Consider the following 464,234-nt stretch of genomic DNA (forward strand, 5'->3'; position numbering starts at 1 on the left):
AAATATATTAATTGTTCTTGATATCTCACTCGTTAGCGGGTTCTGATGTTTCATAATGTTATTCATATTTTAAACTGTTTTTATAATAAATTTAAGTTTTATCTGTACCTTTCACCTTTTTTATCACTCGGTAGAGTTGTTTTGTTTTAAAACCATCTCAGAGTTGTTTCATTCTAAAATACCTTTCACTGAACTAACGGGAGATCAAAAGATTTTGTGATTATAAGGCTCGCTTTAAGAAGCACTTGCTGAGGTTTTGTGTTTTTAAATAAAGAATATTTAGTTTTAGCTACTCTATACACTAATTAAAAAGTAATAAACATTCAAAGTTAAAATAACCAATGCTTAAAGCTGCAGTGTTATTGCCCTCTCAGACCTCATCATTCACACATGTTAGCAGGTGTTTTTCAAGTCATGTTTATGTTATTCATGTTAAAATAAAGCACACCCACACAAATTTGTTGAATCACAGCCTATGCTCCACTATAACAGATCAGAACAGGTGAGTGTATGGTGTTGACAGGCATTGACAGGTAGCTTCATTAAAGCAAATAGTTAAAATTAGTTAGTACAAATAAACATGACAACCAAAAGCACAATCAAAGAGATTTGTATTAACTAAAGGAGTAAAAACAATTGAGAAGAAATGTGGGTATACTTATGAGTTATTACGGGGACAAAACAGTTTGTTTTGTTCTCTTAGCCTTGTTCTCTTAACTCCCTTAGTCAGAAAAACAGATTATATGAGCATCTTTATTATAATAAGAGCTGTGTCCATCAGAGTTAGAAGTTTGGGAAAAATGATTGCACCGCAAAGGATTTGATCTCGTGTCTTTCAGCATGGTATACCGGTGTTGTGAACTGCGACCACTTATATTGTATAGTAGTAACATACAGTAACATGTAATAAAGTATGGTAACGTATAGTGATCACAGCTGATGATTTCTTATTGTACACCAGAATGTCAGAACAAAACAGCTTGAATGCTTTCTTAGCCAGCAAAACACTCTATAGGAAAGCTTTTATTATAATAAAAGTCGTCTCTACCTGTTCAAAGGCGCACTTGGAGGTTTGGAAAAGACTGCATCACATAGGATTCGAACTGGAAACTTCTAACACGATAGATCAATATATTCCACTAAGTATAAAGGTTGTTATTCATGCGGTAAGACTGCTAGGAAAAATAACTTATAATTTATGTTTTATTAAGCAAGCAAGTGGCAATCAAGGCTTTGCAATGCAAGTGCATTAAGTGCGACTGCAATCTATAATGGTTAGTTGTTTACCCTACAGAAAGCTTGCACAATTACTCGCGCAGTTGACGCTGCTCGCTGAATCATGTCAAAGCATTCACCTCCCTTCACACGTCGTGTGTGCGTAGCTACTGCGAACACGGATCTGCAAGACCTTTGCGTCAACACGTGCAGCTTGCATATGGAAACATAGCTACGGCTAGAACAGTATGTACGATATACATGTAGAATCTCAGGAATAAAAATGGAGCTCAAGTCGAACACATCAACAACAGAAAGTGATGGGAGCATATTCTATACAGTTTATGACATTCCTATTACTTATGCTTATTTCAGCCTTAACGTTGTGATGATAGTCATTCACATAGGAATAATAGCTCTCAACTCGTGTATGATAGCGGCTATCAGAAGAACACGCAAGATCGGTGATCCATCAGGGCATTGTCTTATAGGTAAGTAAAATAACTTTTTTCTGAAATATTCTCATGTCAAATTATATAGCACATAGGGCGCTTAATGGCCGTCAATGTATAAAACCAGATGATGTTCTAAAAGGTCTCTGTTCTATAGCCAGCTAAAGACCAAATAGAGTCAAAAAATTTAACAGGTTTCTGGAACTTAAGGAGTAACCACATTTTGGAGGCAATTTGTAAAACATGTTCCAATTTTTTTCGTACTTGCAACTACTTCGCAAAGTTTTATGGTCATTTATTACTTTACTGCTTGGTGCCTAGCCCTTGTTATGAAGAGTTGTTACAAGAACAATTTCAAACCTCCAATATCACTTGGGACAAAGTGTCACTTTTAAACACAACTGACTGCCTTCAATTACACAAGCGCACGGGTTAGCAGGCATTGGCAGGTGCCAACAGGTTCTCATTTCATAAAGAGGCAACACTGCACTGATTGAGTAGATTACTAGCCATAGTGTGTCTATTATTGACTGGGTTTGGCTTTAGTGAAATTCAATTATTCATATCTGTCTGAATCGCTGGTTGGCCAACTTCCAGCTCATCAAAATTCTAGCTGAGAATCACATAGCAGCATATTTCGTAGGCTAATAAGCGGAAAGCGTGTAATAACTAGGGAGTAGGGTTGATAGGTCACCACTCAACACTGTCATAATGGTTGTGTAAAATTGAACTCTATATAGAACAGAACATTTTGGTTCGCTAGTTTTCAGGAGAATGCAATGGGTACACTGGAAACCAGTTCAAACTCATTGTCACTAAGAAGTCAGGCTAAATGCCACTTCATATCCAACTTCTAAAAGCATTTATAAATTATTCACATAATTTTTCAAACTGCCAACATTGAAGCTCGTGTCATCGCTACTTGACAACTGTCCGCTTACCTCACATGACAGCATTACCTAGTGGCTAAACAGTTTTGTTCTTACTTACCTCACATGACAGCATTACCTAGTTGCTGCCCAGTTCTGTTCTTACTTACCTCACATAACAGCATTACCTAGTTGCTGCCCAGTTCTGTTCTTACTTACCTCACATGACAGCATTACCTAGTTGTTGCCCAGTTCTGTTCTTACTTACCTCACATGACAGTATTACCTAGTTGCTGCCCAGTTCTGTTCTTGCTTACCTCATATGACAGCATTACCTAGTTGCTGCCCAGTTTTGTTCTTACTTACCTCACATGACAGCATTACCTAGTTGCTAAACAGTTCTGCTCTTACTTACCTCACATGACAGCATTACCTAGTTGCTACCTGTTCTGTTCTTACTTACCTCACGTGACAGCATTACCTAGTTGCTACCTGTTCTGTTCTTACTTACCTCACATGACAGTATTACCTAGTTGCTACCAGTTCTGTTCTTGCTTACCTCACATGACGGCATTACCTAGTTGCTACCCAGTTCTGTTCTTACTTACCTCACATGACAGTATTACCTATAGTTGCTGCCCAGTTCTGTTCTTACTTACCTCACATGACAGCATTACCTAGTTGCTACCAGTTCTGTTCTTACTTACCTCACATGACAGCATTACCTAGTTGTTGCCCAGTTCTGTTCTTACTTACCTCACGTGACAGCATTACCTAGTTACTACCCAGTTCTGTTCTTGCTTACCTCACATGACAGCATTACCTAGTTACTACCCAGTTCTGTTCTTGCTTACCTCACATGACAGCATTACCTAGTTGCTACCAGTTCTGTTCTTACTTACCTTACGTGACAGCATTACCTAGTTACTACCCAGTTCTGTTCTTGCTTACCTCACATGACAGTATTACCTAGTTACTACCCAGTTATGTTCTTGCTTACCTCACATGACAGTATTACCTAGTTGCTACCAGTTCTGTTCTTGCTTACCTCACATGACAGCATTACCTAGTTGCTACCCAGTTCTGTTCTTGCTTACCTCACATGACAGCATTACCTAGTTGCTACCAGTTCTGTTTTTGCTTACCTCACATGACAGCATTACCTAGTTGCTGCCCAGTTCTGTTTTTGCTTACCTCACATGACAGCATTTCCTAGTTGTTACCCAGTTCTGTTCTTAGCTTTAAATTTAAAATCGACATCACGATTTATATATGTTAATAGAAGTAATTTAAAAGTGTAACCTTGATTCTATGCAACGTTTAATTTAATCACAAAAGTTATCAATTCAAGTAGAATCAGAACCAAAGTTTGATTTCAAAAAGAGGCTTTATAACTGGGTCATAACTCCATTGTTACTGGGTCATAACTCCCCTTTGTTACTGTGTCATAACTTCCCTCATGTCAATTTACCAATCTAAAACATACCGCCTGATCACTATGAATAAACATTACTGTCTTTTCCGCACAGCAGCTTCTACTGCATGCCATTAGAGTAGATGAAATCCAAAATAATATAAACAGAATAATCCAGAAAATAGAAGTAAGTGCAAAACTCACCTTTAAAATCTCATATCTGTTCAATAGCTTTTCAAATATTCTTTTAGTTTTTTCATAGCTGAAATTGGTACTTGGTTGTTCAAAAACTTTTGAATTCAAAGGCATAAAGAGAAATACTACTAATGTAACAATTTAAGTTTGGGAATAAAGAGATAATTTATTTTGCTGGAGCTAACTTAAACACTTAAAAGGTTTTGCTAGTTGCAATAATAAAATACCAGACTGGCAAGCTGAAGCTAGTACCCTGTCATTCTCGTGTGCTATGAGAGATTGTCAGGTGTAATAACTATGCAAAATTATTCTGCAATGCCAGTGAAAGGTTGATTTGCACAGTTGTGAAAGTGTTAGGTCACCATTTTGAAAGTCGCAAGTTTGAATCTCACCTGAAGTGATCTTTTGTCTTCGGACGAATGTACTAGCATCCTGTCAGTCTTGTGTGCCTTGGTAAATCATCAGGTGTAATAACTCTTTATGTAGATACAATTATTCTAGAATATCATTGGGTGGTTGGCTGGTTGGGTGGTCAACTGGAGCAGTTGTTAGAGGGTCAGTCTATCACACTGAAAATTAGGAGTTCAAATCCTGTATGATGCGCTCTTTTTCGAAACCCTTAACCATGACTTCAGATAGACGGACGCGGCTCTTATTATAGTAAATATTTCATTATATGACCCTATATGCCATTGTAAGTACAAATAGGCAGAGTTTAGGCAGAACCACGTGAAGTGTACAAAGCAAAGTTGCTTTTACTGTTGAAAGTCTTCGGAAAGTTCCGGTATTCTGTTGTTTAAAATCTTTTTGAACTAAAATATGTTATTCTTGTGTTGATAGGACTCTCCGCAGCATATATATGGCATGGGCTGATGATGATATACACCGGTATATACGGACTTGCTCAAATGCAGCAACTTCATGAGTGTCTAATCAGATTTGGACTCGTCCACTCTTCCTTCGTCATGATTAGCTGGACAAACTGTATGCTTACAATGGACAGGTGAGTGTAGGGTGTTGACAGTTATTGACAGGTGCTTTATTAATGTGAGGAGCTAAAAGTAGTTAGTACATATGACCGTGACAGCTGAAAGCATAATCATAGAGGATTGTATTAACGAACTGAATAAAAACACTAGAAGAAATGTGGGTATACTTATGTGGTATTACGGGAACAAAACAGTTTGTTTTTCTCTCTTAGCATTGTTCTCTTAACTCCCTTAGTCAGAAAAACAGGCTATAGGAAAGTCTTTATTATAATAAGAGCTGTGTACGTCAGGGTTAGAAGTTTGAAAAAATGATTACATCGCACCGGATTCGATCTCATGTCTTTCAGCGTGGTATACCGGCATTGTCAACACGACCAACTATATTGTACAGTGGTTTCATATAGTAACATGTAATAAACTATAGTAACGTATAGTGATGACAGCTGATGATTTCTCATTGTACACCAGACTGTCAGACTATTAGCATATTGAAGTGGAATTTTGCCAGCGACCATTATTTCATAGAATCGATTCCTAGTTGTTTGACCCTGACTTAGACTTAGTTCTCATTTACAAATACAATTTAAAGCTCTACAGGGGTCACTCTGAGTGTTAATTGCATATTTCTGCTCCTGTTCTAATTAATACAACTAATCTATAGCTTGTATTCAAGTGCTACCGCTCGTGGAAGGGCAAAAGGAATGCAAGAACACAACTATAAACGTGCAAGGGTGAATAGGAGCTCCGAACGCAATTAAAGTGATGCAATTATTCATACCACAAGGTTCAATCTAAATTTCAAACTAAGTAACAAATGTTGTTCAAATTACTGTTGATTGCAATGCTGTGCAAGTTTCAGTTAACAAATAATATAAAAAAATTACAAACAAAAAAAAACTAACTACAAAGCAGCAATACTAGGTCAATAGTAACCATGGTTATCAAAGATGTATGTAATCCAAAATAACGTAGGGAAGTAGTAACACTACCTTGCTGCTTAAGTGGTACATTCCCAAAACAAAGTTTGTCCTTTTTACTGCTGAAGATTACTAATCTAAAACAAGCCAAGAATTAACAAACATCAGAACCGCAAATTGAACATCTTCACAGCTAAGCAGGTCATCCGCAAGAATCTATTACAATATACATATATATTATATATAACTGTAGGCGCTAAACCAGGCAATCAGAAATACCAAAACTGTGCATGAAATAGCTATGATTTGCTACACTCTGAGCTATTAATACAGCCATGTCAGCTGATTATTAATCAACATAATTATTAAGATGGAAGAAAATCGTGTGACACGGAGTAAAATAGACGTTAGTTATATTCTTCGCTATTGATTTTCACCGCCGAACTCGCTATGACCACCAAGGGTAATCTCACACCTCTTGTTTTGAATAAAACACAACAGCTCAAAACATAGTTAAAAACAGACATATTCGTAATATATGAAGTTATTAGAAGGACATTCTAAAAAGAGTCTAGCGGTTTTACACATCAGCAACATGTATAAAAACATTCCACTTTATGATCTTCAACTGTTTTTTGCCTCTTCTCTGCTATTATCTAATTGAAATGTGATTACATGTGGGTGAGTGAAATTTGTAGATCATTTTCAGGATTGATGGCATTAGGATACTTATTTTTTATATATCGGAGAGATGAAAATAGATGCGCGGGTACTAACACTTTTGATCAGGAAGATCTGCCTTAGAAAGTTGGTCAATGATTTCTCATTATTTATTGAAAGCCACGACTTGGATGTCTCCTGAGTTTTAACTTTGTCTGATACAGTCTCTATTAGACTGGAAGTATACAGTATATAGTCTGAATACACATCAATAAAAATATCAGATTATTTGAAGTGTTTAGGAGGTTTGCCAAGAAGTTTAGATAATATCTAAACGTTTTGGCAAAACTCATATGTACTGAAAATTATATTATACTTTAGGCACATATCTCAGATGGTTAAATGACTTTCGAATTCTCTACACACAAGAGTATAATGTTTAGTTTAGGGTACCGTTGTTGTAAAACAGGCATGGTAGTTTTTACAGTGAATAGGTACACAATAGGCGGGTCACAGTTCGTTAGTGTATGTCTCTCAATACATCGGTAAAATCTGGAGCCTGATGTTTTTATAAATGGTTTTAATGTTTGTGGCTTTAATAACCCCACATCACAGAAGTTCAGTGAATGCTAAAAAGGCTTCATTTGTATTCGTTCATGTGCCATCCTCGAATCAATAGAGTGATTCCACGTTGTTTAGAGTGGAGTGAAGAGATAACTTCTGGTTTATGGATATGTGTAGTATTTAACTATTGTTTATTGTGTACACTAGAGAAGTACATGTAGAGATTTCAATAACAATTTATATCTACTAGATCTTTGGCCAGAGAGTATGACACTATGAGACTTATACGAAGCGCTGTGAGTCGCAACAAAAGAAATTGAGGTTTAGAATTCCCTTGAACATGTTGTAAGAACTGCAATTTTAGAACTGCACCAGCCACCACTCTTAATTACTATTAATACTTTCCTAGACTTCTAGCAGAAAGCAGAAACAGCTGTGAGCTCTGGTAAGAGGGTTCGAGTAGTCTTCAGGTTACTGACAGATGGAACAGGCGCTTGTTTTTCTACCTAGACCAGCTATGGCCAAATGGCGGATCTAGATCCGGATCCGGATCTTTGTAGTTTTTTTGTGGATCTTTCAAGTAGCAAGTCGAAAAAAATTTTCAAGTGTTTTTTTTTAATTTGATTTAAAAAGAATTTTTGTCAACTTTTCTTAGAATGTTTGTAAATTCATTGTTTTCAGCAATTAATTTTGTAAGAAGCAATCATAGGACACGGCTCACAAATACTCATCTTCGTGAACTTTAAGAGTAGCTAGAAGTAGCAAAAAAACGCGTTTTAATAGTATTGTGATGTCAAAGCCAACTCATCATTTTTCTCCCTGATATCAGACATATTTACTGCATTACATTTATTCACTGATTTATAGTCAAATTATTTATATAAGCAAAAACTTTTCAAATCGTGTTTGAGACCTTGTGTTAAGATGTGCATAAGTAATTGCATGTTTTCGTATGGTAAAAAATAAAAATGCACATCTTCAGCTCGTTGTGGATATCTAATGTGTCAGATTTGGCTAAAGTGGATCATGGCCAAAATCATTTGACCATCCCTGACCTAGACCATAGCCTACCTAGAGTACTATAACGGGTACTCTAGACCTGTTACAGTAGTGCTTTGAATAATATTGATGTTTTACCAGCCTTCTAGTATCAGTACAGAGAGTTGAGACAACTGCGAACTTAGAGGGCTCTAGTAGAGTCCTCAGGTCACTGACAGCTAAAGCAGGTGTTTGCTTGTTTACCTAGACCTGTAGTGCTCTGAATAATATTGATATTTTACTAGACTTCTAGCATCAGTACAGAGAGCAGAAACAACTGCAAGCATAGAGGGCTCTAGTAGAGTCCTCAGGTCACTGACAGCTAAAGCAGGTGTTTGTTTATCTATTTTACCTTTACAATTCCAAAACACTTCTAAAATATCTTCTTAACTTTGCGTAGCATTAAAGTGCGTACCATATACCTCAAAGGAGGTAGTCAGTGACTATAATAGTAGTTCTAGAGGCAATAAAGGGCAGTTGTGCAACTAGTGGACGCTGATTCAGAACTGTTGCCTAGCCAGTACTCCATATCCTAACCTTTGGCCCAGGAATACACGCAATGTCCCAAATATATTGACTTCCTCAACATTCTATTCCAGAGCTATGTACAACCTTAATCGGGTTATATTTAAGCTTGACAGCTATTGAAATTGAAGATGAGTACACAAAGAATGAATGTTGTTTTTCTCACCGCCGTTAAGCCTGCAGATAAACTAACAAACTAGTTCTAAACAAACAGGCATTGTATAGAACAATACATCATGACTAGAGGCGTACTTCAAATCAGGTCGCTTCGAGTGTCTTGTAAGAAAATCTGGTAGCCAATTGCCACTCGCCGATGAATGCCATTTTTAAAATAATCCTTTGCGTTAAATATCTAATGTCATCTTAAGCACAGGAATCATTTTTTATCTAACAATGCAAATACCATTCTAGATGTAGCAGGTTGTGTATTGTAAAATCTTTACTATAATAGGAGCCATTTCTGTCCATTTGTTTGTTTGCTCATCCGTCTATCCGTCCAAAGCCATGGTTGAAGGTTAGGAAAAAACTTTTGTGTTGTACAGGATTTGAGCCCACAACATTCTACATCACTACCCACTGCAACAATAATTCACCTGAAAGTGATTTAGCATTATTGTGCATATATTTCATTTTCCGTACTTTATTGGGATGCCTGACAAGCTCTCACATGTGCTTTATTGGGATGCCTGACAAGCTCACATGGCAGTCAAGACTGCCATGTGAGCTTGTCACTTGGCAGTTTTTTATTTTTTATTTTTTAAGTTTTTTTACTGTTACTCATTCATTACCTATTTTTTTAATTTGTAATTTTTAAAGTGCCATTTCAGTTTCCAATGTGTCATTACACTCATATTTCTGATTTTTCTTATGGTTCGATAGCTAGATCGGTAAAGGTTAAATAATTTCACGAGGACAATTGTATCATCTCGAGTAGAAATTTTCTCTACATTATTTCTCCGTTCAATCAGACAAAGTATGAAACAAAGACAGTCCGATATCTCATTTTTACATTTTTACCAGTATCGAGAGGTATCAGTATCATCGTATTCAGATTTTTGATGAATAGCTTCTGCTTCAATAATAGCCCTTTTATAAACACGCTTCTATGCACTAATTGTTATTATTAATTCAAAATACTCATAATTTTTATTTTGTTTTCCCAGTTCGTACTAATTGTATCATTACCAAGTTGTTTTTCATTGTAATCGTAGAAAAACATATTTTATTTAGCCATTACTTGCTCATTATTTTATACTTGAACACTTTTACATTCGTTTTATTTTCTCTCTTAGTTTACTCAAACTCTCTCTTAGTTTACTCAAACTCTCTCTTAGTTTACTCAAACTGCACAGAACGCTTTTCCCATGATATGAAGTTTGAAAGTTAGAATGACAAATGTTGTTATATGTTGAATAAAAATAAGTTTTTTGTGCAAAGACTTTTTATTACCCGGGCAACGCCGGGCATTCACCTAGTTTCATTATAAAAGGAAATGAGCGAAGGCATCATAACATATCGCCTATTCGTTTTAGAAATCTTTATGATTACCCACTTGGATCGTAATAAAAATCATACTCAGGCTAGGCTAAAAGTAGCAAATCTGTGTCACTATGCGTCCATTGTGCGGATGATGTGGTTTTGGAGTTGTACACTCATTTCCATGTTTTGGATTAACACAGTCACTTTAGTAAAAAACATAAGGAATTCTGTCAGAGGTCATAGAAGCACACTCCTGTCTAGCTCAAATTAAAATAAGATCGACTGAAGTGTAGGAAACGTTTAAAATATAATAGCTTCACAAGCGCCATTTTCATTTTATCGCATGTACGAAACATTCGAGTAGCTAAACACACGTCTTGCGTGCTTTTTGTCATCTCCATATTGCGGATCGGATGACTGGCTGATGACACAAACTTGTGAACTAACAGCATCATGGGAACATTGTGTATGTAAAGACAATACACTGAAGAGCATAAGTGTTAATTGCACCCACAGTTAGTTAGTGATCATATTTATACTCATATAACTTTAACAGCAACATAATTAATGTGGCTTTTCTTCGTTAACACGTACCGTAGGGTCACAGAGACTGTATTGTCAAAGCTGATTAAGTAGAAGGTTGTTAATGCAGCTCTAAAATAAAGGTGATCTATATTTAGATAAAATTATGTAAATATAGAATTTGTGGAATATGTTAGGAACTAGTGTATTACCGAAAATCCTACATATTGTAATAAAATACCATAAAATAAAACGTAATATATATATATAATATGTAACTTGCTATGTAATATCATTTGTAGTATCATTTGTAACATCACATGTAACATCACATGTAACATCACATGTAATATCACATGTAACATCACATGTAATATCACATGTAATATCATACGTAATATCACATGTAATATCATTTGTAATATCATATGTAATATCATATGTAATATAATTTGTAGTATCATTGGTAATACCATATGTAATGTTATGCACTATGTTCTATTACGTAATACCTTAATATACATGTAATATATAAACTTTTATATAGCCTAAAAAGGTAGACCACACAACACTGAAAGAAGTGTGTTCTAAATATTGATAGAAAAGCGTTAATAAGTGGTGTGCAATAGTTCTAAAGAGAGCATACTCATATTCATTGTCTCTTTTCATACATATTTAAAGTATCATGCATTTTATTGCAATCTTTAGTAGGGCTTGAGGCATGTGATACAAGTGATCAGTTCAAATGCTTTAACTGAGGCAGCTGACTTTTTTCGACAGCAGATAGAACCATTTAATGTCAGACGCTGTTCCAGCTGCCACTGATTACTTTTACAGAGATTGAACTTTAATCTGCTGTTCAGAGGTCATACGCTTTATGCCACTATTGTATAATACTAAAACACTCCTTATACAAGAAGTGTCTCAGTATTTGCGTAATCTCAAAAGTTCAGTCCGGCTAACCTATGACAATACTACATACACGTAACGTCAAATCATGCAGTTTTAAGCTCTATGGGAAAAGACTTCTGTCTCTTTTAACCTCGTACTTCTATAGAACACATATTAATGACTATGAATGTTCAGTTCAGAGTTGTCTTTTCATTGCAGATATTTACAAATAGAGTTCCCTTTCTGGTACAAGAAACACATGCATATTCGAACAATCTGGATAGCAAATTGTATAACAGCAGCCCTTGCTATACTCTATGGAGCCTCTACTCTCATGTTTAATTGGTATATTCCACAAGAAGGCAATCGTGAGAACATTTGTGAATACTTTCACATTTTACCTGCTCTCCACTTACAATTATTCTACGTGCTTACGTTTGTGGGCTTTCCATTTCTTGGTAAGTGTATGCCAGAGTACTCCACTCTGTCTGTTAGTACTCCACTCTGTCTGTTAGTACTCCACTCTGTCTGTTAGCACTCCACTCTGTCTGTTAGCACTCCACTCTGTCTGTTAGTACTCCACTCTGTCTGTTAGTACTCCACTCTGTCTGTTAGTACTCCACTCTGTCTGTTAGTCCTCCACTCTGTATGTTAGTACTCTATACTGTCTGTTAGTACTCCACACTGTCTGTAAGTACTTTATACTGTCTGTTAGTACTCCATTCTGTCTGTTAGCACTCCACTCTGTTTGTTAGTACGCCACTCTGTCTGTTAGTACTCCACACTGTCTGTAAGTACTCTATACTGTCTGTTAGTACTCCATACTGTCTGTTAGAGCCCCATACTATCTGTCAATACTTCATACTGTGTGTGAGAGGTCCAGACTGTCTATGAGTACTCCATACTGTCTGTTAATAGTCTTTACTGCCTGGTAGTATTCCATAATGTCTGTTAGTATTCCAGACTTTCTGTGAGTAGTCCATACTCTCTGCGAGTACTCCCTACTGTCTCTTAGTAAACCATACTGTCGGTTAGTAAACCATACTATCTGTTGGTAATCTCTACTGTTTGTTAGTGCTTTAAACTGTCTGTGAGTACTTCATACTGTCTGTGAGTACCCGATACTATTTGTTGGTAAACTCTACTGTCTGTTAGTACTCCATACTGTCTGTGAGTTCTCTGTCTGTTAGTATTGCTAGTCTGTCTATTGCCTGGCAATATTCTCTACTGCCTGGACTATGTAGTCTGATTACACCCTATTTATTCTCTTAGCCCAAAGGTACTTTTCACCATGTGTCTTTATATACTTGAAAACTAGATATACAATCCAAAGAAAAACTACAAAAACGTATTGCCAAAAAGAGATGTTTTGTAATGTTCTATATGTCTTGCTATTGCGTTGTTATTGCATAACCGACTTGCTCTAAACCCAGTACAATGCGACATTATCTGTGACTCAATACTTCACTAGACAACAATAATTCTATATTCAAGCTGACAATTCACTAGCAAAACAGGGTGTTATTGTTACACTTTTTTATGGATATCACATAACTGAGTATTGAAATCTCATCAGACTTGTACTGCACAATTGTTACAATGAGGCCTGCATAAGTTGCTGAGTAATCCTCACCTTTATTTAAATGATAGGCTTGTGTGAATATATATGACAATCATTGTGCGTGGGCTGCGGTAGGCTCTTTGAAAGTCAAATATTTTCAGGTTTTACTGCAACTGATTGTGTTGTTTTATGTCCAGTTATGTTCGGTGACACCAGAATATAATGAAGTTCTCTTTGAGTTGAAAGTCAATAAACAAAGTGTTTTGACTGATATTATAAAACATTATTTACAAATGGGGTCTATATTGGTGAAAGTAGAAGTGTTGTTTGATCATCAGTAAATACTGGCAAAGAAGAGGGGAAGACAGGGAGAGAGAGAGTTAAAGAGAGCAAGAAAGGAAAAGGTGGGGAAGAGAGAGGGGGGGAAGGAAGAGAGAGAGAGGTGAAAAAAGGAAGTGAAGAGAAAAACGAACAGAGATAGAGGGGGAGGGAGAGGGAGAGGGAGAGAGGGAAAGGGAGAGGGAAAGGGAGAAAGAAGGGAGAGGGGGAAGAGGGAGAGGGAGAGGGGGAGATGGAGAGAGAGAAAAGGGTGGAGAGTGAGAGAATAGTAGATGGGGAGAGGGCGCAAGTGGGAGGTAAAGAGAGATTGAGAGAGAGAAAATGGTGGAGAGTGAGAGAATAGGAGATGGGGTGAGGGTGAAAGTGGGAGGTAAAGAGAGGAGAATAGAGGAAAAGAGGATAAAAGCATATTTCAAAAGATCGAAAGAGAAAAACGGAGAGATGATGAAAGAGAGAAAGCGGTAAAGAGAAGGAGTAAAGGAAAAAGAAGCATTATTGCACTATTCTATTTCATGAGCTGATAACTTTTATTCAAAGTAATTATAAGTGTCCGCAATGCGTATGGTATTTGTTTCAAAAGAAATATAACCTACAGTTTAATAATAAAAACCTGTACGAATTAATAATTTTTCTTGTGTTGGCAGCTGAACTATTAGCTGTGGATGTAGTAGCAGTTGGTTACAAAATTCCTACTTTCAAAGATTTTTGCTGATTGATTCACTTTTAGCTTTCATCCTGATAAAAAGGGAAGCCAAGATAAAGACACCTAGTAATGCATGAGTATGATCAAAGCTTTCATCATTGAGTGAGCCACAATTGGTGGCCAATAGGAATCGTAGTCTGATTCATTCACATTTTTGGTTGTATTGCAATAAAATGATGTAACTTCATAACTTTGGGAGATCATTGGAGAGGTATGGCAAAGATTTGTTGTTTCATAACGTGTTGATAGTAGTTGTCACTTATATTATACTGTATCATGATTGGCTAGCTGTATTTGTCACTTATATTATACTGTATCGTGATTGGCTAGCTGTAGTTGTCACTTATATTATACTGTATCATGATTGGCTAGCTGTAGGTGCGGTTTATATTAAATTGATCATGATTGGCTGGATGTAACCATTGTTTACATTAGACTTTATCATAATTGGTTAGTTGTAATTATTGCTTACATTAGACTGCATTATGGTTGGTTAGTTGCAGTTGCTGTTTATATTAGACTGCATTATGATTGGCTGGTTGTAGTTGTTGTTTATATTAGACTGCATTATGATTGGCTGGTTGTAGTTGCTGTTTATATTAGACTGCATCGTGATTGGCTGGTTGTATTTATTCCTTATATTACTCTGCAATATGATCGGTTGTAGTGGTAGCCTATACCCGACTGCTAATTATAGCGAGAAAACACAAGTTAGATGCTGATCATCTTGCTAGGACAACTCCAGCCAAACAAGCAGCCAGAGAGAATAAGCACAAGTGGAGGCCAGTAAAAATAGTGCTCACTATATGTACAGTTTACGTCGTATGCTGGGGCGTACCTGGTGAGTTGGAGTCACCTTACTTTTAAAACTTGGATAAAACATCGTTTTTATAGAATGATTAGTCCATCAATTGAGTTAATTTGTTGTCAGTAAGAAATCAATAGAGCTTATAACAGTAGATGAGATAGTAAAAAATGAGGCAACTTCTGTAAAGGCTCAGGTCATGATAACTTATAAAAGCATTTAATTGGTTATTGCTGATAATTATTCTGTTTAACTATATTTAACATATTACTTTTAAATAATATTTAAAAATAATATGTTAAATATAGTTAAACAGAATAATTATCTGAGTCTACTTGTATATATTATATATTATATACAAGTAGACTCACCATCAATTTGTCTCATAAAAGTTTATTCAAGTTGGGAATTTCTCATTTTGGTAATGTGGTCTAAATGACTCTATTGTATTCACTAAAGATTGAAAGAAAATTAATGTTTCTTTACAAATATGTGACAGAAAAAAACAATACTCTACATATTTTCTTAATGATTTTAATGAAACGAACTAACCATTTTATTTAACATTTCTAATCGCTTGTTCCCTTTTCTCTTAAGTGTTCAAAACAAAAAGAGGAGGCTATGCAATAGCAAAAAACAACTTTCATTTCAACGAGATAAGACAACTCCTTGAACAGTTCCTTAACAACTCCTTGACAACTCCTGCAATTGAATAACATCGTTCTGAAAAATTCAAAATCCATCATGATTTTAATAGATTTTAAAGGCTGTTGGTCATGAAGGTCAGCTACCAAATAGGGGTGTAGTAACATTATACCAAATGTTTTCAGCCAATCAAACGGCCCGGTCAAAAAGGCTATGTATTTTGATTGGCTAAACTATTTCTTTGGTTGGTCGTTTGAAACAACAGTTAACACCTAATAATGTATAGTTATTTTGAAAGAGTTGTATACTGCAGTCTAATTGTAATGCTACTTTCACAGACTAATTTTAACATTTTCTAGTTAAATGTCTAATTCAAAAAATGTTCATGGATTATGTAAAATTTTGTCTAGTAGTTTGTGTTTTGCTACTTTTCAGACCTGTTTTATTCATTTTACAATACAATAGTTTAATTTTAGTGATCGAATTTGACTCAGTATCTTAAAAGACAGTCAAGGTATGTTCTTCTTCAGTTTTGATTGATGCGTGGGTTGTGTGCTCTTGACTGCACCTCATACTTCACAATTCTTTCACACAGCTGTATACGGATTCCTGTTGACACTTGGCAAGCAGTACCCTGTCATGGAACAAGCGTATTTATCTACAATGGCTGCACTGATTATGGTGCCTAGCCTGAGTGCCATAATCAACCCTTGCATGTTTACTCTACACAAAGAGGTAATGTATCGATTCGTCAATGTAAAGCTTTCTTTAATTTGTCGATTCTAAAAAGTTTTTAGATTTATAACATCGTTTTACAAACTGGCAGATTGTTTAACTAGAATAAAATCGTGAAAGGTCATGGGTAAACAAATTTAAACATTCTTTGATAATTTGCTTGGGATTTAGCTAAAAAATACTATTAATAGAGGGAACAACTCTCAATTTTCTTCTGCTTGTCAAATTTTCTAGAAAATCAGGTCTGCTAGACAGTAAATAAAAAAAATGGTAGAGCACAAATTGTTTTTAACTTTATTAAAACTGACCAAAAATCTTTATTAACCATTTCAAAATCCTTTTTTTTCTATTTATCCAATGACACAATGCCTACACAACAGGTGTCTGTAATAAGGGCATAGCATGCCCCTATGCTGCTACGACTAGGAACTTGTATCAATGGATTTATAAACACGGTTCCTCAGCAAGTGTTTAAAGTGCCTAAATAGAATCTTGCTATCAAATAAAAGAAGTTCCATGCAGACCAAACAGGGTTGACTGATCTCTACAGGCATGAATATTAAACTATTCCTTTGCTTGGATATTGCGTAGCTTATACATGCTATATAACAGCTCTTATTTAAAACTTGGAATGTTTTGATTCACTTTTCAGGTAAAACGAAAATTTCTGGAAATAATAAAATGTGAAAATAAGCAGAGAAACGACTTTGAATCATCTTTTGTGTCCGAGCGCGGTATGTCCGGCATATCTAGCAAGCGGCTACACATACTACCACAATTGCTTTCATCTCATAAGAATAAAGGTTCAATTACTGAGGCCACAGAAGCTAACAACAACGTGAATGCTAGGTCAGAGTCATCAGGAAAGAAATGCAGACATCTTCCAAAGCTTCATTCTTGTGAGTCGATAGCAGGAAGTCCTTGCACCGTCATCTCCTTTGAGTTAGAATTGACAAGTGACAGTATCGTACACAGACCTCTGGAAGAAGTTTCTGTTGACATATTTTCAAAGGAACCTCTAGAGGAAGTGGCTGTTGACAACTTTTCGAAAGAACAAGTTTGCTTAGAAATTTCTTCAGAAAGGGTTTGCGAAAAAATGGGACTGGATAAACCCACAGCAAAGTCTCAAGATGAAATTGGTTTGGAAATTACTTCACAAGAACCTAGCCAAAATGTTAGCTTAGACAATCCTACAAAAGGATCTTTGGAAGAAATTTCTCTGGACAATCTTGCACGCGAACTTCAAGAAAAACCCTTTTTGACCGACACCGTAGAGAAAACTTTAGAAAACAATTTTGATACAGTGTCAAAGAATTTATCTTCTCCTACTAGCAGCAATATTCTCCAAACAGATACAGAAACACAGCATTATCAGGCGGAAACTTTTAACAGTATCAGTGACACAACTGCTCCAAATTTAGAGCAAATCAACCCAGCACAAGATCTCAGCAACATAGAGCTCCTTCAATCAAATAGCAAGGAATTGCCTGCAACTTTAGACGTATTGGCAAACACCCTCATTTTAGAGGATGACAGTCAAACCTAAAATCTATTTACAGATGACAACCTCCGCTAATACTTAACTTTTTTTGTTGTTAGGCCAGCCATATTTTCTAAGTTTTGTCTGGGATGTAGCTTTAACCATCAAACAATTGCTTCGATTTTTTTATTTTTCTATACATTTATAATGATATCATGTGTACATATGAAGAAACATGCAGAATATACGCAAATGTTCATATATTTTATACAGGGGATACAATTCAGTTTGATTTAATTTATAAAGAGAACTGTAATCAAACATGTCACATGTCTCACTCGCAGCAATAGTGCCTCCATAAATACGCCTTACTACTACTAGTACGTTACCAACCTTTATTTGCAAACATTGTTTATAATTTTTTAGCAGTTTATGTGGTAATGCTGCCACAATTCCCTCGATGTGGAAAAGTGTAGATAGAGTTGGATTTTGATGAACGTTCTTTCTGTGTAGGCTACCAAACTATAAGACATGTTGGGACTCAAAAGGTCTATATGATCAGCATAAATACTGTATTGAATCTATATGATCAGCATAGATACTGTATATTGGGTCAAGATAATCAGTATAGATACTGTATTGAGTTTATATGATCAGTATAGATACTGTATTGAATCAATATGATCAGCATAAATATAGTGTTGAGTCTATATAATCAGTATAGATACTGTATTGAGTCTATATTATCAGTATAGATACTGAGTTAAGTCTATATTATCAGTATAGATACTGTGTTGAGTCTATATAATCAGTATAGATACTGTGTTGAGTTTATATTATCAGTATAGATACTGCATCGAGTCTATATGATCAGCATAGATATTGTGTTGAGTCAATATGATCAGCATAGATACTGTATTGAATTTATATAATCAGTATAGATAATGTTTGAGTCTTAATAATAAGCATAGATACTGTATTGAGTCTATATGATCAACATAGATACTGCATTAAGTCTATATGATCAGCACGGATACTGTATTGAGTCTATATGATTATGCTTGTGAGTTCTATCACTAGACCAGTTGTCACTTTAAATGTAACCAATGTGAATAGATCTATTAATAGATTAAACTCATCTCACAATGCTAGCTAAACAAACGATTCTTCATTCATTGGCACAATGCTCAGAAAGACGGGTGCAATGAACTAATGAACTAAGAAAAGTTTACTAACATGAGTATGTGGACTGGCATCTATCCAAACATTGAATCAGTCAAAAATGGAAAGCATAGAACAAATACCATCACTATAGAAATTTTACGCCAATATTTAAAAATCAACTAAACAGTCTACTAAATGAGTCTCCCTTTCTATTGGCAAGTTTCTATAATATTTTAATGGCCGCTGATACGTAATAACTCGCTTCTGTATGTCACTTATATTGGGCTTTTCTGCATCAACTACGCTACACTTAAATTAAGAAGACCAACCTTAAGATACTTCTGGCTTTAAGAACTTTAGGATTCATGCCCACCAATATTACTGAAGGATATTACTAACTCTTCTGAGTTCTCTGATACCATAGTGGCTGACAGAATCAGATTGTCTTCTCATTGCAGATGCTAAAGTTTGTATACACATAAAACAGATGTTTATAACTTATATTAGCCCAAATCTCCAATCAGGCACACCTACCAATGTTCACACATCACGTGCCTAGTATAATCTTTAGGATTGTTACAAACTAAGCACATGGTATGTTAGTGAACAATGGTAATTGCGCATGGTTGTAGATGGAGTTTATTTCTATTACTTCAAACCATATCTGACATGACCCCACACTTGCTACATGTTTAACAGGCCTGACTTCATCACAGACTTTTTTCAGTGTTCCACTGATGGTTGTCTCGCTTGTACATCGCACTTGTTAAACCTTTTATTCTGCTACAGCAGAAAGTGTAGACAAAAATTAGCCTTTGTGGAGTATGCACAAGGCATAGCAGTAGGACAGCCCACTTTCTCAGCAACTCTTATTCACTACTCTGTGAAAAGAAACAGCCTTCTTACATACAAACAAACATACAAAAAGAAACAGCCTTCTTTTTGCAACACTCTGTTTTAAGCCTATTCCATTTCACTACCACTGATTGTATTTTCTGCAAGTTTTTCTGCATTCTGTTCTCTACTAACCTTTTTTCCTATTATCCATTTTCCTATAAGACCATTTTAGCATCAACAACACAAATAAAAGTTAATAGGGAAATTCACCAAACAATAATTAGAGAGCACCAGCTAAAACGAGCAGTTACATAAGTTTGATAACTACTTTATTATGAGTTTTCTGCTCTTTTTCTAATAATACCATAAGAGAAGACAACTCATAATGTAAAGTTTTAAAACTAGTAATTTAGTTTTCTGTGGACTATTCATAGTGCATCTACTAAACTGACAATGCAAGTTGCTAAAAAGTCATTGAGTAAGCATTTACCAATTTTTCAAATTTCCATATCGCTCCATTCGCAGGTTGGTTTACTCTATTGTTAAAAAGCTGGTGACTCACCAACAATACCTCTATTGGCAGCTGATCTCACTACAGCCTATCTTACGATGCTTGCATTAGCTTGTTTCAACTGAACTTTATTAGTAGCTCAATTCAGCTGATTAACCCAAAAAGATAAAAATGTGTAAAAAATTAAAATAGTTTGTATGAACATTGTCATTAATAGTATTTCAAATCATAGTTGGGCTGCCATATAATTTAAAGATCGAATTATATATAAACTATTTTATTGTTTGTAGGTTGTCACATTGTGAGATTTATTTTTGCAATTTTTTTCATGTTTTACCCAGTTAGGTTATGGATGTATGTATTGTGTTAAAATCAACTATGTTTTACTGTAACATAATACATGCAACAATAATGTTTTAGAAAGCTCTGCGAAAACTTTATGAGGTAATGTCTTTAATGCTTTAAACTTATAAAGGTTTTTTTAACTTAAAACAATATGGGCTCCATAATTTAATAGAATTTCTTTACAAAAGCAACATTCAAGCCTTCTGCTTTTAAGTAGAACAGCTTAAACAACAAAACAAAAGCGGAGATTGGTTTTCAATTAAAAATGTGAATTAAAAAAGTTGTTAGCATTAACAGCAAGACTTTTAGATCATTTATTTTTAGCGCTTGTTTTACTCAAGACAAACCTAGTTTTCATTGTGCTGAGTGCAATAAGGACTAGTGATTGATGACTTTTTAATTTAAAGTTTTATTCTTTATCTTTTATTAATTGAACAAGGTTTGACTCCCAGCGCCCCATCACTGCTAACAATGGTTTCATCAGTGTACCTGATTATCTGACTAAGTGAAGCACATCTTCTGATAAAAAGTCAACTTTATTAAAAAAGAGTCGAGTTTAATTAGGACTTTCATTAAAGTTTGCTGACACAGTACCAGTAACAGCAGTATTAAATCAGGACTGACATAAAATCGCTATGGTTGAGATCAAGTTTTATGTAATAAGAGGATGTGTAATTGAGAATAAAAGTTATAGCTAACGACTGAATTTTTTGAACCTCAGAGTAAGCGAAAGCTTAAATTGATCTATAAAACTGTAATTTAATCCAACTAATGATATGGGACTACAATCTACATTGTGAGTTGTTCATTTTTCTTTTGCTAATCTGAATAAATAAAATTAAGTTATTTAATCGTTGTTTTTAAACGGCAATAACAGCTTTCAGTAATATCTAATAAGCTGAGTGATAAATACCATGCTCCTGTTTATAAACATTCATAATTGATGAATGAGAAATAATTTATGTATATTTTAATTTGTTGAAATGAGTGGTCCTCATTGGACAGATTATAATCTCCATTGTAATTTATTTGAACTGAACCCAGCTTCATTGGAGATTCATCCAAGGTGACTCAAGGTTCATAAAAGGTAACTTTTGAATCAATTTTTAATTGTCAAAAATAATAATGTGTAGTATGGAGATGTTAAAGCCTTTTATTATGCTACAATAGCAGTTGTTTTAAATGTTGCAATTTTCACTCAAGAACAAAACTCTGCATAAGCAATTAATGAGATGACTAAAATGTTGGCCAATATGGGGCTCGAACCCATGACATTCAGCTTATTAGACTGACGCTCTAACCAACTGAGCTAATCGGCCCCACAATTGTTATAGCAAAGCCTCAGAATATATGTGCTAATCTATATTCTCTGAGCTTTGTGATAGCAAAAGCAAACAAATGGATGGACAATGCCCAATACTAATATAAATAGCTGTAGTGTAATTTCTTCTTGACTGAGCCTGCACTGAGTTCTAAAATTATTGTTTTAATTTGCTAAATATCTACAACTTCAACAATATATTGTGAGTGAAATTCTGTAGGTTCAAATGTTTAGGGTAATTAAATACCAATCTATTAATCTAGGAAGTTGTTTTTACCTTTGTTATAAAAAGTTCCTACTTTTAGTAAAACAAACAGATTCAGTGAAGAAAAGCTGGACACAGTCGACAATTGTATGCAGCGAGATCAACAAAAAGCAGGCACATGTGCAAACGCAATGCAACCAAATAGCTAGCATACAGCTATGTAAGCCATGGTTTAACTAGAGAGAAATGGTTTGTAAGATGAGTGAATCAAGTTGAGCGTGGTGAGGGAAGTACAATAACGTTTCTTGTAGTAAGGTACGTACAGTAAGGTTTCATGTAGTAAAGTAAGTACAGTAAGAACAGTTTTACAGTCACAGTTTTAAGGAAGTACAAATTGAAAGGTTAGCTTTCACGCATACAAAGACAATTGAGCTCTCTGCAACAAGTAATGTATGAGGTGTCAAGGCTACATGTCTGGCTACAAGTTTGTTTTTGTAAGTTTGTCTAAGACTTACAGACGATTTTCAAGGTTGGTAGTTATTCCCACCTGGGTCAGACTAGTTGCTTGCCAATGTTCTCAGTCTGTTATCTACTTCATAACAACTACTATATATTTTATAGTTGACATTCTACATGTCTAGATACAACTATCAATGTTTTTCTGTTGTTTGCCTGTTGTCTTTCATTCATTTGTCCAGTTATAGCCACAAAGTTTTAGGGAAAAAAATTCAGTAGATTTGAAGTGCAGTGGATTCGAACTCCGAACCTTTGGATCTGCAACAGGTGATCTAACCCACTAAACTACTTGTCCAACTAATTGTAGCAATGTATAAATAAGCGCATATTTATTACACCGGTTAAAATACTCACACTTGAAGCGCTTGGGAAAATGCTATCGATACTAACTAGCACACTTGATCATTACATCATTAACTTAATTATTAAGCTGGCTTCACACACTGCACAGCTTTCATTATCTTGCTTAAGTTGCATGTACTAGCTTACCCTAGGACACTTATGTATTCGCCTCATCTAACTTTCACGTTTTCGCAAAGTCATCCTCTCGCGAAAATTTCATGTGCGAAACTAAACTATCAAAACGAACAAGCGAAAACACGAAATTAAATAGCTTTGTTCATTGATAGTCCAAGAAACAAATGGCAGCAAGTGATCAAATTGCATTATCGACCTCGCCCACACTATTCTACCTGCGGTTTACAATTACAAACTAGTCCCAAATTGAAATTTTTTTCTTTTCGGTGAACCAGGCTCGTATTCCCTGGGGCGGCTGGCCAGCTGAGCCGTACCAACTTTTTAGGAACTTTCCGCGGCTAAGTACAGTCAAACTCGGATAACTCGCCCTTGGATAAAATGTAACATTTCATCTCAAACACAAGGTTAACTCGAACGGAGTTGTTTGGTCCGTTCCCACGCAATGATAAATTGCTTCAGATAACTCGACTTCAACATCATTTATTCGAAAAGCTATTTGTCCAACGGCTATGGAGACGGTTTTTATCGCTGTAGAATATCACTTTATTCGAAGCCATAAAGACAAACATCAACTTTTAGTAGTTCTTAGGCGTCATTATTACCATCATCAGTGGCAAAATATTCTTGTTAATGACCTTTAGGAAAATTTGCAAAATATCAAGTTTTACCAAACATTCGCTTGGCGATGTCCCATCGAAAGCGTGGAAACCTCCGTATGAACTTAAAATAAAATCGGCAAAATTGATCTTTGATAAAACGCTCAAAAGCAAAAGATGTCTTTTTCTGAGCGTTTTAACTGCTGTCAAGTTTGCCTATTTTAATTTAAAAACGTCTCGTCAGTCATATCACCTAAAACAAAACAAATCTCAATAAATAGAAAAATGTTGATAGTTTCCGATGAAATTTTTTAAAACTTCACACGAGAGGCCCGGCTGAGGCCCTACATAAGAAAACCTGTTGGGGGCTTACACCGCCCCCCTCAACACCCCCACGTGTTCATAACTAGTCGCCTAACATTAGCCACCCCAACTTGCAACCAGTGAATACAGGCCTGCCGTGAACTGAACCTGAGGAATCTAATTATGTTTGTTCCACTGCATTTATTTTCACATCACTATATTTTCGCACTCATCAGAGCCGCGGAATTAAGTTGCAGTGAAATTTTACTCTGTATGCTATTCACAAAACTAAATACTAGCGAAATATAAGTGTCCTAGCTTATCATTTTAGCAATTATTTTATTTCCGTGAGACGCTGGCATTCACCTAGTACTGTTATAAAATACTAGCAATAAGTTCAGCGATGCTCAGGGTTTCCTCCGTTTTATCCAAAATTGTTGCAAAACAAAAATCCATAAACACGTTCATTGAGGACAACTATCCTGCACGCGAAGACAAACTTTTGCGTTTCTAATCAGATAAGTCGTGGCATGTTTATGACAAAAATGAAAGTTCTAAGACTTCCAATTGAGCCTGACATTGCTAGAAGTAGACCTGGTTTTTACACAATAAATAAGCCATAGTGAGTCTGCTCTCATAACTCTTCTCCCACTCTAGAATTCGATAACATCATGGAACGCCCATCCTATTATACCACAGATTGTTTTTTAGCTTTGAAATGCGGTAGAGGGGCACAAGATGTAGAGTGTTAGTCTTGGAAGTTGAATACCATGGGTTTTAGACTAGCGTAAACAGCCTTTTATAAAGCTCTTCAGTTCAGTGCGATGGTTTCAAGGTTACAAGCCAGAGTTTTAAAATATATAATTAATGAAGATCATATTGAAGTCAGCCTTACAACTTTCAATTGGTGGAATGTTTGCTAAATGAATGTGTTTTACATTATGTACAAAACCTTTTATGGATTGATATTAACTTTGTTTACACTGGTAAACGATGTTTAAAGGGAATTAGACTACAGAACAAAAACAAAAAATAAAGGGTAAATTATGTATATTATTATATAATTATGTATATTGAAAGGAAAAGCTCTAATTATTATGCTCGAGTTGATAGTTAGCATTGTTAGTTTTAATAGCTAGTATTGTTAGTTTGTTAGCATAGTTAGCACTGTTTTGTTAGTAGACTGTGATGTTTATAAATAAAAGAATTGATACAGGGAAGTATTTGTCATGGGCTACCAATCCCAAAGAGATAAACTTATGACTTTGCCAGAATGCGAAAGTACGCCTGAGTGGTTTTCTCATTAAAGTTCGCTCTGCCAGAGGATATGCAGTTGCAACAGACGAAAGGGATATCCATATGAAAGGTTGCATCGTGATAAATCAGTGAATAACTCAAAAACATAAATGAAGCCCTTAAGTATATTTTGTCGGCTGATGGAACAATATAGCGTCAGACACCTCTCCTACCTCCATTAATTATTGCCTTTTTGGCAAACGAACCCCAGCTTGTTGTTTGTAGGTTAGACATTCTGAACCAATAGGCCACATTACAATTAGAAATAAAAACACTGCACGGTGCTGCAAAGTAAATTTCATAGTTGAAAAACAACAGAAAGGTTTATTTTTTCTTTAGTTAATCCAAATACTCTTTTTCAGGAAGCTTCATTCCAGGAACTTTTTTATTCCTGGTGCATGTATAGCTAGCTACCAACTACTAGCTAGCTACATGTAGTTGTTGGCTAGCTACTACTAACTAGCTAGGTAGTAGTAGCTAGTACTAGGTAACTAGTACTAACTAATATTAGGTGGTCAGCTATCTAGTACTAGTTAATACTAACTAAAAGCTGGTTCACACTGTATCGCTGTATATCGGCGTTTTCCTCTCGGCAACTATTCATCGACTATGCGCACCATAAACCGATAGCATTGTTGAGGTAACGCAGATACGTCGGAAACATTTGCAGCTGTCAAACTTTTCCGATAGCTCACTGAGCATCCACTACAGCCTGTGCAGTGTGCACCATTTCGGCCATAGTGATTGGCCGTCGCTGGTTTCTCGATCTATCTTTTCTCTCATGGCAGTTGCTGCGAGACTAGTATTTCATTATTTCATCTGTTTTGTATATAAGAACGCGATGCTGTGGACTATTCATTGATATAATCGCTTTGATCGTGTGAACATTGTTATCACAGACGAGGGTCGAAGTTTTGTTTGATTTACGCCGACATATGACGATAAAATGTGATTCAGCCTTCAGTAGTACTAGTACTAGCCGTGTGTAGTACTAGTTAGTTAATATGAACTAACAAGTAGGCTACTAGATGAATGTTCTAGCAATTTCTCTGCTTGACTATTGATTGTCACATACAGTCTCAGTGTTGCCAGTATTTGATATTACAGCAGAACTTTGTATTATGTCCGATTACAGATGATTGTATTATCAACCCTCTTCTTTCATACAGCATGTTTATCAGAACCTTACAATAAATGCTTACAGCTACTGAAATTAAGATCAACAGCTCAGCCAACCAGTTTAATGTTATTAAAATATCTACAGTTCTAGTAAAAACTTCTTTTGATTATCTGGCAAAACTGGGATAGAAAATAAAAAATTTGTGAAAAGCAAAATAAATTATGGGGAAATTGAAAATATACAGGAAATTCACAAAATGGCTTAGCAAGCAAATGACAGCCAATTTTATTGAAGACAAATTGAGTTGGTAGATTACGCTGGTTTAGACAGCACCAAGAAAGCTCTACTGGTTGTCTTCCATCTTCCACATCCTCTGGCTGACCAATTAGAGTAATCTAAAATGGAAACAAACAGAAAGAGAAGTGGTTTGATGAGCTATTGAGATAAGGCAGGGCAAGTGTATAACAAAATTACTATGTTTAGAACATAAAAATGATGCAACTAATATCAACTGAGGAGACAGGAGGAAGCTAAAAATAGAGTAGGTAAGACAGCTACAGATATCGCCATAAAATTGTAACACCGATACAAATACGTATTGCCAAAAATTTCAACTATCAACAACAAAATGGACACTAACATCTAATAAAGATATTCCTATAAAATATGTATGTCAACCAAAATATGGATACTGACAGCAAATAAAAACAGAACAATACAGAAACAACAAAAAATATGGATAGCTCCCAAAAAATAGGAATATTAAGAGAAACCAGTACTCAAGCCATATACAACCTGTAAATTAACTGTACAAACAAAGAACAGCAAAAACATCCTGGAGAAGAAGACCTGATAAAAGGACCAGTTAGATCTGACATTATAGAAGACAGATAAATGAACAGCAATACACATCATAAAAAAACTCCACATGTTTGTTCATCTGAAGGAGATGCTATAAAGGATAGACGTCATGCTGTCAAGTATCTTAAAGTATCTTGAAGTATCTTATCATGGAGTACCTCATAAATCATAGCTCATATACATGTACATCACAACACAGTACAAAAGTAATAGAGGTGGCGAATAAAATTAAAAAGTCTTTGAAGTTTTATATGAATGCTTTGATCGTAAAATGTAGAGGCATCGTTTGTTATTGCATGGACATTGCGACTTCATGCAGAAATGTGTAATCAAAAATTTTCAAGGACTCGAGTGAACAGCTCCCAGAATGTCACAAGTAAATTTTCATATTGTTGGACAAGAGCGGTTACTGATACTATATTAAAGCGAGTTAACAAAGAACATATGCTTTTGACTGCACATCATTTATTGACTTCTGGAATTCCATAGCTTCTATGTTCTCCACAATGGCCGAGCAAAACAGTCACAATAAAACAAATTTGACATGTAGTAAATATGCGAGCCAGACTTAGTAAGGGCAGGTTTACAGCCTCTGATCAAGCTATGTGAACCCGACATCACCTACTGGTTATTCAGACACTAAAGTGTCTGCTGCCTCCTCAGTAACATTGCTTCTTCAAATCTTCGACGAGAGTCAAGATAGATCATGCTCTCAGCGTATGTCTTAGGCAGCGCTGTCGGAACAGGTCGGCCATCTGCTGTTTCAAGCGTGAAGTGAAACTCATTGGTCGTACAACTGGCGCCCGTCTCTGGATCCCTCACCTCGGCATACACACGAACCTACAAGTAACAAAGTCGTGATCAAGTCGTGATCAAGACGTGACTAGAGGGAGATTTTAAGCAATGAATGTCTAACAATATTATTATAAAGAAGTAGCACAGTCAAATCACAATTTACAACTAGCTCAACTTACAAGCGGTTCAACTTACAATCGCTTCAACTTACAACCGCTTCAACTTACAACCGCCTTGACTAACAGCCACTTCAACTTACAACCGCCTTGACTTACAACCACTTCAACTTGCAACTGCCTCAACATATAACTAAAGATTGAGCAAGTACTTCGCTCTACACCTGAAATGACCTTTTACTACCACATATTGAGTTTCTCAAAACATTCCTGGAAAAATTTTAAATAATTCAGTTATAACTAGTAGAACCTCACGATAGTTTCATTTCTGAATAAATAGTATTAACAGTAAAGAGAGATTAGAAAGAAAACTATAGTGTTCCGCAAAATATCTACTTCATAATGATAATACAGTAGTATATATAAGATAATAATAACTGGGTGCACTGTAATTGGTATTGAAATAACTTTTAATAGCTACATGACTCTAGACGGGACATACATACTTTAGTGGCTAACGGTTGTCCTTATTCTTTTTTGTTTTATGGTTGTTGAATGGCATAATTTGTAAACTTTGTAATTTGTAAATTTGGAAACAGCATAATTTTAAAAACATTCCTGTTTGAAATGAAATTATTGCCAATAAAGTTATATAATAATAAAGTCTCTTAATATTATCACATAAGTGAGAGTGATTCTCAGTTGTAAGTATTTACAAATATTAATTTATTTACTATTTGGTAATATTACTATTATTTACATATCCAGAGAATGTTAGCACCGGATCAGAATATTCATAGCACAGAATCAAACCATAAACCTTTTAAAGTCCTATAAAGAAACCACAATTAGAATTTTTAGAAAACATGAATGAAAGTATATTCTCTGTTGTAGAAAGACACCTTTTCCCTGATCATATATTACAGAGAATCAGTCTGTAACTGAAGCGACAAATACCGATAACAATAATATAGACCTGCAAAACTAAACATAAAAACTATACCTGCATTTGGTGATTTTCTGTGTAAGCAACTTGAGAAGAGAAATACAAAAAGGAACCAATGGCAACTGGAGCTTTGAATATGATGTCATCAACAGCCACTGTAATACACCTGTAATTAGAAACAATGCTTGGCTATAAACACAAATATTGTATTCACATCTTAGCAATGCAGCTCTGAATATCCATAGTTTAATGGTTAGACAGTTTGGTCACTGTAGTCAGAGGAATGTAGGTTAATATCTCTATGATTCATATAAAGATTCATAGAAGTGAATACAAGCCTTGAGAAAAAGCTTGCAGATGTGGTTCTCAACATGCAGAAGGAATCGCATAACTATGAAAATCATTATGCAGATAATACTGTGAATAGTACAGTAAAGAAGTTAAAGGAAACATAACTTCACTACAGTAGTTACAGAAAGTGTTACAGTAGGTACTGTAAGTATTAGTGTAGTATATATGCACTCTAACTACATATTACAATAACTACAGCTGATACTACAGTGAACAAGCACTAAAATACCAAAACAACTACTAGAATAGTTTCAGTGGGCATCAAAGTAGCCACAGTATATACTACAATTATAGCTTCAGTAAGCACTACAGTCATTACAGTGGTTACTATAGTAATCACATTAAGTACTCCAGTAGCTACAGTAAGTACGACAGTAGCCACAGTAAGTGAACAATAACTACAGTACGTGCAATGGTAACTACAGTAAGTACAACAGTAGCCACAGTAAGTACTACGACAGCTACAGTAAATGCAACATAACACAGTAAGTACAACATTAACTATAGTAAGTACAACAATAACTACAGTAAGTACATCAATAACTACAGCGAATACAACAGTAACTACAGCGAGCACAACAGTAACTACAGCTTAATGTTTACCAACTTCAGACCTTACGGATCTCTTGCTTCACTACTATTGCCTTATTATCATTTTAATGCAGATAGGAAGCAATGAGGAATAAAAACGTTTGTAAAATTGTGCTTGGTGTTGAGGTGACTGATTGTGACATCACATAAAGCTTTCGGAATGATCACAGTTGATATGGTTAGCAATACAGCTAACACATGAATCTCCAGACATCAAGTGAGTTCATTCTGGTGCTAAAGCTCTTGCGAGTACCAGTGCATTCTGCCACCAACCAGTATGTTTAGTAGCTATTTACATACTTGCTTGTTCCTTCTGGTTCAATATAATTACTCACACAGTAGCAGTACTTGTAATACTTTCACCTCTATACGGTGTTTGAAATTAGCTGGGCCTCGTTGGAAAAACTAAATTTCATATTTATGGTATTGTTAGACATCGTTTATTCACCCAATACGCACTAACTATATATATATTACATTAATCCTTACGTTGCCCTTTTTTCAAATACGTAGTTACGAACCTAAAAAGTTTTTGTGCGATATGCATATCATATTACAGATCCTTGATTCACAAACCACCTAAATCTAATAGCCATTGGTTACATTTATACGTTCCTAATAGCTTGTCAATTTCATGAATTTTATAACAGAGCTGGTTGATGGCAAAAGATGAAAAGTTGAAATGAAATGTGTAAAAATTCTTAGAGAAAAGCAATATTCATGTAAAGTACCCAAAGATTGTATAGTTTACAGAAACCTATAGTACTGTAGCTTTAGCACTATGAAGCCAAACATGAAACATTAACCTGTTCTTCGAGTAAATACAAGCATTGGCCCAGGCTAGTTCAAAGGCCTGCCGCATGAGAAATCCTCCAAATATTTTATTGTAGAGATTCTTCTGTTCTGGAAAGCAAATCCTCACAGTTTTCAGAGTTGTGTCCTCCATCCACATAGAATCTATAGCGATGATACATAATGCGCAGTCATATAACGGCAAGATAACACATGACTTCCTTTTAGCCTTACCATTGTTACTACTTCCACATAGAAGTAGTTGGAACATGCATGTACAGCAGATGCTCCTATAACCAATAATATACAACCCCCAACACCTCTAAATTTGAAGACATATTTTTATTTTATATCTACTTTTAAGAATGTTGAATAAAAGCTCATTGCACTCATCGATATGTTTGCTACAGTTTGCATCCAAAACTAGCCTTTTATGTACAATAGAAGTGGAGTTATGAGCATTGGTCCATTGCAAGCCATATTAAGATAACTGCAATGATGCTATTAAATATAATGCTATAAATCTGCAAATTTTTAAGTTATATAATAATAATCAATCCAATACTACAAATATATATATTCATGAACAAGTGACAAACCAATTATACTTATATTACATGCAGAAACAGAAATTAACATTTTTAAAACAAAAATATTTGCATCATTTGCTCGGATAGCTGCGTTCTGATTGCTGCGTTTGATGGAACAAACATCTTTTGGTTTTCAAATGCCTTCCACAATGTCTTCTGATTTCAACTCTTCTTCTGCACTGCTGAACTAGTCGGTATTAGCGTCCAAACGGTCTTTTGGCAGAGCAAAACTTTTAGGCATTGCATTTAGCACAAATGCAAAGCATAAAAGTTTTGCTCGCTAAACGTAACCTTTGGCCCACAACTAGTTGTTCATCTACCATCGTAAAGGTAAACCGTTTTTTATATACATGTAAACTGTACTTCAAAGTATCAAGACCATGTTAAACAACGAACTACTGTTAACCTGAGGCAGTTATTAATTATTTTTATGGTGTTGCTTTCAAAGCTTTAACGGAAAAAAACCAAAAGCTTTAGAATTCCGACAACGAGAGAATTAATTGTTATTGATGTAAACGATTTATTATTAATACGATTTTAAAGAATAAAGAAAGCATAATATCATTATGCTTTTTTAGTTATCTTGAGGTGTTGACTGATGCTCTAAAAAAAGAATCAAGGAGATTGATCCACTAGAAGCTGAGATATAGCCAGCCAAACACAGGTCTACCTAATAAAGAATCAGAGGAAAACCCTTCGAAAATCCCGAGAACTGTGACGTATGAAATCGACTTAATGGTCATGTGCCGGAGTTGCGCACCCTTACTGCCGTTACGTATAATGATTGTTTTGGCTACGAGATGTGAAACGCTTCTCGCGATAGTAAATAATTTATAGACTAGCTCTGGTTTCTCAGAAAAATCAAGCAAACATTGTGTGGTAAAGGCATTTGCCCACAACCCCTCGCCATGATTTTTCAAAACAGAAGAGCCGATTTTGACTATTGTGCTTCAAATTTTAACTCGATCTCCACGGATATGCTCCGAAGATCCTCTGTTCAACGAACGGCGCGTGTATAGTCTATATGCGACATCCGCGATTTGCAGTTTGTTTAGAATAAGAAATGGGAATGTGACCTTTTGTTCATTCATCATTTGTCTACTGTGTATCTACTGCAGCATTCAGTTGATTTTCATGATTATCGTCACTATTAACAGACTGTAAGTTCACTACAGCCATAATCTTAAAAAGAATAACTTGACCGTGCTGCTCTTGCTGTAAGAAAAAAAAAACGATAACTTTTGATTTGATTTTTCTATTGATCTATTATCTTATCTATGATTATTTTTTATGATTAATATAATAATCATAATGCATATTATACAAAATAATAATATAACTGCGTATAGAATAAATGATGTAACTAATATAATTTGTAGAAAATTCCAAATGATAACCGAGATTGATGATTGATTTAATTGATTCCATTTATTAGCTATAGTTAAAAAAATCTCAACAACGCTAAAGATCAGTCTGAATAGGGAAGCTAAGTAGGAGAACAACAAAACTGAGCTGAACTAGCAAGATAGCGAAATGTTGCGAAATAATAGATGCGTGTAATTATTTTATGCTAAAACTAATCTACACGGCAGAGGGACTGGTTCGGAATTCTCAGAGCAAAGATTGTTAGGCCCAATTTGATTGTTCTATACTTGCAGGAATTAAACCAATTAAAACGCCGTGATTGTTATAGGAGAGCGCATTAGTTGGCTTAATTGACCAATGGCACACAAGTCGATTTCATACGTCATATATTGATGATTATCAAAACACTTATGTTTTTTGGTAGACCTGTGTTTGGCTGGCTATATCTCAGCTTCTGGATGGTCAATCTCCTTGATTCTTTTTTAGAACATCAGTCAACACCTCAAGATAAATAATAAAGCATAATAATATTATGCTTTTTCTATTCTTTAAGGGCATTTTTCTACTGATCAGTTGATATATTGGGTTCACCAAATGAAGGTGGCGTTCAATGAGAGAGTGGCGTTCGATTGGAAGTTTTACGATAGTTATATTTCCGATTTTCCCAATAATGATTGATCAAGTCTTGGACTAGCAGTTAATTATTGAACTATTGTGTGAAATATAAAGAGTTTCAACAAACTTGTTTTTATTTTCTTGTCATCAACTGAGAGTAAAGATTTCATTACAAAAACTTTAAATGCTGGTCACAAGTATAGTTAGGTTCTGAGTCGGCTCAGAGACAAATACAAGCTGCAGAATTTTTTCGTAACAAGACAGGCTAGAGTAGAGACTTCCAGAAGGTCGTGACAAAATGAGTGAATGTACGCCTGCAAGACCCAATTTGTTTTAAGAAAGAATTTTGTGCTTTTCCACGTAGGGCAAACCTTCTAAAGTAGGAAAAGCCATTTTATATAAACCAAGTTAAAGTTAGGGGAAAATTAAAATTCTGCAGAAGCACAGAACACAGATGGGGAAAGGTCAATTTAGCCGACACAATACCCTAGCGCATCCATTTTTCTGTGTCACAGGCTACATTTCTGCCAATAGCATGCATGCGTATGTAACTTCATACAACAGAGTTCAGTATGTTAAGAATTTCTGGAGTTGTGATCAGAGATGTAAGGCCATTTGGCTAAATGTAATTTTCTTGTGTTATATTATCAAAATGATTATAACATCTACTTATTTTAGGGTACACACCTTTACTCCTGGAATAAGTTTTACTTGCGCCACACACTCATACTATAACTACCTACCTGCTGGTTTGATTCGTGCTTTAAAAGTTGAAGCCGAAGGGTCGAGAGAACTAAGAAAGATTTCATGGATGAGAGTTTGCTCCATCTCACTAGGAGCTGTCTTCAGGAGTGACTCGTCAGCCATTAGTTTACGCTGCTTCTGGTGAGACTCGCTCACAGCAAGAATTGCCCGCTCCTGCTCAGTGGCTGCTTTCAAAGGATTGACCAAGACTGAGCTGTTATTAATAGGATTCTTAGCCACCATGAGAAATACTGCTTCTACAAACATTAATGCATCTCACTGTGACCCAATGACCCTGTGACCCTCACTGTGACCCTAGATAATCTATAGAAATCCTATGAGAGTATGCAGAGTGATGGGTATTATCTACAGGTAAAGAAGATTGAAGAATAGCACTTATACGTGACTATCTCTAATCTAATCGGAAAACGGAATACTTCTAGACTGAGTAAAAATTGAACATTAGCTATATACAGTGGAACCTTGGTTCTCGAGCGCTTCGGTTCTTGACCAATTCGTTTATCGGCCGAAGATTTTGAGATTTGTTCGTCTCGGATCTCGAACATAAATTCAGTTCTCGACCAAACCGTATAGTATGCGATATACAGTACAGTTTATGGTGTAAAATGTTCAAAAAATACTTTATCGAAGTTGTTTTTTACCTTGGACGGATTAAAATTTACATACATTTATTCTGATGGGAAAAATTGTTTCGGATCTCGAACAACTCGGTTTTCGAACAACCTTCTGGAACGGATTATGTTTGAGAACCGAGGTTCCACTGTACTAAATTTTTATATAGCGACACAACCCCAGTATGGCGCTGCAATGCCATCATGGAAGCAGCCTGTCATTGTCGTTCTGTCATGATTTAGCGCCGCTGTTTGGAATCGAAATCACCGTGCGATGTGCCATCTTTGTACCATGGAAACGGCCTTAGCGACCAACAGCGTCTCACTTGTGCGTGCACATAAGCCTTGCTTTTCTGTTACTTCATATGCAGTAATTCTTGATGTTGAAACACTCAAATTTATCATCCATGGTTTGATTTGTTTTCGACCTCTTAAAGGTACAACCTTGACATAAAGCATCACACAACCATCGCTCTACTATAGCACTCTATGGAAACATGATCTACTTGTCATCTCAGCATAGCGCTTCAGCACTGGGGCACCCAGGAGTCACTACACTATCACTGTATGGGAACTTAGTAATCAACTGAGCAGAAGAGAGGATATAATCTGTAGACTAAGCAAAAGACATGATAAAATAAATTATAGATATTATATATACATGTATATGATATATATAATATATATATTAAATTAGTAAAGAATTAGATAGTGTACTCATCTTATTCTATGTTGAGCACTCTGACTTTAGTTTTAGGTATGATACATTTCAATAATATATATATATATATAAAAATTGTTTCCTCACCCCGGTTAACTCGTATGGGTGGTAGTTTCTGCTGTAACTCGGGTCTCCTACCAGAGACCTGGGAGTTTGAGCACTCGCCTCAAGATCTTAGCTGTTCCCAGTAGCGCACTTTTCTGCAACTCCCTTGAGTTGATTGCTTTTGGTATTTGGGCAAGCCACATTTTATGCGCCAGTGTTATTGCGCCCAGTGCCCCAATGACTAATGGGATTACAGCTGTTCTTACATCCCAGATATATATACATGTATATACATATACATATATATATTATATGGTTATATTACCTGTACACTGAGCAGGAAAAAGGATATTGCCCACAGACTAAGCAGAAGGCAGGACACTATTTCTGAATCATATACAAAATAGTTATTACCTATAAGTTTTTGGGATTGACCAGATAAGTCCTTTTGTGAAACATCAATTGTTGCCTCTATTGAAGATTTGCCCACCCATGTGACGTGGCCTGATAATAGAATATCTCTGTCCGCTGATACCTGTCTAAACGCCGGAGCTAGGTCTATTCTATCCACAAGCAATGTCCAGATAGCTCGTGGAACTTGATATTCCCCATCCTACAACACAGACAACATAGATGTTGTCTACACTACAATGAGTGAATACCAGTAAATGCATTTTATCACATGGAGATGAGAGATATAGTGTGTACAGGAGATACATAGATGTTTGCTAGAGGAAAAGCTACATGAATGGGTCCGACAGCATTTACCATGCAAGACAACATTATTCACAAAGTTATATTTTGCGAAAGTTCTCTTTTCATGCATTTTCGTGAACTATTCGTTAGGAGGAACATATACATGAATAAATTAATCTGTGAATGCAGCTAGTGCTAAAGTGTAAAACTTATGCATGAGAATAGCTCACGTTTAACTTTCTATTTGACTTTTCTATTCTGTACGTAAATGTAACTGCAAATCAAATCAAATACATATCATAGTGTCTAAGTCAGAATAATCACTGTCAATTTCATCAACTTCAGCATAAGAAGTTGTTGGAGGTGATTTCACAGTGAAAAACTGCAAAAAAAACTTTTGACGACTTGATGAATTCTGAAGTAATTGTGACAGCCCTGAACAGTTTTGTAAAGAATTGCGATGCATTGGTAATGGGCACGGCACGTATCTAACTCCCAGCAATGGTTACAAAAAAGTTTGGAACGCTGCAATGTTTACTGATTACTTCTGGGGACTAGTTTTTAACTTTTAAAAAGAAGTTCTTCTCTTTTTTTTAAAAGCTAACAACTCTAATCATTCGCGAAGTTCAACTATTTACGGAATTGCTTCCAGCGAATTTTTAAATTCATCGAACAATATCATCCTGTAGGGTATATCAATAAATCCCACTTTGTCATTGTCTGTCTGTTAGTCTGCGTAAATGATATGTATTTCCACATTTTTAGCCGATTCTTTTCCAACTTCCCACGCATCAGCTCCGCCCCTTCCGCCAAGGCTTTAAAAATATTTGGCTTCAAGACTGCGTCTGGTTCCAGAGAAGCAGCCTCTTAAACACCTACCTGCAAGCTATAAGGTTGAGAATGAAAGAAACCCTGGGCATCACTAGGGCTTACCACTAGTAAAGCACACAAATCAATGAGCACAGTCTACAACAAGGTATACATAGATATAACCAAACTGATGAGGTCACTTACTGGGTGAGATGAGCTTTCATTGTGTTTATAGCAGCAGGCTACAGCAAAGGTATCCAAGTCTTCTAACAAACGACCAAATCTCACTTGGTCTTTGTACGGTGTCAGATACCTGCAAGTGTGGAGTCTTTCAAAAGCTACATGACTAGGTTTGCGAAGAGTTACTTGACTTTTGTTACAAAATTATGTCACTGAAACTTGTAAACGCTATAGTCATTTTTACGCCAATACGTAAAAACAACTATAGCGTTTTTACACGCTGAATAAACTTACCTATTTATTGTAGTCGATGCTGAATAAAATTACCTATTGAAGAGATATTCAGCTGTGAGTTAAAGCAGAAAACATCCTTATAAACTAAAAAGCAGCAGGGTGCCCTACTTTTCTGCCCTTACAAGGGGCGCTTCACTCATGCAATTCATCAGACAGAGTTCCCCCAAAACAATTCTTCTTACATGGGGCGCTCCTAGGGGCACCCCAATTTAGTTTAGGGCACCTAATTGCATAACCCTTATCGTGGCTTCTAATTACTTCTTTATGTTTCACTTGATTAATTTTACTATCCTGTTCATCCGATCAAAAGCTTTATATCTAATAATCTATCTTTCCTTTTGCTGCACCATATTCATAATTTCTATATTTCAGCACATTCGGCCCTTTTTCTGACCTATGACCTTATGACTTTACTCACTACGACCTTATGACCTTACTGTGACCTTACTCACGTTAACCGCTCTTTACCACTGATGCTGAGTGGAATAACTCCTTTAAGCAGACTGTCTGCCATAGACATAGTGGGTAACTGTGATTGCTCAGTCGGCATATTTGACATTATTTTCTCTTTGTCAGTGGTTTCAATCCATGTTATGAGAGATGACATCATCTTCAGCATATCTTTCCGAAATTGCTGTAACATTACCTAAGCAACTATAGGCAACTATAATAGGCAAAAGCATCTACAGCTATAAACTACAGACCGACATAGGTTAAAGTAAGGGTGGTGAGTTATAACCACCCACCTTCATGGTGATGACATCAGGTTCACTCGTTGTGTAAAATCTCTTTGCCATCCCCCATGGTGCCTCCTTCCTGAGTTGGACAGAGTTCCACAAGAGACGAGACAGGAGTTTGACAGAAACCATATCACAAGAAATCTAGTTCAATATAATAACAAAGGATAATAAATATGATAAAGACAATATATATATAGGTATACATACATGCATATATAAATATCTCAAATATATGAAAGGGAACACTTTGGTACTTGAAAACATTTATTAATAAATAGTATCATGCCGGTTGGCGCTCTTCAGATGAAATGGTTAAAAGAAAACCATAATTTTATTGAGCACTCATCTTAAGTATACTGTGACACCTTTTCAGTGTATATATACATATATTTATGTATTAATATACACGTATATATGGATACTATTTATATAGTATGTATATTTACATATATATATACATATAAATGTACTTGTACATATATATATACATATACAGTATACATGTATGTATATACACATATATATGTAGATGTATATAATTAAATATATGCCGTATATAGGGTATGGCATTTCAAGGTAACCAAATAGGAAAGGAGAACTCTAAGAGGTGAACATATTGTAACTAGATAGTGTTCGGTATGACTAATATTTATATACAAGTTACTGAATTAAATAATTATCTAATAAATAATTATTGAAGAGATTTTTGGAATTTTTAATTAATTTTCTAATCAACAGTGCTCAACACAAAATGTAGAGTTAAATCTGTAACTACCGGTTGTTTGAATAATAGTTTGTAATTTGCTTTCAGTTACTGTCAGTTTCAAGGATCCTTAGAAATGGCAGTGGCTGAAGGTATATATACCTATATACATGTATTAGATGAATGCTCGGTGTTGCACGGGTATTAAAAAACCCATAAACAGCTTATAAACAGCTTTTAAGCTCAAGAAAGCTTATAAACAGTGGCAGGTAATGTAGTTGCCACTAGCTAATTTGAGTAAGCTAGTATCCGTATTGCTAAACATACTAATAAGAACCATGAGCACAAGCTTTAGTGATGTGGCGTGTAACACAGTCACTATGCGCATTTTAACTCAGATAAAGACGCATATCGTCAAAGGAATCCATTGCATCCTATGTAGCTTAATGAATTAGATGGTTGCCTTGTGAATGTGAGGTTCTGAGATCAAATCTTCTGCCATATGGATTTTTCATTGTTAGATTTTAATCACTGTAGCTGGACAGACTTTGAACGACAACAAACTGAGTGTTTTATGTATAACATGTAAACAACGAAGATTCCTAGAAATTCTACTATCAAGGTCATCCTGTTTTAAAATCTTACTACTGAACAATGGGTCAGTTCCTTCCAATTTGACTTGTCATTGTTCAGACTCTAGACGTAATACACATAACCCTTATAACAAAGTGCGTGTTTTTCAATAAAATTACCGAAGGCTTTTTGCGATGCTTTTAGCTATGCAATGCTATTTTTTCTCTTTACATTGTGTCATACTTGTTATTCAAACAGAATAGACTCATTACAATTGCAATCGCTGTGATAGCTCCAAAGAAAATAATCATCTCCGTAAGTATTTTCAAAGTAAATGGAATAGAGATTTGTTGTACGAGTATGGAAGCTTTCCAACTCAGTGAACCAGAAGAGCATCTATGCAAAAATTGAATTATTTACCATCAGTGAAGGATTTGCCTATTACTTGGTACATAACTTGAAACAAAAATTTTGCTTGTATAAGCTAACACTGTGTATAATGCTTCAATATCTTTTAACAGTTCAGTTACATGTAGTTTTGCATAATAATGTTAGCGCTAATCACTACGATATTCTTTAGTGTTCATCTTGAGAAGCCCCGCTAATTTACTTCATTATAGCATTTTCATCTAGCAGACATCAATGAGAAACTATAGTCATTGTGCCGTAGCAATATTTTTACTAAGTTCAGTGTGCTTATGTTATTGTGCGGTTTGCTGGCAGCAATAAGTGTGTTTTAAATATGCTGTTCATTCAAAATCATGATTCAGCATGTGGCTATGATTGCAAAGCAACATTCACCGCATAATACAACAGAAAAGTAAGATGTGTTTCTAAAAATTGCAGTGTTTAGAATGCAAGTTATATGCAATTAGGTAGGCTACTTCTGTGGCTACTTGTTATGAATGTTAAAAAATCATTGTCATGAGTTCAAAGCAATGGGAGAAGTGTTGTACATAATTTGTTGAAACTAAAAGTCAAGTCTGATTTGCTGACTAATCTTGAACGTCTAAAACAATAATATATCAGTTAATACACTAAAAACTGTGGTACCTAAAAGAAACTAATATTGGCAATTTCATTTGTAACGTTAAAGGGTACCAAGGAGAGACTAGGTCAAGTCGGTATGTATTTGTCAAAGTACAGACCAGAGAGCATAAAAGTACTCTCTCCTTGCTGTTGGTTTGCCTTATAAATGTTAATCCATCAAGTAGAACAACTCTTTTGACAAAAATATAAATATTAAAATTCTATTTTTTATTATTTCTTCAAACTAAAATATTTTTCTGAAACAATGTATTTATAATATAAAACAGCTTAACTTACAACAAATAAATATCTTAAGTAAGCTTACATCAAAATAATTCTTATTGCCAAAGGGTTTGTAAAAATTTCGTGAACGACAGAGAGAGCTTCTCTACATATTCCCTAAATCTTAGTTCTTTTCCTCCCTCGTAGTTCCTTTCTCCCACTTCCTTCCCTTTTATCACAACCTTTCCATTTATTGCCAGTAGCACTGTTTGAGTAAATCTTACAACCTTATAAAGCTATGAAGAACCGAAAATTAACAACAGATTTAGCTAACAGCGTAGTTTTACAATAATCGTTCGATTACAAACACTGAGATCACTTGGGCGGCATTGACGGGCCTCTTTCCATACTATGGAATTTAGGCGTTATAACAGCCTTGACATAATTGCGTTTTTATCAGACTATGTCAGTTGGAAACGTACTTGTTGTAACACGTACTAAGACGCATAATGTTTTATATTGAGGCCTGTAGGTTTTCTGTACCATTTCGGTTCATGCGGGCTGTAAATTAAAAGCTTTTTTGGTCCGATCCTCGTTGTGTAATTCTCTATAACGAGTGGGTTCATTGAACATGTTGCAGTTATGTGGAATTTGCAAAATCTATCTTTCCATTTTGTTTTTATGTGTTCAAACTGATAAGTGCTATATCACAAAACATTTGCTGCTGCCTTACGTACAAGTTATTTTGTTGTAAAACTTTTTGATAAACATTTTTCACTAATCTTTAAGTTGGCTATTATGAACAAAATTATGAGTAGAATGTTAGGAGTTAGCAATAGTAGCTGAATTTCTCACCGACATAGAACAGACATCGTTAGGTGGAACTATATTGTTATTGGTGGTATTGGAGAAATTATGTTATGCATAACTAATCCGAATCCACACACAACATCAGTGTTGAATTTGCTTGTCATATTATTTGATTGTGACAATGTTTAGTTTTTGCACTTTTGCTTAGCCTGTGGGAACTAATTTGATTATTACTGGTTCGGGTACAGTGAAGGTGTTAAGCTATTGTAAGCAATACTAATATCTACCAGTCAAAGTTGCTTTTTTATTCTATAAGTCAAGCAATGAAATACACAACTTAAAAATTTCTAAAACAATAATATTAATGACAAACAATTAAAAGAGCTAATAAAAATTACATCCTTACTCAAATGGTCGTCTATGCTTATTGATCAGTCATGTACAGCTGCTAGTTTCGACGGTCAAACGGAAGTCATGAGAGGCCATAGGTAGAGAGTGTTGGCAGCTGAGATCGTGGCGTAGAAGAGGCTCAGCTGATGAAGAAGAATGAGGCTCCAGAGGGAGGAAAAGGCTCCTCAGAAGGCAGAGGGGACAGCATCCAAGGAGGTCCTCGGGGAAAAGAGAGAAAGCGAGAGCTCAAGCTAATAAGTCATTGGAGCTGTTGTGTTTTATAGATGTCTAGCATGTGGGGTGGCTAGCCTGTGGGTGTAGGTTGAGGGTTAAGGTTCAATGCTCTGTCAGGCGTGTGAAGATAGCTTGTTTGCGCAAGTCTTCAGCACGTGATGTCGGCGTGTAGGGTGGAGCTCGTGGCTTACTCCTGGTATCTAAGTCATGTTTGACAGGAGTGGCAGATCTTTATGTGACTCATTTGACTCATCTCTAATGTTTCTCTGGTGGCTTTTTGATGATGGTGGTTGGTAGGTTTAATTGCTTCCACTTCCCTTTGGCGGTTTTCAGAGGCGGTGTTGACGTAGTTTCCATGACTGATTTCTTCCAATTCTGAAGTTTCTAATTTTCTTTTGACGTTTCCAATTATTGGATCTTTTGATGTCTTTTAGGCATCTTGCTGCTTGTAGCTATTATATGCTTATCTTGTGGTCTGGCTGCATTCCCTGTTAGTATCTTGTTTTCGCAGTATCTCCATACAACAATATAATCAATAAGTATTTGCACAACATCCCCCGTATCAAATTGTTTACCATATTTTTATCATAGAGACATAAGTGTAAGAGCTCTATAAAGCCGATGTTAAAATATTCATTCAAATTATTCGTATTAAATTGCGAGGGAATGAGATTTATATGGGATTCTCAGGAAATAAATGCGTATTTTTTACTTAAATTTTCAGAGCTTCTTGTTTTTCTGTATTAAAATTAGCTTAAGCTCATGTAGAAATTGTAAAATAGCTGTGGATGTAACAAGCTTTGACTTTTAAATCTCTACCACATCTGTATGTTACATTTATTATTATTATATCAAGGCTCGAATTAATAAATTCAAGTCTTGATATACAAAATTAAATTGAAATAAGCTAACGTAACTGAAATAGTACAATAAAACAATGTTTTAGGTCACACGTTTGCCAGTTTAGTTTAATACTGGATGTACATATCGGTCAGGTTTTGGTAGATTAGGATGCTGGCATGTTGTATCGCTAAACTGAGTGTCGGTTGTCCTCAGATGATTATTCCACTTGATTGGTTTCATGCTGGGTAGAATGGTAGCTCAGCTGTTGATGATGAAAAGGAGTAGCAAGGGCCTCGTGTAAAAAAATAGGGAGATGGCGAGCTTGCAGGCTCGTGATGATAGCTTTCCGTTATCTACTCTTTCCTTGACTCTGATTCTGACTCCAACTTTGAACTCTCACTCGAATGTGTGGTCTCGCTCTTTTTGCTCTGCATTTTATTCAGAGTTTTGGGCTTACGTGTGAACTTCTTATTTTTTAGGTATTTGATTTTGCAAGCATCCTTTGTCGTCTTTTTGCTATATTTGTTAAATGTAGTAACTACATGTACATTGAGTGATGCAAAAATTTTCTGCTTAGCAATTCTTGTGCTGGATAAAGTATGTGAGTTTTTTATGGTCTGTGTTCATGATTTTTATTCAATATAGTTAGAACATCAAAGCCTCATTCATATGTAGCCTCAATCATATTTATAGTCCCACCTATTTGCTTGAGTGTGTACTGTTGATATTTTGAAAATAATTTCAATTTAATCTAGCTTAAAAAATACAGGTTCACAGGACCAGAAAATACCATTTTCACAGTAGTGTCAATTCAAATCGCATGAGCATTCGGCCAGCCTAATAATATTATAAAAATTTTGGAGGTTGGCATACCTTTAGTTATTCAGTATATTATAATCTATCTAAGCACTCTTAGATAATTGCTGAGTGTTGCTAGATTTACAAAGAAACAAAAGAAAGGGTTAATATTAGTGTAAAATATCGCTTAGCATAATATAAAAACAAAAACAATGAAAATCATAGTTTAGCCAAGACTAGAGCAAAGTTGATGATCATACATGACTGTTGTGTGAGCATAGCATTGTGAGCATAGGGCTTCTATCCCTAACTATTTTTTAGGCTGACTATTTAATCGCCAAGATATTCAGCCTGTTGTTAAAAAATGAACTATTTCTTTATCATATTATAATTGTGCATTATCAATCATATTATAATTGTGCATTATCAATCATATTATAATTGTGCATTATCAAGCACATTTATAATATATGGCGCACATTTTTCAACATATAATGGTTTTGTGTATTACGTGTTTTAAATCATTAGAATATTGCTTTACTGTTTTTTCTCCGTAAAAAAGCTTAAAGGTAGCTGACTAGAAAAATCTTTCTTTTGTGAAGTGATATTTTTAAGGTGCGCAGTTAACGCACCAGGTTTGTCCATTTTTCTCCGTTAAGTGTAGCTTTAGTCTTTCATTGTTTCTGGTATTTATTGTGTTTCTTATTGCTTTCAGCTGCTCTAACATCGTTCAGCTGATCAGGATTGGTTCATCATGGCCAACGTAAGTTTTGTGTGCAATTTACGAGTAGCGTGCGTTGCATTTGTACTTATTTGATTCCCTGCTCAATGTTTTAGTTCTTTCCTTGAAATATTGTGCTTTGCTGTTCTTTAGCGTTTACTATTTTATTTCCTTGCATGGAGAGTGTTTACTTTCACATTTCGACTCCTCCTTGCATGGGGAGTGTTTACTTTCACATTTCGAGTCCTGTTGTACACAACCTCTGTCTCTGGTCATGTATTAACTTATGCCAGATGTGAAGTTATCAGCAATTCCAAGAAATGGCAGCTATGAAGAGAGTCGTGTTTGCAGTCTTTCCAACAGGACTTAGTCAGTACTCCAGGTATGTGCTAAACAGTTGTCTTAGCCACTCTTTTTTGCAATTCGACGCTTACAACCATTTTGTATTCTTGAAGCAATTGTTGTCTGGAGTTGTCATACTTATTTCTGGTATGTTTTAGTACATTATCAGTTTTATGCAGTTTATATGATGCGTGGTTGGAGGTGATTAGCAAACATTTGACTAAATGGCTGACAGTGATCTAGCCATGTAAATGAAATACCATACTTTTCGGACTATAAACCGCACCCCTATATAAGCCGCATCTGCTTTATTTTCAAAAAACCGATAATAAAACAATACATTAGCTGCACCTTTGTATAGGCCGCAGAACTCAGGACGGTGCTTTTTAACACGACAACAACTTTGCTGTTTAAAACGGAACAGTGCCTAACGACCCTGTCTCATATTAACCGACGCTTTTTAACCTAGTGCCTAACGGAACAGTATCGTTAGGCATTGTTTCATTTTTTCTTTCACCGCTAGAGGGGCACTAACAGGAGATTCCGGTTAATGCGCCTTAGCGATGAAAGAAAAAGCCACAGAATAGCCGCACCCTTTATACAAGCCCCATGGCTCAAATCAGTGGAAAAAAGTAGCGGCTAATAGTCCGAAAGGTACGGTAACTCTGCCAAAAGTTTCAAATTTTGTCTTTTTATTATTTAATTAAAAACGATAGATTTCCGATGCCATCCAGTCTATTATAGTCAAAAAAGATTTAATATTTTTAACCTTTCACTAAACAACTATGGAGAAAGCGTAAATCAAAAATGCATATTTTTGATTGATTAATATAAAAGTACATCCTTTGCGATTGTGTTTTGATCATGCGTATAGTTGTACTAGCTACTCCATTTGTATTGTTTCTAAAGTAAATACTTCACTTCAATGCTTACTATAATAGCCACTCCATCTGGATGCCTTCTATAGTTACCAATCCGATTGGGTGCTTTCTAAAGTAGCCATTCCAAAGTGGTTTTTTCTAGAGTTGCGACCATTAATTATGTTTTTCAAGTTCATTCAGGTGATCAACTTAGGATTTTCCCCAAGACTTACTGATATATAGAGTCTGCTTTTGGCAGGGTTGGCTTCGAAAAGTATGGTTTAAACCAAGTGGATTTAAACCAAGTGGATTAAACCAGGTCTAAACCAGCCGAAAAAACCGGTTTTTTCATTACTTTTTGTGAAAAACATAATATTTTAAGCTCCTCGTGGTTCATGTGCGGTAGAAATACATTTATATGTAATTATCAGCTGTAGAAGTATATTTAGGACACAGTAGTAAATTGATGGCAGAGCTCAAGTTGAAACTACATGAAATCCTAGCACAACAATGACTTAGTGAATTTCATTTTCAATTGGTTTTATCAAGTGATATGATGATCTCTTTACTGATGAAATATAAAAACCATGTGAAATATACTAATCCAATCATCGTCTCTAATAATGAATAAATACTTTCTCAAGTCTGGCCAGTGAGAAAGGATTACTTATAATTAGAAATTAAAACAATAAAATTCTTTTGGGCAAAAGCTTTAAGTTTGCAAACTAATATTTCATTTGTTGGGCACAAGCCAAACTAGTTGGATTGTTAGAATTCAGTTTATCAAGTTTTTATGTTTTGAAAAGTTAAAGTCGTGCCTCAAATTTCCAACATGCCTCGCAAACAGCATCCCGGGAGGCAGTTTTTCACTCGAACTGCAAAAGGCAAAGGTTTTATGGTAAAATGTAATAGGTGTGCTGTCGTAACGCGAGCTCACGCAGATAGGCTTAAAGCTCACGTTGCAAAATTTCAAGCTGAAAACACCAATCTAGACAGTGATGCTAGTATTCGGGTGATAGAAGTTGAGTCATCTGCCACTGCTCCAAACACAGCAATGCATCTGCATTATGCTCTGCTCTACACTACCACATGACTAATCACTTGGATTAAAATTCCTACTTATGCATAGAGCTGTATGTAAAATATTCACTTTATGTGATGAGATTTCTGTCCTGCATTTTATCGATCATGTTTGATTAAAGAAAGACTCATTCCGACATTTCCATGTTTTCTCTCTTTTTTCCCATAACAACTCCCACAGTACCATCTTTAACAAATGATTCCACATATGTATGTTCAATACTCAATCATGCAGCTATAGTAAGTGATGTTAATTATACTTAAAATTGCAAAAACCTTGGTAAAATTATAAAAACCGGTTTAAATCATAAAAACCGGTGTAAACCAAAAAACCGTGGTTTTTTCCAACCCTGGCTTTTGGCCATGAGTAGAACTCGCTTACTCCTAATTGATGGAATTTCGGCTTGTGAATATTCAGTTGACTTTATGTTAGATAAGTAGATAGCGTCCTCTTGACTCATTTGCTAAGATTACACAGTCTTTGTCATTATAGCAGTTGGGATTCATGTTCAGCTTTAGCCGATTTCTCGGTCACTTGTATGTCTCATCGTCTTTTGAAGAAACAACTTAAAATCTATCCGATTGAAAAGTCGCTATATCAACAAGTTTCTTCCACCCGAGACGGAGCGAAAAGTTTGGAACACGTCCGACTTGCTGCGTATTGTTCCCAAAGCGGTGACCTCGAGGCCTAACATTCACAACCCCAAAGTTTTAGATTTGTGCCAGCGTCTCCAGGATCTCAGCTATGACTTTAAGGACATCGAAGGTCGTTGGCGGGAGCTGGTCAAGTACGATTGTCATCAAGTTACCAGCGCAACCCACAGCCTTGTGGCTGAAGGAAAATTGGTAGGTACCCGTTCCTCATAATCATAGTGAAACATTCTTGCGAAATTTTACCAAATGCCACCTATTAGGGCAAAGCTCAAAATTTAGGTATACTAACATGTAATAAAATCTGCCGTATACATTTGCCAAGTGATTTTATCTGTTTCAGTTGACAGATGAGAACCTATTAAAAGGGCTGGAGAATTCCGTCTTGTCATACAGCCATAAGCAACTTTCTAGCCTGTCCTCCAGAGAGCAGCATATATCCATACTCGTCTCCCTTCTCAACAATTACAGGGCTACAGAAAAGTTATTAATTGATTTTCGAGAAAAACTTGCGCATTACGAACTGTCAGATAGGATGTTTGTTGATGAATGCACACAGGCTATATATGTAGCCCATGTGCTGCTGGCGCATTTAGGCACCAGCGCTGACTCTATCATGCAAGAGTACAACTGCCTGCTTGCTGTCGATATTTATCTTCTCCTGGATCGGCTCGATGATGTACGAGCCTTCGGAATTAAGAAGCCAAATGAAATTGTCAACTACATTCTAGGAATTTATATGAGGCCTTCGCGGCGGGCCATCAAGTCATACTCTACTAGAGCGGTTTTGCAGTTACTCGGTCTCTCTAGTGATGAAGCGGATAGCTTGGGTTTTAGCAAGGAAGCCATTCAATGCATCTTACACTCAGTGAACATAGAAACTGTTGAAGGAACTTATGATTATTTATTGAACTCGGGCTACACTCGGTTCGATATAGCTAGAGTGCCTTTCATTCTTGCGTTTTCAGCATGGCAGATTCGAGAATTGCTAGAGGATATCTCGGGTTCGACAATGAGTGAGTTTAATCATTTGACAGGAAAAACTGACAAGCTCAATTTTCTTGGCAGGTTGTTGGATGAATTATATGGCTCGAAGATGGAGAGATTTTACAGTTGGAAACTAGAGTGATGACGTATCTTAGAAATTTGTTTAAAGAAATTTATTTTTATATCAAATATCTGTTAAAAAATAATTCAGATGTACAGAAACAGCGTTTACTTTCTAGTCTTGTAAATATAAAAAAGGTCCAGGAGACAGTCAGTAGTGAGCGCACAACTCTCAAATTTATTCCCTGCACTTATTAGAATGTAGTAACATGTTGTGCTACTTGGTGTTGGTTCACTCTCATTCATTTTCTGTTGCTACCCAAGACACTCACTTCTTCCTATCTTTCTGTGTAGTCATGAATCAATTGTCGACCATTGCTCTGGATGTTACAACAGGCGTGGAAGCTTTATTGCACTCTATTGATCATTTTTGTCTGAGTTAACCAAAAGATTTGAACATCTCTCATGCAGGTAATATTTGTATCATTTCAATAAAGTTAAGAAAATAAATAGAGCCAAGGTTGAAACGCAGAGCATAATGTGTATCATTATTCTATTTATAATGAGCTGTATTGAGGAAAGCCACAACATATGCTGGTGCTACTGGGAATGCTGTAAGACAATTACATGTATAAAGCTAACACGGGAGTGTTCTCCAAATACCTAAGTTTTTCGAGCAATTTCACAAATATTTTATAAATGGATTACTGGTATTTACATATATAATGTAAAATAATGTCAATATTCAGGTTGTTTTTGCGTTTATATGCTACAGCTGGTTACGCATGCTACTAGCATCTTGCACTGCATGCTCATTTAGCAAGTGTTAATCATGTGGTGTTATATTGTAACCGTGTGCTATTTTAGCGTGTTGTTTGCATAATTATTTCCCATCACGATGTGTCATTCCGTTGGGCTGTTCTACTTGCAGCTAAAATGGTCTCTTATGTTTATTGGAATGGTAGTACTGTAGTTAATGTATATTGAGTGAAAAAGACGCTATCACATGTTTATGTAGATTAAGCAAGTTTAGAGTTGCAGCATATTTGTGAACTATCAATGTTTTATGGTGCTTTTTTCTATTAATAACATAGGTAATCATTGATGGTTGCATTATTAATCTTGAATACTAATTTGTTAAAAGTTGAGTTCTAACTGTGCTGTGTGTTGTATCAATTTATGGTTTAGTGCTTTTATCAATTTATGGTTGAATTGCGGGAGTTATCCTTTTTCATAAGCAGTCAGGCTCATTCAATGTCAATTATTTTGTTACTAGTTTGAAGATGGTAGATGGAGGATAAGGGAAGAGCAGCTCCACAACTCTTACAGCACAACTGAAGATGCACCTGAAAACTTAGTCATCAGTTCAGAGATAAAATGTATGTTTGCAGAGAGAGCCTTGACCTCTCCTTACTGACATGCGCAGGATTTTTATACTGCTGCAGCATTAGGAAAATTTGTTAATAATATTTGACAAGCCCACAGGACTAAGGGCATCACAAAGTAGCTAGTCTCATAAAAAACTAACAACATATATGCCGGGTAATATGTTTTTCAACAGTTGTGAGCAGAAAATTCTATTACTGTTGGAGTTGTTTGATTTTTTAACAATAGTGGAAAACTCCAAATGTCGAAATTTTATAAAGTTTTGGAAATGCTTTTTAACTAATTGTAACATTTGACACATGTTTTTTAACTACTTGACCAATTTATAAAATAAATATAAAAAAGATGAACGCATTTGCATTTTCAGACGCCATATTGTTTGAACAGCCTCTGTGTGTCATCTGTAGGACGTGGTAATCATGCTGAAAGTCATTTTACAGATAAACCTTGCTCAGTTAGCCCAAACATATGTCGGGTGTACAGAGTGGACAACCTTTATGGAATAAGGCAGTTTATACAGATTCCATGGTGGTTTACGAATGCCCGTATTCATTCCGTTCACCCTTTAGATCAAGGCACTCTCCTGTATATCATGGGGCGTGATGTGGTCAAAGGAGAAGATATGGTTATAATGTAAGTGTTAAAAATGGTTCTCACTCTTGTCTGCGCAATAACTATGTGAATGCCCGGCATTGCACAAGTAATAAACAAGATTGTGCACAGAAAATTATTTTTGCTCAACATATACAACATTTACCATTCTAACTTTTAAATGAAGGTGTTTGTTAGTTCTGTGTGGGCTATGAGTTTAATTAAGTTTATGATATATATATATAGGGGGGACAGGGGCTAGCTGGGCCAAAATTCATTCTTTTAGCTCTCCCTGGCATGTGTTTATACTTACTGAGTAAAACTTGTGATTGGCTCACGCTAATATATGTTGCCAACTTATATCTACAGTAAGGATTTGTAGACCAAGCAATGCTAAAATTCTGTAGGCAAATTTCATAGTTTTGTCAGCTGTTTCACGGTGCCCCACACCATGTAAGTTTTCAATACACATTGTATTTGGTGCTAGCCTGTCTAAAAAAACTGTTGTTTTACGGAGTTGTCCCCATCGAGCGGAGCGAGCAAAACAACAGCTTGTCACAATACGCACTGCCCATGATGCATCAGCTGCACTGACAAGGAGTTGTTCTTTTCCATCTATGCGGCTTGGCTGTGATGTTATTTCGGTCGCTCCATTGGTAATCATAGCGGATTTAACCCATAAGTTTATGTAGAAAAAATACGATACAAACTTTGAACCAGACACCAGTCTCTTCGGTAAACTTTAGTAGAACTTAGGAACTTAGGCAACAACAGCAACTAAACATGTTGCTATTTGTGCGCTCATTCAGTTTTATTTTTATTTTTGTATTAGTCAGTTTTATTTGTCCTTATTGATTTTATTTTTAATTCATTTTATTCTTAAGTTCTACTGAATGTTACCGCAGAGTCTGATCTCTGGTTAAACGTTTTTATCTTAGTTTTTTCGACATAAACATTTGGGCTAAATCCAATAGAGGTGACCGAAATAACATCGCAGCCAAGCCGCATAGAGGGAAGGGAACAACTCCCTTCCAGTGCAGCTGATACATCAGGTGCAGTGCGTATTGTGACAAGCTGTTGTTTTGCTCGCTCCGCTCGCCGATGGACAACTCCGCAAAAACAACAGTTTGTCAAGACAGGCTAAGTTGATGCCTAACCTAAAACATGTTACTTTCATGGCCAAACAAAATAGCTCTTTGGAAACATGAAATATTCCGCTCTGCGTTGAAAGCAAATAAGTGTTATGTGGCTGACAATCAATTGACTTCACTACCAAAAACTTTGAAAAGGCGATAATTTGATTCATGTTGAACAGTCATTGGTCAATTGGTGTTCTAAAAATACTTATTGTTATGCAAGATATCTTTGAAATGGGTTTTAATGGTTATAAATATTTGAAAGTTGCTATCTAGTTGTGGTAGCTTTATTAGGCAATAGCATTGTGTCTCACATAAAAAATGGATTCTGATGGCTCTTTTAGTCATAAATATAAATCTCAGCGTTTGCCTGTTAGGCTGTTGTCCGAATGTCCAGTTATAGCGGTTAAAGTCTAGCAACAAAAAATCCCCATTGCACTGGATTTGAACTCAGAACTCAGAATCTTTGCCGAGACGTCCACGGTATATTACACTATACTATCCTTGCCATACTCTAGAATAATTATTCACATATTTGTGCAGCACAATTGCAACAAACCGCACATACTTATGCAGCCTACTAGCAAGCCATTTATAAGCAATTGACAATTATAAGCAAGCAGACAGCTTACGGCACGGCTCTTTTACCAGCTTAAGTTACTAGCTTAAGTTACTCAAATTCATTGGGTAAAAAAACTTAGCCAAGGCAAACTAAATTTTGCAACTAACGCTAAAAAAAATTCAAAAACTTTTTTATTACCCGCGCAACGCTGGGCATTCATCTAGTCATAAATATCTTAAGAGTATGTTGCGGATAAGATTGCTATTGCTTTATAGATGGTCAACGATACGGGACAGATATGGCCTCCCATCTATTGTTACCAAAGAGCAACTTATTCGTTACATGTGTGACGCCAATTGGTTCATTCAGTATGCCTCTGCCATGTACTACACCAACTTCCCAGGTCAAGGTCTTCAGGTAAGATTGGAGTTGCAGTCGTCCTTATCAGCTACTTAGTTCTAGATAACGGTTGGTCAGTGCTGACTAGCTGTGACCTTTCTACTCACATAGGATTAGACCGAGAATGTTAGACTGCAGATATCGCTTTCCCGATAAGTCATAAAAGCACTAATTTGTTCTTGAGCTGAGAGAAAAAAATGTGATGTTTAGTACTTTGCAACACAGGTGTCCTTTAGCGGGGATATTGCCGAAGCCGAGACCGGGCCGTAGTCTACACACACAAAAGAAACAACAAAGGTCCACGTAGTTATGAGCAAAAACAAAAGTATCCACCCAAATATCTCACCAATCCAATGAGCAGCACACACAAAAACTAAACCAATTGACTGAGCCACACATCATGTCAAAATATTCCAAGTTTCAAGTCATGTCTTGCACAACTCACCTTATGGTTTGTCAAAACTTGTCCCAAAGTCCCTATTAATCTGAGACTGTCCAATATGTTTTAGAAATGGTCGCCGCTAGCCTAGTCTAACGTCGTGATTCAACATCTTAGTAACTATCGGGGCATTGCTGAGTGCTCCCCATCTTTTTGAGTCTCTTAAGCATGCAAGAACCAATCAAAATCGGGTTAACACTCTTGTAAACAAAACTTAAGAGGGACTCAAAAGGATCGGGAGCACTCAGCAATGCCCCGATAGTTACTAAGATGTTGAATCAGGACGTTAGGCTAGGCTAGCGGCGACCATTTCTAAAACAGATATTGGACAGTCTCAAATTAATAGGGACTTTGGGACAAGTTTTGACAAACCATAAGGTGAGTTGTGCAAGACATGACTTGAAACTTGGAATATTTTGACATGATGGGTGGCTCAGTCGATTGATTTAGTTTTTGTGTGTGCTGCTCATCGGATTGGTGAGATATTTGGGTGGATACTTTTGTTTTTGCTCATAACTACGTGGACCTTTGTTGTTTTTTGTGTGTGTAGACTACAGCCCGGTCTCGGCTTCGGCAATATCCCCGCTAAATGACACCTGTGCTTTGCAATGTGTACTTTAGTTGTCACACTCATCATGATTGGCTACCAAATGCATTCTGATTGGTCGGCGCTGATTCAATTTCAACGGCTTTCAATCTAATTTTCAAAGTTTTTATATTATTAGGGTTGCTTTCGATTTGCACTACTTATGCATCTCTTATCAGCTGAGATTCGTCTACTCATGCATGTGTTTTAAATCAAAGTTCACCCAGATAAGTGTGTGTTCCTGCAGCCCTATGTCTTATTCGTGTGAAATTATTGTGTCGTGATCCTTTTTGTTTTAGCTTTACACTGTTTTTACGCCTTACTTTTTAGCTTTTTATTATGGTTGCTTTAGAGTTGTCTGCTCATGCATCTTTCATCTGCTTTGATTTGTCTACTCATCGTATTGTACTCACTATTGTGCTATTGTATTCACTTTTTGCTCTAGCTTTACACAGTTGTTCCATCAGACTATATTCGAGATGTGAGGTATGACTCAGCTCACCTTCTTTACGAGGTTTGTAATACATACACGATTATCTATACCGGAGTTGTGTTTGCTTGATCACATTTATCTATATTGGAGTTGTGTTTGCTTGATTTCAATTTTGTATCTATGACAAACTGTGCTCCATTCTGCAGTTTGACCTTTTGAGAAACAGTTGCAAATGTAGCCATGAGATGGTGTCATCTCACCTCAGCCCTATAGTCCACCGCCAACTCTACATATTCATTGGCTTTTTTGAAGATCGTCTGACTGTCAGGTATGCGCTACTCAACCTGGGCAAGGTCGCTAATCATCTTAAAGGCTGATATGTAGTTAATATTACTTTTTGGGTCAAGTCTAATATAGATTATTTAAGTTGAGTTAACTTGCACAAAATTTCAGTTGGCTTCTTCAGAAAGTATCTGTGTTTTGTTATCATTTGTGATTGGTTCTGATGTTGCAAATGTTCTGACTGCCAGCATGTTTCAACATTAAAATCAACAAAACTTGATCACGGATTGAAACACTCAGAAAAAAATACATTTTCAAAAATGACATCATGATAGTCATGTTTCCTGTTTGTCCCTCTCGTAATGACATCAGCTATTGTGTTCAAGTTGCAGTGTTACACATCTCTATTGACATATATTATATTTTGTATTTGCTCAGGATTGTTAAAATATAACTTCAAATATCGCTTTAGATACATTTCTATAAAGGTTTCAAAAATTTATGATTAGGTTGTTTAGAAATTGTCTGATCTTACCCTATTAATGCTTTCTCTACTAGCATATGTACATTGTAGGCCTACATAGTTTATATATAAACTAATAATTCTGTTGGGTTGCCCTGTGTGGTTGATTCCAACTATTCTTCGGTTTGTGTAGCAATTTTGACGATCGAACATGTTGCAAAAAGTATTGATCATAGAATATAGTCAGTCCTGGGGTATTGATCCAAAATTTGCCACAAAGTAGTAGAGCGTTGTAAAACAGTCACTGTGACATACTACAATGTTCAAGCAATAAAATAGTTTTACAAACATTAAAAGTGGAAAATGAAAGAAGAACAAAACGTAATCACAAATTTTCGCAAGTTTGCAATACATACTATCGTCCTTGACAACGGCTGGAGGTATTGTTTGAATTTTCATCGATGCTGAGTAGATGTCGAAGAATTGATTAAAACGGTTGCTTTTGGGAAGTAGCCTGGACAAGCCGAAAATACCATAATTTTAACTTTTAGCAACTGGTCTTGCGGAAGGGATGACTATAAGATCTGACAGAGCAGTTTAAGCTATAGTTACAGACTTTATTATTATTACATTATTAACACTTTAGACTTTAATCTTAAGATTTCTTTGGCCTAATTTTAGTCAGTAGTGCAGTGTGAACACGTTCATTAAAGATGAACATCATTTGCGATTGATTGTTTTTGATGTTTGGGGGATCCGACTGCCAGGATGTTTTAAGATAAAAATTGACAAAACTTGATCACGGCTAAAAAGGCGCAAATGAAGCGAAAGTGTGATTATGACATCTATAGTTGCAAAGAGACCGACAGAATAGAGACACGTAATGATGGAACTTGAACACAATAGCTGATATTAGCTATAGCAACTAGTGATGTCATTTTAGAACGTATTTTTCTTCTGAGCATTTTTTAGCAGGTTTTGTCAATTTCAATCTTGAAACATCTTGGCTGTCAGATCACCTGAAATGTTAAAAACAATCACAAATAATAGAACAATACAGATACTTTCTAATAAAATCTATTAAATTTGGTTTAAGCTCATCTTTAATGCTGCAACATGTTTCCAAAGTTTCACCTTTGCGTGGCAAAGTTTTTAAGAGCATTAATATATAACCAGTATTTTGTAACTTTCTGTTAAGGTATCTTTCTACTTTCCATTTTAATAGACTTAACTTTCAAGGCTTTACTTTCTAGGTCAATGAAGCAGACTATACGGGAGAATGGTATCTCTATGATATGGAGACTGTTCCTCCTCCAAGAGCTCCACATGCCTGTAGTTGTACCGAGTTTGAAGCGCACGTGCTTGCTAGCGATAGCTTTATGTTTGAACAACAAGGACAGTGTTCAGCAGCTGCCACTCCCCTCCTCAATAAAGCCAGAAATTATGGAACTTTGCCAAAATATTCTATAGTCATCTAGCTGCTTACCCATTATTTTGGTAAGAATTATGAGCCTGTTTGTGATCACAAGTCTGAAGTTATTACTTTCGCTATGCGAAAAAACTTCGAAACTATATATTTATTTTCACCTTTACTATTGTTGTATCTGGTTCTGTACACGAGCTGTTTTCTGTACTTGAGATGCCTGTAACTAGTTTGATACATGTCTCTGGCTTTTGCCCTTGAACTTCATGTATGTATTTATAATAAATATGAGCGCTTCCATTCAATTCCTTCTATGATATGATTGTTAGCGATATAATCTAAAGTTTTGTATTAAATTGGAAAAACTGCAATTTCTCTCACCTAAAATATGTTAGAAAAGTTACAAAAGTTGTCCTCTCTCCACTAATAGGATTAGCTAATTCGATTAACGTGTTGGTTGTTAGTGTTGTTTAATTTGGCAGCACAAAAATTTAATTTTTTTTATTCAAACAACAAGCTTGCGATGTTGTTTCAACGAATATTCAACATTTTTATCCGGTTTAGGCGAATGCATAAGCACGTCAAAAGCCTTAGCTTGCATTTAAAGTTCAGGAACTCTGTCAACAATCTAATGAGTTATTTCGAGGGGAAATCTTTTTGCGTCACAAGCTACAGTTGTTTGTCATTGCTTATTTAAGACTAAGAAGATAAGTGTTTGTCCCACACCATATTTGATTGCATGGTAAGGAACTTAATTGTTTCTTGTTACAAAAACCGCCAGAAATGCAAACATAGAGCTTCTGAGACTTTTCTCCTGTAGCAGAAAAATAACAAACATCTCCCTAGATGAATCACAGCTTGTTCTACAGTGGATGTATGTAATATAACATATCCTACAAAGATAAAAGCTTTAAACAAATTAGTGGTAGAAATATGAATGGATATAAAATGTGAAAACCAAGGCTATGGTTTAAGCAAAAGTTTGAATAATCTATTTGGTAGCTTTATGCAGTTACTAACAGCTTGATAACTGTCATGTGAACCTTGTTCAAAAACAATGTTTGCTAGATTGCAAGAATACGTTTTGTGAACTAAAACAAGACAGTCGAATACTGTCTAATTGTCTGAGAAATCGACAGAGTCACATGTGCCGTAGGTTGACAAACTTGGTGTGCTGTCGCCTGCAAGTTTACCTTCTGCGTACTTCGAACCAATGTCTAGGAAGTAGTTCTTGTGTACCTCAACACAATCCTCTGAGAAGCATGTGTGAGATGATTGTGACAAAGCGCATGCTTCATCCTGCAATTTTGTAACAATTTTTTTAAATATTACAAAAATTCTTCTGAATATCAGAACAAAAACATACCGTGGAACCTCTACTTACGAAATTCATTTGTTCCGGAAGCTGTTTCCCGAGTGGAAAATTTTTGCAAGTAGAAACTCATTTTACCATCTAAATTCCCTAATCCGTTCCAAGCCTCCACAAAACTGATATATAATTTTTATAAACTATAAATACGAATAATGGTTAAAATCTGTAACAAATACGTGGTAAAATTACATTATTACACAATGAATAAAAATAGCACGCATGGAAAGAAAAAATAACTCAGAATTGAAGAATAAAAAAAAACTGTACGGCATGTTTGTTTACCTTCGGCTGTCTAAAAGAGGCAAAAATATAGTGAAATGAGAAGACGGCGGTCAGAAGAGGTGGATCTTGTACTGTTGTCTTGGTTGTATTTTAAGCAGAACAAATTTGTTTTAACAACTTCAGTAAAAATAATTGTTTGCTTCGGGACAGATTGAAAAACTATGTCATCCTATAAAAAACGCAGAACTTCAACTGCTAAAAACAAAAGTTGTCCTATTCTGCAGCTGGTATATAATAACTCCAAATTAGACAACGAGTGGAAACAAAACACTTGCCATTAACTGACTTTTGCTAGCAAATTAAACGAATTGATATGCATTGGAATAGAAGCAAACGTGCTAAAAATTGAAACAAACAAAAAGTTGGCCAGTATACAAAAATCATTCGTATTTCAAAATATCTTTCATAAGCAGAAGCAAAATTTCTATTAAAAAACATCTTCAAAATTTCGTGGGTAGGGTGGTTCGTAAGTAAGCGTTCCGCTGTACATAGATTTTTAGTTAGACAAATATTAAAATCACATTTGTGTTACCTCATTAACTTGGCAGATTGTGTAGTTGGAACTGGGGGTGATGCCGGGTTCACTAAACCAAACCTCCTCATGAGTATGGTATACAAAGTATGGCGGAATCCTTGGAACTGGATCAGTTGCTTGTACCAATCTCCAATTATGTCGGACCAGCTATAATAGACCATAATGATGCTGACCATATTTACTGCTGACGAAACTTATTCATAGAGTACAAATGATCGTCACTCTCAAGATAAGATGCTATGGTAAGAGACTCCAGTGCACTATTCCATACAAGGAAAGCTAATTAGTATAAAGTTGACATGTTGCGCAAGTGTTTGCAATTAGAGCAATTTGGCATGAAGCGATGGCAATCAGAGCAATTTCGACATGTTCTACACGGCTTACGCATAAATGTTGTTGGTTCGAATTGTTATTAAATTTATATTTTCCTCATCCCCTCAACCTGTGCCAAGCGGACAAAAAGGAATCGATTCAAAATTGTGTGATGTTCTGAGAGAGGGATTGTTCTCTCCTTCTCTATGCAAAAATGAGAACGATGCTCTCTTATGCTCTCATTTCTCCATAGAGTTGTATGCAAATGTTTAAGTGATTCTTGGATTTTACTAGACCAGAATCACTCTCTCAACAGGAAGAAAATGGTATCCTGCAGACAAGAACAGGTCGAGACATTTCCATACTGCTGCAGTAGCTGGCTGATAGATAGATGTGTGTGTATCCTCCCTCTCTAGACTAGGGGTAGGGAGGGAACCTATGGCTCTCGAGCCATATGTGGCTTTTTTGATGATTTCATCTGGCTCTTTGATAAATCAGTAGAAAAATAATCCATAATTTTGCTATTAATTTGATTAACATAATAATAAAAATAATGCTGAAATTACAGTAGCAATAAAGAGAAACAATTGTAGATTTAATAAAAATATGTTTTCATTTGCAACTTTTTGATGTGGCACGCGCGGCAAAGAGTTTCTAGTGCTTTCTGTACTCCGCTGTACGTTTTGACCATGGTTGGCTCTACATATGCTTGCGAGCAGTCATTCTCACATGAAGAATATTAAGATGAACCTGCGGTCACATTTAACAGATGGAAGCCTAAATGCCTGCATGAAGCTGAATTTCACCACGTGTCAACCAGACTACAAAGTTATCAGCAAAAGCATGCAGCATCAGAAGTCGAATTAATAGAAAAAGTACTTTTCATAAAATCTTTGTTATAACACTGCTGTTCAAAATGAGTTCAATTTTCTTATACTCTAAAATTGCTCAAACATACTAAATTTGCTGGTTTTTTTTTCATTTTATGTTTTCGAGATTTAAACTATACATATGGCTCATCTAGAATTAAATTTTGAAACATGTGGGTTTTGTGGCTCTCTCAGTCAAAAAGGTTCCTGACCCCTGTTCTAGACACTGCCGAGGTGCATCACTGGTTTAACGCAGTGCTTTTACACATATTTTTTTTGTTTCATACGGGTGTCCAGTTCACCCTCCCCATTTATAATAGAGTTGGCGCTTTAGTTGCTGTCGACCTGACCTATATACAGGTGTTACTGGATTACAGGTATTACTGGTAGCACGTTCTTATAGCCTGTGTATCTGACCCGAGCTATATGTTCTACACTAACATTATTCTGATAAAAACATAATTATTGTAGCCTTAGTACCTACATTCAGTTGCCAGCATACCAGTTTTGTTACTCCCCTTAATAATTTCGAGACCAGATCTCTGTAACAGCTACATGTATATGCTTGTATCTAGGTACAGCTTCATAGGCTTACGTTGTTGAAATGGTTTGCAAAATCAGCATCTCCAAACCGAGGCGCACCAAATGAGTACACTTCTAGCTTTTCATTTGTTGTTACACCATCATAGATTAGTGCTGCCGCTGCTAGCTGAGCCTGTGCTCCACCAAGAGAATGGCCAGTCAGCGTTAACCTGTAGAAAACAATTACCTATCAATGTTCCCTTTTAGCTATTTTTCAAGATCAAAACGAGGTGTATTTTCTGAAAGATCGATTTTGTCACAATGTTAAATTGTACTACAATCTAATTTTCATTTTCTACTATAAGTCATTCCAGAAAGGGATTTAAAAATATAATATTAAATAATAATATGAGTAATATAAACAGTTAGAATCCATTTTAAACCTAGAAAACAATTGTTAAAGCATTTTTTACATTATTTTATACCATAAGCTGTATATAAAGAATATGAGATATAATGACCACAAAATTTCTGATAATAATCTATTAATAAAGAAGGCCTGACTGGGTAATGTGTTGTTGTAACTGTAGCTACTCATACCGCAGATTCACTCCAGGCTCGTTTCCATATTGTTGTAACAGTAGCAACTATGTACCCCAACCGTTGTTTCAGGTTTTTATAGAAAATAAATAGTGTTAGAATCGCTCAGGCATTTTCTTATGATAAAAGTTACAAATAAAATAATGCGCTATTACACTACAAAAAGTACATGGTAGAGTGTTTTGTAAATCACAATGAACACACTTGCACCCAATAGTTGAATGCTAGAGATAAAGAAAGAAAGTGCCTCGTAGGTATTCAAAATAGAAATTTTAGTCCAAATTCAAAGTTTGAACTGTATTAACCTGTTTGTCTATGCCACTTAACTAGGATTGATTTTGTTTTCCCAGCTCTATGGTGTCTCCATGAAAGTTAAAATAATAACTGTAGCACCGATGCCAGAGCGGTTTTAAAATTGGCAGCACAAATTAGAAATGTGTAAAAATGTGCAATTTAATTTAGTTTTTATTTATTCAATTACAAAAAATATTTTGTTACCTAGGATCAATAATAGTTATATTTTAAGCTTTGCGACTCTTTCATGTTTTATGAACTTTTAAATCCCTTTTATAGCCGACTTTTTTCCAACAACAACGTTTTAACTACAGGGTCGTTGTTTAAAATTGATCGCAACAATTATTTGACCCTATTTCTATTAATGTTAGCCGACACTGTCAGTGCAAGGCTATATTATTACTAATCTTTAAATGCTGCTCAAATTTGTGTCGTGACTCAATGAATAAAACATTAGTAAAAAGCATGCTTCACAAGTTCGATATCTCGCTGCCTCCTGCGCCCACCCCTCTTTTGCTACTTAATACAGGTTGGTCTCAAGCTACATTCAAATCGAATTACGGCTTTATGATGAAATGGCTTCAGGATTTTCAATCTGTTTAAGCAATATTAAACTACATTAGCTGTTTTCACTCAAATAAATGTAAAAGATCCCGCCAGCACCATTGATTACCGGTCCATCAATAACGTAACTGCCAAAGGTTTTTTGCAAGAATTTTTCTGCAACTTGAAGACTATTATAGCCATTACCATACCATAGAATTGAACATTGTGTAGGCCTTTCTGGTGACTGTTTATATACAATAGAAGCCTTTCGATAATTATATATTTGCTTAATGAAACTATTAGGTCAAGGTCATTTCAATAGCCATTTTTGTGTCTATTAATTGTTTATAATTTTATAATAAACTTTGAGAAGAAGTAAAATGAACAGTGAGATAGATTTAATCATATTGGCTAGACATGTCTGAGTTCAGTGACATGAGAACCTCGATGAATGGAGATATGCCCAGTTACAGAGAGCAATTTAAAATAGGATATCATTCCTGTCACTGCCAGTGGTTTTTATGGGAATTCAATCCCAACCTGTTATTTGTAAGTCAGGGGTTCTAGACCACCATACCACGGCTGCTTTGAATGTAATAACTGTTTTGTATATAAAAAGACACCAAAATTGAATTTTTAATCATGAGCAAAAATTTGAAGGTGGAAATGAAAAGAAAACTATCACTATCACTCATATGTGTGGAAGGCTCAAAGGTCATATGCTAATGTATTTCAAACAAATGTCAATATTTCATAGCTGCCAATGAAAGCTTGTACAAAATAAGCCATTTTTGGCAGAGATGTTTACATGGCACCTGCAGCGATGTATGTCTGGGATTGCTAAGGCTTACCTGTAGCCAGGATTGTTGGCCAGCAACTCTCTGAGATACTTCTGCAGGCATGGGTAGAGCAGCTGGTGCACATTATAGTTATAATACAAAACCTGAAATCAAATCTAGGATGCAACACTTGCGAATTAAAATAAATGAGTGCTCAAGATGGTGAGTCGTCTGCTCCTATTAGGAAAAATGGTTCGAATCAATTGGGAAATAATTGTGCAATAGCTACTGCCAGATATATATCAGTTTGGTGTCAAAAGCTGGCTGGGTGCCAAAGGTCTTACACTGGTTCCGTGTTGAATACATGTAGATAGATCATTCACTATGTTTCCATGATGCGCAGTGCTTCGGAGTTGCGCTATCTCCGAATCATGGAAACGGCGTCTTCGCACTGAAATCACTGCGCACTGATCAGTGCGAAGCCAGTGCAAATTCGCAGCAAGGAAACAGCGACTGCGCAGTGGCTGCGCATAGCTCTCATGCCGTGGAGACAGATTTTTCGATGGCAATAAACTAGTACAAAGGTTGTTCTGCTAATCTTGTTTTTTCACTATTCTTCCGATCTTCTTTCACATAAATTTAATTATAGTCTGCATTCACGAGGATGATAAGGTGATTACTTTCCTGGACTTTGTTATCGATGCCAACACTTCGAAAAATAGGTGGCAAGTCCTAAATTAACGTTTAAATAATATATTACTTGAAAATACTTATTAAAAATGTATTACTATGTAAAAAGTGTGTTAAGGTTTGTAAAACCTTGTGAATGTGTATTGTAAATAAAAGTATAATGACGACAGAATAATAAAAAAAGACTGTTTATGACGTTCGGTATCCGTGATCGATTCTATTTCTCCATCAGGCGATTCAATTTATACAATTTCTCTTCTCTGGCTAATTTGCGGTATTTGCTGAAAACCACTGCGCAGCATGGAAACGTACAATCCCCTCGACTTCGGAGGGGGCTGCTTCGCAGTACTGCGCACCATGGAAACATAGTGATTATCACGGGTTAGTAAGAAGGGTCGAAAAAGGGTGTTGTGAGTGAAAATAAACTTTGCAAGCTATCATAGCTAGTTTTTGCTTATCTTTCAAGTGGTATTGTTTCAAGGACAGAAGTGAGTGACCAATGGCTACAAATTGAAATAGGCATGGAGCCAGAAAACTAAATCCTGTTGACACAGATGCCAAAATAAACTCGTGATGCCAAGTTTCATGGCATAAAGGTATCGAGATATCTCTGTGCTGTCATTCTCATAGCAAATCAAAGTGTAAAATGATAAGAAATAATTAAGAGATTATAGTATTTTATCACATGGCAAAAGAAGGAAGGGGGAAATCAGAGCTGCGTTAAAATCAATGATAAAGCCTAAACCATAAAACAATCACAAACCTAATATTGCTGAACATGTTCAACAAGGACATTTTAGTCATTGTTGAAATGACCGACTGCAAGAGAGAGTATTTCATCGCAAAATTTTCTCTATGGAACAAAGTTTGAGCAGTTATGAACAATTAAAGTATTTATATATGTTTGCTGTTTTAGTCTGTAACTAGCTAGCCTGTCTTGACAAATTGTTGTTTTTGATGAGTTGTCCACCATCGAGCGGAGCAAGCAAAACAACAGCTTTTCACAATACGCACTGCACCGGATGCATAAGCTGCACTGAAAGGGAGTTGTTCTCTTCCGTCTATGCAGCTCGGCTTCTCTTCCGTCTATGTGGCGATGTTATGTCGGTCGCTCCATTGGTAATCATAATAGATTTAGCCCAAAAGTTCATGTAGAAAAAACAAGATAAAAACATTTACCGCAGAGACCAGTCTCTGCGGTAAACTTTAGTAAAACTTAAGAACTTAGGCAACAACAGCAACTAAACATGTTGTTATTTGTGCGCTCAGTCAGTCTTATTTGTATTTTTGTATCAGTCAGTTTTATTTGTTCTTATTGATTTTATTTTTAATTTATTTCACTCTTAAGTTCTACTAAAGTTTACCGCAGAGATTGGTATCTGGTGAAACGCTTTTATCTTTTTTTTCTACATAAATTTGTGGGCTGAATCCATTATGATTACCAATGGAGCAGCAGACGTAACATCGCAGCGAGCAGTGTAGACAGAAGAAAACAACTCCCTTTCAGAGCAGCTGATGCATAAGGCGCAGGGCGTATTGTGACAAGCTGTGGTTTTGCTCGCTCTGCTCACCGGGGATAACTCCGCAAAAACAACAGTTTGTCAAGAAAGGCTGGTAACTAGCCTATAAGATGACACTTTACAAATGCCATCTTCCAGATCGTTTTTGCTCAGGTTTTATTCATCGAATTCCCTAGTAGGTTTGTGTTCAAGAATTACAATACAAATACATATATCAATAATTAAAGTTTTTAAAGAGATCGAAAAAATTATTATTAAATTTTTCAAATTATTCATTAACGAGAGGAATCAGAAGAGCTTACACGGCATTGTGTAAAAAGATTTAGCTTGCTTTCCTTTAATTTAAAAAATCCCAAGCGTAATTTTTACCTTTCCACCGATCTCAGTACTTTCCAGTCCGGTTACAATGGCAGATGTGAGCTGTTCAAAAAGCTGGTCAATATTCTGGGTTCCCTCAAAGCTGACAATGATGTTTCTCTCAAGATCAGAGATGGCGACTAGTAGGGAGCACGCTGAGTACTCCACAAGGATGTCACAGTACTTCTGCAGGTACTTGAGCATCTGAGATGATAACATGAGAAATAATGATGGTATAAAAATATAAAATATGAACAAAATAATAAAAATGAAATAATAAAAAGCATAAATAAATGATAAGCAAATAATAACAAATTACTAATCAAAATGAATATAATTTTTTTTTATGTCAGAATGCTTGGTGAAAAGAAAAAAATTATTTAGTTCACACCAGAACATGTGAAGCGCCATGGAAGTAACAAAGTGATGCACACTTTTCCTCTTTGAGTTCAAAAGTAGTTTAGTCATGCAAGAAAGTAAACGAGTACATAAAAATACGTATTTGTCATGGAGAAAGCCAAAAAGTAGAGCTCCAAAGATGGGCATCTGCTGTGAGAATAGCCTTCTGATGTTACATCCCTGTTCATGGGGCTTGTTAATAATTTAATAAAAATGAATAGCAGGGAGCTGCCTATTGTTTCATGTTTGACAGTAATTGACATGTGATAATATTTGAACATATGACATTTACATGCCTGTCAAGAAGCAACCTTGTTAAAAATGAAAATTTTAGTTGATTTAATCAGAAAATATCAGCAATTTTTTATCATATGCTATTGTTTTTGGCATCTGTGATGATCTGACTGCCAGGATGTTTCGAGATTAAAGTTAGAAAAAATTATTGCGGTTAAAATGCTCAGAAGAAAAATAAGTGCTAAAGGACGTCTCTAGTTGCTATAATGCCTCTAGTTGATATTAGCTATCGCGTTCAAGTTGCGATGTCACGCGTCTTTATTCTGTCCGTCTCTTTGCAACTATAGATGTCATAATTGCGATTTTGCTTGATCTGAGCATTTTAATTGCGATCAAGTTTTGTCGATTTCAATCTTGAAACATCCCGGCAGCCAGATTCCCTCAAACATTAAAAACAATTACAAATGATAAAAAATTATCGATACTTTCTAATAAAAATCGACTTAAATTTTGTGCAGGTTCATCTTTAGAGCAGCAGAAAATCAAGTCTTTAATGCCTAAAAGGTCCGATGCACGTTTGCTTCTCATCCTAGGGCGTAGTCAGATTGACTGTTCAAAGTTCCCTATTTGTTCAAACTTTCTGGATACAAAATAATCTGAGAAGTACTGTAGGAAGTACAACTCACCCTGTACCCGCCTGGCAGTTCAGATTCCAACACATTTCTCAAAACCTCTGGATCAATTTCACCTGGTTTGACGTATGCGAGAGAAGACCAGGACGCCAGCTGAACAGCCAGTGTCTGGTTATAGCTGTCGGTAGTTGGTGGAGGAAGCAGATCACATGTCGAGCTATTGCGAGCAGCAAAGCTACTTCTGCATGGGCTATACCCTAAAATTATAATACAATAATATATTATATAATGAACTATATTGTAATACAATACAATATAATATGCTATGATATAATATTATATGATATATTTTAATATAATATATAATGAAATAAGATATAGTATATTTTAATATAATATAATATGTTTTAATGTAATATAATATACATACTGTAATATGATAATAAAATATTATATATAACTACAGAATCGTATCAGTTGTTGCCAGCGAAACTACCTCCATCATTGCAGACAGCTACAAGTTGTCATATCAGTTTTGGTAAGAGGTTTAGGATTATAGTCTCTGGCACCAAACACGAACATGTTGAACTTTTTTTCAATGTCATCAAAGACATCCGTGTTAAGCACGAGCCTGTGATCCAGTAGCGTTGTAGAACTACTTGAGTGTTAAACTTTCATCTTACAAAAGCTGATCGTACAAAGTGCTATCTATGATCAGTTTGTAAGGAAAAATGTTAATAAAATATTTAGAATAATAATAATAATGGTGTAGTAGAAGATGGCAACTATGTAACAAAGATATTAAATGGAAATGGTTCGTTGTGATAACACTGTAACTGTTTGTATAAATCTTTTCGCTTTTACTAGTACCACTGTGTGTTTTGGACTATTATAAATTGTGGTTTTTTTCATAGTATAGCCAGTTGTACGCCTTATACTCTGGAGTGGCTTATGTGTAAACTTATTGACACGTTACCTATCGAGTAGCAAAAAATAGTTGGAGTTTGCGGAGAAAATCTCAAGGAACTAGCGAAAAAGGTGGAGGCTGCTTCTGCTGAAACAAAACAAAAAAACCGTCAATCGTGGACTGAAAGCTATGTGACTGATCTATTCTTTTACCTCCTGTGTCATCATAGTTGAAAAACAACACCGTGGATGAAGATTTTATTGGATTTTAGCTACCGAGTATTTGGAGTGATACAGATATTTTTGGTAGACTTCCTATCATGTTATTCATGCTATAGTTAACAGAATAACTCCTAACATGGTGCGTTAACATGCTCAGTTGTAGCATGTAACGTGAGCATACCGTTCAGCCTGTTGTTCGTTGTCTCTATTACATTCTTAAATTGTTCATATTTCAAATTTTAAATGATGTCTGGGGGTCCTCCCATGTTTTGTGACGATTCTGACGACCCGACGACAGGGATATTTAAAAAGTGACAGACGAGATGACCATTTATCAATGTAGGTGACGATGATTATGTAAGTAGGATTACTAAAGGTACGGCTACACGTAACGAATTCTTCGTTGGTTCGGAGTTCTGGCCGAAATCACGAAAAACGCAGAATTAATCGGTCGAAATTCACAGAATTATTTGAGCTGTGCATGCCCACTGAGTTTGTCGACGAAACGCTTTTAACAGATTAAACAATTTATTAGCGAGCACGATTCTAGCAGCTTTAGCAATCAGTATAGTCCAAGACATGTATCGCGACACACAATAAAAGTACCAAAGCAATTCAACATAGAACACACGATGTATCTGTTCAAGTTGCGCTATCGTTGGTTAGCGAGCACGACTCTAGCAAATTTTAAGATATATGTAGTCCGAGAACATAATGCGACACGCAAAAAAAAATATTAAGAAAATTCACCATTGTAAATACGATGCAATCGACTTGATTGCGCTAAAGATGGCAACATTTTTTGGGAAACAGTCCCAACATCGACAAGTCCGAACCTAGACAAGTCCCAATCTCGACAGAGGTTGGTCCGAATCTAGACAAAGGTTGGTCCGAACATCGACAAAGGCTGATGCAGTTTTACAATAATTTAATCTTCAAAAAATAATAAATGTCTTTTTGCAGTTCTATCCTCACTTCAAAAAATAAAAATCAAAGCTACTCACTGAAGTTTAGATTTTAAATAAAACATTTTGCTAGCTTAGCAGTCAACCATATTTATGATTGTTACTTGTTTTAGCATTCGTTCTATATTTAGGTTGGACAAAATATTGTTAGGCCTACATAAGCTGGGGAGTGCTGCATCAAATGGATCACAAGATATTTTTGCGCAAATAAATCTTTTACATATAAATCGCACATTTATTATGAAAATAGTAGATGGTAAAATAGTAAAACTGTTGTCGAGATTGGACCAACCGTTGTCGATATACAAACTCGTCGAGTTTCAAACCAGTCGAGGTTCGGACTATAAACCCATTTTTTACCACAAAACTTTTGTTGCTCAAAAGGAAATATAATTTAAAAATAAACAATTTGTAGCTTTAGCGTCCAAACAATAAATACATACAATAACGCAATCTAGGCAGTTGCATCATGTGTACTATGTTGAATTGCACTTATACTTTTATTGTGTGTAATTATACGTCTCTTGGACTATGCTAATTGCAAAAGCTGCTGGAATCGTGCTCGCTAGCACGATTCTAGCAGCGCAGAATAATTCTGTGTGTTTCAATCATTTCGTGATTTCGGTTCGAACCAACGAAAAATTTGTTACGTGTAGCCGTACCTTTACTAACTTATTATTTGTCCATAAATCAATACGTTCAACCGAAACTTCACTAGTTTTGGTTTGAAGCAACTGGTTCAGCATTTATAGACTGCCAAATAATTAAAGTACAGCAATGTAATGCCACGACATTGACAGCAAATCCGTTTCCAAGTCTCTGGCTGACAGTGATTATTAAAGACAATCTCGGTCTACTTTCAGTACAAAAAATGTAGCCCTAAAAACCTAAGACAGCTGTCACTCTTCGCAGAGTAATCAGCAACGCTCCCAAACATCACTAATAAGTTTGTGAAGGTCGCTGGTTGAGCCATGCTTTTGGCTAGCAGAAGTTTAAACTGAGCAAGTTTCAGGTTTTTAACGCAACCCAGTGCCACCAGAATGGATATTTGAATTAAAATAACGAATGTGAAGAAAGAGGTTGTTTTGGTTACCAACATGAAAAAGGTGACAGTGATTTTAAAAGTGACGACACTGATTTTAAAAGTGACGACAGTGATTTTAAAAGTGACTATTCTGACGACAACTTTGTGTGGTAGGACCCCCATGTCTGTTTTTGGTGGTAAATTTTATTAAATAAATTTCACCAAAAAATGCGACTTATACTTCAATACGACTTATATATGTTTATTTTCATTATTATATATTTCATGGCTGGTACAATTTATAGTCCAGAAAATACGGTGTTTATATTTGTAATACTTGTAGGAGGAGGTAGAGGGTGAGCCTGCGTAAAACATCAGCAGCATTTACCTCTTCTATGGGCAAAACATCATCTTTGACTTAAATAACCACTACCAGTTTCAACTGTGTAAAGAGAGAGAATAAAGGAAAGGTGGGAGTGAAAGGTGGGAGGAAAGGTGGGATGGTTTTCTGTATGTTCTTGAACTTTCATTTACCCCTGCTAGTGTATTTACTAAAGCTGAATGAACCTGGGCCTCATCATCATGTTACGGAACTAATCAACAGATTGTACGTTATGCCGAGGTCATTGCATTTATATCACATTTATAGCATCTTTCCACATGCATTTAATGCAAATTCCATAAATCTATTGATCTACCGTATGTCGTAGCATGAAATACGGGTTGTTGTTTGACAGTGATCGTTTTAACAGAGCTCAGACAAATGATGTCTGGCAAGGCCGGTTTTAACCGCCTACTGACTCCACAAATGAGTGTTGTTGTCAAAGTTGACAAATTAAGTGTGACCATGTCGAAATGGCTCTGCCCCAAATGCACTCTTTCATCAACCAAAATGATAGATGATTGACATATCAGTTTTTAATTGATATTCCGAAACACTCATTAGTGGAAAGCCAGAATTTTATATCTAGCAAATTTAAAATCTTTTCAATGACGATGTTTTGCTGTTTTATAGTCATGTTCACAACGTATTGGATTTAAAAAACAATGATTTTTATTGATGATAGCCATTTGTGATACAGAAACTAATCTGTTAGCAAACTAGAACAGTTCTTTGTAGTCGACACGATAACTTAACTGTCGTTTCTGATGTCATATCCTCGGATTGGCAGAATCAACAAAAAGAACTAGAGTGTAACTGCTGCTGAATAAACCATTTCAACTGCTCAATTTGGTTTGTCTGAGTGCAACTGAGACTTGCCTTTGATTGGACAATGCATTATTAGCGAGTCCAATATTTAAGTTATTTTTTAGCAATCGTCGCATTAACGGAGATTCAAAAAGTAAAACCTAAAGCAGAATTATCATAAGCCAAGAAATAGCAGGAACAGTGTTAATACTTTGAGTTTAGTTCTGGCAGATGTGAATGTTCCTTGAAAATTCTACTAGCTTTGACATAAATATGCGCATGTAGAAAGCTTTTTTGTTGCCTTGTTGCCTTATCTTTAAAGAGATAACTAACATCTTTCTTAAAGTTTATGGCATAAGATTGCTTAATCTTTTCATGTAAATACAGTCAACCCCTTTGGCACTACAGTCGACCCCAGCTTGTTCGGACTTCACTCTCCCAGACTTTCAATTGTCTGGGGAACGTCTGGGGTCTGGACGATTGTCTGATTCAGCCGTGTCTATCTGATGAATAACAACTCGATCGATAGGGGGCTCTCCAACAGGCGACATGTACGCGTGAGTTTCCTGCTAGAGTGTTGCACTGTAATTTCTATTTACAGTATTATTATTACTGCTATTAATATTATACTATACTCTATTGCAGGTATAACCATATTTTACTCCCTCATGTGCATATTGTACCATATTGTTGCCTAGAAGTATGTGTGCTAGACAATATAGGCTGTTTAATGTACTGTACAGTACTCAATTTTCAATGTCAGTTCTTTTTCAATGTCCATACATGGCTCAGTCTGTATTAAACTGAACAATCAAAAGTTGCCTGTCTACAGATATTTATTAATTACGACTTATCACTCTGAAGTATTGCCAGTTGACGAGTTTGACCAGTTGAAGTTGCCAGTTTGAGAGTTGTCTAATCTTAGGGAGAGAAAGTAAAAACCTATCCATGATGACCTTTTTGCCTTTTGAAGTTACAGACTGTTCAAGCTGTTCACGTGACCCAATACTTTCATATCAGTTTTAGCGAGATTTATTGAAGGTTCACTATGCACTAAAGTTAAGGATTTCATCTCTAAATCTTTATATATCTGTATGTTTTGTCACTTGAGAAACTGGACCGAGGGGAGTGAGTGTAATCCTAAGCAAGTCTCATCATTGCGTTTCGAATGTTTACCTTTTTTGCAAGAGACAGACATGAAAGCGACTCATTGTATGGCTATAGAGACAGAGACGATTGAGTGAAAATGATAGTTTTTTTTCATCTCCACTTTTAAATTTCTGCTCATGGATAACAATTAAATTTGTGTAATTTTTATATACTAATAATCAGAGAAGTGGTGGTTTAGTGGTCTAGAGCAACTGACTTACAAACAACAGATTGGGAGTTCAATTCCTAATAAAGGCTACTTGTGGTGATGAGAATGACATCCAACCATGATTGCTCTCCGCAACTAGGCATGTCTCTGGGCATGTCTACAGTTGTTAATGTTCCTTTACCACTGGACTCAGATATGCCCAGACAAGATCATAGAGACACTGTTTGCAGCAATGCTCTTAAGACATGCACAGCCTCTGCTCGCAGTAAGCTAAAGCCTGGTTTCCACATACGCCGCAAGCACCGGCGACGGCACCGCAGGGCTATCAGCGGTGAAATGTGAACCTACGTGCCGAGTACCGCTGGTAGTCGTCGGCGGTCAACGCAAGAGTTCAATGGTGTTCAACTTTCGCGAAGTGCCGCAAGGAAAGCCTTCCTAAAATGCTCTGTATGGCTGAAGTTCAGCATTTTTTAAGCGGAATGGCAAGAATGTGAACAGAAGCCGTCGAACCTAGCGCCGCAAGTGTTTTGCCGTTCGAGATTATCGCCGGGGTCTACCATTCTACATGGGAACCAGGTTTAAGCAGACATTATACTTGATCCTCAGAGAGGGGGAGGGAGGGGGAGAGAGGGGGAGGGAGGTGGGGAAGGAGGAGGAAAAAGAGGGGGAGGGAGGGGAGAGGGAGGAGAGAGGGAGGGGGGAGGGAGGGGAAGGAGAGAGGGAGGGGGAAGGGGGAGGGGGGAGGGGCTGAGGGGGAGGGGGGAGAGGGGAGGGAGGAGGGAGGGTGCTCGCTCATACAGCCATTGGAACCATGGAATAGCTGACAAGTAGAGCTGGTGTAACAGTTAGAATGGGTATAGTACTAGTGGCTTATGCCGTGGGAGAAAATTAGTTTTTAAAGCTGTTTTGTTGAGTGCATGCCAGTTTTACTTGCACTCACAATTGAAAGATCAAATTATCAGTTGCCAAGACAAATAATAAAAACAAGGAACTATTAATGATGTTATTGCGATTCTGATTCTGAAACCTATCGACTAACAAGTCCAGATTTTTGACAAACAATAGTTGATATTTATCTTTATCACTTTGAAGCCGTAACCTTGTATACACAAACAACTCCCGTGATCCTAAACCATGTTGACAGCTTTTGCAAATGTGAAAGCATTTCGAACAGCAAAACTCCTTGTTAACTGAATATCATATTGAAGCCTCAATCCTGTAGAACTCAATGAAACATACAAAAATCAAATAGGGTAATTTTTTCACCCTCTTTCAAAGAAGTGATGCTTGAAAGGTAACTGAAGAAACATAATGATTGCAGTTCCCAGAGTCTAGTAAAGTTTGCATATTTGTTATGAACAGAAAATACATAGTTATAGTGTAAAGCTCTCGTTGCTGAGGATAAAAGACTTTCTAGCGTTGTCTCTTTTTGATCCTCATTACTAAGAATTTAATCAGTCTGTCATTAGATACTATTGTTCTGTCGGCAGCCATTTTTCATTTCTCGGTTGGTTAATAGCACCCTCAGTATTTTGACGATACCTTAAGAACCAATGAGCCAATAAACTTAAAATCTTGAAACTTGGTATCATACAGAAACCTTATACCGCATCAAGCAACCAAAATTTTTTAGTATTATGCAAACCGGAAGTACAAAAAAAACCTAGCAAAACTCTGAAGCCGAGTTTACTCTGTCGTAGGATCCCGTAGGAAAACAACTCTCAGAATTCCTCCAGAGCGAGGCTTGAGAGTGTTAAGAGTAACTCTGACGCTAGCTATATAGCTATATACAGTTTTCTATATTTGTGGCACTGCCAGGAATCTGCTAGTAAGCTCACTACGAAAAACCAAAATGAACAGCTGACAGTTTTGTGAAATGGCTTTTCCGAGTCAAAATGATTGCAATTATGTTTTGTTCAAACAAAAATTGGTATCTCCCTGAATTTTTGAAACCTTGCCATACATGCAGAGAATGACTATGAAATGCTAACTAATATACATGTATGTTGTGATCTGATAATCGTTCAGCAATTCTAGTGTATTAAACTTTGACCTCTGTTGATTACACAATTGACTAATAAGCCAGAGCAACTGTCCCTAACTCATGCCGGTATATATGTTATGTAATATGTTGTTTTCAAGCATGAGACTACTTTGATGCCTCAAATGTAAATGCTTCTTTTGAAAAGTGAAATTTTGTTTCATAATTACTGTTTCCATGACGTGCATCATGGGCAAGTTGCGTTAGTTTTTAAATATTTTTATGGACATTCGCATGATGCGCATTGACTTCGGTGCCTTGTTAAAAAAAGGTAAGGAATTGTACGCTATAAGTTAATAATTAGCGATCTATGTGTTAGCGACGCAAAGATGTAAAACTCGATCGAGAAAGGACGAACGGAAGTATAGAAAATGTTTCAAATTGAATAGCTGGCACGGTATTTCAATGCGCATCATTCGCAAGTGCTGTTTCCATTATTCGCGAGCATGATGGATTTGATAAAGTTTTTGCAAATCGCAAAACTCACTTAGCTTGATCGGTTAATTAGTGCATCATGCACGCCATGGAAACATAGTGAATGCATGGTGTTTGTGTTGACCTTGCTTTGTTTGGTGAAAGATAGAACTAAAGTGCATGGTATTTACAGCTTTAGCTGAATTGAGACAATTTTATTGGTTAAAGGTTGATTTGCAACAAAATTCACATTGCAGTTATTTGGTATCAAAATATTCACCATGTCTTACTCTGTTGTGTTGTAGGTGCAAAATATGTGGAAATGGGATTACAAGCTCTTAAAAGCTAAAAAACGAATAGTTAATCGCTGCCAAACGCAGATCACCTCAAACATCAAAAACAATCGTAACTGATAGGAAAATACCGATACTTTCTGATAACAACTATGAAAAACTTGTGATAATTTATCTGTATTTTACATACTGTTTAGAGTGACTGTTTTCTCAAAAGACCTAAGAAATGAACTGAATTGTTTGTTAGATGTTATGTATGGGCAGTAGGTTTTAGTTAAAAGCACTTAAAACAGTAAAAACTTCCAACCAGCATTTCATCAGTAAACAAAAATCCAGGCAAATCAATTTCTTAGAAGCACTAAAGCTAAACGTGATGTCACAACGCATGAACTGATAAATATGTATCAGCTCAACTCCCAGCAGACTGTCTTTAGGCTCAGAGTTCAAGAAACAGAGCAAAGGGTTGTATCTGCAGCCTTTGATGGGTAAATATTTATGTGTCTTTCGATATACACTTTTGAGAAGAACTCCAGATGACCGCTTGTCATAACAGCTGTTTATAAAAGTTATGTTGGACCATGTTTCATAACCAACTGCTAAGCATGGGAATTGTCTGCCCCACTTCTGTAGCTAGACACTATATACAGCAAATTTTTACTAAAAATGATTTTAGAAAATTATAAAACAGCTATCAATTCTACACAATCCCTGATATCATGTGGAGATTATTATCAAGTTGAACACATTATTACTACTTTGCATTATAATTGTGGTAATTACAGTATTTTGTTATCTACTAGTGTATTTCAGACTAACTTAGCTAAATGCCTAATATTATGCCTCGTCTCCAAAGTTACTATCTTATGATTGGTTGGCATATTGAATTACATGCTTGTCTTCCTTTCAGAGAACTGACAACAATGGATACTATAGAAGAAAAAGGAAGCATGACCGACTGACAGATCAACTGTGTTAATACTAGCAGTTGATCAGGCAGTTGGTCAGTCTTCATTTCAGTAAAATGATATTAATTAAATTTGTTATTACATTTGAATCTTTTGAGTTTTGTTTTAATTTAAAGAAAACCATTTTTAAATTAAGGAAATATTTTATCGCTAATATTTTGTGACTACCATAAAACAAACATCAGACTTCCGATTTTTTTGTACTTGATTATACCAGGGCGAAATCCTGGTATTAAGGTTTCAGAAACTAAAATATACACAACATTTCCATTTTCACAGAAATTGCTGTTTTTTGCATTAGGGATGTTCCAAACAAAGCATTCGGCTGCTGATGATGTAACGCTATTACCATTCAATTAACTGATCAAACGTGACAGCTGACAAGCACCTGCTGCCGCTACTAAGCCTATAATTGATTCCTGATGAATGGATAGACCACAAAAGTTTTTATAGTTATGAGGAGTTTTTTTGATGCTGCCAGAGGTCAAGAGATCACTATGGTATATCAATATACTGACCAGTAAAGTTACTTTCAAATGTTTGATCATGTGAGTATCACCAGAGGTTCTTGTGAGAAACAATCTTATATGGAGTCTGTATAATAAGGCTAAATAAACATATCTTGTAACTTTGCTTTTAGTAAGGTCAAAAACAAAAAATAAAATATTGTTCTTAACATTAATGTTACACCTATGGAAACAATCTCACAAACCATTTAGATCTTGGGCTATAACAAATATGTAAATTTCACAAGTGCCAGTTTGGTGTCATTGTTAATCTGAAAGTTTTTTTTTGTGAAACTAGATTGCAGGTGCACACGATGTATAGTTTGTACATCATAGTGAGCCAATAGAATATTTATACTCAAGTAGCCATTGTCAATAAATTATTAATTGTTCATTTCTTTTTAAAAACAAATTATAGCCCTAAAAGACATACCAATGAAAATGGCCATTTGATGACACTAAGGGTGTTTTCCAATTTTCTATTCTTAGCTGCGTGGCATTTGAACTCCAAACACTAACTCATCAGAATTGTGAGGGCATTATGGTAGCTTTTGCAAATATTTAAGTATATACAATCAAGAAGTAGCAACCTAGTTGGAGAGGGTCAGCCGACTTTGTCGATGCACCAAAAAAGCCTTAGCCTGAGAGCTTGGTAAATAGTTGAATTTTTTTTAGTCTATGATAACTGAACAGTTGCTTTATAGCAAATGTACATTAACTGGGTATTTATCGCGTATCAAAGAAGTTGTGCAAAGGGAATAACTCCAAGTTTTTTTATATGTGTAAAGAAATCACATAGAATTGTCATTGAGTGGTATAAGCATTTTCTTAGAGACAAGAAACCGTTTAAATGTAATATCTGTGTTATTACTTGCCGAGAATCTTACTGTGTTATTTATTAGCTTCATCTGGATATGTTATTGCCTTTATAAACAAGATATTAACATTACAGTGTTTAAACACCCAAACATGTTTTTGTGTAAAACCAGTACTTATTTAAAACACAGTCGAAACTGTCTGTTAAATACTTTAATCTAATCATCACAGATACAAAGAATTTTAAAGTGATTAAACACATGCCTATTAATACACTATTTAATTATGGATATGATATTATTTGTACCCCCCCCATCCCTGAAGGTACCCTAATAAATCAGACTTGTATAATCACAGAAAAACAGCTGCAATCTGTGATTGGTCAATTGAAAAATGATGTCAACCAGCCTGCTGATTATGGCAACTTATTTTTTTACAAATTTGACTTTATTAGCAAACAATTTGAAAATTCAAAATCTCTTGTCATGGCGTTTTCACAACAAAATCTGCTAAAATTTTAAAAATAAACACCGTGAATATCAGTCGAGATATGGTTTAATACATTCAGAGCTTATCTAGCATGTGCAGGTAATTCTCTTCATACAAGCTTCGTCAAAACCACCATATGCCGAATTAAGTTTTTGTATAAGAATATGCTTTGTAGTATTTAATTCATTCTACAAACCAAACTTAAAGAGAAAACTCTTGTTGATTACATATAACACTAAGATACATGCTTTATATATGAAACTATGTAAAAAAGTTATGGGTAAAGACTCAAACTACGTATCAACAAACTAATTTGATAAATACATGTAAATAATAAATCCCACTTATTCATTGTATGTGCGTGCGTGTCTATGCATTTCCATATTTTTTGGTAAGTTCGTGTAAACTTCACACGTACGTGTACATATAACTAAACATATAGGTGTGAAATTACACATATGTTCAGTGCCTACCGCCTACAAAAATATTTTGTTTCAAACCACTGTCTGGTTCCTGTGAACCAGCCTTTTACACACCTACCAGTCGGCTATCTCAATCAAAATTGAAAAAATTCCAGTCATCGCCAGGCTTACTGCTAGTAATAATATTTACTATAATAAGATCAGTGTTTGTTTGTCTGTCCGTTCGTCCGAAGCCATGCTAAGAATGTTCGGACAAAATTACCTTACACAAAAATCAAACTCTAACAGCCGCACCAATCAACATCTTTCCACATGTAAGAATAACTGTGCACATAGTTATTACCCGTGATGATCTCTAACAGCACACCAGACTGCCTGGATACTAGTAGCTAATAAAAAAGAGTTATTTTCATTGTTCCTTTATGTTCTCGACACACAGGAGTAAATGCGTAAGATCAACAATGTGTAGGTTTGAATGCAGAGGAGGTCATAAAGGTGATAAACTCTATTATAAACAAGGAAAAGTCTTAACCACTTTTGCTGATATAGATTATATTATTTTTATACTTCAATTTTCACTTAGGTAATTTTTCACTTTTATTTGTTATTTTTTTATTTGTGAAATGGCAATGTCACAAACTTTAATTGCCATATTTTTTAAGCTAATTTTGAAATGAGCCAAATATTTGCTCTCATTTGATGTCTTAGTTGAAAAAACACAGATCTTGAGGTGATCATTAGTTGAGCTCTAAATTGATAGATGTGCAAAATGGTTAAAATCTATCAGAATGCCTACCAATCAGTAGATGAAATTTTTGTTTATTGAAAAGAAAAGTTAAACAGTTGCTGGTATTTCTGAGAGTATTGAGGGAAGTTGCACATTTCTTTTTTGTTTGTTGTTTTGGGCAACCAGAGTCTTGGCAAGCATTTTATTTGTGGATAGAGCAAATACTGTTGACTCATTTCCAGGCTATTATCAGCAGCATTTCTTTAGTACACAATGTAATAGAACCCTATTCACTTATGCTCAGCCAATTAGCATAAGCTAAATGACTTGGCGATGCATTTTTGTATTTTAATAAAACGACATCTGACTGCTCCTGTGTCTAAGATATCGTAAACAATTCTTATATAAATTTCATCAACCCTTTGCCAGTGTTTTAGTTGAAGGAGTGAACATTTATGTCTGTTGATTGTTTTGGATTCTTTTTGAAAGTAAATATATACCAATTTAAATTTATTATAAATGTTTTAAAAAGTAAATTTTCTGATTTTCTGTACATATGTAGATATTGAAGGAATTTTGAAATACATGACAGCAAAAAAGCTCATTTAAATGCTAGCAATGATATTGCACCACCATGCCAAATCAACTGGTGTGCTGCTGATAAGTCGGATAGAGTGCGGTTCACCATCGGGTAATACCACATCGCTTAGATAAACGGTGCTAGGTTTAACCCGGTCTAATTCTGCAGAACTCTCCGGCTTTGTCCCTGTTAAAAAGCTGGTTTGTCAATCAATTGAAAATCCAAATCTATGATACTAAACAATCCACGCACATGCAGAGAGAGTGAATGTAATGCTTCTCAAGCTCAACTTTTCAACCAATTGTTAAAGAGGTTAAATTGAATGATAGGAGATAGAAGAGAGCTCACTGAGAAGACTCACATGATCCGTAGGTGTGGCAGGTGTCAGAGAGCGGACACCACATACATGGCCAGCTAAAGTAGCCAGTCTGGCTTGTGCAGGTATAGCAGTCAGTCAGATCATAACAACCTCCATACACTGTGCCCAACAGTACCAACATGAGAAAACTGAAATATTAATAATCAACATTATATATATACTAAATATAAACATAATAAAATGAGGAGCGACGCCAGCTGTACACAATTAAAGAAAAAATTACAAATTTACACACTTACGCACGATTTCATGAATCTACACCACTTTGTGAAGTATAAACTGCCTCAATGAGTTGGCCAGCCGCTTTAGTTAACTCACTTTTCACAATAAGATGCTACTGAGGATTGAATGTTTATCAAAATCCTTGCATTTTTATTCTAGTTTTTGGAAGGAAGGTGAAAATTTTCTGATACTTTTCAATCTAAAATACTTTTGAGAATCATTAAGTACTGGTAGATTAGTAATTATGTAATCCAACTAACCTCCCAATCAAAGGATATCTCTCCATAATTTCAGCACACGATCACGTCTTACTACTGCAGATGCCGACGTACAAATGACTGTAGACTAGCTTAGCTGCCAGTAATATAACACTGGTCAACACCTCGCTGTAATCTAATTGCTGACTCAATATGAATGAGCCCATACTGAGAGGGTCATGACAGTTACAGGAATTCTGGGTAAACAGCCGAGCAATTGTTATACCAGACACGGCATTGATTGATTTGTGATCAGATAAAGGAGAGCACCAGGTCAGATAAGAGTAATCCCGCTTGTGTGTAAAAGAGATTTCATTCCATTTGAAATCAGCACCAGGTGACCATTAGTATTTCTGCAGACGGCATGAAGAAGTAAAAGCCAAATGTTAATTCGTTGTGTTCATATATTTTACCAATACGTAAATTATATATGGCAAATACCATTCCATAACTTTAGACAAACTAAATAAATATCGGTGAGGAAAAAGCAAATGTAATAGCATTTAGCAGGTATATGCAGCAATTATTATTCTAGGTACAGCATTCGCCTCGTAGACACACTGATTGTATATACAAAAAAGCAAAGGTTAGACACGAATGCATTCTACACTAAAGACCATAAAATCCAACAAAGGTGAGACTACTTATATTAAATAAAGGAAACTAGAGCTCTCACTTGCTCCACACCCAGCACAAACAATGCATAGTCCTACATGTTTCTGCTGACAAAATCTAGCCTTAGAGCAATCCTTACGGCTAGCATAAATAGATTTAAGTTAATTCGAGGCACACTGAAAGTCCAACGCCAGAAACTGTCACAAAAGTGACAAATATTGAGTAAATAGCCCGAGGTTCTCTCATTTTCAAAGCGATACAGTTGTTAAAAATGAGCAGAGGGACGGCGTTTCAGTTTGCGTTCATTTTGTATGCATCTTCAAAAAACATGTTGAATGAGACTATCAAAAACTATAGTTCCCTAGATAAGACTAAATAAGCTTGTACAACTAAATTCATCAAAGAAAAATGATAAAATGAAGGCAAGAGGCGGTACTTGCGTGGCTGACATTCCATCAACCAAAAATACTTCAGAAAAATAGGGTTGTGAAATTTGTAAGCATGATAAAAGAATTGACTACGTTAACTTGGATTTACTCTATGGTTCATTCTATTCTTAAATTTATAGTTAACTTCATGGCTGACTCTAATGTTAACTCTACGGTTAACTTCATGATCAGTGATTTTCCCATAGGTGAGTGTAGATGTGGTTGTAGATCTGGTTCGGGGTAAGTAGCTTTGACCTATCACGGGGTAAGTACTTTTGTAGAAGCAGCAAAGCAGGTATCGCTGTGCAGGCTCCCGGGTATTCTATGTACAATTGGTAGGAGCACTAATACTGTCATTGCTGAGATCGTAGATGGCTACTCGCTGTAACAATGCCACAGAATTACTCCCACAGAATAACCCCATAGAACAGGCAGTTAGAAAGAATATCGCTAGATACGACAATCAAACCACAATACAAAAAGGTTCCAAGTCCAAAAAAGTTTGCCCAGTACATTATAATTATTAAAAAATGAAAAGCTACACAAAAATACTTCAAGTCCATACTTCAATATGCATGTAGTCCAAGTTTATTTTAGTTCAATAATTTTTAAGCTGTTCATTTAGTATCACAGGCTTCCAAGATCATACAAAGAATACATGTATATAATCAATAAACTTGCATGCCATACCTGAGCTGAAATTACTCAAGTTTGAGCGCTTGTCTGATCCCGTGATTGAGAGTTGCTCTCTCGTGTGTTAAAGGATAGAATAGAGTTGACCACTTCAGTAGCATTGCTCTGTAGATGCAGCTCAATCGAATCATATTTTTGAGCGAGCTGGTCTGTCAAATTTTCTCGTAACACAACAAAACCATCCAGAGCTACAACGAATGTCAAGCAAAATTTGACTAAATAGATTTTCGTAACATCGTTTGGCTTCTTTGTAGGTTGATGTATAATTGCATAATAATGATATAAAGGAGTTGCTTGCTCTGAGCGAAAGCTCTGATAATGAGAAGATTACTCCGATTACAGCTAAAATGTGTTATCTCAAAAATGCCACTGTAACCAGCAATAATTTAAAGACAAACAAGACTATGTAATAAAACTCTAAAAGCTATATATGAAGCAAACTCACCTGAAGAAATCTTCAACGCGCAATCCAGGCAATAAACAACATGTTTCTTCTCAACTTCTCTGACGAAGAGGATGTTGAAGACCTCCAACTGCAAGTAAACGCGTCAGACTTGTTGAAAAATATCCTCATCGCTTTGGCGTTTTTTACCAATCGCTATTTCACTATTCAAAAACCATTACAAATCTTTGCCATGTTTTTAACAGCTCTTACCACATGCAGCGAACCATCAGATTAACTTGAATATTACATGTTCAAGTTAATAAAAGCTCTTTTACACGTGTGTGCTCGCAAAATCAAATTTTGCTACCTCACAGCTGAAGCAGTAATGTGGGGGCTCTCCATCCTGTCTTCCATGCCAGACTATGTGTTTGTTCTTGCCTGCAAGAAACTCTTCCACCTGCCCCGTGTGTTCCAGAGACTTCATACAAGCAAACCTATCAAAGAATTAAAGAACTACTGTCACACTATGTACTGTCACACTATGTACTGTCACACTATGTACTGTCACACTATGTACTGTCACACTATGTACACTAGTAAAATATAGATACTCTTTAAAATATGTGAATACTGGAAATTAAGCTGTAAAACTTAAAAGACGACAAATGGGCAAAATGGACTCACTTGACTAAAGAGAGCAGATCAGGGTTCGTCATCTTGACATTACTCGCCAGCTTCCAGGAAAGGTGGATCATAGGAACTATCGACTTGTAGTTCTGCAATTTGTTAAACTCGTAGCGTTCCAGAGCAAGCTTAAGTACATTTGTGTCCATCGGCGCTGTGTTCCATGCGATATTGTTACACCAACCCTGCAACAGACCACAACTCCTAATTATACCAACCCTACAACAGACCACAACTCCTAATTATACCAACCCTGCAGCAGACCCCAACTCCTAATTACACCATTCCATCCAAAAGGGCTAATATTTACTATAACACGAGTCATGTCTGTCCAAAGTCAGAAATTGAGGTTTGAAAAAAATTGTAAGGTGGGGGATTCAAACTTATGACAATTCGCTTACTAGCCTAGCACACTTACGCTGATCATCCACTTTTATGGATTCCGGTACGGTTGTGCACATACCTATTCCCTGGGCTGTATATGCACACCTGCCGATCACTCACATGACACACAAGACTATGAGGGTACCATAAAACACTTAAACCAATAATGCCCAAAGAATGCCGACTTACTGTAGCCTGCACCCAGTGCACAGTGCCTGGTGCGATGAACACCAAGTCTCCTGGTTTCTGTGTGAACCGATATAGAGGTATCTTTGCTTTAATGAGGTCTTCAGGAAGCGGCCACCAAGCTCCACTGAGGTAGTCCACATTGTTCCTGAACAAACAGCATGCTAGCGTAGCAACAAGTTCTACTCAGCTACATAAAACACAAGTCCTCGATATAGCTAGGAATAACTTTTGGAACTTTCATTTTGTAAGCCCCAGGTCCACTTACTTGACGCAGAGCTGATGCAACGCCCCCCAATAATCATCTGGCACGGCAAACCACTCACAGTCACCTGGTCCAATGTTAAAGTTTATAGAGCAGAGGTTGAGGTTTTCTTGGTGAGCGGGAGTTCGACATCCAGGTATTTTCATGTACAGCTGCACGCTGCAACAAGTAATAAGGCTAATTACAGAAGAATTCACAGATTAAAAGACAATATCTACAATACCCAAAACTGTCTGTAATTTCTCTAAGGATGGCAACAAAAAGTCAGCTGTGGCCTCCTACATGTTTGTGTGCAATTAAAATGTGAGAACAGATCATAGCAGTCTTTTTTGCTTTTGGTAGCAAATCTACATTTTATTGTTAAACTAAAATATGCTATTATTGATTCAAAGAAACTCTGTGTTAAATTGCTCAAGAATAGTCAACCAAAAATTGTGCAAAAAGCAATGAAAAGAAAAAGGGCACAGTATGTTTAACCAAATTCAGAATAGGAGAGCGCAAAGCAACTATAATAATCGGTACCTTACTATAACCTTTTAACACCGGCAGCTTAAGTTATATAACGCACACCAAAACTGCTGTTGTACTAAAAGCTTAACGATGTCATACCAAACACGCCAAAGTATAACTCAACTTAACCTGCATGCCTATTTACCAAGTTAATTTGTTTTTTGCAAACAGAAAGTCATCATTTTGCATACTTCAGGGTTTATAATTGATAAGCTCAAAGCGAATGTAATGATCCAACAATCTTTATTTATAGCGTAAAGGAGGAAGCAACTCTAATTGCACATCACTCTAAAGCCTGGTTCCCATATACGTCGCAAAGCACCGGCGACAGCACCGCAGGCTATTAGCGGTGAAATGGGAACCTACGCGCAGGGTACCGCCGAGGACCGCCGGTAGTTGCCAGCGGCATCGCAATAGTTTCGCGCTGCTCAAATTTCGCAAGACCGCAGGCAAAACCTTCCCGAAATGCACTGTACGGGTAAAGGTCACTATTATAGGAACGGCATGGCGAGCGAACATTTTATTTGATTACGCAATTATGTTTACGATATTATTAACGATGTGGCTTTTATGTGAACAGATGCCGCTGAGCCTAGCGTCGCAAGCGTTTTGCTGCGCATGTTACCGCCGGAGTCTCGCAATCGATATGGGATCCAAGCTTAATGCAAGAGCGAAGGTCACAGTCACAATGTACTACCCACCTGTTCATGCCAAGAACTGTATGACCGAGGTGACTAAGGGCATTGCCAGACCAGTGAACTCTCAGCCAATGTGGTAGTTTCTGCAACTCCACCAGTTGTGTTTTCCACTTGTCTCTGTCCGAGAGGTCAACATTTGTGCCAAACCGTATCATGGGAGGCAACTTCCGCTTTGTACTTGAGCCTAAACAATCAAAGATGAGATGTACTGGTAAATACGATAAAACCACGAACTGGACAAAAGCATCCATAAAACACATCGCAACACGATTCTATGGCATTCTCATGGCCTTGATGAGCTTACTTGATGAACTTGAGTCAGAATCAGAGTCTCTGCCAGTTGGTTTTGACTGCTGCTGCCCTTGTGAACTGCTGCCCTTCGGCTGCTGAGTGGCCGCCTTAGTTGTCGATCTCCCCGTCTCCTCAGCAAGAGATTCTTGAAAGGACGATGCTTGGTACTGAGCATACTTCGCTATCGTCGTAGATGTACGGGTGCTTTCCTGTTTCCATGTTTGGTTACCTAGGAGATGAAAGACAAATTTGGCAAAACATATCAAGTACAGTATCTTTGGCACCAAGATGCTTCACAAAGATATCTAAAGATAGATGCCACAAAGTTTCACTAATGTAACATATTTAGCTCACTCCATGGCTCTCATGAAGCACTGTTAACAGCTTGTTAATAACCTTTAAAGCCAATCGTATACATACAAACATGCATGAAAACCATTTTTCACTAACGACAAATGCACCCAACATTGCAAGAGAGACAACTTAAACCTAAAACGCAGGCAGAAAAAACAATTAGCAATTGAACGTAAAAACTGTTTAGATGTATTTACCATGAGCGTCTAGCGTCTCCTCGACATTGTATTTTCGCTGCGTTCTTACTTCACAGGGGTGGTCAGGTGCCGTCTCCACCAGAGTTTTTGTAGAAAACAGGCCAAGGTTTAGCCTTAGAACATTGGTCAAACTTTTTACAAGAACTATTGGTTGTGCCATAGCCACCCTGTAAATATGCAAAGCTTAAATGTTACCATTTACGTAAATGGCCAGCACACAAGTTCTACATCGACAAACTAGAGCAGGAGAACAGCTAGAAGATCATTGATATGAAATTACGAAATTAAAGTTCCTGTAAACTGACCTTTTGAGGTCACTTGACATGGCATCCTTTTTGCATTCGATTGTTATAGTGGGTGTAGCAGGAGTTAGGTGCTCAGGTCCAAGAGCTGGTTCAGGAGGTGGAGCAGGCAGTGGTGGCCGACACATGTCTGATAGTATATTTGGTGAGCCCTTAACCATCTCCCTCGACTGGCCTACAAGCACAAGTAGCTGACACATCGGAATGAGCAAACTGAAGATGACAAAGTTTATATATGTATGAGTGCAGACCATAAAACTGTTCAACTGGCCCCACAAAGAATATACTACCGCTACATGTTTGTAATGCAATCCTTCAGTTTGTTTACAAGTGAGGAATTTCATAAAACGAGTTTTAGTAGATTTACAAATCTACTAAGCAGCTGTATGAGCAGTATGAGCAGCTGCGAATAGTTCTATACAAATATGATATCATACATTATTTTACACAAGTACTAAGGCTACAGTCCCCCCTCCACTGTGTAATTAATCGTAAGCTATTTGATAAAACTCAGCTACTCACAGCCTTTTGTTGAATCCAATATCTCCTGAGCTGACATGGCTAAATTTAGTCGAGATTTCATTGATTGTCTAGCAACAGATGGAGAGGGTGGGACAGGATACGCCGCAGTAATTACTTCTTGTTTGATGGAGAGAGTTTCTGAGGGCGGGAGCACAACCGCGGGGTCATCTAAAATAGACATAAAAAACTGTTACTACCCCAATGACACAATAGGACACCACTTTGGCTAACCAGAGAGCTAAAAACACTATCATATGAAGATAAATCGCTCCCTACCTTTTGGCTGCATCATCCTCTCCATGTTTGATTCTTGTGTGTCCATACAGTTATCAGCCTAACAATACATAATATTACTCATCAATCATAGCTAATGAATAATGACTAATGAATATACAGGTGCTACACGCTACAGTAACACGTCAGACACTTACAAAGAAAATGTACATGTACCTCTACCTACCTGTGCAGTAGCCATGGTGAGGAATATTAATGTAAAATCGCTCTACATAAGATTATATAATCTCCGGTCAACTAAAAGCTATGTGATTAGCTCGCTAAAGCTGGTCATTATAGGTTATATTTTTAAGCATAGTTGTCTCAGTGGAAGTTGTCCCAACGGGAGTCGTCTCATCAGTCATTGTAAAATAACAACGATGTATGGAGTTCAGGTATTTGAAAGTCACAACCATTACGTATGTAGTCAGTGTACTAACCTTAGACATCGCGTAAGGTTGTTGGCCATAATAAGGATGTCTATGCAACATAGCTTGTGGATCCATGTTTCCTTGTGTCGGATGCATATATGGAGTCCCTCGTCCTGCATTCATATATCCTGGCATGTCTTGTTTGGCGTCTGCCTGTAAAATACTCATTTCATTAACCTTTTCTATAATCAGAGCCATGTTTGTTCGAAATGGCTGTTAGTAGTTGGAAAAAACATTGCTCCTTACAGGATTTAAACTGGTAACATTCAGCTTAGCTATCCGGCACACTACCACCTGTGCCATCATTCACCTTTACCAAAGTTAGAATTACTATGCACATATTTATTCTCTGTGCTTTATCGACACATCTGACTATCAGCACACTGGGCTGCCAGGAGACTGCTCTAAACTCGAACACGCGTTGACAGCCAATTCTTGCCATTATACACTCGACTTATAAATCTGCATGTGCAAGATTAAGACTAAGGAAAAACAGAAAATCCATTGCGCACTTAACAAAGCCGTAAGTACATCCGTAGATAACGCTCGAGTGCCTCGATGAGATGAATTAGAAATACCATCTACATAAATGCCATCGTATCACGTCAGTAGAAAAGAGGCACAGCACCCGCTGTCAAGCCAAACCAATGTTATAGAGATTACAATCTCACACAATAATATAGTAAGTATGGTTATCACAATAGATGTGCCACAACCTCTTTTATGACTGACAATAGACAAACAATGTCAACCCCACAGACACATGCAAGAACTTTTACAAAAAATAACATGGCTATTACATTTCACAAAGAATGAGAATAAAGTAAAGACGTGAGAGAATACTGCTGGGCAGAGATATGATCGGACCAAAAGGTACGATCGGACCAAAAAGTACAATCGGACCAAAAGGAAACGCTAATTCACTAGATCCGCACATTTTTCATAGAGCCATAGAAATCTTATCCTAAGCCTATGTGAGAAACACTATACAGCTAGGCCTTAACGAAAAGTTGAAAACAGCTCTGACAAGCTCGTTGTCACTCGATTCTGTTATTAAACAACCTCCCCTTCAAGCCTCCATTGCGTACGTACATACGTACAGACTATTTACACACTACTTCTTCACATTGGCGCTTTCTCTACTTTATGTTGGCTTTTTATTAATAAGTGTAAACTTTTAAAAAGTACATTAATTTTAGTTTTTTCTATTTTCAGCCTTTGAATATGAACGAATGTTACGGTGCTGTGGAGTACATAGCGGCCGATGTTACCTATTTTTACCTATTCTTAGTGTTTGCTTTTTGGGCATTTCTCTTTGCATTAAGCATTTGCATGTACCATATATCTTTTTATGGTGCTTCAACTACAGCAGATATCAGACTGACACCTGATACCGTACGTGTATAAAACACGTCATGGCCAGCATATCTGTGTAATATATTACATATATTAATATAGTACATATATTAATATATGTACTATATTAATATATTACATATATTAATATAGTTCATATATTAATATATGTAATGTATTATTCTAGTCTCATTCAGCTCCTTAAGTATAATTTTGACAATTTTGGCAAATCTTAACACAGCGTCGCAACTCCGAAGACTACCTGTTGACGGATACTAAAATATAAAGAACTGCCGAGACTCAACTCAAACCATCTGTTTCTGTCAAGTCAATCCTACAACCATTAATATCAATAACTGGACGTTATTGACGTTATTCACGACCCACAAGGTGATAACTTAATCTAAAACTGGAAACAACAAAAGTATGGACAATGAACATTCCGGCCAGTAAGGACTCTAATCCTGTCTCTATATGTTAGCGAATCATACTATAAATATCATAATGAAAGATCTCCTAATGACTATGTAATGAAGTCTCTTTAAATACGGGCAACCACAAAACAACTAAGAACTTACTTTTTTCTTAGCGAGGGCTTTGCGTTTCCTAGGCGACTGGCCATTGATCATTTGACTTGAAGTGGATGAGAGGCCGTCAGGACAAGCGTTGTAACCTTGTGGGGGTGCACCACCCACCACTCCGCCTAAGGAAAGGAAGTGAACTTGTCAAGATAATAATGCGTAACAGCCACATTAAATTGTGACCAGGCTTCAACACCACAAGTGGAACATTAAATTCTATTACAAAGAATACATATATATAATATATATCACATCTATCTTCAACAGACTTAGGTAAAAACAGACCAGTAGCTGAGACAAGAAGAATGCAACTAGTGCTACATGGCTTATGTTGAATATCTATATCCTGGGTAGTATTAAACTTTCCCTCACACTACGTTGAACCTCAGGGAGAATTTAGAGACAGGGAACCCACCTTGTTGGCGACTAGTCAGCTCGGCAGGTATAGGCAGATGAAAGGCCTTATCTATGCACGGCAGTTGATGCTGGGCGGCAGTCACTTCCTCCAGCTGCTGCGGAGTCAGCTTATTAAAACTGTTCTGAAGGAGGGAAATCCGCGACTTAACATTTGGGTTTACCTCTTCTGCAAACAGACGGATTATCCTAATGAATATGGCGACTTTTTCCCAAAGAGTTTCAAAGCTAAAAGCTCTTTTTATTATGAGAAACAAAGCAATGCAACAATAACACAAACTATTCAGAGCTAGACCACTAGCAGTCAAGTGCGCAGTGAGAGATTATCATATGGAATAAGTATATGCACAATTATTCCATGATGCAGCAAGGTGGTCGAGTGGTGCAGATAGTAGTGTGCCTTGCTGGAAAGTGGAATATCTGGGTTCAATTCCCGTTCTGTGTATTCCTTTTTTAACACTCTTAGCAAGGCCTTGGACAGACAAACAGACACGGCTTATATTATAGTAAAGATTAATGTGTGACTGCTTCGAGACACCCTGCTACATCAGCGACACAAAATATCTGAGTTTTACGTAGAAGTCACCACCAAGTATTCTTTACTGTCATCCTAAAACCTACTTGGGTTGGTGTTAACGGCATTCTGAAAACAATGCAAAGCATCCTTGAGCTGAGAGTTCGCCTCATAAAGAAGACCGAGATTGGTCCATGCAGCCGTGTGGGCCTTGTCGAGCTGGACAGCGCAGATGTAGGCCTGCAGAGCGTCCATAGGCTGGCTCTGTTGCTGGTAAAGAATCCTGGCAAAGAAAGAAGGCAGAAGATAAAACAAGGAACAAAGATCAGCTGAAACGATGAGGAACGATTGCATTTATAATACATTAAAAAGAAATTAGTGAATTGAAAAGCACACAGAGAAGCTGGGAGTGTGTGGAAAGTTTTTGCCTATGATCCGACTTGCTCGGTATTTCCGCATGACATAATGAGTAACAAAAAACTACAGAAATTGCACAAATCAATTACAAAAAAATGACCAAGCGCAATGCATGATGTAATGCGAGTGTTGCTGGAGTAATATGCAAGGTTTTTTACCAAGCCCCTCAACCAAAACAGAATTGACCAATGAGCTGACACCAGCTAGACGCTAATGAACTAACCATACCTACTAGCAGCACTCCTAGCATTTCATAACAGACACCCTACCGAACTGTCACCACTTTTGTCTGCTAAGAACAACTATTGCCCCAAAAAAATTGAAAATGAGGAAAATTAGCTTTTTGCATTTATGGCCAATACAATTCTAATGAAAGTTTAGTAAGCTAGCGCATGGTATAATTAGCTGGCTAGTAGAGTACGTGATAACCTAACTCATTAGCAAAATGTAAGCAGATCACATGAACCATTAGGCATAATGCACTAGAGGAACCTAGAGAAGTAAGATCAGATGTAATATATTGGTTACCAGGGCCTCAATAATCACTGTACCTCCAGCATAGCCATTTCCTCTACTATAACAGAACTACCTATTTCCACTGGCTGCTTATTTGTGATGGATTCCAAAGACACGAACTGGTCGTGCCTGACTTATAAAGCTGTCATTAGGTGCATGTGACTACCATAAATCTGATGGGAGAATTGATGGTTTTATAAACCGAGCCTCCATCAGCCACTCCTAAAATGCCTCAGTAAGAATGATAGTACAGGCTATGGGCATGCACAGCAACAGTATATATTGTTAAACAATTGCCTTTTTGAATGGGGCATACTTGGGAGATGCCCGACATGCAGATCCCAGGCTGGGCAACTATTTAGGAAAATCCTACAAGGTATAGATCCACCAACATGTCTTAAGCAAGCCTTATGATGGACTTAGCGCTATTCTGATTGCACATGGTAAGGTTGCGGGTCGATATGCCATAGCTTGTTTTCTGTCAAAACGCCATTGTTTATTATTCCTTTAGGTTACTGGAAATCCTTGAATGTGGTCATTGACAATACTGCCTTATAAGCTAAAAAGTCCCAGCGGAGACAAATGAAGGCTCACCTCAGGAATACTCCAAAAATCTTTCCTTGAAAGATTGGTTCCCATTACATCACTAGTACTGTCGGCGGTTATTCATCGACCATGTGCGCCGTAGACCGATGGCATCATCAAGGCAACGCGGATATGTCGGGAATGTTTGCAGCTGTCAAACCTTCCGAATAGTTAGCCGTGCATCCACAACAACCTGTGCAATCGGCAGCACTTCGGCGATAGTGATTGGCTGCCGATGATTGCTTTATCTATATTTTCTTTTACGACCATCGCTGCGGGACTCGTATTTCATCGTTTACGCAACCGCACTGATAACAAGAATGCTCTGCTGCAGAATATTCATTGATGTAAATGCGGATGGGTTTATGATAGGGCGAACATTGTTATCACAGACGATCACGACAACATTGTGGAGTTAACATCCACATACGGTGATACAGCGTGAACCAGCCTCTAGTATGTCACGTTCAATGGTTAGCGCTGACTGAACCCTAAGTTGGCCGAGTAACAATAGTAAGTAATGTATTCAGTCTCTCAATCTACCGACCATGCACGCCTCCCCAGGCGATAGCAAAATGTGTCTGTGTAATGAAACTGCTGGCTCTTACCCAATCGAACACCAGGTGTCTGCGCTCGCCTCTGACTTGTCAATGCTCTGTCGGTAGGAGACAAATGCATCATGCACTTTCCCCAATGTTGAGTAACATCGACCGAGGTAGTACCAACTCTCACCATTGCTGTTGTCAGCTTCGAGACTTTTTTTGAGATGCTCTATGGCAGCAGTCTGTCGGTGGGGCAGGTCCCCCATTGACTCGTCCATGTGGTACATCCATCCTGCAATATATAGCTCATATCATAAGTACATGCATGACAAACGTAAAGAAGACTTCCGGAGAACATATGCTGACATGGTGAGCATTCATACAAGCAGGTTCATAGAGTCTGACAATAAAATTCCCTTATACGACATAGAAAATGGGAATTCCGGTTATTAGTGAGAAATTATACATAGCAATAAAGGCTATCGATGTGAGACAAATATAGATAAAGTAGAGCATCAGTACTTGAGCAATTCCAAACTTGATCGAAAAATCTGCGCATTTATTCACAACTTGAATGACTAAACATGCACAGACTCGGCAGCATGAGCTTAAAGCAGCTTGTGAATGAGAATAGACTTACACTTCGTGCAGAAATTGTCTTTCACCTTTTCGTGCCTGATCTTTATTAATCATTGGTGCCAGGTAAGTCAGCTAGGGCTGACTTACCTGGGATCCATTATTAATAAAAATCAGTCATTAAATATATATTACACATATTTAATAAATAAATCATTTGTTATTTAAAATTTTTGGTTATTATTTGAGATAACTGATAAAGTAATAATAATAGTAAAGGTGTAAGATTTTTGTTTCTTCTGAGTGAACATATCAAAATGTTTCTAGGTGTAATGGTTAGCCTCTGGATCTCATCGTCAGATGAGAAGCGAAAAGGAAGACCATGAATGAATTGATTAAGGAGATAATAAATAGCTAGGAGATAATAAATGTTAGAAAATGGCATGCCTCCCTAATTTTCGTTTTTATAATTTACTGTTAGTAGTGGGTGTTATGTTTTAAATATTGCATTAATTCACTGTTTTTTCGAAGAAAAAAAAATATATATACATTATATCATGTCTAGGAATGCATTATTCGATATCATTTTTCTTAATCGGGAAATTGTTCCTGTATTCAAACGATTTGGTTGCCGAACAAAAATCTAGAATGAATCATGTTTGAGAACTGATGTATCACTGTATAAGAGATAAGGATAGATAGCAGATAAGCCTGGATCTTAGAAGCCAGGGTAGATGTCAAATACAAGACTAGAAAAACAGACAGGGCTAAATGTAGGGGCCAAGGCTAAATATAGAAAACAATGATACAATTTTATTAGAAAGCCAGGTCGCATACTTGGTCTACAACTGGTGTCAGTAGCCCTAGCTGCATATCAGACTATCTGAATATCAAACTACCATACTTTTCGGACTATAAATCGCACCCCTATATAAGCCGCATCTGCTTTATTTTCCAAAAAACGACAATAAAACAATACATAGGCCGCACCTTTGTATAAGCCGCAGAACTCAGGACGGTGCTTTTTAACACGGCAGCAACTTTCCTGTTCAAAACCGAACAGTGCCTATCGGCACAGTTTCGTATTAATCGACGCTTTTTAACCTAGTGCCTAACGGAACAGTACCGTTAGGCATCGTTTCGTATTTTCTTTCACCGCTAGAGGCGCACTAACCGGAGATTCCGGTTAATGCGCCCTAGTGATGAAAGAAAAAGCCACAAAATAGCCGCACCCTTATATAAGCCGCATGGCTCAAATCATCAGAAAAAGTAGCGGCTAATAGTCCGAGAAGTACGGTATATAGTGACAACTTTTTCATATTTCGAAAATCTGTCGACATACTGAGAAGCTTGACTATAGGCTAGATATACCTGGCATGACCAGCTTTATACTGTAAACATCTATAAATCATGGACAATAACGCCGTGCAATAAGCCAACCTGTCCAGTACAACTAACAATTAATAATAGTAATAACCAATAAGAATAGCAATAATGTCTAGCCATGGAGAAAATCTTCTTACAATGTATCTTTGTACAACTAATAGACACAGCAATGATGTGTGTATAAATCCTAACAGTTGACTACACTCTGAGCGAGGAGCTTCCTCCCAACAGAAAGTCTGAGAGAAATTTCACACAGACTTGACAGTTGCTTCCGCCTATATCAGATACTGATGTGTTTGTCACAAGATCTGGCACAGAACACGTTTACAGCGCTAGCAGTTAATTGGATAATACTGTTAGCACCGAGCCCAATTTTTGCATTTTTATAAAAGTTGCAGGAAATGATAAGCCCACCATTTGGATAATTCGTAGTGCTCATAATTCATTTGGATAAGTCGTAGTGCGACTCATAAAATTAGAAATGAATCACTGACAAGAGGCTAAATACACAACTTCCTTAGGTATTATTAGTAAACAGGCCATATAAACAATCAAACTGCATGATGCCCCTTGACACACATCGGTCACTCAACACAATGGCCAGGGTAAGGAACATTTCAACATGCATAACATGTGTTGTAGGACTTCCTTCCATCTCAACTAATCAACTTGCTGTTTGAGCGATTAGGAACTGCACGAAACCCACAAGTTTATTTGCCAGCCTTTGATTGGCTAGATTCAGACACAATGATCATGCTAGTGACTAGTTAAAATGATAAGACTAGTAAGCGCCTGCTTCCGCCATCACAAATGAGGAAATTCCAAAAGAAAGGCAATAAATAATTCACCACACTTACCGAGTTGCTTGTAGGCATTGGCTCGCACTTGGTTTGGAATATTCGCTCCTTGCAATAGCTGCTCATACAGAGATCTGGCCTTTTTCAAGTCTCCCTCCAACTCATACATGTGTGCGCCATGAAACCGAACTGCAATTGTTATTGTAACCATATACCCTGACAGTCTAGTGTGCTGTGAGAGATTGTCAGCATGCCGATAAAGTGCAGATAGCAAATATATGAACAATTATTCCTGAAGGCTGGTCAGCACTATATCGCTGTATCTCAGCGTTGATGCCATGATACTTTGGCGATTGTCGATGAAAATAATGTTCACACTATCACAAACCCATCCGCGTTTGCATCAGCAAATACTCCATGGCGTAGTATTCTCATCTTACTTTTTAATTTTTCGCGAAGAAATCTTTGTTTTTGCGGAAATAATGAGGCTATCCCCGACCGCAAATAACTATTGTTGAAATGGTTCACATTATAGAGCCTGTCGTCGACGCTCAGCGAAATATCGGCATATCTTGACACATCCGCGTTGCATCGTCGATGCTATCGACCCCTGGTTCACCCATTCGACGATGAACGTCAAAGAAAAACACCGACATACGGTGAAATAGTGTGAACCAGCCTAAAAGAAGCTACATTAAAGCATAGAGAATAAAGCACAGAGAATAACTATGTTCACAATTATTCCTAAGTGTCATGGAGTGGTTTATTAGTGCAGATGTTAGAGTGTCCGTCTACAAAGCTGCATGTCATGAGTTCAAAACCAGTTGAAAACATTTTTCCCAACTTCTAAGTGTGGCTTCGGACAGACAGGCACGGATCTCATTATAGTAAAGAAGGTTACTGATATTTTCTATACACATGAGAGGTGACAGCCAACATCCACTGCTCATGGTCGACTAATCAGAGTTGAGACAGAGGAAGACTAATACACTCACATAGCCTATTGTATAGTCAGTCAACCACATAATGTGACAGTCCGGGTGACGCATGATCCACCAATCCTCAATAGCGTCAAATGAGAAGGAAATGAGAAAGAATGTTCGTGTGCAATCCCTTAAGCCATGGTAAGTACGTTCATTGATAAAAATAGAATACGAGATTGTAAGATATCCTATTCCCAAGCATCCGCGAGTACGATCAGATCAGACAAGCGTAGAGAGAATGGCGCAGTCGGCATATCAGCACTTCAGGAAGAATAGAGTCGAGGGAATCGTAGCATAGCAGCGCTTCAGGAAGAAAGGTGAGCAGATCAGAGAGTTGTGGCTAAATGAAGGACTTACCTTCAGCTTTAAGAAATGCGCTGCTGTTGCTGTCGTTTAAAACTTGCTTGAAATGCTGCAAGATGAACAAATAAGAAGATTAACAATAGAGCCTGCAAGTCTTGGACGGGTTCTAATAACTGAGAAAATAATCTTTCATAAAAAGAACTAGGAGAAATTAAACGAATCATTGTCAAACTCTGGAATGTGTAAGTGAAAAAACTTTTACGTGTAACTTGGCACATTCAAGCATAGGACTATATCAAGTCCACCTGCTCTGGAAAAACAGCAGCACCAAAATACACCAGAAATGCTATTATAAAATACCGCGCGATGCCCCAGAGTATATTTTAAGATCTTGAAATTGCAAGTACTTAACAGGCAAAAATATTAGACATTTTGAAATAGCAAGAATAGCCTGGGATTCTTCAGATATTTATAATAATAAAAATGATTTACTTGATTTCTATATAGCCAAACTAGTCTCGCCAAACACCAACTCGGCGACAAATTGGCATGTTTGCCAAAATCGACCAATTATCAACAATGCTTGCCAAGCATTAGTTTAGGTAAAACTAATGCTTTGCAAGCGAATAACACAAATAAATGACAATCTATCAAAATCTGTAAATTAAAAAAGGGTTTAAACTTTTGCAACTACTGACACTAGCATGAAGTAGACAAGGAAAAAAGTCAAAATGTGATGCGCCTTGATGCACATCGGTGACTCGACGCAATGGCCACGGAAGCAGACATATTAACACACATAACATGTGTTGTAGGACTTCCTTCTCAGCTAAGCAACTTAATGATTGACAGAATGGCAAATGCACGAAGCCTAAAATCAAAAAAGGTGCCAATAGTCAGAATAAAGAATTTTTTAGAGAGTTTACAATACCCTTATTTGTTGAATGGGCCATACAGATATTCATTACTACCTATGGAATAGAAGTTAGGAATTGTGTCCTGTTGCATTTAGTCTCATTTAGTTTAGACACCAATAGTTCTGCCGTCTTTGAACTGTACGATCTGGGGATCCAGTTAATCAAAACCATACTTGTTTTTAACCAAGTGTCTTGAATGTAGGCTAAATTTTCATCGTCCATTTTGAATCAAATATAGGAGTCACAAGGATAGTTACTGAGCTGAATACATCACTGTACACCTACCTTACACAGTATGTTTCCATCATACAGTGAGAGTTTATCCCTGCACACCTAACTTACACAATATGTTTCCATAAAACAGTAAGAGTTTATCACTGCACTTACACTATGTGATGTCAGGGTTAATCTGCATGCTTGCATTATTTGCAGGATGGAAACGGCGAAAACCTGCGAGTTTAATTACTCGCAAATTGTTATTAAAAGTTTAATCCTAGTGAAAGAAGGAAACGGCACTAGCGAATGATGCGCGAAAAAATGCCACTCAAGCTATTCCATTTTGAACATTTTCCGCACTCCAGTCATTCTTATTCCAATAGTGTGCTACCAAGTAAAACAGAAGTGTGCTGTTAGCGATGTAACCTGATGTGACCCTGTTATGACCTCAGATGTAGAATTTTTACCTTTTTAAACAAAGCGCCCGTGTTACTAGCCTATGCAGCACGCGAATTCCATTGAAAAGCTTATCGCATGGTAACTCCACAAGCACACAACTCCAAACCTGCATCATGAGCGCAATGGAAACATAGTGGCAGAGTGCCTGACCGAACCACCGGTATATGTATGTATGTATATATATATATATATATATATATATATATATATGAAACAGTTTGAACATTCAGTCAACAGCCTATTATTGCTGCACATAGCCTTTGCTCCTTAATCTCACCTTTGTGGCGGCTTCATAGTCTTTGTTCTTCTTTTTTATGATACCAAGCCTTAAATGCACATCGCTCGCCCTGCTAAAGTTAGCCTCGCGGTAGAGCAGCATTTGAAATGCTTGAACAGCCCTGCAATAAAAAAAATGTATGTATACTTGAGACCAGCCAGCCAATGTGCGCCTCAGGCACACACTAGTTGACCAATGAACAATCGTGATTGACTATAGCCAACGAATCACCATAAAATCTTTAAACTAGTCGATTGAAACTTTCAAAGCTTTAAACCGCAGGCCGCTTCAGCACACCCAGGATATTAGTTGTCTCCTCCATCTCAGTTAACTCTGAAGCAGCAAGTCAAATCAAAAGGTAAACAAAACAACGTAGGCCTAGATCACCGACACTGCAGATTTGTGAAGTTTGTTTTGATAAGTTAAGATGTTTTAGTAGATAAAAAGCCACAACGATGAAATTGAAACCTTATGAGTTGATAGCTAATAACCATTACTGATGGAGCATCTGAACTGCTAGGTCACGTACACGCCCTCCCTGACAACATACTTCCATATAAATGCCAACTAAATGATTAAAATCCTATCAAAGCCGCCATTTAGGTCCTGTTGTAAAATCATTTCTTGTTTTTATTTTGACAACCTCTATCCTCGTTTAACCAATGGCCAATTGAATAAGTGATATTGTTGGCACCTGTCAAGCATTAAAAATGCTTACGATAGAATCAGACATAATCGCCTGTATTGCGCATGGTGTGGGGAAACACTCCTACTGCGTGGCATGAATCATGTATTGGCCTGCACTCAATCAGTAGTTCCTGTTTAACTGATCGAGAAACTGGAAAAGGTGAAATCCCGTGTCTAAGCAGGGGATCCACCTTGCCAGGATATTTATATTGAATCTAAGCCAAAAAAGATGACTTCTGAAATATTACCCAACTCCTCGTTTCAAATCAGGATTATACCGAAGCTAAAGCAATGAACAGATCACCTATAGGACTTTTTTGACAAAAAATAAGACTCCAATCCTGATTAAATATTACACTTATAGCTGTCATATTGCATATGGGAACAGGAAGCTGCAACAACACATGAAATAAAATGGTGCTCAAATAGCCAATCACAACAGTAAAGCGTTAAAACAGACAAGCTGGTTGTCATACATTGGCCCGTATGGTATACTTACCAGGCATCTTGAGAGTAGTGGCAGTAGACGATTCCAAAGCCATAGAGAAATGCAGTATTTTGCCAATAGTTTGGATCTGAGTTATAGTACTTCTGATAGGCAGAGAGGGCTGCAGAAAGATAAAAAGGCTAAATATAGCCCGATCAACTATGTCTTATCAATCAAGGAATTCAACTAGTTGAGCATTCCGAGGAAACCAACAACCAACTATCTGGAAGTGTTGGTAGGAGGGTGCCTAATAACCGAACAGGCGTGGCGAATGGCGATGAGGTGGAGTAGATTTTTTGTCAACAGCAGGGTCTCTTATAACAATAGAAAAGAGTTAACAAAGCTATTAATCCTAGTCTTTTGTTAGCCAACCACACACTCTGATCAGGCAGAGCCTTTGCATTCAACAGTGACACGGGATCCCTCTTGACCTGCAAATCTACATCATCAGGCTATGACTAGTAAATCACATGGCATACCCTAACACATCTACTCTGTGTTCCCTCATATTCTAGCGTATAATGTCAGGTCGTTTCAGCCCATTGACCCGCTTCACAGACCTTAAATATGCCAACTATGCAGTAGAAGAGGGTAGAGTACAGCGACACCGTGCACGTCTGGTCACCAATCTCTCAAACATAAATACTATTTCTGAAAAGGTGCCAGGTACCGCGTAAACGTACCTTTAGGAAAGTCCTCTAACAGAAGTTGGAGATGGCCAAGAGAGCATATAAGGTTCGGAGATACCGTAGTGTTTAGTTTATTGCATCTTATCAATTCATTCTCCAAACACTGTGCACCCTGCAATTGCACATGAGCTTATAGCTACATGATGTATGCCTTATAGCCACATGATGTATGCCTTATAGCTACATGATGTGTGCCTTTAGTTTTCATGCAAAAAAAAGAATACTGAGGAAAGCTGCCAATCAATGTTGTTTTATGCTTTGAAGATGTCCTTGAAAAATGTATTTCCATGCACGCTGAGAAAATCATATATAGCCTAAAGTCGAGACACGGAGATAACTGCTGGACTTGAATAAAGATGACAGCTTAAAGCTACCAAGCTGTTTGACACAAAGGGATCATCAATGGGATTATCAAACAGCTGTAACACTGAACAAATCTCATTTTCTTACGGATGAGTGGATAGAGCATTTATCAATTACACCTGTACCTGGAAGACACCTCTCGCTCTTACTAATGGTCAGCTGGATGACTGCGCATGATCACCATAGCGATGTAGAACTACTAGAAGGACATGTTACTGATGTATCGAAGCTCATTAAAAAAGGCACATCAAGGATTCTTTTGCAGCTTGTAAAAAGGGTATAACTATGATTGTTATGGTAATGTAAGCATAATTTTAGACAGCTTCAGCAGTAAATCAACTCGCTGAAAAATCTTTCTAGAAAAATCTTTCATAGTTAGTTTGCTAGAGCAGAGAACATACACCAGTATCTTTTCTGAAGGGTGAAAGCACTTGCAGCACTGTTATTGAGCCACTGTCCGTGACATGAATCCGATTGATCAGCTTAAGGTGACTGGCCACAAAAGACAACCATTGGCTGGCATCATATCACCAACAAAGACTGATAAAAATTTTAGCGAATACACAAAAGAAAATATGCAATTTTAAAGATAAATTTTGGTAAAAAATTTGTCATACAGAAAAAAGTTCGACGAGAATCGTCGACCTGATGGGTTACTAACGAGTAGTCACATTACTACAAATAAACATTTTGCATATTTACGATGTTTTACAAACTATAACGCTAGAAATAAAATGGACACACAAATGCAAAAGCTTATAATTTTGCAACACGTTTTACTGGTGCTGATACAGTTTCAGCATGACAGCTACAGCAGCACTACTTGGGTGTTCATCAACGCTTAAAATAATATGGCATGGACCCTACTAAAAATGGTCATACAGCAAGAATCCATTGACAAGCTCATGAAATATTGCCATTTTAATAAAATGAATATTTTAAAACATCACGCTAAGCATTTTCTAATATTATAACGGAAATATAAATCTACCAAATTGAGTGGCCAACAAATAACTAACCCGATGGTATACATCACATGGCATATTCATGATAAAACACTGAAGAAATCACCTGCAAGCATCATAGGTGTGTGACAACATTCCATGTTATTTTTCCATGGTATATAAGATGAATCTAACAAAGCTAAAGTACTATTTTCTTCTTTTCATCCCTTAATAATATTGATGGCTGCCAATTCATTCAATTCATATACTAAACATGTTTAATGTAATGCAAATTATTATTGCACAATGCGCAATACTATTGTGCAATGCTTTCCAACACTGCTTCTGAAGGACACCCTATTTTAGATAAAAAATTGATCTCTTATTGAGACGCTATCTCTGGTTTTATTGCCACACAATACATTTATGCATGAAACTTATGAGTCTGTCTAGGTTTTGAGTTTGTCTATGTTTCATGAACAAACCTTTAGTAAGAGCTGTCTCTTTGCTTCACCTTCTGGACTATTGTAGAGGTCAAGCTGGCCATAGAGTGAGCTGAAATCAGAAACAGGTCACGCCTCTGTATAGCCCAAACATAGTATTAGATTGCCTTGTACTCTGAGCAGCAGTACTTACAGGCATATCCAGGCCTCTGAGTGTGGAGATTAGCTAACGGCCATATGCAAATATTACCAGTACATATCGCTAATCAATAAACGTGGGCTTGTTGGCAGACAATGTGCAGTACGGAGGCGAAAAGGGAAATAAATTCCACAGCTATTAGAGAATACTCTGGTCACGTACGCACCCCTTTAGCTCGACCAATCAGCTCAATGGGATACTAGCATATACAATAGCATCCGCGCAAAGCAATTACAGCTCTTGTCAGTCAATGCAAGTAGTAGCGTACAATATATTGTAATATACGCGCAGGATTAGTCTATATTTAGTCGTACAATGACTAGTATTACAGGAGCACTAACCCACATATTTTCGTATGATATATTTAGCTCCCCAATAGATAAATGTATGCAATGCCCTATTAAAAGGTAACATTCAATAATTCAGAGCGATGTTAGCTTTGAATACTCGAGACAGACACATGTGATGGTATTGGCACTTTTCTAACAACGCGACATAATTTTCTCTTTATGTTGAATATATGGAGACAAAGGGTAACATGACGATGCGGTGATGGCAAATGCACATCACACATCAGTGGATGTGACTCAGCCTAGATTAAATGTACAGCTGATCTGTAGCATAATTACAGAACAAGAACAATAGCAATCAGTTGAAAATGACTGTCGCTGCTAGTAAGATCATAAAAAAGACAGTCACCCTTGTTGAAATGCTGATTTAGCAATTATAGTTATCTTCCAAAGGACTACATATTTTGTATCCCGAAGAAATTGAATGCTTGACCCATTAGAACCTCACATACACTTCACACCGCTGACTAACAAACCTCATTCAGTTTGGCAATGAGCAGCTTGACAAAGATTAGGATAATATATGCTAGTAGACTGTCTGACTATCGGCATAAAGGAAAACAAGTGAAGGTAAAATTTAAAAAACTGAGTCTGAAATAGCAAATCAAAGTGCTAATCAAAAATTTCCAGCGAATTACAATAAGTTACATTGCAAGAATTACGACATATGAAAGTATGACACAAAAAAAATCATTTTTATGTAGATCATTTCAAACTGAGTATTCTGTACAAAAATATAGTATAAGCATACTGTCAACCACTACTTTCCTACAAAACACTTTATAACAATTTCAAAACTGTCTGATCCTCATACTATGCCATAATTAACTTGATTCAACATTGACTATATACTAAATTAACCACTCCCTCCTTACGTTAACGTGAAACTTATAGCTTGCTTACATAAACATCTACTTACACTTATACGCGTACTGCTAACGTCTTAATAGCTGCTACATGGTAGTGAGGAAATGTTCAAGTCTTAACAGTTAGCTTGGAGTCAAAAAAATCGAGAGAAACTGTTAATTCAGAAAATTAGCAGTTATGAGAACTAATATTAAGCATATTCACACATAGTGCTTCAACTTGTCGAAAAGCTAATAGATTAAAATATACGTCAATATCAATATTATAGGTCTAGGTCTAGGTGTTTTAAGAACCCGTAAATCCCGAAATCGGGCAAAAGAAGGCCGTTGAGAACTTTATTTAAAAATAGTCAATAAAACAAAAAATTATGGTAAGCCGCGCAAGTTGCGCGATGTTCTAGGTAAAAAACTATTCATATAAAACCCGGTGTTTGCACATACAGCTGAAGGAGCACCCCCCGTAACCAGTCTTGTTTCATGACTGTGAAGAACATTTTGTATTTGGTTAAAACTTTCGATAAGAGATTCATGGCAGTCGTCAGACAAAATCTTTAGCATGAGAGACATTCTTGCATGTTTGCGTCTTAGTTCTAAAAGTTCTAGATCTATAAAAATTCTTGCCTCTGTAACACTCTGCCTACCTTTCAAACCAGTCTGTTAGGAGTTAACAAACATATTAGATTGGATAATCACGCAATATGGTACTAACTTAAACACGTGAGTCTTTTGGCCATATGTAGTTAAAACAGAACAATAATTATACGATGAACTTGAATAGATTACTGAATGCCTTTGAATTATTGTACTTACCTGTCGAAGCTTTTTAATCTTTCCATTTCGGCTGGCGTTACAGCTGTGTCGATAGCATGATCTAGAGTCATTGTGTAGACAGCTGAATTTAATTAACTTTTAAACTCATGTAGCTTTGATAATTTTTTGTGAAAAGTTTGTGAATTTAAGGACCTACGTGCGTAACAAAAGAATACAAGATCGAGGTCGCACCAGTAGTGAATGAAGATTATTCCAATTTACCACTGCATTGTTTGATTTAGTGTCTGTGATCCAAATGAAAAGTTACATATCCGAGACGGGAGCTCATAGACCGCACACTACTGTTTAGGACGCACAGGAGAAAAAGTTGAATGTAGAGCAAAGACTTTTCTCATGAAGTAAATTGTATAAACGGTGTAAAATTATTAACAAAAATTATTGAAAAAAATTATTTTTATACTTAAAATTTTGTAAAATATAAAACGTTCAATTCAACTTTTTATTGCGACCAGCTAACTTTTGATCGAAAATAACGTTTCGTTTACCTACCTTGAAACTTTTTCGTCGATAAAAGTTCGCAATTGGCTGGTAATGCCAATATCTGCATATGATTGGGTTACGAAAATGTAGAAGCGATCTGTTTTGCATTTGTGACGGCTCGTTAATCGTGCTAGTTTGCCATTAAAAGAAAAAGGCTATGTGTCCCACAATGCAACTAATGAGTCGTTTTATGATTACTGTCGCGCTAGGTTTAAACCTCCCATAAACGCATATACGTAAAAGCTTGTTGTTAACATGGCAGAAGGAGTAAACATCCGAGGTTTTATACACAAGCTAGGTATGTATATTGCATGAAGCTAATTTTATCACGTACATGTACAACTCACGTTTCATCCAGTGCTCTTTTCACTCGGCTTTATTCCCGAAAGCCCCTAGTTTAATGGTACCTCATAGATTTCTTTACGTTAAGCCACCTAGATTTGTAAGAGACATGCATCAGATAAGTGCCAGTATAAACAATTTTAGGTGAAGTTTCTAAAAGCTAGATCCATATTTAGCATTTATTCAGGCCAGCTCAGCCTGTCTTTTGTGGAAGTGTGTGCACTGCTGCTTTGTGTTGTAAACTGGTCTTTGCTGGTTTCTTTGAGTTATTTTATAGCTTTTGGTAGAAAGCTATTATGGTAGTGACTGCTGCTTGTTTGAACGGATGTGAGTTGGCCCAGATGCCAAGCCCTAGTTTTAATGAAGTTGTCTGGTCGATTCATAATTTCACCATATGACTGTGCAAGAGCAGGATGGGTGCTGTGCATTTTTGTTAACAAACGCAGTTTCTGTTGCTATCTTTTTTGTTGTAGTGAAATAATATCAAGTTTTTCCATAGCATCGGTGATTGCTCTAGTGCCTTGATGCATGCTAGGAACCTTAACACTTGGTTTTGAACCTATAGGTTCAAATCTAGGTTATAGGTTGTCAACGGAAAGGCTTTTTCCACAATTTGTTGTTTTCAGAAAATTGTATATGTACTTGTCAAACGAGCATTGTAATATGGGTAGACCCCTTGCAGAAACTGACAGGCCACACACCCCGCAGTCCAGATGTGTTCTTTGATTATAGTTCAATCTGTGGCAACCTGGACAATACACTATGTTGCATGCACTCATTCTCTTTTACTTAAAACACTGATGTGTTGGCAATGTTGCTTCTTCTCTGCATCTTACATTTAAACAATATAGGCCTAGCCTTTAACTGACTATCAGCATACATGGCTTTTCTTTGTCAGAGGCGCGTTTTTTTATGTTTGTAACTAGAAAAACTATTTGTGTATCATATAGTTCTCCAGCACATTACAATCAGTTTATTATTATAAAATTATTTCTGAACTTGATTGGAATCCAGCTGTATCTATTCAAACTGTATTATGTTGTGGGTTTTAATGAAACGTTATCATCATTTTTGTTGGGATCGGAATATTCTTAAACCATGCATTACAATTTTATTGGAGGTTTTTAGACTCTCTCGCAAAATGCATCATACTCGTCTGTGCTTTTCGTATGTCTGCTCGACCTTCTCACATGTACTTGAAACACTAGCGTTGCATTTCCTGTCACAAAGAGCTGCTAGTTTGACATTCGTGTGCAAACTCAGTCTGTATCATATATGGCTCTTGAAAGAATATCTTGAAACAAATAGTTTGTAACTTTTTAAGACACGGTCCTAATTTGACAGATCACAATCAGGAGGAAGTGAGACTAAGGGCTCTTGATAACATTATAAACAAGCTGAATTATGGCATCGTGCAGACTATTGATTTAGCATGTGACCAGTTTCTGATATCGAAACTCCTTCAGTGGTTTTTACGCCCTTCAACTCCAAAAAAAGTGGAATGCTTACAACTGTTGCTGAAAATATGTGAGGTAAGTTAAGTCCCTTTTTAATTTAATAGATGCGAATTGACCTTTTCGAAGTGGGAGTTAATGGTACTTTGGTCTGTATTGATAAATCCTACTTTTTTATTGTGTGTGTGTGTGCTAGTTTGTGCGTATGTTAGTGTGTGCATTTGTGAACTAATTTCTGTGTGCGTGCCCATCTGTGTAAAAATTGTGTGTGTGTTTGTCTGTCTGTTAGTCTGTGTAAACGCTATGCGTTCCCACGTCTTTTTTGTCTTTGTTGTCCATCTTGACCCACCTGCGGGCTATCTCATTAAAAATGAAAGAAATGCTGCGCCTACTGCTAGTCGTTGACTAATTTCTAGAGTTTCCAAATCAATGTTGCTATATACTATGGGCAGTCAGCACTTTTTCCCATTCTGTTTGGTTATAGAGTTTAATGGAACTATGGACATTTTTAAAAAATAATGTCTGCCGCTGAGTGCAGCAGCCTTTAACACTAGCGATTGCCAGGTTTCTATGACCTGATGGTCGGTGATTGAGTTTGTCGACATTGAAATGAGTCAGTAAGTTGAAGAATTGTCTGTCGACATACTACAGATGTTGGATGGAAGAACTTGTTTGTTTGACATATCATAGTTGCACTCCGTATTGTGAATCGTACTGCTTTAGATTTCACCTATTGGAGGAACAACAATGATATTGCATAGGAAAAAATATAACTACTGTATTTAGACCTTTAATATTACCTTTAATAATTATGTTATACTTTTAAAATTAATATTGCTATGTTTTGACCGAGCATCAACCCACATATCTATCTGTACAAAAATTTATTATTTTGGTTGATTGACCAACTCGTTGACGTATCGTCAGCTCATGGAAACTAGGCATGGTATTTTATTGGCTTCATCACACTGTAACTAACTCAAGTCTTATATGAAAATATCGTTTTTGTGCAGGAAGAGGCTGGCTGCAAAACATTATTCACTTTGGGCGGTTTGCAATTTCTCCAGTCACTGAAGCCAGATATTGCTTTGGATTGCCATCCCTTACTGGACAGCATTCTAGAGAAGCTTTTTGTCAAGTGTCATGACATTGCATCCAATGAAACCTCTCAGCACATAGTTTATAGGAAAGAAAAGGATTCGACAGAGATCACTGATGTTCGATTCAAGTCTTCTCGTAGGTGTTATTTTCTTGATTTGGAGTGAAAGACATGCTAATAAATTTGATCCCACCTATCTATTAGCGAATAGTATTTATCGCTGCGTAGTTGTTGTAGGAGGTGGTAGTTCACATTACATGATCTCTTGTCATTTTGTCATCTTTTGTGCTTTCGTATTTTATAAAGAACTTTTACTTTTGAAATAATCCTTTGAAAATGTGTTATTTGTCAAAATAGTGTCTTTTCTGGGCACCCGTAGTCTGGCCAACAGTGTTCATCAAAACATTGTGCGAAAGGAAAGTTGAAATTTTTATCACCGTTTGTAGATATGATTCACCCTGACAGTGATCTCGCTATTACTCAGAGCTTGTCAGATCGTGGGGATAAGTTTAGCCAGAGTCATACGAAAGATCGAACTCGAGACGAAACGTATCATCAACAGGATTGGTACAGTCAGGCTTTGACGACAGATGAAAGTTTTGGTAAGAAAGGTTTCCTTCTGACTTGTTGTTTTCTTTGTAAAAGTGAGGTGGTGGAAATGTCTATGGAATTTAAACATGGCTGAGGATTTAGAAAGCAACCAACAATGCTTGCTTGCAAAATAATCTATACGTACATGTATAGTACATCTATGTTCTTGGTATATCTATGACTAAGCTAGATTTGGGTAATTGTTAAATATCACTTTGACAGAAATCTTTACTATAATAAGAGCAGTGTCTGTCCGTCTGCCTGAAGGCATGCAAACAGCTTTAGTGGAAAAAAATTTGCGTCGTTCTGGAACTGAACTTGGTTACTCCAATGTACAGTCCGGCGCTCTAACCACTACCCCATTCGGCCGCTGCAACTTCTCAAAATAATTATTCATATACTGATTACACATTATGATCTCTCACGCTGCACGGAACTCCCAAGCATACTCGTTGTCATAGAACTTATTTCGTTATGTTTATATTCATTTCGAGCAAAAAACTTACTAATCATTAATATACTTCCACATCATCGATGGCAACAGGTGTTTTCAGAAAGTTTAATTAAGCACTGGTATTTCAGCAATCACTTTTAAATCTATAAGAAGTTGGTATTTATAGCCTGTTCCCTGGCAGCAGCGCTACCACCTAGTGGAGTGAGTAGCAAATTTGATCTCTACAACAACTCGCCATCTCTAGTAGTGAATCCATTTTAGTAAGTTGTACCAACTCAGCACGCCTATGTTTCTACTCAGCTATCACTCGGTTTCCACACTAATTTACTATCACTGCGTTTCCATGCTTCAAATGTGTAAGAGAACCCTACTAACATTTCCTGTCTACTACTAACTCACCAATTTTATTGTCTTGTGTTAAGTAAAACATCGCTGTATCCGGGTCTAAGGCGCCACAAGGGTTGTTTCGACGTGTTTTGTTTCGACGTGTCTCGACACGCCTTCACTTCCTGCAATTATCTTCTATCCACGCTCGGCATTATGACTTTTGAATTTCAACTAGTAACACGCAACTGATGATTTAATTGATGATTTTTCTGTTCAGAACATTTTGGCATATATCGCTAATTTGTTTCGTTTGACTTCTTGATTTAGCTGTGTGAGTGTTTTTTAAAGATGGCAAAAGGTTTGTGTCGATAATTTTCTATTTCTATAATATCATTATTTTTTATATTGCTGTGGAAGAACTTTTAAATTGTTAATCATTTGTAGATTTCACGGTTTCGGTGTTGACTGAATAAAACATCAACGAGTCATCTCCAAATCAGTGAATGAATTCCAGCTTAATACACTTGCCAGCTACGAACCTAGCGTAAACCGCTATAGTGAAATCTTTCCTAGAAGAGAAAATAACCAACGAACATCAAAGAACTGCTGGGCGGACTTAAAGGTGTCTCGTATTTACCGAACGTGTGTACACAAGTGCCACAACTATTGAGCCGACGTACTGGCTATATTTAACTATTGAGCTGACGTACTGGCTATATTGAACTATTTAAAGGACATTGATTGACGCGGGATCAGCCGTGCACCTGAGCCGCCGTGCAGACCTACACTATTGATATACCACACAACATCGTAACGCCATTTAAGTCGACGAATATACATTCAGTAATTACCGAAACAACGAACCGGCTAAATAGAACAATATATTTGCCGGCTAAGAACTCTATTCAGACTATTGAGATACGGAAATATTAGGATACTCGAAAGCTTTAAACATTTCAATAGCTTTATTAGATAACTACTGAACAATTTTAGATGGTTTAAGATTTAAAAAATTATTAAAAATTGTCACTCTGTTTTGAAACTGTCATATAAATTTTTCTTTGAGCAATTTTGCAATCTTTTGGATTACTATTCTTGTAAACTGCCCTGCTTGAATGGTGGCTAATTTCGGTTGGTAATCAATCGGCACACGGTTTGGCTGCCGCGGTTAGTGTCTTTTCCGAAGTGTCTGTCATTTTTGGCCGGTTCTCGCTCGTACTTTATAATCTATTGTGGCACTTTCGGCCCAGTTTGCAACTGGTATTATTTTGTTGACTCGACATACCTAAACTAGACGTATTGAAATTTCTTGTAGATCACATATTTTGCAGCTTCAATGGTATTGAAGCTCCTTTGTGTAAAAGTATAAAATTTAATTTTTGTATTGATATTGACTTGACTGTGGTATTTACTTGTAAAGCAATCTATTTCAGCTTTTTCACCCTTTTGATTTTCTGTAATTATAAACGAACTCAGGGTATTATCATTATTGCTCTTTCAAACATCATAATGAATTCAGAACAAGATGTCAATTCAGCAGAGCACACGTCACAAGCAGGTAGTGGCCACAGAATGAATAGCCCACCTATATTTAGAACATCTGATCATATCAAAAAGTCTACATTACTCAAGGATATTCCAAAGTGGATAAATGATGAATTAGAGAAAATAGAGGATTTTCTGACGAATATGCATACTGAAGAAGAAATGCAAGATTTTTCTTCTGCTATCGAGAAGATGTTAAAGGAAATACAGGAGAAGTGGGTCGAGTTGTGTGAATTGACTGATGATAAGGAAAGGTTAACCACACTGCACAACATGTTTGAATATTATGGGTCAACTGTTGATGATTGCAAGAGAACGTTAGCAGAGAGAATAGAAGAGGCAAGCAGGGTCGACTCCGCAGAATATGACAGTGATATAGAAAGAGAGCTGGAAGAGGCAGCTGATGGCTAGAAAGAAGGCAAGGTACTCTCAGAGCTCTTCCACAAACAACAAGAAAAATCGTCTTCCAAAATCCGAGACAGGGTCTGCAGCTTCAAACGCTGAGACAAAAATGAACAACTCCGGTTCAGGTGAAATACAAGCCCTCACCAAAGCATTGATCGCAACGATGAAGTCCACAAAGCGCTCAACCCTCGAACCCAGTGTTTTTAAGGGTGATCCTACTATGTTCAAGGAATGGGAAATAGACTTCGACTCCTACATTGAATCGGAAGGCTTAACAGGACTGCAACCACTAAGACACCTCAAGAGGTTTATTTCTGGTAAAGCATTTGATGCAGTCAGTGGGTATTTTCTTACCAACACAATGGATGCTTATGAAGACGCAAGGAAAGATTTGATAGAAAGATTTGGTAAACAGTATGATGCTGCTCTCGGATTAAGAAAAAAGCTTGAGGAGTTTCAAAAGATTGGCCCAAGGGATGCTGACTCTATGAGAAAATACGCAAATCTTCTAAGTCACATCAAATCTGCAATGCGAGGTTGTGATGAGTTGCGCCTATTGAATGACAGAAACCAAAATGAGATTCTTGCTAGGAAATTACCAGAATGGATGTTGAGATCCTGGGACAAAAAGGTGAGAGTGTGTGTAAAAGAATATAGCAGTTATCCTACTTTTAATGAATTTGCCGAATTCGTCAAAGAGCAAGCTGAAGATATGGAAGAAGAACGAAAGATCAGCGGACAGGAAGCAAGTCAAAACTATCAACATAAGCCAGATTTCAATAAAAAGGAAAGGAGCTATGCTCCAGCCAATCCAATGAAATTACGAAGCCATTCAACAGGAACCTCTCAAATAAGTGAATGTCTTTACTGTAAGAAAACCCATCCAACGAACGAATGTTGGGCACTTGCTAAGCTGCCAAGAGAACCAAAGAACTTATTTTTTCAGGAGATTAGTCTTTGCTTTGGCTGTACTAAAAGAGGACACGTATCAAGACAGTGCCCAAACAGAGCTTTTTGTTCCAAGACAGGATGTGGGAAAAGACACCCAACAGTCCTACACATCGACTTTTCGACAGCATCTAAACATTGGAGAAACCAAGAACAAGCTGCGGTTCCAAAGCCACCAAGTGAAAGAAGCTCAACCACCGATGCCCAGCACAAATATTCAGCCGAGAGAAGAACTAAGTGCAAAACTTAAACGGATATCTTCAAAGAAAACTGGTACAACAGGTAACTCCCTCAGCATGATCTTGCCAGTGTATATAACTACTGACAAATCTCCTGCAAAAACGCTACTTGTATACGCGCTCCTTGATTCAGGTTCAGACCACTCTTACATCAATACAGACTTGACGAAATATCTCCAACCCAACTACACAAGAGAATTATTCACAGTAGAAACTCTCACAGGAGAATCAGCAAAATGGGTCACTTTATATCAAGATATTAAAATACAAGGATACTAACAAGCAGACTTCACTTACTTGGATGCCTATGGTTGGAAAGATATTGCATGCAATCGCGACCACATTCCTTGCAGAAATATTGTGGCAAAACTATCTCATCTTAAAGAGTTTGCAAGCAAATTGCCACCTTTGATGGACATTCCCATTGGATGGCTAATAGGAGCTAATTGTCCCGAGGCTTTTGCCCCTTTAGAAGCATTAGTTCAAGCCAAAGGCTTGCTGTATGCCAGGAAATCAATGTTGGGGTGGACCGTCTTTGGAGCAGACAACAGACGGCAAGGAGATAAAAGACTCATTACACACCGTACATGCATCAAGCTCGACGATCATGTCCTCATATCTCAAGAAGACATAAAATTTCTCAACATCATGGAACAAACAACGGAAGTGCTACCATCAGGGTCTTATCAGATGGCTTTACCATTTAGGCAGCGACCACACTTACCAGACAACAAACGCCAAGCCGAACAACGCCTCACTTCACTATTTAAGAGATTTGAGAGCGACTCGGAGTTTAAACTACAGTATGTACAATTCATGCAGGAGATGTTTTCGGGGGGCTATGCTGAAGAGGCTACCAATATTGTTCCTCAGAAAGGTTGTGTGTGGTATATACCACACTTTGCAGTAAAGCACCAAAAGAAAGGGAAACTCCGCGTGGTATTCGATTGTGCAGCTACATATTCGGGAACATCTGTAAATCAGCATCTGCTTCAAGGCCCCGATTTGACCAACAGTATGCTTGGGATTTTGTGTAGGTTTAGAAAAGAAAAAATCGCAATCGCTTGCGACATCGAAAAAATGTTCTTCAATTTTCATGTTACTCCATCTGACAGAGATTATTTGCGCTTTTTATGGAAAACAACAGAGGGAGAAGTCAAAGAGTATCGGATGACAAAGCACTTGTTTGGAGCCACATCTTCACCTGCTGTTGCTACCTATGGTCTGAGAACTTTGGCAGACGACCATGCTGGGGAATATCCAAAAGCTGCAGAACTTATACAGAGAGATTTCTATGTTGATGACGGTATCACAAGCGTGAACACAACGGAAGAAGCCCAGCAACTTATTGAGGACGCTAGGGCTCTTTGCGCAACAGGAAATTTAAGACTTCATAAGTTCATTAGCAACGATTCTTCAGTTTTGTCATCGATTCCCGAGTCGGAGAGAGCAATCGATTTGTTTGCAGATTATCTGTCCCTTCAATGTACCCTAGGATTGGAGTGGGACCTTAATAAAGATTTTTTCAGATTTAGTGGAAGTGATGTTAAAGGAGGGCCTGTCACAAGACGTGGCATACTGTCTGTAGTCGGTCAGCTTTTTGATCCCATTGGTCTTTTAGCACCATTCACACACCAGGGAAGAAATATACTGCAGAAGGTCAATAAGACTAGTGTTGATTGGGATGAACCCCTCAATGAGGAAATGAATCAATTGTGGAACAGATGGGCTACTCAACTGTCACAACTCCAACTAGAAATACCTAGGTGTCTGGATGGGTTGCAAACGCAATGCGTGTATGAGTTGCACACATTTTCAGATGCCTCGCTGAAAGGCATTGGTGCCTGCTCGTATTTGCGATCCATTGACAACCTAGGAAATGTTCGCACCAATCTTGTGTTGGCTAAAGCAAAAGTCGTACCCAGTAAAGGGGTAACCACCATTCTGAGACTAGAGCTACAACGTGCCTTTTTAGCCACCCAACTCAACAATACGCTTCAAAGGGAACTGCACATGGATATTAGCAAGTCATTTTTTGGTGTGATTCAACCATCGTGCTTGGCTATATCTGCAATGATAAGAGGAAATTTCACACGTTTGGTGCTAACAGAGTTCATGGGATTAGACAAGCATCTAACCCTGAGCAATGGCATCACGTACCCGGAGCAGAAAACCCTGCCGACATAGCTTCTCGAGGGATGGAGGCCGAAAAATTAAAACGCACCGTGTGGTTTACGGGTCCCAAGTTTTTACGATCGCAACCAGAACTACAACATAGATTACAGTTGGATATGTCGACACGAAGAGAAGTGTCAGAGGATGATCCAGAAGTTAAGAAAGTCCAAGTTGTCAGAGCGACTGAGATTTCAACACTCATGGACATGTACAACAAGTTGAAGAAGTATAGCACGCTCAAGGGACTGCTAAGAGCCTTTGCTTACTTACTCCAGATAGCCAAGAACAAGTCCTTAAAGATTCTTCTGACGCGACCATCAATTGAAAATATCGAAGCGGCCAAAAGATTAGTATTGAAAATTACACAGACAAAATATTTTCAAGAGGAAATCGGAGTTTTGAAAACAGATAACCAAGTGATGAAAACAAGTTCATTGCTTCGATTAAGCCCCTACCTGGATCAACATGGCTTAATAAGGATTGGTGGGAGAGCAAGAAATTCTTTATCTCTTACCGAGCTAGAGAAACATCCAATAATATTACCAAAGAACTCTCACTCGAGTAAGCTATTTATTAACTACTACCATGAAATTTCACACCACATGGGACCATCCTACACGCTAACATCCATGCGTCAAAATGGCCTCTGGCTCATATCGGGTATTAGAACAGTTAAAAAACAATTAAGTCAATGCATGCCATGCAAGAAGATGAAAAGAAAGCCTGTGAGACAGCAAATGGGAGAGTTACCTCAAGACCGAACTAGCTGTGCATCACTGTTCACACACACAGGAATGGACTGCTTCGGCCCATACGCGATTAAAGAGGGAAGAAAGGCAATGAAAAAGTACGGATTAGTTTTCACATGTTTGTATAGTAGGGCTCTCCACATTGAAGTTTTAGACGATTTAACTTCTGACGCCTTTCTCAATGGACTACATCGTTTCATCGCCATACGGGGTTCTGTGATAAGGCTCTATTCCGACAATGGAACAAACTTTGTCGGCGCCAAAAATTTGTTGGATGCGGAAGCAAAAGATGCCTATGCGATAGAGGCATAGAGTTTGTATTTAATTCCCTGACGGCAAACCACCAGGGAGGCGTTTGGGAGAGGCAGATCCGTACCATCAGAGCAGTGCTCAATGACATATTAAGGCAAAGTTCTAGACTCGACAGTACTTCTCTAAGAACGGCATTCTATGAGGTTGCTGCTATTGTCAACAACAGGCCCTTAGGAGCAATCAACATCTCTAATCATGAAGAAACACCAATCACGCCAAACATGATTCTAACAGGAAGAAAGGAACCCACTGCGCCACCACCTGGAGATTTTGATGAAGTAATATACTGCTATGCTAGATGGAAAAGGGTACAGTGGGTAGCTCAAGAGTTTTGGAGAAAATGGAAGCTGGAATATCTAGACAACATCACGCATCGTCAAACCTGGACGAAAGTTGAAGACAATTTGAAGGTCGGAGATATTGTATTTATAGTTGAATCCAATGAGCCGAGGAACATGTGGCAAATAGGGCGAGTTGAAGATGTGTTTCCAGGTAAAGACGGTTTAGTGCGTAAGGTGACTGTGAGGCTGGGAAATTGTAACTTAGACAAGAAGGGGCGAAAGATGGCAGAACCAACTTATATTCAACGTCCCATACAAAAACTAGTAAAACTGTTATAGGATATATAATTCCCACTTACGTTGCCCATATTATATCGTTTAATAGCAACCTCCGTTTGTGGTGCTAATTCAACTTTAGAGGTTAGTTTTTTTTTGGGTTTTTGTTGTTGCTTGTGTTGGTTTTGTTGTTGTTAGGATAGAACTTTATATATTTTGCATTACTAACGTAACCTTCAAACCTATTGTTTTCTATTAGAATATGACCTTGGTATTACTACTATAGTTTTGCAAAATAGGGTGCTCATATGAAAAAAAAAGAAAAAAAAGGACATTTGTTGAGTCCAATTACGTACATGGTGCAGCGGAAATATAAAATCTATTAGAATTTATATTTGGTGGGAGTGTAAGAGAACCCTACTAACATTTCCTGTCTACTACTAACTCACCAATTTTATTGTCTTGTGTTAAGTAAAACATCGCTGTATCCGGGTCTAAGGCGCCACAAGGGTTGTTTCGACATGTTTTGTTTCGACGTGTCTCGACACGCCTTCACTTCCTGCAATTATCTTCCATCCACGCTCGGCATTATGACTTTTGAATTTCAACTAGTAACACGCAACTGATGATTTAATTGACGATTTTTCTGTTCAGAACATTTTGGCATTTATCGCTAATTTGTTTCGTTTGACTTCTTGATTTAGCTGTGTGAGTGTTTTTTAAAGACGGCAAAAGGTTTGTGTCGATAATTTTCTATTTCTATAATATCGTTATTTTTTATATTGCTGTGGAAGAACTTTTAATCATTAAACGTTAATCATTTGTAGATTTCACGGTTTCGGTGTTGACTGAATAAAACATCAAAGAGTCATCTCCAAATCAGTGAATCAATTCCAGCTTAATACACTTGCCAGCTACGAACCTAGCGTAAACCGCTATAAAATGGATTCGGGGTTGTATGTTGGCACTAATTCCCACCCTACTGTATCAACGATTCGGGGTTCACTATTTAGACCTTTGTAAGATTGGTGAGGTCTCACAGCGAATGCCTGAACACTCAAATTTAACGAAGTGAAATGATGTCGAATGCTGTTTCTATGTTCCAGAGCGGAATCCACTCTAAAACCATTTGACGTGCAGTGTATGTGGAGTAATTGTTGAAGTTTTCCGAAGACTAGTATATTTCGGTTTTAATGTGACTATCTAAAGTTTCGTTATGAAAAGTTTAATAGTGATTCGCAGCACTGTTTTATAGTTTTTCACTTGCTGTAAACTGCTGATTGTTTCTACTGCATTGTCTAATTAGTATAGAGTTATGATGCCAAACTTTCCCTCTTTATTCTTCCATGTTTCTACATTTCAGGCTCTAGCTTTTTGGTGGTGGAGTTTCCATGGATTAGCCTTTGTCCCACTGACATGCATGTACTAGAAAGCACGAATCAGTGAGTTTTATGATTTCAACTATATAACTGGTTATTCTTCTTTTAACTTTAATGCGTACTTCTGGACGTATCGTCTATCTGAGCCAATCAGTTGACAGCTAGCTATATTGTCTAGGTACAAATTCACTCTCTGTATGAACTCTAAAGTGCCTTGAATTGAACTTTTGTATGGATTCAATTTCAGAATGAATTCAACCATTATATATATTTTTGTGTGTGCATTACTGTTAAGTTGACATGTTGTTATTGCTTTGTAATAGAGTGGCTTTTGCAATGCTACCGCATTGTAGAAACTTGTAAAACCATAAATCAGGTGGTAACTTTTGAAGTTATCACCTGATCAGACCTGAGAAGAGCAGATCTAAATCTGCTTGAACCAAATTTGTAGTGATTAACTAACAGCGAAGTGCTCTGTATATTATACCGTATATAGTATGATATACATACCGTAAAATCTCTATTTCTTAAGAACATTTTATAACATTTTCTGAAGGAAAATGTTTTTTTTATTTTAGAAAATTCCATGTTCTTTCAACTTATCGCTTTGTTCTGTTTCTGTAATAAACTATCTAATTAGACTTGCCGCTACGCAATTATTGGGTTTCACTATAAAATTGTTAATCTAATGTAGAGTAGTAGAGTTATGCATTACACACAATAGACCATCAGCATTGTTTAGCCAAGTTGCAGACACAACCTATTAGCAGCTGATTTACCAACAACATACACTGCTATTGTTAAAATTCTGTGTGATGGTATAACAGGTTAACAAAGGATTACTAAATAAATACTGTATTAAGAAAATGGGATTATCAGATATTGTTATACCAGTTATGTTACAGGTATAAAAATACACATACAAAATTTTAAAGCCATAGAATGAAAATCTTGCAGTGGCAGGCTTAAAATGCGAAAATATGAGAGATAACACGTTTTACCAACAATGGGTAGTATAGTAGTAGGCAAATGTATGAGTGTTATAGGTGTCTGTAGCATTCTTTACTTAACTCGCTGTGAAATTCTCACCAGCTCTTCATTTGTAGGTCTTTGGTCTCGCAGGATTCACAACTTATGATGTCCGCCTGTGATTTTCTCGTAGATGTCATGTTGTTTGACTTTCCAGCTGAGATATTTCTACAAAGACCTCTTATAGTGAAGGTAGGACATTCTCGTGATTTGAGATGATTTCTTTCGCATGTTTGCTGCTGTAGTGCGAGGGTTTAAGGAGGTTTTTATAAAGGAATAGGAAATTGTAGTTGTTAGCGTACTTGTATTATAAGGGAATATGACGGGTCGTTATCCCGGGCCTTCCCGATTGGGATGCAAGCTGTTGTTCGCGAGGCGTAAGAATCAATCGTGAGGACAAAAAGTGTATTTGTTGTTTATTTGAATTTTCATCTCTTTCATATATTAAATAAATATCCTAATGCCATCAATCCTGTTAATGATCTGCGCACAATGATTTCACTGATCCACAATGAACCTCGGCTCGATCGGATAATAGCAGAGAAGAGGCAGGAAAACGCTCAAAAATCATAAAGTGGATTGTTCTTTACATGTTGCTGCTGTGTGAAAGAGTTAGACTCTTCTTAGAATGACCTTCCAATAACATATTTTTTCATATTTTCTAAATGTCTGTTTTTAACTATTCCTTTTTAACTGTTCTTCATTGCTTTGAGCCTTTTTTGTTTTATTCAAAAGAAGGAGGCCAGATTGCCCTCATCAGTAGTAGGGGGTTCGGCGCTGAAAGCGAATAAGGAAGCTCTGAGTTACTCTTAACCACCCTCACCTACTAACTATTTCCTTTGTCACAGACACTCTTGAAGCTACTGACTAGTTTACCAGACACTCCTGATGTGGCAGACATTTCACTCTCCATAGTCAGCACTCTGATTAAACTCTGTGACGGCCTCAAAGCGAGAGTAAACTTCCACAAGGACCCTGTCACATTTGCTCCTAAACAAGGTAGGTTTGGCTGATTCTCTCTATTTCTGCGCTCACTTTGCTCTGATCGCAACGCGAGAAACAAAACTTTTTTAAGCAGAAATAAGTTTTAGATTGTCCGTTATCCACTGAATTATAAATTAGAGTATGACTGATACTCGCTAATTTCCCGGATACAATTCAGTTTATATAGAACAAATATTCGTACGTATTAAATGAATTCTATCGAATGAGGTGCAGGTCAACCTAACGCAATGCTAATCCATAATGAGGTTTTCAGATTCCTATCATTTTCTACTGTTACACCTAGTTTGGGACCTGAATGACAAATTTTGCAAATGACTATAAAACTGCTGGTCTTACAAATATGTCTGATGTTATTTATTGAGCATTGAGAATATTTCATGAATAAATGATTGGAGTAAACTAATCAATATGATATGATGAACCCAATCAATACTCTGGCAGCAACAAACATTCAACATCCATTCTATTAGTTTTCATAAGCGAGACATGACACTGTTCAAAGCATCATATTATTGTTTTAAATCTTTTTATTTATTCTATTGTTTGATTCAAAGTCATTGTCTCCCATTTTTCTGAGATTTACATGTAAATGTGCTCGTGAGTTAGTTATTGTACACCGGAACATGTTATTATGTTGTTAGACATCATAGCCTTGAATCCTCCGTCCGCGATAAATGCTAGTGACGGAACGCTGGTAGAACAACCCTCTAGTTCTACCGGTGCATCTGAGTATTCTAGACCTTCAGTTGTTGGTGTAAGTGATGAAATGGAGGATCAAACACAGTCTACATCCTTGTGAGTTGACTTTCTATTTTTCTGTTTAGTTTATTGTTCAAAGTTCTATTCTAATCTAATTTTACAATGGCAACCAAAGCCTGTTATTAGATGTTATCTAATCTTATCTCAATTGTCTCTCAACTGTCGAATGAGATAAAAGAAGCAAGAAAACTCTATCTTCTTAGTAAACTGTCTTCTTATTTCTATTATATTAATGTTTTTCTATTCATTAGTTTTGATTGCAGGCCCAAACAGACCCTCAAGCTGTCCCATGTGATAAGAGTGTTTTGATATAACTACATATGTATCTACTAGCACCACACTTGCTTTGGCTCACGTAAATAGTTGAACTGCTGCCTCCGCCTTCGCTCCTCCAACAAATAATATTTGTATCCTGTCTAAACTTCGTAAAGCTAACTCTGCGGTTTAATAAATCAGCTGCAGAGTTGGGCAGATACAAAGTTTGCTGGTGACTGCTAATTGTCAGTGCAGAAGATACTATAATAGTCATCATATCGACTCTCCCTTTCTAATCATGCAAGCTCATATTTTCAATCGTTTTGAAAATGCGCCTCACTAGTACTAGTACCTTACGTAAGTACTTTGTGATCTTTTCAGTAAAAAGAGTTTGCTTTGTCTGTCAGTTTTTATGAAGTATTCAGTTACATGGCAGGCACTTTTGTTGTTGATGGCAGTTAGTAGAAGTACAGAATTGTCTCCTCTCTCATTTCAGTAATATATCAACATACACAGCGCAACTATCTTTGATGTTTCGCTGCTACTTCATGCATCGTAAAACCATGTGTGGTATGTGCTGGCCATACCACACATGAACCACTGGTATGCGCTGGTTCACCAGCACATACCAGTGTGGTATGTACTGGCCACAGTACAGTGCTTTTTAGCTTTTGTCATGCCAGGCCACACAAAGCGAGTCTTGATCAGATGCGATAAAATTTGAATGCTCTCTGTAAGCGAGTTTTAGAGCTTTTGTTTAGATAGATCTTGGGAATTCTAAATGTTTTATGTTCTACGTGAAATGATTATAAGTACTGCCAAATGCTTATAAAGATAATTTACTGTCAGTTTTACATGAACACAGGCTAGAATAGTCTCCACACTAAGCATTTGAATCTAGAAAATCTGAATCTATTCACTTGTGGCTACAAAAAAGATAACCAAACCACACAATGTAAAAAAGCCCCTGTGAGGGGCTTTCCGTTTTAATTAGATCGGTCGTAAGGCCCTGAGAGGGGCTTATCGTAGTGAATGAGTTAACCAGCATCCTTCAGTTCAAAAAGAATAGTATTTAATATGGTTATAACAAAATCATTCCTGTCTCAAAACACTATTAGGGGTTTGCAAGACCAAAATTTGCCCACCAAAATTAATGCATTGTTTCTGCTTCATCGTTACTTCTATAATGAAGTCTACAGCTCACTCTCGAGGTTTAATGCTCAGTCAAATAATACTATCAAAGATGTGATCAGTGCTGATGATCAGTGCTGATCAGTGCTGATCAGAGTTAATAATGAAATCGATAGTTTATAGTCGGACTACAATCTTTTGAGTATTTTGAATTTCTTCCATTTGGCAGTATTAATAAGTGTTGAAATGTTTTGTGGCATTCTGAGAAAAGACAAAAAAGTCATTGCATTTCGGATTAACCCTCACCTTCTATCGGCAGGAGGGAACGTAAATGGTCATACAGGATAATTGTACAATTACTAATATAATGCTCTGTACAACTGCAGATCTAGTCAAGAACAACGGTCAAGCTACCGGTCGGTCTCTGTGCAGATGAGTCCAACGCTGGAGGAACTCGAACTTCAGAATATGCAGCTTCTTCTCCCTGACTTCTGTCTCGGCTTGCACAAGTCTGCTTTAGGCCTTTTAGAGAGATGCAACAACAGGTACTGCTGATCATTTTTGCTCTAATGTTATTCAGCATAACGTTTGGCAATAATTCATTTATCAAATAGGTAAACATTTTCTCCGTGTTAGCGATCCTCTATTTTGGGTGTCAGCTAGAATCTTAGAAATTTTTTTGAGAGTTTCTGATGTTCATCCATGTTGTAACATACACTTTACCTTCAAACTGTTGATGATACGCTGATCAGTATTGCGTAGTTAAAAGTTTTTTTTTAGTAGGAATCTGTTTTTTCTAGTACAAGGGGGATTTGTTCCTTTCAGTGCTAGGGAATCTGTTTCTTCTAGTACAAGGGGGATTTGTTCCTTTTAGTGCTAGGGAATCTGTTTCTTCTAGTACAAGGGGGATTTGTTTCTGCTCGTACTAGCGATTGTTTTTTAGTAAATAGGGTATTTGTTCCTTATAGTACTAGGGAATATGTTTTCTTGCAGTACTAGTGAATCTGTTTCTTCTAGTACAACGGGAATTTGTTCTTTCTAGTGCTAGGGAATCTGTTTCTTCTAGTACACGGGGGATTTGTTTCTGTTTGTACTAGCGATTGTTTTTTTAGTAACCCTGATTTTTTCCTTATAGTACTAGGGAATATGTTTTCTTGTAGTACTAACGATTCTTTTCTTTTAGTACAAGAGGATTTGTTCTTTCTAGCGCTAAGGAATTTGTTTTTTCTAGTGTTATAGTACTAAGATATTTTGCATGCTACGGCATTTATCATAAATCTATGGACAGCTGAACGGAAATGGGCGACATGATGGCCACTCACTGTAGAAGCATTGTGTTAACAGCTAAATGTAAATTCATGTAGCAATTGTTTATATATATTTTCCTATCATCTAGCAGCTCTACTGTTTACAGCACTCTGAGCTGTGTACACAGTTGTCAATAAAACATATTCTCTGTGATCAGCTGTACATGTATGTTTACTTCAGGCTGAGATTGGAGCTGCTGCGACTACTACTAAAACTGCAAAGGTTGCTGAAACTGTCCATTACAAGTGCATTATGGGTTGACACTTCACAATATGCTAGGGACTTGGTAGGTAATTTACTCGGGTTTAGTTAAAACATCAGCACTAGTAAGTACAAGGGAAAAATGGAATACAGTGGAACTTCTACATACTATAGTGATAGTTCTGCAAGTCGTTTCGTAGGTAGAAGATTTCGTAAGTAGAAACATGTTTTACTATATAAATTCCCTAATCCATTCCGAGCCCCCACAAAACTTGGATATGATCTTGTATGAATTATAAATACATGTAATGGCTGAAACCTATAACAAATAAATGTTAGAATTATATTATTATACTACTACATAATAAAAAGAAAAAGTATAAATGGAAATGGAAACAGAGAAATGAGCAACAAAAACTAGAAATTGCATGCTTGTTTTGTTTGTTCACCTTAGGGGTTGGCCATCTTGACAAGTCTGATCAAAGACCGTTGGTCAGGAGTTATGGGTATTGTATTGTTGTTTTGGTTTTATTTTGCTTAGAATAAATGAATTCAAAATGTAGGTAAAAAATCTATTTACATCGCCACGAACTAAAAAATCATACAAAAATCAGAACTTGAATTGCTGAAAACTAAAGTTGTCCTACCCTTTAAGTGGTGTATGATAACTCCTAATTATTCAATGTACCAAACCTAAACACTTCATGTACTGACTGTTGCTAGCAAAGAAAACTGGTTCAAGCGTGTTGTGTGTCATACCCACGTAAGCAAACTGAAAAAATACGAAACAAACCAACGGGCCAAAATACAAAAGCTCTTTCGTATCTAGAAAATTCTTTTGCTGAGTCAAAACAAATGTTCTACCAAAAGATATTTCACAACATGAAAATTTGGCACGTAGAGTCTTTTGTATGTAGAGGTTCCACTGTATAAGCACTTTGAATGCAATTGAGATGTTTTCTTTGTCAAACTAAAATACGCGTTCTGCTGCACTAAATAGAAGATAAAATTAGAGCAGACGTTGAGCGACATTAAAGTATGAGGTGTTGAACTCTCAGACCAAAAAAGTTAAGAACTCTTCATTCCATTAATAACTCCGTGTCAGAATTGTCAAACAGACTTGTCAGGCAGGCTTGTCAGAGTAGTTTTCTAACTCCATTTTAATAAAGGAGATGTCAGTTTTGTCCGCGACTAAAGATCTTAGTTGGTTTGCTAGTAGTGAGTCCTTAAGTGTGTCTTCCTGTCTTATGTAGGTTTGTTACTTGAAATTGGGCTATGACGGGTGTTTCTGTTATAGAGCTCAGTCTATAAAACACTACCAGTCATTTAGGTGAAATTTAGCTATAATGGGTTCAGTTTTGTCTCAAAGATCTCTCTATATGGCACCATTACATATAGCTATATATACATATATATATAAATATATACATGTATATGTATGTATTTATTTGTTTGTTTTTTTCAGTTTTATCTGATGAATGGTAACAACCATGAAACTTTAAGTAGTAAACAGTTTTAAGTTTTCAGTTCTTAATACATTTTATATATATATTAGAGCATTCTCTGGTGGTATTCTGCTTGAACAAGGTCTAACTGGAATCGTCTTCCATTGATTCTACTTGGTGACCTCTTCCTGTCATTGTGATTGCAAAGTTTGGTTTGATGTTAAGAGGGGCTGACAACTCTCTTCTGTTGATGCTAATATTATAAGAACTAGAGTGTTGGAATAGGTTATAAATAACTGGATTACACTCTAATTATTTATGACACTCTGCACTTTTCAGAGCATATAGTGCTGTTTTATCAGTAGGCCTGACTACTTATCTATTATATACATATATAAAACTAGATGGTTTGTATGAATAAAATTTATCATAACAGCTGCAAGCAACGCTGTTACACGTTTGGCGCTACAAGAATTTTTAGTCATAAAAACCATCTAATTTTAATATACTCAACTCTTGGAGAGTTTAAAGTTTTGTTTTTTAACTTAATTATTTTGAAATGACATATATATATATATATATATTCATACAGTAGATGCAGTATGAACAGTCTCTTGCATGAAAGTGCTCAATATTAAAATAGAGCGATGTAAAATTGGGTAAAAATGAAAGTTAAAGTTAAGTTTAAAACAACTTTATTACTAATAGTTTCATATTGCCATGCAATAATCATCAGATAAAATTGTTAGCACTGAAAACGACTTATATATAGATGGAAATAAAAGCGTAGGTCTTAAAATACCTAAATACACCACTGATACGTAGAATTAAAATAGGAGACTGAGCAGCCTTTCATCAGACAACTCCACATTTACCACCGAAACTGACATATACCAGCAGGCACTCAATCTAAGCGGACACAAACACAAGCTTGTGTTTCAGCCTGCCCCGACAAACAATGCGCAAAACAGAGACAAGAATACCAGACGAAGACCGATACTATGGTACAACCCGCCATTCAGCAAAAATGTAGCTAATAACATCGGTAAGATTTTCTTTAATATCCTGGACACAGAGTTCCCTAAATCACACGCTCTTCGTAAGATCTTCAATAGAAACTTTGTGAAATTAAGCTACAGCTGTATGAACAATGTGAGCAGTATCATTAGCGCTCATAATACCAGATTGCTGCAGCATCACAATGAGACCCCTATAACTACAGAACCAAGAGAATGCAACTGCCGACATAAGAATGGCTGCCCACTACAAGGAAAGTGCCTGAGCAAGTCAATTATATATAAGGCGACAGTCACCACCAATGATCAATCTGCGGACGAACATTACATAGGATTGACTGACACCACATTCAAACAACGCTATTACAATCATATGACAACCTTTAGAAATGTAGAGAAAAGATCAAGCACCGAGCTCAGTAAGCACATATGGACCTTAAAAGACCAAGGCATAGAATATAACATCAAGTGGAGCATAGTCAAAAGAGCTACATCATACAACAAGACCACAGGCAGATGCAACCTATGTCTGTATGAGAAATTTTATATTATATACAATCCTAACATTGCTACCTTAAACAAACGCTGCGAACTAGTTTCAACATGTAGACATGCTGGCAAATTCCTTTTAAGCAATTTTAAGACTTAACTTTTAAACTTCTGCTTTGTTGAGGCTTTAAATCGTGTTGCTTGCTAATTTTAATCCTACGTATCAGTGGTGTATTTAGGTATTTTAAGACCTACGCTTTTATTTCCATCTATATATAAGTCGTTTTCAGTGCTAACAATTTTATCTGATGATTATTGCATGGCAATATGAAACTATTAGTAATAAAGTTGTTTTAAACTTAACTTTAACTTTCATTTTTACCCAATTTTATATATATTCATATATATATGCGTATATCTTTTGAGGGAAATTTTGCTATAATGCAGTTGTTTCTGTCATGGAGCTCAGTCTATGAACCACTATAGCTTTTTTAATTAGCTCTTATAACTTCTGTGATACACTAAAGCAGTTATATCGGCGATAATTAGGTATTGCAATCCATACAGATTGCTATCGATCTTAAACTTTGTAATAATAAGCTTTTATAATGAGTATATATATTTGAAATGTATTTCATTGTGGAAATAGATTCATACAATGAAGGAGTTACATAATCAATAAAAGGTAATAGCTAAACTTGAACTTCATATTTTATTGAGCATGAATCATTGATTTTGTGTTAAAACTCAAATGTTGATGTTTTAGTGTGAAATGTTCCGACGTGAAATAAGTAATATGGCTCGTGTGGCTGTTAAATGTCATCAGTTGGCCAGTACTTCATCTGCATCCAATGATATCCCAGAATCGGAGAGGAGGACCAATCAGGCGCTTGGATTGGCACAGATGAGACAGACTTACATCCTATTGTCACAGCTTAGCCTTGACCTCTACACAATCATACCGCAAGCAATTGTAAGCTTGAGTATGCATTTGGCTGCCTAGTAAAACAATTTGGTTTCTGTGTCGCAAAAAAACAGGTTTTTTGCTTACACTTCTGCAATCATGTTTAATTAGCAGTTTTTTTTATAAAGAAAGCATTAGCATGTGGCTGTTTCACGCAGTTGTCTTTCCTAACCTTTAGAACTAAGGCAGCGCTGACAGTACAACCAGCAAACAACATTTTATGTTAGAATCAAAAATTGATTTAAAATATAACTTTTGGGTTGTTTAATGCAAATTGCTAATACATCACCTGCTTTAATGCAAATGGAAGACAACTCTATGACCCAGGGCTTCATTAGGAGTTGTTTAGATGTAGGTGTTACCTTTTCATTTGTTTACTTGTTAGCAATTGATCAGAAATATTGGTTTGTTTAAGTGGATGGCAATGAAAATGATTGTCTACGTGGAAGCTTGTGATTGATAAAAGATGTATTTGCATGGTCTACTGATAGAATACTGCTACATTTTGGTTGGGAATTTATTAAATGGTTCATATGGCTGACCGCTTTTTGGCAAATCTCTTTCTGGTGAGTTGTAACAGAATGATCTGCATTGTTGATTAGGCAGAGGCATTTAAGGTCAGATGCTCAATCTGCTAGCACTAGTTTTCTTAATAACAACTGAACCTGTGTTTGTTACAGGGCAGGCACCCTAAAACTTGAGACTAATGATGACTAATATCCCCAACCAATATAATAGATCAGTTTTGGGTCGCTACAAAACAGCGAGGAAAATCTTCGCTGTTGTTTACATTTAAGCTAACGTGTTTGAATTCAATCATTGTTTTGGTTTTGTTGCGGTTTGGAATACCAACATATATTGTTGTTTATTTAGAGAGGTATTTTGTGTGGAGGTATCTCCCATGATTTTTGTTCTGAAACAACCACCGTATCATTCAAATCATGGAAGGATGCATATGCTGGCTTTTGAAATAACTTTGGCTAATTGTGACATGGGCGGTGGCAATCTCTGAGATGCATTACAATATTCTGGATGTCCTTGCAGTGCTCTGACGTACTCGGCAGCAATGAGCGGCAGCTCCTATATACTATATGTTGTGATGAGAGTCTCGCGCAGTCTATATCTTCTATGAGAAAAAGCAGCGCAAGCCTTCTTAAGCTGGTGGATGTCGGATCTCACGATGTCTTTGAGGCAGCTAAAGTTGTATGTGAGAGTATGACCATGTTCTGCGCGTTTCAACTGAACAATGATCTCTCTAACAAGGTGAGATAATTCGACTAAGTTATTCGGAAAAGTCATGTTATGGTTATATATGTATAGCAGCAGCAATCATCCAAATGTGTCTGCATGTTCTAATTTGTCAACTTGTTTGATAAAATATTCACGTTTTCTGCACAAAACCCTCAGTTTTCAACCTCGCTATCTGAAATAAGCAGCCAAGTTGTTTCACTGTCCAACATTTCAGTTCTTGCTCATCATTGTCTGAGTCAGACTCGCCGGCCGAGTCATATCATAGGGTGAAGTTTGAATTCTGTAGTCTATTTTTGTGCTTGACCATTATGTAAGGTCCGCCATATTATAAAATGAATTTTGAAACAGACGTAAAAACCACAACAAAAGCAAAACAGTGAGCTGAGTCCCCTTTATTGGATAAAGTAGTAACTATTTTTCTACACACCCTCAGTTTTCATACTGGGTATTCAAACTAAACAGCTGAGTTATTTTACTGCCCAATATTCCGGGTTCTTTCTCATCACTGTCTGAGGAAGATGACATTGATGCTGCTTTTCTTAAAGGCTCTAACAATAGAGGCTGCCTTTATCTTAGCCCACGCATCAACAATCTACCCGAATATGATTACGAGAATTGCCCACCTTGCCTCCCAATTTAAACCACCTCATAAGAATGTTGTTTTACCAATGCCATTTTAGTGTGTTTCTGGAATGAGTAAATAGCAATTAGCAGCACACCTCTGTGGTATACTTGGCAGGAGTTTTCGTGGTTTTAGCGAAAAATAGTCTTAGAGACATAGCAGCAATCATTCAAACCTGTTTGCGTGTTTTAATTTGCATATTCTATTGCAATAAAGTTACTCGTCTGTCTCTTTGAAAAGGTAGCCTCGAGTTTTGTTTTGCGTAATCGTTTTTGTTTGAAGTGGCCTATACCGTCACAGCTTGGGATCAGTGGCAGTCAGTCTTGTTTTAACAAGCTACAACCCGACAGAACTATATTTATGCAAATATATACAGCAGTTTCTCAGTTGGCAAGCGAAATAGGAGTTATTTTCCCTTTATGATGTCTCTATTGTTTATAGTAGAAAATATTTTTAACTGGTCATCCCTTGTTGAGCGAGCTCAGCAATAAGTTTCCTACATATGGTTGAGTAGTATTTTTAGGGATCAGTCAAGATGGTGCTGGTATACTCTGTTACAGGCAGCATGTCTGAGTTGAATTGAGTCTCTGAGTTAATTTGCAGTGTGAGTGAATAATCTCTACACATATCTATCATGTTGCTAATTATCTTTGATTATTTAACACTGCATAATATAGTGAAATTATGGAATAAAATATTAGCATGATAGAACTTGGCTTTGCTAAAATGCGGGCTCATACCAACAAATATGCAAAATTTACAGATGAAGGTTGGAACTTTGTATATTTTCTATTTAGTCAGCCCTTTTAAACAGCAGAAAGATGCCTATTTGGTGTTAATATAACTTAGGTTATTTTATCTTGCTGTTCTACAGGCGTCTTCTTTGTTATTTTTCATCGGAAATGTTAGTGTTCGTGTTAGAGGTCTCTGTGTGCTAATGTCTCTTGTGTGCTAATGAAGCTACTATATGTTGGCTGCTGGAGTTATATACCCAGCTGCCTCGTAGATGATCTAAAATATTATGTATCACCATAGAGTGATCCACCTAGCTGTCTCTTACACGATGTAAAATGTTTTATATCGCCATAGAGTTATCCGCCTGGTTTTTCTTACAATGGAATAATAGGTTTAATAACACCATTAAGTTATCAAGCTAGCTTTCTGTTAGATAGTATAATAAATTTTATTACATCACAGAGTTGATCACTTACCTTTATATTAGATTGTATAATTTTTACAACGTCGTAGATTGTATAATTTTTACAACGTCGGTGTATGAAGTTTTTATCATCTAAGTTTCTAGGTTTTTATCATCTCTAGTTTTTATTAAATGATAAATTATTTATAACATCATAGAGGTATTTCCCTAACCTCCTAATAGATGATATAGTCTTTAGAACAGATTTATCTACCTAGCTTTCTCTTTCACCATAGAGTTATTTGAATGCTTCTATGTGACAGGACATAAAGCACATATTGAAACAGATAAGTCAGGCTGAGAAGGCTATCTACAGCATACCTCACCACATGAACCTCGAGATCATATCTGGTTATGTCAAGCTCTGCTCCTCTAGGTGAGCAGCAATAGTAAATCACTGCCTGGTTTACCCGAGTTACTAGAATCATGCTTAGATAAAAATGTATCAAGAAATCTCCAACTATGTTTCTCCTTGCATAGCAGCGGGGCTACGTTCTGAGGATCCCGTCATTAAAGGTTGACTTGCAACAAAATTCACATTACAGTTATTTGGTATCAAAAGATTCACCATGTCTTACTCTGTTGTGTTGTAGGTGCCAAATACGTGGAAATGGGATTACAAGCTCTTAAAAGCTCAAAAACGAAAAGCCTCCGTAGATTGGAATCTGTTTATTTCTCTGACGTAGTCATTACAGTTTGGTTATCGTCTTGTCACGTGATTGGCTCTCAAAGGCCAATAAAAAGCTCAATATAAAACTTATCGTAGCACTAGTTTATGACAAACACTTCGGGTTTCACCAAAGACCCAGTATCAAATATAGATGTTCGCTACTTTACAGTTTTGTTTCGGCATTATTCAATCGTCAAGCCGTAATCTGATCACGTGACCCAATACTTCGCAAATAATTTTTGCAGCACTTTTCGATTATCATAGGTGACCAACAGGCTTGTCATGATTATCAGACAATGATATGTACTCCTTCGAGCTAAGGTTAAAAAGTTTAACGATTTTTTATGGTAAGTTATAAGATATCAGTGCTAAAAGTGACAGCATTACAATGACGATAAAACAGACGCGTAAGAACAATAGACATGGTTTTATTGAATGCGTGAAGTATATTTGTGAAAATATTTCGACCAATGAGGTTGCATGAAAGTGTAAACAGAAATCATCCTGTAACAACTACGTCCCATTTGAGCCGTTTTGGTAAGCGAATCCAAACTACGGCGGTCTCATGTGGCTGCGATTAACTGTTCGTTTTTGAGCTTTTAAGAGCTTGTAATCACATTTCCACATATGTTGCACCTACAACACAACAGAGTAAGACATGGGGAATCTTATGATACCAAATAACTGTAATGTGGATTTTGTTGCGAGTCAACTTTTAAATGATCCCTTTGAGCCTCCATCGCATACGTATAGACTATTCATACTAGACCTCTTCACCTTTGTTCTTTCTCTGCTTCCAATCAGCTTTTTTAAAAAGGGAAAAGTTTTAACTAGTACATTAAATTTTAACTTTTTCTCTTTTATTAAGTTTTTATGTGTGCACGAGCATGTAAACAAATGTTAGGTTATCGTAGAGTACATTGTAGTATATGTAACATATTTTACCTGTTCTTTATGTTTAATTTTTAGCTTTTCTTTTTTCATTAAGCATTTGTGTGTACCATAGATCTTTTTATAGTGCTTTAATTATAGCCAATATTAGACTAACACATACCATTCGCGTATAAAAATATTGTCATGGCTGGCACACATTTGTAATATCTATACATTCGTGGTTATCTTAATGGATTTAAAAATACATTTTCGTTTTATTTTCATTTAGCTTCTTTGAGCATATTTTTGACGATTGGCTCAATTTTTAACATGACATTGTAACTATGAGTCGTTGTTAAATAAGGATTACCTGTACATATCTGTTTTACTCATATTAGTCTGAGTGCTGTCAAGGAGTATCAATGGGGTCGTTTGGCTACGGTGTATTCTCGCTCATACAGTAGATTGCCTTGACGTGTTTCAGCTATCCTCTAGTGGAGAGCATGGAGGAGGCAGTCAGGGAGTACATGATTAATACACTCCTTAAGTATATGGCACATCCTCTTGCTAGCATTAGGAAAGAGGCCTACGTTTCTCTTGTGTCTGTGCTCAAGGTAGGCTACCACTCCTATTTGCTAAACTTTTTTCATTTTTAAATCTTAGGCAATTTTACAAACCTTGTAAATGCTTTACTCGAAATCTTATAGAAGCTGATTAGCTTGACAGGTGTGTGCAGGTGTCTCTGTGACATAAACTAAACTTGTCAGCGTTTTCTTTTAATAGTGACCCATTTAGTTCAGCAGATAAATATATATAATAGGAAAAAATATTAGGAGTAAAGTAAATTTTCAGAAAAAGCGCTGCAAATCTGTTTCGTGCAGTGCACTCCTCAGGCGCTGTTATAATAAAATGAAAAGCTGTACCGAAATGCTAGAAATTGGCTCGATGTTTTAATCATGTGATTTGGTGTTAAGTGTAACCAAGAAGATGAATCTTGGTATGTTTGCGTATATTTATATAAATATAATATATATTAATATATTTATACAGTACACCCTCGAGATACGATGTTAATTCGTTCCAGGGTTGGCATCGTATGGTGAAAAAAGCGTATATCGGGGTATAGAGACCATTGTAATTATACAATGCAAACACCCTCTGGTGAAAATCGTCAATTTTGTTTTATAAAAATGTGTACATATGGAGAATTAGCAACAAAATAGTATGTTAACTTTAGTAATTATAGTTACCTACACTAACTGTATTGTATTTAGTGTATTTTAATGGTTATGATCTGCAATAAAACGCAAAATTATAATGCGTGTACCAAATGTAGTACGTACGGTAAGGAGTTCTTGCCATCAAAAGGTACGCATAACATAAACTTTGAATTCACTTCAAGTAAGTTTAGCTTGCTAAGCCTACACTTAAAACTAAGTTATAGTATGTATTTTTAACTATTTTACTGAATTTCAACTTTTTATCACGAAATTTTATCTTTCAGCAGTTCCTATCTTCACTTTCACTATAAACTTTAGCCTATCTGGTTGAAACCTTTTTCAACCTAAATCAATAAGGCCGAGCGATGCAGTTATAGAAAGTGGCCTATCGCACACTTGACCATTTAATGGCTACCGAAATGAAAAATAAAATTATATTTTCTATACTGGACGTACATACCTTTGGAGTAACGTGGCTTTAGCTGGTACATGTAGCGGGTCAAGCATAGAGGAGGCAAAACGTATCAATGCTAATTATGGTGCTGTACACTTGAAAATAAATTTGAAACGTAATGAATTGGAATTTGTTAGCAGGCTAAAAGAAGTTGTCCATTCCTGTCCACTTTTTCTACGAAAAAATTGATGGTTCAATGCAGAAAATTGCTAGCGCTTGTAAAAGGATCCAGAGAATGTGGTACAGTAGTTTGTCTTGTATGAAATGTGCACAATAATCAATGTAACCATACATACAAAGTTTGTAAGTATTTATACCCTATGGGGGGACAGGGCTTTAGCAAGTTTCAGAAAGTAATGTGGCTGCGTCAACTATCTTGAGTAGCTAGTTATATGAGTTACATACATACATACATACATACATACATACATACATACATACATACATACATACATACATACATACATACATACATACATACGATGAATTGTATTCACATAGAAGATAACAAGCCCACATGCAAAGACATGGTTAAACAAGAAAATATAACATAAAATCAAACGGAAACAAAATGAATAAAATATGAAACACATGCCACACAAGAGATAAATAATATATATTATACACGCATTGTTTAATGTACCAGTCCACATCAGTAAATTAAACACTTGAAATATTTCTGCGAATGTGGGATTTTCTGTATCTTCTACATCTTCGCCTTTACTAAATGGTTGCTCCTTTTGAATGCTGATCGCGTGCATGACCTAGCTCATTCAAATCTTCAGTTGGAAGCTCTTTCTTGTGCTTGCTTTACTTAATGGAGTTTTTGTTTTAATAATAATTGCAAATGCTGATTGGTTGCGATCATATTCCTTGACAATGTTAATAATACGGGTCCCTTCTTCTTATTTATGACATCCAACTTTGTTGACATAGAAATCATTTTTCCTTCGTTTTGTAACGTTTGTATCGGTCTCAGATTCCATAGATAACGAATTAAATGTAGATAGTTGTAGTTATATACGTATGCTGACTTGAAAGTTTATAGCAAAAGCTATAATAACGTTACAAATGAATATTTGCTCTCGCTTGTGTATTTTACACGAAATTTTCCACGCGGACATGAGAGAAGTCGATCATCGTGTCTCTTCTAAACGTTCTAAGAATGTTTTCGGCAAACTATATTTCGGTGTCTTTTTTATTTCGCCATGTGCTATGAGCACACCGACGGCCAAATTTTAACTCGGGCAAAACTTTTCTCAAATTTGTATGGTGAAATAAAATTCGTATAGCGAGATGAAGATATCACAATGTTTGACTTCGTAAGGTGAAAAAATCGTATATTAGGGTAATCGTATCTCGAGGGTGCACTGTACATGTATTTATATATTTATATTATAATATAAATGTTATAATATAAATATAAATATATTATATATTTATAATATGATATAAATACATGTATATAATATATATATATAATATATACACACTTTTGTTGGCAGTTCATAATATTTTTATAAAAAAACTTGTTTTGTTAATGATGCCACAAAACATAAATAAATAAAAAGAAAAGTATTGCATTATAGGGTCATAAATGAAAAAGCAAAATTTTATACACGGAATTCTTGAAACTACCAAGCTTATGTATACATTTGACCCCTTTTGACAAAATATTAAAAGACTTATCAATACAGTTATTGAGTGCATCTTTTGTTCAGTACAAGATAAAGTTATTACCATGTGGATATCTGCTACTTGAGAATTGAAACATGTCAATGTTATGTAAAGTATGGAAAAAAAGTATCGCATTGGTCGAAAGTATGTGGAGTTGTCTCCCTTTAAAATTACTTGTAAACGTAAACTGTTTCATGGGTTAGTTTTTGTTTCACTTGTCGCTGATCACTCATTCACACTCAGGTCTGATAATTTTTTTCAGAGTTGTCTATCCTTTGAATCACCTGCCCAGCATAAAGCTGAAGGCATCAGGTTTCTCAGCCACCACAGCCTGTTATGGGAGGTTGCCTGTTTTGGTCTGTCTTCTGAAGTTGCTGAGGTGGGGCTTGTTTCTTTGTTTTAACATAACTTTCACGTTCTATTCTTTGTGCGCTATAACATCTCTTGACCTATTTGAAAGTAATGCTAGCCAATCTATTTACGTGTAGGTGATGTCAGGCAGCCAGGACATATTCAATTATTTGATCCAAAGCAGAATGCTAGTTTCCAAGTCACTCTGGAAGAACATCTGCATGGCCCTTTTACCCATACTGCCTGTTATTCAGGTGAGTGCAGATCTTTCAACTCTACTCGGTGTCCATTTGAGTTTACTAGATAACCCTACTGTTTATTAGATAACCCTACAGTTTATTAGATAACCCTACAGTTTATTAGACAACCCTACAGTTTATTAGATAACCCTACAGTTTATTTGATAACTCAACAGTTTATTAGATGACTCCTACAGTTTACTAGATGACCCCTACAGTTTATTAGATAACCCTTACAGTTTATTAGATGACTCCTACAGTTTATTAGATAATCCCTACAGTTTATTAGATAACCCTACAGTTTATTAGATGACTCCTACAGTTTATTAGATGACTTCTACAGTTTATTAGATAACCCCTACAGTTTATTAGATAACCCTACAGTTTATTAGATAACCCTACAGTTTATTAGATAACCCCTACAGTTTATTAGATGGCCCCTACAGTTTCCTAGATGGCTCCTACAGTTTTCTAGATGACTCCTACAGTTTTCTAGATGACTCCTACAATTTATTAGATGACTCCTACAGTTTATTAGATGACTCCTACAGTTTATTAGATGACTCCTACAGTTTATTAGATAACCCTTACAGTTTATTAGATAACTCTACAGTTTATTAGATAACCCTACAGTTAACTAGATGACCCCTAGTATTCAAGCCTTTGCAAATTTTTCTGTTGCAAGATGCAGTTTCAGTTTTATGATTAATGTTTTTACAGTTTGGTCTACTAAAAATCTCTTCTGAGGACAGACTAGTGTTGGGCCGGTATCTATTTTAGTGCCGGATCGGATATCCTTGCACATTTTTATCGGTTTTCCCGGTATCAGTATCCTCGGTATTTACCATCTTCGGTATCCTTTGCCAACTAAGAAAGTTCAGTATTGTCGGTACTATTGTTCGGTATGTGGTTATCAGTGTGTCTTTAAATGGTTTAAACTTTAAATCATAACTGTCTCGAACAATTTTTATCGTTGTGCAAAAAGTAGCCTGTGCAAAAAAACATTCTTTAGTCAGCAGTATAATGTTACGGCAAAGAGACTCCTTGTTTTAGAAAGCCAGAAAAGAAAGATGGAAATATAATTTTCATGATAGATGTTTTTATTGTTTATTCTATTAAAAATATAGTCATTGATACAAACGTTATGAATAATAAAGAACAGATAGATAATGGCAAAGGGCTCTCTTTGTTAAATATACTGAAACAGTTTTAAAAAATCTTACTATGACATATTGTAATCAGGTAATATAATCACATAATTATACGCAGCCCAATTAGAGTCTAGTCCCGTTAGAGTTTTTATACGTCCTCCCATCTGTGTAGAACTCCCAAACCTTCAAGGCTGGTGGCATTATCAATGTAATGTAATATAATAGTAGATACAGTAAGCGTGGAAATTTTCGTTGAATTTATTCGCCAATGCGTGCTGAGATTAGCATGTTCGTCACGAAGCGTTTTAAAAATCTCTCCGGATATCCGAATCATTTACCGGTAGGCTTTTACGGATAAATACCGAGCATATCAAACCGGCCGCGGATACCTAGCTGACACCGAAAATGATTGGTTTCCTCGGATACCGAGAATCCCTCGGTATCGGTAAGAGCGGATAACCCAATACCGGCCCAACACTAGGACATACTGTGCTAAATGTTTAGTTGATATGGTACAGATAGCAGTTTTTTACAGAAATGTATCATGCAGTTTCAAGAACATATACCTTTGGCTATACAAACCATAGTTGTAGGCACAGAAACACATCAAGCAGTATTTGGAACATATATCTTGAACCGTGCATATACATGTATTTCATAGACATTTACTTAATAATTTTCTATACAATATGGCCGATAGAGTAAGTGCAAACACTTGCGCTCATGGTAGGTGCTGGGTTAGACGCTAGTAACATTCTCAAGTTATTCCAAGGTAGCAGTAATTAGGAACCTAACATCTCACGGTAGGTGCTGGGTTAGACGCTAGTAACATTCTCAAGTTATTCCGAGGTAGCAGTAATTAGGAACCTAACATCTCACGGTAGGTGCTGGGTTTGACGCTAGTAACATTCTCAAGTTATTCCAAGGTAGCAGTAATTAAGAACCTAACATCTCATGGTAGGTGCTGGGTTAGACGCTAGTAACATTCTCAAATTATTCCAAGGTAGCAGTAAAGAGGAACCTAACATGAGCAGCAGGAAGGAATTTGTTAGTAGATTTCTAGTTCTGAGCTATAATCATTTTGTTTGAGCTTCAAGACAACCAGCTGGCATTTTAGGTGTCATATTTTTGCACCATAGGTGGTGTACTGTATCGTAGGATGCAGTCTCAATTCCATGGCCTATTTCTGTACCTAACCAATATTTAGAATGTACCATATTATTCTAAAAAACGATTTTAAAATGTAAAAAACAACAACAAAGGCAAAACAGTGAATTTAGTAACATTATTAAATAAAATATTCACTCTTCCAACATTCTAGGTTTGTCCTCCTCATTGACTGAGCCAGACTCGCCAGCCGGTTGTGTTTTAACATTGATGCCGGCTTTCTTAAAAGCTCTGACAATAGATGGTAGTTTTACCAGAGCCCATTCAACCACAATCTGCATAACTTCACTACATGCTGTTTTTGGGGTATCCTAACCATGTAAATAGCAATTAGCAGCACACCTCTGTATATTTATATGGAGTTTTCGTTGTTTTATCAGGAAATGGTCTGCGGAGCGGTGAATGTATTTCACTTACCAAAAGCACACAAAAGAATTTAGAACTCAGTCCACACACAAGGCACACCGTATTAAAGGGTGCACAGTCGAGTTTAAAAAAGTTTGACTCCGCTTTACGTGGACCTTATGGTGCGCAAAATGTTGAGGAAATTGAACTGAGACATCTGAATCAATTCACGATATTGGTGGGGTGTCTGATATTTGACGAATTATTTCTGCTTCCATCTTTTTCTGGTTATTATAGAGTTATGCGAGTGTTGACACAACACTTGGTAAGTGCCTGCTAGCCCTCACAGACACACACTTTGACCCAGCAATAAGTCGAGTACACTGCGTAAAGGGTGCCATGAGAGTTCTCTTCACTAGCAACAGAGAGGCTAGGATACAGGCTGTAAAGGTTGGTTTAGCAATGTGGCATCAGGAATAGTGTGTACATGGAGTGAGCTTAGATGCGCATGATCTGTATGTTCTATACAGGGGTGTGTGAAATAATCTGGACCCCTTTTTTGGTAAACTAAAATTCTCATATACAACATAGTTACTCATTGGGAATTTAGTCAATAGGGGTCCAGCTTATTTTTCTCTTCTGCATGTTGCTCGTAGGCCACGCTATAAATCTACAAAGTTTTTATTTATTTAGTTTATTTATTTAGATATTTAGTTACGCGATGGTGCATAGACCAATGCAAGAATTGTTTATCAACGTACAGTTAAAACATACCCAATAACTGAATGCATGACAGTTTTAGCGCGAAAAACACAATATAGAGCTTCCATATATTCCATGAATTAAAGCTGGTATCAAAGTTACAAATTATTTTAATATTCACCATATCATGTCATCCTTGCTTCTTTAATCAGTGGGAGTTTGTCAACGCTTCCAAGTGATGTGGTTTTATAGACTGAGTCCCAGTTCTTTGGCTCATCTTAGTCATAGAGCTATATTATGTTGATTGACTATTCCTAGACACACGGATTCGTTTTTATTTGTTGACTGACCGAGTCTCCGACACACCATGATGTGCTGGAGACCCTTATTTCTTGATTTTTCACATTGGATCGTTAGAGTTGTGATTCCTTTAATTTTAAACAATGTTGACTTCTTATTTGTCCACTTCATTAGCTATTGTGTCCACGCAGGTTCTTATGACAGAGTTAAACAGCTTCTATTTGTCACACCTCCTTTATCCTTTGACTGAGACTCGAAGCTACGAGAACCATATCACAAATATGGAGCCTCTGGTCAGGGAGCACATGGCTGAGTCTAATCAAAGAGCTGTGCTCAGTGAGGATAGCGTCACTCGAGTGCTGCGGGTTTACTTGGCAGAGGAGGTAGAGCCGGCTGTACGGCAGACCTCTCTGAGTCAACTTGCAGTCATTTTACAGAGTATGTTGATTATATTTGGAGTTGTCATTCTACAGATTTTGTTGATGATGTTGGGATTTGTCATTTTAGATACAGTAATATATACAGTAACAGGGTAGATCAGTAGGGTATCAGAGAACCAACTTTGTGATTCTTTTTATAACTCGTCACTATCAACCATTGACTTCTAGGATTTTCTTCTATGAATCTAAAAATATTTTTTATTTCATCAAATCACAAAGAATTAAAAATGTTACTAGCTTGTCCTTTTTATTCCAGATGTGGATGTGTGAAGGCTGTAGGGATTTAGTAGTAGGAATACAGAAAGTGATTTTACTTATTGATTCAACCACCATGCTTCCCTTCTTGTTTGAGATTTAGTTAACATGTCTGGGGCAGGCTATGGGACTGAAAAGCTACATTGAAACATAAAGAGCATTAGTACTGTGATGTTTGCCTGTAGATACTATATATAGGATTTGGGATGATAACTCGCAATGTTGACTTCATTTTAAACATTCTTTACTATCTGGTTCTTTTTGTTAAAAACAATTATAACCTGTTTTCTGGACGTCCACACGCATGTCTTGAAATTGTACATGTAAATCACAAGCAATTACTGAATATAGCTTGAAAGTTATGAGTTGTTTCCCCTTTGCTTGTACTTATTATTGAAAAATGGGGAGACAACTCTTCACATAACACAGTCTTTCTGTAGCTGTTCACTAAACATAAGTTGGGTTTGAATTTTCGGTAAACAAGTTATTGGTTAGCCTGCTGATGCAACTGAATGATTTGATGAGAGAGGTTGTGCTAAGCTTCCTCCTGTCCATGCTTATCTCTTGATCATTACAGACCCACACACTCACAAGTACTACTTGGAAAGAGATGGTCTGCGCATAACACTTGATACGCTAGCTAGTAGCATAGCTCCTGAGAAGGTAGGTCTCGTGTTACTCTCTATTTCCCAACTAGCTAGAGAACGATCCTGTGGAACAATCTTTTCATCTAAGATATCTTAAATTGTATTTGTTTTTTTTTTGCATAGTGTTTACTATGCTATAAAGTTTCTCTGTATAATGATTCTGTGATTAATTTGTAAATTTGACATTCCGGCAAATTTTTGCATGGCCGTACCACAAGATTTAATGGAAAGGTATAGTGTACTGCAGTCAGCGGAAGAAATATTAGCAATAGCACTGCTTTTACATGTTAATCCTGCTGGCTCCACCTGAAAAAGTTTACTGGTAGGATGGCACCTGCTATGGTTTCACACGTTGAGTGAAAGAATGAGATTGGCCAGTGTGAGACATGCACTTACCTGTTTAGTTGTGTCATTTCTTTGTTTGTATCTTTTAGTCAGCTGAGAAAGAAGAGGAAGCGCAGCTTGCTATTTCTATTTTAGCCTCCTTGCTGCAATACAATAGCAACCTTCGGTTGACCTTGGCAGCTGAAGTTAATCACCTGCTTACACTTGTCAGATGTAAGTTTTGTTCGCATTGCTTTGGCATTGCCTCTAAAGCATCATACGCATTGTTGCCTTTCAACAAATATTAGAGCTTTGTCGTATTGTATATTATAGTAACTAGGGAGTATAGGAAATATATGTATAAAGTTTATTTTTGTAAATATAGTTGATGAATCTAATAAAATATGTGTTACGCATTAGATTTAATTTGTTTAAACTTAATTTATTTTTTCAAAGTTAATACATTCAACTGAATAAAATGTCTTTAAGATGATTAAATTTTGCTACTGCTTTTTACGGTTACAACACATTGGGCAGTTTATTTGTATTTTTTTTATTTGTTGTTATTTAACGCTACAAAATGTATAATGTTGTCAAATGGACAACGTGCCCGTGTAGATGAAATGACAATACAATGTTGTGAAACCTATATGTGAGTAAGGACACACAAACTGAAGAATGTTGAGAGAGTGATAACTGGGCAACAAACTAACCGAGTTGATACTAAGGCTTTCTGTGATTACTCACTATTCTTACTGTCATCTGTTGCAGGTTGTTGGCTTTATCCTAATTCTACCAGAGTCAGTGTTGAAGCAGCACAGTGTTTGACCTATATAATCTTTGATGAAATTAGTCCAAAGTCAGCGAGCTCCACTCTGTCACTTCCTCGCACATGCTGTATCAGGTGTGGTATATTTAAGTAGTGGCGAGAGATAGCAGCAGGTGCTTTGTGCATGCTAGAATGTTGGCTTTTTTAGAAATTTATATATTCTATATAGGTATATCTATTACTTTGCTCTTGCACATCAGTCGACCTGGTGTTGCATCGCTGTGTTGAATCGCTGTATTGCATCGCTGTGTTGTAACACTATGTTGCATGTACTCCTTAAGGCTGGTTCACATTAAATCGCCATATCGCGGCGTTGATGCTACAATACTTCGGTGATCGTCGATGATAACAATGTTCTCACTATCACAAACCCATCCGCGTTTGCATCAGCAAATACTCCGTGACGTAGTTTTTTAAATTTTTGCGAAGAAACCTCTTTGTTTTCGAGCGCTTAAATCAAGTTCTAGTCTCACAGCAACTATCAGCAAAAACGAAAATAAATAGATCGTGCTATCCGCGACTGCGAATTACTATCGCCGAATTGGATCACATTAAAAAGGTAGTTGTCGATGGTCGACGAAATATCAGATTGGTTTGACCGCTGCAAACTTTCTGGACTTTTCTTATCCGCGTTGTTTCGTCGATGCCATCAGTTTGCGGTTCACATAATCGATGATGAACAGGGAAAGGAAACCGCCGTCATACAGCGATATGTGTAGTGTGAACCAGCCACCATTACAAAGGGTTGAGCGGAGGATCGAGAAGCTTTTGAAAATGGCTTTTCAGGATTTCACCGCAGATGATATCCAAACCCTTTTCTCATTTCTTCTCTTGTTTGAGCAGCCGTGACCTGGTGGTCTAGAGCATCTGACTTGTAACCAACAGGTTGAAGTTCAATTCTCAATAAAGGCTACTGGTGGTTACAAAATGGACATCCAACCTTAAAACTGTTCTCTATAACAGGCCATGTCTCCAGTCATTGAGGTTCTCTTGCCACTGGACTCCTTGTTCAGTCAAAATTTCAGAACCAATGTTTGTACAATAGTTGGTTGACATCATTGTGCGCTGCCACCATTCGATTTATGATAACTATATTCATCTAAAAACATTTTCTTAAGACCTATGTTGATATTTCCAGTCCGTGCTTAGATCTACTCAAATAAGCCTAAAGCCTGGTTCCCATATACGTCGCAATATGCGACAGCATATGGGTGCTGTCGCATATGCGACAGCAGGCTATTAGCGGTTAAATGGGAAACTACTCGCCGGGTACCGCCGGTAGTTGCCGGCGGCAACGCAAGAGTTTGGCGCTGTTCAAATTTCGTGAAGAGCCGCAGGCAAAACCTTCCCGAAATGCACTGGAGAGGTAAAAGTCAGCATTATCGAAACGGCATGGCGAGCGAACATGTTTATGTCATTCTTAGCGATGCAGCTTTATGGGAACATAAGCCGCCTAGCGTCGCAAGCGTTTTGCTGCGCAATATTACTGCCAGAGTCTCGCAATTGATATGGGAACCAGGCCTTAAGCTCCACGCATCAAATAATTCTCAAAGTTGATAATTTCATCTGATTGTTTAACAGATACAAGCTCCCTCTCAGGACAACTTCATACTGCGATATCAGCTCTCACAGACTTGACACTCCGCCAGCTGTTGACCCACTTACACATGTTCTTCCTCAGCAAATGATTAGAATATTCTGGAATGTTTCGTGGCATGGGAAAGTTGAGTATCTTCTAGACAGCATTGATAAAGGTTCTGCACACTCAGGGTGAGTAGCGGGCAGACTATCTCATAATTTAGTTTCTCTTCTCTTTGCTTGTTATTTGGTAGTTAGTCGTTTTTGGTTAGAAAGAATGTCCAATCTATTTTGTGTCTCGTTTGTTCAAAGATCTGATCGACTGACTCTCAGCCCAGCGGATGTCCGATCACTTAAAGATTCTAACACTCTCTACTCAGTCTTCAGGTCTTTGGAAAAGATAACCAATGCCACGAGTCATGGCATAGTCAGCGAGGAGTTGGGCAACCTCTCGGCCTACTCTCTAGTTTGTGCCATGGACTCAGACTACAGAACCGTCTCTACCATCAGCTGGACTACATACTTTCATAGGTAGCCTCTGTTCTAATCTTTTGGTGTGTGCGTGCGTGCGTGTGTGTATTATTTCATCAATTAGTAGAAATATAACATTAAGCAAAAATAAAGACATAGTTATAATATCGAAATAAATAAATAAAATATTTTAAATGACAAAATGGAGCATTTTCCCAGGACTCAAGACAGTAACTAATTTTTTAGGTAATAAACGCGTTGTATATTAGTTTCATAATACTTCTGTGACACTTCGTAATACTTCTTGTGTGATAATATGATATGGAATGTCTGGTTGTTTTAATTGACCAGTGAGAAGTTAATGAGTTAGCATCATGTATCCTTGCACATTACCTTGTATAACTCTAGTCTATGAGTATAATAACTTGTTGATATTGTAGACTGCTTGTTGATATTGTAGACTGCTTGTTGATATTGTAGACTGCTTGTCGATATTCTAGACTGCTTGTCGATATTGTAGACTGCTTGTTGATATTGTAGACTGCTTGTCGATATTCTAGACTGCTTGTCGATATTGTAGACTGCTTGTTGATATTGTAGACTGCTTGTTGATATTGTAGACTGCTTGTTGATATTGTAGACTGCTTGTCGATATTCTAGACTGCTTGTCGATATTGTAGACTGCTTGTTGATATTGTAGACTGCTTGTCGATATTCTAGACTGCTTGTCGATATTGTAGACTGCTTGTTGATATTGTAGACTGTTTGTTGATATTGTAGACTGCTTGTCGATATTCTAGACTGCTTGTCGATATTGTAGACTGCTTGTTGATATTGTAGACTGTTTGTTGATATTGTAGACTGCTTGTCGATATTCTAGACTGCTTGTCGATATTCTAGACTGCTTGTTGATATTGTAGACTGTTTGTTGATATTGTAGACTGCTTGTTGATATTGTAGGCTGCTTGTTGATATTGTAGGCTGCGCTGCTGTCCAAGCTTTTTTTTGAGCAGATAAATCTAAGAATAATATTAATATTCTTAGTTATCTGTCCTGCAACAATTATTCTGTTCTTACACTGTAGGTGCTGCCAATAGCTCATTGTCGCCAAATATGAAAATTTGCTGTCTAATCACTAAACACTTTTGCAGTCCAAATAGCAATTTTTTGGTCAGTTCTCAAATAGATTGTTAACTTTTAAAACAAAAAACTATGTTTAATAAATGTCTTTTTTTTCAATTTTAATTTTTAGCATAAAATGATAGGGCAACTCTGCATTGCATAATTAAATTTTACTCTAGTCCGCCAAGCTTAGCTGGGAAGTGGTTGAACAGGTCACAATTTCTTCTATAAAATTATTGCAGTTCCCGGGCTTAGCTTAGGCTCAGTTCCTGGGCATGGTGGTAGCTTATGTTGTATTAATTTTTAATAAATTAAGTGTTAATTTTTGATTCTCTTCATTCATATTAGCTATCATGCTTGCTTTTATGTGGTATCTCGCACTCCGCTATACGTAGTCATCTAGGACAGTGGCTACAGAGGGACAACTCCAAGGTAATTACTCCGGCACCCAGGCTCACACTATTGAATAATAGTACCCTGGCAGTCATGAGAGTTCATCAGGCCTGCCGATAAAGCAGAAAGAATAAAAATTTGCACAATTATTCTGAAACACCAGGAAGGGTTTGATTGGTGCAGGTGTTATAGTGCTGGTCTACTAATTGAAAGTGTTTGATTGTAGCAGGTGTTATAGTGCTGGTCTACTAATCTGAATATTGCGAGTTCGAATCCTATTTATAGCAATATTTTATCTCAACCTCTCACTGTGGCTATGGACAGACACGGCTCCTATTATAGTAAAGATTATAGACGAGATTTAGAATGTTGAATGTTATTTTAGGTTTTTGAGTGTTGAGCCAGTTGCACCAACAGATAAGGAGCTGCTCACACGCATCCTCTCGTATTTCGTGGCACTCGTTAACCTTGACATGCCGGCAGCGACCAACAACCTTCTCAATCAGCTTTATGCTGGCATCAACTCTGACAAGGACAGCGTTCTTCTATTTTTGCTACAGGATTCAGCCTACAGCGAAACTACCGATACTCCTTTTAAGAGGTTAGTCTGATGTTAATATTAACACTTTGGTGTATATTTCTAATAGATTAATTGGTTGTTTTAGCAATCACAGTTCATCACTTTCTCAGCCTTTATTCGCAGGCTTCTCTCATTGGGTTCTTGTCCTAGTCTTAAAATCTTCCTTTGCTTTTTTTAACTTGAAACAAAGGTTTCAATGACATTCTTTGTATTTCCTTGTTCAGTCCCGTTGTACATGTATTCCACTCATGTTGTTCATTTGAATTATGCAATTTTGCAGGTATTGAACTGTTGTTCCTACCAGTTTTTCAGTATCAAGCTTGTAATAGCGACAGCATTTCTGTGATTGTCTTTGTTTCTAGGTCTATGCAAAACAGTTTACTTGGCCTGTTGGGAGCTGTCGGTATCAACAATATAAAGTCTGTGGTGGATAGACCACGACGGGGGGCCCTTATACGTTCCGTACTCAAGCGTCTCACAATGGCCGATGCTTCAAACTTTTACAATTTAGCTTCTCTGGAGAGTTCGGTGTTCACATTATTGCGTCTTACATCAAGGTTAGAAGTTACTGGCTCTGTTTACTGTGCTTAAGTTGTAGTTTTGTGTGGGTGTTTCTGACATTTCTTGGCTTTTAACATCAAACATTTTTTATGCAGAAAAGGCTGGAGCATTGGTTGCGCGGACTTGGACAGCAGGTCACTCTGTGCTCAGCTGATCAAGGCCCTCTTTGAGGTGAGTCACTTTGACTGAGCTTTGCCACTTTATTGGTAACTGTCAAAGATGATAAGAAAACTAGCATGCGCTGCCATAGAGAAAATTACCACTACTTGAAGATTTTCTTTGGTAATGGATGGTGTGTTTTGCTCATGTCTGGTTTGATGAGGTACACGATTACAGAAAGAGGTTGGGAGGTACTGCTGCCATTTATAATCTTACCATTTAATCTTTTGAAGCCATTTTAGGAAGGTCTTCAGAACCAGTTTTTAAACCCGTTTGTTTATACTGTTGCTCTGCATTGTATCCTCTATCCTACTCTGTCCTGTTCTTTCTCTTCACACATCTTGTTTTCTAAGAGTTGTCTTTCTCTGTCACTGTATCGCTTTATCTTGGCACTGCCACTAACACTGATACACTGTTACACCAATACACTCGCTCTATGTTCAGGTCCTGTCAGCTTTTCACCTCGGCCGACAAGGCAACTCCCTCTCCTACATGGGCAAGGGTGTGCTCAGGAATGCTACTCTGTGCCTCAGACATGTCATCGAGGAGATAACTGCGATAGTAGGGGATAATGACAGCTGGCTCACTCCATGGATAGAAGGGAGTGAGGGAGAGACCAGGCTAGAGTGGTTAAGGTCACTTTGGACCTACCGAGATCAGGAGGTGGGTGAGTCTTATGTAGAATGCATGCATTATTTTATTCTTGCTTCTATTGAAGCTGAAAATTTTTGTTAGACCTTCATGATTTCTAAAAGTCACCAGATGATTCGATATCGCAAATAGACGATTCCTATATATCGCAATATTATCATGTAGAAAACAACTTGTAATTTTTGTTAATTTTATTTGTATATTTAAACATAAAATAAAACTCTTTTGCGTTCTTGATAATTAGAAACATTTATTTTGTGAATGCCCGTGTGGGTGGAAGGTCATGGAATGAGTGTATTACAAGACTAGAAGGCCCTTGCGTTTTAGTTCCAGTATCACACACTGCAAATCGTCAGGTGTGAGATACATTGCCATTACTTGATCGTATTATTTATACGATTGGCAATATTTATTTACATGGTGGCAGTTTTTAAATCGTCTAACATAAAAATCGTCACCATCTAATTCAAGCGCCATATCGCGAAGCTCTAATTTCTATTAGTCAAAAGTTGTAGTTGTACCCTCTTGCATAATCATATTACCAGTAAGTGTGTTATGACAGGTGAGGGCTGCTGCTCTAGGTGTGAGCGTGGCTCTAGTACACGCCTCTCGGGACTTGGACTTGATATTTACATCTGTAACTGATATGATTCATGACGCTGCCAACGTGGTGATCGACAGCACCGAATGCTCGTTAGTTCGACGTCAGGCGGTCATACTAATAGCCAATCTTATCACCGGACTCCACCATCATCATTTGCGAAACAGTGACCTTTCTGGCAAGGTTTGTGCTCTCTTGCTTCTGGTAATACTTATTCTGGTCAAGTAATATGCTAGTCTTTCGCAAAATGTTACATCTTTCGAAAAGTTTGTATTACTGCTTTAGCCAACATTTAGATATTTGGCATAGTTATGGTGTACTGAATGCTAGCCTATGGCTCTCCTGATACAGCGTATCCACAGCTATCAAAACATGTGTTCCTGTTATTCCAGGTTGAAGTTTGCATGTTACACTTAATAGAGCTGTCATAGATATATGACAGTATGTATGTGTAGTGGATACAAACATATGTCTTTTGCAGAGACAACTGGTGGGGGTCTATGAAGTTCTCAAGTCCCTTAACTATTTCAATGAAGTCTTCACTATTCTTTCTTCTGATATCTTTATGGAAGCTGATCTGAATATAGACTCATTACACAGACAGATCAGGCCAGAGCTAGGTAAAATTTATTGTGTGTGACAAGCTCGAAAATGAGTGCTTCTGTTGAATATATACTGCGTTTAGACTAAATGGTCATGCTCTCTGGCCCTTAACCCTTTCACTGCCGTAGACGCATAAATGCGTTTTCGTGGGATGACTGCCGTAGACGCATTATTGCGACTTTCCCTGCATTTGCATAGTTACCTCATTTTATTATTCGTTGACATCATAACCCACGGTCTTTAAGACTTTTATGAAAATGACAGTGTTGTCCGAATGTTTGTCTATAAAATCAGCCTAGAATAACGAAGCAAATTTAAACTTTTGTTAGAGAATTTCTAATTTAATAACGAACATTTTTTGTGTGAGTTCATTAATTACCGCGCGCGAGTCAGAAAACAGGTAATTAGTTATGTTGATGACATTATGGCCATTTCAGATTCAGATTATCGTGATTATACAGATAATTAAAGCAGCAGTACTGTCTCTGAGAGTGGTAAAAGTAATAATTTTGTAAGAGTAAGAAACATGGAAGATCGTTTTAGCTTCGCATCGATCATAGTATCACACAGCTTTATCATCGCACAAAGTATAGATCCATTGAATTTTTGCATAGCAATGATGGCTAACATGTTAGCAAATTAAAATATGTAACAAAATTGTTCTAAATAGAGATTGAAATTGAAAAAAGATACTGTTTACATATCATGAAGCTATATCGGCAATTTTCGGTAAAATGGCTGGCACTTAGCAGATACCCAAATTTGTACATGCTCGGCAGTGAAAGGGTTAAGAAGCCTAGTTCAGCAAGCGTTTTACTCGGTTTAACACCCAGTTTACCATGAGCATGGATCACTGATGAAACATTGGTTCTGTCTCAACAGTCATATGTTACCAAATCTCTCATTGTTTTGTCTGGCTCATCGATTTAGCCAATGATAATGCAAACTATATTTTGTGTGAGCCTGAACTTTGATTATTTTCCTGAGAACAATTGATCGATAGCATAAATCAGGCTTCATCCAGTAGGAGACGACAAAAGCATATAACTACCCAATCATATCGATCCTTTCTCCTAATGAGTTCCTTGATCGTCATGTATTATCATGAATAAATTATTTCGAAATTTCATAAATGAAATTGGTTACAGGGTGTCGTCCTAAGTTTCTATGAAGACTCAGGGCTCGTGTGAACCAGTCCTAAGAATACTCTTGTTTAAACCAGCTCTCTAAAACATATTTTCGATAGAGCCATGGAACTCACTAGGCACATTTCTTTGCGGTTATTCAGTAGAAATAGATTTTTATAGCTGCTTGTACAGACTGTTTAAATAAGTTGTCATGAGTATTTTTAGGGAAACCACATCCAACTTGTGTATACTCTAGGGAAACCACAGCCAACTTGTGTATACTCTAGGGCAGTGGTTCCCAACCTGGGCGGAATTCCCCCCTAGGGGGGAATTAGGCATTTTAAAGGGGGGAATTTTAGTTTTCTTAATTTCGCATTTCGCAAACACACTTTCAAGTCTTAACAAAATCCTAGATGCGTTTCTGTTCTCATTCCTCTTCTATTACATATATATTTTGGCTGGGGTAGTAGACCAAGTACCTTTTACTGTACATTCATTGTAATACAGTCTGCATGTAAGTACTGTAAAGGTAATAATCTTTGCCAACAATTTGGAAAAATTCCAATAAGCCAGCTTGACCTTAATTAATGACCTTAGTAACTAAGGTCAAACTAAGGCTTAGTTTGAAATTGTGCTGGTCACAGTGCACATGTATTTGACACAAGGACACACTCACTTATCAACTATTGCATCACATGTAAAAGAAAAAAATCTGTAAGATTCTTTGTACAAGTATAATTACATATACAGTATGCTATATATTACTTGCTTTTTGGCAAGTATGTCACAAAATCATGCATCTATAATAGTAGTAGATCAAATAAAAATATTAATACAATCACAGATGATTATTATTCTACAAACAGATACGCGGTCATTTATAATATTTTTCAGTCGCCGTTTTATTTTTACAACTATTAGTTAGTGCAAGATGTCAAAGGCAAAAAAACTAACTTACGCTGAGAGTTACTTGGATTATGGGTTTTCGTATTTTATGAAAAACGGTCTTCGGCTTCCGCAATGTGTGATATGCCTGAAAACTTTCTCAAACGACCCTATGAAACCCTTTCAGTTGAAGCAACACTCGCAAAAAATTCACCCCACACTAGATGAGAAGCAGCAAATAAAGAGAAGTGAACTTGATGCAAGTGGAGATCTCTATGCTCATAGGAATGCATTTATTAAAGTTTCATACGCTGTTTCCTACCGTATTGTTCAGTGTAAAAAGCCACATACAATAGGAGAGACCCTGATCAAGCCATGTATGTTAGACTGCGCATCAATAGTACTTGGAAAACCAGCTGGGCAAAAATTTCAAGACCTCCCACCATCCAACAACACTGTGAAGCTAAGTGTTGATGATATTGCAGCAAATATTGAAGAGAAAGTAGTTGCTAAGATTAAAGCATCCCCATTTTGGACCATACAACTTGATGAGTCAACTGATGTTGCCAGTCTTTCTCAGCTATTGGTGTATGGTAGATATGCGCATGACACATCCATTGAAGAGGAGTTTCTGTTTTGTCAGCCCTTGCTTAGAACAACTTCAGCCAAATATGTGTTAAAAATAGTTGAAAATTTCCTTGAAAGGCCAAGTTAGGTTGGGAGAAGTTAATAAGTGTATGCACTGATAGAACACCTGCCATGTTCAGATGTAGATCAGGCATTGTAAAACAGATCAAGCAGAAGAATCCTAATATAGAAGGAGTGCATTGCTTCATTCTCTGTGAAGCATTAGCATCAATAACTCTTCCACAAGCGTTGAAATCAAACTTGGTTGTGAACTGAAAGCTGTGAATTACATCAAAAGCATCAGCACTAAAGACCAGATTGTTCTCAGCACTATGTTCTGAATGTGATGTCGTGTTTAAAACTTTGTTATTTCATACTGAAGAGAGGTGGTTGTCCAAGGGAAACATGTTAGGCAGGCTCTTTGAGCTACGTCCTAGGTTATGAAATTTCTTGAAAGTAAAAGCCAGCATAAACTTTTAGAAGCCATAAAAGCTGATAACTATGTATTTGAGACTGCATACCTGGTTGATACATTTGCTTCGCTAAACAAGTTAAACTTGGAGTTACAATGGAGCAATCATTTCCTTGCCTTTCATGACAGTACTGATGCTTTTAAAGCAAAGCTGGTACTGTGGCATACACGAACCTGCACTGGGAACATGATATCCTTTCCCACACTCACTGAATTATTGGAAGACAAACCTTGCTCCTGGTAGTCTGGTGGCAACTACTACTGAACACTTGTCTGATCTCATAACATAATTTTGATCCTACTTCCCTGAGCTAACTTCAGAAAAAAAGAAGATGCTCAACATCACACAAAATGCATTTTAACTGTTGAAGAAATTCCAGAGGAGCTACAATAGGAGTTTGTTGAGTTGGTTAACATTTCTGCACTGAAAGATGATCTCAAATCAATGCCTATTGACCAGTTTTGACTCTTAGCAAGAAACTATTCTCCACTCTTTGCTGAAAAGGCAATGAAGATTCTGATGCCTCTTAACTGTACCTACATATGCAAAGTAGGATTTTCATCAGGGCTGTACCTTAAAAATGAGAAAAGAAATCGACTGGACCTTGAGAGCGACTTGAGATGTGCATTATAAAAACAAAGCCTAATTTGTGTAAACTTGCACAGAGGCATCAGCTGCAGCCGTCTCATTAAAATTCATAGTCTCACCCCCCACCTGTTGAGTGTCCGGAATAACAATAATGTTGAAGTGATTTATTACTATATATGCTACATTCAGTTATTTAACATATATATATATATGCATAATATATATATAAATGCTGCTGACTTACATATATTTACCTTTTTGTGTAGCCCCTTCAGTGAATACAATATAGTATAGGTTCACACTTGACTTTTTCCAGGAGGGGGGAATTTGCATTTGAAAATTTTGCAAAGGGGTAAAAGCAAAAAAAGGTTGGGAACCACTGCCCTAGAGTATACAAAAGTTGGATGTGGTTTCTCTAGAGTCTAGGGAAACCACATCCAACTTTTGTATACTCTAGGGAAACCACATCCAACTTGTGTATACTCTAGAGAAACCGCATCCAACTTGTGTATACTCTAAGGAAACCACATCCAACTTTTGTATACTCTAGGGAAATGACATACAACTTGCGTATACTCTAGGGAAACCACAGCCAACTTGTGTATAATCTAGGGAAACCACAGCCAACTTGTTTATAATCTAGGGAAACCACATCCAACTTTTGTATACTCTAAGGAAACCACATCCAACTTCTGTATACTTTAGGGAAATGACATACAACTTGCGTATACTCTAGGGAAACCACATCCAACTTTTGTATAATCTAGCGAAACCACATCCAACTTTTGTATACTCTAGGGAAACCACAGCCAACTTGTTTATACTCTAGCGAAACCACAGCCAACTTGTTTATACTTTAGGGAAACCACATGCAACTTGTGTATACTCTAGGGAAACCACAGCCAACTTGTGTATACTCTAGGGAAACCACATCCAACTTGTGTATACTCTAGGGAAACCACACCCAACTTGTGTATACTCTAAGGAAACCACATCCAACTTGTGTATACTCTAGGGAAACCACATCCAACTTGTGTATACTCTAAGGAAACCACATCCAACTTGTGTATTCTCTAGGGAAACCACACCCAACTTGTGTATACTCTAGGGAAACCACATCCAACTTGTGTATTCTCTAGGGAAACCACACCCAACTTGTGTATACTCTAGGGAAACCACAGCCAACATGTGTATACTTTAGGGAAACCACATCCAAATTTTGTATGTTTTAAGAAAACCAGAGCAAACTTTTGTATGCTCTAGAGAAACCACGGTCAACATGTGTATACTCTAGAGAAAACACAGCCCATAAAATTATGTATACTCTAGGGAAACCACAGTTTTAACCGTTTACATCAGCCTTAAATATGTAGTAGGAAAAATATTTCCCATGTCAAAAATTCCACAATGGAAAGCATGAGTAGTTTCTCACAAGATCCTCTCGAATAAATCTGTCATTCAGGGAACACATATTATAATGCAAGTCGATTAAAAAAACTCAATGCTTTGAAAGTACTGTGAAAGCTTTTACATGATTTGGTATTGTTATGGTGATAGAGCGTTATAGGCTATAGCACTTCCTTTGAGTTTATCAGTCTGCATATTCTAGTTGTTTTTAAACCTACGCATTTGGCATTGTATTGTAATGTCTGTTGTTAGTATTATATTCTGTTTTAGCACTAGTTCTTGACTTTCACTCCTCAATTTTTTTTTGTATGCACTTGTTTCGCTCATTATCGTACATAATTAAGGCTGACTCGTGCATGACTCATAGTCTTTTTTGTTATAAATTGACATTCTGCACATATTACTTAGATCACTTAAACAAACCAGCCTTGGTAGATCAACGCTGCTGCGTATCTCTAATGTTTTGGCTTTTTGTAAAATGCATCATCTCCAATATTGTTTTGCCCTCCTGATTTCAGGAGATAGCGTCTGCAATGTCGTATACCCCACCATTGCTACTCCTGCCTTTCTTTCCTCCGCCATCCAAGGGCTACTACTGCTCACAAAAGTCCTGCCTTCCAATACATTGGCAGCTTTTCAGGAGACAAATGCTATGCAGCATTTGATTGGGTTGGTAGCAAAAGCTATAGTAAGCCAGATTATGAATGGATGTAATTGAACACAGATGACTGGATGTAGTTTCATATTGTATTCTATGGAGTAGTTTAACATTTATTTGTTATTTATTCTTAACATAAAGTAGCTCCTGTAATGTAAATTCCACATAACATAAAGAATTTATGTAAACTTTTCGCTTTGTACTACGTAAAAAACTCCATATAACGCAGTGTCAAGTCGGTGAACATTCTCAAATTCTATATGAATAATAATAATCTCGCAGTTAGCTTTAAAAATATCGCTTGCTCTCTTGCCGCTCATGGGAGAGAAAGTGATGTGTAGGGTTATCTCTATTATATATACGTGTACTAGTACCCCGGCAGTCTAGTTCGTCGGGAGAGATCGTCAGACGTGTGCCGATAAAGCACAAAGAATAAGGGCTCCGTGCAATTATTCAGAAATACTTAAAGGCGAGTGATTGGTGCAGGTGTTAGAGTGTCGGTGTACCAATTTGTGGAAAAGCTTTTTATCTTAACGTCGAACCCTGGCAATGGATAGATAGATGGATAGATATATATGTAGATGGACGGATGGATAGATAGATGGATAGATAGATAGATGGATGGATAGATAGATGAATAGATAGATGGATGGATGGATAGATAGATGGATGGGTGGATAGATGGATTGATGGATAGATAGATGGATAGATAGGTGGATGGATGGATAGATGAATAGATAGATGGATAGATAGATGGATAGATAGATGGATAGATGGATGGATAGATGGATAGATAGATGGATAGATAGTTGGATGGATGGATGGATAGATAGATGAATAGATAGATGGATAGATGGATGGATGGATAGATGGATTGATAGATAGATAGATAGATAGATAGATGGATGGATGGCTGGATAGATATATGGATGGATAGATAGATGAATAGATAGATGGATAGATGGATAGATAGATGGATGGATGGATGGATAGATAGATAGATAGATGGATGGATGGATAGACAGATGAATAGATAGATGGATGGATAGATAGATGAATAGATAGATGGATAGATAGATGGATGGATGGATGGATAGATAGATAGATAGATAGATGGATGGATGGATAGATGGATAGATAGATGGATGGATGGATAGATGAATAGATAGATGGATAGATAGATGGATGGATAGATAGATGAATAGATAGATGGATGGATGGATAGATAGATGGATGGGTGGATGGATAGATAGATAGATGGATGGATGGATAGATAGATGAATAGATAGATGGATAGATGGATGGATAGATGGATAGATAGATGGATGGATAGATGGATGGATAGATGGATGGATAGATAGATGAATAGATTGATGGATAGATAGATGGATAGATGCATAGATAGATGGATAGATAGATGAATAGATGGATGGATAGATAGATAGATAGATGGATAGATGGATGAATGGATAGATGGATGGATAGATGGATGGATGGATGAATAGATGAATAGATAGATGGATAGAGGATAGATAGATAGATGGATAGATAGATAGATGGATGGATAAATAGATGGATGAATGAATAGATGGATAGATATATAGACAGCTACCGTGCTTATGATGGCAAAAATTTATTTTTGTTTTGCTTTATTTTAGACATATAAAATGTTTTTATTATTTTTCTTTTAAAGAATACACATCGCTGTCTCGAAGAAACATGGGGAAAAAATCGACGCAAAATGACATGGAAAGCGTACGCTCCCCTTATTGTAATTTCACCATAATCATGGACCATAAACCGAGTGAAAGCGATAAGAAAAATGTGAAGCGTTGCTAATACAAATCGCTAATCCTACAGTTATTAAGTTGAAACATCAAGTCTAGTTTTTTTCCTTTTTTAACGGCTAAAGGAGTGACTTCCGAACGGTCTTAGAATGGATTAGTCAATTTACATGTCTTCAACTGTTTGTATATCGTAAAAGTTCCAGGAACAGATTATTTATGCTGTAGGAGCATCTATTGTACTTAAATAACATATACGTTTGTTTGGATTTTATCTATTTCAATTGCTAGAAACATTGGAGTCTAGGAGTTGTCCTCTCATTACTGTAATATTTATTCGTCTGCAGCTTTTGTACGTCACTTTTTTATCTATCTGGTAATATATCTATTTCTTGTTCTAGGTTCTTCAGTAACCCTTCTGTAAAACAATGGGTCGGTATTAGTTTAGTTTCGACTGACCAATCAAAGCTGAGTTATGATGTGATTGGTCTATCTGCTGACATCATCGGCCTTCTGCGCAGCTGCGTGATTCAGAGCAAGCAGCTGAGGAATCGGAGTCTCTCAATGGTCAAGGCAGTGCATGTCACTAACATCCTCTCTATTTTCAGTCACCCACCTCCAGGTAGACTGAGATCTGCTCTCCTTCACCTTTGATTTAAAACAAGGACCATATTACTCTACCTGCTTTCTATACTGTCTTTTTTACCCACTCCTTTGATAGCAATATAAAAATTAGCAACTCAAGTTCAGCAAACCAAGATAAAACATTACAATAGAAGTTGTCCCTTCTTGATGATTAAAGTAAAAGAGAAAACAATTCTCAACTTATTTTATTTTCAGATAGTATCGAACAATTGTTTGTGATATAGTAATGATCTGTTCAGTAAGAAATAAAAGAGGCTGTAGATAGTTAACACAGTTATTATGTTCTCTTGTACAAATTATGTTCTGTTTAATCCATCTTCTATGAAAATCCTTTTAGAGGACACTGAGATACGTAGGGCTTTTCTCAGAGTATGGAAGGAGCTGTTTATGTACCTCACCGCTCAGGTGCACATCGACCTGGACACTGATGTGTGTATGGAGAGAATCATACTGCCCAACCTGGAAGGCAGCTGGCAGCACTTTACCTGTAAGTTCTTCCCTGTTCCTACTTCATTATTAAGAATAGAGTTTCCCATTAGTTTTAATCTTTGAGAATGACAAGTTCGCCTATTCACTGGTTTCATTTATTGCAAAATTCTTTAACTTAACCGAAAATGCTGCTGGCAAGGATATCTATGCGTATTATCTATTCATATTCCTTGTTGACAATCGGTTCATGGTGGATTCTTTCATAATGGTAGTTGACCTCTTTGAAAACCATACAATACGTTTGAAAAGATTTTCTTTATCTGAAATTTTGTACAAATTAGAAATGAATTTTTTACACTGTTTCGTTTTTCATGTTTTCTGATATTATTTATGTCTATTAATCTTGTCGATGGTTATCATCTCTCAATCAATCGACTAGACTAGCAATAAAGATGATGATGTATCAACCTGCATCAGCCAGCATTAAAGATTAGTACTTGCTTGTACTCAAATGCAGTTGGAACTCCACTTTTGTTAGAAATTTTGCTTTGATTCACGAAAGATTGTCTAGATACAAAAAGGCTGAAAGGCCTTCGTACTTGGCCGTTTGTGCGACTGCCAACACGCTTCACTCAACGAAAGTCAATTGACAAGAATTTTGTTTTTGTTCGTTGTATAATTTAAAGATCTCATATAGTTCACATGGTGGGACAACTTTTGTTTCTAGCAATTCAAGTTGTGCGTTTTTTGTGTTCTGACAATTAATCAGTTCATGTGTAAATAAATCTTCCTACTTACATTTTTAAAAACAGTTATTCTGGGCAAAATCAAGGCAACAAGACAACAACCACTCTCTTCTGACCACGTTTCTCCCATTTTCCTTTGTGGTCTTTTCTTAGCCTTGTCTAGTCAGCTAATGTCAGAGGTAAACAAACAGACATACCGTTCCTAGTTTTTATTCGTTATTTCTCTAATTTTTTCTGTATACTTTTTCTATTTATTATGTAATAATATAATTCTAACATGTATTTGGTACAGGTTTTAACCATTATGTAAATTTGTAATTTATACAAATATTATATCTGAGTTTTGTGGAAGCTGGGAATTGATTAGGACATTTATATAGTAAAATCGATTTCTAGTTATGAAATTTTTTACTTAGGAAACCGTTTCCGAAACGAATTGCTTATATAAATAGATGTTCCACTATATTTAACATGCTGATCTTTTTGTCAAGAGCTACATACCAACATGGGCTGCCAAATAGAAACACAGACTTATCTTTGAATCTTATCCTACTGTTTAGCCATGTCACTACTGCTGCTTCGGATGGAGAGTGAAGACGATAGAATGTGTGTACTAGAATTCTGGGCTATCGTTCTTGGACTATCTTATGAGAATGAGAAGAGCTCTAAACTGAGAGAATTACTGGACACTGTAGATGGTGAGACACCATGGAGTGAACTTTTTATATATGCATTATTAATCTACAATATTTTGTTAAGCTCGAGTCTGTTTATATGCTTGCCCGCATAATATGTGGGTCAGCAAAAATATATTCCCACGACCAAACGAGCGGATGCTAAGTTTGAGATTTTTTATGATTAATGCATGTGCACACAACTTACGAAAATTATTCATCAACAATGAGACGAACCCTTGTATCAAAATTTCATCAACAAATTTAACCATCGTTTTGTAGAGTCGTTAAAATATAATAACGATAGAAAACACATACAAACCTATTTAAATATGTTACCAAGTCTTTGTAAACCGTCGGCATTATCTTAAAACTTACCCATCTGATTGGATTATACACAAATAGACAGATTTATTTGGACGAAAATCATTATTAAAACTTGCTAAGCCTCACTTTTATCAAAGTTAAGACCCGAAATGGAAATGCCGAGCGACAGGAATAGAACGATTAAGTCGTGCGCATTTCACAAAAAAAACGTGCACATTTCACCAGTCTATAGCATTGTCGAATTGCTGAAGGTTTCTGTAATTAACGTAGGAGTACTGAAATCGTTTCATTTTTGCCGATTTCAATTTTTTCATTTTCAATTTCATTTGCTGACACATTTGAGTACTGTACATGTACTCTCGTATTCTAACTGATGTCCAACGAAGTATAAGTGAAGGAAATGACGATGATATTTTTTAACACCCTTATGAGATTATTACAATAATTAATTATAAGTTTGGATGACTACAGAACAATGACTACGTAGTACAGATTTTCTAAAAATCTAACGCAGTGTAAGTAAAGGGCAAGACGGTGATATTTTTTCTAACGGTTCTAATGAGATTATTACAATAATTAATTATAGGTTTGGATGACTACAGAACAATGGCTACGTAGTACAGATTTTATAAAAATCTATATCAGTGCATTTTGCTTCTAATATTGGCCGATATTGCATTTCTCTTTTTGCAGGAGGAGAAATATAAACATATAATCTTTTCCTTTCATTATTGCTATTTGTTGTATATAATAACACCCACACCCAGTACATTACAGCTACCATTGCAGTTATCCTATTTGACAACTAATATTGCATTTTTCAACCATCAGTACCCTTTCTTTTTTCCATTATCACTTTGGTCGTGGGCTGTATGACAGTGGAATTTCTAGTTACTATATTAATAATATTGGTTATTCTAATAATATCAGTGCATTTTACTTCTAATATTGGCCAATATTGCATTTCTCCTAATGCAGGGGAAAAGATATAAACATATAATCTTTTCTTTTCATTATTGCTGTTTGTTGTATATAATAACACCCACACCCAGTACATTACGGCTACCATTGCAGTTATCCTATTGCACTGCAGTGTCATTTGACTGCTAATATTGCATTTCTCAACCATCAGTACCCTTTCTTTTTTCCAATATCACTTTGGTCGTGGGCTGTATGACAGTAGAATTTCTAGTATATATGTGCGCAGTACAGTTCTGCTAGGGTGAGGTTGTGGTTCAGTGGACAGTATGTCAACTTACAAGCAGCAGGTCGGCGGTTCGAATCACACGACGACTATCGGTGGTGTTTGGAAGAGCACCCAGCCACAATTGTATTAATACAAGATACAATACAATATTGTTAATATGTATTAATTCAAGGGATTGTTGGCAGAAGTGATCAAATAATGAGTGGGAAAAGCTAGTAAAACAAAAACATAGATCTTTACTTCTCTGCAAATATTTGACACAGTTTTTAAGCACTTGTTTGTCAGATTATATCCGACGTAAGATTATTCTCAAACAGACTCAAGATGGTTCTACTCGTTAATGCAGTAATTTACACCAATTCATACGGTTTTTTCACTGTAGGAGGAGAAATTAAACACATTTCAATTTATCACTTTAATAATATATTTTAATAAAAACCACTATGCTTAATGAAAAGGAGATGCTTGATTATTTCTAGAAAATCAAGCAGTTGTTTCGCTTTTGAGATGTGATTTGGTTTAACATTTTTGATACATATTTAGCAACATTCTTATCTGCAGATGTTTCCGTAGTTTTTAAAAATAGTGCAAAGTTGTGGGAAAAGCTGAGGCAGTCAACTGGAGTCTGCTGTATAAACCGGTACTCGTTGTTGGCTCGTAATATTGAAAGTAAAGATATTCCGACTAGCTTGCATGTTTCTGCGCCAACAGAGCTGCCAACAGAGCTGCCTATAGTAACATCAAATCTGGATTGTGTTTTTCTCCATGGTTCATTTTTGTGAAAGAGTAGTGATTCTTTTGAATGCATAATAATTGGCCTTTTTTCTCTGGTAATCATGGTTGCTTTGCTGGCCAAATCAAGTGCTTTCTTTGAGGAGTGTCTGTATTATTGATGGGTAGAATTTTCAAATAATCAAATATAAAAAAACTGTATCAGGAATGATTAGACTATGTTAAAGTTAGTCTTCCAGTTTCAGCTTCTGAATTGAGGAAAAAACAGTCTAAAGCCTAATTATTATTTATATAATTACCTCTGATTTTACCACTTTGTCTATGATTTACGATATACCTTCATTTCAGGTACTAGTCATGTACAATGATGAACAAAATAGTTAGGACACGGTTTTTTAACGGAACGGGCTAATTCAGACGAAGTTTGTTATCTCAATATATTTGTTGTCTCTCATCCAGACACTATTTATATGTCCAGACATGGATATTTATATATCAATAGAATGCTAAGACTCGAAGCAATCTAACTAATCTAGTTTCAAAGGAAAATCTTTATCTCCTTTCCGTGTAGTGAGTAAATTTCATTTTAACTCGAATTTTGACTAGATTGGAAGCAGTCACTCGCTGGAGGCTCACCAAATACTGAAACTAATTTACTTACCTCGATGCCCATCATCAGGGCCGCTATATTACAAAGAGTTGTTCAAAACTCTACAGAAAAATAATATTATGGAGTTCCAATCAGAAAAGTTATTTTTATTAAAAATGCACCAATTGGTGATATTTGTAGATATGCTTCCTTAAATGGTGTTCAACTTGACAGAGAATTATAAAATTACATTCATTAGATAATTAACAGTATAAGGAATCAGAATATATATATAGTTATGGGGATCTCTCTGTGAAGACTTGACGTTATTCATGTCTAAATCTGAAAAGTCATGCATTGTAAATTGTGGTCCCAACTACGTATGTTGCTACATATAGAAGCTTACAATCTGTGATCTTTAGGGTTGAAAAAGAAGCATTCTAAATGGTTTCTGGTGACCATAGTACAAGCTATCCATGTGATATTCATATTAGCCTAGTAGGTGTACAGCAGGTCTGATTGCCAAAAGTATTGCTGTTGGTCACGTTTTGCTGCTTATAGATGCTAAAAGCAAGGCGTTTGGCAGCGCTTTATACAGCCGGCTGTTGCCCTTGTATGATGCGATGCTGCTTCGGTATGCTGACAAGGACTGCGTACAGGAAAGGCTCGCTCTCATCAACTGCATGAAGAGTCTTTTGGCTGTTAGCAAGACGGCCAAGTCCTCGGCTCTTGAAGGTAATTTCAAGTGTCTCGTAGAGCTAGCGCAAAGTGATAAATTATAAACTTCATAAATTAATAGAGAAAGATTATGTTCACCCAGTTTTTTTAGCAAAGTTTTTCTCATGTAAACCGAAAATACTTGAGTATTTCTGATATCAGCATTACCTAGGTATGTCAATAAGAGTCCCCTGGCTGTATGGCATCTGACAAAATTTCGAAAGAATTCAATGTACAATAATATTTGGCATCATCTAGGAAGAGGTGAATGTAATTTATTTAACATACAAACATATTATTATCAGGTATAGCAAGCCCCCAGTACATTCTCTTATATTCTAGTCTTTTGGATGAATCGTTAACAAGAATAAAAATGTCTGTTCTCTCTGCTTATTCAACTCATAGAATAAAATTTCAATTAAGCTATAATAGATTTCATGGTGTTATATCTTGTGGCAATTATTCCATTTTAAATAGAAACGTATTTCAAATTGTTCCGTACACGAATTATAGAACAAAAAGAAGGAAAAAAGGATAACAGGATAAAATCAGATAAATTGTTTGGCACAGTTTAAAATACCTTCTTTGCCAAGAGAACGGATATTATGTAGAAGATTGTTATAATATTGGAAAACAGTCTGTATGACGAGTCTTTACAAACAAAGAATATTAATAGCTGTAGAGATGCTATATGCTAGAGAGAGTTTTACTTGCTATACCTTCCTCTATCTATACCTGCTACAGTTCTTATTGTGTACATGAAATAGCCAGGCGCTAAAGAGGGGTGTGTCTTGATGGAACCGGTAGTGGTATAATTAGACATCAATGTTAGTTTATACTTGCATTATTCCTTTCATATACTGAGAAGGTTGCTGAAAGGTTCATAGCCTCAACTACTCAAGTTTTCATACAGTAATAGTGTAGTGACACCTAGCTGTGCCTGACCCGACCAGCAGATCATGTTTCTAGATGGTGCTATAGTAGTACAGCTTCGTAGTTGTGCAACACTTTATGTCGAGGTTGTATCATTAAGAAAGCAAGACCTATGTGTGCACAAGTGCGACACCGTTGCTCGCTGAAGTCGTTTCCATCACCTAAAGATGTCGCATTGCACCGGTGTTTCGCTTCCAAACAGTGTTACTGAATCACGATAGAATAAAAATGACAAGGATGTCTTCATGATGATATTGCAGCGCCATATGGAGATGTGTCATAAAGTTATCACTGTATGGAAACTTAGTAATACATGTAGTTCAGATGATATGCAGTATAATATAATAATATGAATATTTAACTATAATTGTAAACAATACAGTGTATATACTTTAACTGAATCTATTGCAAGTTTATATATAAAATAGCAACTTGTTGGATTAAACCAATGATGTATTTTATTTCTAGACTGTGACACAAGAAATATAATTAACACCCCAGCACAAAGGTTTGTGCTGGGGTGCTTTTTCCACTTATACATAATACATAATAACTGGAAAAAGCAAGGCGGTTAGCTTTTTACAGCTATCAAAGCTTTCAACATTGTAACACAGTTGTACAGAATCCTTGTAATAAAGCCAACAGATCTAATAATCAGAATTAATTTGATTTTGATAAAGTTGTCACTGAATGCCCAAAACATATGGTGCGCTTCCTAGTACAGTAATCTATTGCTTTTTGCAAATAACCGGGACTGGCGTTCCTATGCTAAGTAAAAATTTGCGAAATAGAAATTAATAAATTTATATACAACAATTGTCATTAATTGTAATCTGTTTCATTTATTTTCCCAGGTTTGTTAGACAATTTTGAGGGTTAAGGGCGTTTAAGATGATGAAGGGTATTAAAAGCACTCTACACTTTTGCACTTTACAAAACGTAACAAAAAAAACCAGCGAACCGCAGCATCTGCTATCCCAATGTTGCTCGCGCAGGGATCTAACTGGGCCATAGTATGAGATAGACTTTTGTATTTTATGTAATTTAGTTTGTTTTATTTTTTTTATTTTTTCAAATTTTTAATTAATTTGAAGCCATCAAAGCTGAAGCATAAAGTAATGAGGGATTGTCGTAGCTTTACACGTTTTGTTTTTTGTTTTAGACGGGCTGGTAGAGTCTCTCCTCTCTCATATTGACAGCTTTATAGCCAAACTAAATATTCTCTCCACCAATAAACTGGGAGGTCTCTCCGAGGTACTGCTTTACTAAATTACTTCAATATTAGTGTCCACCCTTCTCATTTCCTCCTAGCCATTGTGAGATTGAAGACAAGGGGGAACAGTGAGAGATGCAGAGAGGACTGCAAATTGGCATTTATTGTCAAATAATAGTTTCACCAGGATGGTGATAAAGACTACAGCTAAGATGCTAATCTTGTCTTATCTAGGTCTTCAGTCTAATTGTAAATGTGAAACATCCATATTATAATTATTAATTCATTAAATAATTATATAAATTATTCATAAATTGCCAGTACTATGGGAGGCTTGAGTGACATGAGAGATCATCATGGGTGCAAATCAAGAACAGAGAATAAGTATATGCACCATATTTCTAGAATATTGGAAGGTGAATGATTGGTGCAGGTGGTAGCTCGCCGGGTGGACAAGCTGAATGTCTCAGGTTTGAATCCTGTATGTTGCAATCTTTTTTCCAACCCCCAACCATGGCTTAGAATGGATTGACACGGCTCTTATTATAGTAAAGACTAGTTGAATGTCTGGTGTTGCATTGCTATTAAAAAGGTTTTTGCTTAGAAAATTTATTTCTAATCAACGTCTGCGCCATTTACCATTCTAACTTTTAAATGAGATCATTTGCTTATTACTGTGTGTGTCTGATGCATAGTCCAATGCAATATTCAAAAGCTCGAGGCATAGCCAAAGCAGACTGTTGAAAAACATTTTTTACTTATATGCAATAGATTCGCTCAAGATTCAAATCAGCTTATAAACAGTGGCAGGTAATGGAGTTGCCATTGGCTAAGTTTCTTTACCCAATGAATCTGAGTAACTTAAGCTATTAACTTAAGCTAAAGTTTTAACCTTTACTATAATGAGAGCTGTGTTTGTCCAAATAGCATTAGGAAAAAAGATTGCACCTCACAGGAATCAAACCAATACATTCGGATGCACAAATGTGAAGTCAAATGCACTACCACTACATTATGCAGCCACCTTGCCACACTTCAGACTAATTGTGCATATACATGTAAGCATTACACATCGTGATCTCTACACAAACTGAACTGCAAGCATTTTAACCAATCACTATTAACTGGACATACAAACGACAACAGACAGACAAACCCTAGATTTTATATATATAGATTTGTGACACTGCATATTAAGACTTGGATCTTGAGTTGGCTCCATTTACTTCCCTGAGTGTGTTATCTTATATTTTTGTGTGCATAGTAGTAAGTAGATGTGACCGAAACCCCGAAATCAAGGTTTGACAGTACATATATGGTTTTGATCATTTTTAGGGCAATACTTACCTAGCAGAACTGGTGGTCAGTATAGAGCTTGTCACCAACTTCATTCTTGGCAGCGCTGATGTAAAGCAGGCCATGTCTGAGGTCGGCCTCGCCAACCTTATGCATAGACTGTGGTTCTACTGTGAATCAGATGTACAGCTTATGATGACCTGCATATCCGCCCTCATTACTTACACTGAACAATCATCCACAGGTACATAGGCTGGATTATCTGCCATTGCTAAGCCATCAAGCTTATTTGCACTGATGTATACTTATGTTTGCCTCTCTTGTTGTTAGATGTTAGCGTTTAGCACTGGTTTGGTGCATACAACTTTATCAGGGTTGTCTTTTCGTGCAATACTACATGTGAAAAAGATTGCTGGTATATGTACTTTCGTTTACAGATGATAAAGCAGGTTTTTATACAGTCATATCTTGACATATTAGCTTAATGCTTAACTGAGTTTGTATGTTGATTCACTCATATTTCAAATCAATTTTCCATATATAAAATAACTATATACAAGTTAATCTGTTCCCACTTTAAGAAAAAACACTTAAAACAGGATATTACAATGAAAAAACATGTGTTTAATTGATGCACTTCTGATTTTATGATCTGCATTAAAATGTAGCATTGCGTACAGTACTGTATGGGAGTTCTTATCTTCAAACAGATGTAGCCGCTAAGGGCAGTGTTAGAGAGACTTCAAGGTGACACGTTCACTTCGCTACACTTTTGTGACACCACGTAACATAAACTTTAATATTATCTTCTAGCTTGGCTTTTAGACTCGCTTTAGCCAGCCATTATAAATCCTTTTTGATCTGACGACAAAGACCGAGCTGTGGTCTTTGTCTGACCACTGACCACCAAGACAAACTGCTGTCTTTGTCTGCGAAAAGACTAAGCGATGTTGTTGTTGTCTGTGGCCTTTCGCATACTCAGCCACCTAGCGGCTGCGTCAGGAACTATCTTGTGTGCTCATATATCAAATTTGTCTCGGATCTCGTAGCAAAAATATGTTTGAAGTTTTTCTCGTATCTCACATTTCTCGTATGTCGGGACACTCATATCTCAAGGTATTACTGTACATGCAAACAGGTTTGTGATTTCTTTTTCTTAGATTCAGCACTGTTCTTGCATTTAGATGTTTGCTAGCATATGAATGTATGCACATTGCAGCGTGTCGATACATGGTGTGCACATCGGTCATATCTTGTCTGGGGATGAGTACAGACAAACAGCAGACGCAGTCCAACTCTCTCGCTGACGTCCTTGTACGACTGACTCACACGCAGCTCCATAAGATGCACATCAACTTGGATATGCTGACGAAACTTTTTGAGCTCATGGCTAATTTTGCCCTCTCATCCGATACACTCTCAGCCATATGCAAGGTGTGTTTCTCGCTATGACCAATGGTTAGTTATATAGCCATTCTCTATTCAAGAGGGAATTTAAGCTATAAAAAGTTGGCACGATTTCTACCGGTGTTCACGCTTCCGAGGTTATTCCACCAATCATCCGCAGTTTTATAAAAGCACCTTGATATCTTTTATTCTTGAAAGCTGGCCATGAAATGTACTGGAAGACGTTGTGGTGTCCGTGAACAGGAGTGGTGTCCTAGATAACACAAATGTGCCGTGTATAATTGTCTATTATTATGAACAGGTAAACCTCTGCTTACGATCATCTCGACATATGAATTATGTGACATAAGAGCGAATAAGAAATTTATGCAAATAAATTTCTTATTAAAGTCTTGAATAGTTTCACGAAACGTTTCAATTCATTCTCCATCACATGGGTTGGCTTTGAGGTGTTCAAGTAATATTAAGTTCTGCTTTATACCTTCCTTCTTTAGCTTTGAAATCGTGGATCACAAAAAAGATTAGAGCTAGTCGTAGCAACAGAAATAAGGCAATGTTTTCCTTGAAATTAGAATAACAGGTTATAAAAAACATAAGTTAATCTCTTCGGAACAATTCTTTACAAAAATCTCGGCATCGGGAGGAAGAAGAGAAAGCAATGCGGAAAACCGAATGCCTGTGATGAATAACAGTGGAGACGTAAGTCGAGATAATCAAAAACAACATTTAAAAAATCCAACATGAAAATTAAAATTATATAAATAATTTTTTTTAATTTGAAGTTCACATAGTCAGTTCACAAAGTAAGAATGACTAGATTCATATCTCAATTGTAGCTTCTACTTGCGGACTGCCATTCCTCTGTAATTCCAAGGCTACACCTTAATTTGTCTGTAATTTTATTTTACATGGTTTTATATGATGCATTTGTTTAAATGCTACATGTGCATGCATTTATCAACAAGTTTGTGAGTTCTGGAACGAATTAAACAAAATTCAATATGTTCTTATAAGAATATTTGCTTCAACATACGACGATTTCAAAATACAAGTTTATTTTGAAATGAATTAACTTCATAGGTCAAGGTCTGGCTGTAGTTAATCATTTTATAAAAGGAAATAGTTTCTACTGGCTGTGGTATTTCTCTCATTTCACAACAGACGCAGATATGTGTACATGGACTAGGAATGTAGTGATGGGTATTATCTTTGTGTAAGTTTTTCCTGTGCAATTTATATGATCAAAGCCAAGGAAAAGTTTAGCTGTTCCAGCATTGACCCCCTCAGTGTTTTAGCTCGTGGAACTGTGTTCTTTTAAAAACCAGATAAATCTGGTAAGGAACTTATGATGAATGACCCAATGAACCCAATGAATTGAACCATTTTATAGACCAAGTAGTATTTTTACATTTTGGCTTGATGTATTTAAAAAATATCATTTTTTTATCATAGCATCGAGGGATGATGTAATAGGAAAATTTATGACCTGTCCACTATCTGGTCAAACTGAACATTTGTTAGATTATTAGTTCAGGGCTTAGATCATGTGAGTTCAGAAAACTATGGTTAATATGACAGTGCATTGTGAAGAGTTCTGTATTTTTTTCCAGTGTTAGTTACAATCAAAGAGAAAACATCTCTTAGTTTGTATTTCTTAGAGAAGTTTGTGAGTTTTTCTAGTAACAGCTGTCAGTCTGATTTGAATTCTTGTTCTTGACTCACTCGTACTTTGTAGAACTCCTTTGCCAATGGCTTTGCTACATGCAATGCCCAGCAGTCTCTGAAGAGAAAACCTAAGGTGCAAGCGGCCTTGACAAAGCTGTGGATCCAGTTTTATCTCAACTTGTCTTATTCATTGGAGGGTCAAAAACTCATTCTAGCTGTCAAAGGTTTGTATGGTATTTGAAGCTGTTTCTGCTGACTGTTTATTTGCATGAATGAGTAATACATGCTAGTATCAGAAAAATCAAGACTATATAAGAGATATCAGTAGGTGGAGTTTATGGTTGGAGTTAGTAGGTGGAGCTAATGGTTGGAGCTAGTAGGTGGAGCTAATGGTTGTAGCTAGTAGGTGGAGTTAATGGTTGGAGCTAGTAGGTGGAGTTAATGGTTGTAGCTAGTAGGTGGAGTTTATGGTTGTAGCTAGTAGGTGGAGTTTATGGTTGTAGCTAGTAGGTGGAGTTAATGGTTGTAGCTAGTAGGTGGAGTTTATGGTTGTAGCTAGTAGGTGGAGTTAATGGTTGTAGCTAGTAGGTGGAGTTTATGGTTGTAGCTAGTAGGTGGAGCTAATGGTTGTAGCTAGTAGGTGGAGTTAATGGTTGGAGCTAGTAGGTGGAGTTTATGGTTGTAGCTAGTAGGTGAAGTTTATGTTTGTAGCTAGTTGGTTAGCCTGTCTTGACAAACTGTTGTTTTTGCGAAGTTGTCCCTTCGTCGAGCGGGCGAGCAACACAACAGCTTGTCACAAGACGTACTGCACCTGATGCATCAGCTGCACTTATAGGGAGTTGTTCTCTTCCGTCTATGCGGCTTGGCTGCGATGTTATGTAGGTCGCTCCATCGGTAATCATAACGAAATTCGTTATAAAAAACGTTGCAATCTTTTTTTAACATAAATTTTTGCGCGAAATTCATTATGATTACCAATAGAGCGACCTACATAACATCGCAGCCAAGCCTCATAGACGGAAGAGAACAACTCCCTTTCAGTGCAGCTGATGCATCAGGTGCAGTACGTCTTGTGACAAGCTGTTGTGTTGCTCGCCCGCTCGATGGGGGACAACTCCGCTAAAACAACAGTTTGTCAAGACAGGCTATTAGTTGGTGTAACTAATGACTGGAAGTGATACGGAAGTTCTTAAGCTATTAAGTGGAGCAAATAGTTAGATCTGGCAGATGAAAAAAACATGTGTTAATAGATAGAGCTAGGAGTTGGTGCAAGCAGGTGGTCTGTGTGTTACTGTTTGAGCTAAGAGACTGTCAAATTAGTTAGTATTTCTGATTTTTAGAACTAGCTAGCAATTGCTTCTAGCAGTTTGTACTGTTGATAATGCTAATAATTGCAACTAGTAATTCATGTAGTGATTAGTTGAGAAATGTTTACCATAACATGATGCAAGATATTTTCAGACCCTTCCATGAAACATGAAGTTCACTTCTACTTGAGACAGCGGAATTCTGTGTGGTCTTTTTAAAGTTTCGTGCAACAGCCTGGTGCCTTAGGCACTCAACTAAATCCTCTTCTGGTTGGATGTAGCATGAAGTAATTCCATCCATTTGCTTTGCAGACTGGGTTGTTTTACTAATCAGTCAGCTTGATGCTGCCAATGATTCTATCAAGCATATGATACTGATCATCCTCTACAATCTCAGTGTTGGCTGCCGCAGCAAAGTTCTGACCAATGGTAAGTAATTTTACAGGAATCACTCTTTTCCGCCGATTTATTCTCTTGTAGAATCTTGTGCAAGTCCGAATAACCTTGAGTAGGTAAAATCGTACTGTATATTACAATTGCATTGTTTTTTCCGTCTGCATAGCATGTTCTATTTGTATAGTATGATTTAACAAAAGAGGGATTATAAATTGTTGCGAGTCAGTGCTTGTCACCAGAGAGTTATCAACATTAGGTGATATTTGTTTATATGGTATACTACCAGTTTTATTATATTTGTCATGTGGACCATTCGTGAGGCCATTGGATGCTTAAAATATACAGCTAGCATGAAGCTATTCTATTCAACTCAAACAATTACTCCATTAAATGTCTTCAGGCACCAACTCATATATGGACCACCTGCTATACAACACGTGCTTAATGTACCAAAATTTGGTGTTTTATATGTCCTTATTCATTGTTCTGGTTTTTGTCAGAATGGTGGTCGTAAGTAAACTGGGTCACCTACTGTTAACCTATATAGATGTGTGCTCTCCTGAGCCAACCGTACGGTCTGTATCAACAGAGCAAATGGTTTGACTCTTTTTAAATCCTTAACACTTCTTGGAAATGCTAATAGTATGTGTACTAGTGTGAGGAAAGGTAAAGTATGACATTTTTGTATGTTTTTTAAATTGTTTGAGCATTGATAAAATGTTTTGATACTAGTTGAGCATCAGCAAGTCTATAATAAGATCTGAACCATACGCATCTTCGTAGTTTATTACAGTTTAGGAAAACAAATTATGTTAAAAAACATCATTATTTCAAATTATTCCTTTTTTATCGAGCATATTTCATTTATGCGATTCTTTGTGAATGTTCTTGCTTGTCACGGTAGTTTTGCTGCCATTTGTTGGGGAAAACCACTTTTAGTTCGTGGAGTTACAGGTCAATGCGTGTTATGGTTGAACACAAATCTTTAAGCTATCTGAGTAGGCTGCCAAAAAATATTTTTACATTGCGTGGAGGACACATTTGAGTTTTGTCAGCTTTTCAAGCATTTTCAACTCTTCGGTAATAATTGCCACTACTGTAACTATATCAACTCCGAGATAAATCTATGTCTAGACACTGTACCACTGGCAGCCATCAATAATTGTAACTACTGAAATTATATTAACTCTGAGATAAATCTGTCTAGACACTACCACTGGCAGCCGTCAATAATTGTAACTATATTAACTGTGAGATAAATCTATGTCTAGACACTGTACCACTGGCAGCTGTCAATGTGCTTGAGAACTCTACCAGTTCCTTGATGACAATGCTGTATGCTGTGGAGATACTGCAAGCTTTGGTTTATGACAGCATGAAGGTGAGGAATGTGTTATACTAAATTAGGGGTTGTGGTACCTTTTCGTAGTACTACCTGTAAGGGTCTCTTGTTGGTTACATACTGAATACAGTAGTAACATCACCTATAAGGGTCACTTGTTGGTTACACACTGAATACAGTAATAACACTACTTGTAAAGGTATCTGGCTGGGCACATGCCGAGTACAATAACAACTTATCTGTCAGTCCAAACCATTTCTGTTGATTTAGACATGGTCGGTCTATGTTAGGTTTGAAGGCATTGACTGTACCTTTATTGAGGGATTCTTCAAGCTAAATAAGGTGTACTTTATTTGTTTCCGTCTCCTTCACAAGGCATCAACTTCCCGTATATTCTGTTACGGGAAGTTCGATTCTATTTCACATCATTTTGAGTTTGTTCTCAAAACTACGCTAGTCAATTTTGCTTCAAGTTAGAAATTTTCTGAATTGGAAGTTTGCTATACTGTACTCATTTTGTATTCACTACGCTAACTTTACAGGGGAAAGCGGTGGTTAAAGGTCTGAGCATTCCAGAGAGACTGGAGGGAATAATCAGCGAGTGCAAACAACGACAGATGAGATGTGACGCTGTTCAAGATTCCGAGTGCCTTATGAATTCTGTGCAACAAATATTGATCACCATTAGAGAGTAGCCATTTTGTATAGTATCTGACCTGCAAACCGTCCATTATTTATTGTTAATAGCTGTTTTAGTATGGTGTGCATTGCTGTCTTCCTTGTGTACGCAGTCTATGAGTGTGTGAAAAAACTTGATGTATAACTAAATGCATGGTATTTAATAATTAGTGTTTCTGCATAGTGGGCGTTATGTGAAAATGCTGTTCATATTTCTGTATGCTAGAGTTGGTGAGTCCAAAGAGGACGATTGCGAACTCTTTATTAAAGTAGTTCTTTGTAACTTTTAATAGATATTTGCAGTAGATGGCTGCTTAGGTGCCTAATGACATCTTGAGCACACAGTGTGGTTGTTTTGTACTACTTGGTTTTTTGGGATTGTTGAAACAGCACCTTGGTATGTAATGACAAAACTGTTGGTGAAGAAGCATCTTGTTTTTAATGGTGTAGCTAACTATAGTGGGTTAGTCTATTGGTTTCATAGTAGTTATTTATCTTATAAACATGCTTGTGATTGTTATTTCAAAGAGAACATCTGCTTGTATGTCCATTGCTTGATCAAGAGTATCATCTGGTGAAATGCAAATCAATCCATCAAATCACACTGTGTAGGGGAAAGCAACTTCGAGTGAATATCACGATGCATTTCGTCTGTATTTATTAACGGCATGTTTGAGCATGCAAAACAGAATCATGAAAGTTCAATAAATTATTTGGCTGGTGAAGCGTAACAAAAATCAAACTAACAGCAATCGAAAAAATGCTGTGACATGGACACATTCAAAAATGTTGAGGCTCACAGCTATCAATATTCTGAAAGCTGAATATATGCGAATGTGTTTTGCAACAGATTCAGTGGTCAGCTGAATGAACAACACGAAAAGTCAGCAGACTCTCCAAAGATCTCAATTAGTTCTCTAGACAGAAGTTTATGGAGATTGCTGCCATCATGGCTGTATATCCACTTCCCACTCACATAATCGAATCTCCTTGGCCCTGAGATTGGACTGGAAAGCCAAATCTGAGCATTAGGGGTCTGCTTGTTGATGACATACACTCCAAACTCTAAAGAAGATACAATACTTTGAGACAAATCATACTGTATTTACCAACGTGTTAAAAAAAGTCTAGCAGGGCTTACTTATCCTAAATGTTAGTTAGATAAAGCATGAAGTTCCATTTGTCTGTGTAGAAACCACAATTGTAGTTCTAACATCCACGACATGACACTAATTAGCACCTTCATTAATTGTCGCAGTCAGCACTCCTCCTGCATATGTTACATCAAATTCAGGTGGGCAGTTGGGGAGCTCATTGAGTTCTTCAAACTTCTCACATATCGACTCGAGAGTTTCTTCACTCACTTGTTCAAATTCAACAGGGGTAAGCGTACTACAGCATCTGAAGTTGATTTGTCTGAACTGGTGAGTTGTGATTGGTGGAGACCTAATGAAGCTTAATGACAAGTGCCTTGAATAGAAGATGGTATGACGCGTCAGTAAATCGTAACTCCACTTGCTAGGTGTACTTTCTGTAAGACAGTGACGTTCTATGAGGTCCTCAAGTTTTCAGATCCAACTTAAAAAATTGTGCTGGGACAGTGCAAGTGATCAGAGAATATTTACATAAGTTCAAGCATTTCACTCACACAACTAAATCTCACAAACATAAAAATCCATAGCAAATAAACCATATCTAATATTGTTTTCATCAAAGCTAGCAACTAGAAAAATGAAAAAACTAGAACCTCTACTCAGATGTGCTCACACTAAAAATTTATTTGCTTGAAAACCACTGTATCACGTTGTCGTTTTAACATTTTTTGTAGTAGATCTTGCTGCATCGATGGAGTTTACGCTTTTCCCTACTCATGCTCACAGGATGTCTGTTTAGTTAAAAGCTAAACATTACAAATCGATATTAAAATGATTTGCAAAAGCATAGTAATAATGAAAACAGGATCCAAAACATGAAGATTAAAGCTGATTGCGCTGAGGTAGTTATGCTTCGCACTGAGACGCCTCAGCAGGCAGATGATCAACCAAAATCATAACAGAATTTTCTGGAACTCACATGATTGGCTACTCTGATTATCAATCCTTAAGCTTCATCGAAGGGTGTCTAGGAAAAAGTTCAGCACAGCCCTTGCAGGGTTACCATTGCTACTCAACCTACTGCAAATAATAATGTGATGGGCTTCAAGCACTTCACCAGTTTAGTGCAGGACCAACGCTACTAGCAAATCGTACGGCAGTAGTTGGAGGAAACAATGTAAAAACTTAACATTTAGGAAAGAGATACGCACTACCCCCATAAGCATGAATTTACTATACGCAATGTTATTATTTTTCAAACGTGACAAGGGCTTTTTCTTTAATACGGTAAATGCTCCTACAACTTAAATACAGTCAAACATGGATAACTCGCCCACGGATAGTTCGAACACATGGTTAACTCGAACGGTTTCTTAGGTCCGTTCCCACGTAATGATAAATTGCCATAGATAACTCGAACTCAACACTGTTAACTCGAACTGTTTGTTGCCCAATGGCTACCGAAACGGTTGTTATCGCTTTAGAAAATCACTTTATTCCAAGCCATAGAGGTAAACCTCAACTTTTCATAATTCATAAGCGTTGTTATTACCACCATCGGCAAAATATTTTTGTCGACGACTTTTCTAAAGGTTTGGTGAAATTTGATTTATACCAAACATCCGCTTAGCGATCGCCCTTCGGAAGCAAGGTAAAGTGAGGCAATCTTTGCATAAACTTCAAGAAAAATCGGCAAAAGTGATCGTGGGTAAAACGCTCAAAAGAAAAAGATGTCTTTTCTTTTGAGCATTTCAACAACGATCAAGTTTTGCCAATGTCAATCTAAAAAAGGTCCTGGCAATAACATCACCTCAAACAACAAACCAATCTCAAGTGATAGAAAAATCTCTATACTTTTTGATAAAAACGTTTTAAACTTTACATTAGCATTTAATTTGAAACAAGCCATTTGTGCTTTTGATTTATATTATAGTTTGTATATGTACATGTATCTACTAATAAATAAGTAAATACATGGACTTGTGACAGTGCTCTGATAACTTGAACGCTCTGATAATTCGAACACTTTCGCTCGGTCCCGTGAAGTTCGAGTTATCCATGTTTGACTGTATTCATTTTGAGAACATTTACGTTATAGGAATTTTATGTTATCCAAGCAATAAATAAAATACATGTATGTAAATTGCCTAATCCGTTCTAACATTTTCCCAACTCAACCCCTTTGACCCATCAAACAAGAAAAAAATAAACTTAGCGTTTTAATTTAATGCCTGTACAGTAAATATAGTATTATTGGTTTGTATCGGCAATTTTTTCTTTTTTTATCACTTTCCCTCGGTTTATGGTCCATGTTTGTGGTAATTTTCCAATAAGCTAAGGGAGCAATGTCAATTTACATCAAGTTTTTTTCTCTAGAGAGCAAGGTCTATTTTTCAAAGGTTAAATAACAAAAACACTTCATATTTAAAATAAAGCGAAACAAAAATATATCTTTGCCATAATAAAAGCGGTGTGTGTCCGTCCATCTATTCAATGCCAGGGTTGAGGGTTAGAATAAAATATACCTTTCGACGTGACTACATCTCATGACATTCATCTTGGCATATCGACACTCTAACACCTGCACCGATCGATCGCCTTCAAGTATTTTTGAATAATTGAGCAGCTATTATTTTCTGTGCTTTATCGGCAAGCCTGACGATCGGTAGCAGCACACTAGACTGCCAGGGCACTTGTGTATACGTATATTAAGGTAACCCTACACACCGTTTTCTTTCCACGTGGGGCAGGAGAGAAAGCAAAATTTTGCAGGATAACTATGACATTCTCATTATTCAAATCAAATTTGAAAACTTGCACGAAGTTGACACTTTACATTATTCGGAATCTTCTTACATGGTATGAAGCAAAAACCTTACATAAATTCTTTACGTTATGAGTAATTTACGCCATATGAGGTATACCATATTTTTGTATAATTTTGTTTTTACCGTCATAATCTTAAACCAGTGATTAACACTTACAGTCATATTAGCTAATACACGCACTAGTCTAGGGCTTCCTCGCAGTGCCGATGGTGTATATATTTATAGCTTAAACTAGAACCAAACAGTTCAAGAGCGCAAGCCACGCAATTTCAGCATTCCACTGACTGTCCATCTAATTTAATGCTAATTATTTTACTAGGACGACTAATATAAGTTGTTTAGGCTTGATGCTGCTTGTCAACCTGATTAGAAACATTTATATCTATTGAAGAATGACAATCTTAGCAGACCGATGAAGTCTTAAACAAATGCTGACGTGAGTTAAATTTTTTTATAATAGCTACCAACAGCCTAGAGAGCTCATATTTAAAAGCAATAAAACAAAATGAGAAACAGCGCCATTTGTATAAAGTAAAAGGTAGCAGTGAAGTTTTGAGTGAATATTGTGATCTAGTCAATCTAAATTACATAAAATCGAGTGATTTAAAAACTGTTGTCGCCCAAGTACGTTTTGTTAAGAACACATACATGTAGTTAAAAAATAGGATGAGTTATGATTCAAAACTAGATCTACGGGAAAGAATCGGGGAATATATGTTAGAGTTACAGTAGAAAATTTGCAAGTTTCCTGAAGTCAATGGTGACTGCATATTTGCTTATTTATTTATTTGACTTTGGGGACACAAATAATGAAAAGAAAACGATGTCATTGCAAGTAATGAGACTATAAAAGTCAGAAGAGCGTTGAAGTATGAAGGTGATTGAAGGTGAATCAGTTTGTCGAAACTTTGCAAATGATCAATATCTCAGTTTTACATAACGTCGAGTCTTTTTGTAATATTTTACGCAACAGATCGTCTAAAACCTATGAAATTGCGAGGTTCTACAATCACAAACCAACTCTTTGAACATGTATGTGTGTTCTTATATGTTCTTATTCCCTATAACGATGGTAAAACTGACACAATATTATACTAATGAAACAATAGCTAAAAAAATAAATGCATGGTATCCTACAGAAAGCTCACTCGTTTGCCTTTTCAGCAGTTTAGGGTGATGAAGGAGCACTACTAAGTTCGAAAGCATAAAAAACTTACTATTTGTATGAAATCGCAAAATGTATTTGTGGTTGTGATTTGTTGCGTTGAATAATAGGGAATAATAAAAAGGTAATTTTCTGAGCATGATCTATTGGTATAATACCAAACTATGTTACAACAGCATTAAATATTTGGCACTGTTGCGTTTGGCGATATATTTTGACTTAACTTCAAGCATATCCCAAACGCGGGTGAATTTATATTCTAGCCTCTGAAATAAGAGAACAGCTCTTTGTAACCAATCATTGCTTGATAGAAAATGGTGGAGTAGTCACGTGACTATGTCCAAGCTGCGTTAAAGTGGCTTGCAAAAAGTTGTGCGGAGAAACCCGTCTGGTGATTTCTATGTCATACTTCAAAACTAACCGTTTATCGAGCACCTGATATATGTGATGTGATACTTTGAGTTTTTATATGCAGGATGACTATCATTCTTTTTTTGGTGGACACCAGTGCTTCCATGAATCAACGAACTTTTCTGGGCACTACTATTTTAGACGTCACTAAAAACGCCATTGAAACATTTCAGAAGGTGATTAACAGATTTGCGATTTTCTCTCGCGTGGCATCGTTATAAATATTTTTGTATAATGTATCATATTTATTATCACTGTGTTAACGCTTTATGGGTACGTTATAATTTTAGATACGTTCTAAAAATCCAAATAGCAAATGGGATAGATTGATGCTGTTAACATACGACGAGCCTCCTGGAAATATCAAGGTCAGTCAAGGTCAAAGGTCGACGTATTATTATCTGTATCAGTTTGTTAATTATTCCATTATGGTATTAATATTACCATCTCGCTGATGATAATTTTTTATTTTGTGTTGATCTGCTTATACATTTGATCACACTGCTTTCGACTTTGTTGATTTGGCCGAACTGTTTTATCCACGTGAAAGCTAGAAAGTCGCGCTATCGGTAATGCTCGTAACGCCGTTATACGATAGATCAAAATTTATTGTTTCGTATGTAGTCTCATTCGCATTATTTGGGTAAATAATAAAATTTGTTCTACCTGTTGAACAATAAATATGGAAAATCACGATTTTCTATTTTAGAATTTCGTGTTGTAGTAATTGACAAAAGAATTGTGGTATGTTGTAAATGTTATCTAGGCAGGATGGAAGGAGACTCATCTTCAGTTTGCAACCCAGCTCAAGAACCTTGTTGCTCACGGTGTCACAGAGATTGGTCCTGCATTAAAAAATGCATTTGATATGCTGAACATGAATAGAAATCAAAGTGGTATAGATACTTATGGACAGGTAATAGGATCTTAATGTTATAACAACAGGTTATAAGTGTCTTTGTTAGCGTAGACAAAAGTAACAGGTCTGATGTAGTTTAAACCAGACTTTTTGCAACCATTAAGGATTTATTTACTAGCTGACAACTGCATATGTATATTGTGCATATACATGTATATGTTTTAATTATTACCTACAGTTGGTTAAATCATGGTTATGTGGAAAGACTAAAGAACCATCCATACATCACGCACATAAATAGATATATATGTACGCATATATATATGCATATATATATATATATATATGCGTAGATATATATATATATATGCGTAGATATATATATATATATGCGTAGATATATATATATATATGCGTATATATATATATGTGTATATATGTATTATATATAACATATATGTATATTTATATATATGGGTATATATTAATTATATATATATACGTTATATATAAAACGTGAATATATAATCATATATATATGTTATACGTATATGCATGTATAACGTATATATACCGTATATATGTTGCGTTATATAGATATAGCGTTATTATTATATAACGTATATATTTACGTTACGCATTATGGTGTTGTGGTCTTTTCATATAAACCCTAATTACCAAAAGGTATTACACAGTTACACGTACAGCCACCACCAACTTCTCCGTAATTACGTTCAGTGTGCGTTGACTTTTTATCTTCAGACTTTTTAAACTAAGTTTTAAAAAGAAGACAATTAGTGTAATTATCTCCAGAGTTTTTTAAACAAAGTCTAGAAAATTAATGCAACGGTTGAATGTTATTTGATGACTTATTTGTTTATTTTGATACATGGTAACTTTGCATGGCTGTAAGTCTTGATGGTCACTAGGTACACCAGGTACACTGTAACATTAATAAGATGTTACTGTGGATCATATACATTTACATCATTCAAAATACGCGCCGCTTATCTTCCTAACCTTCTGCTAGATGTATGTTATGGTGGTTTCCATTAAGCTCACCTCAAAGTGGAAATTCTCAGTACTTGTAAAACTCTTTTTAGCATTATTTGATAGTGTAGTAGCTATATATGACTATCAGATGTGACAGTTTAGCAGCAATACATGGCTATCAGGTGTGACAGTTTAGCAGTAATATATGGCTATCAAATGTGACTGTAGTAGCAATATATGGCTATCAGATGTGACAGTTTAGCAGCAATATATGGCTATCAAGTGTGACAGTTTAACAACAATACATGGCTATCAGGTGTGACAGTTTAGCAGTAATATGTGGCTATCAGATGTGACTTGTGTAGTAGCAATATATGGCTATCAGATGTGACAGTTTAGCAGTAATATACAACTATCAGGTGTGACAGTTTAGCAGTAATATATGGCTATCAGATGTGTCAGTTTAGCAGTAATACATGGCTATCAGGTGTGACAGTTTAACACCAATATATGGCTATCAGGTGTGACAGTGTAGCAGCAATCTCAGTTGCTCAAATTTGTCAGCGATTGATCTTGGAAGAAAGTAGGAATTGACCTATCACAATTATTAGTTTGACTTAAAACAGGCTTTCAATACAGTTAGATTAAAAAGTGTGAAGGCCATTGGATGTTCACTGGTGGTTAAACAGGATTTGATTGATGGAAAGTTAAGAAGGATGCTGTACCAAAAAGCATAGCTTGTAGGGTTAGAATGATGTTATTTCCATGTAGGGTTTCATTTAGTTCCCCGAATTGCACATTCTACATATTTTGAGTTGTGTTTGTATCCATTTATAGAAGTTGTCTTTTCTTGTATGAGTGATTTTTCATGTTTGCACTGCAGGGTCGCTGTCCATTTTATATAGAACCGGCTGTTATAATCAGTTTCTCTGATGGTGAATCAATGGTTACATCTAATGGCATACATAAGCAGGTAAGCTGGTACTTTCTATGCTGACTGATTCTAATTGAGCTTTTATTCTTGCAGAGCTCTAATTTGTGTGAAGATCTGTCATGGTACTCTTGCTCAAAAACATTACATGTGCTATATCTTTAGCATAGAATGTGGAAGGATCTCATAGCATATTATTTAAAAGCTTTGATTTACAGTGGATCTCACTGTTGAGCGATGCTCAAATTAATAGCCAGTGATCAAAGCAACCCTTAAAGTAATATTCACTTGTTCTGAGATATCTTATTAAGAATTCAAGCTTTCAGTTTCTAACTTCTCATTAACATCATCTATGCTGTCAACTCTGTTAGCTATGCTTGTATTGCTTGTGGTCCAAATGAGTATTATGTAGATTTTGGTCTTTATTTAATTAAATTGTTCTTTCAGCTCACATTGCCTATGGCAAATGGCCTGGTAGGCAGTGAACTCACAAAGGAGCCTTTTCGGTGGGATCAGCGAGTATTTGGAATAGTGCTGAAGCTGCCAGCAGTCGAGGTTCATGAACCAGCAGGGGAGACAACTTTTATACCATCTGCTGAGGCTAGTCCTATTGATTCCATGTGTGAGGTTACAGGAGGTGAGACCTTGCAACACTATATTTTTTTGTTGTTCATCTCATTGTCTCGCTTATATGTTTGTCTTTTTTTCTATTTTTTCAGCTTCCCACCTCTTCTCTCCCCCCTCCTTCAGTTTACCTTTTTTTTGCTGGTTTGATTGTGTCCCTTTTTGGTATGCTATCACAGTTTTTTATTCTAAACTTCCAGATGACAATGTTTCATCTACTTTTTTACTTAATTCATTTTTATTACTAGTCCTTCTTTATTGCCATTCTATAGGGAAGGACTGTTGGGCCCTTTTGTAATCTGACTACGTATGTTCTTAAATTGTAAAATATAACAAAAAATTTTATGTTCGAAAACTTTATTGCGAGAAATTATCATCTCATAATGTAGAACCTTCTGTTGTGTGTACATTAAGTCTATTATGTTGTGACAAGACTGCCATTAGTGACACTGCGGTTTTTAGTCATAAATATTCTAGCAGTTTTATTTCATTTTCCACTTAGGTCGTTCTTATCTAGTCTCCAATCCTCGACAGCTCGCTCAAACTCTCGAGTCCCTTGCGCAGAAGGCGGCTATGCATGGTGTTGTTGTCAACTTTGAATACATCGAATCTCCCCTCTCCATCGGTGACGGTATGAGCAGCGTATATTTCTGTCTTTCTCTCTTGTGTCATTCTAGGTTTGTTGCAGGAAGGTTCATGCATCTGTTATTATTGTCAAACTTTCAGTTAGTAAGATAGTGCAATTTAGGATTTTCTTTGACTGTTTAACATTTGGTATGATTGGCCTAAAGTCGAACCTATTTTAGCCCTTTCCAAGAGCTTGACTGTAAAGCTCATTAGGGATGTTTCTGTTTGTTTGTAGAAGGAAGCCGCTCAGCAAGTCCTTCACCTAGTAATGCATGGAAATCTACTAAGCGTATGATATATGTAAAAAGCTCTGCTCAGAGGGGACATTCTGTCGGGCATTGGCCACTGCCTGAGTCATATTGGCCTGATGGAAAGGCTAAGACTTTAGTAAGTTGTCTTCTTTTAACTTGCATGTCTATATTTAGATAAGCTATTTATATACTTATTCTCTAGTGAACATGATATTTCACATCTATTCGGTCGTTCTTGCTGTACTTTGTATTTGTCATATGGATGTACACAGGTGGTCATTCCGCCATTAGCAATTTGCTGTCAGTATATTACTACGATTGTTGTTGTTACATTTTACCCGCTGTTACATCCTTAAGTTGTCAGTCTTTATTCATTTATTCATTATTATTACCCTTATCTTTTTCAACTCTGTTTATTAACATTATTTAATTTTTTTTTAAATGTTGTTCTATTTGTCCATCAAGATCACTTGGTGTGTTTTTGTATTGAGCTAGCCGAATGCACGGGTATTAAAAAACAGCTTATAAGCAGTGACAAGTAATTAGTTGTCATTGCCTAATTTCATTATGCTATTATCCGTATTGCTAAACTTACTAATGAAAAACGTGAGAGCAAGCTTAAGTGGCGCTGCGTGTAACACAGAGCCGCTATGCTTATTTTTACCTAGATAATGACTATGGCCCAAAGCATCCACTGCATCTTGAGAAGCTTAATAGATTAGCTTGTTGCACTTGTGAACGGGAGGTTCCGAGATCAAATCTTCTGCGTTACAGATTTTCTATTGCTAGATTTTAATCGCTGTAGCTGGACACCAGACGACAAACTTGGAGATTTATATATATACATGGGTAATAAAAGTTTTTGCACAAAAAATTTATTTTCTGTTAACATATAACAACAGTTACCGTTCTAACTTTCAAACTGCATCATGGGAAAAGTGTTTTGTGCCGCTTAAATAAATTTGAGAATAAAAACAACTGTAAAGGTTTTCAAACTTTGTCAAACAACCGTAACTTTCAGGCTTCATATTATGAGGAAAATGTTTTGTGCAGGTCAAATGAATTAAGAAACAAAATAAAACAACTATAGAAGTGTTTAAATTTAAATGTCAAATAATTAGCAAGTAATAGCTAAATTAAGTCTGTTTTGCTACGATTACACTAAAAGATGATTTTGGTAATGATACAATTAATCAGAACAAAGAAAACAAAATAAAAAGCTTGAATATGTTCAATTAATAATCACAATTTGTGCATAAAAGTATGTGTAAAAAAGGTTACTGTTCCAACAGAAGCTATCCATCAAAACATTGAGTACTACGATACTGGTACCTCTCGATACTAGCACTAATGTAAAAATGAGATATCGGACTTTCTTTGTCTGATACATTGTCTGATCAAACGGGAGAGAATGTAGAGGCTATTCCTACTCAAGATAATACAATTTTCCGTGTGAAAAGTATTATCCTTAACCGATTTCGCAATCGAACCTTACAAAAAATTGGAAATAGAAGTATAACGGCACGTTTGAAATTGAAATGGCATATTTAAAAATTACAAATTAAAAACAGGTAATGGAAGCAAAAAAAGTAGTTTTTAAACAATTTCAAAAAATAACAAATGCAAAAGGTAATATTAGTTAATAATCAAAAGTGCACATTTTAAAAAATAAGAGTAATGGAATGCCAAGGACTGCATAGCTCAGTGGTTTGAATATGTGTGTGATTTGAAACTTGTGGTTGTAATCTCCGTGAGTTCAAATCTAGCACGCAGTGAGCTCTTCATTCCAAGATTTTAATAACTGTAATTGTATAGGCAGACATCTGAACAGACATCTGAACAGACAACGAACAGAACAGACAACGACAAACCATGAGATTTATATACATAGTTTAAATTGTTTTTCTAGCCTGCCAGAGATGCTCAACCACACATAAAGTTTTCACAGCCAAAGCCTCCACCTGCAGCCCATCTCATGCAGATCCTACCCATGGATGTGTATGAGCTAGAAGCCAGCCCTCTCACTCAACACATACTCAAAATTAAAGGCAACTCTTGCTATCAGGTATGTTTCTTGTGAATGCTTAACGACTGATTGTGCCACATGCAAATGTGTCTGCTCTTGTAACTTTTTTCAAACAAGCGGTATTGTGAGCTCATGCATATTCAATAGCCGTATGTATGTGCCTGAAAAATTTTTCTCTTAGGATAAAACTGACTGGTTTATTGTACTGCACTGGATCTAAACTCCAGCAGGTAACCAAATACAAATACAAAGTACAAATACCAAGTACAAATGTATGAAATCTCTCATTTGCTACGTAACCAAAAGTTCAGCAAATTTACTTGGCACAGAATATGTTTAGTATTGGCTTTTAGACGAAACTTCAACAATTTAGGTAACACTTCTCAGTTTATAGTTTGCTGGTTGAGCAAATATTTCTGTTGTATCATTAGGAGGTTCTGTTTTTCTTTTCCAGACTTATATAGCATCAAGTGCAAAATATACAGAGCATCCGTTTGGTTTTCTCCAGTCCCATCCCAGTAGTCAGAAGGTCTTTCTGCATATAATGCCGTACAACTACCCGGTGCTCCTCGACTTACTTGGTAAGTCATGTTTATGATGTTTCTCATGGTATATGACATGTTTTTATCACATACAAACTATGTGAAACAAGTCATTTAAATAGTTCTATTTTGAACACTTAACTCAAATTGGTTTTTGTAGATGACCTTCGAAAGACGTCCATGAAGGCAACTCAGAAATGGAAGCAAGAGTTTGATAATTTTTTGCGTGGAATGCCAGGATACTACGCATCTGTACGTCTCAGCTTATTTTTTTTCGGGGTTAACTAAGCTATCAAAAATCACTCGTTTCTCTTCAAATAGTTTTTTATCTAATAGCAGTCAGCGAAACGCTAAGAGGCTAAAGGGTGAAAAGACTGGCAGCTGTTAGACAATAACAAAAGATGATTGGTACTCATACAAGTGTACAAACTAGACAAAGTGACACGCTAAAAGGAAACATCTTAATACAAACTATCCTATTCATGTCGTTAGACCGCTGTCTGAAGTACACGAGGATGAAAAGCATGTAGAAAAATATACTCTAAAGTAGAGATCACAGAGGTCTGTTGTCAAGGCTTTATTGATCTGTTATGATGTTGGGCTGAAATTTCAATTGGAAGATAGATTTTTTCAAATTAAAACACCAGGTCTTCTTTGAAAAAGTATCCTTTGATTGTGAGTTTTACTTTAAATTGCGTGGAAATTGGCGATATTAAAATATTTTGTTATAATGAACACCAATCAACGAGCAATATATTTGTTTAATTATTTTTAGACATTGAAATATCTAGGAGAATCCAAATCAATAATACATGTTGAAAGCCTGAGTAGCAATGTTTACAGAAAATCAGTTTCTATAAGCTAGCGATGACTCACCTCACGTGGCTTCTCAGCTCCAGCCTCAGCTACAGTCTCTAACTAAATTCTTTATTGTAAATCTCGCTCATGAGCTAAGTGCAGTTTCTGAGCAATTCACAAGGCTGTTAAAAGCGATGCACAAAGTATTAATTGAGCTGGTATGCTAAATAGGAAACTCAAGTATGTAGCTGAAGGTTTTAAGGTAGATGTTTGTATTTATTTTATGTACTGGTGTCGTTTTTGTAGTATCTGCGGAGGGCTCTAGGCAGAATGGGAGTGCATGGAGTGGTGTCAGAGTCTCTCGACAGCTGCCTTAGCTTTATGGTAGTCAGTCACCTGAAGCAAGTAAGAACCAAGGCAAAGCAAGAATATGAAACCCTTGTGGCTTCTGTGGGTCAGTGCGTTCCACCCACAGAAGTGATTCAGGTCTCTAACAGGTGAGGACAACTCTAGCATGCCGTCATTTTGTATCAGATGGCTCCTGGTTTTTGTAAGTCTTATTGTCAGTTCTCAGGTACAGGTTTTCGGTGCAAACTGAAAGTAGGTATTCCTCGAAGTTGGCATTGCCGTAGGTTTGTGTGATAGTTTCAAGGCGTAAATACAAACTTGTTGTGATGGTCCGCATTCACCTTTCTTGATTATCCTTACTTTTTCACCTTGTTCTTAGAATGATACAAAGTAATTAATAGTTAGAATGAACCCATGATATCTGGAGTACCAACAGATCACATCACTTTCTTGTCTTAGAGTCTGATGGTTTGTTGTAGAAACTCAACTTCCTTGCTGAGTCGTCAAGATTTCAATGAGTTGCTGAGTTACACAGGAGGGGATTACTCTAGCATAGCATCACTACAGAAAGAATTGACAAAATATGAAAGTTTCCCAATATCAGTACCTCGGTCTAATGCGGGCAGCAGGAAAACCTTCAACTACAAGTCAGTCATCGTCTGCTTGTCAAATCATTGATTTTTTTAAATAGCTTGCTAGAGTTATTCGCATATCGATAGTGGTCATCTTACCAATAGTTTACCTACCTTGGATGTGCATGTATACATTTTACAGAAATCCATATGATATAGCCCGAAAAGATCTTTTGTCACAAATAGCCAAACTGCGGGCAACCTTGCTACGTCCCAACGGTGTTGGAGGATCTCTACTTAAAGATGGTATGTTCTTATATGGATTTTTGGTACTCTTTTAGCAAAGTAGGTGCTTATGCTGTGTAACTGCCTCTGGCTAGCTGCCTCTATACCTAGTCTAGAAAAACTGTGTAGCCTTAGATTGTATTAAGTTACTCATCTATTGCCAACTCGTCTAAGTTTTACTACAAGTATGTTTACATTTATAAAGTAATTCCTCCTTGCACAGCAAGGCCTTTTGCAAAACAGGACTTGACTTGTTATATTACTTTGTCAAGTAATTAAGGCTGCTTTCGGATTCCATATGCATACTCAAAAGTTTTTTTTTTTTAAATTGTCAAGACACTCGTTTGAATACTGTGTCATTGACAGAATTAAAAAGTAGTTTATTTATTTGTGAATAGTTTAATAGCCTCAAAAAGGGCATGCAAGCAAATGTTGGGGTGAGTTGTTGCGAGAATAATATCAGTTGGCAGAAAATTCCTTATCAGCGCATATTTATTGTCACTGCTACAAAACAACAAACATAAATTCTCCCCTCTTGTGCCAGTTACCGTATATGTTTATATTTTCAATTTTGTCATATGCAGCTTCAGTTTACCTGGAAACACGTCATAAACCTTTTCGCAAATATTCTTACTACGGCAAACAATTTCTTTTAAATGTTAGTTTGTTTGACGAGGCAAAACAATCGCAATATATTCTTGAGTAGCCATCGACTTTTAAGTACCACGTAATTCTGGATTGAATCGCTAATATCGGAATTATATTAAGCTTTGAACATCTACTAGCTCCAAAATAATTTTCATATGTCATGCGTTTGGATAGCGCATGCATCTAGATGAAGTAAACAATGTACAATGTAGTACAATGAGTAAGGAGGTTAATACGTTTCCTTTAATGATAGGGCTTGGGGTATGCGAGTGGAATCAGAAAGCTTGCTAATTAGCTGCTCTATTGTTAAGTTATTGCTGCTCTATTCTAACAGCAAGCGAGTAAGCTAGTAGTTTTAGCTACAGTCTGTCAGGCCTTCATATTTAAAACTAATTCTTTCCAACATCCGCTTCTTTTGTCAAAACCGTCTCATGTTGAAAAAAATAATAAAATTATTCATTTGATGCATTCCTAAGGCCTATGTGAAGTACCTAACAAGTGCCGCAGGTTAATAATTGTACATTGCCTAAAACCTTAAAATAGAAAATTATAAAAACTAAATTAATAAAGTAATAATTAATAAAAAGAAGTTTGTTTTATTACCGTACCTTAGCGACACTAACAGAAAGTTTAAGTATGGCGTTGTGTAGGTTGGAGGTAGGGGTGGTTGCAGAGATATTCAACACGGTTTATTTTAACTTCAGCTACGGTAAAGTTTAAACTGGTTTGGCTTTTTAGTATTTTATATTTTGTAGGTCTTATTTCCTCCAGCCTTATTTCAATTTGACCTGCAAACTTTTGCCCAATTTTAAACTTTGAAATTGGTTTGGGTGTGGATGTCAATATTTATCATTTAATTAATATTAAAAATATCATGACTTAATAATGGTTAATACCTCAAACTTAATATAAAACTCAATATAAATGTTAAATACTATTATATAACAATAATAATATTTAACATTTATCAATATTGTTTGTTAATAAATGTGTACATTAAGGCAATCGCAAGTAGAAAGTTGGTTTTTGTATGTCAGTCATTTAAATGTTGTAGTTATTTTGGTTTCACTTCCATATTTTTCTTAAAAGTTTACTTGCAACAAAATTCACATTGCAGTAGAGCTGTTCGATGTCTACCTGCACTATGCATTCAATTTCAGGGTTGTTTTCTCCTGAAAACTGAATGAAACTGAATCTTCATTTGTTACTTCAGTTTACTCATATGGGCATTATGAACCGCATCTAACTGAGATTTGTATATTTATTAATAAATAGTAAACTAATAATTAATATTTGCAAAAAATGTTTAAGTAATGGTGACATTTTTAATTATATTAATATTAATTAACCAATACAATTTGAAAAATGTTATCCTCTTTAAAATTTAATGAATCAACATCAAATTAATTAATTTAAAAACAACTGAATAAATATAAATAAAAAAATTACAATATGCTCAGGACAAAAACAATCAATGAAGATTAATACCATAATAAGATATTACAAATATAAGTCTCTTAACTACAAAACATCACATGAGTTCATTTGGCAAGCGTCAAGACTATTGCTACAATTTGGATAAAAAAACTAAACACATTTGCTAACTGATCGACGCTCTCACAAAAATTTGCTTAGGAAGCTGCTGCGTGGGCATGCGCAAACACTGAATCGAATCGTGATGTAAAATTCGGTTGATACGCAGTTGTCTTCTCCTTCTGAATCGTTGAACCGAGAGAGAACAACTATCGAAAAACCGAATGCGTTCGAATCGTTATGCAGCACTACATTACAGTTATTTGCTATCAAAAGATTCACCATGTCTTACTCTGCTGTGTTGTAGGCGCAAAATATGTGGAAATGTGATTACAAGCTCTTTACAAGATTAAAAGCTCAAAAACGAATAGTTAATCGCAGCCATCACGAAAGCACCTTAGTTTGGAATATCTTTATTTCGATGACGTAGTCCAACATTGTGGTTATTGTTTCGACACATTGTTATCATGTGAAATTAGAGGCTCAATATAAAACGTCTCCTAGCACCAGTTTATGACAAACATTTCGGGTTCTACCGGAAAGCCCGCAACAATTATACATGCTTACTATTTTACAGTTTCATTTTAGCTTGGTCTAATCATCTAAACGTAATATGATCATGTGACCCATACTTCCTGCCAAATGGCGTGAACAATTTATGCAGCATTTTCCGACTATCACATGTGACCAACAGGCTCTTCATGTTTATCAGAGAATGATATGCACTCCTTCGAGCTAAGGTTAAAAAATTAAACGAATTATTGCGGTAGGTTTTGAGATATCAGTGCTCAAAATGACAGCATTACAATGAGGATAAAATAGACACACGATGACAATAGACATGGTTTTATTGAACGAATTGAAAATTGAAAATATTCCGACGAATGAGGTTGCATGGAAGTGTAAACAAAAGCCAACATGTTCAAGTACATCCCATTTGAGCCATTTTGGAAAGATATTCAAATCTATGGCGTTTTCGTGATGGCTGCGGTTAGCTGTTCGCTTTTAAAAGCTTGTAATAACAATCCCACATATTTTGCACCTACAACACAGCAGAGTAAGACATGGTGAATCTTTTGATACCAAATAACTGTAATGTGAATTTTGTTGCAAGTCAACCTTTAACAACCCGAATAGAAACAACTCGTTATTCCTTCTTCACTGTCATCAGATAGTATTGTTTGCATGTGTATCGATTACACTTACTGATCAGGTTGCTATATAATTTTGCATGCATTCATATTGTTGTAAACTGAACTCACTTAGTCTGTATATGACTGGCTCCTTGTTCAAGTTACAACTACTGTCTCAGCTTGCTAGTTGAGGTGTTTGACCTTGTCGGTAATCTTTTACAGAGCATTTACACAGCGTACCTGTACAGAGAATGGGAATGTATCATGAATACTTGGCTAAGGCTCCCCAGCCCCTTCGCAAGCTTGATACACAGCCAGAAAGAATGCACACTTTCGGCAATCCCTTCAAAGTGAACAAGGTGCTGACCGTTGTTGCGTTCTCCGAGTTTCCTTTAAGTGTTTTGATTTGTTCATATATGGAAATAAATCGGTGTGTTGAATAGATAGAGGCTGATCAATGCATTTATGCCTTGATTCAAATACATCAAATCCATTTATCAATGGATCATTACAGCGCTGTGTTCGAATTCACTTCGATATAGATTTTAGGTCAAATCTCTGATTGGAGCCCCAAAAATTGTTTCTCGCGGGAAGTATCAAAGCAGTTAATACCATCGCTGTTGGGTTTTTCTAGCAGAATAAGCTATACTGTGTAGAATATTCTTAGTGATTGAACTTTCATGTCTTCAATCATTAGGTCGGCGTCGATCAACTTTTACGCGTGTAAATTCGTTGTCTACGTTGAGGCGGCATCTCATGATCGATTCTTCAACTTACCATCACCTTAAGTACCGTGTTTTCCAGATAGCAAGTCTTAGTACACGTCGCATAACAGATAGCAAGTCTTAGTACACGCCGCATAACAGTTAGCAAATCGTAGTACACGGCGCATAACTGGCAAAACTGAGAAACCTAAACTTGTACTACAAAATACAGTAGTTTGGTACTATTTCCATAGAGTTCTGTTCAAACCAATTGGAGTATCGTTAATGTTATGAATTAAACCGCTCCTATAAATTCCACTTCAATGTGTTTCACAGCAATTTAATGCTCGTCTCATGTGTGCCTACTTTTTCTATTGCTTAGGTTATATTGTTCTAGCTTTATTTGCCAATTTTTCTAAATCTGTATTTTATTGAATGGTAAATTATGATTTCTTTCTGATTGTTTCCTTTCAGAACCTGATGATTGATGAGGCAGATGAATCGATGCCGGGTTTGGCAGTTGCAGGAGGCAGCAGTCCAAAGAGAAGCAAACGTGAGGCAACTGAATCTCTACCAAGTTCTCCTGCAAGAAAAAAGATGCGAAAACCCGGACCCCTGCCTAAACACATCACCCTTGCAAACCGCCCAACAACACCTCCTCTGCCACCTAGCACACCCCCTCCAATCATGCCAGACACAAATGGAGAAGAACCTGAGCTAGTCAATTTTACAGATAGCAAGGAAGCTCTTCGGTCACAACTAGTAAGTTATTGCTAATAGCTAGCACTCAGAGTTTTCCTTCCCTGAGATAACATCAATGAGATTGAATCATGAACTAGTCTTAAGCAATGATAGAAATATTAGCATTCCTAATTATCTATAGTGTATGATCTATATATAGCCTATAGAATGTAGTCTATGAGCGAATGTCTATAGTCTGTAGTGTAAAATCTGTAGACTGGTTGGCAGTCCTTAATCTACTCTCTGAGGTCAGTGTTTACAGTGTCAGATAGTTTACAGTATTTTTTCTATAGCCCATAGTCGACATTGTATAAACTACAGTCCGCAGTCTGTGGTTTATAGTCTGTGTTCTACTGTCATTCTACAGACTATACACAATGAGCTGTTGATCAGGATAAATAGTTTCAAGTCTACATCAAATAGCTTTTATATATTCAGTGATCTTCTGTTTACGTTTTATAATTGAAAGTTACCAATTTCTATATGTCATGGCGTTTGGTTGATTTGTTTATGGTTCATGCAAACTTCCAGGTCAAGCCTGAAGACAATGGAATTATTAAACAAAATGGTTTAGCAAGCAAAGCCGCTGCCTTGTCTCCTGAGAAAACCTCACCTACCAAGTTTAATGCTAAAGTTGTGCGACAGAACAGCGATGAGAGGGCGAAATCTGTGGGCTGTATTTCTGAGATAGAACAAGCTAATGAAAGAATACTTCAGCAATTGCTACGAAAAGAAGTGAAAAGACCTGGCAAAAGTAGGCATTCTGAATTAGTTGGCTTACGAGCTGGTTCAAGCTGGTTCAATATTTTTAATGGTCCCGTGTCATTGCTGAGTCAATCGTAAGTTACTGTTATATACTCTAAGTTCAAAGCTTTGTTTCAAGCTCGAAAAATTTATTAATGACATTCCAACAGATTCATATTTCAACTGTCAAACAGGTTGGTGTTCAATCTAGCCTTGATTGTCTCTCAGATTATTGCTTATCCGTGTCATGTGTTCTCAATCAGCTATATTTTTGTTACTCGTATTTAATGCCTTATATGTATATGTAAGACTAAGACTGTATGATATGATGACTATATGATGTGATGACTATATGCTATATGATTTGATATATATGATATGTAAGACTGACTGATATGTATACTGTAAGACAGTTTTAATTGAAAATCAACTGGTGCTCATTGTTTCCTAACTACTAGCTATGTGGAAATGAGTTTTATTCTATCATGTTCAAAATATCAACTGCTATCTCTCTCGCGCAATCGGTCGAAGTGACTAATACTCTGTTTGATTAGCGGATATCCATTCATCCTTGATTACAAGCAGTCATCTGCCATGAGTTTGTATTGATCTGCCTACATTTTAAATTCCTCTTAGCTAAATCTTCATAGCGGAGTCTAGGCTTACCTTGATTTCGCTTACCATCACATAGCAATATGGTGGTAAGAACCATTACTATGTGATGGTTACTAATAATTACTATTATTATTATTATTTATACCGTCTGCCAGGAGATATTGATCAGCTTTATCTTATATTACTACAGACCACAGCGAACTTTTCAAACAGCTTTCCAACATACAAGGGAGCGTGGAGGAGAGGAGGTGGATCCTAGACAGAGTGATTTATGAGGCATACAGGTTTAAACGGTTGTCTTTAGCTGATCGTTTGATAAAATATAAGGAAACTATATCAGATGCACCAACGGTTAATGGTGCAAGTTTTCCCGACAATTCAGCAACCCTTACTTTAACATTGACAAATGCCTCCTCATTAAAACCCGTGATCGCTACGTCTGCCCAAAAACTGCAAGTGAAGCTAGAAACTGCAAGTTGAAGTTGTCTTTTCACTATGAGATAGCGTCTGCAAGATTAGGCAATTCCTATTGTGTCACCGACGTCCCACTACCATACCGCTCATGGTCAAGTATAGTGTGATATAGATACTCAAGCTTGCTTGTACTTGCCGTCCATATGAATGTACATTTGTAAGGAATTATCTATTTGTACAGGATGTGGTTACATGAACTCATACTTGCTTTCCTCGCTGTAAACTATGTATTAAGGTTTCTCCTCTCCTGGTGCTTTAAATTATGACTCAAATCTTATCATGAGGACAAATCCATTTTCGGTAAAACTGAACCTGTGCACGGTTATTATCCTTACTGAAATTTTTGGCATGCATGCGTCATTTGATGAGACACTATTTATATATGACTAGTATGTCTACATATTTCTTATATAATATGTACATTGCATCATTGTACATAGTCGTATATAGTATGTAAATAGCCAATGGATGATATGTCACAACCTTCAACCAAATGACTTCATTCGTTATTTCATTTGGGTTTCTTACGATTAAAAAGGTTGTCGTCATTGTGTCTGCATGATTCCGACAAAATATCTCATAGGTTTACAATTTAGTAACTAGTGGTAGCCAAGGTTTTTTGTCTTCAATTCTTCTTATCGAATCTGAATTGGCCAGGATTTAAGGTTAGATCAACTGTGACATTGACCAGTATGATAAAGGGTAAAGGAGGCGTACACGATTAACCACTCATCGAAAAAGGGAAAATGTTATAATAATATTACATAAAATCTGTTATTTTCCGCGGTGCATTGGCTTGCATATTAATGAAACAGAGAGTTGTTAGCCTTGTAAATTACACCATTTATTTACATAGTTTTATATTTTTACTGAATGTATGACAACAAAGTTATACAATCCGCATCGTGTTTTGCAATCAAAGGGAATTCAGTGTGGCTTTTCAGTGCACTGTACAGGAAATCAGTCTTGCTCTTCAAGCTTGGTAGAACGGTTTAAACTTGGTCGGTTCATTCCATATAGTCCTGCATTCAAATACATGAAATGATTTGCATGCCTACTTTATGAATCTTGTTTTATATTATCACAAAAAGTATATGAAAATAACTAATATTCTTACCTCAATGCCTAGCAGTTTGTGCACATAATTGATACCGGTTAAGTCTGGAGGGGAATACATATATATATATATATATATATTATATACATATATTTGTAACTTTCTTATTTGTAAGTTATCAAATAAAAATTGCTGCTTTTGCCTAGCTTAAATTAGCATGAGCTGCGTGTGATGTGTTTCTGTCTTTATGTAACTATGCAGTCCATGTACATATGCAATGGGTGGCCTAATCAACCACAAAATAATCATGTATACTTGACAGTTAAATGGATAACTTTATATAAAGCTATAAAGTATAAACTATGAACCTTATAGGAATAGTCATCTTACATATTAGTTCCCTGGAACATTCCTAACCGGTATATCGGACTCTCTATCAAGCCTTGCTACAATCTATATCTTTCAGCATAAAATATATGTCACGTTCTAGTCACGCTAAATGGCGAATTTATATCAGGACGGATACACGCATGAATGTTATGGCTAGTAGTTATTATTTAAATAATGTGACTTAAAAGGAGCTATTTTACAAAGAGTTTACAAAATAGAAGATTGAAGAATGTGGCCTGGCTTTTAGGATGTGTTTGATTTTACTGTATTACTAAGTTCAACTAATCTGTATACTGTATTAATGATTTTACAATGAAACTCGGCAGGAAAGTATAGGCTTTTGAAGGTGATGTAATGTTGAAATTGTATACAAGCTTATGAAGAATGCTTTGTGAAAATGACCTGAGTCAATGTCTTCTTTGTGCGCGTTTATTCAATCCTGCACATTTAAAGCAACAGATGTGCAGCCAGCTTGTAAAATAAATAGCATTTTTCTCCAAATGACACATTCAGCATGCTTCTAGCTTTGGTATGTCCAAAAATTAATTACTGCGTAAATATTGCTGTAAGTTCTCTGTGTACTTCTATTTCTTCCAATCAAGCTCCAATATTATATCAAAGTGTGATTAAACCATGTGACTACATATTTTGTCGATGAAATTTAGTTGAATCAAATAGGCGTAACAGCTTTATTGGTCCTGCCAAGAAGGTTTCTTATTAAACAAATTTGTATTTCGCATATATAAAACGCCTAAAACTAAACATGGATTTTACTGTACAACTATAGATAACATGCTAATTGTTGGCGCTTTTAGGTAACATTCTGTTGCTCCAAGTTACATTCTAAACATCACCAACTAGGAGCTCCTTGGAGGTGATAAATATTAAATGAGTCGTATGAATGACATAGAGCTATCCTATTGTAAGGTTAGGTTTGAGGGCTTACACACTGGCTCCTGGTCTATTATAGTAATATAGCATTGTTGTTTTAATTGTTTTTATGACTATCGGAAAGATGGAAAGTTTGTCTTTTAATCGGAATTATGGATCCAAATGGTTATGGTCACTGGCTGGCTAGTGGTCACTGGAAAATCTGTTTTATAACTTAAAGAGCACCACTGTTTTACTAGTTCTTCTAGTTTTTAGTAATTCTGCGCCGCATTCATCTGTGCGCCAGATGGCTGACTCACCTCAGAAGTGTTCCAGAAATCAATTTTGCAGAAATTTCAAACGTTGGTGCCAATTTATTTCACCTCTGCAGGCTTCATGAAGACAGTAACCAGGACACTAATTTTCAGTGTTTTTTACAATCTGTTCTGTACACATGTTCAATATTTACTAAATTCTTACATTTCAGCTTGTCTTCAGGAATTGGGATTAAACTTTTTGTGATCAGTCGAGTTGCTAAACATCTTAACAGCCTGTGTTCCAAACCGAACATATTTATTGTGATATGGTTTGAGTGATGGTCTATAAGATTCCCACTCTGACTTGGTTTATTCCTTTACAAAGATACTCAGCGACCAAGATTGGACATTGGGTAGTTTTCAAAAGAATTATTTTGCATAGAATGCTTTGAAATATGATGGACACTGTTGGCAGTTTGCTATTTTCATGTCAGCGGCCTTGAAAGCGGATTCATATTGATAAAAATGTTGTGTGCTATATACATATTGATGTTAACGCATCTACGTATATATTATATATCTATGTAGATTGATATTTTACGCATCTAAAACATACTGCTAATAATAGTATGCAGTTATATGCTTGAACAGAATGCATTTGCAACACGTTGATATGGTATGTAATCGCAGCATGATGATATGGTATGTAATCATAGCATGCTGATATGGTATCTAATTGCAGCATGCTGATATAGTATGTAATTGCAGCATGCTGATATAGTACGTAATTGCAGCATGCTGATATTGTATGTAATTGTAGCATGCTCATTTGAAAGTTACATAAAGACTAAAAATTATTCCAATTTTGTCTACTTGTAGGTAGTGCATATTATCTATTTTAGGTAATGCATATTGTTTATTTCTAGGTAGTGCATTTTGTCTGTTTTAGGTAGTGCATGTTGTCTATTTTTAGGTAGTGCATATTGTCCATTTCTTGATAGTGCATATTGTTTGTTTAGAGATAGTGCATATTGGCTATGTCTAACTAGCTCTGTATAGAGCTCGTCTACTATAGTTGATGCATGTAATGGCCATTTCCAGCTAGTATAGGTAAAACGAAAGGTCATAAACCATACTTAAGGCTAGTTCGTGCTATGTCGCCATATGTCGGTGTAAATCACACAATACTTTGGTGATCGTCCGTGCTCACTGTTCACACTATCACAAATGATCCGCGCTTACATCAATGTCCCCAGCATAGTGTGGACATTGATGTTGTTAACGCATGACCAGGACTATTATAGCCCAGGTCAGGCGTTAACTCGGCTAACACTTTACGGCCTCTAGGGCCGTCTGACGTCAGGAGGAGGCCAGTGCTGCAGATGTTTACAGATACTGTCGACCCAAGCGCTCAAGACAGTTTTTGCCAAACGCTTAAGACAATCATGCCAAACACTTAATACAATCTTGATTATAAAAAATTTTGCCAGTCAACATTGCCAAACATGAACAATCAAAATAAACACGCCCATTTTAATTGTAAATAATATTATACATTTTTGTTATATAATATATTACAATCTATTCAGGTCAATGTGTACTATATTCGGACCATACAATTTCATTTCATCTTAGCCTGCAAAAAGAGGCTTTTGTTTCATTGTTGTATATCATATTTTATTTTGTTAATAAAGAGTTCATCATCATCATTGTGTTCTCATATATAAAATGCAGTCGTGGAACTGAAATACTGGTCCTACAGCAACTCTCATGAAAGAAAATATAGATCGATAGTGACAATCAATCACCATCACCGAAGGGTGTACATCGCACAGTCTGTCCCGGACGCTCATCAGGAAAGTTTGAGAGTTCCGCGCTAGTATCCGCGTTACCTTGACAATGCCTTCGATTTATGGCACCGAAGATTCGAACACCGACATATGTCGATTGGAGCGCCGACATACTGCGCTATAATGTGAAGCAGCCTTTAGGCTTACTGTCAAAATAACCCATCCACATATTTGCCCATCGCTAGTAAGTTGCATTTTATGAGCTGCTTCTCACCCTTTAAAATTACATCTACTAGAATTTATCATTTCCTCAATCATTTTATGTCTTTGTTCAAAACTAGGATGTGAAAAAAAAGTTATTAGGCCTATCTTTTTGGCAGGTTTATGTCTCAGCAAGAGCTTTCAATAAAGCGAAAAGAATATTGATTAATCATGCTTGCAATGTGATCTTCTCATATCATACGCTAACAGTAGTTTGTATTTATCACTGCAAGTAAAGGTGTGCTAGATTTAACAATGAAACCCTGAAATAAAATTTTTGTTTAAACATAATATACCCCATGTTATTTTTAGTGAAGTAATGTAGTACATATTGCTTTTATTCATAGATAACATACTACATTTTAAGCTGGTTTTTCCAGAATTTAACAAGTTTTGATTTGGATTTCATTTGTAATGTAAATTTTGAATGTAAATCAAATGATCACAATAGCCAACTGGAAGCATTCATGCTCAACAATGGTGTATTTTCAATGATGCTAGTAAATTGTTTGCTGTGGCCAATAGCTTGTCTTGAGCCCTTCAAACCTATGTTAGTTAACTAGAGAATTCCTTAGTCAACTAACCTCATCTGCAGTTAGCAGATAGATAGGTGTGTGCTTGGACATGTAGTTGCCTCTTCATGGAACAACTACTAGAGCTGTTGATATTGAGTAATACATCCATGTACATCGTTTTAACAACAAGTGCAGACGTGATTGTAATCAGCTCTAACAGCAGCCGGTTTTAATTTGCTGTGTATGTTTTAATCATAAGGAAACAATTTGTCATCCCTCGTAGTACTTTCAGATAAAGTTACTAAATGTTATTATTGAAGCAGGCTTTCTTTCTTTTAGGCTGCCTTTCACTGCATTTGGTGCTGTCGTTACAAGCAGATGATTCAATGCCAGAGATTGTTGTTACGCCAGAATAAGTTGTCAGTAACTGGCTGTACCACAAGGGTCATCATCTTGGTAATATTACGTACCAGTTCCTGCCAATCACAGCGCGTGCGTGTCGTGCGTAGACTAGAAATAATTTGGTTAACCTTCGCTTGCGCTTGATGACTTAGAATAGAAAAGCTTTTCCTAAAACAGGAAAAAATCACAGAGCTTGAGTATCGCTCCTCTTTCGTTATAAAGAAACGTAATGTTCATTTGATGATACTTGTAGTCGCATTCGTTTTATAGCCTCATATATCGGCATTGAGGTCGTAGTCGGGACTGTTTTTGCTATGAAGTTAGTTTTATTTGATTGAATATGTTTAACAGGCCATCACACTAAAATTTTTGATCAAGTTTTGTGTCAGAAAATTTAGTAGAAATTATCATCAGTACCATTTTACACTGAACGCTCGAAATGTGTGCCACTGAGTGGGCAATACGGAAAGTTTTTGACTTACTCTATCTATGAGTCAGCAGAAATGATATGCATCATTATTCTATAGGTTATAAAGTGCTTGTCTCACTGATTTCATGCCTTATTTGTTTGTAATCACAAGAGAAAGACTTGACTTTTGGTTGCTGAAAAAAATGGCAAAAGGATTGCGATAGATGCAAACTAAGTGCATCATGCAATTCATGGCAAGATTATCGACCTCTTTCAAATGGCTTTCTTTAAATTTAATATTTCTCGACAGGAGCATGATCCTGGCCTCAGAGTTTCTTATAAGAAGGTTAGGGCAAATCTTTAGTCCATAATCTAGATGGTATCATAAATTTTTAATTCTACATGTGGAGACAAATTTTTGGTCTTTGTCTCAGGATAAATCTGGAGTTGTCCCCGCTACTATAATTCTGTAGGCCGCATGCTAGTACGAATCTACAACCTTGTACATGTGTGTTAGTTCAAATCAACTGTTTTACCCGGCTAATGGGTAAACAGTTTACCTTGTTAGAACTCACCTACTGTTGTCATGTTAGTATAAATGTTTAGTGTGCATGTGTAGACAACTCTTATATCAGAATAAATTTAAAAAACTTGAATAAGGCAGAGTTATAATTGCTCAATGTAATTTACACTTGTTTACGCTGATGGGCTTTGAGCGGCTCGATGGACTGATGCTTCAAAACATGAAATTACTACTTAATAAAAAATGTATCCCTTTAAACAAATATAGATGTAAACATTAGTTGATGACTCTTCCATCAGCTGCCCCTCCCACAAGCTGGCACACCACATTTATCACCGCAATATCTATCCCGGAATCTCTAGTAGGTCAATCAGTGTCCAAATATCATGATGACACTCTTGCGCAAATGCAATTCAAATGCCGACCTACACTGCACGTTGGTACAAACTCGGAGAATCTTAGGATACTGATATTTAAGCTGTAATCTGTGAGTGGTTTCTTAGTTTACTCTACATTTATAAATAGATCAGTTAACATTAACAATAAAACAGCAGTAATTGCTACACCAGACATGTTAATGCCGACCGCAACAACCATTCAAGAGCATCTCAGTAATCTGCCAACGTTGCCACAATCTCAATAAACAAGCGCAATTCTCCGCCTTCCATTAGCTCCTCCTTTAATCATTTCATCTCAACATTTCACTCTCCCTCTTTTCTTTTACTCTTTCCATTTTTCCTTGCCTTTTTTTATTTCCCTCTCATAGATTTAGTCACCAGGTTTATGTAAATGTACATTACTATCTATCTATAGTAACATACATGTTTAAAAGAGGCAAGGTGTTAGATACTTGGTCAAAACACAATAATATTATTAACCTGTATAATATTATTCATTATAATAAATTATTGTGTCAAAACATGGTTCATCGATGCACCTTAATGCCTTGATTGAGATAGTCCAAAGAGCTACTGCAGGTTTATCAATGGGTCATCGCAGCGCTCTGTCCAGATTCATGTCAGTCTAGATTTTAGATCAATTCTTAGTTGGTACTTTTGATGGTACGGTGGCTGCACTCTACTCTGAACAATAACTCTAGCTTTCATGATTGTATCAAGGTCACTATTGCCATCAGGCTACAGTCTTCTCAGCTCTGTAGGCGGATTACCAACCCTATTGTTACTTGTTTACATAGTGCCCCTTTATCCTGTTTCTAGTCTTCCCAATGATATTCGCTAGTCATGTGTACCCTCTTTGTATATATTAATACTATTTGACTGTGACCCAAGCATTGTTTGAGGGTGAATGTAAACTCCATTATTTAGATACGCTTCAGTGCTCAGTCTATATTTTGGGACTATTTAATTCACTGCAGTTGTTTAAAGTGTCAAATCATTGTGAGGACAGTCAAGGGGAGGTAAGTAAACAAGCTTATCTGTCAGCATGTCCGTCTCGGAATAGATTGAATAAAGTGACATGAGTTTGATGGATGCTTGTTGATTGAGTGATTGAAAGTGGCCGTATGAATGATGGATGACATTCAAACAACTTTTTACATAATAATGCAGTGCAGATAGCCATTGTGAATATATATTTGTCGTTAATAAAACAATGCTGCTATCTATTTAGGATATTAAAAGTATTTATATATAGGACTAGATGAATGTAAGGTGTTGCCTGGGTGAATAAAAGAGGTAAGGAAGATACGGAGGTGAACAAGAGGTAATAAAAAAGTTTTTGTACAGAAAATTTATTTTTATTTAACATATACAACAGTTACCATTTTAACTTTCAAACTTTATATCATGAGAAAAGTGTTTTGTGCAGTTCAAATAAATTGGGGAAAAAATAAAACAGCTGTAAATGTGTTTAAATAAAAAATAATTTGCAAGTGATAGTTTGCTTTTTGGAGTAAGTGTTCTTATTTTACTGAAATAAAGTCTGCATTGTTTAAAGTTTATGTCATCTGCGTTTATTCTGTAGATTTCTTTTCCGCATGTCTTCCATAGGTTGCCCTTTGCCTGTATTTACTTGCTACATTTGTTAAACCTACTGACATGTTTAGCAATGAAGAACAATAGTGCTAAGCTGAAGAGTCCTAGCAATAATAATAATGATTCTGATAGTAATAATGCATGCTGCTGGTTAAAATGTTAATCAAAAGCTGTCAGAAAACTTTTATTCAAGTGATGTCTTGTTTGTTGATTCATAATGCTAGCGGTAATCGTGTTCTCTTTGACACTCGCCTTATCTCTCTTCCTTAACATAAAATAGCCAAATTATTATTACTACGATTATTGTTGTAGATTTCTAAGATTTCACATCATGACTGTAAGCATTCTCAGGATCATCGCTACTCTAGCTCTCTGTGTGTTCCTAACAGAGAGCCAAACTTCATCATCACCTCCATCAGGTATGGCAATATTGGTACACAGTCTAAGTTGTCTAATCGCTTGCAGAAATCAATGCGCATGCTTTTATTCTATATTTGGGTGTATCATGGGCTCACCTCCAATACTATGCATGTGTATTGCGTCAATTATATTCTATTATTGTCTTTCTACGCTTATGTAACTATTTGCGAGCTTTTTCTGAGTTATTGGTATGAAAGATGAAGGTGATAATTCATCATAAAATTTAGTATGTTTGTTGACAAAGAGAAGGCGACACCAGAACGCTACACATTTAGAAACTTGAACCAAGTAATACACTATTCAAAAAATGTCTTTTTGGCACAAAACCAATGATACAAAACCTGCCAAGCTGTCAGCCAAGACAGACAATCTAGTCAATCTACAAACATGCTTCTCATTCTCCTGAAATTATTTCAACTCTGTCAGCGGTTGCTGCGCTCCCTGTTTAATTTGTTATCATACGCTTTGATCTAAATGATAGTCAGCAGATTTCAGGCTAAGTGCATATCCCCGCTATCCGTCAGAGATTATTGGTGTAGCTTTTTATGTGGTTAATGCTGCTGAAACTGCCCCCAGTTGTTGTTATGACATTTTGTCCGCGTCCGCTTTAACTGCTATTAACATCACAGCTTGTCAACTTATATCAGGCAAATCGAGCTCTCAAACAACTGTCACTGGTGTCTAATAGAAATTTTTCTTCTTACTACAGAAATCAATGCATGTTGTATCCAAAAATAAGAACAGCCGAACTCTTTGCGGAAGTATTCTTATGAGAGCATAAGATGAAAGTTGTACCCATAGATATAGTAAACTTTCATAGATATCATATAGTAAACTTTCATAGATATAGTAACCATAGATATAGTACCCATAGATATAGTAAACTTTCATAGATATCATATAGTAAACTTTCATAGATATAGTAACCATAGATATAGTACAACTTTCATAGATATCATATAGTAAACTTTCATAGATATGGTACCCATAGATATAGTACCCATAGATATAGTAAACTTTCACAGATATCATATAGTAAACTTTCATAGATATAGTACCCATAGATATAGTACCCATAGATATAGTACCCATAGATATAGTACCCTTAGATATAGTACCCATAGATATAGTACCCTTAGATATAGTACAACTTTCATAGATATCATATAGTAAACTTCCATAGATATGGTAACCATAGATATAGTACCCATAGATATAGTAAACTTTCATAGATATCATATTGTAAACTTTCATAGATATAGTACCCATAGATGTAATACCCATAGATATAGTACAACTTTTATCTTATGAGAACATAAGATGAAAGTTGTACCCATAGATATAGTGAATTTTCATAGATATAGTAAGGGTTTATTATATCTATGGTTGTACCATATGAACAATCATCTGAAAGAAATCACATTTAAATGTAGAGGTGTAACTATATTAAACAATAACATTAGATAACTGACTCACTGGATATGGAAATGTCTAAACAAAACAATGTTGAAAGAGATGATTTGTCCAAAGTTTTGATAAACAACGAAAGTTCAGGCTTTTCAATTTAAATTTTTTAGCTACTTCATATTATTTTCGGATGTTTACATTGGTCTCTCACCTTTCACGGTTAATCGTGAACTGCGACTCCTCGTGAACTGCGACCCCTGTGAACTGCGACTCCCATGATAATCCACGAAATAGAAACAAATAAACTCACATCGACTTAAATTACTTTTCACTAATCATAAGCATTTTCCTTTTTATATTAAATTCATTAGACAATTTTGAGAGTCAAGGACGTTTAAGAAGCATGATGAAGAATGTTACAAGCGCTTTGTACTTTTAAACTTCACAAAACAATAGAAAAAAAAGCGAGCGATCGCTATCACTATTATGGTTGTTGAGGCATTTCACAAGGCCAAAATATGAGAGATATTGTTTTTTAGTTTTTTATGTTTGTTTTTATATATTTTTGGTTTTTTAATTTTTTAATGAGTATTTTTACCTCGTGAAATACTGAAGCCGTAGTTGAGACGTGAAGTAGCGAGGAACTACTGTATGAATTAGACACAGAGGCATGTACTATTACTGCTCTATTACTGTACTATGTACCATTACTGCTCTAAAAGGATTATAATTTGGTCCTGGCTGTAAAAGAAAAAGTAGTTTTTTGTCAATTTTGGAAGTGTTTAGTCTGTCAAAATGATGGCTTGTTGAAACTGTATGCTTTTGCCTCAAGTCATGATTAGACTGACTACTATTTGCCTTATGAATGTGTTCAGCACTTTCTTTTAATGACAGCGGTATTATATCTAGCTGACTGGTGTTGGTTCATAATGCTTTCATGTTGCTCACAGTTCATTGGCTACCCCTATTGTAACCTAGTACTATTTTTGGTTTCTTTTAAATTAGTAGCCTGCAATTAGAAGGGCCACTAAAAATCATTAAAAATGACATTTATGAAACCCTATTGAATAAAATATCGCTTGCGTATTATTAATAAAAAGCAAGCATATATAAACATCGATAAGAGGGCATAGACATGCCTGATCAATCTATGCAGCTATTAAAGTCTTGGCACCTTGTATGCCCTTTGCTCAGCATCCACTTCATCAAGCAGCAGGAGTATTCATAGTGTTAGAGAATGGTGTAATATCTGTTCATTTATGTAGAAACCATTCTAAAATTTGTTTCTTTTGGCATGCCGTTTATACAATGGTGCATTCAAATCCAGCTGACTATGTATCGTCACTGCCGCTGTTGTGTTACAGTCAAGCCTCGACTTAAGATCACCTCAAAATTTCATAACATGACGTAAATATAGTGCAAACTGTGTTCTTTACATATGGAGTAATTGTCAGCATGCATTGTCCAAAGTTTCTCAAAACATTTCACTCATAAAATCAGTATGTCTGTAGACAGTTCTGTGGTGTGGTTTTATGTTCAAGTATTGTTTTATGGTGCTCAATTAATGTAAAAGATTGTTTACAGCCAAAAGTGAGCCTTAGTTTTAAGGTGGTTATCTTAAAACAAAGGCTTCAAACAAAAGAATAACAAAAGAATAGTAATACTGTAATAACGCATTACCTTGAGTATTAACCTTTGACTATATTTAATTATAGACCAAATTTCAATTGATTATAAAGTATTCTGCAAAAAACTATTTTCGGTTAAAACAAAGTTTTCTATTCCTTAATCATTTTCAGATGTTTTGTAGATTTTACCCTGGCGATATCTTCTCTTATGTAACCTCAAACTCATATACTCACAGATTTAGCTATAAACAGACATTGGCAGATTTAGCTATAAACAGGCATTGGCAGATTTAGCTATAAACAGACATTGGCAGATTTAGCTATAAACAGGCATTGGCAGATTTAGCTATAAACAGACATTCACAGATTTAGCTATAAATATATATTCACAGATGTACATGTAGCTATATACGGATTTCCACAGATGTACATTTAGCTATATACAGATATACACAGATGTACATGTAGCTATATACGGAATTCCACAGATGTACATGTAGCTATATACAGATATTCACAGGTTTAGCTATAAACAGATATTGACAAGGTATGAAGTATGTCTGGGTGTATTTTTGGGTGTGAAGTCAATTGGTTCCCATGCTAAAGTATTTTTGCAGTAAAGACCCATCATCCTATGACTAATATTGCTGATTAACCAGAAAATTATTACTTTATTCGTAGCAATTCTCCCATTTTATCACTTTGCAATTGTTTACAGTTTTTTTTTACTCCTATAACTCTACAAAGCTTGACTGTCACTCGTAATCTATTCAATTCTTCTCTACAAAAAATATTAATGACATATTTCCTCTTCATAAAATCTATATGCAGTTACAAATCTGAACGAGACATCGCTCAATCATCCGTATTATGCTAAATATTGATAAAGCTGATAAGCATAGCTGTGAGAACAGAGGTCCACGGTAGTGTCACTTTTCAAGTTTTGATGTCATGCCAAGAAAGAATTGGCTATGCCATGATTGGTGAACATTTGCAGTGCCACTGCAGCTGGTTAACATCTCTAGAGAATGAAATGATATAGTGTTTAGTAATATGAGTTTCTTTAGTGTCCAATAAGGTCATAGAGCTTAGTTGGTATCCAATAAGGTCATAGAGTTTAGTTGGTATCCAATAAAATCATAGAGTTCAGTTGGTATCTAATAAGGTTATACCCTAGGACACTTTCATTTCGCTAGTATTTAGTTTCGTGAGTAGCACACAGAGTTAAATTTCACTGCAACTTAATTTCACGGTTCTGATGAGTGCGAAAATATAGTGATGTGAGAATAAATGTTGTGGAACAAAAAGATTAGCTTCCTCAGGTCCAGTTCGCTAGTAAGAAAAAATTTTAAATTTGGGACTAGTTTGCATTTGTAAACCGCAGGTAAAAATGTGTGGGTGAGATCGATAATTCAATTTGATCGCTTGCTGCCATTTGTTTCTTGGACTATCAATGACGTCTAGGTCTTTCACACTCGAGTCCCAAGAAGAAGAAAATAGATAACAACCAACTTCACAACTAGAACTGTATAACATGGTTGGACCTGGTGAGGGTTGTTATTGTTTTCGGCTGGTAATAAAATTCATCACTACAATAATTATTATTCAATTTCATGACTTTCCCTACCAGACTTTCATTCTCATCAGTTACAAATTTGGTGACTAAACTGATATCATCATCTTCTTCATTTGTCTTGGCTTTTCCAAAAAAAACTTGTTATCTTAATGTGCGTTGCCATGCTGCTCATTCGGTGTATTAGCTATAACGAGTTTACCAGAAATTTCCCAATGAGCCCAACCACACACGAAAATTACCTGCATTTCTAATATGACGATTTTATTGTGGATATCAATGAACAAAGCTATTTAATTTTGCATTTGCGCTCGTTCGATACGATAGTTTAGTTTCGCTCATGAAATGTCCGCGAGAGGATGACTCCGCGAATATGTGAAAGTTAGATGACGCGAATACATAAGTGTCCTAAGGTAGAGTTTAGTTGGTATCCATTAAGGTTATAGAGTTTAGTAGGTATCCAATAAAGTCATAGAGTTTAGTAGGTGTCAAATAAAGTCATAGAGTTTAGTTGGCATCCAATAAGGTTGTAGAGTTTAGTAGGTATCCAATAAAGTCAGAGTTTAGTTGGTATCCAGTAAGGTTATAGAGTTTAGTTGGTAGGCCCTATCCAATAAAGTCAGATTTCAGTCAGTATCCAATAAAGTCATAAGGTTTAGTTGGTATCCAATAAAGTCATAGAGTTTAGTTGGTATCTAATATAGTCATAGAGCAGTTAGTGTCCAATAAGGTAACAGAATTTCATAACTAAATAATTATTATACAAAAAGGATTCTTAGCAGAGCAACGCATGTAGACACCAGTTCAACAGGCCATCGGTGAATTAACAATGTGTGCAACAGTGAACATGTGAACAACAGTATGTTCACCAAATCTGCTGTGGTGAGAAAGCTGCCTCCAATATTGCAAAATAAAAGGGCTTACTAGTTGAAATGCTCACACACCCTCTACTTCTGTCGCTCACCTCTTGTAGCTTGCCTTGAACCTCCTATAGTATCCCATGCTAATTACAACCGATCGGGTTTGGCCGACGGTGCTCTCGCGACATACTCCTGCATCGCTGGGTATGAGGCCACCGGAAGCATTCATAGAACATGCAGAGATGGAACTTGGGAATCCAGTGGGGCTGAACTTTATTGTTCTGGTATGTGCTTGCATAGTAATGCATCATATTTTATTGCATTGTATAGAATTGTAATGCATCATATTGCACTTTAATGCATCATATTGCACTTTAATGCATCATAATGCATTGTATATCATTGCAATGCATCATATTGCATGGTGAATGTTCTGACATCGTATTGCATCATATTGCATTGTATACTATCGTAGTGCATCGTATGCATTGTATAGCACTGCAATGCATGGTAATGCATTGCGATGCATTGTCTTGTATAATTGGTTTGAGTAGTGCTGCTACTTTCCCTTTCACCTTCATTGTTGTCGTCTGTCTTTGCATGAACTACTGATAGTATAAGAGCTGGCTGCCATGTTACATTGTGCATTGCTTTATATTGTATTGCGGCAATAACTTGAATACAATACAATGAAGAGATCTTTGGATTGCATTGCACTATTCTGTTTGTACAGAAATAGTCTTACAGACAGAAAAGTCTTTATCTTCCAGTGTCTGGTTTTGGTAAAAACTTTTATGTATCTCTCCTTTTAAAATTGCCTTAAACAACTTAACAATTGATACTAATCTTGAGCTTTTATAGGCAAAATCTTTAACTTTGCTATTGACGTGTTCATGAAATCTTTTTTCTAGTTAATTTTTCCTAAATTGTAAAATAATAATGAGTAGGTTTTGTTAAGGGGAGCAAATGAGACAGAGATGCATTAGTTTCATAGCTTTGGAAAGACGTCTGCCAAAATGACAAAAGGTGATTTGAAAAATGACAGAGAGCTAACCAGAGCTTATCAGTTTTCCACAATAACTGTCTGTTGCTTTACAGCATGCGCCAGACCGCGTTGGAGACAGGGCACTCCCTCATTGATGAGCAAACCATGTGGCAGACGGCGTTTATCATTTTTCACAATCCGGTCGTTGTCATTCTGAGTGACGGCCTGAAATGAAAAGGCCGATCATTGCAATAACATGAAAATCTCATAATTATGTGACTGTTTGTGTTTGGCAAAGAAGGTGATGAATTTGGCTTTTCTAATAATTGGTTTTCAATTTTTAAAAAGGATTGCCTGCAACATTGCAGGAATGAAAGGGGACAAAGGGCGTAAAGGGAGGAGGAGTTAGCCATATTTCTTTACATAGAGTTTCATAACTAGTGCCATCAAAAAACTTTGTAATGGCATGATTAGCCGCGGTCAGGTTGAACTTTTAGAGGTTGTCTATGCTGTTAAATTAGGTCATACTAATACTTCCTGTGTGACTTCATTGGCAGGAAAGAGAATCATTTGATAATAGAAAAACTATCATTTGTTTATTAATTGGACTGTTTTATGTTTGTGGCAGCCGCTCTGTATTTGTATAGGTAGGCTTGTTCTAGGAATGACACATACTCTGGCTGCATTTATATGTTTTATATTAATATAAAACATGTTTTATTTGTAGCCCTACATATACATATATGCATACTATATGTATATGTAGTTATATACATATAAAGCCCTACATATACATATATGCATACTATATGTATATGTAGTTATATACATATAAAGCCCTACATGGAAAGATTTGTTGAAGCATATTACATTTAACAAAACAATTAAATGGTTATGATTTTCTACAGCGAAAGGATAAATATAATGGATAGCACAATGTCACAACTCAAAATAAAATCAACTGTTTTCCGTGGATGTATGTACATATAGATAGGTAATACTTTATTAACATTGGTAAGCATTAGCCAAATGATGGTTTTGTTACATACCGAAAGACAGAAAATCAATCAATAAATAAAATGAAAATACAGAAATCAGGAATTATTAAGCGAGTTGAACAAATATAATATATATAACTATATAATATATATATTTTGTATATTATATAATTATATATATATTATATTTATATATATTATATTTATATATATACAGTATATATATAAATCAAAATAGTATTGTAGAGGAGTCGGAATAGTGAGTGCATGAATGCTGTGAAGGGGTTTTTTTTGTCTTTTTTATTCAGAAGCTCAAAATCGCTAGTTGTAAGTAAAACAAAATACTTGATGTAATCTCCAAAAAAGAGTGAATCACTTTGAATTATCCTCAAACTTATCCTTAATCCTCAATTTATAACATAACTCACATACATTTTTATAGAACTATTTTTAGCAACATATCACTAAATACAATTATGGGGCTTTCATCAGCTCAGCTTTGTGACATATTGGATAGTGAAGTTGTCGAGATGACTACAATTTCTTCACATTGTTTTATAAAATATGAAAACCTTCCATGGCTTTTTATTGGCTAATAGCATTAAGCATTGTCCTGTAATAGGCTTACCAAAATTATAATGCAGTGAAATTCATCTCAAGGTTGAAGGGCAAACCTAGAATGTGAACAAGGCTACAAGCACAACGGTAGAAGCGCAGATCCTGTTTGGTGACAGGCAGCCTATTTACTGGGTTCAAATTGCATGACCTTGACCTCAGAGTTTTTTATACTCTTCGTTTTCAGGCTTTTTTTGCCATTTTGTTTAACGTAAATATTTTTTCAAGGGTATCTTTACTAGGAGTATAGTAAGAAATTCATAGCAGTAACAGCGAAATTTCACCTGATGGTTTTTGCACGATCAGGTAAATATCACGAATTCTTTGTGCAGGTCTCTCATTGACAAAATGTTGTGTAGTTGGATTTTTATGGCTTGTCTATTTTTACCCAGTTTGAGTTTAGATTTGTGTCAAGGTTATTTAATAACGCTATTATTTAAACAAAACTTAAACATTGTCTTGAGTTAAATATATTCAAATTTCTGATAATATTAGTAATAACTTTAGCCTGCTAACACCAAGGTAAAGTATTTTTCACTTTTGATTGGAAAAATCAGTATAGCCAACAATGTATATCTGATTGTCTAACGATATTTGCGCTAAATAGCAAAGTAATATCACAATAACACGCAATAATAAAAATAAATAATAATATACTTTGTACGTTTGTTTGATTCAGATCACTGACCACCGCCGCTATGTTAAGGTTACAATGCATAAATATGACTATAAACGCACCGGTCTGCAGTAAATAGAGTTCAACTGCTCACTTTGGAACGGTTTCAATACCATTATTATTATTAGTTGATTGTTCTCAGCTCTTTGTCTGGTAGTATACTGGTATCCGGTAAAGTCCCTTCTCTCAGATATTTAGTACTTTCCATAATATTCTTACAGATCCCAACAGGGCAGAAAGCTGTTCTTTGTCTATCTCCTTCTTTCCCATGTCCGACTTCCCTGATTCCTCTCTTAGATTTGCCCCAGCTCCCAGAGCTCCTAATCACAACAGGTATCCCTACCGGGGTCTTCCACAGTTCCCTATTTCTCTAGCCAGTTCCTGGGACTTATCTTTCTTTTCTCTTTCTTCCCCTTCCACTCTCTCATCACCAGCCATAGCAATATCTACCAACCACACATGATTTACCTCTTTATCTAGTACTAATATGTCTAGTCTCCCTGTCTTTATTATATGGTCTGTTTGTATGGTGAAATCCCACACTACTTTTGCCTTTTTGTTCTTTGCAACTTTTTCTGCTACATGGTCGTATCAGTTTTTCGTATGTGGTAGTTCATACTTCCCACATAAGTTCCAATTTACAAGCTATGCAACCTTATCATGCCTCTTATATGCACCCTGAGCAAGTTTTCCACACTCACTCAGTATGGGAAATATAGGTTCATCTCTCTCGTTATACTCCTGTATTTCGGTGTTTCTTTTGGTTTTCTATATTGAATTTTTGCCATCTCGTAGGTATTGCTTGATCTTGTGCTGCAGTTATCAGTCCCTCAGTTTTTTATTTCATAAATCAGTTCTTTATCCACTTGTAACCATTCTCTCTTCTGTAATTTCTTATCAGCTTCGGGTATTGTCCATGCAGAGCCTTTTTTGACCAATATTTCTCGCTCTCATTCTTAATTTCATTGCTGTTCTCTCTTTTGCTGCTGTTCTTTGTTAGTGTTCTTTGCTATTATCACTTTTGCTATCATCATTATTATTATATTTCTCAACTTTCAAGAACAGGCCATTAGGAAAGTCAATAAGTTGCACCAGGAGATACCAATCTTATAGCCTCTACTAACCAACATACACTCTTCAATTTTTTGCTGTAGGTCCAGTTACATGTAGTTGTGGCTAGCACAGGATCTAACGCAGTATTTTTGCTGACCAAAGGAAAATGATTTAAACAGCTGCAGCTTAAAGGGAAGCCTATATGCGTGTTAGACAATGTCTCCTTGGTCTGTACATCTGATTAGATGGCCAGATAAATAGCAAAAGGCAGTGAAGACTGTAAAATCCATAAAAACATCCTCTTGCAAACTGAACATTTTATTTAAAAGATGTGTTTACACCACAATAGTTTGTCGGAGTTGTGTTCCCGTTGAGAAAGTTGCAGTCAAAATGTTTTCTAGTCTTTTTATGATTTGAAATATATTTTTGCAAAGATTTTTGACCAAATAATCTCAGACTCCAACTATAAAAAATAGATCACCTTACTTAGCCAATGAAATACAGCATCGATATCCATCCCATTTGCTTGTATTTTTGGCGCTATTAACATTACGAGTATGATTCGTCAATTCCATGTTGTGCTCGGTTAATAATGGCTTTTAAAATCAAACCAGCAGTATTCAGCATTTCACCAACCTTGTGTTGGCGACTGGCACAAAGTAATTTTTACAACCATTTGCGTTTTACTCCGACAGACTATATCAACAGACATTTTGTCCAACAGACATTGTGGAAACAACTCCAAGACATCGCCCTAGTGTAAACGCACCTTTTGGACTGTTCTTCTATAAAAAATAGACCTACATTTGAAACTTTAACCTTGCTAAAAATTTAGCATTCTGTCAACAGAGCTTCACAAACTTCACCTTTGTAATCAGTTATATGACTTCCTGTTCTATCCGTTGATGAACGCCAAAGTATAAACAGTAACATCGTATCTAGAACTATGTCAAGGTCTATAGCAAGAATTGCATGTTTAATTCTGCTCATATATTATATGTAGTTTCACTATTAATGGAAGCATTTCGCTGCTTCGAATTGGACTGTAGTTCGTCTGCTGTTTTTATTGCTAAATCTCTGTGACTACTTCGTAGTGATCACTAGCCATCGATTTGTTTGCATAGGCAATATTTTTCAAGCAGGACCGAACTTTAAAATTCTTATCACAACAATTTCATCAGCTCTTTTGCTATTGTCTTTGTTTACATCTTCACATTTTTGCCAGTCCGATTTGTTTCAGGACAACAACCAAAGTTATTATGAATCTCAATCCACTGAGTATCATAATTTATTTATCTCTAGCAACTAGCTTTGTTTAATACCATGGCAGCATGCATTGTGGCAGCAGCATTGTGTCAAGGATTATTGTAAATTGTTTGCTGATTTGTAACACATGACCTTTCAGATGTGACATGTATACTAGCTTCTCTATCGGCCTCTGCATGTTTGCTAAGAGATTCTCGACCATATTTGTTTTAGTAATCACTTGTAACTCGCCACCATCTGTAAGCATGGGATCATATAGGATTTACTACGGCAGTGGGTAAGATTACGTAACATTTCCTCTCTAAACTAAAAATAATATGTTGTCCCATTTTCTGTTTGTCTAATGTTTTGAGAAGCATTTCCTTATCCTACATTGAAACAAAACCATAGTATCTAAAATGTTGCCATTTTTTGTCTCGGAATCACGTTGTTTGTTAGATAGTGCCATCGTTATCAGCGAATCACTTGTGCTGTCAACTGTTGCCAGTCATTATCTGATGTTGTAACTGGATAAGCACTACCTAGTCACGCGTGAGGCACGCACTGATATCAAGACTAAACGGATATCAAGGCAAATAACATGAGCAATCGTCATTTCTTGTTTGTTGACTTGTAAAATTTCCTCCAATTGACAAATTTATCAGAGAAAACAACATAGTGTGAAAACTCTCCATATCGATGGAGTGTTTTGTAGTTGCTATTGGCCTCTCACCATTAGCTTCCATTTATAGATTGACAATGCTTAAACAGTGGCATTCCGGTATCCTTTAGAAGCCTAACAGACGCGTTTTCTCATGGTGGAACTGTTCAATCATCTTCCAACAGCTAAATATTTTCATTTTAAAGATAGATACAAACATTATTATCAGAGGTCAAGGTCGTTCAAAACAAGTTATACCATGAGACAAGCATAATTAACAATAGTAAAGGGAAAATATTATAAGAAAAAAGCTTTTTACATAACGCTATTCTATAATGTATGTGAAGAGCCTAGTAAGCATTGCGTCACATTCCTATAACTGCTTTGGTCATTAGTTTTTGCGCACTCTGGTCACCCTCAGTGGTGATTCATGGACAGCCAGCCTGTCCTCTGCACCGGTTGCCTTGGGTGGTCTAATGATGATGACCAATGATAGCGCTGCTTTTGGGTCACCAAATTTTGTTTGTTGCCGCTCTTTTTCTTTGTCTTGTTTTTAGTTTAGTTTCAGAGTCTAAGCAGATAAGACTTACCTGACATATTTACAGCTGTTTTTCACAAATAGCGAATAGACTAAAGAATGTGACGCTAGTATGCTAGTAATGTGATTACGGAGGCACAAGGTCAGTGAAATAGATGTTATAGATAATATGTCATTTTTCTTGCTATTCTGTATTATTTGTCAGTTTTCCTGCATGTTATGTTTCTACATAATGCTTTATACATTTTATGCTTTTTACTTTGTGTAGTAATATTCCACTAATTAGAATGCTTTTATCCATTGTATAGGTTTCACGATCTACATATCTAAAATAGACCAGTGAGCTATAACTCCAAACTTATCACGCAAGTATCTAGCGAAACTCTACAGTGAAACCTTATCCGGTGTTTGGAGAAAAAAAAGAATTTATCTGCAAACGGTACCGAGGCTCTACAGTTGAGCAATAATACAGTTTACAGTTCTACAGTTACACAGTTCTACAGTTTACAGTCCACAGTTCTACAGTCCACAGTTCTACAGTCCACAGTTCTACAGTCCACAGTTCTACAGTCCACAGTTCTACAGTCCACAGTTCTACAGTCCACAGTTCTACAGTCCACAGTTCTACAGTCCACAGTTCTACAGTCCACAGTTCTACAGTTACACAGTTCTACAGTTTACAGTCCACAGTTCTACAGTCCACAGTTCTACAGTCCACAGTTCTACAGTCCACAGTTCTACAGTCCACAGTTCTACAGTCCACAGTTCTACAGTCCACAGTTCTACAGTCCACAGTTCTACAGTTACACAGTTCTACAGTCCACAGTTCTCCAGTTTACAGTCCACAGTTACAAAGTTCTACAATTCACAGTTACACAGTTTTACAGTTCGGACAGTTTCGAGGCTCTACAGTATACCGAGCACTGCAACTACATAGGTCCAATTCAGCTAAGTGCATTTACATGTGCCTATCAGCCGCAACATTTTTTTTAGTAGATTGTTAAATGTTTGTACCACAATATTGGTGAACAATCTGACATCCAAATAGCTTCAGCTTGAGGCTGGCCTTATGTATTCAACTGGTTCATTAGAAGTAATTGCTGTGAAACATAAGTAACCATTCACACTACACCTTTCATTTTTCATTTGATACTTTTTATCTCTTGAAACATTTGGCTTACCTTAAAGATTTTTTATTATTTTTTGTAAAACAGACATCAGTTGGTGACCCTTGGGCTGCTTTGTACATCATCATCCGCTATAGGGACTGCGCGCGGGGGCAGTAATGTCGAGTGATACTGAGAGTGGTAGTTCGCGGGCGCCATCTCCTGATGGCTCGCTGTCGGATAAGTTAGATGATGATCTAGGTTCTGCACACACTCATTTAGTTACAGCGCAAGCGAATAGTACTAACGATGTTGGTAATCCTGAAAACAGTCCTCTTGAACCTAGAAGGTCAGAGAGATCTCGTAACCTTTCTCTCATAGGTAAAGAAAGTAGAACTTTAGAGTTGAAAACATTTTTAGTCAAGTCCATAAGTACTCAGTTGGTCGAGTATACTAAGTTGATATCAGATATTGAATCTTTTGATTTACACCAGTTAGAGGAATGTAGTTCTACCTTCCAACAGGGTTTTGATCATATCTGTACAGCGTACAAGGAAATGTGTGTTTTATGTGCTAATAAACCAGATAAGAGTGTAGAAAGTATGTTTAGCGATCTATCGAATGAGTTTGAGACTATCAAGGAGTCTATGACAGAAAGAGTGGCAGCCCTACAGATTCAGGATGAAGAAGAAGAAAGAGAGCTCAAAGAAGCTGAATCTGTACTGCAGAAAGCGAAGGAGCAGTTTGCAAAAGAGATGCAAATCTATGAAGAACTCAAAAGACAAAGGCAAAGTCGAAGAAATCCCACACCGAAAGAAGCAACTCCTGTCACACCACAAGACGTAATTGTTATTACTGAGAATGACACACCTCGGCCATTACCCCCACTTGCCAGTACAGACAAAGTAGAGCGCTCTGCAACGCCCGCCTCAGATGGATTAGATGCAGTGCGTCAGCTTGCAGAAAGTCTTGTTTCAACAATGAATAAAGCCACTGCAAAAAGAACATCAGTAGAACCTTCTCTTTTTACAGGAGATTTGCTAGATTTTACTGACTGGCAAGTAGATCTAGATGCTTATTTAGAGGCTGAAAACATCAATGGGAAGGAACGTCTCAGACACCTAAAAAGGTTCGTTGGAGGAGAAGCCAAGAAGTGCATCAATGGACACTTTGTGACCAATACTAACGAAGCATATCTAGATGCAAGAGCTATGCTTAAAGAGAGATATGGCAACAAGCAAAGTATTGTTCGCACTTTTCGCAACAAGCTTGCTGCTTGGCCGAGAATACATCCCAAAGATGGGAAAGCACTCCGAGAATTTGGAGATTTTCTATCACACATTAGGAGTGGAATGCAATCAACACCAGGGCTCGCTATACTAAATGATTGTCAAGAAAATGAAAAGCTGAGTGATAAGTTGCCAGACTGGCTTAAAAACCGATGGGCCAGAGTAGTAGCCAAAGCAGTCAAGGAAGACTCCTATCCAAGCTTTAGTGAGTTTACGAGCTTTATACAAGACGAAGCCGACGTCATGCTACTACCAATATCGCTGCAAGCATCAAACCCCCAAAGCAAAACTGTTAAACAGCAAGTTCGAACTAGAACTTTCAAGGCGAGCACCATAGAAATCAAAGTTCTGTGTCTGTTCTGTAAAAAAGATTCTCATGCTACTACACAGTGCTTTAAGTTAGAAGCTCTGCCCTATGCAGATAAAACCAAATTTGTGTTCGATAATCGTTTGTGCTTCAGCTGCCTGCGAGCTGATGGTCATCGATCAAAGGACTGCCCAAACAAGGCCACGTGTAAAAGGTGTAGTAAGCCTCACCCAACAGCAATGCATACATTTGAGAATATAGGGAGGACTAGGAAGGACCATCCTGAAGAAAGGATAGCTAAACCACGTGACAACAGCACCACAATGAATACTAAAGTAAGTGCAGAGGCAAGTCAAGCTGAAACCCGCAAAGAAGTGAGGTGCAATACGGTTAGAACCACCAATGATGGCGTGGCTTGCATGGCAATCCCTGTTTACGTCAGCGCAGGAAGTGGCAAAGAAAAACTTGTGTACGCTCTCCTTGATACACAGTCAGACGCTTGTTTCATATCAAAAGAAACAGCTGAATTTATTGAACCAAGAGGTAGACCAGAGCAAATCACTATGAGCACGCTCAATGGATGCTCTACACAAACAACAAGTAAATATGTTAATATCAAACTGAGAGGATTCTCAACTAATGAAGTTACATCCATAAATGCTTATGAGCAAGATGCTATCACATGCAACAGAGAACAGATACCAACTGCAGCAAAAGCAGATGCAACGGGCCATCTGCAGGATATCGCCGAAAAGCTACCTCCGCTACTTGACATACCAGTAGGTCTCTTGATTGGTACTGATTGTCCACAAGCCCTCACTCCGCTTGACTCAGTACCTGGAACGGCAGGAAAAATGTTTGCTATGCGAACAATGTTTGGATGGACTCTGTGTGGAGGCAAACCTCAGAATGGAACCAGATCTATACACAAGACAGATACTAAGGACAAAGAGATTCTGAACATACTTGACCAAGAATTCAAAGATACTGAATCTGGTAAGGTATCACAGAATGATCTGCAATTTGTAAAAATATTGGAAAATGGAACTACTCAGACCCCTGATGGAAATTATGTTCTGCCACTCCCGTTCAAATACATGCCAACTCTCCCAAATAACAAAGTACAAGCACAAAAACGCTTAGATCAGCTAATAAGAAAGCTCAAAGCAGACGAGTCTTACAAAGCAGAGTATTTCAAGTTTATGCAAGCCTTAATCACAGCAGGACATGCAGAAGAAGTGACAAACACATCCCCGACAGATAAGTGCTGGTATATACCTCACTTCGGAATACGGCACCCAAAGAAAAAGAAGCTACGAGTAGTCTTCGATGCGAGTGCCAAGTATAACGGCATCGCTCTGAATGATGCGCTCCTTCAAGGCCCCGACCACATTAATAGTTTAGTGGGTATACTATGTCGATTTCGGCTAGAAAAGATTGCTATCTGCTGTGACATTCAGCAGATGTTTCATAACTTCTATGTCCAGCCAGAACACAGAGACTACTTAAGGTTTTTGTGGGTAAACGAAGACTTGTCTACTTGCAAGGAATACCGAATGACTGTTCATCTTTTCGGTGCTACCTCGTCACCTGGAGTAGCCACGTTTGGTCTAAGAAAGCTCGCCAATGACCATCGCAGCATATCTGACAAAGCAGCAAATTTTCTCATCCATGATTTTTATGTGGATGATGGGGTGACAAGTATTGCCAACCAACGTGAAGCTATTCAATTGATTGACAGCGCAAGGAAGATATGTTCAAAAGGCAACATCAGGCTTCACAAGTTTGCTAGCAATGATCGACACGTTCTTGCCACAGTTCCGGAGACCGAAAGGTGTGAGACAATTCAAAAGCTTGATTTGCTGCAAGACCACCTACCAAATGAACGAACTTTAGGCCTAGAGTGGTGTATTGACACCGATCGTTTCCAGTTCGTCAACAACATTAAAGAAAAGCCAACAACTAAGCGTGGTTTGTTGTCAACTGTAGCCCAAGTGTACGACCCTCTTGGGCTCCTTGCTCCTTTTATTTTGAAGGGCAAACAGCTATTACAAGCATGCACATCGTCAAAAGAACCATGGGACCAACCAATCAGTTGTGACTTGCTTGATGATTGGAATGCTTGGGTATTCGAACTGCAAAAGTTAGAAACTGTAAAAGTACCGAGATGTATCAAGCCACCATGTATGGTAAGCCCACGATATGAACTTCATCACTTCAGTGATGCAAGCCTTAAAGGATATGCAGCTTGCACATACTTAAGATTAATAAATCCAAATGGAACCACGAGCTGCGCATTGCTAATTGGAAAGTCAAGAGTCAGCCCATTGAAACCAATCACAGTTCCTAGACTTGAACTCCAAGCAGCAGTTATGGCCACACGCCTGGGCACTATGGTAAAAAAGGAGCTGAGAGTCCATGTAGACAGTGAACACTATTGGACAGACTCCAAGATAGTTCTGGGCTACATTGCCAATGATACCAAACAATTCCGCATGTACGTCGCCAATAGAGTTCAAGAAATCAAAGATGCGAGCTCTCAAGAACAGTGGAATTATGTGGCCACTACGGATAATCCTGCAGATATTGCCTCTAGGGGTGCGAATATAGACCAACTGTTGCAGTCAACATGGTTTGGTGGACCTTTATTTCTGAGACAAGCCAACCTTGAAAGCTACATAGACAAACACAAGATCAAAGGTGATCATATAGAGAATGATCCAGAACTTGAGACCGTCAAAGCTATGGCCACATCAACTATACCCAAAATCCAGATGTCTTCTAGATTTGAAAAGTTTAGCCAGTGGAAGGATCTGACTCGAAGCATTGCGGCGCTTAGCATGCTACCTAAAAGAGCTGATAATAAAGACAAAAAGGTAACTCTTGCAGACTTATCTAAAGCCGAAACAAGAGTAATCAAGGTTCTTCAAACTGAACATTATGCTGATGAAATTTCTCAAATAAAATGCCAAAAAAGAGTGGGAAAGAAAAGTTCCATCTTCAAACTCAACCCACTGTTAGATGGATCTGGAATACTTCGTGTTGGTGGAAGACTTGATAGGGCTACTACATTAGAAGAAGTCGAAAGGCGCCCAGCAATTATTCCGAAAGACACGCACATAGCCAAATTGTTGGTACAACACTTTCATGAAAAAATACATCATCTTGGTAGACAAAGTACCTTGGCAGCAATCAGATCTGGAGGCTTCTGGATACTCAACGCTTCCAATGTAGTCAAAAATCTCATCAGCTCTTGTGTTATATGTTCCAGACTCAGAAAGCAACCTGAACAGCAACAGATGGGCCAGTTACCTCCGGAACGAATAGAGCAAACCCCACCATTTACTCATGTAGGCATGGATGTATTTGGTCATTTTATGGTGAAGGACAGGAGATCAGAGCTCAAACGGTGGGGACTGTTGTTCACGTGCTTATACTCCCGAGCCATTCATATCGAACTGTTAGAAGAATTGACCACGGATGCATTTATCAACGCATTGAGATGTTTTGTGGCCATCAGAGGACCTGTTTTGACGCTATTTAGTGATCAAGGCACTAACTTCATGGGTGCACAGAATGAGTTTCAAAGGCAAATCGATGTGACTACAGATGAAGATGTAAGAAACTACCTCATCGCAAATAAAATAGAATTTCGAATGAACAGTCCAGATGCGAGTCACCAAGGAGGTGTATGGGAGCGAATGATCAGGTCTGTACGAGCTGTGTTAAATGGCATGGCTGCTAAGTATAAGGGAAGGCTTGGAACTCAAACCCTGAGAACTGCTTTTTATGAAGCGGCAAGTATATTAAACCATAGACCTCTCACAACAACCAACATCAGCAGCGCTGATGAAGATATAATCACTCCCAACCATTTGTTGACCATGAAAAGCACCCAGCTTGCAGCTCCACCACCAGGAAAGTTTCAGAATGACGAGCTCTATAGGCGGACACAATGGAAAATAGCTCAGCAATTTGCTCAGGAGTTTTGGGTCGCCTGGAAAGCCGACTACATGCGGCATCTAACCCTGAGACAAAAGTGGTTAAGTAGTAAAGAAAGTGTCAAGGTGGGAGATGTTGTGCTTCTAAAAGAAGACAATCAGCCTAGGAACGCCTGGAGATGGGGAGTTATTGAAGACGCCATAAAAGGTGAGGACGGTCTTGTACGCAATGTGATCCTGCGGCTTGCCAACAGGCACTTGGACAGAATGGGCAGACCACTGGCACCTGCGACAATGCTAAAACGACCTATCCAGAAGATAGTCGTGATCGCCAAAGCGTAAATGTGGCTTTGGACGTTATCGTAGATATAGTGTAGCTTAATCAAATAGCATGATCATTATATGTAGAGTATTTTAGCAATTATATATTCAATAAATCAAAACTTTAAAGAGCATTGGGACCATATTATTTTAGTAAATTTGATAAATTTAGATGGGAGTGTGAAGAGCCTAGTAAGCATTGCGTCACATTCCTATAACTGCTTTGGTCATTAGTTTTTGCGCACTCTGGTCACCCTCAGTGGTGATTCATGGACAGCCAGCCTGTCCTCTGCACCGGTTGCCTTGGGTGGTCTAATGATGATGACCAATGATAGCGCTGCTTTTGGGTCACCAAATTTTGTTTGTTGCCGCTCTTTTTCTTTGTCTTGTTTTTAGTTTAGTTTCAGAGTCTAAGCAGATAAGACTTACCTGACATATTTACAGCTGTTTTTCACAAATAGCGAATAGACTAAAGAATGTGACGCTAGTATGCTAGTAATGTGATTACGGAGGCACAAGGTCAGTGAAATAGATGTTATAGATAATATGTCATTTTTCTTGCTATTCTGTATTATTTGTCAGTTTTCCTGCATGTTATGTTTCTACATAATGCTTTATACATTTTATGCTTTTTACTTTGTGTAGTAATATTCCACTAATTAGAATGCTTTTATCCATTGTATAGGTTTCACGATCTACATATCTAAAATAGACCAGTGAGCTATAACTCCAAACTTATCACGCAAGTATCTAGCGAAACTCTACAATGTAAATTGGCAAGGTTTTGGTGCTTGGTGTCTGGTATAAGGTGTAGTGGATTTTCTAGGGAGGTAGAAATGTAATGGAGGGTCAGACAGATTGGAGATGCGATCTGAGTATTTTAGACAACAAATATCTCATAGCAGAGTTAAAGATGAACTTGCATGAAATTTTAATAAATCTTATGAGATAGTATCAGTGCTTTTCTATCATTTGTGATTGTTTTTGATGTTTGAGTCGATCTGACTGCCAGGATGTTTCAAGATTAAAATTCACAAAATTTGATCTTGGTTAAGACACCCAGGTCTGGGGAAAGTGCGATTATGATGTCTACAGTTGCAAAAAGGCCGGCGGAATAATGACTTGTTATGCTGCAACTTGAATGCAATGGCTGATATAAACTATAGAGACGATAGCAATTAGTGACATCATTTTGCCTGTATTTTTCTTCTTAAACATTTTGGTAATCGGAGCACTTCAAACATTAAAAACAATGGCAAGGGATACAAAATACCAATACTTTTTGATAGTCTCATAAAATTTTGTGTGAGTTTAACCTTAAAAATATTAAGTGAACATCTTGTTATAGGCAAGAGGCCTGCTATGATTTTAAATGTATTATAGACGTTAGTGTGAGTTTTTAGTATGTTTTTCTCAGATGAGATGACTGTCTTAGTCAAAGTTTAATTGACTATTTCGTGATAAATGGCTTCTGAATTAAAAATGCCATTTTTAGGAGTTATCATTCCTTTGAAGAATTGATTGTAATTTATACTGTTCTACAAAGTTATAGAATTCGACTATTCAGTGTATCTTGGTAGAAACTGAGCAAAGACTTATTGCAAACAGATATTTGTACTGTCCAAAATGATCAAATTTAGTAACATTTTATAAATTGTCATGTTAAGCCAAGATATTTTCAATAACTTGTAAACTATGAAAAACATTTCCACGGCAACCTGTTGCTCCTGTTTTTCATTAATTCTAATCTTATTCTTATGGAGGGTAAGAGGATGTTACTATTAAGCATTTGTCAATCTATAAATAAAATATGCTGGTAGAAGGCCATTAGTGACAAGAGAAGAATCCATCTTCTGAGAATAAATGAACCTTACAAGGTATGCTCTATTCTCTCATATGTTTGGTGAAAGAAGGATAAAGAAAATGTAGTTATTTAAAAAATTTAATAAAACAGCAGAGTAGTTTCTACATTATTGTTTTTAAACTAAAATTATGTAAAGTTATTTTTATTACAGCTCAATTTTCAATTTAATCTAATTAATAACTTGTATGAATAGCTGTGGGGATTACAACACGCAGTCTCTAATCTACATCAAATATTGCTTGGCAGCGGTGGACTTTTTTTATGATTACTGTTTCCATTTCTTCATATCACCTGTTATATTTAACTCTCTGGTCTTCCTTGCTTTTCAAATTATACATGTAGATATGAACTTTACTATCACCGGTCAGTGCTATTCAAAGCAAATTAGGCCATAAGACAAAGAAAGACCAAAAAACAAAAAACATGTATCATAAATAAGTTTCCTTTAAAGGTCAAGTCATAATACACTTGTTTTATTACTTTATAAGTAAAGTTTTTTTTCCAATTTTTTCAATTTCTTTATTATAATTTTCAAGTTGTAAAATCTTTTATTTGTTCTGATAATTTCTATTTCAATTTCACCGTAGTTCACCAACGTTCTGGCTTGGGAACCCGCGTTAATCAAATTTTATAATGATTGTTTTTCTGCTGAGCATTCAGGTTTGAAGACTGATGCTATTTTTTCAAACAAAGCTATGTTCCACAGTTTTAACTACTAGCTTCAAATGCTTTTAAAATCAATAACACTGCGTACAAGACCAATGTCACCCAAGTGAGTTTCTCTTTGTCACACATAATAATAATAATAACCCTATTGATTCTTATCGTAGTCCTACTATTTGCAGGTATGCGGTAGGGAGTATAGTTACATACACCTGTTACTCTGGGTATAATATAAGTGAACCTTCTGAGATCACGTGCCTAGCCAACCAATCATGGTCTCAGCCCCTTCCAGTGTGTACCAGTAAGTGCTGCAAAACAATCTAAGAGTTGTCCATTCTCTGTGGTCACAACTACCAGTTGCTGCACTTAATTGCCTCTGTTACAACTTCAGTTGTGCTAAAGTGATGCAAACTAACTTGAATTGTGCTACATGTAATTTTTTTTTAAATATTCATTTAAATTCATTTGATTTTATTTACTTAATGTAGTTTATGTAAATTCGGATTACATACAAGTTATTAAATTGTAAAAAGAACTATCATTGCTCTAAATGCAGTTATGGTGTGATTCCAGAGAATCGTGTACATCTTACCTTTTCATATATGCCTATTTTCTAACAATGTCTACAAATATACACAGTACAGACACTTTAATTCTTTATTCTACTTGGTAGAGAAAGACTGCGGGATTCCACCTTTAGGGGATGGACTTAATGTATCCTATACTACGACTGACTACTACAGCAGGGCCGAGTATACATGTCAAGTTGGCTATGACCTTTACTCTAATGGATACCGACAACGATCGCCGTCATATTTTGCTCGATGTCTCTCTACTGGTTTATGGGGAACAATTCCTACATGCCAACGTAAGTTGGAGTCTGTTGAAGTGTGTCTCTTTAAGCTCCTATCTGGTGTATTTTTATGTCTGGTAGCTAGAATTTTTAATTTACTTATTGTATTCGGCAAACTTTTCAATCAATCTGAAAAATCTTTACTAGAATAAGATAATCTATATATAAATCTCAGTGTCTTACTTTCTGTAGTTTGGTCTGTCCAGCTAAAGCTATTAAAATTTTGCAATGTAGAACCCGTAGTTCAAAAGATTTGATCTCAGAACCTCCCATCCTCCAGACGACTAGCTAACTAATTTAGCTACGCGAGATGCGTAAATTTATTGGCCGATATAAGTTGCTATTTAAGTTAAAATAAGCTCTCACTGCTCATACTAATAAGTTTAGCAATACGGATACTAGCTTGCTCAAATTAGTCATTGACAATGTGCCAGGCTAATGGCAATTAGCAGGCAACTATACCTGCCTATGTTTATAAGATGTTTTTTAATACCCTTCATTGCCTTGCATTCTGCTAATAAAAATATAATTTAAATTTACTGAAGGGGAGCGCATACTTCAAGGTCCATGTCAATAGGTTTTTTTTACTTTTTTTTACACCAAGGTCTATGCTGCAAAGAAAAAAAATGGAATATGTCAAAAATAAAGTAAAACAAAAGTATCTATTTACAATAGTAAGAGTGGTGTTTGTCTGTTCGTCTGTTTGTCCGAAGTCGCTGTTGAATGTTAAAAAAGAGATGACATCTCGCAGGATTTGAGCTCATTTCTTTCAACATGGTAAACTCAAACTCTAATAACTTAATAACAGTGTTGTTCCAACCTTGATTTAATAACTGCCTTGCCACATATGGGAATAATTGGACAGTTACTTATTACTCGTGGCAATCTCTTACAATGCACTAGACTACAAAGGTATTGGTATATTACAAAATGAGACTAATACTAAGTATTTATACAGGACTAGCCTAGCGACACACCCCCATACCGCGCTGTAATGTCGTCATGGAAACAGCCGTATCGCTCTCATTTGGTCGTGATTCAGTCTCCCTGTTTGAAAGTGAAACACCAGCGCGATACGTCATTTTTGTACCATGGAAACGGCCTTGGCGACTAATGGTGTCGCACTTGCGCGTGCATAGGCCCTGCTTTCCTGTTGCTGCATGTGCAGACATATGCCTTGACAGAAGGGATATGCTCTACTATAGCACTAATCACCATTCTACTATAGCGCCTTATGGAAACATGATCTACATGTTGGCCCAGCATAGCGCTTCAGCGTTCAGTGTCAACTGTTCGTTTTTAAGCTTTTAAGAGCTTGTAATCACATTTCCACATATTTTGGAAGCTACAACACAGCAGAGTAAGACATGGTGAACCTCTTGATACTAAATAACTGTAATGTAAATTTTGTTGCAGTCAACCTTTAAATATTTGAAATATTAACATCTTTTAGTGAGTTCCGTCAGGTGAATTATTAGCGATTCAATTTTGTCACTATGTTTGCTTGTCTACTGAAGATGTCTGTCACTCTATTACTTTTTGCAAATTCAGTGGCTTTTTCTAGATATGGCAGCTTCATAAGCATCTTTTAATATTACCGATTTTTTTTTGTTGAGTGACCAACCTTCAGATAACAGATTAAGCCCTTTTTTAATTGCCGAAAAAAAAAAGTTTTTGATTTCAATCAATGTGTATTTTGATATCTCTTTATATAATTACTGCTTTAGTTTTACCAGCAGATTGCAAGCTTTTGCCAGTTTGTGATGTTTTAAGCATTTCATATTCTTTTTGGTTGGTGTCAATAAATTCCGAGCGATTACTAATTTTTTGACAGCTTGTATCCTGAGCTCGTCTGTACCAGCGTGTGGCAATGTATGTGACAGGTGGCGGCATATCGAGCTGGAGAGTTTTGTGTTATCCATTGCATCTTTGGCGTAGCAGGATGCTGCCAAAACAGAATCTCAAACATGCTGACGCACTAATTGACTATGGAAAAAGTTGACAGAGGATGCGTCTGTTATTAACATATATGTTGTGATGGTGAGCTCATTCAACTAACTTGTTGACTTATGTTTTGTAGCTAAGAACTGCGGCTACCCTTCACAAATTCGCAATGGAGAAGTATTTTCAAGTGGATTACACCAATACATGGATGTCACTGTATATGAATGTAACCACGGTTACCAACTAGTTGGAAATCGTACTAGTTCTTGCTTGGCTGAGGGCTCCTGGTCTACAGCTCCTACTTGTAAAAGTAAGTTTGCTAGGACCCAAGTATAACTGTAATCAGAAGATAGCAATGAGATCTGATGCTGTCTTCGGTCAGTTGCATATATTCGCATTCCTATTGCTAATATCAGCGGTAAATGTTTTAATAACTTAGGATAGTATGATTCCTAAACCCTAGCTCAAACACAATGGGTTTCGCATGTTTGGGTTATAATCAGGTATTCCTCACAATTATAGAAAATTTACAATATTTTTATCTTTAGCCAAGGGTAGAAAATAACCAAGTAGGAAAGAGTTTGTTGATAGTGAATAAGTGGATGAGCTAGGATGCATCGTTAAATGCTGTGAACAGAGAGATCTTTTTAGATAGTTTAAGGTTTGTATTGTACGCGTTTAAGGAGCTTTTTGATTCCTTATATGTAGGGGTAAACATTCGGAACACACCCGAGAGATTGAAATTCTAACTGCATATCCTATGCAATTTTAATAGGAAATATTGCGGTTTTGGCATTAGAGCGCATGATGGTATACTCTAACCAAGTCGGGCAGGGTCGTTTGGCATTTGTTAATCACATATGTTGCGATGTATCAGCCAAAGGCATGGCCCGAGATCTTCATAAATAGTTTAATGATTGTAAGCTAGGATCAGCGAATGTTTGCCTTGAAACATAATTATTCAGTATGCGCTAGAATTTTGCAATAGATTCGGTCATAGGTCATCGATGAAGTAATTGTTGTGTCACACGCATATAGTTGAAGCAATATGTAGATGATAACTTCAAGTTTATGGTTACGCGTAAGATTAAATGTTAAATCGTAAAAATGATTTTAATGGATTCGGTACCAGTTTAAAAAGGAATTAAATGTTGTTTGGGTTTCATATCATTACAGCATAACTGTAAACTCATAAATATGCAAACGACTAAATGAATGCTTATTGCATACCCTGTTAAATTATAGATACAAATAATAGATATCAATAATAGATATTTTGAGTTGTCAGCGTATTGATATACAAACGACAATTGAGAAGGTCTGTACAGCTGGAAGCATTAAAATATGTATTATATTGTATATATATGATATGACAGAAGTTAAAAAATATATCTTTTCTACATTGCAAAAGAAAACATCTGCGATTAAGTTCTACATAATACTGTGAGAGGTCGTGACCTTGAATAGATCCCAGACCAAAGCGAAAGCTAGAAGTGAATGTTTAGGTTAGCTTGCAGAAGGCTTAAAGATATTTTATCACATATATTCCTCTAAGATATATGTAGAGATTGCGAAAGCTTTTTTAGCAAATTGTCAGTGCAACATCTCTTATTAACTACAAAACTATACAATACAGTTTGTGTATGTTCTCTGTAACGCACGAGCTATAATTTGTCATAAAGGTGGGTTTACACCGCAGGCCGTTCCGATGTGAAACTGATGAGACATGAATGGAAACATTTTATTATATGATGAAAATGAAAAGTTTGGTTTAGTACAAATTTTTCACGTTCTTCGAGTTGTACACCCCGACTAAAGTCAGTCATTAAAATGACAAGCAGTCATTAAAATACATCGCTTTTGTGTCTGTGCACACAACTCCCTAAATAAATTGATGGCAAAGTAATTTAAAGGAAGTTTAATCTTCATCCAGAATGAACTGACCTTCAGCTAGCTCTATCTATGTTTTACTCATAATAATGGCCAACCTTGGTCTCTCTGAAGCTACGGTGCGAGGTTAAGAAACAAAGATTGTGTTGTACTGAGTTCAAACCTGCGACTTTCAGCTTAACAGCCCAACACACTAACACCTGCACCAATCGACCACATTTTTATTTTTGAAATAATTGTGGAGATGGTTGTTCGCTGTACTTTCATCGCACACCTGACTATCTTCTACAGTACACTAGACTGATAGGGTACTGATAGGGTACTGATAGGATACTGATAGGGTACTGATAGGATACTGATAGGATACTGATAGGATACTGATAGGGTATTAGTATAAGATAGCATAACGGGCAGGTTTATTCCTTAGAAGACATCCAGTGCTTTAGATATATATCTACAGGGCTTGGATTAGATGAAATTTCTTTATAGCTACGGTAGTCCTGCAGCAGTTTCAATTATTCACCACCATGCAAAATGCATTACTCATCTCCTGACATGAACTGTAAGTGAATGCACTGCTAGGAGCCAGCAGTACAAAGTGCTTTCACTAGTGTTTACCTGTTGTGGCAATAGTATTATAGATGGAAACTAATACCTGAATGTTTAACAGAAGTGGAATGTTCAGCTCCACCGGTGGTCAACAATGCAACATTCAACTTCAATGGAAAGGCCTATTTTGGCAACTCAACTGTGTATACTTGTGCCAAGGGCTTTGAGATTAGCGGAGCACCTCTCATTTCTTGTCAGGGTGATGGCACCTGGACACAAGCACCCGTTTGCTCTTGTAAGTTTTAGTGCAATTGTATTTACAGGAGATGCTTTTTAGTCACTCTTTATAATGAGAGTTTGAAAGAGGCAGCCATTTTTACATCTTATCTTATTCATTTTATTTTTATTCATTTTATTTTTATGCAGTTTAAGGTAGTAGACTTACAACACTGACACGAAAATAAATGTAAAAACATTACATTCAATGAAACCGTTTTCAATGATATACTATGCTTGTGTTTAATTATAAACTTGCTTATCGAAAGAATATTTCATATGCTGATCAGCATAAACGTAAGTTAAATTAATATGCTTGAAATAATGGTCATTGTCTTTTTAAAACTTCTCCCAAGAGGAATAATCCTTGTCGATATATCTAAATGGGGATTATTTAGTCTGAGAGGAGGCAACTTTTAAAAATTTCAATTTTAGTAAACTGGAGTGCAGCTTCTTCTACTATGACCTTTTAATTTTCAATAGTTAGATGTAGCTTTTTTAGCTGTGCAATACACTACAAGTACAAATTATGTAATAAATTATACATCAAGATAATATGAAAAAGATAACAAATATTTTTATAATAGGGTAACATTGAGTAGATGCTAAAAAAATTTCAATCATTTTTTAGCTCTACTTAGTAAACTAAACAGTTTTTGAAAACTGTCATTCCACTTTCACACTGATAAAATGAAATTTCACTTTCATACTAGATACAATGATGTTTCACTCTCATACTAGATACAATGAGGTTTCTCTTTGATGCCAGATACAATGAAGTTTTCCTTTTAGTTTCATGCCAGATACAATGAAGTTTCACTTTCAGAATAGATACAGTGAAGTTTCACTTTTATGCCAAATACAATGAAGTTTCCTTTTCATACCAGATACAATGAAGTTTCTCTTTTATACCAGATGCGATGAAGTTTCCCTTTCATGCCAAATACAATGAAGTTTCACATTCATAGTGTGTTTTTACACATTTGTTTTTAAATCATATATAATCTGACAAATCTGACATTTTCTCACAAATGCATGATTCGCAATAAGTGAAAGTGAAAGTCGAAGCCAACTCTCAAGCCAAATTAATCTCAGCCAAAAACTGAAGCTTAACCTGATGTATTTTCTGTTTCAGTGGTTGACTGCCGGAGTCCTCCTGCGATACACTTTGGCACGCATACGTGGACAAGCACCACCTTCAACTCTGCTGCTGAGTACGTCTGCGATGAAGGTTACAAGCTAATAGGAGTCTCTAAAATCTACTGCGGTGCATATGGCACTTGGAGTGAGGTCCCCGCATGTGAGATTCCCCCAGGTAATAGAAACAGCCTGATTATTGCCTGTGAAAGGTTTTATTCATATACATAAATGAAGGGGTTAAGGGATAGCTTGACATTTTCATTAATATTAATGCTAAATGTATTTGTTTTCATGGTGTTGCTGTTACATGCATATAAATATTGAAAAGATTACAGCCATAGACATGTATAAACATGTACAACTTTGGCAGAATAACAGAGGATTCCTCCAAAATGTAATCTAAGCATTTTACAGCCTAAAACCTGACTGATAGCTTTTAATAGGCGTGTAAATGTATTTTTAATCTGCCAACCTGCTATAATCCTGTTTTGAAAATTTTTCAGATTAATTTTTTATAGCTTTTTACAAAACTATATACTGGCATACTTATTAATATATATTTTATATAATATAATATAATTTTATATTAATATGTGTTATTAAAGAATACTATGTAATCGCTCAGTAATGCCATATTTTGTTACAGACCAGACCAGTGGTAGCAGTGGACGTTTTGCAGGACATGGCAGCAGTTCAAAATCAGCTTTAACCTCTCTAGCAATTGCTTGCACGATCTTCGGAGTTATCACCCTCTTCTGTCTCATCGCCCTAGTATATAAATTCTTTCTTGCCGGCAGGTAAGGAACAGCAGTTTAGGAAAGGTTTACTATTCATTATCTCTATACTATAAGAGTTGTCTACTCATATTCAATAGTTGCCCGAAAGCTTGTTACTGAGTAGAACACAATTATAGGCAAGTTGAAGTTGTAAAAGCTATAAAGTTTACCCCGTGTTTTTATCGGCAAACAATGTGTAGACATACATGTATATCTTAATACCCACTGTGTTTTTTGAGTTCCTTCACTTGAAGCATATTATATTCTCATCAAAATGGTGAATTTTGGAGTTATCCTTTACTACATCAGCAACTGTTCAAACATTTTTTGGACACCTGTTGAAGTTAACATAAAATTATACTCCAATTTGGTCAGACAAATCTATTTATAGATATTATAACAAAGTCAGTTTATCGCAGCTCAAGCTGGGGTTATTTCCTCTCATCGACCTAGTTAAACTAGGCTGGGATGGATGGGACCTTCTAGAGAATATTAGCCGATTAGATCGTATATCAATATGAGCCATTAGTTTCTAACCGGGCTGTCTGTTGTACCAATAGATATTTCTTCACATCGATATAGATATTATCGGTAGTTAGCACAACATGGTGTTAAACGTGTCGGTATCTTTGGAACTCGGGTCAGGACATCTAACACGACAGATCCAACACCTTCCTGAGTCTTCTCATTGATCTAAGCAGTGCAGCAGATTGCACTTTTGGGACTTTCTTTTTGTCAACAAGAAATCTCCTTGTCAATATTATTATTATTACTAATGTTATCACTAATCTTATTTATTATCGTAGTCTTCCCAAAAAGATTAGTATGACTTACTTTAATGACCTGCATTAATGACCTATATTTATATAAGTGTTGTTGATGTTTTAGAACGAGCAAGTTGTTCTCTTATGCTTCCTATAAAAACGGAGATGATGTCATCAATTCAAGCATATAGATAAGAAAGCGTCCTAGAGTTGCACAAACCGCAACCAGAGACTAAAAAAACTTCCTTTGATCCCATATTTTATTCACGACTAGAAATTTCACAAAAGACGAGCTGGAAACTGCATCTGGCTATCCGCTTCAACCATTTTAATCAGCTAATATATTTTATTTTGCGTTCTTCCGATTTCTGTCCAAGCCATAAGGGAGCATAAGTTAACATATCTTCAAGCCTTCTACAAGCTGATCAAAACGCTCACAATGGTCTGGGAGCTTTTCAAGGTCATGACCTCTCACAGTATTATTCAGTATTTAATCACAGATGTTGAATAAAAATGATGGCTTTTCTGCAACGCAGAGAATATGTATTTTTCTAACTTCTTTCATATTCTATATATACAATATAATATTTTAGTGCTTCCAGCTGTACGGGCCTTCTCAATAGTTATCTGTATATTAACACACAGATAACTCAAAATGGCATTTTGGGTAAATAGTCTCAGTAATCGCTGACTGCTATTACTTCACGGAGTTTCTTCAGCTTAGCAGTAACCCTAGCGGTATTGTCTTCATCATTGTAATCCATCTCTCAGGCAGACTTTGAGAGTAACTGTCTGTCATAGTACAAGTTTTATTTGAATACGTGATCAACTAGAAAAAAGCATGAGCTACAATACAAAATTACACGATGATTTCACAGTATATCTTTTCATTACATGTATAAGCAAATATTATAAGCAACTTATTTCAATTCTTGATAAATATATTGTTACAAATACTATAATTATATATAATATAAAAATATGAGGATTTTGAAAAGCTGGAAAATGGTGTAAACAAAGCTTTGATTTTTCAAAATAAACTAAATAAGAAATAAAAAATTAAATAAAGAGTTAATAAATGGTAAAAATAAGAAAGTGTATTGTAATAAATAGACCACTCACTGACTACTATCTATACAAAAGGTTTATCAATACACTACACATCTACAGTTATGCATCATTTGATAAGGTCATGATTCAATTTATGAACTATTTTCATGAATATTAGATTTAAATACAAAGTCTATCATACTAACCCATTGAATGGGTAATGTAGTGATGTCTGCAACTGTATGGCTTGTAAATGTGTGAAGCTGGTCGAGTCTGTCATTAATTATCTAATAAGTTAATGAATCAATAAAAATCTTTAAAAATCTATATACGAAAGTAAATGCATATGTATAGAAATTGTTTTTTCACCCCTTTTAACCCAAGTGGGTGGGAATGTCAAGTCAAGCTTCAGTCTCATACTAGAGAACTGGGAATTTTAGAGCTCGCCTCAAGATCTTAACCTATTCTGATAGCGCATTTTTCTGCAACTGTCATGTGTTCCTTATCGCCGGTATATATACATATACATAAATACGAATATATACACGTATATATATACGTATATATATACATATACACCGGCAACAATCAACACCCAATGACTACAACATAGCCAGCAAAGAAAAGGATAACACGGAAAATATCTCCCACTCGGAGAGGAGATTGAAAAGTGCTGGCATGTTTGAACAAATGCAATTCTGGTAGTCATTGAAGCATTAGGTGCAATATCACCTGCACACCAAATGTGGTTTGCCCAAATACCGGCAACAGTCAACTCAAGTGAGTTGCAGAAATGCACATTATGGGAAATGGCTAAGATCTTGAGTTCAGTGCTCAGACTCCCCGCTCTTTAGTAGGAGACCTGAGCTTGTGTACACATTCCCACCCACTTTGATTAACTGGGGTGAGAAAACAGTTATATACATATACTGGTGAAATGCTCGGCATTGCAAGGGTGTTAAAAACCAGCTTCTAAACAGTGAGAGGTAATGTTGCTTGCCATTAGTCTGGCATAATGCCAATAGCTAATTTGAGTAAGCTTACTAATAAGAAAAGTGGAAGCAAGCATAAAATTACATTGTGCCGTAACAGAGAGCGGTAGCATATTTTCACCCACATAGCGAGATATATCACCTTGCGTATATATATATACCTTCATATATATCTTGCGTAGCTCAGTGGTTTAGCTCATTGTCTGGGGAGCAGGAGGTTCCGCGACCAAATCCAGCACGAAGTATATATTTCTTTTTTAAAGGTTGACTTGCAACAAAATTCACATTACAGTTATTTGGTATCAAAAGATTCACCATGTCTTACTCTGTTGTGTTGTAAGTGCCAAATATGTGGAAATGTGATTACAAGCTCTTAAAAGCTCAGAAACGAAAAGCCGCCGTAGATTGGAATCTCTTTATTTCGATGACATAACCACGAAATTTGGTTATTGTCTTGTCACGTATGTTTTCAAGTGAATTGAAAGGCCAATACAAAGCTCAATATAACACTTATCGTAGTACAAGTTTATGACAAACACTTTGGGTTTCACCGACAATCCCGTATCAAATATAGATGCTCGCTACTTTACAGTTTTGTTTCGGCATTCTTCAATCGTCAAGTCGTAATCTGATCATGTGACCCAATAATTCGCAAATAATTTTTGCAGCACTTTTCGATTATCACAGGTGACCAACAGGCTCGTCATGATTATCAGACAATGATATGTACTTCTTCGAGCTAAGGTTAAAAATTTTAACGATTTTTTACGGTAAGTTATAAGATATCAATGCTAAAAGTAACAGCATTACAATGACGATAAAACAGACGTATAAGAACAATAGACATAGTTTTATTGAATGCGTGAAGTATATTTGTGAAAATATTTCGATGAATAAGGTTGCAAGAAAGTGTAAACAGAAACCATCTCTCACAACTACATCACATTTGAGCCGTTTTGGAAAGGGAATCCAAACTACGGCGGTCTCGTGTGGCTGCGATTTTCTGTTCGATTTTGAGCTTTTAAGAGCTTGTAATCACCTTTCCACATATTTTGCACCTACAATACAACAGAGTAAGACATGGTGAATCTTTTCATATCAAATAACGGTAATGTGAATTTTGTTGCAAGTCAACCTTTAAATTTCATTCTACGACCAAACACGAGCGAAGCGAGTGTTTGGGAGCTTTATGATAAATGCATATGTGCACACAACTCCAAAAATTATCCATCAACGGCCATACCCACACCCTTGTACCGAAATCCCATCAAAAAATTTAACCAATTTTCTGTGGAGTCGTTCATGTATAATAATGATACAAAACACATATAAACTTATTTAAATATGTTACCAAGTCTTTGAAAAGTGTTGACAATATCTCAAAACTTACCCATCTGATCAGATTATACATAATTAAAAAGATTAATTTGGCCTAAAATCGACATTAAAGCCTGACAAGCCTTTTTAATCAAAATTAAGACTAGCCAAAAAAACGCCCATAAAGTCGTGCGACAGATAATAGAACCATAAAGCCATGCGCATTTCATTAGAAAAACACGCACATCTCACCAGTCTATGGCATTGTTCAATTGCCGAAGGTTTCTGTAATAAATGTAGACTATTTGAGGCGAAGACCGTAGACCAATTTACAGATACGAAAAGGTGGTACACAGTTTATCAGCCTGTTTTTTTGTCCAATTACCAAAGGTACTATTAAATTATCTAGAACATTAGCCAAATTTCTTTACATCTTATGTACAAGCTAGGGCTAAACTACAATGCCTCTTTATAACAAAAACATTTCTTTATTTTGCTTCAGTTTGCAGAAAACTTCCAGACATACGTGAATGCTAATGCTTGCTTTCTGTTACAGATCGCTGTCAAAACCATTCTACATTTAATACAACCAACTTTCAAACTGTGTATATTACACAGCAGCTTGCCATTTTACTTCTAATATTGCATTTCTCCTATTGCAGGGGGAGAGATATAAACATACATATAATCTTTTCCTTTCATTATTGCTGTTGTACATAATAACACCCAGTACATTACAGCTACCATTGCAGCTACCATTGCAGTCCTCCTATTGCACTGCAGTGCCATTTGACTGCTAATATTGCATTTTTCAACCAGCAGTACCCTTTCTTTTTTCCAATATTACTTTGGTCGTGGGCTGTATGACAGGGGAATTTCTAGTTTACTCATGATATAATATGAATATCTACTATATAAACGGCAATCGTTGTCTGTGTGATTGAGTGTCCGCCTTATAGAGCGGTCTTTCCTTTTATCGTCGTACGAATTTTGGTCGTACGAAGCAAACTGAATTAATATGTGTAGTAACAGTAAATAAATTATAGAGCGGTCTTTCTTTTTCCATTCGGTCGTACGAAGCCAACTGAATTAATATGAGTACTAAATATCGTAATTTCGGACTATTAGCCGCTACTTTTCTCTGACGATTTGAGCCAAATGGCTTATATAAAGGTGTGGCGACTCTGTTGTTTTTCTTTCACCGCTAGGGCGCATTAACCGAAATCCCCAGTTAGCACGCTTTTTAAACAGCAAATTTTCTGCCGTGTTAAAAAGCACCTTTCTGAGTTCTGCGGCCTATACAAAGGTGTCTATACAGCTATACAAATGTACTATTCATTAAATAAAATAAATTAATGAGTAGTTATTTACATGCAATTAATATTTACTGCCAACGTGTACCGAGAAGGTCACGTAAACGTTTGTTTCTTGGAGCCACTGGAAAAACGCAGTTCTCACCTACTAAATTTCCACATCAAAAAGGTAAGTGTTTCTTATACAATGTTGTATTGTCTATGAATTGCCACATCTCCACTACTTAATAACGTTGGATTTGCCGCTGTTCGTGATAGTGGGACATGTTCATTTCCTTCAGCAGCTGAGTTACTAATTTTATTCCAGCTTCGAATAGGCCTACTGTAACTTACTATTACAGAACTTGCACGAGTACTCCGAGGGTTGCGATACGCTATTGTGAAAGGAAAGAGAGCAGCTGCAATCGACTTACTGTTTCCCTGCATCAGCCATGACCAGCCATACCTGCTCAAAAGTAGGCACAAGCCCAAAAACTGTTTCTTCATACGCCCGACAGAAAAACCAAAAATGTTGTCTAACCGCCAGTGTTGCGTTGAACTAACATTGTGTTATTGTTTTATGTTCTTCATGTTCTGCTATACCCCATGCAGCGTTTTCTAACATATTTTTCAGCATATATATCTTTTCATGCATTTGTTTTCCTTATTGTATCTCATACAAAGGCTATCATGCTGGCACTTTGTTTTATTATTGTAAGGTGCTAATGCTGTATCTGCCTTGACATCATACTGTCTGTGCTGTTATACATATAAATTTTATTGACAGAACCTCATTACTGTTTGTATATACCATGTCAAAACACAGGCTATAGACGAAAAACTGGTGATCTATGATTATTGTTTTAAGAATGTAGAAGTCTCCATTTAATAAATGCTGGCGATAGCAAAATATTTTGTATAATTTTTTAAAAGATGCAAAACTTTTCAATACTGCCAGTTTGAAGAACTTCAGTTTGCCTAGCAATGTCAATTTCATTATCAGTTCTCTGTACACAAATAGGGCAACTCCGATTTGAGGGGTTTGAGACTGATGCATTGTAGACTAGCTGTAAAACGTATGGCAGATTTACATTGTTCTCCCCTACATCACTGACCTATATGACTGCATATGTGTATGCATAGTGTGATCAGGGCAAAAAATTCAGTAAACTGCATATTTGGAGTTGTTTTAAAGTATGAAAGACAACTCTCAATAAACCTCTTGCTGTACATGAATCTGTTCCCGTGGACGGGTGATGCAGCTAGCGGTTTGGGGCCGTGGCGTCACTCGGGGATGCGCGGGAGACCTTTTTCGCCCCGAGTGCAGCGAGAGTATTCAGGCGCGGCTTTCCGGATGAGTTGGCGAGTGCGAGGCGATTGATTGCGAAGCAATTGAGTGCTAGGCAATTGATTGCGAGGTGATTGATTGCGAGGCTATTGATTGCGAAGCGAGTGTGTGGCGATTGATTGTGAGTGCAAGGCGTTTGAATGCGAGGCGATTAATTGCAAAGCAATTGAGTGCGAAGCGATTGATTGCAAAGCGATTGAGTGCTAGGCGATTGATTGCAAGGTGATTGATTGCGAGGCAATTGATTGCGAGTGCGAGGCGATTGATTGCGAGGCGATTGATTGTGAGGTGATTGATTGCGAGGCGATTGATTGCGAGGCGAGTGTGTGGCAATTGATTGCGAGTGCGAGGCGATTGAGTGCGAGGCGATTAATTGCAAAGCAATTGAGTGCGAAACGATTGATTGCAAAGCGATTGAGTGCGAGGCGATTTATTGCGAGGCGAGTGCAAGGCGATTGATTGCGAGGCGGGTGCGGGCCGATTGATTGCGAGGCGATTGATGGCAAGGTGAGTGCAAGAGTGCGATGGTCAACTGCGAGGCGGGTAAAGACTGGTCAGCCAAGGCGGGTAAACGCGCCATGGACAGGTATGACGGGCCAGGCCATACACGGGTATGAACGGATGCATGAATCTAGACACATGAATCTAGAATATTTACTAGATTTTACACGCATCTAGCTGTAAAACACATTGTAGATTTTTATTGTTTTCCCCAACATTATTGACATCATAATATGTGTATGCATATTCAGGGCAACAGTTTCAGTAGACTGCATATTTGGAGTTGTTTTACAGTATGAAAGACTACCCTCAATAAACCTTATGCTGCACGTGAATCTGTTACTGTAGGCGGGTAATGCAGATAGTACCTATGATATGAATGAAGTGTAAAAGTTAGATGGTAAATGTTGTATATGTTAAATAAAAATCAATTTTTTGTGTAAAAAACTTTTTTATCACCTGGGCAGCACTGGGCATTCACCTAGTATATACCGTAAAACCTCTAAATGAATGGCACCTCTATTTGAACGCCACCTCCATTTGACTGCCACTTTGACAATCTTTGATCTTTATAAACCCACTAGCTGCATTACCCGCCTACAGTAACAGATTCACATGCAGCATAAGGTTTATTGAGGGTAGTCTTTCATACTGTAAAACAACTCCAAATATGCAGTCTACTGAAATTGTTGCCCTGAATATGCATACACATATTATGATGTCAATAATGTTAGGGAAAACAATAGAAATCTACAATGTGTTTTACAGCTAGATGCGTGTAAAATCTAGTAAATACTCTAGATTCATGTGTCTAGATTCATGCATCCGTTCATACCCGTCTATGGCCTGGCCCGTCATACCCGTTCATGGCGCGTCTACCCGCCTTGGCTGACCAGTCTTTACCCGCCTCGCAGTTGACCATCGCGCTCTTGCACACACCTTGCCATCAATCGCCTCGCAATCAATCGGCTCGCACCCGCCTCGCAATCAATCGCCTTGCACTCGCCTCACAATAAATCGCCTCGCACTCAATCGCTTTGCAATCAATCGCTTCGCACTCAATTGCTTTGCAATTAATCGCCTCGCACTCAATCGCCTCGCACTCGCAATCAATCGCCACACACTCGCCTCGCAATCAATCGCCTCGCAATCAATCACCTCACAATCAATCGCCTCGCAATCAATCGCCTCGCACTCGCAATCAATTGCCTCGCAATCAATCACCTTGCAATCAATCGCCTAGCACTCAATTGCTTCGCAATCAATCGCCTCGCACTCGCCAACTCATCCGGAAAGCCGCGCCTGAATACTCTCGCTGCACTCGGGGCGAAAAAGGTCTCCCGGGCATCCCCGAGTGACGCCACGGCCCCAAACCGCTAGCTGCATTACCCGTCCACGGGAACAGATTCATGTACAGCAAGAGGTTTATTGAGAGTTGTCTTTCATACTGTAAAACAACTCCAAATATGCAGTTTACTGAATTTTTTGCCCTGATCACACTATGCATACACATATGCAGTCATATAGGTCAGTAATGTAGGGGAGAACAATGTAAATCTGCCATACGTTTTACAGCTAGTCTACAATGCATCAGTCTCAAACCCCTCAAATCGGAGTTGCCCTATTTGTGTACAGAGAACTGATAATAAAATTGACATTGCTAGGCAAACTGAAGTTCTTCAAACTGGCAGTATTGAAAAGTTTTGCACCTTTTAAAAAATTATACAAAATATTTTGCTAAAGCCAGCATTTATTGAATGGAGACTTCTACATTCTTAAAACACTAATCATAGATCACCAGTTTTTCGTCTATAGCCTGTGTTTTGACATGGTATATACAAACAGTAATGAGGTTCTGTCAATAAAATTTATATGTATAACAGCACAGACAGTATGATGTCAAGGCAGATACAGCATTAGCACCTTACAATAATAAAACAAAGTGCCAGCATGATAGCCTTTGTATAAGATACAATAAGGAAAACAAATGCATGAAAAGATATATATACTGAAAAATATGTTAGAAAACGCTGCATGTGGTATAGCAGAACATGAAGAACATAAAACAATAACACAATGTTAGTTCAACGCAACACTGGCGGATAGACAACATTTTTGGTTTTTCTGTCGGGCGTATGAAGAAACAGTTTTCGGCTTGTGCCTACTTTTGAGCAGGTATGGCTGGTCATGGCTGATGCAGGGTAACAGTAAGTCGATAGCAGCTGCTCTCTTTCCTTTCACAATAGCGTATCGCAACCCTCGGAGTACTCGTGCAAGTTCTGTAATAGTAAGTTACAGTAGGCCTATTCGAAGCTGGAATAAAATTAGTAACTCAGCTGCTGAAGGAAATGAACATGTCCCACTATCACGAACAGCGGCAAATCCAACGTTATTAAGTAGTGGAGATGTGGCAATTCATAGACAATACAATATTGTATAAGAAAGACTTACCTTTTTGATGTGGAAATTTAGTAGGTGAGAACTGCGTTTTTCCAGTGGCTCCAAGAAACAAACGTTTACGTGACCTTCTCGGTACACGTTGGCAGTAAATATTAATTGCATGTAAATAACTACTCATTAATTTATTTTATTTAATGAATAGTACATTTGTATAGCTGTATAGACACCTTTGTATAGGCCGCAGAACTCAGAAAGGTGCTTTTTAACACGGCAGAAAATTTGCTGTTTAAAAAGCGTGCTAACTGGGGATTTCGGTTAATTCGCCCTAGCGGTGAAAGAAAAACAACAGAATCGCCACACCTTTATATAAGCCGCTTGGCTCAAATCGTCAGAGAAAAGTAGCGGCTAATAGTCCGAAATTACGATATTTAGTACTCATATTAATATAGTTGGCTTTGTACGACCGAATGGAAAAAGAAAGACCGCTCTATAATTTATTTACTGTTACTACACATATTAATTCAGTTTGCTTCGTACGACCAAAATTCGTACGACGATAAAAGGAAAGACCGCTTTATAAGGCTGACACTCAATCACACAGACAACGATTGCCGTTTATATAGTAGATAATATCAAGTGATCAGTAAAAATTGTCTATAAAATCATATAAATAATGAATCATTTACATCAATAACAACCAATTTTCTTCTTGTCCAACTCCAAAGTCTTGCGCTTTTTTGTTAAAACTTTGACAGCAACAACATAGAAATAGTTAATAACTGTAACAGGCCAATAGTGTTTCTGTTTAACGGGGTCTTGATACTTCGAAGTTCATACATGTATATAAAAAAGGTTTACATTTACGATGGTAGTGAACATTAGTTTTAGGCCAAAGACTGAACTAAAGAAGCTTAATTCAGTGGGTTCTTAACAAGTCGTTGCTTAGCAGGAAAAAAAGTAGGTACGTCTCTACTTACTGAGCTACAAGCCATAAAAAAGGGACTAGAAGATCTTTCCTCACGGTCTCACATTTTTCCTCCGCTTCCGGTCAGGAGCGGAGCTATAGCGAGCCGATAATATCCCCTCTCCTTTTGTTTGATGTTAGCAGTTTTCTCGCTGAGGATGCTCACTTGGATTCTGGGAGATCCCATGAGGCCTAGTCCTCCACAGCCTGTATAGTCTTTAAGCCACTATTGCTTATCTTCTGCACACTTAGGAGCACATAGGAAAACATGGGTGTCCCGTAGAGTCTGGTGTCTCTGTGAGTAGAACCTGGTAGTTCTACCTTACACCTCTAGGGCGCGCTGATACTCTGGGTATCTCTGAAAACACAAGGTTTTGCGATGATTCCTGGAAACTCCCCTTTAAAAATAGTTGAGAGTCTGTGGTCTCTCTAAATGTTGCTGAGAGTCTGAAATCTCTCCCGACATTATTTCGAAGTTCAAACTGCAGTTTCACCTGGATCAAGTAACAAGTCCTCATTTTCATTGTCCATGCTTTTTCCTTCGACAGCCCATGAACTGGAGTTTCTATGGCTCTGGCTACCAGCGGCAGGCTGCTCAGCACAGTCTCCTTCTAGAGTAAGGTCTTTGGCTACATTCCTCAGCTCAGCGCGGTCTCCTGTAAGCAGGTTTTCGGCTGAAGTCACCTGTTCAGCATGATCTCCTGTTAGGAGGTTTTTAGCTGTGACTGGTGACGCGCCGCTGTCTCCCTCCAATGGAAGACCTTCGCTCTTGCGGTGGTCTCTTTTATTGCCGGAGTCTCTACCTAATGCCTTACTGCTGCCTACTAATGCCCTACAGGACGGTAGCAGCAAGTTTCCTCTGAGATTGGGAAGTCTGGGGAGCCGCCAAAAAACCAGGAGAGTCAGATGAAGCTAAAACTTCCCTGAGAGGATGAACTCTCTCGTACTCTTGTTTCCTAGCATGGAGCTCTTTCTCTTGTCTCTCAAGTTCCTCCGGCTCAGCCTCGTACCGTCTCTTTAGTTTGGCATGCAATTCTTTGAGGGCCCGCAACTTTCCCACAAAATCAGTCTGCTAGTCAACTAGAACCTCGATTGGAAACTATCTGAACATTCTTATAAATGCTGCAGTCTTTTCTTGATTTCAAAGGACACTCGCTTTCACCGTGATACTTGCCATCACATGCACGACATCGCTTTGGCCTGTTGCACTCCCCTACCATGTGCCCAAGTTTCTCACAATTATTGCATCTAACATGGGGGCAGTTTTTCACAAAGTGATATATTGAGCCACACTCATAGCAGCTGTCATCACTTTTCTGGTACGGAAAGCCACGACGCTTTTGCCAATGACTATTCCTGTATGTACGGTCTTTGGGACCATCTGAATCACTGCTAAGACTGTAACGATGCCAGCGATAACGTATTCTATGACTACTTTCACAGCTGCTGTAACCAACCAGCTGCTGTACCTGTGTCTGTACCCACTATGATGCCCATGGCATTCTTGACTACTCTCACGACTGCTAGAATCGCATCTGTAGTCATCGTTTCTCGTTTCTCTGCTCTACTCTAAGGAGAAAATCTCTGTCGTCTTCTCTCGTAAGTTGTTTCGCAGAAATAAACCTTTGGGTCTTGACATAAACGTTTTCCTCTTTTTCATAGTGCCCTCTCAGCAGGTCCCTAGCCTGGTTGAAAGATGAGTCTGGGTTATTAGACTCAAATCCCAACAATCTTAAGGTTTCCCTACCCTTCTGACTTACGGCTTTTAAGAGGGCTAGTAATTGAGCCTTAGGTGTGAAGTTGGAGACCATGATGGGCTCATTCTTTACTGTCACCTCCTTCTCACCAATTTCGAGAGCTTTTATATCTATACAGAGTAAAAACTCGTCATTAAATCTTTTCCAACTACTAAACACGTCAGTAGCTAAAATATTTAGCACAGGGAAGCTAGCAAAAATGTTAGTACTCCTCCTTCCTTCGGCCATCATTCTAAATTAATTCAAAAAAATTAAATAGATTTCACTGAACAGAAATAAGAATGGTCAATTGAAATTCGTTCATGTATCTATGGTAGTCACTAAACAGCAATGCACTTCGTCGAGCGTCTATGCACACTCCACAATTGTCCAACACAATTCACTATACTCACCTCACCCTAACACTGCACTATCGTATTAACTTAGCACTACACTATCGTATTACTTTTCTCCTGAAAGTAAAGATTCGTGGTACCATGTGAACTAAAAAGGCTTTAGTTCAGTGGGTTCTTAACAAGCCGTTACTTAACAGGAGACAAAAGTAGGTATGTCTCTACTTACTGAGCTACAAGTTGTAGGAGAGTGACTAGAAGATCTTCCTTCTCGGTCTCGTATTTTCCCTCCGCTTCCGGTCAAGAGCGGAGCTACAACGAGCAGATAATATCACAAAGACTACATGTAGCGAACAAAACTTTTAAACGTTGCATTTGTGCTAACTGCTCTGCGTAAACGTTTTTCCTTAGCCAAAAGTCATTCGGGTGCTAATATCGACTAGTTCAGCAGTGCAGAAAAAGAGTTGAAGTCAGATGACATTGTAAAAGGTATTGGACATTCTAAAAATGGTCGTTCCATGAAAGCAACAATCAGAACGCAGCTATCTGAGCAATCGATGCAAATATCTTTGTTTTGAAAACGTTAATTTTTTTTCTTGTATGTAATATAAGTATGGTTTGTTTATGCCATTGTTCAATAATATATATTTGTAGCATTTGATAGATTATCACTATATAACTTATAAATTTGCAGATTTATAGCATATGATTTAATAGCGGTAATCTGATCTTACAATTGATCCATGCTTGTAACTCCTCTTCTATTGCACATAAAAAACTAGTTTTGGCTGCAAATTGTAGCGTTAATGTCAAGGAGTGCAATGAGCTTTTATGCAATATTGTAAAATTTATATATAAAATAAAAATTGAAAACTTTATAACAAATTGCAAAGCAGTACACAGGCTATAATATAATCACAGATTAATTGCAAGCAATAGATATTAATTGGTAAAGATATTTCTCAGTTTCTTGATGCATATTTATTAAAAAAATTTTGACAAGTTGGAGGTAAGTTAGCAGATTTATTGCATCCAAAAGGTTTACTATCGCTCCACCGGAAAAAGAGGGCAAAATATAAGCGACATCCGTTTTGCAAAAACTTTTCCGAGCCATTTGAAAAATACACCGCCAGCCTCTATTTGAATGCTGTCTCCAACTGACCGCCACTATAGGGGAAGGGTTGAAAAATAGAGCCATGGTGTTCAATTAGAGGTTTTACATATACAAATGTATATGCAAGTATATACCGTATATAAATATTAAATGAATGCGTAGCGTTGCATGGGTAATAAACAAAACAGCTTATAAACATTACATTACTTGCTACCTTTACACTATATTACCTGCGGCGGTTTATAGGCTGTTTTTATTACCCATGCAAAGTCCGGCATTCACCTAGTGAGGCCAGCTGGTAATCGTTATGTGGGACATCGTTATGTGTATTCTAACCGGTGTAATGAATATCTTCATCATTATTGATTACTATGCTCAATTGAATGCAGTAGTCTAATCATCTAATGGAAAAGCTCAACACCTCCAGAACTAACGGTTTAGAGGTCAAATCCTCTGCAAAGCTATCTTTTCCTTAATAAAGTTTTATCGCTATCGCTAGACAGTCACTCGAATTTATCTATAAACTAGCTGTGATATTAAAAATCAGCTTGTAAACAATGAAAGGTAATGAAAGTTGCTTGGATTCTTTATTCCAAGAGAAATAAATATATAGAAGATAGAAGATACGGTCTATATAGAGAGTAAGCAGAATGTCTGGCATTGCACAAGTATTAAAAATCAGCTTATAAACAGTGTGAGTTAATGTAATTGCCTACCGCTTGCCATCAGCCTGGCACATTGCCAAAGACTAATTTAAGCAAGTTAATAAACTTACTGATAAGAGCCATGAGAGTGAGCAGAAAATGACATTGCGCCATAACAGAGAGCGGTATGGGTATTTTCACCCAAATATGGACATATATTGCCATTGCCCGATGAATCCATCAATCTCGAATAGCATAATTGGTAAGATATTTGCCTGGCGAATGGGAGGTTCTGAGATCAAATAGTCTCTAATACGGATTCTTCATTACAATATTTTAATAGCTCTAGTTAAACAAACCAAAGGACACACAAACTTTGAGATTTAGATACATGTATACGAGTATAGGTATAGAAACGAATATCATTCAACAAAAATGTTTTACCGATGTTCGCGTAAAACAGACGAAGCATGTGCTAAAGAAAGAAATATTCATGTTTCAATATTATTGTTTATGACATTTATTTTATTTTGTACACTGATACGCTGTATAATGATATATTGTGTATAATAAATAACAGAATAATAAACAAGAATAATCTCAAGACATCATATCTGAGCAGTCTCCTCATATCTCCAGCTCGACATGTGATATGAAGTCTATGAGAACTTCACAAATGATATAAAATGTTGGATAAGAAATTCAAACTCAAGCTGAAGAAAACGTTTTTGTAGTTACGTTGTATTGTAGTAGCAATCAAGCAATGAAATTTATAACAATAAATTAACAATTTTATTCCAATTTTACAAACAATTTGAATGCAATTCTCTAAAACTTTGAGCTCTGTGTACTGCCTTGTGAGTAAACGCAGTGAAGATTGCTAAAAAAGTAGGCGGAGACGGAGTGTGTCAAAGGTTCTAGAGCAAATCAGAGATAATCCAGCTCTGTCTCCTAATCAGAGATAATCCAGCTCTGTCTCCTTGGCGTACTACTTAATCTACAAAAACTGATAGCAGCTGTTCACCTGCTCTTCTATCATCTAGTGACCAGTGAGCAGTGATTTTCCGACCAGTGTACCATGAGATAGCGTTAGGTGTGCCATTGGTAAGTATCCGTAAATGGCCTTTTTTCAAAGTACATTTATATTATTACTAGCAGAATGCTCGGCATGCACGGGTATAAATATCAGCTTATAAACAATGAGAAGTAATGTAGTTGCCTGCCACTTGCTATTAGCCTGGCACTTTGCCAATGGCTAATTTGGGTAAGCTTACTAATAAAAGCTAACTACTTGCTCTCATGATTGAACATGCATAAAATTAAGCTACCATGATGTTGCGTCAAAATGGAGAGCAGTAGCATATTTGCAGCCATATAACGACATATATCACCTAATGGATGCATCCATCGAGCTCGTGTGGTTTAATTGGTAAGGGATTTGACTGACAAACGGGAGGATCCGAGATCAAATATTCCATGATACAGATTTTTCATTCTAAGGTTTTAATAGCTATAGCTGGACAGACACAGAAACACAGACAGACACACAAACTTTGAGAAATATTTCTATAGATATATTTATCTGTCTGTTGGCTTTTTCTGTCAAAAAGCACCGAGAATAACTATTTGCACAGTTTTTCTGACCTTGATAGTGGTAGCTGATTAGTACAATTAGTTGGAGTGTCAGTCAAATATGCTAAATGTTGTGGGTGTGCGCCTCAGCTTAACCAACTTTTTTTCAAAATGTCAATTATTCTGAGGCTTTTGTGTGTCTTTTCACCATTCCTGTAAGAGTATTCATGCTGTGTTCATCAAAACAGGCTCAGGTCTCACGCTGAGTCATGGTATAAATACATTACAAGACTTAAATTGTCATTCTGTATCATTTTGTTTGGTAGTGCGTAGGTGTGGTGTGTGTTGGTGAAATATAACATTAAGCAAAAATTAAGATATACATTGTATTTACCATATTAAATGAAAAAATAAATGAAAGCTTAATTCCTACATATTAAGGTATGATGAAGCCCACATGCGCAGTAGCGCTGCAGCTAGTCGAGGTGCTGGGCCCACAGAAGCTGGCATATTTTGGCTGGTAAGTTGAAATATTTGACATATTTCATCGAAATTCGATTAGTAGGTCTTGATTAATCTAGGCTTAACAAGTGGCTCCTAACATTTCTTTTAAAGCTATTAAATGCAGATGTTTTGGGTAAGTCTATTGGAAGACTGTTCCATTGCGATGGAACTCTGTATTCAATGGTTTGTGGACCAGAAGCAGTATAAAATATTGGTAATGGTAGATTGATTTTCAAACATCTCATATTATAGTGAGAGTCTTTTTTTACTTTATAATCACTTGAATAAAATTTTGAATGCGCCTTTAAAAGAATTTTATACTGGAAAAGTTTATCACTAGGCAACACAAAAAGCCCAACAAACATGAGATGAATTTAGTGGTGGTTTATTAAAAGTTATGCGCATTATACGTTTTTGTGATATTAAATATTTTTTTAAATGACAAAATGGAGCATTCCCCCATGACTCCAAACATTAACAAATTTTGGAGCTAATAAATGTGATGCATATTAGTGTCTTAACACGTCTGGGTAAAAATTTGGAACCTTCACTTATTAGGCTCAACGTGGATCTCGTCTGTTTATTTAACTTATCAATATGTACATCTCATACCAGGTGACTGTCCAAATGAATTCCTAAGAATTTTATCGAAAATGTCTCCTGAAGCTCCAAACCAAATAATTGTATTAGTTTTTTCTAATTTAATTTTGTTTTAATAATTTCTCATTACAATGTACATTGTTTTGTCCATGTTTAGAGTTAATTTATTTGAATTATACCATTGTTCAATTTTTTGCAAGTTCATAATTAACTATATCTATGCCATTATTAAAATTGTCAGACTCAAAAAGAGCTTTCTCTCATACATATTGGCTCGGCCTTTACACGAACATAACATAGCTTCAGAGAGAGAATGGTTTGGTCACTGCAAAAACTAACTAACCATGCATGGTCAGGCAGAGTTTTAAGTTGATGTCTTAGGAATTGTTTTGTCGGTGCGATTGCATGCTTGAATGAAACTTTTTAAAAAATCATCGAAATAAAATTTGATCTTTTTTACTCTGAGCATAGATCTGTATAAAGGTGATATTAGTCATCTTTGCCCGGACAGATCGACCCTGGACAGATCGACCCTGGACAGATCGACCCTGGACAGATCGACCCAACAAACAAGAAAAAAGCGTTTGTTAATAATATTTTGTTGTAGATCATTGCTTGCCTATTCGTTTTTATCGCTGAACCCTACGACTGACAACTAACTGACAGCGACTGACTCCAAACTCCCTACGACTGACGAGGTCGCACTCCTTTTTTAGAATGAAACAAAAGCTCAACACATGATGAAACACAGACATAATCGTAATTATTATATGAAAAAAAAATTGATGGAAAGTCATTATAAGAAGAGTCTAACGGTTTCACACAGCAGCAACGTATAAAAACAATCCACTTTATGATCATTGACTGTTTTCCTGCTTCTTGTCTGCTATTATCTGATTGAAATGTGCTTTTTGTGGGTGAGTGAAATGCGTAAATAAATTTTAGGATTGGTGGCGTTACGATATTTATTTTGCTTCATAGAAGAAATGAAAATATGAATTCACATAGGCAAGTTGTTGTGACGACAAATACACTTTTTCAATCTTTAAAATTGATTCTTGCATCTCCGCGAACAACATCTCGCAACCCCGATCGGGAAGCTCTGCTCTAGATTTTTAGGTAGTCACTGTATAATAATATCAAAGTTTAAGCTCAGTTGCTTACGGAGTTGCCCCATCTTGATGATCACTTCTGACTAGTCGTTGCAACCTCTTCATGAAAAGAAACACAAAAACCAATGCTGTAATAGTGTGTATTGTTGAACGCACAGTTGTTAAAATCTGTGGATAAGTTGTGCATAGGTGATCAGACTGTTCCTAAGGTAAGTTGCTCTATTATAAATAAGGCGTGTCACTGAAGAGTATGTTTGCTGAAACTTAATGATTTGATCTCAAAATAATTGCTTGGGCTAAATGGGAGGCCGCTTAAATGAATAAAACCTACTTTTTTGTCAAAGTGTAAATTTTTTCTTTTCACTTATACACGCTTTTTCTGCGCACGTTGCTCAAGTCACTGAAAATGATACCTTGAACCTGAATGGTTAATCCATTTGTTTTAGCTCACTGACCATGAATTGGCCGCGGCTAAGGCGACAATAGACGATTAAATTTGATTGTTGATATAAACACTAGCGATCGGCTTCGGTTACATAATAGAACAATTGACTGAATTGTATTACGCTTTTTTATCATGCAGAGCCATAGCGCTACGTGGTTCATATAACTGGTCATATATAGCAAAGGGTTTAAAAATAGTACAGCTTCCCTTCCTAGCTTAAGCAGATCAAGATTGACTATTTAATCAAAGGGGTGGCTCAGTAAGCCCCGTAAAAACTGCTTGGGCTTTGTCCAATGGTCTGTGTGAGTTCAAATTCAATAGCATATTGTCATTGATCACTTGCAACCTCTGTGGTCAGCTGTACAACAGGTCTGCTTTGCTGGAGGGCAAAAATTATAAGGCCAAAGTTGGGGCAGAAACCATTTTCCATATGAAGACCAGCATCAACATTTAAGGTGAGTAAAAAAAACTTTTCTCAGCAAGTTTACAATTTATTGTCAATGGCAGGAGCGCCGCATAATTTTGTAGAGCATGAAGTTCGCCAACTCTCAACTTACGTGTGGTAAAATTTGTATAGTCACTGGCACCTCTCCATGTTGCCACTATGACCAAGGCTTTACCTCGAGACATAGGATGTAATAACGGTTCGACCTTCTAAATTAATTGGCAATTTTGTTTTATCAATTTAATTCAATTCTTATTCTTCGCTAAAAGATTTTTGGGCTTTTCTTTTAAATAAAAAAATACTATCAGCAGTGGTTTTCATTTAAAATTAAAAAAATTTTTTATATACAGGAGCTTAGTAAAACATCAGTAAGTGTCAAAGATTGGCATGATTGCATCACAACACTTACTTTTTATAATATAAAAATATATAATAAACAAAATAAACAATTTACAGTTTATTTAACTATAGACCATCTATGAACTTTTATTAAGTATAGTTTGTCACTATAATATCTATAACTTGGATGAAGTATTGAACAGTTAATGTATATTTGTGAAATAAAATTGAATGACATCTGTAATTTGAATTGCGTAGACCAAAGTTTCCATAAAGTATCAATGCATGTTAATAGAGTTATATATAGACTAAGATCTTCAACTCATAGTGGAAACTTTCTATGAATATCAGTATTTTGTAAACCTGTCATTTGCTCTGCTAATTTATAATAGTTCACTCTTTGTGATGGACCGGAGAAAGTTATATTTTATTGCCAACACAAAATAATTTTTTACTTATTATCTGATTCAGAGGCAAGCATCAAATGGCAAAAGCAATTTACCACAAAACTGAAGATGTCTTGTGTAATGATATCTGGTCTCAGCGAGCCCGTGACCGTATGTGCACAGCTCGAGAAAGAAAATCCCTGACTATTCACACCCCCATGTCCACTGGTGAGATAACAATCTACTTTCAACTCTGTATACATTTGCTTTGGTTACAAGCAAACATGGACTGATGAAATTATGATATTTATAAAATATAAAAAAATAAAATTGTATAATTGATATTGCCAAGTTTCTGAAAATTTTGTGAGAAAGGCTTTTTATTTGTTATCAGCTGGTGAGCACTGGCATATGATCTGGATGTCAATGTTGACATTGTGTTTCCGGTTGATGATGTTTACTTGCTTTATATAACTTGCGTAATAGCAATTGGATTAAAGTTGGTAGAGCTTCATCGCTATGCGCTCAGCAGATCAAGTATGATTCGTTCTATATCGCAGAGCGAACAGTGAGAACTAGTAAAAAATCACAGCAAACTTCTAACAAAGACACCCTCATGAGTTAGTAAAAGTGGTTTCAATAAGTTACCTTTTTCCTTCATAAGAGGTAACATGTTTATAAATCAAAGCAACTTAGAACACTCCGTGGCATATCAACTTGGAGGATAATTCTCGAAATATAATTTATACAGTTACTGCAAGGGTCAAAAATATATGGCATACCATAGAGGATTAAGCAGGCTGGACATGGAATGCAATGTGAGCAGTGCGCAGCAAATTAAACAAATTTCATACCTCTTTTCACAAACTAACAAGAGTAACAAGTTATAACATGAGGCATGGTTAGGGTCAGGTAGTACAAAGAAAACTGGCTTAGACATGCTTGATGACTATACTCAATGCTCATTACCTAACCTGAATAATGCCTTTTCTTTGAAGTGGGAGCTCTTTTTATGTTGAAAAGACAACTTCACGCTTGGCGCTTCTGTAACTAAACGTGGTATGGCTTTAAGGCATGGCTCTGTGTTCACTAATAGGCAAAAGTCAAAATGCGCAGAGACGAATATGATTCATCGTTGTCAGGGGAGCAGTCAACTTGTTGCCATGTGGCGACAGGATGCAACAGGTGTTCTGTAGGGCTATTGCAATTTTAGTTGAAATACCAAGGTTAAACTTTGAATTACATTTTTAGGGACTTACTTATAACAAATTTAAACGCAAAAATCTACCTTTGCACTGAGTTGCATTTTGGCTGATGATATAAAGTTTATATTAAAATTAAAACTATTCAAAAATGTCAATAAAACCTCGAAATAGAAAGGGTTTTAGCAACGTATTCTAGCATAAGCTCTGCACACATATCGAACTAATAAACGGAATTAACTTAATTTAGATATGCAAATCTTATAATAGTAGATATTTAAGTTAGATTTATCTATTATAGTAAATATTTACTATAATAAGAGCCGTGTCCACCTTTTTGTCCGAAACCAAAGTGAGAGGTTGGGAAAAAACTGCTTCATATGGGTTTTGAACTCGTGACATTCAGCTTAGCAGCCCAACACTTAATACTTGTGCACATAGTTATTCTCTGTGCGCACAAGACTGCCGTAGTACTAGTTTATATAAAACTTAGTGAAGCTAAAAAACTTTAAAAGATTTATACTTTATAACTATAATATATAATACAATAATAAAAATATACTTTGCACAAGTCCAGCACGGGTATTCACTACCACTCATTATGAAATCTGCTAAAGAGATTTGCAATAATTCACAGATCTAACCTATAAAGCGAGGATTAGGTTAACGCAAATTAAAACACTCAAAAAGTGTTAAGCTTTGATATAACTCGCATAATGTCTTATCCGATCACCTTACAGAGGCCACCACAGCAATGCAACAGCTGACTCAGTCTACAGGCAATAAATCTCGACTTCCAGCAGTTAAAGAGAGTCGGAAACCTAAAAGGAGAGGCAGCAAGACAGAGTCAAATTCAGAACGGTGAGTTAGAACACTCGCACCCTGTTAGATGATTATATTTGAGTGCTAACTTTTACTGTAGTCTTTGCTACAATCTACTGTGTATATATAAATCTCTTGTCACTTTTCATTGTCTGTCCAGTTATAGTTGTTAAAATCTAGGATTGAAAGGTCCGCATTGTGCTGGATTTGAACTCATGAAGATTAGCATAGCAAGTTTGTAAACATGCGCATCTAACCCCAAGGCCACACCGTTCTTACCTGTTCATTGCTCTTACCATATGCTGTATACCCTTTTCCCGATTGCAAATGCTAAATTGTGTATTAATTAATACTGTGGGCCTATGGATTATGATGCTCCTGTAATAGGATTTTTTCGCCTTAATTTATGAAACACGATGCCTTTTCATCCTTGCCATACTACGGAAAATTTGTTTTTCGCCATACGATATCAACAAAAATTTCTCTCGAAATTGAAATTTGGCTGTTGGTGTACTGATTACGACAAAATAACAAAAATGTCGATACGCTATCTACCGAAATACCTCCCACAGCGCCTAAAAGAAATATACGCTGCTCACTATCTCAGTTCAGCGTTACTCGTTATAGTAAAAACGGATTCGCAAACAGATAAATGATAAAATCTTTGTTAAACGTTTGAAGTTTTGTAAAATACATTCTAAAACTTCCTTCAAGTACTGGTTTAATAAGCTAAATTCATTTAAGTTAAATTCAGTGTTTATGTTACACGTCTGTCTCGAGGGTAAGAACTCCCCATGTTGCATACTGCACGTAGTAAATTGTAATGTTACATTTTCTTGCAGATCATAATCACTAAATACACTAAAGCTACTGTAGGTAACTATAGTTACTAAGGTTTGTCGCTAGTTTTTAATATGTGCAGTACGCATATAAAATTTTTGATGATTTTTACAAGGTGTTTGCATTAGATAATTACTATGGGTTTCTATACCCTCTGTAAAAAATTGTTTAAAAATATCAATACAATATATTCGTCTTATGATGCCAACACTGAAATGAACTAAAATCATATAATCGTATACCAAATAATTTTTCATTGTAGTCGTAGCAAAACAGACTTTATTTAGCCATTACTTGCTAATGATTTCACACTTGCATTTAAACACCTTTACAGTTTTATTTTTCTTGTTAATTCCTTTGAACTGCACAAAAAATCACTTCTTCGATGATATGAAGTTTGAAAATTAAAATGGTAAATGTTGTATATGTTAAATAAAAATAAATTTTCTGTCCAAAGTCTTTTTGTTACCCGGGCAACACCGGGTATTCAGTGGTCTTTACTATAATGAGAGCCACGTCTATCCGTCTGTCCAACCCGACGTTATTAGCATTAGGAAAAATATTGCATTATATGAGTCAAACCAAAATATGCGGATTCCCAGTCAAGTACTCAACCGCTTTTCATATCTAGGCATGATAGTTGTGCACATAATTAATATACATGGTGTTCTGTCACGGGCATGGGACTGCCAGGGTACTAACTTAAGCTATAATTGTACTGTGTCACCATATCACAGCTCTTTTTTTATCGCGGATTGCTTCTTCTGTTTAACAGTTTGCTTCCATTTTAGAATGCCAGAAGCTAGGCATATATGTACAGTCAGGCTCTCAAATGTTTATGAGAAACTTGGTGATGAACTGAAGTTGGATGGTGACATCACAGACCTGAACAAGAAAGACACTAGAGCAACCAAGTTTGTTTTAGGTAGGTTAGCTTCTTGTCAACTGAAAAAATATAATCATAGAGAAATTTCATGTGCATTATAATATTAGCTATCAAGTAATAACGTATAGAAGCCTCTCTTATCGTTAGGAAGAATTCATGGTTGTAAAATGGGAGGATAACTGTATATAAATGATTGCAAACTCTCACAAGTTGTAAGCTGTGGGAATTTGTAGATAACAAATAATTTGACAATTGGAGGGCATAGTCAGTGATGCTGTAGATATGAGTTGACCAACTCTAGTCTAGTATTGTCGCAGGACTGGTACCTTCTTAGTAAATGTCTCTTATTTTATAGCTGAAGTTCTATGACTAAGAATTTGTTGTCTTTTAGACTTCAGATATTTTATTTGTTTTTGTTTAGATGATGTCTTTAAGACCCTAGTCTATCAGCTCATTTCCTCTCCTGAAAACTTTTTCAAAAAATACATAATGACTGTAGTTTTTTATTTATTGTTAATTATTTTAGTTATTTTAAAAAAACATTTTGATGAAATTTTTTTTAAATATTTGTTTTTTCCTGAATAAAACATATACCAAAGTTTCAAATTTCGACTGCTTCACACCAATTGCATTCGTTAGTTTGGAAGTCAGTGTATATACTATAAGTAAAAGGGTGTAAACTGTAAGTAGGACATTTATCAACTATCCGTAAGCTATCCTTCCTGTTATAAACGTAATCCTTCCTGTCTCACTATTCCAAACTCAAAACAAAATTACCACCTAGTATGCTATTTTATTAACATATCTTCGTATTTTCACCAACCAGGAGGAGGAAAAATTGAGAACGCGATGGAAATAGTGGAGATTGTAAATGCAGAGGAGACGAAGGAAAGCAAACACGATTCTTATACAGATGACATACATGATGAGCAAGCCATTGCAGAGATCGCTAGAATCAATTCAATAAATAAGTGCAATGTTTGGTTTGAGGCCCACGAATCACTCTTGGAGTCACCTCGAGACCCCTCTGAACCAGCGGACGAACTTACAAAAGAACAGACTTCTAAATATAGAGACAAATAAACGGCCCTAAGCGACTGGCTATCATTATTATCTACCTCACATGAATATGTTCGTTAGTATATTTTACATCGTAATTCAAAGCCCATATCTAAATTCTATTATAATAATAAACTTTTCAATAAAATACGTCATCAATTGATATGTATTACAAGATCATAACAGAGTTCAGGTTGTAATTGTATATGCAGGTTCTCGTAACCTTATACCGCCTTTGCATTGGTCTAGTTCTTGCCTGCTCTGAACACTCTACCCATTGTACTGAGTGCGATGCAATTTGAGAACCGGGTTTCATATATCGCTGCTATGCGTCTGTTTTGGAGCAATGCATACCACACCGGGCACTTTGTATAGGCCCTATAGATTCTTATGTAACAGGAAAAATATTGTTTATAGTATAAGTTTACAATTGGGCAACTGTTGAATGTTACTTTATCTTGTAAGGTTAGCAGCTCAATTGTTTATAGAAACTTTATACTGATAATCAGTCTTTTTAAATTGTGACCGGTGTTACGAAAATAAATGAGGAGTGCAGAGATAAGCAAATGCTTGAATTCTTTGCTTTAATACTGACAGTATGAGCAGTACACCTGAGGCTACACAATAGCAGTCTGTAGTACCACACAGTATGAGTACCACACGATAGCAGTCTGTAGTACCACATAGTATAAGTACCACACGGTAGCAGTCTGTAGCACCACACAGTATGAGTACCAGACTGCTACCACACGGTAGCAGTCTGTAGTACCACATAGTATAAGTACCACACGGTAGCAGTCTGTAGTACCATATAATATAAGTACCACACGGTAGCAGTGTGTAGTACCACACAATATGAGTAATCCACAGAGCACATTGTAGCAGTACTATGAACTCTCCCACAGTGTCAAGTTGGTACTACAGGGTTCTTCAGGATATTAGTTGCATGTAGATACAAGTATAGAAAAAAATATTATGGTATCTGTAGATTATTGTTTGTGAGGAGTTGTCTTACATTTCAGCAGACAATTTCACAATCTGTTTGACTTCGCGTATCATTCATGGACTAAATGCTTTTTGTGCACACTTTCAAGTATATATGCTTTTCAAATATTTCTAGTAGTAAAACAATTCTTTAGTAAAAAAACCAAAATGGTAATATTTTTCATGTTCAGCTTTTCATTCTTGGATTTTCCTGTACATGTATTTACATAAAAAAGTAGCCCAGTAGGTTCTGATCAAAAGCAATGACTATCATAAAACAACTTTATTCGGTTATTAATTGCTTGAAAATGTTTTTCATATTATTTGAACAAACTGATAATGATTGCCCAATGGTTGGCCAGAAAGCTTAGACCGGTATTGCATGTATACACGATATTGATGAGAATTGCAATGACAGATTTTTCTACTAGCGAGAAAAAATTTACGAACCGCTTGTACAAAACCGCTTGTACAACCGCTTACAAATCGCTTGTAGTGATAATAATTCATGTTTAGCTGTGAATCACTTAAAACATACTTGCTAGTGAAAAATGGAAAACTGCTCTATGCACTCCTAATTATTGGTCTAAAAATGTATGATAGTCTACCTTCACATTTGTTTATATTCAGACCATGGGACCATGATTAGCGTAATATAAACTTAGCATGTATGGCAAGTTGATAAGTTGAAATTGCCCTCAAAATGTTGGTTTGAATCAGGCAGCAATAAATTCACAACTTGTGTTCTGCACACAATTACACTAGGTTCATCACACAAATGCAAAAAAATTAATTTTCAACTTATTTCGACATAGCCTATAATATTACAGTATAAACAGTATGTGTACTGTTTATTGTAAGCAAATTATTGACATCGTTTTGGAATTTTGACCATTTTACGCCGAAATTATTTCTCGCTGTTGGAGGGGGCTAGTGTTACCGCACTTCGCACCATTATGTGGAATCACGATTAATTCTTACGTTTGTGAGATCGCGAGTCCATGCATCCGTCGCGCTTTTTTCTACTACTAAGAAAAGCGATATAAAAACGACCGAAATGTGTTTTAAATACATACTATAAATGTATGATAAACGTAATTGATCCACTTTGTACCATATTTTAAACGACAACACAAGACCAACGCAAATTAATTGTTGTTGAGAAAATTTTCACTTTGCGATGAATTCTCTAACGTAGGTGTTTGCATTTACTTGGTGCAATCCATACTGTCGTTTACACGTTTTACAGCAATTTTAAACCGCTTATACAAACAACCCAATCATTTTATTTACTCTTAAACGTTATACATACTAAGCAAAAGATAGATGCAGTTAGTTTTTATAGTCGTATCGCTAGGTGTACTTTTGATTTTATTTATAATTATAAATGTTTTGCTAACTAACTTGAAGATTACGCTCGAATTTGAGCTTTAGTTCGTTTATCGTACCGATTGAGCTTCTAGTTTTCATGTTGTTTGGAGATTTTGCTTTTTTTAATTAACTAATTTTAGGCATAAAGTTTTGTTTAGGTTTTTGTATATTCATTATGAGTTCGAGTGTCATTAACCCCACACTCTGGGTGTATGTTTGAACATTATTCTTTGGTGAGTATTTTGGTATTTTCAGTGGCGTAGTCAGTCCAGGAGAGGAACTGCGCACGCAATTTTATTTGTCTATAAAACTGACACGCTACAATGCGATCTACAGAAAAGCATAAAATGCCATCTGCAACATCCCCTCTCTTTTAGTGATGAGAGTACCCTAATCTGTTGCAGTTATTAAGACAAAGCAAATGTAAACAAAACCAAATTACTATACAGCGAGCTACACAACTAACCAAGCAGGAAGCATTTCAAAACAAAATTACAGTAATTATAATATAACAGTAGTTTGATTGTCCGTCTATGTCAGCAACAAGTTTTTTTTTATAACACAGTCTGAGAGCCACTGGCTTCTGCCTCTGGCGTCCCGATCGGCGAACAGGAACAGGATTCTTGGGCGGTTCTGCTGTAGAAGGGGTTGACGCAGTTGTCTCAGTATTGTCCGTTACAGCTACCGGCAACTCCTCACACTGCTCGACTGAAGCTGGCCTCAACTCACGCCTGTTCCGACGAAGGAGGTCGTCCTCTACTTGTACGCTGTACGAATGTCCTGTCAGCTGTTGAACCACTCTTGCTTCCTTCCATTCGTTACGATGTTTTCGATAATCACGCAGAAACACAGGCTCACCAACTCGTAACGGCCTCAGTTCTCTTGCCCCCTTGTTGTACTTGGACTGTTGTTGCATCCTTTTCTCATCCTTTTGGGCCGAACTCACCCGTTCGAGTTCCATTGGAACCGGAGCTTTCTCGGGGAGTGCTGACCGGGTGGCCTTCCCAATTAGCCTCTGGGCAGGACTTGTCGACAACCCTTCAGTAACAGTGTTGCGATATTCCAGCAGTGCTAGAAAGGGATCTTCGCATCTTCTGAGCATCCTTTTGACTATTTTTATCGTCGCTTCCACTTTTCCATTTGACTGCGGGTAGTGAGGGCTGCTCGTCGTGTGCTGAAACCCCCAAGACTCTGCAAACTTAGCAAAGATGTGAGAAGTGAACTGAGGGCCTTTGTCACTGTGAACGGTAATCGGTATGCCCGATCGGGCAAAGGTCTTCTTCAACGCCGCAATCACCTCATCGGTACTTTGCTGTCCAAGCCTCTCAAACTCCATGAAGTCTGACGAGTAGTCAACTACCATCACATAATGATGACCTCCCTGCTCAAACAAATCCATACCCACTTTTGACCACACCTTTATCGGCACCTTGTGGCTACAAAGAGGTTCCTTACCCTGTCTAGGAGAGTCCTTAATGCATGTCTTACATGTCTGTATCAACCCGTGCACGTCCTCCGAAAGTGACGGCCAATACACCGTTAGCCTAGCCCTCCTAAGAGTTGTCTGTATTCCCAAGTGAGCAGTATACAACTTGCGCAACATTTCTGTCTGTAGAGCCAGTAGGACCACAACTCGAAGTTCCTTGAACACAAGACCGTTCTCCACCGAGAGCTCATCCTGAAATGACTTGTATGGCCTCAGTGAGCCAGACACTGCACTCAGGCAACCTCCACGAATCCATTCTATCAGTTCATGCATCTCCGTATCTTGCTGTGTCGCCTTCCACAGACGGCGGTACTCGGGCACTGGAAGCGGCAGGTCATTCGAGTTCTCCGACACTGCGAAAACATGCAGCCTTGCTGACTGGTCCTCTGGGTTCTCCATATGACTATCACGCGACAGCATGTCAGCAGTCAACTGTTCTTTTCCTGGCTTCCAAACTACCTTGAAGCCTGAATATCTCTGCAGTGTGAGCAAAAATGCTTGCACGCGCCTTGTTGCTTTGTGAATTGACTTTTTGAAAATCACAACCAAGGCTTGGTGATCCGTTTGCACAGTTACATCTGGATGACCAAATATATATTGGTCCAATCTCGTCATTCCAAACACAATGGCTAGTGTCTCCAGCTCTATGGGTGCATAGTTGCGCTCACTTGATGTCAATGAACGAGAAACATACGTCACAGGCTTGCCATTCTGCAGAAGAACCGCTCCTAAACCTGCTGTGGAAGCATCCGTCTGAATAACGATTGGAGAATTCACATCGAAGTACTGCAGAGTCTCGGCTTTGGTTAGAGCGTTTTTCAGTTTGGCAAATGCCTCCTGTTGAGGATCTCCCCAAACAAACGACTTGTTGTTCACTAGCTGTCTTAATGGCTCTGACTCAGCGGAAAGGTGCGGAATGAACTTTCACATGTACGTCACGTGTCCCAGGAAACGCCGCACACCTTCCGATGATGTGAGGGGTTCCATCTTTGCTATTGCCTCCACCTTCTTAGAGTCAGGCTGCAATCCATTCGATGTGAGAACATGTCCGATATATGGCAACTCGGGTTGAATGAATTTGCACTTGTCTTTGTTGAGTCGTAGGCCACATCTCCTGGCTCGCTCCAGAAGGTTTCTCAAACGGCTGTCGTGTTCACTCCTGTCCTTGCCGAACACAAGTATGTCATCTGCTACCACGGTAACACCCTCCAGACCCACCAAGGTGTCTGCCAATCGTCGCTGAAACTCTTCTGGGGCACTAGATATACCGAACGGCATTCTCAGATACTTGTATCGTCCATTGGGTGTCCAGAAGGTAGTCAGGTCAGTCGACTGGGCTGCGAGCTTTACTTGTTGGAAGCCGCTGGTGGCATCACAAAGTAAAAAATACCGCGCTGCATTTAGCTGTGGGAGGACGTCGTCTAGCGTCGGCATCGGCACATGATTCCGTCTTATGGCTCTGTTTAGATTCTGGGGATCAATACAGATCCTCACAGATCCATTTGGCTTCCTGACGGGTTGCATATGACTGATCCATTCTGTAGGGGTCTCCACCTTGGCAATTACCTTACTTGCTTCCAGCCTGTTTAGCTCTGCCCTGACACCATCCTTCATTGTCAGTGGGACTTTTCTAGGACGTACCTGGACAGGCTTTACCGTCGGATCCAGTTCAATCTCATACTCCCCTGGTAACAGCCCCAGTCCTTGAAAGACGTCTTCATACTCCTGCAGTATCACATCCAGGTCAGCATCACACACTAGATTGACCGCTTCCTGCAAAGTAATTAGTTGCAAGTCCAAACATGTTGTGGCCGATAATAAGCTATGCTGTGCGGTGCTAACGACCAAGAACTTGAGTTTATGAGCCTCGTTGTTCCCGTCGCGGGCTTCTAGAAAACACCAACCCTTAGGTGTGCACTCTGACCCATCATACAGAGTAAACTGAGTCTTGGTGTGTGTCAGCCCTGGCGCTCCCATCAGCTGGTGATCCCTCTCTGTCAGGACATCGCACGTTGCACCCGTGTCCAACTGGAACTCAATAGCTCTGACTTTACTTTCTGTCGCTACCTCTAATGTCACCAGCAATTTTCTACCTCGCTTCTTGATGGACAGACTATTGCTAAGCTCTTCCTCTGAAGAATAATTCCACGAAGCAGATGTTTGGTGAGCTTCTTCTTTTCTAGGCTTTTTGGCTACCCCTCTCTGTTTTGACGAACAACAAACAGAGTAGTGATTCATACCATTGCATCTGTGACATCGCTTGCCATAGGCTGGGCAAGATCTAGGGGGTTGCCGTGTAGCACAACGTTGACACACTCCTGTTGCGGCCTCCGGCTTCCTGCCAATCCTAGACTTCCCGCTGTGGGTCACTACCTTCACTTCATCCTGAAAACGACACTCGATAGTCTTCAGGTCTCTATTAGCACTCTCAACTGATCGACACACGTCCAGTGCCCCTGCAAGTGATATATTGGACTTCTCAAACAGCCGACGTCTAGTGCGATCACTCTCTATACCCAAAATGAGAGCCTGTAAAACCATCCTGTCGTACAAATCCCCCAACTGGCAAAGCCGGGCTGTATTGTGAAGTTGTGTCACAAACTCATCTATCATGAGCCTGCCTTGCTTTGATGTCAACAGTTCATGTGTCATGGCAACAGTGTTAACTCTCGGTGCACAGTACTCATCAAACTGGCCACTAACTTTGGCAAAATTCTCTTTGTCCGTGTCCTCCTCCCATGTAAATGAGTCAAAAATGTCCAGGCCCCTTGGCCCTATGGTTCTCAGCAGCAAAGCAACTTTAACTTTGTCATCCGCAGCACTCTTTTCAGAAGCGGTAATAAACAGATCAAAGTTTCGTTTGAATATCTTCCGCTGCTCCGGCAAGTCACCACCCTCCTTTAAAGGCTCCGGGCACAACAGCTTCTCCATAGCTGGATTAACTCCATCGACGCACGTAGCAAAATAATAACAATAATAATGGTCACTACCAGACAAAGCTATACACACAATATAATTGGAATTATTGCTGTTGCTGTACAAAGCTATACACACAAAAGTAGCTTAACCCAGCATCACAAAAAAAAACTTCATCGAAATGCTCCCCTTTCAAACTAATAAAACCAAATAATTACTATAATTGAAATAATAACCAATAAAATCGTCACACCAACAACAATCTGTGACGCTGCTCACTGAACTGACCACCTCTCAGTAAAGCTATTGACACAAAATTACCTCAACTAGGGCACCATGTATATTTATTATGAGTTCGAGTGTCATTAACCCCACACTCTGGGTGTATGTTTGAACATTATTCTTTGGTGAGTATTTTGTTATTTTCAGTGGCATGGTCAGTCCAGGAGAGGAACTGCGCACGCAATTTTATTTGTCTATAAAATTGACTCGCTACAATGCGATCTACAGAAAAGCATAAAATGCAATCTGCAACAGTTTTCTTGTTTATTTCATTACTGGTTCATCTCGTAGCACAATGTTTCAACACAACACGGACTGTAAACAATTTTATTCAACAGTATTTTATCATCAACTGTGCTGTAACATATTTTAAAATGCAAACAAATTAGAAGTGACACTTCTATAACAATGGATAGATAGAATACTTTAATTCTTTACAGCGCAAAAATAAAATTGGTCTGTTTTTCACAGTGATGTACAGGTTCCTAGTTTGCAGATTCTTAGCTCACTTATTTCGAAAGGCAAATCTACATGCTTGATTCATTTAGGTGTGGTATGTTTATCAAACACTCAGTTTATTCAAATTCAAAACGCAAGTGAATCTCTAACACAAAGTCATTGCATCAAGCATGACGTAATGTAAGCCTTGCAATAGGCTGTACATTCTACATAGGCAATAGGCAATACATTCTACATCCCCTCTTGGTTTCAAGATCAACTGTTGTAAAACCATACAGCATAACATCTTATAGATCTCAGGATTAACTGACTTGTACAACCATTACAGCACAAAATTTGATAACCACTTAGGAAGACGTCTATCTCGATCAGGTCTGTTTTCAAAGTCACTATTTTGATCGAGATCAGAGTCAACAGGCTCTCGATTCAACTGAGCATTGTTATCAAGCAGGTCTGAAGTACTAAACTCAACTTCGACCTGATTAGACTCTCTAGTTGGCCTAGTTGATACATGTATACCATCTGCAATATCGTCTTGATGAGCCAATCTAAGGTCAGACACATGCCTATTTGTGCCATCGACTTCAACCGAAGTGCTAGAATTTATCTTTGTCACATTCGGCATTTCCACTTATCAAAGCATCTAGCATTAACTGGCTTGACATAAACAGTGTCTCCAACTTTGTATGGGTTAAGGCTGCAGTCTCTATTGTCACTAAGCTTTTGTGGTATTTCTGTCGAGTTGGTCACCCCTGCTAAGTCACTGCAATAGCTGTATAGTTCTTCCACAGGCACTATACCATTGGAGTTTGGTGAATTTTTATACCAATATGCCATTTCTTCAGGTCCTTTACCAGTTCTCATGACTGCTCTTTTTATAATACGGTGATGTCTTTCAATTATTCCATTTCCAGTAGGTTTATAGGCACAGCTGAGGATCTGCTCTACACTCCATTTCTGTAGAAACTCTTTCATTCTAGCACTTGTGAAACATGGGCCATTGTCACTCAGAAACTCCTTAGGAGGTCCACGTTCTCGAAACACATTGTCCAACTGTTCGATTACTACGTCTGATGTTTCATTAGCCAGTTTGAACCAAAGATAAAACCTGCTAGGCCCACAATCAATAATAGTCAGATAAGGTTGACTGTTCACATGAGTAATATCTGATGCAAGACACTCCCATACATTTGCTACGTTTAGCTGACCATGATCCCATTTGATTGGATGAGGATCTACACCGTTACACATAAGACAAGTTTTCACTACTTGCTCAATTATGTCTTTCTTGCTTGTTCGTCCAAGCTTTTTCTGAGCCAAGTACAGGGTTTTGCTGACACCAAAGTGGTGGTCTTGATGAACTTTCTTTACGTCTTCTATCTCATCTGTGTTAGAAAGTGCAACCATTGAGCATGCAACAACTTGTAGCCATTTCTTTGGTACACTGGTTAGGACATCCGACTAGTTCTCACCTGATGGAACAAGTTTGATCATTAGTGTTAACCCGTATTCATCAATCAGCTGACCAATAATTCCAAGTCTACGTCAAATGATCAACTCAATGAGGCCAGTAACCTTAAGCCTTTTGATATCTTCTATCACTGAATTTATCCACCCATAAACAGTAGCTGAATCTGTGATCACTTGCACATTTGTCATTTTCCACTTTAGCGCTAGGTTGATTCCTTTCAATGCAGCTTCTAGCTCAGCAACATTTATATGAGCACCATCATCCTCTTTACGTAGCCATGCTGCATCCTCAACAGTGTAACCATCTACCTCCAGAGACACTCCGAGAGCCAAGTTGCTGGCGTCACACCACACAGTACACTGAGAGGTCTTCTTGACATCCCACTTGCCTCTCACTGGGTCTTGCTCTTGTACTTTTTGAAATATTTCATCTAACAAAGATTTCACAGAACTAGGAACTGTTTCAGACCAATCTATGTCATTAGTCAATCTCTTTACATAGCTACAAGCAACTCTTAACCATCCAGCAACTGGGTAATGTCCAACTAGTTTGCCACAAATGGAAAAAAGGTCTCTTTTTGTAACCTTTTCTGAAACTACAGGCAAATCACCATCTCGCTTCCAGTTGTACTGATCATCTTCTGCATTGTTTACTCTAAGACCCAACACACGAGTATCTGATAGTGTCAATGGGTCTTTTGCCACAAGTCCCAACCTTAGTAAGTGAGCTCTAACAACATCAGCTTGAACCACCTCCTCGTTTACCCAAATGTCATCAATGTAGTGATCAGTTCCATTGCAAATCTGTTCATCTAATGAGAGCACTGTATCTATGATCTTGGACATTATCTTGGGAGCAACATTCAAACCAAATCCCATGCGTGTCATTACATACGTTTTACCTCTGTACTTCACTGCCTGGAATCTTTTCAGACTGGGCTCTAAATGAATTTGTAGATAAGCTTTCTTCACATCTAACAGACATGCTTTGCTTCTCCCTAACCTCCAATCTCGCAGTTTTTTTTGGTAAATTGCAGTCTCAACACCTGGATTACTGTGAATATAGTTGTTTAGTTCACGGTAATCCATAACAGGGCGAATCTTATTGGGCTTGTTTGGTTGTTTTGCAGCCATCAATGGAATTATCCCCTCTACATGACCATGGACTGTGCTATCATATAACTCCAGCCATTCATCATCTATCCAGCATTGCACTTCTTCATCAAACTCTTTTCTGTCATCATCATTTATCTTGTATTCAGAGCAATGATTTTGTAGAACCAGTTCATCATCTTTCCATTTCCATTTGACAAACCATGCACTACCATCAAACCATCCTATGAAATCTTTATCATCAATCTCTAAACTACTCTGGTGTCTTGTGCCAACACTTATCACTGGCACCTCACCACCAAACTTAACACCATTGTGAACATCAACATTAACTCCACCGAGTTTAGCAATAGCATCCATTCCCAATATCACTTGTGCTCTACCTACTAGTGCTGACGCAATCAAGCACTGCAGAGGAAGCTCTTCATTTCCTGTGACATTGACTTCTAAAACAGTTTCACCCTTACACTCAGTAGTTTTACCATTTAACATGCTGACAATTCGAACAGGACCGCTAGGCCTTTTACCCAATTTAACACGAAAATCATCTAAAACCACAGTCTGTTCGCAGCCAGTATCTACAAGAGCTCTTGCCGATACTTTGTTTACATATATATCAATAAATGGTAGCACCTCTTTGTTCAGTGACTTGTAGCGGGGAGAGTATCTGGTGCAGACACTCCCCCATTCTCGTTTCCCTTAGCCTTAGAGCAATTCCTAGCTACGTGATTGCCAAGCTCTTGACAGTTGTAACACTTTATTAGCCTTTTTGCACTCTTTACAACCTTGGATGGGCACTGGTTAGCTCCATGACCTCTGCCATTACAAATTGAACAAATCTGTCCAGCAGGTTTTGAGCCTACATACCCCATTGCACAGACTCCTTGTGCTCCGCCATTGCTAGACATAATCATTCTGGCTCTCGTGGCCAACTCTGACAACGAAAGTTTTTCAACTGCTGAAATGGATTTTATCTGGGTAGCTACATCAATTGGTAACCCAGCCACAACAGCACACTTTAACAAGGGTTCTGGTACTGTTTGGCCAATCAGAGGTACTAGCCTACGCAAATCTGCCAGGTAAACATCAACAGTTTCTCTTTCTTTGTATATCCTTCTTTGTAGTTGTCTATATGCGCAAAAGTTATTTACTCCAAAAGCAGTCATTAGCTCCTGTTTAATCAGTGCATAATCCTTTTTAGTGTCGGCTGACAGTTGTTTATAAATGGTGAATGCCGGTCCAGACAGAAAGAGTGGCACAAAAGATTTCAACTCAGTAATATTCTGCAGCTCAGCTACAAGCTCTAACTTGTCACACCACTCAGAAAAGTCACCACTCCTCTTTACGTTTTCATAGGTTTTAATCAAGTCTGAAAGTTTTACTGCCATTATTGTCACAGTTTTGTCGAAATAGCTTGTGGTATGTTTATCAAACACTCAGATTATTCAAATTCAAAACGCAAGTGAGTCTCTAACACAAAGTCATTGCATCAAGCATGACGTAATGTAAGCATTGCAATAGGCTGTACATCCTGCTTAGGCGGTAGGCAATACATTCTACATTAGGTGATTGTATTTTTACCAACTTTATACAAAGCTACCCGATGCAGTTTCCCTAAGACATCCAAAATTTTCTACAGCATGCACCATGACCAGATACACCCTAGATTTGTAGCGGTAGGAAACAAAGCAATTATTACGCAATCAATTATTTTGAATCAATTTGATGAACATCGATTCTGTTGTATGTCACAGTACACCAGTATTAGGCCGCCTGGGCTATCTTGTTAAAAAAAGTAACAGTATAACAAAAGTAGCAAAAGAGATGATTTCCAAATTAAGATTGATATTCTTATTATTTCAGGAATAAGAAGTATGACTTGTGAATTCTGCAAGTTTCAAAAAGAAAAGGAACCATATTCATTTTTTGAATGGAACTAAAAGTAAATCGAGATTTGCAATTTTTTGACTTGATTTATTCATTGGTAAATTCAAGATAGTTTGTCTACATCTCTTTATGTAATAGTTAATGGAAATTATTTCCATTAACTCTCGTTATTTATGTAATAGTTAATGGAAATAAACCGCTGTGAAATTGATTATAATTGAAAAGTTCACAGTTCTTCACAGTTCATAGAGCCTAAATACGTAGGTAGTATCTGTGTTGGTGACACCGAGGTTGAACATCCTCAAATAAATACAGCTAATAAGTACAAATTTCGCCAACACAAAATAGACACATCATGCTGCACAATAGTACCAAAATGAAAACTATGCTTTAATATAGAGGAGAGGACAGAACAGAAACGCTAAGAAACATTTCCTAGGACATTTATTTGTATTTATCGATGTTTCATTAGTCTCGGACACATTTGTTCAATCTTCAGTAACTAACCAATTCACACTTATGGTAATTAACGATACATTGTCCCGAGACACTGTGAAAGACACATTCATTTAGACTGTTTTAGGTTCTTAAAACTACATTTTTTATACTTATATATTCTGACACTACTTCCATTACTAATTGTAATTTTTGCTCTAAGCTGTTATTGTGTGATAAGGTAATTACTGATATTGAAATCGGATATAATTATACTTTTTAGAACACCGGATTCTCTTTCTACACCATAGCCATCGCATGAAAAATTACAATCAACTATCACATTTCCTTTTTTACACCAAATACCTGATGACGTGAATGTTCCAATGGTGACATCTGATATGTTACAATAGCACCTTGGTTTCTAGTGATCACGGCATGTATGGGTACCATAGGTCGTAATTCTTTAATAGCATATTACTAGAACAGTTTAGTTTGATGGCAAAACACTCATCTTTTAATCCATGCCAGCAGCTCGCTGTTTGGATAATATTTAGTCAGTGTACAAAAGCTTTTAGACACATCAAATAGTTTGTCATTTGGATCTTGTGCACCACAGCCATCAAAAATTTGCCAGACATGTACTGCAATTGTCAGATGATCCATGTTTGACTGGAAATTGATTCTCAACATTCTTTTCATAGATATGGGTATCAGATTTGTTGGAGTCTTTATATTCAATTTCAACTTCTTTCAGTTATGAGCTGCAGTTTTAGGTTTGGGCTCTATTTGATTAGATTAAGAATTGAGTAATTGAAGCCAAGTTGATTTGCAAGTCTGAGTCACTTGTTCGTCACTGCTGTCTAGACCTTCGCGACAAACAAAAAATTGGGCTACAGAAACTGATCCTCTATGTGACAGATCATGAGTTGTTTAGGCTATTTGACTAAAATTAGACCTTTCTTGAAAATATTGGAAATACATTAAACTGTCAGACAACTCAGCAAACTAGTTCTTCAATGGCGCTGTGGTGATAGTGTGTAAATGATATTTGCTTGCTGGCGCTGCTAACATTTTTTGCATCTTCCAAACGCTACTAGTAATCAGTATGTGAAAACTCCTATAATACAAATGTAATAAAATGTTTAGATGTCTAAGATCATAGCCAAACTAGTCATATGTTCTGGTATTCATATACAATTATTCAAGGTCACTACTTATGGCATAAAGCAAAAGTATGAAAAAGTGCTGTTTCAGTGTGGTCAGATCACTTTTATTTCTTTGCAAAAAAATCTGGTAAACAGCAACTAGTACTATAAACCGATTGGTATATTACCACTCTACAATTCATTGAGCTGAGAAAGGCTGGGAGATTTCACTATGTCTTTCTGATCTACCAATTTCATACTCTAATGCAAATGTAGAGAACATTTTATAAATAATGTGTCCTAAAGAAAATGTAATGCAGGTATGGTAGCACAGTAAAATTCTAGGTCAGCTTGTAAGAATTGAACTTGCAATTCGCTGTTAAAAGTTAAGGTTAGCTAATTGTTATACGCAAAAAACAGCCTGGAATCATAAAATGACTTGGTCTTTAACCATTGCTATGGGACAGTATACAAATTTAAAACCACTAAATCTAGCTTGTAACACAATCGAGTAATATATTATAATACATAACATAGCATTGTTTGTTTAAGTTGTCCATGCGGTGGAATACGACTCGCAAAGAGGATGTGACTTGTAATACTCTAGTCTGAAGACTATGATTATTGAATACAGAGTGTGTTATACACCTTTAGTTATGCACAAATTTTTGTGTGAGCTGCAGAAAGTATTCAAGTATTACCTAAGTGCTCTGGACTGTCAACTTACAAAACTTTTAGTATTTTTTATCTAATAGCGTTAATTCGTATTTTGAACACCTTAATAAAAGTTATTTTCATTTTACGATCAACTACACAGTTTTAACTTCAATAATTTTAGATCATCTACTGCCTCTTTCACAGTTTTATTTAGTTATAATCTTGATGCAAATAGTACAATTAATTTAAAGTTTTAAAGGTATATCGTGCAATTGACAATACTTATGTTTTGTACTTATTATCTAAGCATTTTTAGTTATTTTATTAGTTTTAATCTGAATCATTTTGTTGCAGTACTGCTGAAAACCAGCAAAAGTTAAGTGAAAGAGAGATTGAACTTGGTACTGTTGGAACAAAGAAGTCTTGGCACAACATCTACCGGGAGAGTGCATGGGTTTTTGTTGGAGGTCTGCCATTTGATTTAACGGAAGGAGATGTCATCTGCATCTTCTCGCAGTAAGATTAGGAATTAGTGTACAGGCCAACTAGCAATATACTGTGTTTTAGTGTTCAGGGAAAACACCATTGGTAGGCTCCCAAAATGTCCTTTGGTAGCTTCTGCAGGTAATTTAAACGAACAGGAACCTTGTTACTGATACAAAGTTGTTTTGCTCATTCTAGTCTCAAGTAGACTGAATCCAACTGGATTTTTTCAATTATGCCTTCAATGGTGGGCACAGTATTGTAGGTAATAACTAAAACATGTTATTTAAGCAATATTTTTTTATAGTTATTTTTATCAATGATGAAAAATAACTATGCAAAAAGTATTGCTTAAATAATAAAATAACAAATAACTTAAACAAACAAATAATAAGTATTGCTTATGTATTAAAAACTATGTATTTTAAATTATTATATTTTGATAAATCAGGTTTTTGCTTATCTCAATTTGCGTTAGGTTGGGATTTATGAGCCAATAAATCTGCAACATGCATGAAGTTATATGTTTGGTTTAGCAGTATTTTTAATCTACTGTGTTTGGAATGACTTTATGTCAACAAAAAGAAACTCTAAAAATTGAGATTAAATCAAATTTTATTAGAATTCTAACAAATGAGAGATGCTATCCCAAAAGCTGTTGAAGGGAACAGCAAGCTTTTGTTTGAATATCACCACATATTTAATAATCTTTTCTAATGTAGGCTGACTAGAATTCTCAGGGTTGAATCTTGGCACAGGTGAATAGTATAAATACCCAGCCTGTTAAATATGTTATAATATAGCCTTAAAAATATTGTATAAATTAACTATTTTAAAATCATTAGTATATAAAACTTTTTAGGCTGAGTTAACATATTTACTTCCATGTGTCTTTCTTATCGCTGTACTTTTTCATCCCATGGTTGTTCTAAAAATATTTCAGCTAGAAATGAATTGGAATTATTTTTTATTTGGTGATTGATGCAAAATACTCTGAAGTGATGGTTTTTTAGCAATTTGAAAAGACTATTAATGTAGGGTTTATATATACACATATATATTCATGCTTCCTCAATTATTCACAGGCTTATGTTATTGGAGTTTCATATTTAAATTTCCATTTGTAAGGTTGTATCATGTTTAGTATGTTCTAGATCAGTGGTTCCCACCTGGTGGTCCATGGACCCCTAAGGGTCCACAGAAGGTTTTGAGGGGGTCCACAGCCTGGTGCCAGTATTGGTTTTTCTAGCTAGTTATTTACAGCTATTTCTGTCTTATAGTGGTTGGATCAATGATATAAAACCTTAAAAGGATAGGTGACGACTATCATATGGGCAGGGTTAAATGATCGAGTTCTGTTGGGATTGTGCTAGCCTGGGTTTCGGGGCTAATGCAATTCCTGCGAGGTGGTCGCGTTGTCTTGTTAGGTTTTTGGTTCCAAAATTTTATCACCTATGTGCATCAATCGCTCGATAGTACCTGATTTCCGGTTAGTAGTACAAAGCAACAAAACCTGTAACCAGCAAACACGTAATTCTCTCCCCCTCTTCAATTTCAGCGATATACTAAGATCCATGGAAAATAAAACATATCAATTTACAACGCATTGTTATAAACATATATATTATGATGTTTATAAAGGGATCCGTGACTTTTAGATAAGGAGCTCAGGGGGTCCATGGCTCCAAGGTAGTTGGGAACCACTGTTCAAGATGAATCTAGAACAATAAAAACAAAGTCAAAAGTGCTATTTTATTTAAGGAGTTGTGTGCTCATGAAAACCAGTATAAAACAACTCCATTATGGCATTTGTCACGGTGTGATCGGTTATGTACATGTAGTTAAAGCCAAACATTGTTTTGGCTTAACAATTGGAAAGGCCTGCATTATGTTATGAATTGAATTATTGAATCTTATTTGTTATCACGTTAAAATAGACAACGCTATCAATCTAGCAGTAGTTTCAGAGATGAAAAGAGTGACAATGTATCATTCTCAGGGTATTTTAAATTATAGCTGAATCAAACTAGTAAAGTATTACATTGAGTGCAGTTTAGTCATTTACTAGCGTTGTTATCATCTGAACAGCAAAAACAGTGAATTTTTGTATGTCTGATTCTTACTTGGAAACATAGAGTATCGCAGTTAGACCGGGTAGTACCTAAGGGGAGCTAGTCATTGCGGACTCCTGCGTATTTTGTCTTACTAGATATGGGGAGATTGTCAATATCAACATGGTGCGTGACAAAAAGACTGGCAAGACCAAAGGCTATGCGTTTATATGCTATGAAGATCAGCGCAGTACTATTCTTGCTGTAGACAATTTCAATACAAGCAAAGTAAGTTATATTATTACTGCTATTATTGTGATTTAAAAAGATATAAAAGAGTATGGCTATCAGCTTGTCTTTTGCCTTTGTCATTGGCTTTTATAACTTGTCTATTCCAGCCTACGGCGTTTTCGTGATAGCTGCGATTAACTGTTCGTTTTTTAGCTTTTAAGAACTTGTAATCACATTTCCACATATTTAGCACCTACAACACAGCAGAGTAAAACATGGTGAAGCTTTTGATACCAAATAACTGTAATGTGAATTTTGTTGCAAGTCAATCTTTAATACGAATCCAAAACTTTACATAAATTCTTTACGTTGTGTTAAATTCATGTTATAGGTTTACATTTTAGGAAGTATACGTTATAGGAGCGCCTACTGTATAATTTGGCATGATCCAACCTCTAATGCTAGGATATTGGAATAACTAAGTGGCAATAAATGGTTTCAGCAAGAGTCGCCCTCTCATAACTCAATAATTGATAGCGCAGGACTCATCAATAGTTACGACAATAAATACTCTACATTTTATATCTCACACAACAAGTTGATTCATTCACCTTTCCAAAACAAGATGTAATTGTTCTGGACATCAACATTTTAAAAATTACAGTCAAATCTTAGCCTACAATCACCTCTACATGTGATTTTTCCGCCGTAGACATAAAGTTTGAGCAAATATCTTTCTCAACATTCAAAGTACTTTTCAGCGTACCAACTTAGGCATTCAAAGTTTTTTGTAATATCACAGTTCTGTAAGTAAAAGAAGTCTGGTAGAAACAAAAAATAAAAAAGGAAAAACAAAAATGATAAAAATAAGACGAATTATATTTTAAAATTGATAACAACAGTATCAGTTGTAAGTACCTAGTGTAAGTTATGGTAAGTTTCTATCACCACTGAAACTAAACATTTCCAAGCCTTTACTTCCATTTGCATACCACTTAAAGTACCAACAAAAATCTCACTTCACTGGTTATTACTGTATTAATTTGGATTTTACGTATAATTTTTTGTGTTTTCAGTTAGTTCTTTACATAAATTTAAAATGTTGAATAATTCTACTACTCTGTTTAATAGGTAGTATAATAGTGTGTTTTGCTGTCTTTTGTTCCTGTGTAACAGATGAGTTTTGTCAGAGTTTGACTGTACATATGCAGAACACTCCATGGTTACCTTTACTATTGGTCACAAACCTGTATGTATCTGGGACTACAGACAATTACTGCTTTTGGTTTTATGCCTGAAGACAGTCTTATCGTTGTTTCATTGTTGCTGCCAATAGCACTTTATTGCAGTATCTCGATATCATTCTATATGTCAGTTATTTCCAGTATCTACTGAGTCCATTTTGTTTGTTTATTCTCTTCACTTCGTATGAAATGCCTTTCTCATGTTGACTATGTCAATGAGACTTCGGTTACTTCTGACCTTTATTGCCACCTCGGGCTCACAGTCGCCATGTTCAGGGCTCACAGTCGCCATGTTCGCTAAAACTTTGTAGCCAACTTTTCGATGTGAGAAGTTTTATTGGCATATCGGTGGAACCACAAAAAGTGGTCGAGTTGATTTGCATGCCAACCTAGCAGCGGCCATTTTCTTCTCTATCTGTTCTTCTCCAGTCTAATGTCATCCTAGGATATTTACAATCATAGGTATATACACGGATTTCCTCCATCGGGTAAGCTGGTATAGAATTTTGTGTAACCTCGCGATAGACTCCATTCTAATCCATCATCGACGCCCACCTCGCCCACAATTCTCTCCTCCGCCTCTCGACCCTCTTCTAGGACAAGGGTTGCTGTTCTGTCTGATTACCTCAATCGCATTAATCATGTCATGGCAGCGTATATTCAATGTCCGCTGTCCACTAAAGCTCCGATCAAAGGTCACAAGATCAAAGGTCACAAGCGTCTTATTCATCTTATTCATATTCATATTTGTTTAGCTTATAGAGCTGTTTATAATAAACTACTATAAATCTAGATTATACACCTAATTTGGCAATTGAGGTCGTCATGTTGGTTTTTTCTATCCGGTAAAGAGATGATCACACCCACATGATCACTAGTGATTCAGAATGCAAAAAACTTGCTATCCATAACATCTACGTGATGGCAGTCAATACTCTTCTTTTACAGTCAAGGATGAATCTAGAAATTGTTCAGCTGTACGTTACGATTCAAATGATTTTGAACCTTTTCTCATTTTATTTCTTTTCGCGTTCTGTTCACTTTGATTTGCAGTTTGGAATCATTCTACCTACTATTTGGTTTTATAATTCAAGAGTGCAAAACTCCAACGTTCGTGGTTTACCAGCTCTTGCGTTGTAATTGGGTGCATTCTTTACGTTATATATATATGCTTCAAGTTGTGTATACGATTTGTGACCTTGACATAGCAGTGTAAGATGACTTAAGAGTGTATGGATGTAGTAATAATGTCAGCCTATCCTGTATAGTTGCAGTGCTATTGCAAGAAGGCGCTAGGCTTTGCTTTCCTTATAAAATAGCATTTTATGTTTCATTATTCTGGGTTCATCTTCAGTAAAGTAATTTTGTTGCACATTTTATATATAGACTTATCCAGCATATACATGTATGTGTAATTAACCTACATGATCATTCAAAAACATACTTTTATAGTTGTTTGGTTTACATGTTTAAAATCAAGGCCAAATAAGGGCTAATTTAATATATAATTCATGACTATTGACTAATTTACAAGGAGTAACAATGCTGTAACTGAGAATTTTAGTTTACCAACAAAGAGGTCCAGTTTATTTTGCACACCACTGTAGCTCAAATAGAGGAGAGGATTTGTAGCCACAGAAATTGTCAGTACTCCACTCTAAACCACTGCGGGCACCCCCTGTTTTTCATAATCTGTCTTCGAGCTATTCAGTCCATACAAACAGGAAGTGATCACTGCTTCCAGCTCTGGTAATATTATTATAATTCATGCTAATCGAAGATTAGTAATATCCCCTGCAATATCTTCTCACGTCTCGTTTGTCGCATAATGACTCTATGTAAGCAATATTCCCTAATTGATCGTATGTCTGGTTGTCTTAGAAGCGCAGCAATTGTGTCCCCCATCCTCGTTTGGCTTCATTAGGAAGTGCTCCGCTTAATTGCACCAACTATTAGCAGATATTTATGCACTGTTCATTAGAATATTTTACATTTGATGAAATAATTGTATGGGTATAATTGATGAAACATTTGACGTGTACTCCAGTGTTATGTGTAGGGGTGAACGGAGAATATATAGCTAAAATATATTTTAGTTGTTAATGACACAGCTTTCAGGCACCCGACATGACTTCCAGGTATCTGAAGCCACCCTCAAGTGTTTAACACCACCCTCAAGTCCTCAAACTTATTTTGCCAATTTGCTGTCATCATTTCAAAAACTGAATTGTGTTATTTTAGCTGTTAAAATGGCGTAATTTGTTTTTGACTACCTGTTGACAGGTTGTAAATTTTTTCAAGCTAAGCGCAGCATTAAGAAGTATCAAAACAGAGGGGGCATTAGTGCATTGTTCATAGTACGATCTTTTTAGGTTTTGTCTTGTCACTAATCAGAATACGTGCTGGCGAATGTTATTGTGCGGTTTAAAGGGTGTTGTAATAAAATCGCAGCCATCTTCCTCATTTGTCATGTCCAAAGCATTTGAAATATGATGGCTTTGTCTTCGAATTAGGCTGCAGTGCTCAAATGTTAGTTTTAACCTTGGCGGTGGGAACATTCCATAACTAGTTGGTTGTATATTAAGAAGACCGTTACTAGCAAACATCCTCGAGGTTTTACAGTGAGTATTCGTCATGGCAGCAAAGATAACAGGTTTTTAAGAGTTGCCATATTTTTAAGACAGTTTTCTTTGCTATATCTAATATCAGATCCTCTTCAAGGTTAAAGGTCATTATCACTTCTCTTGAAGGTTAAAGGTCATGCTAGAACCAGACTAAAACTGGTGTGAAGTCCTCATTCTGGCCAAGGCCGATTCACCTGTTGCGTTTGTAGTTTCTGCTTATTCATTTTTGTTTTCAAAAAGGGCTTTGCATGTTTCACTGAAAGACAAAAAGTGACCAGGATGTATCACAACTGTTAACTGTTTTGAATACCTACGTGCGAATATTACAGTAATTCTATTGTTGTAATGTAATACGCAATCACAGATGATTTATGCTTTATAGTCTTTTTTGGCATTATTTTTTTGACTTCATGATGGTTTTACCTCCCATCATGAATCATGGTGGGAGGTAAACGCTTGGTGATAAAACACAAAGCTAAATCTCACGTTTTTCATCCTAAAGGCAACAATCTCATCGAATATGTTTTAAACTGATGCAGGTAAAAATGCATTTAATATATGAGAAAATGTACTTTGTGCAGATTTTGACTTCAATGTTTTTATGGATGACAAGATTTTTCAGCAGAACAGTATGTTTGCGAGAATTTTATAGCCTCTAATGTGGGTTTTAAGTTTCAAGCCGTCTAGCAAAGAGCTGTTTGAGTTGGTATGTTGCTCCAATTAGTGTGTTTGAGTTGGTATGTTGCTCCAATCAGTGTTTTTGAGTTGGTATGTTGCTCCAATCAGTGTGTTTGAGTTGCTATGTTGCTCCAATCAGTGTGTTTGAGTTGGTATGTTGCTCCAATCAGTATGTTTGAGTTGGTATGTTGCTCCGATCAGTATGTTTGAGTTGGTATGTTGCTCCAATCAGTATGTTTGAGTTGGTATGTTGTTCCAATCAGTATGTTTGAGTTGGTATGTTGCTCCAATCAGTATGTTTGAGTTGGTATGTTGCTCCAATCAGTATGTTTGAGTTGGTATGTTGCTCCAATCAGTATGTTTGAATTGGTATGTTGCTCCAATCAGTATGTTTGAGTTGGTATGTTGCTCCAATCAGTATGTTTTCGTGACGCGGTTAATCCATAGGTTTGCGTCATTCCCCAAGATGTAAACGGCAAAAACCCACAAGCCTAGCAAGTTTTGTCACTAGTTTTGTTACTAGCAAATTTGTATGGAATGTTTCACGCTTGCAAAAAATAAAACCTGCATTTGCGAGTGATGCGCAAGAATTGTCGCTAGCTATTCTATTTTAAACATCTTCCATATTTCAGTCATTCCGATTTCAATTTAAGCGGGACAGGAGTGCGCCGCTGTGACCTCTGGCGTAAAGCTCCTTATCTTTTTTAATAAGCAGACGCGTTAATCTGAAACATGGGAATGTCCATTGAAACACTTATCACACAGTAATTCAACTTGCCTACTATTCCAGATCCGCATATTGAAAATATATAGTGAATAAGGAAGTACTATTTCATTCAACACTTACATATGTATATGACCATAAGTCACAGACTATGTGAAAGTGTACTTGGAGAAAGCAACTCATTTTATCTGACTTGCACATCTGTTAGGCCCCGATGACAAGTTACAGCTTGGGTTGGTTAGATACAGTTCAACAATTGTCAAAACCTTCTGGAAAGAGCTCTTTTAGAGCCCAAATTATCCTTCCATACCAAATGAATGTTGATCAATGGTTTATTAGCCAACTTATTGGCAGCTCTGTAGCATCAATGATGGTTGTGGAGAATCTGTAGATGTCTTTTTTAAGCCTTCACCATACACAACAAATGCAAGACTACTCCGGTAGTTTTCTTGCTAAACAGGGAATGTTAGTTTGGAGGAAACTTTTAAAAAAACAGCAGGTATGGACATGATAATGCGTTCCTTGGCAGCATATTCTGCTGATTCTCTCATAGCAGTTGAATTTACTATTTGCCCCTAAAAAAAGGATGTCAGTTTGGAGGAAGCTTCAAGTACAGCAGGTGTGAACGTGATGGCGCGTTCCTTGGCAGCATCTTCTTCTGATTCTCTCACAGCAGTTGAATTTACTATTTGCCCCTAAAAAAGGATGTCAGTTTGGAGGAAGCTTTAAGTACAGCAGGTGTGAACGTGATGACACGTTCATTGGCGGTATCTTCTGCTCATTCTCTCTCTCAGTAGTTAGCTTTACTATTAGTCATCACGCAATATTGATGAGAGCTTTTTTGGCTAGCAGCCAGTCTTTCTGACTGATGCCTGAGCTCCGCTTTATGGATACCTTTAATAAATGAGTGGATCAAAGCAAGTATTTTTCCATTGCAACTCTGATGAAATCGGTCACAGATTCTTGGGTTCATCTGGTGCCCTCTAGCATCATTAGGAGAGTTGATAAAGTTGTAGATCAAGCCTTGTTGAATCATATATGTCACTGCATACTTGGTTGGTACTTTGTAAAAAAACTTTCTGGTCTTGTTTGTTTCTGGCAGCTCTAAACACAAAACTTCAAAAGATGGTGAGAATGTATATCTGTAGTTGTTTGGTAAAATAACCTTTGTTTTACTCATCCCCAAGTTCTCATACAAGACGACAATTATTTTTGCTGTTTTCACTTGTCAATAAAGATATGATTGTTACTGGTTCTGACTGTGTTCTGATTCGTGTCATGCTGCCGGAAAATGACGTTGAAACAGCACTACATTAAGGTCTCTCGGCTGCCTTTGTATGATGCATCATTTCCTTGTGCGGTAAAGTAATGCCGGCCATCTATATCACCAACAGGATATGGACGGCTCATTCATAATCTCTCATTTATCCAGAACTCCTTTCATCAGCTTCCCGTCGTTAATCCGTGATGAATAACCTAGGTCGGATTAGCGATTAGCGGATGGAGCTATGCTTGAGTTAAACTAATATGTATTTATTCAGTAATTGCCTATGACTAAACCACTCCCTGTCACTCTGTCTACACCCGGCACGTCATCACTCACTGTACTATTACCAGCTGAGAGCCGATCTTTCTCTTAAAAATGGAAGTTTGGATATCTTTCGCATATTATTTCATCATTATGGCGGTCGTCACTTATTCCGTTAGTGCCAACTTATGTAAGATAGGATAAGAAATGATGGATGTAGTTCAAATAGATTCCTTTTATCACTATCGACATTATCCTTGGAGTCAATTAACCAAATAAGGAAGTCATTTACTAAAAATGTCGCTAATGTAGATACATGCATAAATGATAGGAGTTGTGAGGTTAGTGGTGGATCACATGGTAGAGTTCTTAACTTCACATCTGGTCCACACACACTGATAATTATCAATTTTTCCAGTGAGCGCATTTCGTTCTGTCACTAATGTCTATCACAACTTATGAGGGAGGCTGTGTTTGTCACACGAGTCGAATGACTTTCTCACTTTTAAATCTATATCCGTTGAGTCTGTCTGTACATCAAAGAGATCTCTTAAATGAACGGTACAAAGTGAAGGCTAGATTTAATGATATAGGGGTTTGTGGTTATGGTATGCGTTACCACCTACATTTTTCAATGCGAATTTTCACTGATATTTTTGTAATATACAAGACTACTAGGGGATGTATCACGTTATCCTAGTGAATAAAAACTACCTTACTCATGGAGTCATGATACATGCATTAACAGCTTTGTTACAACCGATAAATTAAAAACAGATCAACACCATTAATTTTTTAGAATGCAAATAATGAAATTTATATATGCTCAATACATAAACTTTGCCAACCAAGATCATTAATAAAAAATCAATTACTTGTTTTAATTGTTACAAAAAGAGTAGTTGTAGCCGAGTGGTCTAGAACCATTGACCTACAAACAGCAGGTTGGGTTTCAATTTCCTAAAAAGACCACTGGTGGTGACAGGTGTCATTCAATCCTCACTTGCTCTCTGCAACTGGGCATGTTTACAGTTGGCGAGGTTCCCTTGGCACTCGACTCAGACATGTTCAGCCAAGATCACACATGTTTGGTACAGCAATACGTATTACAGTAGCAATGTCATTTACATATAAGTTTTGTCTTGTAGTAGAAGCCAACCATTGAAATATTGTAAAACTCTTTCTGGAGCATTTATGTGAAAACTTTGCCATTAAAGATATTTAACCTAGAAACTGTCATCTCTTTATTAGGGATGCAAGTGAGGCAGTATATAACAGTTTTAATTCATTTCCAATTGATGTTAGTAGTGCTATTAATGCTAATTATGTATTATATGAAACTTAAATATCTCCCTTGCCAGTGGTTGTTTGTATTTTTGACCAAAACTTGTAAATTATCCTTATTTTTTCATGAAATTTTATGTTTTCCAGATGTTTTCCATGTTGCTAGAAAATTGTTTTTGCTTACGTACTCTTCTTCGTGTTATCTGTTTATGTGAGTTGATATTAGTTAATGTTCATTAGCTAGTCTAATGTTCGAATAAACAGCGCAAGCATAACACTTGGATTTAGATTTTCATAATATAGTGTCAGAATATATCATGTTTACCGATAAACCTATCATCATAACATCATAAACCTATCATCATAACATCCTAAATATATTATCGGTAATTTGTTAATATATTAACAAGTTAATATACTACCTTGTTAATGTATTAACTTGTTAATATTTTAACACAAGATTCGGTGTTAAAATATTAACTTAAAATTAATATTTTAACACCCAATCTTGTGTTAATATATTAACTTTAGGTTAATACTTTAAGTTTTTAACATTGATTACTCAACTATTGATAATGTTACAAGGAAAAGAATAACACTATTTAGACTGACAAATGGCATAAGTATATGGCTTGTTTCTGTTGATTCTATGCCAAATATTGGTTCTAATGTATCTCAAAAATCCAACACTAAAAATTCTTTTGAAGTAATAGGACAAAAATATCGGAAGATGCTTCTGACAGTCAGGCGATACATCGCTCTTTCACACAATACATCTCTCTCATGTGGTGGGCTGATATTAGTTAAGTTTCCATGCAGTGATCACTAGTGTAGCAACACCCGTGTGGGCCAGTTCTGAAGCTCTACACTGGGCTGACAAGCAGATCTTGTTTCCATAGGGCGCTATAGCAGAGTGACACCTTATGTCGAGGTGAGTGTCACCTTATGAGTGACACCTTATGTCGAGGCTGTATCATTAAGAGGCCAAGGACAAAACAGATAGATGTGAGGGTTTCAACAACAAAAAATGTTGCCTTTGAAGTATCAGAAAAGCAAGACCTCTTCGCATTCCCAAACACGACGTCATTGGGTGCTAAGGCCGTTTCCATGACACTAAGATGGCGCATCGAACAGGTGTTCTGTTTCCAAACAGCGACATTGAATCACGACAGAATGAGAGCGACACTACTGTCTCCATGATAGCATTGCAGCGCCACATGGGGGTGTGTCGCCACGTTATCACTGTATGGAAACTTGATAGTTGAACAAGGCTACTGTAGGAGTGCCTTTCAACACCTACAGTAGCCTACGGGAGACGTTTCACTACGATCATCTATTATGATGAATCAGTGTTAGCTTAACTGTTTCACATCAGCCCCTTTGGTGCTTCAGTTTTTGTAGCATATCCTAGAGCAAAATGAGCTGGACATTTTGTTTCCAGGCATCAAAAGTTTCATAATATATCATTTAGCTTTGTTGTTCAGTATTACAAAATCTCTTAAGAAAAGGTTTCGTTTTATGCCACCACAAAGACATGAATCGGCTGTTTGACCGATTGTAAACAACCTCAGTAGGTCCTGCTTGCAGTTTTGGTGCTTAAAATAATCATTGTGCTACATCCGCTAGCAATGAGGCTATCATCACCCCCCTCCTACATTGTCGACTTAATCTTGATTTCATCTTGATTAACTTGATCTTGATTTGTCGATTTTAATCTCGAAACATCCTGGCACTCAGATCGCCTCAAACATCAAAAACAATCACAAATGATAAAAAAAACACCGATACTTCCTGATAAAATCAACTAAAATTTTGTGCAAGTCCATGTTTAAGTTAGCCGATGTTAGACTTGCTAAGGACACAATAGAGTATTGTTATAAACTTCTGAACTTCATCATGACAGTATTATACCGAAGGCACACATGCTGACACAGCTTAACAAGAACTCATTGATATCCAGTTTTTGTTAGAAGAAATTAGCTAAAAGCTAGACAACTCGATGAGCACATCGACAACTCGTTCAGTAATTGTCTGTTTAGTTAGAAATATTACTTTATTTATTTTTATTTTATTTTTACTTTATTATTTTATTTAGTAAGCTTGTTTTAATTGATTTTAAATTTAGGCTTATCAACAGATTCAATTTGATAATGATTAGTCAAATGTATTTTATTCAATTCTTGTATCATTACTAGTTGTCTGCTCTATATTCAGACAACTCCTTCGTTGTTAATAAGTTTTGCTTTGTATCACCTCGTTTCTAGGTTATCATAGATAGGCAAAAGTTACAACTTCAACACATACTATCTCTGCTAGTAATTGGCAGATATAATATTAGTATTAAATTTAAATGGCCCTTAATAAAAAGCTTGATGGAAAAAACTGAATAGTAGTGATGAGGTTTAATATAATGTAGATTTGATTTGTGTCTTATCTCTAGATATTTTTGCTGTTATATTTTTTGTCTTCATAGTATTTGATGGTTGCGCTGATGTTTTTGTGAGTGCCATGAAAGTGATATAGGCGGTTGAGATGTTGATTATATCTCTCGGTACTTGGGAAGTGACTAGTTCTGTCTCTGGCTCTAAATAAAGTTGCATAGAACTTATTGAGTGTGGTGCTGCTCCTGAGCCAACTACATCGGTTTTGCCATTGTTTCGTAGAATGCACAAAAGCAAGCCGAATTGGCTCACTCAATGAAGCATACTATTAATATGAAATTTTTATGAAACACTGTCGGAGTGTTTTGACATTCAACATTTTCCAAAATGAGTGTACCAAGCAGGGAGAGTTTTTTGTGAAAGAGGAAAGTAGTACTTGTCATTGCTCTTATTTGATAAGCCACTTTTATCAATTTAATTCATAATCACAATGAAAAGACAAGATTTTTAGTGACTGAAAGAACCAGAGATAACTTGATGCTACCATATTGTGGTTGCAACCAGTGAAGGCACGGCAGCCATAGTCGTTGTGGAAGAATTAGCTTTACATCATCAACATGGCTTGCTTAGAGTTTAATGGTGACCCTCACTGTGTAAGATTTATTTAGTAGCATGGTCAGGATCTCTAAACTCCAGATTTTCTTGTAAAATGATAACTGTCATTAGTCATTATTTATGAAAACATTTATTTTTAGGCTAAAACAATAACACACAAAGCCTGCAAATATAGTTACAGCGGTTAAACATATTTAGCCATTGCTATAGGGTGATTGATGTAGGATTTGTGTGGGCGAATGAAATGTTTCGAAATATTAAGTAAGTTTTAGCTTGAGTGTAAATGTTTCTATCAGGGCTTATTTATCAATAAATGCTGTCTATGAATCACAAGGCTGACTCTCCAAGTTTTTTTAAATATCTGTCATAGTAATCATTATTGTCAGAAGTTGAATTTAATCTTCCAATTTCATCAGATATATTTGCTAACAAAATATTTGCCAATATTCATGACTTAGCTGTCAAAATTTTGAATACAATGACATGATAAAAGCCTGTTAGTTCTTGCATCCTTGCAGTTGGTCAAGAAACTCACGGCTGTGAGTCATATATTGAGTTAACTTTGGCCAGGTTTGTTATAGATATTGCAAAGAACAATCAGGGTAGACCATGTCAAAGACTACAGACCTCCTGATCAGGACGATAAGAATGTTGATGATGTTACAAAGATGGTGCGGGCGGAAGGAGTTGCACCCCGTGCTCTAACTCCTGATAGTGAAAATGAAGGCTATCTGTTACCATTGTCGGACAAAGGTTGGCCTTGATTGTTGATGTGCAAACCAAACAAAGCTGTTGATTTATTTGTAGTGTCTGTCTTCTCTTGCGTAAACTTGACGAAAGGTGCATTTACACCAGGATGTGTTGTCGGAGTTGTGTTTCCGCTGAAAGAGTTGGAATGGTTTCTAGTATGTTTACGATTTGAAATACGTTTTTACAAAAACTTTACACCAATTCACACTATGACTATACAAAATGAGTTACCATTTTTATCTGATGTAATACAACGTCGATAGCCATTCCATTTGCTTGTATTTTCCTTGCCATTCCATTTGCTTGTAGAATTACGAGATACGACTGGTCAATTTCATTTTTTACTCCGTCAATAATGGCTGTCAAAAATGGACAAACAGCATGCAGCATTCCACCAATCTTGTGTCAGCAACTGGGACAAAGCTGTTGTTACAATCGTTTTTCGTTTTACACCAAACAAATTTTGTCAGTGAGCAAGCAACTTTGATAAATCATTATGGTGGCAATGCATCTTTATAGCATTAAAAGTTGGTATTTGCTTACAAACAGAAAGAGCGTTTTGAAATTAATACGTGTTGAAATAGCGAATTTACATATATATCTGTTCATTAGAAACTGGTAGAATAATATAAGTTATCAATAAAACTAAGTTGTTAGACACACTCTTTAACGTGTATAGCCTTAATCACTTGAGCACGTCGTCTCTAGTCTCTCTAGTCTCTAGGGTCATTAAGGAATGTTAAATCTCTCGCAGTATTATTTTATTATTTGCGAGTTTAATCTAATTTTATCCAACTGACCTCTCCTAGTACTTCCTTTATTAATAATGATTATTGCGCTAGAGGAAATGAGAACCATCGATTGGAAGCCAAATTCTCATCAGCTATTGACCTTTGTTTACATTTCTGAGAAAAATGAACCCTTTTAAAGGCTCCTTAGGTGAAACATAAACCGTCTCTATATACGGCTGATGTCATGCTGGATAGATGCTGAAATAATATCTAACCCCTAATTTTGGATGCTTGTCATTGCCGATTTAAAATATGCAAACATGCGCCTTCAATTTCTTGCGTTGCGGATCGTCTCTATAGGGCTCACTTTTGCATGCTTTCAGCACAGTAGAGCTATAATTTGGGGATCATAGCAATGTATAGCTCATATATAGGCTTTTCTTGGAAGAATGCTATTACAGTGGACCCTCGCCATACGACATTGATTCTTTCCGGTGTTGGCATCGTAAGGCGAAAATGTTGTATAGAAAAGTATAGAAAGCCATAGTAATTATCTAATGCCAAGACTCTCTGGTAAAAAGCAGCAAAATTTAATATATGTAGAGTGCATATTAAAAATTAGTAACAAAACAGTATATTAGTAACCATAGTTACTCACAGTAACTATAGTGTTTTAGTGGTTATGATCTGCAATAAATTTTTATTGCAATAAAATCATTTTCTTCTTAACTTTAACCTTGTTATAAAACTTAGACCTATGGCTAACGGATTAAAGTTATATATGTCGTTATATAGTTATATACATATAATGAATTAAAGTTTATAGTAAATACTATATTTAACATTAAAATGCACATTAATTTCTACTTTTGCTTACATTTCACTAATTTTCGTTTCACTCATGCAATAATAAGCATTTACAAAACACGAAGAATGCTGAACAAAGGGAGAGAATGAGCATCGTATCTCTTTCAGGCGTTATGGGAGGGATTTCGGTGAATAGCATATTGGCATGTTCATGATTCCAAAGTACACCAATCACCAAAGTTGAATTTCAAGAGACATTTGTGTTGATGTCATTCGGTGAAAAAAATGCCATTACGAGGGAATGAAAAACATCGTGTTTCACATCGAAAGGCGAAAAAAACCATAAAACAAGGATGCTGTAACTTAGGGATGCACTGTATATGTCCAGGCTATGGCAAATACATGTAATCCAGTACCGCCTGTATATGAGTTGGACTGACGGCAACTGAACCTTCATCTCTCATACAAATGGGAAGGGTTAACTGGACACCCTTACGAAACAGAAAAAACATGTGTAAAAGCGCTGCGCCATGCTAGTGATGCACCTCGGCAGCATCTAGAGGGTGAGGATAAACAAACCTATCCGTCAGCCAGTCTTTGCACCAGGATGGAAATACCAGCATGTCTCAGCCTGTTCTTGCTCGCTGGATACTATTTCCATCCTATCAAAAAAGTGAATCTGATCAGATGAAAACCAGAAATGACTTCGACATCCGCTGTGCAGCTGTATGGAATAAATGGCGTACAATGGAAGCGGGTCAATATAAACTCATGGCAGACGACTGAGCTGATTGTAGATCTGCTATCATACGCCCCAACCATAGACAGAATTAGTCGTCTCGACTGACTGCAAGAGAGAGCTGATGCACCCAACCGATCAGAAGATATGAAAAACACATTTTAAGAATAAGGAAATGTTGCTATGCTCAACACAACAACAGCTAATAGTTTAATTACAGATACCGAAGTTGGCAAAATATATGGTTATTGACGTGCGTGGTTATATAAAGGCTTGTTATTTTGTTGCTATAAAAGTATTTCTTCATGACGTCTAGAAAATGGACATCGGTTTCAAGGGGTTCAATAATTAAGTATCTGTAAGTGCGCTTTGGTAGGTTCCACTGCATGTCTTTCCGAGAGTTAAATAAATATGAACAGTTGAACGTGACAAGAATCATAAAAGCGCATATGACTGCTGACGAATGCATATCGTATCAGTGAATGTATGTCTTCAGCGTTGTTAATGTCGTGTCAAGGAATTTGTTTAGTATCTCAATGAGATCTACCTTCATTGAGTGATGGAAAAACAATAATCTGTTGCCTTGCTAGGACAACTCCTGAGTATACGACATTATTTAATTCCGATCTTTTGCTTTTCTTTATTTGCTGTTTATTGTCACATGCATTGCGATAAAAACTCTGCTCATGATAACCTTAACATACAAATGTTCCAATTAATGATGCAAAATTTGTGCTGATATTTGAATATGCACTCAAAATAATTTCAACATACGGTATTGGACAGTTTTCAAACCATTGCTGTTTTGTAAGTAGCAGGGAAAAGGCTGATAAAATGTAAAAAATTAAAAAAAGCATGAAATGTAAAAAACTAATTATAAAAAATTAAAAAAATTAAAATTATAAAATTAAAAAAAAGGTAAGTCTAGTAAGTTTAATTCTTAAGTAATATCTGTCTCACTTTCTCATCCTTTTCATCTACCACTTTTGTTCCTAAACGTAGACATCACCAAACCTACGCCTTTATTTGCATGTTCTTTAATGTAAACTAAAGATAAAAAAACGTATTTGGGCTTTTTATTACTGTTAACTGTTGTGGTTTGTGGTTTGTCGCTTGTTTGCGGTCAAACCTCTACTCACAATTACCTCATACAAGTTTTTCAACACATGACATGAAATTGGGGCAAGTACTTTCAACATGTTTTTCAACACACTGTAAGCAAAAGTAAAAAGGTAAGTAAAAATTAAAAATAAAATATAAAAATAATGAAAAATATATAAGCTAGTTTAAATGCTGTCTATTTAAAATACAGTAAGTTATGTTGCAAATATCTGTAACCGCTCCCGAATGTGTGTATCAATGATCCTTCAGTTCATGCAGCTATAAAAACATGTTTTTGGTTATTATTTTATTAGTTTAGTTTGTATGCGTAATTTACCTTTTTACATAGTTTTATCTAATGTATTTATTGCGATGCTGTTTAACTACTTGCAATATTTGTCAAGCAGGTATTGTAGGTGTTTGGGCAATGAAACCACGTAATCTATTTTTAGACAAATATTAATTCCAGCATATGGCAGTTTTAATACAAAGCAGATATTGTAACGAAGTAACATTGTACATGTATATAGAGGTTCAAATTTGTGTTGAAATTTATTGCCATGAATTGTGGGTAACAACTTTGCTTTCATGTGGTCTGGTGGTTCTTGGCTAATGGCAAGTATAAGTACTTGTCACAAATTAGCGATTAACGTTGAATTTTGGTAATTTACCAGTTAGTTAGCTGATTAACAAATTGCATCAGCTAAACAGCCGAACATCAGGCCTTAAGAACAATTGCGGTAAATTTAATTTGACTGTGAATGACATCACACCCAGAAACATAAATTTACCTTTTAGCAAGTTTCTATACAGCGATAGTGTAGCGACTCCTGGGTGCTAAAGCTCCAGTGCTAAAGCTGACAGGCAGATCATGTTCCCATTACGCACTGTAGTAGACCGATGGTTGTTGATGCCTTAGGTCAAGGTTGTATCTTTAAGAGGTCAAAGACAAAACAAACCTTGTTTCAAGTAAAAACAAATAGATTAGAGCGTTTCAACAACAAAATCTTTGCATTTAATACAACAGGAAAGCAAGACATATGCACAAGTGCAACACTGTCGGTTTACTTGGCACAAAGATGGCGCATCGCACGGGCGTGCTTCTCCAAAACAACGACACTGAATCACTACAGAATGAGAGTGACGCTACTGTTTTCATTATTTCATTGCAGTGTCATACGGGGATGTGTCGCTATGCTATTAGTATCGTTGAGATATGCCTACTCGGGGCAAGCAAATTGGCCCTCGTCTCTGAGCGTATGAGAAAAATGTTGTCCTGAGAACTCCGGGAATGAGCAGGTGTTTTGTGAGAAAAGATGGAGTGAGAGCTGCTGCTCTTTAGTTTATAAGATAGTTCTATCGACAATCGTCTGGCATTTCGTTCATAATCGTCCATAGCAATCAAAGACCTCATTGCTGATAGCCAAAAGAAGCAGAAAAATTGTCGCTGCTTCACTGCTATGATATCAATTACAATGCGAGTAGCTCTATTTTTTTCGATAAAAGTTTATTAGAGGCTCATGGCAGCTAGGATTTGGCTAATTTTCTGGTTGATCAGGGATGTTCTTGAGTTTGAGGTGTGAAAACATGACTACAATAACTACTTGGATTGTAGTCATGTAGTCAAGCACCTGCAATAGTTGCCTGATGAATACTGCAAGTTATTAGACAGCATCTAAACAAATGCATTAGATTAAACTATGAAAAAAGTAAATGATATAGACAAACTAAATTAATAAAATAATGAAAAATAATTTTTTATTGTTACAAGAGCTGAAGGTTCTGTTTTGCATATGTTCAGGGGTAAAAGTGGTTGCAGAAATATGCAACATAACTTCAACATAAATAAGGTAAAATTTAAACTAGCAGGGTTTATATATTTAAACTAGCAGGGTTTATATATTTAAACTAGCAGGGTTTATATATTTAAACTAGCAGGGTTTATATATTTAAACTAGTAGGGTTTATATATTTAAACTAGCAGGGTTTATATATTTAAACTAGCAGGGTTTATATATTTAAACTAACAGGGTTTATATATTTTTGCTATTTTTATCCCATACTTTAAATGTCTATTAGCCTTTTCAATTTTACTCACGAAATTGCAGTATTTCGAGAAACATTGAACATCATGTTTTGAAAACTGCCTTCGTATGGAATTAAATACTTGCACCAGTTTTACATCATATGTTTGTATGTTGAGGTGATTGTAAGCGGAGGTTTGACTACACCGCACGCGACAATAAACAGAAATGTTGTACATTCGGGATACATGTAAGGATATCTTCAATTTCAGTTTCTAAGAAAGTTTAAATAGCTATTAATGGAGATAACTCGCGACATTGTAATGCTATAACTATTAGGATGTTCGCTTCATCATCCTATCTTGAGATGATAACGTTGGCTCATGCGTGGCGCCTCCCCGATAGATTATTCTACTCCTTTAACTAAACTAACTGACCGTGTTCAAAAACTATTCGTACTCAAGTTGACTTTTTAAAGAAACAAACTCGATGTAATTGATGGCAGCTTAGAGAACAAATGCTACACACTCTTTGCCAAACTAACCCTATCAGCTGGTGTGCTCTCATAATAAAATCACAGTAAAGACATTTTCAGTACCCTGGAGAATGTTTCAGCAAACTAAACAAATCAATAATGTCTTTTAATGCCAAAAACCACTCATTATTCATGGAGCTATTTTAGTAGCACAGCCAATATTGCACTGGATCTTGACGTTGCATCCTACATCTTATAAAAAAGTATAGGTTGTGGCCATTTATGATCTCGAGTTGTTGCCATCAAATAAACAAAAAATGTAACTTTTTCCAAGATTCTAATTGTCAATGTTATTATTCTGCATATTTGTTGTTTTTGCGCTATTGATTTAATGCAATGAACCTTTGCATGTGTAATTAAGCCGTTTCAAAACTTACAGCCGTTTCTAACTTTTTGTAAATATAAACCTGCAACACTTGTCATGGCCCTATATATTTACATCACTCATTTCTGCATGCATGTGTCACTATTTTTCCATTGCGCGGATGATACGGGTTCAGAATTGTGCACATGTTGAGTTACCGCGTGATACACATTCACATGTTGTGGATTAATGAGGCGCTTTATTAAAAAGATATGGGATTCTTCAACAGAGGTCATTGCGGCGCAGTCTCGTCAAATCGAAATAGTAATGATCGAAATGTAGAAAATGCTTACAATGGAAAAGCTTGCGAGGAGTTTTTTGCGCATCATTCCCAAGTGCCATTTCAATTTTCGTAAGCATGAAACATTCAATAAAGGTTTGCGAGTAGTCAAACTCGCTTGGCTTGCGGATTTTTGCCGAATCTATCTTGAGCATGATGCAAACCTATGGATCAGCCATGTCATGGAAACAGTGTATAACTTAGCGTCTCAAAGTTGTTTCTTCTTTGGGACGTGGATATTCTTGTCATGTTCATTTTTCGTATTGCGACTTCTTTGCATCTGTATGGAAAGCTTGCAGCAGATGGTCATAAATCAAATTACCTGCTGCAGTCATTATAGGAGGTCATTGGAAGATCACAGGGACGCTTTGTTACACTGAGTCTTTTCAAATGATACCGAGAATGCGATGCCAAGTATCTAAACATTCCACTGTCGACAGTAGTAAAGACTGGAATCATCGATATTTTTAATTAGAATTTGCGCAGTCAAGTGCTTGCTCTCGTCTCGACCACAAACACACCGTGAAATCATCAATTTGTGCTAAAAATAGCGTTTCTACGGTAACTTGATAGCTCTTCCCTCCTAAATATATCTGCGGGGATGCAATCTTTTATTTTTCTTTATGCTTAAGAAAACTAGAGATGACATGTGTTTGGTGCAGAGAAATTGCTTTCACCTTGTTTGTTTTATGAAGGGGCTTCGTGACAGAGGTCAGTAACAGAATAACAGGTGAAGCAAGCGCTGCGAGATTAACTTTTGGCATTGTTTTGAAATCCTTGTCTGTGTCAGTCTTTGTATCATGGTAATAATACCGACTGCGGGTATGCCTTGATAAATTCTTTGAATTCCACACTTTTTGCAAATTGGCCCATCTAGTTAAGTTTTTATTTCTTTTCTTTTACCTGTTTTCACATAGTGGAGTGTGGTATGGTTGAAAAAGAATTTCTCACAATAGAATTAATTTTTGTTATGAATTATAATTCTGTTTTGTAGAACACAAGAAGAAGAACAAAGCAAAGAAATCCAAAAAAGAAAAAAAAGTGAAGAGAGAAAAGGCAGATGTTGTTATTAAGGAGGAGCCACGACATGCTAACCAGGTGCTTGTTATGCTATTCATGACACTGCCACAATAGGCTTATTGCCGTGATTTGGCACGCAATACTACGCAAATGTCACTTATGTTTTTCACAGCTTTTGCAGGTGTTATTATTTGGCGCATTCTAAAAATTGTATACCCTGTTCCAGCAATTCTTGTCATATTTAGGTAGTTGTTTGAACATGTTTTTATAATGGTTAAGGTAATAGGTGGTTTGAAAACAATTAATTTTCTGAAAATTTTAACATAAATGGACATTATATATCATTACAATATATGATGGCAAGGTATTAGAACACTACCATAGGGGAACATGTCAATAGTGGTTTAGTTGTCAATAAAAACGTTTTTTATTCGGTTGATTTCATAAAGATCACATTAAAGGTTTACTTTTACTGTTGGCAAAATTAATGTTTGTTTTATAGCTGTTTTATGGCGTATTAGTTCTGCTCAGAAAGAGGTGATAGTTCTTACTTTTGTTAAAATTGCTATAAAGTGATCAATGTTCCATGAAAGTTAGTGCATCCTTTTAACAGATTTCGGCAAACATTAAGTGTGCTGTTGTTTACCTTCAAGATAGAACTCCTTTTTTAAAATTATATATAAAACAAGCTGAATGTCTGTCGGAAGGAACGCAAAGGCGGTATAAATATTTGTCCCACAATCCTCCACGCATCATTAATTTCTAAGATTTGTTTGATAGGCATTGCTAGAGCTCACATCGATCTGATGATTGGAAACATTGACATCTTGTTAATGCTCAGGCTTCATTGACAATCTCCTGTTTCTGGTTGAGGTTGACATGACCCTGCGTGTCATCGTGTCACATCCGCTTTGGTTGTAGCCGCTCTTGACCTCAGCGTTAAAGTACTAAGTAGTTACTCTCTAGCTATAGTACCCTTGCAGATAATCACTGCATGGTTGAAAATAATTGAGCATATTCTTTGGATGTTCTTAAGGCGTTGCCACTTTTCCACGTCTATTTTTAAATCCTTCTGCAAAAATTTCTATTATTTTGCGGATGTATGGCTCTTTCATGTAGTTTTTTAAAAATCTGTTAAAATGCTGGTTCGCAACCTGCCCTTTAAATTATCTACTCATGTGGTAATCAGACGCAACAAAGATTAAGTTACATTCCTTTTTTATTTGTTTGTGTCCGGGATGATTCACAATTTTTCCAAGTTTAGACTTCTTGTATCACAAGCACCTGTTCTTATTGCCATCTATCCCTTAAATTTATGTCTCATGTCTGTTAAACTGCCTACAATAGCTGTAACAGCTGAGCCCAGTTTAGAGTTTCGGCCTCATAAGTACCTGCCATTATTGCCATGTTCTCTTTTAAATTCATGTCTTTACGCATATTAATCCTAACAGAATAGCTGATAGCGCCGAAACCAGTTTGGAGTTTCTGCTTCACAAGTACCTGCCATTATTGTCATGTTCTTTTTGAATTCTTATTTCTGTGTCTAATAAACTGCCTGGAATAGCTGGAATAGCTGAGCCCAGTTTAGAGTTTCGGCCTCATAAGTACCTGCCATTATTGCCATGTTCTCTTTTAAATTCATGTCTTTACACATATTAATCCTAACAGAATAGCTGATAGCGCCGAAACCAGTTTGGAGTTTCTGCTTCACAAGTACCTGCCATTATTGTCATGTTCTCTTTGAATTCTTATTTCTGTGTCTAATAAACTGCCTGGAATAGCTGGAATAGCTGAGCCCAGTTTAGAGTTTCGGCCTCATAAGTACCTGCCATTATTGCCATGTTCTCTTTTAAATTCATGTCTTTACACATATTAATCCTAACAGAATAGCTGATAGCGCCGAAACCAGTTTGGAGTTTCTGCTTCACAAGTACGTGCCATTATTGTCACGTTCTCTTTGAATTCTTATTTCTGTGTCTAATAAACTGCCTGGAGTAGCTGGAACAGCTGAGCCCAGTTTAGAGTTTCGGCCTCATAAGTACCTGCCATTATTGTCATGTTCTTTTTAAATTTATGTCTCTATTCTATTAAACTCCCTAGAATAGCTGGAACTGCTTCGCTCGGTTTATAATATTTCTGTCACAAGTTTCACAAGTACCTGCCATTATTGTCATGTTCTCTATAACTTCTTGTCTTTATGTCTATTAAACTGCCTGTCATAGCTGGGTGGGCTGATCCGAATGAGATGGCGCCGAGAGATATAAAGAAAGCAAATCTTCTGCTCATTGCTGTAATGAGCACTCATCGATGTTCTTATTCACATATCAAAGACGCTTAGGTTCTTGTTAATCTAATTAAATATATTTGAATTTTATAATTCATTGATTACATAATGACACGCTTATGTAAATGACTTATGAAGACAAATGTGTTTGAACTAGATCATTAGGTCTCTTGGCGTGGTTACCACGGGGAGAAATGCCGTTCAAGTGCATTAGCTGAGGTTTCTGGTCTGTCTACGTTTCTATTGCGTGAGATCAGAGTTTTGGCAGCTTTACATTATAATGAAGCTGGTTCATTATAATGGATTGTCTGGTTCTGTTAGTTCTCTATCTAATTGATGCTCAAAATTTCATTTAACAGAAAGGTCAATAGTTCATCTCTGGGCAATCGATGCTGTCCCAACAAACATTTAAGATCCAGGACTATTGTGCTATAGGGACATGGACTGGGTGTTCAAAAGCTTTGCTAAAACTTTAAATTGCTCGATTCAAAAGGGTCTTTTATATGTTGTTCACCTAAATACGATGTAATATGCCTGAGAGAATTATCTGTAGTAAGCTTTATTATAGTAAAAGTAAGTACATCCGTCTGTCTGTCCGAAGACACGCTTAGAGGTTAGTAAAAAACAATGTATCACTCTGAGTCAAACTCAACTATTAGGTTTAGCAGCCAGGTACACTACTAACTGTGCCACTCTACACCTTGCTACATTGCGGAATAATTACGCACATAGCTAATACACATGATGATCTGTCACAGCATACCGGACTGCCAGAGTACTAGTGGTACATAGAATATAGTAGTAGCACAATATATAATATTTGTATAATATATAATGATATAGTAATATAATAATAGTAGATGAGAATAATAATAGTGTCTAATCTCATGCTCTGAAGCTGAAAATATTTTTTTTCAGGTAGGATATGAATTAAATTTCAGAGTGTGAAGACTTTTGTCCTGTTGGATATATTCGGCTAGTTGGTTGATTTGCAAACAAAGGTGCTTCACCATGTTCGCTATCACTGCTCGGGATTTTCCATAACATGTTAATCTTTCTTTTTAAATCTAGCTGCAAACTCCAAGTTTTCGCCATTGGTGGCAGTACTGAAAAATCAATTCTGTCCCATTGTCCTATTCTGTTCCACCAATGTCATCCACTCTTGGTCTATTAGTCTATAAGGTGATGGCCAGTCAAACATGATATATCCACTGAGAAATTACCAATGAATTCCATATTATAATAGGCTTTTTATGTGGCGTTGTCAAACTTTTGTTTAATTAGATCAAATTACATCGAATCGTTTCTCTTCGATGTCATGCGAAATTTAGATTTAATCTGCTCCTGAAAGCGCATAATAGAACTAAAGACACATTTACATAATTGCAATTCTTGGCATTTTTGGAAGAGAAAAGCTACTTTTTAGATTGGTGAAAAGGTCATCCTTTGTAAAGGGTAACACTCTAACGACAACTGGACCTCCTAAAAATTTATCAAAAGTATCGATCGTTTAGAGGCAAATTCTTGACTAAAGTTAGACTTAGTCATGAGTCTAATTGACTAGAGTTAGACTTAGTCATGAGTCTAAAATTGACTAAAGTTAGACTTAGTCATGAGTCTAATTGACTAAAGTTAGACTTAGTCATGAGTCTAATTGACTAAAGTTAGACTTAGTCGTGAGTCTATTTACAAAAGACGCCTTCAACAATTTATTGTTAATTTTTTTAATCTTTTGTCAGAAGAGATAAGATACATACCTAAACCTAGTAGTTTCAAGTCTTCTTTGTGTAAATTTATGTTTTTACCCTTACAATACCAAGTGGCAATACCTTTATATTTATTGATTTTTTTGGTGGCACCGCATGTAAAACATTTTTTCTTCATAAAAATGATTATGGACCGCTTCATAAAAAATACACATGCATAAACTTACTCAAGTATTACAAAAGCATAGTTATTACGGTTATTCTAAAAACAGTATTTGTGAAATACTCGGGAGTTATTGTATCAGAAATTATCGCTTTATGTTTGCAAAAGATGAAATTCGATTTGCTGACAGTAAATAGTTTATGGTATTTCCAAAACATCAAGCTATATATTTTAGTATGATTGACTGTTTTCTGAGTACCAACTCGATTGTGCTGTAGCTTCACTGTTTTAGCCAAAGTTGCTCAATCACAAAATCCAATTGTTGATGAAAGTTTGAGCATTCTGTGCAACATTTCACTGCTTTGTAGACCAATTAAAGCCGTTTTCATTGCATATTGTAGGTTGTTCATATTTGGTAGCAAGTGGTATATTATAGGATTTATGGTGTTTTAAATGTTTTACAAGGTTTTGGTCATGAATTTTGCTCTATTTATAGTAATGTTAACACCTAACTCCAATAGTTCTTCAGAAGATCGACCTTTTTTGCTATCGTCTAAGTAACTGTTTGGTTGCTGAATTCTGCAGATACTGAATGCAGATGTAAAGGAGACAAGACGGAGACCTGAGGAAATTAGAGGTCGGGAATCAGACAAATATGGTAATGTGTGGTTTTTTCCTCCGGTGTGTCTGCAAGTTTAAGGATAACGAAGGAACTCACAAAATGATTCATTGATGAAAATCATGGTGTTCTCAGCAGTATCAGCCATTTTTCACTGAAAGTATTTCAAAATACACCGAAGGTGAAGCTCCTCATTTATGAACCTCGGTTTGTAATCGTTACGTTTTTCAAACGTTTTGAAAATGTTGTGATTAGAAACAGAACTTCATAAAGGGGTAACTTCATCTTAAAGGTTGACTTGCAACAAAATTCACATTACAGTTATTTGGTGTCAAAAGGTTCACCATGTCTTACTTTGCTGTGTTGTAAGTGCAAAATATGTGGAAATGTGATAACAAGCTCTTAAAAGCGCAAAAACGAACAGCCGCCGTAGACTGGAATTTCTTTATTTCTCTGATGTAGCCATGAAATTAAGCTTGGTTTTTAATCGTTACATTTTTCAAACATTTTGAAAATGTGATTAAAAACAAAACTTCATAAGGGGTAACTTCATCTTAAGGAATTTTAGCAAATAAATTGGACTTTAAGAACCTTCATCTCTTCATCGGAACTTTTTCTCGATATTATATGGACCCAACATGATTTATCCGGATATTATATGGACCCAACATGATTTATCCGGATATTATGTGGACCCAACATGATTTATCCGGATATTATATGGACCCAACATGATTTATCCGGATATTATGTGGACCCAAAATGATTTATACGGATATTATATGGACCCAACATGATTTATCCGGATATTATGGTGGACCCAACATGATTTATAACGGATGTTTTGTCGACGACAGTTTTCACTCGTAGTCCCATTGAATGGCTAAATTTCCTGTAGGTAAATGTAATAGTACATAGCTAAGCCGCTATATTATTGCGATAAAAAACGAGCTAAAGTGTATGGTTCCTCGATGTCTAACATCAGTAGTAACAACAAATGTATATCTACACACGACTTGCTTGAAATTTAATAGTGGTGCTTGCTATGTAATATTTTTTTGATTAATGACATGGCCAGGGATCGGTTAGTTAGAATGGCTTCCAAATTTTCCTTGCACCAATGGTACAGTGATATAAACTTTATCATCAGTCCATTAGATTGTCTTGTTTTTTAACCTTATCAATTTTACCTTATCAAAAATACATACAAGTAATAGGTTCATTTGAGTTTGTGTGAATAAAACATCAACATTTCCAAGACCCTATTAATCGCAAGGTATCTGGTATGTACAATAATGCAGTGAATGTTGTTATATCAGCATTAGCTAGGAGTTGTCAGCTCTATGATCTTAGGTTTGTGCATCCATATTCGTGCTTCTCCATATTGCCAAGTTGGTTTGCAATAGTGTCTTAACTTGGCTAACTCTTACAGTCCAACTCCCTGGTTACTTCATTCATGGTTTTTTACCTACCTAGTTACTACTAACCAAAACACGTGTACTAGGTGCTTTGTTCTCAAAGAGGTTTTGTGTTTGTCGGTAACAATAATGTGATTAAAAGCATTTTTTGTTAAACGCATTGTCAATTCATGCTTTAGGTCTCCTGAATTTGCTAGCATATATTATTTTTAGTTGCAAAATAATGCAATAAAGCTGTCAATGGTTGTTGAAAACAAAAAGCTTATTACGTAGAAGTGTCGTGGCATTTTTATGGTTTCTTTTATAGATTACTCATTAATTTTGTCAAATTCGTTGAATGGCATGCTGTGCATTTAGAGTGATTAAGCCACCTGGATTGCTCTCATCTGCAAAATCGTGTAGTACTAGACTAAACATTGTGACAGCTCATGTAGTTTAAACATTGTGACTGCTCATCTAGTTTAAATTTTGTGACCGCTCATCTAGACTAAACATTGTGACTGCTCATCTAGCTTAAATATTTTCCCTCGCTACATGTAGCACTCAATAGCACCACTGCAGCCATGTTGCTTGCACCGGATTGGCTCAGCCTATGAAGGGAAGAGAGGTGGGACACACTGTTGCGTATCGGGCTAGAAGATCGTTTTACTGATTCAATTTTTCAATTCGTAATTACGATTGAAATACTGGATATCCAATCGCCAAAAGAAATAGCAAAAACTAACAGAAAGTCCAGCAATGCCTAAGAGTTTTTTATTGTCAATCAGACAGCCAATCAGACAGCCAATCAGACAGCCAATCAGACAGCCCGCAGGTGGTTGTTTAAGAGGCTGGTGCTAAGGAACCAGGAAGTTCTGAGACCAAATATTTTAGCGACCTGACAGAAGGCGTGGAGCATACACTATGTGTGGGAAGTAAGGATGAAATCGAGCAAAAATGGGGAAACGTGACAAAGTTGGTTTTATTAATATCGATGACAATGCTGTGAAACACAAACTATTCCTCAATGCATACCCGATGCATTGAGGTATTGCATACCTCATGTATGCATAATCAATGCATGTCATAAGAAAATATCTGTCATTTTCAGTTGTCTTTAAGTTTAATAGTGGCATTTATTAAATAAGATATTTCTAGTCACTCAGGCAGAGATTTGCTATCAGATTTTCTTGTAACAACAGTGATTGTGGCTGTTGAGATGAATATCTGTAAAGCTCTCTTACTCTCTCACTGCGCAATTGTCTGTAGACGCGCGCTATTAAAATTCCTCAACTTGCAAAGACGTAATAATGACGTATTAATCTCTGCGTTTTCTTTGTAAGATTTTCCACGGTTAGTTTATGTCATTGTAAGAAACCGGTTTACCGGTTTTTTGTATTTTATTCAAACATTTTTTATTTAAACATTCACCAGTCGGTGGTGATAACGATGATGTAGGCACTAGCATTAGATACTGCGGATAGTCGGGCCTTTGGGGATAACGCGCAGATCGGACCAATTCAAAATGTTACTTCATACAAGTGGCTGTTTTAGATTTTTACAACTTTTTATGTTATATAATAGTCCCGTCGCTTTGGTTATCTCGACGTCTGCATACTCCGGGTGATTAGTTTTCACTTAATGCTGTTTGACAGCTTCATCTATGGTGGTATATTTCTTACTTCCGAAAATAGGAGCCTTCAAGAGTATAGGATCTCTCTACTGATGGGTGTGCCTGACTCAAGCGGATGATATCTTCTTTTTTTACCAATTTCTTCGTCATGCTTGTCATTATATGATAAGAATTTATCATCACGAATTAGTTTTTAAATATGAAGTGTAGAATTCTTCCGGAACGTTCTATTTCGAGTTGAGGAAGCACACATGTATGGTGATAGCTGATCTATGCCTGACACACATTTATTGAACTTGTGTCAGGCACAGATTTTGGTTGTTCCAAAACAAGGCTTCCCGATTGGGTGGAGGGTGCGAGCTGTTGTTCGCGGGGTGCAAGAATCATTCTTGAATATGGAGAAAGTGTGTTTGTTGTTACAATGACTTGCTTATGTGAGTCTAGATTTTTATCTCTTCTATACATCAAAAATAAATATCATAACACCATCAATCCTGAAAATGACCTGCGCATATCACTCACCTACAAGGAAAAAACGTTTCGATCAGATAATATCAGAGAAGAGGCAAAAAAGTTTAAGATCATAAAGTGAGTTGTTTTTGTTCATACGTTGCTGCTGTGTGAAAGCATTAGACTCTTCTTAGAATGACCTTCCAATAAAATATTGTTTTCACATACATGTATTCCAAATATGTCCATTAATAATTACGTTTTAAGCCTTTTGATTTTATTTAAAACAAGACATACGAGATTACCCTTATCAGTGTAGGGGGTTCGGCGGTGAAAATGAATTGGAAAGTGCTGTTCTAGAAGAAAGTATTTCTCGAACAGAGTTCATGTGTCACTCAGTGGACCCAAGCGATGCACTTCCATGAATCGATAGAACAAACTAAAATGTATGAGAACAGCAGGAGTTAGCCAGTGTTGCAATAGAACGCTCGTTTCCTTGTCAATCAGCCCGCTTGTAATTCATGCTAATACTTTAAAACAATTTTATATTAAAGGTCACAGAGTAGAACGTTTCCTTTTAACGCATTGCATTTTTATAATTCCAGTAAATTAATAGATAAATTATATTATCATGGTGTATTTGCATACGCTTGTTAGTACATTTCTCGGCTAATGAACTTTTACCTTGCTCAATATTGCTCAATTGAGCATAGCTTGTAATGCGATACGGAACATACCAGTTGACCTTCTGCATGAATCGACACAAACCCTCTTCGCATTTGCCTTTTGATTGTTTCAAACTTTTCTCTTTTTAACGTCTGACACATCTTTCGCATTGTTGAAATATCTTCCTCGTGTTTATCGTATCTTTTGCAAAGACTTAAGTGACTCATCGGACGCTGTTTATGTTAGTTTTTGCTTCCTGCATAGCTGATTTGACTTTAATGAATGAAGTTAACTTGACTCCTAAGGAATGCTATTGAGTTTTTAACCTGTGTTTAACCAACCCAACCACTGCCAAAGTAAGTGTGAGAATTTACAGAAGACTCCCATGAATACCTGCCGGCCGGGTGGGTATTAAGGCAATGAAAATTCGTTATATTCCATGTCAGAATCAGTGTTCCGTTTTCTGACAAAAATTATACTTGGTCTTTCCGATATTCTCTATCTTTATCTGTCTTTGTCAGTATCATACTAGACCATAAATTTATTCTCACCATAGTTGCCTCCTCTTGCCTTTTTCACGATCATGTATTCATACTCGTAGTTTTGATGAACTTTCTGTCATTCTTCAGTTTTTTCCATATCTGTTGACTTTGAATATTAACTGTATTGTCAACCACTTGCTATATTTTCTACCTAATATATTCGCATATTAATTTTAGTTTTTCCTTGTCTACCGCCAGCTTATTCTTTGTATCTCTTCTTACAGTGCAATTCAAATTGGTCTTGCAATTATAAATTGATACTACTTGATAAACTTGATACTACTCCCTCTTAGTCTTAACATATATTTTAAACAATCTTTTCATCTTTATAGGAATTATCTATCATCGTCTATCTTTATAGTAAAAATAATGTTTTGTGTAATTAAACTTGTGTTCTTTTATTTATTCTGATGCAAGAGTTGTAATAGCAGTTTTCCATTCTCGCATATTTACAATTTGGTTGCAATAAAATAAATATCAGCAAAATGGTAAACAGTTTCATCAGCTACAGAATTGATTGCAGTTAGGAAATCCACAAACTGTTGCCTCATTCTCTCGTCACAACTGTTGAGTCAGAGTTTGGCAATAGGTCTGTGAAGGGGGGTGTGTCGAGGAGGGAGGGGTGTAGAGAAGGGAGGGAGGTGTCGAGGAGGGAGGGAGGTTGGAAGGATGTAATTCTACTAAATCTTTAATTTAATTATTTTCATTTAAAAAGCGTTCTTGAAATATAAAAACTAGCACTATGGATTAGCCAGTTATTATGCTACAGTTACAAGTATTAGCATATTTATCAATTATACAATTAAATTCGTTATATTATTTAAATTTGTTATTATTATTATCAATTTATATTATCAATTAAATTCGCTTACTCAGTATTAAGAATTATCCATTCCTGAATTTCCACATATAGAGACACCTGATTTCTCACCCGTCCATGATGGCCAAAAATATCATTGTCTGACATAAACTGACTCATTTCGCTGGCAGAGTCTTTAAAAACATCTCAGAAGTGAAAACTGTTTTACTACTTATGTCATCATCTGAAATAACATCAAACAAACTGCATGTGTAAAACAGCCATAGCTTGCAATTGTTAAGATGTCGAATAAACAAAAAAGTTCCAGGACTGCAGGAAGTACCAGCTTCAGTATAGAATTATTTATTATAAACTGCAGTTGGTTTAACGAGTGTGTGAAAAATCTGTGAGCTTCGTTTCATGATAGATCTGATGACTTATACAACTTGTCTCGGAAGAATCATAGAGCTATGAAAATAATATTAATTGATGTGTCGGTACTCAATTATTAGAGCAAAGCTAATCATGAATTATGCTTTAATTACAGTATAGTCTTGATGGCACAAGTTAAATTCACTCATACGAGTAAAAAGGTGAAGGCGTGTTAAGTTTGCCTATAAAGCAATGGGCGATGTGTTCAACACGATTCTGATCGCATCGGCAATAGTTCAGCATGACAATTTTTGTAATTTTCGCGTCTCATTGGCTAATTTTATTAGCCAATGAGACTCATTGGCTAATTTTATTAGCCAATGAGACTCATTGGCTAATTTTATTAGCCAATGAGACTTGATTCTACCAGTACTAGGTTCAGCATGAGGATGGTTGATATTCTCTCGTCTCATTGGCTAATTTTATTAGTGACTAACTCACTTTCTAATTTTGCAAAAGTTGCACGGAACGATATTAGAATTCAATCATTAAAACATCGCATCAAACCTGCAATATAATTGGTCAAGACACACTGGGCATTGATATTATTCCAAAATAGCGATTGCACATGAAGCATTTTCAAGAAAAGCTATGCATGAATGACAACGAGTGAAGTCACTAAAATCAGGGTAATACTCATTGCTGAATGCTGAATGCTGAAGCCTGAAAGGGTCACTCATGTCAAATTTTAAAAGATTTTATCACAAAGTATATTTGTTTGTATCATTTGAGATTTTGATTGTTGTTTTAGATAGTTTCCTGATGTCATTTGGGAGAAGTCTTTTTCATCAGAATATTTTAGCTGTGATTAAGTTTTGTCGATTTTAATCATGAAACATCCTGGAAGTCAGATCACCTAAAACAACCAACAAAATCTCAATTGATAGAAATTTTTTTTTTATTTTTATTTTTATATTATCTTTTCAAACTTAAGCTGAGGGACCCTTTCAAGCTACTGTAATGTATTTACGTATGTTCATATAAAATGTTAACTTAATTGTATTGAGACCTCTTGAATTTTGGATGAAAAGTCTATATAGACAATCGATCATGTCACAGAAAAGTTGTCTTATAGCCAATTGTTTTCATTACGAATTGTCTAAATGCCAAATTCTTTTGTTGGGATTTAGTCGTGTTACCTTTGGCCAATGGAATGAGTTGCAGAAGCCAAATTACTATTACATTTTTATTGAAAAATGTACAAATTTATGACCTGACATTTTTGCATGGTAACTATAGAAATAACAGCTGAGCAGCCTTTTCAATTGTATACGTTATTAATCTCTAAATTATTATTAGGCTACTAGTATTAATTTTGGATTTTCAGCACATTTTTGGGGCACACATGAGGCGTTAAGGGTTTTAATTGCATACCTTACATGATTTTAGGAAGAAATATCATAGTTTTAGCATTGGAGCGCCCGTCGGTATACTCTAACCAAGTCGGGCAGGGTCGTTTGGCATTTCTTAATCGCATATGTTGCAATACATGAGCCAAAGGCATGGCCCCAGATCTTCTTAGATAGTTTAATGATTGTTAGCTATGATCAGGGAATGATTGCTATAAAACTAACTTATTTGGTATGTACTAAAAATGTTTTTAATGGATTCGGTCACAAGTCATCAATAAAGTAATTGTCGTGTCACACGAAGTTGAAGTAATATGTAGATGATAACTTCAAGTTTATAACTACGTATAAGATTAAATGGATGGTTATCATGCATGCACCAAATATATAATATATACACCAAAATATTTTAGCGCGTGTACAACTTATTGTATACCCATTTTGGTATGCATAGAGAGTCCAAAAGTGCCCTTAACCCCTCAGCACCCAGGTTACAAATTAAGTAGGACATTCAATGTTCCACTTCAATTTTCACTTATATTTTATAGCAATAAAACAAAAAGTTGCATAATTATATTATTACACTAGTTTACACTATAATAGCATTACCTATTATGTTTCCAACTTGATTATTCTGGTGTGCGTAATAAATTACTTCAAATCGAGAAGGGACTAAATAAAAATGGCCCTCAGGTCACATGACTTGTTGGGAACCAATCGAATTTGGCATCATTGTGTAGCTAGAAGATTACCGTTTCTTGCCTAGAAGTCTATTTTTTCCAGTTAAATTCATGTTTGTGGTAGGGCAACTCTACAAAATTGTTTTTACATGTATGTCACATAGGATGCACAATTTTTCTAACTGGTTTAAAGTTGCATGCCATTAAAGGATTCTTTTCACTTATCAACAAGTTGTTCGTAAAAATATTTTTCTAAAATATTCCTTAAGTAGACTTCTATTATAGAATAAAATGAGTGGCAACTCACAGATCACGGAATTCACTGTAAGTTGTTTTGCCACCTTCTTAGACTTAGCTTGTGGCCGCGATACAAACTTCTAACTTCACTTACAACTTGTGCATTTGGTCTTCTTTCTCTTGAGCATTTCGGCCGGTTACGCGCGACGTTCTGTTTGCGATGCTTGGTTTTCCAATACAAATGAAAAAGCCAGAGGCATAGGCTGAAAACAGATCGGTGTAAACCATATACACCAATTTATCGAAACATTCCAATCGTCAGTTTTTTTCCATCTATCTGAATGTGGAGATAAACCCTAATGATTTTTGTATTTTTATACTTCGCACATAATTACTAAACACAAATTGTTAATGAGCTCTTTAGATAAACCGCAGCAAAGTACTATACGTAAATGAATACATATGAATTATGAATGATATGCATATTTTAGATGCTGGTTCATTTTATGACTTGTAAATAAAAATTGATTTTATTAGCTTGATTTTGAGCTCTAAATATTAATCACAACAAAGCGTGCCTAAGAAAACCATCCCATTAAGCTTCCAAATAATTTGTGATAAGCATCCAATCCATTCCATTTAGAGATAAGCTTTTGTCATATTTTGGCTAGACAGGAAGCATGACGAATCTTTTGTCTTAGCTACAATAAGGTTATCTGTTTGTGTGTAAGTTTTGTGGGGGCGTCAGTTTACAGCCCCTCAACTTAATCTTCTTTCTTTAAGAGTTTGTTATGAGAGCGGTGCAAGTCAATTAGCTGTAGACTACGACATGTCGGAAGTGACTGATTCCTTTGTAAATACACGCTCTTCTTATTCGTGAGCGTCCAATTGCGATTCGTTCTCTAACAAAAGAGGCTCGACTGTTCCTCTTTTTAGGTCGTATTGTTTTTTTTCCCTCGTCTTTAGAGAATTTCTTTGTCCAACTTCTATTTGCTCACCTTTTTTTGCTGGCCTTCCGATGCTTCTTTTTATTTGCCTGCATTCTTTCTTAGTTAGGTATTTGCTAGCTTTCATTGCTAGTTAGGTATTTGCTAGCTTTCATTGCTAGTTACGTATTTGCTAGCTTTCATTGCTGGTTACGTATTTTCTAGCTTTCATTGCTAGTTAGGTATTTGCTAGCTTTCATTGCTCGTTACGTATTTGCTAGCTTTCATTGCTAGTTAGGTATTTGCTAGCTTTCATTGCTAGTTACGTATTTGCTAGCTTTCATTGCTGGTTACGTATTTTCTAGCTTTCATTGCTAGTTAGGTATTTGCTAGCTTTCATTGCTCGTTACGTATTTGCTAGCTTTCATTGCTAGTTATGTATTTGCTAGCTTTCATTGCTAGTTAGGTATTTGCTAGCTTTCATTGCTCGTTACGTATTTGCTAGCTTTCATTGCTCGTTAGGTATTTGCTAGCTTTCATTGCTAGTTAGGTATTTGCTAGCTTTCATTGCTAGTTAGGTATTTGCTAGCTTTCATTGCTAGTTAGGTATTTGCTAGCTTTCATTGCTAGTTAGGTATTTGCTAGCTTTCATTGCTAGTTATGTATTTGCTAGCTTTCATTGCTAGTTAGGTATTTGCTAGCTTTCATTGCTAGTTATGTATTTGCTAGCTTTCATTGCTAGTTAGGTATTTGCTAGCTTTCATTGCTAGTTAGGTATTTGCTAGCTTTCATTGCTAGTTATGTATTTGCTAGCTTTCATTGCTAGTTAGGTATTTGCTAGCTTTCATTGCTAGTTAGGTATTTGCTAGCTTTCATTGCTAGTTAGGTATTTGCTAGCTTTCATTGCTAGTTAGGTATTTGCTAGCTTTCATTGCTAGTTAGGTATTTGCTAGCTTTCATTGCTAGTTAGGTATTTGCTAGCTTTCATTGCTGGTTACGTATTTTCTAGCTTTCATTGCTAGTTAGGTATTTGCTAGCTTTCATTGCTGGTTAGGTATTTGCTAGCTTTCATTGCTCGTTACGTATTTGCTAGCTTTCATTGCTCGTTACGTATTTGCTAGCTTTCATTGCTGGTTACGTATTTTCTAGCTTTCATTGCTAGTTAGGTATTTGCTAGCTTTTATTGCTAGTTACATATTTGCTAGCTTTCATTGCTAATTACGTATTTGCTAGCTTTCATTGCTAGTTACATATTTGCTAGCTTTCATTGCTAGTTATGTATTTGCTAGCTTTCATTGCTGGTTACGTATTTTCTAGCTTTCATTGCTAGTTAGGTATTTGCTAGCTTTTATTGCTAGTTACATATTTGCTAGCTTTCATTGCTAATTACGTATTTGCTAGCTTTCATTGCTAGTTACATATTTGCTAGCTTTCATTGCTAGTTATGTATTTGCTAGCTTTCATTGCTTGTTACGTATTTACTAGCTTTCATTGCTAGTTAAGCCTATGTACAATATTTGTTTGTTTTGTAGATTCATTTTCCTTTGCTAGTCACTGAGTTGCTAGTCACTGATTTGCTAGTCACTGATTTGCTAGTCACTGATTTGCTAGTCACTAACTTGCCAGTTTTATTTGATAAATCAATTATTTGCTAGCTTTTCTTCGTTAGTCTCGTATTTGGAGTCACTGATTTGCTAATCTTCCTTTGCTAGTCTTCCTTTGCTGCAGTCGATCTACAGACTGGCTCTAGGAAACTGCCTATGTCAATACTAACTTTTAATGGATGGATAATACAGTACTTCTAAAAATGAAAGTTTTTGTCTATAGCTCGACACAACTCTCTTAACTCTGTCATCGATTTCATCAACCACTAATCTTTATAAAAAAAATGTTTCTTTTGTCTTCCAGCGAATGGTTGATGGCAGAGAGTTTGTAGTAAGTGGTATTTGGAAGATTAGCAAACCTATCTGATATAGACCAAAAAAACTTGATATTAAATGTCATATTAAATTGATAGTCATATTCATAAATATTATATTAGTAACTTCTAAACGTTAGGTATAATGGCTATATAAAATGGATATATGTCAATGGAATGAACTGATATTTTAGAAAAGCTTGTAGTATTTTCACAGTAAAAAATTCTTACAATTACTAGGGTACAATGTGTTGACCTGAACCAATCCCGTACAAGGTTTATTTCTCTGCAGTGAATATTGCCAATGTTAAAGAGTTATCTTCTTTTGTTCTAGAATTTTTTTTACAAATAGCTATCTTTATAGTGCTGTATATATGTTTAGAGCGATGAATGTTACCATCAGATGGAGTCTGCATTGGTTCACTAACTTTGCACTTGGTTAATGTGTGTTTATATTAGCTTGTTTGTAACATTCGTACTCATTGCCTAGACTTTCTGTGCTGTTTATGTCCATTATACACATGAGTTCAGCAATTCATACCTTGCACTTTAGCCAATAGCAAAGGGGTTCATATTCAGTGCCTTTCACCCTAACTCTCTCCCTTGCAGTTACCTCAGCTGTAAACATGCCTTTATGGCAACTATAGTATAATGTCGAGTTTGTTTGGATGGTGGTAGAAAATGCTCGTTATGGTTCTCTCTAAGGTTAACCTTTGATAATGTGATCGCTACGAAACGAAACGATCTTGTTACTTCTTCCTTCAAAAGATGAGAGTTGTTCGAGACATATTGACGTTAGTTAATAGAAACGAGATTAAGTCTCCATGTGTAATTCAATGCAACATGACAGTCAGATGTTGCAGTATTCATACATTTCTTCACCAAGATTTGGGAGTCAGTCTGATGAGGTGCTTCTGACTAGCGTAAACTAACCTCAGATTGAAGCTTTAAACAGAGTTCTCGTTTTATCTTAGCTCAGCTGATAGTCATTATATCGACTTTACCTTTGATTAAACTTTCAAATTATCAGTCCAGTCCAACCCATGAGAACCTTTACATAGAAGATCAACAAGAGACAGCTGTACCATGTGCATTCGTTGGTTTTTAGACAACCCTCTGGTTTCACTTATGCTAAAAAAGCTGCTTTCACCTACCTTTTCTCAAAAACAGATTTTACTTGTTTTTTTCTAGTTTGTATAATTTATTAATTGTATTTTTCCTCATTACAGTTCAGCAGGTACTTCTGGTTGATCTGTTGCTAGACGTAGGTAGACTATTCTTTCTTTGAACATACAAACTTGGCTCTCTCCCAGTTGCATCAGTTTCCTATCCTATCAGTTTCACACTATCTTATCTTTCTCATTCTCATTCTACCTGTTACATCACTGTGGTATGTGACCAGTCTCTCACTTTTGTCTGCTTTTGCTTTTTACATATTTTGTCCCGTTACCTTATAATACATTTAGTAGTTTCTGTTTTTCTTTTCATCGTTTCTCTATCCCCCTTTTACTTACAGAAATCACTTTCTCAACTTTGTTGCCATGTCTTATCTATGATGACGCACAAATGCACTCCGTGAAATTAAAGTTCTGCATCATATGCACCTTTTCAATACACGCTATTGAATTACGTGTTATATAGATAATTTGGCACATGCCATTCAAGTTTGGCTTTGAATTAATGCAAAACTGCCAAATCTAAGCGTAAGGGAAAGCGGATTGTCCTCAACATTAGCTCGCGAAACAAAGAACTAGTAGCTCCAGTTGTAAGTACTTGATATGCCCTCGGAAAAAGGCTTCTCTCACTCCCCAATCAAAAGCAAGGCTTTCATGTCTTTGACCAGAGTTTGATTCCGTAATTTATGAGGTTCATCCGGAAATTATCTAATAAAAAATTTATAAAAGAGAAAGGTATTCAGGCTGCTCCATTGAATGGTCCATCTATTGTGTCTCCACATCACACGCATTACCTCCCATAATCCCTAAATAGACAGGAAGCAGGATTGTGCACGGGGGACAAAAAACGATAGTTGAGCTGCAATTTAAAAACTGACTTAAACCCGATCGAGGATGCTGCACGAACCAACAGTGTGGAAAGAATGTTCTTGTAGTCTGCGCGGAAATGCTATATTTATTTAAGCCTTTGTGATTAATCTCTTCATGAGCTATCTACTCGGAACACCCTTTTAATCTTTGCTCTAAATAGGTACCATCTTTTTATGCACGTCTTTCTTAACTGACCTCAGGCTATTTTTGTTTTTTAACCTCATCCTATTCTGTTATGCACTAACTTCAAGCGACACTAATTTGCTCTTTTTTGAGGCTACTACTCCGTTTTCACTGATCTGAGGCTACTACTCTGTTTTCACTAATCTGAGGCGACTACTCTGTTTTCACTGATCTAAGGAGACTCTGTTTTGCACTGATCGAAATAGATCCATTAAAAAAGCTAAACGCTAAGAATGGGTCATGAGAAACAAATTTTGATTCACAATGGCAAATTTTAGAAGTGGTTGCGGCTGGGCAAGTCTTAAATCTTAAGCAGAAGGCACAATGGCGAGGTATCTATTTTTTGTATAAAATGACACATGCAAAATTTTAAGCAATTCGTCTTGCGAGTCAACAGAGAGCTAGAAAAGATTATTTTGTGATCTAATGCATGCGGTAGCTTTCGGTTACACCACAAGGAATGCTCGGCCATTGTTAATGGAGTGGGTGGTCGTAGTGATGGGCTTGTTGGAATGTGACTAGTTTTCTCCATGGCATAATTTTGATCGATAAAGGGTCGATACATTTGAAGATTGATCAAAATACAGCCATGAACTGACATAGTGTCAGTAAAGATTGATAGAAGCTGGATCGCTGTAATTAGATCGATTCTGTTGAGAGAATATTGCTCATGAAGGAAAATCAGCTTAGCATGATCGAGGGGCTTATGTCAAAAAGAATTCATAACGCTGCAAAGCAATAAGTATAGTCAAATATACAGGCTCTTGAGGCTGAGATATGCATTGTTGCTACTGATCTTGACACAGTGTTTGTGTGACCGCTGCAGTTATTACTCTTATACTGACCAACCGAATGAGACATCATATATTGGGTTAACATTGGGCCAATCTATAGTGAGACATAGATTGGCGAAAGGGTAGATCTTATTGCTGTTGCGTGTAGCAACTAATAATTTGAAGGATCAATCTAAGTCAGTGTCATAACTCAGTTTATACTCCATCTGAAGTTGACTACCGTACTTTTCGGACTATAAACCGCACCCCTATATAAGCCGCATCTGCTTTATTTTCCAAAAAATGATAATAAAACAATACATAGGCCGCAACTTTGTATAGGCCGCAGAACTTAGGATGGTGCTTTTTAACATGGCAGCAACTTTGCTGTGTAAAACGGAACAGTGCCTGACGGCACTGTTTCGTATTCACCAACGCTTTTTAACTTAGTGCCTAACGGAACAGTACCGTTAAGCATTGTTTCATGTTTTCTTTCACTACTAGAGGCGCACTCTCCGTAGAATCTGGTTATTGTGCCCTAGCGGTGAAAGAAAACGCCACAGAATAGCCGCACCCTTATATAAGCCCCATGGCTCAAATCATCAGAAAAAAGTAGCGGCTAATAGTCCGAAAAGTACGGTAATTGCCATCTATAGGATGAGACAAGATTAAACTGCTCACAAATGCTGTATGTAAGGAAAAGGTTTGGCTTTTCTCAAATATTTAATTCAACACTTACAATTATAAATCGATATTTTTTAATTGACAAAATTATATCGTAATTCCTTATTACTTCGCAGTGCAGATAAAATAGGTATTAAGATTTTTTTTAATCAAAAATAAATAAAATTTAAAATATACATAAAATGTATAAATGTCCATCATACTCTGGGCCCAGTGGGATCCGTCCGCGAGCATCACTGGGATAGCAGTTGTCGTGGTTCACTGTTTTTCTTGTTGTTTTATGACGTGTAAAAGTGCAAAGTGCTTGGGACACTCGTTATCACGGCTCTTAAACGTCCTTGACCCTCAAAATTGTCTAATAAACCTTTACAAAAGAAGAAAACGCTTGGGTTACTGTGCCCAAAATTTTGAAGGAGAAAAGTAGTGCTTGTCATTCATACACTTAAGTGTGCTATGCTATTGGGCATTAAACCAGGGTTTGAAGGTTTGCAACCATCTAAGGCTCTAAGCGAAGGGATGTGCTGGTGTATCAATGTGTTGTCAATCAATTAATGCTCCGTAGCGCTTCTGCTGCTTACCTAGCTAGCTTTAAAGATGAGTGTCTTGCACAAAATTTCTGTAGATTTTATCAGAAAGTGTCTGTATTTTTCCATCATTTGCAATTGTTTTTGATGTTTGAGACGATCCGACTGCTAGAACGTTTCAAGGCTGAAATCGGCAAAATTTGATCACGTTTAAATGCCCAGAAGAAAAAAGCGTAAAATTATGTCACTAGTTGTTCTCGTTGCTATCGGCTATTGTGTTTAAGTTGCAGCGTTACGCGTCTCTATTCTGTCGATCTCTTTGCAACTATAGACGTCATAATCGCACTTTCGCTTGATCTAAGCATTTTAACCGCTATCAAGGTTTGTCAATTTTAGTCTTGAAACATCCTATTAGCCATATCACCTCAAACATTAAAAACAATCACAAATAATAGGAAAATACTGATACTTTCTGATAAATTCTACTAAAACCTGGTGCAAGTTCATCCTTAAACCATAACTGTCACGAACAACTTTTATCGTATATACTAGGTAAATCAGACACGCTGATTCCGATTTTGTACTCAAAATAAAGATTAGTCCACTAACCTTCAAAGTCATTTAGGCTTTTTTAAAGCGTTTCAATATCCGTTTCGAAAACAACACAATCGGCATTACAAGCTCCGCCCATAAATATGTGACGAAACCTAGCTTTTTCAGGAATGGAAGTTAGGAATGTTTAGTCCGATTTAGAATAATAGAGATGGGTGTCTTAAAACCCATTATTATCTAAATCCAGCCTGTAAAATAGTTTCAGTTTTTTATGAAAGGGATATAAACTATTTAAAATTGCTCGCAGCTTGTTACATGACGTTTAAATGGGCTGGACGCCGAGAAAAATGAGCTCAAAAAGCGCGGTTTTATCACGAGCTAGCGTTGTTATCGCGCTTTTTAAATATGCAATGCTAAATAGCTTATCTGCCTTTCAAAAAAGACTGATATTATTTTTAAGGCTGAATTTAGATATTAATGGATTTTAAAACACCCATCTCTATTATTCTAAATCGGTCTAAACATCCCTACGTAACTTCTGTTCCTAAAAAGCTAGGTTACGTCAAGTATTTATGGGCGGAGCTTGTTATGCCGGATCGTGTTGTTTTCGAGACCGATATTAAAACGCTATAAAAAATCCTTTATTACTCTGAAAGTTAGTGGACTAATCTTTATTTTGATTACAAAATCGAAATCAGCGTGTCTAATTTACGTAGTAAATACGATAAAAGTTGTTCATGACAGTTATGGTTTAAGGCTGTGAACTCAGCGCAGCTGTTTATCGGTCACCGATATCCAATATATACGGTCATCGATTATCGGTTTGAATGAATACAGTAATAGATACACACAGATTAGTGTAGCAAGATCCATCTTGCATAGGAGCATACTTTCTTTCCCTGTATTCATTTGTTAGTTTCTCTTAGGCTTTTCGATTATGTTTAAGCGGATATTTGTAATCAAGCATTATGGTCCAGTTGCTACACACCATTATTTTGGTAAACAGGACCTTTGGCAGCCTAACTATTAGATTATCCGTTCTAAAACCACCTAATAATTATTAACCACCGCAAAAAAACTTTCTAGCGTTTTCAAAGGACTCAAGAAGTCAAAGATGGTATCTTTTGTTATGTGTACATTTTTTCCCACAATTTCATTCAAGGGGGAATTTGTTAGAGACATGGATTTCAGCTAGTTCCTGGATTATCATATATTGGCTGTAAATATGAGACAATAACAAGCACAGGTCACGTAAACTGAAATCACAAACAACCTGCATGGGCATTGACAAGCGTTGACGGGAGGAATGTGGAAATATAATGTATAGAGTTAGCCGTTTCTGGCAACGCGTCTGCTATAGACATATTTGTAATGCTGAGCAATGATTACGTAAATGCCTTTCTCAAAATAGATAAACTTCATTTGATTTTAGTAGCATAACTGATAGGGGTAATCGCCTCGATTACAATCCGTGTCTCTTTGCACAAAGTCTGATACAGAGTTAATTCTCATACCTTTGCAAGATTGCTCGAGAAAAGACTTGCCGTGGATATCAAAAACAACATTTATCACTTTTTGTTGGCATGCATCCATTAGATTATGGCATGTTATTTTGTTTTTAGCTAATGCTCGCAGTTGTGATGATAGGGAGCAGAGGAGGGTGGCTGATGATAGATCTGACAGACCTGTTCCTACAAGTTAGTGGATATAAATAACAATATTGCTGACTCTGACTTCTCCGGCATCAATATCTCTTCCTTATGCAGCGCATATTTCCATCTTCAGTTTTTGCGGACTGTTGGGTAATGCTTTGCAACCTGACAAGCTGAGATCAGAGTAAAGTGTTTGTATGGTTATTGCAACTGAAAAAAGCATTGGATTATGACTGAATAGGCAGTTATGATAAGCTAATCAAGGAGCCGCTGTTTGATTAATTACTACCGCTGACTTCAGAGTTTTCTTACCGAGGTCGGTTTTTGGCAGAAAAATATACTTTCAGAGTTCGCTGTATACCTGATTTTTTTTCAAAAACTCTTTTTTTATCAGATTGGCCGAAGTATTGACGCAAGTTTGTGATCAAAAAAGCAATGAGTAATTTCTTGCTTCAACAGCGATATGCGTAATTGTCATTGTCACGTGGTATGGTAAGGCGAGCGTGTGCGACGTAACAACAGCAATTTCATTGACTTCGTATTATCATCCTTCATGCTGTCTGTTTACTTCTCCGCTAGGAATAAAGTAACTAAACACAGCGGAATAACCATTACATTAGCTCCTTTACCATTTTTAGACCAGGTAGAGATTGATTTTCGTAGAGAACATGTTAGCAACACTTTCACTAATAACATACTAGTTAGAGGTAAGTGCTAGCAAAGACCAGTCAGGCTGATCCTAGCACAGTAGACGCTCCTATAATATCTAGTAAGTGTTTTACTTACTTACATCCTTTAACACAAGATCCACATAGTGTAAAGAATTTATGTAAAGATTTTGTTTCGTACAACATAAAAAATTTCATATAGCGTAAAGTGTGAAGTCGGCAAAAGTTCTCAAATTCAATTTTAATAACACACATCTCGTTAGTCTTAAAATATCGCCTTCCCGTTTGTCACACTTGAGAGAGAAAACGACTTATATGGTTGTCTCTATATACGGTATAACGTAATCCCTTTAGCGTAAACTTTCCACTTTGAACAGATTGTTTACGTTGTAGGAACGTACTGTAAAAGAAGTAGAGGTGAATTCTGGTAGAGACTATTTGTGTATTGTGGTAAATAAAAACCAAATATAGGTTGGTCCTAGTATAAACCATGTAGAAGTTGTTCATAGTAAGGAGCTACGTTTACTTTAGTTATTTGTGTATACTTGATCAAATTAAAGGCACACTTTATTAATGTATATAATATTGTATATTATTAATATATATTAATAATATACAATATTGTATATTATTAATATATATTAATAATGGGTATAATATAATGTATATGATATAATATATATTAATAGTGTATATAATATATATGTTATAGTATATAATGTACTTATATTGATAGTGTATATAATATACATGTAGTATATAGTATAGTTTAGAGTTCAAAATAGAAACTGACTGCTAATATCATTTCTAATACTGATATTATTATTTTTGTTACAAACTACGTTTTTGGTATTTGAATGGTAGGGGAAACAAAAGAAGAAAGAGGACGTTGGAAAAGCGGTCATGACATGGAGCCTTTGAAAAGCCATAGAAGGAGACGATCTCCAGACGCAAGGGTAGAGGGAAAGGTTTGACACGCTTCTTTGTACTGTTTCATGCACTCTAAGCCAATTGTCCTGTGATCGTCGCGGGCCCCGATTGGAAAGGAGTGACTCCTTACTGAGTCCAGATTGGAGGAGTAATCCTGATCTATTGATCTAATATTCTCTAGATTAGGATTAATTTTCTTAGTGATTTTTAGAAATGTTGGAGTTTAGCCTGAACTGCACTCAATTAATGCACAGCGTTTATGGACTAGAACTTTGTCTCCCTTTCTTTTCCTCTCACTCACAGAAATCAGCGTTGAACGAAATAAGGCATACCAGTCATAGACATAGGTTTAATGTTTTTATGCACCTTTTTATATCGCCATAAGGTGTTACTCTGCGGATTAACGCTGCAGCCATGTCGCCTATATGTTATAGCGGGATGACCTGAGCCAACATACTTCAGCAAGAAGACGATCTCGTTCTCCTGTCAACTGGCATTCTCATAGGCGTAGCCGGTCCCGTGATAGGAAGCAACGCCGAAGGTCAAGATCGATCGAGAGGTGAGTAAGTTTAGCAGACGTCTAGTCATGGATAGAAAATGTTACTCATGCTTGTATAACCACAAAAAAGTTTAACTCTTCGAGAGACTTTACAGGAATGTTGAGCTATGTTAAATACCGTCTGCGGCGAGCATTTACTGGGGGCCAGCTTCAATCTTGTACAAAAATTATCTAGAGGAAATTCTTCAGTATTGTGAGAGTGGATGGTAAAGAAAATCATAACACCCGCCTTAAGTAGTTTCAATTATGCAAAGTCGCTAGGTATTCGTGGGAGCTGTGAAGTGTGACCTCGACTGAGGCACATTCACACGATCTCGACCTTTGTATCACTAAAAAACGCATAGCTTACGTGCGACAATATACACGCTCTTAACTACAAGTATTATCTGAAATAACTACATCACCCTACTTATCTAGTCACCACTTTAGCTCTGGTTCACTGTCTCCTTGGGGGGCGTTGTCTTCGGCACGCTAAGAAAACCCCAATATTTCTTTTGCCAGTTATGTAATTACTAGAGAAATCTTTCCTCAAGTATCACTGGAGAAATTACAAAGGGCTACCGGCTTGTAGTAACGGTGGTAATCTATCTTATAGATATAAATAGAATGTGTATTGGGTCATGTCTCATGGTTGACTAAAATGAGCGTGTCATTTCTCATCATTACCCATTAGCGTATCCCTTGTTAGAGCACCGGAGAAGATAGGCACATCATGGCCGTTTTGGCTTATTTGCACGAATGCGTTTTTAGATATTCCTGTAGAGATCGACTGATATTTGATGTTGTACAGTGTCGAATTTGATGTCATTAAGCTCCGCGCAATCAGCAATCACCGTGTGGTTGCAGTGATTCATACGTATGGGGAGTAATTAAATATCATTTCATATTCATTGACAAATGAGACCACTCACCCACCTGTAAGTAGATGAATACCTGTGCAATATTTACATGAGATGAGTTGTTACCCGCTGCACATGTATACAAGATACTTTTCTCTCAGCTTCCGATCTTAATTATCTTCGAGCTGAGCAGCCGTATGAATCACACCTTTCCCCGAGTTACTGCCGCCGGCTGGCCGTAATGCGAACCACGCTTTACACTGGTCTGCACCCGTATGAATAGATATTTTAGTCAAAACAACAGTTTTGTCTAAAATGGAAAAAGTGGCTCAGTTAATGCATTTGCGAATCGTATCGTTAAAATAGTAATAGGTAACCTATTCTTTTAGTTTTAAACATGTTACGGTCTGAATAGTTCTAAGCAAAACTTATGATCGTAATTGCTATAATATGGTGTACCATACGCGTTGGCTAATCCTCTTACCGCTGGTAAGTTCTCTTAAAATATCATATGGAAGCCTGACACGGCCATGCAAGCGTTTGCTAAATTTTCTATTTTTTGCATAAAATTCTCCTATTTCCATAATTAATACATTTTCAAATTAGCAAATTGTTTTTTCGATAGGCCATCTGCAGCCCTGAGATCTGTCTTGGTTCATCAACCAATGTCACTTGTAGCTTTCGGCATGAGGAACCGACGCGTACATCATGGAAGGTTTAATAATCGCGCCTTATTTGGCATCTGCTTAGTCATGCTAGGAGGTGTTTTGAATTTTAGGGAACATTAAATATAAATGTTTTAAAATAAATTTGCAAATAAGTAAAAAATTAGCCTTTCGCTTATAAAATATTGGAAAGTAGAGATCAATTTTTGACAAATAGCCTGAAAAGTTATAAAGTAGTTCTGATACAACTTTTAAGCCAATACTCAATACTCAATACTCAATACTCAATACTCAATACTCAATACTCAATACTCACTACACTGTGAAATGTCTATTAAATTGATTTATGTAAGGCATTTTAAAACATGATATTGTTATACGCTAACAAAGTTGCAAGTTTACCAAGAACTATTTATTTACAATATAAAATGCAAATTATCTTTGTAATCGTTTTTCCAGCCAGCTTTGGAATTTTCAGGTTGCTTGAAAGTCTCTTTGAATCTTGATTGCATACACTGCGTAGAAGCTAGAAGCACTGATACACCGCGAAGAGGTCAATTTTTGTGCAAATACAGTTTAAGCTATAAAAATGTTTCTACATTCTTGATAGATTGCAGTCGTTGGTTTTTAAAATTTAGGAAGTATACTTACTTGGCATACCTGTCTATTTAGCCGACATCAAGTTTGGGGAGGAAGTGGAACCAACATTCAATTTCCTGTAATAATTGCAGCTCAACAACTGTAACCAAAGATAGAGTACACTGTTATACCAGCACATGTTCGCGTGTTTAACATTATTTTTCATTTTGTTTTAGTAATCATGGGTGAAAATGAAGTATTTTTCTAGAACTTCCTACTATAGTAATAATCTAGTTGGGCCTTACTCTACGGGATGACTCATTGTTATTAAAGGTCAGGTCCACTTTAATGTTCACACGGACATCTTCTTCTCAGTTGCGTTTTGGGCGTTGATTTTTTTAAACAATTGAATATAATTGCTGCCGGTGTTGGCTTTCACCCAAAGTATTCGCGTGATATCAGAGCAATTATCATTAACCGAGTAGCAGGCCTCAGCCCTAATTTCTTAATCTCCTTGATGACTTGTGGATTGTGGAGGAAGCCGATGACAATCTTTGTGTAAATAATGTGGCTTGTTCGAGTGTTGAAAACTCAAAACACTTGACATTGAGAAAAGTTTACAGCAATATATCGTTCGGTGCAAACGCCTTTCATGCATTAGTCACCTTTTAGCAAGCAGCACCAGTGTTTGCAACTGTAAAACACCTTGTAAACTGTCAATAGCTTGAGTTCCTACAAACTGCTTTTAAGACTAGCTTTTGTGGTGAGGTAGGAGGCAGCGTTTATGTTCTACTGGTCTTTCCGCACTAATTATGTATGGCAAAGAACTCCATTATATATCTAGATCATCATTCGGCGATGTAAAACTTTGATGCCTCATTGTGCGAGGATGAGTCAAACAGAAGCTGATGGATTCTGATGATAAGAGTAATCACGTCAACAATTATTAACAAGATACTAAGTGCTCCATAAATTAGATTAAATCTTCAAATACTTTGCTCTTCTGCAGCAACATTTAGGTCGATAGGTGTAAGGACGACCAGGCATACGCTAAGATACAAAGGCTGAATATTTTTAGATAACTTAATCACCTCTAACCAGCCTGTCTTTGTAGTTAACTGAAAACAGAAAAATTAGTCTGTTAGGTCAGTTATATGTGGTTTTCTTAATGATAAAACCCACAAATTCTCATTTGGTTATATTTTTAATTTCTGGTCAAAATCAAATTTTGGTGTAATTACTAATTACTATTATTTCGGTGCAAATTCTTTTTCATCTCAGCTCGTGCTAATGGTGTCAAATTGTGTTTTTATCGAAATGAACTCGTTGTCTTTAGCAAAAATACGCCTTTGATTATCAATATAATGTTTTTGGCTGAAAATTACGGCCATCTTTAAATATTTCTCCAGCCGTTATTCATATTAATGAAAGATTTTCCACTAATTGCTTCCAGATTCGAGCAACAAATAAAAATGACACTCTCATAGGAAATAAAATCTAGCAAATCATTTACAAATTAATTTCAAAGCATTTTTGGCGATCGATTGTTACAAAGATAATCAACTCTGGCGAAGAGTTTGCCGCAAACATGAACCAGGATGTTTGTTAGTTGGATTTGCAATTGCTAGCCAACCAGATAGACAAGCGAGTGGTTAAGGGCAGCAGGGAGCAACAGGGAGGCCAAGACATTCGCATTAAAATAATATTGATGGAGACAATAAGTAAACCTAAATCTCATTTTGCAGAACCCTCGGCATCTGATTAACCGGATCTCATCCGCAAGTGAAATAAATACATGTAATGAGGCTGCTTTACGTTGTTGTTCTACACTCCTTATGTCAACATACGCCGCGCTTCATCGCTTATTCGACTGTCACTTGTAACGAGGTTTTGGTAAAAACCACATTAATTCTCTCAGCTGATCGTTTGCTGATGTGTTTATCTTATGGAAAAAGAAGTATACACCCATAAAAACCCTTTTTTCATTCATGTGGTCTTCATAATAACAGCTGCAGACTGTCAAAACAGTATCAAGCAGTCTATAAAGCATGATAACATTATGTTTTTCGCTCACTGCAGAGGCAATTTTACGAGGCAGCATTCACTCTCATACATAGTATCAACTCTGGTAAAGAATTGCTCGTAGTGCAGTAGTAATATCAGCGATGGCAGAATGGCATTGTGCAATCTAGGTATCACCCATACTGTCTGCGCCATAATTCTCTCCTGACGGTAAATGGTTCGTCAACTTAATATCGCTTGTGATTTGCTTTTTACGTCGAATTAATCTAGTTAATGCTAAATTACCGCAGAAAACAAAAGGCTGAAAGGGTATTAGGGTAATATGTGGCCTGGAGAAACCAAAATAATGCAGAAGAGCACCACTAAAAATGCAAACAAAGGATTGGATAAACAGACAGAGATACATACAGCGAGTTATACAGGCATCAGGTGGCACGGTAATGAGGTATTATACGGCAACATCACTATCTCTGAGCGTATTACACAAGAAACAAATAATAGCTAGATGATTTATTGTCGCATCAGGTGCAATGGCCAGATTAACCCTGATCTCGCTCAGTCCTTTTTTCTTAAGGCTTTGAAAACAAAAGATTACACTTGTCTCAACCTATCGGAAATGCAAAGCTTCTGTAAAATTATCGCTGAAATAACGTTTACGGTAAAGTGAATATGTCGCAACGCTATGTCACTCCATTACCTTTTGTTCTCTTGATTGTCTGCCTTTGATCATCGATGTAGGATTACAAACCTATTGTCTCAGAAAAGAAACCGTCGTGTTATTGTACCGAGAGTACTTACTGTAAATATGTCAGAGATCATTCTTTATCACTTACTTGACCCACTTAGGATTTGCATAAACTCGGCTCAGTTGTAAATAGATCATTTCGCTCAAAATATTATGCAGTGACTCTGCACCGCTCTCTGTAATATCCCTTTAAAGTTTAAAGCTATACTTTTGATGCGCCATGCTTATTTATATACGTCTAGTTAAAGACAGAACGTATTAGTACTGAGCTCTCGTATTCTTTCGTTCAGTTATAAATTCATAACTAGTAAATTTATTAGTAAATTTCTCAAAGATAACAGGCAGGTCTTTTGGCATAAACAAGTTATATGAATAGCTAAACATGGTGAGATATTTAAGTTTACAAAATGCATATATCTTGTCAAACCATCCACGATTGCAATGAAGTCAAACCTAGGGGCATGCTCGGTGAATAAGCAATTGTAGTAAAATAAGGTAAAAAGTCCATTCGATATTAAATCATCTTATCAGACTCTCCAAGAATTTTGCTATCTGAAAAATACATTCGATTTGGTTTTTCCTGTTTCCTTCTGCAAAATTTTATTTTTAGTTATAAATTTCAGTTTGGTGACCATTATTGGCCATCATTAACACAGTCTTTTGTATCTCATGTGTCACACAGATGAGCTGGCGTTATGAAGGTGGATCTCCCTCATGACTTCTCCGTCACATCTCGTTACATAATATAGCTTCGTCACTTACTTTCTTCTGACTCATGAATATTCGCTCCGCTACTTCTTAAGTCATGGAACAAATTCACACCCAAACATTATCAGTCTAATTATAACACGCGTTGTACTAAGTATACATTCCATGGTCTTGTTATTCAATATCTAGCATTTATTGAAACTGTGGCGTGATATCCCTGTGTCATACACACCCTAGTCATTTCCTCATATGAGTAGCTTTCCTTGTCTCAGGTAAAAGGTTCTGTATACGTCTCCACATCTCAGGTTCTGTAGATGCGGAGATAGGCTCTCTTCTTGAATATTACTAAACTGATTCATTGGGCATGGACTTGAGAGAATGCTAAATCTTAAGGTCATAAGAAGTTGGATCATATTAGTTCTTTTTTCAAGTCCTAAATATTTACCTCATAGAAGTAATTTGTATGTATTCTTTAAACCGTTAATCTCTTTTTTATATTTCCTATATATTTTATATTATTTTATATAAGCCTTTATATGGTATGACTGCAATTTTTAGCATGCATAAATAGTGTAACCTCTAAAAGATCCCACAAACTGGATATGCGCTTATATCTGGTAGGGCTCTATTGAGTTGGTTGATGGCTAGTTGTTAGATGCTAGGGGTTGCTAGCATCCCCTGGATTGCTAGCAATCCAGGGGATGCTAGGATTGCTAGGGGTAGATGCGTAGTTGTGTCAAGAAAACTCTGGCATCAGTCCGTCAATTATTAGTCAGTTTTTGTTGTTTCTTATAATAAGTTAGCTGCTTGGATATCTATAGCATGTTTATATCAATGATACTGATACAGAATTACTAGCTGTGCTACCTGGCTTTGCCCGGGTAATAAAAAAATCTTTAAACAGAAAATTCATTTATATTTAACATATAACAACATGATGGAAAAAGAAAAAACCATTCTAGGTTAAGGTACAATACCAAAAAATTGCAGAAATTGATAATGAAACAGCAAAAAAATGCAACAGATCAGTTACATAAAAAATCGTAGGAAAAAGAAAATATAAACAGCAATGGGACATTTACTTCACATTTTTGAAGGATTATCCTCCTCAAAAACAATTTAGGGTAACTCTACTTGAGAGGTTATCTCCCTAGCGGATCTCTTCTGTAGAGGAGACGTCGTCCCAGATGGTTCCTCCATTTTTGTAAAAAATTTATGAAGCGTAAATTGCTTCTCCATTTGTTAACGAATGTTTCCATGCTGTTTCCGGAGCTGTTCCAATTCAAATACGCATGCTCCTGTTTGGTCAAGAACCAAATTTATATTTGAGAGTCGAGACGAAAACATCTCAAAATCTTTGGTCGAAAACCGAGTTGGTCGAGAATCGAAGCGTTCGAGAACTGAGGTTCCGCTGTATATAATCAGTACACAAATTGCCAAATTTTTAGTTCGAGATAAAATATTGTAGACATTGTGGGGCGGAATAAATTAGCCCTAACGAAAAAATACAAAGAAGCGTCGTGTTGCATAAACTTGGGTCCCAAAATATTTCTTAACAGAGGCATCGTAACGCTTGGGCGCAATGCTAAAATAATTACCATGCGCATGGGGTATGCGGTATATGAAAGCGTAAGAAAAACATGCTGTTCTAGCTCAGTGGTAGAGCGTTCGGATAAGAAACTTGTCGATGCATTCATTGTGAGTTCAAATCCATTAGAATGTGGAATTTTGATGTCAAGATTTTAATAGCTATAGCCGGAATGCAGACAGACATATGACAGACGAACTGTGGGAAATATATAAATAGAAGATATATGTTTTAAAACATAACAGATTTTTGTCGGTGAATTACTCCTTGGTAATCTGTTGATATGAAGAGATCTGATAACAAATGCTAACAATAATAATAATAATAAATATAATATAAATGATAACAAACGCATGGCTCCTTCATATTTTCTTCAATTAACCGTTGCCAGTGGTTTTTTAACCTGTGTAGCCTTAGTTTTATATCTGAGAATTGTTAACATGGTGGGGAAAGAGGTTGATTTAAAATCAGAAGCCCTTCATTCATTTTTGGGAAGCAAACAGCTGTTCACTGGTCAGGTACTCTAAAGCACCAGGCATGACTGCTCCCATGCTTGACAGGAAATTAAACACTTGAAAATCTCACAGATTTTGTTTTCAAATCTCTCCTTGGTCAACAATTAACGCTGTTTGAAAATTACTTAGCCTTAAAACTAACTATTGCAGAAGTTATCAAAGTTTTGACTTGTTCTGATTAACCAGATTTTATTTTCCATAACAATCAAAAATTGTCTTTTCTTACATAGAAATGACAATACTTGGCATGGGTAAAGTTCAAAGGGGAAATAGTCGTGTTGGTAGCTTATCAATGATCAAAATACGCGAGTATACTCACGATGGTATGAAATGAATTGATTCACTCGGTTAGAATGGTGGAGTTGCTGATTAAGACCAAATATAGACTCGGAGACTCACATTGCTGATTATAAGAACAGCAAAAATTTTACAAATTCATATTATACTTTTAACATTTTCATACATATATAAAAATTATATAATTCCAAACTGTGTCTGAGTAAGGTCCTTTAGTATATTTGCGTGTGTGTATACATTTTTTTCGTGAGTGCAGGGGTGGGGGTGTTTTTGCATGCATATGGGTGTATTTATTCAATGTATATATATATATGCACAATTATTCTTGATCTAATTGTGAAAACAAAAGAAAAATCACCAATGTGGTTAGTAACCTAAAATAATTGATGACAAATGTTGATTGAGCTCAATAGATGAGTATGGTCTTATCATACTACACCATATGTGTTCTTAAGGGTTTGATTATACCTCCTTAACACGAGGTGTCACTAAAGCCTGGTTTCCATATCGATTGCGAGGCTCCGGCGGTAACATGCGCAGCAAAACGTTTGCGACGCTAGGCCCGCCGGCATCTGTTCACATAAAGCCACATCGTTAATAATATCGTAAACATAATTGTGTAATCAAATAAAATGTTTCAATATAAAATATTGCCGTGTTTAATATATTGCCGTTTTATTTATATTGCCGAATGCCATGCCGTTCCTATAATGGTGACCTTTACCCGTACATTGCATTTCGGGAAGGTTTTGCCTGCGGCCGTTTGCGCAATTTGAACAGCGCTAAACTATTGCAATGCCGCCGGCAACTACCGGCGGTCCTCGGCAGTACCCGGCGCATATGTTCCCATTTCATCGCTAATAGCCTGCGGTGCTGTCGCCGGTGCTTTGCGACGTATATGGGAACCAGGCTTTAGTGTGCAAGGACAGCAATTGTAACCATTGACGCTGACTCTAAAACAGAATTCTGATGATGCTATAGAGTGTATTGCACATTATGTTTGCTATGTTTTTATGTCTTCTCCAGTTTTAAAATACTCTTACAATACATTATGTATTAATATTTAAAACTGGTGTTTAAAATTTTTAATTAAAATATAAAATTTATATATTTAAAATAGGTATTCTATAAGAAATTATTATTGTTTTTCAGCGCATGTCTGAACTGGCCTCCGATACGCATGGCCTAACGACACTTTCGCAATGAATTTGCACAAAAAATACATTATCTCACGCTTCTCATCTCTCAATGCTTCATAGACTGGGCGTACGTTGCAAAGACAGCGAGAAGTATTGAATCATTGGCTAGCAATTCATCCTATAGCTGAATGGTCGATTTTGGCAGTAAACGTTTATTTTCACTGTAATTATTTGCGCCGAGTCAGTTAGTTTGAGTCACATATACTTTCACTTTTTTCAGTCCTCTTTCCTCCTGCCAGTTTTTCCTAGGAAGAACCTCTTCAATAATCTTCTATAAATAGCTTAGCAGGCACATTTGGCTGCTTCGGCAACATTGGTGAATGCGTCAAGCCTTTCTATTGTCTCTGAGGCGCATAAAATACCTCGTTCGATTCTAGGAAAGCTTCCCTAAATTGCTGTAGATTCATCCCTAGCTTGGCAAAGGTTCGCCTGAGTGTTTCGCCATTTTGGTTCAGTTTGTACCGCAAACCGCTTGGGTGCTTGGTAAATACACCATATTTAGAAACGACATGATCCATATAAATTTGCATAAAATTGTATTTGGAAAAGTGAGATGACACATAAACAACATAGTACAGTTTAGAAATAAACCAAACTGGCCTATCAAGATCTATATCTTCTTTTAAAACAGGTTGATTCTTGGTCTGAGTCACATTTCGTCTGTCAGTCAAAGGAAGAGGCTTGAAGTCATTAATTATTTTTGTTATTTTGTTCTAAAACTTGAAATAAATAAAAATCTTCCTGCATTTTTGAATTTTAACTATTCATCAAACACGCTAGAAGTTGATATACTCTTCATGTGATGGTTGGGTGTCTAATCGTTAATGTTAATGTCAACATTGATATGTTAATGTTAACATGTTAGTGTTAAGATGTTAGTGTGATGTTAATGTTACCATTTAATTGATTAGGGTGACAACATCAGTGCTTTTATATTTTGGTGCCGGTCAGGAAGTTGATTTGTTCTGGGAAATCCAATCGCTGAGACTCTTTGTTCAAGCGTTTTGTGACAATTTTAGCATTACTCGCTCACTTCCTTCATCCTTTGAAAAATGATGCTTTCTTTCTCCCTTTTGATGCACGCACAAGTACTTCCTTAGTGCACTACAGGTATGGTTTACACAGACTTATCTATGCAGGCCTCATGATCATATGCAATTCTGATATCAGTGTTTAGTTGTAGTTCAAAACGTGTTTATGAGGAATTGTTTGTAAGGTTCATATATCACCCGCAAGTGGCAAATCGTTTATTAGACCAGGCTAACTACTCGGGTTTTCAGACTTGAAGATGAATGCTCACAAAATTCTAGTATATTTTATCAGAAATTATCGGTATTTTTCTATCATTCGCGATTGTTTTTCATGTTTGAGGTGATTTGACTGCCAATATTTTGCAAGATTGAAATCGACAAAACTCGGTCTCGGTAAAAACGCTAAAAAAAATGTGCAAAATGACGTCACTAGTTGCTATCGTTGATATCGGCTATTATGTTTCAAGTTGCAGCGTTATTCATCTCTATTTTTGCAGTCTCTTTGCAACTATAGACATAATAATCGCACTTTCGCTTCATCTGAGCCTTTTAACCTCGATCAAGTTTTGTCGATTTTAATTGTGAAACATCCGGCTTCAGACCGCCTTAAACATCAAAAACAATCGCAAATAATAGAAAAATTCGAATACTTTATGATGAAATCTACATAAATTTTGTGCGAGTTCATCTTCAATGTTGTCTGTTGTCTACTTTGTTCTGATTAGCTATTTAAATAGTGATTTTAATGCATTAGCCATAGAGATCGTGACTAAGATATTGCTAACCAAGAGTTGCCGAATGACATGGTTACAACCATAGAGTTATCATAAGATAACTCTATGGTTACAACCATAGAGTTATCATGAGATAGCTCTATGGTTACAACCATAGAGTTATCATAAGATAACTCTATAGTTACAACATACTTGTCAACTTTCTGTTCACCAACACGGTTTGGTAAATGTAATAAGAGAGTCGAGTGTTTGCTCTATATCAGCTAGGAGCTTAGCTATAGCTTTAGCTATATATAGTAACTAATAAATCAGCTGCTATAGGATAAATGGACAGATAAAATTGCTTCCAGCTCTCTCTATTATAACTAACAAAAACCACACATTCATCTTGTTTTGTTTATATTCTCCTAATATTCAAACTAGTTGCATCTGTTTTACTTTAAGCTGCGATGTTTCAATGAACTCATTCTACTCACTATGTATATATGGCATTTATCATGTTTTTATGTACTTTATTAGCAATAATTTTATTTTGAACAAAAAAATGTTTTTTTAATTATGCCATAGAAGAATCATAAGAAAGGCTACAGTTAGTCAATGATAGATAATAAATAAATGGTTTGACATATAGCATTTGAAATAACCTTCTCTGATAAGAGAACGGATACTAGGTGGAAGATTGTTTAAGAAACTGACAATAATATTTTCAAATTAATTGCTAGAGGTTATATGCAATTGGTTCATATCACCTGCAATTGGTTAAAAACCTGTGATTTTCACATATAAAATGGTGGACATGAATCATGAAAGATCTTTAAACCTATAAAGATGCAAAGATTTCTATGTTTTCATATTGTGCCTCCAACTTAACTCGAGTGTTAATGGAACATAGAATATCGATAGCCTTAGAACCTACCAAACCTTTTACTACATACCTGCCACTCCAGTAAATGCAACCACTGTCTGCCATTGAGATTTTGTATTGGTTATTTCTTTCACGTTACGTAAATATTTCCAAATATAAAGGTGATGGCTTCCTGCTAGAGTAGCAGGTCAATACGCATTGAAGAATTATCAAGATGAAGACTATATCTACAACGAATCTTTTTATGCACACCAGAAATAATTTTTTGAAGGAAGATATATGAGTATGAATTCTTTCTTACTCGGCATGGGGTGAACAAGCATGTAATTATGTTTCATGGTGTTATCTCACCAACAGGTGTATACGCGGTGTGCGTTTCTCAAGGAGTTAAAAGCCAAGTTTTGTGAGATTACTTCCCTGTGGGGGGTCTCTACCTGCCTACAAGCCAGCCTTTGATTGACGTCCTACAAGTCAGTAAATAATACAATGACACACAATTACGCCATCTCTACTTCCCATATTTGGCTGGGATAGCGTTTTCAGATTTTTACTAGCATTCTGCAAAGTTTGAAGATGATGAAATTTTTTTTGTCAGACAGCTCTCCTGAATGAGTGGGCTGGTTGTCAAACTTGATCGAACGAAAGCTTACCGGCAGCGGCGAACTTCACATGCCATTACGGTTGGTCTAGGCTTTGGCAAATATGCTTCGTCACAGATTGCCTGGTTCTCTAGCTGATGCCATCACTCAGCGATATTGTCACTCTTCTGTTGACTTATGGTCAATTCCCTTCTAGACTAAACATTAAAATCATGTTTTTATACATGTTAAATGACTTTAAATGCTCATTTCTTGGATTCGCAGTAGATATAGATGATCTTGATTTTGGCATACTGAGGCAGGTGCTCTGGATTGACTGATGGCGTGTTATGAGTGCTGCATACGTCATACAGCCACCTAGTGCAGCATGCCGACTCGACTCGATACTTGAGCATAGAAGAATTTCCTCCAGTGTTTACCCTTAACGAACAACATCAATTTTTCTCCACTTATCTCACACGGATATTTGCACACGAGCGCTTTCTCCGCAAACATTCTTGCGAGTCACTCGGCTTTAGTTAAACAAGAGAAACCTATAGCTATAATTGTTAAAAAACTCTCCCCCAGCATTAGTGCGCAGGCATTGGCTGCGCTGCTTTTCTTATAACCGATAAAGACATTTCCTTGTTAGCCCGTTTCGTTGACTATTTTAAGCAGCCAGTAATTCATGATTGGCTCAGAGAAAAATGTTATCAGTTCCTATTTAAGTAGCCAACTAGGCGTGATCTTGCGATCTATGGCTGCTGATTGGCTAGAGCGATGGTCGTACAATCTTAAAAGTGTTTCAAGATCGCTTTATGGCAGCTTGTAAGGACCAATCAGCTTCTCAATAGCGTGTTGCTAAGCTGATATGTGACTAGAGGGTTGCTTGGCGATTGTATTGCACTAGATCAGTGGTTCATAACCTTGTTGGGCATACTGAACCCTACCAGTCTCGTATGCCCGTTCACCGGACCCTTCTTTATTGAAAACAAAAATACGATCTTGTTCACATTTAAGATGTAGGTATATATTTTACTGGTGCACAAAATGAACTGTTCGTTAACATCACTGCGTTCAAATAACAAAACTAACACAATGCATTATCTCACAGAAGATCACATATATTTTCATGAAGATATGACCTTGCAAATCAGTATGACTTCTGTTGCCGCGAAGAGACCACTTACGTGTCTTGACCTCTGCCGACCCCTGAGACTGACTGACCGAATCCCTTGGGTTCGATCAAACCCAGGTTAAGAACCACTGTAGTAGATGGTCACATGTAGTTTTGGCTGTAGATGTTACCTAAAAACATCATGCAGCAACTCCAAAAGATCTTAATAACAAAATATCAAACAACAACAATATAATAACAATATAATAACAAATTGGCCAATTAGGCCTACAGATTTTACATACCTCAAGATCCACTGTAGATTATGAAGTTTAACGTTGCAGTTTAATGTTGTTTAACGTTGCACCATCGTTTATTGTAAGAGCAGCTGGCGTCATACAATTTGGACACGCTGAGTCAGTTTGCATTTTTCTTGTCAAACAGATATTTTTTATGTATCAATTAGCCACAATGTAAACAGAAACTTGAAGGATTCCCCTACACTCACGTAAGAAAGGGTTTCGCTGTCTACGTCTTTGTCGTCTACTCATGAATTATACCTAAAGTTTTTCTACAAATAAATAATTATAGTGGTTATTGCCCAAATTTCTAAATGACCATCTGATAGGATCATTCATTTTCTGACTCATTTTTATGCAGTCATAGCAAACACCTTGAAAAAAATTAGGAAAAAACACAATTTCATTATGTGACGTACTACTGCCATCAGTTTTTACTGTGCCACAACCTGCGGTGTCACTAATCTGAGAAAATCATCATGCCTCTGTTCGTGCGCACGCACCCACTAATACAAGGCTATGATAATACCTTCTGCTCATTGATATTCAACCCACTACTCGTGGCACAGGCCTTGCAAGATACACTCATCAGTTCCGAGCTGTCTGAGATTAACAAATCACTAGGCCCCCTGCCAAGCCGGCTTTTGTGTATTTACACCAGAAATATTTCAATCTCAGCCCACTTTTCCTACTCATCTCTACGGTAGAATCATAGCGCCTGCGTCAGCTGATATCATCGAAATTGTTGAAAGAATAGTCAGTATAAAGGTACATGCTGGCAGCGCTTTTGTATATTCTCTCACTCGATACTTTAAAGTAGCCATTTTTTTTGTATATCAGAGACTGATTTTTTTCGTTTAGTTTTTTCTATTGATGAAATCTTTGCAAATGTTGCAGTGGTTTGAAAAGGTCGTCATCCTCCAAGTGTCAAACAAATATTTTATGTATTTTTTATTTTTGATAGTTATGATAGTGGCTTGTAGAAATTGACCAAAGGTATTTATTATTTTCACTGTCAGTGAATGACCGAAGGGTAGAGATATTCTTTTAATAAATGTTCAACATTTAGTTTTGATACACCTGGCTTGTTTTATATTGCTATAATATATCATCACTATTAATATATAGTCAATAATAATATATCCTCACTATTTTTACTCTTTTTTTCAACTGTCATGACGAACAAAGACAGCTTCTTGTCATCGAAAAAAATTTTTTAAAGTAAAGAGCAGGGGCGTGTGCCAATTTTTATTTCCCACATGGTGTAACCTACAGGGCTAAAGGCTGGTTCACACTATATCGCCAGTGTGGATGTTGCCCTGTCAGCGATTATTTGTTGACAATGCGCCCCCCCCAAATCGATGGCATCTTCGAGGCAACACTGATACGTCGGGAAAGATTGCAGCTGTCAAAATTTCCAGATAGTTCACGGAGTGTTCACGACAGTCTGCGCAATGTGCATCACTTCAGCCATGCTGATTGGTCATTGCGGATCACTCGGTCTATATTTTCTCTCATGGCAGTTGCTGCGAGACTAGTATTTCATCAATTCAGCGGCCATATTGTATATTGAGAGCACTCTATTGGAGACTTCTCCAATGTAGCCAATTTTATCCAAAGAGTACCAACAGGGATGAAATTATTTAGTAAATATTATAAGATATAAAGATATAAGATAACTTTTCGTTGAAAATGAAAATAACTCTATAATAGAGTTATTTTCATTTTCAACGAAAAGTTATCTTTCATTTAATTGAGACAGTTTAGCTCTAAAATTGATTCAATTTTATTCATCTCAAGTACACTGACCGTTATTACAATATATTATCCAAATTGGATAAAGGCAGATGGGTTTGTGATAGTGTGAACTTACTAGCAAACTGGACCTGAGGAATCTAATTTGTTTGTTCCACTGCATTTATTTTCACATTATATTTTCGCACTCATCAGAGCCGCGAAATTAAGTTGCAGGGACATTTTACTCTGTTTGCTACTCCCGAAACTAAAACTAGCGAAATAAAAGTGTCCTAGGGTATATTTTCTTTCGTGACAATTGCTGCGAGACTAGTATTTCATCATTTCCACGACCACATTGTATAATTAGAACGCTATGTAGTAGACTATTCGCTGATGTAAACACGAATGATTTTGTGATAGTGGGAACTGTTATCACAGATGATTGCCAAAGTATTGTAGGAATAATGGTGACATGCCATGATGTACTTTACTCTTTGGCCATACAGCCCCGAGCTGCCTATTGTGTTGCGTGAGAAAAGGTGTTTGCAGGGGTGCATCTGGAACGAACCATCGTCTAGTTCAACATTATGCGGGCACACCACGACTCGACGAGTCTGTCAGAGAAAAGGAAAGACAAACGTGGGGTGCCGATGCTCGTTGGTTTGTAGTTTTTTCAACAATCGTGTGTCATTTTCATACGTAATCACGGTCAGAATACCAAGTTGCAGATAAGCAAAAACTGTCAAAATATCGAAGCTCTTGTTATTACAATCAATATAGAATGAGCATAAGGAGCGCCAATTGTCACCCTAACATTTATAAGAAAACCGACCTTATCCTTCATCTGCAAGTTGGTTGGTCCCAATTGGTGGCTCAACCAGAAGCCTGTAGGTTTGAGCAGCCCTGAGTGAGCTTTTATTAAAAAATGGTATATTAGAGAATGAGAAAGAAATAAGATTTAATTTAAGCCTCAGTCGTAAATCCTGTTTTGGTATATTTTTACTAAAAGTGCAGACAGAAACTTAGCCATAGTGTATAGGTTGGCTGATAATGCTGTTAATCAACCGCAAGCTAATCATCGTGATGAGCTTTACAGCAAAATCGTGTCCCTAATGATTGAGGGGCAGCAAACTGCGTGCAGTTATTTTTGCTTCACTTCAGGAAATCCACCATGCTTTTTTAATTAGAAAGTTTAAATGCTTAAAATGCCATTCGGTCGAGTCAGTGTGTCATGCTTTAGCACGTACGGGCACTTGTAAAACCAGCGCACAAGAAAATCTAGTTGGCATGTAAACATGACTAAATTTACTGTAATGATTTCTTCAGCTGGTAGCAAATAGCACGAGGATTCACAAGACTGCACTCAGCAAGTGGCTATCTCTTCATAATCTCTCATTGATCCTGAGTTTAGCTGATTTATCAGTTATACACACGGAATTAATTATCGTCTGTTTATCGTATTAGAACTATAGCAACGACAAAGTCATACAGACTTTATAGAAAGTGCAGTGAAAGCTCTTCGTTGTACCAAGAACTCTAAAAATAGTTCCGTTTTTAAATGAAGTTCCTCGTTCTCTTTGGGTTTTAGCTAGAATCGGTTTACCACCATCATAGGCTTACGGGTATGGCTTTAAATGTCTTGCGATGGCTTGCAATAAATTATATCATAATCTATTATGGTGGTAGCAAGAGTTCAGAACAAACACAGAATTCTAGAAATACTGATTAGGGTAATATATTGTTATAATATATATATATATATATATTATATAATGTGTACATATATTGCTTTATTTCAGACTTTTAGTCCAAGCTCCTTCATATTGACCTACATATTGATCTACATATTAACCTACGTGCACTGGGGTGCTCATAAACTATGCTATCTATTTTCCACGAATGTGCCGTTGTCATTTTGAAATGCACTAACCTTCCTGCAGTCTGCATACAAAAAATGTGATTATCTATTCAAAATGTGCCTAACTGATGGCAACCTTTTTGTAGACGAATTCGAAAAACCGTAATGTTAGTTGTGAGACAATGTAATATGTGATCGGTTTTCTTGTGCTAATAAAATTCCTCAGGAACAGTCAATGGTGATTGTGAATTTATGCCAACTTTTTGGTGTAATTTTAAAAACATGTTATTGCCGAGCCAACATAGGCTCCTGTAGATAGCCAACTTAAAGTCCAATTTGTAACATGTGATCGGTTTTTTTGTACTAATAAAATTCCTCCGGAACAGTCAGTTGTGATTGTAAATTTATGCCAACTTTTTGGTGTAATTTTAAAAACATGTTATTGCCGAGCCAACATAGGCTCATTTTAAATAGCCAACTTTAAAGATGCCGTGTGGCCGTAAGACTGCGACAGAAAATATTGCGAGGTAACAAGGGTTATTGCAGAGTTTTAAGCCGGTCTCGTCAGATATGTAGTAACAATAACTATAATACCATAATTTTGATCCGTAAAAACTTATTGTGCCTCCCTAGGATTATTTTCATATAATAGCCTGATCCATCTACTTAGAGAGCACAATAAGCACCATCTCAGGATAGTTTACACAAAACGACGAGTATTTTTTACTTCATAATGTCCGCTGAAGGGTAAGGTTAACACTCCTAACAACAAAAGAAAATTGTCATTACTCATATTTATGTTATAGCTTGTCAGTTAACGATCGGCCTGTGCCAGCCGATACGACAGTGCAGTGCTTCGTCGGTCAAATTTTTTTTTTGCATTCGTAAAATACTCATTAAATCAAAATTTATGCAAAAGCGGGTTTAGACAATGGATACATCCTGCTGCTCACTGATCTTTGTAGCTGTTGACAATGCTTGCATGCTCTCTCGTTTACCTAAGTTTGTATCCAAAATCATTAACTTCCGATTGTAAATCTATTGCGAGACAAAGTAAGGGAGAGCTCGATGACTCACTCTGTGTCTCAGCAACAAAGAAGTGAATGTATCGACAGTGTATCTATAGCGCTGCCTCCTGTGCCTTCTTTCACGGAATGCACAGAGTTTACTTAGCTTATCGCAGCATACCATTCAGTGATATAACAATGCATGGGGGCTTCGAATTTTTCTATCAGACATGTTTTAACATGCCTTTGTTTGCCCAATTGATCAGATGCTCTGCATGGAAACACTTCAGTGATATACGACGTTTGTAAATTTATTCGCATAGTATTAAAATGTCGGCAAATCATGCTTATGCACAGAGCGTTAGTAGGATGGTTGATGAAATTTATGGGATTTTAAAGTTACACGTGGACATTCATCATTATAATTTGTTTGCATAATGCTATGCACACTTTGAATCGTTTGATAGTTCCTGTTGACTAAACCTAACTGTGAATTGCAAAAGCCACCATCCAGGTAGAATTAAAAACATCCAAATATAGGAGAAGCCATTTTATGCTGATTCAAAGCAGACCTCATATATATTAAGAACTTTTGCCCACTCGCAGGTCGTTGACATGAGATGTGGTACCACCTGTTCAGTTCTCTCAATATTCTTCTCCCATTTCCGTTTCTCGCACTCCATTGTCGTGTCCCACCTGTTTAGTGTAAACCATAGATATATGACAAATACCCCGTACAGTGTACCATAAGCGTGCGCAAGATTTTACATAAAGATTCCATAGATGTATGCATAGTCAACTGAGATTGCTATTTTAGAGATTTATTCAAAGGTCAGGTCTAACAAGGTGAATGTCACGTCATGGCTTTTTGCTCCATATTGGCATGTACCGAATTTTGTGATTGCGTGAGAGCTGGCACATTGTAAATAACTGCTAATGTTACACAAAGATAAAGGCTTTTATATCTATCCTGCACTTTATCATTTTTGACAGTTTAACATTTATTCGAAAGTTGCTTTTTATTAACGATGAAGCTGTGAGTCACGTTACACGAATCTCAAATGAGGCTGCTTTAGATAGTAGAATTACAATGAAAATTGTCATCTGTCCAATGAGGACGATTCATTTTAACGAATCAAATCTACTTTAATTATTTTCCATTCGTCAATTACGAAGGCTTATGAACAGAGAGAGCGCTATCATTTAAAATGGCCAATGGTAATAAAGAAAACAACTAGGGATAATCGTTTCTGTTTTAATTTTAGTTATAAACAAGCTGAATGATAGCGGTATTTTTAATTATTTATCCTTAATAATTTTTTTCGGAGAAAAATTTTGATGCAAGATTTATATTATTTGATACAAGATGATGTCATATTTTTTTATTCCGAGTTTCGTTTTATAGCATAGGCTCCAACGATTCACTAGCTAAACACGGAAATGTAGCAAGACGAAAATATCAAGCTCTCATTAAGCTTATGAATGTGCTTCAGGATTTGTGAATTCGCTAGTGTTCACTGCTAGCCTTAGCTCCAGTCTCACTAGTGTTCACTGCTAACGTTAGCTTCAGTCTCACTAGTGTTCACTGCTAGCCTTAGCTCCAGTCTCACTAGTGTTCACTGCTAGCCTTAGCTCCAGTCTCACTAGTGTTCACTGCTAGCCTTAGCTCCAGTCTCACTATCTCAGAGTTTGCTAGATATTTCTCTAGTGCATTTCAGTCTTTCGTATGCAGTGTACAGGATATCAGTGTTGTACTTTTGTTGTCATGAGTACAATTATTAACTGCTGCCTTCATACTCTCTAGATTCTGGTACGTTTATTAAAGATCAAAGATGAGCCTACGCAAGATTTTAATAGATTTTATCAGAACGTATTGGTATTTTTTATCGTTTGCAATTGCTCTGATGTCAAATGACCTCAAACATTTCACTGCCAGGATCTTGAAACATCCTGGCAGCCAAATGTTTGAGATCATTTGACAAAATGACCTCAAATCGACAAAACTTAATTTAACGAAAAACAAAACTTAATGTTAAAACACTGAGGTCAAGTTAAAGTGCGATTATGACATTTATAGTTGCACTTCGGCAATGCTAGAAACAGAATAGAGACGCATAATGCTGCAGTTTGCTAAAGATCTTCATAGATATGCACTCTGTTCGCTACTGAAATGGTAACTGAATAAACATAGGACATTGTTGTGCCATACCTTCATAAATTCGCAACCTTCCTCCCGTTTTTAATTTGCCAGTGTCTGGCCCTTCCGAATTCTCAACAGCTTTGTCATAACATACAATAATTTACATGGTCACCTTACTCTTTGTTAGCAAAATGGCTGTCACAGTGTTGTTTTGGTTCAATGACTGCAGTTTTTATTATGAAGCTAATTTGCTAATTTTAAAATATCTCTATTTTCAGACATAAGTACGGTGAATAAGAATTGTCAGAGACTCTGGCTCCCACAGTATCCTCTCGACGGTCAACCTTCCCATGGGTCATTATAGATCGGTAATTGAGTTTGTTAGATGTGCAAATGATTTAAAACATTTGAATTCTTTTTGAATTTATGCAAAGTGTAGTTAAATCTGGTTTGTTTATAGGAATTATTGTATGATAACTTTCTAGCAAGAGGTGAGACTTCTATCGCGCTCATGTCAACTTAGAGTAATTCCCAATAAATTTACCCTGTACATAAATTTCTTCAAAAAGAAACATTGAAAATCGAACACCCATAGCATGTGATTTACATTCTAAAATTGTTGACATTTGCACTTCGTCATCATTCTTTATTATGTTAATCTCAACTTCAATAGCTGATGCGTTTTCTACAAATCGTTGTGGGTAATTAAAGAACATAAGATTTACGACCGCTCGCTCGTAAATCTCTGATGTAATCATTACTCTGTACTTTTTATTGTCACCAAACCAAACACTGAGCTCTTCCAATGCATTAACTAGCTATGATTGTGAGTTTAAATGTCGTAGGATGATCGGAACACATAAAATATACTTTATGGTGCAATAGTTTCCTCTTGTTTTATAGTACACTTCCTACCAAGTAATCTGGTTTTTTCTATCATTATGTTCGATACAATACAGAACTTAGCCACTTAACCTACACTTGACTTTTAATCCCATTTCTTACATATCATAATCTCAAATAGTCGATGTAATCTCGTCTAGCTATAGGGTTTCTATAGGGTTTTTAGGCTAGCAAGTTCTTGCGAACAAAGAATTAGTTTTTTTTAGGGATTTAAATTTAAGAACTATATCTCAAATTTGTCTTATGAGAAAGCTTTGTGAAAATTCTAATTTCAAATTTCCAGTTTTTGGTTTATAAACTTATCCCTAAGAAATCCTAAGCTGTTCACACTAGCGTTATATGCTATCTGGTCAGTATGTAGGTGTAACAATACTTACAACTTGGACTTCCGTCGCAAATTTTGCCTCGTGTAATCAAAGTCACAGCCAACAGAGCATTGTTTACAATAACACAACCGTCATAGGTGAATGTTGATGTTGGTTTTGACCTAATGTTTTCCTGCTAGCTTCTTAAATTAGGACTGAACAGCACGTAGATGTTTTTTACTAAATGGTATTTCAGCCTTGCTACAACATGGTTTTGATACTAGACTGTCAAAGACAGCCTGTGCTCCATCGGTTGACATTTGGCAGGGAGCGCTATGCAGACACTAAAGTGGGCACACAAACTGAACAATAATGATTATGCTTTTTGTTATTATGTTTATACATAGTTTTTTTATTAATATCCTCGGCTGCTGCTTATTACAAAAATATGCATTTTGATCATTTCAAATGACTCATTTTCATTAGCCATTAAATGACTTGATGCAATGATGGCCTGATAGCTTCTGGAAACTGTTCAAAAAGCAAAAAATGTTTTTTTTCTAACATAGTTAGCCAATAAAATGCAAGCAATGCCAAAGTTTTTCAACTGAACATGTTGCATTGCAACATTATGGGGCTGGTGTCATGACATCTGAGGCGCACCCTGAACAAATCCCTGCAAGTGTTAGCATGCATTGCCACAGCGTGGGTGTTAAATTTAGTTGGTCTCAGAATGAACCATCCACAAGAGGTGAGAAACACTTAAAAAGGAAACTATCTCGAGCTGTCATTGGTTGCTCATTTCATTCAAGCAACAAACTTAACGCGAGTGCCAACATTAGTGTCTATGCTAAATAGCCTTAAGATAAAATGTATCAACAGGTGTCCAAAGGTACCCTGCCACATAGAGACACGCTTAGGTAAGTGCCTAGGATCTTGTGAACCTTGGTACTAGTTTGTCAGTGGTACTTGCGCTTATACAGAGCTCTTATCATAACTGAGCAAAGGAAGCTGAACACGTGATCGAAAGGTTAACTAGTAATGGTTTTCCCTCCATGCTTTTGTTTCCTTTTATTACTCATGCAAATAACCAAAGCACAAATTCCTTACATTTTTAATAGCGACCATTCGACTGGATTCGTCTCATTCATAATTATCGATTTCTTCGGCGCTAATCTACCTTTGATGGCTTAACAAATGCTGAGTAAGCGAACGGTAGAGGTTTTCGCATTGATAATTTTTCATTGGTGTAATGGTCTGTAACGCTATGCCACCCACTGATGCACGGTCTTGCTTTGTTTCTCTTAGTGTAAGGATGCTCTTCTGGGCTAACCCAAATCAAGGGAGGTGAAAATTTTCTTCCAAAGTTATGTTTAGACATGATTAGCAGTAAGCCCTAAGTGTATTAGTTATATATAAGCTATCAGGGTGTATAAGCCCTGCGCTGCTATATAATATATGTTATATATTATCTCGCTCTATAATATATTATCAATCGGATAGCCTGCAGGTGGCTGTTTAAAGGGCTGGTACTCAGGAACCAAACGGAGTCATGAAACCAAATATTTTTGACGACCTGGCCAAGGTATGAAGCACATGCATGTGAAGCTTAGACGAAATGGGCCATAAAAAGTGGAAACACTTAGCATTTGCCCACACTAACTAAACAGAATGACTAAATGAAATGACTAACGGACATACAGAATGACAAAGAGGGACTTATTAATATAGATGGAGGAATCACTTGCGCCAAAGGCATCAGTATTTAATGTTTGTTCATAACACTTTCTTATTACTATCCTTCGTTTTTTCGTGACGTCATTTTATCGTAGTCGGCCATCTTTATAGACAATTTTATCGTTAAAAACACGAAGCTTGTGCAATGATATTTTGAAAACGATGTTTTTGTTTGCAATTTTTTTATTATAGTATCAAAACGACACCTAAAAGTACTAGTAAATAACAGAAAAACGATCGTTTTTTACAAATATGGAGGCTTTTTCGTGAAAGAGCGCATGGGCAAACGACTTGATGACGTCAAAAAAACGATGGATTCTATTGGCTAACTCTGTTCAAAGTGAGTATGCTGTTTTCTTTTGAAGTAAGCAAAAGAAAACCTGTCATTACGGCAACTAGTACGCTGGCAATCCCGTGTACGAGAGGACATCGTCATGTGTACTAATTATGTGCACAATTATTCCGTGATGCTTCAAGGTGGTGTAAGGTCTATACTGCAAGGCCGCTTTAGTGGTGCAGTTGGTAGAGTGCTTTGCAGGAAATCTAAATATCTGGGTTTGATTCTCAGGTGGTGAAATATTTCTTACTAACACCCCTTAGCGTGTCTCCGTACAGACGGACGGATGGCTATGGTGCTTATTACAGTAAAGATTAGTTTTGACGCCAAAAATGAAAACATTAGCTGCCAGTAGCATTGACTGATGTATAGCATTATTTGCCAGTAGCATTGACTGATGTACAGACGGTTCCCTACTTACGAACATTCGAGTTACGAACAACGGTACATACGAACAGGGTCTGCGCGTTCGTATGTCCGTATGAATTACCGTCGGTATTACCGACGTATTAGTGGCAGAAAGAGGCACTACTCGGAAGCACCACCCAGCATCCACCTTCCTCTGCCTTTTTTATTTTTATCATTACGTACAGTAAATATCTCGGGCATCCATTGTTCAATATGGTTGGTGAAAAGTGAAAGGCTTCTAGTGAGAGTGGTAATACAAAGAAGAGGCAAGCCATCTCATTTGAAACAAAAGTGTCAATAATAAAGAAGCTTGATGCGAGTGAGAAAATGATGAGCGTTGCACGGGCATACAACTTGAATCGTTCGACCGTCGGTACCATTTATAAACAGAAAGATCGTATAATGGAACACGTGAAAGGTGCAGTGCTTATGCAATCGACGATCATTAGCAAAAAAAGAAGGAAAATCATAGAATCATCAGTTTCTAGTAAATCCTCCAAGGAAGATACTCATCAACCCTCATCTTCTTCCTACATTGGAGTTACGGAGAAGGAAGTAACTTTTGAAGCCCATTCCAGCGACGACGAAGACCCTCTCATGATATAAAATACGTAGTACAGTACTGTACGTATTCTCTCCATTTTATTAAATGTTATATACAAATACATACTGTACGTATTCTCTCCATTTTATTAAATGTTATATACAAATACATACTGTACGTATTCTCTCCATTTTATTAAATGTTATATACAAATAAATAAATATTATACAAGCCTTAAACATACTTATATAAACCTTCAATATACTTATATAGGCCTTAAACATAAATTATAATACAAAATATAGCACTGAAGCAACTTACGAACAAATTCACCTTACGAACAATCGTTCGGAACGTAACTCGTTCGTAGGTTGGGAACCGTCTGTATAGCCGAAACAGAAGCATAGTGAGTTGATATAAAACATCAAGTAGGCTTGTTGAACCACGGAAGTTTTATGATGATGCTACTTGCAACAGACACGCGCTCTGATCACACAATTTCCATTAGTCAGATGGCCATCAGTACCGTCAGCTGATTTTGGAATATCCAAAGTCAGCAATAGGGGAAGTTTCCTTTAAATTAGATTTTATTGTTGACTTAGCGTAGCTGAGTTTGTAGGAGTACTGGTCAGCTCTCGGTGTTCCTTATTCTAAACACCATGAGAGACGTGCTGCCTCGCGCAAAGATTAGCATGTAATATGTTATATAATGTACCTAAATGTACCTATGAGGTTTATATATTATATTAATCTCATAGGTACATAGATATATGACGAATACCGCGTATAGTGTACCATAAGCGTGCACAAGATCTTGCATAAAGATTCCATAGATGTATGCATAGTCTACTGAGATTGCTATTTTAGATATTTATTCAAAGGGTCTGTCTAACAAGGTGAATGTCACGTCATGGCTTTAAGTCTCATATTGGCATGTACCGAATTTTCAAATAACCTTAATAAATTTTCAACCCTTCAAATAACTGCTAATGTTACACAAAGATAAAGGCTTTCTCATCTAGCCTGCACTTTTTCATTTCTGACAATTTAACATTTATTTGAAAGTTCCCTTTTTTTAACAATATGAAGTTGATATATTGAATTAACCTCATTATAGGCACTATCTATATGAATCAGCTATTTGCAGGTTTTGACAAGATGAAGTGATATTTTTAGTTTATTTGAAGTGAAGGCGAAAGAGGAGATGAGAGCTAATGCTGTTGCACCTCTATGTTAATGCTTTACCTACAGACTGTCAGGTCTGAAGTTTTTCACTCATGCAAGCGAATAAAATGGCTGCCAAAGAGGTAGAAGTATGATAACCAAATTACCATGGAAACTTCAAAACACATGTTTTTCAAGATTTGAAGCGTGAAGTCTGTAATTTGGTATGAACCTTTCACATTCACCAAAAAAGGGTTGTTCATTTATTGCTGTTACAGGTTTTCGATCACAAGTGGAATGGGCAACATTGTAGTCATAATCGTGTGACTCTAGACAGGGAGTGCTGAGGGCTATGCTCATCGACTGGAAAACACAAAATGTTTCCTCAAGACTCAAATGTACACTTATCAACATTCTAGGTCTTGGGATTTGTGATAGGAGTATATGCGAGTCATTGTGATTTGGAAAGTTGATTGAATGAGTCACGTGACAACGAGGGAAAAACAATCATTCCCATGACACGTTTTATACCGCTTGCATATTCCTATATCACTTGTGCAGTAAGAGAGCATCCAATTGGGCTACAATATTGAAAAACCCAAGCATCTGTATTCTTGCTGGTGGACTATAAATTCTTTATTAGATTTTTCCATGTTTCTGCTGACTGGAAAGCAGGCCCGTATTCCCTGGGGCGGCTGGCCGGCTGAGCCGCCCCAACTTTTAGGGAATTTTTCACGGCTAAGTACAGTCAAACTCGGATAACTCGCCCTCGGATAAAATGTAACATTTCATCTCAAACACAAGGTTAACTCGAACGAATTTGTTTGGTCAGTTCCAATGCAATGATAAATTGCTTCAGATAACTCGACCTCAACATCATTTATTCGAAAAGTTATTTGCCCAACGGTCATGGACACGGTTTTTATCACTGTAGAATATCACTTCATTCCAAGCCATAGAGACAAACATCAACTTTTAGTAGTTCTTAGGCGTCATTATTATCATCATCAGCGGCAAAATATTCTTGTTAACGACTTTTATAAAGGTTTGCAAAAGATCAAGTTTTACCAAACAACCGCTTGGCCATGTCCCATCGAAAGCGTGAAAACCTCCGAATGAACTTAAAATAAAATCCGCAAAATTGATCTTTGTTAAAACGCTCAAAAGAAAAATATGTCTTTTTTTCTGAGCGTTTTAACTGCGGTCAAGTTTTGCCGATTTTAATTTAAAAATGTCTCGTCGGTCACATCACCTAAAACAAAACAAATCTCAAAAAATAGAAAAATGTTGATACTTTCCGATAAAAATTTTTAAAACTTCACATGAGAGGCCCGGCTGAGGCCCTACATGAGAGAAACCTGTTGGGGGCTTACACCGCCCCCCTCCACACCCCTAGGTGTTCATAACTAGTCACCTAACATTAGCCGCCCCAACTTGCAACCAATGAATACAGGACTGCTGGAAAGATCTTTAATAACTTTCAACGCAAGGATTCGGCCATATTTAATGCACTCATAGTTAATACATGACCATCTCTTGGCCGATACGGTGAATATTTTATGATAATTTCGAGATCTATTCGAGGCAAGTGTTACGGCTACACAGATGGCACTAGATGTATATGGCCTCTAATGATGTGCTGACACAGGAGGTCGGGTGCGCTGCAGCTGCTCCTAAAATATAAATTATGATAATTTGTGCAGGTTTCAAGTGTGTGCTACTTATCCAACCTATATCCGTGTTGTGCGTGTACTGTATGAATATAGAAAGCGTAAACAATTTCCAAGCCAACTGAGTACAGGTACCGATGAATGTTCGCTTTGTGGTAGCTTAAATTTCTTGGATTTAACAAACTGAGGCTACGGAACATACAGCCTAAGAACATCGTGTACTCAAGTTTTCCCAAGGATGGTGCTATAACAAGGATATTGAACAGGAGAATTGTTTTCTTTGAAATCTATTTTTTGGTTATTATGCAGGAAGGGGGAAGGAAAAAACTAACAGTGACAAACAAATCTACTTCTTGGTACTTTTATGGTTAGCAACTAGGTATTTGATAGATTAGGTGCTCCGGGCCATTTCCTGTAATATAACCGTGGTGATAAGATTACTTCGAGTGCAAAAACATGTTTTTAAATATTTGTTGCTTTACGAGAGGAGTTGATAGATTATATTGCAGGGGTCAGGGGGTTTCTAATTTGCTGAACTCCCGCTTTGAGGTTAATCCAAGCAAAACATTCTGAATTGACACGTAACTTCTGCACCATCAACATGTTTTCTTAAGGGGCATTCAAAGATAAGGAAACAAACGTAAAACGACTGACCTGCCAGCTAGACTCATCGTCGGTGCATTAATTGGACAGCAGTGATACATCTGCAGCGTTAAAGGAACATTAGCTGCTCTTTTGTTTCTTTGTTATGGCGACGTATTATGTCTAGCGTTAGATAAGCACTGAGCAGCTCTGCCTCATGCCATTCTAGAATTATCAACAATATTATGCACGGCTTTTAATTTTCCAGGTCACTCGACAGGGCATAGCGGGTTGCTGACTGTGTCCACAAGTTAGGACTTGTTCAAGACTTGCAGGCTTTTCTAAGTTTCGAATCAATTGAAAGATGAGGCACGTTATTGTGAGTGACCTATTAATTCCTTTTATCCTTTTGTGGTGTCCTCATGCTTGACAGGTATTTATTGATGATGCAATGATCCTAGTGAGAGGCAATTTCACTTACATAAATATTATACAAGCGTCATTAGTTTTTACTTTTATCATTTATGTACAACTAAAATGTCTTTTTATGGCTGTGATATTTTTTCTTTTGGTCAGTGTGTATATATTTTACTAGTGCTCTTGTGTTTACTTTACAATTGTATCAGATGGTCTACCGCATGGTTTTTGCTTTCATATCAACTTAAATTGCGTCACTGTTGTGTCATAAGCACGTTTTTTACTTGGTAGACATTTTAGGCTGCTACTCTGAATTTTGATTGGCTTATCTTCAGATCAATTGTGGGAATGATGTAAATTTTAAGCTAGTCCAAATTTTATCATTCTTTTTCCAATTGATCCCATTTTTACCAATGGGATCAATTGGAAAAATTATTATTCATTTCATATGCTGAAAATTTATTATTCGCTTTCATATGCTGGTCGCTGTGTACCCCATCACTGCTGCCAGGGCAGTTCCAAAATGAATAAACACTCATATATGGCTGTTTGGAACAAGCTAGCCGAGTCTAGGCTTCAACAGATATTTTCAAACAATGACCTCTAAAATCATATCACGAGAAATCATTGTAGTTTAGGCTAATTAGAAAGCGTATGCTAGATGAGATGTAGCATTCTGCTAGGCTTAATTACATGCTTAAAATATCAATCTTGTCGCGAGGAGAATGCAGAACAAGTGATAATATATCTATTTTATATAAAAACACGCCATAGTGACATCACGAGTAGAATAAAACATAATTATTAAGAGGAGCATTATCTAGTCTAATGGTAGTAACAAAGATGACTAGAGCTACTAATAGCTCCAATTACCGAGCATTTTCAACAGATTAATCTTAGCTTTTGCTGAGTAATGCAGGCTTCACGTGTGTAGCCAGCCATTAAAGTTAGTAAACTGTCACATCTCATGAGCCGTAGTGACCTAGTCAACAGTGTATGAGCTGTAAACTGGGCCGATGCTGTCAAACATTCACGAAAGCTTTTAACTCCTACCTATCAATATTCAATAAACAATATTGATTGAGCGAATGTCTCACCTACTGGAGACAGTCCGTACTGTGCTCTAAACGATAATGAATCACTGACCGGTATGACTATCCCATCCAGCTTTTAGACGCTGCTGTATTTTACAAACAACAATCCAATTTCATAGTGATAAATTGCCTCCTTTTTGTTGCACTCCTGAAATGTGAGACATTGCTGTTTATCAAAGATTCTGAGTCATCGCAATTCTTTGGAGATTCTTGAAACGCTTTTAGTTCATGTGGAGGTTGAACTGCACTCGTTGGACCATGTCAAGGTGGCCCGGTGAAGTGCCATTTTCTTTGGCAATTGCTATATTTTTAGATCATAAGCCGCGCGTTGAATTATAGGGCTCAAAATCAGTGGTCTATTTTCATGTATAAAACCCAACCTGATTATAAGGTGCATAAAACGATATAAACTAGTCGGGTAGTTTAGACTTCATTCAAAGCGATTAACAATAGCTGTCAATATTATACAAAAATCATTTCTCTTTTATGAATCCATCAAATTCCTCGTTTTGTGTTGAAATGTAATAGTCAGGCGATCACGGCATCGAGAAATCCCGGATCCATTTCGATCACATCCGATCCAGTTTAATCGTTGTTGTTTGCATGTCAAATCGTTATAAAACAGTTTAACATGTTTTTCAGCGCGGAGTGGTACGCCAAGGTGCACTGAAGTATAAATTGCATAGCCAATGTTTTTTACAAATATAGGATAGTCTAAATTTAGCTTTTTCAACGGCGCAAACTTGACTTTGAAACGCCTATTTTTTTAAAGGTGATGCCGCTGGTTTGTCATATTGCACCTTAGGGATAAAAATAGCTCTAGTATTTAATTAAATAATCACGGTGCTGTCACATGATTGCCTTACAGCTTAATGCCGCAGCGTTTATACACGCCGTATGGACAGCTGCTGAAATAATTACAACTAATAAAAAAGGTTAGCTCGCAAACAATGGTCACCATTCAGCGAGTTTTTACAAATGCTGTCAGCGCGAAGGCTTTGATTTCCTATCAGTGTAGTGCAATAATTACTAATGATTCGCCGTAATACATCCCCACATGCTGCCTATTATATTCGCTGTTCAGCGAGCATGCGTTGTACTAAGACTTTTTGTTGGCCGCTAAAAAGGCAGGCGAGGCCATATGCACAATTTTTTGGTGTTCACTGATGAATCATCTGCTTAAGTGCTTGATGAGATTGTTGATGATCTAAAGGGCCAGTATATCTAGCATTAATGCCGAGAGAGGTGTTTGGCATTATTAAGCTTTCTAAATGAGAATTAGTTTTTATCAGGCTCAGCTAAAGTATTGCCACTTGGGTTGGCGCTTCTTCTCGTGTTTTGGAAAACCGTCAAGGTCTTCCAAGATTCGAGTAAGGTCTAAAATTTGAGGAAATACTGTAAGAGGTTTAGCAGCTTATTTAAACTTGTACTGGATTTCCTCAAAGAGAAAATCTGGTTTGTCCTGCAAATTAAGCGGCCGGTTATGAAACCATTCTTAGTTGGTATTACATTTGTTTGTTGAACTCGATGCATAAGCAAGTGATTAAACAGTGTGCAAGTTATAGTAGTGTACACAAGATAATCTTTGATAGCTATTGGTTATTTCACAAAGACTAATGGGCGGGGCTAAGGGGCGGGTTTGCCCTTACCAGCATGACTCAGTGATAAGTGAGACAGGTAAAAGCTGATAGGACGAGGAGAGATTGCTTTCGTATATATAGAGTGTGTGCCTGTTATAGGGTCAGTTACAATTATCTCGTTGAGCTGATAAGATGCATGGTCAAACTCTATCTGGCAAGACACACTTTAGCAAACGACTTACTCGCAAGGCAAAGAACAGCATGGTGCATATTCTCGACATGGTTAAATCTCGTCTATCTAACAAATCCAAGAAGGCTACTGCTGCGCATTCACATGCCAGTCAGCAATCGGAGGCGCCAAACAGCACGAAATTACCGCTCAGCAGAAAGTTAACACAAGATGAGATAACAGAAACTGAACTCGCCCTGACACGTCTGCAGGCTGAGACGCAACGTCTTGAGGAATTATTAAACAGTGGCCGGCACATAGCGGCTCTGTGCTCTTCCGGCACACCTTCCTATAGCAATAGTTGCGAGGACGTTTCCTCCAATAACAACGTGCGCAAGGAGTTAGTGAAAATACCAAGATACCAGCAGAAGGTGGCATTTCTTCTACACGATGTCTTTACACCATCGGTAAGCAATCTTGTTTTTTTTAATTATCTATTTGGTTTTTTTGAGCTGGATTTATTTTGCACTTCACTGAGTTAATAAGGAAAACCCATTGCATCATGCGGAATCAGTGCTGAGTCAGCTCGGAATATCCATTGTTCCTTGCTCTTTGTACCTTTCAATCCGGTGTTCAGTAAATGGATAGCCTGCGTAATCACATGTTTGCACAGGTCAGCTGACTTTTCTGAGAAACGCAATGACCTTGGCACTCATTCAACAATTTATTTTGCATTCAACTATTTTGTTGATAGCTATCAATTATAAATAGTATCTGTTGATGTGCGAGCTTTAAGGCACGTAGTTTGCTGACCTAGGATCGTCAGGTGCAGCAGCTATTTTTTATTGTTCTCTGTTTAACCTTTTGCACTTGTTGTTCTGCAGGAATGTGAAGAGGTGGAGAAGGAGTTAGAAAGCAACAAGGAGGATGAGAGGTCACTAGAATCCATGGAGACCTCTACCACTCACAGTGAGGCTATGCTTAACAGGCTCTGGCCCGTCATTGAAAAGGAACTGCCCAAAACATGGATGGGGAATAAGTTACTCGGACTATCTAATCGGTAAGAATATTTATATTTGATTTATTATTTATTTTGGTATTGTTTGATGATATTTAGTATTTTATTTAAAATTATTGAAGAGTTCTGTAGTTATAACGTCTTCTGGCATATTTCAGATGCATTGTGCAAAACCAAAAGTCCGGATACAGCCAAAAAGCACAAATGGATGAAGCGTATGAACCAATTGAAGGAAAAGAAAAGAGCTTTTTCTCCGTCTATCTTTTTCTTAACGATGACTATGAAGGAGGAAGAGCTAGCTTCCTTAAGAATTGGCAGCCATCTTCGCAGGATGTCGAAGTTAAACCCACAAAAGGTGTGTAACCGTTTAATCTTCTCCAGACTACATGTTATGTTGTTGTTGTTCCAATCGGTTCACCAAAGCTCCGTAAACTGTTCAGTGTATTAGACTGTCTGGTTATAATTATTCCTTTACTTTCACAGGTAGCGTGTTTGTCCACCAACACAATCTACTTCATCAAGTAAAAGATGTAACATCAGGAACGAAACGTATCGCCAGAATGGATGTTGTATATGATACAAGCAAGAGAGACATACTCGCAGAGATGTACGACTAAACGTCATTTCGAAGCACTTCCATATTCGTCCAACTACCTCTCCATTCCATCCTGAACGCGTGCATCAAGTGAGCTCTGCCAGTCGGGCGACAGCTTTTTTGATTTTTACTCAAGTCTATGCAATGTTTTCGGTGATGTTGCATCTTTGGCTACTGGATTTATTCCATATACTTCAGTCGCTACAGTGCAATATTTTGTAAATTAATAGCTTTTTTCTATTTCTATGCATGTGTCCTACAGTAGTGTCACAGGTTTGAAATGCTGTGTATTTGAAAATCCATGTGCTCAGCACATTTTGGTATGCAGCTAATATCTTACACGCTGTTCGATTCGCTCACTAGATACAGTGCAGAAGTTCACGGTTATCAAGTCAATCAGCTCTTTTGTTAATCTAATATCATTGTACATATTGTTTATATGCATTATGCAGTTTTTTAATTATTATATAATTTATTTTGCATTATATTATTTATTGGTTAGTGTCTTCCATTGTTAGAGTTTGGTTACATTGTTGGAGGGACAATAAATGAATGTTGACATATACGACCAATCTTACAGTTCTTTGAAACAATCATAAAAGTTTATACCAACAACAAAAAATCATCAATAGTGATTATCATTTGAAGCAACATTTGTTCACGAAAGTGGTTAGTTTGCATAAATAGAATATTCCTTCTTTATTACCAGTAAGGGTTTGCACAAATTCGTATAAACTAACCTTAGAGGATATCCGGAGCTAGTTTAAAGCTAAACTAACACCAGTTTTACACATTAACGATTGTTTCCAATTACAAGTTTTTCCTTGGCTCACACGTATAAAAATTGGGAGCATAACTCCAACTTATAAGAACAAAGGTCTTTAGCACATTTACATGTATTTGCACGGCTTATATATCAAACCGCTGTGAAAAGAGAATTTACTTGCAAAACATGCCTAACAATAATATTTCCATTCTCAGGTAGACATTTGAAAATTGCAAATAAAATTTAGTTTGTCAACTCCATGTTATATGCATCTTTAATGAAAATAATTCGGAACAGTTTCAGTTAGTAAAACAATTTAGCCTAATTTTTGTGCCTAATCAGCTGTCTGTGAAAGCTGGTGATACCAATGCATCAAATTAGTCATTTATTCATAGAACATTATTCATAGCGTCTTTTCAAACTGCATGATATTTTCTCTCAACAGAATTGGTTGGTTTGCACGCAAAGCGAAACACTTTTCTTTTGCTCAAAAATAACTCATCCACAACTACCTCTTCAGCAAAACAATAGCTTTTGAAAGTAATACCATTGTTTAAATGAATATATTACAGAGAATGTGCTAATATGCCTTGGTATTATATAAAGCTAATTAGAGGACCGACGTAATTAACTCTCCAATTTGGGATTGTACGTAACTTGTGTTCAGTACTAGTATCTGTTTTTTATCTCAGCAAGTGTGACTCCATCCATCATCCGCTCAACCTGCTCAAAGCCATTATGGTAAAATGAATGCTAAATAAATCATGATTATAAAAGGCTGGTTGTTTTCTATCATAATTGATGACAATCATTGTCGGCTCACAACCAGAAAGCTTTGTTCTGAATCGTTTAAATCCTTTTTGAATAAAGGGTGAGAATCGGATAAGTCATTCACAATTGTAGTCATCGTCTTCTTTTTGAAGAATGATCAGAGGCAAAAAAGAGGTGATATGTTCATTTGTTGACAAATGGTTAAGGCATTTCTCGCGAATTTCCCACCTGTAATTTTTTGAGATAAAGCCATTACAGTTTTAGGGAGGCTCCTGTCTTTATTAGTCGCTTTTCACTTCCTGTGATGAATCATCAAAACGTATTATTTGATGTCTATTATTCTGAAAGATTTGAGTTAACGACCATTTTTGAGTCAGACTACCATTACCTTTCCACAAAGAGGTGATCCTTTTCCAACACTTTATATTAACATTCTTTTGAAAGATTATACGTTTAATTTGAAAGAATTCAGCTAAGATGTTACTATATGAACTGGTCAGTGCTACATCGGTGTTGAACTAGTGTTAGATTCCATCGGCATGAAGTGCAAAGAACGGCAGGAGAGGTGAGATTATTATTGTTATTATTATTGTTAGTGACTTGTTTTAACTGATCATTTATTCATAAAGAAATTCTATCAAGTCAAAAAATGAAAACATGAAGTTGTTATTTTTATTATTTCATTTGTTATTACCGTATTTATTTTATCTTTATTATTTTTATTATATTTTAGCAAGAATGGAGTAAATTTTCAAACAAAACAAACACTTGTGACTAGTTTATTTTTACAAGAGAGTTTTTCAGTAGAGAAGATAGAACTCGGTTTGTGTCATACACATGAAGGCGAGAGTAGTGACTGGGTCAGTTGAAGCTTATTTTTTGGCTAACCAGCTATAGGAGAAATACTTCTCCTAAGCTAATGGTTAGCATAATTCATTTGATTTGGTCCTATTCTTGATCGCATATACATTCACTAAGTTTCCATGACCCGCATAATTCGCAAATTTGAGCCAATCAACAAGTTAACCGCCTCATGGAAACGGCATAAATCCACAGGCTAAGTGAGTTTTGTGATTCGCAAAACTTTATCGAACCCTTCATGCTTGCGAATAATGGAATAGCACTTGCGAATGATGCATTAGAATACCGCGCCAGCTATTCAATTTTAAACATTTTCAATACTTCTGTTTGTCTTTTCTCGATCGAGTTTCATGTTTTTGCGTTGCTAACACGTGCGTCACTAATTATTAACTTATAGCGTACAATTCCTTACCTTTTTCAACAAAGTACCAGAGTAAATCTGTACCACGCGAAGGTCCATAGAAACACTTAATTCGCACGGTAACACAACTGGCTCACAACATTAAATCTGCATGATGCGCGTCATGAAAACATGACGTGATTAAACACACTGTCGCTAAATAACTCAGCTTGATTTTGCTATTGGAAATATTTGAAATGCTGTTTTAAGGGTTCCTCGGGGCAAACTAGAATGACGCCAGCCACGGAGCAGGCTATGTGAGAAAACGAATCTTCTGGGTCAATCCATCACTGGATTGCCCCGGAGTTGAAGCTCTATTGGTCAGCTGCTTTATGTGACAAAAAAGGTGTTTGTACTGACGCTTTTTAATGTATAAGTTGGTAATTGCTATAAGAAAGAATAGAATTTCCATAAGCCAAAAAATAGCATTTTATTTCTATTAAAAAATACTAAAGCATCTCTACCCATAATGCCCAACACTTATATTTAGAATGGGTCTATGACCTTCACACACCTCGCTTATGTTATTAGTGATTCCATTTCTTATAAGATTTTACTAAATAGTTACACAGCTGATGGTATGTTAGTTTGTAAAATAGCTAAAAGCAGTTAGAAAACTCTAGCTTGTCATGGGGAGACAATACCTAAAACTGCTAAGGTTCACCTACTTCCTAATCCTCTTGTCCTTATGCCTTTGAGGTGAATGCAATATTTTATTCATGGAAGATTGTTTCCTTGAACACTTTGATAGGGATGTCTATATCGTGTTTCATCATGGGACAAGCAATGTATACGTAAGGCCTCAGCGATAGCCACAGACAAAGTTGTTGTCGCAACCGCACTATCAGTTGTTATCTTTCCTGCAAACTAAACAGGGCTACGACCTTTTCTTATACACATTTACGTATGTATTGCAGCAGATATGCGCACTTGTTCACAGTTTCGTGTCAGTATTTGTTGAGGAATGCAGTGGATTAGCTTAACAACATTCCATTTGAATGATGACTATGTCAAGTAATCGCTCCTTTGTTTCACTCCGCTCCGAGTCTCTTGACCCTACTCTGGCCCTTTCCCTATCACCGGTCATCTACTGTCATGTTTGCATTTTTGACAGTAACCTCATGTCTTCCTCTTTGTTCTAATGGTTTAATTGGTCAAGGTCAAAAGTTAAAATGTGTTTAAGAAATAAATGGGAAAAGGTGTGTTTGCATCATGAAGTGTAATTATACAGGCATAACACTGCAATATTGCAGCTGTCAAGTATAATTTTACTTATAATGTGATATACCATCTGATAATATGCTTAAATTGTAAAAATATTATATTTTAACACAGTACACTTTGTTATTTTTGTATAAGGTAGGTCTATATATCACATGAGTTTCTATTAGAAATTTCATGCACCATTTGAACTGGCCTGGGCAAGTGATTTCACCTTTTTCAAGAACCTGTTCACGGTTGTCAATTATGGCTTCATAGATCTAAAACTATAACACTGCTGTTCTGCATAAAGTATGGAGACTTTTTTGATAAATATCGCTTCTGTCCCGAAATGGCTAAAACTTCTATAGCACTTTGCTCCAGTGTGGAAGAATAAAGGTTGTATAATAGTGAATCCTTCTTGACTGCCTGATATTTGAATAGCTGCCATATACCAATGACTTCCACTCTGTCACGTATTATTAGACGGCGAATGATTTGAAAGATGTGGAATTTAAATAAATCATGCAACGAGAATGTTCAATTAATATGGCTGATGAGATGGAGTCAGTAAGAGTTGGTATTGAACTGTGATGCGCACATTCTGGTACAAGAGACCCTGCTTCTCATCAATACGCGGCTCCTTCCGACCCGATTAGCATTTTTCATGCTATAAATTGGACTAACATTCCTTCTCAAAGGCTCTGAGCGGTTTGCCGGTTTAATCAGCCGGATATCTTGTAGTGAATAAGCGTTTAGTTTCACTACCATTAAATCTTCGGTGTGAGAATTGAGATCGTTTACATATGAAAATTGTATAATTTTTTGCATCGTATTATCGCTTTGTCCGATCAAGCTTATAATGCAATGTTTCCTGAAGCAACTGATGTCTAAATGGAGCTTTTTTTCATATGGTAAAAAATAAATAAGACTTGGGAAAAAAACTTAACATACCAAAGGCCCTGTGCACACATTTCAATTCAGCTCATTCAAAACCCACCTTTGCTTGTATCTCAATAAATAGAGGAATTTCCAAGAAACAACTTAATTCCCCACTGCTTAGCCATGCTCTCCTTCTAGGTCAAGGTACTTTGAGGTTCTCCGTCTTCATTCTCCCGTTTGCAAACCAGTACAGTGTCCACACTCTACCAGCCAGTATATAGCAATACAGTGTCCACACTCTACCAGCCAGTATATAGCAGTATAGTGTCCACACTCTACCAGCCAGTATATAGCAGTACAGTGTCCACACTCTACCAGCTAGGATATAGCAGTATAGTGTCCACACTCTACCAGCTAGTATATAGCAGTACAGTTTCCACAATCTACCAGCTAGTATATAGCAGTACAGTGTCCACACTTTAGCAGCTAGTATATAGCAGTATAAGTGTCCACAATCTACCAGCTAGTATATAGCAGTACAGTGTCCACAATCTACCAGCTAGGATATAGCAGTATAGTGTCCACACTCTACCAGCTAGTATATAGCAGTATAGTGTCCACAATATACCAGCTAATATATAGCAGTACAGTGTCCACATTCTACCAGCCAGTATATAGCAGTACAGTGTCCATAATATACCAGCCAGTATATAGCAGTATTATAGTGTCCACAATCTACCAGCCAGTATATAGCAATATAGTGTCCACACTCTACCAGCCAGTATATAGCAGTATAGTCTCCACAATCTACCAGCCAGTATATAGCAGTACAGTGTCCACACTTTAGCAGCTAGTATAAAATAGTATAGTGTCCACACTCTAGCAGCTAGTATATAGCAGTATAGTGCCCACAATCTACCAGCTAGTATATAACAGTATAAGTGTCCACATTCTATCAGCCAGTATACAGTATAACAGTATAGTGTCCACACTTTAATAGTCAATAAATATTGCTCACTGCTACGTGTGCCCATCCTTCAGCTAGGCAAATCAAACTGCTCCAAGCGCTCAACCTGTACCTTGATCCAGAAGGTACAGTCGCAGGTGGATAAGTTGAAGAATAGTGATTGTTTGGTTAGCGCTTTGGAAACCACATTTGTGAGAAGCTTTCCTTCATAAACACACACCTGCCCTTCCATGCCTTTTTTGCTTTCTTCAAAGTTCTTCCATCCTTTATTTTAAGCTTTTGACGAGAGAGAGATTATGTGACATGATTGGTAGCTCACAGTAGACCACTCTGACAGATGATATAGTCTTCTCACTAGACTACTCTGACAGATGATATTGTCTTCTCACTGGACCACTCTGACAAATGATGTAGTCTTCTCTTTGGATCACTCTGACAGATGATATAGTCTTCTCTCTGGATCACTCTGACAGATGATATAGTCTTCTCTCTGGATCACTCTGACAGATGATATAGTCTTCTCTCTGGATCACTCTGACAGATGATATAGTCTTCTCACTGGACCACTCTGACAGATGATATAGGCCTAGTCTTCTCACTGGACCACTCTGACAAATGATATAGTCTTCTCTCTGGATCACTCTGACAGATGATATAGTCTTCTCTTTGGATCACTCTGACAGATGATATAGTCTTCTCTCTGGATCACTCTGACAGATGATATAGTCTTCTCTCTGGATCACTCTGACAGATGATATAGTCTTCTCTCTGGATCACTCTGACAGATGATATAGTCTTCTCACTGGACCACTCTGACAGATGATATAGGCCTAGTCTTCTCACTGGACCACTCTGACAAATGATATAGTCTTCTCTCTGGATCACTCTGACAGATGATATAGTCTTCTCTCTGGATCACTCTGACAGATGATATAGTCTTCTCACTGGACCACTCTGACAAATGATATAGTCTTCTCTCTGGATCACTCTGACAGATGATATAGTCTTCTCTCTGGATCACTCTGACAGATGATATAGTCTTCTCTCTCAATATCTGTGTGAAAGATCTTGGAATAGTTCTAAACCAGATCAGATCAAGGTTAGTGACATTACTAACATTTCCTATTTCTATATTGTTCACCGTATTCTTTTGGTATATAATAAAACAAGCGTGTCAGTTACATTGTAATGCGGTACGATAATACACAGGCAGGAGTTTTAAAATTATCTGTATAATACTGAATAGTGTAATACAGAACCAATGACACTATAGTTCTAAATCTTTATAGACCATGTATGTAATTATGTATGGCGTGATGCTACAATCTAGCCATATCATGCTATGCAGGCGTTATACACTGTATGTTGTGCCATGGTAAACCAGTACATACTGGAAGATCGCATGTAAGCGCAAGAAACCAAGTTGCTGAGCAAAGAAAACAAATATTATTTTGTAAAACTATTTTATATTCATTAATTATTGTGTTAGGTTGTATATATACTAGTAACTTAGTACATAACTCCTTTATCATGTTTTGTAAGTCACATGTACATAACTCCTTTATCATGTTATGTAAGTCACACGCACATAAATCCTTTATCATGATATGTAAGTCACATGTACATAAATCCTTTATCATGTTATGTAAGTCACACGTACATAACTCCTTTATCATGATATGTAAGTCACACATACATAACTCCTTTATCGTGATATGCAAGTCACATGTACATAACTCCTTTATCATGATATGTAAGTCACACATACATAAATCCTTTATCTTAATGTGTAAGTCATACATATATAACAACTTTATCATGTTATGTAAGTCACATTTATATAACATATTTATCATGATATGTAAGTTACTCATATATAACAATTTTATCATGCTATGTTAGTCAAACATATATAAACACCTAATAATACACACATCATAATAACCTGATGCTAGCCACCCTAATCACTTGACTTTAGCTGCCCTAATAACTTGTTTCTAGCTCCCTTAGTAACTTGACTTTAGCTTAATTTGATTCTAGCTCTCCTAGTTACTTGACTTTCGCCGCTCTAATAACTTGATTCTAGTGGCCTTCATAACTTGACTCTAGCTCTCCTAATAACTTGACTTTAGCTGCCCTAATAACTTGATTCTATCTTCCCTAATAACTGGACTTTAGCTGCCCTAATAACTTGTTTTTAGCTTAGAAACCTCTCAGGCCTATTTATTTTTGGACAAGATGGAAGCCTTGTAACGAGTTATTCGTGTGCATTGCTTTTTACAAGATATATTTACATTTATGCGCGCTTATCTAAAAAATTTATATCTTTTTGCTGTAAAAAAGTTTTTAAAATGTATCCATTTCCTTAAAGGGATTATATCGACAGTCTTTTTACTTAAATTGTGTTATAATGTTGTTTTTTGTCTTACAGCAAAATGAGTAATGACTGTGAACTAGTTGTTCTTCCGTGAGAAACTATTATTTTATGAATTGTTAGTATTCATGCAAAAGTTCACCATTTCCTGGTATGCTTTCCTTCTAGGCTAATTAGAGTGTCTCCGAAGATCGTATTGTTGGCACGAGACAGCGTATTAGAGAACAACGTAATCTCTCCGCACCTCATTGCTCTCAATCTTACCCGTCCCATCCATCATATTAATGCCCTGGCAACAATGGTCCGCGCCTACGTAACTTAAAACCATCTTACTGGATTAATAACTGAAAACAATGACTGATCATATTTACAGACATTAAATGCAGTTGCGAGATTAAAAAAAAACATCTTTATAATTCTATGCGTGCTATTAGGTCAATGTTACGAGTCATTACTCCCCAAGTGTCTTCAATTTGCTTAGGATGTGAGAGAGATAATTCGGCGTCATAAAGTCTTGCGGTTTGAAAACCTTTCTTGGTCATGTTTGAGGCAAATGTTAGTCATGCTTGCCAACTAACAGAAGAAAAAAGTTTGTAACAAGAAAAAGAGTTTGAAAATGAAAAAAAGTTTGTAATATGAAAAAACGTTATAAAGTTCCAAAATTATTCACATCCCATGATCAAAGCCTAAACTATTATTATTGCTTTAGAGGAGGTGTGACACCAGTAACGGTTATGCATTTTGTAAAAAGTTTTATACAACAAAATATTTTATTGTAATTAGAAGTAAATACAATATAGAGTCATTATGAGGAAAAAGGCTTGACAAATAAACATTTGGAAAGTTTAAATAAAAAAATGTTTGCTTTAAAAATTTAGGTTATCGGAAACTTAAAGAGTTTGTTATGTTTATGAAGCGTGCTACTGTTATGTGAGGTGAGAATACTCATTAGGGTAATATATTCATATCTTTGTAAACTCTTGATAAGCACTCTCTAAGCTTAACATTTCCAGATTTAACAGCTATTAATCGCTGATTGTATACTTGTCATAGATTTCTCGCGTATGGACTTTGCTGGTCAAAGTTCTTTAACAGTTCAATAATTCGAACAATAATTAAAAAAATTACCATTTTCCATCCACTTTAGAAATGGGTTTTTAGAAATGCTAGGATCTATTATATTCCACCAGTTTCTTAGATTTTGGTGAACTGCTGCTGGAATGATATGATCAAGGCAACAAAATCTTTACTATAATAATAACCGTGTCCATGCATTTGTCCGAAGTCTTACTCATAGGTTGGGAAGAAAGAATCCTTCAACAGAATCAAAACTCAGGAGCTCTAGCTAGCAGAACCTACACTCTAACAACTGTGCCAATCAGCCACCCATTGGATTGTAGGAATAATTATATGAATAGTTATTACACCTGATGATCTCTCATGGCACACTAGACTGTTAGCCTACTTGCAGTAATAATAATAATAGTATAATAGCATAATTTGGTGAAAGTAGCGACTACTGGTGAATAGTATAAGGGGGAGGGTTGTTAATCGTTTGTTCAAATATGATGCATTACAAAAGAGGCATTCATCTTTTTCTACAAACAACGCTCTTTTAATAAAGACATGTTTGAGTGCTAATCTATATCCGCCATGACTTGACTAATCTCTTATGAGGACTCCAAGTAATATCCTGTGATTTGCGATAAAGTCAGGTATTTTCTGGCTATTTTGTTTAGCTCGGAGCCCTGCAGCCATATAGGGTTACTCAGGTTCATTTTGATGATTTAACTGACCAAAGTTGACAAAATTAAATCCGGCAGTGTTGAAAAAAATAAAATAAAATAATAACATTAAAATTGAACATTAAAATAAAAGATGATGCGGCAAACTAAGAGCCTTTGTTGTAAAAGTATACTTTTCTTTTTACTAATAAACACAAATTGGTAAAAGCATCCTTGAGAGTAATTGTGTCTGTTTCCTGTTTGCAAGCCAACCTTGAATGAAATTGAGACGCTAACTCCAAATTTGTAAGTATAAAGCGGGTAGTTATGTGATGTCCTCACACTCACCCGCCAGCCTTGTAATGCGAGCATTAAAGAGGTCACGTTTTCAGTTATTCAATACTGGGTTCAGCCCAGTCTAACAAAAATAGACACTAATCTCGCTTTGACAAGAATCAAAGGCTTGTTTATTTTTGCCAGCGCTGCTAGAGCAGTGATTCTTAACCCTGTTGGACGCACTTAACGCCACCAGTTTCATACGCGCTTTTGTCAAACCTTCTTTATTGAACAATAAAATGTGTTTTTTTCACATTCAAGATGCATATCTTTTACTGGTGCACAAAGTGAACTGTGCATTAATATTACTATGTTCAAAAAACCAAACCAATACTATGCATGAACTCGCAACAAATTATATATCTTTCATAAAGACTTGACCTTATAAATTACTGTGACTTCTGCTGTTGCCTTTGAGAGATTTCCACCTCTTGTGACTGACTCACCGAACCCGAACAGTTCGATCGAGCCCAGATTAAGAATCGCTGTGCTATAATAAACTGTTTGGTATGCAAATGATTAGCAACCCAATTCTTCTCTATATTATTTAGCAGTAGTTCTACTTTCGTCAAATTATATTATTATACCACTATTATTATTATTACTATTATTATATTATTATCATTACTAGTACACTGATAATCTAGTGTGCTATGAGAGATCCATCAGGTGTAATAATTGTATGTACAATTATTTTCGTAATTTATCAGGCAGTTGATTAACGCAGTTGTTTGAGTGTCGGTCTAGCAAGCTGATACTCACGATTTCGAATCCCATCAAACGCATTCTTTTTTTCCAACTTCTAAACGTGGCTTTGGTTGAATAAAAGTTGCCAGAAGTAAATTATGGTTTTGACCTTTTTAAAGAAAGATCCCAAAAGCTAGTTGCAGAGTGAAGCTGTAGTCAAGGTGATAAGAACCAAAATAGAAGCCAAAGTCATTCCTAAGTAAGAGCACGTGGGAATGATGGACCACAACATGGCTATTTCCTTATTTGGGCTAAAATAGACTGGCTAAGAAAACTTTACATGGAAACCTGCGTCAAACGTCGTGAGTGGTTTTATAATACTATCTGTCTAGTTTGCAGTTACTCACCCAAGTTGCATCGAGTACTGATGTACTCCATAATGGATGGTTTATTCGATTTTGACACCACTGTTGGTTTGCATATCTTACTTCTCAAATTGTGAATAGAATAATTTTCAGAGAAGGAACATGAGAAGCAGTCATGCAAGTGTCTATTTAAAGAATAATTCGTTGTTAATTCTGTTTCCGTGCAGCTTGCTATCCTTCAGAGAAAATTCTTAGCTAGCCTAAAACCTAGTGTGCCTTGTCAATACCGCCCTCATCATTTTTAGGACCAGAGTTTGCAGCTACCGAGACTTTCTGCAGACGCACAAAGAAGGAAGAGCCAGTTCATTGATCATTCGCTGTCATTTCTGTTTTTACCTGCTGTTAAACAGTTGGTACACTAACCAGAACCCCTTCTGTTGAGTTGATAGCTTCGGCCATTGTAAATACAGCTATATGCTTTCTCTATGTCTATTATGACACCGACATATGGCGATATAGTAAAAACCAGTCAGAGATCAGCCGTTTCCTTCCGTAAATGCATATACAGTCAGACCCGCTGGGTTTGTTCACCAAGCCTGGGAATGGGAGCCTTTGTTCACCTCGCCTAGGATGAAAAGCGACAAAGTACCTTTACACACTCATTTTCAACAACCCATGGCAAGGTCACCAATATTTTAAAAGAAATTAAAAAGTGAAAAGGATTTGGTTGCAGTCAACTATTACTAAGTTTCCATAGTGATAGTGTAGCAACACCAGGGTGCCCCAGTGCTGGAGCTATTAATGAGACAGAATGAGAGGACACAGCTGCTTCCATGATGGCATTACAGCGCCACATGGGGGTGTGTCGCTAGGCTATCACTGTATGGAAACTTAGTATATTGAGGCTGTCAACAGATGTTCGTGTTTTGGCCTTTTTCAACGAGCTAAGTACACTCATATAGCATGGCCTGATCATCACGCATGATTTAAACATCATAATAATACACCTCTTCTGCGTGGAGCCCGTTGGACAATTTATCACTGATGATATGAAGCTGAGCGGATGGATTATTTACATAGGATCACCGATAATGGTCCGCCCAGCCGCGACTCGTGATGCGTCAGCTATGAGTCATGACTCATCAGCATTCATCTTTCTCAGCTCTACTCATTAATACGCTGGATATATCTATAATTATTGTCGGCTTAACGCAACGCAAAAACAAGCAGCTAGAATACAAGCTGCTTGATGAATTATCTTTAAAGAAGGAAAGCTCTTCTGCAGCTTCTATAATTGATAGTTTATAGCTTATTGTATAGCTTATTGTTAGCATTAAAGGTCATCAACAATTATGTTTTCCGTTGCGTGTCAAAAGCAAAAATGAGAAGACAGAAATCAGAAATTATTGAGTGAGCTGAGCAAAGGAACTCGTTTCAAAAGTTTTTAATCTAATAGTATCGCGGAGGAGTTGGGATAGTGAATTGAAAGTTGTAGTTAAAGAAAGTTCATAAACTGAAACATATGATGGCGAATGTGGTATGTCGGTGTCACGGAATAACGATAGAAATAGATGAAAACAAAATAAAAAATAACAATCTGTAAATTTCACAGGTAGATTTACAGGCCATAATCTGTAAATCCGTGAAGTTATAAGAGAACGACTCTTGTCTGGCATATTGTCTCCATTGTTACATAATTCTTGAAAATCTAGAAGCATGAGAGAAAATCTAAAAAGTGAGCTCAGTCTGAAGGAGTACAATTTGTTTGATAGTTTATAGTGCTGCAGGTAAAACCTTTTTAGTTTATAGTGCTGCAGGTAAAACCTTTTTAGTATATCATAATGGGTTAAATTGATGACGATTAGAAAAATGAAAAGGATATGATGCGTATAATAGATGTTTCTTTAAACGCTCTGCCAGAATTATCTATCCAGGTGCATTGAAGATCCTGCTGTTCTGGCTAGCATATGCCTGAGCAGGATGCAATTTTAAATGGTTTTTGGTATATAAGTGCTTGTCCACTTCTCACTTGCTTTACTTAGTTTTTTTAGTAATTTTTTACCTTTCTCAATTTCCGTTTACTCTGCAGGATAATCCGTGGCTATCTTTTAATACCCCACTCTGAAATGTAATTCACCCATGTCAGTGACCTGGCATTTATCATTGTAATACTTTTAGACATTCTATACACTACCTAACAAACATACACTTATCTTTTCATCAGCACTCAATTTTTTAGACCCAACAAGTTGTAGCTTTATCGAGAGTTGTCATACCCTGAATACATAAATTCTATGCTGGAAAGAAGAGCTGACTGATGCAAGTGGCTTCCATTATTAGACTATGCATGACAGGGTTGAGTAGGATCACTTCTCTTACATACATAATGCTGGCATGCTGGTTAGTTTTGGTGTATAATTTGATTGTTGTACAAAGGTCTTCTACTAGAAGCTGCTGTTTAGGACTGTGGTCTCTATGTAGGTCTGTATGTTAGCCTTCCCATTATAGCCAGTGATCAATCATAGCAAGGGGTTGTCAGGTGTATTCATCCTCCCACGTAATCTAGCATACAACCGTTTAACTTATATGCATTGCAGCTTGGCATCTTGTGAAACACAAGACAAAAGATGATATGTATCAATTGGTTGTACAATATTGTTTCCGATGCTTGGTATGTACGATGAGACTAATTTTTTTGTAGTTTATACATGACAATCATGTGAACTCTACCAGAAACTTTTCTAAAGACGAAATTGTGTATCTATATATAATTTTTTTCTGTTTGTTTTCAATAGAAATTAACATCTAATTAAACCATTTATCTGAAATTTGGTATATCGCTTTCTTTGACACTCCTCAGGTTTTAAGCCTAAATATGTTGGGGGAGAAAATGTCAAAAATTAGGCCAAAAAATGTCGCCCGATGACACTAAATTTTTAGGCCTAAGTTTTAGGTCTAAAAAATGTTGAGCTTTCATTACAAAATGGCATAAAGGCCCAAAAATACATTTTGATGAATGAAAATGAAGCTAGATACCATTTTGTAATGAGATGACTAAAATGTTTGCCAATTTAGGCCTTCAATTCTGACTGTTAGTTTATTAGACTGACATTCTAACCAACTGAACTGGTCAGCCATATTGAAACACCTCGCAAAGCCTCAAAATAATTGTGCCAATCGGAAATGACTGCTTATTCGTACCTTTGTTTTGTTTGTTTGTATAAAAAGTACTAAAATAAACCAATGAAAATTAGAAATTAAAGTTATATTTTTCACCCGGGCAACGCTGGGTTTGTCTGTTTGTCTACCCACAACTATTGATTTCATGCAGCATACCGCAGCTTGATAGCCATTCACATTCCGTCACAAAAGGATTTACTATTCTAGGCCCGACTAGTGGCACAACAATAAACTAGTCTGATGATTTTACTCGACTGACTTCAACTTAAAATCAATTTCAACAAAACTTTTCTACTCATAACAATTTAATATAAAAATAAAGAAACACATTCAAGTGAAACAGCCAGTTGTTAATTTGGAGTTGCCCATCTTTCGTCTATCTCGTATTAATACGCATAGATTCAAGTTCTTTCATAAAGTACTTTTATCTAGTTGTGCATCAACAGAGTCGCCTATTGGACGCTTGTTGTTTGAAATCCAATCTGAACCTCATCCAAGCAAGTGTTAAAACTATTGTTATGATAATTACAATGTGTACTGCAATGGAGACTTGGTTGGCGTATTCATTTGCCAGCAAAATAACACTTCCTACTATATCCTTAAAATCAGTATTGCTACAAAAGCCTAACTTTCATCTGCCTTGCGGCAGTCGAACACAGTGTTACATAATTTATTACTGATAATACATATCAGATTTAAATTCTTGTCATAGCCTTGGTGTAACTCAGCTGATAAAACTCCCTTTGTTACTAGCATATGGTATGACAAGGTTACCTCAGTCATGATACTTTGGTGCCTGGTTAATATAATGAAACTCATAGTTCTTGACAGATTTTATGTTATGATGATTTGTGCTTCTGTATATTACAACTATTGGTCTACATCCATTCAATCATACTTTTAGAATCTTTACATATACAGTATATATATATATATATATATACACTGTATGTACACGCAAATATGTATCACTAACATGACTGATGTCATTCGCTTTTGTGTGAAACTAGTTGTCATATATTAAAATAACGTTATACGCTATAATAATTCATATCCTTTAACAAAAGTTGCCATAAATACCTGTCACTCTTTGTTGAAAAAAACTTTCCAAATTCAGAAAATAAAAGTTTTATAAAACAATAATAACATGAATGTGTAAAACTGAACGAGAATATGGTTTGTAAGTAGAAGTGCATTAATAATAATGTATGGCTGTCTGTTAAGGCGCAAAAAACTATAAAATTTGAGCATTCACGGATGTGGAAGCAGTCAAGAGTTGCTGGTATGTCTCGCACCAAGTAATCAGCCGGCAGATGAATATATTGGCACCACACTTGTTCAGCTTCCTTATTCACTTCCATAGTGTATGTACCTGCGGATACACCATCTATATCCTTTATCTCTTTGTCTTATGAGTGAATACTTGATATTAGTAGTTATTATATATAGAGGGGTATAGATTACTATCTGAACAGTTTCTAATTCGATTTTTAAAATATTATATAGAGACACAAAAATTAATCTCCAGATTTGTTGGCAGCATACACAATTTTTTTTCTCTTTTTAGTAATCATTTCCCAGTAGTTTAAATAAAACTAGTTAAGCTAGAGTAGTACTTTGATTGCCAGCGACAGGATTAGTGCCAAAAAACTCCCACACGGTCTTGTTTCATAGCAACTAAGGCTAACAATTGGTATTTGTGTAAAATATACTTGACCGTTTTGTGTTTGGCAACCAATTACGGCTATACCGAAGCTGTTTACCAACTTTGAACAACAATTTGTGTTAAAAATAAACTCAGCTAAAAAATTACATATGAACATTAGGAGTTTAACTTGAGTTTTAAATTAAGAGTTTTGAATTTGGTGATAGGTACAAACTTGCTGGTTTCTTGATTGTTCTAGAATATCTAGTCACTGGAGGTTCTTACGCACTCGGTATCGGTAATTTCTGCAACTGCCTAGCGGTATCTGACCTCTGATTACTATCCTATATTTGGCATATGACAAAATGGTTGCCGTTTCTTTTATCAACAGGTTAATTAGCATTTATAACATAATCAGAAGTTAGGCACTGGGCACACTTTCAGCATCTCTTTTCCATCTTTATTCAGCCAAAAAAAAACATGAATAGCCGATCTCTTTTGCAATAAATTTACAAAGGATACGGAAGTTGGTAAAACATTGCAAATAGATCCATATCGATTTGTTTTTCTTGCATCATCATCATAGCATATGCTTGTGGATCATAAGTTCCTATTGTTTTGTTGCTTTAACTATTTGTCTCTGCATCTTACAACTACATGTATGGGACAATTTATTTTTATATCAGTTATATCAGTGAATCAATCGAAGAGTTTCATTGAAAGTCTGAAGATGATTTTGCAGGTATTAAAAAGCCTATTGCCATCTTTCATCTCCTGACAGCCTGGCTGCTTTTGTTTAGGAGGAACGAGATGAAGATGACTAGAAATTTCGGTAGAAATGCATTTAGTTATTATATTATTCATTATATTATTAGGAAAAGCATGTCTGTAAAAAACACAACTCATCTTGATAGAGGATGAAAATCAAGCTAGGACATGAGAACATAGTGCAAAACTTTTGAAATTAGGTTATCCATTGAGATTAGGCTGGATGATAGGAAAACAAGGGGGCGTTGTAACTATTTCTTCAATTATTATTTGTAATTAATTTTTTTGCTTCACAATATAGATTTAATATGAAAGTTTTCATGGCACTTATAATATATCTGCATGTCATAACATCCCAAAATGGCTGAAGGGAAAGGCTGGCATTACAAATTCTGACTTCTGGTTTGCAGACTTCCCCTAAACATTTGACACTTGCGGATAAATAACAACTCGATGCACTGCAGACTCCTTGCTATATATTAATACTCGAGATGATATTAGAGAGCTGAAAAAATTACCATACAAATTGTTTTGAACAAAGTTTTGTCGTTGACCTCCGGTTGACAGGAACTCCTCTGATGAATGCCACCATTTGTACAAAAAATTGTCAAGTCGTTCCAAATGCTGGGCAAGTGAAAACCACAAATTGATTTAAAGTAGGTTACAGCCATTAATCTCACGGTTCGAGGCAAGTAGAATACTCCATTTGACATTTCTGCATCCTCAGCTGATTAATGTATCAAAGCTGCACAGCTATAATCTATTGATGAACTGTACCTCTGTCTTTGTGCTGTGGTTATTGACTACGTGTTAGACTATTGTACATTTCTAATCGTGCCATTAAACCATCTTTACTTCAGTTCTCCTGTACAAGCCTCACCATTATTGTTTTTTTTTCTCCACAATTCTGTTGCATACACATATGGAGCGAGTGAATGCAGAAAATATGACAACACCTTGTGGTTAGCAAGAATTATGCTGAATATATCAGGCCGGATGCTCTTATCATCAAAGAGATCGAGTGTCACACGCTGTTTCCTTTTGCCAGATGTTCTGCAACTCTATTTGCTTATCGAACTATATATTTATGTAAATTATATGCAAAGGATGGGAATGAATTATGACTTATATAGATAGGGATTTGGTGATTGGTTTTGGAATTCTAAAAAATAACGTAGGCTATACGGCAGCATGCTGGCTACAGTACATGTTGTTGATAGCCTCTAGCAGCTTGATATGCAAGTTTAGTTGGTTACTAAAAGTTTTCCTGCCAAATGACTTTGTTTATTTTCACACATTCTGACTTCTTAGGTTATAATATGCATATTCATCAATATTACATATTATTATTACGGATTATAACCAAAAACTGTTACGGCAAATCAAATGGATAACTGTCGAAATATCATAAAGTTGGAGATAGAGAGCAACTTCAGTTAAACCAAAGAAGCTGAAAAACAAAAACTTGTTTTGATAAACCGGTTGGTTGAAAGTTTTCAACAATACATGCACACATGTTCAGACAGACAAGTGCACCAGCGTGCTAGCACCAGGTGGTAATATAATTCCATTATTATTAAAACATTATCCCTTTTAGTTTGGTCTGACCTTTCTATAACAAATTAAAATAGATAAGTTATTAGGCTGTTTTCTTCATGTCACTTATATACTTTTGCCAAAAATAAATCTTGAAATAGTCCCTCAACAACAATTATCTGCACTAGCCAGTTAATACAGCTGCATGTGCCTGGACAGTAAAGGTTCCTTACAAGACTTCCAATGAGAAGATAAATTATGAACATTTGCAAAAGAACATTGAAAGTTCAATGAGATCAAAGAATATCACGTGAGATTATCTGCGTCTATTGGCAATACCACAATCCACTTGTCTACAAGTGTCGAGTGGCCACCTTGTCATCTGCAAGCAGGTAACAGCAGGTGAGCTAATTAGTAGCAGTAATTAAACCGATGAACTAGAGTTAAGTTTCACCGCAACTGACAGTTTCACTGCACAGAAGATACGATGTTCTTGATTTTGTGCAAAACTCTTTCATGTTGCAATCCCTTTTACCTAACAAATATTTACATTCTAGGCATGTGGTTGCAGGTGCTTTCATCAGTCAAGAGCTAATTATTAGCAAAACTATGAAATTCTGTGTCACACGCTTGTACAATTTTTTTTTACTCATGGCTACTAAAAATGGATGTTAACAAGATATCAAAAGTTTTAGCTAGAGAATTATTGTTTAAGGGTAATATGATTATATTTTGACAAACACTCCTCTCATTGCTATTTATGATTGATCAGTTTTTTAAGCGTACCTAACGTCAGGTTTCCACGGTAACGCGCAGCCTTCACTCTACGCTAAAGTAATTTATTGAACGCACCACTAATCTTTTATAAACGCTATTTAATTCCTTTATATCAAACAAGTAAGCCAAACACTAACAAAAGACAGCTGCAGGATTAAGCATTTCCGCGTTAAGATTAAAATATGTTGACCAAAGCAAATGCTAAATGAACACCTGCAAAAACATTAGTATTTTATGGCTTGAATTTATATGGTTGTGAAATTGTGTAACTAACACATCGCTAACAATACCAACTATAAAAGTGACAAAAGAAAATAATTCAACTACATGGTTAATCTTATAATCCAAAATAAATAGACAGTGACACTCCCATAAGGCGTCACTGTCGGGGGCTATTTTCTATGGCAAACCATAAAATTGTCAGTTTCGTAACTTTCATGGAGACAATATTGTTATAGGATATAAAGTTGATAGAATGAGAACACTGCTAGCTCTCCAAACATCCAGCTCTGATGAATCAAGTCCTCATCGGACTAGTACATCAGACACTGCTGAGAAAGCGTCGAGATCAACACCTGCTGAGATTATCAGCGAGGCGATGGTGAACATGGGAGGAGATTAGGAGTGAATGAACAACACTGGCAGTGGTTGGGTATAGGATGACATGAGGTGGGAATAAGGAGTTGGATGTTTCACTACATGTACCGGCCAAGGATACGAGTGACAGATATATGTTGATGAATTATGTTGTGATCTAACTTTTCTTCTATTTGTTGGATAATTATTCAAACAAGTGTTAAGTCAGTCACAAATATCAATATATCTTTCTAAGTTTTATAAAATGTGATTCTCGTAGCAGGACACTTAACGAATCGGTTTAGCCTGTGATTCTCGTAGCAGGACACTTAACGAATCGGTTTAGCCACATCTTCAGACAGCTGTTTACCCTCAGCAAACAGATGGAACCTTTATTGGTATTTATGCTTATTTATGTAAAAATGGAACAACTGAACACACTGAGATAACGGAGGTCAATACTCTGCTAGAAGCCATTGGGCTTTGATTAGAAGATAAATGAACGGTTATGTAACAGTGCAACGCAAGCTGAATGAATATATATGGAAACAATGTGATCCATTACCATTACCATCAGATGAACTAAGCAAATCATCTACAACCTTCACGGGTTAGAGTACTCTTGAGCTTGGAAAGGGTATCAAAAGAGCCATTAGAAGTTGTCTGTTCATGAAAGGTTGGAAATAACATATGTATAACACTCCGATGTCAGTATAATGCTAGGATGACTGTTCATCAGAAATAGGAGGAAACGCGATTGCAATATTTAATGCTAGAACTTGGGACTTGATGATACCTGTGACGACGTCCATGTGTTAATAAATAGCTACAAAATACATATTAGCGTAAAATGGGGAAAGCGCGGCTTCAACATGAACAACGCGATGCTCCTTCCTCTTGTGCAGGGGGCTCTTCCGGGCGTAACGTAACATCTATCATATCTGGGTCCTTGTTCTCCGTGTCCATACCAGGTAGAGCCCCAGCAACTTGTCTAAACAGCTGCAAAACAAAAGCACCAATATGGAACTGCGTAAGAGGATTGCGCTGACTAGAGTTAGCGCATAATTAATAAAATGAAAATTAAGAGAACCAATCGCATCCCAGACATGCCTAAAAAACATCTGGCATCAACTGAATTACCTGAAAATGAGAGGGTGATTAAGGTAGCACCACCCCACCAGTCTAGACAATATTTATTAAACGTACTACAATAAAACAATACCGTCATCCAAAAGAGACACTGCGGTACATCGAGCAAGGCCAGTTCATTCTGGAATTTTAGATCAAAGAGTTTGAACAATAAATTGATATAAATTTGAATACAGTTCCATAGCCTATCAAAAAATGGAATGGATTACTGATCTATTTGAAGAGTAACAAGAAGCTAAAAATCCATAATAGATTTGCATCTGCTCAGCTGCTGATCAACATAGTTAACTGATAATCGAACAGCAAGCGCAGTTGAAAAGTTGAGATCAAAGAGACAAGAGATTAAAGCGTGCAGTCTAATTAGCAACCTGATCAGCTCTGGCACCGACCAATAGCTAAGCTATGCCATAAAAATAAATAGGAAGACGAGTGCCAACATTGTTATATCTGCGTATGCACTCTGGTGAACGTTACAAGCGCTGGCATACAGCCATTTAACGCAGTCTCGTTTTATTTAAATGCTATATTTGAGGTACAACAATGCGTTTAACAGAATAACATGTATTATAAAAAAGATACAAACCATGAAAAGAAGTTATTTAGAAATACTAGCAATGTTAGCATACCAAAAGCCATGATACTTGACATTCAACTAGGAAAACAGTAGTAATACAACATTAATAGAAAATTTTAAAGGCTTAAAAACACCAACAGTTAGGTCATGGTATTACATTTCAAATACAACTATTTTAGGATAGAAATAAAGACGTATTAAAGGTATAACCTTCATGTGGTATCTAGAGAAAGCATGTGCCCTGATGGGACTTCTATCTGACTACCAAGTGGAAGAATTTTATTTCAAAGCACAACAGGCTCATCTAAAACTCAAGTGCTTAAAAATACTGCGATTTGATATCTTATATCTATAAATAATCAAAACTAGCCTAAGGCAACACTCAGGCAAAAACTAGGTCCTGCAGACAAGATTGAGATTTCAACAGTCTAGACTAGAGCAAAGGTCATTATTTAAGTGGGACCAGGTTTCTGTATCAACTCAACACGAGCAAGCCGATGCTTCAGCTTTTTCGTAAGTATTACTATCCGTCTCGGGAGTGATTTTCACATGCTTTTCCGTATCCTGCTCTTCAGGATCTTGGGCTACGAGGGCCGAAGACAGTCGCACAAAACACTACAAAACAGAGCACAGCCAAGCCTTAGACAACACAAAGAGAGCAACATTCACAACAGCGACGACGCTTTGCACCTAGCAGAAAGTAGCACGAGATTTACGACGAAGTGAATGCTGCTCTGTTAAGGCTTGGCTGTGCCCGAACCTCTCTTCAGAGCTCTACTAGCTCAAATGATGCTAGCAAAGAGTGTTCAATAAAAACAGACCAACTATTATAATACATTCTCTTAAAGCGTCACACCTATAATTAACCTCAAACCTGTTAATAAACATCTGAAGGAGTTAGCTTCTTTTACAAAGAAAAGATAACTCTAATATTTACGGTGAAACAGAATTTTATTTGATGAAATTTAAGACATAGATGCCAGGTGAAGCAGCATAGAATAAATGTGTACATATATCCGTGTGAACTCATATTAGTAAAATAGCTCAGTCAACCAGAAAAGAAGACTATGTTTTCAAACAATGTGACAGGGACTAGCCTTAGGCCCATGGCGTCATATAACTAATAAATGAATGGGTTGTTGATATGACACTTCCTGTTAGCAGATTGTGGAGCTGACTAACAGCATAAAAGGGAAAACTATATAATAACTTTTAAAAAAAGAACTGTATGACGTAGGCAAGTGTACGTTGTAGGAAAGTGGACGTCGTAGGCAAGTGTACGTCGTAGGCAAGTGTACGTCGTAGGCAAGTGTACGTCGTAGGCAAGTGTACGTCGTAGGCAAGTGTACGTCGTAGGCAAGTGTACGTCGTAGGCAAGTGTACGTCGTAGGCAAGTGTACGTCGTAGGCAAGTGTACGTCGTAGGCAAGTGTACGTCGTAGGCAAGTGTACGTCGTAGGCAAGTGTACGTCGTAGGATGCATGGCAGAACAAATATATTTGTAACAAGTAGTATTTCATTCAATTCATTATACAACACGAAAACCTAGCGACAAACACTTCAGGTAATTGCATATGAATGTAGCATGAAAATAAATGCATAACATAAAACTATGTACTAAACCAAAATATATGCAATAAACTAAATTAGTAAAGCAATAGATAATAAAAAATGTTTTGTCACATCCCCTCACAATAAGACAGACAAGTGAGGTGTAGCTTTAGACCCCCTCACAATAAGACAGACAAGTGAGGTGTAGCTTTAGACCCCCTCACAATAAGACAGACGAGTGAGGTGTAGCTTTAGACCCCCCTCACAATAAGACAGACAAGTGAGGTGTAGCTTTAGACCCCCTCACAATAAGACAGACGAGTGAGGTGTAGCTTTAGACCCCCCTCACAATAAGACAGACAAGTGAGGTGTAGCTTTAGACCCTCTCACAATAAGACAGACAAGTGAGGTGTAGCTTTAGACCCCCTCACAATAAGACAGACGAGTGAGGTGTAGCTTTAGACCCCCTCACAATAAGACAGACAAGTGAGGTGTAGCTTTAGACCCCCTCACAATAAGACAGACAAGTGAGGTGTAGCTTTAGACCCTCTCACAATAAGACAGACAAGTGAGGTGTAGCTTTAGACCCTCTCACAATAAGACAGACAAGTGAGGTGTAGCTTTAGACCCCCCTCACAATAAGACAGACAAGTGAGGTGTAGCTTTAGACCCCCTCACAATAAGACAGACAAGTGAGGTGTAGCTTTAAACCCCCCTCACAATAAGACAGACAAGTGAGGTGTAGCTTTAGATATACGGAACTCGTCTCACTGTTATTTAAATTCCCAAAATTTACATACTTTAACCTTTAACCTTTGACATTTTTCAAACTTTAGCTTCAATTATCACATCCTCCTTTTTCTCTCACTCAGTTTTAGGTTTGTTGTCGTGACATCATACACTTTCCTTATGATAGCAACTAGACATTGCGAGGTCTCTTTTCGTGACATCATACACTTTCCTTATGATAGCAACTAGACATTGCGAGGTCTCTTTTCGTGACATCATACACTTTCCTTATGATAGCAACTAGAAAGCTTAGTGAACTTTTTAAAAAATTGATCAGAAGCTGTTCGCTGCATTTCAATCACATCATGGTTTATGAAGAACAATGCTTTCTTCCACTTTTCGCCACTACTGCCCCTCGAACGGGCCATTTTGAAACCCATGATTGTATGAAAGGTAAGCTTCAAACAATGTTTAATATTATTCGAATACCATAAAATCAAATGATGCATTCATATGTACTGATTTACTAAAATGCAATGTTTTGAGAAACTCTGCATGCCATATTTTAAAAATTAGTTAACAAGTTGATCCAGATCTTGGCTCAAATTTTACTTCATATATCAGAAAATTTATAGGTTAAGGAAAATTGTAATTTGAGATTTAATTGTACTTTGCACACTTGTAGTTTAATTTTTAGGAACAATGGGCTATGGATATTGTTCATAGGGAAGGAAACAAAGAGCAATAAGATCTGCTTGCGCCAAGCAAGGTCAGTCAGTGCAGGAGCACGACACCAATACAATTGTTCCAATATAATATTAGTGTAAGTGCAACAAGCGCAGAAAACAACATGAAGTGATATCAAGCGTAATACACAACATAACAAATCTAGTTATTGCGGGATGCATTCCAAAACTATTAACATTATCTCCTCTCATCATCACCTTCTGACGTTAATTCATCTACTTGACAAAAAAAACAGAAATTCCGGTGAACATCATAGACAATTTGATATTAGTCAAAAAGTTTTTTTTAAAAAGAATACCTGAAGATAGCATAGGCGTGTTTATTACAGTTTGATGTTTGTAACAAAAGTTTTTTCCCTACAATTGAATGAATATGTTTCTGATGTGAGGCACCACTACGCAGTTTCATTAAGCCGCAATGTAAAGAGATCATGATACTGGTTTTACCCGCCACCTACATCGTGTGCCAGCACAAGACACCTGCTCCCAGATGCCGGCACAAGACACACGCTCCCAGGTGCCGGACACAAGATACCTGCCCCCAGAGCATTTGACCTACCTGTTTAACATTGTATCCTGCCTTTGCACTCGTCTCTATAAACATAACACCCAACTCCTTGGCTTTTTTCTCTCCTTCCTCAGTTGAGATTTGTCTATAAATTAAACAAGTTTAATTTTAAAGTGGACTCACAACAATGCTAGAGAGAAGATAACTCCTAAATTATCCAATATTGAATCAGATGAAGACAACTAAGGAATGTTACCTTTTATCAGAGAGATCAGTTTTGTTTCCTACGAGCATTATAATGACATCACTTCCTCTCTCAGAACGCACATCATCTATCCATTTGCTAGTCTGATGAAATGAATTTGCATCTGAAATAAAGATAATAATAAAGACCAGCCGAGGCTATTCAATACACTAAATAAAATATATACTTGCAAGGACGAAGGACTTGTTTACCTACAACTTTTATGCCATTTCAACCCGATACAAACATTCCAGGTATGAACACAAGTCATGCAGGAATAGATCAATGCAACATTAAAAATATACACAGCAGTATAAAAACAAGCTCTAAATTAACAAGGTATGTTCTAGTTTACGTAAACATAAGAATGTCACGCAATAATAAATTCTTTAAAAGGACAAAGGTTGTTTATGATTAGAGACAACTGCTTGCATCTACTGCGGTAGTGCCTAAGTACACCAGTACATCAATCACAGCCTCCTATCTATCCATACTCGGTACCCACTGCTATCTACCAACATATATAGCTCTTCAATTGCGTAAAAAGCACAAAAGACGTAATGTTATGCTTGCTTAGCTATTAGCGTCATGAGTAAGTTCTCAAAAACATAGAAACAGCTGAGTAGATATCAGCGACCAAGTGTCACGCAGTTCTTACTTGTGATGTCATAAACTACAACAGCGACTGAGCTGTCTCTGATGTAGCTAGGTATTAGACTGCGAAATCTCTCCTGACCAGCAGTGTCCCATAGCTGCAGCCGTATCTACAGAGAATAGAAATTGCTGTGATTAGTTTCATGCTCTCATTTTGTTACGGGATAATTTCATCGACAAAGACTGTTATTAATTCAATAAACGGAATAGGCAATCAAAGTATGAGGAACTGGAAAGTGACCGACTGGAAGATATGACGTGGACCCACAATGCACCACTGGCATGACTAACAGTCACGATTGCGGATAGCCCAAGCATAAAGCTATGAATCATCACTAGTAGAGGCTGGAGTAGACTATTGATCGGAGAGAATCTGCAAGCTGATAAACTCATGCGTACTCCATGTTAGTTGCCAAGGAAGAAATTAACAAGCGAACAGGCTGATGAAATATACATGTATATAAAGTTGATGTGTTGCTACAGTTGACTTAGAACTCTACTACAGCCCGTTTAACATATCATTCAAGGATCCCCGACATGTTGCCACAGCTCTCCCACCATGTTACTACAGCTCTCTCAACACGTTACCACTTCTCTCGTGATATATAACCATAACTCTCTCACATGCAACCCCAGCACGCCGAAATGTAGTCACAGCTCTCATGACATGTTACCACTGCTCTCCTGACATGTTAGCACTGTTATCCTGACATGTTACCACTATTATCCTGACATAACCACAGGTCTCTTAATGAGTTACTATCTTTTCCTGGCATATTGTTACACTTTTTAAACAATCTGTCAGTGACAAATGCCAGCTATTGAGTCTTTACAAGAGAAAACAACTGCTCTTAATAAATCGTGAATGCTGAAAAACTTTTTATAACGCATTAATATTTTACAAATAACAATAGATGGAAAAATATAAGTTATATGTGCATATTTCATAAAACATACACTAAAACTGTTAAAAGCAATCAACTACATTCCTGAGTGATATTTGAATTTTAATTCATATATGTGACGACTGTCAAGTTTCAAATAAAAAATATTATTCAGCATGATATTTTGAAGACAGTGGTTAGTGATTTGTGCTTATATGCTTAGCAAACATAAATTATATATAGATCGTTGTTGTACTTGCTTTTATTTTAAACCATTTTGTTTCTACTTAAACATCGAAAAACCAAATGATTTTGGCCTATTTTACCAATTCAACAAACCTATCTGAGTATCGTTGAGTATCAGACTTCAATCAATAGCCTCTGTATTCAACTACAGCAAGGGTTGTAGTGCTTTAGTTGCATTCCAGTGTCACAGCGATTTATGTACTACTTCTGCTGTTGAGAAGTACTGAACAACTCCGATCAAACATATTCTGTTATGAGTTCTAATATTTGGTCATTTTGATAGTTGATAGTTTGATAGCCGACCAAACTAGCAATGGTAAACCAGCTAAAACAGACTTGAAACAGAGCAGGTTTCAGTGTAGATCAATCTATTTTAGGTTGTGACTATGTAGATCTATAAAGATTTGCTTATGGTTGATTTCCAAATTAAGAGTAAAAAATGCAGCTCCTTCTGTCTACATGTTGTTGTTGAACCGAACTTGATAGCTGTTTATAAAAAATGAGTCTACCACCATACCAATTACTAATACGGTATACTGAATATTAAAATATCTGAAACAATTTTACATATTTGTAAACAATCCTTTTTGAAATTGTTTTGGATTCATAGATACAATTTGAACACTAATAATACTAGAGATTATCATTGTTGCCAAGTGACTATAGCTGCAGATGATTGAGGATGGAATGAAATAGCCAAAGACTCAGAGGACAGTGTTGACTGTGAATCAAACTAGATAATATTAATGATGTAATCATAGTACAGAGTATTAACACAAGACTAATACTAGAAATAGTTGATATGAAACTCAGACTGGAGAGTATCAATACCACACTCAGATTAGAGAGTGTTAATATTGGACTCGGTCTAGAGTCTTAGCACCAGTCAGATTAAAGGGTGTTAACATCAAACTCAGATTAACGAGTGTTAACATCGAACTCAGATTAACGAGTGTTAACATCAAACTCAGTTGAAAGAGTGTTAACATCAGACTCAGATGAAAGAGTGTTAACATCAAACTCAGACAAGAGAGTGTTAACATCACACTGAAATGAAAGTGTTAGTACAGGACTCCGGCTAGAGAGTGGAGGCATGGAGATTACATGAAGGGAGAGCTAACAAAATGAGGTGAAAGTACTCTAGCTATAGAGTCATCCATAGATATAGTAAACCCTAGATATGCGAATAATCAAAACAAGTGAGGCCTATAATTAGCATGACGCAACGTCATGGTGATGTGCAAAGCGGATCAGCTGATCTATTAACTCCTATTGACTTAGCACTAAAAACCGCTCAATTTTTCCATAGTTTGTGCATCTGAGACTGCATATTTTATTGAAAATATGTAAAACTTATATGCAGTAATACTTCAACTTACGAGTGCCCTAACGTACAAAAAACCTGATGTACGAGCCAGCTTTTAAGCAAGTTTTAGCACTAACATACGAGCCATGTTTGAGAAACGAGCACATGAGTCAGTTGCCAAGTATGTCGGAGGTGTTTTATGAAAACAGCATCACTCTGTATTTTTCAACTGCTCAGATTATACTTTTGTACCATGTTTTTTGTGCGCGATTTTCAGTGCAGAATTATGTGAATTAAAAGTACCGTGCGTAGACCAAAAGTTTGCCAGTAAAAGGATAGATAATGCCAAGAAAAAGCGAATGATAACAATTGATATTACACGGAAAATTATTGAAAAATATGCAAAAGATGTATGCGTGATTGAGCTAGCTCAGCAATATGACAGAAATGCATTCACAATTATCAAACAAGGATTATATTCAAGGCATTTAGTCTGCAAAAGGACTAACCATAGTTTTTAAACGATGCAGCGATCTTCACGAACACTGATGGAGAGACTGCTCAGGCTTTGGATAAAAGACAAACAAATGGCCAGTGACTGCGTAACTGAAACGATGCTACGTAAAAAGGCTGGTGCTATCTATCAAGACTATAAAAAATAGACATTCGGACAAGTTGGCTAGTGGTCAGGCATTAACCTTTTGTGACGACACCTGTGTTCGTCCTGATCACAACATGTTGAAAGGGCGACAAAGGCAAACGTCCTTAGATAGGTTTATCTTAAGACGGCCGGTTGGTCCTGAGAGCGAAACAAAAGAAAAATTAGCTAACAAGCGAGAAACTTAAAACTATGAACGCCAAAGAAATTTTAATTACGTTAAGTTAAAGATTAAAGTTTGCTTTTAGGTTTGCTTTTAAGTTTGTCTTTTAAGACTTGGATAAAATCTAAATTTATCAAAGTCAACTGTTGTAATGAAGGATAACTTATCTCTCCCTCTCTGGCAAATGCTAGCGTTAGCTGCTATTGTATGTATTTAATTTTACATTTTAATTAGTCACATTTCCTTGCATTATTTTTATTTGTTGCTTTTTGAAAGCATGTGGTAAGTTAGGACAATAACCAACATGTTCTTTCTGTTACAATAGGCTATATTGTTTTGAGTGTTTTATTTGCATTTTCAGAGTATGGAAAACAATCAATATATATTTAATTGTTCTATATGTAAATAAATTGCACCAACATGCGAATAAATTGACATACGAGCTCAGTCCCTGAACGCATTAAGCTCGTAAGTCGAAGTATGACTGTAATGACTTTGGATGAGAAAGGCAAGAATCTTAAACACATGGTAATGGATAATACCAATGATTTAGAAGTTTCTATATCATTGATAATACAAAGAGTGACCAAATAGAAATTAAACTAATAATGAACTAATGAATCAAATGATATTTAGAAGCAGTTACGCTGGACCACTGTATTAAACACCCATTAGACATGACTGAAAATAACTAGACGAGATAGTTTTTGTCTAAGGTTGGTTGAACTAGATTCCTGCTTTGAAGCGACATAGTGTATTCTAATTTTAGTATAGCGATTTACTATAGTTTTGAGTAGACTGTTGGCATGCACTGTACATGTAAAACCTTGATGGAGGTTATGCAATAAGACATATATGTTACTGTCTGTGATGTTACTTGTTTAAAAGCTCTCTGTGTGATACCACAGCTCTCCATGTGTGAACGTAGGCACTTTTCTGCAGCAAAACATATTCGGCCTATCAATCTGGTCACCAATCCTCCTCTGTTTTTAACTGAGATTAGGGTTATGTCATCACTATTTCTACTTCCCACTACTTCGACATCGGTCAAGAACTTAATACATTCATCACATTTGAGTTAGAAAAAAATCCTCATCACCGAACTCCTCATCTTCACCTTCCTCAGCTTTTGTCTCTTCTTTCTTTTTCTTTCTAGCCAGAGAATGTAGCAGGAGTTGGCCAGTTTTTTCAGCCCTGCTCACATCCAGATCAATACAGTTAGCATTGGGACACGGTGTGATATCTGCTTTTATGAACAGTGCTCGAAGTGCAGATCTAAAGCACTGCACATCCGGGTTATTGTTATAGCCACCCTTAGATCGTATTGTTGAAAACAGAATCTCAATGTGATCCTGGTTGATCTTTAAGGTTAGGAAATAGTTGATGTAAGGGTAGTTGCTGAAAAGATATTGAGCAATGCCATGTACAGATTTGGCTGCTGACTCAAAACCAATGACGAAATGATGATGATTTTCCTATTATTTTCCACTAGCAGCTTTCAGCTTGGTGTCTTTAATCGGCATAGATAGCTTATGATATTGTTGAGAACTTCTTGTTTTGAGTTGAAGTTCTGTTTTGTTATGGGCAATTCAGGATATACCTGGGGTGTTGTGGTCTCTTCTGATGACATTTCACTAAGAATTTGGTCTTATTGTTATGTTTATGACTTAAAAACTAGCATGCCAAGCGTGCTTCCACTACTAAACTTATTGCTCAATTGAAGGCTTTGATGCTGTGATGCACATCACTACGACGTAACGTCGTGAAAACAACAGCCAATTATAGGCCTCACTTTTGCTCCATTGTATTGATAGCTATTCGCCAATCTAGGGTTTACTATATCTATGGAGTCATCTATCCATCTAGGTCAATATTCCTTACAGCTTATTACACAACCACTGCTTGTGGATTCCTTTCAGTGTATTACACAATCACTGCTTGTAGATTCCTCAAAGTGTAATACACAACTACTGCTTGTAGATCTAGTTATAAATGAGGTACAGAATCTTAGAAAGCCAATAGCTAATCATTACAAATCATATAATAAGACGCTCAAAAACAATGATATAACAAAGATAGGAGGGACAAAACCTAAAATTGAGACTTAAAACTTTAACCGCTTGATGCAAGACAGTTAAGGGGCCAGCAAAACATATTTTTACCTACCGTTCTGTCCTCCAGATACATGGTCTTTGACAGAAAATCTATACCGATGGTGGCCTGATATGTATTGTCAAAACTGTCATACATGAATCGTGTGATTAGGGAGGTCTTGCCAACTAAAAAAGAAAGGAAACATGCTATGACAAAGTTCCCCATATCAAATACTGGCCTGGCTGGTTTGAACGGGGATAGGGTCCTCCATTGTGCTAACCCCTTTTGATGGCTCGCAGCAGGAGGTGAACAGTCATGAATTTCACGTTTCGAACGCATTGTGGGACCCAAGTCAAATCATGTACAAACGCTGCAAATGCTGAGAATTGACCACAGTTGAAGTTTGCTTGCAACACAACTCACAAGAGTAAAAGACTGATTTACCTAAAATACTCATAAAAAGGTTTATAAAACCATTTTCACACATATTACCCAATTTGATGTCAATATACAACAACAATTTTAAAAATGAACTGCAACAGAAAAGTGGTGCTGAGATTTGTGGAATAGAATACAGCTTGCACAATAATGTACTAACCTCAGTTTTATATAATCTAAAAATATCTAGCCATGATAAGAGTCAAATTTTATGTTACTAGTCAGATGCAGGTAATACTAGACTACATATACAGTTTATATACAGCATATATATATATACTGTATATACACTGTATATACATACTGTGTATATATACACAGTAGCCTATATATAGTGTATATATACTGAAGCTGTATATATTGTGTACAGTACATTCATACTGTACACAATATATACAGTAGACATTGTACACAGTATATACAATATATAATGTCAGCTTCAATATATAGTGAGCCTGTCTAGTTGGTGTATTGGCTGTTAGCATATATACAGTAGATGATTCTATAACATAAGCCTCCTATGTGAATTCTACATAATGTACAGTAAATAATTTATGTAAAGTATTTTGCTTCGCACGACATAAAAAACTCCATACAATTTGAATAATGAGAGTCTCGTGGTTAGCCTTAAATTTTGTCTCTATCTATCTTGTCGCATTTGAGAGAAAAATGATGAATAGGACTATATCTATTACATATACATCTACTAGTATATATAAATACACATGTACATATACTAGTACCCTAGTTCGACGTGAGATATCATCAGGTGTGACGATAAAACACAAAGAATAGGTGCCCCGCGACATTGTTCAGAAATACTTGAAGGTGACCAATTGGTGCAGATGTTAGAGTATCGGTCTACAAAGCGGAATTTCACGAATCGGAGACTCGTCGAAAGCTATATATATATATATCCTAACCTTTAACCTTGACGCTCAATAGACAGCCAGACAAACAGACACTGCTCGGATTATAGTCATGATATATTTTTGTTTTACATTATTTTGAACATGAAAACATTTTTTATTTTTCCTTTGTAGCATAGACCTTGCTGTCTAGTCAAAAATGAAAAAAATTGATTAAAATTGGAAATGAAGGTGTGCGCTCGCCTTAACTTGAAATGAACGTAATCACGAACCCTAAAGCAAGTGAAAGTGATAAGAGAAAGATTTGTCAATACAAACCGATAATAATACTAGTCACTGTATAGTCATCAAATTAAGAAGTTGGTAGTTGTTTTTCCTATTTGAAGGGCCAGAAGGGCGAATTTGGAAAGATAGTGGAACAGATTAGGCAATTTACAAGTATTTTACTGTTCTTATAACTCAAAATCTCTGCAACGTAAAGGTTCTTGGAACAGATTATCCACATTGTATGTGAAAATTGTGTTAGATACATCCAACACAATTTTCACAATCGCTGAATCAAACAAATAAAACCAAACCCACAGTAGAAAAAATGTAAAACAACATGACTTCACAAATAAAACGTATGCACTAGGCAATATGTAACACAAGTATTGAACTTCAAGCAAAACAGTTTCGAGGTAATATCTATACTATACCATATCACAGCAAAACTAAGTAAAATGAAGGGTATAAAATGTGGTATACTATAAGCTCAATGTGAATAAACTAAAAGACCAACAGTGACCCCCTTACAACGAGAACCATGACCTGTTGCCATGACAACAAGACAATTGTGGCTAATACACTATAATCAGGGATGCAATGACCTAACACACAACAAAATAAGTCACCAACTAAGCAGAACTACATTACTTGGATAGAATTGTAACGCAATAAAAACCAACTTACGCTTTATAGTTTATACAGACTAAAAAACGATTACATGACGTTCAAGGGCTTTCGAGAACTACTTTTATGTCTAATAGATTTTTAAGACGACATCAATAAAATAGTGAGTGAAAGTAAGCTGGTCAAGGCAGCTGTGACATAAATGATACAATATCATTTACAGCAGCAATGATACTGGATCACCAAGATAAATTGCAGACGGAGGAACAGCACTATTAACCATGATCTCTCCAGAACTATTAAAACAGTAACTGTTGGAAACTGCCTACTAATATATATTGTTTACCACCAGACACTGATACAGCCTAACCACACATAGTTGTATAGATAAAATTAAGTTGACTGATTTACTGTTTCTCTGGTAAAATTAAAAATGATGCATAAATGCAAAAACTTGAAACTTCATTTAGGGTTTGCAAAGCTTCTGAAATCCATTGGACATTTGAAGCAGACAATACCTGAAAAAAGTTCACTTTTGTAATGATATTTTACGACAGAGAACCAGCGATACTTTTTATCTACAACTCCATTACTGCTCAAGTTCCAAGACATTGATTGTGCACTTTTACAGAAAACACATTGACTTCACCATCAAAGTCCTAACATAGGCAATAGGTTCTCAATCTGACTGCATGCATTAAATTTTTATTTGTAACTGCGCTAAAAACTCAAGTCACTAAATTTACTGATTTAACAATCAAGATTAAGCAACGGGTTTTTTTCTCGGGGATTCTGTAAAATTCCATTTGAGCATGTCAGCCTTTCTGGGAATTTTTGAACTAGGCTTCAACCATCAGTTAACTAAATTATAATCTCATTTTTAGCCAACTTTTTAAATGTCTGAGATAAAAAGTACATGTATCAAAATTTGAGCAAATCAAAAGAGAGCTGATCAAATAGTTATTAAAATATTACAGATACATTACCAGGCACATAATTAACATACATGATATTGGAATCACAATCACTGGGTTTCAATACATTGAAAGGGTTCGGAGTTGACCTTTGCCGACGAAGTTGCACCCTACCATTTCAACGATTCGGAGTTGCACGTTATCAATTTTTTCAAGATCAGCGATGTATTCCTCAAAACAGAACTTGTTAAAGTAGACTCACTTTCGGGTCATGGTCACTTTTCAATTCCCGCGTCGTACCTACACTTAGTGCACTAACTCAGCCAGGATACCTGATAAGAATTTTTTTCTTATTAATAATATTATTATCCCTCTATATTACATAACAGAAGCAGAATTTACTACTTGCTATACAGTTATTACTTCAAAGGTCCCATGAACGACAATCGCTTTTAGCAAAGGAGACTTTCTATGCTAGAAAAGTGAAACCTAGAAAGAGGTCAGCCCCAGTTCAATGGGAATCTGTACAATTGGTAGGTTCAGTTATATAATGAATAAGTTGATAAAATAAATAAAAAAGCAATTATCTTATCATTGTCGCATGAGAAACCTATCGTTGGCAATACTAGTTAGAAAATACATGCCTGGTATGGCAATGAAATGCGCTGAGTTGTTTTTACCTCAACTGGGGAGAGCTTAATTGGGTGTTATCGATTTGAATCCATCCGCAGTGAGCATTTCCGTGAGGTCAAATAGTAGTCTCACTGTGAATGCCTTCGCAAAAATTTTGCAAAGAAAAATGGTGTCGGTTTTTACCGTTTCTATCATTCAGAGTGGCAGAAACTTCTAATCCATTCGAATTATGAAAACTCAGTAAACTAAATGTTTTAATTTCAACAATTCTCAAGATAATTGTCCCCGAAAGGCAACAAAACCAATAAAAGCTGATGGTACAACAGTGACTAAGCTAATCTCCTCGCTATTAGAATAGCCATCCAGCTATAAGAGGCTAACAATTATACACCCAGATGAAGCCAACTGGCACCAGTTGCTAATGAAGTTTTTCTAAATTATCATATGTAAAAATTATAAGAACTGTAAAGACTGCACGATAACTGTAAGACAAATAAATGTACAAATGTAACACAAATGTACAACTGAAGTAGTCAATACATCTCAGAACAGTTCTAAGCCATCAATTCCACCAGCAGCACTTCAACAAAGATAATCCATATAACTAGTTGTAATACATTCATTTGTACTTTGTCTCAAGCTTCAATGAATCTTCTTCAGTATATCCACCAGTTTGCTATGTACCTATTTTCCCTAATACTAAAAAACACAAAAATGGCTATACAATGGCATAATTTTTTTTTGTTTTTGTTAAAGATGTTGTTTATAATAGGTGTTTGAGTAGACACAGAAACTTGAATCGGTGAAGTTTTTAAGGTAATGCCGAGTAATTTGAAAGCAAACCATCTATAAACTTGGCTCTATGAATATATGTGTGCAAAGTATTGTGTACCTTGTACATGACCACAAGTAAATTGGAAATGATTGGAAATTTCACAGGGCTAAACTACTTTACCCAATCAACATCCTAAAATTCAAGATGTAGAAACTTCTAAATAAAACTAGTCATACCTCGACTTAGAAGCTTTATGCGTTTTGAAACTGAGCTCGCATGGCACGTTACGCGTGTCTCAAGACACTATTTCCTATATAAAATAACTAAATACCAATTAATACGTTACTATACTATGAAAAAAACAACATTAAACAGGATATTACGATGGAAAAAACGTGTTTTTAACTGTTGTAATTCGGTATCTTTGCTAAAAAAGTAACAAATATATATTTAATTATTAAAATCTGCAATAAAATGTAACATCCCTATGTACACTACTATAAGTTATTACCGTCGAGACAGATGTAGTTGCTAACAGCGGTCTGAGAGAGACTTGACAGCAACGTGTTCAGTACACTAAACTTTTGTGACACTACATAACCAAAACTTTGAATTTTCCTTATATGAATTTAACTTACTAGACACATAAAGCTAAGTTTTAACGTTTTACTAAACTTACTTCAATTTTTCTCATTTCAGTTTAGTATTCCTCGTTTCCAGCTTGGCGTTTTTGGCCTCGCGTTCATAATAACTTTCAGCCAACCTTTTAAAAACTTTCAAATTGATTTGCGAAGAAAGACCAAGTGATGCTGTTCTCGAAAGCTACCTTTCGCATTCTTGGTCATCGAAAACTGGCTCGTATGCTTGTATCTCAAAGATTACTCGCAGCTCGAGGAAAAAAATTGCTCAATATGCTGCTCGTATCTCAGTTTTTTCGTCTGTTAGGGCACTCGTATGTCAAAATATGACTACTTCTGGCCACAGCTTTAATGCAAAAAAACTTATCTAATGATTTGAATTGGTTTCTTGGTCTCAATATAAGTTTTCATCATAGTTGAAACAAGTGTGCAAAAATCTATGACAAAAAAGGTGACCCCCTACCCCAAAAACAGTGACAAAACACTGTAACAATGTTGATAAACAGGTACCCAGATTTCAACAGCAACAACATTGACAAATTTTCTAGCAAAATTTTTAATACCAAAATTTAACTGTAAATAAAATGAGAATTAGTCTATCCCAATTTTACAAAATGTCAGCTTTTCATACATATCTTTGAGCAAGATATAAACAGTTTTAAAATAGAGAGGCAATATTAAGCTTTTTTATATACCAGAACCTGTTCAAGCTAAAATAGAGTTTTTAGACTACCACTGGGTGAATCACAAGTTATGTAAAATATTTATTTCAAAATATGCATATCATGAGTAGTTTTTGGTATAAAACTGCCAAAATAAGCATTACGTTTGTAGTGACAGCTTGTTAGTGCTGGCTTACAGCTTTGAAACTTTATCTACAACACAATAGGTCAATGGTAGCCAGCACTAATTATTAATGCTAGCTTATCGCTTAGAAATTTAATCTACAACAAAACTGGTTGATGGTGGCGAAAAATAAAATATGCTGGTTATGTTTGTCTCAAAAAGATGTTACCCTTGAGATAAAAAGGTCACGATTACGTTTAGTAATTGGCTGCATTTACGAGCTACAGAGCTCAATAGCACGGAAAACCAAAATTGCTTTGTAGCCTATATTCAGAGGAAAACGATTTTATCATTAGCAATCAGAACGAAGTTATAACTTATTTGAACACAAATATTGTAAGAGACATAGGACATATTTAAAACAAATTCTCTTGTTTGTATTACATTATATGTTACACACAACATAGTATTTTCTTCCAACAATGCTGGCAAAAACATTACCGAAACACAGAGGCTGATAGACTAAAGATAATAACATTTTAATGTGATACAGCGAACAAGATTGCAGCTGTAAATTTCTTTACTTAAGTCAATATATTAAGCCGATTAATATCTTCTGTGGTATACAAATTTAGTTCAACAGTAATAGCGCTTGTATTTTTTGTTCATTCATTCTCAGAGTAGACCGTCCAACATGTACGAAACGCTTTAATGAAAAATAAATTTGACTACATTAGTATAAAACAAATAATATTTACCGCTCTGTTCTCCCAGAAACACTAACTTGAACTTCCTTAACGGGTTACCAAATTCACTAGCCATGTCGAGTTGGTAGTGAGTACAACTTGTCTATAACCTATTCAGATTTTAATTTTCTTGTACCGGATGTTGTCACCCTTCCGGTGCGATTACGAGGTCAAGAACAAGCCTGACTGTGATTGGGTAGAAATACTCGCTCTTTTTTGGCGAGTATTTCTACAAAAATTCTATTTCCAAACGGCAATAAAGCTTTTATTTGTTAACCGACATGGTGATCCTTTTTTGAACACGTGCTTTTAAATTATGCAATTTAAAAATGTTCCTAGTTTTTGATTCAACTGTAACCATTACCGTCAAAATAATTGAAGTTTGAATTGCTTATAATGGAAATCGTCAAATCTGAAGCAAACGGATCAGAAGACGTTCCACCATGTGAAAAACTGGCCAAAATGGTCAAATGCCAAACATTGGCTACACAAGAACTGAAAAAAACTGGCAGTGCTAAAAAAAAGTCTGGTAAAAAAAAGTATCTTAAAGCGCCCTTTCAATATGAATGGTTAGTATATGCTTATGTTCATGCTCATAGCTCAACATGAACTTATAATTTGACCCAGAAACGGCTTCTAAATCCTCTCTGTGATTAGCCTCAGTTCATTCTTTTCTGTATAATTAACAGTTTTGTTGTACGACAGCATTCATGACATGAAGTTCAAGTATCCAAGATACTAACTTCTGAAACAGTTACTTTGCAGAAAATGGTGTGCCTGGTCAACAAAATTTGTTAAACCCTCATGTTATATTTATTACTGTTGAAATAAAGTGAATTCAATAAAGGACCAATAATGGCACACAGTGAGGAGATGCAAGTTTTCTAAAGTATGCTTTTAGCTCTTCATGTTTTACAAGTTTTATATATGAGTGAACCATTCATATGTACCTGTGCGCACATAAAATTGGTTGTCATTGGGGATATTGACTATTAATTCAGATGTTTTCTACTGTATATTATTTGCATACATTGGTCTGTAAACGGTTTTAAATTATAAATCATGGTGACAGCATACTCATTACCACTACATAAGTACAGCAGCACCCCACCAACTCACCCAAACGAATGTATAAAATTATATTTCACTTTTGCATGTCAGTTATCCTATGCCCGGATACACTCTTAAAACAAGTCTTAAAAAAGCATAGTTTAGCAATGCACTAAGGCTAATAAAAAGTATGTAAGATTGCTTTGAGCCCGCAATGAAAAATGATAGTAAAAAGGAACTCAATACAGTGTAACCTCAGTTCTCGAGCACAATCCGTTCTAGAAGGTTGGTCGAAAACCGAGTTGTTCAAGATCCGAAGCAGGTTTTCCCATTAGAATTAATATATGTAAGTTTTAATTCGTTCCAAGTCGATTTAACAACTTCGGTAAAGTATTTTTTAACATTTTACACCATAAACTGTACTGTATACTAAATACTATAAATAAAACCGGGTAGATATAGATCGTGTTTAAGTTTAATAAAGTATTTTCTATCTATGATGATGAGAAAAAAAACTAAAAGTAAACATTTCGTATGCTTTGCTCTTAAAACATCGAAAACATTAACGATTATGATACAATACCCAAAATCGCAGAAATTGATAATGAAACAGCAAAAAAATGCAACAGATCAATCACATCAAAAATCGTGTGAAAAAGAAAATAGAAACAGCAATGGCACGTTTACTTCACATCTTTGAAGAAGAATCCTCCAAAACAATTTAGGGTAACTCGACTGGAGTAGTTGTGTCCTTAGAAAATCTATTTGGTAGAGGCGACGTCCTCCCAGATAGCTCCTTTTTGTAAAAAATTAATGACACGAAACTTCTCCCTTTTTTTAGAACCTTTTGAAAGTGGCTTACAACAAGGTCGTTATCGTATAAACATGCTGGTTCCGGAGCTGTTCCGAACGTTTAATTCAAATACGCATGTTCCGATTTGGTCGAGTACCGAATTTATAGTCGAGATTCGAGACAAACAAATATCAAATTTGTTTATTCGAAAACCGAGTTGGTCGAAAACTGAAGCGTTCAAAAACCAAGGTTCCACTGTGCATAAAACTTTTGTGACCTGCATTAAAGTTTTCGAGGGACCCTTTTAATCACTAACACACCCATTAATACAACAACAAAAACATGCTTACAACTAAAAGCAACCATTACTTTGATCATGTTTTATTTGTATGCTTCTCTTCAGTTTATAAGCATTTGATTGGAGCATACATAGACAAAAATAAGTGTTTACAAATCTTTGAGAATGAATACAAAATTCACTTAGAATGAATGCTTCAGAAGTGAATGTCGATATGTCTAGAATTACTTTTTAGAAGTGTCAGCATTCAATCCAAGTTCAACATAAGCATGTAAACATTAGTACCAGCTGTTGAGAAGATAAAACCATTATTTTTTTATAATGTTAGGTGGCAGTAGTAGCTACAGTAAAATGAAGCAAATTGTTTTTGGCTTCTATTTGAGTTAAACTGTGACCCAAAGGTAAAAAATTAAAAAAATGCCATTTAAGAAGTGCCATTCTTTTTTAGGTGTTGCCGCTTTATTAAAGGGCTTTTATTTTTAGGTGCACTATATGTACTTTACCTACTGTAGTACTGTCAAACCAGGAAAATGGCAAATAATCGCTCCGACTTGTTGAGAAATATTACATTAAAAGTTGTAATACATGAGCCGATTCTCACCTTCACTAACACTAATTGAATCTAAATAACTTTGTTTGCAGAATGAGAACATTCTAATTTTAACTAAAGTTCTAACACATAAATATTTTTGTAGCATTTTGAAATTAAGTTTTGGAGGCATTTAAAAACATGAAATTTTTAAATTGTGACGATATATGAAACTATTTTAGTGAATGGCTTTATCTTTTAACCTACGGCTGTTATATAGTGCCTTTTAACAATATTTTTTAGGTTTATTTTACATAAAAATTTGTTACATAGGCCTACAAGTTTTAATGTGTTTTAAGACGTAGTCAACATTGCTCACTGCTATAGTAATTGCTCATTGTCGTGTTGGAGACTCAAGCTTCAAGTGGCATTTCCATTATTGTCAAGTTTAGGCACTGCTTATAGCATTCAAACAATTCTTTCGCGACTTATTTGCGTTCTCACCGATTGTTTATTTTATTTTTTAATTTTCTGGTCTTGACCTAAACATGTTTTGGCTAACCAACATGTTTTGTAGGCCGACTGTTTCTGCTGAAGTTTGTAAACAGATTGTGACCCTTCTTCAAGAAACTTTTAAATCTTTGGGATTGCAAAGGGATTTGTGTAAAAGAGGGGGCAAGATAGTCGCTGAGAGGAAAGGCGCTTGTTCCAGTCATGTTCCAGCTAGTGACTCCTGTTCCAATTGGTATGTCCAGATATTCAATCTCCAATTGAGTTTATTTGGTTGACTTTTATTTTACTATTCGTTATTATATTTTTGTCTCATGGTCAATATGCTTTGAACAGCATTGGACAGTAATAATACAGTTAATATCTATCTATGATTGACAAAACTATAGAGGACCCATCGTGTCTTTATATAGGAGCAAGCTTGTGTTTGGAGTAAATGCAGTTACTAGGTCTATGGAAAAGGAAGAAGTCAGCCTTTTACTTTGTGACAGCAATGTATACCCTAGCCATTTGACCTCTCACCTAATTGAACATTCAGTTCATAAGAAAGTTCCTGCTGCCGCTATAGCTAGCCTGTCTGACATAGGAGATACTGTAGGACTTCGTTCTGTTACATGCATGGCCTTCAAGTCATTGGTGAGTTTCAGAGGTTGTAGCAGTGTGTGAGTATACTTGTTACAAGATTAGTTTAAGAACAAAAAGTACAACTTCCGCTATTATACCAATGATATTGTTTATTTGCTTACTGTAAAGTTTCTTGTAAAGTTTTTGAGTAGATAAAAATTTTGAGTTGTTTGATAGGTTCTTAAGCAAAGGGGTCAGGTTTTTAAACAAAATACTGTATACGTAGACATTTTCAGTTGATACAAGTTTTGCTACGCACTGGTGTATAATGTGTTGATGTTATGCAATTGTTTGTTAGTATAATATATGCGATGTTCATAGGTTTACGGGTAAATTAAATCCATATACTCCTCTAGTCACTAACTTGACCAGAATAAACCGTATCCAATGTCATTTTAGTTACACAGTATTTCCTCCTACCCCTCGGGGGCCGTTCCACTCTCCTCCTCCCCTCCCCCCCCCCCGTGAAATAGAAACTAGATTTTTTGAACCATGAGTCATAATTTTAGCATTTCAGACAATTTAAACTGTTCTAAACTTTTGCAATTACTATATTTGTAAGTACAAGTTCTACGTGTGACATACTCGTGTCCGTACTTGTGACCATACTGAAATCCGTAAGGGATTAACGACAACTGCATGGTGAACATGACTGGGGCGAGAAACAAATAGGCAAAGTCAACAATAGATATTCTTGAACTGATCGGCGTCAGGCTAGCAAAATGATGAAAAGCACTCATTGGTGATTCTCCTTAGATGAAGGAGGAGAGTTGGTTAAATTCTATTCAGTAGTTTAAAAGCACTCTCTAGCTTTTCTTGTAAGACATTCTATTTTTATTACCAACATCACGGACTAACATCACAGACTTTCATATTAGTGGAAAATGCGCTCCACATTTATGCCTTAGCAATGACACCGACAGTGTATTGCTTCACGTATTCTAATGAAGGCTACCAGTAGAGTAGGCTCTCTCTACCGCCAGTAAAGAGAGCGCACTGTAATCACTGCGTAAGAGTATATTGTACTGCAGCAGCTGTCGACTGTACTGCAGCGGCTGTCGACTGTACTGCAGCGGCTGTCGACTGTACTGATTCTTTAATTTTTGTTTCAAAACAAGAGAAAGGCTGCGAATTTTAAACATAACTTGTCAATACTAAATGACAATGTAGAAATCCAAGTGGACGCGAAACTCGTGATACAGTGAATTTGTGATAGTTGAAGGCATAATTACCGTAAACCTATTGGCTGGTGGAAGAAAACAATTTACTTTCACATTTGTATATATTCAGAACTTGATAGAGGATGACAAGTTAACGTCTTTGGTATCGTCCATCACAAAAATGCTGCCAAAACTGCTCAGCCCTATCGAACCCCTTGACTCACATCCTAAACTACAGCCAGAGGGGTCGTCTGCACCAGAGCTCAGTGATAAAAGGATTGTGGAAAATGCAGGTTAGTTTCCCAACCCAACAATGTATTTAAGATTCGGTCTATTATAGGTTGGGGTGTTTGATGATTTTTGATGAGCTATATATTTCCAACAGCCTCTGCTATCTATCTAAATATGTCATTTTTTTGCTAAGTGTGATGGCATTCAGTTTAGCTATGGTTGACAAGTTTGTGATTCGTCTCCCCTATATTGAATGTCTCTCCAATATTGAAATTGAACCTATGCTGAAATTATGTTGAACTATATAGACACTAATTCTCCTAAACTGATAACGAAAATAAAAAGTTTTGTACCACTAATTTTATATAAGCAGTTTTAATATAATGAACAAAAAGTTCTATATCGGCAAACATCCCGCCGATGAAAAATTATATTAATTGTGATTTATGAAGTTTAGTCTAGCAAATGACTATATATATATTTTATACAGTAGACACTCCTACGTGTACCTCCGCAATGCTGTGTATCATCAGATACAGTAGACGCTCCTATAACGTAAATTCTAGATAATGTAAAGAATTTATGTGACGCCTTGGCTTTGTATTACGTAAAAAATTCCATTTAACGTAGTGTCAAGTCAGGCAAGTTTTCAAATTTGATTTGGATGTTACTCTATCTCGCTACACTTGGCGAGAGAGAACATTGCACACATAGCGTTATATCCATTATATATACAGCTTACATGAAATTCTCGTTCGTCGTGATTGATCATCAGATGTCTCAACAAAACAGAATAGGTAGCTCCACATTTGTTCATAAATATTTGAAGGCGATAGATCGAGTGCAGGTGTTACAGCATCGGTCCACCAATCTAAATCTCATAAGTTGGAGTATCGTCAAAAGTTCTCTTAGCCTAACATTCACCTTGGGTACAGATAGAAGATGAACTGGCAGTACCGCATTTTTATAGGACATGTAAATATATTTTGTTGTTTTGCTTTATAAACTTTGTTGTTTGGAAAAAATTAGCAAATCGTTGTAAATCAACAAATCAGCTCCTCATCAACTTATTTTAAAACTAACGCAATCATGGTCTATAAAACCAGTGAGATTGATCAGAAAAAGTAGAGAGGTTGTTGATGCAAACCAATAATACTGCGGTTGCGGTACAGCCAACAAATTAAAAATTTAAGTCAAGTTTTTTCTTTTGGAAGAGCTAAAGAAGTGAGTTGGAAAAGATCTTGGAACAGATTAGGCAATTTACCCGTATTTTACTGTTCCTATAACCTAAGTTCCTTATAACGTAAACATTCCTGGAACGGATTATTTATGTATAGCTGTATAGCTACTATATGTATATAGTAGCTATACAGCTACCCACTGTATGGCTATTAATTTATAACTTACCGTAATCTCCTTTAACACTGTTCATATTGGAAAGATCTATTAGCATGGTTTCAAGATAGGCCTTGTAATGTGTTAAAATTGTCATCGCTAGTGCCAAAGTGCACAACAGTTTAGTAAAAACTCTTACTGAATAATGTATTGTATATGATACACTCTTTGAACTACACACTAACCTCTTAGATAGAGCGATAGAATCCATTCTTATTGAAATCACTAGGTATTACACTGAAAATAGCGATCTGGTATCTTTATCACCCTTTCAAGGTGATCCAATATAAATGATACCCAAATATTTTTCTGGTAGCCTTATAAATCATGGTGATTTATCTTTGGGATGTTTGGTCTATTGAATATATCTGAATGTAATTCACAATGTAATTGTCACAAGTCAAACATGCGGAAACAGTAAATTTCCTAATAATTTACTTGGTTACTGGGTCTAATGACAGGTTTTGGAAACCAAAGCACCATAATAGTATTGGAAAATCGCATACGCTTACATAGATGACTGTAACAGAAAATTTTGGTGTTTAGGTTGTAGTGCTGACAATTTTGCGTTGCAATTCTTACTGTTAACCTTCTACCCTTCAGGCAAAGAGCTGAAAGAAGACACAACACAACCAAATACTCAACCATGCCTCCTTCCAGACACTATAGACTATGCATCCCTTTATGTATTCAAAGCTGACCTAGATTTTGACAAACAGGAGGACTTCATATCATTGAGCACATCTCTTAAAAGACGTTCAGATATAGCGAGTAGTAGTCAAGAAATAAAGAAGCTCCGCTATATGTCTGCAGAGATCGGCAAAGTGAAGTATGACCCCAACAGAGAAAAGAAAGACAAGACATGATCAGTGAAATACAGCTTGCATATTCTATTTTTTATTGACTTAAATGTAAATTCGATTTTTATCACAAGATAAATAATATAGTCTTCTATATGCACAGTATTTGAAATATATTGTATAAAATATCTAAAATAGATTGTATTAGGAATAACACAAGATGTATCAGAAGAGTGAATATAAAGAAGTACTAATTCCATCTATATGGTATATCATGACATCTAATGTATGGCAGATGTCATGATATACACTGCAGGTTGATTTGTAGCGAGAGACTAGAGTATGAATTGTAGATCATACGGATTGGTTTGACTTGTCTCTGGAGATGAATCTTGGAACTGTTCAATTAATACTGCAACTTGACTGGCTGCTTCTCTAAAAACAAACATCTTTCGTTAGTAACACTATTAAATATTATAAACAAACGCACCCAGTCAAACCAGCTGTCACACTACCAGTCTTACTACTTGTAACGCCACCTGTCTTACTACAGTCTTACTACCAGTCACACCACCTGTCATAATGCATACTATAAACTGATATCTATATTAATAAATTGCACTATGTTGTTGTGTGTGTCTATTAGTTTACATAAACGTTATACATTTCCATAATCTCTGGGTGATTTCATAAAAACTTCGTACACATTTTTCAGCCTTTCACCAGGTCGTTAAAAAGTGACACCACCTGTCACAAGGTATACCTTCGATCGGTACATGTAAATGTAATACACTCAGTAAGAACACTGTTGGTTGTCCAATCAACTAGTATAAGAACCTGCTACCCCATAATTTGTCATTCATTAGCCATTCATTCAAAACACTGGTCTTTTTAAACGAGCTATAGTGCAGTAAAGCAAATTGCTATAAGCCTTCCTATTGAGCATGTTAACAAGTAATACACGCATGTGCTGCCTATATAACCTAATGCGTTAACAATGATTGGTAAACTTAGTGACCACGTCAGCCGATGAGCAGCTAACATGGTATTTGCAAAGACTGATTCTACCTACCGCTCTTCCAGATTGACCCTGTCTTGTTTCAGATTCACTGGCAGCGATAGCCTTAGCTAATGCTTCATCATCTTTTTCTTGCTGAGTCATTGGTCTAAAACAAAAAAACCTCAAAGTTCATATCCACTAACAGAGCACTTGACGCCTGCATACTGTATATAGCATTTAAGAGGTCAGCTAACCTTCCGGTGTGAGTGGGGGCCTGAGCAGCAGAAAGCTGAAGTGCTTGTTGCAGCGCCTCATCCTCTGTAAGACCAGCTTGGAAGTTGCCCACAGGTACTGCCCGTCCAGCATTCCTCGATTGTCTGTCTTGAGCAAGAGTACTGCCTGCATAAGATGATACATTGTCGTTGGTCTTACAATTTCACAGATCATACCAAACACTGTACAGTCGAACCTCGTTAAAACAATGTTAGTCCGGATATCAGATAAGATGAAACTGGACCACACACCATCTACTTATTAGTCAATTTTAAGGAGGGCTAACTATCTTGGCTTAAGTTAATCATTATGTTTTTATTGTGTGGATGATGAAGATTTGGAATTGAGTGCATGTCGAGTTGGCGAGTGATAAGTGTTTCAATAGACATATTCCCATGTTGGCACTTTGGTAAAAAAAGGAATTCTATGCTAGAAGTCATGATGGCGCACTCTCGTCAAATTGAAATAGGAATGACTAGTGTAAAAAACATTTGAAAACGTAAAAGCTTGCATGCCTTTTCACGCGCATCATTCCCAGGTGCTGTTTCCATTTTTCACAGACATGAAACATTTGATAAGAATTTGCGAGTCACAAAATTCGCTAACTCGGGCGTCTTTCCCGTTTCCATCTTGCAAATGTCACAAACTTGCAGATTAACCGTATCATGTAAACACAGTGAATATTGGAGGACATGGGGAAATAGAGGACAGTGAGCCAGCCACCACTAACCAACATTTTTCATTAGTCAACTATATATCCTTTGGTGCGTGTATCGATAACTTCGAAGATCAATTGGCTGATAATAACAGTTAACGTGATTTTTAATGCTCGCCTTTTCCTCAAATAGTTAGTCATACAAAGCATTCAATTTCTTGGTTGAAAAATACAAAGATTCCGTTGTGTATGCAATTGGTGCTTATAGTATCAACACCATAAGTCACTGATGTAATGCACGACCATCAAGTCTTGAGTTTACTAAAACAACTATAAGAGGTGACCAATCAAACTACTAAGGATTTTCAAGCATAAAATGTAAAAGATACTGTGATGTCATTGCAATAGCACTATACTCAAATTCTTCAAGGCCATAACTCATTGGTGGGAGTAAAATATGGTAAATTTAGAGGCAACTACATTAAAACGACACAAAATCCTGAGCTTTTTCCTACGGTACAGTTGTGTAGCTTTCATATAAACAATTGATCACCAGAGAGTAGCAAGGATTGAATGAAAGATGATTCAGTTTAGCTTCAACTAACAAAGTGAAAAGGATGAGGGAGGTGGTTAATATTTCGTGGACGGACTATAATCAGCACATACCTATTGAATTAAGTAGAGATTGTTGTGGAACAGTGCCACCAGATCTGGTTGGCTGTTTAGTTTCTGTCTGCTGCTTGCTTCTCATTGAGGCGGCTGACGCAGCCCTATCGGATAAATATAAACTTTCAAATCCAATAAACAGCTGTATATACCAACTACAATGACGATGCCTACCATGAGAAGTGAATAAGACATCTTGACAGCAATATAGTTTGAAGAGAAATAACTGAACTAAAACAGGAAGAAATAAAAATAAACTAGGAAGACTAAATCGGCATACTTGGTGATTATCATTCAGAATAGACCACTCTATTTTAATCAGGAGTTAATTATTCGTGAAATACAACTTGTCATAGTTATGTGACTAGTTATCTACTACTAAAAAATACCTGCAGCCTACTTTTTAAAACTTTCTTATGAAAACAAGCCTACTGCAAATATAATTATGAATGTATAGTGAACATATACGGTTACTAATGAATTTAGGACTAATGGATGCTGTCCACCAATAAGAGCGATATTAGGTCACAATCTTTACTATAATAAGAGCCGCGCTATGTCCGTCCGATGCCACACTCAGATATAACCTCCTAAGAGGTAAAGAAAATAAACTGCTTTCAACAGGTTTCGAACTTACAACTTTAGGCTTCTTAAACCAACGCTTCACCACCTCTGCCGAACGGACGCCTTGCCATGTTTTGGAATAATGGTGCGAATACTTATTACATGTGATCACTTACGGCACGCAGGACTGTCAGGGTACTAGTTATAATAGTCTAAAAACCAGTCAAGTATTACTTGAATTATTTGCATCAAACTTGCGTAAATATTACACAGACAACGCATATTAAGTCTCACATTTTAGTTCTCCTACACAGACAACGCATATTAAGTCTCACACTTTAGTTGTTCTACACAGACAACGCATATTAAGTCTCACACTTTAGTTGTTCTACACAGACAACGCATATTAAGTCTCACACTTTAGTTGTTCTACACAGACAACGCATATTAAGTCTCACACTTTAGTTGTTCTACACAGACAACGCATATTAAGTCTCACACTTTAGTTGTTCTACACAGACAACGCATATTAAGTCTCACACTTTAGTTGTTCTACACAGACAACGCATATTAAGTCTCACACTTTAGTTCTCCTACACAGACAACGCATATTAAGTCTCACACTTTAGTTGTTCTACACAGACAACGCATATTAAGTCTCACACTTTAGTTGTTCTACACAGACAACACATATTAAGTCTCACACTTTAGTTGTCCTACACAGACAACGCATATTAAGTCTCACACTTTAGTTGTCCTACACAGACAACGCATATTAAGTCTCACACTTTAGTTGTACTACACAGACAACACATATTAAGTCTCACACTTTAGTTGTCCTACACAGACAACACATATTAAGTCTCACACTTTAGTTGTTCTACACAGACAACACATATTAAGTCTCACACTTTAGTTGTCCTACACAGACAACGCATATTAAGTCTCACACTTTAGTTGTCCTACACAGACAACGCATATTAAGTCTCACACTTTAGTTGTTCTACACAGACAACGCATATTAAGTCTCACACTTTAGTTGTCCTACACAGACAACGCATATTAAGTCTCACACTTTAGTTGTCCTACACAGACAACGCATATTAAGTCTCACACTTTAGTTGTCCTACACAGACAACGCATATTAAGTCTCACACTTTAGTTGTCCTACACAGACAACACATATTAAGTCTCACACTTTAGTTGTCCTACACAGACAACACATATTAAGTCTCACATTTTAGTTGTCCTACACAGACAACGCATATTAAGTCTCACACTTTAGTTGTCCTACACAGACAACGCATATTAAGTCTCACACTTTAGTTGTCCTACACAGACAACGCATATTAAGTCTCACACTTTAGTTGTCCTACACAGACAACACATATTAAGTCTCACACTTTAGTTGTCCTACACAGACAACACATATTAAGTCTCACACTTTAGTTGTTCTACACAGACAACACATATTAAGTCTCACACTTTAGTTGTCCTACACAGACAACGCATATTAAGTCTCACATTTTAGTTGTTCTACACAGACAACACATATTAAGTCTCACACTTTAGTTGTCCTACACAGACAACGCATATTAAGTCTCACACTTTAGTTGTACTACACAGACAACGCATATTAAGTCTCACATTTTAGTTGTCCTACACAGACAACGCATATTAAGTCTCACACTTTAGTTGTCCTACACAGACAACACATATTAAGTCTCACACTTTAGTTGTCCTACACAGACAACACATATTAAGTCTCACACTTTAGTTGTTCTACACAGACAACACATATTAAGTCTCACACTTTAGTTGTCCTACACAGACAACGCATATTAAGTCTCACATTTTAGTTGTTCTACACAGACAACACATATTAAGTCTCACACTTTAGTTGTCCTACACAGACAACGCATATTAAGTCTCACATTTTAGTTGTCCTACACAGACAACGCATATTAAGTCTCACACTTTAGTTGTACTACACAGACAACACATATTAAGTCTCACACTTTAGTTGTCCTACACAGACAACACATATTAAGTCTCACACTTTAGTTGTTCTACACAGACAACACATATTAAGTCTCACACTTTAGTTGTCCTACACAGACAACACATATTAAGTCTCACACTTTAGTTGTCCTACACAGACAACACATATTAAGTCTCACACTTTAGTTGTTCTACACAGACAACACATATTAAGTCTCACACTTTAGTTGTCCTACACAGACAACGCATATTAAGTCTCACATTTTAGTTGTTCTACACAGACAACACATATTAAGTCTCACACTTTAGTTGTCCTACACAGACAACGCATATTAAGTCTCACACTTTAGTTGTCCTACACAGACAACGCATATTAAGTCTCACACTTTAGTTGTACTACACAGACAACACATATTAAGTCTCACATTTTAGTTGTTCTACACAGACAACGCATATTAAGTCTCACACTTTAGTTGTCCTACACAGACAACGCATATTAAGTCTCACATTTTAGTTGTTCTACACAGACAACACATATTAAGTCTCACATTTTAGTTGTTCTATACAGACAACGCATATTAAGTCTCACATTTTAGTTGTTCTACACAGACAACGCATATTAAGTCTCACACTTTAGTTGTTCTACACAGACAACGCATATTAAGTCTCACATTTTAGTTGTCCTACACAGACAACACATATTAAGTCTCACACTTTAGTTGTCCTACACAGACAACGCATATTAAGTCTCACACTTTAGTTGTTCTACACAGACAACGCATATTAAGTCTCACACTTTAGTTGTTCTACACAGACAACGCATATTAAGTCTCACACTTTAGTTGTTCTACACAGACAACACATATTAAGTCTCACACTTTAGTTGTTCTACACAGACAACGCATATTAAGTCTCACACTTTAGTTGTCCTACACAGACAACGCATATTAAGTCTCACACTTTAGTTGTCCTACACAGACAACGCATATTAAGTCTCACACTTTAGTTGTTCTACACAGACAACGCATATTAAGTCTCACACTTTAGTTGTCCTACACAGACAACGCATATTAAGTCTCACACTTTAGTTGTCCTACACAGACAACGCATATTAAGTCTCACACTTTAGTTGTTCTACACAGACAACACATATTAAGTCTCACACTTTAGTTGTTCTACACAGACAACGCATATTAAGTCTCACACTTTAGTTGTTCTACACAGACAACACATATTAAGTCTCACACTTTAGTTGTTCTACACAGACAACGCATATTAAGTCTCACACTTTAGTTGTTCTACACAGACAACGCATATTAAGTCTCACACTTTAGTTGTCCTACACAGACAACGCATATTAAGTCTCACACTTTAGTTGTTCTACACAGACAACGCATATTAAGTCTCACACTTTAGTTGTACTACACAGACAACGCATATTAAGTCTCACACTTTAGTTGTACTACACAGACAACGCATATTAAGTCTCACACTTTAGTTGTTCTACACAGACAACGCATATTAAGTCTCACACTTTAGTTGTCCTACACAGACAACGCATATTAAGTCTCACACTTTAGTTGTACTACACAGACAACGCATATTAAGTCTCACACTTTAGTTGTTCTACACAGACAACGCATATTAAGTCTCACACTTTAGTTGTCCTACACAGACAACGCATATTAAGTCTCACACTTTAGTTGTTCTACACAGACAACGCATATTAAGTCTCACACTTTAGTTGTCCTACACAGACAACACATATTAAGTCTCACACTTTAGTTGTCCTACACAGACAACGCATATTAAGTCTCACATTTTAGTTGTCCTACACAGACAACGCATATTAAGTCTCACACTTTAGTTGTCCTACACAGACAACGCATATTAAGTCTCACATTTTAGTTGTCCTACACAGACAACGCATATTAAGTCTCACACTTTAGTTGTCCTACACAGACAACGCATATTAAGTCTCACACTTTAGTTGTCCTACACAGACAACACATATTAAGTCTCACACTTTAGTTGTTCTACACAGACAACGCATATTAAGTCTCACACTTTAGTTGTCCTACACAGACAACACATATTAAGTCTCACACTTTAGTTGTTCTACACAGACAACACATATTAAGTCTCACACTTTAGTTGTCCTACACAGACAACGCATATTAAGTCTCACATTTTAGTTGTCCTACACAGACAACGCATATTAAGTCTCACACTTTAGTTGTCCTACACAGACAACGCATATTAAGTCTCACATTTTAGTTGTCCTACACAGACAACGCATATTAAGTCTCACACTTTAGTTGTCCTACACAGACAACACATATTAAGTCTCACACTTTAGTTGTCCTACACAGACAATGCATATTAAGTCTCACACTTTAGTTGTTCTACACAGACAACGCATATTAAGTCTCACACTTTAGTTGTCCTACACAGACAACGCATATTAAGTCTCACACTTTAGTTGTTCTACACAGACAACGCATATTAAGTCTCACACTTTAGTTGTTCTACACAGACAACGCATATTAAGTCTCACACTTTAGTTGTTCTACACAGACAACGCATATTAAGTCTCACACTTTAGTTGTCCTACACAGACAACACATATTAAGTCTCACACTTTAGTTGTTCTACACACATGAAAATAGCTAACTTTGTCAATTTATATACAGTAAGTGCTCTTACAACATAAATAATCCATTCCAGTAACATTTACGTTATAGGGATTTTACATTATAAGAACAGTAAAATACATGTAAACTGCCTAATCTGTTCTAAGATCTTTCCAAACAGGTAACATGCCTTTGGGCATACAAAAAGGAAAAACTTGACTTAATGTTTTTAATTTGCGCGCTGTACCATGACTGCAGCATTATTGTTTTGCATCGACAACTTTTCTCCTTTTTATGATCAATATCACTGGTTTTTTAGACCATTATTTGTTGTGATTTTACAATAACTTGATGGAATGTACACATCTTTGACGTTCATTTACAACGATTTGCCTATTTTTCTAAACAGCAAAGTGTACACTACAAAGTAAAACTAATAACAAATATTTTATATGTCTACAATAAAGCAAAACAACAAAATATTTTACAAATGCAGTACTACTTGTTCGTCATCTATCTGTATCTAGGGGTCAAGGTTGTGATAAAATAGAACTTTTGACGATACTCCAACTCGTGACATTCAGATTGGTAGACCGACACTGTAACACCTGCACCGATAGATCGCCTTTGTATTTATGAACAATGCGCAGCTACTCCATTCTCTGTTTTGTCGACACATATTGTGATGATGATTGCTGCAAAAGTTGTATATATAGGACATACAACGCTATACGCACGCCGATTTCTCTTTTGCAAGTGCGGCGAGATGGATTAACGTTCAAATCGAATATGAGAACTCACCCAACTTGGGACTTTACGTTATATGGAATTTTTTACGTAGTACAGCAAGCAAAAACTTGGCATATATTTTTTACGCTATTTGAAATTTACGTTATAGGAGTGTCTACTGTATCTGATTATCCACAGCATTGCGGAGGCAGTAAAAATAATCCGTAGTCGGCAGCATCTAAGAGCCCATTGCATAAAACCCAAACAAAGGGAGACAAATCCATAATTAATATTGGCATCTATCAAGGTATAACAATGTTGTTACTGCGCTAAATTTGTAAAATTCTCATGTCACCTTCTTTAAGGACTTGTAGTTTTGAATTGTGACATCCATCAGACAAAGTGGCAATCCATCCTTTAATGTTTTATGGCATTTGAAGCCAAAATACTGTTGGACTGCAAACTGCTGAAGACAAACTGCTTAAGTGACAAATGCTCACATAGATCTAGCGGATGCTGGACTATTAGATCGAGATCCTGTGCACTCGTGATCATTCTCATGTCTATGCTTTAGACAGTAGTTCTTGGAACACCTGTCACACCTGACACTCACCATCTCCTTCACCTTGCAGCCCTTCTTGCTGCACCTGTTCGTGTAGACCTGCAAGTGTGACAACATGATTGTCAGATCCATTAGTTATACTACCTGGACTCGCAGCAAAATATGACATATATATGAGTACTACACGAATGCCCGGCATTGCACCGGTAAGTAAAAAATATTCTGCACAGAAAATTGATATATAATCAACATATACAACATGTACCATTCTAACCTTTAAATGAAAGTATTTGTTTATTTCCGTGTAAGTCCAACCAATGCATAACGTAATGCATAACGTATCTCAAAGCTGGGGCATTGCTTAAACTGGTTGTTGAAAAACATTTCTCACGCTACTTTTACAACTGCTTATAAACAGTTGCAAGTAATGTAGTTGTCATTGTCTAAGTTCCTTTATCCAATGTATTTTAGGAACTTAAGCTAGTCTAAATCTTGACTTTAATAAGAGCTGCGTCCGTCGTTAGGTCTGGGCTTTTAAAAAACTTTGCGCATCACAGGAAACGAACCCATATATTCAGCAGATGCACATGCGTGAAGCCAAGCGTACTACCACGAAGCCGCACAGCCAGCTTGCCATGGCTTGGAATAATTGTAGTTATAATCGTTACAGGTCATGATCTCTCACGCAATCATGATCTTTAGCGTAGTAACCAAAGAAGTAGTCCATAATATGGCAAGGTGGCAGCGTGACATATTGATTAACCTGGAGGTTTGCAAAAGCAGTGTTTCCAAGTTCAATTATAGTGCGAAGCTGTTGTTTGTGCATATTTTATCTCCATAACTGGAAATTTTGGACAGAATAACCAACAAATAATACCAATTTCTTCTTCGAGACTTCAGTAAGTGGCCAATGAAAAATGGTTTGAAGGAAGAGTGTAAAATAACTCCGCATGCATATTTGATAATACAATAAACTATTAAAAGTACCAACCCGATTTTGGATTTTTACCAAAAGAAAATTTTCAAAAAATTACTCAAGTGATTAATTGTAGTGGTTTGATTTTATCAGTTGATGTGCCATGCTGTTAGCAGTATGAACACCACACTGCTCACTCACTGATAAAATACTAACATTTCATGAAGCAGAGGTAGTAAGCCGCACTAGGAATAAGGATGACAGATTGTGCATATGCAATTTAATAATCAATACATTGTTCATCCAAGTGCAATAAAATTACCTTAAGGAAATGTGTCTAAAAAATCATCACCTTGTGAAAGGAGGTCAGAAAAGCCTCACCATAGTAGCAAAAACTGCTTAGCATTACTTACTATTCGTTATTGAATTTTATGAACATAAACAAAGCCAATGGAAAGCTAAATTCAGTTCTGGTTATGATTTACCTTCCTCCGCTCCTTAGCTGGGTCGGACTGACAGTCAGCGTCGATGTGAGCTCCTACTTTAACGTCAGCGACTTCACCGGGCTTAAGAGGAATGGGTTTGTTACAGAGCGGACAAACTGGGACCTGCTTATCTTTTTTATATGATTCTGAGCAAGAATGGCTAGAATATTGGATGTGGTCCTTGCTTAAAAACAGAACAACAAAAGTATTAGAAATAAGAAAACCTCATCTAAAATGCAGCTGAAATAAACTAGACAATCCTAATATCATAAAAGAGAAAAAGGCATGTTCCCAACATTCAACATTTTGAATAAAAAAATGTTATTCATGATAAACACAGAATAAAACCAAATCTTAATTCTTAAAGAAGTTGTGCATACACAGAACGTTTTAAATCTAACAGAGTCCAGCATAATATATCTTACAAATTCCAAAAAACACACTGAAATCATGATGACAGAAGGTGCAGATGAAATTTAATTGCCAATGTATAAGTTCACCAAAGTACAAGAAAATAGTTTAGGATTTGCATCTAAAAAATCTTTACCTCATGAATGGTCGGAAGCGCCTCACCATAATAGCAAAAACTACCTAATTTGATCCATTACTATTGAATTCCAAAATTCACTCCGCAAAAATATGTAATGAGTTTGAAGAAAGCTTGAAACAGATATTCCGACATAGGAGGGTTCAAATAAACACAACCATTTATATATATCTTCTTGAAGCTAAAACCTTTTTATATACATAAATGCCCTGGTCAATATTGTAAAAAACTATTTGTTCGCCACAGCATGGTTTAGACTAAGATACATACCAAAAGATGAGAGCGCACGCATCACACCTCATAGGTAAAAAATCTACAAAAAAACAATATGACAAACTAAATTAAGCCTTTAATCTCTGATTACAGTTGGTCAGAAAAATAGTTCACTTCAGGCGATAGGCAAACTACATCAGGAAGAAGCTAGAATGAATGCACAAAAGTATTTTACAGCTACGGCTAAGTAAACAGTCAAATAGGGAAATATATTTATTATACAATGGATATAGTAAAGAAGGCTATGAGAAACACACGATCATTTCATTACATGAACTAGGATATGAGTTTGGTAATTACAGTGCACAATTAAAAATTTCTAGGACAACACAAAATCGCAAGTTAATACGAAACACATCATCGCAATTTAATACGGCCGCTCTTTATAGTATTTAAATTCAATGTTGGCTATGAGAATATAAAAAATGGTTTTTTAGTTTCAGTTTATATTCTAGAGCACAACCACCAGTAATACCCGAGCATGCACACCCTCTATTACACGACGATTAATGCCTCAAATCCTTTGATTGTGAAATTTCCTTCCAATCAAAAATTTGAAAGAAAAAAAGATACCAGTGCGTCTGAAGGTGCTTCCTAACATCTCAATAATTTATATTTCATATCACTAAAGAAATGTATTGAGCTACCAACTCTTAATAGCCTTATAACAATGAAAGCTAGCCTATGTTCAATGTTCACTGCCAATCTATATATAAATCTCAAAGTTTGTCGTCGTCGTTTGTTGTCGGTCCAGCTATAGCGATTATAATCTAGCAGTGAAAAACCCATATTGCAGAAAATTTGACTTCGGAACCTCCCATTCACAAGACAACAAGCCAACTCATTAAGCTACACGGGATGCAATGAATTCTTTTGGCGATATGAGTCATTATCTGGGTTAAAATACGCATAGCGACTGTGCATTATGCGCAACATCACTAAAGCTTGCTCTCACACCTCTTATTAGTAAGTTTAGAAATAGGTATACTAGCTTACTCGAATTAGCCAATGGCAACTACATTACCTACCATTGTTTATAAACTGTCTTTTAATACCCGTGCAACGCTGGACAATCGGCTAGTCTTTACTATAATAAGAGCGCTGTCAGAGCCTATCCAAAGCCACGCGAAAAGCATTAGGAAAAAGATTACACCGCATAAGAATCTAACCCAGATATTCTAACTCTCAGCCAATCGCGCTACCAACTGCACCAGCAGTTGGTAGCGTGAATCAATCAGCTTGAAATGATGGACACATAATAATCATTAATAGAATAGTTATGCACGTATGTACTTATTACACATGATGATCTGTCACGGAGCACGAGACTGCCAGCAGACTAATCACTAATAAAATCGAGCATATACTCAATGCTTGCCCAAATGAAAGTCTGTGATGAAAGGGTTTCATGCGGCTAGTTTTGCGAAAACTAATTCTCTGAAGTTTGTTGATGAAAAATGTTTGTAACCAACACACTATTTCTTTGAGAAGAATATGAAAAACTATGTATAAGCCAATTACAAGTGTCAACCTCCACCTATGTTCTAATTTTACAGATCACTAGTGCATCATGACTTACTTCTACATACCGGATAATTAATATTTAGGTAACAATAATGTAGAGAAAGTGATTGAGATGCAGCTTAAGTGCAGAGAGTTTAAGTTTATTGAGAAAAAGCTAAAATTTACCTTTAAAACGTTCCTTTAATGTTGCTTTTGAGACCAAGAAAAGCAATTCCCCAATAACCCGATAAAAGCTTTCTCAGAAAAACATTGAGCAACATCCGCTGGTCTTGTGTTTAAAAAACTAGCCTTCCTCATTAAATAATCCAGATTAATGCGACCTCAAGGAACAGACTACACAAGATACCTTGTTAAAAACTACACAATTTATTCTTTGAAAACCATTTCTATTTAATACTGCTTTGTATTTGTCCTAGTAAAACAAGTGCTGTTCAAGCGTTTAATATGACTGGCAAGTGCCAGCCAGCCAAAGTCTCTGCCACAGAAATGTCTGTGTAGTTTAATGACAATATTAGATTAATGCTGTCATAATATAATGCCATCATATAGGTAATTATGCTGTGTTCATAAAAGTACGTTGTTGCCACTTAGTAAACTGTCATCGACCTACAGAATAAAGACAGTACTTAGCCTTTAATGACAAAATGATAAGCTTCGGAGTGTCTACCATCTAACAAAAATTTTATTTTAGCCTTTATTAAATGTTCCTAAAATTTCTAAAGTTTTTCTAAATTTCAAACACTAATGAAGTCTTTTGTTTTTTTTTACCATCAAGTCCATACATATCTAACAGTTTACAATTTATACCACTGTTTATCAATATATTAAACAACAACATTTGGCTTCTTATTTATACGTCTACAATAAATAACATGCAAAAATGGACAACCTACTGAGTTAATAAAATCAATGATATACAGCCCCCCAGGGGGGCTGTATATCATTCATAAAATAAATAGATATGAGACAATGGTAGCGTAGTGAATTTGGCTGATCAAAAACATAATTATTATTAACTTCTTACCTAGTTGCTTGCATATTCTGTTGGAGCAATTTGTTCCAAGTTCAGGGAACTCCATTTTACTAAAGGTAGTTAAGCTATAGGAAATCGGTACAGGAATTAGGTAAAACTATTATTCGGCAATATTGTAGGGTTCGACGACGATTACACTATAGCCTGAAATCTGTGACTCCCTTTTATATATATTGCAGATACATGACTTATCCCGTTATTTGTTCTCGGATGTTCCAGAACCTGCAGTTACACTTGAGCTCTTCTTCCACTGTAACTACGGTAGATTTTAATTTAATATAAGTTCCTTGGAGTGCAATAACAAAGAACGCACGTAAACGAGACAATAGACATCGGCAAAATAGTGACCATTATTTACCATATTTAATCATTATTCTACGTCAGTGAAAACAAATTTGTTGGGTATATAAACCGACTCTAGCGCCCCCTATGCTCAGTCAGCTTTTGATGGCCGACAAATTTTGTTCGTTCGAAAGTCTCTTCTCTCTAATTACAATAATCTGGTGGATATAACTGCTAAAGGGCTTCAATTCCTGTAAGACCTGTAGCAGCAGCAACACTGAATCTGCTAATAATGTTTTTTGTAGACCATTGAATGCCAATTGTAGGTAGTGCCCGTTATGATTATCGAAATAACAATGATACGACAGCAGCGCGTTCAGCTGTTATAACCACTTCTACAGCATGTTAATTCAGTTAAATATATGACTTGTGTTGTGTTAATAATATGGTTTTAAAGTATTGTGTTTTTGTGTACAAATCTATTATCATTGTTTCACTCATGATCGTCTGACATGCATGTATATATTACCAGCCGCCATCATTGTAAGGATTTATATACCATCAGTAAAAAAGAACGTGATTACGATTATGTGACAAGTTGCAGGCATTTTCACACTAAAAAAGTCATATCACAAAAAATGAAGAAGTTTTACGCCTAACTACGTTTATCTCTGATCGTTTGTCGTTACAGCTATCAACATATACAGTATATGGAGTAATAGACTGCGAAAATCAATGACAAATGTGTTTTTTAAAACGCCGATATACGTGCGTAAATATTTGTCATAGCTAGCTGAAGTAACAAAGAATGACAAAGGGACGTTCAAGCTTCTGCCTCAAAAGTTTCAAATTTATTGTAACATCTGATGAAGTGAGCGCAAAACATGCTAGATCTACCAAACATGTAAAACTTGAGATACGTGACAGAAAAGATTTCCAACTTGTGATTGATGAGTTTTATAAAGAATTTTCAAAATATGATAGATAGAGCACCAATTATCCAACTCCTTTTTCGTTGTTGAAAAGCAGTGCATATCCCAAATCAACAAGTATGTCTTTGTACATAGTTGAATTCATTGCAAACTGTAAAAAGCTGATGGGCTTCTTATGAATTCTTGGCAACAATAATGTAGTATTTTATAGATAATTTTAATGATTCATTTTATGTTAGTTTTAATTTTTGGATATTGCATAGTTAGCGACTCTTTTCATTTCATTTAATTGTTTTGTACTCTCAAAATTCACAAGTTTCATATAACATGTATTTGCTACCTATTAATAGACCAAAACTGTTATCGCGTCCAATGCTTGCTTTAGTATGTACAACTGCTAAAAATAAAGTTTTAACATATCAGAGCGCTCTACCATAAGCACTCTTTATATTGTTTATTAAATGCATACATTTTAAATACTTCACACTTTGCACTGTAGCATTGGTCAGCAGCTAAAAGCTGCTGCTCCAGGCTTTGTTAATCAACAAAGTCTCGGGTCAAGTCTACAGCCATATGCAGCTTGCATGTGGTGTATATGCTGACACCACATTTGGGCATAGAGAGGGCTCCAAATCTATTTTGAGTTGAACAAAATATTTATGACTAGACAATCATTTATTAAAAAAGTCCTTTAAATCAATTTTGGATTATGTCATTGAGAGGTTTTTGAATAATCTCATGACACCTTGCCGTGTGAAGTGTTATGGCAAAGTGTTAACACACCACCATAATTTTACAATTTAATACCTACTATATGATAATATGATGTATTGATGGTGTGCAAACTACCCATGGATTGTTGTCTATCATATTAAGTTGTAAAATAACGTATTTTCCTTTCATTCCTTGTGTTCTATGTTGTTTTCAGTATTTGGCAATCTCTACAAATTATTCTTTTACTTCAACAAAATTTTGACCTGTTATTAAGTATAGGTATGTATACTGAAAAAATAGGTCAATTTATTTAGAACTGTTTTAGTGTAGCAAAGGAAAAGCTTATTGCCACTTGTTTGGTTGGGCACCCACCCGACTGAAAACAAGATGTCAACCAACGCACTGACTGCTGATTCTAAAGCCCCAGTGCGCGATGTCAAGCGGGTGCAATTTGGCATTCTCTCTCCAGATGAACTTGTGAGTAGGTCTTTTCTGCCTTCCTAAGTTTCTTGTCATTTTTAATGCCATTATTGTAAACAATTTTGCATTATATTTGCAGCGTCAAATGTCTGTCACGGAAGGTGGCATAAAATATCCCGAGACGATGGAAGGAGGGCGGCCTAAGATTGGTGGTTTAAATGACCCAAGGCAAGGTACAGTTGACCGACACTCCAGGTGAGTTCAGAGTGACACTATAATTCATGTCTCCTTTTCTTCACCCGACTTTCTTGCACCTCACATTACATTGAAATAAATGTGTCTTTTTTAGATGTATGACCTGCGCTGGAACTATGACAGAATGTCCCGGCCACTTTGGCCATATAGATCTTGCCAAGCCTGTTTACCATATTGGATTCCTGACAAAAACTATAAAGATTTTACGCTGTGTTTGTTTCTACTGTTCCAAATTACGCATTGATCCGGTTAGTAGATCTTCATTTTCTATGTTCTATGTCCATGAGCATCATCATCTAGCTCAATTTATTACATGTTTGGGGATATAGCTTGTTTCACCTCTTGAGTAGTTAAATGTGAAGACATTTGTACCAAAGATGGCTCTTTCGTTCCTGTGTGCTTCCGTACTTGCAATATGCTAACTAACCTCTCTAATTTGTCAAATCTTTAGTTTTGTACAGTGTCCATGGTTATAGGCAATCATCATGTTTATTAGCAAATGCATTGCATTTTCAGACTGGAGCAAATGTGAAAAGCGTAATGAGCAAGACAAAGCAGCACCCGCGGAAGCGACTTGCCACCATTTATGATCTTTGCAAGTCAAAGAAAATGTGTGAGGGAGGTGACGAGTTTGACAAGGAGAATCAAGGGGATGACAACGCAGATAAGAAAAAGGTTTCTATATTTTTCAGTTTTACCAAAAGTCATGCGAGTGGTTGTACCCATATTTTAATGCAATTTGTTTTCAAGACACAAGGTCTGTATCTTTTAGTCACACGGTGGTTGTGGAAGGTTTCAGCCAACCATTCGTAGAGCTGGTCTCGAACTCACTGCTGAATGGAAGCAAGTGAACGAAGAAACACAAGAAAAAAAGATAGTGCTCACAGCTGAGCGAGTGCATGAAATATTTAAACGAATATCAGGTTAGTGATCTAGTTTTTGATCATGATCATCTCTATGCGTGCATTTTGGATCTCCTTAAACGTGCGACATTCTGCTGTTTGACTGTTAGCAGCATAGAGCCAGCTCTAAAGATATAGTTGAAAGGATGAAAATCTCAATGACTGATAAGGATGTTCAGACATGTTGTCTTTGAGCGTTCTATGAAACAGGAACGGATATCTGATCAACTATGCAAAACTTGTACGATATGTCGGTTACAATTTTTTGCAGAGGATAGTCACATGTTAGCACACTAAGATGTTTTTTGTAGAGGAAGAAATAATTGTTTTGGGATTGCACCCAAAATTTGCCCGGCCAGATTGGATGTTGGTTACAGTTCTACCTGTTCCACCACTCTCTGTGCGCCCAGCTGTTGTCATGGCTGGTTCAGCCAAGAATCAGGTAGATGTCTTGTTGTACCTTGCTGTATGCTGTTGTTTACTGTTCATTATCACGGATTGTTTACTAATATAATTAATAATATATAATTCATATGTTTAGTGTCTACTAAAGTTGTGTTATTCATTTTACCAAATTCAGGATGACTTGACACACAAGCTCGCTGACATAGTCAAGGCCAACAATAACCTTGCGAGGAATGAGCAAAATGGTGCTGCTGCTCATATTATCGCAGAGGATGTCAAGTTGCTCCAGTACCACGTTTCCACATTCACTGACAATGACATTCCAGGTATGCTCTCTCTCCTTGTTCACACTCTCCGTAGCACAATGCTAGTTGAGAGTGTATGTCTGAACTAAAGCTTCGCGAGATGCCGATTTAATTGTTTGGTGGCAATTTTTTTAAGGTAGATAATTTGAAATTCGTCACTATTTATGGAGATATCGCCGATCGTATAAATGATATAATCGTGTAATGTCAATCGTGGCTTAATATATTATCTCACATCTGATTATTTTCAGAATGGATGATACTGGAATGCACAGGCCTTCTAGTCTTATAATAAGCTCATTTTATGATTTTCTACATACACGGGCATTCATGAAATAAATGTTTCTAATTATCACGAACAAAACTTTTTTTTTCCAAGTGGAAATACAAAAAAAATTAACGAAGGTTTACAAGTTTTTTACATATTAATAATATTGCAATAAATTGCGAATATTTTATTTGCAATATCAAATCATCTGATGATTTTTGGAAATCGTGAAGGTCTAGTGGGAACTTGGCCTATATTATTCAATGTGCAAATGTAATTCAGTGTAAACATTGAGCATAGAATTCATGATGTCCCTCTTTTGAAGCTTCTAATCGATGGATGGTTGTGTATAATCAGGTCTACCAAAGGCGGTGCAGAAGTCGGGTAGGCCGCTGAAAGCGGTGAAGGCAAGGCTAAAGGGTAAGGAGGGTCGAGTAAGAGGGAACCTTATGGGCAAGAGAGTCGACTTCTCTGCTCGAACAGTCATCACTCCTGACCCCAACCTCAGGATCGATCAGGTAAGTATCAGTTTTTCTTTTTGGCATCTTTGCATTAGACATCAGTATGCTTTTGTGCATAGAGTTTTTGGTCTACTTCAGGTGGGAGTACCAAGATCTATAGCACAGAACATGACCTTCCCTGAGATAGTCACTCCTTTCAACCTTGAGAAGCTTCAGGAGCTAGTGGCAAGGGGTGACTCGCAGTACCCTGGCGCCAAGTATATCATAAGAGACAACGGTGACCGCATTGATCTTAGGTATCATCCGAAGGTGAGTTTTATCACTCCCTAACTATCTGCAAGGGTGTCTTTCACGCTCCGGCTAAAGCAGTTGGTCATATTAAATGACACTCCATTATAGGCTTAATATATTATACATTATAATATAATAATACATTACAACTTAATAATACATTATAATATAATACATTATAGGCTTCTATCTATTGCTATTCGTGTAAAACAGCGCATACTAGTGCTGGGCAAGAATCATTTTACTCAATTAATAGATTATTGTTCTTTATTCAATCGAGAAGATTTGGAGTAGGTTTGGAGTGCGTTTGACTTTTGTCGTCAGCTAAGCCTTGTTTTTCCTAAATGTACCCAATTTTTCACAGGTCCTTCAAAGAGTTTGTTATTGCGCATTCCCACAGGCTAATCTACTTTGATGTTTCTCACACTGTCTTTAGTGTGCCTTGGTGTTCCCTCCTGTTTTTGTATTCTTCTTGATAATTGCCTTCGCATCAACACTCTTTCTCTCGATGTACAAGTATTCTTTGTGTATTCTAATACAAACAAAATATTAAATCTTAGGACAAATCTTAAAATTATCAAATTCGTATTATTAACGGATTAATATAAAAGTCCACATGATGATAGTGACTTTTTATTATGAGTTATTCACTCAGCAACCGTCTTAGCTGTGAAGGATATCAAACCAGGTGCCCTTCAATAACTAAAATCTGAAAATCATGAACTCAAAAATATGCACTATTTTTTATAAATGTGAGAACTTTGCCAAGCACTACATCATTACTAGAGATGAGATGCTTAGAAATTCACCTATTCGCTGACTCTCATCACTCATTTTTGCCAGGCTAGCGACCTTCACCTTGAGATTGGCTATAAAGTGGAAAGACACATGCAAGATGATGATGTAATCATATTTAACAGACAGCCCACCCTTCATAAAATGTCTATGATGGGACACAAGGCTAAGATACTGCCTTGGTCAACCTTCAGGCTCAACCTAAGGTTGGTGGTGCACATGGTAATGCATGTCCTGCTGTTTTATCTCTGCTATATGTGTTAATAGAATTGGTTGACTAGTTAGCTTCGTGTTACAGCTGCACGTCTCCGTACAATGCTGACTTTGATGGAGACGAGATGAACCTGCACTTGCCACAATCAATGGAGGCTCGTGCCGAGATTCTTCAGCTGGCCATGTCTCCGAGGATGATCATCACCCCTCAATCAAACAGGCCCGTCATGGGCATCATCCAGGATACACTTACAGCAGTCAGGAAAATGACCAAGCGAGATGTCTTTCTTACGAAGGTAAGACGAGCTGAAGGTAGTGGTGGATGACACTAATTAGTTTTTTTAGCATATATGCACCGGTAAAATTGGTTTAGTTGTTTCTGCATATTTCTTTTTTAGCAGAGTTTAGCTAGTTAATTTGAATTCTTGATCAGGTGTTGTCAGTTACTCGCACTCCTGGCAAACTCATTGTTTTTCCCGCATCAATGTGGCAGTCACCCTCTGTCCAGTTCCCGTCCCCCCTTCTGATTACACATATTTTTGAAATACTGTAGGAAGAAATGATGACCTTGCTCATGTTCTTACCGAAATGGGATGGCAGGATTCCTGTACCATCGATTCTCAAGCCGGTACCATTGTGGACTGGTAAACAGCTCTTCTCTCTCATAATCCCCGGCAGAGTAAATTGCATCAGAGCCCACGTTACTCATCCCGATGATGAGGACACAGGTCCATACAAGTGGATTTCTCCTGGTGACACAAAAGTACGTAAGCAATAGCTTCTTTTGGTTGTAAACATCCTCGTTGTACTACGGGCAAAGCTAGCGGAAAGGGAGGGTAAATAGTCACTGGGGTATCATAATTATTAATTTCAGCTCCGTTCTATGAAATGTTCAACTGCTAGCTTTGGTTTTAAATTGCTTCGTGACTGACTAGCTGGTGTCATTCTAGGTACTCGTGGAAGATGGCGAGTTGATCTCAGGAATTTTATGTAAAAAAACGCTTGGTGCGTCTGCTGGTTCCCTCTTGCACGTGGTAGCTCTCGAGCTAGGTCATGAGGACGCAGGACTTTTCTACAGTCATATCCAGACAGTGGTTAATGCCTGGCTCCTATATGAGGGACACAGCATCGGCATAGGGGACTGTATCGCTGACCAGGAGACATACATCAACATCAGAAAGGCTATTCGGAAGGCCAGGGTAAGATGACTCTATTGTATATTGTTTTCTTATGTAGTAGTTGCTTGAGTGTTAAGATTATATGTACTAATGGTTGGTTGCAGGCCGATGTGTTTGAGGTTATTGGAAAAGCGCACAATGATGAGCTGGAACCCACACCTGGTATGTTGTATATTTGTATATTTGTATTTTTATATATTGTTTTAATTCAGAGCAATCTATTCTGTTTCCGGATCTCTAGCAAGTATTTTATATTGTTCAACTTTTACACAAAAATGTTTCTTTTAGGTAACTCTCTTCGTCAGACATTTGAGAACCAGGTCAACAGAATATTGAATGACGCCAGAGATAAGACTGGATCACTCGCACAAAAATCTCTCTCAGAGTTTAACAACTTCAAAAACATGGTGGTGTCAGGTGCCAAAGGCTCCAAAATTAACATTTCACAGGTGAGACTGCTGTTGCTGAATATATCTCCTGTTTTAGAAAAAAATGTTGGAGAAGATACCATCAAGGTTGTGGTACAGAATTGCCTTGACTCACTTATCCTCAACGCTCCTTTTTTAAGGTCATCGCATGTGTGGGACAGCAGAACGTTGAAGGAAAGCGCATACCCTTTGGGTTTCGACACAGAACCCTCCCACACTTCATCAAGGATGACTACGGAGCTGAGTCTAGAGGGTTTGTTGAGAACTCCTACTTGGCTGGTCTTAATCCTACAGAGTTTTTCTTCCACGCCATGGGAGGACGAGAGGGGCTTATTGACACTGCAGTAAAGACAGCTGAGACTGGTTAGCAGTTTCCAGCCACTTTTCTGTCAGTTCACCAATTTGAATATTTTGAAAATACTTTTTGTACAACAATTGGCTTTGGTAGATGGTAGTTTGGAAGCCAGCGATGGTGTTGTTGAATGCTACTCTGCAGTAGGATGCCTTTGCTTTTTAGGCTGTTGAATGATTGGCTGATTGCAACCCTAAAGACTTGGTTCTAGCCAACTATCGGTTACTAGATCAAATGAATTTTTTAATTTGATTAGGAGAATCCAACATGTTAATTAGCCATTCTCACAAATGATTTCATGTTGTTTGTCTTTTCTAGGCTATATTCAACGGAGGCTCATTAAAGCTATGGAGTCGCTTTCTGTCCGATACGATGGCACCGTACGTAATCAGGTCGAGCAAGTTATTCAGCTTCGCTACGGGGAAGATGGTCTTGACGCTACCCACGTGGAGTTCCAAAGCATTCCAACTATCAAACCGAGTCAGCCCATCTTTGAAAAAAAGTTTAGATTTGATCCGACCAATGAGAGGTGAGATATTGATTGAAAAAACATTTGCCCCTTTTTCCCATCAATATTTACTTTGCTAAAGAGTCATTTTATATCATGGGCAGGCAACTCCGGAATGTGCTTGCTGAGGAGGTTATAAGAGACCTAGCAGGGGACACAACTGCTATCGAAGAACTAGAGGCTGAGTGGAGACAACTCTGTGATGACAGAACAGGCATGAGAGAGGTAGGAGTTATACCTGCATACATCTATTGTATTTAAACCTTACATTGTTTCTTTAAAATTATATTGACTGGTTAGCGATTGAAATATTATAGGACCTAGTTGTAAAACCCAATGAGGTTTACGTATTTGTCATTAAACCGTAAGCTCAGTTCTTGAGAGGTATAGCACATCCCATTTGCAGACTTAGATGCTAAAAACAATATCTTTTGAAAAACCTAACCCAGAGACTAGAGCTAGGAGCTATAACACCAGGATCTGTCATTCACAGACAAAAAGAGGCTTCTGGATATTATACTGAGATAGCTTGGATAAATTTGTTACTTTACGACTAACAACAAGTGACAGCACAGCGCATAACTACATTCAATACTGCTATCTATTTGCCACTTGCAGATATAAAGAATAAATACTCATACATTACTGAGATGTTCCTTTCCTTCAGTGTATTAGTGTGGTCTCACTTCGTCTTGTAGGTGTTTCCTAAAGGAGACATGCGAATTGTTCTTCCTTGTAACCTAGAGAGACTAATCTGGAACGCAAAGAAAATATTCCGTATCAACACCAGAAAAGCGACAGACCTCAATCCTGTGAGAGTTGTTGAGGGCATCAGGTGAGTACTAATAAACATCGGTAAATTGTTCAATCGTTCAATCTTCTCTACAAACATCTAGTGTTTAATTGTTGAACTCGATATCTGTGTGTATTTACATTATGCTGCTATAGAAACCATCTTGTTATGGATAGAAACAAGCCATAACCAATGATCTATTTTCTTCAGGAATCTGTGCTCCACATTCATGATTGTCAAGGGTGACGATCGGATATCTGTGCAGGCGAATGAAAATGCAACCATGTTGATGAAGTGTCTTGTTCGGTCAGTTCTCTGCTCGAGAAAGGTCATAGAGGAGCACAGGCTCTCAGCAGAGGCCTTCGAGTGGCTCATAGGTATGGTTTTTTATAAGATTATTTGCTACAGAGCTAAATATAAAACTGTACGTTGTTTATAGATGTAGTGAGACTCCCATTTCATGACCACACCAGCACCCCTCACTTTGTGTATTCTAAATTAATGGTGTTTCATTTCGATGACTGTTATCAGTCTGCAAGCTTGTTACTTCAATTTGTGGTTTTCTCAAGTCTTTGTAAATGAATGTTTCAGTTGTGTCTCCTGTATCGATGTTATGCTTTTCGCTTTTTCCACTTTAGGTGAGATAGAGACACGATTCCAACAAGCCCATGCTCATCCAGGTGAGATGGTCGGGGCGCTGGCTGCTCAGTCTCTTGGTGAGCCCGCAACTCAGATGACCCTTAACACTTTCCACTACGCCGGCGTCTCCGCTAAAAACGTAACACTGGGAGTGCCAAGGCTCAAGGAGATCATCAACATTAGTAAGAAACCAAAAACCCCTTCACTCACAGTCTTTCTTCAGGGCCAGGCTGCTCGCGACGCTGAGAAGGCTAAGGTAGCAGTTTATTCATTGACCTTAATGTTGTATGCTAAATATAGTAAACCTGATGTGTTTACTGTTGTTTTTAGAACCCCGCAATTGATTATATGGAATACAATAAACTCTTCTAAGAATACTCTCTCCAACACGTGAAGGTTTTAACATTAGTTGCAAATTTTGGAACCTATTCGCTTAATATGTCCCGGTTGCACAGGTTGGTTTTTGAGTGATTGGTGTGTAAGCGTTTTCTAGTTATGCTCATGCTTTATGTTAGCGCTTATCCCTTCATCCTATGGCTGCAGGATGTGCTCTGCAAGCTGGAGCACACAACTCTCCGAAAAGTTACAGCCAACACAGCCATCTATTATGATCCTGATCCAGAGAATACAGTCATCAGTGAGGATCAGGAGTTTGTTAATGTTTACTATGAGATGCCAGACTTTGATGTCGCTAAGATCTCTCCTTGGCTGCTGCGTATAGAGCTCGACAGGAAGAGAATGACTGACAAAAAGCTCACCATGGAACAGGTTAGCTCTCACTGCTTGTAATCTTCTGCTTTTTCCAATATAAATACCAGAAATATTGTCATAGGCTAGCCTACTAATGCCTCTGATTCTAATGGTGTTCATTGGCTATTGGTAAATTCAATCAGTGTTCTTTTCATTCTGCTATCTCAACTACTACAGTTGGCAATCAACACTTCTTTTGCCTGCACATACACATATTTATGACCTTGTTAAACATATCTTGTATGAAGGAACTATCTCTACTTATCTGTCTGTTGAAAAGGTGTCATTGCAATTTTTTGCTGCAGATTGCCGAGAAGATTACTGCTGGATTCGGTGAGGATCTCAATGTCATATTTAATGATGACAATGCAGAAAAATTGGTGCTTCGTATTCGAATCATGAATAATGATGAGGGGAAGATGGGAGATACAGACGAAGAGGTAAATACTAGCAATAGAGCAATTTTATTTTATAGTTGCTCAGGAAGTCTAGCTGAATTTTGGAGGGTTTAATTTTTTCAATATCAAATCGATGAAAGTGCTCTTTACGACGTTATATTCCAATGGGCATATATTCACAGGTAGTCGACAAAATGGAAGACGATGTATTCCTTCGGTGCATAGAAGCCAACATGCTGACAGACATGACATTGCAGGGTGTCGAACAGATTGCCAAGGTTTATATGCATCTCCCACGAGAGGAAAACAAGAAGAGGACAGTGGTGGGTGCACTTCGTTCACCTTACAGTTAGTGCAAAGCTGTGTAGGGTTTGCGGTGATAACCGTACCATTATTATTACACCTGCAGTTGCCTCCCATGTTTGACCCATGTTGTAGTTTATCATATACCATGCTGCTAAGTGAAACTTGATTAACTGGTGTGGATTATTCCGCTGCTTATACAGCCCACTGTGAGACAAACTTATATTCGGTCTCATTTTCTACACCTGCTCAATAGCGATTTTCTACACCTGCTCAATAGCGATTTTCTACACCCGCTCAATAGCGATTTTCTACACCTGCTCAATAGCGATTTTCTACACCCGCTCAATAGCGATTTTCTACACTTGCTCAATAGCGATTTTCTACATCCGCTCAATAGCGGTTTTTTTCAGTCAAATGCTATAAAAATTATTCAAAAGGTATAAAAGATCTGCTAAGGTAATTTTGCAAACTCATCTATTTCTTGCGATCAATGTACAGCCTAAAACTGTAATGGTACATTTTTACTTCTGAAATCTCGATATCCTCAGCAACCAATAAATTTGGTGAGTGATTCCACTATTTTTACACTATTTTTTTTATTCCAGATAACTCCAGATGGCAAGTACGAGTCCATCAGAGAGTGGATTCTTGAGACAGATGGTACAAGCCTGATGAGAGTTCTCTCCGAGCCCAGTGTTGATAAAGAGCGGTCAACCTCTAATGACATTGTAGAGATATTCTCTTGCCTCGGTATGTCATCAGAAAACAGGGCTCGTGCTAAGACATAGTATTGTGTAGAATGTCGTGGTCTTTACATAATCCCCCCCCCCCGCTATATTATACTTTGCCTATTACCAATTATAGGAATTGAGGCTGTGCGGAGGTCAATAGAAAAGGAGATGAACCATGTAATCTCATTTGATGGATCCTATGTCAACTACCGACACTTGTCACTCCTGTGTGACATTATGACATGCAAGGGTCATCTTATGGCTATCACTCGACACGGTATTAATCGGCAAGACACCGGCGCTCTTGCTCGTTGCTCTTTCGAGGAAACGGTTAGTTTAAATTTGCTCCTTCACATCAGGAATTTATTGCCATGCTGTACTCTCTTTAAATTGCTGCCACTAACAAGTTATAGTTTATACCAGGGGTGTCAAACTCATTTTCATCGAGGGCCACATCAGCGTAATGGCTGTCCTCAAAAGGCCAGATGTAACTTATAATTGTAATGAAATGTAATCGAATAATGTAAAATAACTTAAACTAGTCTTTGATATTAAATAACTTTATTACTTAAAGTTGCAAACAGAACAGTTGCACAGCAAAACATGCAGAACACTTGTTTTAAAAAAAAATCAGAAAAGTTACACAATACCCATCAACATGGGCATACTTTCAGTAAAATCAAAAATTGTGAGCTGCTAAGAACATGAATTTGTTTGCATACACACATTAAACCTGCAAACACTAAATAATTGCAACAGCAGCAACACAAAATCAATATGTAAGCAGCAAAAAAACAAAAAATTATTTGCTATTTGCTGAAACAAAGTTAGACTTGCAACAAAGAAATTACAAAATATACAGTGTTTGACTAAAATTAGTAATTTATTACATACAATACAAAGTTATGAATATTATTTATACATGTACAGTTAGTCATGAACATGAAAATCACGAAACAATAATTTCTAATTTTTTCTCACAAGTATTATCTTCAAAGCATAGCAAATCTACATCCCAATATAGCTCAAATAAACTGTCATAAACATGTTTCAAACAATAACAATATGTCCAGTAACTCTGTTCTTGACTTTTCAGACTTCAGGGGCCGCTCTAAGAATGAATATGATCCTATCGAGATTGAATGATAACTTTTGTCTGACTACGGTTGACAGCCTAAAAAGTGCATTTTTATTCGAGTGTAACGATTCAAATTGACATAATTAAAAGTTAGTAAAAACTTTGAAACATTAAAAATAATGTTTCAATTTGATTTATGCAGTCTTTCACTGTCTTACCCCTTCTGAATCTGCATATTTTTGGAGTTAAAAAGAATTGATCGCGAATGATAAATTTTAAAGTGACAGCGATGATTTTCGCTTCAGTTAGATGTCACAATGGGCGTAGTAATTTAGTTAAAACTTTTGCCAGAGAGATCATTGAGCCATATATGTACGTTTGTTTGATTGGCCAGAAATTTTTTTTCTGATTAATCAAAATTATTCTTATGTGATGTAAAAATAACAACACAAGGACTAGATAAATTTCAGAGGCAAGATAACTCGCGTTGGTGTGTGCCTAGCAACGTTATAAATAGGGGAGAATGAGTCTCGTGCGAATGAGTAATGAAGCCCTCGCGGGCCACATAAAATGAGGTGGCGGGCCACATGTGGCCCGCGGGCCATGTGTTTGACACCTGTGGTTTATACCATAGATATAATAATATAAGGTTTATTATATCTATGGTTTATACGGATAGCATCAATAAGATATTTATTGTGACAGCTTAATTCTCGATACTGCTGATGTCTCTTCAATTCATTAGTTACTCAGTAATGATAAGGCTTTACTGAAACCATTAATATCAACTTGTGATGAGTTATTTAGGGTAATGCCCCTTTTGTATTTCTCACCTCACAAGTACTGTTATCTACATAAACAGCTATAAAGGGCTGACTCGTACTTGCAGGTTGACGTATTGATGGAGGCATCTGCGCATGGAGAGGTTGATCCTGTGAAGGGTGTATCGGAATGTATTATGCTCGGTCAACTAGCTCGTCTTGGTACGGGCTCTTTTGATCTGCTCCTTGATGCAGAGAAATGCAAACATGGGATGGAGCTGCCTATGCCAAGCAGTATTATGGGTTTGTATTCATGGTAGCTGCTAATGGGTAAAGTCTGTATGTAGATGGTTGATCAAGTGTTATCCACTTTATGGTTATTGGTTCACCAAGTCCTGTTGCTGTTTTCTCATACGAATGAGTGAATGTTTGATTCTTTAGGCGGAGGTGGATTGTTCTTCAACGCTGGTTCCCCAAGTGCAGGCATGACACCTGGCATGACTCCGTGGTCACAAGGTGCCACACCGGCCTATGGTAGCGCCTCACCAGGCTTTGGCAGTGGCATGACACCCTACGCAGCTTCCTTCTCTCCATCTGCTCAAAGTGAGAGTGGTTTCTCCCCTGGCTGGAGTCCCAGCAGTCCAGGTGGAGCTATGTCTCCAGGGAGTCCTTATGGTGGAGCATCTCCTGGCTATAGTCCTACCAGCCCTGGTTATGATGCCTCTCCAGCTCAGAGCCCTGGTTACAGGTATGCGCTTTTGTTCTTTTGGTGCTTGTATGAATATCATGAATGGCGTTGCTGGTTGTATGCTAAACGTATTTATGTCTGTTGCAGCCCAGCAAGTCCTGGCTACAGCCCTACATCTCCAGGTTACTCTCCAACCAGCCCTGGATACTCGCCAGCCTCTCCTAAATACTCTCCAACTAGCCCAAGTTATTCCCCAACCAGCCCGAGCTATAGTCCAACGTCGCCGAGCTACAGCCCGACCTCTCCCAGCTACAGGTTAGACCCTCGACTTGGTACTTCCTTCGATTCTGTGCTTTTCTCGCATGCCTTGTATGTTCACTCATCTCGATATTTCATGCAGTAGAATCACTGTTAGGAAGAAGCTCGGAACCCAGTTTGCATTTGTTACCATGACCCTACGGAGTCGTCTTCTTTAATCATTAACACTTTTCAAGGCACTTCGGCTGGTTTTCTAAGCTTCACACTTGGATGTTTCTTTTCCAGTCCTACAAGTCCGAGCTACTCGCCTACAAGTCCATCATACAGTCCGACATCACCATCGTACAGTCCGACCTCTCCCAGCTATTCACCAACTAGCCCGAGCTACAGCCCTACCAGTCCGAGCTACAGTCCTACTTCTCCTAGCTACAGCCCAACCTCTCCCAGTTACAGTCCGACGAGTCCATCATACAGTCCGACTTCACCCAGTTATAGGTATGTCAATTCCGTAGACATCGGGTTAGTAGTTTTCACGCAGCACTGATGTTTCGTATTAGCGCATTGTTGTTATTGTTTGTTTACTGACAGCTACTATCTCTTGTAGTCCAACTTCACCGAGTTACTCACCGACGTCACCTTCCTATTCTCCAACTAGCCCTAGCTATTCACCGACCTCTCCTAGTTACTCACCGACCTCTCCTAGCTACAGCCCAACAAGCCCGAGCTACAGCCCCAGCAGTCCGCAGTATTCTCCGCAGAGTCCCTCCTACAGCCCATCAAGTCCCGCGTACAGCCCAACATCTCCAAGATATAGCCCAGCAAGTCCAGAGTACAGCCCAGCTTCGCCCAGCTACTCTCCATCTAGTCCACAGTACAGGTGAGCAGCAGCAACTGGTCCATGCAAATAGCGGATGGTGTTTGTTGTACTGGAGCACACATGCAAGGGTTTATGCATGCACATATCAGGGGTCAATTTTTGGGCAGACTTATCTAGTGTATCTGCTGCTTTTACCTGTGACCAGTTACTTGTTGTTTGGAAGCTTTTGAATTGAAGTAATGCCATACATGCCCAGACTCACCTGGAGTTCCTGACCATCTTTAACAACAAGTGCAGTTGATGAGTGCATTTAGTTTCAATATTTTGTAGCAAACTCTGACTTAGCTTTCAGGGAAATGTTATTTGAAAATACAGTAACCTGTAATATTGTATTACCAGTCCTCCAAGTCCTCAATACAGTCCAGCCTCCCCGAACTATTCACCATCGAGTCCGCAGTACTCGCCTACAAGTCCCACTTACTCTCCAAGTACTCCTACATACACACCAACCTCACCAGCCTATAGCCCGAGCAGCCCAAGTCATGACGATTAGAGGCTCGTCTCTGTCTATGCGCAACCATACTTTATGTACGTATAATCTTACATGCTTGATTTCTCTCTTTGTAAGCATATATAGGACTAATCATTATTGCATACTCATGTTTATCTCTTAAATTTTATTTTCTTATGCTATTTTTAAAAATTCAAGTATATTTTGTTTTAAACAGTATTTTAGTAAAAATTATATCTAGTATTGTTATGCTTAATTACTAATTATTACTTTTAATTCATTTTTGTAGATGCAGATCGGATTTCATCAATATCGATGATGCCTCTTGTACACTGCTACACGACAGCTGCCTGCTATGTTTATCATATCTATACATTTTCAAGCAAAGATTACATGTCAAAGCTGCTGTAGTTATGTTTACCAATGCTTGTGTTTATTCAAGCAATTAAAAACATGCTTGTGCATGCATTTCTCCTATTGGTTCATTGCCGACAAATATGTGATAAGCTTATCGCATAAAAATTTATCTCAACATTTTTGCTATTATTGCATATTTCATGAACATATTGTTATACAGAAAATAAAAACATCTGTACATACTGTAACAAATTTCATTTTTTTCGTAGTGTCACATTCATTGTTTGCTATCAAAAAGAACAGAATGTGCTGAGTATGTGACAACTATCAGCCTGTATATGAAAGTATTATGTTCATAACTATAGAAACAGAAACATGTTTGAACAGTGTATGGGTGAACAGAAAATAAGCAACTTATATGGTTGAAAGGATGAATTGTCGACCATTTCATTGTATGCTACACTTGTAAGTCGGCCCTACTTGATATCAATATTCGATAAGAAGTTGTCTTCTCTAAATTATAAATAAATTTCTAGTCCGATGGTGGCAGCAACACGCTTCGCTGTTTACGATTTTTATGAATGTGTACAATATTTGGCTATGCACTCCTAGAGCAATCGTCTAAACCCGGGAAAATGGCCGCTAACACAAAATTTGGAAAAATCGTCTGGTAAGGACTAGCGAATATTGCACGCTCTGGTAGAAGAAAGTCTATAAATTATTTGCCTGTACACGGCCTTTAAATAAAACGATACATTAGCAATAAAGTGAATAACTGTATTTACTAAACAATTTGATTATCCATAACGTATAAAATAATCGCACACAAGGTTTATTTTGTTGGGATCGAAGAAATGTGATGCGGGTATATTTGTGAGTTTGAGTGTAATTTCAAAAGCAATTATACATAGATGACCGTAATCTAAGTTCATGCCTTTTTCTGCGTAACACCTGTTTCGACTACATCTGTCAATCACGCTGGCGCGCCTTTTGTTGTAAATTGTTCAATGCCAGCAAATCTTGGAATGGAGCCAGGGAACAAATGTGATCATCAATATCTAGCGACAATTTATAAATGCTGCTCTATAAACCTGACGTATTTTATCTTTACCACAATAGGCCTTGAAAATACGGTAAAGGAATACAGTTTAATTATTTGTCTGCTTAGTTAAGTGTCTAAATAGAATTTATCTATATTACAATTGGGAACTCTCTCGTATTTATAAGCTGAAGGTAGTCTACATTCTAATTGAAAGATGAATTTAAACCTTAATCATCAGCCGCCTAGTAGTAAAATAAAAGCAAGTATAATAAAATGTTACAGTTTTAATATCAGGTATAAGGTTTTGTGTTTTCCTGTTTGAAACATGCACATTGCATGAGGATTTGTTGAATTACTGTACGGTGTTGCACGATGGACACTAGTCATACCTGCCAACTCTCACGTATTGAGTGTGAGACTCACGCAATTGCCCCATGCCTCACGCATCTCACGCAATTGCCCCCTTTACCCAAGCAACCCTGTTTTTGCCCCAATCTTCAAGTAGTAATCATATACTTACTACTAATAAACAACTATGTATAAACATATATGTGGCATTCTCATCTATCAATGACCTCCATGACATGTTGTTACCGTATGGAGTTATATTATCTTTCGCTGTGGTGTTTTTATACGCTATGAAAATTTACCCCACATCAAATCCTCACGTTTTCATTGCCCCCAAAATAGACTCTCACTCCTTTCCCCACTCCAAGGTTGGCAGGTCTGACACTAGTAATGTTTTGCTTCAGGTTTCATATTGCAACGTTTTCTGCTGCTAGAAGAATTAGATGAACAGGTGTTCTGTCATTTGTGTATATGTAGATTTTTAGATTAGATGCTGTTACAATATCAGAACGTGGTTTTGTTCTTGTAGTCGCTCACAAAGTTTGAGAGATTTATGTTTATATAAGATGTTTCTGTGTTCTATGTGTAATCTTTGTAGGCTGTGTTATCTAGTTGACTACTTTAATTTTATGTTTAGCATTCCATCGTCCGAATCGCACATTTAGTAAAGTTAATTACGGGCATAGAGTTTAATGCATACCATCTCTATCAGCATTTGTCCAATCATGAATATGCTTGAGTTGGTATCGCCATTTCGCTACTGATGTGGGTTCAGAGATTGTGAACATTGTTGGATGACTCATGTAAAGATAGGATTGCAACATATTTGACAGTACAAGTTTCTTCTGTACTTTTATACTGAGTCTTTTTCGTTATCTTCTAATTGTTATAACACTGATGTCATGGTCAGCACAATGCCCATCTCCCAATTTCTTCTTTTGAAGCCTTAATATGAGGGCCTGCTTTAAAGTTTTATGTAATACATCTTTTGTGCTCCATTTTTTTCCTGGTAGGGGAATAGCATCGGTTCACATCTATTTCGTTATGTATCAGTCATCTATCTTGAAATGTTGGTTATTTCGTTCTGAGTTAAGAGTTTTTCCTGAACTACAAATGGTTCAGAAAACTAGTTCAGAAAGCAAGCTGGTTTGCTTGTGAAGCAAGCAAAATGCTTTGGTAGTAGATTCTCATTTTAACATACTGTGCATCACATTATTTATTTCAATAATTTCCCACTCCACTTGTATCGATACATAGTTATAAACGAATTCGGCATGAGAAAAAATGGTTTTATAGTGCACGCAGCCAGGAACAACTATTTTATTTTTTATTTACGTTATAATCTTTTTTACATCAACTTTGCCGTTTGTCTCATTTGTAACACGGATAAAGAAAAGAAGTCGAGCTGCTAAAGGGAATGAAGTACGAATCAGCTTATTTAATTTCCCCTTATCAAAGCAGATTCAAAGCAGTGTTATGGTTATGACAACTCTTCATGTTTGTCTGAGTTCATCTTATTTGAATGTCTTTGTCATCGGAGGCTTTGTTATCCAAATTTTCAAGTTCTCATTTGTGAAAATAAAGAGAGCTTTTGTTAATCTCGGAGACATTCTCGTTGAACTTCGAAAAATTCTGTCAGATCGATTTGGCTTTTTAATACACCTACATAACCCCAAACCTCAGGTTTCGGTAGATACATTTGTCCAATCATTATCGGCCTAGATGCCTAAACCTGTGAATGGCTGGTGTGTTATATTAAGACTAGGAATGGCATTTGTTTGAAAATTTGTTATTGACTATTGTTGGAGTTGTCCCACCGATAGCGATAGTATCGAATTGTCAATGAGCAGACAGAGTTCACCGATAGTTATCGCGTGACTTGGAAGCTGGTAAAACTATCGTATTATCATGCCTGAAAAGATCGAGGATTGTGAGAAGGGATAGGAAAAGGTGTTCAAGTTATCAGAGCGTTCAAGTTTTCAGAGTTCTGTCACAAGTGCATGTATTTATTAGTAGATAAATGTACATAGGCAAACTATATATAAATCAAACGCATAGGTGGCTTGTTGCAAATTAAAAGGCTTGTAGTGTGAAATTAAAAAAAAATTTCATCAGAAAGTATAGAGACTTTTTAATCACTTGAGATTGGTTTGTTGTTTTAGGTGATGTGATTGCCAGGACGTTGTCAGATTAAAATTGGCAAAACTTGATCGCTGTTGAAATGCTCAGGAGAAAAGACATCTTTTTTAGCGTTTTAACCAAGATCAAGTTTTCCGATTTTCTTCGAAGGTTTGCTCACTTTTCCTAGCTTTCGGAGGGCCATCGCTAAGCGGATGTTTGGCAAAATTTGATTTTTGCAAACCTTTAAAACGGCCGTTAACAAAAATATTTTGCTGATGATGGTAATAACGACGTCTAAGAACTACTAAAAGTTGAGGTTTATCTCTCTGGCTTGGAATAAAGTGATATTCTAAAGCGATAATAACTGTCGCAGTAGCCGTTGGGCAAAAAATTGTTCGAGTTAATCAAGTTCAGGGCGAGTTATCTAAAGCAATTTATCATTCCGTGGGAACGGACCAAACAAATCCGTTCGAGTTAACCATGTGTTCGAGCTATTCGAGGGTGATAACTATCGGGTTATATTATTTTTTATTATTCGATAACGATACATTAGTTTCGGATGTTTCGATAGGCTAGAAATAGGCAACATATTCATATCGAGAAAGACAACTATCGCAATCAACTATCGTGCAACCCTAATTGAGACCACTAAAATTTGAGTCAAGAGTCGTTAATTCACTCTACCTAATTTGCCTTGATTTGTAAACATCATTGGCACCTCTTATACCCAGATCTTCCATTGTTATATTAAATAACTGAATGTACACCAAATTTGCCAGACCATCTGTTTACTAAGAATATTTTTGTATTACAGGGCAAAAGTGAAAGGAAGCTCTCCTTGGCCTGCTAAGGTTTGTTCCTTTTCATATACAGTAGACGCTCCTATAACGTAAACTTATAAACCTAAATTCCACATTAATGTGAATAATTTATGTTAAGCTTTTGCTTTTTACTGCGTAAAAAAGTCCATATAACATAATGTCAAATCGGGAAAGTTCTCAAATTTTATTTGTATAACGAGCGTATTTTAGTTCGCCTTAAAATTACTGCTTCCTCTCTTGACGCGCGTAGGAGAGAAAACGACATATTGGGTAATGTCTACTATATAGACTAGCACCATGGCTGTCTAGTTCGCTGTGAGAGATTGTCACCTGTGTCGATAAATCACAGAGAATAAATAGCTGCACAATTATTCAAAAATACTTGAAGGTGTTCGATTGGTGGAGGTGTTAGAGTGTCGGTCTACCAAGCTGAATGTCACAAGTTCAAGTTTTATTGAAAGCTATTTTTTATCCTAACCTCTAACCCTGACAACAGACTGACTGATACTGCCCTTATTATGGTAAAGATATATTTTTGTTTTACTTTATTTTAGACTTAATTTTGCATAGATTTTACTTTAGAGAAAAATGAAAAAATCGATTTAAATTAACTTTGAAGATATGTGTTTTCCTTAAAGGTTGACTTGCAACAAAATTCACCTTACAGTTATTTGGTATCAAAAGATTCACCACGTGAAACTGAGTGAACGGGATCTGAAAAAAGAGGAAAGTTGTCAATACAAACCGATAATACCACAGTTACTGTCCAGTTATTAAATTAAAAAGTTAAGTTTAGTTCTTTTCCTATTGGAAGGGCCAGAAAGGGTGAGTTTAGGAAGATCTGGGACTGAATTAGGTTATTTACATCTATTTTACTTTCCGTACAACATAAAATCCCTGTAACATAAATGTTCCCGAAATGGATTATTTTCGTTGTAACAGTGTCTACTTTACCAGACTATGATAATATAATTGAGACTATATCATAGTCATTAAATACCTTAAACATATTGAATGAACAACTTTTTTTCAAATTAAACCACGCCTCAAGGCTTAGCTATGTCAAGGATGACATAGCGCCTAGCTGACTAGTCATTGCTGATAGAATTTAATTTGAGGTGCTCTATATTCTTTACTGGTATAAGGCAAGGCTTGATTTTCATGCATCTAGCGTGTCTGGGGCTCATTGTTTTCATATGAATGTTGTGAAAGGATATGATAGTTTACAAAAACATGGCAACACAACCATGAAGATTCATTTGCCAGTTTCTGACTAAAATCAACTTATTTAAATGCGTTCAGCTTGGCTGGAATAGCTAATTGAGTTGTTATCGTGGTTACTGTGACAGGAGGTGACAACTCTTACAACTTTTGACTATGTAATGGTTGATGTAGCAGTTTTGTAACTAGTTGCGTAATTTTAAATTGGTTGTTAGCATGTATTTAGCAAATGTACAGTTATAAGGTAGACATTCTACAGTTTCATAATTGTGATGCTTCTCACAATTAAGAAACTGTGCCGCTCACATGCTTCTCACTTGCCGCTATATTTGTATGCTCATTTGCAGATATTTTTCTGTAAGGTTTGGTAGGTCTTGTTTGTGGAAGCTATATATTACACAAAAAGCAATCATAGAAACTAAGTCATAAATTTGCATTACTTAACCAATAATGTGTTGTTTTATACTTGATACAATCTAATTAATATGTATTATTCAAGTGCAAACAATGCATTTAGTGACCTGGGTATTTTGGCAACATTATGTCAACGCTTTTGATAGTATTAAGATTAGTTGTAGCAGGTGTGACTGATTGGCACATAGTAAATTATTAGTGAAAGGGTCTCTTTATTAGTACTAATGGAGGAATAATGGATAAAATTAATCTGTTTAATGTAAAAGGTGCAAGAGAAAATGTAGTGTCCAACGTTTTATACAACTGGTAATAGGCTGTACAGTCACTTCAAATGACCAAATTTTGTTTGCACAAGATAATTATGCATGTTGCTTATGCATTGCATGGAGACGTGGTAGGGAGATGACTCTTGTTCTATCAGCTAAGTGTTAAAGGTTGACTTGCAACAAAATTCACATTACAGTTATTTGATATGAAAAGATTCACCATGTCTTACTCTGTTGTGATGTAGGTGCAAAATATGTGGAAAGGTGATTACAAGCTCTTAAAAGCTCAAAAACGAACAGAAAATCGCAGCCACAGTCGAGACCGCCGTAGTTTGGATTCTCTTTCCAAAACGGCTCAAATGGGATGTAGTTGTGAGAGATGGTTTCTGTTTACACTTTCATGCAACCTTATTCGTCGAAATATTTTCACAAATATACTTCACGCATTCAATAAAACTATGTCTATTGTTCTTACGCGTCTGTTTTATCGTCATCGTAATGCTGTCACTTTTAACAGTGATATCTTATAACTTACCGTAAAAATTCGTTTAATTTTTTAGCTTTCGCTTGACGGAGTACATATCATTGTCTGATAATCATGACGAGCCTGTTGGTCGCTTGTGATAATCGAAAAGTGCTGCAGAAATTATTTGCGAAGTATTGGGTCACATGATTAGATTACGACTTGCCAATTAGACCAAACCGAAACAAAACTGTAAAGTATTAGCATCTATATTTGATAACGGGGTCTTCTGTAAAACCCGAAGAGTTTGTCATAAACTAGTGCTACGATAAGTTTTATATTGAGCTTTTTATTGGCCTTTCAATTCACGTGAGAACATCACGTGACAAGACGATAACCACATTTCATGGCTACGTCATCGAAATAAAAAGATTCCAATCTACGACGGCTTTTCGTTTTTGAGCTTTTAAGAGCTTGTAATCACATTTCCACATATTTGGCACCTACAACACAACAGAGTAAGGCATGGTGAATATTTTGATACCAAAGAACTGTAATGTGAATTTTATTGCAACTCAACCTTTAAGGTTAAATAAATGGGAATATCTGAATTATTCTGTTTGAAAGAACACATTTTCTTGTATCTATAAATTCAACATTCTTTGTGTTCTTTTATTTTGAATAAGTTATGTTCAGAATTAGGAATCTTGACTAAAATAGTTGGTAATAGTATAATTAAGGAAGTAGTGCCTACAAAACATTAACTTAAGAGAAACTATCTCTGATTATGTGAGGTGAAAAGTATGTTACATTATTGTTAACTATCTAACTTCACCTTTGGCAGGTGTATTGTCATTACCCATATACTCAATAAAAACAAAAGATGCATTCGAATCATCATGGCTGTGTAGTTAGTACAAAAACATACTTCTGATGTGTGTTTACCAACCTGTTCATCAATTTCAATGATGCCCAAGTTTGCTACTGCAATCTTATAGAACCTATTCTCGGCTTAAAAATTGCTGTGTTATGATATAAAATTGAACCATGTCTAACATGTGAAACAAGTTTTGCGACTGTAGTCATATATATCCCAAGTCCTCATTTGTACTAATGTGTGTATGTGCAATGGTTCCGATGTCTACAGAATGAATTCCATTTTTGTCTTGCAATTTCGTTACTGTGTTTTTACTTTTGTAGAGTGTTGATCCTACGATAAAGCGCCCAGTGAAAAAGGGAAACTGGCATTTCGTACGATTTTACGGTTCCAATGATCAGTAAGTTGACCTTCTATTGTCTTCTCTATGTTCTAAGATTCGTCATATCTGCTAACTCAGAGTCCCTATTCCCTTCGTACATATGCTCAGGCTACCTAGTTCCTTTGTGCAGTAGCCTGTCTTGACAAACTGTTGTTTTTACGGAGTTGTCCCTCCATCGAGCAGGCGAGCAACACAACAGCTTGTCACAAGATGTACTGCAGCTGATGCATCAGCTGCACTTATAGGGAGTTGTTCTCTTCCGTCTATGCGGCTTGGTTGCGATGTTATGTCGGTCGCTCCATTGGTAATCAAAACGAATTTCGCGCAAAAATTTATGTAGAAAAAAATAAGCTTACAATGTTTAACCGGCGACCAGTCTCTGCGGCAAACTTTAGTAGAACTTGAGAACTTAGGCAACAACAGCGACTAAACATGTCGTTTTTTGTGCGCTCTGTCAGTTTTATTTCTATTTTTGTATCAGTCAGTTTTATTTGTCCTTATCGATTTTATTTTCATTTTATTTTATTCTTAAGTTCTACTAAAGTTTACAACAGAGACTGGTCTTTGGTTAAACGTTGTTGTCTAATTTTTTTCTACATAACATTTTGCGCGAAATCCGTTATGATTACCAATGGAGCGACCGCCATAACATCGCAGCTAAGCCGCATATACGGAAGAGAACAACTCCCTTTCAGTGCAGCTGATGCATCAGGTGCAGTACGTCTTGTGACAAGCTGTTGTGTTGCTCGCCCGCTCGACGGGGGGACAACTCCACAAAAACAGCAGTTTGTCAAGACAGGCTATTTGTACAGATACTCTCACTACCTTGTTCCTCTTTACAGATTGCTTTGAATACTTGGATTAGTGGTATATTTTTATCGGCATTAAAACATGTCCATTTAGTGCCTATATGTGTTCTTGCTTCCTTCAGTGCTTGTATATGTTACTATTTCCTTCTGGACTTAAATATTTTCTTCTATCCTCTAGTGCGTGGGTCGACTATGACACACATATCTGGCCATACAAAGAGTTCAGAATGCGTTATGGCGCACGAGACAAAGCACCACAACTGTTCAGGGAAGGAGTTGAGGAAGCTGATGATGAGTACACCAAGCTAAGCCCGGTATCATCTATACATTCACTTTATTTTCCAATTAGCCTGTTGAAAATCATTTTTAAACCATTCGGTATGTTGAACATTTGAGCGAGCGCCAAATCAGAAATGAATTAGACATTTAGAAAAAAAGTGCAATATTGTAAATATCTAAGTGTATAATCATGAATACGTATACCTGTGTTTGTAGCGAGTTATGTACAACAAATTAAACATTGCATTTACTGTATATACTCATATATAAGTCGAGTTTCTGACGATTTTAAGGTAAAGTTTTTCAAGTCGACTTATACATGAATAATGTTTATGGACATGTTGCTGCCTAGTCGAATAGAATGCGAATATGAAAAGAGAATCCCATTATTATACACGCAATATGCATATCACGGTATAAAGCCTTAACAGGCACTTCTAATAATGGTGCTTCATCATATAAATGTCAAAGCTACGTTACAGAGTCACCGATATCAAATATTAATGAAAATACGGTATATAGGCCTTATTACCAATAAACAAGTTTACAATGGCACTTTCAATCAGAACATGGCAGCCGTCATGCTGTAGTACCACTGACTGGTTTTAGATTTAACAAGTAATATATTTAATAAAAATATTAAGCAAAATTTTACAATATATTTGGAAAACCGTTAACGAAGTTTTGCAACTGTAAATTGCAAATGAAGTCTAATGCACATACATTTATAAATAGATCTTGCTCTATAAATATTCGGGATTGGTTCGTTTACCAGGCACAGTCGATTCAGATTTAATATAATTATTCCAGAATATTCTGCAATAATAATAATAGCAATAACTTAAATAATGCAATTTTTGTTTTCAAATTACTTATCAACTTATGAGATCAACATATACATAAATATATATGGTAATTGCCATTAATAAATCCTTAAAATTATCTAGCTGACAGGGAAATGATGCTTCGCATATCTACAAATATAGCTATTACCTATTGTTGGTTTCTGTAGGTAATACAGCCATTTTTAACCTATGATCAATAGCAATAACCTTCATGCCATTATGATTATTTACTGGTTGTTTGAGGCGGTTTTACTAACGTTCTAACGCTTATTATAACCATTACGTTAAAATCTGCCTGCTCTGTTCGAATGCTTATTATGAACATTACGTTGTGTGACCGTCGATTTTTAAAATCTGCCTGTTCTGTAATTTTTCGGTAAATTAATTGCCTCTATAAAAAAGATTGCTTTTTCTTAAAATTAAGCTTTAGATGATTATTACTAATCAAGAACGATACTAAATTAGCTAAATCTTGGCAATCATTGACTTTTCATTAGCTATCATGGTTTTCATTTGTTTATCGTGCGTAGATGTTGGAAGAGGTCAATTTTATTACCGGTACTTGCATTTTACAGCAATTAATAGCAATTGACAGCTCCTAGCAATTAACAGCTCTCTTGAAACTATATACACATGTAGCAACAATGTAAACTTATTATTATCCAACAATGAAATATGTATTTATGTTTATTTGTAAAATTCGCTATTAAAACCGATGATAGTATTGTATAGGTAATGAAGCCGTCGGTGTGAAGACTAATATTTAACATGATGCAATTCATCAGTAGGAATTAGGAGGATGTCTTCAGCGAAATTGCTCTTCATATTACTGAGTTTTGTGGCTGGAGAGCGTATCGTTATATAGACTAGGACCCTGGCAGTTTTGTGTGCTGCGAGAGTCTGTATCTTTAATCGTTATATAGACTAGTAGGACCCTGGCAGTTTTGTGTGCTGTGAGAGTCTGTATCGTTATATAGGCTAGTAGGACCCTGGCAGTTTTGTGTGCTGTGAGAGTGTATCGTTATATATACTAGTAGGACGCTGGCAGTTTTGTGTGCTGTGAGAGTCTGTATCGTTATATAGGCTAGGACCTTGGCAGTTTTGTGTGCTGTGGGAGTCTGTATCGTTATATAGACTAGTAGGACCCTGGCAGTTTTGTGTGCTGCGAGAGAGCTTCTTGTGTGCCGGTAAAGCCTTGGCACTAACAATTTGCACAGTTAATCTGAGATGTTGCAAGGTGTTTGACTGGTGCAGGTGTTAGCGTGTTAGTCCACCAGGCTGAATACGGCGAGTTTGAATCTCATACAATGAAACCTTTTTTCCCAAACACCAACCATAGACTTGGACAGACGGACACGGCTTTTATTGTAGTAAAAATTGACAGATTTCAGTTGTGTGTATTTAAGTAAAAAAAAACTAAAAATTAAAAATTTGGCAAATACATTGCAGACAAATTTTTGTACAGTTAGAGCAGATTGCATTTAGTAAAATTTCATATATTCTAGTTGATTGATATGCTAAAATCAAGCTATTTTTATTTAAAATATACTAATAAGCTTATATGACATGCTTGATAATCTATTCTGGTTGTTTATTGCTAATGATTTACAATATCAGCTGTTTTTTTTTGTTATTGATATTTCTATAGTACTAACCAGTTCTTTGCTTTTTGTTCTTTAAATTACAGCTAGTACACTTGTAGTCAGCTAGTACGCTAGTAGTCAGCTAGTACGCTTGTAGTCAGTTAGTACACTAGTAGTCAGCTAGTACACTAATAGTCAGTTAGTACACTAGTAGTCAGTACACTGGTAGTCAGTTAGTACGCTAATAGTCAGTTAGTACGCTAGTAGTCAGTTAGTACACTAGTAGTCAGTTAGTACGTTAGTAGTCAACTAGTACACTAATAGTTAGTTAATACACTAGTAGTCAGTTAGTACACTAATAGTCAGCTAGTACACTAATAGTCAGTTAGTACACTAGTAGTCAGTACACTAGTAGTCAGTTAGTACACTAATAGTCAGCTAGTACACTAATAGCCAGTTAGTACACTAGTAGTTAGTACACTAGTAGTCAGTTAGTACACTAGTAGTCAGTTAGTACGCTAATAGTCAGTTAGTACATTAGTAGTCAGTTAGTACACTAGTAGTCAGTACACTAGTAGTCAGTTAGTACACTAGTAGTCAGTTAGTACACTAGTAGTCAGCTAGTACACTAATAGTCAGTTAGTATACTAGTAGTCAGCTAGTACGCTAATAGTCAGTTAGTACGCTAATAGTCAGTTAGTACACTAATAGTCAGCTAGTACACTTGCGAGTCCCATGCACTGTAAGAGGTTGTCATGAGTAATCTCTATATGGAGAGTTCCCTCGTATGAGTGGTGTATTGGTGGCTCACTTGCCTTTGAATATGAAACTTGAGTTCAACCCCTGAGTGAGGCAATTCTTATTTTTAACGCTCTTAGCGTGGCTTCGGACAGATTCTGCTCTTATTATAGTAAAGGTTACGTTAACTACCCTGCAGGATGAAAATATTCGGCGGATTTATTAATTTGCGATTCCGCGAAGTTTATTCCGCGAATTATTAAATTCCACAAATAATTAGTTCTATTTTTAAACACAAGAGAGAATAACTATTGCCTCAAATTGAAAACTAGCCGCTAGGCAGAAATAGTAAACGTATCTGAGTTCCAAATTTTTTTAAATCATTGCTGGGACTTTGAGTTAACCCCATTGCCAATGCATCACACTTCTTTACAAAATTATTCAAGGTTGTCACAAGTTATTCGGCATGGCATCATCTTCGCAAAAATCTCTTACCTTTTTTTACATTAAAATCGACTCCATCAAACTCTAATACCGAAGTTGATGACGATAATGATTCCGATCTGGACATTATGGTGTGTATTTGATTTGCAGTGCAGATGTTTTCCATAATTAACTGCGTTAGTTCATTCTCTTGTTTAAAAACTGATCACTTTCATTCAATACTTAAGCTGTTGATACTTAGCTTGATTGACTCGGAGTTTTCAGCTAAATAGAAACCTAAACACGTGGTGTACGCATGTGAAGGATTAACTCTATTGCTAGCTGCAATAGAGTTAACCCTTAATAGAGAGTGATGTGTTCATCCGCAAATAAAATAGTCCGCGAATATGCATGAAAAAGGCAATTTGTGCAAAACCTAACTCCACGAATATTTTCATCCTGTAGGTTAAGTTTTTATAGCTGACTGATAAGAATGGTCACGATACAACAGGCGATTTCCAAGGCAAATAAGATATCGTTTATGACAGTTTAATACTTTGAATGTCGCTGTTTCAATTCGTCGAAAGAGCAAATGTTCATTGTTTGTTGCATTTCTATGCATCAAATGATGTTACAAAAGATTAATCTTCGAAGCATGTAGGTGTAGTGATCGTGTTGAAGTCACAGATGTATAATGAGGAGATTTTGCTCTGTTGTGTTTGAAGATAGACGACTATGTTGATAGTATATTTGAAGTAGTCAGTCTTTCAGAATCTTACTTGAAACTGTTTATGTACAGGAAGACTTGCCGGCTAAAGATCATGATTTGATACCTGAGACAGATCATAAGCCTAAATCTAAGGTTCAGCCACCAGTTAAAAGTCAAGATACTTCCAAGACTTTGTCAGCAGCATCTAAAAACACAGCAGCTGTCAAGAGTTCTGCCACAGTCACTACTCCTGCTGGCAAATTAGCAAAACCTTTAGTTTCTGCCAAAACCACAAATCGGACAGAAGACGTCAAGCCAGTTCGAGCAACAGCATCAATAACTACAATTGGCAAAAGGGTATATTCGCTAACTTTAACATCTTGTCGAGTAGGAAGGTTAAGTCGAGAGTATATAGTATATATGTAGTGTTGCTGTACGTGTTGAGTATAAAATGTCGCGTTCTCAAGACTTGTTCGCTTATGTGATCTCTTCTGATTATTTGCTTTTTAATTTCCTTCTCTTCAGCAGGTAGGCAGAATAGTAAATACACAAAAGAGAAAAGTAGCGACAGATGATAGCGACTCGGAGCCATTGAGCAAAATTGTAAAGAGTCCGGTTGCTGTCTCTAATGCTAATGGTCTAGAAACTTCTCCAGACAAAACCAATCGTCTCTCCACCACTCAGGCACGGTACATGAAGGATGCATCCCCTAGACGTACGCAGGTGAAGGTAGGTAATGTGCTACGTACCATTCGGTACATAAGCGAAATAAAATTCACATCGCATGTGCATTCTTGTGTTAACTGTTGTCCGCGTGGTATTGCCCTATAGGCCAAGGTCTTTGAGTTCGAGGACACAGACACCCTGATGAATACTCTCTCTAACAAGAGAAATATCCGTCCTATAGGCTGCAAGATTGGATTTATAGGCCTTGGGATTATGGGTCTCGGCATGGTGCGCAACCTCGTTAAATTTGGACATAAGGTGTGCATATGGAACAAGACTCCATCCAAGGTAAATGACTTGATGGTGTGTGGTCAGTATATCGCATTCCATCTTCGTACGGGTACTTATGCCCTGCAATATTTTGTGATAATATTTTAACAATATTTTACTCGTCATAAAAGGACTATTTGATAAGGCTGCTCGGTGGCAAGGCTAAGCGAGCACCCTAAGGCGCTATATTGTTGCTAACTTGATATGCAGTTAAAACTGATGTGCCATTGGGTAAACCATAAGTTGAGTCGTTTCAGATAACCGGTGCTGGGGAGTCATGGTCACCAGGCTACTAGACCGCTTGCTCAGGAATGCCATCTATTTTTTCTTAATCATTTCGATACATACTTCAACTATAAACAACCACCTTCTGGGTTTTGTCAATCATATTTCCCTTTTACTTTCAAGCGACAATGCTCATCCATTTGCTGCCCTTATTTTCAATATCGTATCAGTAGTTATTTTTGGTATTATTAGGATGAGGCTAATAACGTGCCAAGCTTGTCTAGACTAATGTACTTTCTGCCTCATTTATATTGACAATGTTAGGACTAAGTTAAAGTCATCTATCAAGTATATCACTGGCTCTAATCAGTGGAGGCCATTGCTTAGCCCACCTTAGTATCTTGTAACCTTAATGCGATGCTAATCAAACATGTCTCTTCTCTCCGAGTCTGCATGCAGACTGTTTGGTGTACTCCTGCTGTAGTGTGAGGAGTTGAAAAGGGAACTGAGCGCAGTGCAGGTATGTGACACTCCTGCTCATGTTGTCTCACTCTCCGACATAACATTCGCCTGCGTAGCTGACCCATTCGCCGTTAAAGAGGTGAGCTCTTCCTTGTCTCGTATTTGCTTTTCAGCAACTTTGTCTTGCACGAGTCTAATGCTACATAATAATAGGTCCCACCGTTGAATCAGCAAAACAACATTCTACTCGCAGGTGCTCTTCTGTCAGAATGGTGTTCTTGAGAGTATCAGACCTGGCAAGGCTTTCGTCGACATGTCAACTGTAGACCTTGAGACAGTCAATGACTCCGAACATGTTAGTAAATACACTCTACCATTTTCTACATCCTCTTACTGTAACTTACTCCCCACTCCATTCTACTTCCTACTCTTTACCGTCATGTTTTTGTTACCCGCGCATTGCTATCAAGCCTTATTGTCTCCGTTCTTCATGTTGTGCTGCAGCAAATAACTAAAAAAGGTGGAGACTATCTAGAAGCGAGAATCTCTGGAAGCAAATCTGATGCTGCCAATGGCTCTCTACTCTTTTTGACAGCAGGAAACAAAAAGTTGTATGACCGGTGCGCTTCTTGCTTCCAGGCCATGGGTCGGCAGAGCTATTTTCTCGGTTGGTGAATTATACCCTGGCCCTTGCTGTCTAAGCACAACACAGCATTATTTGCAGGCTGCCTTTTTTCTGTTCAGCGTCTCTCATTTCATACCTGCAAATGCTTGCCAAAAGTTGCTCCTGCAGAAATCATCTGTAGCCTCATCATTCAAATAATCACTCTAAGGTATTGTCATGAATTGAATTGTCTCTCTACTCATGGAAGACAGTCCCAGTAAATAAAAATGTGTTGAATTCTTCAATTCAGTAAATTCTCTCCAATGCTCACAATGTTCTAATAATTTTGGTGTTAGTTCCCTAAGCCATTTTTAGCACCCAAAAATTGTTCAAAGCATTTTTTCTACCCAGCAATGGGTTTTCAAAGGATGCTACAGCACAGAGAAGCAAAAGAAAAATTTCGAATGTAATTCTGAGAAAGATTGATCAATTATATGAAGGCCAAAACAGGGATTAAAACTACATTGTACAGTCGAACTTCTATTTATGATTGTCTTAGCGCACGAGTTTCTCAAAAAGCAATGTAATATTTGAGCAAATGCTTGTCTCTTTATCCATTGTAATTTTTATCATATAATGTTAGTTTTTTTAACATCGCAGTTTTGTGTGAGCGAAAACTAAGATGACAAAGAAAAAGGAGAAGTAAAAAGTTTAACATATAAAATAAAAAATAAACAAAACAAGTTTGTTCAACGTATACATATTTTATGTTTGTACAGATTATGCTGTCTATCTCTATCACAAACTACTTGGGCACTATATTCCTCTTGCTTTCCTGGGTCTATACCCATATTCATCTATATTTTTGGTGAATCTTGCGACAAAAACATTTTTATTAGTTATTGCTTTATGAATTTAGTTTTTTTGTATAGAATCTATATACAGTGTACCCTCAGGATACGGTTACCCTGATATACAATTTTTTTACCTTACGAAGTGGAACATGATGATTGTTTCGCGTCACCATTCGAATGTTATTTCACCATACAAATTCAACAAAGTTTTCGTTCAAGTTCAAAATGGGCAATTGGTGTGCTTGTTACGTATGCCAAAATAACAAAGACGTTGAAATGCTGTTCGCCGAAAACATTTTCATAACGCCTGAAAGAGACACGATGGCCAATCTTTTTCAGTTCAGCATTTCTTGGTGCAAAATAGTAATATTTTCCCTTGAAAACAAATAGCAAAGTTGGAGTTGCGATTCCTTTAAACAGGTCAGTGGTCAGACAACTTCCCTTAACCTGTTAATGAAAATCAACTTCATTACGAAAACAGCATCATTTGGGCTTTCTTACCAAATTAGGTTAAAAAAGGTTTTAATAAGATCGGCTAGCATTATGTTGAAAACGAATCTAGAAACCAACAGGTAATAAAATTTTAGCGATAGAATGTTGAAGTTCAGTAAAATAGTTAAAAATACAGAATAAAACTTAGCTTTACACGTGTGTTTAGTAAGCTAAACCTATTCAAAGTTTACGTTATACGTACGTCTGTCTTGAAGGTAAGATCTCTCAAGGATACATACTGCACATAGTACATTGCAACGTTATATTTTAATGCAGATCATAACCACTAAATACACAAAATATATTAACGTTACTGTAGGTAACTATAGTTCCTAAGATTAACATACTATTTTGTTACTAGTTTTTAATATATGCAACACTTTTATCATTTTTTGATAATTACTACTAGGGAATGTTTGCATTATACTAACTATGGTTTCTATACCCCTTCATACGATTTTTTTATCATAAACATTAAAATCGTATCCTGAGGGTACATTTTTTAATGAGCAAAAACAAAGGTAAGAATACTTTTTCAATACTTGCACGTGAGCTGATTGTAGTAAGGTGTGATATCATGGTGTCATTTATTAAACGTAATATGAGAGGAAAACTATACCAGTTACAGTTGCTATTTCACAATTAATTCTGCTTTGAGGTTTACTAAATGAATTCATAGGTCCTATTTTAAAAGATTCTTCCGTACCATTGTACTACAGATGCAGTCAATTATTTCCATGGCACTTGCTAATTCATGGCAGAAGAGTGTTCTCTGATTTTTTACACACACACACATCAAAACAAGATTGGATCTCAAGAAACACTGATACTTGCAAAACCATAAAAATTAAAAAAAATTGTGATTTGTTTCCCAAACATGATTGGAAGGAATCATGATTGCAAGCAACGGTTTAAGTCATTTGAATTTTGTGCCAACCTCATCACAATGGTAACGTCGGCAGTTTCTATCTGTCCTAAACACAACCACAGTGCACCCTCAGGTTACGATTTTGATCCCTTCCAGGGTTGGCATCGATGGTAAAAATATTGTATGTAGGGGTATGAAAACCATAGTAATTATATAATGCAAACATACCCTAGTAAAAATCATTAAAATTCTATATAAATGCTGTACATATTAAAAACTAGTAACAAAATAGTGTTAACCTTAGTAACTACAGTTACCTTCAGGAACTGTATTGTATTTAGTGGTTATGATCTGCAATAAAATGTAATATTATAATTACATTCTATGGTAATAGTATAATTCTTACCTTCACGACAGACGCACGTATAACATAAACTTAGAATTCACCTTAAAGGTTGACTTGCAACAAAATTCACATTACAGATATTTGGTATCATAAGATTCACCATGTCTTACTCTGTTGTGTTGTAGGTGCAAAATATATGGGAATGTGATTACAAGCTCTTAAAAGGAAAAAAACAAAAGTTTTATTGGCAGCCACTCGAGACCGCTGTAGTTTGGATTCGCTTTCCAAAACGGCTCAAATGGGATGTAGTTGTGAGAGATGGTTTCTGTTTACACTTTTATGCAACCTCATTCGTCGAAATATTTTCACAAATATACTTCACGTGTTCAATAAAACTATGTCTATTGTTCTTACGCATCTGTTTTATCGTCATCGTAATGCTGTCATTTTTAGCACTGATATTTTATAACTTACCGTAAAAATTCGTTAAACTTGTTAACCTTAGCTCGAAAGGAGTACATATCATTGTCTGATAATCATGGCGAGCCTGTTGATCACCTGTGATAATCGAAAAGTGCTGCAAAAATTATTTGCGAAGTATTGGGTCACTTGATCAGATTACGACTTCACGATTAGGTGATGCCGAAACAAAACTGTAAAGTAGCGAGCATCTATATTTGATACGGGGTCTTCGGTAAAACCTGAAGTGTTTGTCATAAACTAGTTCTACGATAAGTTTTATATTGAGCTTTTTATTGGCCTTTCAATTCACGTGAGAACATCACATCACAAGACGATAACCAAACTGTAATGATTACGTCAGAGAAACAAAGAGATTCCAATCTATGGTGGCTTTTCGTTTTTGAGCTTTTAAGAGCTTGTAATCACATTTCCATATATTTGGCACCTACAACACAACAGAGTAAGACATGGTGAATCTTTTGATACCAAATAACTGTAATGTGAATTTTGTTGCAAGTCAACCTTTAAATATGTTTAGCTTCCTAAACACACACACTTAAAGCTAAGCTTTAGTATGTATTTTCACCTATTTTACTGAATTTTAACAAATTATCACTAAGATTTTATCGCTTAGCAGTTTCGGGCTTTGTTTTCCCTATAACTTTTAGCGGGCCTGATTAAACTTTTTTCAAATTAATACGGCAAGAAAGCTGAAACGATGCTGTTTTCGCAATGAAGGATTTCAATTAGCAGGTTAAGAGAAGTTGTCTGACCTTTTGTTTGAAAAGATTGCAACTCCAACTTTAGTTCTAATGAGAAAGTATTACCATTTTAAATACACATGAAAATTGTTGAACTGAAGGATATGGATCATTGTGTCTCATTCAGGTTTGTGAAAATATTTTCGCCGAACATCATTTTGGCTTCCTTGTTATTTTGATGAAAAAAGATTCATATAGTGAGGTGAAAAAATCATCATGTTTCACTTCGTAAGGTGAAAAAAATCGTATATCGGGGTATTCGTGTCCTGAGGGTGACTACTATTATTTATCAACTCAAGATCGGCAAAACACCCATTCAGTACTTCTTCATTCAACATCTTCAGTACTTAGGATTGCTAGTATTGATTAATAAAGAATGGTTTTATCACGTCAACATCAATTGTCGCCTCAATCGTGCTAAGCATTGTCTTACTAGCTAAAACTTTAGCTATTTTGTGACTATGTTCACGAATAATTAGTAAGGATATCAAAAGATAAACATGTCTTTTTCAGAGAACAATAGACAAATTAAACACTCCCAAATTATAAAAATCTACTAACTACAATGAAATAGCTGTTTCATAATAGAACTACTAGCCCATGTCAGACTAGCTACGTCCGAAGCACAATGGTATGGTGGACAGTAAATTGAATAATAGCTTCACACATTCTACGAGTTTTCGTTGTTGTATTATCATTAATTGCTGTTGACCATACTCTCACCATGTTTCATTTCATTTATTATTTTTGCACTCTGAAATGACTTTTTGTAGATGTCTCTTTTATGGTGTTTCACAACGCCAATCTTTTTTATTATTAGTTAATAATATGCTTGTCCGTCCCGTGCACTGTGAGAGATTGTCATGAGCTATAATTATATGGAGAATTGTCTCGCGGAGCTGTAAGGCGCTCCAGTGGTGTAGTGATAGCATTTCTGCCTATGAATGTTACACCCTGGGTTTGCTTCCCGTGCGAGACAATCTTTTTTCCGTGGCTTCAGACGGACACTTCTCATATTTTAGTAAAGATTTATTGCTAAAATGATCACATTTTGTATGTGCTTCTCATTTTTTTCAAACGTCGTTTTTGCTGTCGCTGCCATTAGAATTACTATAAAATTTTTCTCTATTCTATACAAAATTACTCTTCTCTGTTACTTACCATGTATGCAAAAAGCAATCACTAGTCACCATGATTTTAGAAATGCATTCAAATACTGCTTCCGTTTCACATTTTGTGCTATGAATTCTTGTATTGCTATTGCATTACTCTGAAAAGTTCAAGCTAGGCAATAAATCAATTATCAGCGAATTACCCAATAAATAAACTATCAGGAAATTACTCAATAAATAAACTATCGGCAAATTAACCAATAAATGAACTAACTAGTTTTCTTTCTGTTTTATGAGATTTGCTGTGGGTTGCCCAACTCTTTTACTAGTGTTTGACCAAATATCATTGTATTATGAGCACATTTAGATGTATTTAATAACAGTTTAAAAACTTTGGATCGTTGGACAAATTGCCCAGGGTTACTGACACGCATTGACAAGAACGGCCAGGGTTCATAGGGTTAATACAAATTACAGAAAAGGCAGACTATGCCACTTTAAAGATGAACATAAATGAAATTTGGTAGATTTTATCAAAAAGTATGGATATTTTTCTATCATTTGCAATTGTTTTTGATGTTAGAGATGTTCTGACTGCCAGGATGTTTCAAGATTAAAATCGATGAAACTTGATCACGATTAACACGCTTAGATTCAAGCAAAAGTGTGATTACGATGTCTATGGTTGCATTTCGTCATAAAGATTGACAAAATAGAGGCGCATAATGGTGCAGCATGAATGTAGTAGCAGATATCAATAACGAGAGGGGCAGCTGTGCAACTAGTGACCTCATGTCAGCAAGGGTTTTCCTTCTGAGCGTTTTAACGGTGATCAAGTTTTGTCAAGTTCAATCTTGAAACGTCCTGGCGGTCAGATCACTTCAAACATCAAGACAATCATAAATGATAGAAAAATACCGACACTTTGTGATAAAATTTACTAAATTTACCATTTAGACTGGGATCTACTAAATCTACCACATAGACTGGGGACGCTGTTGCACACCCTTATGCATATGTATCTACTGTTTAATTCACCTACTCCATTCTCTTCTCTCTAAAGTTGAACCCATTCGTTATTATGTTATGTATGTCTAGCTGTCCATTTACCGCAAGACCTGTTATCTGTAATTTTTTGAACAGGGGCGGTAGGTGATGGCACGCGGATGATACTATGTCTAAACCTTGTCCAAGGTTCAATCAATACAGCTGTTGCAGAGGGCATGGCCCTTGCTGAAAGGGTTGGCATGAAGCAGTCCGACTTGCTTGACATTTTAGGTGATTCGGCTAACGAGCTCATTGCCAACACAAGCAAAGGTAATGTGTTAACAAATGCTTTTTAAAAGCTGAATCCTCGTTAAAATGGACCCTATTAATCCAGATATCGTATAACACGGGCAAATTTGGACATAGCAGCTATAAACAAATTGCAATTATGTTCAAACAATCAATAATCGGGTTTATTTTTAGATTTTTTTCTGATTTTTAGAAAAAATTAGAAAATTAGTAAATGTAAAAACCGCTTATTAGAACCGTTTATATAAATAACTTGCTATAGCGAAATACTTTTTTCAATCATATCATTTGTACGCTATTTGAATTTCATGATGGTAGAATATAATTTTATATGATTTATAAGTATGTTATAAAACCGCAACAAAAGTTCGAAGGAGTAACTTATTTAATATTCATTACAGCAACACCGCGAATAATTTGCCATTGCAGTTGTCTAACATTCATTGCTATTTTTAAAAAAATACAGGATACAGGCTAAGTATTTTAGACTATATACAGTGTAGTATCGTGCACAGTATTTTATAATGTACAGCATATAATGCAATGAATATAGGCCTTATTAAATAGATTCTTACTGTAAAATTCTACACAATTTAAAATATTCATACTAGCTGTGCTTCCCGTTGTTGCCCAGGTATTAAAAATCAGTTTATAAACAATGAGAGGTAATGTAGTTGCCTGCCACTTGCTATTAGCTTGGCACATTGCTAATGGCTAATTTGAGTAAGCTCACTAATAACAGCTAACTACTTGCTCTCATGATTGAGAATGCATAAAATTACGCTACCGCTCTCCATGACGCTGCGCCATCACATTGGTTGCGTTGTAACGCAACCAATGTGATGGCGTAACGCAGAGCGGTAGCGTATTTGCACTCATATAATGACATACATCAACTAATGAATTCATCAAGGTTGTGTGGCTTAATTGGTAAGGGATTGGATTGGCAAATGGGAGGGCCCAAGATCAAATCTTTTGCGATACGGATTCTTTATTCCAAGATTTTAATAGCTATAGCTGAAAAAACACACATGCCATCTTTGAGAAATATATATATATATATAGATAGGCATATCCATTAAGCTGGCCGATCAACTAAACTGGACCACCCACCATCCCTGTCTGTCCGTTTTAACTGGGGCTGACTGTATAACAGATTTAACTAATGCCTTGCAGTGCTATTATGCCTGTGTTCGTAGCCTTATTTTGAATGTTTTAACCATCAACATTGCTTTGAAAAATCACCTAGACTTTGACAATGGTAAAGGTTCATCCAGACTAATATGATATCTGAAAATATTTTCTTGTGTCAAAGACAACTAATAGAAAGCATCACAAGGACTTAGCCCAAACCAGTTGTTGCGATAAAATTGTGTGTAGCATCTAATCTGTATTCAGCCGAAACAGTAACGGCTGTATTCGCTTTCATCGATAGTGGTTGTGCAAAAAGCTATCTTTACAACACGCTGATTGTTTACTGAAGTCTCTAACTGTACATTTAAAAGCTGCATGTACAAGGTGTGACATTCTATTTGCCAGTCAGGATAGGGCAACTCATGTACCAAAAAGTGTCGGCAGCTATGAACACTACATAATCATAATAATATGGCCAGTCAGGATAGGGCAACTCATGTACCAAAAAGTGTCGGCAGCTATGAACACTACATAATCATAATAATATGGCCAGTCAGGATAGGGCAACTCATGTACCAAAAAGTGTCGGCAGCTATGAACACTACATAATCATAATAATATGGCCAGTCAGGATAGGGCAACTCGTGTACCAAAAAGTGTCGGCAGCTATGAACACTACATAATCATAATAATATTGCCAGTCAGGATAGGGCAACTCGTGTACCAAAAAGTGTCGGCAGCTATGAACACTACATAATCATAATAATATTGCCAGTCAGGATAGGGCAACTCGTGTACCAAAAAGTGTCGGCAGCTATGAACACTACATAATCATAATAATATGGCCAGTCAGGATAGGGCAACTCATGTACCAAAAAGTGTCGGCAGCTATGAACACTACATAATCATAATAATATTGCCAGTCAGGATAGGGCAACTCGTGTACCAAAAAGTGTCGGCAGCTATGAACACTACATAATCATAATAATATTGCCAGTCAGGATAGGGCAACTCATGTACCAAAAAGTGTCAGCAGCTATGAACACTACATAATCATAATAATATGGCCAGTCAGGATAGGGCAACTCGTGTACCAAAAAGTGTCGGCAGCTATGAACACTACATAATCATAATAATATGGCCAGTCAGGATAGGGCAACTCATGTACCAAAAAGTGTCGGCAGCTATGAACACTACATAATCATAATAATATGGCCAGTCAGGATAGGGCAACTCATGTACCAAAAAGTGTCGGCAGCTATGAACACTACATAATCATAATAATATGGCCAGTCAGGATAGGGCAACTCATGTACCAAAAAGTGTCAGCAGCTATGAACACTACATAATCATAATAATATGGCCAGTCAGGATAGGGCAACTCATGTACCAAAAAGTGTCAGCAGCTATGAACACTACATAATCATAATAATATTGCCAGTCAGGATAGGGCAACTCATGTACCAAAAAGTGTCGGCAGCTATGAACACTACATAATCATAATAATATTGCCAGTCAGGATAGGGCAACTCATGTACCAAAAAGTGTCAGCAGCTATGAACACTACATAATCATAATAATATGGCCAGTCAGGATAGGGCAACTCATGTACCAAAAAGTGTCAGCAGCTATGAACACTACATAATCATAATAATATGGCAAAAAGACAAAATAATTATGTTAACATTAAAGTAGTCTCCCATCTGATAACTCGATAAATACTAGTTTGTATCAAATGACAATTAAAAATGCCATTTTGTACCAAATGACAAATAAAAATGCCAGTTTGTACCAAATTACCAATAGAAATGGAAGAATTGGCAGACTTGCTTTTGTGTACATCTTTTGGTCTTACTGATTGTAGTTGTAAAAATTTTGCCAGATATGTGTACTATTTCTTATGCGCAGTATTCAAGGGTGTCGGTATGGTGTGAATCAAATTTTATCTGTGTTAATTGTTATATTCATGGCTTGGTACAGCCTCTCAAAGTGCATCCTTGTGAGAAGAATGGTTTACATCTAATAATCTCATATGGTAGTAATAATCATATACCGAAGGGCTTTAAAACCGTGGGTTTGATCAGCAGGTATATGGACAGGCAAAAGTGATCTACAACAATGTTGTAGTTAGAATGGTAAGTGTTGATGAATTTCATGTCAGCATACACTTAAAAGTAAAATTGTTATGTTACACGTTTTGCATTTTGTCGCGGAGTAAGTGCATATGTGCTTGTGTAGAAATGTACTTAGCAGAGGGTGGTAGTTATGTGAAGAGGAATATAGTAAGATGCTCCCAGCGAGATCTCAAGTGGTAGACTTTTATATCTCTTTCTTAGCTATCATTGCGAAGAAGTTTACTCCTCAGCTCTCTCTCCAGCACATTCAAAAGGACCTGAGACTCGCTGTCGAGATGGCTGACATGTATGATCAGCCTCTGCAGGTGGCAGCATCTGTTAATGAGGTGAGTGCTAAGGATGGTTCAGCTTTCAGTTTAGACCACTAAATGTCTCGCTTTTTTTCACTTCGCCAAATAATAAGCAGTGACCCATTGTTTTATTAGGATTACCAACATTGATATAGTTAACCCTGTAATTCATAATAGACTTCTTTATTCCTTTTACAGCCCAAAAGTCTATGATAATCCCACAAGAAATACTGCAGTTAATTACATGTCTGTGTAAAATTAAAACACGCATATAAAGCTATGTAGAAAGCTAAATGTAACAACTGAAATATTATTGAAAAACCAAATTAACAATCAATAAAGACATGTTTTATTATCAGAAATATTTTAAGCACTTGCACTCTCTGTAGAATGTGATGATGAGAGGCGTTTCACCCAGCATCTTTCACCAGGATGTTTTACTCGGGATTGTTTACCCAGAGTGTTTGCTCTTTTTATGCTTACCTTTTTAGTAGTTTTAGCCGTAAATTATCACATGCCATTTGGCTCATATTTCAACACAATGGATTCAGATATTTTACTTGTCGCTCACTTTCACATTTGCAATTATTTTTAAGAAATGAAGTTGTAGCTTATTTAACAATGTTTAAAATTTAGGTTCATCAATTCAGTCTGTCAAATTTGAATGGAACACTTAACAATTTAACTCAAAGGCATTTCTGAATCACTTTTTTACTATCACTAGTATTAGTAGTACAACTAGAACAAGGTCTTTATGGTGTAAGGTGCGTTACCTTCAGGTGTGAATATATCAAGAAAATGCAAGCAAACTTTTGCTCAGAGATACGAGACAAATTTGAGACGCAAGCTTACGAGACACTTCTCGATGCGGCAGCTGAGTGGCCGAGTGTGGTGTTATGTGTGTGTGTCCATCCAGACAGGCCTAAATCAAACACTAAAACCGATAACCTTACCCTCTTTCTCACCTTTTTTCAGCTTTTTCCAGATGTCTTAACCATGCTCAATCTGTCGTTAGCAGATTTAGGAATTTATAGATTCTTCTACAAAGTTTGCGAGAAGCTATTTACAAAAACAGTATCGCTTGGTCTTTCTCTTGGGATAAGTTTGAGTCAAGCCAAAAGGAGAAAAATAAAACAAATTTAGAATTATCTTTCTTTTCCACGCTGCTGTTAGCCACCACCGTCTGTATCAAAGGCAAGAATTTCATACGGCGCTGTACATAATAATGTCACATTTTATTGCAGATTATAACCACTAGGTAGTTATTTGTTACTTTGTGAGTGTAGGTGATGAATTGGAACAATTAAAACCATGTTTTTCCATTCAAAAAAATGCCCACAATTTCCTATTTTGGGTGTTCTTTTAGAGCCTGGGAACGGATTAATTTGAATTTTGTTATTTTACATACCGTAAAACCTCTATTTGAATGCCATGGCACTCTATTTTTCAACCTTTCCTCTGTAGTAGCATTTTATTAGAGGTGACGTTCAAATAGCTCATCAGATTTTTGGGAAGCCTAATTTAAACCTTTTACGGGCGAAACAAATGTTGCCTATATTTCGCTCTTTCCTTCGGGTGGAGCGATATTAACCCTTTTGGGTGAAATAAATCTGCTATAATTCACCTCCGATTTGTCATAGATCTCCAAAATGATATGTAATGGGAAGCTCTGAAATATCTCTATCAGTTAATATCTATTGCTTGCAATTAACCTGCGATGATCTTATAGACTGCGTTGCAATTTTTGAAGCTTTCGATTTTTTATTTCATTCTAAATTTCAAGGCCTATTTTTATTTTGTAACTATATTTAACAGAGTCGCATTAAAGCTCATTGCACTCATTAATATGTGTGCCACAGTTTGCTGCCAAAACTGGCTTTTAATGTGCAATAGAAGAAGAGTTATGAGCGTCGATCTATTGTAAGCCAAGTTTATATAACCGCAATGATGCTATCAAATTATATGCTATAAACCTGCAAGTATAAAAGTTATATAATCAAGATCTATCAAACTCTACAAATATATTTTCAAGAGCTAGTGACATACACTAACCATAATTATAATACATGCAGAAACAAAACATAACATTTTTGAAATAAAAATATTTGCATCGTTTGCTCAGCAGGTTGTGTTCTGATTGTTGCTTTCATATGGAACCATTTCATCTTCTGACTGTTCAACGCCTTTCACAGGGTCTGCTGACTTCAAAGCTTCTTTTGTACTAGTCGATATAATTAGCATCCAAACAACTTTAGTAGAGCAATACTTTTACGTGTGTTATTTTAAAAACTTTTTGCCATAATAATGAGAAACTTTCACCCGCATGCGCGCTAGTTATAGTCTGAAATAGTAGTACAGATTCCATCGTAATTATTAACCGTTTTTCACATATGTCAAAGTATCAAGACTGCATAAATAAATAACTACTGTTAGCCTGATACAGTTAATAATTATTTCTATGGTGTTGTTTTCAAGAAATACCTTTAAGCTTTGGAGTTGGAAATGGTTTTCGGTGATGATGTTATTGATGTAACCAAGTCATTATTAGCACCATTTGTGGATACTTCTACTAATCGCTTGCTATTATGGGCTCATAAAGATCAAAGAATGTCAGAACGGGGCGGTCAATAGAGGTGGCGCTTAATTAAAGGGTGGTGCTCTATTTTTCAACTCTTCTCCTATAGTGGCAATCAAATAGAGGCAGTGTTCAGATGGAGGTTTTATGGTAAATTGAAAAAAGTTGATTTGAGATACGGGTAAATTAGTATAGAAGCTTGGGTTCCGCAACACATTACCCCTATATCTCAAGATATTACTGTATGTATATTTTCAAAAGGTTGGTGAAAAATCAATATCGACAGATATTGGTTTTATATTTGTGCAAGACCTTATCATGTGTCTTTTTTGTCTTCAAGTGCACTTCTACATCTCTCTTTGTCGCACCTGTTTTAGCTGTATAAACGAGCCAAATCAATGGGGCTGAGCAACTTAGACATGAGTGCTGTGTACAAGGCAGCAAGCAAGTGATCTCATATTGAGACCCTCAAGTAGCACTTCTCTGACCTACGTTCTTGGCTGACTCGATGCACATCCTGCTGCCGTGATCCTCTATAGAAAATGCAGCGGCTCTAGTTAATTTAACATTGTTCTACAACTATGCAGTACTTGTAGGAGGCCATGCATAAATATTTATTTTCTATCTTAAATATCTGAGGGGATGAGCTGCAATGTACTTGTATGTATGTAAAATGGCGTATTATCGGCATCCAGTTTTGCTAACATGTTTATATTTTTCTGTACATGCAATTTGTATTTTATATTAGTTAATACAGATCTTCATTGGCAGATGAGATCTTGCATGAATATTTAACTGACTGGCAAGGATGTTTTTCCTTCTCTTGTTATTCTTTAAAACTGTATAGTACTATTTGTCTTCTAGTAAAGAAATTACTTGTAAATAAATGTATATCACATGGAACATCTCTCAACCTTCAGCAGGCCTGTTGCATATTCCCTGGTTGCAAGATGGGGCTGCAAATGTTAGGCGACTAGTTACGAACACCTGGGGCTCTGGACCCTTTAAGCATCAACAACCCTCAAAGTATGCATAAATGCAATCAATTCTAAGCATCAAAATAGAATTTTGAGAGTCATTAATTGATTGATTAAGAATGATCAGAGTGATCAAATTAATCAATCAAGAGTTGATTTCAATTTGATCAATTAAAATTAAGAGATCAAATAAACAGGCTCATGATCAGCCTGTTTATTTTTAGTTGGCAGAATTAACCAAAACACCTAGTTACTACACCACAAGGCTTACCTAGAGAAGAATGCAGTTAATTTCTTTTGTTCATTGTGGTGTAGACGATGTTCATCTAAATAGCTAAAAGCTCTATATCTCTCAACAACATAGCTTTTTGAAGCAAGTTTGCTATGGCACAAGTTGTATATTATAGGAAAATGCAAGCTTGAGGGTCTTCTTCACACCCCCCCCCCTCCCCCGCACTATAAGCAATAAACTTCAGTTTCCAAGTCTTAACAAAGTCTCACAAGATCACTCATTTGGCGAGATCACCACGGAGACAACATAGAACGCTAGTTGCTAGTAAATTAATTGTTTGAAATTCCAAGTGAATGAGCTTAGACTGCAATTCTTAGTACTTAGCCGCCGAAAATCACTAAAAAGTTGGGGCTGCCCCAGGGAATACTGGCCTGACCTTCAGAAATCTTTTAGGGTCGCTGTCATCTCAGAAGAGTTTACCTAATAAATCGTTTTTATGCCGCTAGGACCGCAGTTGTTAATGGTATCAGTTTAATTGAGAAAATTTTAATCTCACTTGAGTCTAGGTAGATGATAATCATAACTAAAAAATGGCAGCTGCCATCATGGATGGCTATATAAGGTCTAAACATCTCAATAGGTAAGTAGTAGTTGAACTTGCTTGTTTCTACATAGAACAGTGATAGCTGTGCTTTTACAATAAAGGTAGGGGAAGATGTACTTTAGCCTGTTCTGTTGAGCTGGCGGGTAGTTGAGCCTATATCCTTGGTTAAAGTGGGTGGTGGCCGTAGCTATTTCCTCTGTGAAAGTGTGTCATGGTGGTACTTATGTCTTCTGTTAAGGTCTGTGGTGGTGGCACCTATGTATTCTGTTAAGGTCTGTGGTGGTGGTACCTATGTCCTCTGTTAAGGTCTGCAGTGTCTGTAAAATGTCCTAAACAATGTCCTTATCAATCACCGCTATTTCTACAATCTATCATCATTTCTGTTTCCCATTCCACCGTCACTCTAATTTTGATCCTATCAAACTCTTCAAATGTAAACTCACTTTTACCAAGTACTGCTACATAGCTTATTCTCATCTAGAATGTGTCATATGTGTCATAATATATGCATGTTTATTATTTCTATTGTTATTACTGTTGTTATCATTATTATTTTCAACGCTGATTTTCTCAGCCAATTTATCTCTTTCTTCGGTTCTTCCTCCTCTATATTCCCATCACCAGGCTCTATCATCTACTCATTATCGTGTTGCTTAAATAGTAACAATATGTTTGGTTTCCTTGTTTGTGTTATTTGGTTTATACATGTAGTCGGAAATCCTACAGTACTTTGCCTTGTCGTTCCTATCATTTCTTCTGGCAAATGATCTTACCAGTTCTTTGCAGGTGGTAACTGACTTCCTACATAAGTTCTAGTCGACAAGGTGTGTAACCTAATTATTATCATATTGTTTTTATGACTTTTGATTACAGCTCAAAGGCAGTCTTGATGGTATCTGGCCACGGCCTGGCCCCTTACCGAGGTACCAAAGGTTGTAAAACCTTGCGGATGATGAAGCACATTACGCGCGGTGCTAAATTTTTACAAGCTGAAAGCATTGAAATCTTTCGAGATAGCGGCACAATGACTTAGAATATCTTGGCCACCGTTATTATCAACACTAATACGCTAGCCGCCGTCTGAGTCGCACTAGTCGACGTGAGAGATCATCATGAGTAATAAATATCTGCCCAATCTTTCCACACTGCATCATGATGATTGAGTGACACAGTTGATGGTGCGCATATATTGACCTATTAACTATACGCCGCTAGATTGCTTGATTGTTGGACTCCTCCGGACATCTCTTGTTAATTCCTTGGAGCATAAAGTTCAAACACAGATTTTCATTGGATGGCTCAGGTTTTTCCAATCTATTACTCTGCTGTACAATTCTGCAGCACCAAAACTATAAAATGATAAAAAAAACTTAAAATGTGCCAACACTGACTTGTCAATTTTGGTGCTCATTTGTATGAATAACAGAGTGTTTAAGGAGAGGTTAACCTCTTCTTAAACCCTCTGTTATTCATACAAATGAACACCATAATAGACAAGTCAGTGCTGGCACATTTTAAGTTTTTGGAGTTATTGCTACTTAAATAATTAATTGCCGGTAATTATAGTTTTTTTGGTGTAGAATTGTACAGCGAAGTAATAGATTGGAAAACCTGGGTCATCCAATGAAAATCTGTGTTTGAACTTTATGTTCCTACGAATTAACAAGAGATGTCCGGATGAGCCCAACAATCAACCAATCTAGCGGCGTTATCTACATTAATGCGGTATCCACAATTTTCTGAAAAGCCTAGAAAGCGAAGGAAAGATGGTACAGCACAGTGAAAAGCCAAAAAGCAAAAGGTTTCTAGCCACACAACAGTAGAAGATGGCTTGTGTAAAATTTGGGAGTTTAAAATTATGAGTTTAGATAAATGGCGGAAATAGATTAGCGATTGTAATCAAATGTGTACTACAAAGGGTCATCAATATGCTTGTTCATCTCCATTAATAATTTGTGTGAAGAGAAAAAGACCCAGAGGTGGTGAATCGTCTAACTCTAGTCCTCATGGCTGTACAGAGCTGTATTATGTTGAAATATAATATAGGGAAGATTCTAGAAATGCTGAGCCTGAGACAGTTAAGAATATGATCTGCCATGAAGCATTTCTATCTATTTTTGGTATTGTAACAGCAGAGCACTTTGATCAGGGCCATAGCGATAGACCTCTTGGCCACCATGGTCATATAACCGAGCCTTTAAGATACCGAGCAAGGCCTGGCCGCCGGTAAGAACTCAGACTGCCGAGAGGAAAACCGAAGGACTGAGAAGAAACCATGTGTAGAACAAAGAAAAGAGGTGGAGCCTAGACTGTAAATCTATATATACAATGTATATTTCTCAAAATGTGTGTGCCTGTGTATGTCCAGCTATAGCTATTAAAATCTTGGAATCAAAACTCCGCAGTCTGATGGATTTGAGCTAACGGAAATTGCAGCCGCAAGTTTTAAATCCACGCGCTCTACCACTGAGCTTTACAAGGTATATTGATTCAAGTCACTATCATATACTATATAGCACATGCACACGCTAAATGATGTATTATTTAAAACTCTCTTAACTCTATGAAACACGATCCTTTTTCGTGTTGTCTTGAACTTCTATTTTCGGTTTTTCATAAGGTTCAATTTCTAAATGGCGGCCAAGGCCAATTCTTTTCACGCAAACAATTGTTTTATTTTCGTTGGCAGAGCCTCTACATTCTCTCTCCGTTCGGTCAGACAAAGACAGTACGGTACTTCATTTTTACATCAGTACCAATATCGAGAGGTACCAGTATCGTCGTATTTAAAGTTTTGAAGGATAACTTCTGGTGGAACAGTCACCTGTTTATATACACACACTTCTATGCAAGAATTCTTATTATTAATTCAATATATTCAGGGTTTTTATTCTGTTTTCTCAGTTCTTATCAATTGTATCATTACCGAATCATCTTTTATTGTAATCGTAGCAAAACAGACTTAACTTAGCTATTACTTGCTAATTATTTCACATTTACACTTAAACCCTTTTATAGTTGTTTTATTTATTTTTAATTTAGTTGTCCTGCACAAAACATTTTCCTCATGATATGAAGTTTGAAAGTTACAGTTCTTTGACAAAGTTTAAAAACCTTTACAATTGTTTTTATTTTCTCTCTTAATTCATTTAAACTACACAAAACACTTTTCTCATGATATGAAATTTGGAAGTTAGAATGGCAAATGTTATATGTGAAATACAAATAAATTTTCTGTTCAAATACTTTTTAATTACTGAGAAACGCCGGGCATTCAACTAGTAATGATATAAAAAGAAGAGGTATCGATCGTTAGGCAGAGTCGTACTGTGCACCTGCTCTTTACATATATGTTCTTGGTTATTGCCTGTCATGCATATATATTTATTCAGTAAATATATATTTCATTAGCACTCAACACTCAGTGCTGTTGTTTGACTGCCTTGCGGAGAGTAAAGGGAACCGGCAATTTCCTTTACAGTTTACTAAGCATTGGGTAGAAACTATTAGAAAATCTTTAGCTGAAACAGGTTAGTCTAAATGTCATTTTAGGCTGAAGGAAGTCTGACACATTAGTTTCTAGAGACTCTATTGAGTCATTTTATTTGCTCTCATGTGGCGCTAGACAGTATTCTCAGTACCCTCAATTTCAAAACTCGTAGTTAGCAAAGTATATGCAAATTTCTCAAAAGAAATTAAGTATTATCTGGTAGTAATTACCTAGTGCCCGCTTTAAATATAGAATTAATGTCTAGTTGCCATTATTTCATGCATTGGTGTCAGATGAAACAGTCTTGAATATTCTACGCAGCAATGACTTCAATGTTTTTGAAAGACACCATCCACCACAAAATTGTAGAGTGAAATATGGGAATAGACTTCATAAGATCACAGAAGAAGCAAGAAATTCTGTTATTGACCATATACGCTCTTTCAAAATCCTCACATTGTACTTCCAAGAGCCACTGTTCTACTGCAGTGTTTGCTTTTGATTTTCATAAGAATCTACCTAATAAAACAACTAATGATTTTTACTATTGGCCACTATTGTCATCAGCTCTCTTTCCTTCAATATCCACATGTTAGAAATGAATGATGTTCACATGCACTGCTATGATGAAACCATACTTGAGAATTAGATAGAGGACCCAAATTAGATATAGATTAGTTACATAGATACAAATTAGATAAGATGCACCGTTACCCAAATTTGTTACACCCCACAATATCAACAGAAATTTATCTCGAACTTAAAATTTGGTGATTTGTGCACTGATCATATACGTTATTAAAAGATATACGTTGCTAAAGTTGCCATGACGAGCTATCCGTTATCCGATATAATAAAAACGATTCGCAAACGGATAAATGATAAAATTTTTGTTAAAAGTTTGAAGTTTACTAAAACATGTAATATCATTGGTGGATGCTTCTGATAAAGGAAGAGTTTAGTAAGCGTGATGCGATCCATGCGATAGGGGACAGGAAACTGTTAATTGACAGAAAGACACAAAGTGGGAAGATAACTCTAAAGTACATGATACAACAAAACACATGCTAAAACTTTCTTCAAGTATGTGTTTAGAAAACAAATTCATTTAAGTTAGATTCAGCGTTTATGTTACATGTCTGTCTCGAAGGTAAGAACTATCCACGTAGTACATTGCAATGTTATATTATCCGGCAGATCATAATCACAAAATGCACCAAAGTCATAGTTAAATTGCTAGTCAGGGAGCCACAAACCACTCACCATAAATAAACACAAGATCACAAGAGAGAATTGACCTCGGCTCCAGTCAATATATATCAAAGGGGTCACGCATCTCCTAGACGTCTAAGCCGTATCCGTTAGTTCCAGTAACCTTAACCTCTAGTAGTCTAATTAGCCTGTGGTTCTTTATTCCTAAACTGTGTTACATTATGATTATATAACAGTCATTGTAGGTACCTATAGTTAATAAGGTTAACATAGTATTTTGGTACTATTTTTAATGATGATGATTTTCACCAGGAGTTGATTGTATTAGATAATGACTATGGGTTTCTATACCTCTCTACGTACGTCTATAGCCTAAGATATTTTTTCATGCCAGTGTTGGCATGCGAAATTGGCATGCGAAATTTGGCATACCAACTTTTGCACGCTAAATCTGAAATGAACCGAAATCATAAATGTATACCAAATAATTTTTTATTGTAATCGTAGCAAAATAGACTATATTTAGCCATTACTTGCTAATGATTTTACATTTAAACACCTTTACATTTTTATTTTTCCTTTTCATTTATTTCAACGAAACACTTCTTTCAAGTTATGAAATTTTTAACTTACAGTTATTTGAAAACTGAGAGAGATAGAATGCATGCAATCTTGCACAATTGCAGAATGATTATCTAGAGAAACTGATATCTAACATAAGATAAATATTAGTAGTTGACAAGTATATATGTATGTAAATCTATATATTTCTCAAAGTTTGTGTGTATGTATGTGTATATGTGTGTATGCGTGTCCAGCTATAGCTACCCTATTAAAATCTTAAGAATTAAAATTCCACGTTTGGATAGGTCAGAACTCACGGTGAATGAATTTATTTTCTCTCTTAATTTATTTCAACTACACTTCTCCCATGATATGTAGTTTGAAAGTTAGAATGGCAAATGTTGTTATACATGTATGTTAAATACAAATCAATTTTCTGTCCAAAGACTTTTGTATTACCCAGGCAACGCTGGGTAGCACAGCTAGTATATATATAATCCCGCGACCAAACACGAGCGAAGCGATTGTTTGGGAGCTTTATGATAAATGCATATGCGCACACAACTTCCGAAAAATTATCCATCAGCAGCCGTAACTAATCCCTTGTACCGAAATCTCATCAAAAAATTTAACCACTTTCGTGTAGAGTCGTTTAAGTATAATAATGATACAAAACACATATAAACCTATTTAAATATGTTACCAAGTCTTTGAAAAGTTGAGACAATATCCTAAAACTTACCCATTTGATTGGATAATACATAACTAGACAGATTAATTTGGCCTAAAATCGCCATTAAAACCTGACAAGCCTTTTTTAATCAAAATTAAGATCGGCAAACAAAACGCCAACAAAGCCCTGCGACAGATAGTAGAACTATTAAGCCGTGCGCATTTCACGAGAAAAACATGCACATTTCACCAGTCTATGGCATTGTTCAATTGCCGAAGGTTTCTGTAATAAACGTAGAAGTACGGAAAATTAATCGTTTCTTTTTTGCCGATTCTACCGGACTCTGACATTTTGGACACTTATAATGAGTACTTTGGTATTCCAACTGATGTTCAAAACAGTGAAAGTAAAGGAAATGACGATGATGTTTTTTTAACGATTCTTATAAGATTATTACAACATTTAATTGTAAGAATAATTATTCGATTTTATAAAATTATTATAAGATTTAGTCACAAGAATAATCATTCGAATTTACAAGATCGAAATGTATAGCGACCGATGGTGTGCAATATGTTACTGTTATTATTTTTCTAAAGATTTTGTTGATGATACTGCGACTGTGCCCAATATCGCGGTACTGCCAAGCCGTTTTTAATATCTGCAAAATTAAGTAACAGGCCTACATTTTCTTATAGATATACACCTATTTCTATGTCAACCAGCTAAAATCTATTTAGATTTTTAAATTCAGCATAATTTTTAGAGATAAATACAGAAATCTAGATGAATATCACAACTTCTTGAATTGGTTAATGGTTGCTATGACCAATGATATACAGCCCCCTCCCCCCCCTACCCCCCCCTCCCCCCCCCCTACCCCCCCCCCTATACCCCCCCTATACCCCCCCCCCCCCCCCGAGCCTGTGTATATTACACAGCAGCTTGCCATTTTACTTCTAATATTGCATTTCTCCTATTGCAGGGGAGAAATATAAACATACATATAATCTTTTCCTTTCATTATTGCTGTTTGTTGTACATAATAACACCCAGTACATTACAGCTACCATTGCAGCTACCATTGCAGTTCTCCTATTGCACTGCCGTGCCATTTGACTGCTAATATTGCATTTCTCAACCAGCAGTACCCTTTCTTTTTTCCATTATCACTTTGGTCGTGGGCTGTATGACAGGGGAATTTCTAGTATATATTTTTTAAATTAATTTAAAGATAATGTATAAATATATTTATCACAAAGCTATGGTTGTCATATGCACCATTTAGGTATCTTATAGAGGAATCCTTATGAAACATCATTATGAGCTATCCTGGCAGCTTCTGTATCCCTTAACAATAGTTTTGCTCATTTGCTCAAAGGCAGCATCTTTAGCTTTTGACTGTCAGCGAATCATATTTCCTTGTTTGAAGGAATCGAAGCCACTGTGGCTATTAGAGCTAGCCTCAGAATGAGGAAACTATAGCCTACAGTCAAAGCAGATCACTAATTATCGAGCTACGTCGTTTAGGTCCCACATACAGCATAGGATTTTTACATACCAGCTGTTAATTTCTAACAGGTAGTGCCAGGTTGAGAGATGACGCTGTTAGCCCAGGGCAGCTATTGACACAAAGAGCTAGCTAAAATGGATGATACTGCCAAATTGGTATAGAAATGGTTTATACAATATTGACAAAAGTTATGTTTACTGTAACTGCAGTTTGAGTCAACAACTAGTCTGTGATGAGGAAAATTTTGCCAAATATTTTAAAAAGACGATTGAGATAAGAACTCGGAAAACTCTTGAAACCGCCATTTCTGTAGCATGATTTCTGATAATAATAGCAGGGGAAGCTTAGGCTATCTTCCAGTTCATATTTTCTTTTAATGAACTTGTTATTGCGTCGATCATAGCGATAGGTTTATATCTTAAGAGAACTAATGAAATCTTAAGGTATTCATTCTCAAATGATAGAAGTAAAAGCAGACACTTTTTTATTGCTATAAAAATTTTCCCATAACATTCACACTAGCAGTTGTCTTTGTGAGTAGCTAGTCAACCATGAACCCAAAATATTCAACTGTGAGTGGACGACAGCAAATATGCGATAGAAAAATCATAAGTTGGTGCGAAACCAAATAAGCCAATGGTCGCCTTTGCTATAATGAGAGCTGTTGTATCCGCTGGTCTGTTTGAAGCCACAATTAGAGGCAGAAAATATTGTATCATGTTTGGTTGGTGCTGTCGGTGGTTAAACTGACACTTTAGCAAACTAATTGACTACCAGTTGACCATCATTTCAGAATAGCTTTGTAGAGACCTATTTGATGTGCTTCATTGATGCACGAAATAACTATCTCTCAAGGGGCACTGGACTACTAGGGTACTAGTTTTATTGAAATACAAATAAAAAAATTTCAAAAACTGAATGCACCAATTTCTGACCAACGATTTTGGTAATTAGAAGCACAAAATTTCCATAGAAGTTCTGCTAATGTATAAAATGTAAATACGGTAAATAGCTGAGAAGTGTATCGTAGCCCAAGTGTTGGCTATATTTAACTGATAGAAAACTCACAAGTGACACAACTTCAAACATAGAAGTAGATATCCATGGGCTGTTTGACTGGAAAACAATTTTGAAGGTTTGGTTTGATATACCTGATGATATTGACAAGCAGTTTAACTTTGACAAGTTTAATAATAAGATACTTGAGAAATCGAGTCTGGTTTTCTATTATTGATAAATGTTTATGTAGAGAAATTCTACATGCGGGTCTCTGCAGGTCACTAGAGCATTTATGAACTCGGTCTAAAAAGCTATACCCATTGACCAATCAAATTGAATCACCTTATA

The 464,234-nt window shown here is 36.6% G+C and overlaps 18 protein-coding genes and 1 non-coding gene across 26 annotated transcripts; 13 read left to right on the forward strand and 6 right to left on the reverse strand.

Moving 5' to 3' along the window:
* Positions 1 to 1,377: 1,377 nt before the first annotated feature.
* On the forward strand, positions 1,378 to 18,266 carry LOC137406009 (cannabinoid receptor 1-like). Of its 2 annotated transcripts, none has more exons than XM_068092512.1 (6): positions 1,378 to 1,706; positions 4,986 to 5,148; positions 11,950 to 12,188; positions 15,001 to 15,174; positions 16,379 to 16,518; positions 17,171 to 18,266. In XM_068092512.1, exons 1-6 carry the CDS (start codon positions 1,499 to 1,501, stop codon positions 18,062 to 18,064), a joined length of 1,818 nt encoding a protein of 605 aa, XP_067948613.1. In that variant the 5' UTR covers positions 1,378 to 1,498; the 3' UTR covers positions 18,065 to 18,266. The 2 variants fall into 2 exon arrangements, with proteins under 2 accessions (XP_067948613.1, XP_067948614.1); XM_068092513.1 differs by having other exon boundaries at positions 15,031 to 15,174.
* Positions 18,267 to 22,100: 3,834 nt separating this feature from the next.
* Trnai-aau (transfer RNA isoleucine (anticodon AAU)) lies at positions 22,101 to 22,174 on the reverse strand. The gene has a single exon. It is a non-coding gene; the product is annotated as a tRNA-Ile (tRNA).
* Positions 22,175 to 26,796: 4,622 nt separating this feature from the next.
* LOC137406044 (acyl-coenzyme A thioesterase 9, mitochondrial-like) lies at positions 26,797 to 41,327 on the reverse strand. Its single transcript, XM_068092563.1, has 10 exons — positions 41,204 to 41,327; positions 38,580 to 38,714; positions 38,286 to 38,467; positions 37,564 to 37,672; positions 36,268 to 36,466; positions 34,455 to 34,712; positions 31,156 to 31,306; positions 29,465 to 29,573; positions 28,176 to 28,390; positions 26,797 to 27,084 (listed from the first exon to the last, which is right to left on the reverse strand). Exons 2-9 carry the CDS (start codon positions 38,700 to 38,702, stop codon positions 28,190 to 28,192), a joined length of 1,332 nt encoding a protein of 443 aa, XP_067948664.1. The 5' UTR covers positions 38,703 to 38,714; positions 41,204 to 41,327; the 3' UTR covers positions 26,797 to 27,084; positions 28,176 to 28,189.
* Positions 41,328 to 44,888: 3,561 nt separating this feature from the next.
* On the forward strand, positions 44,889 to 48,966 carry LOC137407376 (uncharacterized). The gene is made up of 4 exons (XM_068094013.1): positions 44,889 to 44,938; positions 45,190 to 45,278; positions 47,739 to 48,024; positions 48,173 to 48,966. The coding sequence occupies exons 2-4, from the start codon at positions 45,217 to 45,219 to the stop codon at positions 48,956 to 48,958; spliced, it is 1,134 nt and encodes a 377-aa protein (XP_067950114.1). The 5' UTR covers positions 44,889 to 44,938; positions 45,190 to 45,216; the 3' UTR covers positions 48,959 to 48,966.
* Positions 48,967 to 49,269: 303 nt separating this feature from the next.
* On the forward strand, positions 49,270 to 56,872 carry LOC137405947 (uncharacterized). 2 transcript variants are annotated; one of them, XM_068092429.1, is made up of 7 exons: positions 49,270 to 49,347; positions 50,153 to 50,255; positions 50,703 to 50,895; positions 52,827 to 52,968; positions 54,421 to 54,489; positions 54,615 to 54,736; positions 56,407 to 56,872. In XM_068092429.1, exons 1-7 carry the CDS (start codon positions 49,342 to 49,344, stop codon positions 56,621 to 56,623), a joined length of 852 nt encoding a protein of 283 aa, XP_067948530.1. In that variant the 5' UTR covers positions 49,270 to 49,341; the 3' UTR covers positions 56,624 to 56,872. The 2 variants fall into 2 exon arrangements, with proteins under 2 accessions (XP_067948530.1, XP_067948529.1); XM_068092428.1 differs by lacking the exon at positions 54,615 to 54,736.
* Positions 56,873 to 57,427: 555 nt separating this feature from the next.
* LOC137407375 (lipase ZK262.3-like) lies at positions 57,428 to 80,397 on the reverse strand. Its single transcript, XM_068094012.1, has 8 exons — positions 80,258 to 80,397; positions 79,758 to 79,903; positions 66,574 to 66,776; positions 65,267 to 65,458; positions 62,760 to 62,851; positions 60,542 to 60,698; positions 58,763 to 58,912; positions 57,428 to 57,875 (listed from the first exon to the last, which is right to left on the reverse strand). The coding sequence occupies exons 1-8, from the start codon at positions 80,281 to 80,283 to the stop codon at positions 57,693 to 57,695; spliced, it is 1,149 nt and encodes a 382-aa protein (XP_067950113.1). The 5' UTR covers positions 80,284 to 80,397; the 3' UTR covers positions 57,428 to 57,692.
* Positions 80,398 to 80,646: 249 nt separating this feature from the next.
* On the reverse strand, positions 80,647 to 104,282 carry LOC137405690 (histone demethylase UTY-like). Its single transcript, XM_068092044.1, has 25 exons — positions 104,150 to 104,282; positions 101,967 to 102,036; positions 100,169 to 100,286; positions 99,498 to 99,606; positions 98,312 to 98,432; positions 96,497 to 96,551; positions 95,217 to 95,345; positions 92,464 to 92,689; positions 90,445 to 90,620; positions 89,825 to 89,992; positions 89,407 to 89,531; positions 87,482 to 87,625; positions 87,045 to 87,102; positions 86,769 to 86,936; positions 86,250 to 86,421; positions 85,945 to 86,111; positions 85,407 to 85,622; positions 85,106 to 85,286; positions 83,898 to 84,053; positions 83,633 to 83,777; positions 83,060 to 83,244; positions 82,743 to 82,869; positions 82,436 to 82,523; positions 81,988 to 82,178; positions 80,647 to 81,679 (listed from the first exon to the last, which is right to left on the reverse strand). The coding sequence occupies exons 1-24, from the start codon at positions 104,218 to 104,220 to the stop codon at positions 82,003 to 82,005; spliced, it is 3,351 nt and encodes a 1,116-aa protein (XP_067948145.1). The 5' UTR covers positions 104,221 to 104,282; the 3' UTR covers positions 80,647 to 81,679; positions 81,988 to 82,002.
* A 612-nt stretch (positions 104,283 to 104,894) lies between these two features.
* Positions 104,895 to 128,100, forward strand: LOC137406838 (rotatin-like). The gene is made up of 12 exons (XM_068093448.1): positions 104,895 to 104,948; positions 106,337 to 106,524; positions 107,460 to 107,682; positions 107,992 to 108,147; positions 117,211 to 117,289; positions 118,333 to 118,447; positions 119,104 to 119,254; positions 119,902 to 120,055; positions 121,792 to 121,950; positions 122,894 to 122,999; positions 126,631 to 126,837; positions 127,873 to 128,100. Exons 1-12 carry the CDS (start codon positions 104,906 to 104,908, stop codon positions 128,098 to 128,100), a joined length of 1,809 nt encoding a protein of 602 aa, XP_067949549.1. The 5' UTR covers positions 104,895 to 104,905.
* A 2,084-nt stretch (positions 128,101 to 130,184) lies between these two features.
* On the forward strand, positions 130,185 to 172,628 carry LOC137405912 (rotatin-like). The gene is made up of 29 exons (XM_068092376.1): positions 130,185 to 130,275; positions 131,927 to 132,056; positions 135,056 to 135,172; positions 135,282 to 135,398; positions 138,344 to 138,496; positions 139,240 to 139,486; positions 140,321 to 140,415; positions 140,834 to 140,948; positions 141,486 to 141,618; positions 143,125 to 143,313; positions 143,434 to 143,652; positions 145,493 to 145,708; positions 146,050 to 146,244; positions 146,344 to 146,419; positions 146,852 to 147,070; positions 147,621 to 147,842; positions 148,141 to 148,279; positions 153,888 to 154,038; positions 156,213 to 156,433; positions 156,794 to 156,943; positions 158,192 to 158,329; positions 161,722 to 161,895; positions 163,973 to 164,064; positions 165,359 to 165,563; positions 166,539 to 166,753; positions 168,462 to 168,615; positions 170,011 to 170,127; positions 171,366 to 171,475; positions 171,979 to 172,628. The coding sequence occupies exons 1-29, from the start codon at positions 130,229 to 130,231 to the stop codon at positions 172,129 to 172,131; spliced, it is 4,509 nt and encodes a 1,502-aa protein (XP_067948477.1). The 5' UTR covers positions 130,185 to 130,228; the 3' UTR covers positions 172,132 to 172,628.
* Positions 172,629 to 177,562: 4,934 nt separating this feature from the next.
* Positions 177,563 to 193,537, forward strand: LOC137407314 (integrator complex subunit 6-like). 2 transcript variants are annotated; one of them, XM_068093931.1, is made up of 17 exons: positions 177,563 to 177,788; positions 177,903 to 177,980; positions 178,379 to 178,528; positions 180,348 to 180,437; positions 180,843 to 181,032; positions 181,522 to 181,650; positions 181,882 to 182,033; positions 183,807 to 183,962; positions 184,378 to 184,504; positions 184,626 to 184,717; positions 185,570 to 185,760; positions 186,091 to 186,258; positions 186,386 to 186,489; positions 190,005 to 190,141; positions 190,961 to 191,248; positions 191,759 to 191,981; positions 192,777 to 193,537. In XM_068093931.1, exons 1-17 carry the CDS (start codon positions 177,678 to 177,680, stop codon positions 193,064 to 193,066), a joined length of 2,676 nt encoding a protein of 891 aa, XP_067950032.1. In that variant the 5' UTR covers positions 177,563 to 177,677; the 3' UTR covers positions 193,067 to 193,537. The 2 variants fall into 2 exon arrangements, with proteins under 2 accessions (XP_067950032.1, XP_067950033.1); XM_068093932.1 differs by lacking the exon at positions 178,379 to 178,528.
* A 7,377-nt stretch (positions 193,538 to 200,914) lies between these two features.
* Positions 200,915 to 232,471, forward strand: LOC137405942 (sushi, von Willebrand factor type A, EGF and pentraxin domain-containing protein 1-like). Its single transcript, XM_068092418.1, has 11 exons — positions 200,915 to 200,951; positions 201,841 to 201,947; positions 207,530 to 207,700; positions 213,223 to 213,286; positions 223,861 to 223,979; positions 224,352 to 224,546; positions 226,612 to 226,785; positions 229,036 to 229,209; positions 230,326 to 230,505; positions 230,977 to 231,127; positions 231,995 to 232,471. The coding sequence occupies exons 2-11, from the start codon at positions 201,860 to 201,862 to the stop codon at positions 232,059 to 232,061; spliced, it is 1,383 nt and encodes a 460-aa protein (XP_067948519.1). The 5' UTR covers positions 200,915 to 200,951; positions 201,841 to 201,859; the 3' UTR covers positions 232,062 to 232,471.
* On the forward strand, positions 215,473 to 221,172 carry LOC137406093 (uncharacterized). The gene has a single exon (XM_068092620.1). The coding sequence runs from the start codon at positions 215,473 to 215,475 to the stop codon at positions 221,170 to 221,172; it is 5,700 nt and encodes a 1,899-aa protein (XP_067948721.1).
* Positions 232,472 to 257,808: 25,337 nt separating the features above from the next.
* On the forward strand, positions 257,809 to 338,057 carry LOC137405980 (RNA-binding motif protein, X-linked 2-like). Of its 2 annotated transcripts, none has more exons than XM_068092470.1 (10): positions 257,809 to 257,971; positions 270,356 to 270,517; positions 272,694 to 272,823; positions 284,426 to 284,597; positions 292,170 to 292,273; positions 296,934 to 297,006; positions 314,380 to 314,454; positions 315,942 to 316,045; positions 316,442 to 316,566; positions 337,368 to 338,057. In XM_068092470.1, the coding sequence occupies exons 1-10, from the start codon at positions 257,958 to 257,960 to the stop codon at positions 337,384 to 337,386; spliced, it is 978 nt and encodes a 325-aa protein (XP_067948571.1). In that variant the 5' UTR covers positions 257,809 to 257,957; the 3' UTR covers positions 337,387 to 338,057. The 2 variants fall into 2 exon arrangements, with proteins under 2 accessions (XP_067948571.1, XP_067948572.1); XM_068092471.1 differs by lacking the exon at positions 257,809 to 257,971 and adding an exon at positions 263,578 to 263,663.
* Positions 338,058 to 347,893: 9,836 nt separating this feature from the next.
* On the forward strand, positions 347,894 to 350,171 carry LOC137406309 (uncharacterized). The gene is made up of 4 exons (XM_068092864.1): positions 347,894 to 348,466; positions 348,884 to 349,059; positions 349,176 to 349,372; positions 349,501 to 350,171. Exons 1-4 carry the CDS (start codon positions 348,023 to 348,025, stop codon positions 349,632 to 349,634), a joined length of 951 nt encoding a protein of 316 aa, XP_067948965.1. The 5' UTR covers positions 347,894 to 348,022; the 3' UTR covers positions 349,635 to 350,171.
* A 19,633-nt stretch (positions 350,172 to 369,804) lies between these two features.
* On the reverse strand, positions 369,805 to 387,772 carry LOC137406487 (ras-related protein Rab6-like). Of its 2 annotated transcripts, none has more exons than XM_068093069.1 (6): positions 387,635 to 387,772; positions 381,005 to 381,117; positions 375,586 to 375,691; positions 374,940 to 375,051; positions 374,735 to 374,828; positions 369,805 to 370,426 (listed from the first exon to the last, which is right to left on the reverse strand). In XM_068093069.1, exons 1-6 carry the CDS (start codon positions 387,696 to 387,698, stop codon positions 370,295 to 370,297), a joined length of 621 nt encoding a protein of 206 aa, XP_067949170.1. In that variant the 5' UTR covers positions 387,699 to 387,772; the 3' UTR covers positions 369,805 to 370,294. The 2 variants fall into 2 exon arrangements, with proteins under 2 accessions (XP_067949170.1, XP_067949169.1); XM_068093068.1 differs by lacking the exon at positions 369,805 to 370,426 and adding an exon at positions 371,070 to 371,765.
* A 124-nt stretch (positions 387,773 to 387,896) lies between these two features.
* On the forward strand, positions 387,897 to 395,078 carry LOC137405788 (ribonuclease P protein subunit p38-like). The gene is made up of 5 exons (XM_068092190.1): positions 387,897 to 388,191; positions 390,870 to 391,037; positions 391,216 to 391,438; positions 392,717 to 392,879; positions 394,816 to 395,078. The coding sequence occupies exons 1-5, from the start codon at positions 388,019 to 388,021 to the stop codon at positions 395,076 to 395,078; spliced, it is 990 nt and encodes a 329-aa protein (XP_067948291.1). The 5' UTR covers positions 387,897 to 388,018.
* A 229-nt stretch (positions 395,079 to 395,307) lies between these two features.
* LOC137405789 (AN1-type zinc finger protein 2A-like) lies at positions 395,308 to 409,003 on the reverse strand. 2 transcript variants are annotated; one of them, XM_068092191.1, is made up of 8 exons: positions 408,865 to 409,003; positions 406,314 to 406,356; positions 405,497 to 405,680; positions 404,034 to 404,194; positions 397,607 to 397,710; positions 396,267 to 396,411; positions 396,085 to 396,178; positions 395,308 to 395,447 (listed from the first exon to the last, which is right to left on the reverse strand). In XM_068092191.1, the coding sequence occupies exons 1-8, from the start codon at positions 408,917 to 408,919 to the stop codon at positions 395,415 to 395,417; spliced, it is 819 nt and encodes a 272-aa protein (XP_067948292.1). In that variant the 5' UTR covers positions 408,920 to 409,003; the 3' UTR covers positions 395,308 to 395,414. The 2 variants fall into 2 exon arrangements, with proteins under 2 accessions (XP_067948292.1, XP_067948293.1); XM_068092192.1 differs by lacking the exon at positions 406,314 to 406,356 and having other exon boundaries at positions 408,865 to 408,997.
* A 318-nt stretch (positions 409,004 to 409,321) lies between these two features.
* On the forward strand, positions 409,322 to 425,718 carry LOC137406256 (DNA-directed RNA polymerase II subunit RPB1-like). The gene is made up of 34 exons (XM_068092795.1): positions 409,322 to 409,408; positions 411,127 to 411,278; positions 411,361 to 411,476; positions 411,571 to 411,724; positions 411,993 to 412,151; positions 412,249 to 412,399; positions 412,690 to 412,820; positions 412,959 to 413,109; positions 413,714 to 413,874; positions 413,956 to 414,126; positions 414,952 to 415,109; positions 415,202 to 415,412; positions 415,670 to 415,879; positions 416,067 to 416,315; positions 416,399 to 416,456; positions 416,583 to 416,743; positions 416,863 to 417,085; positions 417,393 to 417,603; positions 417,687 to 417,807; positions 418,281 to 418,417; positions 418,586 to 418,752; positions 419,014 to 419,270; positions 419,558 to 419,782; positions 420,070 to 420,204; positions 420,345 to 420,485; positions 421,074 to 421,218; positions 421,333 to 421,529; positions 423,167 to 423,341; positions 423,480 to 423,786; positions 423,874 to 424,041; positions 424,270 to 424,479; positions 424,589 to 424,861; positions 425,201 to 425,389; positions 425,602 to 425,718. Exons 2-33 carry the CDS (start codon positions 411,189 to 411,191, stop codon positions 425,352 to 425,354), a joined length of 5,577 nt encoding a protein of 1,858 aa, XP_067948896.1. The 5' UTR covers positions 409,322 to 409,408; positions 411,127 to 411,188; the 3' UTR covers positions 425,355 to 425,389; positions 425,602 to 425,718.
* Positions 425,719 to 426,298: 580 nt separating this feature from the next.
* Positions 426,299 to 454,525, forward strand: LOC137405754 (cytokine-like nuclear factor N-PAC). Of its 2 annotated transcripts, none has more exons than XM_068092136.1 (13): positions 426,299 to 426,339; positions 429,995 to 430,031; positions 433,566 to 433,642; positions 434,612 to 434,747; positions 439,101 to 439,367; positions 439,536 to 439,739; positions 439,842 to 440,024; positions 440,716 to 440,832; positions 440,947 to 441,048; positions 441,198 to 441,360; positions 447,336 to 447,509; positions 450,959 to 451,083; positions 454,000 to 454,525. In XM_068092136.1, the coding sequence occupies exons 1-13, from the start codon at positions 426,305 to 426,307 to the stop codon at positions 454,072 to 454,074; spliced, it is 1,695 nt and encodes a 564-aa protein (XP_067948237.1). In that variant the 5' UTR covers positions 426,299 to 426,304; the 3' UTR covers positions 454,075 to 454,525. The 2 variants fall into 2 exon arrangements, with proteins under 2 accessions (XP_067948237.1, XP_067948239.1); XM_068092138.1 differs by having other exon boundaries at positions 439,539 to 439,739.
* The last annotated feature ends 9,709 nt before the right edge of the window (positions 454,526 to 464,234 follow it).

The sequence above is a fragment of the Watersipora subatra genome, chromosome 10, assembly GCF_963576615.1.
Source record: "Watersipora subatra chromosome 10, tzWatSuba1.1, whole genome shotgun sequence".
In the NCBI taxonomy this organism is placed as follows: Eukaryota; Metazoa; Bryozoa; class Gymnolaemata; order Cheilostomatida; family Watersiporidae; genus Watersipora; species Watersipora subatra.

What these genes read in the sequence shown, in the direction of transcription:
- LOC137406009 (XM_068092512.1), top strand. Translation starts at nt 1,499, where the DNA reads ATGGAGCTCAAGTCGAACACATCAACAACAGAAAGTGATGGGAGCATA. An exon ending in TGTGGGCTTTCCATTTCTTG is followed by an intron (nt 12,189 to 15,000) that starts GTAAGTGTATGC and finishes GATCGGTTGTAG; the next exon opens with TGGTAGCCTATACCCGACTG. An exon ending in TGTTTACTCTACACAAAGAG is followed by an intron (nt 16,519 to 17,170) that starts GTAATGTATCGA and finishes TTCACTTTTCAG; the next exon opens with GTAAAACGAAAATTTCTGGA.
- LOC137406044 (XM_068092563.1), bottom strand. Translation starts at nt 38,702, where the DNA reads ATGGTTTCTGTCAAACTCCTGTCTCGTCTCTTGTGGAACTCTGTCCAA. An exon ending in AGTGGTAAAGAGCGGTTAAC is followed by an intron (nt 37,673 to 38,285) that starts GTGAGTAAGGTC and finishes CCACACTTGCAG; the next exon opens with GTATCTGACACCGTACAAAG. An exon ending in ATGAAAGCTCATCTCACCCA is followed by an intron (nt 36,467 to 37,563) that starts GTAAGTGACCTC and finishes TCTGTGTTGTAG; the next exon opens with GATGGGGAATATCAAGTTCC.
- LOC137407376 (XM_068094013.1), top strand. Translation starts at nt 45,217, where the DNA reads ATGGCAGCTATGAAGAGAGTCGTGTTTGCAGTCTTTCCAACAGGACTT. An exon ending in GGACTTAGTCAGTACTCCAG is followed by an intron (nt 45,279 to 47,738) that starts GTATGTGCTAAA and finishes CGTCTTTTGAAG; the next exon opens with AAACAACTTAAAATCTATCC. An exon ending in TTGTGGCTGAAGGAAAATTG is followed by an intron (nt 48,025 to 48,172) that starts GTAGGTACCCGT and finishes TATCTGTTTCAG; the next exon opens with TTGACAGATGAGAACCTATT.
- LOC137405947 (XM_068092429.1), top strand. An exon ending in GGAGAAGATATGGTTATAAT is followed by an intron (nt 50,896 to 52,826) that starts GTAAGTGTTAAA and finishes ATTGCTTTATAG; the next exon opens with ATGGTCAACGATACGGGACA. An exon ending in TCCCAGGTCAAGGTCTTCAG is followed by an intron (nt 52,969 to 54,420) that starts GTAAGATTGGAG and finishes TTTTTGCTCTAG; the next exon opens with CTTTACACAGTTGTTCCATC.
- LOC137407375 (XM_068094012.1), bottom strand. Translation starts at nt 80,283, where the DNA reads ATGGAGAGATATCCTTTGATTGGGAG. An exon ending in GTACTGAGATCGGTGGAAAG is followed by an intron (nt 62,852 to 65,266) that starts GTAAAAATTACG and finishes ATTTGATTTCAG; the next exon opens with GTTTTGTATTATAACTATAA. An exon ending in GCCAACAATCCTGGCTACAG is followed by an intron (nt 60,699 to 62,759) that starts GTAAGCCTTAGC and finishes TGTTTTCTACAG; the next exon opens with GTTAACGCTGACTGGCCATT.
- LOC137405690 (XM_068092044.1), bottom strand. Translation starts at nt 104,220, where the DNA reads ATGACTCTAGATCATGCTATCGACACAGCTGTAACGCCAGCCGAAATG. An exon ending in AAGCCCTCGCTAAGAAAAAA is followed by an intron (nt 87,626 to 89,406) that starts GTAAGTTCTTAG and finishes AGTATTTTACAG; the next exon opens with GCAGACGCCAAACAAGACAT. An exon ending in GATCTGCTCTCTTTAGTCAA is followed by an intron (nt 82,870 to 83,059) that starts GTGAGTCCATTT and finishes ATTCTTTGATAG; the next exon opens with GTTTGCTTGTATGAAGTCTC.
- LOC137406838 (XM_068093448.1), top strand. Translation starts at nt 104,906, where the DNA reads ATGGCAGAAGGAGTAAACATCCGAGGTTTTATACACAAGCTAG. An exon ending in GTACTAGAAAGCACGAATCA is followed by an intron (nt 117,290 to 118,332) that starts GTGAGTTTTATG and finishes CTTCATTTGTAG; the next exon opens with GTCTTTGGTCTCGCAGGATT. An exon ending in AAAGACCTCTTATAGTGAAG is followed by an intron (nt 118,448 to 119,103) that starts GTAGGACATTCT and finishes CCTTTGTCACAG; the next exon opens with ACACTCTTGAAGCTACTGAC.
- LOC137405912 (XM_068092376.1), top strand. Translation starts at nt 130,229, where the DNA reads ATGAACCTCGAGATCATATCTGGTTATGTCAAGCTCTGCTCCTCTAG. An exon ending in AAAGGTTCTGCACACTCAGG is followed by an intron (nt 143,314 to 143,433) that starts GTGAGTAGCGGG and finishes GTTTGTTCAAAG; the next exon opens with ATCTGATCGACTGACTCTCA. An exon ending in GCTATGCAGCATTTGATTGG is followed by an intron (nt 154,039 to 156,212) that starts GTTGGTAGCAAA and finishes TTCTTGTTCTAG; the next exon opens with GTTCTTCAGTAACCCTTCTG.
- LOC137407314 (XM_068093931.1), top strand. Translation starts at nt 177,678, where the DNA reads ATGACTATCATTCTTTTTTTGGTGGACACCAGTGCTTCCATGAATCAA. An exon ending in CTAATGGCATACATAAGCAG is followed by an intron (nt 180,438 to 180,842) that starts GTAAGCTGGTAC and finishes TTGTTCTTTCAG; the next exon opens with CTCACATTGCCTATGGCAAA. An exon ending in AGGAAAACCTTCAACTACAA is followed by an intron (nt 186,259 to 186,385) that starts GTCAGTCATCGT and finishes TACATTTTACAG; the next exon opens with AAATCCATATGATATAGCCC.
- LOC137405942 (XM_068092418.1), top strand. Translation starts at nt 201,860, where the DNA reads ATGACTGTAAGCATTCTCAGGATCATCGCTACTCTAGCTCTCTGTGTG. An exon ending in GCCCCTTCCAGTGTGTACCA is followed by an intron (nt 223,980 to 224,351) that starts GTAAGTGCTGCA and finishes TCTACTTGGTAG; the next exon opens with AGAAAGACTGCGGGATTCCA. An exon ending in ACAAGCACCCGTTTGCTCTT is followed by an intron (nt 229,210 to 230,325) that starts GTAAGTTTTAGT and finishes TTTCTGTTTCAG; the next exon opens with TGGTTGACTGCCGGAGTCCT.
- LOC137406093 (XM_068092620.1), top strand. Translation starts at nt 215,473, where the DNA reads ATGTCGAGTGATACTGAGAGTGGTAGTTCGCGGGCGCCATCTCCTGAT.
- LOC137405980 (XM_068092470.1), top strand. An exon ending in GTTACCATTGTCGGACAAAG is followed by an intron (nt 284,598 to 292,169) that starts GTTGGCCTTGAT and finishes TCTGTTTTGTAG; the next exon opens with AACACAAGAAGAAGAACAAA. An exon ending in TGACAGACCTGTTCCTACAA is followed by an intron (nt 314,455 to 315,941) that starts GTTAGTGGATAT and finishes TTTGAATGGTAG; the next exon opens with GGGAAACAAAAGAAGAAAGA.
- LOC137406309 (XM_068092864.1), top strand. Translation starts at nt 348,023, where the DNA reads ATGCATGGTCAAACTCTATCTGGCAAGACACACTTTAGCAAACGACTT. An exon ending in ACGATGTCTTTACACCATCG is followed by an intron (nt 348,467 to 348,883) that starts GTAAGCAATCTT and finishes GTTGTTCTGCAG; the next exon opens with GAATGTGAAGAGGTGGAGAA. An exon ending in TTACTCGGACTATCTAATCG is followed by an intron (nt 349,060 to 349,175) that starts GTAAGAATATTT and finishes GGCATATTTCAG; the next exon opens with ATGCATTGTGCAAAACCAAA.
- LOC137406487 (XM_068093068.1), bottom strand. Translation starts at nt 387,698, where the DNA reads ATGGCTAGTGAATTTGGTAACCCGTTAAGGAAGTTCAAGTTAGTGTTT. An exon ending in TGTATCTGGAGGACAGAACG is followed by an intron (nt 375,692 to 381,004) that starts GTAGGTAAAAAT and finishes TATTCTCTGTAG; the next exon opens with ATACGGCTGCAGCTATGGGA. An exon ending in ACTGATCTCTCTGATAAAAG is followed by an intron (nt 374,829 to 374,939) that starts GTAACATTCCTT and finishes TTTAATTTATAG; the next exon opens with ACAAATCTCAACTGAGGAAG.
- LOC137405788 (XM_068092190.1), top strand. Translation starts at nt 388,019, where the DNA reads ATGGAAATCGTCAAATCTGAAGCAAACGGATCAGAAGACGTTCCACCA. An exon ending in AGTGACTCCTGTTCCAATTG is followed by an intron (nt 391,038 to 391,215) that starts GTATGTCCAGAT and finishes GTCTTTATATAG; the next exon opens with GAGCAAGCTTGTGTTTGGAG. An exon ending in GCATGGCCTTCAAGTCATTG is followed by an intron (nt 391,439 to 392,716) that starts GTGAGTTTCAGA and finishes GTATATATTCAG; the next exon opens with AACTTGATAGAGGATGACAA.
- LOC137405789 (XM_068092191.1), bottom strand. Translation starts at nt 408,919, where the DNA reads ATGGAGTTCCCTGAACTTGGAACAAATTGCTCCAACAGAATATGCAAG. An exon ending in GCGTGCGCTCTCATCTTTTG is followed by an intron (nt 405,681 to 406,313) that starts GTATGTATCTTA and finishes TCTGTTTTTAAG; the next exon opens with CAAGGACCACATCCAATATT. An exon ending in ATCTCTACTTAATTCAATAG is followed by an intron (nt 396,412 to 397,606) that starts GTATGTGCTGAT and finishes CATCTTATGCAG; the next exon opens with GCAGTACTCTTGCTCAAGAC.
- LOC137406256 (XM_068092795.1), top strand. Translation starts at nt 411,189, where the DNA reads ATGTCAACCAACGCACTGACTGCTGATTCTAAAGCCCCAGTGCGCGAT. An exon ending in CCAAATTACGCATTGATCCG is followed by an intron (nt 411,725 to 411,992) that starts GTTAGTAGATCT and finishes TTGCATTTTCAG; the next exon opens with ACTGGAGCAAATGTGAAAAG. An exon ending in AAAACAAGAAGAGGACAGTG is followed by an intron (nt 420,486 to 421,073) that starts GTGGGTGCACTT and finishes TTTTTATTCCAG; the next exon opens with ATAACTCCAGATGGCAAGTA.
- LOC137405754 (XM_068092136.1), top strand. Translation starts at nt 426,305, where the DNA reads ATGGCCGCTAACACAAAATTTGGAAAAATCGTCTG. An exon ending in AGTACACCAAGCTAAGCCCG is followed by an intron (nt 434,748 to 439,100) that starts GTATCATCTATA and finishes GTTTATGTACAG; the next exon opens with GAAGACTTGCCGGCTAAAGA. An exon ending in CATTGCCAACACAAGCAAAG is followed by an intron (nt 447,510 to 450,958) that starts GTAATGTGTTAA and finishes TCTCTTTCTTAG; the next exon opens with CTATCATTGCGAAGAAGTTT.